The sequence below is a fragment of the Puma concolor genome, chromosome E2 (assembly GCF_028749965.1).
Source record: "Puma concolor isolate L17-30 chromosome E2, mPumCon1.1.hap2, whole genome shotgun sequence".
NCBI classification, from domain to species: domain Eukaryota; kingdom Metazoa; phylum Chordata; class Mammalia; order Carnivora; family Felidae; genus Puma; species Puma concolor.
The window spans coordinates 1,509,717-1,952,156 of record NC_141681.1 but is presented as its reverse complement, the minus strand read 5'-3'; the positions used below and the strand labels follow the sequence as shown (position 1 = coordinate 1,952,156).

At 62.2% G+C, this 442,440-nt stretch overlaps 14 protein-coding genes and 4 long non-coding RNA genes across 34 annotated transcripts; 7 read left to right on the top strand and 11 right to left on the bottom strand.

The window, feature by feature from the left end:
• Positions 1 to 22,884: 22,884 nt before the first annotated feature.
• LOC147573291 (uncharacterized) lies at positions 22,885 to 32,997 on the bottom strand. The gene is made up of 2 exons (XR_015244584.1): positions 32,801 to 32,997; positions 22,885 to 23,269 (listed from the first exon to the last, which is right to left on the bottom strand). It is a non-coding gene; the product is annotated as an uncharacterized LOC147573291 (long non-coding RNA).
• A 258-nt stretch (positions 32,998 to 33,255) lies between these two features.
• ZC3H18 (zinc finger CCCH-type containing 18) lies at positions 33,256 to 92,984 on the top strand. Of its 2 annotated transcripts, XM_086688717.1 has the most exons (19): positions 33,256 to 33,433; positions 40,628 to 41,187; positions 52,078 to 52,162; positions 52,844 to 52,915; positions 62,758 to 62,906; positions 63,230 to 63,322; positions 64,041 to 64,198; positions 68,842 to 68,959; positions 69,839 to 70,107; positions 83,153 to 83,344; positions 83,956 to 84,081; positions 86,530 to 86,634; positions 87,610 to 87,753; positions 88,126 to 88,185; positions 89,141 to 89,301; positions 89,540 to 89,736; positions 90,298 to 90,394; positions 91,338 to 91,434; positions 92,054 to 92,984. In XM_086688717.1, exons 2-19 carry the CDS (start codon positions 40,642 to 40,644, stop codon positions 92,265 to 92,267), a joined length of 2,883 nt encoding a protein of 960 aa, XP_086544843.1. In that variant the 5' UTR covers positions 33,256 to 33,433; positions 40,628 to 40,641; the 3' UTR covers positions 92,268 to 92,984. The 2 variants fall into 2 exon arrangements, with proteins under 2 accessions (XP_086544843.1, XP_086544844.1); XM_086688718.1 differs by lacking the exon at positions 52,844 to 52,915 and having other exon boundaries at positions 33,258 to 33,433.
• Positions 92,985 to 97,308: 4,324 nt separating this feature from the next.
• On the top strand, positions 97,309 to 99,042 carry IL17C (interleukin 17C). Its single transcript, XM_086688715.1, has 3 exons — positions 97,309 to 97,464; positions 97,777 to 98,105; positions 98,442 to 99,042. Exons 1-3 carry the CDS (start codon positions 97,462 to 97,464, stop codon positions 98,701 to 98,703), a joined length of 594 nt encoding a protein of 197 aa, XP_086544841.1. The 5' UTR covers positions 97,309 to 97,461; the 3' UTR covers positions 98,704 to 99,042.
• Positions 99,043 to 100,342: 1,300 nt separating this feature from the next.
• On the bottom strand, positions 100,343 to 109,088 carry CYBA (cytochrome b-245 alpha chain). Its single transcript, XM_086688716.1, has 6 exons — positions 108,943 to 109,088; positions 103,898 to 103,967; positions 103,257 to 103,331; positions 102,976 to 103,059; positions 102,407 to 102,488; positions 100,343 to 100,614 (listed from the first exon to the last, which is right to left on the bottom strand). Exons 1-6 carry the CDS (start codon positions 108,998 to 109,000, stop codon positions 100,399 to 100,401), a joined length of 585 nt encoding a protein of 194 aa, XP_086544842.1. The 5' UTR covers positions 109,001 to 109,088; the 3' UTR covers positions 100,343 to 100,398.
• A 1,347-nt stretch (positions 109,089 to 110,435) lies between these two features.
• On the bottom strand, positions 110,436 to 119,434 carry MVD (mevalonate diphosphate decarboxylase). Of its 2 annotated transcripts, XM_086688707.1 has the most exons (11): positions 119,329 to 119,434; positions 118,940 to 119,038; positions 115,634 to 115,704; positions 115,156 to 115,270; positions 114,685 to 114,831; positions 113,763 to 113,962; positions 113,421 to 113,495; positions 113,097 to 113,315; positions 112,672 to 112,787; positions 111,674 to 111,782; positions 110,436 to 111,109 (listed from the first exon to the last, which is right to left on the bottom strand). In XM_086688707.1, the coding sequence occupies exons 2-11, from the start codon at positions 118,983 to 118,985 to the stop codon at positions 111,029 to 111,031; spliced, it is 1,179 nt and encodes a 392-aa protein (XP_086544833.1). In that variant the 5' UTR covers positions 118,986 to 119,038; positions 119,329 to 119,434; the 3' UTR covers positions 110,436 to 111,028. The 2 variants fall into 2 exon arrangements, with proteins under 2 accessions (XP_086544833.1, XP_086544832.1); XM_086688706.1 differs by lacking the exons at positions 118,940 to 119,038; positions 119,329 to 119,434 and adding an exon at positions 118,019 to 118,177 and having other exon boundaries at positions 110,437 to 111,109.
• On the top strand, positions 118,126 to 127,876 carry LOC147573288 (uncharacterized). The gene is made up of 3 exons (XR_015244583.1): positions 118,126 to 118,464; positions 126,476 to 126,561; positions 126,744 to 127,876. It is a non-coding gene; the product is annotated as an uncharacterized LOC147573288 (long non-coding RNA).
• Positions 127,877 to 136,670: 8,794 nt separating this feature from the next.
• SNAI3 (snail family transcriptional repressor 3) lies at positions 136,671 to 145,457 on the bottom strand. Its single transcript, XM_086688708.1, has 3 exons — positions 145,340 to 145,457; positions 141,382 to 141,939; positions 136,671 to 139,359 (listed from the first exon to the last, which is right to left on the bottom strand). Exons 1-3 carry the CDS (start codon positions 145,413 to 145,415, stop codon positions 139,178 to 139,180), a joined length of 816 nt encoding a protein of 271 aa, XP_086544834.1. The 5' UTR covers positions 145,416 to 145,457; the 3' UTR covers positions 136,671 to 139,177.
• A 5,380-nt stretch (positions 145,458 to 150,837) lies between these two features.
• RNF166 (ring finger protein 166) lies at positions 150,838 to 160,277 on the bottom strand. Of its 4 annotated transcripts, none has more exons than XM_086688709.1 (6): positions 160,046 to 160,277; positions 154,897 to 155,053; positions 153,423 to 153,535; positions 152,979 to 153,093; positions 152,787 to 152,894; positions 150,838 to 151,870 (listed from the first exon to the last, which is right to left on the bottom strand). In XM_086688709.1, the coding sequence occupies exons 1-6, from the start codon at positions 160,198 to 160,200 to the stop codon at positions 151,805 to 151,807; spliced, it is 714 nt and encodes a 237-aa protein (XP_086544835.1). In that variant the 5' UTR covers positions 160,201 to 160,277; the 3' UTR covers positions 150,838 to 151,804. The 4 variants fall into 4 exon arrangements, with proteins under 4 accessions (XP_086544835.1, XP_086544839.1, XP_086544836.1 ...); XM_086688713.1 differs by lacking the exon at positions 160,046 to 160,277 and adding an exon at positions 155,234 to 155,328; XM_086688710.1 differs by lacking the exons at positions 154,897 to 155,053; positions 160,046 to 160,277 and adding an exon at positions 154,398 to 154,885.
• A 90-nt stretch (positions 160,278 to 160,367) lies between these two features.
• CTU2 (cytosolic thiouridylase subunit 2) lies at positions 160,368 to 171,004 on the top strand. Its single transcript, XM_086688705.1, has 15 exons — positions 160,368 to 160,536; positions 161,148 to 161,231; positions 163,534 to 163,612; positions 163,788 to 163,847; positions 164,894 to 164,954; positions 165,436 to 165,545; positions 165,670 to 165,965; positions 166,034 to 166,169; positions 166,326 to 166,457; positions 166,926 to 167,017; positions 167,120 to 167,214; positions 167,298 to 167,433; positions 167,539 to 167,605; positions 167,703 to 167,761; positions 167,886 to 171,004. Exons 1-15 carry the CDS (start codon positions 160,472 to 160,474, stop codon positions 167,953 to 167,955), a joined length of 1,542 nt encoding a protein of 513 aa, XP_086544831.1. The 5' UTR covers positions 160,368 to 160,471; the 3' UTR covers positions 167,956 to 171,004.
• PIEZO1 (piezo type mechanosensitive ion channel component 1 (Er blood group)) lies at positions 167,987 to 222,160 on the bottom strand. Its single transcript, XM_086688714.1, has 51 exons — positions 221,804 to 222,160; positions 195,969 to 196,064; positions 191,422 to 191,544; positions 190,490 to 190,532; positions 190,225 to 190,363; positions 187,459 to 187,627; positions 187,113 to 187,326; positions 186,610 to 186,781; positions 186,394 to 186,507; positions 186,204 to 186,297; positions 185,391 to 185,491; positions 184,807 to 185,067; positions 184,184 to 184,295; positions 183,864 to 184,042; positions 183,644 to 183,792; positions 183,373 to 183,555; positions 182,851 to 182,957; positions 182,589 to 182,749; positions 182,255 to 182,431; positions 181,872 to 181,997; positions 181,571 to 181,771; positions 180,921 to 181,125; positions 178,500 to 178,604; positions 177,791 to 177,944; positions 177,323 to 177,566; positions 177,138 to 177,234; positions 176,859 to 177,030; positions 176,346 to 176,435; positions 176,178 to 176,272; positions 175,834 to 175,905; positions 175,266 to 175,366; positions 174,659 to 174,755; positions 174,523 to 174,579; positions 174,256 to 174,428; positions 174,065 to 174,171; positions 173,706 to 173,897; positions 173,364 to 173,622; positions 173,104 to 173,292; positions 172,692 to 172,968; positions 172,318 to 172,417; positions 172,083 to 172,230; positions 171,776 to 171,990; positions 171,525 to 171,683; positions 171,292 to 171,439; positions 169,723 to 169,911; positions 169,493 to 169,585; positions 169,242 to 169,414; positions 169,046 to 169,168; positions 168,842 to 168,921; positions 168,560 to 168,749; positions 167,987 to 168,478 (listed from the first exon to the last, which is right to left on the bottom strand). Exons 1-51 carry the CDS (start codon positions 221,865 to 221,867, stop codon positions 168,229 to 168,231), a joined length of 7,539 nt encoding a protein of 2,512 aa, XP_086544840.1. The 5' UTR covers positions 221,868 to 222,160; the 3' UTR covers positions 167,987 to 168,228.
• A 9,504-nt stretch (positions 222,161 to 231,664) lies between these two features.
• On the bottom strand, positions 231,665 to 236,889 carry LOC147573287 (uncharacterized). The gene is made up of 2 exons (XR_015244582.1): positions 236,402 to 236,889; positions 231,665 to 232,630 (listed from the first exon to the last, which is right to left on the bottom strand). It is a non-coding gene; the product is annotated as an uncharacterized LOC147573287 (long non-coding RNA).
• A 114-nt stretch (positions 236,890 to 237,003) lies between these two features.
• On the top strand, positions 237,004 to 241,499 carry CDT1 (chromatin licensing and DNA replication factor 1). The gene is made up of 10 exons (XM_086688701.1): positions 237,004 to 237,365; positions 237,924 to 238,019; positions 238,092 to 238,246; positions 238,770 to 238,967; positions 239,062 to 239,207; positions 239,372 to 239,472; positions 239,912 to 240,100; positions 240,342 to 240,482; positions 240,555 to 240,756; positions 241,170 to 241,499. The coding sequence occupies exons 1-10, from the start codon at positions 237,135 to 237,137 to the stop codon at positions 241,331 to 241,333; spliced, it is 1,623 nt and encodes a 540-aa protein (XP_086544827.1). The 5' UTR covers positions 237,004 to 237,134; the 3' UTR covers positions 241,334 to 241,499.
• A 420-nt stretch (positions 241,500 to 241,919) lies between these two features.
• APRT (adenine phosphoribosyltransferase) lies at positions 241,920 to 244,501 on the bottom strand. The gene is made up of 5 exons (XM_086688702.1): positions 244,331 to 244,501; positions 244,093 to 244,199; positions 242,865 to 242,998; positions 242,556 to 242,634; positions 241,920 to 242,309 (listed from the first exon to the last, which is right to left on the bottom strand). The coding sequence occupies exons 1-5, from the start codon at positions 244,408 to 244,410 to the stop codon at positions 242,167 to 242,169; spliced, it is 543 nt and encodes a 180-aa protein (XP_086544828.1). The 5' UTR covers positions 244,411 to 244,501; the 3' UTR covers positions 241,920 to 242,166.
• Positions 244,502 to 244,939: 438 nt separating this feature from the next.
• GALNS (galactosamine (N-acetyl)-6-sulfatase) lies at positions 244,940 to 270,152 on the bottom strand. 3 transcript variants are annotated; one of them, XM_086688699.1, is made up of 14 exons: positions 270,015 to 270,152; positions 265,604 to 265,727; positions 265,216 to 265,290; positions 264,005 to 264,107; positions 261,281 to 261,424; positions 260,312 to 260,378; positions 260,096 to 260,223; positions 259,631 to 259,770; positions 257,809 to 257,912; positions 254,642 to 254,778; positions 253,870 to 253,972; positions 249,651 to 249,772; positions 247,834 to 247,951; positions 244,940 to 245,755 (listed from the first exon to the last, which is right to left on the bottom strand). In XM_086688699.1, exons 1-14 carry the CDS (start codon positions 270,150 to 270,152, stop codon positions 245,669 to 245,671), a joined length of 1,590 nt encoding a protein of 529 aa, XP_086544825.1. In that variant the 3' UTR covers positions 244,940 to 245,668. The 3 variants fall into 3 exon arrangements, 2 of the variants coding, with proteins under 2 accessions (XP_086544825.1, XP_086544826.1); XR_015244580.1 differs by lacking the exon at positions 244,940 to 245,755 and adding an exon at positions 249,066 to 249,236; XM_086688700.1 differs by lacking the exon at positions 249,651 to 249,772.
• Positions 270,153 to 270,189: 37 nt separating this feature from the next.
• TRAPPC2L (trafficking protein particle complex subunit 2L) lies at positions 270,190 to 274,216 on the top strand. Of its 2 annotated transcripts, none has more exons than XM_086688703.1 (5): positions 270,190 to 270,313; positions 271,768 to 271,940; positions 272,937 to 273,024; positions 273,161 to 273,240; positions 274,014 to 274,216. In XM_086688703.1, exons 1-5 carry the CDS (start codon positions 270,281 to 270,283, stop codon positions 274,057 to 274,059), a joined length of 420 nt encoding a protein of 139 aa, XP_086544829.1. In that variant the 5' UTR covers positions 270,190 to 270,280; the 3' UTR covers positions 274,060 to 274,216. The 2 variants fall into 2 exon arrangements, with proteins under 2 accessions (XP_086544829.1, XP_086544830.1); XM_086688704.1 differs by having other exon boundaries at positions 270,228 to 270,313; positions 271,791 to 271,940.
• A 3,399-nt stretch (positions 274,217 to 277,615) lies between these two features.
• Positions 277,616 to 281,343, bottom strand: PABPN1L (PABPN1 like, cytoplasmic). Its single transcript, XM_086690878.1, has 7 exons — positions 280,331 to 281,343; positions 279,860 to 280,001; positions 279,525 to 279,574; positions 278,997 to 279,103; positions 278,774 to 278,861; positions 278,122 to 278,264; positions 277,616 to 277,763 (listed from the first exon to the last, which is right to left on the bottom strand). The coding sequence occupies exons 1-7, from the start codon at positions 280,577 to 280,579 to the stop codon at positions 277,616 to 277,618; spliced, it is 927 nt and encodes a 308-aa protein (XP_086547004.1). The 5' UTR covers positions 280,580 to 281,343.
• Positions 281,344 to 288,162: 6,819 nt separating this feature from the next.
• CBFA2T3 (CBFA2/RUNX1 partner transcriptional co-repressor 3) lies at positions 288,163 to 369,793 on the bottom strand. Of its 9 annotated transcripts, none has more exons than XM_086688695.1 (13): positions 369,278 to 369,580; positions 341,960 to 342,074; positions 309,738 to 309,884; positions 306,733 to 306,810; positions 302,218 to 302,456; positions 302,022 to 302,111; positions 297,394 to 297,575; positions 296,523 to 296,749; positions 293,312 to 293,397; positions 292,521 to 292,719; positions 291,986 to 292,054; positions 290,527 to 290,717; positions 288,163 to 288,481 (listed from the first exon to the last, which is right to left on the bottom strand). In XM_086688695.1, the coding sequence occupies exons 3-13, from the start codon at positions 309,856 to 309,858 to the stop codon at positions 288,182 to 288,184; spliced, it is 1,782 nt and encodes a 593-aa protein (XP_086544821.1). In that variant the 5' UTR covers positions 309,859 to 309,884; positions 341,960 to 342,074; positions 369,278 to 369,580; the 3' UTR covers positions 288,163 to 288,181. The 9 variants fall into 9 exon arrangements, with proteins under 9 accessions (XP_086544821.1, XP_086544817.1, XP_086544815.1 ...); XM_086688691.1 differs by lacking the exon at positions 369,278 to 369,580 and adding an exon at positions 351,718 to 352,146; XM_086688689.1 differs by lacking the exon at positions 341,960 to 342,074 and having other exon boundaries at positions 369,278 to 369,793.
• On the top strand, positions 337,147 to 340,884 carry LOC147573285 (uncharacterized). Its single transcript, XR_015244579.1, has 2 exons — positions 337,147 to 337,373; positions 338,645 to 340,884. It is a non-coding gene; the product is annotated as an uncharacterized LOC147573285 (long non-coding RNA).
• Positions 369,794 to 442,440: the final 72,647 nt, after the last annotated feature.

The following is a 442,440-nucleotide window of genomic DNA, read 5'->3' as shown; positions in this document are numbered from 1 at the left end:
ACAAGGAAACACCATCTCTGCTGTGCGTTTACATCAGAGTCTGCTCAGAGTGTGCTCCAGGGAACCCAGGGGAGGCCCCCAAGCCCCTTCGGAGGCTCCGTGAGATTCTGTCTTGACCCACATTTGCACGGAAACAGCGGGCGTAGCGAGCAGACCTCGGCACAGATCAAGGCCGCAGCACGGACCGTGGGGGTGCCCGTCCGTCTTTCTCCCCCGGCTCACGCTGAAACGATAGAACCTGGTTTGGGTTGCAAATGTCCGCGACGAAGCAGTAAAAATCACAAACCGTATCAAATCCCAATTGTCGCGCACAGGCTTTGTAGCATTCCGTGCGATGAACCGGAAAGTGCACGGCCGCTGGCCTCGGGGAAAAGCCCCGGGAACCGGCAGAGCGCGGAGTCCCGGATGTTTGCAGGGACTGTCACTGCCTGAGCTGGGGGACAGGACAGAGGCCTGCACTTACCCAGACGTGGGGAGCAGGGAGACACTTCCTAGAACGTGAATGGCTAGGCCGCTCCTTTGATGAAAACAGGTGAGGGTGTCTGTCGAGACTGGAGCTTTCCAGGGAGAGCTCCAAGTCGGGGGAGCTTCTAATCACGAACAGCTTCTTCGTGTGTGGAGACTCTTCTGACAAGATGGGTGGGAACACCAACAAATGCTATTTTTTCTGTTTTTATGTTGTGAGATGGAGACGTTCCTCTCCGGGAGCCCAGGGGGCCCCACACGCAGGACGCTACGGAGTTGCCCGTGGTAAGAGAGTCACCCGCCCGGAGCAGACAGACGCGGGGGATGGAGGGACAGCAGCGTTTGTGAAGTTGGCCGGCAAAGGGAAGGGAAACCCGTGGGAACATAAAATCCAATTCTCTCCTGGCCTTAGACTTTCTGAAAGTCAAATGCCGAAATCAAAAGTGACAGTGACACGCCGGGGCGTATAATGTACGTGGGGGGGGGGGGAACTGCATGCCCCCCTTGTATGAATCACCCCAATTTTGTATGCTCCCCTTGTATGAATCACCGCCTCCCGCAGATGCTGGCTGTGCGCCTGCAGTCCGCGGGGCCTCAGAACAGCCGTCCCCGCCCTTCCCGGGTAACTCCACTCTCACGGACAGGAGACTGGGGCTCAGCGAGGTGAACACGTACCATGTGAGCGTCCGGATGCTGCGACCCTCACCCAAGAAGAAGATAAACGTCCTTCCCACTCGAAGGAAAACGGGTGTGGTGGTACCCAGAGGTGGCTCTGAGGAAGGGCTGGGGATTGGTAGCTGACCACAGGCCACCGGGAGCGAAGGATTACCACATCACACGCTCGGCGGATCGGTCGACGAAAGAGAAAAGCAGACAGTCTGGCGTGACCGCCTCAGTCACCAAATTGTGGGAACCCTAAAGGGCTGACGGGCATTTGAGAAAACCACCGGCTGCGGGAGGGACCGTCTGGGCGCTCGGCTCCCCTGGGACAGGCAGGCGTGGAGGGGAGGGCCACGGGGACTGGAGCCACGGAAGGCTCTGACTCCAAATTCTGCACGGTCCCCCGGGGATGCTGGGAGTGGGGACACGGGACCCGAAGTCAGCCCGGACGAGGAACTCTGCGTCACCTGAGGCCGAGCCCCTCCACACGAGGCCCCCTCCCCCGATGCCGGTCGTGGGGCCAAAACCACAGAGGTGTATTTTCTCCCAGTTCTGGGGGCCGGAGCCTGAAATCAAGGTGCGGGCACGGCCGTCTCCCGCCGAAGGCTGCAGGGGAGGGTCTGCTCCAGGCCTCTCCTCCCGATGGCCAATGGCCGTCATGCCTGGTGTCTCCTGGTGTGCAGACGCATCACTCGCTCTCTGCCTGTCTCTTCAGGGCGTTTTCTTTCTTTTTTTTTTTAAACTGGTTTTATTTTTTATTTTTTTAATTTACATCCAAATTAGCATCTAGGGCAACAATGATTTCAGGCGTAGATTCCTTAGTGCCCCTCCCCCATTTGACCCATCCCCCCTCCCACAACCCCTCCCGTAACCCTCCATTTGTTCTCCGTATTTATGAGTCTCTTCTGTTTTGTCCCCCTCCCTGTTTCTACATCATTCCTTTTCCCTTCCCTTATGTTCGTCCGTTCTGTCTCTTCAAGTCCTCGTATGAGTGAAGTCCTAGGATATGCGTCTTTCTCTAATTTCTTAGCATAATACTCTCCAGTTCCATCCACGTAGTTGCAAATGGCAACATTTCCTTCCTTTTGATGGCCGAGTGATACTCCATTGTACATGTAGACCACATCTTCTTTATCCATTCATCCCTCGATGGACACTTGGGCTCTTTCCACACTCTGGCTCCTGTCGATGGTGCTGCTATAAACATGGGGGTGCACGTGTCTCAGGGGCGTTTCCTTCTGGGCCCCTCCGTGTCTCACCCGTCTCTCACGAGGACGCTCTCACTGGACTTGGGGCCACCCTGATCGGGGACGACCTCACCCACATCCTTCCCTTAGCCACACCTGTGAAGCCGTATTCCAAATAAGGGCACGTCAGAGGCCATGAATTTGGGGCACGTGCTTCCCCTAAGGAGAGGGCCCCGCGGCTAACCAAGGCGGGAACCAGACGGGCTGCTCGCCGGCCGACGTCGGGCGCACGGAACGGCGGTCACTGCCGTCCGTGGGCGCTTCACGGTCTGGACCTCGGCGTGCCGTCCCGGCTGTGCCTCAGCGCGGACTCCACGTGTGGACGGACACACGTCGTCATCCCGGCGGCTGACACTCAGGCCGCTCTCGCTCTTCAGCTGTTGGAGTAACACTGGCACAGACATCCACGGGCAAGCGCTTGTGGGCCGCGCGTCGGGTCTCTCCTGGCGGACACGCGGGGTGGGAGGCTGCTGGGCCACGTGGGGATGGGCGTCACCCTCTGAGGAGCCGGCGGGCGGCCAGGTGCGGCGGCTGCCCCCTTTCACGTCCCCAGCAGCCGCGCCTGACATTCTCTTTTCTGCACGTCCTCGAACACACTTGTCACCGGCTCTTCCTTCCAGCTGCCCTCGGGGGCGTGAGGCCGGTCTCGCCGTGGGTTTGATTTGTGTTTCCCTGGTGGCTCGTGATGGGACCATCTTCTGCACCTGTCAGCACGTGATCCTCTGCCCGCCCCTACAATTTTACGTTCATCGTGAAGGTGAGAAAACAGACGCTAAAGATGATCTGCGTCTAAAAGTTCCGGGAATGACCCCCGGCCCCAGGCGCCCTTGGCCTTCCCATCGCGGCCCCTCCCAGCTGCCCGACCTCAAGCGAACATCTCGAGGACCCTCTGTGCCCTCGCCAGCCCAACAGGTAACGAAGGAGTCAGAAGGGAAGTCAGAAGGGAAGTCGGGCCCCTGAAGCCGGCAGGTGGAGACCACTCAGCAACAGGGATGAACACCCTTTTCCCAAGGCGACAGGAGCAGAGCTGGGGACACACTTGTTCCCACAGACACAGGGACAGGAAAGGGAAGTCGTCACAGCAGACAGGTGACCTTGGCGGGGCCTCCATGGCCCAGGGGAGAAAGCTCCGGTCCAAAGGCTGACTCTCTGAGCCTCCCTTGCCTGGTCTGCAAAGTGGGAGGGTCCCACTGGCCCCACAGGCACTGCCACGAGGGCCACAGCACACTGGCTCCCACCACACCCTCCCAGACCAGTGGCAGACACACCGTCACCCTCAAAGGCCGCTCTCCCCGGACAGCGCCCGTCGCTTCCCGCCTCCGCGGCTGCCCCAGGACCTGGCACGTTTCTCCCACACAGCGTCATCTGTGGAACCCGGGACCCTCCTTTACCTCGGCTCAGAGCAGGACTGCTGCTCGGCTGACCCCGGTGTTAGGGCGGGGGGGGGGGGGGGGCGGGCCCTGCCTGCCCGCCGCCCCGTGGTCAGGCTGCCCGACCCCGGGGCCTCCAGCCTGGCACACGGCCCACCCGCAGGGGTTGGCACTGGGTCTCAGAGTTGTGCGCTGGAAGGGAGGCTCCCAAGGCAGGATCCTCAGACTCCGGGAACTTACAACCCAGAGGACGGTCAGCAGCCACCCCGGGTTTACACGGGCCCTGACCCGTCGCTTTTCTGTTTTTCCAGACCGTTGACTTCCCAAAATCACATTTTAACACTGAAAACGTTAGGAAGACATAACTCAGAACAGAAGACGGTTTCCCGTAAGAATTCGGCTTCGTGAGGTGCCCAACCTTTCTCTTGCTCATTTCATTGCAGATGAAATGTTCCACGGAAACACAGGTCCGCGGGTCAGAGTTTGGGAACATCTGCTGCATGTGAACGCTTCCGGCCCCACTTGGTCTTACAGAGGAGGAAACAGAGGGTCCAAGTGGCTAAAGGCGCGGTCAGCGGCAAAGCCAGGCGGGGAGCCCTCTGTCTTTCCAGCTGTATCACCACCAGGCAGACAGATCCTGCCGCTCTGAGCTGGAAGCCACAACTGCTCACACGACAAAGAGCAGACACCGCTTGGGTTTCAAAATACGCTAAAAACGACCTGAGCAGAATAGGGGCAGTTTCTCCGTCTAAATCCAGGTCCCATGTCAGAGTCAATTGCACAAAGGAGTCCTCGTGCGGTCTTACTTTAACTGTCGTATCTAAAATGCCTCGGCTGTGATTTGTCAAGCACTCAACCCGTGTTGGGTTGTCACTGACTTAGTTTGGGGGGATCTCGTCAAAAGGGCAGCGGGAACTTCTGGGACAGCCTGGGGAGTGAGGTGCTTCCCACGGTCCAGCTCGGGCGCCCATGGGGGCTGGGGTGCGCCCCTGCGGACGCCCCGTCCCGTCCTCTCCTGAGGCTGCAGCTGGCTCCGGGGCCTGAGTGGGACCCCGCTGTCTGAGAAGACAAAGGACTTGCTTGTGTACTGAACCCCAACACGTCCTTCCCTGTTCCCAGAAACACTTGTCCACGCGCGACCTTCCCGAACGCCCCCGACACCTGCTCGCTCCTTCAAAGCCAGCTGCGCCCAAACTCTACTCAAAGTCAAGGGACCCCCTTCCGTCTCTGCCACGGAGTATGTCCTGGATTGCGGCCTCCCTGCGCCAGCATTGTGCGTGCCTCAGGGGTGACGACCGTTTTATCCCCTCCCACCCGGGGCTGGTGCCCTCCAAACTCCACTCTGCCCCCGACAGGGCGAGCACGGCCAGCTCCTACCGACCCCAGCGGGGCACGGGTCACCCAGGGACACCTGGGTAGCATCACCACCCCAGCCTCCCCTTGGAGTATCTTTTTTAAATTGAGGCAAAGCTGTCATGACATCAAGTCAACCCCCTTCACGTGCACGATTCGGCAGCATTTAGCACGTTAGCAGTGACGCACGACGCCACCTCCAATTCCAGAATGTTCCATCGCCCCCGGAGAAACCCCATACCCACTGGCAGCCACTCCCCTTGTTCCCCGAATCCCCCACCCCCCCAGCCGCCGTTCATCCACTTCCCGGGCCCACGGGTTTGCCTGCTCTGGACGTTTCAGGAAAGTGAGATCAAGCAGCTGGGGACCTTTGTGCCCGGCTTCCTTCACTCATGTTTCCAGGTTTATCGGCGACACAGCACGTCACAGCTGCAGGCCAGGCGCTACTCCGTCGTGTGGATGGACCCCATCAGTGGACAGGCATCTTTTTTTTTTTTTTTAACATTTATTTATTACTGAGAGACAGAGCATGAGCAGGGGAGGGGCCGAGAGATGGGGACACACAGAATCCGAAGCAGGCTCCAGGCTCCCAGCTTTCAGCACAGAGTCCGACACGGGGCTCGAACTCACAAACCGTGAGGTCATGACCCGAGCTGAAGTCGGACGCTTAATCGACGGAGCCGCCCAGGCGCCCAGGACGGGCATCTGTCTTAAGGGTGCTCATGGGCAGCTGGCAGGGACAACCCGGAGTCACGCGGTCGGTAGAGCCGAAGCCTGTCACCCCTGGCTGTCACCAGCCTGAACCCTGGCTCTCCTGGCTCCTGTCATCATCTCCGGGGACAGGAGCCGCAGCCAGGCCATCTCCCTAGGAAGCAGCAAACGTGTGCAGGGGCTCTGTTGTGGGACACCCGGCCGACAGCATCCCCCCAGGGTCTAGCTCCTCTCGTGACGCACGACACCTGCTCACCGTCACCTCCCCGCACCCACCTGCCAGCGAGGCCCTGCTCCCCACCATGCAGCCCCCACGCCTTCCCGTGTGCTGTGCCCTCTGTCCAGGGTGCCCTCCCCGGTCTTCTCCACACCAAATCCTGCCCGTTCCTCTGAAACCTCAGAGGGCTTGAACTACGTCCCCCAAAGTGCTACGTCTACGTCCTAACCCCTGGTACCTGTGAATGTGACTGTGTCTGGAAATAGGGTCTTTGCAGAGGTGATCGGGTTAAGATGAGATTATGCGGGAGGAGGAGGGTAGGCCCTGGTCCCATCACGGGTGTCCTCCTAAGAGGACAGACAGATGCACAGAGCTCCGAGGGACAAGGGAGGCCCAGGTGGCGGCCCCACCCGCAGGCACTGGGAGAGAACACCTCCTGCCCTGTCACGCGGCCCCATGGAGTGGCCCCGTCTGGACAGTCACCCCAGGGCCCTGTCACTGTAGACCGTGCATCAATGCTACTTATGTGCGGGTTTCACCTCCTACACCGGACGAAGGCGGCCGCAGGGCAGGGGACGAGGCTCGCCGTGTTAGGGCCCCCCACCCCAACACTGGAAGGCTCGTGCTCCCCAGAGCATCATCGTTTTCCCTCCATGCTTCCTTACAGCCACACCTGCTACGGAAGGCGAGTTAAACACCACTCGGAGGCAGCGGTCATGGCCCCTGGTTAGGCCAGGTCACTGTCCCTGTAGGGGTTTCCGTGGCTGCTGTGCCTCCCGGGGGCCGGCCGCTGTCGCCACCCCACAGGAGCCCCTGCACCCCATCAGGTCAGGCCTCGCCCTAGAGGCTCATCTCGAGCAGGTGACAAGGTGCCCAGTGTCCCCACGTCCGCCACCACACGGGCTCCACCAGGGCAAGCGCACCTGCCCCCTCACAGACAGCGCCGTCGTGACGAGGGAAAGACCCCCACTTTCCACTGGGTCTGTCCACCCAAACTGGCTCCGGCTCCCTCCCGAGCGCCTGCCGCCTCTGGCCCCCCTCCCTCCCGGCCCCTGTCTGACCGCCCCCACCGCCCGCACCCCCTCTGTGAGCCTCACCCCCCAGCCGGTCAGATGGCCCACAGCCTCCCTCCTGGCAGCGGGCAGCATCTCTGCCTCCTCTGCTCCTTCCGCAAACACTGACCTCTTCCGTCCTGGGGAACCACGACTGGACGGAACACGCAGCCCCTAAGCAGAATTTCATCCCAATTTCCACCTTTCTGTTCCAGATCTAAATACCTTTCCCCTGTCCTTCTTATTCCAGTGGCTGTCTCCGTCCCTGCCTCCCACCTTCCCGTGCCCTGTGCCCTCGTAGCCCCTTGGCCTCGCCTGCTGGTGGGGGGTCCGGGAGAGCCCCGCACTGTCTTCTGCATCGTGCGGTCTCCCCGGACCCGGGACAAGGGGCACACGGAGCTCAAACCGGAGTTCGTGGACACCTGCTGCGTCAGCACAGGGGACCCACGGGGCCACTGGACGCCCATGGGGGAGCTGGCTCTGGCTCCAGAGCACAGCAGGTGACCCGGTGTCCCCGCACAGCACATCTACTGGGCTCCCCCTTCTTGAAAACACCGTTTAGTGTAGTGAAATGCACGGAACAAAACTGACCGTCTTAACCACTTCTGAGTGCAGTTGAGGAACGTCAGACGCACCCTCATGTGGTCCCGCTGCCGCCCCCACCATCCGTCCCCACGACGACCCTCCCCTCTTCCCAAACTTGCCCCATTAAACTCCGTCTGCCCCGCCCCCAGTGCCCCCCACCTGTTTGTCTGAACCTGACTCCTCTAGGGACCCCGTGTCAGTGGGACCCCACCGCGGCTATCCTACATGACGGCCGATTTCACCGAGCACAGTGTCCTCCCGGCTCGTCTACCTTGTAGCAGGTGTGAGGAGTCCCTCCTTTTCCAGGCGGAGGAACATTCCACTGTGTGCACGGACCACGCTTTCCTTATTGATGGATCCGAAAATGACACTCGCGTTGCTTGCGCCCTTTGGCTGTCGTGAGAAGCGCTGCTGCGCACACGGGCGAGCAAACAGCTCTCCAGGACCCTACTTCCAAATCCCGTGGGTGTGCGGCCAGCAGTGGGACCGCTGGGTCACGGCAATCGTCGTTACTTTATTTTTTAGGAACCACCGCGCCATTTTCCGCAACAGCCGGCAGGGCGCAGAATTCGCGGCTTCTCCCCGTCCCCGGCACACTGTGTTTTGGACGGCGGCCACCCTAGAGGCCGCAGGTGGTACCCGGAGAACCCGCGGTGTGCTCACTGGCCATTGTACATCTTCTTCATAGAAGCCCATATTCAAGTCCGTCGCCCGTTTCTGCCTCAGATGTCTGGTTTTGCTGGTGGGTTTTGCTTCTTCGTGTTCTGGGCATCGATCTCCGGTCAAGTACGTGGTTTTCACCCCCCCCCCCCCCCTGCAGACCGTGTCCCGGGAAGCCCGCCTTGGACCCTGTAGATGCACCTGCCAGGCCTGTGTGCAGCTAAGCACGGGCGGATGGGGGCTCGCTCGGGACGAGAGGGTTTCCCAGTCACTACCGAGGCGCCAGGGGCCCCTGCGGCCCCACCGTGGAGCCCCCAGCCCCACCGACAAGAGCACCACGTTTTACAAAGCGCTTCACACCAGAATTTTCTCCTCTGACCTCACAAGGAGGCCACGCCTTCATTTCCACGTGGCTTCTCATCCCCGTTTTATGTTCAAAGCTCCCCGTTTTTAGGAGCTCACCACAGGCCAGGCTGCTACCGAGCACTGTGTGTGCAGCCTCTGTTTCAAGGGCACCTAGGTCAGTGTCTGCTGTTAGCCCTAGCCACGGGGGAAGGACAGTAGAGCCCACAGGGCTCACGTAGCTTGTCACCAGGCTCGTGGAGATGTGGCACCCAGCCTGGGCTAACCGCTCCGCTGGAGAAGGAGATATTGAGGCACATAGACCCAGCACAGCCACCTGCGCGCGTGGTGAGGGCAACTTGTCTCATCCTTCCTCATAATCTCGTGACGCGGAGCACAGCCCACGGGGTGGCCCCAGATTGGGATCTCCCTGGTCATTTCACACTTGCTGTGGTCAGTGGAATAGCAGCCCCTAAAGTAGATCCTCACAGGGGGCGCCCGGGGGGCTCGGTCGGTAAAGTGTCTGGCTCTTGATTTCGGCTCAGGTCATGATCCGTTTGTGAGACTGAGCCCCATGTCAGGCTCTACACCTTACTGACGGTCAGGAGCCTGCTTGGGATTCTCTCCCTCACTCTCTCTGTCCCTCCCCAGCTTGCTTGCTTGCTCATGCTCTCTCTCTGTCTCTCTCTAACATTTAAATAAATAGATAGATAAAATACATAAATAAAATAGATTCTCACTCCCAGAATCTGCAGATGTGACGAAATCAGAGGTCTTGAGACATGGCAATCATCCTGGATCCTCTGGGTGGACCTGATGTCACCTCATGTCACAGGCGGCAGGGGAGACACGACACACACAGCAGCCAAGAGGCCGTCTGACAATGGCCACGTACCAGGGGACGCCAGGAGCACCCAGGAGCTGGAAGGGGCAGGACCACCCTCCCTAGTGGGAGCTCAGCCCTGTGACACCTGGGTTTCAACCTAGTGACACCGAGGTCAGCTCAGGCCTCCAGAACGGTGAAATTCTCCATTTCGGTTGTTTCAAGGCCCCCAGTTCGTGGTCCTTTGTCCTCGTGGCCCTGCGACCGAGGCACTCACACGGTGCCCTACCACAAAATAAGTTTTCGAGGCCTGGAACCAAGTCGGTGGAAAGTGCTAACAGCTCCGGGGGCCAGTTTGGACTCTGACTGTCGTTAACTAAGCTTGAGCTGGAACCACCCACGGAGACGGGAGCTGGCACTGGGCCCCCAGACCCCTCCCCTCCCTGGCCTCAAAGCCCAGCTCCAGGGACACCGCAGGGCCAGGTGGGCTGACAGGCAGACGGGGGCGGCTGCCCTTTGCTGACGCCAGGGGGACCAGGAGCCCTTGCTTACACTCAGGGACCACAAAACCCACAGCAGACGCCTCTCGGTTGCTATGGAGACACGGCGCTGACAGCATCCTGGTTTGGGGGGTCTTGCTGTGACGGATGCTGTCCCCTGAGCCCCAGGACGGCCAGGGGCCAGTTCCTTCCTCGCCTAGGGCCTCAGTTTCCCTGCTGTGAAACGAGAACTCTGTTCTGCTTAGTGGCCCTCAGCCTCTGGGCAGGGCCCTGAGGGACTCAGCCGCAGGCTGGGAGCCATACCTGCGTGGTGGCTGCAGGTGCAGGGCTGTGTGCAGGAGACACCCCTGATCTAGGTCCCCACCCCAGCTCTCTGAAAGACAGTCACGGCGTCCCAGGAATTCTCCTCTCCCCACCCCCCCCCCCCGGACCCCGGAGAGGCTGAGGCTCCAGAGGCAGCGTGACCTCCCAGCCATTTTGCCCCCTAGCACAGCCCTAACCCCCCACCGCCCCCCGCTTCTCCCCAGCCTCTGTCCCCCCCCAAGCTCTAACTTGGCCCCCTAGCACAGCTCTAACTTGGGGAGCCACCACTGGGGAGTCAGGAGGGACGGGAGTGGCACCCCAGCTCGAGTCCCTAGCCAGCACATGCCAGCCCCACTCAACCCCAGGACAGCTTCAGGTTGGGGTGAGTCCCCAGAGCCTTCTCCATGGGTGATGGAGCCGCATCACCGCCCACCTCCGGGACAATTCTTGTGCAGTCACCAAACCTCTCTGCTTAAACCAGATGGAGTCGGGGGCCCGACACGTGCAACTGTGTCCTCCCAAATAAACTCTGGGAGCTCTGTGCCCAGTCTGGGTGGAGGCCTCTCAGTCCTCCCTCCCCGGATGCTCCCGCCGGCCCACAGGTATGGTCTGGGCCAGTGTCCCCACGCTCCTCAGTGCGGGGGGGGGGGGGGGCAGGGGGGGAGCCCGAGTCAGCACCTAGTCCTTGCAGGGAGGAGGAAGGAGATGCCCTCCCGCTCATAAAAGCCAACACGGGCGCAGGGGGACAGGAGCCTTCAGAAAACGCACCACCTCGAACGGACAGCGGCCCGCTCCACGGTTCTGAAGCAACCCTGGCTTGGCTCCTGTTCTGCCACAGGAGAAGGGGAGGGTGCTGTCACCAAGCGATGGCCTGAGAATGTTCCCGAACCCAGCGAGGCAGCAGGTGGGCTGGCCGCCACCAGCCTGCCCCCGAGGCGGTTCCCTGGCTTCTGGGACAACACGGGATAATCCACAGGTGTGCAAAGCAAGGGGGCTGGGAGCCAATCAGGGGCCATCTGCATATGTTTGCATGCTAATTAGTCTCCTGGTTGAGGATTCTACCCGGTGTTTTTCCCTGCAATTTCTTTAGTTCACGTGTCCCCAGGCCCTGGTGACCCTCCGGGACCACTCCGTTCACGAGACAGAGCAGTGAGGACACCCTAAGGCCTGTTCAGCCCGGGGTCTCTAGTCCCCTGACCCAGACGAGCTTTGGCTGCTAACACGGCCCCACCTCGAGGACGGAGCCGGCTTCCCCCCACCGCCCTCACCAGGGCCCCGAGGAGAGGGACCTCCTCGAGCCCTCCCGACCTACACACGGCCCGGGGTGAGCCCTGGACCCACAGGTGGGGGACCTTCACGCCACCAGCACTAGCGCCAACAATTCCAAAGCACAAACCGGTCACTACCCTCCGGCATTTTCAGGCTCCGACAAGAAAGAAGCCACCTAAGTCAACAACCGAGCACAAGGCGGCAAGTGTCAGGGTCTTAGGAGGGGTGGGAACAGAGGTCATGATGCCGGGGGCTGCCCCGGGGGCTTCCTGGAGGAGGTTCCTGGCAGGGGCGACCCCTCCAGTGGCCGCTTGTAAAGCTCCCCAAAGCCAAGAGCAGTGTCCCCTCGGCCACACAGGCCGGCCCCCCCTGGGAGCACAGGGAACTGCAGACAGGTGTCTTACCTCCACGAGGGGCCACACGGTGCTCCCGGGGGGGACCTTAGGCGGCTCTAACCGCCAGCGGCCCCGCCAGATCCTGTGACATCGAAACGCTGTAGTGAAAACGGCGAAACGGAGGCCTAGGAGCCGGCGGGTCACGCGGGGGACTGGGCGGACCCTTACGAGGCACACCTGCCAGCCCCGCCCACCGCGGGGAAGGGCCGCGAGAAAGGGCCACGCGGGGAGCCCCGCGCCTCGCGTTCCGTGGGCAGACAGGGTGGGGGTGGGGGGCGCTGGGCTGTGCGGGACCAGGGGCTGCTGGGAAAGACGCCAAGGGCTACGCACGGGACGCCGGAGACAGAACCGGAAGCGGAACCTGGGCTCCATTCAGGCCGCTGCGATAGGACGGGCGCCCTTAAGGGTGCTTAATGCGTCGCCACCTGCAGGGGATGAACGCAAGGCCGGGCCCCGGGCTTCCCCGGGCCTCACACTTGCCCCGGGGGGCACCACTAGCGCTCTCTGGGCACAGGTTCTGGGCTGGTCCAGGGACACACACTCGACCCCCGGGGTGACGCGGGCCTGGCCGCCGCGCCCACGTCCATGGCCAGTAGCCCCTCTGGCGGTCCTCACCGGGACAGCACGCGTCCGAGCCGTAGCAGAGTGAACTTCGTGCAGAAATCAGAACTCAACACGTCTGTGCGGATTTCACGGCCCAGCTGAGCCCACCAGTTACCCAAAGCTTTTCCGCTTTTAGCCACTTGGGCTGGGAAACAGATCCAGAGCGTCGTGCATGGTCCCTGTGGCCTTGAACAGGGGGCTTGCCCCTTAGTGGGCGCCGTCCTGTCATCCTCCGCCCTCCTGGCCTCAGGGGCTTGGTCAGCTGGCGACACTCACACCTCCTCCCAATCAGCTCCTCATAAGTGGAATTTAAGAAGCAAAACATTAACATAGGGGAAGGGAAAGAAAAAGACGATTAAAACAGGGAGGCAAGACAGAAGAGTGTTGTATGTAAGGGATGAATCTCTGGTTTCTACTCCGAAACCAATACTGCACTGTATATTAAGTAACTTGAATTTAAATAAATTTTAAAAAAGAAAAAGAAAATTTTCTGCTTTTAACGGACACCACAGAGGCCAGGAGGAAAGTGACCTCAGAAGGAACAGGGACAGGGTCGGGGATGCAAGCCCATCTCGGGGGTCAGGAGAGCAAGGGCTCACCTCCAGGAGACAGGCGGCTGCCTGCCTAGAGGGGTCCAGGCCTCATACACACAGGGGTGAGAGTGCCGGGCAGAGCCCGGAGCCCAGAGCCCCCCATCATTAAGGATCACCACACAGGGCTGGTCCTGCCTCCTCAGTGGCTCCCCACTCGCCCCAGTCCCCGCCCCCCCAGCTCCTGCTTAGCAGCGGGATCGGGAAGGGGCCAGCCCCACTGGCCCCTTCAGGGGGCACCCTCTTCCAGCTGGGGCACCAGGGCATTGGGGCGGTCTGGGGTGGGGGCTCCCCTACCCCATGAAGCGTCTCTGGGTATCAGCGGTGGAAGCTGGGTCCCCTCTCGATGTGGCCCCAGATAGTCTCTATCCACATTGGAAGACAGTCCCCGGGCGGGCTGCACCCACCACTGAAGGCCATGTTGACAGGGACCGGAAGCAAGGTACCGTGACGCCCTCGGGGCATCCCACCCCCACCCCCCGCAAAGAGATGCTCAGCGTTACAAGCTATACAGATCTCCCCCCCCCCCCCCGGGGGCTAACGGCCCTCCGATTCCCATGTGGAGTGCAGACTTGAACATCCAGCATTTGGAACCAGGACACCCGACTGTCCTAGTTCATAGGGAAGGAAGCCATCGGCAAAGAGGGTGTCTGCCCCTGTCCTGGCCCGGTGGACAGGTGGGCGGGGCCAACACCTGCAGGACCCAGCTCACGAGCAGAGAGAGGCAGGGCACTGGGCAGAAGGAGGGCGGCCCTCAGATGCTGCCGGAAGAAGGTTCCTGTGGCCGGGGCGGGGGCCCTGCTGCCTGAGGACCCGAGCCCTCACTCCTGTCGGCCAGCACCTTCTGGGAGGGGTCGCTGGGACCACACTGGAGCTGGTGGCTGTGTGCCGCTGTCCCTCCCCTGCCTTACACCTGCACAGGCGCAGGAAGGCTGACCGGACCTTCCGTGACCTGATGTTGTCGGCGCTGGGGCTGACCGCACTGTTGGTGTGGACGCAGGGGCGGCACAAGGGAAGCACCCGGGGGTCCAGGAAGGGCCGGGCCACAAGGGGCTTGAGCAGCAGCAGCGTGCAGTAGGTCACGCACAGGACGACAGGGAGCGGCATCTTGGTGACCTGTGGGAGACGGGCTCAGGCTGGGGGCCGCTCACACACCACAGGAAGGTGTGGCCACAACTCCCGCCTCGGAGCTGTTTGCGGAGTAGTGATGAGAATATTCCTAAAACAGTGACTCAGGGGCGCCTGGGGGGCTCAGTCGGTTAAGCGTCCGACTTCGGCTCAGATCACGATTTCATGGTGCGTGGGTTCGAGCCCCGCATCGGGCTCTGTGCTGACAGCTCAGAGCCTGGAGCCTGCTTCGGATTCTGGGTCTCCCCCTTTCTCTCTCTGCCCCTCCCCTGATCGCGCTCTCTCTCTGTCTCTCAAAAGTAGATAAACATTAAAAAAGAAAACAGTGACTTAAACTCCTACTGCATATCTGCTGGGCATCATGTGACGTCCCCGGCTGGCCTGGTGGATAAGATCACGAAATAGTTCCGTCTCAGGGGGCACCCGGTCACTGCCCTGTGTCCCCAGGTGCACCCTGCCCCCAGACCGCTTAGATTCCCAGCTGGCAAAGGCTGATGCCTGGGATGGGGCCTGGGGCCCCACGCAGCCGGGAGCACTGGACGGGTTCCCTCGAGATGGTGCCGTCACGGTCTCCCCTTTGGGGACCAGGACGCAGAGCTCGGAGGGCTGAGAGAACTCACGGCACGGCATCGCGAGCCCGCCTCCCCCAAAGCCCATCGCGCTCGTGACCATCTGGACGGCCCCTTCCAGTGCAGCCGCCCCCCTCTGGGCGGGACCCCCGCCCGCACCCCATCCCACCCCTTCAGTTCAGGAGTGCGCCACCAGACCCAGAGAGACCTAGGGGGGTTCGAAGCCCACCCCCATGCAGCCCAGGACAGTCCGGTGTCTGAGGGAGTTGGGGTCACTGGAGAGGGGAAGGGGCATGTGTCCAGGCCTCTGGGGGACAGCCACCGGCCTGGCCCAGGTAAGGAGCCTCTGGGGGGGGGGCTCAGAGCTGAGGGGAGGTCTCCAGGTGGCCCCTCATCCGTTCTGGGGCCGGCCTCTCCCTGCCACGGTCTCCAGGGCCCAGAGGCAGCGGCGGGTGAGAGTGTCGGTGCTGGGTTTGCAGGACCAAGGGACCTCCCAGCTCCCGGGCTCCTGCTGTTTGACCTGGGCCGCCTGCTCGCTGAGCCTCTCTGAGCCTCCCTCTCCAGTCTCAGCGTCAGGACAGCAAACTCCTTCCCGAACTGTGGCGAGAAGGGGGACCATGCAGTCGGCACTGTCTTTTGCCCCAGAAAGTGTGACCACTTGTGTGACCAGAGCTCTGAGTCCGTGGCCACACTGCGCCCTGAGTGTGGACACACGTCTTTGCCACTCTGTGCACCTGGCTCTGTCTCTCCCGGTCTCTGTGTCTCTCTGTATCTCTCTCTGTCTCTCTATCTCTTTCTGTCTCTGTGTCTCTCTGTATCTATTTTCTATCTCTGTCTCTCTGTCTATCTCTGTCTCTATTTCTATATCTCTTGGTATCTCTGTCCCTCCCTATCTCTATCTCTCTATCTCTTACTCTCTGTCTCCATCTCTCTCTCTATCTCTCTCTGTCTCTTTTTCCTCTCACATCTCTCTTGCCGGGTCACAGGTGTCCCCTCTGCTCAGTCCTCCCCCTGCCTCCGTCTTTCTGAGCACACCTGTCTCGGGCTGTCTCCCACGGCCTGTCTCAGAGACCCCCATGGCTTCCTCGCTCCCTACAGTCGAAGTCACAAGCACCCCCGACCCCGCCATTCACGCCAGGCCAGTGCGCCCGGCCCACTTCCGCTCAGGGGCCCCCCCACCCCCCCAGTGCTTTCTGGTACATGCTTCTCCCCTAAGCCCTGTCCTGCCTCACCTCCCCCCCGCCCCCCACAGGCTGTGTGTGCGCGCCTGCCCCGTGCCCTGTGCTCTGTGCCCCGTGCTCCTGTGCCCCGTGCTCCATGCCCTGTGGCCTGGGCTCCTGTGCCTCGTGGCCTGTGCTCCCGTGCCCCATGCCCCGCGCCCCGTGCTCCATGTCCTGTGCTCTATGCTCCGTGCTCCGTACTCCCGTGCTCTGTGCCCCATGCTGCATGCCCGGTGGCCTGTGCCCTGTGCCCCGTGCCCCATGCTCCATGCCCCGTGCTCTCCATGCCCCGTGCTCTGTGCTCTCGTACCCCGTGCCCCATACTCCCATGCTCTGTACCCCGTGCTCCGTACTCCCATGCTCCGTGCCCCATGCTCCATGGCCTGTGCCCTGTGCCCTGTGCCCCGTGCCCTGTGCCCCATGCTCCATGCCCCATGCTCTGTGCTCCTGTGCCCTGTGCCCCATACTCCCGTGCCCCGTGCTTCTGTGCCCCATACTCCCGTGCTCTGTGCCCCGTGGCCTGTGACCCGTGCCCCCGTGCCCCGTGCTCTGTGCCCCATGCCCCATGGCCTGTGCCCTGTGCCCCGTGCCCTGTGCCCCATGCTCCTGTGCCCCATGCTTCTGTGCCCCGTGATCCTGTGCCCCGTGCTCCATGCCCCATGCTCCGTGCCCCGTGGCCGGTGACCCGTGCCCCCGTGCCCCGTGCTCTGTGCCCCATGCTCCATGCCCCGTGCCTCATGCTCCATGCCCCATGCCCTATGCCCCATGCCCTGTGCCCCTGTGCTCCGTGCCCCATGCTCCTGTGCTCCATGCCCCGTGCCCCCTGCTCCATGCCCCGTGCCCCATGCTCCGTGCCCCGTGCCCCATGCTCCATGTCCCATGCCCCTTGCTCTGTGCCCCGTGCCCTGTGCCCCCATGCTCCATGCCCCATGCGCCATGCCCCGTGCTCCGTACTCCCGTGCTCCGTGCCCCATGCTCCATGCCCTGTGCCCTGTGCCCCGTGCCCCATACTCCCGTGCTCCATGCCCCGTGGCCTGTGCCCCGTGCCCCATACTCCCGTGCTCCATGCCCTGTGCCCTGTGCCCCGTGCCCCATACTCCCGTGCTCCATGCCCCGTGGCCTGTGCCCCGTGCTCCCATGCCCCATGCTCCATGCCCCGTGCTCTATACTCCCATGCTCTGTGCCCCATGCTCCATGCCCTGTGGCCTGTGCCCTGTGCCCCGTGCCCTGTGCTCCCGTGCTCCATGACCCATGCCCCGTGCTCCCGTGCCCCATGCTCCATGCCCTATGCCCCATGCTCCTGTGCTCCGTGCCCCGTGCTCCTGTGCTTCATGCCCCGTGCTCCTGTGCTCCATGCCCCGTGACCCCATGCTCCATGCCCCATGCTCTGTGCCCTATGCCCTGTGTCCCGTGCTCCCATGCCCCGTGCTCTGTGCCCTGTGCTCCGTGCCTCAGCCTCTGTGACCCATGCTCCGTGCCCCATGCCCTCATGCTCTGTGCCCTGTGCCCCATGCTCTTGTGCCCTGTGCTCCGTGCCCATGCCCTGTGCCCCGTGCCCTGTGCTCCTGTGCCCTGTGCACCATACCCCGTGCTCCGTGTTCTATGCCCTGTGCTCCTATGCTCCATGCCCTGTGCCCCGTGCTCTTGTGCCCCATGCTCTGTGCACAATGCTTTGTGCCCCATGCCCTGTGCCCTGTGCCCCATGCCCTGTGCTCCCATACCTCATGTCCCGTGCCCCACGCTCTCGTGCTCTGTGCCCCATGCTCCGTGCCCTGTGCCCTGTGCCCCCGTGCCCCATGCTCTATGCCCCGTGCCCTGTGCCCTGTGCCCCCGTGCCCCATGCTCTATGCCCCGTGCCCTGTGCCCCCGTGCTCCATGCCCTGTGTTCCATGCCCCATGCCCCGTGCCCTGTGCCCCTAGCTCTGTGCCCTGTGCCCCGTGCTCTCCAGTGCCAGGGCCCAGAACTGAGTGCGGGCTGTGCAGTCACCTGGTGAGTGATCAGACGCATGCCTGGCTGCATCCTCTCTCTGCCCAGTTCTGCCTCTGCCCCATCTCCCCGCCCCTCTGCCTACCAACCCCTCCTTTCACACCGCCCCCCTCTGCCAGCTCCACTGGAGACCTCATGTACCTGCTTCCTGGAAGACCAGAAGTCTTTGGACCTGGCCCCTGGGGCCGCCTCTCCTGGGTCCCCACCTCCTGCCAGGCCTCAGCGTCCCCTGTGGTGGGGCAGGTGGGACCGTGCGCTCCGGAACAAGGTCCTCCCGATGAGCCCGTACAGGACCGTGGCCGCCAGCAGGGGAGTGAGGGCGAAGACGGGGAGTCCAGCAGGCGGATGGGCAGGGAGAGGCTGCCGGACTCCTTGTAGACGCACTGAAGGCCCTGCCTCTCACGGACGCTGGGGTTCCCCAGGAAGAACCAGAGAGGCAGTGGTCACACGTGCTCCCCCCCAGATGCCCACGATGATCCACTTGGCCCGGGGCCACGATGCACGCAGTCTGCGCCCGTGTTGGGTGGCAGATGGCGACGTGCCTACAGCCACAAGGCGGCCATGTTGGGCCCTGGGGCCGCGGGATCAGGTGAGCCCTGCGCGTGCACGTGTGTGTGCATGACCGGCTTGGCCCGTCAGGTTCCCCGTCTGGTCCTGTCGCGGAAGAAGTCGAGGGCCACGGGGATTTAGGGCGCTAGGTGGCAACCTCGAGGGCTGGCGGAGCAGGGTGCCGGTCCTGAGGGGAGGGTGGGAGGACGTGGGAGGGGCTGCCCCGAGGGCCGTGTCCCCTGAGGCCCACCGGGCTCAGCCACGTCTGCCGCAGGCCCAGGGACCCCAGTGTCCTTTCACAGACCTCCGACCTCTGCGAGAGCTCCAGTGAGTTTTTAGTTGCCAGCCCCCAAAGGTCTCCAACTGAGGCAGCCAAAGACATCACACACCCCTCGTCCCACCGGCTCAGAGCCTAGACCGGGGTCCCCAGCCTGCCATGCCTAGGCCACGGGATCAACCAGCGTGGGCCAGTGGCGGAGGCCCCTGGACCCCAGGCAGCGACAGCCCAGGAAAGTCAGGACCGGGCCAGCATTTGGATGTCAGAGGCCTCAATCGTGCCCCCATTCTGTGTGGCCCTGGACGAGCCACCTAGCCTCTGAGCCAGCCTGCCCAAGACCACGCAGCTAGGAAGGGGCGGAGCCGGGTTTGAACCCAGTCAGCGGGCTTCAGAGCCCACACGCTCAACTCTGGGCTACATTGCCCCTCGGGGCTAACCTCAAAGCTGGAAGGAGCCCACGAGAACGTCCAGTGCAAATGCCCACTTCCCAGATGGGGAAACCGAGGTCCAGAGGAATGTAGGATCGCTTGGCGTCTCGTGGCAAGTTAGCAGCGGAGTTGAGGGAAGAGCCCCTCTGACTCCGGGCCTCCCGGGGCCTCACCCCTGCTCCCCTCTCTGGACACGGGGAACAGGCCTTCCCGCTCAGCCGAGGCTCAGCGTCCAAGGATCCCGGGCGGGAAGTGCTGTGTGGGAGGCAGAGGCCTGAGGGCCAGGGAGCACCTTCTCTCCCCAGCAGATGCCAGGACGGAGCGGGAGGAGACGCCGATGCCCAGGAGCCGCAAGTAGGCGGTGCCCGGGCAGCCCAGAAGACCCACTGCCCAGCCAGGCCGCCAGCGACGTCGGGCAGCCCCCCGGCCGCCAGCACGGTGAGGTCCGCCAGGACCGGGCTGACCAGGTAGCAGCCTCTGGGGACGTGCACGCCCCGGACGGTCACCAGGACCACCACGGCGTTGCCCAACATGCCAGTCACGTACACGAGGACCAACCTGTACTCAGTCGGGCCCGGGTCAGCCTCTCCAAGGGCCGGGGGCGCGTTGCGGGGATTGTCGTGGTGGCCGACCGGGCGCCGGAGCGGGCGAGAAGGGGGAGCTCCGGGAGGCATCCCCGGTCAGCGGGGCCGGGCCCGTGCACGCGCAAGGCCCAGCCGACACCTGTGGTCCTATAAGCCAGGCCCCGAGGGACACCAGGGAGCCTGTGCTTGTGAGGCTGCTGTTTGGCCAGACGAGGGGACAGAACGGGGAATACACATCCGAGTCTCCATGGCCAGTCTGAGCCACCCGCGAGCCTGTTTCCTGGTGCACGAAGACAGCTGGACAATCATAACTCACACACAGGACCGTGGGCAGGATCGACCCGGGTAATCACTCCCTGGGCCTAGCACATCCTGAGTGCTCAGAGGTCAGCTGGCCTGTGTCACGAGGAAGCCACACGGCACCTCAGCCTCGGTGAGCTCATCTGTGAAGTGGGGAGACTCAGGGACACGGTGAGATTCTGGAGAAACGGCAGGGCACGGAAACTTCTGGACCTAGAGTCTGGTTTGACGTCTGCTGCTTAACGTTAGCATTAAGGTTCCAATCTCCCTGAGCCTCGGCAACCCCATCTGTCAGTGGGGCTGACGGCAGCTCCCTCCTCTCGTGCCGCAGGGAGCAAGCTCGATCAGCACACCGGGGTCGTGTGACACCCACCCTGGGTCGCCCAGGAGCCGAGCCAGAAGTCAATGACCGGCTCTTGCCCGCAAGCCCCGGGCCGGGGCTGTGGCACACTCTTGCGCTGGAAACGGCCCAGAGTCACTCTGCCCCTCCGTGGGCGGCCCTGCTCTGCTCCCCCGTCAGCCAGGCCAGCCCCCTCTAGGGCCCGGAGTGGGGGCAGGTGAGCAGCAGGGGAAGCTGAGGCAGACCACGCGCTGAGACAGCCAGCAGGCCGGGGCTTGGCCCAGTCCTGCCGGCTCTAAGTGGCCAAGAGCCCCCGCCGCAGCCCCCATGGGGCAGGGACCAGGGCACAGAATTGGGGCAGGGCCGGGTGTGCCCTAGGACACTGCCCACACACCCGCACACGCACAAAACACGCAGACATGCGCACACACACACACACACGAGCTCTCACGGACCCTCCTCAGCAGATCCGGCACACACGGCCACACACACAAACACGACACACCCTGACACACCCACATGCAGCACACACATCTTCCTGCACACACACGTGAATGACCCCCCCCCACACCCTAACACCCAAAACACACAGACCCAAACGCACACGCACGTAGGTGAATCACAGCATAAGCTCACTCACCCCTCCGCCGCCGTAAATACACACACACTGCCCACACTCACGTGGCAGGTGCACACGTGCGTGGAACACACACCCACGCCTGTACTCATAGACGCCTGCACACTTGGATCCACAGGGGCCCCCAGGCCCATCGCTCTCCTGAAAACGAGCCCCCGTTCTGTTTGGCTGAAGAGATAGTCAGGCCCAGACCCCAGCACAGCTGCTGCCACCCCCAGGGCCTCGGCTGCCTTCTACCGTCGAGGCTAGCCGCCCCGGGACTGCACCCACAGTCCTCACAGCTGCCCCTCCAGTGTGCAGCCCCCCGCAGTGTGAGCTGGCCCGGTCGCTGTCTCCTCAGGTCTCAGAGGACCTCCCCAGGTCCCACCCTGCCTGCACGCCAGCCTTTCTGCACCAAACGTTCCACCAGATGGGCGACAGCCATCTCCCAGCCCAGCCCGGGAGAAACTTGAAAGCTCAGACAACTCCCCCCAGGAGGAGCCTTCCTCCTCCTTCCAGGGACAGGGACGGGGAGACAGTCCCAGTGCCCCAGCCATTCCGCACACGGAGGCGTCTCATCCCGCGGCTGCAGAGCTGTGCGCGGGCGAGCCTCCGGTGTGCGCTCACACACAGACACACGCGGCCCTGCCAACTTCTCCCTGCTCCCCCCCCCACCCCCTGCCCTCCCCCTGCAGGGCTGACTGCCAACCCGCAGCAGCTTCCCCAGCAGGAGACCTGAGGCACAGCCCCCGCTTCCCCTCCCAGGCCTGGGGCAGGGGGCTGCCCAAATTCATCAGGCCGAGAGGGACCCTGCTTAGCCGGCTGAGCCACTGGCGGCCTAACAGGAGGAGGTACCAATCCAGGGAGGAGGTGGGGAGGGCATGGACGGGCCCCCTTTTCCTGCGCGGCCAGGCTGGGAGTAACTGGGGAACCCTCAGGTGTCTACAATCTGCAGGTGACTCTGGTGTGGGGTCCACCCCTGCCCCAGCCCTCGAGGGCCCTTCACAGGGCTATGGAGAGGAAGGAACGACGTGCTCAGTGAGCGCTGCCTGCAGCTCATTTCAGAACGGGGACTGTGGCTTGGGAGGGGGAATGGCTGGGTCAGGGGCAGGACTACAGCCCAAGTCTGGGGACTCTGGGAGGCTGGGGTGCTGCCATTTGCCCCATGGGGGGCATGGCTGCCACACCTCTTGGCTAGCCCTCGGGAGGAGAGCCCAAAGGGACCCCTCAGCTGGCCCAGGAAGCAGGGCTCCCAGACTGTTTCCCCCACATGGCCAGGGGCCTGGCTTTTCTGAGACATTTAAAATACAGATTTCGGAGGCGCCTGGGTGGCTCAGCTGGTTGATTGTCCGACACCAGCTCAGGTCATAATCTCACAGTTTGAGTTCGAGTCCCATGTCGGGCTCCGTGCTGACAGCTCAGAGCCTGGAGCCTGCTTCAGATTCTGTATCTCTCTCTGTGTCCCTCCTCTGCTCGCACTGTGTCTCTCAAAAATAAATGTTAAAATTTTTTTCTTAATTTTAAATGCAGATTTCAGGGGGCACCTGGCTGGCTTAGTCAGTACAGCATGCGACTCTTGATCTCGGGGTCGTGGGTTGTAGGAGTCACAGGCACACACCTCAGAACCAAGGAGGGAGCCTGTTAATGTGTGTATTCCTGGCCACCGAATTGAATGACCAGCAGCAGTGCCCTTGAATGTGTTTTAATAGTCCTCTCCTCCAGAAAGTCCGATGACCCCTAGTGACTTTCTCTTTTTTATTTTTTCATTTTGAAACATAACATACACACGAAAAGGTGCATCAAACATAAATTACTGGTTGGATCAATAAAGTGATCGTGTAGGTAACCACTACCCCTGCCCTCCCTATGCAGATAGCCACCACCTCTCTGGCTTACAGCCCCAAATGCCATCCTTCATCTTGCCTGCCCGGGACCTTTCTATAACCAGAAGTAAACCACGCATAATTATTTGTGTGCTGCCTCTTCCCAGCATCACGCTGAGAGATCCATCCCCGCCAAGTGTGACTGTGGCTCGTCCGTTTCCACTGCTGTGTAATGTTCTGCCCTAGGATTCTCTGCAATATGTCTGTGCGTGACAGGCTGTCGATGGACTTCTGGGTGGTTTCCTGTTTGGGGGAATCACAGACGACACAGCTAGACGCTTCTGCACTCAGGCTGAGTGGCATTTTCATCAACATGGCTCCAAAACTGTGATTTCCAGGACCTGGCTGAACTCGGGACCACAGAGATGAGTGGAGAGGGGAGAGGGCTGACGGGGAGGGGAAAGGGTGGCAGGAGACACCCATACGTGGCAGGCCTGGTCCCTCCTGCTTCTAAGCATGGCACCCCAGCTCCCCTCTGGGGCTGCCGGGAAAGTCTGGGAAGGCTCTGACCCCGTGAGCCCCAGTCACATGGCAGGCTCATTGCTCCCAGACGCAGAGCCTGTCTCCCGCCATCCCTGCTGCTGCCTCCTCCAGCGGCGGGCCACACCTCTCCTGCCCTCCTCCAGGGAGACCCACCCGAGATTTCAGCCCATGGACAGCTCCAGGCGCTGTCCTCCCTTGCTGGTGCTGAAACCACCTGCAGCCTTATCCTGCGTCCTTCCAGACGGAACCAGAGGCACGGTGACCTCAGGAGAGAACGGAATCAAATGGTGTGGAAGGCGGCAACACACCCATCTACACCAAGGCCCGTGGAAGTGAAATCGGACATCCAGACAGGGAGAGCGGCTCGCCCAAATCACGCAGTTAACGCTAGTAAATGAAATCGGCGCAAACAGCTAAGACTCGTGACCACTCACCACACCCCATGAGCTGTGCTAAGTGTGTGCAGAGTGTCTCGGTCGGCCCTATGGAGCAGGACACCCTTCACAGCGGAGAAGCAGTAGAGCTGGGACAAGAACCTACATCTTCAGCCTCACGCCGGTCCTTTCCTCTACTCCACTCCCCTTGCCCCTGATCCTGGGGAGTCCTCCCTCTGTCTAGGATAGGAAAGACACCACCAGAGCAGCAACAGCTCCAACACCCAGAACGCGTGCAGAGAGTGCTTTCACTCTGCCTTGAATTCTCCCACCACTGGGTCGCCCGCACTGTAGACAGACCACATTTGCAGACGTTTGCATCTCCGCCCTCTGTGTGTCCCAGGAAGCAGGCAGCCAGCAGCCTCCCACCACCCACAGCAAAGAAGCCTCCAGGGGCATCTCCTGGGGTCACATAGCAGTTACATAGCTTTTGTTTGTAATAAGACAACTCGCTGACAACTTAAATATCCATTCAGACTGGAAAGAATTTGATGCTGTGTTCCCACATCAGACTAACGGGCTGTCAAGACCGATGTCGTAGGAAGTACCAGTTGGCACGGAAAGGCGCTCACAACAGAGTGAGTGGAAGAGCATCTGTAAATAACCGGTGAGCATCGTCTCCTATTCTCAAATGTGTTCATACCTAACAGCAGCCATCTGCCGGGAGCATACCAGGGGCCAGGCACTGGGCACAGCCCATGGCACACTGTAGCTGTCACAAGCACCCCCCTATGGTGACAACCGTTATTGTCACCGTTTTTCAGAAGAGAAAGCAGAGCGTCAGAAGGCGAGCTAGTGGAGGGCAGAGTGGACATATGAACCCAAACCCATACCTCTACAAAGTAGGTGTCCTCAGCCACAGCGCTGGGCAGCCACTCCCACCCCCGAGGCTCTGGACACGCCCGGATCCTGTCACATACCAGGGCCCAAATCGCCTTATTTATCTGTCTGTGTCTATAAAGGTGGGTTTGTTCTGTAATTTAGAAAAAAATGACAAAAAATGTTTGCCCTTTTCATGACAACCCTCCTACATTTGGTCCCGAGGAGCAGGGCAGGGTGTGGGCAGGAAAGGCCACTTTGCAGGGATTGGAGGTGAGCCACAGTGAGACTTCTAGAATGTCACCTCTAAGTCCTCAGACTTAGGGCCTTGGCAATCAGTGAAAACATCCAGCTGGGGGTGGGGACTCAGGGAAGGAGGGGTTCCAAATGTGAGTTGCAGATGGCACATCCCAGGGCATGCCCCATGGGCCCTGAGGAGGGAAGGTGTGTCTGAGTGGGCCCCCAAAGAAACACACAGGTGTTCAGCTGGTATGAATCAGTGCGGCTACCTCGGCCACTAAATAGCCACGTGACTCCCATACTAATGTCAATATGTCAATAACCAAGGGCCCTCTACCTCAGCTGACTGGACCCTCCTTGGAAACTTCCGGACCTCTTCCACGGCCCAGGAACCAAAGGGTTAATGTCTGGCACCACAGCTGTGACCCTTCTGGCGGTGGAAAGCCATGCTGTCTGGTGCTAATCCTGGGTGTTTGGCAGTGGGTTTTGCTGATGGTAGGAGGTGCTCATAGAAGCTGGGGCGACGTTTGTGCAACGGAAGATGGGACAAGGCTGCTGGCATAGAGACGTAGGCAGGCTGGTGCCAGAAGGAGGAAAAGTCACATTCAGGTGGTACACTCATCAAGGGCTGGGGGCCTCATGGGTGCAGACCCCAGGTCCCAGGTGCGAGGGAGCATCTGTGGCCTTGGCTCTCTGGAACTGGGCTGCGAAGACAGTCGCTTCATTATCGTGCACACTTGAGGGCCCACCGGGCTCCTCTGGGTGGTTCCTCTGTGCCTGATGATGGTGGGACAGCGGTCGTCTGGTCTCCTGGCTGGTGCCTCGCAAGGAGGACTGGCAGGCTGGGGTTGGCTGGGACAGCAGAGCCCTGCCCTCCGTGCCATCTCGGGGCCTCTGCCTCTGCACGCGGCCACTCCAGCAGCGAAGCCGGACGTCCTACAATAGCTCAGGGCCCCCAAGAGCACAGACGTGGGCTCCAGGCCTTCCCAGCACACCTTGCCTTTCCCTCCCCCGCCAGCCCAAGCCGTGGTGGGCCAGCCCAGATGGTGGGGCTGCTCCAGAGCACGAGTCCCAGCGGGCAGGGCTCCTTGGGGCCATCTTGGAGACCGGCGACCATAGCCCCCTTGTTTTCCAGAAAGGGTTTCACTGACAACTGGGATGGAGAAAGCCACTGGCTGGCTTCCGGCATGGAACCAGGGTGCCGTGCCCACACTGCCACTGTGGGAAGAAGTCCTGGCCCTTGGTAAAGGCTTCAAGTTGGGAACCAAACTGACATCCGTTCACGCAATCATTCGTTCATTTCTTCACTCGTTCAGCCACACCAGAGAGGAGCGGGCTGCAGCCACGGCTCAGCTGGGTCTGAGGTTGTCCCAGGATGTCTCAAGGGAGGAAAGGGAAACAGCTGGGTGGGGTCAGTGCCAGGCACCCCTGGGGAGTCTGGGACAAAGCCTGGAGAGGACAGGGGTCCCCCAGGAGTCAGGCCCCCCCGGCAGTGGAGACTTGATCTCTCTCGCTCCCACACTGTGTCTGCGTAGGGGCTGTGACGGGAGGGTGGGGTCCCCACCCAGAACCAGCGGCCCTTTCTGCAAGCTGCGTCCACAGTTGTCTTGCAGAAGTGAATTCCAAATACAGAAAAAAGCCCCCCAAAATTTGTGTGCTCCATTAATGTTCCAGTGAAGCCAGAGGAAGAGCTTCTAAACGAAGATGAAAGGGAATGTGTGTGGGGATGCAAGCGTGCGAGTGCCCCTCCCCATGTGGGAATAGCGTTTGAACATCCAGGAGCCTGAGGCCCGTCCTGCCTTCCGGCATCATCCACATGGCAGCCCAAGAATGAGAAGGGCTGAGGGGCTCTGGCAGGGGGAGCTGCACCCCCCCCCACCTCCCTTCCCACATCCGGTCCCCAGGCGTGCAGAACACCTGGGTTGGCGTGCCCTCTGGTGGCAGCTTGAGAAAACAGCAGAGGCTCATGCGGGCATTGCCACCTTGAAGTGTGAAAGTCCAGTGTTGCAGCTCCCCGCCCCTGCCGCCCGCCAACAACGGTCAAAGCCGGACGTACACATGCACGTACTGATATGCGCGCATATATACGTTTGGAGGGCAGCCGACGCTGGCAGCCGTGGGGCTATGACCTTGAGCAAAGAGAAGCAACAAAGTGAACCCTGCGTGCACCCTGCGGCGGGGTGGGGGGGACAGACGGCAGCAAGCGCGGCCTTACTGAGCTGAGGAGACAGGGTCTAAACCATCTGGAGCTTGAGGGGAAAGCCTGGAGAAGGAGCCCAGAATCCTGAGCATGAACCCCTCAGGCCACGGCTGCCCCCTGGGCTGTCTGGACTGGGGGAGAGTGTGACAACAGGCAGAGAAGGGCAGTGAGCGGGCGTTCAGCAGCAGCGTGGCAGCGGGAGCGACAGGTTGTAGATCAAGCCCATGGACACTGAGTCGGGCAGACGGAGCAGACGGTCCTCTGAGCGCGCAGGGGCTCCACTCAGGAGTACGAGCCACACTCCCGGAAACAAACCAGCCCTTGCGAAACCCAGCAGCGACGCTTAATTAACAGGGCCCGGGGATCCGCTGAACCCGCTCGCCCAGAAGGCCTTACCCTCCCTGGGAGCGCATAAGGCCGCCCCAGCACCCCACAAAAATTTATTCACCATGTCCAACATCAAATAAAAAGTACAAGGCATGCTATAAAAGGGGACCAGATCACCGAAAATCAAGAGGAAAAGCAACAGAGCCACCCACAGGTGACTAGGTGTAGGAGCCGTCAGATGAGGTTTCAAAATCACTGACATGCGGCACCTGCGTGGCTCAGTCGGTTAAGCATCCGACTTCACCTCTGGTCATGATCTCATGGTTCGTGGGTTTGAGCCCTGCGTCGGGTTCTGTGCGGACAGCTTAGAGCCTGGAGCCTGCTTCGGAGTCTGTGTCTCCCTCTCCCTCTGTACCCTTCCCCTGCTTGTGCTCGCTGGCGCGCGCTCTCTCTCTCTCTCTCAAAAATAAATATTTAAAATCACCAACGTGAAGCTCTCTTCATGTCGCCCCCCTGCTCACGAGGGCATGTGGCTTCCTCCTCCCCCTTCAAAGGGGCAGTCAATGCCCTTTGTGGAAGCAGCTTCACCTGCACAGATATTAGAGGCATACACTTGACGTTCACATACTGCAATGTTTAACAATTACAATATTATACATATTGTACACTATTGCAAACAGCTGTAAACTGTTTTTTCTGTTTCTGTTTTTTTCCCTTGTTTTTTTTTGGTGATTACTGAGAAATCTTCTGTATCCTTGTTCGTGTCTCCCAGAGGCCACGGGCAAGAGCGCCACAGTCCCGTGGTTCTTGCCCTCCAGGGGCATCGGATCCCCAGGCCTGTGGAAGGGCAGCCTGCCAGCCCCACTGCCAGAGTTCCTGAGGCAGCAGCTCGGGGCAGGGCCTGAGAATGTGCATTCCTCTTTTAAAGAGAAAACATAATGATAACGATGATGAAAATATAATGATGCATAATATTAGCCTTGGAGCGGGGAAGGCTTTTTTTCCAAGCTTTTCAATTTTAATTCCAGTACAGTTAACACACAGCATCATATTAGTTGCAGGTGCACAATACACTGATTCAACAATCCCATACATTACACAGTGCTCATCATGATAAGTGAACTCTTTAATTCCCGTCACCTGTTTCACCCACCCCCCTCCCGCCCCCCCGACCGCCCCCCCCATCTGGTAACTATCAGTTTGTTCTCTATGGTTGAGTCTGTTCCTTGGTTTGTCCCTTTTTTCCCCCTTTGTTCCTTTGCTTTCTTAAATTCCACATGTAAGTGAAATAATACGGTATTCATCTTTCTCTGACTGGCTCATTTCACTTAGTCTTTTTTTTTTAATTTTTTTAATGTTTATTTATTTTGGGGAGAGAGACAGAGCCCGACAGAGCAGGGGAGGGGCAGAGAGAGAGGGAGACACAGAATCTGAAGCAGGATCCAGGCTCCGGGCTGACGGCACAGAGCCCGACGCGAGGCTCAAACTCACGAGCTGTGAGATCGTGACCTGAGCCCAAGTCAGACGCTCAACCGGCGCCCCACATCTCACTTAGTCTTGAGTGCTTCTCATTTTTTTTTAAAATGTTTTTGAGACAGAGAGAGACAGAGCATGAGCAGGGGAGGGGCAGAGAGAGGGAGACACAGAATCCAAAGCAGGCTCCGGGCTCTGAGCTGTCAGCACAGAGCCCGATGCGGGGCTTGAACCCACAGACTGTGAGATCATGACCTGAGCCGAAGTCCGACGCTTAACTGACTGAGCCACCCAGGTGCCCCAAGTGCTTCTCATTTTAAAAAATTTTTAAATTTTATTTAAATCCAAGTAAGTTAACATATAACGTAATAATTTCACGAGTAGAATTTAGTGATTCAACGCTTACATGTAACACCCAGTGCTCATCCCAACAAGTGCCCTCCTTAATGCCCATCCCCCATCTAGCCCATCCCCCACCCCCCCATCAACCCTGTTTGTTCTCTGTATTTAAGAGTCTTCTGTGGTTTGCCTCCTTCTCTCTTTTTATCTTATTTTTGCTTCCCTTCCCTTGTGTTCCTGTTTCTTAAATTCCACCTGTGTGAAATCATATTTACCTTTCTCTACTTTGCTTAGCATCATATACTCTAGTTCCATCCACGTTGTTGCAAATGGCAAGATTTCATTCCTTTTGATCACTGAGTAGTTTCCCATTCTATATATAAATATATAGAATACATATATAAAGAATATATATAGAATATATCTATATAGAATATATAGATATATTCTATATATCAGTCAGTGGACATTTGGGCTCTTTCCATACTTTGTTGTCGACAGCGCTGCCGTAAACACTGGGGGGTGCGTGTGCCCCTTCGAAACAGCGCACCTGTATCCCTTGGATAAATGCCTAGTCGTGCAATTGCTGGGTCGGAGGGTAGTTCTAGTTTTAACGTTTTGAGGAACGTCCACGCTGTTTCCCAGAGCGGCTGCACCAGTGTGCATTCCCACCAACGGTGCAAGAGGGTTCCCCTTTCTCCACATCCTCGTCATCGTCTGTTGTTTCCCGAGTGGTTGATTTTGGCCGAGACCGTGCGTTCCTAACAGGTCCCGTGTTGCTGCCGCCCAATGACTCCGCTTTGGGCCGCCCGCCTAGGGTCGTGTTTCTGGCCACAGAGCACTGCTCGCAATATGCCCGCGGTTCTCCAAAGTGGTTGTAGCCCAATAGAGAGACCACCACGCTTGAGAGGTTCAGACCCAGTGACCTCAGGGCACTGTCCCAGCTCGGTGGTGGCAGCGCTCTCGTGCGGTTAAGTAGTGTTAATGCAAGCCCGTTGGCTTTGACTGACCCGATGGCCCCGGCCAGATGGGATCACGTGTGTTGGCGCGCTGAACGTGGTGGGAGAGTGCCTGCCAGTCAGGGTCAGAGGGGCTGCTAGTGACGCTGACTCCAAATGACCCGGGTGGATAAGACAGATGTTTGTGTTTCTCTTGCAGAACAGTCACACCCAGAGTAACTTCACCTGGAGACACCTCCTTTGTGATGTCACAGAACGCCTGGGATCTGCGGTCCACCTGCCGGGGTGAAACCCCAGCTGTGCGCCCCTCCCCTTCTACCTCCTCAACTATAAAAAACAGATCACGGGGGCGGCGGGGGGGGGTGCCTCCCCAGGATCTCGCGATAACGCCCAGCACAAGGCCTGCCGTGAGGGAAGAGCTCTGCGAACCGACGACCGTGTGTGCCCGTCACCGCACTCCCTCTTCCTTCTCTCGGGAGGGGGTGGCAGGTGTGAACAGCCCCACCTTATAGAGCAGGGAAACTGAGGCTCACAGGGACACTGTTCATATGCTGACACCCAGGGCCTCGGGCTCAAAGCACAGAGGTGCCGTGGTGTTTACATTCAGAGACGCCCGGGTTCTGATCCCACCTCAGCCATTTTCTGTCTTTCTAGATGCTGCTCCCCCAACACACACCCCCACCCCGGATGCTGCAAACGCTGTGATTAGCGACTCGTGCCTGACCAGGAGCTCATAGCTGTGCTGCGTAGACAGTCAAGGTTCTGGGAGAAGGTCCATCATCAACGAGGCCTGAAGAATGATCAACGCTAGGCGGGGAGACGTAGGAGCAGCGTCCCAGGCAGCAAGAATGACACATGTAAACACCTGGTGGCACGGGAAATGCGCCGCAAATTGAGGGCAAAGAAGGAACACACGTGCTGGTGGGACAGGCTGGGCAGGTCACGGGGCGGGGACGGCACGCCCAAGGGTTCAGGTCTGATCTGGGGACAGGGGGAGCCGCCGGAGGGGCCTCAGGCTGGAGCAGTGAGATTATAGGCAGGTGACTCTTGGTGTCCAGGAGAGGATGGGGGCAGGGCACAGTGACAACCAGGGAACCAGGTCTGGAGTTGCAACATTAATCCTGGCAGGTGGTGACGGTGGTTGGAAAAGGGAGGGTGGTTGGAGATTCATTGAGGAGGTAGAATCGTGGACAGAGTCCACGGTTCTGGAGGCCGGCAGCCCAAGAACAGGGAGCTGGTGTGGTCAGGTTCCAGTGAAAGCCCTCTTCCAGGGTTGCAGATGCCACCTCTTGTGCCCTCCTGTGGCGGCTGGAGGAGGAGACAGAGAAGTCTCTGCTCTCTCTTCTTAAAAAGGCTACATTCCTTTATGTGGCTCAGTAATATTCTACCGGACGGATAGACCATATCTACCTATCATTACTTGCTGAACACACAGGTAGTTTCCCCTCGTGGCTGTTGTGAATACAGCTGTTACCAACATCCATTCGTGTACAGATGTCCGTGTGCACAGGTTTCATTTCTCTTGGCTCAGCAACCCGGGAGTGGCATTGCTGGGTGATATGGTAACTCGTTTCCTCCCCGGCTCATTTGTTCAGATGACACGGGGCAAACATCTACGAGTTCACGCAACTTCACGGCGTGCCAGACTTGTTTGCGGCTGAACAGTGGCAGACTGCACCAAGGAAGAGCTCCTAGTATTTATTGCAAATTTTCTGGAGGAGGAAGATGGCTGAATGAAGGCCTGCTCTGCTTAGCACATCCCCAAACCCTTAATTACACCCAGAACCCACTACATAATCTGCAGGACCCGGCGCAAAAGTAAAATCGGTTCCCTTGTCGGCAAACGATTAAAACTTCTAAGGCCAAGACAGCCGGGCATTCAACCAAGCCCAGGACCTTCCTCTCCAAAATGGAAAGTGCCTTCAGAGGGGGGAGCATGGGACTCTTGATCTGGAGGTCCTGAGTTTGAACCCCACCTTGGGGGTAGAGGTCACTTAAAAATAAAATCTTAGGGGCGCCTGGGAGGTTCAGTCAGTTGCGCTTCCAACTTCAGCTCAGGTCACGATCTTGTGGTTCGCGGGTTCTAACCCTTCATCAGGCTCTGTGCTGACAGCTCAAGGTCTGGATCCTGCTTTGGATTGTGTCTCCCTCTCTCTCTGCCCCTTCACCGTTCACACCCTTTCAAAAAAAATTAATAAATTAAATTTTTTTTTTAAAAAGTGCTGTGTTTGGCCCTCTGCAGGGTGGCCCCACCCCGAGGGGCTGTGCCCACAGCTGGTGAGCTGCCAAAATGCTCCAGATGCCACGTGACGTCCTTCTGATACACTGATCATTCTAGTAATAGGGAGAGCTGTTTATTCCCACGGAAATGAAGTTGTTAAGCTCTGATATTTAATCTCAGTATCTGAGAAATGATTAATCTCTGCGTTGAGCTGATTATTTTTACGAAACCGGAATCGGTTACAATTTTTAAGCTTTGACATTTAAACTCAATACTCACAAAGGATCAATTCTGTGTTGAGTCGCTTACACTCCATGAACATAAGCGGTGCAGTCCGACGGAAGCCGCGAAAGCTGTCGGGGCTCTGCCGTTTCAGCTCAGTGCGGGAAACACGAGTAACTTTGCGCTGGGCGCGCACATCCGCGTGGCGGGAGCTCACGGGTCCGCGGGAAGAGGGCGAGGCCGCCGGGCGGGAACCAGCGGCGCGGGGCGTCACGTGACCGCGCGGCGCGGCCAGCTCGCCCCGCCCCTCGCAGGCGTGGTCGGGCGGCCGGCCGCGCGTGGACTCGGAGACACGCCCCAGGGCGGGGGCTTGGGCGGCGCCTGCGCCGTGGCAGGCTCAGGCAGGCGCGCGCCGCGGGGGTGGGGCCGCGCGGAGGCGGCCGCGCGGAGGCCGGAAGGAAGCGGGCGGAGGGCGGGGCGAGGGAGGGAAGCCCGCCGGCCCGCAGGACGACCGTCGCGGCCTGATGACGTCGCACAATGGCCGGCCCCCGCGGGTAGTGGAGCCCGTTTGTTCCGCCCGCGTCGCGCCTCAAGCCGGAGCCTGTGAGGAGCGGAAGGGCCGAGGGACGTCTTCCCCGCGCCGCCCCGACGCCAGCGGAGCCGTGGCCCCCTCCCCGCCCTCGCGCTGAGGTAAGTGGCGGCGGCGGCGGCGGGGAGGCCGGGCCGGCGGGGAGGAGGCCGAGGCGGCCGGGCGGGGAGCGTGGCGGCGGCGCGGAGCAGAGGCCCGGGAGCTCCGGCGCCGCCGCCTCCGGGGAGCGCTCCGGGCTGCGTCCCCGGCCGAGCGTGGCTCTCGGGCCCTGGGAAGGGGTCCCTGAAACACACACGATCCCGCGTTCAGTCCGCTGCGAGCCGGCCCACGGGGCCCTGGAGCCCACTCAGACCCCGAACTCCCCGCGGCCGCCTGTGCGCCCAGCGGTGGAGTTGATACTCCCGAAGCTGTCATTTCTCTTCCGGGACATTCGCGTGGCACATGTTTGCCGCCCACAGCAGGAGTAGCGGGGGGAGGCACGCAGGTTCGCCCAGCGGAGGAGGCCAGCCAAGACCGGGGATGGGCTCTTCGGGAACTTTGAGCTCTCTGGAGCCTCCCGGAACTTGCTCCCTCGGCTTCACGGTGCACAGGTTGGATGTTTTGGCTGTGCCCCAACGCGCGCGCCACTCTTAGGAACAAACTTAACTCCTTAAGTTAGGAGCCCGGAGGATGCCCAGTCCTTTGGAGAAACTCACTTCCAGCCTTGCATCTGCTGAAAGTTAAGTTTTGTCGAATACTTTGTGACAGCTAATTTGCCGAGTAGTGTGACCGATCATTTTAAGAGAGCGCTGTTCAACAAGGTCTTTGGCAGGAGTGGGGCAGTCTTCTGATCCGTTTGGGGAAAATGGAAGGGAGTGCTTGGCATCTGTAGTACTGTCTGGGGCAGAGCAGCGGCTCATCATTTCTTCTTTGAGACTCACCTCCCCTGTTGCCTGTGGATGGGAGTCTTGGCCCGAGAATTTTACAGCCTGAGCACGCGTGTGGAGCGCAGCCAGCTCTGTGTCCCAAAGGCTGGAACTCCTCCCTGGTTTGGGGTGGGAAATGCTCACATGTTGTAAGAAAGCTCGGTGGAATCCTTTCAGAGAGCAAACAGGTAAGCTGTGACCTTGCTCATGTTTGAGAAGGTTTTTTTTTTACTTTTTCACAGCTACAGATCATCTCAAGGTGAGTGCTTCTTTCCTGAGGAGTTTTTGGTGCTCAGGCTTAGTCCGTTTGGGGGCGGTGTCTGTCACCAGTCTTGACATCCTTCCTTTAGATGTTGTGAACCTGTGACGTTTTGAATCAGGATTGTAACTGGATGTACCAGAACTTAGACCTTCAAATAGGGATTGCTCTATTAAAAGTTACCTTCCTGAAAGGTTACGCTTGTATTTCACGGGTGCTCCTTTGCCACAGCCTCCTGAGAACTCTTGTTTTGGCCGTAAGTACCTGCGTCGCGTGAGAAAATGAGTCCCATTCGATAGTCGTACCCTGCATTTAACCACAAGTCCTCTTACGTGGCTGAGTCGCTCCTCTCCTGGGTTTCCTGCGATCTCTCGAGTGACCTACCTTGAGAGCACGAGCGTCTGCGGCCACTAGAGCGTGAGAAGGCAAGGTCCCAAACGTCACTCAAAAAGAGAAGTTCCCAAAACGTTCTGCACTTTAGCGTCGCTATTGGAATCCGTGTGCAGCCCTCCAGAGTGGCTGCTGGGTGACGAGACACCACTCACTGCACGTCTGAGTTCTGGCATCGTCTTCTAAAAATGAGCGCTTGTTTCCAGTTTCTGGTATGCAACAGGTAGTTTATCAAGTAACAAGATGTTGCCATTTAGCCAACAAGCATTTATCAAGTGTCACCTGCCCAAAGCAGCCTGCAGTGGAAACACGGCGATGGATGGACACTTGTCATTCGGTTCTCGGGGCAAGTGCACCATCTTGGGAGTCAAAGGTTCTAAACTTTGCCAAGAATCCTCGGTTACAGGGTGATTGTGTGAGAAGAGCCGAGTAAAAACTCCGAGCCTGGGAGTTGGTGAAGACGTGGCAAGAGGACGCCCCGTGTCGCTGTCTGCATCCGTAGGCTGCGTGTTGTTCCTGGCATGTGGCCCGGGGCGTGCACTCACATGGCTGCCATGCCGAGTTTGTCTCCAACAGGACATAGGTGCCCCGAGAGACGGTGAGCCTGCCCAGCACGGGGCCTGGAAGGCAAGCCTTCTTCTGACCCCCGGTGACACTTCTCTTCCGGGCAGCAGCGTGTGACTCGGGTTGTTTCTAATAGGCAGGTTCTTTGGCGTGTTTTTCTGTGCAGCGTGTTCACCCGTGAGCAGCCTCATACCGTAAAGACGAGAGGCGACTCCTCAGGAAATTATCAGGGCCTTCTAAGGGGGATCGTACGTCCCAGTGTGCCTAGGACAGCACCTCCTAATGGCTGTTGTAATTGTTCATAGTGCCCCCCCCTTCAGTCTCAACCGTGACCCCGTTTAGACAGTAAAGTATGTGGAGCCGTGCTACTCGGTGCCAGCTGTCTGCTGAGCTTGGGGAGTAGAGAGGTGAGTCTGAACCCTTCTCCTCAGGTACTCCATGTAGGGTGGGGGCGGGGCCCGCCGACAGACTTTGCAGACCAACAGTTGTGGACGGCGTGGTAAGTACGGATTTGGAACACGGTAACGTACAGTATACTTAAGGCAACAGCTCTTAATCTGGGGACAGCGGATGGACCCCAGGGGGTCTTGAACTCCCTAAAGTGGAAGATACGTTGCACATATTCTCGCTTTTCTAGGGACACGAGCCCTCCCTGCTCTCCTAAAGGCTAAGCACCACTACCAGAGAACACTGGGCTGCCCCCAAAGGGGCGGACTTTTTACTCCGCTCTTCTCGCACGGTCACCTGTAACTGAGGATTCTTGGCAAAGTTTAGAACCTTTGACTCCCAAGATGGTGCACTTGCCCAGAGTGGCAGGTGCACTGGACTGAACCCCTAGTGGCGGGGGCACAGGGCCTTAGGTAGCCCTGCTGCCTTCTGGTCAGCTCTGAAAACTGTCTTTGAGAGTCAGGAAGTTAGCTTTGTGTCCTTGGAATGTTGAATTGATTTCCATCATTTACACCCTGGGGGGTGTGCACTCAATAAGGACTTCTTAAAGTGACTTTCCTGCCACAGTGCTCCAGCGTCTCCAGATGGTAATCTGAGTCCGCATTGCTCACGGGGCCAGTATAACGGTGTGCACCTTTGGGGGTTCTTTTCTTGGATTTCTGTTTAGCTTATGTGCCTAAGATTCAAACTGCAGACGATCTTAAGATGACTGGTGTCACAAGTTGGATCTTCATATGTTCATAACTGGTTTTTAACTAATGGACTACGTAAGTGGTATGTTAATATACGAAAATGTGGTTTTGTAGGAGGGCTAAGAAGTTATAGATGGATCAGCACAAAGCCTTAAAAGGGAGAAAATAAAAACAGGCAGACTCTACTGGTTCAGTAGCAGGCCCCAGTTTATGTGTAGGTTCTGTTCCCCCAAAAAAGAGTTTATAAAATCAGTTTGGAACTCAGGTCCCATTTCCTATAGAAACAGTGGCAAAACGTAGGGGTGGGTTCCTCGGCGGGTAGCACGCGCTCACGCAGAGTACGGGGCTCTGTAATTGACCACACACTCCGGGTGCAGTCTGACTTGCGGTCCCTAGATACCCACTCAGTGGCCATGCGGTGTAGGTCTCCTTATCTGTGACCGGGAACATGGTTTATTTGGAAGGCTGACAAGGATTGGTCAGGTGCCTGACACGGGGGGAGGAGGGGGGTCATCTCTCAGCAGGCGGTGGTGGCTGTCAGCTTCATTGCAGAGTTGTTTCAGTGATACAGTCTTGAATCGAGTAGACAGCTGTTTGTTGGATGAAACCATGAATGAATTAACTCCTAAGTGCTCGCAGAGACTGGAAGTGTGTCTGACGGGTGATAGGAGTCTGGTTCTTAGAAGTTGGGGAGTACCTTTACTTCTCGCCAGTTCAGTTCACATTCAAATGTGTGGAGCCTATGTCAGGCACATGATCAGGCTTTAGCTCATCTAATTGTTACAATCTTGCAAAATAGATACTCTTGTCCCTATATTTCAGATGAAGAGACACACCGAGGTGTGGCCCGAGGTGTGCCCAAGGTCCCGACTCTAGGAAGCTGGGGTCCAGGTCTAACACAGAGGCCACACTGTTGCACTGGGTGTCCCATTAAGATGCAGCCCCCCAGCGGGTAAACTGCCCACTTTTTGCATTAGTTCGGGTATTTGAAGTTAGGTACTGTGTTTCTTCCATTTATTACTCTAGGATTTGATTTCAAGTTCCCAGAGTTTAAAAGGCAGTCTGATTGGATCTAATCATGACAGCGAGACCAAAGTGCAAACCGGTTTGCATATGAGCCCCAGGAAAGAGCTGTTACCAGGTTAGGAGAGTTCGTGGCTGTGAACAGGATAGTATGTTGCGAGGCCAGTGGCAGGCTTGGAAGGTATTTTCTGCAGCCTGTCAGTTGTGTGATTTTTAATCTAGTTTGAGGGGACATTTAATTTTAGATAACAGTCGATTGATTTAAGTGGGAAGTCATTTTGTTTTCTGGGGTTGCCATCACACTATAAAATGTGAAAATCAGAATTTGTCAGGTTTCCGGTAGGGGCGTCTGAGGCTCAGTAACCAGCTCCGTGTGACCGGTTGCCCACAGGGCACAGGTCTAGATTCAGCAGCTGCCCCGTGTGGAGAGCTGTCTTATATGTAGCGTAAGAAGATCTGTGCAGAGATGGGCATAGGACTCCTGCACAAAGGAAAAGCTTACTGTCCACCAAGAAAGGGGAAGGGGCCCCGAGTGCTTGTTGCAACCTGGCCCTGTCTGACCGCTGAGCGTGGAAAGGCCTTAGCTTTCAGGCACCTCGCTTATCTCACGGGGGGCAGTAGGCGTGCTCTCTGGGGCAGGGGGGCCTACTTGATATTCAGCAGGGTCCACCATTTGAGGACTGACTTTTAAAAAATTCTCCCCAATAGTCCCCAGTCCTACCTCTGGATAGTACAGTTAGGAAGACTGAAAAGTGAATCATGCTCAAAACTGTGGCTATGAATGGATGATCAGGTTTGTAAATTTCTATTACCGGTGGTCATTTGGTTGATTTATAAAGTGGCAAATTTTAGGTGATTTGTCCTAATGTGTGCTCAATTATAATAATTTCCATTAACTGCAAAAACAGTGTTTCTAACTATCAATTAGGGTACCAGCTCTTGGTATGCATCTTTAAACACAGGTTCTCCTTTCAAAAGTACAAATTTGAAAGATACGTGTTGGGGCGCCTGGGTGGCGCAGTCGGTTAAGCGTCCGACTTCAGCCAGGTCACGATCTCGCGGTCTGTGAGTTTGAGCCCCACGTCAGGCTCTGGGCTGATGGCTCGGAGCCTGGAGCCTGTTTCCGATTCTGTGTCTCCCTCTCTCTCTGCCCCTCCCCCGTTCATGCTCTGTCTCTCTCTGTCCCAAAAATAAATAAACGTTGAAAGATACGTGTTTAATTTTTAGTTACATAAATGCATAAGATAATTTTATATATCTTGTTTTTGAGAGAGAGCACACTAGAGCACGAGTGGAGGAGGGGCTGAGAGAGTGGGGGACAGAGGATCCAAAGCAGGCTCTGTGCTGACAGCCAGCAGGCTGATGCAGGGGCTCAAACCCGTGAACCGTGAGATCACGACCTGAGCCGAAGTCAGACACTTAACTGACTGAGCCACACAGGCGCCCCAATAATTTTCTGTATTTATTGAAGTATGCAATCATATGTGTGTGCTTCCAGTACCAAATATCAAGTAGCATGATTGTGACATACATCATCTTAAATAATAACTTTGAAGACTCAGGTGAACGTTGAGCCCTTCGCCATTCCTGCTGTTGCAACAGTGACTCACTCCAGGTTGCGCTGGTGAGTGGTGTTGGTTTCCTGCACATATACTCCGGTCCCACTGTGTGCAGTCTCCAAAATGGAACAGGGACGCCTGAGGGCTCAGTCGGTTGAGCATCCGACTTCAGCTCAGGTCATGATCTCACGGTCTGTGGGTTCGAGCCCCGCGTCGGGCTCTGGAGCTCAGAGCCTGGAGCCTGCTTCGGATTCTGTGTCTCCCTCCCTCTCTCTCTCTGCCCCTCCCCTGCTCATGCTCTGTCTCTCTCAAAAATAAACAAACAATAAAAAATTTTTTTAAGGAAGAAATGGAACAGTATACTGTCTATGGGCATCAAGGTTGGAAAACCAAAAAATATACACTTTATTATTAAATCCAGATTGGTAAAGATAAAAGTGAGATCTTCTGAAATGACAGTCTTTTTACACGTGAAACTACTCAAACATGTAAGATTTTCTGCAAGAGTCCTTTTCCGTGATATACCTGTGTTAGGGCAGTGATTCTCCACTTTGCTGTGAGGAAGTCACAGGGTGCATGAGTGAGTGCCACCTTCGGAGCATCTGGTGGTGGCTCCAACATACAGGTCTCTGAGTAGGCCCCGGGTCTGCATTTTTTTTTAATTTTATTTTTTTAACATTTATTCATTTTTGAGAGGGAGAGAGAGCGTGAGCAGGGGAGGGGCAGAGAGAGAGAGAGAGGAAGGGAGACACAGAATCCGAAGCAGGCTCCAGGCTCCGAGCTGTCAGCACGGAGCCCGACGCGGGGCTCAAACTCACAGACCATGAGATCATGACCTGAGCTGAAGCTGGACGCTCAACCGACAGCCACCCAGGCGCCCCCAGGTCTGCATTTTTAAAGCTTGTCCTGAGTGATCCTTTGGGACAGTCAGGGCCATGCTTACAGAAGCACGTTCGGGAACAGGAGCTAGCCCATGACCTGGGGACTCCCAAGGCCGGCCGAGGTTTCTGCTTCAGACCCTTGAGGGGTGCCTTCGGTTCTGCTGTCTCATTCAGTCGTGCAACTTTTCTTGAATTTCAGTTCTTACTCGAAGAATTGAAAAAGCTGTCCCTTGCAACAGCTATCTTATTACTTTGTTTACTGGGTTGCACTTGTGACAAGAACACCAGGTCTCTGCCAGATTGCCGCAGATGTGAGGCACTCACCCCCCAGCTTAGTACGTGCAGCCTGGTGGAGACCCCGTGGGTGGTGCTGGCCTCCCAGCCTCCCTGCCGGCGCAGGCAGCAGCAGTGGTCTGTGAACGGGGGCCTGGGGTCTGGAGGAGCCAAGTGCCGGGCCAAGTGCGGGTCCCGGGCCCTCCTGCCGGTCAGGACCGAGCGTGGGCCCGGGAGAACCAGGGCAGGTTTGCTTTCCGTTTTGCTAAGTGCTGTGCACCTGCGATCTTTTTCTTTTGCAGAATTGTGGGTACCGATGGATGTGGCCGAGAGCCCTGAACGGGACCCTCGCTCTCCAGAGGACGAAGAGGAGGAACAGCAGAGGCTCTCGGACGATGACATTCTGAGGGAGAGCGGGTCTGATCAGGACTTCGGCGGAGCTGGGGGGAGGGCTTCCGATCTGGAGGATGAAGACCACGCCGCCCCGGGACTGAGCCAGGAGGAGGAGGAGAGTCACTCTGACGAGGAGGACCAGGACCCAGGCAGAGGCCCCGCGAGCCCCCCTCGCGGGGAGGAAGAGCGCGCGAGCGACCTGAGGGACGAGGCCTCGTCGGTCACCAGGGACCTGGACGAGCATGAGTTAGACTACGATGAGGAGGTCCCTGAGGAGCCGGCCCCTGCCGGGCAGGAGGACGAGGCCGAGAAGGCTGGCGCCGAGGATGACGAGGAGAAGGGGGACGGGGCTCCTGGGGATGAGGGGGCCGCGGGTGCTCACGGCCTGGAAGACAAGGAGCCCCTGGAGACCGCCAAGGAGAAGAGCAAGGAGGACGATGACGGGGAGCTGGACGACGGGGAGCTGGATGTGAGTGGCGGGGCTGGCGGGGCTGGCAGGCGGAGGGAGGAGGCGGGGTGCGGGGAAGTCATGACCACTCTGGGAGCCGTCACCGTGGTAACCCGGGAGTGCCAGACCCGAAGAGGACCAGGCTAGGCCCAGAGAGCTTGGGCCTGCCGGTCAGCAGCTGGCACAAGTCCTGTGGACGCCCCCCCCCCCCCCCCCCGCCACCGTCTGCTGCTTTGGTGGGAGGGCAGACAGACGCCCGACCCCGATTGTTTCCTTGAGTTCTAGGTTTGTGTGACAAGACATCGTTTCTCTCTCTGCTATCTTCAAATAATATTTGAGTTCACATTCAACTAAAACCATTGTGGATTTTCAGTTCCTGTTAGGTTCTTGAGACTGGTGGGCTCCAGAAGCTTCCTTCCAGTTTTGTCTGTTCTTTCAGGCCTTTTTATCTTTGCCCCCCAGCCCATCCTCTGAGGGTCCCGGCTGGAAGTGTCCCTGAAGGGGCCCTTAGGAATGGATAACAGGTGCATCCGAACATGCCAGCTTTTGATCAAGCCATCACACTTGGTTACAATTTATTTAAATAATTTGACCTTCAGGTTATGGAGAAGGTATTGCTGACATACTCTCTCAGACACGGATAGGCTGGGTTTTCATGATGCATAATGCTGCTGAAAGGACTTTAATCGTGATCTATCTCTCTAAGTTTTTTCTTTAAGTTCCAGTTGGTGAACGTGCAGCGTGGTGTTAGTTTCAGTGTTCGATACAGTCATCCAGCATTTCCCTACATCACCCGGTGCTCAGCACGCCATGCGCCTCCTTGATCCCCATCGCCCGTTTCCCCCATCTCTAGCCCCCCTCCCCCCGGGAACCGTCAGCGTCCCCGTCCCTTTGCTCTTTTGTTTTGTTTCTTAAATTCCACATACGAGCGAGATCATATGGTATTTGTCTTTCTCTGACTTATCTCACTCAGCATAATACACTCTAGTTCCATCCACATTGTTGCAAATGGCAAGGTTTCACTCTTTGATGGCTGAATGGTATTCCATCGTGTATTACACCCCGTCTCCTTTATCCATTCATCAGTCGATGGGCACTAGAGCTGCCTACACAGTTTATCGTAAATATGCCGCAATAAACATGGGGTGTGCGTACCCCTTTGAATGAGTGTTTTTGTATTTTGAGGGTAGGTACTTACTAGTGGGATTACTGGGCTGTAGGGTAGTTAGATCTGTTTGCTTGGTTTTTTTTGATGTTTATTTTTGAGACAGAGAGAGACAGAGCATGAATGGGGGAGGGTCAGAGAGAGAGGGAGACACAGAATCCGAGGCAGGCTCCAGGCTCTGAGCGGTCAGCACAGAGCCTACGCGGGGCTCGAATTCACGGACCCGAGATCATGACCTGAGCCGAAGTCGGACGCTCAACCGACTGAGCCACCTGGGCGCCCCTAGTTAGACCTGTTTTTAACTGTTTGAGGAAACTCCACGCTGTTCTCCAGAGCGGCTGCACCAGTTTACGTTCCCACCATCTGAGCAAGAGGGTTCCCATTTCTTCACATCCTCGCCCACACCTGTTGTTTCTTGTGTTGTTGATGTTAGCCATCCTGACAGGTGTGGGGTGGTATCTCAGTATGGTTTTGATTTGTATTTCCTTGACGTGAGTGATGTTGAGCATCTTTTCATGTGTCTGTGAGCCACCTGGATGTCTTCTTTGGAGAAGTGTCTGTTCGTGTCTTCTGCCCATTTCTTCAATGGATTATTTTCTTGGTGTTGAGTTTTTTAAGTTGTTTTGCTTTATTTGTGTTTTGAGAGAGAGAGAGAAAGTGTGCGCGTGCCAGCAAGGGAGAATCCCAGGCGGGCACCATGCCTGGTGCGGAGCCCTTCTCTGTGACCGTGAGATCATGACCTGAGCCAAAACCAAGAGGTGGGCGCTCAACCGACTGAGCCACCCAGGCGCCCCGTAAATTTTATTTATTTAAGTAATCTGCACACCCCATGTGGGGCTTGAGCTCACGGCCCTGAGATCAAGAGTCACACACCCTCTTCCTACTAGGACAGACATCCCTGTAAGTTCTTTATAGATTTTGGATACCAGCCCTTTATCCAATACGTCATTTGCAAATGTCTTTTCCCATTGCGTAGGGTGCCTTTTAGTTTTGTTGATTGTTCTCTTTGGTGTGCAGAAGCTTTTTATTTTGATGTCATCCCAATAGTTTATTTTTGCTTTTGTTTCCCTTAGAAGACACATCTAGAAAAATGTTCCTATGGCCAATGTCACAGAAATTGCTGCCTGTGCTCTCTTCTAGGGTTTCTATGGGTTCAGGTCTCACATTTAGGTCTTTCATCTGTTTTGAGTGTGTTTGGTCTGTGGTGTAAGAAAGTGGCCCTGTTTCCCTTTGCATGTCACTGTCCGGTTTTCCCATCACCATTTGTTGAAGAGACTTTCTTTTTCCCACAGCATGTTCTTGTGTCTTTTGTAATCATGATCTTTAAAAAGTTGAGTTTTGGGGAGAAAGAGCCTGAAGTCCTACCGAGTAATGCTTTTACTCAAAGGAGTCGAGAGAGGGACAGAGCACATTGAAATAAGCGGGGGGGGGGGGGAGGGGGAGGTACCCCAGGGGAGGCGACGCTGCTTGTCTGGGAGTCATTACAGTGGAAGGTGTGTGGAATCTGTCAGAAATGTTCTGGGTTGGAGGAGGGAAAAGGTTGCTGCTTAAATACCTAACCGTAGTCCTCAGTAAGCACCACACCTCCTTAGGTGCCCATTCCGTCTTCACCTGTGCTGGTAGGCCGTGGTTGTGCCTGGTTTTAAACATTGCTTATCTATCTAACTTGGGCTCGTAAGAACAGAACTTGGTGGGGACGCGATGTATGTGGTTACAAGCTCCGAATTTTAGCTCTTTTCTTGCAGCTCTGCTAATAACCTTTGCTTTGCTTAAAGGGTATTGTCAGGGTATGATTATGCAGGCGTCCTTGGGTTTCCCAGCCATGCTGCCTTTCCGGTTTTGGAAAACGTACCTCTGCAACAGGCCTGTCCAAGGGAAGAGAGGTCTTGAAACCCGAGTTAATCCATTTGGGTGAAATTTTAGGCAGAAGATGAAGTTCTTGGCCGAGGCGCCTGTGGGTGTGGTTGTCAGTGTTGCAGAGCGAAAAGCCCCGTCTTTGTTCTGTCCTGAGAAGATGACGAGGGAGGGGCTGATTACCAGGCGTGGCCCAGGGGTCCTTGGCGGCCCATTCCCCACTCAGAGAGGGCCAGTTGCGAGTTCTTCCTGCTTCAACTGTTGAACGAGTCTTAGGGGGAAGTTCAGCTCCTTTCCTACCTTTCCATGATCGTATGGGCCAAGTGTCTCCCTGCGGGTCCCGGACGGCCGTGGTGTCATCGCACCAGTGGGCTTGCCGGCTGCCCTTAGATGTGGTGGTGCGGGACCTTGGGTTGAACCGAGGCAGCCCTGGAAAATGCCCATCGTCTGGAGGTTGGCTGGTTGCCCTAGAAAAAGCACGTGGAATAGAAGCCCAATTTGGCTTTCTTGCCCCTGGAGATCCTGAGGTTGGCCGGCTGGCTGGCTTGCCCTCCGCACACCCTCCCACGAGGGGCCCCAGCCTAGGTGGAAACAGCGCGCTGAGGAGACTGGGCGATGGCTTTGTTCGGCCACGCGGAAGCCGTCTCCTTCCCACACCACGGACGGTGCCTCTGGGTCACTGCGCCACAGGGACGTGACGGGGCAGAGCAGGACTCTTGCCCCGCTTGGAGACAGACCTCCGCAAGCGGAGGGCAGGCCCAGTGAATGGTGACAGGAGCACACGCAGCCTCTTCGAGCGCCTCTGCTGGGTTCCTGCCCTTGTCCGTGTCCGGCTGCACCCCGCCCTGTAACTGGCAGCTTAATGTCGCTTCCTCTCCGTGGGCTCTGCCTCCTCCCCCTACCGTTATCCCTGGCTGAGGACGTCGTTGTATTTGCACAGTCTGAATTTACGGGGTCATTCCCCCTCCCCCGCCTCCGGAAATATACGTCCCCTGAGTCCAGAAGCTGCCTGGCCGGCTCGTCTCTGTCTCGCCAGAACTGGCCTGTTGTGGGCAGCCCCTAACTGCCTTCTGAGCAGAGAGGTGAAACCCCCGTTACTTTGGGGTACGTGTCATTGAAATGTATAGTGGCAGCGGGCAGAAGGAAGGTCTGCCCCGGAGAGCCATTGGCACAGGGCGGCTCCTGTACTGGGTGTCGGTGACCAGCCCTGCCTGAGCCCAGTTGGTAGGACCCGGTGTGGACGAGCGTCGGCCTGTCTGGGAGCAGCTGCTCCTGGCCTCCTCCTCCTGCTCTTGTCCTGGTCCCAGCCCTCCGTCACTCCCCGCTAGCTCCCCACTGCAGCGTTGTCCCCACCAAGATGCCGCGCTGGCGTTCCTGTGCCGTATCCCCTCCCTCTCCCAGGCCCGGGTCTCTGATGGAGGGGGAACCAGACGTACACGCTTGGGTCTGGAAACAGCCTGCCTTCGCTGGTCCTTTGGCTTGGTCCCCTTTAGTCAACCCTTGCAAAGTCGCCTCTGGCCTCACGGAAAGCGTCCATCCCAGAGGGCTGTTTTTCCCCACTGCTTACAAGCCCTCTCATGTCACAAGTGAACCACCTGGATGTTTTGTGAGCAGGAGATGCGTGGTTTGGCTTCTACCTCGAGAATCTGCATTCGCCGTCACCCCTAAGGGTCCCCGTACCCAGCAGGCTCCCTGTCCAGAGGCCCCTCCCGCACACCTGCCACCTCCTCCCTGCAGCCCTCCTGGCCTTGAATTGCCAGAACAGCTGAGTGGGAGAGTCTACAAGCCAAGTGCTTTACTCGTCTTCGTGATGCCTTGTCCTGCCTTTTCTCCTCTCTTAGATGTCCAGTCACTGGGACTCGTGACTTGATATGCGGAGGAGTAAGCCCTTAAACTTCTTTTGCCTAAACCACACAATTTGTGCCCAAGATCTTGAATTACCTTTATACGTGTTTGGTGTGCTCCCAAAATACCTTTCAGATGCAGATATGTTTCTGGAAATGCTGCTTTGCTCCTGTGGTAGGGGTGGGATTTTGCATACGGGCACCCTGGCTTGTTTGTGGAGTGGAGGCTGAGGGTCCCCGATGGCCAGTCCCTGGGGAGCCTTATTTCATATTGAATCAGCAGTCTCTTACTTGCTCCGGAAGCCACACTTAACCCCGGCCCTACCTGTGGCTCTGTCTCTGCCTGGGCGTCTCTCAAAAGAGTGGGTGGAGCCCGCAGAAATGGACCCCTCTGTGTGAGGTTCCTTCCTCTTGCACCTGCCGAGTCTGGCCGTGACCATTCCTTCCATCAGGGTTCGAGGAGCACTCAGATTTGTGGGTCTTCAATTTGCCTTTCCTCTTGGGTCCTCTTGGGTCCTCTTGGGTCCTCCCCTCTTGGGTGTGTCCGTCCTTCCTTCTGCTCATGTATTTGGTTCTGGGTTCGTATCTTACCTGCCATTTGGTTAATAGAATTTGGTGTCATCCATGTGGAAAAGGGTGGGCTATGTGTTTTGTTCCAAACCTGCTTTTGTCGATCGCTCTCACACTGGCAGTGTGGCCTTTCAGACCGCGGGACAGCAGCCACATCCCGTCCCCAGTGGACAGTCCACGGCGCTCCTCTCGGGCCCCCACACGTACAAAAATCCTTTGAAATGTTTTCTTGGCAGGTGGTATTTTATATTTTCTCCCATTTAAATCTACCTGTTCCTTTTATATCTAGGTACATAGTATCTCCTACGAAAGGTCTGCCTCTGGTGGCTCAGGGTTTTCACTCTGCAGGGGCCCCGCTCTCCTCTGCTGCGTGGCCTCGCAGAAGCCCAGGAAGCAGCTGCCTGCCCCGCATTTGAGGAGAGTCCACACCAGATCAGGCACATAAAGAGTGCGGGCCACAGTCCTTACCCTGAGCCGGGGAGTCCGGGAGCTCTGAGAGTGGACAGGTGTCCTCGCTCATCTGGTGGCAGACCTTGCCCGACACGATGCGAGGCTGTTTGTGATCCTGTGTTTACTCCTCGTGTGGCTGGTCGTGCACCCCCCCCCCCCCGCCGCAGAAGGATGACCACCTCCGTTCCGGGGTGCTGTTCTGACCCCTGCTATATTGCCTTCTAAAACCAAAATGCTTCTGAATTCCTAGACCACATCTGGCCCCAGGGGTGTTGGGTAAGGGGTCATAGACCAGGATTGTCACCCCCATTTTACAGATGCAGCACCTCTGGCACGGTGTCCGTGCCCGCCCCCCCCCCCCCCCCATGGTGCCGTCACGTGGTGCCCACTCACCTGCCTTAGTGCTGGGGCCGCTGTGGCGGAAGTGGCTTCTTGTGTAGGTAATATGCAGGCATTGGTTTGTTGTTCTGTTTTGTTTTTATTAAAGCAAGATAAAGACCTGCACAGAGATGTCAAACTATGCTACCATTGTCGACACGGTCAGGGGTTTTTTGATGTTTATTCTTTTTCTTAGATGAAAGTCTTTTCTTTAAATTTTTTTAATGTTTATTTTTGAGAGAGAGACAGAGTACAAGCGGGGGAGGGGCAGAGAGAGAAGGAGAGACACAGAATCCAAAGCAGGCTCCGGGCTCCCAGCTGTCAGCACAGAGCCCGACGTGGGGCTCGGGCTCATGAACCAGAGATCATGACCTGCGCCGAAGTCGCGTACTTACCCACCTGAGCCCCCCAGGCGGCCCGTACGTGGTCATATTTGGCATATCGCCTCCGAGGTAGTTTTCTGTGAGGCACCACACGGAGCACCGTGAGCGCACCGCCTGGCACGGAGCAGCCTGTTCTGCTGGAGGACAGACAGTCCGGCTCGAGTGGGGCCTGTGTCCGTCGTCACACTGCCAGGATTCAAGTCCAGTCTCCCCCCGCAGTCCTATTTTGTAACGCCGGTAAAGTGCAGTGTGCCCTGTGTGTGTGTTTCCCTGAGTGGGCACTGGTAAGGAAACACGAGCAGCCTGGTGTCCCTCAGTTCTGAAAACTCCAGAGAACCTTGCCCACCCCCTGAGTTCCACGTGGGGCTGTTAGTCTGTCCCGGGTGGGGGTCGCTGAGAGCCTCACGGGTGGTGTCCCAGGTGTGCACCCAGCAGGTCGCCGAGAGCCTCACGGGTGGTGTCCCAGGTGTGCACCCAGCAGGTGCACTGCGGACCCCTAGGGCCTCTCCTTGTCCTCTGCTCTCCGCTGTGTCAGCTTGTGGCCCTGCGACCAGGAGGTCTGAAAGACACACGTGATGTGACAGCCGCAGACAACTGAGTGGTGTGGATTTGGCTGTAGAGACGTCGTTCTTGACCTGTGTTTGCATGAGGCTGCACAGTTGAAGTCATTTTAATTAACCATCACTTGAAAAGCCATCGTACTGAATAAACGAATGGTTAGTTGAAATTTCAGCTGTTGGGGTGCCTGGGTGGCTCCGTTGGTTGAGCGTCTGGCTCTTGATTGCAGCTCAGGTCATGATCTCACAGTTTGTGAGTTCGGGCTCTACATCAGGCTCTGTGCTGACAGCTTGAAGCCTGCTTGGGATATTTTCTCTCTCTCTCTCTCTCTCTCTCTCTCTCTCTCTCTCTCTGCCCCTCGCCCACTCTTTCTCTCTCAAAATAAGTAAATAAACTTAAAAAAGAAAAAAATTCACGGTATTATATCGCTGAGTGGTCTCTTCATCGTTCTTGTTTGTTTTATAATTAGGGAAGAGACCATACGTCCGGCACATGACAGGGAAGCCCTCTGTCTCCTTCCCAGTGGGTGTGGGGACTAGACGGCGGCAGCCAGTAGGTAGATGCCGTCTTGTGTTCTTTGGGTCGACGTTGCGTCGTGTGCGCCTTACGTGTGGTTCGAGCGTTCTTAGCCCTGAGCCTTCTTGGCAGCCGCACGGAACACAGCTCACGTGACCGCTCGCCAGTCTTAAGATGGGCGGGCCGGTCTCCTCCCTGCTCTGGCAAGTATTGAAAGTAGCAGCTTTGCAGAAATACCTCTTTAAATCTGATCCAGTGCGCTTACTGGGAGCCCTGACCCATGCAGGGCCACCTCCTGGGCTCCTCAGCTCAACCCCTGGGCCTTGATTTCCAAGTAAAGCAGGAGGACTTGAATGGGGTGTAACCTTTCAGAAGAGTTTTGTTATCCTAATGAGAAAGAAGAATCTGCCCTCGATTTGAGCAAATAGCACCTGAGGTGTTAGTCTAGCAGCCATCGGGGTGAGAGCAGTTGTAAAGAGAAGGTGCCCGGGGCACCAGGGGGCTCAGTCCTTGAGCATCTGACTTGATTTCCACTCAGGTGGTGATCTCGAGGTTCGAGGAGCCCGCGTTGGGCTCCCTGCTGACCGTGTGGAGCCCGCTTGGGATACCCTTTCTTTCTCCCCTTCTCTGCCCCGCCTCCTCAAAAATAAATGGGGAATCATCTTAAAAAAAAAAAAAAAAAAAAAAAAAGATTCTAAAGGACCAGAGGAGAGAGGTGTCCCATCATGCCGCAGGAAGCAAACACATCTCTGAGACCTAGGAAATCCTCCTGCGGTTGGACGTGGGGAGGTGGTGCTTTAAGGGTGTGGACTTCCACTTAGAATGTGAATATGTTCTGGAGGTCTAAAAAAAATTCTTGAATAAATTATTTAATCTTTTATTTATCTAATTTTTAAACATTTATTTTTGAGAGAGAGAGACGGAGAAAGACAGGTCACGAGCAGGGGAGGGGCAGAGGGGCAGAGAGAGGGAGACACAGAATCCGAAGCAGGCTCCAGGCTCCAGGCTCCGAGCTGTCAGTCCAGAGCCCGACGCGGGTCTCAAACTCACGGACCGAGAGATCATGACCTGAGCCGAAGTCGGCCGCTTAACCGACTGCGCCACCCAGGCGCCCCAATTATTTAATCTTTTAAAAGAAAGAAATTATTCTGTTGGCTCTTAAGGGATATAACTTTCAGGCATTTGTTCTTTTCACTATAAAATGCTTTTTTATTTTTATTGTTTTTAACGTTTATTTGTTTTGAGCGAGTGGGGGAGGGGCAGAGAGAGAGAATCCCAAGCAGGCTCTGCACTGTCAGCACAGAGCCCAACGCAGGGCTTGATCCCACGACCGTGAGATCGCAGCCCGAGGCAACATCAACGGTCAGATGCATAACCGACTGAGCCACCCAGGTGCCCCATAAAATGCTTTTTTAATAAGTAAATATTTTTCAAGCAGAAGTTATACAAATATTTATGCTTTAAAGATAAGCCACCCTGGGGCGCCTGGGTGGCGCAGTTGGTTAAGCGTCCGACTTCAACCAGGTCACGATCTCACGGTCCGTGAGTTCGAGCCCCGCGTCGGGCTCTGGGCTGATGGCTCAGAGCCTGGAGCCTGTTTCCGATTCTGTGTCTCCCTCTCTCTCTGCCCCTCGCCCATTCATGCTCTGTCTCTCTCTGTCCCAAAAATAAATAAACGTTGAAAAGCTAAAAAAAAAAAAAAAAAAAGATAAGCCACCCTAAATCCAGGGTTTGACCTTAGTATTTTTCATTCAACAAATGTTTGCTGACCATTTGCTATAAGCCCAACACTGTGCTTGGACCGGTGTCACAGTCCTGCCTGGTCTGAACCCCTGTTCAGTCAGGCGGGACCGTGGCGGCCGTGACCCATGCTGTGAGGACCTGTGGTGAAAGGAGCCGGGGTGGGGAGGTCCTGAGGCAGGAGACTCATCCACCGTCTGAAAATGAGGTGAGTCCGTGTTAGTGTCGGTGGAGAAGGAAGAAGAATGCGGGCTGGCTTCTGAAAGGTCACTGCCAGGAGGGCCCGTGGGGAGTTGGGAGGGAGCGGGGCACCAGTGGGGAAGTGGCTTCCAGACCAGGCGGCACTTTGGATGAGGGGGGAGACGCTTTGGTGATCCCCATGCCCTGCCCTGTGTGACCCCTTGGGTTGACTGTCCTAGAGCATCCTGGACAGGGTAGGAAGGGCTAGGACGGGCCAGGACAGGGTAGAACTGGCTAGGTCGGGCCAGGACAGGTTAAGACTGGCTGGGATGGGCCAGGACAGGGTAGGATGGGCCAGGACAGGGTAGGGTGGGCTAGGACAGGCCAGGACAGGTAGGACAGGCTAGGACGGGCCAGGACAGGCCAAGACAGGCTAGGATTGGCTAGGTCGGTCCAGGACAGGTAGGACGGGTCAGGACAGGCCAGGACAGGCTAGGACAGGCCAGGACAGGGGGGCGGTGAGGAGCTCCGTCCTGGACCTCCCAGCAAAGATGTCAGCAGGGCACCTGCATACCCGCTTTGGGGCTGGGGGTGACCCCTGGAGATGGCGTCTCAACTGAGGGGCACAGGGGAGTGTCTGCAGGTCTGTGGTGACCGAGGCCCTGGGATAGTGGAGGCTGGACAGGGCTCAGAGCAGTAGTCCGGGTCATGGCTGTTCTTTGGAATTCCTGGGGGTGAAACCCACCCAGGCTTTGGTGTTTGTAAAGCTCCCACATTACACCAAAGCTTGGCAGCCAAGGTTAGGAGCTCTGGCCTTAGAAGGCAAGGTTCTGGGTCTGAGCCTGACCTCCCTCCTCCCCACCCCTAGACTCTTAAACTAGAGGACGTTGGTTTTGAGTTTTAAGAACAAAATATTTTGGCTTATAAATACCGTTTAAATGCACAAAGTTCTAAAAGTGTGAAGTGTCACCGTTTTCTGCCCAGCATTGCTGCCGGAGGGAAAACAGAGAAGCCTGCTTTGTACTGAGCATTACGTACTTCACGGAGCGTTTTTACTTGGTGTTTTGTGTCACGCCTCGACCTTGTAGACGAGCTCTGGCGTATCCCCATCGAGGTTTGGAAAAACTGACCTGAATTGCCAAGTGGCCGAGACACCAGTCTCGTGAAAATACCCTTTCTAGTCTGGGGAAGCCGTGCCTGTTGGTGGACGCCCTCCACCTCCCCTCTCTCGTTAAGGTGATTGCCTTTTAAGTCCCGTTGTCCTCTGTTTCAGGATGACGATCTGGAGGAGGGCGAAGTAAAGGACCCCAGTGACAGGAAGGTGAGGCCGCGTCCCACCTGCCGATTCTTCATGAAAGGTAATTGTCTGTGGGGCCTTGTGTGGTCTTGGCTTTTCCTGGGACTGTGGTGGTGGCTCAGCCCCGCCCAGTGCCCGGGAGCCTGTGCAGGGCTGTTCTTGGGGCCAGACCGTGACCGTGGCAGGGTGGCACCGTCCTTTGCTGGTCCTTGCCTCCTTTGACTGACTTGGAGGGGCCAGCCTGGCCGTTTCCACTTTGTGGCTCCAGGCCCTCCGTGACAGCAGAGCTGTGACCACCCTGTTTATGAGTAGTCCTTGTCCTAAGGCAGACGCCCCGGGCACCAGGGGCCTTACCTCTGTACGGACAGTTGCTGCTTGTTTGTAAACGTATCCAAGTACATCCTTCATTTGGAATGGATGTCCAAATAGCAAAGAGATAGCCTCTGAGTGCAGCAAGGTCGCTCCCTCCTGGAAGGTGAGTGGTGCCAGCCACGTGGCCGTGACAGGTCACAGACTAACGCCACGGGTGACCTGGAACGGCGGCGAGAACCCCAGTCCGTAAGGGTCTTGCGGCCACGCGGCGGTAGTTGGGGCCTATTCCTGGTCACTCCGCCTTCTCCTTGGACAGGTGGGAAGGCGTCTGTCTTTGTCTCAGCCTCGCTGGCCCTGGGCGCCCCGCTCCCTGGCCCGGCCCGCGCGTCTGCTCCGAATTTCACAAGAGCTTCCTGTACTTCTTTTCCAGATGTTGGGACAGCACTGTCCACTCCTCTCCCACCAATATCACATCCCATACCACTCAGAGGCCAGGTTAAAGGTACAGAGTATACGCTTTTCCCTCTCTGCTCCAGAGGCCAGACTTCCTTCTCCTGGATCCAGAATACTGATGTGAAGCCAGAAGAAGGAAGGGGGAGGCTCTGAGGGGCAGAGAGCGCTTGTGGATCCCAGTTCTTAGTGGCGCTCGATGAGGCTCCCGGGACCTTTGCGGACCGCGGGGGGCAGTGGTGGGGGGTGGGACAGGAGGGGCACGGTGGAGTCCCATCTTGCCGAGAGGACAGGCTCTGCACTTGACTGGTCCTCGGAGGACCCTCTGCCTAGACCTCAGTGACGTGACGCAGAGGGTGCTTGGGGCCTGGGTCAGCTCACTCCTCAGGGTGTGGGCTCCTAGCCTGTGCCGTTTACCTGCACAGTTTTGTTTTGTTTTGTTTTAAGTTTCTTGATTTTGAGAGAGAGAGAGCAGGTCGGGGAGGGGCAGAGCGAGGGGGAGAGAGAGAAGCCCAAGCAGGCTCTGAACTGTCAGCACGGAGCCCAGCGCGGCACTCAGGGCTCAGACTCACCAACCGCGAGATTATGACCTGAGCCGAAGTCGAGTCAGACGTTTAACCGACTGAGCCCCCCAGGCGCCCCACGTGCGTGTTGTTTCTGCCAAGTGGAGATACTTGGACTCTTGAGTTAGACATGCCCGTGATGGGTCCTTTGCACAGCACGTGCTCTTCAGGAGGGTGGCTGGCGGTTGTCTCGTGGACAGCATAGTCACCCTAAGGACACAGATGAGTGTGTGGTATGTTTTAGAAAGTAAATTCTTGACAGTTCTTTACAAGCTTTAGTATTTGAAATATCAATATTTCAGAAAATTTTGAGCAGAAGACCTCTTTTCCATAATTACGTGGGAGTAAATGGTGTCAGCCCGCCGAAACTCCTCACGGGGAGATGCACTTACACATGTACGTAGATGCGAACGCAGTCATTTCCGGTTGGCACCGCTGTGGAATTGTTCAGAAGCCTGGCCGGCCCGTCGGGACTAGCCGCGGGCTTCCACGACAGGAGGCGGCACCGTCCGTCCGCACCGCGGAGGCTCCGGTCCAGGTGCTCCTGGGGGTCACAGCCCTGAGGTCGTTTCCGGAGTTTAGCGACAGAAGCACATGGACCGACGGAGTTGGTCCCGTGTTGGGACCGCGGATGAGCATCCTCGGAGGTACCTCGTGGCACGCACAGGGCACCGTCTCCGCGGATGACTCCAGGGCCACATGTTAGTGGGAGGGAGGTCCCTCCAGAATGCTCAGCTTGGGTTTCAGAGCCCAAGGCCAGTGGCAGGGCTCGCTGCAGAGAAATCTGAGGCCAGTGGCACCCGGCCTTCTCGGCAACTTGGCTGGGCAGAGTCAGTAACTTGTCTCAGCCTCGGTTTTTGAGTATAGATTTACCTTTCCCCCTGGATTGTTGAGTGACTCTGCGGAGTAGTGGGATACAGCATAGGAAGAAACGGTTGATTCTTTGGGCGTGCCGAAACACATCTCTCGCTTTTTTTTTTTTTTTTTTTTTTTTTTTTTTTGAGCAAGTTTTTGGGTGAAAATGTTTTTGCTTACCTGCAATTTTATAAGCTTGGTGTTCCATTGAGACAAATCGTGTAAGTTCCCTTCAGGAGCAGGAGAAGTCACTTTAGAAATAAAACAGAGTTTGTCGTGTTTGACGAAGATGGGGAGAAAGGGGACCTTCACACCCTGCTGGTGGGGACGTGACCTGGTGCAGCTGCTGGAAGACAGTCTGGCGGCTCCTGAGGACACGAGCGTGTAGGACCATACGTGACCCCATCGATTCTGCTTCTAGATCTCCACCCGAGAGAGATGAAAACGTACGTCCACCCAAAAACTTGTGCACAAATGGTCGTAATAGCAGTGTTCGAAACAGCCCATGAGTGCACACAGCGCCCGTGTCTGTCAGCTCATAAATGGTCAGACAGCGTGGTCCGTCTGTACGGTGGAATATTACTCGGCCACAAGAAGAGTGGAGTACTGGGACCACAGCACGGATGAACTGTGAGGACGTCATGCCGAGCGAAAGATGCCAGACACAAAAGGCCTCCTCGCGTGCAAACTGTCCAGGATAATCCACAGAGGCAGGAACTGGATTAGCCGTTGTCTAAACTGAGGAGCCTGGAGGGAGGGGGAGTGGCTACGGGCAGTGGGGGTGATGGCTAATGAGTGCAGGGTTTCCTTCTAGGATGATGGTTGGACAACCTTGCGCGTATGTGCTGAAACCCGCGAAATTGTTCGCTTTAGATTGGGACATTACACGGCATGTAAGTTATATCTTAATTTGAGGTTTCTTCCTGAGGAAGTTTGTTAGTTATAGTTCTATTAAAAGATACCCCCGGATTAATCATTCGTTGCCCAAATGGGTACATTGATATTTGTGGCCATTGGCAAGAAAACACAGGAACATAGGTTGAAACGTCTTTAAGCACCAGTACTTTGTTTACGATATGTTTTTACCTCTGGTGTATTTATGTTAAGTCATCGAGATGGGAAGCTCCCCCTACAGTGATGGAAATAACGTTTTCTTGAAACTATGTCCTACGTTGGGTTTCTGATTGGGCCAGCGATCAATAGCGCCCAGCCCATTCTGCGGGACAGGCCTCCTGGTCCCTGCTCCTTCCCGTTCTTTCTCCCTCTCCCTTTCTTCCCTGTCCCCCTCCCCCCGCCCCCCCACAATTGGATAAAATGCACCTCGTGAAATTTACCATTGTAACTATTTTTATTTTTATTCTTATTTTTATTCTTATTTTTATTTATTTATTTATTTTTTTGAGACAAAGCATGAGCAGGGGAGGGGCAGAGAGAGGGGGAGGCACAGAATCTGAAGCGGGCTCCAGGCTGTGAGCTGTCAGCACGGAGCCCGATGTGGAGCTCGAACCCACAGAGTATGAGATCATGACCTGAGGTGAAGTCGGGTGCTCAACTGACTGAACCACCCAGGTGCCCCTGTAACTATTTAAACTTTTTAAATTTTTTTTTTTTGAGAAAGACAGAGACAGAGCCTGAGTGGGGGAGGGGCAGAGAGAGGGAGACACAGAATCCGAAGCAGGCCCCAGGCTCCAAGCTGTCAGCACAGAGCCCGATACGGGGCTCGAACTCATGAACCGTGAGATCACGACCTGAGGCGAAGTCGGACGCTCAGCCGACAGAGCCCCCCAGGGGCCCCTCCATCGTAACTCTTTTTAAGTGTAGGGTTCTGTGGTGTTGAGTACATTCACATCGGGGCCATCGCCACCATCATCTCTGAAATTCTTCATCTTGTACGAGGGAAACTCTGTAGCCATTAAACAATAACCTCCCATTCCTCCCTCCCCCAGCCCTGGCGACCACCCTCCTACTGTCTGTGAACGTGACTCCTTCCGGTGCCCCATATCAGTAGAACGGTGCGATGGTTGTCTTTATGTGACTGTCTTATCTCACGTGGCAGCGTCCTCGAGGCCCCCCCTGTGTTTTGGCGCGTGTCAGAATCTCCTTTCTTCCCAAGGTTCGTCCTCCGCTGCGTGTGCACCTACTTGTCCAACAGCGGACCGGGGTTCTTTCATCTTCCGGCTGCTGGGAACGGTGCGGATGTTTCTTCGAGACCCCGCTTTGAAATTCTGGGGGTGTGTACGGTACACTTGCTGGGTCGTGCGGTGGCTTTAGTTTCCGTTTCTTGAGGCACCTCCTCGCTGTGTTTTGGGGCAGCCCTGCCACGTTGTGCTCCCGACAGCCACGTCCTCCTCCCCTACGCTTGGCGTTTTCTGACTTTTTGAGAGAGAGCATCCCAGTGGGTGTGCTTCTGATTTCCATTCCCACGGTCCCGGGTGACGTGAGCATCTCTTCGTGTGCTTATTGGCCGTTCAAAGAGGATCCCCTCCTGGGAGAGGTGTCTGTTGCCCACTTTGGAATCTCTGCATTCTCCTTTATGTTTAGTTTTTTTTTTTTAATGTTAGTTATTCTTGAGAGAGTGAAACAGAGCATGAGCCGGGGAGGGGCAGAGAGAGAGGGAGACACCGAATCCGAAGCAGGCTCCAGGCTCCCAGCTGTCAGCACAGAGCCCGACACGGGGCTCGAAGCCACGGACTGCGAGATCATGACCTGAGCCAAAGTCAAATGCTTAACCAACCGAGCCACCCAGGCACCCCTCTCCGTTATGTTTAAAGCAGCAGGTCTTAAACTGCGGCCTGTGAACCCCTAGCATTTCTTCAGACTCTCTTCGAGGTCAAAACGACTTTTGTGACGCTGAGATTACTAGCAGTCAGGTGCTGGCCCCGTGCACTCGGAGTGACAATGGCAATTTCATTTAATGGTGTCTGTGATAGAGCAGTGAGAATTCTTTTACGCTCAAGTACAGGTCTTTAAAAAAAAAAAAAAAAAAAAACCTTAATTTCCGTGCCAGAAAATTTGCCTGTTCTAAGCATGCAGTTCAGTGGTTTTTTTTTAAATTTACCAAGTTGTGTGGCTGTCACACAGTCCAGTCCGGGAACGTCTCCATCACCCCGGAAGACCCGCAGCCCTCAGCGCTGGTCTTTCGCACATTCTGCGAGATGATCTGGGAAGTACTCACGGAGCACCTCTGCCGCAGTGAGGCGTGGACGTCATCCCCAGGGAGGGCGCACGAGGTTCGTGCCGTGGGCTGGGCCAGCCGGCGTCCCCACGGGGACCGGCCACGGTGGCCCGGAAATGAGCAGAGCCTGCCGCTCCCCGGACAGCGGCTGACGGCGTCCGTCGCTAATGATGAGGTTTGGGCTCCCGGGCTCTCGAGTGGAGATCAGAGTTTGGGAGAGCCCGAACCTCCAGCCGCGGCGTTTAGCGACCGTCGCGCGATGTCACCGACTCCCTTCTGGGCAGAAGGTCTGCTCACGGGTTGAGATAGACCGGTGGGCGTGAGTACAACAGTTGGAAGTGCTCGGCGAGAAGGTGACGGACCCCCGCACGGCGGCTGGCGGCCAGAAGCCTTCGCCGGACCAGGTCGGTGTAGTGTCGAGGGCGCGAGGGGTTCTTCAAAGCCTGCTGAGTCCCCTCCCTCATCTGGCTGCATCGCCCCCCAAGACTGCGTTTTCTTCGCCTGCTCCAACGGCAGCGACACTGCATGGCAGGGTGAACAAAGAAGCCGACGGGGGACAGGCTGCCTTCCGTTTAACGGCAGGATTCAAGCAGTCTGCGAAAAGGAGGGCGCCTGAGAGGCTCTGTCGGTCAGGCTTCCGACTCTTGATTTCAGCTCCCGTTGGGATCTCACAGCTCGGAGTCAGCGCCCCGAGTCAGACTGTATGCTGACGGCATGAAGCCTGTTGGGGATCCTCTGTCTCCCTTCCCTCCACCCCTCTTCCATCCCTTCCTCCCTCCCTTCCCCTGTCTCTCTCTCTCTCTCAAAATAAACAAACATAAAAAAGAGGTTTGCAGAAAGAAAAGTAACGCTCATAGTAGTGTTTTTGAAATAAGAGTTTTGTTTTTTTTTTAATGTTTTTAATTTATTTTTGAGACAGAGAGAGACAGAGCATGAGCAGGGGAGGGGCAGAGAGAGGGGGAGATACAGAATCTGAAGCAGGCTCCAAGCTCTGAGCTGTCAGCACAGAGCCTGACACGGGGCTCAAACTCACAGAGTATGAGATCATGACCTAAGCTGAAGTCGGACACTCAACTGACCGAGCCACCCAGGCGCCCCTTTCAGTGGCATTTTTTTAAAACCATGAAGCACTTTAAACTTCTCTGTCCTTGTGATCCCTGTGTTTATTTTCTATTCTGAGTTATTCAGGCTAACAGGAAATGGGACCAGTGACTAAGGCCGCTGTCTTACTCAGAAATAACAAAGTGGCAGGACACTTTGCAGATACAGTGAGTGCGCGCGGCCTCTAGAAATGATACCAGCACTGCCTTGTACTGACACCGGTCAGACTGACAGTCAGAAATTTAAAAATCTGCTTGTGTTTCTGGGCCCACCACACATACACGCTCACACGTGTGCCCACAGACACGATGCTGTCTTCGGACATTTCACACTGCGGGAGAAGTGGATTCCTCCTCGGTCAGGTGTGTGGTTGTGGCCAGCAGGGCCCTGGCCTGGGAGACGTGGCTTTGGTTTCCTCTCGTCTCGGGGTTTAGTTTCTTTGATTTCTGCAGATTTGTGTCTGTTTCGCCGATCGTGGGTTTGGTGGGATTGAACACGCAGGTTCCTTCTTTGTAGATCTGTTATTCGGGGGGAAAAAAAGCAAGGCTCAACACCAAGTGTATAAATGACCAGGAAAAAGTGGGGACGGCTACACCGTGGATTGATTGGTTGGTCGATCCTCCCCCAGTCAATTGGTGACTGGCTCTGGTAGGAGGCCCTGGAGGCCTGGAGGTGGCGCTAACTTTCAGAGTGTTTGCATATGTTTTGTGTGTACGTTACTTTGATTTCATACATTTGCTTTTCAGTTAAGAACTGACGTTCAATTAAGAACTGACGTTCAGTTAAGAACGTCATCGGTGCCTTCAAAGCCCTGTGTAAACCATCATGAAGAAACTCACGCCCTCGTCCTGACGGCGTGACCCGGCTTCCACTTTCCTTGTTTCTTTCTGGCCAGCGTCCTCCCATAATTGTCAGCCCGTGTATTCGTCCAGAGTCACAGTCCACACGAACTCTGTTTGTGAAGTTTCTTTTAGAAGTAGAAGGCCATGGGGGGGTTAAAATAAGATTTATTCTTCCAGTTTCTAGAGAATATTTTCGCCTAAACAAAATGCTGGGGTTTTTTTTAAGTTCATTTCTTTATTTTGAGAGAGCGCAAGTGGGAGAAGGGGAGAGAGAGAGTCCCAGGCAGGTGCCACGCCACCCGTGCGGAGTCTCTTGCGGGGCTCGCCCCTACAAAATACTTTTTTAAATTACGAAAGCGTTGTATACTGACAGAGTCAGGACAGTAAAAGGTAGAAGTCTTTCTACCATCCGACAATTCGGGGTGCTTCGTTCCAGGCTTTTTTCTACACAAAAATTCACTCTTAAAAAGGCTAGTCAGTGATTGGCTCCGTCGGTGGAACGTGTGACTCTTGATCTTGGGGTCTTGCGTTCGAGTCCCATGTTGGGTACAGAGGCGACTTGAAGATAGACTCTTAGAGTAAAAAGGCCAGCGGGAGCACACAGCTTCTGCCGCCCTCTTCCGTGGGTGTGCCGACCCACACCACCCTCCGTGGGCACCCGTCCCGGTGGTGCGGGTAGGCCTCCCCTGCCTCCACCCGGAGCAGCCTTCTCTTCGCCTCTGGTGGCCGGCAAGGGTCTCCGCCCACCCTGGAGCAGAGGGTCCAGGAGGACGGGCTCCTGTCACCTGCCGGAGACTCGGGGGGCCACCCGCTGCTGCTCTTCTCCCTCGTGCTCCCCCTGCCTGTGGCAGTAGCAAAAGGTCTTTTTTGTCAGTAGGCTCATGGGAGACGTTTTTGATTTTCTTTTGGAAATATTTTAAATACAAAAAAGAAAGGGAGGGAGGGAGGGAGGGAGGGAGGGAGGAAGGAAGGGAGGAAGGAAGGAAGAACACCCAGATTAACAAACCTATTTATCCGCCACCCAGTTACATGTTTTAGGTTTAAAAAGTCATAGAAAAGCTGGCACCTATATTAGTACTTTTCTGCGCTCGGAAAGTTTCTGCAGTAAGCCTGTGTGATCCGTTAGTCTAACTACACGGCAGCGAGGATGCCGTGTGAGTTCTCACAGGCTTAAAAGGCAGAGCACTTGATAGCATTTGGAATTCTTTATTTAGATACAGGACTGCATAGTCTGTTTTCTTTAAACCTCTCTGAGACTCTGGGATTTTGAGCCCCCTGTAGTATAATATTTCCCAAACTCTGACTTCTGCGTGAATTTTAGGGGCGCCTGGGTGGCTGGCTCAGTCAGTTGAGCGTCCGACTTCGGCTCAGGTCGCGATCTCACGGTTCGTGAGTTGAAGCCCCATGTCGGGCTCTGTGCTGACAGCTCGGAGCATGGAGCCTGCTTCCCATCCTGTGTCTCCCTCTTTCTCTGCCCCTAACCCACTCGCATTCTGTCTCAGTCTCTCTCAAAAATAAAAATAAACATTAAAAAAAAAAATAAGAATTTTAAATGGGCAGCCCGGGCGGCTCGGTCGGTTAAACGTCTGACTTTGGCTCATGTCATGGTCTCGAGGTTCGTGAGTTCAGGATCCACCTCAGGCTCTGTGCTGTCAGTGAAGAGCCTGCTTCAGACCCTCTGTCCCCCTCTCTCTGCCCCTCCCCCCACTCATGCTTGCTCACACGTGCATGCTCGCTCGCTCGCTCTCAAAAATATTTTAAAAAACAATTTTTAAAGTCATTTTCACATTTCCAGAGAAGTAATTTTAAGCATACTTTATTTCACATTTAACTCAGATCAATTCGTTAGTAAGTTTTAATGCAAGTTAAAATATTCATGATGTTTAAAAGGTAAATTTAGCTTTTTTCTGAATATCAAACAATTAGTTCTCTGTAATTTGTATGAGGAAAACTATGTTTTGTCAACAGAAACATTTTCATGGAGTATCATATTTAGGAGTGAATATACGGGGGGCGCCTGGGTGGCTCTGTCAGTTAAGCATCTGATTCTTGAGTTCCGCTCAGGTCATGATGTCACGGTCTGTGGGATCGAGCCCCCTGTCCCGCTCTGTGCTGACAGTGTGGAACTCTGCTTGGGATTCTCTCCGTCTCTCTCTCTCTCTCTCTCTCAAAATAAGTAAACATTTTTAAAAAGTGAATATATATCAAAAGATGGTTTAAATTTTAACTACGTGTTAACCTGTTGAAAACATTTTTAAATCATTTAGATACTGTATGCTATATTTATTTTTGAGCTTGTATAGATACTACCTGTTCAAAAAATTACATTTTTATTTTATTTTTAAAATTTTTCAACATCCTCTTTATACCCAACATGGGGCTCGAACTCATGACCCTGAGATCAAGAGTTGCATGCTCCACTAACTGAGCCAGCCAGGTGCCCCCCAAAATTAATATTTTAAAAACTGATTCACTTACTGGTTAAATTGAAACGTGGGCTTCTTGCCTTCTGCTCTGGAAAATCAGGCAGTTTCCTTGAACGATATTGGTGTTCTGTCACCAAGTAATTCTAAAAGATATTTTTTATAAACACCCAGATTATTAGGGTTGTCTATGTGTTTTCTCGTTAATACATTTTTTAAGTCCAGAAATGTCCTGAAATGGTATGTGAGGCTTTGGTGGGAGAAACACAGACGTCCAGAGCTGGTACAGACACCTGGAGACTGACTGGCAGAATTCTGGAAGCATCCTTCGATGCTTCTCTGTGATGGCTGTTTCAGTGTGCGTGGTTTTTTGAGTCCGAATAAATCAGGCTCCTCCTTGCATACCTCCGAGCCTTTCTGGGGGTGCAGGGTCGCCTGTGATTGGGAAGCTCTCGGACTTTTTCTATTTTTAGGGGGAAATGAACTACTCACACAGTCACTTAGGAACAGGGACCACGTTTCCTCCACCGCATAACCTCAGTCCCTTTCGGGAGCACTCAGGAAGTGCTGCTCTCAGGAAGCTCCTTAGCCCGGGGCCGGTCCGGGCCTGCCTGCCAGGAGCCCCGCGCGCGCACGCGTGTGTGAGAAGGTGGAGGCACGGGGCGGGGGGTCTTTGCTGTGCTCGGTTCAGGCGTGAAGGGTGAGCCCAGGCAGCCCAACTCTGAGCCCGACCCCGCCACCACCGCTGCCTGACTCCGGGCCCGTTCGGACTCGGGTTCGCACAGCCTGTGGGGTGGCGAGGGCGCCCTGTGTGGCACCGCATGGGCCCCCGGCGAAGCTGCCGCTCCTGGAGCCGCTGTGGGCAAAGCGGGCAGGAAGCTGACCTCGTGTGCTCCGATTGGCTCCCCTTTCTGACCTGGCTTTTGTCTCCACAGGGAACTGCACGTGGGGAATGAACTGTAGGTTTATACACCCCGGAGTCAACGACAAGGGCAACTATTCCTTAATCACCAAAGCCGAACCTTTCCCGCCTAATGGTGCCCCACCTCTTGGACCTCACCCGCTGATGCCTGCCAACCCCTGGGTGCGTGAACCCCTCTCTTTCTTTCGTTGCTAACGGACGGGACAGCTAAGCTCTCCGAACCTTCTGCTTACAGCCCATCGGTACACCTTGTGTAAAAGGCACCTCTGTGACGTCACGGTCACTGGGTCACCTTCCAGATGCTTCCGTGTCTCCGTGAGGAGGCAACCCTAGGCTCAGGGCAGCAGGTCAGGGGCCACACTGAGGCTTGGAGTGCCAGGGGCGTGCGGCCGATAACCTTCTAGCTGGTGTTCTTGCTCCCGTCTCTTTGTAGATTTTGAGGTTTTGCTTGCTTTCTCAACTTTTCCCTTCTTGTTTCTTAATAGGGTGGGCCCGTAGTTGATGAAATTTTGCCTCCACCCCCTCCAGAGCCCCCCACGGAGAGTGCCTGGGAACGAGGACTCCGGCACGCGAAGGAGGTAACTGGAGGGCCTGAGGAAAATTCTTGAGCATGAGTAGCGTTGCTTTGATTCAGAGACAGTGACTGGAAACTCAGTGAAGTCTCTGAAGTGAGGGAGCGGTTTCCTAAGAGTTAAGAGAGCTCCGTTAGTCTGTCCAAGGCCCAGGCGCGCTGTCTTCCCGTGGCTCGGGTGGCGTCACACCGCACCCCGGCTGGTGCTGCGGCCCCCGGCCTCCTGGAGCCATGGCCCGTGCGTGTGCAGGCCCATCCCTTCCCGAGACGGCCGCTGTCCCCACCCGCGCCCTCCCTCCAGGCTGTCCCGTGGCCCTGGCCGTCAAGCTTGTGGTCTGTCGCCACCAGACCTGCTTTCCAGGCCCTCACTTCACTTTCTCTCCAGTGAGGTGACAGGATAAAAACGAAACCATTCCCCTGCCTGGCTCAGCACGGAGCCCGCCCCCCACCCCCCACCGCCCTGGAACCGCTTTCTCTCCATGCTTGGGCCCCGTCACGAGCGAGTATCTGGGGCTCCCTGGCTCAGGAGGTGGCCGGCTCTGTTACCCCTTTCCAGAAGGCAAGCCAGCTCCGTAGCACCGCGTGGCGGGCCCGTCCTGCTGGTGCAGAGATGGTGTGCCTGGGCCTGGAGTCCCTTGGCCGCTCCCGCTGCCCTGGCTGGGGCGCCGTGGGGCCGCCTTTCCTGACAGCGACTAGCATTGACTTCTTCCTTCTTACGACGGTAGGTTTTAAAAAAAGCAACCATTCGAAAAGAACAGGAGCCCGATTTTGAAGAGAAAAGGTTTACGGTGACCATCGGCGAAGACGAACGGGAGTTTGACAAGGAAAATGAAGTTTTCCGGGATTGGAATTACCGCATCACGAGGGATGTCCGAGAGACAGCGTAAGGAGCCATCCCTCCTTCCCTTCTGAGGGACAGTGAAGCTGTCCCCAGCCGCGGGAGCCTCGCGCTCTTCCCTCAGGCCTCGGGGGGCCGTGCCTCCCTCTCCCCGTCCTCGGCTCGGAATGGCCTTCCCGAGATCGTGTCAGAAGCTCTGCAGGGGCTTTCCTGGGTTTTCTGTGCCGTGAAGGAAACGCCCCGGCTCTGGCAGGGCCGGGTGCCCGGGGAGGGCTCACCTCTGTGTGGCTTCCTCTGAGCTCTGCGTTTCTAGAGCTCTGCTCCGAACCCCTGGAGCCCCAGCGGTCTGCCTCTTCCCACCGTCCTCCCGGTCTCCCAGCGGCCAGGAAAACCCATGAAATTGTCACCAGAGTCCAGGAACTCGGCAGGTGTGACACTTTTCGTCGTAAATGGCCTTGTTCCTTCTCCGACACGTCCTGTTACTGGTCTGGTAGAGAAGTGCATGCGGTTGAAAGGCTTCAGGGCTCTCATGACATCCCCCCGCACCTCTTCCCGGGGGACGGTCGGCTTTGTCGTGCTCCCCTTGGAGGGGCAGACGCAGGCAGCTCTCTCCTGAGCAGCCACCGCAGCGTGGGCTCGGGTCACCGCGATCGGAGCCGGCTCTGGCACCCAGGCAGCGTCATAGCAGCGCTCCGCTCGGCCACACCTGCCGTGGGAGAGCGTGCTCACTGGGGTCTGGCCGCGGTGGCGGTGGCGGTGGGCGCAGAGAAGGGGTTCGCGGACGGGGCTTGCCTTTCAGGGTTCCGCCAGCCAGGCTGCTACTCAAAGCTCGAGGCTCGAGTCCCGCATCGTGCACCCTGCCCCCGGCTCTCTGCCTGCAGAGGACGGGGGAGGCCCTGTGCTTCACGCTTGTGTCAGGGGACAGCTCAGAGTTTGCAGCGTAGAGATTTAAAGCCGTGTTTCGGACTTGTGTGTTTTCTGATTCTGGGTGTGGAGGCCTGTCAGATCCCGGACGGGAGCGTGGCAGTCGGGACTCTGTCTGCCAGCTCCCATGGCTCCCTTCGGGTCCTGAGGCCTCACGCTTTTCTTGGGGAAAGCGCAGGTGAGGCTCCCGTCCCGCCGGGCTCAAGGGGCAGGCGGACGGTCCCAGGGGCCGGGGTGACCGGTACAGAGGGTGTGCTCTCTGAGCGTGCTCACTCTGAACGCTGGGCGAAGAGGCTCTGAACCTCGACACTCGGCCTCCCGGCCGCTGCTGGAGCAGGGGGGCCTGGAGCGTGTGCCCGCAGGGGAGCCGGCCGGCGAGTGCGGCTCTGCAGGGCGCACGCGGCCGAACCGGCGGCTGTGCCCTGGGCCTGCCCCGCGTGTGGTGCCGGCGGGTGCCGCGCTCCCTCTGCGGAGGGTCCGTGGTGCGGGACCTTGCGCCTCTAAAGCCTCTGAGGACGGCCCTCGGAGCCAAGTTTTCACTCACATTTGGTTTTTCAACGTCACTGCCCTAGAATTAACCGGGGGCTTCTGTGACACCCCTGTGTCAGGCCCCACCGGACCTCATCAGTCAGGGCCCTCTGGGAACAGGGCCCCTGCGGCGAGTGTGGGTGAGAAGGCACCTCTGCCCTGTCAGTCAGGGTCCGCTAAACACAGGAGACCCCCTGCAAACAGAAGGCAGCGGCAGCTGTAGGAAGTTGGGAGGGGGGGGCAGTTGGAAGTTCACACTGAGAAGCTGGAGGCCAGGCTGGGACTCAGGCCGCTGAGGAGGGGAGCGCTGGCCGGCTGTGCCGGCTCCCCTGTGGTGGGCGAGGAGGCCGGGGTGCCAGAGTCCTGCGGGCGGCAAGTGGCAGAGGCCAAGACAGAGAGACCCTTCTGCCCTCGGGGCCCGGCCAGCCCCTGCGGCACCTGTCGTGGGCCAGCCTCGCGTGGGGCAGTCGGGAGAACAGGGTGCTCTCGGCAGAGGGTGTGGGGGGCTCAGTCAGATACCAAGCGGACAGCTTAAAAGCAGTTCAGGGCCGTTGATGTAAAACTCAGAACCACCAGCCGTGCTGGTGTTCCCTGCCCGGGACCCCGGGGCACAACAAGCTCTGTGCCCAGGTGCTCTCCACCCGGCGACGCGGCAGGCCTGTGCGCCGGGTCCCCACGTGCGCCAGGTGACGGAAGGTGGGGAAGAGGGAAGAGGGAAGGTGGGGAAGGGCGTGAGGGACCGGCAGCACCACCAGGGGCCGGCCAGGGTGTCCAGGGAAGGTGGGGCCCCGCTGGCTAACTAACAAGCCTTCTGGGCGATCCTCGTGCCCACCCACTGAGGTTTGAGAGCCGTGGACTTCAGTTCGGGGGCCCGGGCCCCCACCTGACGTCAGGGGCGGCGTGGTCAGGCTCTGGCAGCATGGAGCTGGGTGCTCTGTTGTGGAACCAGTGGGGAAGGGTGCCCGCTCAGGAGCTCCTGAGGAAGTAGCCTGAGACGGTATGAAGCACAGGAAAACCGGTGTTTTCTTTATGCCATTTTTGGGAATTAACTTGTTTAGCAGGATCACTTAGTAAAGGTAGTGCTTTTCAGATGCCAGCCACCTTGTGGGACCTCATGCGCACAAGGTATTAAGAAATGTCACCCTGGGGGGTGGGGCGTTGGGGGGGTCAGTTGGTTACGTGTCCAACTGCGGCTCAGGTCATGATCTCGCCGTTCCTGAGTTCGAGCCCCGCGTCGGGCTCTGTGCTGACAGCTCAGAGCCTGGAGCCTGCCTCAGAGTCTGTGTCTCCCTCTCTCTCTGCCCCTCTTCCCCCCTGAAAAACAAAAAAATGATTAAAAAAAGAAAGAAATGTCACCCTGGGGTTCCCAGCCAGCTCAGTCAGTGCAAGTGCGACTCCTGACCTCAGAGCCACGAGTTCAAGTCCCGTGACTTTGATGTCATCTCTGTGCAGGAGGCTGGGGTGCGGTTAATGCAAGAACATTCACTGAGCCCACAAAGACGCCCTGACCGTTCCCTCCTTCACGTGGGGACCCTGGTGGCGGTGTCCTAAGACTCCAGGCTGTCCCACGGGAGAGAGGCCGTTACACGTTGCTTACCCGGTTTTCCAGAAACGAATTTGTCAGCACAGCCCTCCTTTGAGAGAGCACGCACCCTCACATCCGTTTGGGAAGGTGTTTCTCCCAGGGCCTGGGTTGGCCGGGAATGGTGCTGGGGCCTGGGGGGGGCCACGTTCTCTCTTGCTGTCGAGCAGCGGGCTGGGCCGCGGCAGGCCTCCGCAGCTGCTGACTGCTGTCTTACACGCGACCTGAGTGGTGGGCACTTAGGCGCTTTGGAAGATGTCTGGCCACTTGGAGTGAAAGAGAGCTGTGTCCTCCAGCAGAGCCGGCCTCGGGTGAGTCAGTCTGCCGGGGTCCTGGCCCAAGTGGGGCAGACACCTCCCAGAAGGCAGCCCGCTGGAGGCCATCGGGCGACCCAGAAGCTCAGCCTGGCAGCCTCTTGAGGTTGTGGGCACGTTGGTTCCCCCCACCAGCTTACTCACAGGGGAGAGTTGGTCTGGAGCCAGGAAATCCCTGAAAGAATGCCTGTCTGTTGCCGGACTTACATCAGGGTCCAGGGCACCCCCAGGGCAGGTCCTCTGGGTCAGTGGATAAGGTGGGATCTCCTTACCTTCCTCCCCATGGTCAGTGGCTGTCCCTTCCCCATTGAGTACAAGTCTGCCTTGGCCCCTCGGGAGGCTCCTTTATCCTACGTGCGGGGATCTGTCCCTGGACCATTTGTTTCTTCGTGAGAAAGGCAGGCCTGCAGTGTCGTGTTGTCTCAGGGTGTGTCTTTCTTGGCTGGGATTGCACATCTCTGCCTGCCTGTGCATTCGGGGACCGGTTGTCAAGCTCCGTATGGAAGCCCACCGGTGTTTTTACTGGGATTGCCCTCCATTTGCAAATTGATGGAGAGAGCTGACTTCTGGGCAGCGTCCAGTCCTGGCTGAAGACCAGAAACATGGTGTCGTGTGTTCACATGTCCTCCTTGTCTTTGAGGAGCACATTAAAGCTTTTCTCAGATAGGTTCTGCTCAGTTCTGGTTAAACGCACTTTGTTCCTCGGTGTTTCTTCTTTCTTGCTGCTGTAAAAGAGGGTTTCTCTGCTCCTTGTCCGGAGTGGTCATCTGTGCGCGTGGAGGCATCGGTCTTATGCTTCCCTGGGCCCTCTGGCTTCCTGGATCGGCTTTACCGTGCCTCAGGTTCTAGGTCTGGTGCCATTTCATTTGCGGGCGTGGGTCCTTTTCCTCCTCGCCCAGCGTCCGCAGCTTCATTCGTCTGATGGCAGCAGCCAGCCTCTGCCACGCCAGTGGATGGCCATGGAGGCCGTGGCCACCTTGCCTTTGCCCGGTCTTACAGAAATGCCCCTGTTCCCATTAGTAAGAGGTTGGCTTGAGTTCCAACGTGAGTGTGTGAGTTAAGTCTCATTAGGAAGTGTTGTCTCCAGCTCCCTGCGGTGTTTGTCATCGTAGGTGCGATCCTCTGCGGTTCTTCTCTTCAGGTCTGCCATTATGTGTGGTGTGTTCACGAATTTCCTCCTTGTGACTCATCCTCAGATTCCTGGAATAAATCCCACCGAGTCATAGCGTATTTTATTTTCTTAACGTGGTGTCGGATTCTGTTTGCTAACGTTTTGTGTAATATTTTTGCCTTAATATTCGTAAGTGATAAGATTTGCCTCTTGCTCGCTCGTTTTTCAGACTGGAGCCTTACGCAGATCCGTACTACGACTATGAAATCGAGCGCTTCTGGCGTGGCGGGCAGTACGAGAACTTCCGGGTGCAGTACACGGAGACGGAGCCGTACCACAATTACCGGGTGAGTGTGACGGTCGTGCACGTCTCCCCGCGCCGGGCCGTTTCTTAAGATTACCCCCTTTTTCATCTATGGGACTTCATATGGTTTTAGTAGCACGGGCAGAGCGTACCAATTTCAAGTCCAGACTGACTGTTCGTGGAGAAACAGTTCGGATCCACAGGTTAAATTGGTGGTGGTTTCCTTTAGTTGGTCTGTGCCCTTGCTCTGGGTTTGTTAAAAACTAGGTTTGCCGACTGGATTATTGATACAGCTCTGCATGGGACTGTGTTCTGCCCTCCTGAGTGTGTTACTCCCTCAGGTTCCCTAGCGGTACCATTTATAACTATGCTGTCCTCACCCATGTCCTCACCCACTTTAGTGACCCCCCCCCCCCCAGCTGTGCCTTGCTGGCCTGGAGGGTGGGCCCGGACTGTGGGGGTACAGGTGCGGTCTGCCAGGCAGGGTCTCCCTGAAGGTAGAAGTGACTTGTCGGAGCCGCTTTCCACCGCCTCTGTCCCCCACCGTGTCCAAGGCTGCGGCCAGTGGCAGGGCAGGGGCGCACCTCATTACCTCACAGGCCACTTGAAACCCGAAACCCGTGTCCGTGCTGTGTGATTTGGGCTTTGTCCCGTTTTAACTTTGAACATTAGAGCAGACGGATGGAGGAGACCTGAGCGATAGTTCCGGGAGGCGCTCGAGGCCTTTGCCTCGGAAAGCAGGGGCACGTGCCCCGCGCTGTCCCCGCCCCCGGAAGGGGGTGGGGGCGGCCCCGGGGACTGGCGGACCGGGTAGCGGTGGAGGACGACCTGGGGAACAGAGCCGGCGCGGGAGGTGGCCCCCGCGGCCTCCCCGCCACCCGCGTTCTGCCGGCCACCGCCCAGCGCGTGTCTTTGGCTTCAGGACCGGGAGCGTGAGCGCGAGCGCGAGAACCGGCAGCGGGAGCGCGAGCGGGAGCGCGAGCGGGACCGAGAGCGGGAGCGCCGGCAGCGGGAGCGCGAGCGCGAGCGCGAGCGGGAGCGCGACAAGGAGCGGCAGCGGAGGAAGGAGGAGTGGGAGAGAGAGCGAGCCAAGCGCGACGAGAAGGACCGCCAGCACCGAGAGCGTGACCGCGAGAAGGAGCGCGAGAAGGAGAAGGAGAAGCCGAAGCCCCGCTCCCCGCAGCCGCCCAGGTAGGTCGTGGGCCCCTGGGCTCTGGGAGGCCTGCCCCCCCCCTCCCCCCCGCGGTGGGGTCCCCGGAGAGGAGGGGGCGCGCCCGCCAGCCACAGCCCCAGAATCCTTGCTGGAGAAAGGTCGGTGTGTCGGGATGAGTGGGCGCCGGCCGTCCCGGACCGTGCGTGTCCCGGTGGGGTCGCACCCCAGCGCACCCCGTCACCACCCTGTGTTGGGAAAGCTCTGAATTCCCGGTCGCGCCGCTTTGGCACGGTGCCGGGGAGGTCGCTCCGGCGGCCGGAGCGCCGGACCTCCAGCCCCCCGCCGTGGAGGGCCGGCCTCCCCCTCACTCGTCCTCCGTCTTCCGGGTGGTGACTGCGGTTTTGTGCCGGTGGCGGGAGCTGCCGGGGTGGTGGCCGGGCGGGCAGTGAGGACGTGCCCTCCCGGTTCAGGGTCCGCGCATGTGTCTTTGAGGACCAGGGCAGACACGTGGTCCCCGGGAGAAGATCCCGGAGCTGGAGGGGGCTTTGTCTGTGTCTGTGTTGACAGCCTAATGGGAGGGAATCCACATACCCCGCAGCGCCTCTGCTTAAAGTGTACAGAATATCGTAAGCTTGCAGAATATTCAGAACGGTGGCCCCGCCACAACTTTAAGGCCCTTTTGTGCCCCAAAAAGAAACCTCATGCCCATCAGCAGTCACCCTCGTTATCCCCAAACGCCCCCCGGCTCCTGGCAGACACGGGTGTGCTTATTCTGGACATAGAGCGTGCGGTCTTTTTTTTTTTTAAATTTTTTTTTTTCAACGTTTATTTATTTTTGGGACAGAGAGAGACAGAGCATGAACAGGGGAGGGGCAGAGAGAGAGGGAGACACAGAACCGGAAACAGGCTCCAGGCTCCGAGCCATCAGCCCAGAGCCCGACGCGGGGCTCGAACTCACGGACCGCGAGATCGTGACCTGGCTGAAGTCGGACGCTTAACCGACTGCGCCACCCAGGCGCCCCGAGCGTGCGGTCTTTTGACTGGCTCCTTCCGCCCAGCGTGATCTCTGAAGCGCATCCGCAGGGTGGTCGTGTCAGTGCCTCTGCGGCTGAAGACGATGCCGTTGTGGGGAACACGGACAACATTGCGTTTACCCGCCCTGTCCTGTGAGTGCACCTTTCGGCCGTCTCTCCCCTTGGCTGTCGTGAACACGAGCATCGTGTCCAAGCGTTTTTGCAGAAGTGGTTTTCATTTCCCTCGAGTATACGCCTGGGAGTGTGATTGCTGGGTCATGTGATAGCTGTGTTCAGCCTTCTGGGGAGTTTCTGGAATCTTCCAAAGTGGCTGCACCATGGTACATTCCCATCGGAAATGTGTGAGGGTTCTACTTTTCTCCACATTATCGCTTTTGCCCTTTTTTTTTTTTTTTTTTTTTTTTTTTTATCGTAGCCATCCACTGGGTGTGAAACGGTAGGTTTCACAGGTTTCGTCGCAGGTTGGTTTAGGTCTTCTGGTAACTAATGACCTGTTTAGTCATTGAAAGCCATTTTAGTCATGAAAACGCTGGGCCTCTTTTCATGTGCTTCTTGGTATATGCTCTTGGGAGAAATGTCTATCCAGATCTTTTGCCCATCTTTTAATTAGGCCGTCTTATTGAGTTGTAGGAGTTCCTCACGTTCTAGGTACAGACCCCTTGTCAGACACCTGACTTGCACGTGTGCTCCCCCGTTCTGCGGTTGGTGGTTTTGCTTTCTTGATGACATCAGCCTTTTTCTTAATTTATTTTATTTTATTTTTTTAGCAGGAGCCTTTTATTTTATATTTTTTCCAGTTTTACCAAACTATAGTTGACATGTAACATCGTATACGCTTAAAGTATACAATGTGATGACCGGATACATGCACGTGTTGCAGAATTGTTGCCACAATGAAGCTGGTTAACAGCAATATTGTTTCACATAATTCCCTCGCGTGTGTGGTGAGAACATCCCAGAACTGTCTCGGCATCTCAGGTAAACGGTACACGATACGGTATTTCAACCGCGGGCCCACCGCAGTACCCTAGATCCCCAGCACCGACTCGTCTCACGACTGGAAATTTGTACCACGTGACCAACATCTTGCCATTTCCTCCACGCCCTTCTCCTGTCTGTTTCTAGATGTTTGGTTCTTTTCGATTCTCCGTGTAAGTTAGGAATATACAGTAAGAAGTCTTTTTTTTTGCCTGACTTCACCGAGCGTAATTTCTCAGGGTCCGTCCACGTTCTCACAAATGGCAGGATGTCCCTCTTTCTCGCGGCTGAATAACCGTCCATGGCATGGCTCCACCACACCTTCTTCATCCGTCAGTGGACGCTCAGCTGGTTTTCGTGTCCTCCCTTCGAGAAGGAAGCTGCGGTGAACACGGGAGTGTGGACGTCTCTTCTGTTTGCGTTTCGTTCGGATGTTTACCCAGAAGTGGTTGCTGGATCGTGTGGTAGTTCTATGTTCAATTTTTTGAGGACCCTCCATACTGTTTTCCACAGCGGCTACACCCGTTTGCATTCCCACCAACAGTGCACGAGGGGTCCCTTTCCCCACCCTCACTGACACCTGTTACCAGCTGTGCTTTTGATGACAGCCTTTTAAGAGGTGGGACGTGATACCTCATTTTGGGTTTGATTTGCCGTTGCCTGGTGATGAGTGATGTTGAGCGCCTTCTCACGTTCCTCTTGGCCATCTGGATGTCTTCTTTTGGAGAATGTCTAGTCAGGCAGTTGCCCATTTTTAAATTGGATTCTTTGGTTTTTTGCCATTGAGTTGTAGGAGTTCTTTACATATTTTGGATATCAATCCCTCACCTGATAAATGGCTTGCAAATATTTTTTTCGCGCTCTTGTAGGCTGTCCTTTCACTTTGTTGATGGTTTACTTTGCTTTGTGGAAGCTTTTTAGCCGGTGTGGTCCCACTGTTTATATTTGGTCTTGTTGCCCGTGGTGTGGGTGAGACTCGCATCGAGGAGCTTTATTGTCGTGTTTCCAACTGGGAGCTTCTGGATTTCGCGTCTTTAATCCATTTGGAATTATTTTTGTGTGCAGTGTAAGACAGGGGCCCACTTCTTTCTGTATATGGCTGTCCGGTTTTTCCAGCGTGGTTTGTTGAAGAGACCATCTTTTCTCCTTTGTGTGTTCTTACCTCCTTTGTTGTAATTGACCATATATGCATGGATTGACTTCTGGGCTCTCCATTCTGTCCCATTGATCTGTGTCTGGTGTTTGTTTGTTTGTTTGTCTGCCTTAAGTGGTCTCTTTGCCCATCGTGGGGCTTGAACTCACGACCCCGATTGCACACTCCACCGTCTGAGCCAGCCAGGGGCCCTGATATGTGTCTGTTGTTATGCCAATGCCATATAGTTTTGGTTACTAAAGCTTTGTGATACAGTTTGAAATCAGGAAGCGAGATTCTTGATCCAGCTTTGTTCTTGTTCAAGATTGCTTTGGCTATTTGGGGTCTTTTGTGGTTCCATACAATTGTTTTTTCTGTTTCTGGTGAACAATGCCCTTGGAGTTTTGATAGGGATTCCAGTCTGTACTTGGCTTTGGGTAGTGTGGACATTTCTTCTGCATCAGCTCTCGCGATCCGTGAACGCAGAATAGATTTCCGTTAATTGTGGAGTCTTCGATTTCTTTCATTGGTTTCATACAATTGTCAGGATACACTGCTTTCATCTCCTTGGCTACATTTATTCCTAAGTATTTTATTTTTGATGCAGTTGTAAATGGGATTATTTTCTTTGTTGTTGTTGTTGTTGTTGTTGTTGTTCACGTTGTTACTGTATAAAAATGCAACAGATTTTTGTATGTTGAATTTGTGTCCTTTGTACCGAATTCATTTACTAGTGACAGTTCCTTGGTGGGGGAAGCTGAGCTCTTCTCGTAGATCTCGTCCCCTGTGTCAGCACAGCTGTGTTTCTGACAGCGAGCATCAGGACCATAGTCTTTGGTTTCACGGTCAACTCTGGCCGCAGCAGGACAGTCCATGTGAGCACCAGCCTTGACTGTTCCCATCCTCCAGATGGCGATGAATTGCCCTCACTAAATTTGCTGTATTTTTTCATACTTTCCTAACATTGGGCAAAGCGATGTTTCGACAGAACGTTCAGAGTGAATCACACACCCTAGATGCAGAAACAGTTCATTCTCTGGAAGACCGCTTTGACGGATCTTTATGTTGCCGAAACCGCCGTTTACCTCACCGTGAAATTCATCACTTCATTTGAAGTGCAAAGCTTGATTTTGATCTTCCTGCTCTCGGTCCCTGGAAACCCCTCTGCCCACACCACCGCTGCACTCTTCGTGCAGCCTGGGCCCTGGCCACCCTCCGCCCCTGCTGGGCCCCCGGCGTCTCTGGGACTCTGCTCCGACATGGCTGCTCAGAGGGGCCTCCCCACCCACCCCTGTCTTCGCTCCCTGCTTGGTAGATCCTCACGGCTGTCGTCGCTCCCCGATGTCACATTGTTCTGTTCACGTGTCTGTTAGCCTGCGCTGCCTTCTAAAGCGGGATCCCCAAGGGGGCACCGTGGCAGCAGGTCCCGTCTCAGAGCCCGGCACGGAGCTCGAGCCCACAGACCCTCGATGGTGCTGTGGAGTTGTTCTGGATTCGGTAGCAGCCTGCATTTTGCCCCGTCTGTCGCCGTGAGTGTTGTAAGGTGGACAAAATCGTAGGCTGAGTTCTGCAGAGAGGACTAATTCAGTCTGCTTTCCAGATTCACGAAATGGCTGTTTTCGTGCACATCCACATCCCTGGTCTTAGAAGGAGAAACACAAGAAAGACGGACAGATGATGTGATGTCTAGGATGTGTGGACTCCCAGATCACATCAGCAAGTCCGTTCTCGTGGTTTGCTGGTTTATGAGCGAATTCACTCATGTTTACTCTGACGACCAACTGCCTCTCTCCACTCCCTCCGCTGACACGCCCTGCTCGTCTCCAGGAAGCCAGGTAGCTCTTCCAAGTTGGAGGTCTGTTCTTCCGGCACAGGGACCCTTTTATACCTGAGAGCATCCTTTTAGAGAGAGTCCGTTGGAGAACAGCTGCACCGGTGGCTGTGTCTGTCTGTGCTTGGGACTGACTCCTGGGACACAACGCCCGCCTGCCACTCATTCCCGGTCCCGGTGCTGCCCGACCCCTGCAGAGGAGGTGCCCACGCGAGCCCAGCGAGACTGCGCTAACAGCAGTGGCGTGAGTCGGCGTGGCCCCCGGGCGCCAGACGCCTGTGCAGAACGGCCTCGCACACAGCCTGCGTTTGCACAACCCGGGATCTTCAGGTGAGGGCCGGGGTCGGTGAGAACACGGCTGAGCCCGCAGGGCAGGTTCAGGAGGCTTGACTGAGTGGCTTCTTCCTGAAAGGAGGTGCGGCTTCCTCACCAGACCAGGCAGGCGTGCCCTCCACTTGTTTCTGCCTGGTTTGCTCCCTTCTGTTGGGCTCACGTTCCCCCCCCCACCCCCCCTTTTCTTGCCTGGACTCTCACTTTCGCTCCTGCGGACTGTCCCCCACAGGACTTCTGCTGACGGCAGGGACACGTGCACCCTGTCCCTTGGTCAGGATTCAGCCTGTCTCACTGGTGCCGGGGAGTCTTGCACCCCATTTTTGATCACTCTGGCTGGAACCCTGCTGGCGCTGCGACCAGCCCGAAGGGCTAGGGTTTCACCAGAGCAGAATTTCCAACCCGGCCCTCCTATTTCCTTTTCCTGTGACCAGCCAGAGCCGGTGTGACTGCTTCTTCGGGAGGAAGCTGAATTTCCCTGCGGTCGTATGTTTGTGCGATCTCCCTGTCGTCGAAGAGTTTGTTTACTTAGCCCAGGGCAGCTTGGGGATTTTACAGCAGCAGCTGGACAGAAAGGGTTCTCCTCGCCTGAAATACGAGACAGACACGGTCACGTTCAGAGAGTCCGGTGGGAAGCTCTCGTCTGCGCAACCAGGGGGGCCGTGTGCCGGAGCGGATGTCGCACCGCCCCGGTCCTCGCAGGGCCCGGTGGACGTGACGGGAGTAGGCGATGAGCTCAGTGCGGTGGTGGCTCTCCCGTCTTGTCTGCAGCCGGCACGGGCGCTTTAAACCCAGAGCCCCGTTACCCAGCAGAGGGCACGGGCACGCAGCACGGCAGAGCGAGCTGTGGGTGAGAGCTGGCAGTGGCGCTCTGGGCTCCCGGTTTCTTCCCCCCGCCCGTCCCGAGCTGGTCTGCTCTGACACGGCACCTGGTGAGCTGTCGGGGTCTCTTGCCAGCTTTACTCTGGGCCTCGTAGGCCAGACGCGGTGTCGCCGTGTGCGCAGATGTGTCCCTCTCCGTTTAGCTTGGCCTTCTGTAACTGTGCCTTTCGGGGTCCCTGGCCGCTCCTGCATCTGGGCTATTTATAGACTAGACTGGAACCTCGTAAGCAGTCGTATGGGACGCCTCTATGTAAATAGAGGGAAACCCCTTTTGTGAAACCTTCTAATCTTTACAGCCGAGCCAGTGGGTGTGCTCTGGGCGGGGCTGAGGCGGGTCATGAGGATGTGCTTTGGCACAGGCAGATTCAGGCCATCCCAGATAAAAACAGCAGCTGACATCTTCCTGGAGGGATTGCCCAGACCGCCTGTTACCGCGAGAGCCGCGCACGGTTGAGGGGTGGTGCCCCTTGGGGTGACATGGCAGACTCCTCGTTTCCTGGGAGGGAACCTCTGCCCGCCTCTCCACGTCACCCAAAGCCTACGCTCTCCTCAGGGGGGGTCCTTGGCGTCTCGGGGCACGAGAGGCCTGTGCGCGGCCCATCAGTGTCCGGTCAGAGGCACATTGCGGGGTCCGTGAGCCCCCCACAGAGGCCTGCTCTGGACTCGCACCGGCCCGGAGCAGCTGGCTTGCGGCTGGGCCCCCGCCCTGCGTGTGTCTGAGCAGCTCAGGCTGCCCTTTATTCGCAGAAACCACACGTTGGGTTTCCCTCTGCTTTTGGTGACGCTCCGCTCCCGCCCGGCCAGCGCCCGTGCCCATCTGCCCGGCCTCCCGCCGCCCGGCCTCGGCCTCTCCCCACCTTCCACGGCCTCCATGGCACACTCTGTCGGGTTCGTGAATTTGAACGTGACAGGTCGTGGCCTGTGTGCCGACGACCACACCCGGACGACCTGGCCTCCCGCTCCGCTCCCAGCCGTGTGACGCTTCTTGCTCCGCGACCAGCCCGGCGTCGCAGATTCCTCCGACCTGGTTCCCCGGCACTTAGGCTCAGCTCCGAAACCGTCCCCGGTCTTGTCTCCGGGCAAGGCGCTCCCCTCGGGGTTTCCTAACCCTCATGTCCCCGTTCTGATCTCGTCTGGCGTATCTTTGAGGAAAAGCGTGTCCTGGTTTTTAGCTTCTTGACTGCCTACCCCCCTGAGTCATCCAGAACTTGCTCAGCTATTTGCTGAGTACGAAAAGGCAAATGATGGCAGTATGTCATGCTCTCAGGTGTGTGTGGATGTCTGGCGTGGGTGGGAGTTGGGGAGGTACCGATGGACGCGGGTGCAGCCGTGACACGGGAGAGGCGCTGGGGAGCCTCCTCGGGCATCGCTGTGTGCCCGCTTTGTCCTCTGCTCCCCCAGAAGTTCATGTCGGGGCACACAGGGCTTGTGTGTCCCTGGGTTTACTTGTCCCTGATTAGGTTCGAGTGTGTTTTCAGAGGTGCAGGGTGAACGTGACATCACCGTAGGCCCTTCCGTCTCTCCTCCCCTGGAAGACCGGGAGTGCAGCGGCCTGTGCTGCAGCATCCGGCAGGTCCTGTGTGGGCACCGCGGTGGGGACACGGGCGGGGCGGGGGTGGGGGGGGGAGCAGGCTCCCTTGCAGGCGGGCGTTCCGGAGGGAGGGAGCCCCTGCCCGGGCCAGCGCCCTCCCAGAAGCACATGGACCGCCGTGGGTGGCTTCTGCCCGGTATTGAGGAGGGTGATCGCGGCGCAGGCTTCCACAAAAGGCCCCACAGAGGCTCTGGGAGCACAGGCGTGTTGAGCATCTCCCACGGAAGGTACCGTGACCTTCCCAGACAGGAGTGTGAACAAGTTAGGTGACTTGCGGTTCCCTTTTCCCGGATCCTTATTGGAGACTTAGCCCTTTGATTTTAGAAGAACTCCTTTCTGCTTTCACCTTGTTCCGCTTTGGAGCCCACGCCTGGCAGCCGCTCAGCTCGGAGTTTCCAGACACCGTTCCGTCACCCTCTTACGTCACCGCCACCTCACACCCCTGTGGCCCGTGTGAGACATGAGGCGTGTCAGGAGTCGACCCGGGCCCCTGTGTCGTTTTGTGTTCTGACGTGGGCATTTGGCAGTCCTGGTACGGCTGACCTTTGCTCCTTGGAGTGTCTTCCGAGGCCTTGAACAAAGGCTCTGTACCCGGAAGATAAGCTTGTGTTGTAGCTGTGCTGGGAAGGCCACTTCCTCGGCGGAGGGACAGGAGCCTGGCTTCCCCTCTCCCTTGGGAAGGCTTTATGCAAATTCCACTCGCGTTCCTGACTTGGGCCTGGCCTCCCCAGTCACCTGCTGACTTCGCTGTTCCTGTTTCTGGGCTGAGTCTCAAGCTGGGGGGGGCGGGGGGGGAGCAGTTCCGCTGCTTTCTGTCTCCACGAGGTCCTTTGTCACTTGGCGACTTTGCTTGGTTTTCCAGGCCACGCGCGCTCTCTCTTCTGGGGTGTCGGCACTCTCTGAAAGGGGCTTCATCCTCAGGGGCCTGGCCTCTCTCTGAGGGCACAGGAGCCGCCATGGGGCCCCGTGTCAGGGGCGCTACTGCCCAGGGTTTCAGAGCCGGCCGCCCGGGCTCTGCCCCCTCACTGACCGGGTTGTGTTGGACTCCTCTGCCCGCCCTGTGCTGCCCACCGCAGCCCAGAGCTCGGGGCCCCTTCCTCCTCTGAGGCCCCATGAGAGGTGAGAGCAGGGCACTGATAAAGATCCCGAGAGTGTGTGCAGGTCAGTATAGCAGACCGCTCCCTCTGCAGGAGTGGAAAAATCTTTAGGACTTGGGGTTTTTCTGTAACAAATGTGAAACGTTATGGTGTAGGAACTTTTGGAAAACCTTACGAAGAATAGAGGAAACGGTGAAGAAGGAAAGACAGTGGACCAGGTGGCTGCTGTCACCCGTAGCCACACGTGCCCACCCGCTTGGGAGTCTGGGGATGCCTCGTCTGCCCTCTCCCGGCCGTCCCCAGCATCCTGTGCACATTTCCCAGTGGGACTTCCTGTGAGCTCTTTATTGGGTGTTCCTTCGGTCATTTTCCCAGAAACACTTGCCATCAAAACTGATGGTTCCAGGTTTGTGTCGAGGCCTGAGACAGTTTCTTCCTGGTCTGGGTCCCCAAGTCTGCGGCCCCTCTCGGCAGTGTCTGACGTGGGGGGTCTGCAGAAGGGACCCCTGGCTCAACGTGCTCCCCAAACTGCTCCATTCTTGCTCCACCTGCGCGGCTTTCTGTGTCCAGGTCCCACATGTGCTACTTACGTTTTTTGATGTTTTCACTTTTTAAGCTTGAATACGTTTAAAAAGGAAACTTTACATCATTTCCATAAAGCAGGCCAGATCATTTGTCCTAGTGAGTCACTATAGAAATAAATCAGAAGTAAAAATGGTTGTTTGTGTGCTAATTAATTAAAACCAAGACCCCCATTTGCCACAGTTTGGGGATCCCTGGTTTCATGGGGTCACTACCAGGCATCCAGCCCTTCAGAAGCAAGGCCCCCACAGTGCCCCCAGGCCCCGTTCCAGCACTGTTGAAGGGGCAGCTCATTGTGAAGCCCATAGTGTCACCCCAGTGTGAGTGAAAGGGTGTCCCTGGCAAGAAACACTGACTCTAAAACAGGACGGGAGCCTGCTTTGGCCTCCGCTCGGTGACCTCAGTGCTGTGATGGGGACAGATCGGTGTTCTGTCCTTTCTCTGCTCACTGCAGTAGGGGCCCTCGGTGCAGTCACGGCAGCGTCACAGGCCTGTCCCTTTTTCGGCCACTTTGCTGCCCCTGGTAGACGGGCCGCAGACCGGCCAAGCTGGGCCGTTCGATGACTCATGGAAACCCGGTGACCAAGGTGTTCTGTTTCCTGTTGCATTTTTAGAATGAGAGCAGCACAGGACGTGGAAAGGTGATGGCAGCCTGGGACAGCTGGGACAGGCTGGAATCGACAGGTTTTTACTTCCTCCCGGGATTACTTTCCTCGGAGGACATGCTTACGAGCTTATGTGGCATTGTCTCTCGGGGTTTGGGGCCGACAAAACGGGGATCTTATGCTTCAATTTAGTGTGTCCCTAGGGCAGTTTTAAATGTTGGTTTTCACTTCTGCTGCGGGATCCTTCGCAAGTAGCAGACCTGAAACTCGCTGGTGGTTCTGCAGACGTCGGCAGGTGACGGTTTTTACATATCGTGATGTGATATACTGGATGCTGGTCACGGCAAAGCCAAGGGGAACCGAGAGGCTCAGATGCTGGTGGTGGTGGAGAATCCGCAGCAGCTAAAACTCTACCCAAAAAAGGCAGGACTTCTTATGAAGAAAACGGCCCCCACGAGGGAAGGCCTGGGTGAATGGCAAGATGCTCTTAGCTTAGGAACACACCCACGGGAGGCCTGGTGGGGGGACAGCGTCTGCAGGCACGAGGCCGAGCACCTTGGGGAACTCGGAGCGTCGGGGCTTCTGGACCGTGCACCTCCCGGGGGGACGATCCTGGAGGGAGGGGAGTAGCCGGGTCATGAGACACCGGCCCCCCGAGAGTGAAACACACACACCAGAGGTGGCCCCGCATCCCAGAGCCCCTGACGGAGAAGCCGGCCAGCGCCGTGGGCCCCCTCCCCTCACACCACCTTGTGCTCTGCCCTACGCGTCGCAGACAGAAACCGCAACTCCGGGCACACCAAAGAGTGGACTGTTAACACAAGAAAGAAAGGAAGGAACTCGAGATCACCCAGAAGAAAAACACAGGCGAGGGCGGCTCCGAGTGGAGTGGGACCCGTGTGCCGGAAAGAGAAGGAGCCCATTCGATGCCACCAGAGTTGAGAGCCGGTAGCCGGGGACAGACGCGGGACCGTGAAGGGCTCCCTCCCACGTAAAGAACTTAGCAGAAAAGTGGCCAAGAGTGAGGCCGACCGCCAGAGTTCAGGGTGGCCAGGAGGTGCGGGGGCCGGCCTTCCAGCCCCAGCTGCCGCCACAGGTACCGGGAGCCCTTTCCACATACGCAGTTGCCACGTTGAGGGTTTATCTTGTGTTTCCCTGGTAACACGGGAACCCGCACGGTGAGAACGAGGTAACGTGGGCGCCTTCATGCTGCCGAGCGAGCGCAGGTTGGTTTCGCTTTGGGGAAGATACTTAACTTGTAAAACGTTCATTTCCTTTGACCCACCGTTTTGACTTCTCAGGAGTTTGCTCTTAGAAGAAACAAGTTGTCCGTGAACGTAGAAGGGGTTATTTTAGCATTATAGGTTAGAAACAGCCGATGGTGTAGGAATGTTGGAATTCTGTGGCACGTGACATGTGGTGTGGATCATCACACGGTCCGGGAAGACCCCATTTACACAGCAGGTGCCACGGGGAGGCGCCCCGTTGCAGCCGAGCGCTCACCAGGCGGGTCGTGTGTACAGTGGGTGTGAGTGCACACGCGAGTGTTCGTTGTGGCCGACAGAGTGCGGGGGAAGGGAGCGCAGAGGCGTAAAGAGATGCTGGCCGTCTCTGGAAAATGGGAGGACAGGATTTTTATTTATTTCCTTGTTTGTACTTTCTGTGTTTTTTAAATGAACTTTATAGTATTTAATTAATAAAGAACTATATCCCGGGACGAGCACACAACTGCTAGTTGTCTGGGATCCTATACTTTGGCTCCTTATTAGGGGAGGAGGTTTTGGTTTGTGGGGTGTATCTGTGGCACAGGGCGCCCTGACCAGTGCTGGGCCTCCTCCCAAGTTGGGCTGCTGAGGTCCCTTCTCCCACTTTGTCTCTGCCATGAGCTCCTGGGTGGTGTGGACGGGCTCACCCGTCTAGGACTCAGCCGCCCAGCACCTCCCACCGCCTTTAAGGAGGGCTCCCTGGTTCTTCTGCCGGAAGCCTGCCGTCCACCACAGAGTGTGGCTCTCACACTGCAGCCTTGATTCTCTTCCAGGTGACTTCTGTCCACTTGTGGTTACCACGGATGCAGCCCCGCTGAGATTTGGGGGAGATTGCTCATCGGGCCTGGCAGGGTCCCTCATACTGGCCCGCTAGCCCTCAGTCCTGACGCTTGCATTAACGGCTGTCACGGAGGAGCACCCCTCTCTGGGCCACTGCCTCCTCCCGCCACCCTGCCTCTCTGGCTTTGATCAGGATATTCTCTGGGTGAATTAAACCAGCCTCTTTAAACCTAACTCAGGGGCGCCTGGGTGGCGCAGTAGGTTAAGCGTCCGATTTCAGCCAGGTCACGATCTCGCGGTCCAGGAGTTCGAGCCCCGCGTCAGGCTCTGGGCTGATGGCTCAGAGCCTGGAGCCTGTTTCCGATTCTGTGTCTCCCTCTCTCTCTGCCCCTCCCCCGTTCATGCTCTGTCTCTCTCTGTCCCCAAAAAAATAAATAAAAACGTTGAAAAAAAACCTAACTCAGACGACAAACGAACCGTTTAAGGCTTGAGTTTCGTGATTCGTCAAATCTCTAATGCATGTGAAAACAAAAAGTGCTTCGTTATCCTTAAATTAAGTATTTGTTGTGCACCTGCGTGCCAGCTCCACAGAGAGCGTGTTGGATGGGCCACCTCTGTCCCTGTCCTCCCCAGAGTTTGTAGCGTGGGTGGGGAAGATAGGAGGTCAGGAAGCAGGTACACCCAAAAAGGTAAGTACCAATGTGGTTAGGTGTCCTGAGGGAGAAAGATGGGTGTGTCCCCAGGAAGGACGCATGCGCGGGGAGACCGTTCACGGAGCGAGCTCTGCTGTCTTGTTCGAGATGAGCTCTGCTGTCGGTGGACTGTTGCCGCCCCCATAGGCGACCCTTTATTTGTCAGGCTTCCCTTGAATAAGGCACTTAACACCATGATCTCACCTCTTATAAGGTTCCCTTCACCAAACAGCGGCGCCTTCATGGAAGGGGTCCCAGCGTTGCTAACATCTCTGTGATTTTAGCCGTCAAACTGAGCCACCAAAGAAGGAGGCCACCGCTGCCGGCCCGCAGGTGAAGCGAGCAGACGAGTGGAAGGACCCTTGGCGTCGGTCCAAGTCTCCCAAGAAGAAACTCGGGGTGTCTGTCTCCCCCAGCCGGGCACGAAGGCGTCGGAAAACATCCGCCTCGTCGGCCTCTGCCTCCAATTCCTCCAGGTAAGGAGGCCAGCTGGTCGAAGTTAGCCGGTTCATCCACACCACCGGACGGCCACGCCGCCCCCGCCTGAGGACAGTCAGTGGGACTGCAGGGGTGTCTGTTCCGAGATTATTGAGAAGCTGGGGTGCTAGATCATCAGCGGCAAACAGAACCGATGCTCGGAGCCTCAGAAAGGCTTCACGCCCCCCCAAAATAGACACTTGAGACCGGCCAGGATGTTGGCGACCCAGCCGGGAGCACGGACCCGGTGAGGGCAGAGGGGTCAGCCCTTCTCTTTCTGTGAGTTGGGGCTTCTGTGCGTCCACCGGGTCTGAACAGACGAGGGTGCAGCCCCAGGTGGGGGGAGCCTGCGGTGGTGGACGGAGACCGGAGAGGTCCTGGTGGATCTGGGGTTCTCGTGACGTGCGCCAGGGGCCGATAAGTACACGTGTGCATGTGCACAGGTCAGACGTGCTGTCCCGCACGCGTGGGCGCACCTGTGCTGGCTCCGTCCACCCGGGGCCCGCGAGCCGTCACCCGGCAATAGCGAGGCCAGTGGGCCGGCACCGGGGGGCGGGCCACGGGCCGAGGCAGACGGGCACCACTCGCGTTCCTGTCTTCGGCACTGCAGGTCTTCGTCGCGGTCGTCCTCTTACTCCGGCTCCGGGTCGTCCCGGTCGCGCTCCCGATCCTCCTCCTACAGCTCCTACTCCAGCCGGTCTTCCAGACACAGCTCGTTCTCAGGCAGCCGCTCCAGGTATGTCCCGGCCGCCACACGTGGCCAGTGCGGGCGCCCAAGGGCGCGGCCTGTGTCTGACGGCGCCCTTCCGGGCTGCTCTGCTGTTCTTGGACGGCATAAGCTGTGCGTCTCACGCCGTCTTCTGAGGAAGGGCACGAGGCAAGGTGACGCTGGGTGGGTGCTGCGGGCTCGGACCTGGTGGGAACTAGGGCCACGGCCCGACCACCCCCTCTGTCCGCTGGGCCCGCAGCCACGTGCGACGATCCTTACTCTGATACAGAGTGTTGGGCTGTGCGTGAGCCCCATCTGGGGATGTTACAACTTTTCCATCGTCACAGGAAGTTCTGCTGGACGCTTCTGGAAAGATCACACAAGAGGTGTATTTTCCCACATTGAAAATAGGCTCTGGAATCTTGGGGAATTCTTCAGTCATTTGTGTCGGAACAAAGTCGTCGGTCAGCATGACAAACGGGACCGTTCTGGGGCTCTGTTTCGCTGCTGTTGTTTTCCTAACCAGTGCAGATGGTGTGTGCTCCAGCCGCGCCCCCCTCTCCTGCCTGTGGGCAGATGCCAGCTGCTTGAGGCCCTTTCTGCCTCATCCCGCCTGCCAGAGACGCCTGGCGGGGAAGCCCAAGCATTTCCCTTTCTTTCCCTTAGTCCCGTTCGGGGTTCATTTAGGAGAGGAGGGGTCCAAGACCACAGGACAGTGGGGAGTGGAGGACCACCCGTGCAGCGGCCTGCACAGCACCCGGGGTGCACCCCGCGCCCCTGGACGGCCGCGGCCAGAGACATCGTCATCCCAGTCCTTGACCAGGACCACACACAGGCCAGACGCGTGTACACGCACATGCGCGCACCTGTGCCCACACGCATGCACACGCTCATTTGGGAAGTGTATCACCATGCGCTCTTGGACTAGATTGGTCGGTCCCACGGTGGCACCCCTTCCTGGCAAACGGTTGCTTCGGGGCACTTACAGAGATGATTAGAGCAGCGTTAGGAGATCGCTGGAGCCGCCGGACCCGATGGTCGAGATGGTAGTCTGAGTGCAGGACAGGTGGAGTGGGTTACGTGGGGCCTGTTTTCTGTGGACGTCGGATCTTGTGCAGCCCAAGAGAAAGAAAAGCAGCCTGTTTCTGAGGGTGTCTAGAGGGTCAGCTGTGGGCACTGAGGCCTCACAACCTTTTGGCCAGGGGTTTTAAGCTATACTCGAGGGGTACAGAGGAAGGCTGCAGGTCACGGGGCAATCAGGGAAGGCTACCTGTGGGAGGAGAGGTAGAAGACGGAAAGGATACCAACCAGAGCATCAGTGGCAAGAGTCTGTGTGTGTGGCCTCGTTTAGGATACACGGACGGTGAGCTGTGGGCCTGAGGCCCCGCTGAGAGATTGGGAAGTTTTGGAAATGCTAGTGGTGCCAGGAGGGCAAGATGTCGCCTGCGGTGTCTGCTCTGCGGGGCCTCGAAGGCGCTGAGGGGGATGGGCTGGAGGCCCGCGGCACAGTGAGGCGTCCTTGTCACCCAGCTCTGCAGAGCCACCCCCCGGGACCAGCCCTGTGTCCCAGACCCAGTTTCCCTCGTCGGCTTCGGGATCTTCTCACATCACGAATGTAGACGTCTCAGCCATTTTCACAAAATCAGCCACACGTCCTTGGCCACCTGACCTTCCTCCTCGGGTTGCCCGGACACCCCTGCTGCCCACTGCCCGCGGACCCCTCCCCCGTGCACACCCTTAGCGGTCGGGGCTGCGTGGCAGCGCCTCTGAGGATGCCCCAGGCGGAGGCGCGGGGTCGCGTGGCCTCGCAAGGCCTTCCCTCGGGACTCCCACGGCGGGCGGCCCCAGCCGAGCGAGCGTGAGGACAGGAGAGTGCGGCACGTGTCCGCGCCTCTGTCTGTAAAACCGCCGTGCGGTGACCGCAGGGGCTCAAGGCGTTTAGCTGCTGCTCGTTTGGCCGAAAACGTCGCGCGTTTTGCGCCACAGTCTCCAGGTCGGGAGAAATCGGCAAACCCGGAGCCTCTCGGAGGCTCCCTCCTCTGGGAGAGTGTGCTGGGTCCCAGGACGGAGGAGGCAGCCTGGCCGGCCTCAGAGCCTCCCGGCCAGCGCCCCCATCCTGCTGCTCACGTCGGAGACTGCCTCAGACTGTCCTCCATCAGGAGCCACCCCCGCCCCAGGCCTCCGTGCCCGGCTCCCTCACGCAGCCCTCTGTCCCACCGCTGTCACCGGGCCAGGTCGGGCTGTGTGTGTCCTTGCTGTCCCGCCCACGCGGCTCCCAGGGCGGCAGGACCCCCGGCCTGGTGACTGCTTTTCCCGCTGCTGTTTGAGGAGAGGACCGGGAACACCCGAAAGCCGTTGTAAATCCAAGGCCGAGACTTGCCGTGACCGCTTCTGCGAAGGCAGGCAGCGTCTCTGGCCTTGGTCGGGACCAGGGCACCGCAGTGCTCCCTCCTCACGTGTCCGTTTGCTCTCTAGGTCCCGGTCCTTTTCCTCGTCCCCGTCCCCGTCCCCAACGCCTTCCCCACACAGACCTTCCGTCAGAACCAAGGGGGAGCCGGCCCCGCCTCCCGGGAAAGCAGGGTAAGTGCCCCGGGGGTCAGGACCTCCGCGCTCTCCCTGCCTCCCTCTCTCCCCACCCCAACCCCCCACCGTGAAGAGGCCCCGGTGAGGCCCTAGAAGGGGGGCGGCGGCACCAGGAGACTGGGCCGTGGGGGAGGCGGTTCCATCGCCCTCCCGGGGCTGTGTCCGGGACACGTGGAAGGGGGCGGCCGCCACCCCGGGCTCGCCGTTCACTCTCCCTGCTCCCGGCGCGTGGGACTAGCGCGGGAAATGGGAGACACCGCGGAGCGCCACGGGCACCACGGCACCTGGCGGGTGGCGCCTAGCCGAACACAGGGGGCTCCCCTCCGAGCACCGCAGGGCCCGGGAGGCCAGTGGTGGGGTCGGCCCCGCGGGCGGGGCGAGGCCGGGGCGCGGCTGGGCACAGGGGCCCCGCCTGCTCGCCGCCCAACCCCTCGGTGCCCGCCGGCCGGGCCACGCCGCGCACGCTCCTGGCGAGCGAGTCCTGAGTAGCCCGCTTCTAAAGCGTTAACGCGAATGGCGTCGAGGGATAACTCACGTCAGCGGCACCACGTCCGTCCAAATCGTGCCACCTGATGTACTTGACAAATGTGTGAGGCCACCCACCGCAGTCCAGACACGCCGGCCCGCGGGAGGCTGTCCCCAGCCGGGCCCGCACCGAACCTGACTCGCCCCCGATGCTGTGCTGAGCGGCATGCTTTTTGCCTGGACTTTGTTTCCCGAACTGAGTGTTTGCCCCACCCAAACGATTGGCAGACTATTTCCCCCACACTGACGGGAGCGACCAGCCCTTGGGACCGTTTCCCCTACCGCGGCGCAGGCCCCACGCCTGAGCGGGCCGGGCCCGGGGACAGCCCGGAGATGGGCATCCCCAGCAGGCACGGTGCCAGCTGTCGTTCTCGAGGGTTCCTCGAGGACCCGTCCCCGCCTGTTAGGCCGGGTCTGACCCTCCCCCCCCCCCATCTTCTGTCACAGAGAGAAGTCCATGAAGAAGCCAGCCCCTCCTCCAGCCCCACCACAGGCCCCTAAGACCACTGCTCCGGCCCCCGAGCCCGCCAAGCCAGGAGACCCTCGGGAAGCCAGGAGGAGAGAGCGGCCAGCTAGGAGCCCCCCCAGGAGGTAAGCGAGCAGGCTTCTGGGTACCCTTCTGGAGATTTCTACGTCTTTGGTGCCAGAGCTGAGGGACTTGCCGGCCCTCGATTTCCCCGCGAGCGCGCTGGGAGGCGCAAGCCCCTGAGAGGGAAGGTGTGGCCGTGCGGGACGCAGGCGCCCCCTCGACACCAAGGAGTCCCCCGGAGAGAGGCTGCCGGGGGGCTCGAGCAGAGGCTGGCATCTTTGTTTTGTGGAGAAGCCAGCCTTGAAAGAGCAGAGCCCCGTCCACTCAGGGGAGAACAGCAGCGCCTGGGCCTGTGGCTGCGGGGACCGGTGGGGGGTGGGGGGGGTGGGGACCGGAGGGACAGGCGGCCGTGGCACCACCTCTCTGTGTTGCAGGCGGACCATCAGCGGCAGCGGCAGCGGCAGCAGCTACAGCGGCTCTAGTTCCAGATCCAGGTCATTGTCCGTGCCTCTCCCGCCCCAGCCCCGCGCGCCCGCCCCCCCCTCCCCCCCCCGAGGTGCTGTGGGGCAGCACGCGGACCGAGAAGACAAGGCACCTTGGCCGGCAGCCCCACGCCTGCGGAGGTGCTCAGCAGGCCTGAGGCCAGCACGGAGCCCTCCCCGCCACCCCACGCTTGAGGCACTCGGCGGACGGCCTGTAACCAAATCCGGGAAAAGAATGAGTAGGAAAGAATTCTGCTCTTAAGCAGTTTGGAGGGAAGACCGTGTGAGACCGGCGCTCGGGTTCCTGGATCGAACTTTCTCTTTCGTTTCTAGGCAGCAGGTGGTTTATCCTTTTGCCCACATCTTCCTAAAATAGGTTTAAAGCCCCAGTGTTCAAGCAAAACTGGGTCCTCCCTCTCTCCCCTGATCGTTTCGGGGTGTGAGGACCTAGGAAGCAGTGGTCGGTGTTTTCTGAGAGTGACAGGACTCCGCGGCCTGCCACGTGGGGAGTCCTCGTGGCGGGAGCCGTGGGGGCAGCAGCGCCTGCGAGACGGGCCACTGGTCCCGTGCTTCCCTGAGTCCCGTGCTGGGCCGGGGTGGCCCCTGCTCCGGTGTGCGGTGTGACTGCAGGTCAAAGCCCTCCCCTTCCTCGGGCCTCGGTACCTGGGCCCTCGGCTCTGCCGTTGCCAGCCTAGCTCCTGCTTCGACGACCCTGCCCGGCAGACAGGGCGGCTGAGCATTAGTGCGAGGGGCCCTCGACTCAGGGACGTGGGCGTCCCTCCACCGTGTGGCCCCTCTAAACCACCCGAGCACCCCCTGAAGTCTCAGGTTTTGTGGGTACACGTGCCTCAAAAAGAAACTGGGGAAGGTGGACGTGGAGACCCGCTGCCGGCCCCCCGTGGCCTCTCGCCCCCGGCCGTCGTGCGGTCACGGCCACGGGGGTGCAGACGTGCTTGTGTGTGTCCAGGTCCCTGAGCGTGAGCAGCGTCTCCTCGGTGTCCAGCGCCACGTCGAGTAGCAGCTCGGTGCACAGCGTGGACTCAGACGACATGTACGCAGACCTGGCCAGCCCCGTGTCCTCAGCCAGTTCGCGGTCCCCCACCCCAGCCCAGACCAAGAAGGAGAAAGGTACAGGGGGCTCCTCGCGTCCTGGGCATTGTGGCTGCAGAGGCGGGCAGGCCCTTTGTGGAAAGAGGGTGTGCGCCCGGCCTCGCTTGGTTCAGCAGGAGAGCACAGGGACCCCCCCCCCCCCCCCAGCTCTCACACGCGTGCGTGTTGCCTGGCTGAGAGCACGTCCCTCCTCCGTGGCCCACGGGAGACCGCCGTGCCAGGATGGCGACCGTGACTTAGCGTTTGTCGTTGGCAGGAAAGTCTAAGAAAGAAGACGGGGTTAAAGAGGACAAGCGGAAAAGGGACTCGTCAGCACAGCTGCCCAAATCCTCGAAGCCTTCTGCAGGCGGGAAACCCCCGCAGCCCGCGGCCCCCCAGCAGGCGCCCCCCGGGCAGCCCCAGCAGGGCTCATTCGTTGCCCACAAGGAGATCAAGCTGACGCTGCTGAACAAGGTGAGGCCGTGGGCGCTGCTGGTGGTGCTTCCGGGAGCCCCGCTCGGTGGGGCCGTCCTGTTCGCTGGGGCCGCTTGACTCCTAGGATTAGACCACCGAGGGCCTGGAGTGGTGGCCGCACGTAGCTAGCTCGTCATCCTGCCCCGGCCAACTGCCTCACAGGGACGGGGGGATGCGTGTGGGGATGAAGCCCGGTGGCACGTCCTGGGAGATCCGAGCGTCCCGGGGCCGGTGGGTGCTCCCCCTGGCCCCTCCCCGAACACCCGGGCCCTGCCGACTCCCACAGTGCAGCCCGGGGGCAGGGAGCAAAGTGGACTCGGGCTCTGTGAGCTGATGTCCCCAAGGCTGCATGGGACTAGAAGGGCGAGAGGCCTTCCCGGGCAGGTGGCCCCCAGGAAACACAGTGTCTGTGCAGGCACCTTCGCTGCAGAGGGTGAAGGCCCGAACCCCTGGGCCTTGCCTCTCTCGGGGTCCTGTGGGCACCCTGCGTCCGCCCGGGCTGCTTCCGCGTGGTGGCCAGCAGGTCAGGCCGGGGTCCTCACCGTGCCCTTCTTGTCTCAGGCGGCTGACAAAGGGAGCCGGAAGCGGTATGAACCCTCGGACAAAGACAGGCAAAGTCCTCCTCCGGCCAAGCGTGCTAACTTGTCCCCAGACCGAGGTGAGTTCCAAGCCCTGCAGGGCCCAGTGAGGCGGAGGGGCCTTGAAAGATACCCCCTGGAACCGATCGTGTGGGTGCATCTGTCAGTATCTGACGTGCTAGAGTTAAAGCTAAGAAGGAGATTTCAACGTGTGTTTATGTTAAAATAAAACAGTAGATTATTGTGTTTTAACATAAATACCACTTTTTATGAAAAAAATAACTAAATTGCCATAAACAGAAGTTAGTGGGTTTATCATCGTTTTCTTTTTCGAAAACGTCTTCACTGTCTGGATGAGAGGCGGTGGCTTGGTTCTCCTCTCTTGCGATGGCGCGGGACACACGGACTCTGGGAAGCCTGGTCCACGAGCGAGCGCAGGGGGCAGGCGGGCCTCGGGGCTACCGTAGAAACAGTCTGAGCCAGCCGCCCGCCCTCAGGCGATCTCTGGAGACCGGTGCAGACTGGAGCTCTGCCAGGGCGTCTCCTCCCTGCTAACGTGGGCAGGGGGGCCGGCGGGATCCCCGGGGCGCCAGGAGCAGGACGGGGGCGCCCCCCGCACGTGCGCGCCCGGACCGAGAACCGACTGGCGTGAGAGCCTGTGTGCTCGGCCCGGCACCGAACCCCCCGCCCGGCGCCCTGTTGCAGGCCCTCCGTTCTCATTGGACAGCAGTGTGACGGACGCCTCCGACTTGGTGGTGTCGCTTGTGTTTTCCCCGTGTCCTGCTCTGGCGCTGGCTCTGGAAGCACGGAGCCCACGTGGGTTCCCGGGGTCTCACCTCTGACGTCACCCGTGCTGCCCCGTCCCCTTCCTCTGCCCCTTGCCTCTCCCCTTGAGCTGCCACAGCTCTGGAATGGGGCCGCCGGCGTGCGGGAAGCCCACCGGCCCCGTCCGCATGCACCACCCCGTGCCGCTGGCTCACGCATCATCGAGACTGAGGTCTCACCTCGTCCCGTGTCGTCCAGGTTCTCGGGACCGCAAGTCAGGTGGGAGGCTCGGCTCCCCGAAGCCAGAGCGGCAGAGAAGCCAGAATTCTAAGGCACCCGTGGCCCCCCCAGACCGGTGAGTGCCCCACCCCTGCCCTGGGCACACCGTGTAGGTGCTGTCGCCGCAGGGTCGGCTAGCCGGAGCTTCCCTGCCCAGGTGGAGGCCAGCAGAGCCAACCCCACAGCGGGTCCTAGAACGAGGGGGCCCCGGGGCACCAGGCTTTCTGGCGCCAGCTCCTGCCGCCTTCCCCGTCGGCCCCGCGAGCAGGAGCAGAGATTGGCTTCCGCCAGGAAACCGGCCGCCTAGCCCCTTCCCGCACCCCACTACACCCTCAGGCCGGAGGTCCGGATGGGTGCACGCTCAGTTATCCGCACAGCCCCCACCCGCCCCGGCCCTCGGGGCTCCTCCCGAGTCAGCGTGGGCTTCTCCCCACCACGAGGAGGCAGTGGTGGGACAGGTCGGCAGGTTCCAGGCGAGCCCCAGACGCTGTGTCCCCTCCACCCCACGACCCAGGGCCCCTCCCACGGCGGCCGGGCTGGAGCGAGCACTGCCGGCCGGAAGCCCACCTGTCTCCACGGCCGCCAGTGCCCAGCGGGCCCCGTCCACCTCGGGAGGCCCACGGCGTGGGGGGGCTGGGGGGACGGCGCTCCGACCCTCTGACGGCCTCTCCCCCCAACCCGCCCACCCCCCGCAGGAAGCGCCAGCTGTCACCCCAGTCCAAGAGCTCCAGTAAGGTCACGAGCGTGCCCGGCAAAGCCTCAGACGCCGGCGCTGCCGCCGCTGTCTCCACCGGCACCAAATCAGGGAAGGCCAGCACGCTGTCGCGGCGCGAGGAGCTCCTGAAACAGCTCAAAGCCGTGGAGGACGCCATCGCTCGCAAGCGGGCCAAGATCCCCGGGAAGGTGTAGGGGCCCCGCGGGCTCGGCCCCCCGCCCCCCCGCCAGAGTTAGAGACTCTCGTGTTTTTATAAATAGGGTAAGCACAGCCTTCTCGGATTTTGAAGTTAACGTCTAATTTTGGCTGTGATTCTTTTTAAAAATTAAAAAAGAAAAAAAAAGTTTCTCAGCTGGAAAAGAAGCCACACACACGTAACGAAGATGATGCCGAATCCCGGTCTCCTCCCCGGCAGACCAGACCGAACCAGCCCCGGCCCAGAGCAGAAGTCCCGAGAGACAGGCAGGCCGGCCGGCCGGCCGGCGGCGGCAGGAGCAAGAACTCGGCGTCAGTTTTATGTAAATTATAAGTCCCAGGCGCCCAGTTCCGCCTGCCCGGGTCTTCCCTGCCCTCTGCCAGCCAGCCCGCCCTGGGCCGGCCCTCTGCCCGCGCTCCTCCCCGCCCCGGGGTCCCGGGAGCACCTGCTCCTTACTGGCCTCCTCCCTGCCCCGCCGCCCCCAGGGTCAGAAAATAGATATATATTCTTGACTGAAGTCCGATTGGGAAATACTTCCTGTCTTTTATTTTAAGCATCAGATTGTTTTAGTTGATTTAAAAAGGAAAAAAAAAATATAGAAAAGACCAAAAAAAAAAAAAAAAAAAAAAAAAGACCGAGGGTGTTGTTGGGCGTCTGTCTAATGTGGAGGGTCTTTTTTTGAGGGGTCTCCTAAAATAAAGTATTTTGATAAGCAGCCGTCTCGCCCCGGTGGTGATTACGTGGACCCGGGCCCCCACTGTCGCCTGTCCCACGGCGCCCGCCGGGCCCACCTGGCAGGTTAGCGGCCTCCAGCTGCTGGAGGCTGGGGACACGGGGGCCCCCCCCGGGTGGGGCACCTCGTGTCCTCGGGGGGGACCTGGCCCCGGCAGGGCTTCGTGAACACTCCAGCCAGCCGGTGGCTGCGTTTCCCCAAGGTGGATCTCGGGGCGGAGAGGCCAGGAGGGACAACCGTCAGGGCTAGGCCGGCCCTGCCCGGAAGCTGTTGTGCAGTCGGCGGAGTGACCGCGCCCCCGGGTGTGCTGAGCTGAGCGGAAGACGTCCCGCCGCGGAGCACAGGCGGACCGTGAGGTCTGAGCGAGGCTGTGCTCACGCTCTCCCCTGGGGAGCCCCATCGGGGCCAGGGCCACGGAGCGGGGACGCCTTCTGGTGTGGATTAATCTCGCAGAGGAGTGCCGTGGCCTCGGGGCGCCCCCACGTCGCGGTGCCCTCCCGCCCCCAGGCTGCTTTGAAACAAGGTCTCAGGTGCTGCGCACGCCCTGGAGCCCGTGCTGCCGTCCCCGTCCTGGTGCTGGGGGGCGCTTCACGGTGCCCGGGTCGGGAGCTGGGTCCAGCACCGGTGCGCTCGGGTGCTCGGCCCCAGGGCTGGCTGGCTGTCAGAGCGAGGGGCCCGGTGGGGGGGTGTACTGCCAGACCGGCCACGCCACCAAGCGTCCCGAGCAGGTCATGCTCCTGTTTCCGTCCACATCCTGTGGGAATTGGGATTCCTCTCCCGACACGGTGGCCTCGATTACGTGTCGCGGCAACTTTCCAAAGCTTATCCGGTTTGCCATCGGGTCAAAGCCAGGTTCGGAGAGAACTCCCATCCTCTGAGTAGGTGGCCTTCCGGGACACAAAGCCAGAACCCGGGACAGCTTGGGGGCCAGCCTGTCCCGACGTGCGCTGTGCCCCTGGGCTGCCGGACCCCGCGACCGGCCGGCGGTGATAGCCGCTGTGAAGCCGGGAGCCCCCAGGGGAGCCCACCACCCAGCCGTGCGCGCTCCCCTCCTTGCCCCGCCGCCCTGACCCGGCTCAAGCCAGAGCCCTGGGGTCCGCTCCACCCCAGCCTGGTCGAAACTGACAGTTTGGAACTTGCCGTCTGGGCTCATGGCTCCTCTTGGCTAGACTTAGCAGGTGCCTGTCCGGGGAAGGGTAAGAGCCGCACCCCAAGCCAACCCTCCCCCGCCCAGTCTGGTGGAAAGAACATTCCGGGCCGGGCGTCTGGGAAAAGGAAGGCCTCTGTTATGTAATGGGTCCTCGGGCATCCTTGCCTCCAGGGAACACGATGGCTGAGATCCCGGCTCGTGTGGTTAACGTGTAAAACAGTGGGGATGATGAAGGGTCGTCCCTCCACTTCCGTGTCTGTCCCCTAGGCCGCCCCCCGTGTCCAGGTACAGTCTTCACAGCTAGGGGGGCCCTGCCACGTGACACGTGCTGACCTATCCCCTCCGACGCCTGCCTGCCTCTCCTCCCACCCGAGGGCCTTTGCACATGCTGCTTCCCGTTCTGGGAACTCTGACCTCACTCACCGCTCACGCTTCCTCCGGCCACTCAGACCAGGCCTGCCCCGTCCCCTCAGCCACCCCCGCAGCACCCCGGGGGGCCCTCCCGCCTTCCTCCCCCAGCCAGCCTGCCCCTGCGCCAAGCCCCCCTGCCCTCTCTGCTCCTCTCTCTCAGGCGGATGAAGGCAAGACGGAAGGGTTTTATTTTCTAATTTGTATTTTCGTCACTGAAACGTGAAATACAATCTCCAACGTCATGAGCGAAGACGGGCTAACGTGGCAGCTCGGTCTGGTGAAAATGCAGTTTCTGTGGGTTTCCCGCTGGTCGTTCACAGCAGCCCCCCTGCAGTCATCACGTCTCGGCTGGACATGCCCTCCTGCACCCTCCCCTGTACCCAGTTCCCCCGGACCTCCACCTCCTGCTCCCGCCCCTCCCCTGCTCTCCCTACACCCAGCCTCCCCCCCGGTGACCGTTGCCACCAGCCCACAGGCGGCCTCGCTCAGCAGGAGGGGCTCAGCCTGTGGTGCTCAGGGTGTCAGAGCTGAAGGAGGCCTGTGTTCCAAGGGGCATGGTTTGAGGGTGGGGCCTTCTGGGACACCGCCTCCGGGATGCCCTCCGACTTCCTCTGGTGGTGCCTTTCCAGTCTTGCCCAACCCAGGACTTCTGTGCTTGCCTCAGCCACCCGCAGGAATGAGGTGCCACCTGGGCCCCCGCCCTGCATCCATGCAACCTTGATGTCAGGCTGGCCAGGACCCCCGGCCCCCCCGGGCCCTTCCCCTGCCCCTGGTCCCCTTGAGCAGCGTCTACCCCCGGAACTGGCTGTCAGGACCACGGGGAACAGTGCTGGGTGGCCCTGGTGTCACAAAGCGGGGGGAACGCACAGCCTGGCCCCCGGTTCCTCCACTGGACGCGGTGCCCACCCAGTGGGCCGTTCGGAAAAGACACACAAGATGCTGACACGCATCTCGCGGGGGGCTGGTGTGGGCAGGGGGCAAGGCTGGGGCCTCGCGGGTGTGGACCCCCCTGGCAGCCACGGCATATTCTTCAGTTCATAAAGGAGACCCGCGTGCATGTGTAGCCAGACCCCCCTGGCCAAAGGGCAGCGAGAGCCCTGCACACGTTGCACCTCCACCCCGCCCCCCCCCGCCAGCCTCCGGGCCGGGGTCAATCTGCCAGCGCCCCGCGACTGGGGCGCCGTCCCCCCACTCTCCTCCCTGGGGACCCGGGCTCAGCCCCTTCCCCCCGTTCTGCGGCACTTATGGGACGCCGAGGCGCCAGGGGCAGCTGTGTGCCGGGGCCGTGGCAGGTGCGCCACCCCACTGTCCCTGCCCTCAAGGGAGGAGACCCCCGAGCACCCCTGCAGGTGCAGGAGGCAGCCGTCGGCTCTGCCCGAGGAGGCTCTTCCTGGAGAGCTGGCCTGGGCTGACACACAGAGCACAGCAGCCAGCATCCGCCCTGCAGAGGCGGTCACGGGCTCAGCGGTGTCCCCCCCACAAAATATGTCCACGTCCTGGCCCCGGTGCCTTTGGAGAACGTGCCCTTATCCAGGAAAAGGGTCCTGGCAGATGCAGCTATGGTAAAGGCCTTGAGATGGGATCCTTCTGACTGAGGTGAGTGTCCTCACGCAGAAGGCGAGATGGGGGCACAGGGGAGGGGCCGTGTCATGGCCGCAAGCCAAGGGACCCTGAGAATCAGCAGCAGCCAGGAGAAGCGACAGGAGGTGGGACGGGTCCTCCCTCGGAGACCCCAGATGCCACTTACCCTGCCGACAATGTGATTTCAGACCCCGGCCTCCAAACTGTGGGAACAAATTTCTGCTATCGTAAGCCCTCAGTGTGTGGTACTTTGTCGAAGCCGCTCTAGCGAACTAATACAGGTGGTGATCTCCCCATTGCGGGAGGTATGCAAGCAGAGGGCTGGGGCGCTGGAGGGAGGACCAGCCCTGGGGACTCAATGCATCCATCCCTCCATCGGAAGCAGCATTTCCTCCAGGCCAGCGAGGGACAAGGGTCTCCCTTAACCCTGTCCTGCTCCCCGGGACACAGGCCCAGCAAGCCCACTGACAGGTGCAGACGCCAGGAGAGCCCTCCTCCCTCAAGGGGTCTCCGCGTCCCTGGAGTCTCGGGGTGGCGCCTGCCTGGTGCGGATGCTGGCCACTGCCCGCATGTGGGCAGACGGGGTCCTGGGACGGCAGGTGATGCCCTCCCGCCACCCTCAGACCCTATTCAGCTGGGGGACGCTTCAGATTCTGATATGAGGGACCAGGACACACAGGGCCCTGGGTCTTGGTGGGTGACCAGGGGACCCGGGGGGTGGTGTCCAAACCCCAGCCATTCAAAGCTTCACCAGACCACCTCCCACTGTCCTTTCCAGGGTAACAAAGGCGCCCGGTGCTGTCACCCCACAGCCCCACGGCCCAGCTCCTGGAGCGCCTTCTGGAATGTCTCCCACCTGTGCAGGAGGGGGCGGGCACCGATGCCCCTCCTGGAACGTTGGCTACAAACAGGACCGACCTCGCGTCCACAACCTGGGGGACCGGCCCCCGAGGAGCTCCGTGCGGCGCTGTGAGTGACGGAGGCCACCCCGGCTGCCCGGCCCACGGCTCCCCGTGGCCAAAACGTCCCGGCCCGTCCATCGGCAGTGGCCAGCCTGGGGCAGGGTCCCTCCGGGCGGGGGGGGAGGGAGAGGAGGAGGGGGGTGGGCACGGGCCCGCCCTGGGCGGGGAGGAGACAGGGGCACCCACCGGGAGGGGAGGAGGAAGCTCAGCGGGCACTTCCCCGGGAGGAAGCGGCCCGGATTTCCCCCAGGTGTGGCTGGAGGTATAAAGGGCGCCGGGAGCCGGGAGGCTCCAGGACCGCAGCGGGTGCACCTGCCTCTTGCAGCCCAGCGCCGCTGCCGCCGCCGCCGCCACCATGGTGAGCCGCCGCGTCTCCCCACGCCCCCACCTGGGCGGGGCCCCCTGGCCCTGAAGGGCTGGCGGCTTCCCGCCCCCACTCGGAGGACGTTGGGATGGGGTCCAGGAAGCCCCCCAAGGCTGGGGACAGGAGGCAGCCGGGCCCCAGGAGCTCTGGGGAGCCCGGGCTGCAGGGCTAGCCCCAACTTGGGAGAGAGGGCTGTACCCCGTCTTTCCACAGGAAATAGGGCAAGCCGGGGCGGGGGGCGGGGGGCGGTGAGTGCCCCCTTCCCTGGGCGCCCCCTGACCTGACTCCCCAATGCCTACCCGCCAGCTCCTCCCTGGCCTCTTGCTTCTGTTCTGGACACCTGCCAGCCTGGCCCGCCACGGCCCCCAGCTCTGGGGGGGCCCCCACGCCCACGGGACCCCACGCTGCTACTCGGCCGAGGAGCTGCCTCTGGGCCAGCCCCCGCCGCATCTGCTGGCTCGAGCCGCCAAGTGGGAGCAGGCTTTGCCTGTAGCCCTGGTGTCCAGCCTGGAGGCGGGGGGCCGCAGGAGGCGGCACGACGGCCCCCCCGCTGGGACCCAGTGCCCGGTGCTGCGTCCTGAGGACGTGCTGGAAGCCGGCATCCACCAGCGTTCCATCTCCCCCTGGAGATACCGGTGAGGGCCGGGGGGGGGGGGGGGGGCGCCCTGCGTGCTGGGGTCCCCGCTCCGTGCTGCTGGGCCATCCCCACCCCCCTCTGAGCCTCAGCGTCTCCACCTGTTAGATGGGACGGTCACCCCCAGGCCGGGCGGGTGGGGCCCCATCAGCGGGGCGCCTCCTTGCCGCTGTGGTGGGCAAGAGTCCGTCCCGGCTCGGTGGCCAGGGACGCCCGGGGGAATGCCGAGGTCCGCACCTGAGCCCCTGCAGGGGTGGGCGGGTGGGGGGCGCTGGGCCGGGGAGAGGGGGAGGGGAGGGGGCTCGCTCACCAGGCCCCGTCCCGTCTGTCCCCGCAGCGTGGACACGGACGAGAGCCGCTACCCGCAGAAGCTGGCCTTCGCCCAGTGCCTGTGCAGGGGCTGCGTCAGCGCCAGGACGGGCCGCGAGACGTCGGCGCTCAACTCGGTGCCGCTGCTGCAGAGCCTGTTGGTGCTGCGCCGCCAGCCCTGCTCGCGGGAGGCCACGGGGCTGCCCACGCCCGGGGCCTTCTCCTTCCACGCGGAGTTCATCCGCGTGCCCGTCGGATGCACCTGTGTCCTGCCCAGGTCGGCTCGGTGAGCCCTGGCCTCGGCCGGCGTCGCCTGCGCCCCCCCCCCACCCCGCGCTGGACAGTCGGGGGGCTCTTCCGGGAGGGCCCCCCTATTTATGGGTATTTATTGCTTATTTATTTGCCCCACGGGGTCCCCGGGCAGGTACCGAGGCTCCGGGCCTCGGGGCTGAGGAACGACGGCGGACGCCACGCCCCGAACGGTTGTGTCCCCCGTGCCTGGAGGGTGACTCTGCTGCTGGGGCCCATCTCGAGACTCGGTTTACCCTTTCTGCAAAAACACTTGGGCTGGAAGGACTCTTTGTCTTCTTCTAGAACTTTCTTAAACAACACGAACGGTGTTCTGATGACGCCTCCGTCTCGGTGTTCCCCCCGGGGCTCCCCTCACACCCTCCCTGGACTCACGCTGCTCCCGGCCCCCCAAGCTTCCCCTCCCCAGCCCCCCAGAGGAAGAGGTACCCCTGTATCTCCGAAACAACTATTTTAAGTGTCAACGCGTCGTTAAATTGACAAACGTCCCCCAGAGCACACTGTGGGAGGGCAGAGGGTGGTGGTTGAAGGCACCCCCCCCCTCACCCCTGCCTGGCCCTCGGCACCCGGCTGGTCCCGCAGGGGCAGCCGCCGGCCCTAGATTCTCGTGTCCTCCCAGGAAGGTCCCAAGGTTGTCCACTTGGGAGATGTGCTTTGACACGGGTGTGCCCTGCTGGCCCTAGCAGGGCCTTGGCACCTGAGGGGCTCCCATTCTGGCCGTCTTGTGGCCAGGCCCTCCTCCACCAAGGGGACTCCCCCTCTGCCCCACAGACAGCGTCTGAGGGAACTCCTGGGGGAGTCCGCTCAGGGGGACACATCTCCGGCGTCTGAACGTCCCCTCCGGCCCCGCCAGAGAACTAGGCGGATCCGAAGGCCAGAGATCCTAGGCGGATCTCGCTGCCTGGACAGCCCTGGGGCTTCGGCCCCCCAGCAGGGACCTGGCAGAGCCCGGCAGCCCTGAGGCCAGCCACCCCAGCCTCCTGCAGAGCGTCCTGGCTCACAGCGTGACTACGCAGGTCATGGCCGGGGGCGCTCGGTGTGTGGCCTCAGCAGGTGTGGAAAGGGGTCCCGGGCAGCTCTGGCTCGGCTACACCCCCCCTCAGAGCCTCAGTTTCCCCAAACTAAGGGGTGACTGCCGTAGGGGCTGCAGGGCTCTTTTCAGAAGCTCCCTGATGGATGGACCACTTTCACCCCCGATCAAGGTCCGCTGTGTTCAAACAAGCCCGCGGGAGATGTTCGGGGTGATCTTTGTGTGGGGTCTGAAGGACACTCTGCCCGTGGGTGGCCACACCAGTTGTCGGCTGGTGAGGGAGTGAAGGCCCCGGGGAGGGGGGAGGGGGGAGGGGCTTCCAAACTGAGGGTCCAGGAGGCCCAGAGGCCACCTGAGCAGGGACCAGCCTTGCAGTAGAGGGAACAGCCTGTGTCTGGGGGGCAAGGGGCATCCCTGTGGCTGGAGTGGCAGGAGGGGGCGGGGGGGGGCGACATCCGTCCTGGGCTGTGGGTTCAGTGAGGACAGGCGGGGGTGGGGGAGGCAGGGGGGCGGGAAGCGCCCATCCTGGATTTATTTATGCAGAAGGCAGAGCTGGGATTGGGTGTGGTGTGCACACGGGGAGTCAGGGAGCCTGCTCTCCATGGTTTAGTTTGGGAGCCACGCAGGGGACCGCCGGAGACGCCCGTCACACGACCTCGTCGACCACCGGGACCGGGTTCTCCTGAGGGCCGCCGGAAACGCCTGCGGCTGCCGCGGCCTCCTCCTCGCTGGACTTCTTTCGGGCCTCGGCCGGGGGCCGGGGCGGGGGGTTGCTGGGCGGCTGCTTGATGGTGCCCCCGACCTGCGGCCGCTCCTTGGGCTTGGGCTCGATGGGGGTCCACTGCTCTCCGTGGAAGGCTGCCTGCAGGACGCAGAGAAGCCGGGTCACAGATGGACTGCCCTGGCCCCCCGGAGGCCAGCTCTGCCCCGCCCCCGGGAACTGGGCAGGACCCACATGTGAACCCACTAAGTCCAGAGTGACAGCCAGGACCCCGGACTCCAGCTGCTTCGTTATGGGGTGGGGGACCCTGAAAGCGGGGCAGGGCGAGTGGAGGCCACTCCTAGGCACAGGCTCCAAGCCGGGGCTGGCCCCAACCAAGGCTGGGGCAGGGCAGGAGGCAGGCCTTTGTATCACACAATGTCTGGCAGGCCGGGCGTCTGCGAGGAGTGAGGGGCCCAGGAGGGCAGCCGAGGGGGGCGGGGGAGGGGGGCGGGCCCTTTCTGCCCTGGAGCCTCCCCAGGGGCACCAGCCACGGTGAAGACTCCAGACTCTGGCTGAATGCAGACTCCTGGGCCCCGGGGCCCTACGGCAGACCGGGACGGCCTGGGAATGTATGCTTTCCATCTGTACCCCACAATCCTCGATGGATAATAAACTGTGGCTTCACATCACTCATGAAGCAGAAGAATAAATGTCCCACCTCCGGACTTAAAACTAGCACATCCCCCCTGAAAAGTAAACCACACTGCCGATACGAGAGAGTGCAGGCAAATGTGGTTTGCAGGGGAGGGTGGAGGGGGGGAGGCAGGGGCGGGGCGGGGGGGGGGGGGCAGGGAAAATGCACAAACCAGAAAGTGGACACAGGTGAACCTCTGCTCGTCCGCCCAGGGAAGGATTTCACAAAGTTAACAGACCCTTAAGGGGGGCGGGGGGAGCATTCAGCGTCAGACGCTCCCTCCCAAAGCCTCCACGATTAAAACATACACAAGATTCCCCCAAATTAGTAAGGAACAGACGAAAGAGCCATGGGAAGATGGGCAAGTGACACGAACAGGCCCATTCCGAGAGGAAGGAAGGTCAGACAGGAGTCGAAAGCGGTCGTGGCCCGGCGCACCGGCGGTCAGGCGGGGTGGGCGTGTCCTGCGGGTGACCTCTGACCCAGCAGTTCCGCTGCTGCGGGTCCTTGAGGGGCCGGCCGCGTGTGGAGGGTCCGGGGCTGGATGCGGGCGACGCCACGACCGCAGTGGCGAGAGCGGCCGGCCGGCCGGCCGGCAGGAAGGGCTCTCTAGCGGGAGCACGGGGCGGGCGGGAACGGCCCACAAAACGGTCAGAGCCCAGACGTCACGCCGCCCCGTCCCAAAGAACACGTGCGAACACCAGCGTAGTCATCCAGCAGAGAGATCGGGAGCACCTGCCCCGGAGCCTGTGTGGGAGGACCGTCCACGGCCGCCCGCCGCCCTTCTACAAAGACAGCCTGACCACGGGGCCTTCGCACGCGTCCCAACCAGGCAAACCCGATGGGGCAGCTCTGGAAAATGTCCGCGTGGCATCGGCACCCCTAACGAGCTCCGAGGAAGCGCTCCTGACGGCGCCCCAAGTCGGAGCAAGGATGGTTTGGACGAGAGAAGAGTGACGATGATGCCAATCCGGTTGGGCCCTGGCTGGCCGTGTGACCCGGGCCAGCCACGTCACCTCTCTGAGTTTCTACTTCCTTGTCTGTAAAGCGGGGCCCTCGCCACCCACCTCGGAGGGCCGAGGTGTAGACAAAGGAACCAGCACGCTTTATACGTGCCATACGTGGCGACTACGGTCGTCAGGACCCCGCCCCGGCACAAGCAAGGACACGGGCTCGGCCTTGGCTCTGCCTGCACAGCTGGCTTTGGGGACGGGGGTGGCACGTGCCAGGGGGCGAACCACAGGGGATGCCACTCACCAGCAGATAGATGCTGCTCGCGATGGCCAGGCAGGCTGTCCCCAGGATGGTGGCAAGCAGGAAGCCGGCAGGTACCGAGAGCCTGGGGAGGGGTGGCGGGGAGGTGAGAGGGGGTCTGCGGCCCCAGGCCTTGGCCTCAGGACGGGGCCAACTGTAGGTGTGCGGGCCCCGGGACCCTGCACGGAGGACACACCCAGTCCTGCCCGAGGCTGGGTCCCGTAACCTGCTCTCTGCTTCCGCTGGTACCTTAGCAACTCTCGGGGTGCTGGCGCTTGGCCCCCGCCACCATGCCAGAAGGAAGCCGTGTAACAGCGGGGGCCTGTGTTTGCAGCCTCCCCGGCCGTTAAGCCCCAGACACTGGCGCGGGGCCGTGAGCGGGGCCGCCCGGGAGAGCCGGTCGGCTCGGACCCTATTCTTGATTCAAGCTGCGGAGGGTGGAATAAGTCCTTATGCAGCATGAGGTGACACACACAGGTGTGGGGAGCCTCTGGCAGGACCCAGGACCCGGGCTTTGGTCTGGAAAAGTCTCTGACTCGGTGGAAGCCAGGTGGGTGTGGGAACTTGCTCACCCCAGGTGCAGGATGGCCCGGACGTAGTAGTTCCTGGAGAGAGGTCCCAACACCTTCACCACTTTGGTCAGGTACTTCTGTCCGCTGGGCACACGGGGAGAGAAGACAGACCGTGTCCTGCTCAGCAGCCCCCACCCATCCCACCCCAGCGTACCCCAGCTCCTCCCCCCCCAGGGACCGAGGGGCCGCGGAAGCCGGGCGCGCTCCGGCCTGCCTGCCCAGGAGGAGCAGCCTCCCCTGGTGGGTCGGGCCCGGCCCCCAGAGCAGGGCGGCACACTCACCATCTCTCCATGGTGGACCCCTTTCTCCTCTTCCCGCGGGGGTACTCCAGCAGGCAGATGAAGACACCCGCTACGCTGACGTGCCGTTAAGGAACAGCCGAGCTCAGCCCGGGGGCCAGAGTGAGCCCCCTGTGCCGACCAGAAAACAGAGAGGTGCAGCTGCTGCCTGGAGGTCACACAGCTGGGAAACAGCCGGGCAGGGTTTGGACAGGCCTGGCCACTCTGCTGCCCGTCCTGAGCCCTCGGTCCCCTGGCGCCTGCCTCGGCTGGCCGGTCACAGCCGGGCAGACCCCGGGCTGGCCAAGGGGGACAGCTGATAGAAAGGGGGACACAGAGGGGGTCCCCGGGATCCCCGAGGCCTCAGTGCCGGCCCTCGGGGCTGCTGGCACCTGCCAGCCCTCACCAGGCCTCGGGCCTCGGGCAAGTTGCCTCCCCGCCCCGAGCCTTGGCCTCGCGCGAACCGCGCATGAGCCGGATCCTGCCGACCCCGCCGCCGCTGAGGGGCTGAGGGCCCCAGGGCTGCGGCAGCATTCTGCCAACCGAGAAGTGCTGTGCTGTGCCCCCCGGGGGCGGCACCGTCCCCACCCCGAGCCCGGCAGCACCGCCCCGGCCGTGTCCCGGCATCTGCGGAGGCAGGATACATGGAGTATGCGCCGAACCACCAACTGGTGAACTGGCCGGCAGTGGCCACGATGCCCCCCGTGACAAGGACTGTGGGCAGAGGAGAGGCAGGTCAGCGGGGCTGGCGGCTGCAGGGGCTCCGGCCGCCTCTCCCTGTGGCCCCTCCCTCGGCGAGGCCACTGGTCCGTCACCCGTGCTCTGCTCCGCGACAACACGTCTGCCCGTGAAGGGGACACAGGCGGGCGTGGACCCCTAGAAGCAACATGTGAGCGGGGGCAGGGGCGACGGAGCAGCGGGAGCCGGTGGGTGGGGTCCGGACCATACCAGTCCCCGGGGCTCTGCCACCCCCTTGCCACCTCCAGCGTCTGCTCCTGTGGACAGCCGTGCCCGGCTGCTCTCCACCTCGATTCCAGCTGCGGGACCCGGGCACCCTGCCCCCACCCCCCGCAGCCGAATCCGTCAGTCTTCCTGTCTGCGGTCCTGCTTCCCGCCGGCTGCTCTGGGAGGCACAACCCGGATCTTTTCTCCCCCGGAATTACTTTTTGGCACCTTTTCTATTGTGATAACGTACACAGAACATGAAAGGTTCCATTTCAGCCATTTTAAAGTACACGGCTCGATGGGGCGCCTGGGTGGCTCCGTGGGTTAAGTGTCCGACTTTGGCCGAGGTCTCGATCTCGCACTCTGTGAGTTCGAGCCCCGTGTCGGGCTCTGTGTTGACGGCTCAGAGCCCGCCGGCTGCTCCGGATTCGGTCTCCCTTTCTCTCTGCCCCTCCCCCGCTCACACGCTGTCTCCCTCAAAAATATTTTTTTTTTTAATTTTTTAACGTTTATTTATTTTTGAGACAGAGACAGAGCATGAACGGGGGAGGGGCAGAGAGAGAGGGAGACACAGAATCGGAAGCAGGCTCCGGGCTCCGAGCCATCAGCCCAGAGACCGACGCGGGGCTCGAACCCACGGACCGCGAGATCGTGACCTGAGCCGAAGTCGGACGCCCAACCGACTGAAAAATATTTTAAATAAACACTAAAATAAAACAAAGTACACGGCTCGGTGGCCTAAGTCCACACACCCTATTGTGCCCACCTGCAGAACTCCAGCAGCTTGCCGAGGGACGAGTCCGACGCAGGACAGTGTGCGGGCATGATCCGGACGACTTTACGGGCGCTCCCCACGTGCCCCCCTCCACCCCAGAAGCCCCCCGTGCCCCGTCCAGTCAGGGCCGGCCTCTGCGTCCGGCTCCTTCCGTTCAACAGCTTGTCAAGGCCGTTCAGGTGGCTTCCTGCCGTAGGTATCGACCACGACGGATTTCTCCACCCTCCCGCCTTTGGGACATTTTGCTTGCTTCCAGGTTTGTCCCGTTATGAATGAGCTGACACAGCGTTTAATAGTTTCCAATCGTTTGTAAGAGTTTTAACAGTTTCCACCAGTTCAAGCCGACAGCAAACCGACCAGCCTGGACTTGCCGCGGCCGATTCGAAGTTCCTCTTTCTCTCTAACAAGCCCCGTGTCACGTTTCCTGCCTCCAGCTACCTTGCTCAAACTTTAAATTTTACAATTTCTCTTCCCGGGTCACGTGTGGATTCCAGCTTACCCTCAGCCCCACCCACAGACCTCCCGTGGTGGTAAATGATAAATCATTCACCCTTCCAACCGGCCACAGCCTGGTCAGCGTTCTGGGCTCAGCGACACCCCCCGCCCTGCTGACGGGCATCCCTCGGGGGGTCCCCCGGGAGTCAGGCTTTCTCTGGGCACCTCAGATTTTATTCCACCGCCTTCTGGCAGTGATTGTCGATGATGAGTGTGTACTCGGCCTGACTCGGCCTGTACTTTTCTCCTCTGGTAAATGACAAGATTTTCTTTAATGGTCTGTATTTTCATTACAGCGTGTCCAAGAAGGGATCTGTTTTCCGCTATTCTGCGTTCTGCTTTCTCCTTCGATCTGAGACTCTCTGTTTCTGCAAAACGCTCACCCGTTACCCTTGGGTGTTGCCTCCCTGTGTCCTTCCTTCGGAGCATGACTGTCTTACCTGGGGACCTGCCGCCACCCGCGGGGCGGGTCCCCCCCCATCCACCAGACCCCTCCCCCCAACCTGCTTCCCATGGGGGTCCCCTGCCCCGCCCACCCTGCCCACAGGGCAGGTCTCCCCGCACCACTGCGCACGGCTGGCCTCTATTTAATAACCCATCCGTGTCTCTGGGCTGCGAGCGCGAGGGTCCCCCAGCCCCGTCTTACGGGCCCCTAACCCTCTCGTCTTTAGATAGCGTTCAATTCATCCACTGACCTGTAGCGACTTTATTTCTTGACATCCTGCATTAGCTCACTTTCTACACTGTCCTGTTTTTGCTGTGTAATTCTCTATTCCTTTCCCTCCTTGAACAGTTGTGCCCGCAGTCGTGGGCGTAAACACGCGCTCACATTCGCGTGTCTTCCAGAAGGCACCGCAGCCCCAGCCCCTGGAGGTGTGTGTGCTGCCTCTCCCCGGGCCGGGGCTTCCTCCCACGGCGGGCGCGTGCGGGCTGCTGGCGGGGCCTGCCTTCCTGCAGCGGTCAGGGACAGACGTCCTTGCAGGGAAGTTACACACTGGCCTCTGCTGGGGGCCTCCGGGTCTCTCTAGTCCTGGATCCGGTTCATCGGAATGTCCCGGTCCAGCACAGGGTAGGGGGGACGCAGCCCTTCCCACACACAGCGCAGGCCTGGGGTTCCGGGGTTTTGCCTCGTTGGTGACTTGTTCCAACCCTGGCTGCAGGTGGCAAGCGTCCTCGGAGGGGACCACTTCCTACTCCGTCCCTTGTGCAGGTGGGCCTCCCCAGCCGGGTCCAGTCACGTAGCCCAGAATCGTCCGTGTCCACGCAGAGGCCCTGAAACCCCACCGAGTGAGAGTCGAAGCCCCTGACGGTGTCGCTGTTCTCCGGGCCCCCCCTCCTTCGGCCCCCGGACACCACCTTGAAACCTCACTCTGCTTTTCCAGCCCGCAGATTTCCTACTCCTGTGCTGAGCTTTGCTACACATTAACCACGTGTGCTTGCCCGGCGGCAGCGTGCGGGGTGGGGGCTGGAACAGGGCACTCAGCACACTTGTCTTGGGTGCCTCGTCCCCCCTCCTGAGCTGCAGTTTCGCTGCCTGCCATCAGCAAGAGGGGAGCAAAGACACGGGTGACCCACCAGGACGGCAGGGCTGCTCCGTCACCCACCAAGGCTGACAGAGCCCTAGTAAGTACAGGACGCACCGGAACCGGGGAAGGTGAGGCCTCGGCTCTCGGGGGCCTTAGGGTCTTGTCGGGGGAACAGAAATACACATCGGAACTGGAACAGGGAACGTGACGGAAGGCCTGGGGCTACTTTACGTCCGGTGCTCCCCAAAGACTCCTCCAGGCTCGTGGCAATTTGAGCCGAGAAATGAATGGAAAAGCTAGCCGCCCACAGATGCTTCAGACAGAAGATGCCTCTTCAGCAAGGCACTTGGATCCGCTCAGGAGATCCGGGAACAGAAAGGAAGCAGGTGCCCTCGGAGCTCCGGAGCAGGGAGGGAGCTGGCGGGGCAGGGAAGGGGGCGGCCAGAAGTGGCTTCCGTTGTGTGTACCCGAAAGGTACCGAGGGCTTTGAGCAGCAGGTGACACGGTCTGGTCAGATGGGGCTTTCCACAATAGAAAAACCTGTGGGGTGTGCCTGCTGGTGGGTCTCGCCAGGCCCGAGGGGCCCCAGGGGGCTGAAGTTTATGCCGAGAAGAGAAGTCAACAAAGGGGGAGCCGGGGGACGGGAGTGCCCTGGGGGACCTTCTGACACACCGTCTTGTTTGATGACGAAGAAGGCTGAGCCCGGGCCTCGACCTCACAGTCGGCACAGTGGACGTGAACAGCGTGGGCCCGTGGCCCCCGTGGGCAGGTGTTAGCTAAGGCCAGGCCAGGCCAGCCTGCACGCAGTGGGCCTTCAGGGAATGGGGCCCCAGGGCCTAGAACCCTCTACTTCCTGGGAGGGTGGGAGTTGCAGGAAGCGGGTGAGGGTGGTCTGCAGTGGTCTATCTAGGGCGCCCTGTCCCACTGCCTGGGGACAGGGAGAAGCACCATCTAACTGAGCCACTCTGGAGGCCAAAAGCAGGGGTGACCTGCGCGGACGGGGAACAGACTGCTAGGCCCCGGGCCCCCATGTGCTCCTACAGTGTGGGGCTGGGGAGTCTACCTCCGACCCTTCCCTCCGCGGCCGGTCCCAGCTGAATGGTAGTGGGCTGAGACCCTCCTTGCGAGCACGTTCCCCCCCTGGGCACAGGCCCTTCCTGGGAGTGGCAGGTGCCAGGTGGGAGGGGCCAGGCAGGGCCAGAGCATCTGGGCCCACTCTTGCCTCAGACTCCGTCTGGGACTCAGCTTTACCCCACCCAGTCCTGAGAAGTTCCTGCTTTCGGTACAGGGCTGGGGTGCAGACCCCACCGCTCCTTAACCAGAGCTCTTGAGTACAGGGCCCGGCAGGGTGACTGGGGGCCCTGACCCCTTCCCCGGTCTCTCTGGGAGTTGAGCTGAAAGGGGGTCACTCTGGGGGTTTCCAGCCACCTTATGAAATCCCAGATGCCCTTCTGTGCACCTGGGGGCTGGGCCCCAGATGGAGAGCGGCTGCCACCCAGGACGCGAAGAGAGGGAGGCCCTTGCCATCGCTGGGCCAAAGCCCCCATCCAGGGCAGCGGCGGGGGGAGGGGGGTTTGGCGGACACCGACGTCCACATGCCGGGTTTTCCCAACCCTTGGGGGACAGTGACTCCCCGGAAACTACCAAGGACGAAAGGCCTCTTCCCCTGGCTGCAACTTCCTCTTTCAGTGTAGAGGTCCAGACGCGGATGGGGGGACTGAAGAGGGTACGGCTCGGGGGGGGGGGGGGGGGGGGGCAGGGGGCGGGGGTGGTCTCCGAACCCCCTCCGCAGGCAGAAGTCTCTGACTGCCTGCACCCTACCCCCACCCCTGGCCCGCCCCGCCCCGCCCCGCCGCTGCACGTACCCCACCCCCTTCCCTGCTTCAGTCCCCACTCTCGGAGCCCCCGCGGGGCCGGCCCGCAGCCCGAGGTCCCGGCGCACACTCACTCAGGCCGGACGCCAGCGCCTGCTCGTTGGCCCACATGGCCCACTCGATCTGCCCCATAGCGGCGGAGGCGACGACAGCTCGGCGGACTCCGCGGCAACACTGCGGCCCGCGCTCCCGCCGCCCGCCCCTCCCGAGGGCCGGCCCCGCCCCCGCCCCGCCCCCGGCGGCAGACCCCACCCCCGGCGGCTCCAGGCCCCGCCCCTCAGGGCAGAAGGGAGCCCCGTTGGGGCCGGACTCTTCCCCGCCCCCGGCCTCAGGCCCCGCCCCTCCAGGCAGGTGGGAGCTTCGCTCCGGCCCGCCGGCCTCCCACCGCTCGCCCCGACAGCGACAGCCCAGACCGGAGCAAAGGCGGGCGCTGCCTGTCCCGGGCCTTCCCCCTGGGGGGTTGTCCCCTGCAGGCCCAGCCAGCCCGCCTTCGGGCCCAGGCCTCCCGGCTCACTTCCTCCTTCCAGCTCCTTCCGGGCGCGCGCGGGCGGGGGAGGCCACCACTTTAACCGGCCAGCTCCATGTCCGAGCATCACGTGGGCTGCTTATGACCAGGGCGATGCCTGGCAGGCTGGGCCAGGGGGAGCAGGCTGTGAGGTGGGTGTACCTGCGGACGAAGGCAGAGGCACCCCAGAATGCTCCGCCTCTCCTTGGAGCTTCCAGACCAAGGATCACGCAGGTGGCAACAGGGGCCTCTCCGGGAGGTGTGGGCAGGCTGCGTTCCTAGAAGGGTTTAAAGGCCCAGAACCTTCACCACGCCCACACAATGGATGCCCCGCGAGGGAGCAAGGCCTTCTTGGACGCCAGTACCTGCTCTAGGGACGGTGGCAGGCCCAGCCCCCACTTCCTCATCCGGCCCAGGCACCCCTCTGCTCACAGCGCTGACTGGAGGACAGAAGCCAAGCTTCCGAGAAAATCCAGATTGCAAGAGCCTGCCCCTTTGTCATCCCCTCCACACTGCCCCTTGAGGGTGACTTCAGCAGTGGTGGCCCCGGCCCCAGCCCCGGTCCCTGGTGGGAGAGGGGCAGGGGTTCTCCCAGGTGCCCACCCGCTCCCAGAAGCCTGCCTGCACCACACGGACATTTTGGAAGTGGGGAAGGGTGGCATTCCTATGGTTTCATGATCCAGAAACTCCTGGGCTGAGGGGAATCATGTCCCTGACCAGCACTGCGGCCAAAAAACCCACTTCCCGCCTTCTTTTGTGGACAGGAACTTGAAGCAAGACCCGAACCACACCCCCACGCGTGTCAGGGCTTTAAGGATTGTGTCAGCCACCGAAAATGGGCCACAGTCGTGGCCACGTGCATGGCCAGCAGGTGACAGAGGGCAGCTTCTTCAGGTGCAAGCTGGCTCCAAGCTCTGCCCATCCTGCCCACACCCTCCAGCCTCTCAGAGCAGGGACCCCAGAGCACTGGTGGAGGAATCGAGAAGGCCCCAGTCAGGAGCACTGTCTTTCTTCCCAGCAGCCCACAGGGCTCCGGGGGTCGCACTCCCACCTCCCGCAGGAGACACACCGGTGTCTTTTTTTTTTTTTTTTTTAATTTATTTTTAAAGTAAACTCTCCAGCTGCCAACATGGGCTTGAACTCACGACCCTGGGATCAAGACTCCCACGCTCCACCACTGAGCTCGCCAGGCGCCCCCAGTGGTCATTTTACACAGAAACGTTCCATTCACACCTCGTGGCCTGCGTCTGGCAGAGGAGCCGTAGGCGGCTCTCAGGCTTCAAGTCTTCCAGAGGGTCCCTGAGGTCTGCAGAGGCGTCCTGTCCTCCGGCTCTGAAGAGGGACGCCACCTCCCCGTCATATCCGGCACGGCTGCCATCTGGGGCGGTGGCAGCGGCCCCAGAGGGCGAGGCCAGGGAGCCCCGTGCCATCCAGCCCGGCACCTGCTGGGGGGCGTGCGTCCGACTGCCCATGTGGCGCCAACGGTCACTCCAAGTGTCCCAATGTGGCCACAGCAAGTGGCCTGGCCTGGAGCCCGGCGGCTACCCCTCGAGCCCCCATTGAGCACAGACTCGCGGCCGCCACACCCAGCACCCCTGTCCTGGCGAAGCGGCCCTTGTCCCAGCGGTGGCTGGGGCTCGTCTTGGGGAAGGTGGTCAAGCAGCTGGCTTCGGCAGGCCGTTGGGGCCCAGGAGGTGGGCGTGAGGGTCGTCCAGCGTTTGAGGCCCGGGGCCCACCTGTCAGGTCGTGCCAACGGGAGAAGCAGGGAAGTGCAGGTCAGAAACTAACAGAGGCTAACAACCCGCGTGGGCCACTACAGGCACCCGGTCACTGGGCCTCCGTCACCCAGACCTAGGGTGGATAGCACGTGCAAGGTGGAAGGTGGAGGCCGTGGCCTCGGTGCTCAGGTCGCGGGACTCAGACTCGGGCAGATCCGAGCAGAACGCCGGCTCGGGCACTCTGAGTTGTGCCCACGTGGCGAGCCCCAAGGGTCCCCAGCACTTGTGAGTCTCCCTAAGTCTCCCCACTCAGCACTGGGGACGCCGGCGGTCCCAGCGTGTTCCCAAGTGCTCCCCTCGCTTGGCGGCGGGGGTGGGAGGGTCCCCAAACATCCACTTTGAGAGTAAGTGAGTGGACGGGACAAACTACACTGTACCAAACGCTCTGAAAACAGAAAGGTGGTGTCACTGTTACCACCAGCAAGCCGGCTTCCTGCCGGGGACAGACCGGGGCCGGGGAGCGCCTTCACCTGCCGGCAGGCTGGCCGTGAGCCCTCAGTGGGCCGGGCCGCTGGGCCTCACCTGCGTGGCGATGATGTACTTGACGCCGCCGGGGGTGGGATCCACATCCAGCGCGGCCCTCAGCTCGTCTGAGAGTGAGGCAGGCCTCACGGGCAGCCCCTTGAGAAACCTGGGGAGAGACGGGCCGCACGTCCTGAGCTCCTGACGGAAGGTGTGGAGACAGCAGTCTCAACACATGGAAGAGCAGCAGTGGCTGCCGGGGGCGGGGGTGGCACTGCCGGAGGGGAGGGGCAGGTCTCCTCTGGGGACGTGCACGGGCTCGGGAACCCAATGAAGTACGTAAAGCCACCGGTTGTGCCCTTCGAGGCTGCTGACGCGGTGAGTAACGCGTGACGCATATTTGACCTCACACACGCAGACACGCAGCCGGGCGCGCGTGCGCGAGAACCTGGCCGCGGTGGCCAGGAAAGGGGGACGAAGCTTAAGAGGGAAACACCCCGGTGCAAGTGTGAGTCCGTGGCCGTGTTCCCAGAACAGCAAAAGCCTGCAAACCACCCACGGGGTGACGAGGGCAGTGAGTTCAGAGCCTCCCACGAGGACACCAGCCGCCTTGGGGATCGTCCTTGGTCGTGCGTTCTGTCCATCTGGCAAGGAAGTCAGTCTTCCAGCCCCACCCCACCAGAAGTCATCAGTGTTGCCCCAATTACAGTGACAGAGAAACAACCCCGCGTATTCCCCGCAGCCCTAGCAGGGCGATCTCCCTGCACGGGGAACAGGGACCGCTGGGAGAAACGCAAAGGCCCCGTGGCCACCTCGAGGCTGGGGCCCTGCCCCACGGGAGCCATCACGCTGCGCACCCATGCACGCGGCCCCAGGGCTGTGACCTGTGTGAGAAGCGCCTGCGGTCACAGGGAGGAGCCCTCGGTCCCTGTAGAGATCGACGCTTGCCACGGGACACCCGTTCAGCACCACGGCCTCAGGTGCCACTGTCCCCAACCTCAGCAGGAGACCCTGCTCCTCCCCCGACGGCCTCCCAAACGCGGGAGCCCCCAACTCACTTGTCTCCGTTGGACTCGGGGGGAAAGCAGTGCCTCACGGCAGCCACGAACTCGGGCACGGTGTCGTCCAGGGTAAAGACCACAGCGTTGGGGCCCGCGTCAAACGTGTACGCCACCTGGAATCCGCGTGGTCAGCGTGAGTGTCCGCAGAGAGGCCGGCCCGGCTCACACCTGTCACCCGCCACGGACACCCGTGGCCGCCCGCCAACTCAGGACCAGCCGGGGGGGGCGGCGCGGGCTGCGGCCCCTCGGCAGCCACGCAACCGGCGCAGCAGTCACGAAGGCAAGCGCCCGCGGGCAGCGGCGTCAGGCAGGCGCCGGGAAGCCCGGTGGCGGGCAGGCCTGTGCTGGGCCACGGCCTCGGGAACCCGCCGCAGGACTTCCGCCCCCAGCCGCCCCCCCCCCCCCCCCCCCCCCCCGCTAGCCTTGGTCTGCCCGTGGTGGGCGTTGAAGCAGTGCACGAGGCGGACGATGCGTCTGGAGATGTCGCTGAGGTAGGAGATGGGCGGGAAGGTGTCCAGGCAGGTGGCGTGGAACTGGTTGCTGTCCTTCATGGTCAGCCGGCCGAAACCCTGGAAGTCCCGCTCCCGGACACAGTGGGTCATCTCCACCATGCGCCCTGGCACCACCGCCTCGGCCCGGAACTGCGAGGCACGGGAGATTTCGCTGAGCGGAGCACAGCGGCCCGGCCCCGAGGGACGCAGGACGCGCCCCGGGCGGCCGCCCGCCCCCACCCACCCCAGCCTCACCCTCAGCAGGGGGCTGGTCTCCACGCTGGTCTGCATGCCCGCCGTGCTGCCCATCAGCTTGCGCTCCGCGCTCACCTGCACCGAAACAGACGGCCTGGACCCCAGCCTGCGGCCCCCAGCCCGGAACACGCGTCCCATCCCATCCCGTCCCACCACCCCCCACCCCCGGGCTCGTGTGGGAACCGGGACAGCGGCGCCCCCGACCACAGAGGTCGCCCGCCCGGGCGGAGACGGCGCGGTCCTGGGAGCGGCAGCCCGGCAGCTGCAGGGAGCCACGGGAGCCACGGGAGCCACGGGACGCTTCCACCTCCCGAGGCAGCCGCCCCTCCCAGCCTCCCTCACCACAAGTATGAGGACTCGGAGTTCGGGCCAGTGTGACTCGGGGGCCACCTGCCGGGCGACGCTGTCCTTCCCGTCGGCCCGCTCCCCCATCTGCCACTCCACAAAGCCGCCGTACAGGCTCCGACAGGCGCTGCCCGAGCCCCGGCGGGCCACTTCCGAGAGGTCGCTGTCAACCCCGTAGACCCGGGCCAGGGCGTAGGCTGCAGGCACAGGGTACGGGACACAGGGTGCTCAGATGGGCAGGCCGGGGGTGGGTGGGAGCCTTTGAAAACCACGGGGAGCAGAGACCGAGGCAGAGGGACCCGGAGAGCGGCGTCAGTGAGACAGCTGGCAGGGCCAGAGTGGGGCTGGGTCTGGCCGGGGGGGGGGGGGGGGGCCGACGGCAGGACACAGAGCTGGGGGCAAGCTCTCTGCCCCCCCGGCCCCGGGCGCCCTCCCGGCCCCACTAGGCACCAAGGGCGGCTCAAGCAGAGCACACGAGCTGGCTGGGCAAGTAAGCGTCACCCCCGGCGTTCCTTCTAGGTCGGACATCGTGAGCCCACCGCCTGCCGCTGCGGTGCCCAGCTTGGCGCGGGTGGGGAGGGCGTCCCGGAGAGTGAGCCGGCGCGGGGGAAACAGGGCAGGGGTTTGGACGGAAGGAGGCAGACGGGTTCCCGGTGGGACTGTGGGAGCACCTGGGGCCAGCTGCCTCTCTTGGGATTGTGTCGGGTAAGCGGAGACACTGGCCTTCTCTTAGGCTTGAGCCCCTTTGGGATGGGTTTCTGTCACGTACAACCTGGAAGTGCCTGTACACAGAGCCCTAGGAGGTTGCATCGTTCGGACGTGTGGCGGGGACTCCCCGTAAGCTGCGAGAATGCGACAGCATTCGCGGCATGCACAGCGCAGCACCCTACAGGCCCTCGGTCTCCCCACGGGCACCCACCTAGGCAGGCATAACCAGCCGCGGAGGAGGCCAGGCCCGCGGCCGTGGGGAAGTTGTTCACCGATGCGATGTGAACCTTGTAGCTGAGGCTGAGGGGCGGCGGGTCCTCGTCGCCGGTGCTCCTCCGCTTCCGGGCCAGGCAGCGGACTGAAGGCGGAGGGGACACGGCCACTGGGCAGGTGGCCCCGACCTGCTCCTGGCATCTCACCCGCCGTGGGTCAGGAAGAGGGAGCGGCACAGCCGAAAGCCAGCCTCTGCCCCCAGCTTCTCCTGCAGACGCCCTTCTCGGGGAGGGGAGGGAAGGTCCCGGCCCCGGCCCCGGCCGTGCTCACAGGCAGCCCCCTCCCCCAGGGGGCCTGCAAAGCCAGCAGCACCCTCTGTGCACTCAGACCCTACAGACAGAAGAAGGGGCAGAGGGGAAGGAAGGGCTCGGCCCAGTGTTGCACACGTCCCCCGCGGGATCCCACTCACTCTCCCTGAGGCAGGCCTGGAGGCGTGGCTGCCCCACATCTTCCTCCCGGCCATTCAGCCAAATCCGGTCCTCGGTGAAATCCTTGCTGATGGCGGCCGTGGTGGTGGTTTTTAACTGGGAGAGAAAACACAGGGGCCACCGCAGGGACGGGTGAGGGGTCAGCGCGCCTTTCCACTGGGGATGGCCCTTCGGGGTCTCCCGCTCAGGAGCAGGGACGGCCTTGCCGGAGAACTGGGCCGTTGAGGCCAAGGCAGGCCGGGCGGGCAGTGAGGAGGCCCCAAGGCAGGTGGCAGGCTTGGCACCAGGCCCGGACTCCGGAGGAGAGCTGGGAGCAGGGGCCTGTGCGCAAAGAGCAGTCCTAACAGGGGGCCGGGGAACTGTTCACCGGCTGGGAATTTATTGCTACAGTTGTTAAACAAAAGTTCAGCCAAAGCATGGTAAATATTTACGTTGCGTTCAGTGCCCATTCGTACTAACCTGGTCTTGGTGCAAGGTGACGCTCAGAGAGGAGTTGATGGGCAGGACCAGGTCCTCATCGCGCTTCCCCCCTGGAACAGACAGCCCAAGGCCGGGCCGGTCCATTGCCCAGCGCTGCAAACCATCATGCTGCCCTCGCTCCTCCCCACCAGTGCTCCCCAGTTACCCTCGCTGCCAGCCCGCTCTCTCCCCTCCGCCCAGAGCCTGCTGCCTCACTGCACAGTGTTAAGTCCTCTTCCTCCTGTGCCCTCGCCTTCAGGAAGTCCTCCCGGATTTCTCCCCACTTCACCAGGCTCCCAGTCCCAGAGCAGAGCTGGAGGCCGGTCCATCCCCTGTTTCATTGCTTGTTTTATCTTCCGCCCCTCGGAGCGGCCTTCCAGGCCCCGAGCACTCTGGGTAAGGCTCTCGCCTCCCAAACAAGGGGAGCCCTGGTTCCAGTCTCCGCTGTTGCTCCCCGGAGACACTCAGACCGGCCCCCTCCCCCCGCCCCGGCTCGGCAAAGGGAGCTTCCCACGAGTGGACGGTGGCAGGGCTCTCTGCTAAGCACCCGCGTCGCGCTGCACTTGTGTGGGGCCTCGGGACAGCGGACGGTCACCGGCGGTGCTAACGACAAGCCCTGGCAGGGGCTCCCGGAGCGCCCAGAAAGGGACCCACTTCAATTCACCCAACGGACTTGACGAAGGCGCGAGAGCCGTTGCAAGGAGAGGGGCGGCCTTTCCAGCAAATGCCGCCAGAACGACTGCACATCCACAGCCCAAAGCGCGGACCCAAGTTTCACACCTTGTACGAGAAAGCAACTCAAGACGGAGACTTGAACCTCAAATGAAAAACTATAAAACCTTCAGAAGATCTTCAGGTTGGAGAGCCAAGTAGGTGAGTCTCAGACTTGACCCCAAACGCGTGAGCTTCACCCCGATTTTGAACGCTACAGCTCTTTGAAAGACCCCGTTAGACGGCCGAAAGATAAGCCACAGATGGCGGAAAACATCGCGAACAGCCGACGAAGGATTAGGACGCAGAGGACACAGCAAACTCCCAAAACTCGACGGTAAAAAAGTACACAATCCAATTAGGACACGGACATAAGACGCGGGCAGGTGTTTCACCAAAGAGGACGCACAGGTTACAAACAGCACGGGAAACGGTGTCCGGTGTCACTGGCCGGTCGAAAATCATGGAGCAAACCCGCGGTCAGAGGTCACCCACCGATCAGAATGGCCGAAGTAAAAGCCAGTGACGACACCAGCGGCCAGAAAGCTGCGTCGCCCACGCGTCGCTGGTGGGAACAGAAAGTGGCAGCCGCACGTCAAGTTCAACAGTTTCCTTACACAACTGAAACACGACTACTCTACGGCCCAGCAGTGACACTCCTGGACACTCATCCCCAAAGAATGAAAACCTGTGTTCACGCGGCTACCTGCACGCGAACTTTAGAGCAGGTGTCTCCACGATACGCTGGGACAGCGACCTTTCAAAAGGTGTCTGGCTAAGCAGAGCGTGGGTGTCCCCGCCGGGGAACAGGACTCCGCGCTAAGGGAGCAAGTAACGACCCAAGCCAGCGCCCTGGTGATTCTCCAACTCACGGCGAGTGACGAGAGCCACTCCCAAGGCTCCACACGAAAGGAACCCGTGGACTGAGCAGTCTTGAGAACATGACGGACTTGGAGAACAGGCTCCAGGTGGCCGGGTTCCAGGACTGTGGGAGCCAAGCCCCAGGGGTGGGTGTCCCGGTGGACACTGTCCCCCGCCCCCACGGTGGTAAAACTCCCCCTGTGGACTCTGTTCCTCGTCCCTCCACCTGGGGGGGGATGTCCCCAGCGGACCCTGTCCCCCAACCTGCCCCCCGGGGGAGTGGACGCCCCCACTGCCTTGGACCCTGTCTCCCGTCCTGCTCCGGGGGGTGGACGTCCCTCGTGGACCCTGTCCCCTGTTCCTTCACCTGGAGGTGGACCTCCCGCGTGGACCTGTCCCCCGTCCGGCCCCCTGGGGAGTGGACATCCCCCGTGGACCCTGCCCCCCCGTCCAGCCCCGGGGGACGGATGTCCCCGGTGGACCCTGTCCCCATCCTGTCCCCCGGGGATGAACCACCCACCCCCCCCCCGCGTGGACCCTGTCCCCCGTCCCGGAGGTGGGCCTCCCTTGTGCACCTGTCCCCCATCTCGCCCCCCCCCCGGGGGGTGTGAACCCCCCACATGGGCCCTGTCCCTCGTCCCTTCTTCACGCGGGGGTGGACGTCCCTCGTGGACCCTGTCCCCCATCCCAGAGGTGGACGTCTCCCGTGGATCCTGTCCCCCGTCCCTCCATCCAGGGGTGGACCTCCCGCGTGGACCCTGTCCCCCGTCCGGGCCCCGTAGACCGTGTCCCGCGCCCCGGCCAGGCACTCACAGTACTTGATGACCGCGATGTTGACCGGCGCGGTGCAGGTCACGACCACCAGCGGCTTCTCCTCGGAGGCCATGGCCCAGAAACACTGCGAGCTGAGCCTGCAGCTGGCCCGGCCGGCACCTCACCTGCCCCGCGATTCGCCTGCAGGGAAGCTGTCTTCGCTCCGTCCAATCAGCGGTGGGCCCGGCCACCGCTCCACTTCTCAGCCAATGAGCGGGATCGGACGATGGCCTGCTGACTCTGGGTCCGCCCCCGTGGGCTAGCGGACACGCACCTCCTTTGCGCAGGCGCAAGGATCAACCCAGACGCGGCGCACTCAGACGCCGAGTGTACGTAGGCGCTGGGACTGCGCAGGCGCAGGGGTCTGCGCAGGCGCGTGGCGTCGGACTTCCCTAGAGCGGGCTTGGACTCCAGCTGAACCCGGAAAGTTCCCGCGGGCGGACGCGGTAGGGGACCGCACCCTGAGGGACTGTCCGCCCAGGCTGGGCTCAGGGGGCCCGGGGGCTCAGGCGCCTCAGTAGCTCCAGACGAAAGACGGGGTGACGGCGTCAGGGGTGCCGCCGGGGCTGAAGGGCAAGTCCCCCGCGCCCCGGGACAAGTCCTCCCCACGCCCTGCTCCCAGGACAGATCCTCCCCGCCCAGGGTCCCCAGCGCCACGGGACAGGTCCTCCCCACGCCTCGTCCCCCGAGGTCCCCGAGATCTGGCGTCCTCAGGGGACGCACCCCCCACCTCCGGTACTCGCCAGAGCCCCTGGGCTGGGGGGCGCTAAGGGATGAATTGCTCCAGAGCTGGGCTCCTTCAAACCTCTCCTTTTTCTGAGCTCCAGATAAGCAGGTGTCCTTTTTTCACCGTGAAGGCGGATTGTCAGATCTCTGCACAGGGACTTTTCTATTGTAAAATATTCATAACGTAACACTTACGGTTGTAACCATTCCCAGTTGTGCGGTCCTGTAGCATTAAATACATTCCCGCTTTACAGCCATCACCACCATACAACAGCAGAACTTTTTTATCCTAAACTGAAAGTCCAGCCGTTAAACACTAACTCCCAGTTTCCCTCTTCCCTTTCTAAATGTTGAGTTAAAAAAATTTTTTTTTAATGTTTTACTTATCTTTGAGAGAGTGCGAGTGGGTTGGGGCAGAGAGAGAGGGAGGCACAGAATCTGAAGCAGGCTCCAGACTCCGAGCTGTCAGCACAGAGCCCGACGCGGGGCTCGGACTCACGGATCGTGAGATCATGACCTGAGCTGAAGTGAGAAGCTTAACGGACTGAGCCACCCAGGCGCCCCCAATAAATGTTCATTTTTACCTTTAAAATGGCCCATTCTTCAGTCGAGTTTGAGTACGTGTTGTGAACTGTCCCACCCCCGGCCAGCCACCCGGCTCTCTTCCCAGAAGGGTTAGTGTGACCCAGTGCTTGAGTGTCTGTCCGGGAACAGTTTCTGTGTGACGATACACAGGGACCTTTTTCCACTTAGATGCTTCATGGAGATCATTCCACTTCCGAACAAAAGTGCTCCCTGGCTCTGCTGTCCACATGTGTCTTAATCTTTCCAGCCCGCCCCATGTTGGTGCACAATTAGGTTGTTACCAATTTTTTTTTTTTTTATATAGTATAAGCTGTTTTTTGTGTGTTAGTATTCGTGTAGGAGGAATTTCAGGAATTGTAATCACCTGGTCAAGTAGAGCGTGTCAGGTATAGGTAGCTGTTGGCAAGTTCCCAGGAGGAAGTTGAATCGGTTGTTGAAGGCTGGTCCCCAAAGCGTGGGAGCGTGCTCACCCTCTCCACGCAGCCCATCGGTCTTAAGGTGAAAAACCGAATCTTACTGCTGTTTGCATTTGTATTTCAGATGGCTGGTTTTTTTAGTTTTTCTTGCAATCGTGTTTCCATTTCATGCAAAACGGCTGAAACTTGTTTTGCAAGATTGGTGGTAGCTTGTTCCTGGCATATTCTCTGAAGAGAGGGTGCCTGTGAGTCTCGGTGACTTCTGTTCGCCAAGGCAGTGGTGGAGACGACAGCACCGACATTTATTAAGTCTACAGAGTGAACCGCCTTCCCCAAATTCATCTGTGGAACCCAGCCCCCAGCGTGATGCTGTCGGGAGGCCATGAGGTCAGGAGGGCGGAGCCTCGTGATGGGATTGGAGCCCTTGCCCCTCGCGCCCTGCGGGGACACAGCAAGAAGACGGCCGTCTGTGCCCTGGTCTTGGAGCTCCAGCGTCCAGGACTGTGAGAAACCAGGGGGTGTTTGTAAGCCCCCCAGCCTGTGGTGGTTTCGTCCTAGCAGCCTGGATGAACTAACATAGTACTGTATATACATGATTTTAAAAGTCAGTTACCAGACCACTTCTCCACTTACCCACCTCCAGGTTTGGCTCATCAAAGGCAACCACTTTCAAATCTTTATTTCCCTCCATATTTCTTTTTTTAATATATAATTTTATTTATTTATTTTAGAGCGTGAATCAGGGAGAGGGCCAGAGGGCAAGAGAGAGAATCCCAAGCAGGCCCCACACTCAGCAAGGAGCCCAACGCAGGGCTCAATCTCACCACCCAGGGATCATGACCTGAGCGGAAATCAAGAGTTGGATGCTCAGGACGCCTGGATGGCTCAGTCGGTTGAGCGTCTGACTTCAGCTCAGATCACGATCTCAGGGTTTGTGGGTTTGAGCCCCGCGTCGGGCTCTGTGCTGACAGCTCAGAGCCTGGAGCCTGCTTCGGATTCTGTGTCTCCCTCTCTCTCTGCCCCTCCCCAGTTTGTGCTCTGTCTCAAAAGTAAACATTAAGAAAAATTTTTTTTTTTAATTTTTTTTTTTCAACGTTTATTTATTTTTGGGACAGAGAGAGACAGAGCACGAACGGGGGAGGGGCAGAGAGAGAGGGAGACACAGAATCGGAAACAGTCTCCAGGCTCTGAGCCATCAGCCCAGAGCCCGACGCGGGGCTCGAACTCACGGACCGCGAGATCGTGACCTGGCTGAAGTCGGACGCTTAACCGACTGCGCCACCCAGGCGCCCCAAGAAAAATTTTTTTAAGTGAGATGCTCAACTGAGCCACCCAGGCGCCCCTGTTTTCTTCCGTATTTCTAAACAACCTGCTCATATTCTTTCTTTCTTGATTTCTTTCTTTCTGTTAAGTTTATTTATTTTGAGAGAGAGAGGAGGGGAGGGACAGAGAGAGAGAATCCCAAGCAGTCTGTGCAGTGACAGTGCAGAGCCCAGTGAAGGGCTCGATCCCAGGAGCCATGAGATCACAACCTGAGCCAAAATCTGGTGGGATGCTCAACTGACCGAGCCACCCAGGTGCCCCTCTTTCTTCTTCTGATTTTTTTTATTCTTTTTTTTCAGTTTTAGAATCTGTTGATTGCCAGTGAGCAGAAATAAGGGATTCTCTTCCCGCCACATCCCTTCCTGCCCCGTGCTCCCTGTGTAGGCACAAATGTCTGACAGCATGCTCGTGGGCAAAGGTCCCTTTATGTAATGGAGAGCCTCGAATGAACAACGCCCGTACACAGGCCGGATGCACATCCACACCAGCACCTTCAGCCCAGGACCCACCCACATGTATGAAATTAACTCATCGTAGGGCCTCTTGGGCAAATGAATGAAATAAATGCTTTTCTCCTACTCTCAGGTTTTGTCATGTAACTTGTGGGGTTAATGCCTATTGGGTCGCAGAGAGGATGGTAAACCAGAGGTCACATTATTCTGATTCTCTGATTTGTTCCATTCAAGTGTTTCAAAGATGTGTGTGCAGAACAGGGAGTGAAGCTTGACATCTCAAGGCTCACTAGCAGGGGTGAAGAGTAGGGGTCCCTCCTGCCAGCCGGAAGCATCTTCCACGATGGTCGTCAGGTTTCCTTTTTTGTTTTAAAGCATTGTTTAAAAATTGTGCTAAAATATACATAAAAAAGTTTACCACCTTCACCACTTTTTGGCCAGCGCAGGGATGTTAGGTTCGTTCGCTCTGGGAGCACGCGTCACCGCCACCTGCCGTTCACCGAACTCTGCCACCTTCCCCAGCCGGCGCTCTGTCCCCACGAAGCCAACTCCCCGGCCCGGCCCGAGCCCCCGCACCTCCCATCCGGCTCCCGTCTCCACGGATCCCACTCTTCGGGGGACCTCGTACGAGTGGGACCCTCGGAGTGTCCTGTTGTCACCGGCTTCCTGCGCTTGGCAGGATGTCCTCCGGGTCCATCCGTGTCGTACCAGCTGCCGCTACTTCCTTCCCGTCTTAAGCTTCAATAACACCCCCTCGCGTGGACGGCCCACACGGGTTCGTGGATTCATCCACCGAGGGACACCTCGCTGGCTCCCACCTCTTGGCTGTTGTGAGGGATGCTGCCGCGCGCACAGGTGCACACGTACCTGTTCGTGTCCTTTTAGTTCTTTTGGGCGTCTGCTCCCCGGATGGAGTTGCTGGGTCACGTGGTGAGGCCATTGCTGAGTCTTTGAGGAACCGCCGTGCCGGTTTCCACGGCAGCTGCACCTTTCACACCCCCGCTGACCGTGCACGGGGTCCCCGTTTCTCCACGTCCTCGCCAACACTTACTAACTCATCTTTGTTATTTGTTTACGTATTTATATTAAAAGGGAATATTTATTTTTTTATTTAAATCCAAGTTCGTGGGGTGCCTGGGTGGCTCAGTCGGTTGAGTGTCCGACTTCAGGTCGTGATCCCTCGGTTCGTGGGTTCGAGCCGTATGTCAGGCTGCGTGCCGACAGCTCAGAGCCTGGAGCCTGCTTCGGATTCTGTGTCTCCCTCTCTCTCTGCCCTCCCCCATTCTCACTCTGTCTGTCTCTCTCTCTCTCTCTGTCTCTCTCAGAAATAAACATTAAAAACAACCAAGTTAGTTAACATAGAGTGTAATAGTAGTTTCAGGAGTAGAATTAGTGACTCATCGCTTACATGTAACACCCGGTGCTCACCCCAACAAATGTCCTCCTTAATGCCTCTCACCCTTTACCCATCCCCCTACCCACAACCCCCCCAGCAGCCCTCATTTCTCTGTATTTAAGAGAGTCTCCTAGGGTTTGTCTCCCCCTGTGTTTTTATCTTATTTTTGCTTTCCTTACCTTATGTTCCTCTGTTTTGTTTCTTACATTCCACAGATGAGTGAAATCATATGATATTTGTCTTTCTCTGACTTACTTCGCTTAGCATAATACCCTCCAGTTCCAGCCATGTAGGTGCAAATGGCAAGATTTCATTCTTTTTCATCACCAACTAATATTCCCTTGTATGTATATACCGCATCTTTATCCATTCATCCATCAACGGACATTTGGGCTCTTTCCATCCTTTGGCTGTTGTTGATAGTGCTGCTATAAACATGGGGGTGCATGTGTCCCTTCGAAACAGCACACCTGTATCCCGTGGATAAATGCCTAGTCGTGCAATTGCTGGGGTGTAGGGTAGTTCTAGTTTTAGTTTTTTGAGGAACCTCCATACTGTTTTCCAGAGCGGCTGCACCAGCTTGCATTGCCACCAACAATGCAAAAGAGTTCCTCTTTCGCCGCGTCCTCACCAACATCCGTTGTTGCCTGAGTTGTTAATGTGAGCCATTCTGACAGGGGTGAGGGGATATCTCATTGTGGTTTTGATTTGTATTTCCCTGATGATGAGTGAAGTTGAGCATTTTTTCATGTGTCGGTTGGCCATCTGGATGTCTTTCTTGGAAAAGTGTCTCTTCATGTCTTTGCCCATTTCTTCACCGGATTATTTGTTTTTTGGGTGTTGAGCTTGATCAGTTCTTTATAGATTTTGGATACTAACCCTTTATCTGATAGGTCGTTTGCAAATATCTTCTCCCATTCCGTCGGTTGCCTTTTAGTTTTGCAGATTGTTTCCTTCGCTGTGCAGAAGCTTTTTATTTTGATGAGGTCCCAGGAGTTCATTTCTGCTTTTGTTTCCCTTGCCTCCGGTGACGTGTTGAGTAAGAAGTTGCTTCAGGCAAGGCCAAAGAGGTTTTTGCCTGTTTTCTCCTCGAGGATTGTGATGGCCTTCCCGTCTTACATTGAGGTCTTTCGTCCATTTTGAGTTTATTTTTGTGTCTGGTGTAAGAAAGTGGTCCAGGTTCATTCTTCTGCATGTCGCTGTCCAGTTTTCCCAGCACCGCTTGCTGAAGAGACTGTCTTTATTCCACTGGACGTTCTTTCCTGCTTCATCGAAGATGAGTTGGCCGTGTGTTTGTGGGTCCATTTCTGGGTTCTCTATTCTGCTCCGTTGATCAGAGTGTCTCTGCTTGTGCCAGTACCGTACTGCCTTGCCGATTACAGCTTTGTAAGACAGCTCGAAGTCCGGGATTGTGACGCCTCCTGCTTTGGTTTTCTTTTTCAAGGTCGCTTTGGCTATTCGGGGTCTTTTCTGGTTCCATACACGTTTTAGGATTGTCTGTTCCAGCTCCGGGAAGAGTGCTGGTGTTGTTTCGATCGGGATCGCCTTCATCTTTGTTTTAATAACAACCCACCCTGATGGGTGTGAAGTTCCAGGTCTCCCTTTAAGATAAGCTCCCAGTGCTGACGAGAGTGAGTGCAGGGTGGTGTTCCTCTAGTGTTAGTGTGCACATGATTCCTCCAGGGAAGCGTGTGGGAATTCTGATTCAGGAGATCTGGGGTGGGACCTGATAGTCTGCGTTTCCAGCAGGCACCGGGCATGCCGATGGTGGAAGCTGCTGGCCGAGGGCCATGCCGTGAGCAGCAAAGGTGGGTGGGGGGAAGCAGGTGGGCTCGGGGTGAAGCAGACCTGGATGTAGCTGCAGCCACCCCAGCCTCCTCCTCTGTGAACTGAGAGCCCTGCTCTGTCCTGGAAGTGCCAAGTGCAGGGCTCAGACGCCAGCACAGAAGAAATGACAGCCTTCCTCAGTAGCTGCTGCTTGGCCCATCCCTGAAGCAGAAGGAGGAGGGGGGTCCCCCTGTGCTGTCATCAGGCACGTAGACGGGATGGAGGCATAGGGACCACGGGTCACCTCCAGGCTGCAGGCTCCGGAGCCCGACCTTCCTCCAGCCATTGGTGCCTCGGAGTTTCGGGAGAGCAAGAAGGGCCTCGCTGCTCGGTCAGCGAACACCGATCACGGGCCCGCCCGGTGTCACGATGGTGTGCAAAGTGCAGGTGCAGGAGTGCGGTGAGCTGAAGCAGGCGACGACGTCCTGGCCCAGGAAGGGGGGCCTTGCCTCGGGGCTGTCACACTGCTGCCTTTCCCTCCTGCCCAGTGACCAGAGCGGGACCAGAGCTCGGTGTTCCCGGGTCTCCCGCACAGTGATCCTCAGAGCCTTCAGCTGCCCAGCTCGTCCACCTCTGGCCACGTGGCCCCAGCCTGCGTGTCGGGGACTAAGTTCTTCTGTGAATTATTTCACTTATGCTCACGAGAGACCGTTGTCTTAAGCTGCCAAGGCAGCTCAATGGGGCATGCTCGGTGTCCTTCAGTTACCCTGGGAACCGGCCCAGCCTCACCAGGCATTCCCATCTGGAGAGAATGATCTGAGGCCGATGGCCCAGAGCTGGGGGCTGGCAAGTGTTTCCCGGCCCGGGACCTTTGGGAGCTGCCTGCTGAGGGGAGGGAGAGCTGGACCACGCCCCGTAATCACTGCTGGGGGATACTGCCCGTCCCCTCCTGATGTCTCTTTCTTCTCCCAGGGCCACTGTTTCTTTGTAAAGTTTTTCCGTTTGTTAAGAGATGTTTGATGCACATAAAGAACACAGATCATACAGTCATTTGAAGCATCAAAATATGGCCCCGCAGCCACCACCACTCACTTGACACTAACCAGTCCTCTGACCACCGTCCCTCCTGGGTCTGCTCACCAGAATGCCAGTTGGTGGGTGGGCTGTGCTGTCCCTGTGTCCCTATCGCTGGTGGCCCTGTCATCCGTGGCCCAGTCCCTGTGGCCCTGCTGTCCTTGTGGCCCTGTCCCTGTGACACTGTCCCTATGGCTCCGCTGTCCCTGTGGCCCTGTCTCTGTGGCCCTGCTGTCTCTGTGGCCTGGTCCCTGTGGCCCCCTCCCTGTGGTCCTATCCTGTGGCCCGGTCCCTGTGGCCCTGCTGTCCCTGTGGTTCTGTCCCTGTGGCCCAGTCCCTGTGATCCTGTCCCTGTGGACCTGCTGTCCCTGTGGCCCTGTCATCTGGCCCGGTCCCTGTGGCCCTGTCCCTGTGATCCTGTCCCTGTGGTCCTCTCCCTGTGGTCCTGTCCTATGGCCTGGTCCCTGTGGCCCTGCTGTCCCTGTGGTTCTGTCCCTGTGGCCCCCTCCCTGTAGTCCTGTCCTGTGGCCCTGTCCCTGTGGCCCGGTCCGTGTGGCCCTTTTGTCCCTGTGGCCCTGTCATATGGCCCGGTCCCTGTGGCCCTGTCCCAGTGATCCTGTCCCTGTGGCCCTGCTGTCCCTGTGGTGCTGTGGTCTTCTGAACCTTGCTGTTCGCACACACGCTTCCGTCTCTAAGGACTGCACTGTCTTCTTTGCAGGACAGATTCATTGTCACGGATCCAGCACCAACTTGGCTGCAGCTGAGCATCTGAAACCGCCAAGTACCTGCTGACATCCCAGGAAGGTGAGAGGGTAGCGGGGTTGGGGGCACAAACGGGAAAAGAAGCGTTCGAAGGGTGGGCGTGCTCCAGACCGGCAGAGAAAGGGGCTTGGGCCACACTTGGCTTAAGGACTGGTACAGGGGTGCCCCCGGCCTCCACACTTTCACACCTTCCAAAGTTACCCTTTCATTCCGTCCCCACTCAGGAAGTAGCTGTGTGACCTTCTCATCATCACAAAACAGAGGCTCTACAGCCATTGGATCTTCTTCTAAGTTATCGGGGAGGCAGGAGGCGACCCCATCCTCAGGAGATTGACAGCCTACCTGCGGAGATGAGGTAACTCCTAACAAGTAAACAGTGACACAGCAGAGACAGTGGCGTGCTGCTGGAGATGCTGTAAATACCGAGGTCCCACAGACCTGGAGAGAGGTCCGGCTTTCGGTCTGGAGATGACATGGTTGTAACTGTATCTTGAGCAAAGATATTTGGTGACATGGATGGATTGGAGCAGGGAGACGCCTAAGGTTATCACGGTAGTCTATGACCACTCTTGTCTGTTGAGCCTACACGGTGGTAGTTTGTGACATCCGTCATCTATAGTCTGTCACAGTCGATACCGTCTGTCATCTGTACACTATGATGGTCCATACTGCCTGATACCCACAGACTATGATACCCCGTACCGTCTGTCATCTATGGAGGGTGATAGTCCGTACCGTCTGCCATCTATAGATATGATAGTCCATACTGACTGTCATCTGTAGACCGTGATAGTCCGTAGCATCTGTGAAATACAGAGTGTGATAGTCCGTACCATCCGTCATCTATAGAGTATGGTAATCTGTACATCCGTAGAGTACGATAGTCCGTATAATCTGTCATCTACAGAGTACAATAGTCTATATCGTCTGTCATCTATAGAGTTCGATAGTCCATACTGTCTGCCATCTATAGAGTCTCAAAGTCGGTACCATCCGTCATCTATAGAGTATCATAGTCTGTACCGTCTGTCATCTATAGACCACGATAGTCTATACCATCTGTCATCTGTGGACTATGACAATGTACACCATCTGTCACATGTAGAGTCTGATAGTCTATACCACGTTCATCCAGGGAGTATGACATTCCATGCCATCTGTCAGCTACAGACTATGACAGTCCGTACTATCTGTCACGTACTGAACGTGAGCTTGTATCATCCGTGGACGCTGATAGTCTGTATCGTCTACTATCTGGAGACGTGATCGTCTGTATCCTCTGTAGACTGATCATCTGGATCATCTGTCATTTATTGGCAAACTGTGATGGTCTGTGTCATCAGATTGTAGACTGTGATATAGTGTGTCATCTGTCCTCTGTAGACTGATGTTGTATCATCTGTAGACTGCAGTAGTTCGTATCATCTGTCTGTATACCGTGTGGTCTGTGACTTCTGTCTTCTCTTGTGACACAGACCATGGTGTCTATAATGGAAGTTCCGGACCAGTATTGGAGGGTCAGTAAAGGGAATGTGAGGCCTTGAGAAGTGTGTAGGAAGAAAGAGGACATGTGTTGAAGCCTGGAGGTAGAGACTAGGGGACGAGACACGTGAACAGTCACGGCAAATTCCACTCCTCATGGCAAATTCCGCTCCTGAGCGTTCTAGAAAGTGCCAGTAACCGATCTGTCTGACAGAAGGCATCCCGTGGTTGCCTGGGATGGGGCTGAGGGCTGGGTAGGCGGACTGCGGCATGAGGAAGCTGGGCGGGTCGTATGTCTGCTGCATCGAGTGGGCAATGGTGTCACGGGTGCGCACAGGTGTCCCGGCACATCTCCCCGTGCACTTAACGACGTCGGACGGTTGGCCGTGTGCCAGTCACGCCTCAGTCCGGCCGCCTGGTGACACCACCACTTTCCATCTGAAGCACCAGGTGGGGGGCTATGAACTGAGAGGATGTGGTCACTGTCTGCTGTAGACTTACTGCCCTGAGTGGGTTCTTGCCGATGTCAGAGGACGGACGGATGTTGTCTTTGCCAAACTGCTCATCTAAAAATATTCGCCCTTTGGTTTCCGAACCAAAATGCGCTCTTTGAACCAGGCCTGGACACACTGACCCCCGAGTCAGATGCCGGCGAAGGCGGCACAGGGTGGCAGAGCGAAGGTGACTTTGGGGGAGGGCGGAAGACGTCACCATGGAAACGGTGGGTGCCGGGCTCCGCCCGTCCGGAGGCTTATGTTTACCTATGTCCTTGTTAGCTCTCCTCGGACACAGGACCCGCAGTGACATTGTGGGGCTGCACGCAAGGTGAAAGTGGGGTCTCGTGTCCAAGAAGTACGCAGAATTTCGAGACGAGCCCAGCAGGGCATCTCCCTGTGCACGTGGCCTTCCACGGGGTCGGCCCCCCCGACAGAGCGCCTGGGAGGGAGCGGCTTCTGCCAATGCCTTCGCCTTCGCCGCCCCTGTCTGCGTGGTCCCAGCTCCTCCTCTTGAGATCAGCGGCGTTTTCTCAGAACCGTGGGGTCCCACTCATAGACACCCGTGTCGGCCGCGACACAGGAAGAGAGATCAGGCTTGAATCTCCACCCTCCCCTGGCCGCTGGCTGCTCCATTCCCACCAGGCCCTTCCTTTGGGGCCTGTTCGAGGCGCCGTGTCTGCCACGCAGCAGGTACCTACTGTCTCCTCTCGTCCGTCAGCAGAGAGAGCACGAAACAGGACTTTACTTACAGGCTTTTTAATACAGTTTATGTATTTATTTTGAGAGAGAGAGAGAGAGAGGCGGGGAGGGCAGAGAGAGGAGAGAGAGAGAATCCCAAGCAGGCTCCACACTGGCAGCGCAGAGCCCGACGCAGGGCTCGAACTCGCGAACCACGAGATCGTGACCTGAGCCAAAACTGGGAGTCACATGCTTAACCGACTGAGTCATCCAGGTGCCCCTATTTACAGGCTTTTAATCCATTTTTTATTTGTTTATGCTTCAGGTTTATCTTGGGGCTACGTGAGGTGCAGGGTGATGGGGGTGCGGTGACGGGGGTGTGGTGCTGAGGACGAGGAGGGGGCAGACGTTGATTTCTGAGCCCAGTCCAGGGAGGGCCAGCGGCTGCCTGTCCTGATGTCGGGGAGACTGAGGCGCTGCCCCGACCGGTACCCCACCCATCCCCGCAGAGCAGAGCTGTGGTCTCCAGCAAGAAAGGAGCGTGAGGGTTCTGGGGTCCGGGGGAGGCTGCCTCATTCAGGTCCTGGTCCCGCCGTGTTGCAGCCGGCGGCCCCCGAGCGGGTGAGTCCTCCTCCCGTGCCTGTGCTGCCTGCCCTGAAGCGGAGCTAGGACAGCGCCAGCCTCAGAGCCCAAAGGTCTGACTCCGGGAAGGCTGCTCACAGCACACGGGCACCTAAGGGGCCACATCTGTGTTCCACTGTCGACATCAGATTACACGGTTTTAAAAGGGGGGCTGATGGGGCGCCTGGGTGGCGCAGTCGGTTAAGCGCCCGACTTCAGCCAGGTCACGATCTCACGGTCCGTGAGTTCGAGCCCCGCGTCAGGCTCTGGGCTGATGGCTCAGAGCCTGGAGCCTGTTTCCGATTCTGTGTCTCCCTCTCTCTCTGCCCCTCCCCCGTTCATGCTCTGTCTCTCTCTGTCCCAAAAATAAATAAACGTTGAAAAAAAAAAAAAAATTTTAAAAGGGGGCTGAGTTGTCCTCTGAAAATTTGCATGTTGACATCTTGACCCCCAGGACCTCGAGATGCGACTTTATTTGGAGACAGGGTCTTTGAAGTGGCGATTCAGTTAAAATGAGGTCAGCAGGATGGACCCTGATCCCAGTGACTCAGGGAGAGAAGGAGATCAGGCACAGATGTGCTCTGAGGGAGGGCCACACGAGGACACAGAGAGACGATGCCTGTCTGCGGGCCACGGGGGCCTCAGTAGGGACATGTCCATCGCGGGCCTGTAGCCCCAGGACTGGGAGAGAGTAAGCGTCTGAGCTCTAAGCCCCCACCTGTGGGGCTTTGTTGTGGCGGCCCCAGCAAGTTGTTCGGGAGCTACGACACATCGCAGTCCCCGAATACTCGGGAAGGGGCGCTCACAGGTGCTCACGCGTCCTTCACCGCAGACTCTGGCAGGGGCCTCCGTCACGGCTCTCACCACCTCACACGCACCCCTGTACGCACCTGCCGGCATCTGCCTGCCGGTCTTTCCCCGAAAGGTTTATGGTTCCAGCCGGAACGGTGTGAGGTCTCTGGGCGTGAACCAGAAGGACCAGAGCCGTGAGCCCCAGAGTGTGGAGGGCCGTGGCCTGGGCGCCGCGCTGGGCAGGTTACCTGCTACCCGTTCGGCCCCCAAGTCCAAGTGTTAGTGGCGACGCCACACCTGGCTCCGGAGAAACCCTTTCCCAGTCTGCCTTTGGACTCGTCACTTCCCGGCCGCTGCCCCTCGGCTTCCCCCGTCTGTGTTCTTCCTGTGTTTCCCGTCTTGTTTCTCAAAGCCTGGTCAGCCCGCTGAGATTCGGAGCGTCCCGCTGTCCTCACGCGGCTTCGCCGCCCCTTCTCTTCCCCTCGGCAGGGGTGAGGAGAACCCGGGGTCCCACACTCTGGTCTCAGAGCCCCCGGGCAGCTCCCCTTCCTGCACATCCTCCTGGCCCTCTGACCATCTCGCCCAGGCCTGTGTCCCAGTGTAAAAAACCCTCTGCCCTCCTAATCTGCCACCCTATTTCTGATTTCCAAGAGAGGAGAGCCCAGAATTTCTTACTGAGTAGCAATATGGTTTAAGATCACAGACCGTGAAGCCAGAGCGCCTGGCCTTAAATCCCAGCCTTCCACCGACCTGCTGTGTGATGTGAGACACACTGCGTAACCTCTCTGGGCTTCCGTTTCCTCGCTTGTAGGAGAGGAGTAAGCTGACTGCTCCCTGGTGGAGGACAAAGCCCTTGGAAGGGCCATGTCAGTCCACGGTGAGCAGTCGTCATCGTTAGTCCCAAACCGCTCACGTGGGTGCCGCCACCGCTCAGAAGAAAGCGTCTGCGTGGTTCGATCAGTGAGTGAGACACACAGCCTCCTCCCTGGCTTCCAGCCTCCCGCACTGTCCTGTGCCTCCGCCAGCCCGGATGAGCACAGCAGCCTGGGGCTGATCACGGTCGTCAAGTTTGTGCTGAAGACAGCGGGTTCTTTTCCAGGGTCGAGAAAAGGCCACGATGGTGGAATAAGCCCCAGAAATGGACTGAAGAAAACAGTAAATAAAGCCTGGATTATTGCGCCGCTGGAGGGAGTGCAAACTGGTGCAGCTGCCCTGGAAAACAGTGTGGAGTTTCCTCAAAAAATTAAAACTAGAATCTACCCTACGACCCAGCAATTGCACGACTAGGCATTTACCCAAGGGATACAGGTGTGCTGTTTCGAAGGGACACGTGCACCCCCATGTTTGTAGCAGCAGTTTCAACAATAGCCAAAGTATGGAAAGAGCCCAAATGTCCCTCGATGGATGAATGGATAAAGAAGATATGGTATATATAGACAATGGAATATTACTCGGCAATCGAAAAGAATGAAATCTTGCCGTTTGCAACTACATGGGTGGAACTGGAGGGTATTATGTTTTTTTGTTTTGTTTTTGTTTTTTAATTTTTTTTTCATTTATTTAATTTCGAGAGACGGTGACAGAGTGTGAGCAGGGTAGAGGCAGAGAAACAGGGAGACACAGGATCAGAAGCAGGCTCCAGGCTCCGAGCCGACAGCACAGAGCCTGACATGGGTCTCGAACCCACGACCTGTGAGATCATGACCTGAGCTGAAGTCAGATGCCCAACCGACTGAGCCACCCAGGCGCCCCTAGAGGGTATTATGTTAAGCGAAATTAGAGAAAGACAGACATCCTATGACTTCGCTCGTGGAATTTAAGATACAGAACAGATGAACATAAGGGAAGGGAAGAAAAAAACGATATAAAAATGGAGGGGGACGAAACATCAGAGACTCTTAAATACGGAGAACAGACAGGGTTGCTGGAGGGGAGGGGGGGGCTAAATGGGCAAGGGGCATTGAGGAGGGCGCTCGGGGTGAGCACTGGGCGTCACACGTAGGGGATGAATCACTGGCTCTACTCCTGTATCATTACCGCACTATATGCTAACTAGTTTGGATGTAAATTAAAAATTAATTCATTAAAAGAAGCAAAGCCTGGTTTAGACGAGCCACGCCCTGCTGTCCCCGTCTGTCCCCTCCTTCCTTTGAAGATTGTCAGGCATCTGTTGTGATCAGATACAGGCCAGCCTTGCGGGGCGCCGAGCCGCCCCCGCAGGGTGGCGCTTGTGGGAGAAGGTGGCCTCCCACGCGCTGCCAAGGGTCATGGTCTTGAACTTGAGGTTGTGGGAGCCGGCCAGGCTGGAGGAAAGTGTGGCAGGGGAGTGGGGGAGGGGGCCAGGTAGCAGGGACTCCCTCGGGGTGGACCCGGGGCGGTCTCTCACTCTGCACGCGTGGGATGGAGTCATGTGGCCGCAGGGATTTGTTTCCGGAGTCCGTGGGCAAAGGCAGAAAACACAGGTGGTCTCAGTTACCCCAGATGGCCCCTGAACGTCACCCGTGCAGCAGAGCGGAGGCTCTCACCGCGCCCGGCCCAGGGCGTGTGCGCCACCGGCCGTTTGTGTCTGTCCCGGAAGGCCACGCAGCGCGTGTTCTCCAGCCTCGTGTCCCAGCGCTTCTGCGCTCCAGGCCAGCAGAGCACCCGCGGGCTGTTCGTGTGTGGGGTGCGTGTTAGGGATTAAAACTGGTGGTGCGTTAAAGATTTGCTGTGTCCGTTCATTTAAGATCGTCGATAAGCCCGTCACGTGCTAACATATTTGGGTGAAAAACCACTGTCTCCTGAAACAAAGTTGTGGGAGGGTGGCGTCGCTCCGCGTGTTTGCAGATCTGGGTGTCTGGTCTCCCGGCCGTCCCTGTCGCCGCCACGGTGCGTGGCTTGGGGTGTGTGCGTCCCCGCACAGCGCTGGAAACGCGCCCGAACAGTGCCCGTGGCTCGTCTCCGGTGGCACGCCAGACCTCAGCCTGTGGCACTGCCTCCAGCGTGGCTGTGATTGGCACGTGACGGCCGCCGTCGTGCGAACGCTTCCCGCGTCCGTTCCACCGAGACCGTCTCCTGCCCGGGGTCTGCGGCCCAGGCCAGACCGTGTAGCGTCCTCACGGGTCATGGGGAAAATACCGGTTTGCTGATTTATCCAGAACTTCCACATGTTGGCGTTTCATCGTATAAGTAAAAAAATGATGTTCTCATCAGAAAAGGCTTCAATCTTGGAAAGCTGCCCAAAGATGAAAGGCTTCCAGAATTGTCGTCGTCTCTTAAAAGTGTTAATATTACCGTGGCCGAGAAGGACCGTCACTCTCACCAGGTTCTGCTTGGAGAAGACGCCTGCAGGTGCCTGGCCTGGGCCCCCGTGGGTGTCCCGTGAGCACGCCCTCCCCAGAGGGGACCTTCGCGCCCCAGTGGGAGCGAGGGGCTCTGTGGACACTTCTCATTAATTCACTGAGAATGTTACAGGGACCCGGACGCTGGAACTTAGTAAGACCCAGGCCGGTGCTCAGCCGTATTGGTTTTCCGTGAGTGGGTGGAGGTGACGTGCCCGGGCACCGGGGCGGTGACGCCAGCCCCACGTGCGCCTCACGGAGGGCAGGTCTGCAGAGCACTTATGTACTGTTGGCACAGGGGCATGTTCTGCGAGAGCAGGAGGGAGACAGCCGTCACCAAGGTAGCGATAGGGAGCCACAGCTCATCCGACGCCCAGCAAAGGGGCTGGCAGCAGGATCCGGCCTGGGACAGTCCTCGATCCCAGCCTCTCTTTGGCCGATGTGAGACACTGGCATTCCCAAGTTCGTGTGCAGATAGAGGGACCTGTGGCTCCAGGACCGCCCTCCTTACAGACTCTCATTTCTTTTTTGTTAATTTTTAAAAATATTTATTTACTTATTTTCGAGAGAGAGAGAGAGAGATTATGAGTGGAGGAGAGACAGAGAGAGAGAGAGAGAGAGAGAGAGAGAGAGAGGAGTCCCAAGTAGGGTCCCAGCTGTCAGCGCAGAGCCTGACGTAGGGCTCAAACCCACGAACTGTGAGATCATGACCTGAGCTGGAGTCAAGAGTCAGACGCTCCACCGACTGAGCCCCCCAGGCGGCCCCCGAGACTCCCATTTCTGAAATCAGTGTGTCACATGTGTCCTGGGCCCAGGCCCACAGCCAGGGAAGGAGAGGGGCTGGCGTGTCTGAGCTCAGCAGGCAAAACAAGTGATTGCGCGTCTTCCTTCAGGACCCGGGGAGGGTGCATCCTTGCAGGAGAACGGAAGAGGGGCCCATGGGGCAGAGGTGTGGGGAGGGGGAGGGGACGGATGCCCTCCTGTCAGCCTGGGGGTGGGGGGCGCAGCACTGACGGAGGTCGTGTGGGAAGGCAGCCTCCAGGTTTTGCACATACCAGAGACACCCGCACCCAGCCGCCAAGACGGACCCTGAACCTCTGCCCCCAGCCCTCCCGCCCTCGGCCCCACTGTGTACCTGAGCCCTGCCCAGCGTCTCCTGGGCCCTGAGGACGATCCCAGGGGCTCAGTGGGCTGGGCGGGCAGCTGGGAGGGGAGACTGGAGCCAGAACTCGGTGGTCAGGAAGTGCACACAGATTCTAAGAGGAGGTAAAGGTGGGGAGTTTCTCTAAAGTTAGCTATTCTATTTTATTTTAGGCATCCGAAGTGTCTTTTTTTTTTTTTTTTTTTTAATGTGTATTTGGCACTCCCCTGAATTCTGAAATAGAGTTTAACAGGATTCCTTTTTTTAAAGCAGTGGAAGCCAAGGCTTTCTAGTGGGACTGACTCAGCTGGGATCAGAACCCCTCCTTCGGGACCAGGCCAGGACCCCCCCCCCCCCCGCCCCGATGGCCGGAGAGTCCCGCACACTCCCCCACTCGGGAGCAGGAAGGTGCGGCCAGCAGCCGGCGTCCTCCCAGCCTCCTCGGAGCCTCTCTGAGTCTTGGCCGAGCTGTGTCCCTGAATGTCAGGCCATCTGCAAATGATGAAGGCCTGGAAACTTTTGTTCCATTGAACTTTGCCAGGGAGCTATACTTAGCCACCGAGTGGAGGCCAGGGGTGGGTTCTCTGAACAAAGATAGTAACACGCGGGCTATTTTCAAACTTCCAGAGAACCCCCCCCTCCCCAGAATATTCTGCGCCAAAATGATATTTAGGGAGCCCTCTGGGCTTTTGGAAGGGAGGGTGTAACCTTAGTGTGTCTGTAGCTTTCAGGAGAGAGGTTTCTTTCAGCTGGGAGTGGGGCCAGGGCAGGGCCACCGGAGACCTAGTGTCCCTCTCGCACCTGTTTCTAGGACCTGAGCTCACAGCGGCTGGGCGCTGGCATCTGAGTCAGAAAACGGTGGTTTTCCTTGCTGGGTATCTGGTGCTGACCCTGTCTGTGGCCCTCACACCGCCATCTAGGTGCACCTGTCGTGCTAAAAGATGGGGTCCCCAACCTTGGAGGGCTGGTTACGTGATTTTCCTCGTGTCCCGCATCCTCACTCGTCTCTTAGGTTTCTGCCTTCACCAGACATAACCAGGCTGCAGCTGTGGCACCTGCTCCCAGCTCCTTGGGCCCCGGGACCTCTGGTCCCTCCTCCCACCTTGGAGGGAGGACCCAACAATGTGCTGGACCAGGACCGAAAGGCCTTCTTTAGGGTGAAGAGTGGAAATGTGGTCAGTACAGTTTGGATAGAAAAAAGATGGCCTGTAGGTGGGAGGGACCCAAATAGCAGCATCCTGAAAAAAGAACCAGTCATCCACCTTCACCCAGGGATAGACCTCCTGCCGACTCCCGTTCTGTAGGTGTTGGGAGAGGGCTCCAGAAAGCCAGCTTCTAAATGGGCGTCCCAGGTGAATTCTGATGACCAGGCAAAATAGCATGGAAAAAGGTGAGGGGGGAGCTGGGAACCCTGAGCGGCCAGGCAGCTGGGCAGGTGGCCTCCCTGGGGTCTGACTGCAGCCGCCCCGCCCCTCGTGGACCGTCTCCCCCATTCATTCTCCATCAGCTCCCTGGCAGGTGCTCGGCCTTTCTTCACCCTCTCTGCCAACCTGGCCTCCACCACCCTGCCCTCTGCCAGTCCAGATATAAATATAAGAGCATTTTCCACGGGCCGGCACAGAAGGGCAAGCATTTGACTTTATTTTAGGGCCGTGAAATTCCCTCCCTTCATACCCAACAGGTGCATCGCCTCATTTAGCTATCAGGGCCCAGAAATAGAACACAATTTACAATATAGCTTCCTTTGGGCATCTGGATGCTATTTAAAAAAAAAAAAAAAAAGCCCTCCTGTGAGATGGCCGGATATGGGCCAGAACGCTGGCTTGACCCACTCAACAGAGGAGCCCAGCTCTTCGGGAGACCGATGGGAGGGAGGACCACCCTGCTAGGGCAGGGCCCCTGGTTGGGATGATGGACAGGAAGTGGGAACAGGCACAGGAGGTGTTTGCCGGTGGGCCCGTCAGTTAAAATTGACCGCCCCCCTTGACCCTTTGTGGACCAAGGGGACAGAGGAATCCACTCTGCTGTCCTTCATCCTTCAGCCCAAGCACAGGGACCCACTGGGCATCTCTTGGCAAACTGTTCACAGCAACTGTTGGGGGGGGATGGTGTCCTCCCCTCTGCGGGTTCATATGTTGAAATCCTGACCCTATTTGGAATCAGGGTTTTTTCAGGTAATCGAGTTAAGATGGGGCCATTAAGGGGGGTCCTAACCCTGTAGGACTGGTGTCCGCACAAACTGAGGAAATTTGGACACAGAGAGAGACACATACGCAGGGAGAAGCCATGGGAGGTGGAGGCAGAGAAGTGTGATGTGTCCACCAGCCAAGGAGCATCAAAGATGCCCACAAACCAGCAGGAGCCAAGACAGAGAGAGAGAGAGAGAGGCCGGACCCCGAGGGGACCAGCCCTGTGGCACCTGGGGCCCTGACTTCTGGCCCCCAGAGTGTGGGAGTACATCTCTGTGGTTTAAGCCGCATGGTGCATGGGGCTTTGTTATGGGAGTCACAGCCCGCTGACCTATCAGCTAAGCGTCTGGTTCGCACTGTCTGTCCCTCGAGGGATGGCAGGTCCCCACGGAGGGGAGGCCAGGTGCAGGCCTGGGAATGTGAGCGTGGCTTCCCCAGCAAACGTCTTCACTGCACCCGCTGATCTGTTCTGCTGTATCCCGGAGCCGCGGCCCTCCTGGGTGGCCAGTTTCGTCGAGGTCACCCTTGGTCCAGAGAAGCCCCACATCACGGTCAGGTTTCCTCTGGGATGTCCCCAAGACCCCTCCGATGGCCATTATCAAACCAGCCACGCAGGCCCTTTCACCCCGAAGAGCCTCGGGCAGGATCTCCAGGTGCCGCGTGGCCCAGCAGCGGGCTGGTGAATGTGCTTCAGTGGGTCTGCGAGGCCCAGGGCCGACATGTGGCCTCTGCCGCTTGCCCTGTGGCCCCCACTCAGGGCCAGGAACAGGAGCCTAACTTTGTCCCTCAGCCTGGGCCAGAAGTGGGGCGGCTGTCCCCTCCGGGCATCAAGAACTCAGTCAGTCCCCATTAGACTCGGGCTGCCCTCCAGGGGCAGGCCGGAGACGCTAAGACACGCTAGCAAGATCGAGGCCCAGCCCAGCAGGTGACATCCCGGGGGTCTGGGGGTGGGCAGAGGCCGCACTCGGGGGCAGGATGCTGGGGAGGGGACTCCTGTTGGCATCTGAGTCGGTTCAGGAGGCATGTGTCTGAGGCAGCACCCACTCCCTCCGCTGTGGACGCCTATGGCCTCGGGAGAGGGCGGGCAGAGAAGGGGCGACAGTGCCACGGGCGGTTGTGGACACGGTGGTCTCGGTGGAGACGTGTGCAGACCCAGGACTGGGTTCTCTTGTGAGCACCCCGCCGACGCAGACACACACGGCCCCCGGCTGGCCTCTTCCCTGGGCCTCACTCTCCCCAGCTCTGCCCTCACAGCCTCACCCCCGGCATGTCTACGCTCCACGGCCGCTCTCCCTCCCTGTATAAGGCTGTCCCCATTTCCGGTCTCCTTGTTCCCAAAGAAGGTGGCCCTGCTCACCTGCTTGGAGTGTCGCCACCCACCTCCCCGCTCCCCGTCCCTACACTTTGCCTCCCTTGCTCCGTGGCCAGAGGCCCAAATTACCCAGGAATCTGGGTAATTACTCCGGGCTCGGCCTCTTCCGCAGACCCGGGGCACCAGGCAGGACCTGGGGTCTCAGAGAACGTGACAGGCAGGGGTGCCAGGCTCCTCACTGCCCTGTGCTTGGGGACGGGGCCCTGGCTCTGCGTCGGGACACCCAGTGCCGCGTGCGTGCGCGCAGGCAGGCGGAGGTGAGCCTGTGGTGGCCGTGCCCACGAAGGCCGAGTGGCAGGAGCTGGCCCAGCTGGCAGCCACCCCCAGCCGCCTTTTCTCTTGGGAGAAGAGAACCGGAAATCAGGGAATGGTGGCTCACGCCGCCGTGACGGTCTTCCCTCAGCCGCCCTAACAGCCCGCGGGCGGCTCTGGCCCTGGACGGAAGTGGGTGGCCGGCGGGGAGAGGAGGAACCCACCGAGTGAGCGTGGGGCCGGGCTCGCTGGGCATCACGGGTGCGGAGAGGGGTGAGGTCCTGTCCCTCCCGCCGGCACTGAGCCCGCACCCGTCAGGGGCCGCGGCGGCAGCCAGACTCCTCGTGCCGCGCCAGGAGCGACATGCGGGAGAAGGTCCTGGCGCAGCTGTTGCACTGGTATTTCTTGGTGTCCGAGTGTGTCTGCAGGTGGGCCCGGAGATTGGAGCGGTCGGCGAAGGCCCTGCCGCAGTGTGAGCAGGTGTACGGCTTCTCACCTGGGGGCGGGAGGGCGCCGGGTGAGTGTCCGTCTGGTCCGCCCCAGGAGGTGGCCGAGCCCCCCGTCCCCAACCCCCCGCCGTCCCTGCTTATCGATGTATAAGCCCCTCCGCCTCCTCCACATGCTCACGGCAGTTCTGATGCATTGGTCTTCCCTCACCCTTCCCCAGGAGGTGCGTGCCGGGGGGCCGGCACCTGCCCCAGGAGGAAGGAAACCCTAGGGCCACGAGGTCCACATCCACGGTCAGGCTCAGAGCTGCCTGGGGACAGGGTGGGATGTCACCCCTGGGCAGGACTGCAACATCTGAAGCCCTCTCCAAGGGGAAAGAGCTAGCATGGGTCTTTGCTAGATCTTTCTGTTTCTGCCAGAGCCCTCCTGGGGCCCTTTGCCCAGATCTGGTCCTGAGCAGCACTAGGAGCCCTCAGCTGTCCCTGCCCACGGAAGGCCGGTGGTGGAAAGCGGCTGGGCCCTTGCAGACTCTCCCGGGAAGGCGAGCCCCGGCCCTTACGATGGAGGCAGGCATTTCGGAACAGCTTAAGACCCTTGTGTCCTCTGGGCCACCTCCAGGCAGGGCGACCAGGGATTTGGACAAAGCCCTTCTGTTGGGAGCTGGGCCCCCAGGACAACCTTAACAAGTGTAAAAAGATCCTTAAAGGTCACCTGTTCTCTTCCGCCCACGTGGAGTGACTTCCAGCCGTACACCCAATAGAATCCTGAGAAACACCAGCGTGCAGTCCCCCTGGGCCCAGAGCGTCCCTGCTGCCCAACGCCCAGGCACATTCCCTCCCCCGGCCAGCCTCCTGCAGGGCCTCCCACCCTCTGGGCCCCCAGACCAGGAGCACTGAGCCCCTGGCAGTGTGATGTGGGATGCTCAGAGACATCCCGGTGGGGGGGGGGGGGGGGGGAAGCTGAGGAAAACTGACTGGAATTTCAGCCCGGAGAAAGGCTCCCGCAAAACCCTTCTTTCCAGCCTCCCCCAGGTGTGACTCAGAACAGTCCTACTTACAGAGCCCTGGCTCAGGGCTGGGGAGGCTCCAGTGACGGGGGCGTGTGTTCAGCCGTGGGCCTCAGCCCGGTGAGCCTTATCCCTGGGCTTCGGTCTCTCTGTGCCCACCTGTCCCTCTCCTGGCGGGCCGGGGTGAGGTGTGGTTCAACCCCCAGCTGCCCTGGGGCAGGCAGCCCCCCTCTGCTCCTTTGGGCAGCGGTGGCTGATGTACGGACAACGTGCTGAGGCCCCCAGGCCTCCTTCAGGTCTGAGCTCACGGCTCTGGTGCGCTCTCACCAGGGATGGGTTTGCCCCTGGGGTCCCAGCCCCCCGTCAAGACCCGGTCCTCGTCTGTGCCCTTCGTCCGTGTGACCCCCGTGGTTGCCACCAAAGGCCAGGCCTTTCTCCCTGTGCCGCTCCTGCTGCTCCAGAGCTCAGGAAGGGCGTGCAACATGGGAAGTCAGACCCTCTACGGCCCCGAGCAGCCTGCGCTTTGCCAGGTGGTGGGGCTTGAATTGTGTCTCTCAAAAAAGATCCGTCCACGTCCTAATCCCCAGTACCTGTGAGGGTGACCTCACTTGGAAAATAGGGTCTTGTCATCAAGGTTACTTGTCATCAGGTTAAGATGGGGTCACACTGGAGCACGTGGGCCCCGGTCCAGTGGGACTGGTGTCCTTACAACAGAGGGAGGTTGGGACACAAACACACACAGGAGAGGCCGTGTGAGGACGGGGGTAGAGGCGCACGGACGCCTGGAGCCCCCGGGAGGTGGACGGGGCAGGAAGGACCGTCCCCTGCCGCCTCTGGAGGGAGCACGGCCCTGGGACACCTGGATTTCAGACTCCGGCCTCAGGAGCTGGGACGGAGGGCATTTTTGATGTTTGAGCCTCTGGTTTGTGAGACTTTGGAAACCAGCACGCAGGGAAGCAGAAGCCGTGTGGCCGTCCCTCCTCTTGTTTACAAGGCCTCCCTCCCTGCCTGACCCCCAGGTCCCGCCCTCACCCCTGCCCGGGGCCCTCCTGCCCACAGACCCACCTGTGTGGGTCCGGATGTGGCCCTGCAGCAGCCAGGGCCTGGAGAAGGCCTTGCCGCAGACAGAGCAGAGGCAGGGCAGCGTGTGCGTGCGGATGTGCATCTTGAGGGCGCCCAGGCTGGCGTACTCCTTGTCACAGAACCTGCAGGTGAAGCAGCGGGGCGCCCGCAGGTGGCAGGGCTTGTGGCAGTGCGGGCGCCCGAGGCCCCCCGGGGCCGCCTGGAGTCTGTCTGGAGCCTGGCCCCCGTCCGGGCCCGCGATCGGGGGCCACCGCGTGGGCGGAACCCGCAGCGGGGGCAGGTTGAGGTGGTTCAGGCTGTCTTTGAGGGGCTCGCTGGGGGCCCGGCCGGTCCAGAGGTCCGCCCGGCTGCCTTCCAGGGGGTCTGGCCCGGAGGCCCCCCGAGCTTCCTCAGTAAGCGGAAGGGGCAGGGAGATGGGGCAGACGGCAGAGGTGCGGTCCCACGGCAGGGGAGGGTCACCAGGGGTGGAAGAGGCCGCCTTGTCTGGGAGGAGGAGGGGCACCGCCAGCCCCCTGCAGGCAGAACAGGCGCCATTAATTTCTAGAAGGGAGGAGGGAGAGAGAGAGCGTGAAAGTGGACATGAGCCCCCACACTCTGTCCTCAGACTTGCCCTTCTTAGTGCAGCCGCAAGCCTGTGTTCTAGGTCATCAGCAGTTCTGCACAAAGGGGAAGGGCTGGCGAGGCCAGTGTCAGCGCGGGAAGTGACCACAGGGTCTAGAGGAGGGGCCTCAGTTCTTTATTGTTATGATGTTTCTAAATGTTTATTTTTGAGACAGGGCGAGCCGGGGAGGGGCAGAGGGAGGGGGGCAGAGGATCTGAAGCCGCTCCAAGCTGAGAGCAGAGAGCCAGATGGGGGGCTCGCACTCAGCAACCTGAGTTGCCCTGAGCCGAAATCAAGAGGCAGATGCCCAACGAACTGAGCCACCCAGGCGCCCCCTCAGTTCCTCTTTAAAAGCAAAGGAAATGTCTTACAGGATCCCAGAATAGCTCTCACGGCTGACGGAGGCCCCCCTATTGGCCCGGCAGGACAGGCCTCCCTGACCCCTGCCCCGCCTCAGGCCCAGCTCACAGCAAAGCCTCACCAGCCTCCCGCAGGCGCGAATTCAGAGTAGACATTTGGCGGTGGGCCACGTGAAGACAACTGATTAGCCTCCAGTCACCCCCATCACCCCCCGCCCATGGTGATGTGAGTGCCAACGCTCCCGGGTGGCTGGATGGCTGTCCCCGGTGGTGCCACACGGCCTCCAGAGGCAGCCTGTCCCCAGGCTGTGGCTCCCGGATTTGTGGGCCAGCATGCCTGTGCCTGACCAGATGAGCGGCAGGGCCCCAGGGTAAACAGTCTGGCAGGTAGGAGTTACGCTCCGCCTTCTCCCCGAGCCCCAAATCTCCAAACAGCCCCCAACCCATTTCCTACTCCAGATGTGTTGAAATAAATCTCTGGTCCCATTTCTGCCTTCATGCCAAGGCTTTGGGTAAGAAAGAACCCACAGAATGGGAGAAAATATTTGCACATCATGTATCTGTTAAATCGATGGCATCCAGAATATACAAAGAATTCTTGCAATTCAACGGTATATATATATATATATATATATATATATATATACATATATACATACATATACATATATGTGTATATGTATATATATATACATATACATATGTGTGTGTGTGTGTGTGTATATAATTTTAAAATGGGCAAAGTATCTCATTACACATTTCTCCAAACAAGATATACAAATTACAAATGGCGGGATGCCTGGCTGGCTCAGTCTGTAGATCATGTGACTCTTGATCTCAGGGTTTCAAGTTCAAGCGCACGTTGGGCATAGAGATTACTTAAAAATATATATATATATACTGGGGCGCCTGGGTGGCGCAGTCGGTTAAGCGTCCGACTTCAGCCAGGTCACAATCTCACGGTGCGTGGGTTCGAGCCCCGCGTCGGGCTCTGGGCTGATGGCTCATAGCCTGGAGCCTGTTTCCGATTCTGTGTCTCCCTCTCTCTCTGCCCCTCCCCCGTTCATGCTCTGTCTCTCTCTGTCCCAAAAATAAATAAACGTTGAAAAAAAAAATATATATATATATATACACCTACACAAATGGCCAACACGCACAGGAAAGATGCTTGCCACCATTAACCATCAAGGAAATGCCAATTAAAGCCACAGCGAGATACTGCTTCGTGCCCACTAGGATGGCTAGAATTACAAATAGCCAATTACAAGTGTTGGTGAGGATATAGAGGAGTGGGGACACTTAAGGAAACTTCCCACCTTCCGCTCTATCCTGACCTCACCCCTAACCTAATCCCCCCAATTATAAAACAGCATGCCAACTTTCTGTCCTCCTGGAAAGAGGGACTGGGCAGTGTCAGGCTAAGAGACAAAGTCCAAGGAAGTTCTGGAGAGAGAGGCTTGGGATACCCAGAGAGCCTAGGACCCCACTTCACTGGGGGCTTTCTACTGGGAAAAACAGTCACCTCTCTTAAGTCTCTGAGACTCAGCCACCACCCTGGCTCCAGAGCCAAACCCGGTCTTGGGGGCTGGGGGCCACCCCAGAGGGAGGGCAGGGGAGGGCCGGCTATGCCTGTGGCCCTGATCCAGTGCTTCTGCTGGCCCTTCACATGCGTCCACACACCCTCTGGGGCTGTTGTAACTCAAATTCCTGGGAGAAGAGACTTTCAAGTCCCCTCTACTTCAGGGGCTCCCTGGGGGGAGGCCTGAAAAGGCACTTATTTGAAAAGAGAGAGGGAGGGGCCCCAGACCCAGCACCTGGGTCTATCCTAGGGCAACATCCTGGGTAGCCTCAACAAGCGGGAGCCTCGAGCCTCGTCCCTCATCCGAAGGGGGGAGGAGAGGAGCGGAGGAAGCGGAGAGTGCTGGAGGGCTGGGCTGCTCTCTGACACTCTCTCATGTTCAAAGAGTAAAGTGGGGGGTGCACTCGGTGACTGGGCTCTAAACAACAGGTGTTAAGCTTTAACAACCAGGCTCACATAAACTCCCATTTCCCATCACGTATATATCTAAAATGAAAGTTTCCTTTACCCGAGCACTGCATTCGGATGCCTTCCGTTCTATTTCATTTTGTGAAATTGTTTTCAAAATGCAGAGTTCGGGACCCCAGTCCTAGAAGGCACCCCCTGGAGGCAGCGGCCTCGGAAAGGATCAGCGGGGTGCCCTCCACTCCTGGGCCTCCTCCGGGTCCCTTCTCCCCTCTCCCCCTGAGCTACCCAGCAGTTCCTGGGGGGGGGGGGGGGGCGGTCTTCACCTCAGGGGTTCTGATCACTCTCGAGAGGCCTTTGTCCCGGGACCTTCTCGTGCCTCCAGGACATGGGCAGTCCTGAGCCCTGGACCTGCGTCTCCCTGGGCCACCTGGGGGGAGGGGGGAGGATTGCAGCCCCTCAGCCCAGCCTGTCCTGAACAACCTCCACTGGGGTGAGGGGTGACGGGGGGAAGGTGACCGACGGAGCGGCGAGGAGGCACCCGAGGGGCCTGGGGGAAGGCTCATGGGCTGGGCCTTGGCACACACAGCCCGCGGGTCTCTTCTGTTTCCCTCTGGATGCTCTGGAGGAGCCGTTGGACAGCAGCCCCAAGCCTCCCTCCGTCTCTCTCCCCACCCATCCCTGGGACCCCTCCCACACCTCCTGCACCAGGAAGATGGCTCCAGGGTTCCCTTAGCTGGGATGGGTGCGCCAGGCCATAGGGGGAGAGCCCCCAGACTGACTGGGGGCCTGGAAACTTCTCTTAAGTGGGGAGGGAATCCCCGCCTGCTCTTCCCGACGCGAGGCCGAGGCCCCCGACGTGGACAAGGCGCCCGCAGGCCTCCACCCACCCGGGGTCTAGTCCCCGCTCCGCTGGCTGGCGAGGTAACTCCTCTCCCCCGGCCTGGGACGGGAGTCCGAGCCGTGGGCGGGGCTGGGGAGCCGGGCAGTCCCTACCTCTCTGCGTCTCCAGCTGCCTGTAGTTGGAGACCCTGTGGCTGGAGTGCGTTTTCACCAGGAAGGAGCGCGGCATGGTCCCCCTGCGCGTCCGCCGGGCGCCCGCGGGCAGCGCAGCCGGCAGGTGGCCGGAGGGTTGGCTCATTAGCATAGCGCACCGCCTGGGCCAACCAGCGCGGGGCGCGGCCGGGGCGGGGCTGCGGGGCCACGCCCAGGACAGGTGCGCGGGCCGCGGGGGAGGGAGCGCGTGGCCGCCGTGTCCTCCCCACGGGACTGCCCTGGCGCGCGCCGCGAGTCACACCGACCCCTGGGGCCTGGCGCACCCACTCGCCGTGGACTAAAGGGCGGAGGTCAGGGCTGGGTGGAAGCCGCGCCGGGCTCCAGTCCACAGGGCGGTGGAGGCGCGCGCAGAGCCCTTGCCGCAGCTGGCTACACTCGCCCCACCTCCTGCTCAAACCCGCAACGGTAGGATTGGTGAGCACGAGCCCTGAACTCCACGGCCGACCCAGCTGACCGGCCAGAGTGGTGCCGGGGGCGGGGGTCAGCCGGCCTGGGGGCGAGAGGCCTTTCCCAGGGGAAGAAGGCTGGGGAGGGCTCCTTCCCTCCCGGGACAGCGCTCCAGGAGGTGGCCCAAGCTTCCAGGAGGCTCATTTGGCGGGGAGAAAGGACACAGCCTGGAATTCTGGGATTGCAAGGGGTTCCGACCCGCGGTCATGGGAAGTTTAGTCAAAGAGGGGGAAGTGCGTGCGCTCTGCCCAGTCTGTGACCCTGGGCAGCCATGTCCCTCTTGTGCGGCAATGACGCGTTCGAGCCACGTCCGAGTGTACGCTCCCTTTCGGTGTGGACGCTTCAGGAGTTCAGGGGTCAGACAGGGCATTCCCTGGGCGAGTGGACGCAGCACCGAGCCTGTCCCCGACAGCTGTGGGGCCTTTCCATGGCTGTGTGCTGGCCGGCCTGCCTGCCTGGCAGTGCCATTGAGGTCCAGGTGCCATGTGACTGTGGGCTTGGGCGAGGTGAAGTTGATGGGGACCTGTGGAGAAGCGGGGGGACAGGGCCGTGTCACACAGTGTCTTAGGTCCCTACAGTTTTGCAGATGAGAAAATGGAGGCTCTGAGAAGTCAGGAAGCGGGGGCACGGGGACCCAGGCCCACATTGCCAGTCACACACGAGACGTGTGTCCCCCCGTCTGCTGCTGGGTGAGAGCATGGGAGGGCAGGTGGTGTGCGGACGGAAGGCACGCGTCTCTCCTGTGCGCCACAGCCTGGCACCGTGCTGTTGTGTGTGTGGATTTCAGAGGACACGTGGCTGCATTCTGCTTATTCACCTGTTCCGTGGCCTCGCAAGCTTTCTATTTATACCTTCTCTTCCTTCTTTCCCCTTCCAGGCATAGATAAGGCTTGCAGATACCTGGGCCAGCCCTGCACCCACACTGTCCCTCCTCACCGGGTCACCCACTGTGTGGCCACCAGCCAAGATGCCCTCCCTCATCCCCAGAGAGCTACTCACACTATTTAGGGAAACTGGTGCGTTCCTAATCTCATCCCGGAAATGCCTCTGGGATCCCAAGGGTCCTTGGAACAGCTTTGGGGGACGGGTTGCAATAGTAAGTGACCCCACCCACCTGTCAGCCCTCCTTGGGGTCATGCACACTCACTGGCTGGGACTCACAGTGTTGTGTCTGGGCTGGACCCGAGGAGGACCCACAGAGGAGGACCTCAGTGTCCACACCTGTGCAGTGCTGGAGAGGGGCGCAGCTGTCCCCACCCATTCTTGCTTCCCGTCCTTCTGTCCTCATCCTGGCCGCCTTACCTCCCAGCAAAGCCTCACATCCGCCCACCCACCCACGCACTCCCCACTGGCCTCCCGGAACTGCCCCTCTTTCAACCAGAGCAGGACTTGCAAGGACCAGAGCCCTCTCTTTCCTGAAGAAATCACTGTGCTCTTCCCTTGACACCTAGGACCTTGGGGATGACAGCTGGCCCAGAGCCAGGCTGTCGGCCCCGCCCACCTGCCTGAGCAGCAGCTTCCAATTAGGGTAGGCACTTCCAGGGCCACAGATTTTAGAATTCTACTTAGTCTCCTTGTGTGCGTGTGTTCTGTACTCTTTGCCTTCCAAAGAATAATTCAGTAGTGCTTGACTCCACGTATGTATCTCCATTGCGAGCTCACATTGTAGCCGATTTGGTTTCACGACCCAGTTTGGAGGGCCCCGCACCCTGTCAGACCACACCCCGAGAGGGGGGCCAGGTGGGAGCCAGCCCGTGCTCCTGCACAGTGCCTGCCGGTGGCACGTGCGCGGTGGAGTCCCGCGGTGCTTGTTGGACTAGATGGAAAAGCACCGAGAACCCCCCGAACAGTGCGGCCCCTGGCATGCCCATCCCTGGGGGTTGGAGGAGGGTTAGCGTACGTGCCCTCGGGTGCCATCAGGTGCAGGAAGCCCAAGCCCCAGGGACCAAAACTCTCGGAGCGCTGCTTGCGGCGGGACCTCACCGCTGGGGCTCGGGACAGATGGCCCTTCGCCCTGGGAGCACCAGCCCCTGCATCAGTGCATGGAGAGTTCTTTGGGGGGGGGGGCGTGGCTGGGACATCCTGACCTGGGACAACCTCACAGCCACCCAAGCTCATGGCCTTGTGGAAACTCAGACCAAACGCTCAACCTCCCAACGTCTGGTTGGATCGGTGACCAACCGATGGAACCAGCCAAGGGGGACTCACAACTAGTTTTGAGGCCTGATTGTTAAAGCTGGTGGTGGTTCTTAACCTGGGGTCCGGTGGACACATCCCCTGTGAGGTGAGGGCACTGAGGGGGGAATGCTGTCCCTTCCCACACAGCTTATAGGACACACATGGAGTCCTTGACGCCTTGGGGCATGCCGGAGGATTGGGTGCTGGGAGGGGTCCTAGGGGCTGGGGCGGGAGGATGGAAGTGAGTGGGGGGCCGAGCAGGGGTGCACGTGCGGGCTGGGCTGTGTCCTCACAGCCCGTGTGTGTGCGTGTGTGTGCACACGTGTCTGTGAGGCCCCAGGAGCTGTTCCCGTGTGACACAGGCATCGGGCATCAGCAGGGTGCCCAGGGCCTCAAGGGGAGCAGTCCGTGGGGTCCTCAGCAGGGTTCCCAGCTCTGCCCCCCCCCACCTCCTCTCTGAGGTTCTTGTCTGTCCGCAGGCTGGATCCAGCCCCTCGTCCCAGCAGGTTGTTGGGACGCGGGTGGTCCTCTGTCACAGGGAGGGTCTGGACCCCTGCTCCCCACCCCCCAAGCATCCACACGTCGGCAGGCCACCAGGGGCAGAGGCCAGTGAGGGTGGCCTGTCCTCGGAGGCCCTCAGGAGGGACGTTGCGGGCAGCTCAAATCTTCACTGCGACTTGCACCGAAGGCACCAAGCCCCACGGGCCAGACATGCTGGGGGCGCCCAGAGGAGCCTCCGGGTCCCAGGTCCCAGGCTCCCTGGATCGGGCTTTCTGGAAGCCAACAGCTGCAGGGCCTGGAGTCACTTCCAGGCACGGCCCGAAGGAGCCAGCAGTGGGTCTTTGGGGGCCGAAGCGCCTTCTTCTGCTGGTCTGGCACACTGGCCGCTGTGTCCAGCACGACGCCTCTCTGGGCGAGGTCAGGGCAGGGGGCCCAGCTCTCCAGGGCGCTCGGCACCCTGGGACCAGGTGGTGGCTACGGCACTTTCTGGAACTCTGGGAGGCCGCCGAGGACAGGCGTGAGAAGAGTGACAGGGCTACAAGTCCCCGCCGTGTGCAGGCGGTGCTCATCCTGTCTGGGCCCGCACCGGAGACCGGCTGACGGACGCCGTGGGCGCAGTGCTTGGGCCATCGGCTCCCGCGAGGCCAAGATGAGAAGTGCGCCAGTTCCCGGGAGTGCCTTCCCGCCGGCTGCCTTCCTGACAGAGAAGGTTGTAGGTCCAGAGACGCTTTCTAGGCCACGGGGTGCGCTGGGGAACGTGCACCATGAAGGTGCGGGGGCGCCCTGGGCCTGGGGCTGCCTCCCTCTGTGTGGCAGAGGTGGAGATACACTCCGGGGGCGGTCGGCCCTTGCGCTGATCAGGGTGGGAGGGAGACCATGACTTCCAGGAACTCTCGGCCTGAAGCGTGTGTGTGGCGCGAAAACCCGGGGGGCCTGGCGGGACAGCCCCGCCGCACGTGGGATTCACGCAGAGTACAAGGGAGGCCGATCGTGCTGTGGACTTGAGCCGGAGCGTCCCCTCCCCGGCACCGTGGGGTCTGCTGACACGGGTTCCTGTGTCCCGCGTGCCCTGTTGGGGTTCACTCTGATGCTCCCCCCTGGGCAGACTATCCTGGACATGAGTCCCTTGGTCGGTGGTGTATTCTCTGTGGTCCCGTGTGGCCTGGGCCTGGGGTGGAGGGGGTGGAGAGGCCACGTGTGGACGCTGTCCTGTGGCTCCCGCAGCTGCGCGGAGGGGGCACAGCTCCACAGGTGTCCTCGGCTGGAGGCGGGGACTCGTCACCACACCTGCTCCCTGGAACCGGCACCCTTGGCCAGTGGGGTCAAAGAGGGAAGGGGGGGGCTAGAGGCTCCTAACAAAGGAGCTAGGGCGTGGCCAGCCTGTCACCACCCTCCTGCCGAGTGACCGTTGTGGAGGCTCGTGTGCCTGGCCCTGCTATGGCTCCAAGCTCGGGAGACCCACCTTCTTAGAAGAACAACCCAGAACCCAGCCCTGCCTGGGGAGGCAGCCTGGAAACAGCCAGGGAGAGGGAGGCAGGAGTGTGGCCGCACACCGACCACCAGCTGCCAGGACGCTGGCCAGCAGGTGATATTTGTCGGCTTTCAAAGGCCCGAGTGACCTGGGGGACAGCAGGAGCCCGTGGCACCAATGGTGGCCCTGAGCACCGTCTCTGGGTGAACATTTCACGTTTGAAGATTTTATTTTTAAATCATCTCTACACCCAACATGGGGCTCGAACTCATGACCCTGAGATCAAGAGTCACGTGCTCCACCGACCAAGCCAGCCAGGCACCCCTGGTTCACAATTAAACGGCTCCTTCTGCCCTCTAGTCACCGAATGAGGCTCTGGGGCCGAGAGCACCAGGCAAGACCAGGGAAGCCACCGAGTGGCAGGAGCCAGCCGTGGGGACGGTGGCTGCTGATCAAGGGCCTCCCAGAGACCCCGTGCCGGCCGCTGTGGCCACGTCCGGGCCTCAGAGCTAGCCTCAATGAGACCAGCCTGCCGGCCTCAGGGGACTGCATCTCACAACAAGGAAGGAGGTGAGAGCCACCCGCGCCTAGGGTTGCCTACGTTTGTCACGGGGGACCAGACGTGGTTCAAGAACAAGCACGTGTCTGGGACAGGCCGAAACAGGCTGGTGAGCGAGCGCCTCGGGGTGAGGGAAGCCTGGGGAGGGGCCTGGAGCAGGTGCCCTGAGCGGAGCTGTGTGGGGACACACACACCCCTGCAGACCTTAAACAAGGGTGCACACCAGCCCCCACCCCACCGTTAATGCTCCCAGATGAACCCACAGATCGAGGTTGCTAAAGATGCTTTGAAACGTTTTATTTACGTTTTTTTTTTAAAAGAGCAATAATTTATGCCGTGAACCGAAAAGAGTGAGATGGCGTCTTCCAGCCCCGCCTGTCGTCCCCCAGGGTGGCCTACACGGTCCGTGGTCCGTGGTCCGCTTGGGAAGGTGACAGCGGGGCCGAGGCCAGGACCCTGGCAGGAGGAGGCCTGCACTGTGAGCAGCCAGGGGGGCACTGGGGGCTTCTTCCTGGCGACTATGAAAGGGACCCTGGCCACCGCGGTCCTGCGCGCACCCCAGCAAAGCCCCGCGGCCGCGCTAGGGCTCCGAGGTCTGCCCGCCTCTTTCCCTCCCCTGCACTGACCCCGCCACTGTTTATTTTTGATTGCTTTTTTTTAAAAAATATAATTCTGTAAATGTTCCATAAAAATACTATTGCCCCTGGTCAAACGCGGGATTGCGGTTTGTAGAGTAGCTGTTCTATAAAATGTGAAAAGGTTCTCACACCGGGTGACGTAGAAAAAGGCCAGAATCTCCAGGTATCACAAAAGCCAGTACCGTGCGCGCAAAGGGAAAGCGTGCCAGATGCCGGCCAGGGCTCCCCTCCCGCGCTTCCCGTGCAGCGGCCAGGCCTGCGGGACGCAGCGTGGGCAGGACGGGTCTCCGTGCGTACGGGGAGGACATCATGGCTTTGAGACAGACGGACAGACAGTCGACTGCTCCCAGGCCCAACGAGCCGGCCCTACCAGGGCCACCTGCTCAGCTCGAAGCACCGAAGAAACCAGCAATGCCCGGCCAGGAGCACTGGTGGCCGCCCCGTGAGGACGCGGCCCGACGGGCTCGGGGGCCGCCCCTCCTGCGACAACGGAGGCCCCGCCTGGTCCCCGAGGCGCACTCCCACTCCCACGCAGGCGCTGGGCCTCAGGGAGACCGCACGCCCCGTCCCCCGAGGCGGGAGGGCTCAGGTCCCGGGGCTGGGCTGGGCCTTCAGTTCTCGGAGAGAGACAGGGCCAGGGCCGCCTGGAAGGCCGCTTCCTCATCGATGCTGTAGTCCTGCAAGACAGGAAGTGAAGACGGGGGTGCAGCAGTGGCCTCTCGGGGCCCCAGACGGGACAGCCGCATCCAGAGTCGCGGAGTCACTCTACTGACAGCCCCGAGGGATGTCAAAGTATTGCCCAGCATGGGACCCACATCTGGCTTCCCAACGTTCTTTACAGGGACACCTGACTCGGACACCCGGCTGGGACGCTGGGCGCAGGCGGGTCTGTGGGAGGTGTGAGCTCCTCCTCCTCAGACACAGGTACCAGGGTTCTGAACTGAGCAGAGGGGCAGGGCATGTCTGGGGCCCCTGGCAATTAGGACGGGGCGACAGGGCTGAGAGCAAATAGCCCCAACGGCTGGGGTGCTGGAGGGTCTGCAGGCCGCGTGGCTGGGGGTGGGGGTGGGGGGAGGGGCTGGAGGGGTGGGGGGAGTGGGACAAGGTTTCTGAAATGCCACAGGTGGGAGAGGGAGGGACAAGGCCCCCGGCAGCAGCTCTTCTCCAGGCACCAGGAGGGAAGCCTGTCCCCTCCCACAGGCACTTAGTCCCCAGCCCACCACCATGCAAAGCCTGAGAAGAGGGCTGATGGGCCCAGTGGGGGGCGGGGTGACCAAGCAGAACAAAAGGAGGCCCTGGCGGGACTGCTCAGTGCAGCTCGAGCCCCCAGGCCCTCCAGGGGCCACACATAGGTGGCCCCCGCCCCCAGAAGTCGTGCCCAGCTTCCTCCAAGCTGCTGCCTCAGGCAGGGGCACGGCGAGCTGGGTAAGAATGCAGGCAGGGGGCCAGGGGCGGGGCAGGGCGAGAATGGGGCGGGGCCAGGGCGAGGCTGGGTGAGAATGGGGCGGGGCCGCGGGCAGGGGCCAGGGGCGGGGCTGGGTTGGAATGGGGCGGGGCCGCGGGCAGGGGCCAAGAGCTGGGCTGGGCACCTACCACAAAGGTGTCGTAGGAGAACTTGTGCCGGTGTAGCAGGTGCTGCAGGAAGTTGGCGCTCTTGTAACTGGGGTCTCCCCAGGGCATGGCCGAGCAGATGGGGCACACCTGGAACAGAGGGCCCTACTGAGGCAGCGCTCGGGCGGGAGCAGCCCCCTCCCTGGGTCCGGGCGGGGGCGGGGTTCCACCCACCACGCGGTTGGGGTCGCTGCGATGGTTGTCCACACAGTGCTTCAGCAGCTCCTGCTGGTCCAGGTTTCGGGCGCCACAGTAGGGGCAAGTGAAGGTGGACCTGTTGGGGACGGCGCTGGGGCGGTGGGGGGAGGTGAGTGGGGGCCACTCCCACTGCCCTCCTGGGCCCTGTCCACCCCTGGGCACCTCACCCGGCACCCCCTTCCCCAGACTCTGGGTCCCCTCCCTTCGCTCAATGTGGCTATGGCCCTGGGAGGGCATCTGTCCAACCCTGGCCTTTCTGGGGACGGCATTCCCCTGCTGGGAGGTGATTTGTGAGCCTGCGTGGCCCCTCCACAGAGGGGACACAACAGCCTCTTCTACCTCCTCAAGGGACGGCAACATGGGCCGGGAGCTGCCCCCACAAGGGACAGGGGCTCTGAGCACTTGGAGCAGGGTGCTTACCTGGGGATGGGCTGGGATGTGGGCACCACGGGGACGAATTTGGGGCAGTTGGCCATTTGCTCCTGGACCTTCATGCAGGAGGAAACGTGCACCCTCATCTTGGCCAGCGTCACCTAGGAAGAGGGAGGCAGAGAAGAGGGTCGGGGTCAGGCTCCAGAGGCTGGGAGGACAGTGAGCAAGCAGGCCAGTCCCTGCCCCCGATGCTCGTGGCCCAGCAGTGCTGTGTAAGCAGCGAGCGGCTTCATTTAGGGGCCTGGTGTCTCTGCTGGAGGAGAGACACAGAGTCAGGACACCCCCCCAGCCGGCGCTCACGGCTTCAAGCCATCCGGCCACCAGCCACCAGTCAGGAACACACCTCAGCTGGGATCCCTTGGGGGCTGCAGAGGGGCAGGGGCAGTCCTTGAGGAAACCAGAAGAGCATTTATTTGGGGAAAACAGCCCTCATAACGGAAACTGATGGACAGCGTTCTCTCATAGACAAACGTGATAGAACTCCTTACCAGACTGCACCGAACCCAGCCACAGCACAATCTCCTCAGCCAGGCCCAGGTCACACACTCTGGCCAATGGGGGACACCCGGCTCAGGGCAGGGAAAAGGGGCCTCGGTGTGGATCGAGCGAATGACCGCAGAAAAGGAATAAGTACGGCACCGGTAAAAGCCACCAATCGTGACCCGTCGTCAATGCCCAAAGGCCGAGAGGAAAGGTTTCACAAATGGAAAGCTCGCTCACAGGACCGAGGGAGCAGCGAGGAGGGTGTGAGCACCCACCCCTGGGCCAGCATCCCACCCAGCTGTCCAGGGTAACAGAAGGGCCTCCAACGGCAGCCTGGCTCCCAGCTCTGCTCGGGCCACCACCGTGGCCTGCGTGCGTGGACACATTTGAGAACACGGGGGCGAAGGGCAGGGCCACTGCACCCTGGAAACGATGGGAGGGCCCTGCCTGCTCTCTCTCGGAGAGGGGGAGAAGGCCTACCTGCCAGGGAAGAGGCCAAGGAGCCTCACTGCAGAACCCAGGGTGCCCCCTGCGCGCCCAGACCCTGACCTTTAGAACAAAGCAACCAGGGGCTGCTTTTTGTTGTGGTAAGTTGGTACAACCTGCCGAGCTGAGAGATTAAAGTCAAAATCCGTTCCTGGGGTTGGGCCGCTAGAAAGGCAGGCCAGGGTGGGTGACAAAGGCCACCGAGTGCCCCCCAGGGCTGGGGCATTCAGTACTAGAGATGCTCCCTTCCATTAGGCCTGGGGCCCCGCCCCCCGGCCTGCACTTCCCCAAATCAGCCACACGACCACGGAAGACCCGGGGCCAGGCAGCAGGGGGTGGGGAGAGAGGTGGGGGGATGTGGCCAGCCCAGCCGGAAGTGAGTGGTGCTGTGGGGGAGGGGCGGAGCAGTCCAGCCCAGTTCCTCTCTGTGGGAGAGTGGGACCAGAGCCTGCAATCGCCCCGGGAAGGCCCTGGGGGGTTGGGAGGGGGGTACCTTCTTGTTGCAGCCCCTGCAGGGTGCCTTGTAGGATGAGAGCTGCTTCTCCACGTGGGCAGCCTTGTCCACCTTCTTGGGGTCGAACGGCAGGCGGCACAGTGGGCACAGCGGGGACGGGACCTGCAGGCACGGCTGGAGGCACTCCCCGCAGAACCTGCAGCGGCAGGGGACACCGGCCTGAGCGCGCAGGGCAGCTCCCCTCTGCCGTCAGCGGCGCGTTTCTGGCGACGGTCACTTCTGTTCCTAAATCCTACTGACCCGACGGCTGCCCTCTGGCTAAAAAATGAGCCCAGGTCCCCTCCCAGCTGTGGGCTTCTGGGGCCCGCCGCCATACCCAGGATGCCGGTGCAGCAGTGGCCGGGCTCCCCAGGACCCGTGCTGGCCCTGCGGCACCGCGCCCAGCAAAAGCCCCAGCCGCGGTGGGAGAGCTCAGCCTGCCCATCTCACGGCCATGTGGTGACAGCGCCTCAGCTGCTCTGGGGACGCGGGGGCAGTGCAGAGGGCCCTGGAGACACTCCACCCACAAAATTCTCAAGAGTGAGATCATGAAAAGTTCTGGGAGAGGAAACCGCAGGGCTCCAAGGGCCAAGACTCATTGGACGAGGCAGGGCCAAAGCTGTCCAGGTTGAGTGTCACCAGCCGTGGGACGGTGCCTGAGCGTGGCAACAGAGGGGCCTTGCTTAGGCTCTTGACTGCTGAGCAGGGATCCTCACGGCCCTGGGCACGCACTCAGGCACCCGAGGCTCTTTGCAGCCCTGAGCTCCTGGCACTGTCCTGGAGATGCCACATCACGAGGACAGCCAGGGGACACAGATGTGCTTGGGCCACGGCAGCAAGCCCTCGCGCCCCCCCACCCCCTCAGTGCTGCCTGTCACTCAGGCAGGAGGAAAGCCAGGCAGTGGGAACGCCGGGCTGGAAGACAGCCAGGGGGGCAGCAAGAAGGAACTCGATCGCAGGACCACGTCGGTCCAGCTTCTTAGGAAGCGCCGTGGGGACCGCTTAGCTGTGATGCCGACCTAGAATGTGCGGATGCTGACACAGAGCCGCCACAGCCCCAGGGGAGTGAGCGCTCAGCCCCGAGACGGGGACAGGCCCACACCCACGAGAAACACTGCAGGGCATCAGGGTGAGGCCAGCTGTCCTCTCACCTGTGTGCACCCTGCAGGCGGGGTGGGAGGGACACGGGAGGAGAGGGCTCCCCTGGGTACAGACCACTCCGCTGAGCTAAGCGGTCGGCGCTCTCCCACCTCCTTCCCAGGAAAAGGCAGCTGAGGACTCCTGCTGCCCAGGGCTGGGCCGTCCTCCCACACGCTGGCATCTGGGGCGCCCCCCACCCCAGCTCATCAGCATCTGCACTCACACTGTATGTGAGAAGGCCCGGCTCGGCCTGAGGCTAAGAAAATTCCCAGCAGCCTTTTCCCCACAGCACCCGCCCGTCCCTTACCTCACCCGGTGCGCACTCCCCAGGCACCCCTGGCAGGCGTGTAACGAGGCGCCCACCCGCCCAGAGCTGGCGCTCTCACCGCCTCAAGGGTCTGCTCGGCCTAATGGCCGAGGGAGGCCGCCCTCTCCACCCAGTCACTGGAGGAGAGCCCAGCTGCCATCCCAGTGGGGGCCACGGCAGCATCGCCACGAGAGCCACGAGGTGGAAACAAGCCATATTGTCCGTGGGTGATGGACACACAGACCACAGACGTGTGAAGGTGAAGGAACCCAGGACGAGTGGAGGACTGGAGGACGCCGCCCCGGGGTGAGCCTCGGAATCACCACACTCGGGACGTGTGGTATATGATTCCGTTTGCGTGAAAAGTCCAGAACAGACCCACCCGTCACCCGTAGGCAGAATGTAGACTGGTGGTTTCTGGGGCGGGGGCGCCAGGGTCTGCTTGCTAACAGGGGTGAGGCTTCTTCCTGGGGAGACAGCAGGGATCGAGGGCTGACGGGAGAGGACTGCTCAACACCGCACACTCCAGGCAGCCCTGAACTGTGCACATGAGACTGAATGTCAACAAAGCTGTGAAAACACGCATAGAAGGCAAGGCCACGGGAGCACTCGGGACGAGCCAGGACCACGTCGTCAGCGGAAGGCAGGGTCCAGGGCAGGCCTGAGGGCCACGACTCCGACGAGAGATGCACAGGCTGTGTGAAGGGCACCTCTGTGCCAGCGGGAGGAGGCAGGGGGGGCTCGGGTGTCTTGGGAAGGCACGTGGACCCCGCCTGAACCCGGCCGCTCTCTGTGATCGGCCCGCGGCCAGGTGTCCACACTGACTGTGGTGTGCTGAGTGGTGACAGGCAGTGCCCGCCTCTTCCAAGGAGGTTCTGCCCGCACGTGCCCAAGGGGCCGGTGCCAAGGGGCTTGTCCGCGGACAGAGCCAGCCGAGGGGTCTGCTCTCCCACACCAGACCCGCGGGCCCAACTGGAGAAGCCACACGGCCGGCACATGGACTCGAGCGGCACCTGCGATGTGTCACTCCCGCCCCAGCCTCCCGCACGCGCTGGTGTGCCAGGATAGGCCAGTGTCTCAGGGGCCCAAGAAGGCAAGCAGGCCGGGCCCTCAGGCACCCGGAGCTGTCCTGAGGCAGAGCCCAGCTTCCACAGCCTTTTCGGATGGTGTCGATGGCTCACGTCGTGGTCCCCACGTGCAGACCCAGGTAAGCACAGGCTCGCTGACAGCCAGGCAGGGACTCTGGGACTCTGCCCAGAGAAGCCTGCTCGCTGGTCTGGGTGCCGATGGGCAGGGGGCTGTAAGGCTCAGCAGTCCCCAGGGTCTCTAAGGTCACTGCTGTAAGAGCACTGGTTGGGGGAGGGGGCGTGGCTAAGAGGCCAGCCCGGGCCTGACCGCCTGGGCACAAACTCTGGCTTTGCCGTGACACTTGGGAACGCGGTCTCTTGTACCAAAGAAAGAATGGCAGCACCTACCTCAAGAGGCCACGGCACACAGAGTACTCAAGTCTATCATTCCCTGTGTCCACCCTTAAGAGTCAGTGTTTTGCTTTTTCTAAGACCTGTGGGCATGGGCTGCTGGTGAGGACACTGAGGTGGAAGGACCGATGGACAGCGCTGGTAAGAGAATGAAAGGCGGCCAGAGGCCAGAGGGAGCCCGGGGCTGAGCTACCCAAACAGATACAGGCTGTTAGGGGACGGTATCAGAGGGTAATAAACAGCCACGAGGCTTCTGGTTCCAGATGTGACTTACTGCCCAGGATGTCCCGGGGGCATGAGAAATAACCAGCTCCCTCTGGGGCTCCTGGGGAGTTCTTGGGAGCTCTGCCACAGGCCTCACTGAGGGCCTCATGACCATGAGCCCCCCACCGTGCCCTCTCCTCTTCTGTCCGGTGCTGCCCACACATCTGATGGCCGCTCTCACCATCAGAACCTGTTTTGCGGAGGCAGACTGTTTACAGTTAGGTAGCTGTGCGGAAGAGATAACCAGACCAGCAGATCTTTTTTAAGGTGAAGCGTGAGCCTTTGAACCTGGGTTTATTTGCACATGTGCCTCCACGACACCAGCGAAGCAGCTGAAGAAAAGTCAGAGACAGAACAGCCAAGAAAACAAGGCAGCAGGGAGAGCTAGGGAGGAAGTCTTTTACGAAGAAACTGTAGAAGAAGAGGCTCTGGCGGGACCACCTTAGACATAGGAGAGAGAGCTCAGATTCTGCCAAGAAGAACACGGGTTGGGGAGGGGGTTACAGGAGATGATGCTTCCACAGCAATCCTGTATAGGGCTGAATTCTAAAGACCACATTTTAAGAAAAGACTTACTTAGACAAAAAGAGAGAGAACACAGATTTGTGCCCACCAGGAGACTGGAATGCTGTGGCCCAGGGCTGGGTAAGTGCTGGTGCCAGGGGGATGAAATCCAAAGACCAGGAGAGGCTTTCTAAAGCTGGTCCCAGGAGAAGCCTTACCGTTCTCTCAATCGTGGACTAAAAAAATGCAGAACACATCTTAAAACACCCACCAGTGCTTACAAGAAAGGAGTCCTGTCCAGAGGCTGCCTCCGACAAAATGTCACAAGTGGCATGAGAAAGTGAGGCCCGGTGCCCTTCTCCCCAAGTTGGCCGTGCTCTCCTGATGCGGGCAGGTGCCCATGCTGCCTGGGGGGGGGGGGGGGGGGGGGGCGGGGATCGTGAAGGCTTTCTGGATCCTGACACTGTCCCCGGGTGATGAGCAGGCACACACGTGCCCCGCAGTTCCAGATCCATCTTCGTTTCAGCAGCCTCCCAAGTTGGCTACCGTTGGTTACAAAATGCTCCAGGGGAACCTCCGAGCCCGGTGCACCTCCGCCCAGCCCCCCAGGGAGAAAGCCCCGCCTCCTCCGTAGCCCCGAGTGCTGCCAACCAAGCCCTCCCGACCCGCTCCCCGCCCTGCTAATTTCACTCAAGAGCTGTTCTATTCAGCCAGGAGAGAGTCGCAGAGTAGACCCTGATCTCGGCTCCCTTCCAACAAGGCTGGCAGCTCCGAGAAGACTTGAGCGCAGCTCTCAGCTGGGAGGAGAGCCACATCCTCAGGTTTCCGTTGCTGAAACACCCTGCAGGAGCCCACTGTAGGCCCTGGTGCAGTCGGAAACCCTGGTCGCCCAGGACGGCCCGGCTGCTCAATGACGGTTAAGACTCAAGTTTTCCATCAAAACAAAAGAAAACATCGCAGGAGTCCAAACAAGCCCCTCTCCTAACTTTAGGGGAGTCCTGTCCTCTGCAGTCAAGACAAGCAGACAGCGGGTCCGAAAAGGAGTTGGTAACAGAAACCACAAGACATTTATTTACAAATGCCAACCCCGGTCTCCGGTGGACCGGATCGAAGGCGACTGGCGCAGAGGTCGCCCTCCGTCCTCCGAGGACCCAGATAGGTCCGCGCGAGCCGTCAGCAGACCCCAGGGGCCCCGGGACCGGGCAGGGCTGCAGGTCGCCCAGTGCGCCGACCGGGTGGTCGGGTCGCCCGGGACTGGCGAGCAGGAGGCTGGGCCGGGGCGAACCCGGACGGCGCTGCGCAGGGAGCCCCGCGCCCCCGCCCGAGCCCTCCGCGCGCCTGGCTCCCGGGCTGCGCCCGGCGGCCGCGGGCCTCGGGCCCCTTCCGGGGCGGGCGCGGATCCCCTCCCCGCAGCGGCGTCCCGGCCCCGCGGCCTCCCGGAGGCCGGCGCACTCACGTGTGGCCGCAGCTGCCGATGGCCACAGGCCGGTGGTACACCTCCAGGCAGATCGGGCAGCTGTACTGCGCCTCCAGGCCGCTGTCACCGCCCGCCGGCCCGCCCGGCGGCTGCCGCTGCTGAGCCGAAGCCACCAGGCTGCGGAACATCGCCATCCCGGGGCCAGGCCTGCCGCCGCCGCTGCCCCTGTTCCGGCCCGGCCCGGCCAGCTCGGAGCGTCACGGCCGCGACGGCGCCGCGCTGACGTCATCAGGGCAGCGCCCCGCCCCGGGCCCGCTCGTCAAGGCCGCGGCGCCGCGGTGCTGGCGCCGTCAGCGCGCGCTCCGCCCCCAGCCGGCCGAGCGCAGTCCGGACGGCGTCCCGGTGACGTCATCAGGACGCGTCTCCTCGTCGCCGCCGCTTACTAAGGTGGGACTCAGCGCCGCCATGTGCCAGGTTGGCGAGGACTACGGGGACCCGGCGCCCGAGGGACCGCCGCCGCCGCGGCCTGGGTGAGAGCCGGGCGTCCGCACCGGCCCCTCTCTTTCCCGGCGCCGTCTGCCCGGGGAGCTGCGCTCCGGGAAGCCAGGAGACGGCCGGGGGCCCGGAAGCCCTGGCGTCCCAAGCGGGGGCTGCACCTCGTTCCGCGGCACCCGGGGAGTGCCCGTGTAGCCGGCGGTGAACACCCCAGGAGGGGGCTCCCTCTGCCCGCTGGCACTTGTAATTCTGGCCGCCAGTGCGGACGGCTCCAGCGCTGACCGAACTTTCCGTAGTCGAAGAGGAGGTCGGCCCCCCTGTCGCTTCCACGCACTGGTTCCACTTCTCCCCTCCAGATCCACACGGGGCAAGCGGTGGTGTGTCATGCCTGCCTTGGCGAGATTGACAGGTGGCCTTTATGTGCTTTCCTGAGCTGGCTTTAGCAGACTAAGATACCACCCACGGCCGTCGTCTTTTTTCATACTGGTAGTTAGGGTAAGGCACAAGCCTTGGCTGGTGTGTGTACAGCTGCCCTCAAGAACTCCTCATACGCCAGGTTGGGGTGAGAAAACGGGCCGCCGCCTCCCCAGAGTCTGCCCGGAGGGAGGTCTGCAACCTGTGTTCTTGCCTCCTTCTTCCCCCCAAGCCTTCGAAGCCGTGAGCTGAAGTGTGTGAAGTGCAAGGAAGGCGTACCCGTTGTGGTGATCCGAGCCGGAGACGCCTTCTGCAGGTGAGGCGTGGAGGTGGGTGGGAGGCAGACACGGGGTGACTCGGCAGCCAGGATTGCCCCCATCTCTGTGTCTTGACCTCTTGCTTTAAAGAGCATGTAATCACCTTACTTGTACTTCTAACATCGCTCCCGGTGACTCTGGTGAGTGGGGGTGGGGGTATCGGTTTGCTGCATGGGCACCCCATAATTCTCCCATTATCCAGCTCTGGATTCAGTGGCAGGAAGGTATCTGATGGCTCTTAAGGGGACAGTTGGCAGTGAGGATGAGGTGAGTTACAGGCAGGATGAGCATCTCGGGGCAGATTAGAGCATCCTGGGATCTTGGCCAGCTGCTCTGAGGGCCACTTACTTTACTTGTGTGGGATGGAGGGAGGTTTGCAGCTTTCTTCAAGCTCTGAGGTGGGGGGGGGGGGGGGGCGGGACTTTGGAGGGGAGCAGAGGAGGCTGATTCCCAGAGGACCTTGTTATGAACATGCTCTGTTTTCTCTGAGGCCGTCTTGTGGCCCCTGACTTGTCGGCAGTGAATCAGAGCTCCTCCAACACCTGTTCGCTTCCCCTGGGTTCACAGCGCCATGAGGGCAGGACCAGGCTCCTGGTTTATCTGTGTTAATTGCTGCGGACGTTTCGTGCTTTGGGTGGGAGATGAACCTTTGTTGAATGAGTGACCAGCTCATGTTTTTAAAATTAGTCTCCAAGAGTCTTAGACTCTACTTTCCAGAATGTTCCAAAAGGGAAACTGAAGGGACTGAGCTTTTTGTTTCTTTTTTTCCCTAAAACTTTCTCCTCCCCAGCCATCTTTTGGGAACCCAGTGGCCTTGGTGTGTGCCACTAGAATATACATTTTAAGCAAAGAAGGCAAGCTTTAATCACTTAGAACATCAAAAAGTGACGATTGTTCCAGGGCACCTGGGTGGCTGTCGGTTAAGCATTCAACTTCAGCTCAGGTCATGATCTCACGGTTTGTGAGTTTGAGCCTCACATCGGGCTCTGTGCTGTCAGCACAGAGCCTGCTTCAGATCCTCCGTCCCCCCTCTCTCTCTGCCCCTCCCCTGCTTGTTCTGTCCCTCTCTCTCAGATAAATTCTTAAAAGAAAAAATATTAAGAAGTGATGATTGTTCTAAACAGAGAAGAGGCCACAGCAGCTCCTTCTGGGCTGAGAGCTCCCCCTGCCTGTGGGCAGCGACAGGGTTCTCTTTGTGCCCCGTGAAGTGGGGAGTGAGTCAAGCATCTGTTGGTTTCAGGAGTCTGCCACGCCTGACTTTCTTGGGAGTCACTGCCCATGGCTGGTCACCTAGGGTCCCAACATTTTATTAAACACTGAGTTGAGTTACAAAGGACCCGGGGTCACCCCTCCTTGTGGTGTCTGTTCAGCGGTGGGGGTGGGGATTGCTGTAGACACTGATGTGTCTTAATGGGAAAAAGAAAGTAGATTTAGGGGTGCAACCCCAGGTGTGGGGCAGTTGTAACGGAGCCACCTTGCTCCCTCTTTTCAGGGTGCTGTCTTTGACCCTGACTCCCTGCTGGGCTTGCCAGGGAGCTTTCAAATGCAGGTGCCTGGGCCTCACTCTGGCACATTCTGCTGTATTTGGCCTGAGTGATTCTAACCTGTGGCCAAAGCTGAGCACTTCTGACCTAGTGAACATGAGAACCAGCTGGGAGGTTTATCATCAACACAGATTCCCAAGGCCTGTGGTTCTGAGTGCTTTGATTCTGTAGGTTTGAAGAAGCAGCCAGGACTGTGCGTTTGGCACGAGCTTCCCGGCATTTCTGGTCCAGATGGGATCAGCTCATTGGGCCAGTGTGGAGCTTTGGGACGCCCCCACCCCACAGCCTGTTCAGGGCTCCCCCTTCACCCAGAGGGATAGTACTTCTCCCCATGGGGGTCCCGGAAGGGACCTTCAACTCTGCTTAGGGGAGGGTCGGGCTGGCCTTGCCCTGCACTTTCCTGTGTCCGTCTGTTCTGCCAGCCGGGCCCTCCTGAGCGTTTGGGGGTGCGGGTGGCACCGGGGCTGCGAGCCCCCCAGGCATCACTTCACATGAGTAAGGGTAGCTGGGGACCAAGGGAGGCCTCCCTTGCAGTGTGGGGCTGATCGCGGGGCAGACCCAGCTGGCGAGAACCCTGTAAGCTTGGCTTCCCTTGGCAGTTGCTGGGCAGAACCTTGGTCAAGATGCTTCCGGTCAAAGCCGGAAGTTGGTAAAAGAAGGGGAACGCCAGGCAGAGTCTCGGGCCGCCTCCCCGTCTGGGCGAGGAGGTGGGCCGCCCGGGCAGCGCCCCCGCAGCTGCTGCTTGCTTGTGTTGCAGGGACTGCTTCAGGGCGTTTTACGTCCACAAGTTCAGAGCCGTGCTGGGGAAGAATCGGCTCATCTTTCCAGGAGAGAAGGTAGCGTGTGGGGTGACCCCTCTGTGGGGTCCCCAGTTGGAAAGCCCAGCCCCCCCGGGCCCTGGCTCTCAATCCCTGTGTCCCTTCCCACTGTCGTGCACGGGTGGTGGGGGGGACGGTGGACATGCTCCTGTTGGAGATGCGGTGCCCTCCAGCGACGTTCCTTTTCCCTTAGGTGCTCCTGGCATGGTCTGGGGGGCCTTCATCCAGCTCCATGGTCTGGCAGGTCCTTGAGGTACATCCCTCCAGCATCTTCCAGGGGCCTTGCTGCTGCCCAGCCGAGCTCCAGGGTCGGGGGCCCTGCCCTGAGGGGCTCTTGCCTGGAGCTTGTGGGAGCAGCCCGCCAGCAGCCGGGACAACCGGAGGGTTCCTCGATGTGTGTACAAGAGGTGCACATGCTGGGGCCGCATCTGGAGTGACCCAGCTCTGCCTCAGTTTAGTACTTTGCTGACCGTGTAGAGTCATTATCACCAGAACGGTGTCGCGGCACGGTGGAGCATCGCTTGGGGTGTTGTCAGGTCATGGGCTTCCCCCCGGTCCTGGGTGGAGGATGAGACTGTGACATAGGAGCAGGTGCCTTGGGGAACCCAAAAGGGGTCCGGCCTGGCTGGGGATGGGCAGCCTCCTTGAGAAGTTTAAGGAGAGACCCGAGTGAGCAGCGGGGCCCCCAGGTGGCTAAGTCGGGTGGGGAGCCAGAGTGAGGAAGGTGCTCTGGGTGCAGAGCTGGGCTCCAGGCAGTCGGCGGCCTGCGCAGAATGCTGGCCGCCCTGGGGGTCTTGACCCGGGGCTGGGACACACAGACCCTGGGCGTTCCCCTTGAGAGGCGTAGATTAGAGGGGCTGTGGCCATGGGGGCGGTCTGTCCTGGGGCCCCCGGTGTGGTGCATCTGGTTGGTGCTCCACTCTCGCGTCACGGCCCACTGAACCTGGCCTTTTGTCTGGCACCTCGTGGCCCCCTTCCCTCTGACTGGTAGTGCCTGGATTTTCTGCTGTTCCGTCGCACTCTCGGTGGCCAGAGGTGCTTGGGTAGGCCGCTTCTCGGGACGTAGCCAGGAGGGAGGGACTGACTCGTGAGGAGCAGGTCGTGCGGGGGCAGTGAGATACACATGCGTGGCCTCCCTGTGGGGCCTGACAGCACCTCCTCTGAATGGCCTGTCCACCCCAGGTGGGGGTCAGCACCACTTCCCAGGGGGCCTCAGTCAAGGTAGAGAATGGTCTGTGCCGGGAAACTGTCCTGTGTTTTCTAACTGGGGGGCTGAGCTCCTATCCCTTTTCTCTCCAGGGCCTGAGTCGAGATTCTGCCAAACGACTGCGTTTCGTGCCGGGGGTCATCTACGTGGATGGTGCGTGTGGCCACCCTCACCCCTACCCTGCTGCTCAGGATGAGCCCCACTCAGCGGGTGCTGTGACCTTAGCAAGGCCCTGCTGGGGGCAGTTTTTGGAGACAGCACGCGTGTCCGGCAAGAAAGGCACGGTTGTTGTCTTAGCACAGTCAGCTTTATCAGAGTCAGGCCGGGGGGGGCCCCGAGAGGGATGGGCGAGTTCGCTTCCCCAGGGCCCAGTCACTAACCTGCCCCCCGCCTTGCTCCCTTGAGATAGGCTCCCAGGTGGATCTCTGGCACTGTGGTCAGTCAGGCCTCCCCTCCCCACACCTCCCTGTGCCATGACCGTGAACCCACTGCCTGCTCTGAAATGCTCCCCCAGGAGAACAGGTTAGCTGTTGTTCCTGCAGAAAAGCCGCGTAGGATGTCTCACACGGCATTGGCCCTGTCCCGTCTCCGGCTCTTCTATAGCCGTGACTCCTTCCCGCCTGCCTTTTTTCAGAGGGAGCGGCTTGTGGGCAGAGCCCGGAGGACAGAGCAAAAACTGTGGCTGAAATGAAGCTGATCCTGCAGACCCTCGGCTTCCCGTGGCACATTGTCGCCTTGGAGGAGGTGGGCGGGCCTGTGTCTGATAAGGCCCCTGGAGGGTGGGCTCCTGGGGTGTACGCGAGGGGCCTGTTAGGTCGCGGCACACAGAGGTGGTCTGGGCCTTAACGCTGTCCCCCTGCCCCGGAAGGTGTTCGGTCTGTCACCGTCGGTGCTGCGCTGCTCTACCCAGGAGCCATTGGGGGCCGTGGGGACCTACAAGGTGGCTGTGGATAGTTTCCTCCAGCAGCAGCACACGCTAGGGACCGAGAGGGCAGGGGGCGGCCCCAGCCCCACCCAGGGAGAGGAGCGGCTGAGCCCACCTGGCACCCAGGAGTCCCAGGACCCAGCGGGGCCACCACCAGCCGCCCAGACCGAGGCTCTGTCCCGACTGTTTGGCTCCGTGAAGACGCTGACGGCCAAAGAAGAGTTTCTGCACACCCTGCGGTAAGCCCCCCGCCCTCCCGGGGTCTTGGCCTGGCTTCACCTGGACCCTGAGACCCTGTGCTCTCCAGGATGCACCTGATCCTGCACGTGGCCCGGACCCATGGCTACTCCAAGGTGATGACAGGAGACAGCTGTACCCGCTTGGCTATCAAGCTCATGACCAGCCTGGCTCTGGGCAGAGGGGCCTTTCTCGCCTGGGACACGGTACGCAGGTGGAGGCCTTTCAGGGACCCTGTTGACCCCTGTCACTTGGAAGTAGTGTCGAGAGTCAGCCCCGGGGTCTCCCTCGCGGAGCAGGGAAGGAGGGACTGCGAGCCCGTCTGGTGGGGGTGGTGAGGGACGTGCCCCCGCTCCCCGCAGGGCTTCTCAGATGAGCGTCACGGTGACGTGGTGGTGGTGCGGCCCATGCGCGACCACACGCTGAAGGAGGTCGCTTTCTACAACCGCCTGTTTGCTGTGCCCTCCGTCTTCACCCCCACCATCGATACCAAGGTGAGCTGCAGGACCTGGGCGGGCCCCCGCCTTTCGGCATGGGGTCAGAGGTCGCCGGCACCCCTTGGTGACCTGAGCCGTGTCCACACTGGCTCTCAGACCTCAGTGTTAACAGCGGCGTGCCCGGCATTCTCGGAGCAGACGCAGGGCACTCCCCCGCAGTGCAGAGGTGGGCTGCTGTCCTCCAGGAAGAGGGGGTGTGTCGGGGGGCGGTGGGTGGCTGGCCCCCAGGTGCCTGCGTCTCTGGGAAGGGCTCTTAGGTGTAGGATGGGCAGGACGGATCTTGGAGAAATCTGATGGCACGATCTGTGAGAGCCACTGCGTTCAGCAACCGGGAGGCTTCAGAAGCGGGTGCTCCGGCCGACTCCAGCCCTGACGTGGTGCTCGTGGGGGCTGCCAGCGTGAAGCTGTGGCCCCTCGGCCCGGCCTGGGGCGCCACTCCTGTGGCCCTCATCTGATTCCCCTTAGGCCCCCGAAAAGGCCAGCGTCCACCGCCTGATGGAGGGCTTCCTGCTCCGGCTGCAAGCCCAGTTCCCGTCTACCGTCAGCACTGTGTACAGGTGTGTGTGCGCGCGTGTGCACGAACACCCGTGCCAGGGTCGGGTTGTGGGAGCGGAGCCCCAGCCTGACGGTGCCTTGCGCCCTGTCTGCCACACCCTCAGGACGAGTGAGAAGCTGGTCAAGGCCCCCCGCGACGGCTGTGCCGCCGGCCCCCGCTGCCTGCTCTGTATGTGCACGCTGGACGTCGACGCTGCTGGTGTGTGTGGAGGGGGAGGGGCCCTGGCAAGTGGGAGGCGGGGTCCGGTCCCCAGAGGATCCTCAGCTTTTCTCTGCCTGCAGATAGTGCCACGGCTTTTGGGGCCCAGACCTCCGGTTTCTCCCAGACGCAGCCCCCCACCCCGCGGGCTGGGGCTGGAGCACCCACAGAGGTGGGCGGCGCCCAGGACCGCTGCCAGGGGGCTGGGCTCTGCGGGAGGTAAGGCCCACCCCACGCAGCTCTCCGGGGCAGGGGGGGGGTGTGGGGGGGGGTGGCACTTCCAGGGCCCAGGCTAGGTGGTCACGTACAGCTCTGCTCCCGCAGGGAGGACTCCCGAGCCCACGTCATCGAGCAGCTGTGCTATGGCTGCCGTGCGAACATGAAGGATGTGGTGAGTGGTTCCCGCCCACGGGTGGTGACAGGAGAGGTCCACCCCCGGGGCTCTGTGCCTCACGGCCCCTCACCCACGGCGGTGCTCTTTGTCGCAGCCCTCCTTGGACCTCCTGCCACCCTACATCTTGGCCGAGGCCCAGCTCCGCAGCCAAAGGTACCAGCTAGCCACACAGCTGGGGGAGCCCCCTTTGTGTGTGTGTGTGTTGGGGGGGGAGCGGGGAGGGTCCTTCTGGGCCTCTGCACCTGGCGGCAGGTTCCCAGCGTGTGGCTTCCCCCAGGGCCTCGCAGGAGATCCAGGAGTATCTGGTGGAGAACGGTGCTGAGGAGATGCAAACCGCCGAGAGCTGAGCCTGGGGCCACCAAGAGCCGGGGGCGCGGATCGCATAAATAAAAATACTTTTAATTAGAAAACCCTACAGTACTCGTGGGGAGGGGAAGGCTGGACGCCCCAGCCCCAGCCCAGCGTGCCGGCCACGTGGGGCCCTCGGGGACAAGGAGGTGCCCTGAGCTGGGCGGGGGAGGGGCCACAGCTTCCTTCCTTCGTTCCGGCAGCAGCATCAGCATCGGGGCCCGGCGGTCTGCCGGGTGGCTCCTTCCTGCCTGGGCGCGGGGCCCTGGCTCCTACTCCTTCTCGCGGGTCCACTTGATCATGGTCTCGGGCGAGCGGTACAGGAAGATGAGCTTGGCGTAGAGCTCCTCCTCCAGCTCCAGCTCGCGCGTCTCCCGCACCAGGAAGATGTCCTGGCAGAGCTTGAGGATGCGGTCCACGCAGGGCAGCTCCTCAAACATGATGGAGTGGGAGATCTCGCTGAAGAAGCCACGCACGAACTTGCCGATGACCAGCACGATGGACACGTAGAGCCCCATGATCCTGCCAGGCGGGGGCGGGGTGAGTCCCGGGCCGCGGAGGCTGCAGCCGCCGCCCGTCCGCCTTCGCGCGCAGCACACTCACCCGTAGCCGGCCAGGAAGCCGAGGCTGGGCGGGCTGACCTTGTCGCTGAAGATGACCATGGGGAGCAGGTTGCATTCGGCCTGGCAGTCCTGCAGCTCGATGACCCACCACTCCAGGAAGCCGGCGGCCCCCGAGCCCACGCGCTCCCTCCGCAGCTGGATGCGCACTCCGAGGTAGTCGGCCTCCTCGTCTGGGGCAGAGCCAGGGTCCGTCAGGGCCCACACCCTTGCCCGGGGTGGCGCCAACCCCCCCACTCGCATGCATTCGCTGTCACACACTCACTGGGCTGCAGCTGCTTCACGGGGTTGGCCTCGGGCCCGTTGGGAGCACGGATGTACTTGGGGAAGAGATTGGGGATGACCCTGCAGGGAGAAGGGGGGGGGGGAGTCAGGCCCAGCGCCCCCCGGTGCCCCCTCCCCCACTCACACCGACTGGTCCCAGGTGCCCTCTGGCAGGCCCCGCCCCCCAGTGCTCTCCCCCACTCACACCGACTGGTCCGAGGTGCCCTCCAGCAGGCTGGCCAGCTGCCTCCGCTCGCTGCTATTGGCAGCCAGGTCCAGGGTGTGCTTCTCGTTGGTGTATTCCACGGTGCCGCCCTTGGCCAGGTCCCTATGGGCCAGGACACAGCGTGACCCACGGCGGGCCACACCCCACCCGGGTCCTGCCCCAGCCCGGGCCGCACCTCTGGAAATTCCAGGTGAAGCGCAGGGTGATGTCGGCGGTGCCGTTGTACAGCTCCCGCTTCATCTGGGCCCGGCTGGGCGGGCTGATGCGCCACAGCGCCCCGGAGCTGCCCTCGATCTGCGCCGTGACGATGTCCTCGGGGCTGTACTGGCTGATGAACTGCATGGCCAGCTGGGCCCGGGGCGGCACTTGAGTGAGCGGCGGCCCCCTCCACCCCGCCCCCGCAGGTGCAGCCCGGGGCCCACTCACAGGGTTCGGGTCGAAGTGTCTGGACAGCTCCTCATAGGCCTGTTGCGTGAAGGGCACGATGGACGGCTGCTGCGCGCTCATGGTGAACAAGGGCTGCGGTGGGGGGACGGCGTGACGCTGCAGGGAGCCCCTCGGCCCCTGGCTGCCAGCGCCGCGTGGAACTCTAAAGACGAGTGACGTGGGACTGGCCCACCATCCTGCTCCCCGGCTGGGACAGACCGGTGGCTCACCTCGTAGCCACCCAGCTTGAGGGTGACGGTGACGTCGATCGGCTGGTTGACGACGCCGACCACGGAGCGCACCAGGGACATAAAGAGCAGAGGGAACCAGATGATGGCCACGAGGAACAGGATGATGAGCCCGCCCATGCCGTACTTGACCACCTTCTTCTTCTTCTGCCCCTTGGGCTGCGGGTATTTCTGGGGGGGCGGGGTGTGGGTCAGGGCCTCAGCTCTGCCCGCCCCCCGCCCCGTCCCGGACCCCCACCCCCTGCTGCTCCGGGGGCCGTCCTCACGCAGCCACAGCCTGGAACAGCACTTAGTGTGGCCTCTGCGTGCACAGACACTGGCCAAGTACAGCCGAGAACCCAGAAACAGACCCTCGCGCCGAGCGAGGAAAGGATAGGCTCATCGACGGTTGTGCCGGGACAAACGGACATCGACACGCCAGAGAGATGGGACGGTCAGTAAAACTCCCAGGGGCAAAGTTTCATTCCTCAGGATCTGGTGAGAGATTCTCGGACCGAGCACGAGCACCAGTAGAAAACTGGACGTCAGAGAAAGACTCCTGTGTTTCAGGGGAGGGGGAGAGACCATGGAGAGAGAGCCCGCAGAACGGGAGGCTTCGGGGCAAATCCTGCCTGAGAGGGGCTATAGCGTCCAGAACAGAAGTTCTTGTAAGTCAACGATAAGACGACAGACAACCCAGGGACGCAAGGGGCAAAGCAGATGACTGACAGGCACGGGAGAAGAGTGTCACCGTCACGAGCCATCAGGGCCACCAGAACCAAGACTGCACTGAGGCAGTCACCTCTCAGTCACAAGTGCTGGCGAGGACGTGGGGAGACCGGCAGCCCCCACGCCGCAGTGGGGGGGAGCGGGGCGGCCGAGGGGCTGAGGCATCCACAGCAACACTCGCTGCGATCAACAAAACAGAAGCCCAGCCTCCTTCACAGTTTGGAATGGTGGCGTAAGAAAGGTGGCTCAGTCACGTGATAAAAAGCTGCTCGGCCATGAAAACCCCAAGTCCTGACACAGGCCACGCGGACGGCGCTTTGAACCCCCTAGAACGAAAGAAGCCGGACCCGGGCTATGGGGCACGTGACTGCATGTGCACGAACCTTCTGGAACCGGCAAATCCCTGCAGCGAGGGGTTCTTGCTGGAGCGCTGGGCTGGGTTTAGACCCGAGGGGACAGTGGCACAGCTCTGTGACCGTGCTATGCGTCGCTGAATTGTACAGGTGGATGGGGCAGGTTCTGCGCCCACCGTCCCCCAGTAAAGCTGCTAACGGGACCTCGGCTGATACTTGGTGCCCACCCCATCTCCCAGCCCTCGCGCCCAAGACCAGAGGCCAGGCCTCTTCTGGGTATTTGCTCAGACCTCCGTCAGCTGCCTGTTCCCAACAGGGTCAAGTTCACCGTTCCCTCTAAGAGGCACCTTCTGGCCTCATGTGGTCGTGGGTTGGCAGCCCCCAGGTGAGGGGTGGGGGGGACCACCAGCACCACCTGGTTGTCGTGTGGCCCATCTGCCCCAGTGGGGAGTGACCAGTGTCCCTCACTACCCGCCTTAGGCCCGGGCACCTTCTCGGTCTCTCGGCTGCACTTGATGATGAAAATGTTGGCGTAGATGTCCTCCACACACATCCAGCTGGAGAGGGACAGTGTGGTGTCCGTCCACACCCAGTCCATCACGGCCCGCAGCTCCACCAGGAACGGCACGAGCCGGAAACTGCCGGGGGCGGGCACCATCAGGACAGCCCGCGGGAGATCGCCCCACTCCCGGCGCCCAGCGCCCCGCGCCCGCCCACACTCACCCCTGGAAGAGGAAGAGGTTGAGGTGGTTGTACTTCTTGGTGAGGAAGTTGCCCAGGATGCGGGTCGGGTAGCCGCAGCGGATCTGGTAGGCAGACAGGGCGAAGTAGACGCACTTGACGAAGTACCACAGCTGGGCCACTGCGTTCTGGCTGAACATCCTGCAGGGGCGGGAAGGCCAGGTCAGGGCGCCCTGCCTGAAGCCGGAGCCCCAAGGTCCCCGGGCCCAGCGCTGGCCCGGCCAGACACCCACCTCTCGGTGACCGCGGGCAGAATGAGGAACATCCAGAGGTGGATGGCCAGCACCAGGACCACCTGGAAGGCCAGCTTGCCCAGCACAGTCTTGCGGAGGTAGAGGGCGCGGTCGATGACCATGGTGCTGAACTGGATGAGCAGCATGACCAGGAAGGCCTCGGGCACCTGGTCGTCTGACAGTGAGGACGTGATGTCTGTGGCTGCTGAGTGTTTCTGTGCCGGGAGAGCAGAGGTCAGGGGGTGGCGGGGGGAAGGGGGTGGCGGCGGGGGGGTGGGCGGGAGGGGGTGTTGGGCTCTGTGTTCACCCCAAAGGCCCAGAAGCCAAAGATGATGATGATGAAGTCAACGACGTCCGCCAGGAACATGAGGGCGTAGACGTCAGTGGCCGCGCGGTACTGGGTGTGCAGGATGTCGTGGAAAAAGCAGTGCAGGGGCCGGTACGCGCTCTGGGCCCTGCAGGCGGCGGTGGGTTCAGTGCGCCGGCGCCCCCAGCTGCGCCCTCCCACGCGCCCTGGCCCGGGGGCTGCCACGGTCACTCACAGGGCCAGGCAGCAGCTCTGCAGTCGGAGCCCCAGGGCTCTCGCCCTTTCCCGGGGGCGACTCCACCTCTCGCTCCCTGGGGCCGCCGCCACGACGCCTTCTGTGGGAGCAGCCACTGCTGACGGGAGCCCCGGGGGCTCCAGGCCCAGCTCCGACTCCCGGCCACCCCGAGACCACCCCCCAGGGGGCTGGATCACCCCACTTTACGGACCAGCAGGCTGAGATGAACACAGACGTCCCCAGGTCGCTGGCAGTGGGCCAGCCGGGGCTGCGTCACCTGCCACGTGGGGAAGGCCGGGAACGCGGCGGGGGCCGCGGCTCCAGGTGGGAACCCGCTGGGCCACAGTGGCCGTGGAGGGACAGGGCCGTCGTACCAACGGCTGTGGGCTCCACAGGCTCTGTGCTCTCCCTTGTCCTCTTCCTGAAACGCAGGCTGATCGGCTTTGGGTCTCGGGGCTTGGGCTCCATGGGAGGCTCTGGGGGCCCATCCCCTGCTTCCGCCTGCATGTGGCACTGGGCGAGGGCCCCAGCCACCCCTGGTTCTCCCTGGGGTCCTGGTGACGTCGGCTCCTCCTCAACCCCCTTCTTCCCAGTGCCGCGGTCGTGGTCCTTGGAGAGTTGGTCCCCTTCATGGTCCCAGAGGCCGTAGCACTGCAGGGGGGTGGGGGCAGAGAGAGGTGAGATGGCTGGCGTGGCCGTACCCCGGGACCCGCAACATCCAGGCCTGCCTCCCGGCAGGTGGGGTGTGTGCCGGGAGGTGCCCGCCTGCCGTCCCCGGCGACGCACCAGCAGCTGGGAGCGGTGGAAGAACAGGGCCATGAGCTGTACTAGGTCGTACTTGACGTAGCCGTCGGTCTTCTCCAGGCCCAGGATCCGTGGCGGGAAGTACGGCTTGTTCTCGTAGCGCCGGAGCACCGCGTGGGTGTTCCAGGGGAAGAAGCCAAACTGGAACAGGTACTTGGTGACCACGGTCACCTGCAGGGGAGGAGGCTCAGCATGGCACGGCCAGAACTCCCTCTCCCCCGCCCCCCTGGGCCACGGCCCACCTCGGTGAAGACGATGGCCGTCATCCAGAAGCGCTTGCTGGGCCTCGGGATGGACAGCATGGCCCACAGGAAGACGAGCACGGGCAGCACCAGGGAGGTGGCCGAGGCGGTGACCATGTGGTTGAGGATGATGACGAAATAGCAGAGCAGCTCCGAGTGGGCGGCCACGCACTGGTAGGCGGCCTGCAGCAGCCGCAGCGCCCGGCCCTGCCTCGCTTCGAACTGCTGGGCCTCCTCCAGCTCCTGGATGTGCAGGTGCCTGCGGGGAGCCGCGCCCAGGCCCTCTCGCACCAGCGCCCGCCGCCCCCCCAGCCCCCCGCACCGGCCACCCTGGGCACCGACCTGTTGAGGAGCAGCTCGCTGGCGGTGCGGGTCCGGGTGGAAGCACCGGCGGGAAGCTCCCGGGAGCTGTGCAGGGAAGCCCCGGGCTCGGCGGTCGCGTCCTCGCCGCTGCTGCGGGCGTTGCACCCCGTGCTCAGGGGGCCGCCGGTGGCCTCCGTGGCGGCGCTCAGTGGCTCCTGGGCCCCCGGCCCACTACGGGAGGCGAGGGCGGTCACAGAGAGGCAGCCCGCCCTCTGCTCTGCCCGGGCTCTGGGGCCGGCAGGCCGCACGCCTCCTGGTCCGTGCGCCCACAGCGGGGCGGCTCTGCCCTAGTGCGCCGGGTCCCGGCCGCCTCCTGAGCCCCGCCAGCCCACACCCACCTTGCCGCCGCGCCGGGTGCGTCTCGGGCCCCCGAGGAGCCTGGTGGTGCGGCCTCCACGCCCCTGGCATACAGCTGGTCCAGCAGGCCCCGGTGTACCTCTTGGCCCTGCGGGGCAGCGAGAGGCTCAGGGTGGCAGTTCCCCAGCGAGGGGCCGGCCCGGGGCTCGGGGGTGTGGGCGCGCGCGCTCACCCTGAGCAGCGCCTGCGTGTACAGGTAGCGCTCGGCGCGCAACACGTCACTCATGGCGCGGTGGTGCCGTGTGAAGGTGCGCAGCCAGTCCGTCAGCCCGTCCACCAGCGCCTGCCCCAGCACCCACAGAAACTGCACGGCGCTCAGCACCCGCTGCATCACGTGGCTGTGGCCTGCAGCGGGGGCAGGGGAGAGGGGCGCTGCAGAGGCTGTCGGTGGGAGGCCCCCGGCCCCCCGCCCCCCCGGTCTCTGGGCGCGCCCACGCACCAGCCGCCTCTTGGTCTGTGCCCTCCGCCGGCTCCGCCTCCGCACCCGGGCCGCCTCCTGGGCACAGGGGTGTGTGCTGGTCAGCGCCTTGCGGCCCCGTGGCCCCCGGTACCCGCCCCGCGCGCCCCAGACTCACCTGCGGGCGGCTGCCCTGCCTGCTCCTGTCTCGCCTGCTCCTCCCGCTGCCTCCTCAGCACCGTCTGCGCGTTGGTCACCCATGCCTGGTACGCCAGCTGTGGGCCGGGTCCTCGGGGTCAGCACCCCGCCTCCCGGCACGTCGGGTCCCACTCAGCCCACCTCGGAGCTCCCGGGGAGCTTGGGACCAGGCCGGGCTGGGGGCCTTCGGCTAGCTCCCTGCTTCGGGGGGGTGGGAAGCGGGTCCCGTGGGGCTGTGCCGTGGGGGCAGGGCACGTGGCCACACCCTGCACACGTGGTTGGCATTCGGTGCCAGGGCCACTTCCTGCAACCTGAGGACCCAGGGGTAGGCGAGGGACCCCACCGTTTTCCAGCAAACACGCACAACCCTTCTCAAGTCCTGGACGCTCAGCGGCGACGTCAGGAGACCGTGGACAGAGGCCCACCGAGCCACCGCCTGTGCCCTGTGCGCCCCGCGGCCTGCGTGTGCCTGTGACCTGTGGGCTCTGGAGGTCTGAAAGGATCTGGGCAGGCTGGCTAAAGAGGGTCTCTCCTCCCCCCGCGCCCCACGGACAGGGGAAGGCAGGCAGGCGACCCTCCCACCTCACCTGGAAAGCGCTCTGTGCCGAAGGCCTGGGGTCCTCGGGCGGGGTCTCCTCCTCCTCCTCACTGTCAGACTCGAACAGGAAGTAGTCCCCCGAGTGGATAACTGCAGGCAGGTGGGGCTGAGAACTGTCCTCCCCGACAGGGGCTCGGGCTCCACACCCCCCTCCCCAAGACTCAAGTCCTCCTTAGTGTCAGAAGGGTCCAGGAATGCGCCGGGCCGTGGCACCCAGCATGGCTTCCCTCGGCCTCCCACCATCCCGGGGGACAGTCACGGGAGCTGGAGGCTGGGGCCAGGCCACAGCAGTGACGGGACACAGACGGGACAGGAAGAACACGAGGGTGGGCGTCAGCATGAACACTCAGACTCGTGAGAGTCTGAGCGACGGGAGCACAAAGCCTGCGTGGGGACCTGGCTGAACCGAGGCCCAGCCTGTTATTACTGCGTGGCGGGGTGGGGCCGGAGGGCCGGCTGATGGCACACGGGGAAAGGCCGGGGCGCGTGGCCACAGGTGGGCGCACAGCAGCTGAGAGAGGAGGGGCCCGGGCACAGTGGGCCCAAGGAGGTGGTACCTGTGGCGTGGTCCAGCCAGGGCCGCCACCACTGCCTCCGTGGCGGGGACGAGCCCCGTGGACTGCCAGGCCCTGTGGAGGGGCGAGGCGAGCGTGAGCCGGCGGGGCAAGGTGCGGGGAGGGCATGGGCAGCGCCCCCGACAGAGGGGGCCTCGCGGTGCCGTGGGGAGCAGAGGACAGTCCACGAGTGCAGGCGGACGGTGGCAGGCTGGCCCGCGGCCCACAGGGACACGGTGAGCACGTGGCACAGGACAGATGGGCGCACGCGGCACAAACCAGACAGGAGCGGGCGCCAGCGGCACGGTCGCCGGGACCCCGGGGCCCTGCGAGCCCCTCACACTCACCCGGCTCCTGGGGGGGGCCCTGGGGCTCCTGGGGGCGGCTGCGGCCAGCCCGGCTCTGCCTGTGCTTCTCCTGTTTGGCGCGGATGCGCTCCATCCTGGGGGGTGGGGACGGCTCTGAGCACGAGCTGGGTGGGAGAGCCCGGGGCCTCCCACCCAGACGGCACCTACTGTCTCTTCAGCTGGGCCAGGGACTTCTCCTCCGCCTTGCGATGGAGCTCGATGCTCTTGAGGTTGGCCGCGTTGTACAGCGCGAAGCCCCTGCGGGGAGGGGGCGTCACCCTGGCACCCCAGGGGCACGGCTCCCCCGACCTGTGGCCTGAGCCCAGGCTCCACCCAGGTCCCTCCAGCTCCACAGCCCCCCTTCTCCCCTTGTCGTGAGCTGGGATGAGGGAGAGGGCCCCCTCCTGCTGTCTCCTGACTCTCGGCGGGGGGGGGGGGGGGAGGGAGAACAAGCCACCCAAGAGGTGTCCGTGGGGGACAGAAGATGCCCGGCTCGACAGCCCAGGCAGGGAGGCCGCCCAGCGGCCGTGTGCCCTCGGGCCAGCGTGGGGGCAAAAACGGGCCGAACTGCCGGCCAGGGGCAGAGCTGGGGTGGGTCAGGCCCTCGGAAGTCGCCCGAGTGACACGTTAACGTGGTGGGGCGGTGCCGTGCAACCCGGGGGGCCCGAGGTGGGGCCTGACCTGGAGGCCTGCAAGGCGGTGGCCTGGAGCTCCGCACTGACGTGCAGGAAGTAGCGGCTGAGGAACACGCGGCGCTGGAGCAGCAGGAACAGGAAGCACACGCTGTCCCAGAGCACGCCGGCCTCCTCCACGGGCAGCAGGCAGTCCCGGTCCCGGCTCAGCATCTCCTTGGCTGCGGTGCGCGGCAGGGTCAGGGTCAGGGTCAGGGTCAGGGGGCGGAACCCCGGAAGCGTTGCGTGTCTCCGAGCCCCGCCCACAGCACGTCCCCCGCTCACTCACGATCATAGTAGCCTTTGACGGTACACACGAGGCTGAAGAGCTGGATGACCCAGCAGAAGCTGCTCTGCATTTGCTCCACGAACACGCAGGACAGGAGCTGGGGCAGGAAGGGGGGTCAGGGTCAGCCTGGGCCCGGGGAGGGGGGGGGGAGGCGCGGGGGGCGGGGCCAGGCCGGCCGGGCGCACCGAAAGCATGTTCTTGGAGATGATGACGGTGACGTTGTACAGAATGAGGCAGTCCCACAGCAGGAGGCGGGCACGCGTGTGCTTCTGCAACAGGCTGGTGCCGAAGAGCAGCAGGTAGAAACAGGCCAGCAGGTAGCCCAGCCCGAAGATACTGATGCGGGTGGCTCCCGTGACGAACACCACCACCAGCACCAGCCAGAAGAGGTAGCGGAAGACGGCCACCTTCAGCATGTCGAGGTAGGACCTGCCAGACGGGGCGTCACTGCGGGGGCCCCGGGCGGCCCCACCTCCTCCCGGCAGCCTCCGCCCAGGGGAGCCGGCGAGGCGCGCCCCCCGCTGCCAGGTCGGCGCCCGCCCCTCGGCCCGGCAGAGGGGATCCCGCCGCCAGCGCCCGCCAGGCCTGCAGGCGCGCTGCCCGTGCGGCGCCGGCCCCAAGCGGGCCGCGGGCCGGCCGTGCCCGGGACGCACCTGCAGTAAATGAAGTTGGGCACGGGGTCGGGCTCGCCCTGCGGCACCTCCAGGCGGTCGGTGTTGGTGCCGGCCGTGTGCTGCCACTCTTCCGTGCGCTCGGCTGCGAACACCTGCCACTGCTGGGAGGCGCAGAGCAGCAGAAGGAAGTCGCCTGCGGGCACACGGGAGTCGGCCGCTGCGCCGCGCCTCGGGGGGGCCGCCAGCCGTGCGGGGCGCGGCCCGCCCGGCACCGGTCCCGTACTCGAGGCCGCAGAGGGGCGCCAGTGTGCTCCTGCGGGGGCCGCACCGGGCCGAGGGCCACAGCCGAGCGTGGGCAGCGGGGGACAGGCCCGCGTGTAGCTGTGCCTCACGCACGTCAGGAAGTGTGGCCGATGTGCACCCAGCCGCACACCACGGAGGCGTCAGGAGGCACGCCCGCGTCTGTCCCTCCGTCCACCTGTGTCCCACCTGCCTCCACCCCCGCACCCACGCCTGCACGCACACGGCGAGCAGAGGCAGGTGTGCGTGGCTGCGTGTGCACACGGAGTCGGGCCTGGGGAAGTGGGCGCCCCTGTGGGGACGGGTCCCTCTGGGGAACCACGGGACTGGCCGCCGGTGAGGCCCGGACACCGTGTCCCGCGCTGGCAGAGGCGGGCCTACACCTGAGCGCCGCCTGTCCCCCCGGCAAAACCTCCCCGCCCTCTGGGGCCTGGCCGCAGGCGCTCACTGATGAGGTTGGTGGAGTTGGGGGTTCTGAAGAAGTCGGGCAGGTACAGCCACTTGATGAGCGCGGAGTTCATGGGGATGGCCTGGCTCCACCGCCACGGGTAGTCTGCGGGCGCAGGGTGCACGTCAGGACCCCGGTGTCCAGTCCCCGCCCACAGGCCTCATCCCTGCACCTGCCCGCGTGTTCACACGGTCTCTTGGAGTCTCGGGAGCGAGATTCCAGCGTGTTCCTACCTATGCATTTCTCAGGCACAGACGGGCCCGGGCCCAGAGGAAGAAGTGAACCCCAGCCTGGGAGTAACGGGCCTGCAGGGGCGGCGGACCCAGAGGGCCCAGAGCGAGGCTCCCACACACACCTATCAGAACGGCCCGGACAAACTCAGCGACGACAGCGGTCCCGCGTGCGTCACCGGCGGGAACGAACACCGGAACCACACCGTGCGGTCAATTCCGCGAAGTGAGAACTATGCCCAGACACAGCCCTGCACCCCGACGCTCCTGGCCCCGCTACTCCAGAGAGCCCCACGTGAGAAACCAGCTGCCTTCCAGGGGCCGGAGGGGAGATGGGCTCGTGCAGGGCACGGCCAGTCCTCAGCGGGCAGAGAGGACCAGGAAGCACCGCACCCAGCACGTTCGCCAAGCAAAACAAGCCAGCCCCCGGCGACATGGGGTGTGGTCCTAGTTCAGCATTGGGACGGACATCGGGACTGCAAAGGGCCCGCAGGACCGCAGGGTGGAGAAGCCTGGGGGGGGCGCCGGGAGAGCACTCTATGGGGTGGGGACAGGCTGGGGGTGGGGAGAGGACTCCGGGGGCGGGAACAGCTAGGGTGGGGAGAGGATGGGGGGGGAACAGGGAGAGGACGCTGGGGGCGGGGACTCCCAGGGCAAATGCGGTGCCCACACGGACCAGCGAGAAGAGGACGCCAGGCCTCGAGTGGAACCGAAAACAGCAGCGTCCAGAGCCCATAAGGATATAAATTCGCAACTCAACAAATGAGTGGGACGGAAATCTTTACGGAAGATGCCCACCCATAACTCTGAGACACAGAAAGCCACCACTAGAAAACCGAGAGAAATTCCCACAGCGGGACCCGCCGCGGAGGCTGCAGTTAGCCAGAAAGGTCCAGGAGAAACAGGCCGTGTGCCGAGTCTCGGGGGAGACACCCCACAGCCAGCCCTGCACCCGAGTGACAGAACGGCACCGGACAGGAGACACTGGCCCCGTGTGAGGCACAGAGACCCACACGTCCCAGCCGCCAGAGGGACCTGTCACCCGGTCTCACAAGGACAGCAGACTACCCACAGGGTCACAGCCCAGCACCCCTCAAAAGTTCCAAGGTGCTGAAAGGCGAAGACGCGGGGAGCTGCCCGGCACCGACACACGGGCGCACGCACGGGGCCGCGGCCAGAGCCGCACCAGCGCGCACACCTGAGCTCCCGCACTGGGTTGCGTCAGGGTTGCGTCAGGCTCACGTCAGGGAGCTACTTTTGCAAGTCTGCGTCCAAAGTCAGAAGCCAGCACACAAAACAGGCGACAAGGCGGAGACGAGGACGGCGAGAACCTGGAATGCGTTTGGTAACGCGCCCTGTGGTTGGTTTCCAAGACATTCTGGAAAAGCCAGAGTCAGGAGCGGTCAGGTCGGTGGTGGCCGCGCAGGGCAAGGATCCGGCCCACGGCCTTCCCCCACCGTCACCACCCACACAACCGCGGCTCAAGCCTCAGAGCGGCTTCAGGGGCTCCGGGGGCCAACCGGGAGCCGCCGTGGCGGTGGAAGACGTCCTGGGGCCCGCGGTCGGCCGAGGAACACGTGAGAGAAAGCCACGTGACCAGCGCACCAGGATCAAGGGACAACATTGGTCCTACAGGTCCCGCCCGCGGCGCACTCCGGAGTGGGCGGACGCGACACCACGTGGGCCGCAGACACGGAAGGGCCACGCGGACAAGTGCACTCCCAGGACAGGACACAGCCACACCTGCCAAAGCAGGAACCGCCCGACAAACGCGGCTTCGGCCCACCGGCCCCCCCCTCCCGAAACCTCGCCCAGACCAGAGGGCGCGAGAGCAGAGCGCAGCCGAGGGCAGACGCGGGGTCCTGTATCGGACCCAAAAGCCACCAGGGCCACCCCCGGAGGATGAGGCCAAAGCCAGGCTTGTGCGGGAGGGACTGTGGAGCGTGGCCCCTGCCCCAGGGTGCGGGGTCTGGCTGCTCTCTGCTCTCTACCTCCACCTTTTCTGATCGTTCCAAATGTTTCAAAATAGAATGTGGGGGAAAGAAAGGGAATGGATGCCAAGCGTCAAGAGGCTGGCCAGCGCCCCACCCCCCCAGGGATGCTGCAGCCATCAGGGTCCGAGGAAGGGGGCAGGGGAGGCCCTGGGCGGGGGGAAGCACCCTCGCAGCTTGCCCATGTGTCGCCGGCTCACCAAGGCACAGGGCCGGGGGGATGCCCAGGCACAGCAGGTACTGGTACAGGAAGAACAACGCCAGGAACAGACAGTAGTTGGGCCAGAGGCGGGCGATGGCTCCGCGGTGCCGGCGGGTAAGAATGGCTACCAGCCAGCAGCCGTGCAGGATGACCATGAAATTCATGCGCTGCCCAATCACGTTGACGGCCATCAGGAAGCAGATCTGGGGGCGGCGGGGACGGGGTGCACAGTGAGCTGCTGGGGGGACCTCCTGGGTCCTACCTCCAGCCGGGAAGGCTCAGAGCACAGTGGGGGCAGCGGCCCAAGTTCACCACGGCCCACACTGCTGTCGTGGAGGCAGGGAGAGCTGGACACGTGTCCGCCGTGGTGGTGGGGGGGGGGGGGGGGGGGCAGGCGGGAACCACATCTCAGGAGGTTCCAAGGCTCAGTGGAGACTCTGACCCAGTCTCCAGTCAGGGTCCAGCCCCCGAGCTTACTCTCCCAGGACACGCCGACTGAGCCCGGGGGTCCGGCCCTCAGAGTTGTGTGTGCTCTGTGCCCCCCCGGGTGGCCCCCGAGGGCCAGCAAGTTGCAGAGGCCCCGTGGAGAGGGACGCAGACCCTCAGCCCTGCCCAGGTTAAGGGGTGGGGGCTGACGCCGGGCCTCACCTCCAGCCCAAATTTGTAGAAAAAGAAGTTGACAAAGTACTTGAAGCAGCTGAGAAGATCCTGGTCCAGCCGCTGGCGGGTGCCGTCGGCACAGACGGCCTGGGCAGGCAGCGGGGCCGGCTGGTGCTGCCGACGGTGGTGCTCCTGGCGCCGGTAAACAATGGCCTCGAACACCAGCAGCAGCAGGACCAGCAGGTGGTTCTGGGGAGGGGGACACGGTCAGGCCGCACCCCCCGCCCCACGGCCCCCGGCCCCGCACTCACCTGGGGCAGGCCGCACCCCCCCGCGGCCCCGCACTCACCTGGATGTAGCCCAGGTTCGGGAAGCCCTTCCGGACCCCAAACCAGTTGGCAGGGTCGACGGGTCCCCGGTACAGCAGGGACTGCTTGATCTCCGTTTTCTGCAGGTTGGTGCTGTTGAGGAGGGGCTGGGGGAGGGGAGAATCAGCACCTGTTCCCACCTGGGAGCTGACACCCACCCCAGGGACCCCCCCCCCCCCCACCCCAGCCACAACTCCGGACGGGGCCGGACCACACCGTCCCAGGACACGTGTGGCCTTCAGCTCTGACCGACCTCGGTGGGGACGGGGCGTCTGGGGACGAGGAGGCCACGGGCAGGGGCGAGGGGAGGGGAACAGAGAGGAGGCCTGGCGGGCTCCCCCACACGGCCCAGCCGCCCACACACCTCGGTGCAGTTGCTGGAGTATTCGTGCGGGCTGACGACCTTCAGCTGATACAGCATCTTGCACACGATGATGATACAGGTCCACACGGTGGACAGGCAGGAGGCCATGGGCCGGAAGCGGGGGTAGGGCAGGGCGAAGGCCCACAGCACGACCAGAAGCAGGTTCATCACTGACACCTGGAAGGCAGGGGGGTGGGGGGGTGGGGGGGGTGGGGGGGTGGGGCGGGCCGATGGAGCGGCACCTCCCCAGGGGCCCTGCGATCTGCCACCCAAGGGTCCCGGCCTCTAGGGGACCCCACTGCAGAAAAAGGAGACGCCCCTGTCCCTCCCTTACCTCCTTCAGGGCCACCCACACAGTGTACAGGGCCACCAGCTTGAGGACGTGCAGCTCCAGCAGGCGTCGCACCAACACCTGCACGCAGGTGAGGACCTCGGAGAAGCGGTCAGCCAGGTCCAGCAGCCGCTCGGCCACCAGGCCCCACTTGCTGGTGGCGGCTGTGGGAGAGGGGCCGTGAGGGCTCGGGGACCAGGGTCCCCAGGCCTGGGGCTCGCAGGGGTCTGGGTGAAGGGACCCCACGCCTGCCGGTCTGACTCACCTTCGGGGACCTGCACGGCCTGCTGGGGGCCGGCCCCGCTCAGTCCCTCCTCCCTGGCCACCTCCTCCTCCTCCTGCAGCAGCGGGGTCCCGCTGACCGCGTCCTGCCTAGGGTGGGCCCCAAGGTGTCACTCCTCGCCCCAGACCCCGGGGCACGCCCTCCCCGGGGTGGACAAAGGCCTCCCCTGGGGCCCGGCCGATGTGCTGCCCCCGTGACCCGAAGGCCGGAGGAACACCCGGTACCGCGGGCCTGCCGTGTCCGGAGAAGCGTCCGTGTCCGCGTGGGCTCTGTGGGCCGTGTCCGAGGGGGCTGCTGAGGCCATCGCCCTGCTCTGGGCCCTCCCGTCCGAACCCAGCAGCCTCCGTCCCTTCCCGGGGGATGAGGCCCTTCCCTGTGCGGGTGTGTGTGTGTGGGGGGGTGGTGGCACACGCTGCAGACCCCGGGCCCCCGGGAGCCTGCACCCGAGTCCGCACGCCCAGAGGCAGCGGAGGGAGAGGGGCCGGCCGTGGAGGGCGGGCGCACCTTCGAGCCCAGCGCGGGAGGTGGGCGCCAGGCGGGGGCGCGCGCCCCAGGTCGGTGAGCCGCATGAAGGGCTGGTGGAAATAATGCAGCTGCAGGATGCAGGCCAGCAGGAAGAAGCCGGGGACCAGGATGCTGGAGAAGAGCTCGGACACGCTGAACTGCTCCAGACCCAGGTCCGCCAGCCTGGCGCGAGGGGTGGCGGTCAGACGGGGCCGGGGAGGGCCCCACGCCGGGATGCGCCCCCCGCCCGCCCGCCCGCCCGCCGACTCACTGCTCGTCCGTGAGGCCGGTCAGGTTGCGCCAGTAGGTGGGGAAGTCCTGGAACTGGAAAGTGTAGACGGCGCTGAGCACCAGCATGGTGTAGGCCACCACGAGCCACCAGAACGCCTTGAGCAGCTTCCTCCACAGGCTGTAGTAGACCTGCCGGGCGGCGTGCGGTGAGGCCCGGCCTGGGGCGCCCCCCGCCGCCCCCGCCCCTGCCCGCCCACTACCTGGAAGAGCGTGAGGCACAGCAGGAAGAGGAGCATGTACACGATCTTGTAGACGACGAGGCGGCCGGCAAAGCTGACCACGACGAACATGCCGGCGCACACGTAGATCCAGTACTTGGCATACAGGCCCGTGACCAGCTCACCCAGGCTCCGGAGCAGCGTCCGTGTCCGCGTGGGCTCTGCGGGCCGGGCCGGGGAGGGGGGGCAGCCGGGGCATGGCTTCGGGGCCGGGTGGGGGGGCACCGTTCCCTGACCGCCCCCCGCCCCTCACCTCGGCGGGCCGCGGCGACCCCCGCGGCGACCCCCGGCCGGCCCCTCACCTGGGTCGGCCACGGCGACCCCCAGCAGGCCGGCAGCGCTCTTGGCCTTCCTTAGCAGCTTCTCCTTCACGAACTGGCGCAGCAGGAGCCAGAAGGTCAGGTTGTACAGCAGCTGGGCAGGGCGGGGGTGTCACCAAGGGCGGGCGGCCCGGGGCCCCGCCCGCAGCCAAGGGCCGGCCCGCAAAGACCCGGGCCCAGGGGATAGCCCCTTGGTGCCGGTGCCTGCCTCCCCAGGGGCACAGTAGGACCCTGTCGCGTACGAGTGTGGACGCGGGCGCGCGTACTCAAGCCTGCGTGACCTCACGCCTACGTGCGCACGCACACAGCTCCCGGGACAACATACGACCCGGCACAGACGTCCGGACCTGGCGACACTCTGGCGTGCGGGACGCAGACGGGGCACCCGGGGCCAGACGCCAGAGGGACGTGTGACATTAGGGGAACCCGCGTCAGGGACCCAGGGACAGCGCCCCGGACGACACAGGGTCATCGTTCGTCCCCCCGACACTTGTTCGGTCACCGCTCTGGACCGGCCCGAGGGCACCCCGTGCTGACAGCCGGACAGTGGACTCCGCGCCGTCACGGGTGCTCGTGCGGGAAGCACAGGCCCCGCGCGTACTCACCATGGCGCCAAGGTCCAGGCAAGGGTAGCGGGTGTGCTCCAGCCCCAGCTGACGCAGGCTGACCGGGCCCAGGGTGGTGGGCAGCTCAGGACGCAGGTCCATGGCCCACACGTAGCGGAGCCCGCACAGCGCCAGCCCGTAGAGCAGGATGAAGGGGGAACAGAGCATGGCCAGCTGGTGACGACTGCGCACCGTCCAGATGAGGCAGGCCCAGAGCAGCAGCACGAAGGTCAGCCAGCTGTGGTAGGTGATACTCCACACCTGGACGGCGGGGCGGGGGGCCGGTGGGCGGGGGGGCCGGTGGGCCGGGGGCACGCACCCAGCCCGCTCCCCCGCCGGCCCGGGGACAAGGCGCGCACGCGGCACAGGGCGCAGGTTCCCATATGCACCCACCCACTACCCATATGCACGCGCACACGCGCGCCCACGGCGTGGCTCTGGGCCCAGCAGGCCACGGCTCCGTTTCTGGCAACAAGGCACCAGGTTCTGCGGAACTCAGGCCGCCATCCGCCCCCCAGAACATCACGAGGGAACCAGCAGCAAGGGCCCCCCGGGCGGGCCTGCCCAGGCCAGCCGCTCCTTACCATCATGGCGATGAGGGCGCACACGTAGCTCTGGTCCATGATGAGATGGCCCAGACCGTGCAGGGGAGACACGTCTCTAGGCTCCGACAGCCTGGGGTGCACTGAGGGGTGGGGGTCAGAGGTCACCAGAGGGCCAGACCCCAGCCGGGGCAGTTCCAACATCAACAGGCCAGAGCCCCTCACCCACAGGAGACTCTGCCCAATAATTCTGCCGGTGGCCAGCGGGGGCAGAAAACACCGGCAAAGGACCGGGCTCCCGACTGACACTGTCCCCGGCGTGTCGCGGGACCCGGGGCAGTCCTCACCCCACTCCACATCTTGGTTTCCAAGACTGTGAAAGGACAGGTCGGACAAAATGGCCCCGACTCCCGTCCGGCTCTGTGCGCAGGGCAAGTCCCCGGGGTGCCAGCTGTGGAGGCCGGCGATTTCGCCTCCTGCCTCGCGCAAAATGGAAATCGAGCCTCAGGAGAAAGAGAAAAGCGCCCCGCCCTCCCCACGGGGCCGCTGTGGACACGGCTCTAAGGCACATCCACCCAGGAGGTGGCTGGCCGCCTGGACCGCAGGGCCAGCCCACGGGGCGCAGTCTAGCCCTCTGGGAACCGGGAGGCAAGTGGGGAGGGGGTGGGACACCAGGAGGTCCGGCAAGGTCTCAGGCAGCAGCCGGACCCCACATCCTGGCTCCGGGCGGGGGCCCGAGATGGCACTGCTGGAGAGGTCAGCAGGGCAAGACCACCCGGCGGCCACCAGGGGGCAGCACCAGCATGCCCGCGGCAGGTGGCGTCCCCGGGCAGCCACGGGCAGCGTGGCACTCACGGGGGCGCTGCCGGACGGGGCTGTGGCCGGTCAGGTCGTGCACAGTGCAGCTGTCGGTCTCCCAGTCTGGCCCCGTGGTCGTGGGCGGCACGCACTGCAGAGGCAAGCCGAGCCCCGGTGAGGTGAGCAGAGCCCGGGGGGGGGGGGGGCGGGCAGGCTCCGGCACCACGGCTGGGCGCGGGCTCCTTACCTGGGCGGCGCCCTCCTCCTTGGTGGCCGCAGCCCCGGCCCGGCCCTGGGGCCACTGATCCACGTGAGTCAGTTCCACCTCCTGCTCCTCGTCGCACCCAGCCGCCTCCTTCCTCTGCGGGGACCGGCACGGAGCTCAGCCCCCCCCGCCCCAGCAAGCCGCCCGGAGCGGGGGAGGACCCCGGGGGGGGGGGGGGCGCTGGCCCAGGAAACCCACCTGGTCCAGGGGCTGGTGTGTGCACAACTTGAGGAGTGAGGTCACGGTGTAGTAGAGGAGCAGCAGGACGCCGGGGCTCACGTACACGGGCCAGTCGTGGCTGGTATCGAGGACCAGCACATTGGGACCGGAGCAGTTGCTGTAGGCCACCAAGGCCTTGAGGCCGAACACCCTGCCCAGAGAAGGCGAGCCGCTGAGCTGGGCGGCAGGAAGCCAGGGCCAGGCCAGGGGAGGGGGAGGGGAGGAGAGGGGGAAGGGAGGGGGGAGGAGAGGGGGAAGGGAGGGGGGAGGGGAGGGGGAGGAGGGAAGGGGAGGGGGGAGGGGAGGGGAGGGAGGGAAGGGGAGGGGGGAGGGGAGGGGAGGGAGGAGGGAAGAGGGAGGGGAAGGGAGGAGGGAAGAGGGAGGGAGAGGGAGGAGGGAAGAGGGAGAGGGAGGAGGGAAGACGGAGGGGGAGGGGGAGGAGGGAGGAAGCGGGGGAGGGGGCCAGCGCAGGCAGACCTCACCTGGCCCAGATGCCCGCAGGGGGCAGCACGGCCTGGGCGAAGGGCGTCTGGTAGCAGTAGACGCAGATGAGGTGGCCGGCGCTGAAGCAGCCCACCATGACGCAGAGCGTGCTGGAGCCTAGGGGGCCGATGGGAAAGTGGCAGGCCCACCAGGTGCAGGTGGCCAGGAAGACCAGGAAGTAGACGCCGGAGAAGGCTGAGGGCTGGGCGATGCCTGCGGGACGGGACGGGGCGGAGGCGTCAGGTCCGGGCCACGTGGCGGCCGGTAGGGAGCCCGGCGGGCTGCCGAGACCCCTCCCCGCATGCCGGTTGGCGCCGGGGCCCCCGCCCCTTGCCCAGCGGGTACCTGCCAGCGCCAGCAGCAGGATGGCCAGCGTCCGTCCGGTGGCCACCAGCAGCCAGTGGGCCGTGACCTGGAACCGGGTGGCCAGCCGAGACCTCTGCTTGGGGGCCGGCACGGGGGCTCCGCGAGGCCCCGCCAGGGAGCCGGCGTCCGCTTCCCTGTCCTCATCGTCCTGCCGAGGTCGTGGGGAGGGGCAGAGGTCAGGTGCACGGCACTCGGGCCACACAAGCGGGGAGGAGGCCTCCCTCGAGTTCACAGGCCCTCCTGGAGGTGGGGCCCGGCCCGTGGTGACGGCTGGCCCCGGGTTATTCCGGAAGCCCGCAAGTGCCTCTTTACCTCCCTTTCTACATCAGGGGGACCCCCAGGGCAGGGCAGGGCAGGCCCCGCAGATTCCGGCACACGCCCTCGAAGCCCCTGGGTCCTGAGAGGCCCGGGTGCTGATTTTTAGGGAAAATACACCACGTCACCGCCCTTCACGGTTTTCAGAGCACCTTCACGTCTGTGCCTCATGGTCCTGTGGCTGAAGCAGCACTTTCCTCGTGGGTAGAGAAACGGGGGCGCGGAGGAGACCGTGAGGGGCACCCGGTTTGATCCCGCTCCCTTTCTGCTGCCTGTGGGGCTCCTGGAGAGCCAGGGGCAGGCGGGCCCGCCAGGCCGCACAGAGACCGGGCCTCCGTCCCCGGTTCCACTCAAAGGTTTCCCAGAACGGAGCCGTTTCCTGGACGCCCAGCCCTGCTCCCCCCATGTCCCACCTGCACGTTGGATGCCACGCCCGGGCCTCTCCCAGGGGGTGGCACTCGGCGTCCAGACTAAGTACACAGGGGCCAGGTGACCTGCTCGTGTCCCAGCTCGTGCCTCCTGGCTGTGCGGCCTTGGGTAACTCACCTAACCTCTCTGAGTCTGTTTCCCGTCTGCCAGATGGGGGTGGGAACAGAAAGGTGCTGCCCTCACAGGGCAGGAAGGTAGTGGGGACGCCATAGGGAGGAGCCCCTGAGCAGTGATCAGAAGCAGGGGCAGGGGCAGGCCAGGGGACCTGGGGCGCGGGACGGCTGGGACCCCAGAATTCAGAGCAGGGGGCGCGGGGCCCTGAGGGGTGGGGGAGGCATTCGCGGGCAGGCACAGCAGCCAGGCCTGCGTTCCCACCCGCGCACAGCTGGCCGAGGCCCTGGGAAAGTGTCCGCCAGCCTCTGAGGAGTCAACATCTGCGAGGGGGGGACGGAGGCAGCCGCTGGGGGGACAGGCAGGTGCTCGGGGCGTCCAGCCGGCCAGCCCTGGCTCCAGCCCCGACTCGGCAGGCCCCTCAGGCGGCCACAGGAGGCTTAGCACAAGTTTCCTCTCTCTGTCCCTCCCCCTGCGCCACCCCCTCAGAGCGTGCGTGCAGAGGCACGTGACATCGTGTCAGGATGCACCGCCGCACTCGTACGCTGTCCCGCGTACGTGTGGGTGGCTCTGGGCTTTAAGACACGCCTGCGGAGGGTACCCCCAGCCCCTCGCTCTGAGGTCTGTCTACACCGGCCACCCCGGCCAGCAAGACGGCACAGGCTCTCTCATGTGCCACCGAGGACACCCACAGGAAGGTGACCTGTCCCGGTCGCCGGGCAGACCGGAGTCCGGCCCCCCGAGCGACCAGGGCAGTGCTGTGCTGTGAGGGTGTAGGCAACATGGGTGGCCGGCCCCCTCCTGTCCTACCCCAGGTTTCAGGATCGAGTCTGGCCCCTTCCTGGCAGAGTCGCTCCAGGAAGCCCTGACTCCACCAACAAGGAAAGCGGAGGCATCCACGGCTCCCTGGGGCCCACACAGTGGCTCCCACCCGTGGCTCCCTGGGGCCCACGTGCCTGTGGGAGTAGAGAGGGGTCGCCAGGAGAAGGGTGACCCGAGGGCAGGCGGCAGGGTGGTCCCAACCCTGGCTCGTCCGCCACAAGTGCCTGGAAAAGCGACCTGACCTCCAGGCTCCCGTTATACCCTCTGAAAGTGGGATCCTAGCCTGGCCCCGTGGGGTGGGGGCAGGGCAGCCTGGGTCACCCCTGACCTGCAGAGGTGGGTGGGAGGAGCCTATAGGCCCTGGGGCCTCCCTGGCAGGGGACACTTGTGCCAGGGTCCCGGACAGTCACAGATCCCACAGAGCCCCGGGGCCCGGGCCCTGCCGCTCCAAGGCCGAGGCCACGTGTGGGAGGCCAGGCGGGGCTCGAGACCACAGCCCTCGTGGGGGGCAGAAGGGCACTCAGGCTTCAGCCGTGGGGGACATCAGGGGCCCTGACCCTCACGCCTGATGCTGAGGGAAAGCTCCCAGAGCAGGACACCCCAAGGACAGTCTCTAGATCAGGACCTCCGCCACCCCCCACCCCGTGCCTAGAGGCCATCGACACTCCCTCGGGAGTGGCATCCACCCTCGGTGCCCCCTGGCGGCCAGGAGGTCGGCCCCCTGCACTGCTGACTCCCCGCTGCCCCGTGGCCTCCAGGAACAGTTTCTTAAGGCACAGACACGCGTGGGATCCCCACAAGTTCCCCCGAGATGGAACCCTCCTAGGACCGGGTCTGGCAAACACACAGGCTGAGGGGCTCACAGGGTAGCCCCTGGCCCCAGGAACGGGACACACGCCTTCTCTCACCCCTGAGGCCTCAGCTCTCCGTAACGGACACAAACCGACCCTTAAACTAAAAAGTGCACGTCTGTATAAAAATGAAACAGTCGCAGAGCCTCAAACGGCCGGAAGGACCAAGAAGCCCCGCCCCCAGCACGTGGGCACCCGGCCCACCTACGGCCCTCACCTGCTCCTGGGCGGGCTGGCTCCGCCGGGCTTCCCGTGCCAGGCGCCCACAGAGGCCGAGGCACACGGCTGAGACCACCAGGACACCCAGGTCAGGGGCCACCAGCCGGACGGCATTGGGGATGTCCTTCAGGTCCAGCCTGCGAAGGGGCAGGAAGTGCCCACAGATCGGTCAGGAGGGCAGGTGCCAGGCAGCGGGGGGGTGGGGACAGGAAGGGAAGGGGGGACCCCAGGGCCTGGAGGCCCCAGGCAGGGAGAGGGCTTACCTCGTCACCCCTACGTGCTGGGACAGGATCTGCCAGGGGCTGCCTGTGGAGAGAGGCACAGGGGGACGGGGTCAGGCGGTGCCCCACGGCCCTGCCAGGAATCACCGAACACCTGGCCTCTGGGCTGCTCGTAAAACGCTGCCTCTACTAGCAGGGAAACTGAGGCTCAGCCAGGCAAAGCCAGGGGGCCGAAGGCCCGGAGGTCTGTCTGCAGAGTGGGGATTCGCAGCCAGGAGCCCGGGCTGGGCACTCAAAACCCCCAGCCGAGGCCACGGCTCCTCGGGGTCCGCGTGGGAGGCCCGTCTCCCAGGCAGCGGGACCGGCGCGCCCACCTGGCCCTGGACTCCGCTCCACACCCTCTTCTGGACGGCGGTGTGGACACAGTCACCCGAAATCGGGAGCCCGGGCAGGGCGGGGGAGCCAGGCCAGGCAACGCTAGCTGTGGGGACCGGGCGCCCGCGGTTCACAGGTCTGGAGTCCAGGGCGCTGAGGCCACTCCTTTCCGGAGCCGGGAGGGTGGGTGTCGGCTGGAAACTGCCCGCAGGATGAGGGGCCCGGGGCGGGGGGGGGGGGAGGGCAGGACACTGAGGGCCCCTGGTGCCCACGGCCACGTTTCCAGGTGCCAGAGGAAGATGCTGACAGAGACAGGGGCCTAGAAGGCCAAGGCTGCCCCGAGGGCCAGATTTCGGGGTCCAGAATTAGCACCGTGCCTCACTCGGCCCAGCCCCAGGCCAAGTGTCACTGGCTCTTAACACGGGGCCACGTGGGCTGAACAGAAATCGTGGACGGGCTCAGGGGCCAGCCCATATTAGGCAAAGCCTGCTGAGGCGGGGCGGCCGGCCTTTCCCGGGGCCGCGGTGTCCCCTCCCTCTCCCCTGGCCCCCGGCTAGCTGTCCCGGGCACCCCCTTCCCAGGTCCCAGTGGAAACTCACAGCTTGGCCCCAGGAGCTGGTCCAGGCGGGGCACGGTGTGCAGGCATATCTGGAAGGCCAGGTGGGCTGCCAGGAAGAGGAGGCTGAAAAGCAGCAGGGCTCGAAGAAGGCGACCAGTGTGACCTGCGGGCAGAGAGGGCAGGGGCGAGGCTAGCACAGGGCCTTCTTCCGCCCGTCCTGGGGGACCCACATCCCACCGGAGTCTGGGAGCCGGGCCAGGAGACTCCAAGCTCGGGCAGGGACAGGCCCACACGAGCACCCCGTGTGCCTTGCCCCTGGAGAGACGTGGCCCCACGACCGGGGCCGGACCCTGCACCCGGGAAGGACTCGTGGAGCCCCGGGGTCACCCTGCTCTGAGCGGTGAGCAGCTCACCCTCCGGGCAAGGAACGGAGACCCTGAGGGCCCCACGCTGAGCTCGAGCCCCGTCTCAGGACTCGGGCTGTGCGTGGCTCGCCCCAGATCCTCACTGTGCCGCCAGCGGAGCCCTGGCTCGGGGACAGAGGCGTCCCTCTCTCCCGCCCAAGACTGGCACGCTCGGAGCCCCTGCTCAATTGTGTCCCCTCGCCCAGGGGTGGCCCCCAGCGGGTGAGACCCCTGGAGTGCCGTGTGAGCACACGCGCCGGGGAGGCCGGGGCCGGCCCTTGCCCACGCTCTGCCCCACCTCACTTGGCTGAGACTCAGAGGGGGCTAGGGGCTCCCGGGGGCGGCCCAGGCAGGACTTGGACGGCTTCGCTGACACTCGTTTCTAGGTCCCTCCCGGCCCCCGACCCTCGGTAGGGCAGGGGTGAGCGAAGGGGAGGGCAGGGTGGGGCCGCGGAGCACTGGGAAGGAGAAATGGAAAATGAACGGAACGTCTGGCCGTCGGCCCTGGCCGGGCCGGCTCTGCTCAGAGCACCGGGCCAAGAGCAGGGGGAGGCCACGGGCCTCCCGTCAGGAGGAGGGGTCGGGCTACCTGTGGGCACTGTGCGGGAGCCTGCGGGGAGCCACCGCTGTGCCCCCCCTGCCAGGAGCCTGCAGGGGCGAGGGGCTGAGAAGGCTGAGCTTCCCTCCAGGCCAGCCCCCCTCTGCCCTGCTCGCCCGGGCAGCCCCTCCCCTGCACACCTAGGAGGTCCCACCAGGAGGCAGTGAGGGAGCACCTGGCCGCCCCCGTGGACGCCCAGGCTGGCCTCAGGCGCTACGGGAGCCGAAGCCTCAAGCACCAGGCTGCCGGACTCCTCGCACACACAAGAACCCGGGGGTCAGAGGGGCGAGCCCGAGGCTCGAGACCCCTGGGCGGGAGGGTGCCCCCGCCCGTCGTCCCGTCAGGCCCCTCTTGGACGTCTGGCAAAGCGCCAGCTGTCACCGCTCCCCTCGTCATCCGCCCCTCCTCATACCTAGTTCACTTCTTGGGTGGGCGTGCCGTGTCCCAGACCACAGGCCACCACCAAGCCAAAGGGGCCAGGGTGCTGGCCGTGTGGCTGTAGCTCCCTGCCAGGTGGGGGCTGGCTGAGCCAGACGTGGGAGGGGCAGGAGGGGCAGGAGGCCCAGCGCATCCGGCCAACACCACCGACCAACCTGGACAATCTCCCACACTGCCCACCTGAGCTCGGCTCGGGCGGCGGGAGGACGGGGCAGGGGTGGGGGGCGGGCGAGGGGCTCCTGAACCTGCCGGGGGCGGGGCGGGCAGAGGAACAACCCCTGAGGATTGTGAGGGTGGGCCCCGAGAGCTGGGAGCGGGCGGGGAAGGGGCACCGGGGGGCCCGGAAGGTTCCGCCAGCTCCTGTCCTGGGGCCCGAACGCCACTCGCCCGGCCATTCGAGGCCCGCACACACAGGCCGCGACCCCCACCGTGTCCACGGCAGGGGAGAGGCGCGCAGAAGCCACCCACCCTAAAGGACCAGGGGGTCGGGCTCTCCAGGAAGTGGGGCTGGCGGGCTGTGGACCCGGGGGGCAGAGGCAGCGGGAGGGGCTTCCCAGAGGGGGTTTGTACAAAGAATCTGACCCACAGCAGGAATCCCGGGCTTGCGGCCCCCAAAACCGCCCTCATAGCGGCGGCTCCATCCCCCACACTGTGGGGCGTCCCTGCCTTCAGCAGGGAGGGTACCTTGTCGACCGCCGCCCTTCAGCCCTCTGGGCCTTCCTTCCTCACCCACCCACCCCACCCCCAAAGGCCTCACTCGCACACCCTCTTGGGGCCAGCTGTTTGCAGACGCCCCCTCTCCTGATGGGACCCGGCCCCTGGGTGCACGGGGCTGGTGGGGGGGACCCTTGGAGCGGCTCCTGGGGATGTTCCAGGAAGTATGCTAAGAAGCTGGGGGAGGGGCGCCCACAGTCACACCCAGAAGGCTCCAGAGAGGTGGGGGTAGGAAGGGGACAGGACAGGGGGCACCTCACGAGCCTGAGCCCCGAGCCCTGGGAAGGAGGTTCTTCTCACAGGAGGCGGCAGGAGGGTGACAGGAGTCCCTGGGGACTCACACCGCCATCCACCCCCAGGGAGAGGGCAGGAATACCTGCAGGGCGGGGCCAGCCCCGGGGTGGGCTTTGTCCTGAGGCGGGACAGGTGTTAAGTCCCTAAATGTGAAGCAGATGGCCTGGCCCTGACCCCCAGGCACAGGGACAGGGGCCGGGGCCAGGGGTCAGCACCCTCGGGGCCCAGGCGGCGTCAGACCTTCCGCCAGATGTCCAGCCTCCGAGCCAGCCCTAACCCGATGCCAGGCGCCCCGGCACCTCCCTGCTTTCCTCTCTCCCACTCGGAAAATCCAGGCAGCCTCCCTGCTCCTGAAGGGCTGCTGAGGGTGGACAGATGGACAGACGGAGGTCAGGCAGGAAAGTCTCCGCAGCGCTCCCTACCCCTTCCCCAGCGGACCCCTCCCCCCACTGCGCGAATACAGGCACTGGCTCCACGGGTGGACGGATGGTGGGCCTGATGGACGGACGGATGGATGGACGGGAGGAAGAGGGGGGCGCCCGGCGGGGGAGGACCTGTGGGAGGTATAGACCCTGGGGCCTGAGCTGGACCAGATGTCACAGGCTAGGGAGGGGTGACCAGCCAGCCTGTAGGGGGCAGAATGACACCTGCCCTCTCCCTCGATGTCCACACCCCAATCCCCGGACCCTGTGAACACGCTTCCTTACGGGGCAGAGGGGAACCAAGGCTGCCAAGCAGCCGACCTGAAAACAGGGGCTGACCTTGGATCCCCAGGGAAGGCCAGTGTCACCACAGGGTCCTAACGGTGGACGGGGGCGGGAGGGCCAGAGTCAACGTGACGAGGGGACACTCGACGGGCCGTTGCTGGCTTGGGCGACGGAGGGAGGGGCCGTGGATGCCTCTAGAAGCCGGGAAAGTTGAGGAAACGGATCCTCCCGGGAGCCTCCAGAAGGAAACGGGGCCCGTGACACCGATGCCGGCCCGCGAGGCCCGTGCTGGTCTCCCGACCCCCCGCCCGAGGGACGAGGCTGTGCTCCAGTGGCCACAAGAGGCTCAGACGCCTCCGAGGCCCGGAAGCAGCCAGCAGCTACACCCGGCGCCTCAGAAGGCGGCACCTGTGGTCTGCCTCCCTTCACGGGTCCTCAGCTGTCACGGCGAACACGGACCTCGGCCCGGCTGGGGCTACTTTTTCACCCGTCTCTGCCGGGCGCTGGCGCTCATGCTGTTGACGGCCCGCTTCTCCCGGGGACCCTCACTCAAGCCCGGGGGCCCGTCCCCCCTCCAGCTCCGAGGGGACCTTCCCACCCACGGGAGGCAGAGCAGCCTGTGGGGCAGGTCCCTGAGCGCTGCCCTCCCTGAACAGCTGGGACAGGTATGGACACTGATGCACGCGGACAGAGGAGGCAGGAGCCCAGGGTGAGTCTGGACTCCATCTGTCCCCATGTCACCTGGCTGCAGGTCCGCACCTGTTCACAGCGGGCCTGCCTGCCCTCCCGCACGGGGCTCCCGAGACGGGGCGACGGCCTCCTGGGATGGCTCCGCGCCGTGAGCCCGCCTCCAGACCCTCCTGTGGGCACAGCCCCTGCTGGGTTCCCCACGTCTGTGTGCCTGGTGGACACAGGAGACTACGTGCCCACCCTCCAGGGGCTCAGGACCCCAGACGGGGCCTCGAGTGCCCAGCTACCCACACGACAGGGTGGCTGGCGATAACCTGAACCCCACGGAGCTCGCGCAGACGGCAGGAGCCTGACTTCGGGGGGTGGGGGCAGGGGTGGCTGGATATAAGGGGTTGGCCGCAGCCTCAACGGGCACAGTGGTTCGGGGGGGGGGGGGGCGTGGGGAACAGGAGAGGGAGCCCGCAGGAAGACGGCCCGTCTCACAGTGCCCAGGAAGCCCCAGGGACAAGGGGGGATCCGTCCAAGACCCCAGAACACACGGCGAGAGAAAAGATTCTGAACTTAGCCAAAGGTCGACAATGGAAAACAACGGAGCTTGGGACCACCCTTCCTTTACCCCGGCCGTTGAACTGCCCGGGGCCTCCGGGGAGCACGCGGCACCCCGGCCCCTGGAGGCCCGGCTGGTCCTGTGGACGAATCCCCACCCCCCACCCCCAGCAGGAGCCACTTTGCAAGCCCTTACCTGGAACGCGGTGCGGAGAGGGGCCCGGGAACCAGGGCAACAGCAGCAGAAACAGCAGGTAGACCAGAGACAGGGCGTTGAAGCGGCACAGGCAGGCTGCAGGGGAGGAGAGGGCGGTCAGCTCAGCCACGCGGGGCGCCCAGCCCGTGCCCCGGACACCCCCAGACGCCGCCCCCCAAGGATCGCCCTGTAGAGTGCCTCCCAACATCACCCCTCAAACACCATCCTAGATGTCGCCCCCAGACGCCGCCCCCCAGATATCACCCCAAACTTCACCCCCAGACACAGCCCCCCAAATATCACCCCAGACATGACCCCCTAAATATCACCCGGACGTAATCCCCCCGACATCAAGCCCCCAACATCATCCCCCCCAGTCCACTGGACATCCCCGTTAAGCATCGCTCTAACCCTGGGCCTCGGTACGGCCCCCACAGAGCATCCCCCCCAGACGCTGCCTGCTTGGCACCCTGTGAGGCCGGCTGCCTCCTTCCACGTGTGAGCAACCTCACTTAGCGTGTGGCACGTCACCCATCGCTCAGGATTCACGCTGTCACACCGTGTCCAGACCACACACGTCACCTGTCGCTCAGAGCACATGTCCACTGTCACGCCGTGTCCCCAAACACGTGTCACCCGTCAGAGCACATGTCCGCTGTCACACCATGTCTCCACACGTGTCACCTGTCACTCAGCACACACAATGTCACACTGTGTCCTCCTACAACTAGTTCTTTTTACCAACGTCCCATGTTGTGATCCTCTCGTGCAGATAGATGCTGGGGCCTCGTCCTGTCCGCCCGTGTCTCAGGGGCACCGAGGGGTACCCTCCTCCCACGGGCGGACAGTGACAACGTGGCTGACTTTCCTTCCTTTGTAAAATTCCACAGTTTCAGGTGCACACAGCACAACTGACCTCCGCAGTCAGCGCTCAGAGCCCTCACTCGCGTGCTCACAGGGACGTGCCAGCCACCCCGCCGACTCTCGGCCCCACTTCTCCGTGAGCGGGATCGTGGGGCTCCCAGCCGGCGGCCTGGCTCCCGTCTCCGCCTCTGAGAGCCGCGCGTGTGCCCACGGCCTGTCCCCGCCTTTGCCCTCCACCCCACGCCCTCCACTCGGCACAGCTGGACGCTACCTTGACCGAGGGCGGCCGGGGGGCCGGGGGACCCGGGGCTGGGCCGGGCCCCGGGAACCAAGGCCTGTCAGGGGATGACGTCCTGATGTGGGTGTCGTCGCCAGGGAACCGGGGGCCCACTCAGCCTTTCCTGGGGTGCCCGAGAGCGGGCTGGCAGGGCAGGTGGGCACCACCGGAGGGGCCCCCGGGGCGGAGCCGTCCCTGCCGCCCGTTCCTCCATCACCTCCGGCGGCAAGCGGCCCGGGAGGACGGCGCAGCCCGCGAGGGCACCGTCGCCCACCACGAATCCGTCCCCTCCTGAGCAACCCGGCCTCGAGGCTCAGACGCGTGTGGCTAAAGCCGACGGAGCCCGCTCTATTTCCCACCAGAGGCAGAGTTTACAAGCTGTCCCGGGAGCTACTCTCTGCCCCCCCCCACCGGCCCCCAAGCGTGAGCCGCGACCCCGCAAGGACTCGGACGTCCAGGTGGCAGCCGTGTGGACAGCCAGAGCCCAAACAAGCTGACTTGAACTTGCCCATCTGGCTGCACAGACCGCCTCCTGGGGGGGGTCGGGGGGGGCGCAGGGGTGGCATCTGCTCTGGGAAAAGGATAGGCTAGAATAACAGTGCCTCGGGGAGGAGGCCACTGACCCGACCTGAGTCTCGAGCAGGGGGACCCCTGGGGGCGTGGCCAGGTCTGCACCTTCCGGTCACCAGGTGGCGACGGAGATCTCTCCTCCCTCGGTGTGGGGGGGGCACAGGTCTCCTCCGGGGTCCATTCTGCCCCCCTTAATGTTCAGACAGGCCTTAGCTGGAGCCCCTCCTACCCTTGGAGGCCGCGGCGAAGGAGGGGCTCCCGGAGAACACAGGCCGCTGAGACCCGGGAGAACCTGCCGACACGCCCAGGCTTGTGGTCACCAGCAGGGGCTGCGCACACCTCTGCCTGTCCCCTGTCCTCGCCTTGTCCCCAGGCCGGGACCTTGGGCAAGCAGAGAAGCTGCGGGGGAGGGCAGGAGGGGCCGCGGCCTGGGGGGCAGACCCTTGACCGTGCAGCCGTGGGCAGCTCCAGGCCTCTGTTCCCACGTCTGTGCGACGGGGTTCGCACGTCCTGCCTGAAGGGTCATCCGAGGGCCACACTGAACGGAGGACCAGGTGCAGGGCCGGGGTTCGAGTCGGTCCCACCCACCGCTGACTAAGCCCCTCCTATCACCCCAGCCCCAGGAACCCCGGGGGCGGGGGGGACACTCCAGGTCACCTTCCACGCCCGGAGCCGCCCCAAGCCTGGGCACCGCCCCCTCCATCATACACTGGCCGTGGCACCGGCTCGACCAGAAATACGACGTTGTACAGCAAGCGCACATTTTCGTTAAAAAAAAATCCATCCGACCCGGCCCAAGAGGCAGGAGGGAAGTGACTTTAAGGCAAAGGCTCCTCACGTTCCTCTTTGTGCCCCAAGGGCCGCACTTCCCAGCCCCCAGGTCGTCTCTCTCTCTCTGAGCCACAGCGACCCGCCACGGCTCCCCAGAGAGGGTGGCACTCCCTCGTCCCAGCCAAGCCACGTCCATCCTCCCGACACCCCGGCCACCTGCACCCGTCCTCGGCCCCTCCCCCACCACGCACCCCGTGACCTCCCAGAGGCTCCCCTGCTCCGGCCCCCGGGTAGAGGCTCCCGGGGGCAGAAGCAGTTTCTAGGGGAGCAGGACCCCGAGGCCAGGATGGCGGAGGCGACGGTGGTGCTTCCTGGGTGCGGAGTTTGGGGAAGATAGAAAGTTCTGAGGCTGGGTGGTGGGGACGGCTGCACAGTACGGAGACTGCACCTGAACCACTGCACCACACGCTTATAAACGGTTAGGGACACCCGGGTGGCTCAGTGGGTTGAGCGACTGACTTCAGCTCAGGTCGTGATCTCGCGGTCTGTGAGTTCAAGCCCCGCGCCGGGCTCTGTGCTGACCGCTCAGAGCCTGGAGCCTGCTTCCGATTCTGTGTCTCCCCCTCTCTCTGCCCCTCCCCTGCTCATACTCTGTGTCTCTCTCTCACTCTCAATAATAAACAAACGTTAAAAAAAAAAAAACCAAACAGTTAAGGTGATCAATTTCATGTTCCGGGTGGTTTTTTTTTTAATATTTATTTTTGAGAGAGAGAGAGCGTGAGCGAGAGCACAAAAGGGGGAGGGGCAGAGAGAGGGAGACACAGAATCCAAAACAGGTTCCAGGCCCTGAGCTGTCAGCAGGGCCCGACATGGGGCTCTAACCCACGAACCGAGAGACCATGACCTGAGCCAACTGAGCCCCCCCAGGGACCCCTAATTTTTTTTAAGTCATCTCTACACCCGACATGGGACCTGAATTCACGTGGAGCCCGCTTCAGTTCCTGTGTCTCCCTTTTTCTCTGCCCCTCCCCTGCTCGTGCTGTCTCTCTCTCTCTCTCTCAAAAATAAACATTTAAAAAAATTTAAAAAAAAAAAAGTTGCACGTTCTACCGACTGAACCAGCCAGGCGCCCCTATGTTCTGTGTCTTTCACCAAAATAAGAAAATAAACATTTGAGTTCAGCGAAGGATGTCAGGAACCAGAACCTGAGGGCCAGGCGGGCCGGAGCCTGAGAGTGTGGGAAACGGCCCCGGCCTCTCCCACACCAGGCTGAGCAGAAGGGAAAGAATCTCTGAGAAGCTTATCTGCCCGAAGCAGGAAATCGGAGATGGAGAGCCAGAGGCGCGGCCGGCGGGGTGCTGCCGGGCGGCCCGGCCCCGAGAGGGACCCACCGCGGCCCTCGAATTCAACACGCGCGATCTGCCCGGCAGAAGGTCTGGTCTGGGCTCCGCAGACAGCCGGGTGGGAGACGGCGTCTCCAGCCACCCCGACGAGGCTCCCAGGTGCCGGGAGGTCTCGGCCCGCCGCAGGGTGCCAGCTCGCAGAGGCCCGGCTGCCGTCCCTCACTCGTCCGCCGAAGCTGGCACCAGGCGGGCGGGTGACGCCGGCCCAGGGGACGTGAGTGGGGGAAAGCCGGGCCCGCTGCCTCCAGTGGGCGGAGTGGCAGAGGGGGCTCTGGTCCCGACCGGGCCGGCCACCCTCCCCTGGGAGCAGGGACCGGGGACGGGGCAAGAGGCCAGCAAGGGAGCACAGGCAAACCGGCCTCAACAGCGGAACTCGGGCCAGCGCTCGCGATGCGCTCTGTCCAGAGGAGGACGCAGCCCTCAGAGAGGAAAGGCTTCCGTGGTGGTGGCAGCCGGGGCTTAGTTCTGGACTCCTGGCTCCACATCCGGGCCTTCTGGGACCCTCCGTGCGGCCATCGAGGCTGCCGGGCTGAGTGCCGTGAACGTGGCCTCACTGTGCCCGTGCACGCAGAGGAGGCGGCCTGGAAGAGGTGGCATTTCTTTTGGCCTTGAAGGCCGGCCAAGACTCGGGGAAGGGTGGAGGAGGTGCCCGTCAGCCCCAGGCTAAAGCAGAGAAGGAAGAACCGGCTGGAGGGGACAGGGCCCCGCTCTGCCCAGGCAGCTCCCACCTCCCCAAGAGAGCAGCTCTGGCTGGCCTGTGACCTCATGGGGGAAATATGCCTTTTCCTGAGCCAGGAACAATAGGTTGGGGGTGGGGGGAAGAGAGCCCTGCCCGGCAGGAAAGGACTCCCTCCTGCCAGGCCCCCTCACCCTCGAGCCAGCGCATGCTTAACCCTTTACAGACCCATGCAGCCCCGCACAGCCCCGAAGTCCCACCCAGCAAGCGGTCCACCAGGCGCTGGGCCTGTCGATGAGGGAAGTGGGGTCTCAGCCGGTGCAGGTCAGGAAGGGGAGGGGAGGTTCGGGGCCGATCACACACTGCTCCGCTCACGCCACCCGGAGGCCCACACTGGGCCCACGCTGCAGATCAGGCTCCCGGGTCTTGGGCCTTGTCCCCTGGGGCTGGCCGATGGCAGGTGGCAGGAGACTGCCCAGACCTTCCCCACCCCTTCCCTCCTGAGGGAGCCGGAGCTCCGAGCCTCCGTCTCCCCATCTATAAAGCAGGGTGGACGAGACGTCTGCACGTGGAAGTGGGGGCGGGGGGACGGGCGGGCGCTTCACCTGCCGGCAGGGTCCTCAGTGACCCCGCAGGGGGTGTGGCCGGCACCACTGGCGGGGAGGAAACAAACATGGCCAGGTTGAGCAGTGAGCCACAGGCCGGCGACACAAGCAGAGCGGAGCAGGGTGGGAAGGCGGTGGCCGGCGTGGGCACGGGGACCAGGGCTCACGGGCGCCATGGCTGACACGGGGCGGGGGCTCTGACTTCCAGCCACAGCCCACACCAGTGTCACAAGCTGGAAGGACAGTGTCCCAGGGAGAGGCCGAGGGGCCTGGGCAGGGTGGACGAGCCACAGCCGGCACTGTCCCGGGCACCTACGACGGGCAGGATGGCTGCCTCTACTTTGCAGGTGAGGAAGCTGAGGGGCTCCCGGGGCCCGGCGCTGACACCCTGCCACTTGGAAATGGTGCAGGCCCAGGTGACCCTCGGTGCAGGTCAGGAAGGGCCGGGGGTGGGGGGTGGGGGGTGGGGGCCGGTGCAGGACCAGCAGGTCTGAGGGGGCGGCTGCGGGCGCAGGGACGGCCGGGACGGCAGAGGGAGGGGCACTTCCTCCTCTGCGAGCTGTGCCCTGCAGGGGTGAGGCCCTGAGCACCCCGGCTGGGCTGCTGGGTCACAGGGAGAAGGGCTGAGGCCGCCAGCCCAGTGGTCTGGGAGGAAGAGCGCCATGGACAAGCAAACTTGTCCCCACCCCCCTCTGGGCCTCGGTCTCCCCCCCTCCCCCCCCCCCCCCGGTGAAAATGCGAGCCAAGGGGCCGGGTCTGAAATCTGGTGGCTCTGCCCAGCTCTACGGGAGACGGGCCTCCCTGTGCCCGCATCCTCGGCTGCTACGTGACAGGGATCCCGCTGTGCCCCTCCGGGGACCGAGGCAGTGGGCACGGAGCCCAGCACGTGGCAGGAGGGGGCTGGCCGGGCACCGTGGGACATGGCAGCCGGCCGTCCACGCACAGGATTCCTCTTGAGAGAAACAGAAACAGAAACCCGATTTGGGCTCGTAGATGAACAAAAAGTCCCGGAAAGGTCTATGCCCAGTTGCTGTTGGCGTTTGCCCGTGCAGGAGGGTCCTGGGCCCTGGGAGTCCCCCTCCTCTTAGGGAGAACATTCTCACATGTCCTGGACTTGCTCACAAGTGAAGTGACCCCAAAGAGAAAAGCCTGGCGGGAACAGCGTGGAAGGGGACAGACGTGTGACCCGGGCTCTCCTTTCACGCCAGGGGCTGCCGCTGGGAAGGGCCTGAGTCGCCTGAGTCCCCAGGGCACTGTGGCAGAGGGCGGGACTAGACCCAGGGCTCCTGGCCCGGGGCCCACACCTCCAGGTCTGCCATCTGCGGCCAGCAGGGCCAAGCCCCTAGGAGGCCAGGTGGAGCCCAGGGACGGGAGGTCAGAGTCCCAGGTGACAGCTGCCAACCCAGGGCGGGGGTCCTGGTCCCAGCCCCGCCACCCTCCCCCTGCCTGCTGTCCCCCAGGCTGTGCTCACCCTGCCTTACTTGGCTTGGAGGAGAAGCCCGTAACACCCTGCTGGCCTGTGCCAGGGGCGGGCGGGTGGGGGAGGAGGAGGAGGAGGAGGAGGACAGACGTGGCATAGGGGCTGTCCCTTGCCCTCTGCTGGAGCTGCCCGGGTAGCAGGGCCCGCCGGCCTCCACGGCTGCAGCATGTCCCCCAAGCTGGGACCAGACCCTGACCCGGGGTGACCAAAGGTTTGGATCTTTCTGGAAGAGGAGGGGGGGGTGTGGGCCTAGGGCCCGGGAATGAGCTGGCTCCATCCAAGCACCCCGTACCCTCTAGAGACAAGATCTGCGGTCACAGAAAGGCCAGGAAGGCAGGGTTAGAGGTCAGAACCTCGGAGCACAGGGGCGGGAGGGGAGTGAGGGCTGTGCCCGCCACACCCGCAGGCCTCCTGGGACCAGGCTCCACTCAGATGCCCCAATACCTGCCCACCGCCCCCCAGAGACGCTTTCCAGAGTACGCCCCGCAGCACCCCACCCAGAGAGCTCTGCTGAGGGGCCTGGCACTCTGTCCCTTAGCAACTCCAGCACCGGCCACACGCCGGCCGTTGGGGCCTCTGGCCCCCAGAGCGCCACACAGTCCTGGGGTGGGACCTGCCAGACGCCGCCCCGGGGACAGGGGCACCAGCGACGGGTGGGGTGGGGGGAGAAACGGCCACAGGAGCCCCTCACGGTTTACGAAGAAACTCAGGGACCTACCGAGGACCCTCTCCTCTCACAGGAAAAGCCTGGCCTGAAGTCCGCAGAGGGGCACAGCGAGGGTCCCCGCGGGCCGAGGCTAAGAACGCCGTGTTACCTAGTTGGAGCCCAGCCAAGAGCCCAGGGCCCCGAGCCACCGGCCGAGGTTTAATTAGCGTGGGGTCCGGGACACTGGTTTTACGGCTCACCTGACGGCCAGGCCCCTCCCCCTCCGCCACCAGCTCCGTGAGGCCGGCCTGAGGAGGGCCTGGCGGCCACTGAGAGCCAAACTCAGAGGGACCCCACAGGAGGGACACCTGCCACGTCCTCCCACGCAGTCCTCGGGTTGGGGGCCCCTGACGGCTCACGGCCCAGCTGCCCTCCCAGCCACACGCAGCCCCAGGCGGACGGCTTCAACGAGGCGAGCACGGCGTTGTGGAGTGACGGTGCAGGGCACAGAGGGACAGCATGGGTGGGGTATGACCTGCATGGAGTCCGGGGACCCGGGGACCCAACAGACACCACAAGAGCCCCCGCCGTGCACGGCAGGCACCTCGAAGCCAGTGGTGGGTGCACGGCGCGGGTGGCCTGGCCTCTACGACCATTCACAGGCCTTCTGACCCCAACGTGTCACAAGTGGGGCCACCTCCTGGCCCCCAGCTCTGGAGCACGTTCCCCTGCCTGGAGGGGGCTCAGCTCTTCCGTGCTTCTCCCCGGGACGCTGCCCAGACACCCACCGAGTGCCCGGTGCCACCAGCAAAGCATCCCTTCACGTCAGACTCAGGCGGCCCCACCCAGGGGCAGGACCTGCGTTTCCTCAGACGTCGTGTTTGTCACGGGCTCTGTTCCCGTGAAGGGTCAGCAGCCGGCCACCCTGCCCAGAGGAACCCTCCAGAGAGGAGGCAGGACTCCAGGCACGGGCGGGGCCGCATTCCACAGGGAGGGACCTCCCGGGAGGCACAGGCCACAGGCTGCAGGTAAACAGCCGGGGGGTGGGGCGCCCAGGAACAGAGTTTAGGGACCGGGCCCCACGCGGCGCCCCCACCCACCTCTGCGAGGACGGGGTTTGGCAACAACCCCCACCGGGGCCACTCGGAGCTCGGGGGCCTGGCCCGGGAAGGGGCCCCAGGGAGGGGCGAGCTGACAACACGATGTCCCCCGGCCGGCGGCTGGCACACGGGGGGGTTGGCGGGCTAGAGCCCCCCGGGTGGGTCTCCGCACGGGCCAGCCCCGTCCAGGGCCCTCGGCACGTCCTCAGGTCACCACCCTCCCGAGTCCCCACCGCCGAGACTTCTCAGGGACCAGCAGGACATCCTCCAGCCACAGGGAAAGGGGCTCCGTGCGGAGCAGGGCAGACCAGGTGGCCAGGGGCCTGCGCCGGGCGCCCACGTGGAGACCTGGCCCTGGTGGTTCCCTGTGCCCCGCGGGTTCTTTCCTGGACGGCCAACTCGCACCCCACAGGTCAGGCGGCCCCTCGGGCGCAGGCCCCGGGCTGAGAACGGGCCGGCAGCTCAGGCCGGGGCGAGTGACACCTGTGACACCCGGAGCTCCGGCTTAGGGTGCCAAGCGGATGTGGCCCGTGGGGTGGGTGGTCCCGGGCCGGCGGGACCTGCTTCCTCCATGACCCACTGGCACTTCACCCAGAGGGCGGGGGCCGCAGCTGTGACCCTGCCCTCCACGTGACTGAGGGTCTGACGAGGTGCGTGGGGGGAGGGGGTCAGCCGTGGGGCCTCTCCTGAGGGTGAGGGGCTGCAGGAACCAGAGTCCTAACACCCAAGGGGGTCCTGCCCCCCCGGTCGCGGCGCCGGTTGTCCGAGTGTGCAGAGAGGCCCCGGGTCTCGGACAAGTCCCGATGCCCTCCAGCTGGCTGCCCCCAGGGTCCAGAGGCCTCTCGAGCTGAGCAGACTACAGCAGACAGGGTTTGATGGCGAGCTCCGGGCGAACGGAGACTCCGCGGGCGCCGCACCCCCCACCGCCCCGGATCCCGGGCTCGTTGATGACTGACCTGCCCCTACAGGGGTGCCCGACATCACCAGGGCCATACCACACAGGGGACCGCGAGCCGTGCACCTGTCCCTGGGCCACCCGGCGCCTCACACGGGCAGAACTCACCACCCAGCAGAGACTGCCAGATGGGGGGCCGCTCCCCTGGTCTCGACAACAGCCCCCCCGGAGCCGCTGAGGCCCGGTCCTCCGTGCGGATGCCAGAGGGGACCATGGAGCTCCAGGAGACAGGGCGGCAAGGGTCCACACCCGCCACAGACCCCAAATAATAAACACACTCGACCCGGCCCATCGTGTGTCAGGCTGTCATGAGCCCAGTGACGTGCGGAGGGCACGGGAGCCAGAGCGCCGCCTCCAGAGCGCCGTCCCCAGGGGCCCAGTCTCCTGGGGACGATGGTGGACACAAAGGAACAATGAATGAGTCAATGAGAACAAGTCTCGTGGGAGCCAGCAGGGAGGGGCTGCTGGGACTGGCCTCCAGGAAGCCCTCCCCTTGGGGGCAGGGGGGACCCGGGCCCGGAGATCCCACACAGGATGATCCAGTGCAAAGGCCCTGGGGTGACCACGCTCACAGGAGACCCAGAGGAGGGCAGCATAGCACCCCAGGAGACCGCGTCCTCCCACAGCCCCAACCAAGGCGGCCGTGTTTTCCTATCAGGTCCTCATCGGGCCAACACTTAGCATAACCCATCTAGAGAGTGGGGGTCCTTAAGGTAGGGGTCCCAGTGCAGGTTCTCAAGCTCGCCAGGTCACGAGGGGCCGGGCCCCGTGGTCGGTGCTGGATCAGAGTCTCTGGGGACTGGGACGCGCCCCACAGACCCAAAGCCCGCGCTCCAGAAAGTGCCTGGTGAACTGAAGGAGCCAGGGTGTCCTTCCTCCAACCCCGGAATGTGACTGCATCACAACCCGGAGGCCGTCCTGTCTTCTGAGGCAGCACCCAACCTCACAGCGTGACCTGGGAGCACCCGTCAAGGACAATGACCTTCTGCTCCCTGCATGCTGGGGTCCCTTATCCTCTGGCCTCCGGCCGCTCTCCTGCGAGTGCCTTCTCCCCACAAACCCCAGGACGGCATCCACTGCACGGACGGCCGCCGCAGCCAGGCCCACGGACAGCCCGGGCTTCGGAGGAGTCTCTGGGCGGCTTACCACCTTCCGGAGGCCACGCCAGCCTTTCCAGATGTGGGGGTCCATGCTGGGCCGACCAGGTACCCGCATCTCCTCCCCAGCTCTGGGCCCAGGACCCAGGGCTGGGGCACTGACTCAGAGCCCCACCCCGTGACTCAGCCAGCCCACGGCACCCCGAGTCTCAGCCTGTCCGGCGTGGCTTGCACACACGGCCGCAGAGTCCGGTTGGCCCTGCTGGGGGGGCCCTTCCCGGCAGGAGAGAGGAATGCCTTCTGGCCACCTCCTGTTGGCAGGCAGGGGTGGGGGGCGGGGTGGCTGGCCAGGTGAGAGGCGGGGGACGCAGGCCCTTCGGAGCCCGGCCCTCCCCGGGGCTGAGGGAACTTGGGGGGGTGGGCAGCACCGGAGGCTGAGGAAGGGGGCTGTCGTCACGTCTGTGTACTTCAGCAGGGGACCATGTCAGGTCCTGGCTCCACCCCCTCCGCTCTGTCCCCCGGTGTCCCCTTTGTGAAATGCGGCACCGACGGGCATTTGTGCCGTGACCACCTTTCTGCCCAGCCGACGCCTGCCCAGCTCAGGGCCTGTCTCCAGAAGGCACCACCCCAGTGAGCGAGTGCCGGGCCCGAGGCGACCCTGATATGTTATCTGCTCCCTGGATCAGGCAGGGAGGTCAGGGACTGTGCCTGCTGTCAGGGCGCCTGGCGATGTGACGAGACACACACGCGCCATGCGCAAAGCAGCACACCTGTGCGGTCGAGTGCCCGGTCGGGAGGGTTGGGACCGGGCCTCGGGGGCCGGGCGTGTGGTGGTTTCCGCCTCAGCCTGGCCAAGCTGCGGGGAAGGTTTGCCTTCCGAGGATTCACGTTGAAACCCGCGAACCCTAAGAGCAGCCCGTGACCCTCCGGGAGCCAACCGGAGCCAACCGGATGAAAGCCGTAAGAGCACAGAGCAGGCCCCTGGGAAAGAAGGCGTTCTCCAGGGCTGCCCTGTGGAATGCGGACTGGGGATTGCCACTTCCTCTCTTGCCCGAATTCCCAGCCGGCCGCGTGCCCCACGGCCGCGCCAGCCAGTTCCCGGAGCAAACGTGCTCCTCTCTCGCGTGTCTGCGCGTGGGCACATCGGTGCTCCTGCGGGATGTCGCATCCGTCTGCATCCCACTGGTTCCCGTTCCTCTGACGGACCCACCTGGTACTGACGGTCAGCACCTGTCTCTGCAGTCTGGGCCCAGGTGGCCGCAGGCTTGGGAGGACAGGGTGCCAGGGCCCCAGGAGCTCTCTGGAAATTCAACAAGCTCGTGAAATGACCGAGGGAAAAATCAACACGGTCCGCTCATAACAACTGGCCCGGCCCCACCCCCAGGAAGCCAGCCTCCGGAGCAGGGACCCAGCCCCCACTGCCCCGAGCATCCAGGCACAGGACGCGAGCAGTGGGGCTCTCCCCGGCCGGAACCCGGGCCGCAAACACTCCCTTGAGTCGCCTGCATCGTGAGGTGTGTCCGCAGAGAAGCGCCCAAGTTCCGTGCCTCCCGCCAGCGCGGGGTCCACAGGGTGGGCGGCGCGGAGTACGGGGCCCGTGGCTCATTTCCCTGCGATCCTCTCCCTCCGCCAGCAAAAACACGCTTGGGATTCAGGATATCCTTCCAGAAAGAGCCACTTTGGAGCTCCAGAATCCCATCGGGGTCATTTCCAAGGGGACATTCCTGCAGCCATCTGGGGCCGGAGAGAACAAAAGCACACTGGCCGAGGGGCGGGGGCCCGAGCTCCCGAGGGGCCAGATGCCAGAGGCCCCGGGGGAAGCGATGGGCGTCCCTGGAACCCCCTGCCCCTCCCCCATCCGTACGCCAGATCCCCGCCAAGCGCCAAGCACGGTGTGTGCCAGCAGCTCAGCCGAGGCAGGGCTGGCCTCCCCGCACAAGCCCTTGGTGGAGGGAGGCCCCACTGCGGCCCGCTCACGGGGGAGGGAAGTCACAAGCCAAGGCCCCTCAGACAGTGAGTGACAGCACCAGGCGGGACCGGGCCCTCCTGGCCTAGCTGCAGACCGCCCGTCAGGGCCCGGCTCCCCCGCTGCACGCGAGACGGCCGTGCCCTCAGCCCCGGCCCGGCTCCCCCCCACCCCCGCCTCAGTTCAACGGGCCCCCAGACCGAGGCCTGAAGTTCCGTGCGGTCGTGGGGCAGGGCCCGGGGCCGGTCAGTGTCACCGCCCCGCCAGCCTCGGACGGCGGTCAGCACCGGCTCCCGGTGACGGAGTACACTCCCCAGACGAGAGGAGAAACGATTAAGTGGCCACTTTGAGAGCAGACGGCGCAGCTCCCCATGCCCTGGGGGACACAGCGGGTGGGGACGGGGCAGGCCTGGCTGAAGCTATATGTTCAGTTCCTGGAAAACGAGGGACACGCTGCCGGCTCGCCCACGGCATCCTGTTTTTATGGAAACTAATCTAATTCCGAACGGCGCAGCAAGCAGCGGCCATGCAAGGGGGTCCCGAGAGGCCACGGCGAAGGGGCGCCCGCAAGGCGGGAGGGCTCCCGTGGCCCCGCGCGGTGGGCACGGCCGCCCTCTGCCAGCGCCACACCCGAGGGTCAGATACCCCCGCCCCGGGGGAGGCCGGGGACGGCGGGTCCTTCCTGGCAGTGAGAAAGAAGCAGGCCGGCTCCCGCCCCCCCCCCCCCACCCCGTCTCGGCCGGACTCTGTCGCGGGAAGGCTGCCTGGGGCAGACAGATGTCACCGTGGGGCTCCCGCCCACGACACGCAGGTCAGAAAGTACCAGAGATCCCACAGCCTTCGGGGACCTCCTCCCGACCTGGCAGCCCGACGGCTTCGGGCCCGAGGCTTTGGAGTCCCCACAGCCTTGGCCGGAGCCTGGCTCTAGGTCTGTGCCCGTGTGACTCCTGAGCCTCAGTGTCCGCACCTGCTCGAGGGGGACACCAACCCCGCCCACGAGAGGCTGCCCTGCGTGACGCCCGGTGTAAAGCGGCCGGCCCTTCGCTAGCACCGTCTGCTGGGTTCACACGACGTGTGCCTGCTGACGCCCACCCGGGGCCCGGGCTCCAGCCGGACACTGACGGGAGACTCGGCCACCTGCCCGAAGCCGCGAAAACCGGGACCGGGCCTTACTCCCCGCTGCCCACCACCGCGACCTGACCGCCCCTCCAGGCCCCTCCAGCTCCTCAGGGTCAGGGCTGAACCTCTGGGCTACGCTGGCTCCAGGGGGCCTGAAGGCAGATGTCTACAGGGCACGGGCCGGCCCCGACCCCAGGCTGCCGCAGAGTTCCCACTCACACACGGAAGGGACGTGCATCCCCGCGGGCCTCCCCCAACTGCCCCTCGGAGGCCCAGCGAGCGGGTGGCCCAGGGAAGCCCGAGACGGGGCCGGGCGGGCCTGCCGGCTCCGCTCGCACTCACGGGGCACCCGGCAGGCCCGCGGAAACCTACTCTTGCCGCCTCATCCAGGGAGGGGACCACGTGGGGAGGTCCCCAAGGCCGAGGACATCCCCGCTCACAAGCAGACGTGATCTCCTCTGGCCGGGCCCCTCCCCGCTCCCACCGCCAGCCAAGCGCACACATTTCCACCCTCACAGGGACCAGCCTGACACCTGTCCTCTGGGCCCTGACGCCAGCCCCACGCCGCGCGCCTCCGACCGGTCACAGGGCCCCAGAGCCGACCTCCCGCTCCCATCGCTTCCAGCTGTGGGACCGGGAGTCTGCTCATCCTCTTTCGGGCCGATTCTTTGGCTGACGCCTCGGAGGGTCCGTGCGGACAGGGGGCTTGGGGTTCACGGCGGCCACGCAGGGCACCGCCGTCTCGCTCGTCCATCACCAGCCCGGAACCGCACCCTCAGAGCGGGGAGCTGCCTCAGGGGGCCCGGCCCTCTGCCCCGGGGCTCCAGCCGAGGCTGGGCCGGTCCCCAACGTCCGGGGCCAGGGAGCCTCCTTCTGGGAAGGCACCAGAAAACTCCCCGGCCGCCAGCGCTCTGAGGGGACGGAGGAGGAACTGTCAGGATGGGCGCCCCGCCCCCCAGCACGGGCTCCACGCGGGGACGGAGACGCACCTGCCCGGGCCGGGCCGGGCCGCGTCCCGAGCTGGGAAGGACCCTCCTGCCGGTGGCCCACGAAGTCAGCCGCGAGGTGTCCCCGCTGCTGTCCTGGGGGAGCGCCCACCAGCCCGTGACTCGGCCAGACCAGCAGGTTCCACTGTCCCCACCCAAGGGGACAGCAGCCCCAGCAGCCACCGCCTCGGCTTCGGGACGTCCCCGAGCTGCCCCACATTCCTCCCTGGTGAGAGCACAGGCGCCCTGCGGGGCTGCAGGGAAAAGGTCCCTCGCCAGAGCGCTCGGCCCCCGCTGCTGCACCCTGGACGGCCCGCGGGACGTGGGGGGGGGCGTGGGCCGCTCAGGGAGCCGCGGTTCAGGGGCCCCGCCCCACCCGTGCCGGGGCAGCGAGGGCTCGGGAGGGGCGGCCAGCTCAACGAGGTCCCGGGGCCCACGTCGCCCGGTGAGTCACCCCAAGGGCCACCGGCCGAGCCGGGCAGGTGCTGACCTTACGACTGGGGCACAGGGAGGCCCCCGGAAGGGCAGGGCAGCCCCACAAGGCCTCCCTGCAACACACCAGGTAGGTCTGCTCTGCTTCTCAAGGCGAGGAGCTCGAGGCTCAGAGACGCTGTGGGACGTGTCCCAGGGGGCCCAGCAGCAGGGCCAGATTTGGGGTCTGACGGAGCCAGCACAGAGAAGCTTCGCCGGGCATTTCCCCTCCCACGGTCTCCATTCCACAGGCACCTACGTGTGGCCTCACGAACCAGTGGGGCTTTCTTAATATTTATTTATTTTTGAGAGAGGAGACAGCATGTGCGCACACGAGTGGGGGACGGGCAGAGAGAGGAAGAGGGGAGAGAGAATCCCGAGCAGGCTCCACGCTGTCAGCACAGAGCCCGAGGCGGGGCTCGATCCCACGAGCCGTGAGACCCCGACCTGAGCCGCAATCAAGAGTCGGACGCTTCACCGACTGAGCACCCCGGGCGCCCCTAAACCACTGGTTCTGAGGACTCTTGCTGCGGGACACACACACTCGACCTGAACCCCAGCACGGCTGTACCTGGGGGCGCCCCAGGGACAGTGTTCAGGACCGGCAGAGGGCAGCTGAGGTCCCAAGGCAGCCCCAGGGGGCCCTCCACTCTCCATCCGCACACAGAGCAGGGGGGAGGCAGGACACAGATTCACAGAAGTGCCAGGAGCAAGTACGAACAGGTGCTGCCCGGGGTCGTCCCAGTGGGAGGCCCAGTCCCCGCACGGCCACTAGTGTGACAGGGAGAGAGAGGACCAAACAGAACAGGCAGAGAGGGAGAGGCGAAAAACGCAGACCTTGGAACACTGCTGGGAGCGTCTGACCACAGCAAACCCCCTCGGGGGTAGGGTTCCTCTTAAGAATGTGACGGACGGCACGTAGTCCCCTCAGGTCCCCTCAGGAATCTGACAAAAGACCCAACTAGACACAAGGAGTGGACGTAAAACGGGGGACCCACAGGAAACAATGTGGCCACAGACCGCCCCTCGCCCGATGGAATCGAGCCAACGGGAGAGGACAACCCAGCATCCGGGCCATCGAGCCAATGGGGGTGGGACCCGAGAAGGAACGAGGGGAGGGGGGCGACCAGAACCCTGTAGGTCAAGGCCCCCGCCTACAGTCCCGGCTCTCACCTTCGACCGCCCCCTCCGTAGAGACCCTTCCTCACTGTTCCTCCGTCCTGATTCTACTCTGCCTGCGGCTCGTTGACCTTGTGCCCACCTCTTCATGCTTCGAGGCGGGTGGCAACGAACCCCGGGGACCGAGGTAAAAAACCCTGCACTAGGGTGACTCAGCCCTACCTCGGGGCCTTGCCACGTGCCGGCAACACCGCCTGGAGACGCAAAGGGAGACTCAGTGGCTCCTGACCCTCGCGACGCCTGGGGTGTCCCCTAGGCTGGAGAACATGGTGCAGCCGGCCTGGCCCAAAAGCTTCTCGGGCCTCCTCTGGAGACAGCAATCTCCACGCCGTCCGCTTGGGGGGCCGGGGTCTCCACTCAGAGCGAGCCTTCAGAGGGGCGTGTCCCCTCTGGCACATGCACGTGACTCTGCTTCCAATCCTTGTCCCTTGCTCAACACACAGGGAACCTAGGGGTACAGACCGAGTGGATAACATGCCCTCTGACAGCGGAGAGCAGGGAGCCATGTGGCAAGCGCTATGCCCGGCCATTTCGGGGGGAGACGGGGAGGGGGGAGTGCGTGGCAGGGGTCTGGTGAATGGAGTGCGGACCCCTCCCCGTGCGGCCTCACTCTGGAAGGCCCGAGGACAGCCCCTACCCCTTAGTGTCTCCACCCACAGCCTCGGAGGGCAGGACCGATGGGCAGGGAAGAGGAAGGCCTAGCGTCCCCCCAGCTTCCTCAGGCACAGGACACAGAGACACAGGATCTGTGGCTCACCGCCCCCCCCCCCCCAATGTCCAGGATTCTGCGTGGAGCCAGTCCCCGGCCAGACGAGGCTCCTGCACGTTGTTCCTGCGCTGGCTGGAGTCATTCTGTCCACGGGAGGTCACACTGTCCACAGCCAGGAAGGGACATGGAGCAGGAGGGTCCTTGCCGAGGTCAGAGCAACAAGGGCCCGCAGCTGAAGAAAGAAACTGTTCGGTCCCGAGGACCCCGTCTGGTGCCAGTCCTGGGCCCACAGGGCCCCCCACCCCGAGCCCCTGCCCCTAACCATCCTGACCATCTCACCCTGGGCTGGTGAGGTCTGCCCGCAGGACCGTGTCGATCCAGGACATGGGGCCGCAGGGACTCCCGGGTGGCCGGTCTGCAGGGAAGACGCGCGAGGACCTCACGGGGCCCCCGGAGGACCAAACAGGGCATGCTGTGTGCGACACTTACGGCCCTGAGCCTTCCTGCCCTGTCCTGGACTCGACCCGTGAGGCCGGGGAGATCGTCCTGGGGGGGAGTCGGTCGGGAGAAGGAAAACCATGCAGTGCACGCAGGCGTCCGCTGCATCCTGGGAACAGGGGCCGGCGGGCCGGGAGGCCCGGACAGTCACGTTCACCGTCACTTTCACAGCAGGCCGGCCAGGGCAGCGCGAGAGGCCCGGCCACGGCAGGCGGCCCCTGGAGACGGGCACGGGGACCCCGGGGGAGGCTTGGGCAGGCACGCGAGGGGCGAGCACAGCAGGAGGTGCACGGGGAGCAGCGGGAGACGAGTCAGGACACGGGTCAGGACACGCCGAGAAGCCTGCCACGTGGCCGGCGCCCAGGCCGCGGCCACAGCACGCACGACGGAGGTGGGAAGCTGACCACATAAACAGAGCACGGCGCGAGCTACCAGGGCTTGGAATTACAAACGCCGGCTCTTCAACAGACCTCGTCAGGGGCATGATTAGAGTCGGCAACCGGAGGCAGGGAAACCGACCAAGACCTCAGAATCCAGGCCCGCAAAGAACAGCCGCAAGTCAAACGTAAAAGACAGACCCGCAACCCAGCGTTTTCAAGCAGGTGACTGTCAGACGCACGTCACAAACGGAGACCTCAAAGATGAGGGGCACTGTTTCGTGTCAGGGCGGCGCGGTCCAAAGCCACGGGACCCACGTCACGCCCTCGAAGCGGGGACAGCCCGAGGTCAGCACGCGCTGGCGAGGGCGCCCGGCCCGGGAGCGGGCACCACGAAACGCCGGGACGGCGGCGGCTTCCCGGAGGCACCCACCGCCCCGTGCCCCGCAATCCCACGTCCGTGTGTGCGAGCGAACGTAACCCACCCGGAGCAGAAAGACGGTGGGGTGGGGGGCGTCCACGTCGGGGACCGGCGGACAGAAGCAACGACCAGTGCCGGGCCGCACTCGCACAGCGCAGGTGGTCCCGCCGACGTGAGCCCCAAAGGCAAGCAGAAGTAACCTGGGGGGCAGAGGTCAGTCGGGGGGGGTGACCGCCAAGTGCCTCTGGCACAAGCACCAGCTTGGTGGGGGGGCGCTCACGTGACCCGTATTCAACTGTCGAACGCACCGGACGGACACGTAAGCTCGCGTCCTTGGTCCCATGACGCCTCAGCGAAAGACAAGGGCGTGGACCAAGGACCGTCCTCCGCTGGGGCCTCGTCTGGACCCGCGAAGCCGGCCACGGAGCAGGCTCTCCAAACATACTTGCCGAGTGAAAGACTGAAAGACGGTGGCAGTGACCAAGTCCCTGGGGAAGGGCAGCCACAGGCACGCGGGGGCAAAAGGAAAGGACGTGCTGGGCCTGGGGCGAGATCCGCCCCAGGAACGGGGGAGACACGTGTGATGCACTGACAGGCCGAAGGCACGGGCCCGAGGGTCGCGGCTCCAGGGCGGGCCGACCTGTGCCAACGGCCACTCTCCCTCCACGGCGGCACCCCCAGGGCCCCATGTCACGAGTGAACACCGAAGTCGGAGAGATGACACAGAGGTCCGTGCCCAAGTGACCGGTCAGCGGGAGGGGCGGCCACACAGCCTCAGGGTCGGGGCCAAGGAACAAGGTCTGTAGCCCAGGGGGCAGTTCAGGAGGGGGCAGGGCTGCTGGCCGCGACGTCTGCACCCGTGAGGGCGGCTTGTAGGCCACGTCCCAGCTGCACCTAGACTGGAGGAGCCCAGCACCTCAGCACGGGTGACCGCGGCCAGCCTGGGCAACGTGCTCCTTTGGGGAGTGTGAGAAGACCCCCCCACCCCATCCAAGGGAGACAGACCTGCCTCGGTCCACAGCCCGGCCCTCGGGAGTTGCCAGTGGGAGCTGTGCCCCCCCCCCCCCCCCGCCACCGCACGCAGGAGAGGAGAGAGAGACAGAGACCAGCTCGGCGGGGCCCCGGGATGGACCATGTGGTTTCCCCTTAAAACCCCCTTTAAGGGTGTTACAGTGATGAATTCTTTCTCGTTCCTTTATTTATTTTGAAAGAGGGAGAGCAGGGGAGGGGGCAGAGAGAGAGAGAGAGAGAGAGAGAGAATCCCAAGCAGGGATGGGGCTCAAACCCACAAACTGTGAGATCCTGACCTGAGCTGAAGTCGGACACTCAACCAACTGAGCCCCCCAGGCGCCCGGTGAGGTGTTGCTTTAGACGCTGTTTCAACCATGAACAGAAATCAATGAGCGGGGCGGGGGTGGAAACGCCCTCACAGAGGCAGGACTGGACCCTGGGCTCAGCCGACAGTCACAGGCCCTGCTGATTCCAGCGGATGACAGATCAAGACTCCTCCTCGGGGGCCACTGGGGACCCCCCGCCTGGCCCTCCCCTGCCCTGCCCCTCTGTACCCACCCCCCTGCAGCAGCTCTGCTCTTTCCCAAGCTGGGGGAGGGACCGGCCAGCTGACACCCCCCCAGATGCTGCCGGGACACGGCTGCACGGGGAGCCGTCTGAGGACCGTGCCCCTCACCCAGCCACACACCCCCCCCGCCCCCCCCCCCCCCCGCCGTCCACGAGGCCCCTGTCCCTCCTGCGGAGCCGGCTGGCTCTAGGGCCATCTCAGCCGCCGCTCCGCTGGCAGAGGAAACCACAGGAGGCGGCCGAGGCGGCCTGGTCCCTCTTTAGCCTGAGCCCGAGGAAGGAGCAGGGGCCTGGCTATATATACTCGGGGAGAAAAACAGTGTGCAGGTCGAGCCTGGTAAACAGCTGGCCCGTTAGAGGGAACCTAAAAATACTCCCTATAATTATGTTATTAAAACACACCAGAAAAATCGACCCGCCCCACTCAGCAGAGTCCCCGCGAGACGGCTGCACGGAGGCAGGAGGCCACGCACGTCGGCCTGAGGCTGGCCTGGCGTCACCCAGGGGCCGGGCTGGGCTGGCCCGGGCGCTGCCCCACGGCGCAGGGCAGCTGGCCTCGGCCTCATCTGCCGGGGGATGAACAGAAACCCCTGGGTCCCCATCCCCTCCTCCGTCCTCACACCTGAGGACAGCACCGATGTGGTCCCGGAGACCCGGGAGCAGCCCGGACTCCCAGAGCAGGGGCCACAGTAACTGAGGGACTCCCTGACGGGGAAGGACGGAAGGGGAGACTGAGTCACAGTGCTGCGCGGCCCCCGCGGCGGATCTGCTCGTGCTTGGACGAGAGCAGACAGCACACTGCCTGGTGGCTTCCCAGGCTCAGAGGCCAAGGGCACTTTCCCTCATCTGACTGAAATTTCACCGTTTCACGGAAAGCATTCATCTATTACTTGTGTCATGAAAACGAAGCAGGAAATCAAAACGGGGAGGCTCCACCTCAACCGTGCACTCCGCAGTTTCCACCCCCACCTCCTACCAGCCGCCATCAAGGGATTAGAGCCTAGAAAAGACGCCCCGCCCCGCCCCCCGCACCCCCGTCCTCCAGGCCGCGGCTCAGCTCCTTCCAGACAGGTGCCCCCTCCCCAGCCTGGCCGCCAACTTCTCTCCCCAGCAGGTGCTCAGCCCCCCAGCCCAGCCTTGGCTCTGTGCCGCGTTGCTGGGGGGTGCGTCTTACAGGCGTTATTTGGGGGTTCCGTTGCACTGCGTTTCCCCCCCATCTGTGATCGGCCCGGCACCACAGGAACAAAGCCAGCAAAGGCACTTACGGACCAGAGTGCCAGGCGCTGGGGGGGCCCCAGGTGACCTTCACAGCCAAGGAAAGCAAGCCTGGTCAGAAAGGGAGAAGAACGAAACCCCCCCCCACACACACACACACCCACCACTGGCCCCAAAACAGAACTTAGGCTCCTGCCCAGAGCTCTGTCCCACGAGAGCTGGATGAGGGAAAGTTTGAATGAATTTGGGAAAGACTCCGGAATCTGCGCGGGTGGGCGTCGTGCGCGGTGGCCGGGGGCCAGGCTGCAGACACCCTCCGTCCCTCCCTCAGCCCGCCCAGGACACCACACCGCCCCCCCTCCCCGGGCACCGCCTGTGGCTGGCCAGCAGCCTGGAGCGCACGGGACCCTAGTGGCGGTGGCCCCTCCCACCCAGCTCCCCGGACACCCGACCTGGCCGCTGACCGCCAGCACTCAGCCTGCGAGCCGCACATCTGGAAAAGCGCTCTGGGGCTCCCGGCCCACCAGGACCGTGTGGGAGGCCTGCCCCGCCCCTGCTCCTAGACACCACCGAGATCAGAGACCTGGGTGCCGCCTTTCAACTTTTATTAGCCGGTTTTACAGGCGAGGAAACTGAGGCCCAGAGAGTGGTGAGGGCCTGGCAAGTTCAGAGCAGGACATACCCCCCTCCCCCCCCCCCCCCCCCCCCCCGCCCCGGGGAAGTCAGCCAGGCCTCCCCTCCCGGTCCCAGAGACTTTCCGTCCTGGTTCCCCCTGCAGGCAGGTAACATCAGGCCAGGACAGAAGAAGCTTCATCCTACCTGCGTGACCTCAGGTGAGTAAATCAGGCTCCCCAACCCTGAGGTTCCTCATCCGGAAACCACCCAAAACTCAGAGAAGTGCAAAGGTGAGGGTAGGGACAGAGCTCAGGGGAGAGAAGCTGGTCCCGCCCCACCCCACCTCTCCCGGAGGCTCCAGCCACGAGGCTGCTCCCCTCCAGGAGCAGGAGGCAGACATTCTGCGTGGGTCTGCACAGCGGGCGTGTGCGGCCCTACCAGCTGCTCCCGTAGCGCTCGAGCCCCTCACCACGCGGAGGCACGAAAGTGCCCTGGGAACCAGAAGGAAAAGGTCTCCGTTACGGAAGAACCCTACGTAAGTAACGCCTACGCATCTCTAAAACAGGTAGCAAAGAGGGGCGCCTGGGTGGCTCGGTCGGTTAAGCGTCCGACTTCGGCTCAGGTCATGATCTCACGGTCCGTGGGTTTAAGCCCCGCGTCGGGCTCTGTGCTGACAGCTCGGAGCCTGGAGCCTGCTTTGCATTCTGTGTCTCCCTCTCTCTGTGACCCTCCCCCATTCGTGCTCTGCCTCTGTCTCAAAAATAAATAAACATTAAAAACATTAAAAAAAATAAATAAATAAAAGAGGCAGCAAAGAAAAACGCCGCGTTCTGCTGACTGCTAAGTCAAAGGAGATTCCTGAGGCCCAGAGTGGTCAAGGGTGGCTTCCTGTAAGAGGAAGCTCACGCCGGGCCCCGAAGATGGCGGCGGCAGCAGGGGTGTCTACGGCCCTCTGGTGGGCTGGCCCTGTGTCAGCACCGCACCACCGAGGGCAGTGCCCCGCAGCTGCGCTCGGAGCCCCCAGGGCCCATCAGGGCAGAGTCCCCAAGGCCCACTCTTCCTCCCCTCCATCTTCCGAGCCCCAGAAGCAAATTCAGTGCTGGGTCAGAAGAGCAGACACCGCCCAGGAAGCAGCCCTGGGGCCGGGATCTGAGACCGGGGACTCCTCCCACCCCCAGCGCACACACTTCCTCTGCAGGACCCTTCCTGGCCGGCGGGGGGCTCTCCGCATCCCGCCGCCAGTGGGACGCGCGCAGGTGACCGCTGGTCAGCTCCCCCAACACGTGTGCGCACACACACCCGGGGTCCTGTCACCCAGCCTCCTCCATCCTGCTGACTCACTCAGTCTTCCCGGGGCCACCCCAGCTCCGCGGCCACCCGGCTCCGGGTGCTTCCCTCCCTAGCGGGACCCGAAGGGAGCACGGGCCTGGGAGCGGGTCGGCCCCAGGCTCCACACTGGCTCTGAGCACAATGACTCACTGCGAATCCACCCCTGTCCCTGCCTGCCTGGTCACGAGGGTGTCGGGACAGTGACGGTGAGAAGAAGGAAGTGTCCCCATTCTGAACGGCAATGCTTCTCAGGGACCGGGTGGCGCAGGTGACGCCGGGTGCAGGGGGAGGACGACAGGCGAGGCCAGGCTGCCGCGCCACGTGGGTTTCCCGTAGTTAGTGAAGAGTTACCATGGTGTAGCCACCTTCCCTGCAGACTGCCAAGTGTGTTTCTGGCTGCCCCGGTAGGACCGGGCCAGGAGGCGTGGCCTATCCTACGGGAATCACAAAATGTCCTGCCCGGACATCTCTCTAGAAGCTTCCAGCTCTGGGACCTCCCCCCCCCCCCCCAGGGCTTCAAGGCCAGCAGAGGAGCTGAGAGCCGGGGACCGTCTGCCATGGTGCAGGGGCAGAATCAGGCTGCCCAGGGAGTGGCGTGGGGTAACGGAGGGGCACCCCAGCACGGCCCGAGCCCTCACTCCGGCCGTTGCCCGAGCCGGCACGGGGCACACGTGACCAACATCCAAACGCCTCACGCGGCATCCGCACACACACACTTCCAGAACACCGCGGAACCAACCATTTCCAGCCAAAGCCTGGCAGAGGACGAGGAGGCACACAGAAAAGCAGCAGAGCCAATGGCAGCCGGTCTTGCCATCAGAGGGACAGCAGGAGGGTCCCCGGGGAGCTGCCCACGCCCAGGACAGGAGACCAGCCTCCAGAGTCTCAGATATCATCCGCAGGGCTCTCAGTCGGTTCCACAACACCCTCCCCCAGAGCTCAAGAAAAAATACTGAGGCCCAAGCCCTACACCCAGGCACAGAATCGGCGTGGGGCACGGCTTGGGCGTCAGAGGTTTTTTTCTTAAGTAGACTTTATTTGCAACTGAGAAAAGGGCATCGTGAATTCACCATCAGTAGTTGACAAGCTCCCCAGGTGACTCCAGTACGGCCCAGGTGGGAACCCTGAGCCACAGCCAGCATCCATCACCCACACGGGGAACAGCCAGGAGCCAGGCAACCCAGGAGCCCTAACTATCAGGCCAGCAGGCTCTGGCCCGTGGGCCGAAATCGGGCTCCCAGGAATGGTTTTTACAGGTTTCAATGGGTGGAAAAAATATCAGAAGAGTTCATGATGTGAAAATATTTACTCTGTGGCCCGTTCCCGGACCAGTCTGCCATCGTGCACCAGAACGCTCGCCAGCTGGGGGGAGGTGTGTCCTTCAGGAAGGGGCCCCACCTCCACAGTGCCCCCCCCCCCCAAGGCCTAACGGGTTCCTTTCCCAGCTGGCAAGGCCAGACGGAGGACGACACAGGTGTGCTGCAGGGCGATCAGAGATAAACCCGCCCTCGGAGAAGCTTACCTGTCCCCCGCCACCCCTCACCCCTTCTAGCTAGGTCTGGTCTGTTTGTTTGTGCGTCTGGCTTTCCAGAGGCAAGAGGAGGAAAGCCAGCCAGTATGGTGTATAGGCCAGGTGACCCTGAACTCTCCCCTGAGCAGACCCCGAGCTGCCCTGTCCACACAGGGCTGACTCAAGCTCTCCTCTCCGACCTCAATGGTTTCCATTGATTCCTGTCCTCAAAATTCCCGTTTCACGGTCTCCCTCTGCGACAAATCAAAACACCGGTCTGTTTGGGAGCCTGAGTGCAGTGCAGGCGGCTGGGCTCTAGTTCCTGCACATTCCCGGCCCCGGGGGATCCGCGCCCCTACCTAGAACAAAAGTTGGCAGGGGCCTACCTGGAGCGATTTAAGAGGCCCTGGAAGGACTTTCAGAATCAAAACACCCCACCCACCACGGTCAGACAGATTTCCACCCAACAGACAGACTTTCACAATGCACATCATTCCATGTTTCCGAGAACGAATTTAATCAGACTGCTTTCCAGCTCACACCCGTGAAGATGGCCTCATGTAGAGGGGCCTCGGGCCAGAGAAGGGTGGAGTGAGTTCCTGGGCACAGAGAAGGCAGGGGGGGCCTCAGGGGCACCAAGAACCCAGTGACCTTTCCGGAAGGGGACCCTCAGCTCTGATACTAAGGCCGGAGCCTTCTGGGGGGTGTTCCCCCTCCGGCCCTAGACAGACCCTGGAGAGTAAGCCAGGGCGCCGGGAAGGGCAGGGAGAAACTTACAACTATCGTTCCCAAAGCAGAGGCCTGCCCCAGGCCGCGGGGGTGGGGCGGGGAAGGGCAAAGGGAGCGGATCTGAGCGATGGGAACCGTCGGGAGGGTAGCTGGGCTCCGGGAGGCTCCAGATTAAACAGCTCCAGGCAGGAAGCCCGCCTTCTCCCAGATTGGTCAGGAAGTCGTGATGCAAGTTTGCGCGTTTTTTGGTTTTTTTTTTTTTTTTTTGGTTTTTTTTAACGCGAAACAGGGAAAGAGATCGGTGCCCCCTCCTCAGCGCTGCGGCCCTCCCTCGTGAGCACGCCCTCGCCCCGGTGCCCGGAACGTCCCCACGTCGCGGGGGTGGCACCAGCCGCCCCCCGCGCGCTCGCCGGCCGGCTCCCCCGGGCGCCACCTCCGCCCCCACCCGCCGACCCCGGGCGCCCGGTGCCACCTCCCCTCCACCCCCCACCCCCCGGCTCCCGGGTGCCACCACCACCCCCCCCCCCCCCGCCGCCCTCCCTCCCCGGCGCTCTCATGCGTCTGGAATGCGGGCGCCGCGGGCCGCGCGTCCCGGGGAATCTCCTCGCTGGGCGTCCGCGCCGGGAAGGGGGAGCGGGCCCGCGGCGCCCTCGTCCGGCCCGGAGCCCCCGCGCCCCGCGCGCACTCACCGGCCAGGAGCGCGAAGGGCAGCAGCAGCCAGTACAGGACCGGGCCGAGCACGTGCCGCCCCATGCCCGGGGGGCCCGCGGGGCCGGCCGGGGGTGGTCGCTCCGCCGCCGCGGCGCTAGGGGGACATGGCGCGCAGGGCGGGGAGGCGCACGTGCCGCGCGCCGCGGCCAGGACCCCCGGGGGGGCGACCCGAGCGCCGCCTCCTCCGCCTCCTCCGCGTCCTCGGCCCGCGGCCCGCGGCGCCCGCTCCGGTGCCAGCCCTGCCCCGCGGAGGAGCGCAGCGCGCGGCTCTCGGCGGCGGCGGGCGGAGGCCGAGCAGGGCCGGACGGCGGCTTGGCGGCGCGCTCCCTCCCCGCCCCGGGCCTTTATAAGCTCGGCCCCCGCCCGCCGCCCGCCCTCCGCGGCGTGCCCGCCCCCGCGCTTCCCCGACGGCCCGCGCGCCGCGCCAGCCCTGCGGCCCGGACGCCCCCGTGGGCAGGCGCCCCGGGAAGAGCCCGCGCCCCGAGAGCCGCGGCGTCGCCTCTCGGGGCGGGGGGGGGGGTGGTGCGCGGGGGAAAGGGCCCCCCAGCGCGCGGCTCCCCGGGCGGTGCCCCACGCGCCACCGGGCCCCGCGTGGCCGGAGCGACTTTCGCTTTGCTCCCGGGGACGGGAGCGCGCAGCGCCCCCTGGGGACCGCGGGGTGGCTCGGGGCCGCCACCGGGTCGCTGTGCTAAGGCGCAGGGACGGCCGCCTGGTCCCGCGGTCCCCGCGACTGGAGAAGCCGGGGTCTGAGTCCAGGGCGTGCGGGGCACGTCGGCCAGGCCACCTCAGTTTGGCCTTTGCCGCCGCTGAGGTGAGCTCGGGAAGGAGAGGGGAGAAGGGCCCACATGAGTGTGGCTGGACCCGGGTCCTGAGTCCCAGACTGGGCGGCGGGAGCGGGACCCGTGTGTGTGTGGTCGGGAGCCAGACAGCCTGCAGCCAGCACTGGCCTGCTCCGACTCTGCCAAAGCCAGGGAGCCCGACTTTGGGAAGGCCGCTGTTTATCGCTGCCTGGTTTTTTCCCCGCCTCGCTTCTGCCCACTTGTTCCTGCCCTAATTCCTGCTGGCCTCGCGTCCGACCCTGGCCTTTTTCTAGAACCCTGTGAGATTTGGAGCCCTGGGGTTCCTCCCCAAGGCCAGAGCCCCGAGGAGGCTGGGGAGGCATGGGGTACAGGGCCCAGCTCTTTGGGAGTCCCAGGCCCCGCCTGCAGATGCTGGCTAGTCCCAGCCTCTAGTGGAGACAGCTGGAGCCACCTTCAAGGGCAGCCAGAATCTGGCCACCTCGGCTCACCCCATGATGGGGGGTGTGGCCAAGGTCTCTGAGCAGGCATCGAGATCAATAGAGATGACCAAAAGGCTAGCCCACACGGGCATCCTACACCGGGTCGTGGACGGGGGACGGGAGGGCAGGTGGACAGCAGTGAGAAGTGGGCAGAATAAAAGGGCGGGTGACGCCTTCCCTCGCCCTTTCCTCAGCCTGGCCAGCGCTTGGGGAGATCACGGGGGCAGATGGGGGCGGGGCTCCACGCTGAGGACACTGATGTCCTCCATCAGTGGAAGGGATGGTCTCCACATCCACGGCCACAGCCCCAACCTCCGAGCTCCCCCCACCTTCTCGGGGAGGATTCCTGCCCCAGTGTGCCACCTTCTAGTGAAGTGTCCACATGTCAGAAAGTAGCAGCACAGAGGGCAGGCGCCCCGGCCTCGTGTGAGTCCTGGCCCACCACTGCCTTGCTCCGGGCTCTGCCCGCAAGAGTAAAATAAGGGCAGTGAGGTCAATAATCTGAGGGTTCTCTACTCTGGCACGAGAGGGTTCTAAGCACAGAGCCCAACGCGGGGCTCGAACCCACGAACCGCGAGATCGTGACCTGAGCTGAAGTCGGACGCTTCACCGACTGAGTCACCCAGGCGCCCCTCTAAGGAACCCTTTAAACCAGTGGGTTTGAAATCTGTGCGTGGGTAGAAAGACCAGCGTGCCCCCACCCCCACCCCAGGGCTTCAGTGGGAGCCCACAGTTTCCTATGTTGGGTCAGTGGAACCTCGTTTGTATAAAGGGTTTAAACGCAAGGGGAAATAAGTTTACTCCTTCACAGTAAGTCCTCCTAAGGCTTAGGATTCGGGGCTTTAAGACCCTTCCGCAAGAGCAGAGTGTGAGGTGGGGTGAGGAGAACACCGAGGATGGGGGGGGGTCCCAGAGCGGGCAGGGCCACAGCCCCCGCACAGCTTCGGGGACCTGGCTCCCAGCGCTGACCCTCCCGGCTGGCTCCCGAAACAGCAGCGCCGAGAAGGGGCGGCCTCAGAACTGGCGGGACAGGTGTGCCCCGCATGGAACAGAATGCCTGCGTGCCAGACTGGCGGGTTGCAAAAGGCTGGACCGAACCTAACTATCCGCCCTCGGGAGACGCTCCGCTCCGTAGGTTACAGCGTATCCTGCAGGAGAGTAGCCCCTCTGCCTCCGCAGGCCCATCTCTCAGATACAATGTGACAGCCGAGGGAGGCGGAGGTGGGGAGCCCAGGCTACACTGTATCCCTGGAGAGCACGCAAGGCGCAAGGAGGAGCCAGGCCCAGAGACTCACCGAGACAGAGATGCAGAGACACACAGAGAGAGCATAGGGGCGAGGCCACGCTATCAGGGCAGGGCGGGAAGGGAACAGAATGGCCACTGAAATACTCTTGCGGGGCCATTTAGACTTCTTGCTGTATACATACAGTATCACGTTTCACAAAAGAAATTTAAATTGAACACAGCGGGGACAGATTCTCAGAAAAAGAGCTTCCCGGCCCGCCTGCTTGCCGGCAGGGGAGCGTCTCGGGAACACGCGTCCCCATCCTTTGCCGCTGAGGACACGTGGGTGTGGGTGGGAGGGCCATTTGCCACCGAACAAGCCGGGCCTTGATTCCAGCTTTCTCATTCCAAGTCCAAAGCCATTTTGGTCCTACCACCCCACAGCTCAGAGCCCTGCTACCCTCACTGTTGAGAGCGTGCACGAGTGGGAGAGAGGGGCAGAGAGAGAGAGAGAGAGAGAAAGAGGGAGAGAATCCCAAGCAGTCTCCATGATCAGTGCAGAGCCCCCTACAGGGCTCAGTCACACGGCCCTGGGATCATGACCTGAGCAGAAATCAAGAGTTAGACGCTCAACCGACTGAACCACCCAGGCGCCTCTAAAGATTTCATCTCAAGAGGAAACAACCCCAGTGTCCCTTGATAGATGAATGGATAAACACAGGCGGCCCGCCCGCACACCGGACGCCTTCCAGCCGCGAGGAGGAACGAAGCCCCGCGCACGGCCGTGCGGACGCACCATGCACACGGCGTGCCCAGGACACAAGTCAGACACGGGCGACGTACTGCGCGATCCCACTGGCGTAAAACACCCAGAGGAGGCCAGTTCGTAGGCACAGAAACCAGACGAGAGGTTCCCCGGGGGCCGAGGGAGGGAGGGAGCAGGCAGTGGGTATTTAACGGGGACAGAGTTTCCGTCTGGGAAGATGGGAAAGTTCAGGACACAGTTGTGGCGATTGCACAACACTGTGAATGTACTCGCTGCCCCGGATCCGTCCACTTAAAAGGGCTGCAGTGAGGGGCGCCTGGGTGGCTTGGTCGGTTGGGAGTCCGACTTCAGCTCAGGTCATGATCTCACGGTCCGTGAGTTCGAGCCCCCCGTCGGGCTCTGTGCTGACAGGTCGGAGCCTGGAGCCTGTTTCTCCTGTGTCTCCCTCTCTCTCTGCCCCTTCCCTGCTCATACTCTGTCTCTCTCTGTCTCAAAAACAAATAAACATTAAAAAAAAAAAAAAAAAAAAAAAGGGCTGCAGTGAGGAGTCTCGTCTCACGGGTGTTGACCACCATCAACAACCGAAGAAACACAGGCAGGGGCAGGATGCTTTCCGGGCAGCCCACCCCAAGTCCTCCACCCGGGAGCCCCCCCAGCAGCGCCAGCCACCTTCCCTCCTCCTTCTGAATATTGTTTTCCTGACTCCCAGCCAAGGACTTGATGAACTTTGGGGGAGTTAGGATTTCTTTTTGTTTCTCTGAGAACATCCCCATTCAGTTTCCCGCTTCCTGGAAACAGAGAACAGGGGCCGATCCAGGGGAGGAGCGGCTCTTTGTCCTGGCTGGGGACGTGACTGGCCCAGAGTCAGCGGCGGCACTGAGTCGGGTCTGGACCTGGCCGCTGGCCCCCCGGGCTGCATCGCGAGGGTGGGAGTCGGGGCACACGACGCACAAACGTGCCCACAGGTGCCCGTGGCCGGGGGCCCTTCGCGCGTTTCTACCGGGAATCCAGTGGGGCCCGAAACCCACACCTGCTGGTGGAGAAGGTCACCAGATGAGGAATCGGCATTTTCCACGTGAACCCAGCATTTAGCGGTCTGTCAGCAGTTTCCCACCCGCCCGCCCTCCCCCCACCTCAGCAGTAAAAGCGACTGCAGCTGCACGGGCTGGCGGGAGGGACTGAGATGAGCGAGGAGCAGGTGGCCTGGACCCGAGCAGCGGACTCCCCAGACCCGCAGCAAATGGGTGGGACCGGTGTCCGGTGTCCCCGCGGCTGACAGGCCCACGGGGCAAGCAGGGGTGAGAGGCTCCAGGGAAGGGGCTGAGGGCTCTGGCCAGGCCTCCACAGCAGGCCCCACATCGGTGCCTGCTGCCCTTCCCGCTCTGCCCACGAGGGCAGGAAGGATGACGGTGCCCGGCAGCCACGGGGACAGGGTGAGGGAGAGAGGCTGGCACAGAGCAGCAGAGGCCGGTGGCTGCGTCGCAGAGGGCGCCTGACCTCGGGGAGCACGGTTCCCCCTGGGAAATGGGGTCGTTTCCAGCATCCGGACAGTTTTTGGGGTGAGAGGGGGAGCTGTGGAAAATCAAAACCTGCACAAAGCAGGTGAACGAGAGAAGAGGGAACAGGTCAAACGTGGACAGACCCCTTGTCTGGCGAGAGCAAGAGGCCCCCACGGGGCCGTCCGCACGGCGGGCGGGCTCTGACCACCCCGCGGCCCGAGCCCGTGCCCAGCACGCGCCGTGAGGGGCCGCGAAGACTGGGTGAGACGGGTCATCACATTCGTCGGCTGGGATCTGAGGCCGGGGATCGACGCTGCACCAAAGGTTTTCAAGAAAAGCACTAAGACTGGAGGGTTTCTAACACTTTAGGGGACGGAGCCCGGAGAGTGGTACCGGACCCCGCGGCCGAGGGCGCGCCCTTGGCGGGTCCCCGGGGGGCCCCTGCGGCAGGGAGGCCGGGTGGCTGCGAGGACTCGAGGACTCGGGGCGGCTCTGTGCAGGGGCGTGGTTCCTTCGAGGGGAGCACCGGCCAGGTGCCAAGGCACAGAGGAGAGGAGGTATTTCTTCACGGCCAAGAGGCCGGCCCACGTCTAAGTGCCCCGCTTCCCTCTGGTCACTGGGGGAGATTCTGAGACCTTTGCCCCTAGCAACACCCTGAAGGAATCCAGGGACAGAAAACCCAGGCGGTCCGGACAGGGCAGGCTCAGCAGTCCGCCTTCCAAGCCGGGCCAAGGTGGGTTTCGCTGCGTGAGCAGGGGGAGGTCCTGGCCCCAGTCAAAGGTGCGGTTCCCCAGCCCTCCTCGGTGCTCCGCGGCCTCCTCCAGGCCTGCTGACTCACGCGCCTGCGCCCGTGGGCCCCCTGGCTCTCCCAGGAGCGTGGGGGAGGAGTGCCTGGCCCGTGCGCAGACTTGGCTGGCCCTGGACTGGACGGGGCCCTTTCCCTGCCTACACTTCTGGGCTGGGGACTGCAGGGCCCGCCTGAGGGGGGAGCCGGTGCGGGGCAAGGCTACGCCTCCCTCGCTTGCAGGAAGCTCCCCGGTGCAGGGTTAACTGACGAGGGCCCCGCTCTGTCCGTCCTGAGTGCTTTCCAGGCTCCTGCAGGCGCCTGCTGGCCCTTCGGCGTGACTGGGTTTCCTTAATGTCACTGGTTTGGCATTGACCTATGGCCCCCAGCTGTGGTCCTGCTGGTGGAAGTCACCCGCCAGCTCACTCAGGTGCAGGGAAGGGAGGAAACTTCCGCGTGCCTCCAGCAAGTAGACGGTGGGCAGCAGGGCCCCAGCGTTTGAGAGCAGAGCATGACCAAAGAAGAACGGGCACAATGGTGTCCTCTCCCACCCCGGGGCTCTGGCGGGACCAGAGAAAGGAGACGGGAGGTCCTGAGGACTCAGACCCACGGGTCAAAGGCCAGCTACACTCCCCTTCTGCATTGCGCACACGGTCAGGGTCAGGGGTCAGAGCTCTGGGTGGAGGGTGGGCATGGGAGGGGCACCATCGAGGTTGGGGGCCCGTGTGATTCTGTCGTCTGCGGCCACACCGAGCCGGCTGCCAGCGGCCACAGTTGGTGGTCAGTGCCGTAAAACGGCATCCGAAAAAGGCGCCGACCTTGCACCCACTCTGGAGGGCTCTGTGGCCCTCCACGTGCAGGCGACGTGTCGATCTCGGGGGTGCAGAGTCACCTGAGCCAGAGCCCTGGGGACCCCAGGCTCGTGGTCACAGGCAGTTACATCCCAGGGGGGCCGGTGCGGCGGGAGCAAGTTTGCTAACCGCCTGGGCGGTCAGGAAGGGCTGGCAGGCGAGGGGGCTGCTCAGGTGTCCCACAAGATCGAGGGGAGGTTTGCCAGGGTGGGGGAGATGGCCTTCCCAGCAGAGATGTGACAGAGAGCAAGGCATCTGGGGGACCCGAGCAGGCCTGTGTGCAGGCAGTGGGGCACTGGGACAGGGTGCCAAAAACCCTGTGGGTGACCCAAGCCCCTGAGGGGAGGCTCCCTGAGCCTGCCTCTTGGGTCTGAATGCTCAGGACCTCCCGTCCTATCGGGTCCCCTCACCCCAGGCCAGAGCTGCCCAAGGCCCCACGTGGTCATCTGGCGGCCCCACTGGGCTGCACTTAGCCCTTCCTCCCTGCCCACTTCTTTCCCCGCTCAGCAGAGACCACAGCCTCCTCCAGGCCTCTGGCCCCACATCTGTCCTCCACGGCCGTTAACACAGATCTGCTCACCGCTTCCCTTCCTGCGAGCCTCAGGAGGAAGTTCAACCCGCTCTGTGGTATTACAAGCCCTTGGTGGTCTGCTGACCATTCCTGTCCGGCCGCACGGTGCTCCTGTCCACCCTCCGATCAAGGCCCAAAGCCCCGGGTCTGGGCCTTCCGTGCTTGGGTCCATTCTGCTCTGTGGCTGTTACTTGTGACCATTCAGTTCTTGCTCCTTGAGGGCGGCCCTCCAGGCAGGCACAGGCGCCACTGACCCTGGCGGCCAAGTGTAGCCACGTGCCCACAGCCACACACACACAGGTCGGTGGACAAGCCAGCATCTGACCTGAGCCTGAGTCCACCCCTTCAATCCAAAGTCATAGGCTTTTTTCTTTTTTTAAGATTTTATTTTTAAGTAATATCTGCACCCAATGTGGGGCTCGAACTTACTACCTCGAGATCAAGAGTTGCACGCTTCGCCGAATGAGCCCGCCGGGCGCCCCCAGAGTCATAGGCTCTGCCCAGGTAATGGCCTCAGCCTCTGGCTGCTTCCCACCTCTCAGGCTTCGGCCTCGGCTAGGACAGTCTTTGTTTTTTATGTTTTAAAAATAATTTTTACTTATTTATTTTGAGAGAGGGAGGGAGAGCAGAGCAGGGGAGGAGCAGAGAGAGAGAGGGAGACAGAGAGAGAGGGAGACAGAGAGAGAGGGAGACAGAGAGAGAGAGAGAGAGAGAGAGAGAGAGAGAGAGAGAGAGAGAGAATCCCAAGCAGGCTCCATGCTGTCAGTGCAGAGCCGGACTCGGGGCTTGAACCCATGACCTGAGCTGAAATCAAGAGTCAGACACTTAACCAACTGAGCCACCCAAGGCTCCCCTGGGACAGTCTTTCAAAATACAACACCTGGTCTTGCTTCTCCTGAGCGCAGACTTCCGTAGCCCTAAGAGAATCCCAAAGTGCTCTCTGCGGCCAGAACCACCTTGCAGGCGCCCCCTCACGGCCAGGCTGCCGGAACCGGCCCAGCCCTGGCTCCCCGAGAGCTGCCGTGCAAGTTCAGGTCCCAGAGGAAGCGACGCCCCCGCCCAGGGGGCTCCTGCCAGCTGAGGCTGGTGCAGGGGAAGGTGGTTGACAACACCGGTCTGTAGACCTGGTGAAGTGTGGGATGTTCACCTTAGAAACAGAGCATGCCAGCTATGTTACCAGCGAAAGATGGACACATCAAGGAATAAAGTAGAATTACAGTCCGGGACAAACATGCTGCGGCCAAACCATAGGCAGGTGTGGGGACAAAGGAAAGGCAGGCGGTTTCAAAGAGAAAAGGGTAAGCTGGAAGGGCTGTGACGAGCTAAATGTGTGGCGGTAAGCTGGGGGTGGACGTGTGGCTTCTCCCTGGCGCAGCTGTTCGGAGGGGTGGGGAAAGGTCCTTCCTCAGGCTAGGGCAGCAGAGGAGCGCCCACGTGCTGGGCGAGCCCCTCTCTTCCTGTTGGGTCTGCAGGTGGCAGGCCGTGAGAGCGACCCCTGCCCACCTCCCGACTCCCCTTGTGAGGTTTCCCAGTGGACACTGGCCGTGGCCCCCCCCCCCCCCGGCCCCCGCGAGGTCACCTAGTCGGGGCCGGGCTGTGCGCTCCCCGCAGGACACACGGAACTCACCTGGGTCGGGAGTGGCTTGTGGCAGGGCCCCCCAAAATCGTTAGGTGACACAGGCCCCTCCAGGGCAGTCTGCACCAGAGCAGGGAGGCGCGGCGAGCTCGGCCAGGTGGGCACCTGCTGGGGGCGGGCCTGGCCTTCCCCGCGGAGCGAGCCCCCCATCCCCCCAGGGTTCAGGCGCGGCCTGTGACGGTCCCGCAGGGTCCTCGTGCGGTTACAGGCATTCTCCCCGGGGCTCTTCTATTCACGAGGGTCGCCTTCCCACGGAGGGCAGGGCAGCAGAGCTCAGGGCAGGAGGAGCGGGACCTGCCGAACCCTCGGGCTGAGGTGACCCACGCGACCCCGGCGGCCTCCAGGGGCCCGCGCCGCAGCGGGGCCAGCCACCCCCCCCCCCCCCCCGGGGCCAGCCACCCCCCCCCCCCCCCCCCCCCCCCCCCCCGGCCCCCGGAGTGGGAAATCGCTATGCGCGCCCCGGTCCCGGCCCCGCCCCCACCAAGCCCCGCCCCCGATGGCACCGCCCCGCCACTCCCTCCCGGCCACGCCCCATCCGTGAGCCACGTCCCGAAGTCTCGTCGCCGCAGTCAAATTGCCCTCCCGGCCCCACCCAGCTCTGGAGCCCCGCCCCTAACCTGGTCCCCGGAAACGCGCCACCGGCCGACTCGTCTCCGGCCCCGCCCCTTCTGGCGCGAGGCCCCGCCCCGTACCTCCGCCTCCCGCCCTCGCGTGATTGACAGCGCAGGGCTGCACCTGCGGGCCAGTCTCGCGGTTGCGCGTTCTCGCGCCGCCTGGGGTTGGGGGCCCGGGGTCTCCCGCCCTGCAGGGCCGCGCACCGGCTCTGCCCTGCCCTTCGGCCTCCTGCCCGCGCCGCTCGCCGCTGCTGCCCTGAGGATTGGGACAGGGCCGCTGGGACCTGAGCTTCCCCCCTGCACTCGCTGTTGGTTAATTTCAGACGCTCCGGTCGCTAATTGGAAAACTGGAGTCTATTTAGAACAACTTGGGCACGTGAACCCATTTCCAACTCTGAATTTCATGAAATCTAAATAAAGATCAAGTATTTCCACGAAAATTGAGCGCGTTCCAAGTTGAGATGTGCTGTAAGCTGTAAAACACGGACTGCACTTAGTATGCTTAGTACTAGGACTTAGTGCTGACTGCGATGTTGATGGTGGCGAACAATCAGTCCGTTGATAAAGTTTACATTGGTTACCTGTCAAAATGATAACATTTGAGATATAATGGATAACACAAAAAAATATATATTTACAAAAATTTTAAATTACTGTCACCTGATTTTTTATTTTCTTCATGTAGCTACTAGAAAATGTAAAATCACACCTGTGGCTCCTGCTACATTTCTTTATTAGAGAGAGGAGAGCGAGCACGTGCGCCAGCGAGGGGCAGCGGAGGGAGAGAGGAAGGGCGGGGAGAGAATCCAAGCAGGCTCCCTGCCCAGTGCAGAGCCCAGTATGGGGCTCGATCCCGCAACCCTGGGGCCACGACCCCAGCCAAAATCCAGAGCCGGAAGCTCAACCCACGGGGCCACCCAGGCGCCCCTCCCGCTACCTTTCCGTCTTGCCGTGCTGCTCTGGACGCTCACATGTGGACCGGGACACAGTGTGCCCTATCCCCACCCTGACATCCTCTGAAAGCAGGTGTGCTGTTGCTGGTGTCTGTCACTATCATACGGGGGCTTGAAGCTACGTGTGCTTTCCCAGGGCTCTGCCGAGAGCACGTTCTGTATAAGGTCCCCCACATAAGGATGAGGCATGCGAGGCTCAGGGAGGAGGGGAGACCGAGACCTCCCAGGTCACTCGACCAGTGGGCAGCAGTCCCCTTTGCCCGATCACGTCACGGATTCCAAGGCTGGCTGTCTGGTGGACAGTGAGCCAAGTGCAGGCTGATCCTGGCTGAGACCCAAATGCCTTCAAGGAAGGTGAAGTTGCCTCCAGACTTGGTAAAGGATGATGCATTATAAGCCAAGACCATGAAAACCTTGTGGGGTTTTCTGCAGGGTCCAGGGGATCACCGAAAGCCTGAATGCCACCATTACTCTCCAGCCCCATCTGGTCTCCTGGGGAAGAGTGGCGGTTGAGAGGCGGAGGAGGACGTGGGCAGCTGGTTCCTTGGTGCCCCAGCTTTATGCCCTGCAAGTCCGTTTCTTCACCCAAAGATGGGGTGTGGCTCGTAGGTTCGCCACAGGGTGAACCTGAGGGTGAGACAGATAGGTTATTCCAGGGATGGGGAACAAGGCCTGCACGCCGCACACAACAGAGTCCAGCTCTCCCTGTTTGGTGACACTGCTTTGAAAACTGTCAGGCACCACACACACCTGGTGGTGGCTGTAATGTGCAAATGGCTCCGGGGCAGAGCAGTGGAGGTGACACCATTCATGCCATGCGTGTGATGTGGTGACAGACCAGGGGGTGGGATGGGCTCTAGGGAAGTTAAAGGTGGTCAGCCGTGGCTGTAACTCAAACTCAGAACTTAGCGCAACTCTGATCATTTTTTGGAGTGTGGTTAAAATGATGACAGTGGTGGCCCTCTGGACTCTATTCTCAATTCTGTTCTCTTATCAGATATTCCTGTGGTCACTCCTTGCCATTCAGGTGTCATCTCCAAGAGGCCTCCCTAAATCCTCAGATCTAAAGAGGCTCCCCACTCAATCTCATGACTGGGTTTTAAATTCTTTATCTGAAATTACTATTATTTATTTGAGAGAGAAAGAGAGAGCACAAGCAGAAGAGGGACAGAGAGATAGAGATAGAGAGAGAGAACGCGCGCGGGAGAATCCCAAGCAGGCTCCACAGTCAGTGGGGAGCCCGATGTGGGGCTCGAACTCACGAACCAAACAGTGAGATCATGACCTGCCTAAGCTGAAACCAAGAGTTGGACACTCAACCGACTGAGCCACCCAGGCGGCTCTGAAATTATTTTAACAAGACTAATTTCTCTACTAGTCTCTGTCCACTAGAATATGAGCTCCTTGAGGGCAGGGGCCTCATCAGTCTTGGTCTCAGCCTGGCACATAGTGGACCCTCATGGCACAGCCTGTAATGGGCTTTCAGCAGCCAGGCTTCCAGATGGCACTCAGTAAAAACTGGCTCATCACATGAATGAAGGCATAGCGCCAATGTCCCAGTTTCTCCAGGGTAAACATCCACAAACAAGGGTTCTAGTCCCTTGTTATCTGGTCTGTCTCTTGGCATTTTAGCCAGGCTATAACCTCTTAGCATTCCATACCTATAGACCAACGTGACATTTCAGGTGGAGCCTGGGCAGAACTCAGCAGAGAAGGGCTTTCACTACCCTTATTCTATTTTTCTTTTATTTTTAAAATAATATTTATTTTGAGACACAGAATGCCAGCAGGGGAGGGGGAGAGAGAGGAGGAGAAAGAGAATCCCAAGCAGGCCCCGCACCATCAGCAGAGCCCGATGCGGGGCTCGATCTCACAAACCATGAGATCACGACCTGAGCTGAAATCAAGAGTCAAACACTTGACTGAGCCACCCACGTGCCCTTCGCTTCCCTTATTCTAGACTCTATGCTTTTATTAACGTAGCCTCATATGGATCAACTTTTTGACCAGGCTTTAGTCAAGACTCCTTGGGTTGGAAGAAACAGAAATCCACGCAGAGGCACTTTAAGCAAAAGAGGCAAATGTTCGGGAAGGGCTACAGGCTGCTTCATAAAAACCTGGGCCATCGCGAAGGGCAGTGGGTCTCCCAAGAGAGCACATTGGAAACCATTACAAACCATCTGATTTAGCTGTGTGTGGCTGCCTGTCCCTGGGCCACACGGTCCCTTGCTCACTCTGTCACCACACACATGGTGGCGGTGGCCGTCCTACTCCATCTCACTTCCCACAACCAGAGGGGACAGAAGGGTGAGCTCTCCCCGTAGAGTCTTGGGTCCCAGGAGAGGATCTGATTGGTTCAGCTGTGCACCTCTCGTCCAATCAGCTGTGACCGAAAGGTAGGGGTCATACCTTGCAGAGGTGGCTGTGGACCCCATTATTGTAGGTGGGTGGGCAATTTCTTAAGAAGGAGCTGCCCCAAGCCTTAAGTCACCCCAAAAGGCCTAGTCTCCAGTAATGACATTAAAAGTAACAGAGGCACAGCCAGACGCAGTGCCATGGCATGGACACTGGCCACAGCACTGGAGGTGGTCCCCAGGCCCCTGCTGTATGGCATGTGTCCCTCCGGCTGCTGGCTGGCCTTTGAAGACCATGTGTCCCTTTGCTGCTGGCAGTGCATGCAGACAGCACTGTTCAGTCCCCAGACTCCCCCCTCACACGGGCAGACACATTTTAGATTCACCTTCCTGATCCCACAAGAGCCTGTGAAGGGTCCTTTAGGACGCAGCTATCCCCAGAGCCATTCAGGCCTCCCACGGCCTGCTTCTGCCTCTGCTTGTGCCCCAGGGAGCCGGCCAGAGCACAGCAAGGCCACGCATGTCCCTCCCAGGAGTCCCCCTGAGGAGAATGTGCCTGGGAGTGCGTGGCCGAGTCACGCAGCCATGTGGTGGCCAGGCAGGCAGGGAGTGCTCTCTTATGGGGGGGGGGTTCCCGGATTTGTCGCGACCCTAGGGCCTGCCTCCCATCCCCTCACACAGCTCTCTTGGGAAGCACGAGCCTAGCCAGCACGCTGTGGTTCCAGGCCGGTGGGTAGGCAGGTGCAAGACAAATGAAATGCTGGCAGAAATTCCTAAGCATTTTGGAGACTCTGGGAAGGCTCCTGCTTCTCAGCTTATCTACGGAGGGCAGGGACTGGGCCAAACCGCTGGCTGGGAGCCAGATATCGGAGTCACTGCGGTTAGATTCAGCTGCCTGTACCTCTCCAAGACCAGGATTGTTTATCTTCTAAACGTGAAACAGAGCATAGAGAACCACAGTGTATCTGGGAGAGAAGACAGCTCCCTCCCTCCTGATGAGCAGCTATGAGCAGAAATATTTACAAAGTCCCCTTATCACCATTGGTCTGAAGAAGAGGCTGTGCCTAGAATTCGTGATGCCATTACAGTCCCAGAATCCTACGCTCTCCCTCTATAACGCATAGCAAGCTTACATTTGGAGTGTTCCCTTCTGACTGAGGTCAATTCTTTTTTTTTTTTTTTTTTAAGTTTATTTATTTTCAGAGAGACTGCGTGAGCAGGGAGGGGCAGAGAGAAAGAGACACAGCATCCCAAGCAGGCTCCACACTGTCAGCACAGGGCCTGACATGGGGCTCAAACTCACAAAACCCTGAGATCGTGACCTGAGCCGATACCAAGAGTTGGATGCTTGACTGACTGAGCCACCCAGGCGCCCCTCAACTGAGGTCATTTCTTGCCTCTAACCCCCAACCACTGTTTTGATTACAAAATCTATTTCACCAGGGCGCCTGGGTGGCTCAGTGGGTTAAGCATCCAACTTCGGTTCAGGTCATGATCTGGTGGTTCGTGGGTTCCAGCCCCACATCCGGCTCTGTGCTGACAGCTCAGAGCCTGGAGCCTGCTTCGGATTCTGTGTCTCCCTCTCTCTCTGCCCCTCCCCTGCTCACGCTCTGTCTGTCTGTCTCTCTCAAAAATAGATAAACATTAAAAAAATTTTTTTTTATAATAATAAAAAAAAGAAACCTATTTTACAGGACCACCGGGGTGGCTCAGTTAGTTGAGCGTCTAATTCATGGTTTCGGCTCAGATCATGATCTCGCGGTTTCGGTTTTGTGGATTCAAGCCTAGCATCCACTTGGGACTCTCTCCCCCTGCCTCTCCCCTGCTCGGTGCTCTCTCTCTCTCTCTCAAAATAAACAGTCTTAAAAACAAAACAAACAAAACAAAACAAAACGACACGACACATATTTTAGGTGGTGGCCTAGAGCACAAATAGCAAAACGGAAATGGAACAGCACTTAGCCTTAAAAATGCTGGTTGCAACCCTGTCCGCGGATCCCTGGGTGGCCGATAACTTGCTACAGGCCGTTCACAAAGTATGAACCTGGGACATACAGGAAACGGTCGTTTCTGTTTTCCAAACGCTCGGCTCCTTACGGAAAGCCTGGAGAAGACGGAGGAACAAAGCCCCCAAGCTGGCGCTCGGCCTTCGGAGGACACCCCAACGGCTGCGCCCTCGCGCCTCCCGGGCAGCGGGGTCTCCAGGACTCCAGACGACCTCGGCCGTAGGCTCTGGGGACTAACACCCCTTTTCTTGCCACTGATCCCGTTCTGAAAGCCACTCTTCCTTTTAAAAACATGGCAGCGGGACTGACATACGATTCGCACCCAGAGCCGAGGCAGGGGTCTTCGTGCGGGGGTCTGGCTGCCCCGGGGCGCCTCGCCGCGGAGGGCCAGTGTCGTCCAACGCGCACCGCTTGCAACTCAAGCAGGAAGTGCGTAGCATGTCTCTCTGCTCCGGGACCGCACTGGCTCGACGACCGCCGCCAGCCGGGGAGGATCGTCAACTCCCCAAGCCCTGCGGAGGCGGCCGGCTCTAAGGCGCATGCGCGCTGCGGCCCGGCAAAAAAAGAGTACCAGTGCGCATGCGCCCCGGCGAGTCCATTTCCCGGCCTCCCCCGCATCCCGCCCTGGCGCCGAAGGTTCCGCCCGCGGAGGGGCGGGGCCACGCGCGGCGGGAAAATCGGCGCGGAGCGCGGCCCCACTTCCGGCCCCGGACTGTACTCTGCTCGGTCTCGGTCCCGCCGGGTCCCCGGCCCCCGGCCCTGGGTCCCGCCATGGCACAGCCCCGTCTCACCGACTTCTTCGCGCGCCGCCGCCCCGGGCCCCGCGCCGCGCCGCCGCGGGCCAAGCCGGCCTGGCGCACCCCGAGCCCCGCCAAGCCGGCACCCCCCACCCCGGCCCGGACCCCGGGAGGCAGCCGCAAGCGCGCCCGCCCGCCCGCCGAGCCCACGCGCGACCACCCCGCGCCGCCCGCGCGCAGGCGGCTGCGGCTACCGGCCGACACGGTGAGGCCGCGGCGGGGAGAGGGGGGAAACTGAGGACGGGGAGGGGGGCGGGGTGAGTGGATGAGCACCGACGGGAGAAAGCACTTGGAGGGGAGAGCCGGGAAACAGGGCGGGGTGGCCCACAAAAAGACTTGCCCTGGAGGGAGGGCGCGGACCAGGGGGTTGTATGCACGCGGTAAACCGAAGCCTCGAGAGGGAGGACTCGACCATTCGGAGAACGGGCCTGGAGCCGCTGTGGGAGACAGTAGAGAAAGCGCGGGGCCGGGTCACTTGAGACCCGGCAGGTGGGCCGGCCCGCTGGAGAGCACCTCAGTGGGGGTGGGGACAGAAGGTACTGGAGTTAGCAGGGCCGGAGGGCCCGAGCGCAGTGGGCGGCTGCGTATCTAGCTTGCCAGCGAGGCTGGGCAAGGGGTCAGGCCTGGCCCCTCTGACTTGACTCCAGCAGAAACTGTCATTGATGCCCCCAGCAGCTGGTGTGTAGCCAGCTGAGGGAAGTAGGAAACCCTCTCTTACCGCAGGGTGTCCTCACTCCTTCTCCTTTGCGGTCCTGTCCACCAGGTCTCGAGCCCCAGTGCCCTGGCCGCCCCAGGCTCCCCAGAGGAGGCCACTCTCTCAGCAGGTCAGCTGCCCTGCTTGGCAGCCCAGGAGGACAAGGTGAGGCTGGCCCCGGGGGGAGGGAGAGTGGTGTGGGGGTGACGGCCAGCTGATGGCATCTGGTGTCCACAGGCCTCCTCAAAAGTCACACTTTCTGAACTCAAGTCGTGCCTACAGCGGGCACGGGAGCTAGGGGCCCGGGCCCAGGAGCTGAAAGCAAGTGCCCAGAGGAAGGATGCCGGGGAACCCTGCGTGCTGGAGGACCAGGGCCAGCCAGCAGGGCCGTGGTGAGTCCTGGGTGGGCAGACAGGCACCCAGGGAAAGGCTAGGTTGGTGGGAAGATGGCAGGTGGGACAAGGCTGGGGGGGCTGCTCCCCTTCCAGTCCCTGCCACTCACTTGCTCTGCACCTCAGCCTCCATCCATAAGAGGGTGCCCGTTCTCGCCTCAGTGGCCCTTGTGACTTTGGAATGCCGTCTACAGCTGCCATTTGTTGGGTATTTGTCTCCTGCGCCCACGTCTGTCCTCCCCAGCTCCTGAGGTCGTATGTGCCTCGTAGAGATAAGGAGCCAGGACTTCCCTAGGTGACCGGGCGAGATGTGAGGCCACGCTCTTCTGGTTCCAGCCCTAGTGCTGGTGACGGGAGACGGGGCGCGCCGGGGCTTTGGGACTGGTGTGTGGTGTGTCACGGGAACAGGCACGGTTTTCAGGCCCCGGCTCCGGGGTCTCCCTGGCCATTTGGCCTGCCTGCCGTCGGTGTTGGAGGGTGTGGGTCTGGTGCTTCTCCTGAGGCCTCGCTCCCCTCCTGGCAGCGCCCAGAAGGCACCCGCCTACCAGCGCTTCCACGCCTTGGCCCAGCCGGGGCCCCCGGGGCTTGTGCTGCCCTACAAGTACCAGGTGCTGGCCGAGATGTTCCGCAGCATGGACACCATCGTGGGCATGCTCTACAACCGCTCCGAGACCGCGACCTTCGCCAAGGTGAAGCAGGGCGTCCAGGACATGATGCGCAAGTGAGTGGCCCGCAGAGGGTGGGGGCCTCACCCTGCCCGGACGGTCCAAGTGTGCCCTTCCCGGCGCGCTCTGACCCAGCACCTTGTCCCGCAGGCGCTTCGAGGAGCGCAACGTGGGCCAGATCAGAACCGTGTACCCCGCTTCTTACCGCTTCCGCCAGGAGCGCAACGTCCCCACCTTCAAGGACGGCGTCAAGAGGTCCGATTACCAGCTTACCATCGAGCCGCTGCTAGACCAGGGTGAGCGCGCTCTGACCGAGGTCATGCGTGTCCGAGCCTCGGTTTCCCCGCCAGTGACGCTGTGTGATTTTGGGTGTGGCGTGAGGCGTTGGAGACCAGCAGTCTGGGGGCCTGGGTGACGGGGCGGGCCCGGGCGGGGTCTCAGGCCTGAAGTCTTCCCGCAGAGGCTGGCAGCACGGCTCCCCAGCTCACGGCCTCCCACCTCCTGCGGCGCAGACAGGTCTTCGGCCAGAATCTGGTGGAGCGCGTCCGGGAGCACCACAGGGTGAGTGACGGGCGTGACCGGCTCCGTCCTCGGAGGAAGCACCTCCCCGGCAGGCCCTGGGCTGGGCCCCGAAACCGTCCCTGTCATAGCTCCGTCTTACCCCTCAGGAGACGGGCCCTCATGAGAGGCTGACTCTTCGAGTTCTCTTCACCCGTCTCCGTGGCTGCCTCGTGGGGTGGGTGCAGGGCTGGGCGAGAGCCCCGCTCCTGGTTCCCCAGTGGAGGGCCGGGAGCTCAGGGCTGCAGCCTCAGGCCCTGGGGGCGCGTGATGGGCTCAGTGCTGCTCTGTGCTGGGTGTCGTGCCCTTTGGCCCAGCTGAGCACCTGAGCCCAAGATGGCCCGACTGGGCGGGCTAGGAACGCAGCAGCCCTGCCCCCCCCCCCCCCCCGCCCAATGCAGATGTGCCTGGGCTCACCTGGCACTCGCGTCTCCTCACACAGGCCTTCCTCGCCTCCCTGAACCCGCCCATGGTGGTGCCTGAGGACCAGCTGACACGTTGGCACCCCCACTTCAATGTGGACGAAGTGCCTGACATCGAGCCGGCTGAGCTGCCCCAGCCCCCCACCACGGAGAAGCTGGCCACCGCCCAGGAGGTGCTGGCCCGTGCCCGCAGCCTGATGTCACCCAGGGTGAGGCCGCCTTAGGGCTCGCGGGGCGGGCACCCGACAGGCTCCATCCTTGGCCATGCGCCTCCGGGGTGGTGGGACGTGCCCTCCCCCCTTACGGAGCGCTGCCTGCTTGGCAGGCTGCGCCCTGGGCACCGGCCACCTGCCGTGACGCTCAGGGTGAGCCTGGGCCGGCAGACGGCGACCTCCCTGTGGCCGGGCCGGGTGGGGGGGCCTTCTGATTCTCCCCTCTGAACTGCCTCAGATGCAAAAGGCCCTGAGCGACCTGGCTCTGCGTACGGCCAAGTCCGGCAGCCCCGGGTCCCCCAGCCCTGCCCTGCCGGCCACCCCGCCGGCCACCCCGCCTGCCGCCCTGAAGGGGGTGTCCCAGGACCTGCTGGAGCGGGTGAGTGTCCGGGGTCCTGGCAGGGGCCCGTGGGACCGGCTCTCCGCTGACCGTTCTCGGGGCCTACCGCAGATCCGCTGCAAGCAGGCGCAGAAGCAGCTGGCGCAGATGACGCGGCAGCCGGAGCAGGAGCGGCGGCTGCAGCGGCTGGAGCGGCTGCCCGAGCTGGCCCGCGTGCTGCGTGGCGTCTTCGTGTCGGAGCGCAAGCCCGCCCTCACCATGGAGGTGGCCTGCGCCAGGATGGCGGGCAGCTACCGTGCGGCCCTGAGCCCTGGTGTGTGCAGGGGTGGGGCGGGGCCGGGCCCTCCCTGTATTCCCCGCTCAGGATGAGGCTGGGCACGGTGTCCTCGAGCCCCCACCCGGCCCCCAGACCCCCTCAGACAGCGCCGGGCCCCACGGGACTGTGGGTTCCCTCCTGGCCGCAGGGCGACCTCCCCCTTCCCCCCTCCAGGCCCGGTGTTGGGCTCGGTGGGAGGGTCAGCTCCTCAGCAAGGCCATTCTGTCACTGCCCTGGCCCGAGCCCTTCCACCTTCCCACCAGTGGGTCTGCTGCTTGGAGGCTTGGACAGGCCTGCGGGGTGGGGGGCTGGTCCTAAGGCAGGCCCGCTGACTGGTCTGGACCCCCCCCATAAGGGGTCAGTACCCCCTCCCAGGCGCACGGCCCTGCTCACATCCTGTCTGTCTGCAGGGGAGATGGAGAAGCACGTACAGCTGCTCTCTGAGCTGCTGCCCGACTGGCTCAGCCTCCACCACGTCCGCACCGACACCTATGTCAAGCTGGACAAGGCTGCTGACCTGGCAGGTGTCCTTGCCCGGCTGGCCCACCTTGCCCGTGCCGAGGCGGCACTGTGAGCCTCGCGGGCCTGGGCTTAGGTCCTTGGCCTGTCTCTTTTATTCCCTTTAGGAACACAATGCACTTTTCTTCCCCTCCTAACTCCCCACCAGGGTCCCTGGCCAGTGCGGGTGGTGGGCCCACCCTCTTGCAGAATATTGTCATTAAACTGGTTTCTGTTGGTGACTGTCATCGTTGGTGTCTTTGGGGGCATAGTGGAGTGGGGTGGCTCTGCAGTCTGTGCAAGCTTGGGTGAGGCGGTTGGCACAATGCCCCCGATATGTCCACATGGGAATCCCTGGTGACCCAGTAAGCTCGGTGTCACTGCTGGACCCGTACAAGAGGGAGGCGGACTGCAGGACTGAGGGATGCAGGGGGGGCCTGGAGCCCAATTTTTCCTGGAACCTTCAGGAGCCAGCCCCACTCCACTGACAGTGTCATGAGCCACCCTGCTGGTGTGACTGACCACAGCAACTGAGAGGCCGTTTGGGCAGCACCTGCCTCCTGAGAGGCAGCTGGGAGCAGAGAGCCACAGAATGCCACATGCCCGCCCAACCCGCCAAGTGGGATTCCCGCACCTCTTGGCCCCGGATAAAGAACAGCCACTCTAGCAAAGCACTTTATTCACCTCTTTTCAGTGTTTGTAGGTGGCCCTGCAGTGGCCGGGGCTCTGGCCTGAGCTACCGGCTCCAGGCCTCGGCACCTCCAGAACCTGCAGGAAGGGCCCCAGGCGGTAGAAAAAGGCAACTGCGAAAAAGTTAAAAAAAAGTCCAGACGGGTGGCCAGCGCCCCCTGGCGGCCATCGGCCAGCCACGAGGCAGGAACTCCTCTCCGCCAGAGGGGGGAGGGTGGGTCAGTCGTACTGCAGAAGAGAGAAGACCGGCACGGCCCCCAGCTTCTCCCTGCCCTTCAGCGAGGTCAGCTCCACCAGGCTCACGCACTCCAGCACCTCCGCCCGCAGGCGGCCCAGCAGTTCACAGGCCGCATGCATGGTTCCTGAGTGGGTCGGCAGAGGGCACACAATGAGGCCCCACCCAGCCCGGGGGCGGCGAGGGGGAGGAGGTGGCGTGGGGAGGAGGCTCCCACCTGCCCACACAGGGTCTTGCCGCTCACGAGTAAACTGTACAGTGCTGAGGCCCCAACCCACGTCTCACACGTGGGCTGAGCCACTTTCCTGCACCCCCAGCAGTCCTAGCGCCAGGCCCTGTTTGCCAGGGGGAGGGGGGGGGGGGAGACCCTCACCCCCAGTGGCCAGCAGATCGTCCACGACGACCACCTTCTGCCCTGGCTCCAAGGCGTCTCTCTGGATTTCCAGCTCGGCCTGCAGATGGGAAGCAGGCACTCGGTCTGCACGTCTCCAGACGCGGCCCTGGTGTGCAGAGCCTGGGAGGTGGTGCCGACGAGAGCCCAACCCACCCAGCTGCCGCTTGGCTGCGTGAGCTAGGCTGGCGTCTCGGGCAGAGTTGGCATCAGCCGCGGCAGCTACACCCGACCCAGGGGATATCCTCTGGAAGCCCAAGGGTCACGGGTGGCGGTGCCCAGCCCACTCACCTTCCCATATTCCAACGTGTATGAGGCGGACACCGTGGGGCCGGGCAGCTTCCCTCGCTTTCGGATGAGCACGCAGCCCAAGCCAAGCTCCTGGGCCAGGGAGGGGCCGAACAGAAAGCCTCGGGAGTCTAGGCCTGTTGGTCAGAGGTGGGGTGTCAGGGGTGGCTGTGTGGCACGGGAGCACGAGTGTCCCCAGGGGCCAGTGCCGGACAATGGCAAGAAGCCCCTGGCTTTGTTGGCTCCAGCTAAAAGTCCTTGACTGAGCACCTACCTCTGTGCACAGAGCCTGCTGGGTGCTGCAGGGCAGGAGCCGGGGACCCAGAAGCGGAAATAACCGTGTGGCCTCAGGGAAGTTACCTGCTTTCTCCCCACAGCCCTGCCGCCAGCCTGTCACTGGGCTGCTAATAACTAAGGAGCGGACTCAGACGGCTCTTGTCACTCTTGCAGCAGCATCTGCCCTGGAGGGGCTGGCCCCGGGCTATCGCCTGCTATCTCCCGCGGTCACTCACCGGGAAGCGCAGGCCCCACCCCCTAGGGGTGCCGCGAGGGAGGGCTTCCAGAGGAAGGAACCCTCTGAAGGACAAAGTCAAGTGAAAAGCCATGGTCCCGCAGGGCAGCGGGGAGCCATGGGAGGGCCGGGGCATGGCGCGGTCACGGAGACCCGGCCTGCTGGGGTCCTCCCTGAAGCCCCGTGCTGGGCAGAGGCCCTGGCCCACAGCTCAACACACAGACGGGCAACAAGAGTGTTCTTGGCCCAGTGGACTCTGGTCAGACACCCCTGGGGATACTCAGCCCGTAGCCCCACCAGTCCAGAACGGAGGACCAGGAAGTCGGCGAGAGCGAGGGGCACGGCGATGGGGTGACCTTGCCCTCAGCCGGCCACCGCAAAGACGCGCCCACCCTCAGGCGGCCAAGTGCCGCTCAGCAGGTTCATCCTTACAGCCTACTCGAGGGTCGGCAGCCAAGCACGGTGCGACGTTCAGCGTGTCCCCGACGGACGCCCCCCAAGCCTCTCCTAAGCTAACGTGGGTCGCCCCTCCGTCCGCGCCGCTCAGGGCTCAGGGGGGAGGAACGCCCACGGTACCCTCGCGGAGCCTGGCACAGACCCGGCGACCTCTCCGGGCCTCTCGAGACACCCCAGGGCACAGCATCGGCGCCGGGGGCAGGCAGGAGGCCCGGGGAGGGTCCACCTGGGATTCGAGGACCCGCCCCTGCCCCCTCCACTTACCCACGATGTAGTCGATCTTGCCGCCGTGGGTCTCTTTCAGGTGATTCGTCAGGAGGCGGATGGACGCGCGGAAGGAGTCGGGGTCCTTCAGGACGGGCGAGATATCCCTGGCACGCGAGGGCAGGCCTGGTGACCCCCGGGGTCGGGGTCGGGTCCGGGCCCCGCACGGGGACGGGGGGCTCGCTGGCCTGGCCCCGCGCGGTCGCCCCCCCGCCCCGCCCCGCGCCCGCCTCCGCACCTGAACAGCACGCCGGGCACGGGGAAGTCCGGGAAGCTGCGGATGCGCCGCGCCACCAGCTGCAGGTCGGAGTCCGCCATCGCGGGGTGAGCGCGGGGTGAGCGCGGGATGAGCGCGTGTCCTGGAGCGGCAGGGGTGCGCCGGCGGCTCTGCGCCTGCGCGAGCGGGCGGGGCGCCTACGCTAGGCGCCAGTGGGCGGGGCCGCCGTCGCCCGCAGGGACTACCGTATTCCACCGAATCTTGGGTGCCGCGTTGTTGCTCTAGCGCTCTGAACAGGTGCGCCCCGTCCGGCTCGTCGCCGCCGCCGCGCTCGCTCTCCTACCGCGCGGTGCGAGGGGCGGACGCGCGCGGCCACCAACATGAGGGGCCCAGCCCGAGCGTCCCCTGCAGGAGTACGCCGGTGGACGGGGACGGCAGCGGGGGTGCCGAGCCCTGGAGGGGACGGGCCGGCTCCGCCAGACCCTCCGGGAGCGCGCGGGAGTTGGGAATGCCGGGGCCACCCGAGAGTCCAGCCCCGGCATCAGCGACGGGGCGGGGCAGAGGGAAACCCACCCCGCCCACTTCCGCAAAGGGTCAAATCCTTATAAAAAAAAAAAAAAAAGAAAAGGAAAAAGGCCTGTTAACTTTATTCTAGAACTTTTCACCATCATTTCCCAAGTCTTAGAACGGTACAGCTCTGGCATCACAACGGCAGAGACGTGAAAACCCCACTAGAAGGCGGCTCCACACGCCTTCGGGGCGGGTAAGGTTGGCGTCCACACCCGCTCGCTGTCTCTCCGCACCGTGCCACACCAGGTAACGGGCGGCTGGAAGGGAGGCACCCGCTTGCCATGCAGGGCACCAGGACAGCATCCCTAAGGTAGGTGTTAAGACGAAGGTGCTAGCATCCCTCTGTCCTCACCGGACCAGGGAGGCCTTCCTTGGCTGCTGCCAAACCCCCTTCCACATTCACAACTCCCTCCTAGTAGGATGGTGCCAAGGGCTCCAGCAGGATTGGCATGGCCAACTTTGACAGTGGGACTCACACGTGGGAGGGGACAGCTCCGCCTCTGGATCCCGGGATGGAGGCAGGGCCCTGAGCAAGTGCATTCAGCTTTGGGGCTGGGCTGAGGCTGTGGGCTGCCGTGGCAAGTTGGGGTGGGCCAGGAGGAGGGCCGGGAGACCGCGGGCACGTGCAGGTCCTGCTGTCACCTGTAGGTAATGTCTGTCTGGCGCAGGCAGGGCAGAGAACAGTTGGGGCTCTTCCAGCTCAGGAGCCCTGAGGCCAGAGCCTTCCTCCCCGCAGGCATTTGCAGGGCCAGTAGGAGAGCCCAGGCCTGGCTGGAACACGAGCAGGTGCTAGTGGGGCCAGAAGCACTTCTCCGGGATGGACTCCGGGGGTGTCAGGCACTTCCCTAACTTTTCACAGCCTGGGGGCGCCCAATTCTGGCAAGGAGAATTAAGAGAGAACATTGAGTTACTCTTAACACTTCTAGGCTCAGTAGTGTCCAGACTCCTGCCCTGCCCCATCTCCTCCTTGGCCTCAGGGTCCAGGGCATGGGCGGCCACGGGCCAGGTTGCCACCTGTCCCCGCCGTAGCGCCACATTTCAGGAAGGGCTAACAGAGGAGACTCCTTACAGCCTTAAGGTTCTCTACAGAAAGCCGTCACCTGGGGAAGAGCTGGCCTGTCTCAGCACAATGACTCAATGTGGCAACTTGGCCATGCGTATTCACGTCCAGACTTTCTCTTTATGGCCATAGTTCTCCAGCGAGAGACACCCGCCAGAGAGGGAGGCTCCCTTGTTTTTCTGTGTCCTCCCACTGCCCATGGGGTGCTCCTGTGCCTTGGTAGGGAGACTCAGAATCATGCTGGGGGCACTCTTCTGAGAGGGGGCCCCAGAGGGTGTTACTGAATCAGAGATTCGATGGCAGGGAGAATCCCGGGGAAGTCCCCTCCTGCCCCAGATGGCATCACATGGCCCCTGGTTGCCCATGCAGGGTGCGGCCAGCCACCAGGACAGGGCAAGCTTTGGAGAAAGCAGCTCTTCTCAACCTTTGAGGCAGAGCAAAGCGACAGGGTGTGCAGAATGGAAAATCTGGGTGCAGACTGCCAGTCTGGGGCGCCAGGAGGAGCCAGCACCCACGATTCTTAAAGGCACTTTGGTGTCTCATGTGTACCACGACAGCAGGCTCTACTCAAGGGCTGTGATAGACTGCACAGGACTGATCTTGTCAGAGGACAGACACCACATCGAATCTTCATCCCCACTGGCCTGACAGAGTGGAGGCAGGGCTGAGCTGGGGGTTGAGGGCAGAAGGCAGGACCTCCCCTCCATCCAGGGTGTGGCGAGGGCCGAGGGCTTTGCACAGGCGTGTAGATCCGTGCAGTGTTCCAGGGGCAGTGCTCCCTTGGGTGTCTGGGGACCACTGCACACTGCTCCAGTCTGTCTTCGGTTCACTCGTGGGGTGTGTGGGGCTGAGAGGGTCGCCCTCACCCCCAGTGCAGGGACAGCCAGCTGCGACAGTGCCCCAGCCAGGTCCCTCCACCCCCAGGCGGTGGGAAAGGACGCTGCCACCCTAAGACCCAGTGTGCGTCTGCACAGCATTCCCCAGTGGACAGCATGTCGTGGGTGGGGGCAGCTGGTTTGCACAGAAAGATTAAAGCCGGGGCTTGGAGTGGGCACCGTGGCTTCTCCGTGGGGAGGAGTGTGAGGGGGGCTCTCAGGCCCCTGGGACCCAAGGCTCCGTGATGGTCCTGAGATGGGGACCTTCCTGCCCCACTGCTGTGACTTCAGAAGCTGGACAGCCCCCGGCGCCCTCGAGGGAAGGAGGCGGCCCTGCTGGCTCCTGCCCCGAGTGTCTTTCCTTGGGGAGCCTCAGGACACACAGCCCCAGACGGGGACAACAGCGACAAAACCACCCCTGCACTGACCCCGGCTGATGAGGCAGCCTTGTCCACACTATGATCATTCTCGCCGCCAGGAAAGGTCGGCATGCTTTGTCCCTGTCGGCCCCACCCTGCACTTTGACTCCCCCAAGCCTGCTGGGTTCCAGGCCACAGCTTCCTCAAAATCACATGGTAGGTCTGGGGAATGGGGTGCTTCCGACACCGGGACACTTGAATCGCCCATCTTTGAGGAGCAGGGCGCGCACAGACACGTTCCGTCACAGGGACAGGACTTGCAGGCGGGTCCCGCAGGAGCCAAGGTCTGTCCCCGACGGGACCTCCAGGTCATCAGCCTGGCATGTCCCTGCCCCACACGGGTCTGGCGTCTCTGTCGTGCACAACACTCACACCTGTGAGGCCTGAGCGGGAGCCACAGGGGGGCTCTGGCAGCCTCTGGAGACGTGCGGTCTGCCGGGGTCCTGCCACGCTGCCCAGGGATCACCCCGGCTGCTGGAACTCACGGCGGCCCCAGATGGCTCCGTGGGGGGAGGACGGTGATGCCCTGGGGGGTGCAGACCTCACGGGGCCCTCGGGACACCGCCGGCACCGGCGGCCCGTGGCCTGCCAGCCACTTACCATGACCGCCTGGTTGCACACGTTGAGCTGAGGCTGTCCGGGGACCAAGGCCTTCTGGTGCTGCTGGACAACCGGGGTGATCCCGCGAAGTGCATCCAGGTACTCCGTGCTGGCAAAGCTAGAGGTGAGAGCGCCAGGTCACAGAAGCAGGGAGGCCCGGGCAGGCCGAGGCGGGCCACCCAAGTAGGCCAGGAACAGGCCTGGGGACTGAAGGAGCCGTCCCTGCTGGAGCCACTGGCCCGCGGCAGGCGTGCACCTCGGGGAACCTTCCCTACAAACGAGGCCGCAGGCACAGCCAGGTGACAGTACAGCAGCCAGGCCTCCTGCCCCACTCCGCCGGGCCTGAGCCTTGGCCGGCACCACCGAGGGCACCGCCAGGGTCACGGGCACCTCCGAGCAGACCCAGATCTGGCAGGCTCCTGGCACCTTCCCCACCTTCTTGGTCCCTTTGGCCCAGATCCGTGTAGCGGGGGCAGACCCACAAGCTTCTCAAAGCAGGTCTCCGCGATTCTGGCCAAACGCACTGAGAAGGATCGGCTTAAACCACGTTCGGCAGGCTCACTGGTCAGGTTACTCGGCACCGTGGTGCCAGCGCACGCGGGAAGCCCGGGAGGCCCCTCAGTCTGCCCGTGAGCCCTTCTGGGCCGGGCGGTGGCTCCAGGCTCTTCTTCCCAGAACTGTGTCCCACCCTGGGTCTGGGTCTCCTTGTCGGGAGCACGGGCACAAGGGCCCGAGGGGATGGTGCACACTGACGCACGTAACTTCCAGGTGACCGGGAGCCGGTCAAGGCCGCTGCAGGTGGAGCAGAGGTGCGGTGGGCGGTTCTTCCCGATGCTGGGCCCTGCCCCCTGCTCCCGTGGTCCTGCTGCGTCTTGGCTCTGAAGTTACTTCCGGGGTCAGGAGCGGGGCTCAGACTGCTTGCTCCGAGCCTCCCCCTGGTTGAGCCTGATCCTCGACCCCACCTGCACACGGCCCTGGGCTCCTGACCTCCCTGGCGTGTGACAGCCGTGAGGGGCTCCCAGCTCCCACCAGTGAGTGTCCTGGAGCTACAGTAACCGGTGGCCGCGGAAGGGGGCTTGACGACAGAAATCTCTTCCCTCCCAGTTCCGGGGGCTGGAGGCCGAGATACAGGCGGGACGTGCCCCCTCGGAGGCTCCAGGGGAGGGCCCTTCCTGCCTCGTCCAGCTCCCGGGGGCTCCGGGTGTCCCTTGGCTGTGGCCGTATCCCCTCACCTCTGCTTTCATCTCCACGTGGCCTCTCCCGTGTCCGTATCCCGTTCTGTCTCCCAGGGATACTCTCCCTGGATTTAGGGCCATCCTAATCCAGGGTGATCTCTATTTGACCCTCACCACGATCACCTCTGTAGAGTCCCTCTTGCCAATAAGACCACGCAGGAGGTTCTGCTGCAGGTAGACGTGGGGCACGTGGTTTCACCCACGGCCTATCTGTTTCCTTCCCGTGATCCCGGGCCTCTAAGCCGGACCAAGGTCCCAAGAAGCGACTCGTCCTGGAGTCTCACTGGGAGGAGCGCGGTCCCGGCCCGGAGGGTGAAGGGGCCCAGGGTGGATCTTCCCAGGCCGGCGCCGCCCGGGCCCCGGCCCCGGCCCCCAGCCCCCCACTGTTGCCATCAAAAAGGCAGCTCGGGTTGGGAGCCCCGTGACGGGGCCACGCGGACCGTGGGGGCGGGAGCCAGACAGCAGGGGGATGGGAGCACGGGGAGGGGGAGAGCAAAGCTCAGAGCGCGCGGCCCGCCAGTCAGTGCCTACACCTGCCGGCCCGGGGCCCCGGCAGCCCGAAGGCCTCCGCCCCTGGCTCACCTGAGGGGGTACCTCTCCCCCGGGTCTCGTCCCAGGTGGAAAATCAGGGGCAGCTTCGTGTGCTCCTCCTGCGTGTGGGTGGTGACTCCTGACACGTTCTGCCCGGGGCAGAAATCAACGCCCTGAAACGAGGGGCGGGGAGGGCTGTGTGTGCCTGCACGCGCGCTGGGGGCCCGGAAGGCAGTGGCCGCGAGCTCCGCAAGGCCGGCCGGTCCATCCCGTTCCGGCAGCAGCCGTGACCCGCGTGCCGCACCCCGGGACGCTCCACGAGGGGATGCTGAGGGGACGAGCACGCGGGAGGGCGGCCGTCCTGTAGGGGCACCTTTCCACCACCGTCGCCGGGCCTCAGGGCTGCTGAGCAATCAGGCCCGGTTCTGGCGGGAGGTGAATCTCTTTAGGGGCTCCTGCCTCGCTCAGCTGGTAGCACATGAGACTCTTGAAATTGGGGTCGTGAGTCTGAGCCCCATGTTTAACTAGTTTAACACGTTTCACTAGTCTAGAGACTAGTTAAAAAATAAAATCTTAAAAAAAAAAAAAGCGTTATCACTTAAAAAACACACAAAATACTTCAGCCCGGCTCTTATCTTGACTGGCATGGATTCCCGGGGCAAAGCTCCCCCACCCTGTCTGCCTGGCAGACATCGCACCCGGCACTCGGCACCCGGAAGACTCCTTTGCCTCGTCAGCGTCGGGAGAAGCCAGGAGGAAACGCTCGCGAGGCCCGTGGCGGCCCCGATGCCCAGGTGACAGGCAGGGACCGAAACAGACCACAGCGGACACGCGCGAGCACACCGGAAAAGGCCGACGGCGTATGTCAAAGCTCAGGCGTGTGGCCCACGGCCCCCCAGACGGGCCCGGCCCCACACCCTCCCTAGGCCACCTCTGCCCTCACGGCTCCTTCTCAGGGGCAGCTTCTGATGTGCATCTGAGAGGGGATGTCACGGGGCGATGGGAGTCTGTCCACGTCCTGGGATGGCCCTGGGGCCCCCCCCGAGAAGCTGCGGCCCAGTCTGCAGCTCTGTCCCCAAGGCTTACGGGCTGCCTCTCGGGACTCCTGGACTCGGGGATGGGAAATGTCGGCTGTACCGTCCTGACGCACTGGTGACCTCAGGGTCCTGCAGGTAGCTCGACACTGGTCTTCGGCCAACACAGGACCGGTTTTACGGGGTCTGGAGAGGTGGCCGTGACGTGGCCATGACCTGTGCACGCTAACCCCACAACCAGGGGCTGGGGGACAGACACGTGAGCTCGCTTCTCAACCGTGAGCCGCCGGAAGGCTTTCTGCAGGCGCCAGCGCGGTGGACGGGCACACGCTCTGAGCCCGTGTCCGGAATGGGCAGCTGTCAGTGGAGCCCGTAACACTCTGCTTTTCAATAAAGCAGAGAGGCCAGGAGCCCGTGAAATCCCACTCATCTGCACCGAGCGGACTCCTGAGTCAGTGGCTGGCAATCTAAGTTGCCGAGGGCAACCGATTACGGATCCACGGATACCCAAGTGGGTTCCAGAGCGGGTGGCTCCTTGGCCTTCTGGATTCTGGGACAAGTAACGGGGAACAGACACGGATTTAACCACGGGCCACCCTCAGCACGAAAATGCAGGGCAGCTGTCGGGGAAGCACCGAGTCTAGACAGAACACCCTTCATCATTTGGATGCAAATCAAATAAGCTATTTAATTAAGATCCCGCTAATTAGTATAGGATCTCTCTCGTGACAGTTCTGTGAGGGAGGCCTTGCCCTTGGGGCACTGCAGCCGGGGGCCCCTTCCCTCCTCAGAGCCCAGCGCAGCGCACAGAGCGGGGAGCAGGGCGCACTCCTCTACAGGCCTGCCCTTTGGAACCGTGCGCTTCGGCTAGCCGTGTGCGATGCAGTCCGCAAGTGCAGAAGGTCACGTGCACACATGCGCCCTCCCTGCACACAGCTCTTCCCAGGGCCTCAGCCAACCTCTATGCTGGGGAGGTCACACACTTGTAGGGACAGTGGCACCCGGTCTGGCACTAGGAAGATGCTCCCCACCTCTCCCTCTCCTCCCCGCCCCCCTCCCTGCCCAGCCTCTAGACCTCCACCCTTCTCCCCCCAAGCCTGCCGCGAGCCCCAGGACCGGGCGTACGGCCGGGAAGCCAGTAAGGTGGATGCACGTGACCCCCAAACCCAGGGACCACAGACCCGCAGGCCCCAGCTGGGCCGCTACCCCAGGCCTCTCTCTCCCTCGGGCCGGGAGCCCAGGCCTGGCTGTGCGGCCCCGGCAGGGCGGGCACGTGGCCTCTGAACAAAGCTGTCCTACCTCGTGGGCTGCTGACGTCCCCCTGGTGCTGGGGGGAGCAGGGAGGGCAGCCGGTGGCAGCAGGGGGCCCCTTCCTCTTGGGCCCTTTCCACCCTCACACGCTCCCCGGGCCACACTGACCCCTGCGGGGACAAGGGCCATCAGCACAGCCGTGTGGGCAGCCCCGGCGGGTGAACCCACTGCCGCTATCCTGTGTAGCACGGGGAAGGGGAAGAAAACTTTCTGTGCCTGGCCGCCCAAGAACATGAAGCCGTGCAAACCGAACCAACCGGGGAGCTTCCACAAAAACCCTCAGAGCACTGTGGACGGGGGAGGGGCGTGTGACTCGCCAGCAGCAGGGCGGGCCCCCACCCGGTTATGCCGAAGCGGCCTCTCCTGACGCTTCTGACCCCGCTGTAAAGGGGGTCAAATCGGGACAGGCCACACAGGCTGCTCTGCCTGTAGGACCTTCTGGCCTTTTCCAACACCCTTTCTGAAAGAAGCTCCCGGCCCTTCTGGGTCTGGGTCTGGGCCTGGGCGGGAGCTGGAACGCGTCTCACTTGGGCCAGAGCAGACTGGACCCTGCCCCGAGAGGTGCCCCGAGCCGGCAGGGCCAGGGAGGGAGCCACAGGGAGGCCCGAGGGGCAGCTTCCTGGACCGCCTGGACTCTCCAGCAACCAGCAACAGGGCCCTAGAAAGCCCTGGGAAGCCCACGTGTGCCACGGGGGTGGGGGCAGGGAGAAGTTAGAGCACACAGCTAACCCCAAAGGTCCCTGCGAGGCCAGGCTCTGGGTTTCCGGGTGCTCCTGTGGCCTTTGAGGCTCTGAGCAGCTAAGGGGTGAACCGCGCACAGCCCTGCCTGACGGCGGGGGAGAGGGTGTCAGGTGCTCAGCTGGGGGCAGGGAGAGTAGGGGCGGGGACGCTGGACGAACGGGAGGAGGTGAGAGGAGGCCACAAGCTGGGAGAGCTGAATGGCTCAGCGCTGACATCCCGTGCTGGGGGAGCTGGTGCTAAAAGCAGGAGCCAGGGGACAGGGCTCTGTCACGCCCTGTGCCAACAGCGTTCTGCTACCACGGTGAGTCTGGAGGCCCGCAGGACACTCCTCTGGGCTCACCCCCGGGGTCAGAGTCCAGAAGAGAAGCCCTGGCTCACTCGGTCCAGCTGAGCTCACCTGGTGCCGATCCTCGCTTCTGAAGGCCAGTCAGGGACTCGGGCCAGGCCCCGGGCCAGCCGGGAGGAGGCACACGCTGTCCCGGGCTCTGGCTGTCTGGCTGCGCGTGGTGGCCCCACAGCCACGGCCGTCTGCCTCATCAGCCGGGCACCAGAGCCCTTACGTCCGCGACCGCGCCCTGACTTGCACACAGCGCCCTCGTATTCGGGCGTGTGGCTAACTCGTGCTGCTTTTCCTTCCAAAAGGAAAGCCGCTCTTGTGCCCGAGATCCAGACGCTCAGAGGGGGGCGGGGGCACCACCCTGAGTGACGCCTGGAAGAGGTGGGGGCTGAGGCCCAGGAGGGGCAGGACCAGGCAGCCGCCCGCACGCCGTTCGGGCAGACGCGGGGACACAGACGCCACAGCGGCCCGTTCAGGGGAGCCACCGAGCACCTGGACAGGTGGGGGGAGGGGACAAGACAGGAAGTGCTGGGGGGTGCCGGGGGAAGGCAACCCGGTTCACCTGGGTCTGAGCCCTCCGACCTGAGGCTTACTTAGCCTGTTCTGAGGACTCTTTCCCCCGGGCTCTGGGAGGCCTCAGAGAGGGTAAGGTGGCCAAGGAGGGCAGTCCAGGATCCTGAGGAGCTGTCCTTATTGCTACACCATGTCACTACCAGCCCTGCTAACGGCGGGCCCGCGGTGAGGCCTCTGGGGCTGGCCACCAGCCGGCCTGCTTGGTCCCGAGGAGTCCTCCCAAGCACAAGGTGGTGTGGGAAGCGGAGCCCACGGCCGCCCTAAGCCCCCTCACCTGTCTGAACTCCTCCCAGGAATTGGTCCAGGTCCAGAAGTGGGCCTTGTACTGGCCGAGGGTGACCGCCATCAGCGTGTCGCCACGGTAATAGAATATCGGCCTGTTTGGCGAGGGGGGTGGGGTGGGGACAGGAGGTCAGGTGACACGAGAAACTTGCGGGTGTGCGGTTATTTTGAAATTCTACAGAAACCACCGTGCTGAGCTCAAACCGGGCACGCGGGGGAGCAGGTCCACAAGGCTGCTGGGGGTGAGCCCCCAAGGTCGGCCGCCTCGGTTCCAGGCCCTGGGAGAGACTCTGGCCCGCATCTTGGGGCAGACAGCCTGCTGGGACCAGGACGTCTGGGGCCCCCTCCCCAGCAAGACGCGAGCTCTAGGGCCAGTGTCACGTTGCAGAGAAGCTGAGCCTGGACACGAAGGACCCCACAGAGGTGGGGCGCAGGACGGGACCGGGCTCCAGGGGTCCGGGTGCCCGGAGACTTGGGGAGAACAGTTTCTCCTCCCTCCCACGGCCTGAGGCACAAGTGCCGGCCATCACAGGCAGGAATGAGGGCCCTCCGCCCCGAGAGCCGACGTGGAAACGCCCGGGTGCCCTGGGTGCTAGGAACGGTCTCAGGAGGACCGGGGCTCCCGCACCAGGACGCATCCCGTCCACCAGACAGAAAGTCCCACCGGCGCCCTCACATCCTCCCTCTGCCGAGAGCCAGCGAGGCACGGAGTCCTGCTTTGTGCGTCACCTGGAGCTGGGGGGCAGCGCCCGGCTGGAACCCACCTGTCTGTCAGCCGGCCCCGCAGCACGGCAGGGAGGAGGTCCAGGCCGTCGATCGCCCTGTCGCTGGGCGGTGCCAAGCCTGCGAGGGACAGGCCAGTGGTGAAGAGGTCCATGACGCTGCCCAGCTGGTGGCTCACCTGAAATGGACGTGGCGGAGGCGTGCTCAGGATGCCCTGCCCCAACCAGACGGCGCCAGGGGCAGCAAGGGGCACGCGGTCACAACCCTACGGAGCACGCACGCGGATAGCGGCCTTCCACGCCTGGTGCGCACTCGCACGGCCACACGCCCCGGCCCAGCACCTCGCCGCGGGTCCCGCCTTTTCAGCCCCTCCCGGAACCCCTCACGTCCTCGGGGGCCGGGCGGGCTCACACGTGGCTGCCACACTCTCGCCCCTGGGGACCCTGCAAAGGAGGGAGGAGCCCTCTCGTTGGGAGAGTGGCTTTGGGAGATTATGCCCCAACGGGGGCTCAAGCTGGCCCACGTGACCCTGGAGCGGGCCGAGGCCCTGTTCCAGGCCCATCCCGAGCCCTCACAGCTGCAGCGGCTTCGAACGAGAACCAGACAGAAGCGAAAAGACGGTCTGGGGAGAGGCCGGCAGGTCCAGCAGGGTGACGTCTGCCCTCTCGAGGCCGTCACCGTTATCTCAACACTGAACCCCTGGGAACCTCCCAGATCAGGTCTGAGCACAAGCGGAAAAGAGACCCCCGAGGCCCAGAGCAGCAGGGAGGAGGGCGCCTGGCCGGGGCTGACGGGAGGCGAGCGGACGGGACGGCGACTTTTCTTGCAGAGACTACGTTGGCCCCGAACGAACGGCCTAACCCCACGCAAGCAGCAGGACGGGCCTGAGGAGAGGTGCGGCCTCGGAGTCAGGGCGCCTGCTGGTCTCCACGGACGCGGCTCGGCCTCTTCTGGAGTCTCCCGGGGTTTTCCCATCGGCGGCCCCCGCTCTCCTCAAGTCCGATCTGGGGGTGACGGCCGGGTCCGCGGGGAGACCCGGGGGGTCTGCTGGCAGGTCTGGCGAGGCAGGCATCCCCCGTGCACACGCTGTTGGCGGGACTTTAGCCACCGCCTCCCGCGCCCCGGGGGACCGCCTGCCACCTCAGGGCTATCACGTGACATTGCCACGAGCAACTCCGTGTGGACACTGAGCACACAGGCCACGGCGGCTCGCGTCCCTGGTGCCGCTGCCCAGTGCGGGGGAAGCAGGACGGTCAGCGTTTGGTGCGAGGCCTGTGAGCCTCCCTGCAGAAGGCAGGAGACGGCGGCCGGCCTTATCTCGTTCCCGTGGCTTCTCTCCTTGGCCGCATCTTTTAGGACGCAGCAGAGGAAAAGAAAGAAACCCAGGTATCTTAACCGTCTGCGGAAAACGGGGAGGAGGGTGCCGTGCGGGTGGCACGATGGGAAAGACGGGGTGTCTGACGTCCTCAGGAGCACGGGACAGCCGGGAGCACACAGAAGCTCTTTTGAAAAACAGAAACTCTCAACGTGCACAGAATGTCTTTGAGAAAACGCAGAAGGTCTGTTGCGGGCACGTGGCAGGAAGTCACGGACACTTCTCCCAGCACTCCCGAGACTTCACTCCGGAAAAAAAGGCTGTAACTCGTCAAGTCGTGCTACCAGATGCGAAAGGGGGGCCAAGCATCCGCAACCGCGGGCACAAATGACAGGGTGTCACCGCAAGCTGTCCGGTTCAATTCCAACACGTGCCACGGGCCAGTGCAGGGAGGGCCACACGGCTCTGTTAGGTACACTCTCCTCCGGGAGCAGGGCCCAGACGGGTGAGAAGCCGGGCACGCGAGGGGTGGAGGGTGATCCCAAAGGCTGGAGCCTCCCCTTGGGACAGGGACCCCCGTGGACAGTCCCAGGGAGGAGTGGCTGTGGGGAGCCATGGAGGGTGGGCTTCGTGCCCCACACCAGGGCTCTGCTCCCACCCAGTTCTGCCACCTCCTAGCTGGGAGGTCCTGACAAGTGACTTCCTCTTCTTGGCCACGGTGTGCTAACGTGTGGCACGGGAGTGGTGGTGATGAGGAGGAGGACGGTGATAGTAACGATGATGGTGATGGCGACGACGGTGGCAGTGGTGGTGATGACAACAGGCAGGCCACCACTCACCCCCCGCCACGTCCACACCCCAATCCCCGGATCCCGTGAACACGCTTCCTTACGAGGCAGAGGGGAACCAAGGCTGCCAAGCAGCCGACCTGAAAACAGGGGCTGACCTTGGATCCCCAGGGAAGGCCAGTGTCACCACAGGGTTCTGACGGTGGACGGGGGCGGGAGGGCCAGAGTCAACGTGACGAGGGGACACTCGACGGGCCGTTGCTGGCTTGGGTGATGGAGGGAGGGGCCGTGGATGCCTCTAGAAGCCGGGAAAGTTGAGGAAACGGATCCTCCCGGGAGCCTCCAGAAGGAAACGGGGCCCGTGACACCGATGCCGGCCCGCGAAGCCCGTGCTGGTCTCCCGACCCCCCGCCCGAGGGACGAGGCTGTCGTGTAGACCACTAAGCCTGGCAGGTGTGACAGAAGCCACAGGTGTCACGGGAGGCCTCGTGGTGTTGCTGTGAGGGCAGACCCGAAACCAGCACTGGGGCTCATCAAAAGAGGAGAAAGGCCAGGTAAGACAGAGCGACGTGCGTGTTTTCACAGGTCAGCCTGGACGCCCCCGGGACCAGGAGTCTGAACTGAAACGCCCAGGGACACAGCACGCTGCGCGTGGTTCTCAGCTGAAGGAGGAACAGAGCGGGTGCTCCGAGGAGAAGAGGCTGCCAGCGGGGACGGCAGGACGCACACCGGCCCGGCCACGAGGGGCCAGGCCACCAGGCTGCGGTCTGCCCTTGCACACCGCACACACCGCCCAGCGGCTGCCGTCTCTCGGAGGGTCTGAGGAACCAGTGGCCCGGGAGACACGCTCTGGGGAGAAGCTTCCGTGGCCAGATGAGGGTCTTAGAAACTCGGCGTGCCCTGAGCCCTCCAGGTGTGCGCGACACCCGTTGGCACGCTAAGGCTCTGATAAAGTCTGCTTCGCTCGCTGTAACTCAGGCCGGCCACGCACTGCACCTGACGCGCCGCGGCCCGCCCCGCTCGCCCTCCTCCAGCCACCTCAGCCTTGGGAGGCGCCGGGAGTCTCGCCGCTGCGGAGGCCCGGGGGGTGGCCGCTCTGACTCACCTGGCCGGCAGGGATCCGCCCGGGCCACCAAGCGATCGCAGGCTCCCTCACCCCACCTTCAAACGTGGTCTGCTTCCCACACAGGAAAGGGCCGTTGCTACCACCTAGGGAGACAGGGGGTCGCCCGTCAGACGCCACCCCGGTCCCCAGGGTGGCACACGGCCTGCTGGGCGCTCGCCTTCAGGTGGCGTCTCTTTGCCACGGCCCGCCCCCCCCCCCATCCTCCCGGCCCCCTCGGGGCGATGCTGCCGAAACACGCAGGCACCTCCACACGGGACCGGCGCAGGGTTCACAGCTCAAGTTCGAGGTCAGAACGCCTCAAAGCGGAACATCGTGTCCCCGGTGCTGAGCGACCGCTCGGATTCGGAACGTGAGCAGTGTTGTGAGCAAGGGCCACGAAACGTGTTCCCCGAGAGCAGGGTACTGGGGTTTACGGTCACCTGCCAGGCGTGGGGCTTCTTAGCACCCCTGTGTGTGGGGCTGGGGTCTAGTTAAGACGCATCACCCCGAGTCCCGTGGGGTGTTCATCTGAGAAGTCCCCCTCCGAGCAGGTGGTCCCTGAACTGCACCTGTGGGAAGCGTCAGCGGCCGGCCAGCCCCAGAGCACAAAGGAAGGTCCCCAGCAGGACACGTGGAGGACCGCGGCTGCCAGCACGAGCTGCCCGGGGCTCCCTCAACCCTGGTCCCCCCTGAGATGGGGGAAAGTAAAACGGGGCAGTAACCCCTGGGGCTTGCTCCTACGCCGGACCCAAACCCCACCCCGTTGGTGCAGGCAGGTCTGGGGAGAGGAGCTGTGGAGGGAATGCAGGCACTGCGCGCACAGGCGTGCGAATCCCGGGACGGCGAGGAAGACGGGATGTGCTGTGTCTGGGGGGCTCACGGGGCTCAGAGTGCCGACGAGGGTCCACGGCTCACCCAGTCCTGCTCCTCAAGCTGTGCGAGGAGTACAAAGATTTGCGCTCGTATAAATACACACGTGGATCGCGTGCACGTGAACCATTCCGTAAGTCAGGCACAAAGACGGGCCCGGGAGGCTGGCGGTCACAGCGAGGGCGGCCGGCAGGGAGGCGAGCCGGGTGGGCACCACAGTGACACTGGCACCCCGCCCCCACCTCTGGGACCATCAGCTGTACGAGGGGAGCCTGCCCAAGGATGGAGCCCCTCCAGGGGCCATGGATGGCACCACATGGCCCGCCTGGGGCCCCAGACCAGCCAGGCCGGACCCTCAACCGCTGCCGTCACCGAAACACGATTCCTTCTCAGCCTGCACCTGTCTGCCCCACAGACACCAGCTACAGGGTCCCTCAGCACCTCCCCACCCAGGCCTGTCCCCGGAGGGCTTCCCGATCCCTGCAGCCTTCCTTCCAGAGCCCTCTGAGGCTCCGGTGTTTTAAAGGAAAATGGGACGAAGAGACGTGCCACGATGGGGGGGGGGGTGGTGAGACTCTTACAGGACACCAGGGTGGAACATCCTTGCTCTACGAGACGGAGCAGGCTAAGAGCTCGCTGAGCAGCCCCAGGGGCCACAGCCCTGAGGAGGCCCCCTCACGGAGCCAAGCCAGCACTCCGGGGCAGGGGGCTCACCCCTGCCCTCCTAGACACCACCTCCCCTGAGGCCTGGAGATGCCCCAGCCTTTCAGGGGCGGAGGGGGCGCTGTGAGACGTGGCGGGTGGCCCCTGCCGGTCTCCTGTGTGACTAGGCCCAGGCCAAGTGTGGCTCTTGGGCCTTGTCCCATCGGTTCCCACTGGACGAGGGCCCCCAGGAGGGGTCCCTGACAGAGTCTCAGACATGCTGTGCGGGAGACGGTGTGAGAACACTGACCTTGTTTAGGAGCAGAAATGAGAGCGGCACCGTTGTCAGATGTGAAGAAGACAAACGTGTTTTCTGCGATCCTCAGGTTCTGGAGAAGCCCCAGGATTTTCCCGACACTGTCGTCAATCTCCCGGACAGCATCCCCGTACCTACGGGGAGAGAGGGCATCAGCAAGCAGCGAGGCCCTGACTTCCGGGATGGACAACACAACAGCCTGGCTGAATTCAGAGAAGAGGGGGTGGAGAACTCCAGATCTCAGAGGCACCCCAGGATAGAGCCAACCAGACCACTGCAACCCTCCTTCCACGAAACCCAGGCCGAGGGACAGCGTCAAAGAAGCACAGGGCTTCAGTCTCTATGAACGCTAATTAAAGATGCAACGGTACCGAGTGCCCCGTCCCTGGAGGTAATCAAGCACAGACGAACCCTCCAGCCGGGGGGGGGGGGTCTGTGTCTCTATGACCAAGGACTCACCGCCCTCTCTGGCTGGTGCCCAAGAAAGGCCTAGAAGCGTAAACAGGCGCATGAGTGGCGTCGATGGCCCAGTAGAGAAAGAAGGGGCGTTGAGCTGCCTGCTGCCTCTTGATGAAATCCAGGGCTTCCTGAGGAAAACACACCACCTTCCTGTGCCCTGGAGGCCGGCCTGCCCGCCCCCAACCCCGGAGCCTGCCCAGCCCGGGCTTCTATTACCTGCAAATACACCTGGGTGAGGTTGGCTTCTCCGGTCTTCACGTCAATTGGAAACTCCTCATAGTATCTGACAAGGACACAGACCCAGACGAGAACCAGACTTCAGCCCAGGGAAGCCTCCTCCTCCTCCACGACCTCACAGGAGGTCACGGGCCTCATTCAAAACAAAGATGCGTTAAACGAGAGCGGATTCTGGCACTGCTCCTGAGGCCACGGCGGCTCGAGGACGAGGCTCCTGGCAGCCCCCATCTGAGAGAAGGTCGGAGGGGGAGAGGACAGCAGAGGAGGGTCAATGGTCACCCGGGGCCGCCGGCAGCTCACGGGGGCCGTGTCTGCACGGCACCAAGAACGTGCCGGAAACCGCCGAGCTGTGCGCTCTGAGCCACGTGACTGTCTCGATACACGGCCGCTAAAGAGGCAAGGACGTGACCTAGCTTTCTGGCCCACGACACGCAACGAGAATTTCCACCCAAAACACGACAGAATGAGAAAGGAAGGAACATGAAGCCACGTGAAACCCAAGACAGACCAGGGCCTGACAGGCCAGACCAGGGGTTCCTGGAGCAGAGCGCCCCCGGCAGGCTCACAGGGAAGGGCCGAGCCCCACGGTGCCCTGGCGCGCGGCCGCGGGCCAATCCGGGGCAGGCAAACAGCGCGGCCGACAGGCTCGAACCAAGCCTCGGATACGGATGCGGCTGCGGTGCGAACACATCTGCTCGGGGGAGGCGCTCTGGTCGCCGTCACGGTTCTAACCTTTTCCAGGTTAAGCCCCTGCAGGTGTGGCTCAGGCAGCAACCCCAGGCCCCGAGTCCCTCAGCCCCGGGCAGAACCACCAGCTGACAAAGCAGAGCCCGGGCACGCTGGCAAGCGGGCGGTCCCAGAACCTCCGTCCTGCCCCCATGGCAGCATGGGGGGCGGGCAGGGGCCGGGCGCCACCGTCCTCAGGGTCGGGGGGGAGGGACCCGTTACCTGCCGACCATCTCCCAGTCCCTGTACACAGGGATGTTGGGCCTGGCCCTGTTGTCATAAGGTCCAAAGTGACAGTTGGGGGATCCAAACCATTCGTCGAATCCGTGCTTCAGGGGGTGGAACTGAGGCCTGTGGCCCAGATGCCTAGAAACAGGAACCCAGGACGCTTCAGGGACCCCCGCTCAGCGGTGCCCCAGAGTTCTGACCACAGACGACAACTCCCTGCCTTCACGGAACATTTCAGGAAACAAGTGCGGCTCCCGTGCCCAATGTGCACTAAGCCCCAGACATACCAGGACCTCTTCCTCCAGGAGGGCGCCAGGCCCACCCCCCACAACAGGCAACGGCAGAAGGCACTGGCCACAGAGGGTGCCAGGCACAGCAGCGTGCCCACGCATGGCTCCAGGATGCGAGGAAGGGCTCTGGGAAGACGCAGGGTGGGATGCCTCACACCCACCCGAAACCACCCAGAACTCCGACCGCAGCCCCGACTCCACACTCCAGCTTCTTCCAGCCTTTTCCTACTTGTTGGGACAGGTCTGTAGGTTCAGCCTCCCCGAGCGTGTGAGGAAGGCAGTGTCCCAGTGAGGTAATTACCCATCTCTCGGGATACGGTCATCGGTCGAGAGCCTCTTCTCCCGGTCACCGATAATCACGCCCCCAAAGGTGGCCCGGCAGGCCCTGGCTGAACTGACTGCCGGGACCTGACCTCATCACACACTGGGGCAGGGCCAGGACCCGCCGGGGCTGCTCACCGAGCCAGCGCCCTGGCCCCAAATGCGGGTGGGTGTGTCCACAGAGGGACAACGGCCGAGCTTCTCCCCGGACCAGGCTCCGGACTGTAGGCATCAGGAGGAGGCGACCCCGCCCCACACGCTCATCCCTGACAACCCTCCCTCTTGGGGCACCGAATGTCAGGCTCTCCTGCCAACGGGAGGTGCCCATCGGAGGGGCCGGCAGTGCCTGAGCACGGCTAGATGCGTGTGGTGCACCCTGGCCCCGTGCTCTTGGGGAGCAAGGCGACCCCACCGGGGAAGGGGGTCACACATGCTCTCGTGACCACGCGAGCTCGCGCACAGCGTCCCTGCAACAGAGGGTCCTTCCTCTGCTGCCCCCGGGGAGCCCTCCCCCTGCTCCGAAGGGCCGCGGTGGCTCGTGCGGATGCCAGGGCACCGTGAGCTCGCTACACGGCTCGGTCACCTGCTCGAGGAGGGTGCAGTGCGCTGGGGGAGGGCAGCCACACGGGGCCAGAGCCGAGGTGCCCGGCAACGGAGTCTAAGAAGATGCCAGGAAACGTGGGTCTCGGGGCCCGGCTCCCACGGCTAGCTCTAAAACGCTCTGCCTCCGGAACGCCACACGGCGGGCGCCGACCTCACGCCTCTCTGCCGGGACCTCTCTGTTGGCAGAAACCTAAGCGCCGGCTCCGCGCTCCCTCCCGGCGCCTCCCGTCCTCCCGGGGCGCACCGCTACAGCGCCCCGTTACTTAACAGCGCCCTCCAGCCCCAGCGGGGAGGAGGCCACAGCGGCCGCCCGCGGCACCCCTGCCTGCCCGCCTGCGCCGGCTCGCGCGGCCTCTGCCTGACGGCAACCCCCGCCCAAGGTCCTGCCCACGCGGAGCCGTCCGGCGACCACGCTCAGCCTGCACTGGCAGCGCTCGCGGCCCCCTGGGCCCAGGGCGGCCCAAGCAGCCTCTCGCTCGAGTCCTGGCCGCACCCACCCCTGCACTTGGTCAAGCCGAGGAATTCTGGACGAGGGGTGCCGGGAGGAAGGTCAGGGAAGTCCGGCCACGGCCGCCAATACCCAGTATGGCCCTGTGACGGACCCCCGCCCGGGAGGCCTGCGGGACGCGGGGTAGAGCTGCCGGGCCGGGCGCCGCCCAGACTCGGTCCCGCAGGCCTCGCTCCCGCCCTCTGCCAGTCTCCCCGGCACCACCAGGGGCCTTGCGGGCGACCGGGGCCCCACCGGCTCTGCCCTGCCGCCGCCACCTGCCGGGAGCTCTGCTCCCGGCTGGACTCGGGAGCGAGAACGCGTTCGTTAGGCAGCTTCTGGAGCTGCTGCGTTTCTGACCCTTACTCTTCCGGTTTCCGTGGAACCCCCGTCGACGTGACCACTGTGTTGCGCACCCGGCACCCCCCTCCCCGAGGGGCACAGACGAGGCGCCCGTCCTGGGCAGAGCAGTGCCAGCAAGTGCCAGAGGGGCCCCGGTGCAGCAGGGGGGCCACGAGGGCTGGAAAACCGGAGAGGCTCCCGGTAGGAAGCGGGCCTGCTCTTTTCCAAGGGCCCCGGAACTCGGGAAAGGAAGGAGAGAACACCTGGCCTCCACACCTACCCTCCAGGGCTGCGCACCCGGGGACCCCGGGCACTAAGAAGCCGTTTACCCTGCTTCTGACACGAACGCGCACAGCAACGCGAGCCTCCGGGGTCCCATCGCCGGGTCCCGGCGGTCCCACACCGAGGGGCTGCCCGTCACCTCCCGCCGCCTCTTCACACCACCCACACACAGAGCACCTGTGCTTGCTGACACGGTGTCACCCGTGCCGGACGAGCCGCACTGACAGGCACCCAGGGGAGACGAGCAGGGGTCAGGGGGCAGGGTGTGCGGCCGGGAAGGTGACGTGGGAGCAGGACAGCGGACTCCCGCTCCCACCCGAGGACCCGCCTCCTGGAAGCGTCTCGCCAGCATCCCTGGCGCGGGGCACGCTCCAGAGCAGGGTCAGGACTCACCACTTGCCCACAATCTTGCTGACGTAGCCGGCCCCCTTCAGCAGCTCGGGCAGGAGGAGCTCGTCGTCCGGGATGCCGCCCACGATCTCCTGGGGCGTGTAGGCTGCAGGGCAACACGGCATGTGCTCCCCGGGCTCTCTATGCCCCTGTTCCCCCAGGGCCCCCCGAGATCCCCGCAGCGCGACCGTCCAAGTTGCCCGGGTACAAGGAGCAGGGAGGGGTGCTGGGCCCGGCTGTCCCCGTCACAGCTGCAGCCGGAAAGAGACCGGGCGGGCCCTCCACCGAGTCCCTGAGAAGACCGCCCACCAACCCCCACCTTCCTCTTCAAACGCACTGTTTTGGGGGCGCCTGGGGGGCTCAGGTCGGTTAAGCGTCCGACTTTTGGTTTTGGCTCAGGTCACAATCTCACAGTTTGGGGGTTCAAGCCCTGTGCTGGGCTCTGCGCTGACAGCACGGAGCCGGCTTGGGATTCTCCCTCTCTGCCCCTCCCCCGCTGCACGTGCGTGCGCCCCCCCTCTCTCAGAATGAATAGGTAAACTCAAAAAAAATGCAGTCTTAAATTTCTCTTGCAGGGGCGCCTGGGTGGCGCAGTCGGTTAAGTGTCTGACTTCAGCCAGGTCACGATCTCGCGGTCCGTGAGTTCGAGCCCCGCGTCAGGCTCTGGGCTGATGGCTCAGAGCCTGGAGCCTGTTTCCGATTCTGTGTCTCCCTCTCTCTCTGCCCCTCCCCCGTTCATGCTCTGTCTCTCTCTGTCCCAAAAATAAATAAACATTGAGAAAAAAAAAATTAAAAAAAAAAATTTCTCTTGCTAACGTTTATTTTTGAGAGAGAGAAAAGGCAAGCGTGCACGTGCGAGCGGGGGAGGGGCAGAGAGAGGGGGAGACACAGAATCCAAAGCAGGCTCCAGGCTCTGATCTGTCGGCACAGAGCGCGACGTGGGGCCCGAACTCACGGACTGTGAGACCGTGACCTGAGCCGAAGTCGGACGCTCAACCGCCTGAGTCCCCCAGGCGCCCCCAAAATGCACTATCCTGAGCGGAAGCACCACAACGGTCTGTTTCAAACGACGTGCTACAACCCGAACAGCACCTCTGAGCCCAGGTGACGGGCACCACTCCGCAGACGCAAGGTCACATGTGACCACGGTGACCAGCCCCAGCCCTCCTCCCCGGGCCCCCCGCGCCCACAGACGCCGTCGGTGGGTAGCGTACCGTTTCTGGCCCTCCCGTTGGTGGTGTAGAAGCCGTTGCGGATGGGCAGGCGTCCGGTGAGCAGAGCCGCCCTGGCTGCGCGGGGAGAACAGAAACCGTGGCGAGCCCGAGTCCCACGCGAGCCCCACAGCCGGCCCCTCCGGCCCTCCTGCTCCTCCGGGGCCGCACGTTAGGCCGTCTCTGCGGCCCGAGTGGCTGTCCCAGGAGGCCACAGGCGGCTTCTACCTCCCAACCCCGTGACGGCATGGGGCTCGGGCCCCAGGGGAAAAGGCCGCGCCCGCCTGCCAGCCCTTGTGGCGCTCCGCTCGGAAGAAAGGCGGGAACGGCGGAGTCAGGGCCGCCCGGGTGCCCGTCCCCTCCTCATGCCCGCAGCCCAGCCCCAACTTACATGGCGAGCACAGCGGGTTGGCTGAGTAGAAGTTTGGGAAAAGCGTCCCCTCTGTGGCCATCCGGTCCAAATTTGGGGTCTCTCTGGAAGGTTCTCCGTTCACGCCCAGGTCGCCCCACCCCATCTGCAGGAGACGGCACGGAGAGGTGGAACCACCTCCTCCCGTCTCAGGGGAGTCGCGACTGGAAAGCCGGAGCCACCGTCGCTGCGCCCCACGAGCCGCAGAGCTCACCGACCACACCCTAGCGCCCGGCGGCCTCCTGCTCGCGGGGCCAGCGGCTCAAAACACACATCTACGTGCAACGAGAAGCGAGAGCCCCCGAGCCTACTGCGCAAAGCCAGGCAGAGGAAGAAGCGGCCAGGCTCCCCACCAAGCTCGCCACGGCATGGCCCCACGCCGCGCGGTTCCACTCCCGGGTCTACCCGGGGAACGGCCAGCCGGCGCCACGATTCACGACGGCCCCAGAGCCTGTCACGTGCCGGGTGCACGTACAGAACGCGGCCCACCCACACGGTCCCGGGTCGAACGTCAGGTCCACTCGGACCCCACGCACGCCTCCTATTTGGAAACGCAGGTGTCGTCTGCTAAGATGTGGGGTCTCTGGGGGGAGACGGGCCCCAAACTCAACGACTCCTGTCCAGGCAGGAGATGCAGACACGGGGAAGCCATGGGAGGAGAGAGACTGAGGGCCAAGGCCACAAGCCGGGAAGGCCAGGGGCCACCAGAGCCAGAGGACAGGCAGGAGAGGCTCCTCCCGAGGCTCGGGGGAGCCAGTCCTGCCGCCACCCCGATTTCCCTCTGGCCTCCAGGACTCGGACAGAAAGGATAACTCTTTTTATTTATTTACTTACTTAGAGACACAGAGAGAGAAAGAGTGCACGCGCATAAACATGGGCACTAGTGGGGGAGGAACAGCGACGGGGAGAGAGAGGCTCCCAAGCAGGCTCCACGATGTTAGCATGGAGCCCCACGCGGGGCTCGATCTCTCCGACCCTGCGGTCGTTCCTAACATCTAAACTCCTGGGGCACGCGCCCGCCCGGGACCTGCCCGCTTGCAGGCACACGCTGAGGGACACCGACACAGCCGTCCGTCCGTGGTCCTGGCCCTTGCCGGGCGCCACCCGGGAGAGCCGAGGAGGCCCCGTCACGCCTGCCCCCATCCCGCTCCCTGCACTGGGCCTCCCCAGCGAGGCTGACTCAGGCAAGCCACCTGAGCCATCAAGGCAGCGCACCCTGCAACCGGGCCTGGAGACGCGGCTGGGGGGGACGGGGCGTGCTTCTGGATCCTGCTGGCCTGAAGCCACAGCGGCTGGGCCTATCCGGTTGGGAGAAACGGAACTGCTATCGTCGCCTGAGTCACTCCGAGTGCGTGTCATGTCATTATCATCAGCAGGTCCCAAGTAACCCACGTTGGCGGACCAGAAGTCTGGAGGACTTCTGGCTGCCCAGCAACCCCAAGGCCACAAGGAGGAACCTGCACGAGAGAGGCCCGGCCCGGACTCTCCCGGCCGGCTGTGACGGTTTCCTGTTGCCCCATGGCGGGTGTCCGGGGGGTGGGGGGCTCCCCACATAGTCCCCTCAAGCGAAAGCACCGCGGTGCCGGTCACGCACCACCACTTGGGACCTCTTGGGCCTGAAGCCACGCTTTCGACAAAACACAGTCACCCGTGCACGTCTGGGCCCTCCAGCAGCCCCTCGAAAAGGCAGAACGAAACAGAAGTTAATGGATTTCGACCCAGCGTCCCCAAAACACGATCATTTCAAAACACTACAACATAAAACGCTACGGGCGCTGGCGAGGAGAGCGCGTACTGCCCGGGGACAGAAGGGGAGGGCAGGAATCCGAAAGGGTGAGCCTTCAGGAGAGTGTGGCCAGCCCAAGGGGCCCGCTCACACCAGCCTCCGGCGGGCCCGGCACAGGCAGGGAGACACAGAGGGCGCGTGTGCAAGACATGCTGTTCCCCAGGAAGCGGAGTTTCCGTCACAGCCATCGGGACGGGGTCTCCCGAGAGGCCACAGCCTGCTTCAGGAGCAGCCATCCCCTGAGCAAGTTCACACACTAAAGACCAGCACGTTCAGTGTCCCCCGGAGAGCAGAACCACAGAAGTGTCTGGGATTTTTCTTCAGGACTCCTGAAGAACTCTTTTTTTTTTTTTTTTTTTTTTAATAAAAAGAAATCATGATTTTAATAAGGAAAAGTTTTGAGAGACTTTACGTCCATTTTCTTGAGCTAAATCTCTGAAACCTGAATTTTTCCCGGCAGCTGCGTGAGGCCCGTGGCCCTGGTCCAAAGGTCCCGTGAGGGTCTCTGTCTGACTTTTGGGGAAATCCCAATTTTTACTCGAAAAACTTTTTTATTTTTCATTTTTATTTATTTTGAGAGAAAGAGCGAGAGAGAGAGAGAGAGAGGGCGCACACACGCACACGGGAGGGGCAGAGAGAGAGAATCCCAAGCAGGCTCTGCACCGTCAGCACAGAGCCCGATGCGGGGCTCAAACTCACGAACTGTGAGATCATGACCTGAGCCGAAACCACCAGTTGGACACTCAACCGACTGAGCCCCCCGGGGCGCCCCTACTCACAACACTTCTGACACTAACTCTGGGGGTTCTCCACACCAACTGCTTCTTCAGCTCCTGGGTGCCAACCACCCAGTTCTGCCCCACCTCCCAGGAGCTGGCATCAGACCCCACAGGTGAGGGGCTCAGTGCCACAGGCCGGCCCCACCGCAGACACCAGCTGCGTGTTCCAGGCCTCTGTACTTCTGACGGAACCCAAGGACTGGCTGCCACGTCTCACAGAGCCCAGGAATGCGTCGTATTTCCCGACACCAGTTTGTCCTAAAGGGTGTGACTTGGGAACACCAGATGGGACAGACGGAACAGCCCAAGGGGAGCCTGGGTGGGCAGAAGCCTGCTGGCCCCCTGGTCAGGCCACCCTCCCGGCACCTCCATGGAGGTACCCGCCTGGAACCCCTCAGCTGCCGCTGCTCGGGGTTTTCACGGAGGGTTCGCTACAGGCCGTGACCGATTAAGTAAGTCACTGTCGTCAGGGATGGAACTCAAGCTCCACCCCCTGGCCGTCCCTGGAGGTCAGGGCCAGGCTGAACGCTCCCCTCACCAGCCTGGCCTCGGCCTCTTCGCGGCCATCCTGAAGCTCTCCAAGGGCCGCAGCTGCCGGCCGACTCACACCGAAGCGGAGTCCTTCCGAGGGTTTGAGGAGCACAAGTCACAAGAGGGACGGGGCCTGAGCACTGTCGAGCACCCTGGGCCTGCCCTCTGTGCTCCGGCTTTTCCCTGACAACCCACTCTAAGTTCAGAGTCTCCACTCCCAGCTTCTGCAGATAGAGCAAGGTGACAAAGTCAGAAGGTGACAAAGTCAGAAGGTGACAAAGTCAGAAGGGGACGCACCAACAGCTCAGCCTGCTGCCAAAAATCCTGCAAACCCCTGCAGGGCCGGCCCCCCAGAGTGGCCCGGGTGACCACGCCCCTGGGGCCGCACACACACCCAGCAGCTAACATCCTCCGCTCTCAGACCCACAAACGCCTGACCTGCGGCCACAAGTGTCTGCAAGCCGGGAGCGGCCCCAGGCAGGGCGCACCCGGCAGGCCAAACACAGAGAAAGTGACTCTCAGGGCAGGGGGCCCAGGTCAGCTCTACACCCCTTCCCTGTCCCCGACACCCACCCGAGGCGCTGCGGGAGGGGGAGATGGCAACGGGATGGGGGGGGGGGGGTGCTGAGAGCCGGTCTGGGCTGCCCCTCTGTCCTTCCAGAGCGGGAGGGCAGAGAAGGAAGTCCTCCCCCGGCCGGCCTGGACTTGGCCACTTCAATTCCACTTTACTGCAGTAAGACTACTGATGACAGGACCAGGTTCTAATCCCACCCCGGTGGGTGCCACAGGGCCTCCCCCACCTACAGCCTCACCTATAGCCCCACCTCCTGCCGTGGGGTAGCTACCTCCTCCCCCACAGCCCCCTCCCCACCTTCCCCACCCATTGTCTGCCCCACCTACGGTCCTCCCCTCAAGGGCCCTTGGCCCTTCCCACCTGTACGACCTCTCCCCAGACCCCTCCCACCTCCCCCACGTCCCTCCCCCCCCCACTCTCCCTCGGCCTATCCACAGTCTTCCCCCCCCACGGCCCTTCCCTCCACACTCCCCCTCGGCCTCCCCCACCTATGGCCCTCCCCCCACGGTCCTCCCCCCCACACTCCCCCTCGGCCTCCCCCACCTATGGCCCTCCCCAGCCCACGGGCCTTTCCCCCACGGCCCTTCTCTCCCTCAGGGCCCCCCCATCACCTCCCCCACGACACTCGCACGGTCTCTCGCCACCACGGCCCTCGCCCCAACTCCCCCACGGCCCCTCCCACTCCGGGTCCTCCCCCGGAGCCTGATCGGCGGCTGCACTCACGTCGTCCATAAGCAGGAGCAAGATGTTGGGGGGCCGCGGGCCGTCCGCGGCCCCGAGCCCCGCGATGCTCAGCAGCAGCAGCAGCCGCCAGGTCGTCGCCGCGGCAACCGACGCCATAGCAACCGCGCCCGGCGCCATCGAGCCCGGGCCAGCGGCAGGAACCGACCGGCGCGCGGGCAGCTTTTCCGGCCGGGCGGCGGGGCGGGGCCAGGGAGAGCGCGTGACTGGCGGCCGGGTCACGTGACACGCCCGACCGGGCCTCCAAGATGGCGGTGTGCGTGGCGGTGATCGCCAAGGAGGTGCGTATGCGGGCGGGCCTGTCCCGCTCCTGCCCCGGGCGGGCGCCCGCCGAGAGGCTGCCTGCGGGAACGCGGCTGCGGGACCCCTGCCCGGGCCCCCGCCCTCGCCCCCTCCCTGCCCAGAGGGCTCCGCGAGCACGGGCCTGGGGGCTTCGCCGCGCCCCGGTGTGGTGGGGGCGGTGCGGGGACAGGCGCCGCCCAGACCCGCGTCCGCGGCGGCTGGAGTGTCAGCCCCGGGCACGGCCCCGGACCCCCGCTTCCGTCCGCCCGTCAGTCCGCGGGCTCCGTTGACTCTCGCTCCCGAGCCTAGCTGCCCATCTTGCACATCCTGCTGCGCGGGGCGCTCGCGCTCGGCCGCATCTTCGCCCGCATCTTCGCCCGCCCGACCGCCAGCAGCCTTCTCTCCACACTGCAGCCGCGGTGCAGTTTTAAAGCTAACCGGACCGTGTCACGCCCCTGCCGGAAATCTCGCCAGTGGCGGCTTGTTGCTTTCCGAGAACGTCAGAATAATCTAGTCGCCTCATGCCCCTCTCCCCGAACCACTCCGACCCAACGGAATTACCTGCAGCTTTCTCACCTCTGGGCCTTTGCACTTGGAACGCTCCTCCCTCTGTCCCACTGCCATCTTCGTACATTGGTCACCTTAGATCTCCTTTCCTCCAGAAGGCTGTTTCTGAATCCTCAGACGGCTGAACGGCCGTCCACGTGGTTTTATATTGTATTCTGTGTTTCCAGAAGACCAGGCTTAGGAGGTGATCCTTAGGGAAGCTTTTCAAGGGCGGCCTTGTCTTAGCACATAGCGTGTTATTTGCTGGTGGGTTTGTTGACTGTTTCTCGCTAGATGTTAGTCCCGTTAGGGTAGAGAGAGCATCGTGTTTATTATATCCGTGCGGCACCAAGAGCAGGACAGAATCTGTGAATTGTGGCATGTGGGAGCCCGTGGAAGACCCGATTAACCCCTGGGGTCGGAATGGTAAGAATTGGCCGTGCAGAGATGAAGGAAGGTTTGAGCTGAGCCTCGACAGCGTTTAGCGAGAGGGCACCTGAGTGCCTGTGCCCAGGTGGAGGGGTAGCAGTGAGGACGAATCGGGAAGCAGCTAGTATTGTGGGCTGGGAGGACAGCACACTCCAGGACAGGGCCCCACACAGAAGGCCAGCGACTTCTCCAGGTGCCGGGGCTTGTAGTCGGGCTGTGCTCAAACCCAGTTCTTCAGCCCCTGCCCCCCGCTGATGATGCCCCATGCAGGCAACAGGGAAACCTCAGATTAGCCTGGGTTCCCTGAAGGCAGTGCCCACGGCAGCTTGGAGGGTTGCGCGATGGGTTTTAGAGAATGAGAGTATGTTCCTGTGACTCATTGGTTCTTGTCGTCCGTGTGCTCCGCGGCCGTGTCCTCGTAGCCTGTGCACACGGGGCGGACCCTCATCACCTCAGTTGCCGACATCCTTTCTTGCAGAATTACCCTCTTTACATCCGCAGCGCCCCCACAGAGAATGAGCTGAAGTTCCACTACATGGTGCACACGTCCCTGGACGTGGTGGATGAGAAGATCTCCGCGATGGGGAAGGCCTTGGTGGACCAGAGGGAGCTCTACCTGGGCCTGCTGTACCCCACAGAGGACTACAAGGTGTATCCTTCACACCTGGCGGGGGCTGGTCCCGTGGGCGGTCTCCCTACGGGGGCTTCGCATCCAGAGATCCCGCCTCCGGCTTCCAGGTGTAACTGTGGGATCAGGTGATCTCGAAAGACATCTTGGAATATCACTTGGAAAGAAAGCGAGAGCTCTCAACCAGCAGAGAATTAGGGCAGCTTGAGGCTAATTGGGGCTTCACACCCTTTTTTACGTTAATTAGGAGGGTCATGCGGGAAGAGCTGGGCATGGATTCCCTGGAACTGTGTGGCAGTCTGCACCTGCCCTTTGTCCGGTTTGCAGAAGCAGCAGGAACCCTCTTGCTTAGCGCCTGTGAGGACTGCCTCCCGTGCCGTCTCAGTGGGGCCAGTGCTCCTGAGCAAGGATAGCAATTCTAGATTTGTCACCAGGCCCAGCCCCACGAGTCACCGTAAAGTTTTGACTAGTCCCTGGGGACAAACAGCATGACATCCGTGGAGTTCAGAGGTCGTTCCACGAGCAGTGCTATAGCTTGCCCTCGATGACATCTGCCCGGGAGCCACCGTCCCACCAGGGGAAGTGGCCCGTCGCGGTGAGGGTGCCTTAGGCAGGGTCTGCCTGGTTCTTGGGCTTCTGCACTGGCAGTTAGCACTGCTGGGCCAGGAAGTGATGGAGAACGAAGTTGAGGTGCCCCAGGGTGTGGGCAGGGGGCCCCCCCGGAGCTCCGATCGGGAGAAGACTTAGCTGCCCGTCCTTCTCCTGTCAACACCAGAAGCTGCCCCAGGGAAGTGTGCAGTGCCCCCGGCATGGTCCGTGTGGTCCTTTCCCGCTGTTGTGGGGCAGGTCCGGTCCGGGGTCCTTCTCGATGCAAGGTGGTGATATTTTGCCAAAGTGGCTTCGGAGCCGAGGGACGCGCACAGCTGGCCCTCTGCACACACGCCGTCCACGGTGGTGCCGTTTTTCGTGCCGTCACAGAGTCTCTGTATTGAAAGAGTGTTCCCTAACCCGCCGTGCAGATACGGCTACGTGACCAACTCCAAGGTGAAGTTCGTCATGGTGGTGGACTCCTCCAACACGGCGCTTCGAGACAACGAGATCCGCAGTGTAAGTGCGCGGCGTCTCAGGATGTTCCTGGGCTCGTGCGTTTTCTCTCTTTCGCTTTGTTTCCAAATGCCGAGAAGCCAGAATTTCGGCAGCCGCGGCGTGTGCACGTGAATTAACACCATCGATTCCTTCTCAGATGTTCCGGAAGCTGCACAATTCCTATACAGATGTGATGTGCAACCCTTTCTACAACCCTGGGGACCGTATTCAGTCCAGGTGAGCTGACTGCCGTGTGGACGCTGCCTTGCGAAAAGCTGCGATTCTGAACGTGAGGGAGGGAAGGTCGATTTCAGCCACGGGCCTTGTTCCTCCGAGGAGTGGTTCTGACGCAGCAGAACCTGGTTTTCCAGTAATCACCATGTGGATTCCGACACGTGAGAAGAGGATGGGGGAGCAGGCCAGGGCACGGACCCTGCCCTCTTGGTTTCCCGCGTATGCCCAGTAAGTCCTGGGGCACCTCCGCGGAACCCACACGCAAAGACTTGGTCTTCGATGTCAAACTGGGACGGTTAGGAGATGGGGTCGCAGGTACGATCCACACAGGTCTCAAGGCGATGCAGATGGGACATCAGCACGTCGCAAAGATGCTTTATAAAGAAGCATTCACATGCACACATTCCAGATCCACCCCTGGGAATTCCCTGCGTTCCTCGACGCGGTTCCTGGGGGGCTCCTCGTAGCCGTCAGGCGAGAGGACCCTGCAGAGACCCAAGCCGGGCCCTTCCCGTGGTGCCTCCCCTCAGCCCCGACACTGTGTCTCCCGGGCTGTGCGGGACAGGGACCACCGTTAGCTGTCCTTGCTGTACCGCAGCCCCGCACCCCTTCCTGGAGCCCCAGCCAGGGCAGGGCCGTGAGGCAGGAGGAGGTGGGAGACTTCGGTTCTCATCGCCTGGCCTCGAGGCCGCGTTCACCGGACTTTGGAGGACTTCTCCGGTCCGGGGGTGCAGAGCCCGGTCCGCTTCTCCGAATCGGTCTGTGTTTCTTTGCAGGGCCTTTGACAGCACGGTGACGTCTATGATGATACAAGTGTGTTGAGCCAGAACTCAGCGGCCGTTGCTCGAAGACAAGCGCTGTGTATATAAGCCATCGTCCAGATGGATGTTTATCATCCCGTGCCTGTTCCTGAGCGTCCCTGCCGCTGGGGGCAAGGCCTCGGGCACGGTGCGTGGAGACTAAAGGTCTTCTGAGATCACGTTTGGTGTTTTCCTTGTGTCAGCAGAGGCTCCGACGGAAGAGCGTGTCGCGCGCGGCACTTTTGAGGCTGGCGCAGAGGTCAGGGACCAGAGCGGGGACAAGGGGCGGGGAGAGCGGGTGAGGGAGCCCACGGACCTTGGGGCCCTGCGGGGGCTGCAGCTGTGGGGCAGCAGAGACGGGAGCGACTCGTGGCCGGCCTCCGCTGGCTGACCGGGTGGGGTGGTCTGTGGGGGCAGGCCTCCTGTGCCCGGGGCCAGCTCTAGAGGGGCTCCTGGAGAGCCCACACACCCTCCCCTGCCTTCATCTTTCTGGACTCGTGCCTGGCCTCAGGAGGGAGCTGCTCTCAGCTCGTCAACTGCCGCCTGCTTTCTGAGCACCGAGTGAGCGAGTCCGTGAGCCTCCCCCTGGGGGAGCGTGTGGCGGTCCCTAACGGTTGGCGGAGCCCCTGGTCACCTGCTGCCTCCGCAGGCCCCTGAGCAAGCCGGGGGGAGGGGGTATGCTTGAGGAGCAACCGATGTGATCGGGTTTCTGCCACGTGCTCCCCCAGAAGCCTGCTCTGTCAAGTCCAGATGGCAGTCCTAACTGGTTGACTGTGACTGAGGGGACATTGCCATCCGGGATCAGGCGGCCCCGGCCCTGGCACCCTTCGTCATCTGGCAACAAGGACCCGCGGGGTCTGAGCCCCACCGCACGGTCTGCTCTGTGCTGTCGTCAGTGCCCTGGCTTCGAGCCGGGTGCCCCGGGCCAGCCGTGATCCCTCCCTCCCTCCTCAGTCGCTCCGGAGAAGGGGTCTGACGAGGAGCAGGGCCACCCGGACCCCCTGGGGAATGGCGGAGGCCGTTAGCACCGGGATGGGACCCGGAGGTGAGCCTTCCCTTCTAAGGAACGCGGGACTCGTTTTTCAAATTACAGAAGTAGAGGGAAAAAAGTCAACGAGTATGTATTAAAAACACAAGTGCCAGCCCAGCACCTTCCGCTGCAGGTGGAACCAGGGGATGGGGAGGAGGCCGGAGAAGCAGCCACAAGCAGCCGCTGGCTGAGCTTTTGGAGGTAATTGCTCCTGCCTGCGTAGCGGCTGTGGTAGAGCCTGCAGGTAGCTGGCTTGCCTCCTTACTAACCAAGCCCCAGTGTTATTGGGTACAGTTGACCGGACAGAAGAGATTTCCTACTGTCTGTAGCACTCCAGGACAGGTAGTTGTGGAATGTGAGTGGGTGGTGTTGGGAGGGACTTGCAGGAAGGATACTTTGAAGGGGGATTCAGCTAGCAGACGGAGTACCCTTCCTTCATCCTTTCCCTTCTTCCTGCCTGGAACTCGGACGTGATGGCTGGAGCTAAGGCAGCCATCTTGAGAGCATGAAGAAAAGATGCATTTCCTAAAGATGGAGAGCAGAAAACTAGAAGGAACATGGTCTTTATTGACATGGCCCTGGATTACTTATAGTCAGCATTTCGTAGAGGAAAATAAACGATCTTGTTGAAGCTACTGCTATTTGAGTTTTTTGGTAGGTGCAGCCAGACCAACCCCTGTACCCACTTTACATTCAGGAGTTTTTGTGCACGTTGTTAGGCAGCATCCCCACTCGAAGTCTGAGAAAAGCAAGGGTCAGAAGTAACGTGTTAGCCCTGGTGCTGCCAATAGAACGGTCCTGGGGTGGTTTCATACCGTCTTTCTGCATCTCTGTACCTTGAGGCTAGCCTCCTTGTGGGCCACCTGCCTGCCTGTCCGGCTGCCCTAGAGCTGGGCCCTATCAGGTGCAGCTCCCAGTGAGCCCTTAGCCACCGTTCAGGTGATTTGTCTCTGTCCTTCCTTCTGCCCCAGACCAGACAGGGGCAGAGGGAGCCTGTGCCTCTCCGCGTCCTCTGGGCACAGCCACACAAGTCTGCTCAGCGGCTCACTGCTTGGAGCCCTCGCTGCCTACGTCGCCACGACAGGAGTGCTCTCCGCCCTCCTTCCACCATGGTCTGCTTGGGCCTAAAACCCATGGGAAACGAGGGGCTCCGAGGCCCGCTCTCTCCTCAGAGTGGCCACACAGAAGGGATCAGCTGTGGCTAGGAGACCGCCGCGTGCATGATGGAGCGCGTCAGGACGGCGGCAGATGCCCCTGGCCGAGGAGAGGGGCGGCCCCTGGGTGCCCAGCAGGTGGGGGCTGGTGTCATCTGCCCTTGCTACGTAAACTTCTCTGCCCAGGGCACCGGGGGGGGGGGGGGGGGGGCATGCCTCCTGACCGCAAGTGGCCCAGGCTGCACAGACTCCAGGGCCTTGTGGCCCTGGCCTGACATTCAGCCCCTCCTACCTACCTTCTCATGGGGGAGCGGCAGGGCGGGGGTGGGTGGGGTAGAGAACAGAGAAATGTACCCCCTCCCAGTTCCAGAGGCCAGAGTCGGCTCTGGTGTCATCAGGGCCGATTCCTCCCAGAGGTTCTGAGGGAGGGTCTGGCCCATGCCTCCAGCTTCTGATGGCCACCAGCGATTCCTGGGGGTCCTCAGCTTGCACAGCACCACACTCCAACCTCTGCGGCTGTCTCCACACCGGGTCTGTGTGTGGCTCCTTGGACCGAGGGCCCACCCAGGTGATCTAGAATGAGGTGGGCAGCTTTCACTTAATCACACCTGCAATGACCCTTTTTCCAAATGAGGTCACGTTCATAGGTTCTGGAAATTAGGATGTGGACACGTTTTTTTAGGGGCACGTTATTCACCCCACTCAAGGGTCAGATTTGACCCCAGATCACAGGGGTAGTGCGAACCTGGCCTAAGGCAGAGACAAATGTGGGTGGAGAGCCAAGAGAGGGCCTGCTCCGCCCCCAACTGTGGGCCGAGCGCCGAGCAGCTCTGTTCCTGGCTTAAGGGATTGATAGGCCAGGCACGGCAAGGGGCCCAGTCCCTTTAGAAAAGCCCAGGGAGGGGTTCTTTGGCAGCGGCAGAACCAAGTGTGTTTGCTCTCCCAGCCCCGCAAAGGGGGCCCTCCCGAGCAGGCGGGGTGTGTCTGCACAGAGGGGCCACAGTCAGAGCGCCCCGCGTGGGAAACCCCTTCCGCTTCCCCGGCCTCTGACCAGGGCCGGGCCTGTGCCCGGCATCCAACGTGCGCGCCCGCCCTCCGCGCCTCACGGATGCCTGCCACCTACTGCGGGGGGCGCGCCCTGCAGGCCACCGGGCCTGGTGGCTCCGGCTCCAGCTCCCGGGTGGCACGGGGCTGGGTACGGGGCTGTGAAGTGGGACAGAGCCCGGCCTCGGACCCATCCCCCGCCTTTGGCGGTCAGACCTGCACCTGCGCCCGAGGAGGCGAATAAAGGCAAGGCCTGTCGTGTGCTTTTAAAAATTATTCAAATTTAATTTACTCTTTGCCGTTAAGACACGTTTCTACTTTTCTTTAAAACGACTTAGCCCCGAGCTGACTCAGCGCCGCCTGCCGGAGGCTTTGCCCAGCGCCTTCCAAAGCCCCGAGTAGCCCTCCGCGCCAGCCGCAGCCCCCACCCCCGTGCCCTGCTTCATGCGAGAGACGTTTTTGGCTCCGGCTGCGGGGTCTGGGCCGCGGTGGGAGGCCCTGGACCGTGAAGGGGACAGAGCAGTTACTCTGCGCTGAATAAACGGCCCCGCCCAGAGCACGGCCCTTTACTCTCGACCCACCCCAGCCCCACTCTCAAAATCGGATCCTCCCTTCAATACGGTGAATACCAAGGTGAAAACCGTCCACGGCCCCTGCATAGAGAGAAGCGGAGGTGAGCTCGGCCCCCCGCCACGGCTTCTCCTCCCAGGCCCCGCCCGCCGGCTCCTCTCGGCCCCGCCCACTGACCACATCCCGGTCCGGCCCACAGGGCTCCTTCCCCGGGCCCCGCCCACCGGCCACGCCTCGCCCACGGGCCCCTCCCGGGCCCCGCCCCCCGCCCGCGGCCCCCGCCCACCGGTTTCGCCCCCGAGGTCTGAAGCGGGCCCCGCCCTGGAGGCTGCTGCGGGGGAACGGTCCTCCTCTGGCGCCTGGCTGTCCTCGGAAGCCCCCGCGGTCGGTAGAGCTGATCCCCGGCAAGTTGGTCCTTTTGGGCAGCACCTGAAACCAAAGTCTGAGTCCCTCTGAGACCCCTGTCCTTGGACCCTTCTCCGCCGCGCAGCCTGAATCCAGCCCAGGCCAGAGCCCGGGGCTGACGCTGCCTCCAGGAAACCCCGGATTTCTCTGCTGGAGGCTCACAGGCAGGTGTGCACAGGCCCCAGCGCCTGCCAGCCCTTGCGGGGGTAATTACAGACCCACAGCTAACCTGGTTCCCTGCCAACCTTCTCAAAATCACCACTTAGGCCTGAACTGTCCAGCCACAGACATGGTCAGGTGATGTGCCCCTGTCAGCCCAGCATCTCGCAAAGGTCCAGCTGGGGAAGGGGGCCTCCCAATGCCACATCCAGTCCGGAGGCAACCGCCGCCCCTGCGGCCCGGCCGATGTGCCCAGAGACACTTGGGGGTTGGAGAAGGGTCGTCTTGGCTTCCCTGTGCTTGCGTTTTCCTGGTTCCTCGGGGATTAACGGGTTAAAGTGAAGACGCTCACAGCAGAGTTTTAGGGGACGCACCTTGATGACTCGGCCTCGGAAGATGCTCTTGTCCAACGCCACCGCGGCCTGGGCTGAGCTCTCGGCAGCAAACTCTATGTAGGCGTAGCTGGGGTGGGTGGGCATGGCGGGTGAGGGCCACCCCGAGGTACCCAGGCTCCCCAGGACCCCAGGGCGCCCGGCCCCTCCGGGGGTCTCCTCCCTGAGCCCCCTCCCCCACCCCCATGGCCTGCCTGGCACTGACCCCTTGGGGTGTCCAGAGAACTTGTCGCATAGGATGGTGACCCGGTGAACCTCCCCGCAGGAGTTGAAGTAGGCTTCTAGCTCCTCAGCTGTGCCCCCATAGTCCACCTGCCACAGGTACGGGCCTCTGGTGTGGGGAGGCCTCACCCTCCTGGGGTCTCCCACAGCAGGTTTTCTTGGTAGCAGAGGTCTCTGTCCCCCACCCCTGTTGGGGATGGACCGGAGACAAAGACGTACGCCCCCCGTGTGTTGGGCGAACCCCCAGGTTTATTTGGCCTGTCCAGAGAGCACGTGGCTTTTAAAAGTGGAATCTGTTGCCAATGATTGGCCGAGTGGAGATTTCAGGTGGAAACCCTGACTCCCGGGTCATGCTGGGAAAGCAGGATGTGAGGACACGGGGCCCAGGTTCCCTCTGGGGGGCAGCCCTCTGGCTTCTCTCCTCCTGGACCTGTGTCCCTTCCTTTAACCCCACGGCCAGGAGGAGGGGGCGAACCCCAAGAGGCCCCATCTTGCCCCCTCCCTGACTCACATTCCCCACATAGACGGATCTGTGGTCGGACTCCAGCTGCTCCACGGGGGGCCCAGGGCAGGTGCAACCTACAGAGAGGGGGGCCTCAGGACAGCGGGTCTCCCTGCCGGCAAGAGGGGGGCGCTCCCGGCAGGCGCCTCACATTTGTGGCTCATTCCTCACTGCTTGTGGGAAGAGGGTCACCCCTTGGGACTGTCCCGGCAGGGCCGTGCCGCCCGGCCCGACGCGGAGACCCTCAGACCCTCGCCGTGAGCTGGCACTAGGGGCTCAGAGCCGCGTGCCTGACGACTGGTGGCCCACCGCCAGGGGAGGGGCTGGCCCGGCCCCCTGGCTCCTACCTGCCTCGGGGCTCAGCAGCTGCCTGGCCGGTGTGGCCCCGGCGCCCTCCTCCCGTCCCGCCTGGCCCTGCGCCCCAGGCGGCTCCGCTCCTTGGGCCTGTTCCATGGCCCACAGCTTCACTTTGATGGCCTCCAGCTCCTGCCAGCAGGACCCCACACTGAGCCCAGAGGCAGGGTGGCCCCTGGGCTCCTCTTGGGGGGAGGAGGGAGCAGGCCTGACCGTTACCGTCCTCAGGGTCCCTGGCTACTCAGGGACAGGCTGGGGGGGGGGGAGGGGTCCCGGAACGGGACTGGGAAGGCCATGTGGACTCGGGCCCTGCCATCCTACCCAGGCTTGCAGGGGTGGGCAGCCCCCCTACCCTCTTCTAGGCAGGGGGACAGTGGCCCGGGAAAGGTCCGAGCTGCAGCCGTGGGTCCCCTTGAATCCAGGTCCTGGCCAGCCTCCACTTGGCTCCACGTGGGTGTTACCTGGTCAGGTTCCGGGTCCTCGGCCAGCTCCTCCCCCTCCAAGAGAGACAGGGGGAAGCCTGCATCTTCGGGGTCATTCTCCGCTTCCCCTGGCTCCCCCTCCTTCCTGTCCCCACTCCCTGGCTCCAGAGGGGGCTTCTCGGCCCTGCCCCAGGCCCCCCAGCCCTGGGCCTCAGGGTCCGAGGAAGCCCTTTGCAGCCAGGCCTGGGTCGGGGGTGGGAAGAGAGCGTGGCTGAGGAAGGGCCACATGGGCGGGTCGAGGGGCAGGCAGACGAGGCCTCCCTGGCCGCTCACCTCCACGCTAGCACCTGCCCTCACCCGCCCAGGGTTTTAAGCCCCTCGCCAGGCCAGCTGCTTCCACTAGAGTGCTTAAAAGGCTTCCCACAGGGCTGAACTTCCAGCCCCCGCTTCTGGGCCAGCCCCTTCTCCCTCACCCGGGCCGATGCCCCCCGTTGGGGAGAGAAGAGGGCTCCGCCTGCAAGGGCTTGCCACACTCACTGCACCTGCTCAGGCTAGCAGCCCACAGGAAGGATGGCACGTAGGAGAAGGGGGTGCTTCCTGGAGGAGACGGTGTTTGGGCCAGCCTAGAGGGACTGGGGGCAGAGCTAGGGCAGAGGATTGCATGGGCATGGGGCCCGGCGTGAGCAAAGACTTGGAGCAGGGAGGGCAGGGTGTGTGCCACAGGGCAGGGCCCGGCCCCTCCTCTTGACCCTCCATCGATTCCCCGCAGACGCTCCCCTCTCGCACGCCTCTCTGGGCCAGCTTGTGGGCGGGAGCCGCTCACAGGAGGCCAGAGTCCCGTCCTGGCCACAGGGCCTAAGGGCTGAACCCTGGGCAGATCTGGGGTGGACACTGGAGGCCCGAAGGCTGCTCGTCTTCCTTCTGTGAGGCTTCTGCTTCTCAGTTCTCGCCCCTGGAGGGCGGCCGTGGGCCTTTGTCCCCAAGTGCCCCGCTCTCCATCTGTCCTCGCTGAGCGGCCCCTCTGGCCTCAGCCTGGCTCAGCCGCGTGGAGCTCCTGGTTCGTGTTTTCCAGCTTCGTGTCGTGTTTGTGGGGGCCTCCTCTGGCCACGTTTGCCCCGCCCAGAGCCCCCCTCCAGGCCTTAGCTGGGAGGTCCACGCGGGGCAAACTGGGGTCTCTTCCCGGGGAGCTGCAGCTTACACGGAGCGGGTCTGTGCGGCCCCGGAGCTGGGACAGCCTCTCTGCCCAGCTGGGCGGGGGTGTGGGATGGGAGCACCGGTGGCTGCGGCTGTAGCCCTTGGAAGCAGCAGGCCCCCGCCTCCCGGGCCCGAGCCCCCTTCCCTCGCTCGCCTGGCTCTGCTCTCTCACTTCCGGGGCAGGGTCTGTAGGCCCGGGGCACGTGAGACCTGCTGTGGTCCTGCATGCACGGGGGCACCTTGCCCGCCACACCCCCTCTGTTTCCGGCTGCACACAGCCACACGCACTTACAGGGGCGAGACTCCAGGGGGCCCCATCGCTACTGCACGGCTGTTTCCAGGAAGCCTTCCTGATTCCTCCTCCTTTCTCTCTCTCGGCCATGGCACCAGGCCTCCCCCTCGGTCTGTACGTCACACACCCCCGGGTCTCCCCCGGCAGGCCACAGTGCCTGAAGGGCAGTATCCACGTCTGTGCTGAGGACGGGACCTCCGCCCAAAGCTGGCTGGGTGAGGACGGAAGGGTGGGCACTGCCCGCCTCTCTTCCGTAACTCGAGGCAGTCGGGTCCCCTCCCTCCTTGCAGGTCCGGGGCCCCGGGGAGGGCCTCTGGCCTGGGCCCTTCCCTCCACCTCCACGTGGGAGGCAGAACACCACAGTGGCCGTGTGCAAGCCAAGAGCCGGCTGGGCTCAGGCCGGGCCCCCGGCCAGCCTCCCTCTGAGCTCAGGTCTCTGCAATGGAAAAACGCTGTCACCCTGCTCTCGGCTGAAGTTGCTGACACACCAGGCCCAGCTGGGGTTCCCGCCAGCCGCCTGGCGTGGAGACAGGCTTGCCCCCAGGCTGGCCTTTCCAATGACGCCTTTCAGAATACATCATGTTCCAAGCCTGGGCCCAAGTATTAATAACACCCCTTCCTTCCAGAAGCTGCCAGCAAACCGGGAGTGCCGAGTCCTGGGCATCCGACTCTGGTGAGGACCTGACCTGGGAGCCAGGACACCATGGCTGTGACACCCTGGCTCCTCGGGGTCAAGGTGTCCCTCTCCTCGGTGTCCACCCTGAGGGTCTTGTGGGGGGGGGGCCCAAGGTCACCCAGATCACCTAGCGGACACAGCCTTTGAAAGTTCACCCCACGTGCAAACACATGGGAGGCTGTGGGTGAACCCAGCCAGGAGGCCCATTCCCGTTCAGCCCCAACTCAGGTCACCCCTTTGCCCACCCCCAGAGGGCAGGGCCTTGCCGCTCGCACACGGCTCCCAGGGAGCCCCCGGGACGTCTCCGGTGAATAAACACCCGGAACCGAGGAGAGGCACAGCCCGTGATGGCAAACGTTGGCTTTATTACAGGCACGGATAACGGACGTGACCTGAATCATGACGTCTTACAGCACCCAGGTCAGACAAAGCACGTCAGGGGACACGCGACGGGGACGGCATGCCACGGGTCCCGCGGTGCTGGGGAAAACCCGCTACAGGGAAACGAACCGACGCTCGGTCCAACTCGTTTTGGGGAGTTGGAAAAAGAAGAGGAAAATCCATCCAGTCCCCCTGAGGCTGTGGGTGGCCTGCCCTGGCCCGTGAAGACCAGCCCGGCTGGGCTCCTCTGTCCAGGTGGACAGGCGCCCCTGCCTCCGTTGCGACGTGCAAACAACAGGCTCCACTTTGAGTCCAGATGTTGCGTTGCTGCCACAAGGGGGTCCTTGGGGTGGTACTCCAGGGGCCGGCTGAGCGGAAGAAGGAATAGAAAGCATGCAAGATGGAGTCTTCCAGAACCGTGGGAGCGGACAGGTGCCGTTGCAGACGCCGGGCCTCCTCCGGACAGGCGGAGGAGTAGATGTGCCCCGGTCTGGCTCCCTGGCTCCTTCTCCTGCAGATTTGCTAGCAGGACCACCTGCGGTCCCAGCCCTGTTTGGGAAACGCCCCTTGTGGCACGGGGGCCTCTAGTGTCCGGGAGAATCCCCCCCGCCCCCCCGCCATCGGCCAAGTTCAGCTTGGGCAGGGTCTGTTCCTCCATCTCTCCGGAGCTCTAAATGGCCAATCTGCAGAGTCTGCCACCCCGGGATGGGAGGCGGGAGTGGGACGTGGGCAGAGCCAGCCTCGAGCACCTGGGGAGGGGAAGAACTGCAGGAGCGCTGGGCGCTCTCTTCCCCCACCCTCTCCTTTCCTGAGGCCACCTCCTCTAGGCAGCGACCCCCGGAGACAAGGACAGGAGAGGGCGGCCTGCCCCACAATGTTGGGGTCCTGCCAGGGAATGTGTTCACCCTGACCGGTGGCCCTGGTCACAGGGCCCCTGAGCAGGTGTGTGGGCCACCTCCCAATGAGCACTCCTGGCCCACGGCCACCACACTTGCCAGGCGGGCCCAGACCGGCCAAAGCTACCGCTGGGACGTTGGTCCGATCTCCTCACAACGTTCGCAGTACTGCCTTATCTGTCGCTGCGGCAGGCCGGGACCAATGGTTGAGGTGCTGGGGGAGGCTGGCCGTGCCCACGGGCAGATTCCTTTAGGGCAGTTAAGGTCACGGGAAATCCAAAATGCCCTCATAGCTTTGGAACACCGAGGGACTTGGTGATGCTACTCTGGGTGCGGTGGATGGAGAGGTGAACAGGGCGGACGGACTGAGGCACGGCTGCGTGGGTTAGATCGGAGAACGGACAGATGACGTGTGTGGTGTGTATAGGGGGGGACCGGTGGAGAGGCAGGTGGTGATCGGGTGGAAGTATGAATGGGGGAGGGTGGAATCGGGTGACAGCTGGGACACAGCAATGGATGGACACGTGGATGGGCGGGTATTTGGCTGAACGGGTGAGTAGGTGGGTGGACGCGTGGGTTGGGAGATGGACGGGTGGATGGATGGCTTGATAGGTGTGTGGGCAGGTAGATGGGTGGCTGGGTGGGTGGGCAGAGGGAGAGGTGATGGATGGAAGGGAGGGAGGGAGGGAGGATGGATAGGTGGGTGGACGGAGAGGTGGGTGGCTGGGTGGGCAGAGGGAGAGGTGATGGATGGATGGATGACTGGCTTGGCGGAGGGCCAGACGGCCGGATTGGTCAGAAGAGCGAGCTGGGGAAAGAAAAGAATCAAGAAACAATTGTAGGTTGGCTGCGGGGACGGGAAGAATGATGGCCAGACATGCCGGCTAGAGCAGGCTGGAACGGTGAAGGAGCTTTGGTGTCATTTTGAGGATGCGTTTGGGAAAGCTGGCAAACAGGAGCAGGGCGGGGCCTGTCCTGATCCCTTCCCACCACTGTCACTGGGATGAAACCAAACCCTAACCCTCCCGGCCCCCCTCCTGTTCGTCTCCTTCTGCCGCTGAACCTCTAGGGGCTTTGATGAGGGGCCCCGCCTGGGGGGCCCCGGGGAAGCCCCTTGCCTGGGTGTCTAGCTCCTCTTGTCCCACGGCCTGGTGAGCTGTGGGGATGGAGACCCTCTATTCAGATGGAGCCTGGGGGAGGGGGTGCCCGCCCGCTTACACGTGGGATGGGAGGCACTGTCACCCCCCCCAGACATCACCTGGGGACGGTGACATGTCCTAGGATGGGAAACAAGGAGACGGAGGAGGGGGTGGGAAAGGTCGGGGGGTCACGCTGGGGGGTGGCAGAGAGGGTCTAGGGTGCCAGCATCCACTCTGTTGTCCCCTCCCCCCCCCCCCATCCGTCTATCGTACGTGGCTCGGCGCTATGGCCTGGAGTCCTGGCTGCCACCTTGCCTGCCCGCCTCAGTCCGCCTTCCTGTGGGAGCTTTGGTCTCAGAACAGCAGAGGTGCCGTTTTGGTTTGATTTGGGTGGAAGGAGGCTGTATGAGAAGCGGCATCTCCCTGAGCTTCTGGGTCACCCGCGTGTTGTGTCTAACCCTGGCGGTGGCTGGCGGGAAGGAGCCCCTCGCACGCTGCGCTGCGGGCCCATGGTTTATAAGCTCGGGAAGCGGCAGGGCAGGACAGCCGCTGGGCAGAGAGCAGGAGGCTACACCTGCTTGTGTGCGGGTCCCCTCTCGGCACAAGAGAGGCAGGGGCACAGCCGTGCCCTGGTCCCAGTCCGACCCCCAATGCAGAAACTCCGCCTGCCCTCCTCCTCCCCGAAGCCAGCCATCCGTGTTTGGTTCCGCGGCGAGGTCTTTGGCTGAACGCGGCCTGAGCACAGTGACCCACAGGAACACCAGCTCCCAGAGCAGAGAGGGTGGGAGGGGTTGTCCCGTCTCGGACCCTCAGCCTGTGGTGTGGCTGGGACACCACCGGCTGCCAACATGCTACTTTCTCTGATGTGTCTCCTGATCCCCAAAGGGCGACCTCGTGAGGGGGAGGGGAACAGGCTGGCTCCTCCATACCTCACCCCAGTCCTGAGGTCAGGGACACGCGTCATCGGGGCCTTAGATCTGCCCACCCAGACCCCCCCACGTACCCGGGACAGATGCGCTTCTGACACAGCCACTCACCAGCACCACCTCGGTCCTCCGAGGGGCACAGCCGAAACCACCATTTTAATAGGTCCGACACCCGCGCGCGACAGACAGAGGCCTGGAAACACTGTGGCAGGCTTCCACCGGCTCATCCAGAGCCCCAATCCCAAACTGGTCCTTGCTTTTCTGGAACCCACGGAAGCAAACCTCTGAGAGGTTCGCAGACCCGTGGCCGGAGCCTGGGGAAATTTCCGGAGGATGAGATGGGTCTATCGCGACTTTCAGAATTGGGTTCTGCTGTGAGGCGGGGCTCGGGGCGGCGCCCGGTCCGAGGCAGCCGCGCGGAACCCCTTCTCTGCGCCTGCACGATGGATTCTTACAACTCCGAAAAAACAACAGCGAACAAGCCCACTGCTCCCCGCAGGAACACGGTTCCGGTTTCTTTGAGAATCTACTTCCTAAACCTCACATGCTTCCGCGGTTTCTCTTTTTTATTTGGCAAACATCCCTTTTTAATTACCGTCGCCATGAACATCATCATTGGGACCTCTGCGAGGACTATGTACATTCACATTAACGCATTATACCACTGACTTGCCTCTGGGCGGGGCGCCCAGGAACCCCCACTTCAGCGGCTGCTCACGCCCCGTATTGCCCTCCGGTCCCGGGAATTCCTCACGGCGACGCCGGCCGGATCGTGGGCCGCGTCTGCTCTTTCCCTCCCGGGGAGTACGCGTGAGGCTCTCCTCACTCCTTCGTTGCCTCCTTGAGATCATCGGGGCGGCTGAGTGGGGGGAGGGGACAGGGCCGGGGGGTCCGAGAGACCACCTCCCCAAGGAGCAGCTGGACAGGGACGCGGGGTTATATACAGCTGACCGAGAGTCCGGCAGGCGCGGTGAGGGCAGACCCTTCCTGTCTGCGGCTTTTCTCCTATTTCTGCGACAGTGTGAAGAGAGGGGAGCAGGTGCGGCGGCTGCGGGGCCGGGGGCCGGGGCGGGGGGAGGGGGGTGGCGGTGGGACGGCCTCGTGGGGCGGGAGGAGAGGTAGAGGAGGAGACGCGGAGAAGCAGGAGTCCGAAGGCCCAGTTGCTGTCTCCTGGTGCTTCGAAAAGCCGTCAAGAATCAACCCGAGAGATTGTCACAGTTTCGTTTCGGAACTCTTCTCTCCTGGGAAGGACACGCGAGCGCTTTCTCACAAGCGGGAAACGTGCAACGTGATGAAGATTCACAGAGGGCGTGAGGACAGAGGACAGACGGGGGCGTCCCCCGCACGCGTGTCCACGCGGGGCCGGCGCGCCCGGCCGAGGCCCTGCCGTCGTGGAAAAGAGACACGTTGCTTCTTGCCGGGCGACGCCCTCCAGACCCCGAGTGCCCGCACCCCAAACACGGAATCAGAGCGAGACGACGGGACGACAGATGAACAAATCCAGGAGTGGGGTAAAACCGTGGGAAAGGTGCTTTGGCAGTGACGAAGACGTTTTGGATTTTGACGTTTTGTGTTTGCTTTTTGGGTTTCCTTTGGAGCAGAGGTGTGTTCGGCGTCCTTGGCTGGCTAGCTGGCAAGGTAGTTGGCAGGCGCGCTTCCCTCCCTGTTTTTCAAAAACCTTTTTGGATTTCTACTTAAAGCCAAAGAGTTTGACATTAAAGGAAAAAAAAAATAACCTGAAAGCAAACCATGTTTCTCGAGTCGGAAATCGAAATTCTTCTTACCGTCTTCACCGCGCTGGCCACACGCCCCCGGGGCGGCCTCCGTGTCGCGGCGGCTCAGACCTCCAGCTACAACACGACAATTTTCTGTCTCCCGTTTTAACCGGGAAGGGGACAAAAGCCCCATTTCCTGGGTCCGTTTCTGAGTAGTTCTGTTCCACAAAACCCCCCAAAATTCTTCACCGAAAACATAAGCCACCAAACGACTAGATTTTGTTCGTTAAAGAGACAGCGTGTGAAAGTCAGACGGAAGAACGGAGGGCACGAGGGCGGCAGGCAGAGTGCCATGAGCGCCCCGGCCGCCCTGCCGTCTAAAGCTTGGCGGGAGGTCTCTGAGGACGCGCGAGGTCGCGGCGGGGGGCCGCCAGGTTGCTGAGGAAGTTGCGTTGATGCGGTTTTTGTCGGTTCTGTTTTCTTTTGGAGAGACGCAGTAGCAGCAGCGGCTCCGGCCGGCTCCCAGGGCCCCAGGGTCGGGGGCGGCGGCCGGCGGACCCGGGGGGGGGGGGGTGGGGGGGTGGGGGGGAGTGCCGGGGCCGGGTGGGGCCGGAGGGCGCGGTGGCCGCGGGGGGGGGGGGGGTGGGGGGCCGGGCGGCGGGGTCTGGGGGTCAGCGGGGCGCGGCGTCCAGGGGTCCGGGCGGGCCGGGGGAGCCGGGGCGGGAGGGCCCCGCGGAGCTGGCCTCGCTGGGGCTGGCGGCGCCCGTGGGCAGGCAGGGGCCCAGGCCGGCGGTGGCGTCGGGCTGTCCAGGCCCCGGGTCGGCCACGGCGGCCACGGGGCCCTGCAGGCTCTGGCCGCACACGTGGTGGTGCTTCTCCCAGTCCTTGTGCTGGCAGAAGGAGCCGCAGTAGCGCGCCGCGTTGCAGCCGCTGCAGGTCTCACTGGCCTTGCGCCCGCAGTTCCAGCAGCTCTGGAGGAGGGGGACACGGTCAGGGGGGCCTGCGGGGCGTGCCTGGGGCCGAATCCCCAAAGCGGCCTGGCCGGCCACGGACCGGGGTAAGCACGCACTGCAAACGACCCCACTGGGACCCGGCCACGTGTCATGGGGACCCGGCCACGGGGTCACGGGGATGCGGCCACGGGGTCACGGGGACGTGGCCACGGCATCATGGAGACCTGGCCACGGGGTCACGGGGACGCGGCCACGGAGTCACGGAGACCTGGCCACGGGGTCACAGGGAGGTGGCATGGCATCATGGAGACCTGGCCACGGGGTCACGGGGACGCGGCCACGGCATCATGGAGACCTGGCCACGGGGTCACGGGGACGTGGCCACGGCATCATGGAGACCTGGCCACGGGGTCACGGGGACGCGGCCACGGAGTCATGGAGACCTGGCCACAGGGTCACGGGGATGCGGCCATGGAGTCATGGGGACGTGGCCACGGCATCATGGAGACCTGGCCACGGGGTCACAGGGACGTGGCCACGGCATCATGGAGACCTGGCCAGGGGGTCACGGGGATGCGGCCATGGAGTCATGGAGACCTGGCCACAGGGTCACGGGGATGCGGCCATGGAGTCATGGGGACGTGGCCACGGCATCATGGAGACCTGGCCACGGGGTTACGGAGACGCGGCCACGGCATCGCGGGGACTCGGCCACGGCGTCACGGGGATGAGGCCATGGAGTCATGGGGACGTGGCCACGGCATCATGGAGACCTGGCCACGGGGTCACGGGGACGCGGCCATGGCATCATGGGGACCCGGCCACGCATCATGGGGTGACAAGAGAAAAGCCCGACCTCACCACAGCTTGTGGGCGGCCCCCAGTGGACATGGCCACTTGGCTGGGCCCTCCTGGGGGGTGGGCTCCCACCACGGAGGCACACAGCTCCGCCCACTCCAGACAGGGTTATGCTGAGTGTGCGGGACCATGGGGTCCTCGCGAGGGAAGGCAGCCACAGCACCCCCCGCTCCTCTCTTCCAGGAAGCCCTCCTGGGCTCACCTGGGCTCTGACCACAGAACGCGGCAGCTCTGGCCAAAGACTGCCAGGCTCCAACGTGGGGTGCACGGCCAGGCCTGCCTCGCGCACACCCGCCTGGGCCACTGGGCCTCTGCTCCCTTTCTGTGGACGAGCGGTAACCTCAACCACCCGCCCAGGACAAAGGCCCAGTGTCTAGCTAGCCGCCGAAGCCTCTTGGCGCTCTCCGCTCGGCCACGTCGGCCTCCTTGTGGTCCTCACTCTGCCAGGCATGCCCCCGGCCTCTGTCTTTGCTGCTCCCTCCTCGGGGTGGCAATTTTCCCCCAGATCCCTGCCTGCCTGGCTCACCTCCTCCAGGACTCTGTTCCCACGTCACTGCTACGGCGTGGCGTCTTCCCTGGCACCTGCCCCCGGGAGGTCTGCCCGTTCTGACCTGCCTGCTTCTCTGGAGCTCAGGCTGTCTGCTGGAGCAGCCGGAGCAGACACGGGGGCCGACCCTCCAGGCTGGCCCAAGCACACACGTACCATGGTGTTTTCGAGACGTGTCCTGTCCCAAAGGACAGTTCTAGAACTCCCTCCTGGCCACGCTTTCCCCCCTTCCCTAACTTCCCTGACATCGAGTCCTTTTCGGACCAGGAGGAAAGGGCCTCCCTGCACCTGCCTGACCCCGGCCAGCCTCCGGATGCCGGGGCACCAGCATGACGAGGCCTCTCACGTGCCCGCTGCGCGGGCTGTAGCTGAGGACGTCCTGTAAATGCCACGTGGGGTCTCCACGCCCCTCGCGGCTGCCGCTTTCACAGGTTACTGCGAGCGCGGGCTTCAGCGTCTCCTGGCCGAGGTTTGAGTCACAGGTTGAACGGCCTGTGACTTCCTAGGGCGCAGCCTAGAGCCAGCCACCTACCCTCTGGAGCCCTCAGCGTCCACATCTGCCCAGGGAACCCGCCTCACCGGCCGCCCAAGGTCATGAGGCTGGGAGGCGACAGAGTGGGGCTTCAGGGTCTGGAACCTGGAGGCTGGGTGGCCCTACCTCGCTGGAGTCCTCCTGCTGGTTGATGACAGTCAGGGCATCTTCTGAGGCCTGCCGCCGGGCCTCTGCCAGGGCCCTCTCCATCTTGGCGCGCTCTGTGCTGATGAGCTCGTGGGCCTTTCGCTCCGCGTCCGACACCGCCTTTTGCAGCTCCGACATCGCCTGCCGCTTCACCTCATTCACAGCCTCTTCTGCAAAGGAGGTGCAGGCCGTGGTCACGTGGCCCGGCCCAACTGCTCCCCGAGGCCTCGTGCTGTGGCCGGGGCCTGTGCCCCAGCGACGGGGCAGGCGAGCGCAGGCGTGGTCGTGGGGGCGTCTCCCAGGCCTGAATCTATCCCGTCGTTCCAAACCTCAGGGTGCGGTGGTACCGCCCTGGAGGGCAGGGGCCGAGCCCACCCGTGACCTGGATCCAACGGGCTTGGGGAAGGCCCGAGAACCTGTGTTCCTAACGGGGTTCCAAGCCATGCTGATGCCGGGTCTCGGCACCCACTTTGAGAACCACAGCTGTACCTCTGCCCCACCAACAGTCAGCTTCCCCTGTGGCCCATCTAGAAGCAGTCTGGGGGGGTACCCCGTCTAGGCCTCTGCATCGTTGTCACTCCCAAAGCCCTCTGTCACCACCCCCACTCGCCGCCTGCGGCCTGCTCACGTCCGCAGAGAAGCCTGCTGTTCAGAGCTGAGCCAGAGCACCTGTTTGGATTACACTGTGCTCCCCAACCCTGGGAACCACTCACAGCTGCTCACGCCTGCCTCAGTTTACCTGGCAGTGCCTCTCACGCCTGCCTGCCTCTCACGCCTGCCTCAGTTTACCGGCAGTGCCCTTCTTGCAGCAGTGTGGGGAGGGTGGGGTGGGATTAGCGGGGCTCCCCTGTGCACACTCGTTGTGGTGAGCTGCCAGCCCCCGGGTCACCAGACGGAGGCAGAGGGGACGGGCCGAGGGAAGTGAGGACCCCACCCTCCGGTTCAGGCCTGTGCCCTGCCCTGCCTTGCTCCGGGCAGCTGCTGCCTGTCTGTGGCCCTTCAGCCTCCAGTTCTGGGTGGGGACGCTCCACTTGCCTTGTGTTCCAGACCCTGAGACTTTCTCCCTCGTCCTGATAGTTCACGGTGAATCCATCCACTAATCAAAACGTATGGGGGGGGGGGCGCGCGCTCCTCTCCACTGCCACCACCTCCGCTGAGCTCCCCCCTTCTTTCTCAAGCTGGCCACTGGCTCCCAAAGTCTGTCCCCATGAGGCGATGTGCTCAGCGCCATGGCCACAGGCACTCCCTCGGCACCTCTCACGTGTGTGTGTGTGTGCACATGTGTGCGAGCAGAACCGAGGGACCCGTGCTATTCTGCCACGCGGCTTGCTCACTCGCCTGCAGATGGAGGGTGGACAGGTGTCCTACCCGGAATACTAAATGCACTCCACCCCCTCCCGCAGGGTCGGACCCCACTCCCCAGGCCGACCCCACTCACCAGCCTTCCTCCAGATCTCCTCGGGCATGTAGCCAGAGAGGGTCCTGGGCATGAACTCCCGGTGGGCGTCTGAAACACAGGGGGTGCCAGCATCACGCACAGAACGGGGCCACGCCCAGCTGGGTAAGGGGGTCCTGGTGTGTGTCCTTGGGGGGGGTCCCCAAGGTGCCCGTGGCCGGAAACCCTGTATCAGTTGCTGGTGTGGGGCAGGGCTATGCCGGGATGGAGGTGCCCTGAGCTGAAGCAGCTTGGGTCCAGGTGGACCTGGGCCCTCTTGGATCTGTCTTGGTTTCCGTGGTCATCATCCACAGAGCGACTGGAGACCCCTGGGGGCCCCTGGCTGCTGGCACCCTGAGTCTAGGCTTCCCGCGAGTCAGGCAGCATCTTTATGCAGAGCACAAAAGCACGTCCTTTTGCAGGGAAACTCCTGGGCTGTACTTTACTGCAGCGACTGCCAGAATGGGGGTGCTGGCCTCGGTCTTCGGCGCCCCTGCAGCGCACCCCCCGGTCTCCCTGACACCCGCTCAGCACGCACCTAGCTGAGACCCCTCTGCACCCACGGAACTGTTGAGGGGCCGGGCAGCGGCAGGCACGGGGCCCTTCTTGGCGTCCTCGGTGTCACTGTAGCGCCGGATCCAGTGGTTGATCTCCTCGCGGTCGGCCTCTTGGCACTGACGCAGCACGGTGAGCGACCGTCGAGTCTTCTCAGCCATGTCCATGATGCAGTTCAGCAGCTGCGGGCGGGCGGTGGCCGTGAGCACGCAGGCTGGGTGTGGCCGCTCAGGGTGGGCGACGGCCAGGGACCTTTCGCACCCCGGGCCTGGGCCAGCCCACTGTCCGCGAGGGCTGGCCACAGCGAGCTCCCGGCAACAGTGCGAAAATCTGCCTCCACTGCCTGGAAAGGCACCAAGCACGGGGGGGTGGGAGGGAAGACCAGGCTCTCGGGGAGTTCTGTTCCAACACAGGGGCTGGGGGCTCTCCTTTCAACTGTCAGGGCTGTGCTCTGCCCTGGGGACCACACCTGCCTGGGCTCCCTCCCCACGAAGGCAGCAGGGGAGAGATGACCCCGAAAGCGATGTTGAAGGGGTCCCAACGCCAGGCCAAAGCCCCTCTCTCCCAGAGACAGAGCTGCTCTGCTGGGGCAGAGAAGGGATGGTTCTGAGGGGCTGCCCAGAGCGGAGGGCGGGCTGAGGCAGGCAGGCGCAGGCCGAAGCCAAGCCGGCACTGAGCCTGCCACCCCCCACCCCCCGCAGCACCGGAGTCCCGCGGGCTGGGCGGAACCCCGGGAGTAGGGGTGGTACCGTGGCCTCGGGCCTGGACACTCACGTTGTTCAGGTGCTTCCACTCCTCTGCCCACTCCCGCTCCGTGAGGCGGTGGTCGATCACTTCCTCCTGCCGGGACCCGTGTACCGCTGTAGGGTGGTGTGGACACTCAGGCCCTGCTCCTTGTCCCAGGCCCCAGGCCTTCTCTCCATCCCTCAGGCTCCGCCCTGTGCCCCAGGCTCCGCCCTGTGCCCCAGGCCCCTCCCATGCCCCCTGGCTCCGTCCACGTCCACGTCCACGTCCCCCAGGCTCTTCCCTGTGCCCCAAGCCCTGCCCAAGTCCTCCAGGCTCCGCCCTGTGCCCCAGGCCCCGCCCAAGTCCTCCAGGCTCCGCCCCATGCCCCACACCCCAGGCCTTCTCTCCATCCCTCAGGCTCCACCCTGTGCCCCGGGCCCCGCCCATGTCCTCCAGGCTCCACCCCGTGCCCTAGCTTGCTTGTACCCTCCCCCCCGGCTCCGCCCCATGCCCCTCCCCTGTCCTCCAGGCCCCACCCTGTGCCCACCAGGTACAGCTCCTTGCTCCCCGGGCCGCGCCACTCATCCCAGGCACTGCCCTGGGCCCGCTAGGTCATGCGTCGTGCTCCCCAGGCCCAGTGCATGGGCTTTGCCCACCTCAGGAAAGTGGAGAGGGGGAGGAAGGGGGCCCTGGGCACTGACCCTCTGTCCACTGCCTTTAGGGGGAGGTCAAGAACAGGTCTGGCCTCTAGTCAATGCTTGGGAGGAAGAGACGGGTTCCCATCCCTCAGTCTAGGCCTGGCCACCCCTCCCCCACCTCCCTGCATCCAAATCCAGCATCCTTCGGTTTTCCTGCCCCTGCTGCCCATGGTAGCTGCCCCAGGCTTCACTTCGACGGCCTTGCCACTTCTCAGAAGCCCCCAGGGGCTCACTAGTGGCTCACAGCTCATGCTGTACCCGTTCCTCTCAGCCAGCTGGACTTCTATACATCCCTCGAAGCCCAGGTCCCAGGCCCTCTCCTCAGCAACCCTGAGCCCTTCAGAATTCATTCAGCCCCACGCATATCCGCTTGTCAAACAATCCTGGCGGCTTCCTTGTTTATTCTTAGTCCCCCCAGCTGGCTGTGTCAGTCCCCAGGGCAGGGCTGCTGTGTCTCCTGGGCCGAGCTCCAGCTGGGCAAGAGGCTTGCTCTGGTTCAGCAGCTGGGTCCAAGTGTGGTCCCCTGGGAGGCAGTGGGGTCTGGGAAACCAGAAGCCCCAACACTCGTTCCCCAGGGGACCCCAGGCCCCTCCCCTCACCACTCTGTGCCTCAGTTTCCCTGCCCTGCCTGCCTCCTGGGGCCGTGAGAAGGCTTTCAGGAAATGCCCAGGAGGGGAGGGCCCCAGGTACCCAGCAGGGCTCTGTGCCAAGCGCTTCACCCCTTGTCGGCCTCCAGGGGGAGTTCTGTGGTCATTCCCATCCTACAGATGAGAACACCGAGGCTGCTCAGGGGATGTGTTTGCTCAAGGTCACCCAAGGTCAGCCCAAGCCATAACAGTGCCCTCAGCTGCTGGCTAGTACAGCTCCAAAGACTGAAACAATGGGGTGCCCTCCCCGCCAAGCCCGGTGATGACAAAGAAAACAACTCGGAACTGAGAAGTTCACGCCAAGGCAACAGTGTCTGATCGTCCTCACGTGATTTTTTTGACACATCAAATGCTCTCAGCCCCACGCTGGTGGTGCCTCAAGCCTATGCTGGGTGGCCCGGGGCTGACCAGGGCTTCCTGGGCTGAGGTCTCTCTATTTAAGCCTTTTCCAGGCCCTGGCGGTCTCCTAGCCCCCCAGACATGCCGGGCCACCTCGCGCTGCAGGAGGAGTGAGAGGCAGCGGCCACGGCCACCGTCCGCCACCCTGCCCCGCCACCCGCGGACCCCGGGGCCTGCGCCAACGCCCCAACCAAAATAGTGGCTGAGATCTGCCTGACAGCTGGCGTTTATTTTTGCATTAGCAGAAGCGGGTGGGAATTAGCACCTGCCCGACCCGGCCGCGGGGAGCCAGACGCTGTCACCTGCTGCCTGGGCCCAGGCCCTGGACGCTTCCGCGGGGTGGGGGCGGGGAGACGGCCTTGTACAGGGCAAGGCCTCTGCTGACCCTGCCTCTGGGCCCCCACGGGTGCCCTGGGGCTCTCAGGAGCGGCTGTTTCCAGCCTCCTACCCGCCCCCCCACCCCCCGCCCCCACCGGGAGCCCCTTGGCTGTGGGCCGGCCCCATTCATCTGAGTCCCCAGCACAGAGGAGGGTCAGGAGATCAGACAGGCGCGGCTAGAAGGCTCTGGGCACGTGAATTATGCTCTCTGGGCCTCCTCATCTGTGCTCCGGGCCTGTGGATGCGTCACACACACAAGCAGCAGGGTGTGCTGCCTCCTGTAATGGATGAAGAGTACGACGCAGGCACAGGTCGCAGGACTGGCCTCACTCCCAGGCCTCACCGTGCCAGGCCCTGTGGCGAGTCCCTCCGACCCTGCAGTGCGGACTCCCACTGGATCAGCTGACAGAGGAAGGGACTGAGGCAGAGGACACAGGACCCAGCGGGGACGCACAGCGGGGACCCGGTGGAGGTCCGATCCCTCTGTCCCCTGACAGCCCGGCTCCCACATCTCTTTCCTCCAGGCACAGCTCACCCACCGTGACGGGGCACTCACACTTGGTGTCATCAGGCTCGTCGTCACCCTGCTCGGACGGCAGGGTGGGGTGTGTGCGGTCGGTGGTGCTCAACGAGGGCTCATGAGTCTTTGTGCTTTCCCTGGGGTGCCCCGGAGGCTGGAGCCACGGTGCCCGTGACTTGGGAGACTCCCCACGTGCCCACCCTACCTCACAGTGGTCTCTTCCCGGCTGGCTGCGCCGGGCCCCGCTGCACCCCGAGAGCCCGCGTGCCCCCTGGCTCTGTACCTGCGCCTCCTCTGGGCGACAGAGGCCCCCCCCCACCCCCCGCCACGGCCCTGGGGGTGGGGGACGTCAGACCCCGTGACAGAGGTCAGGGAAGGATGGCCCTCCCTAAGGGTCACAGCCCAGACAGGGTGGGGTTTCCCTCTGGGCCCCAGGGCCCCCACCCCATCAAATCTTTTCTCCACACCCGTTTCCTCAGCATCCTTCCTGGACAGACAAGGTCAGGATGTCAGCGAGCCTCCCCCACGCTGCCGCGCACACCACAGCCCTCTGCTCCCCCAGCCACACGCAGGCGCGAGTGTGGAAGCACACACGTGTGCCCCCCAGCACTGCTCACCAAGCTGCCGATGGCGCTCCCGCAGCTCCCGGGGCTCGTGATGGCGGTAGGGGTCACGGAAGTGGTGGGCCATGGCCATGTCCTCCAGACGGTAGTGCGGCGGTGGCGGCGTGGGCTGGGGCGGCCCGTGGCTGGGGCTGTAGCGCTGGGCGGGGCTCAGGGTGCACGGCCGTTTGCTGACGTGGTCGGGGTGCAGCGGGTCACGGTCTGACCCATTCTCTTTGGTCCTGACCGGAAGAGCGGGCGGGGGCGGGGGGTCACAGACCATGAGCCGTGGACAACAGCCCAGGCCAGAGGGGTGAGAGGGAGACAGGCGTGGGCACAGAGAGAGCCTTGCCCAGCCCCTGCCCCTGCTGTCCCTCCTCTGGGTCTTGTTTCAAACTCCACTCCCCCTGCCCCCCCCCCCCCCACCTCCGCTGGTGGGTGGCCTCCTGGGGCCAGGGGTCAAGAACCTGTGCCCGTGTTGGGGAGCAAGGACGTGGACAGGTACGCTCCGGCAGGTCTGTGACTGGCACCGAGGACCAGTCCTGGGGACACTCGGCTCCACGTCTGGCCCGAAAGGAGGAGCCAGGCAATTTGTGCCACACGAACTGCCTCCTGCCCCCTTCCCGGTCCTCCCAGGGGGCCATCTGAGTCCTCGGGATGCCTCGTCCCAGCCCCGTGCGGTGGCCTGGCAGGTGACGCTCAGCGGTCTCAGCCACTAGCCACAGGCCACGGAACACAGCAGTGTCAGCCCGTGTTCGGTCGGCCCTGCTGCTGGGTGCCCGCTGAGCTGGGGGACCAGAGGCAGCTCTGGAGAGGCAGCTCCCCTGACCCCGACCTCCCTCCTGGCCACAGGATGCCCCGTCCCCCCCCCACCCCCCGCATGTACCGGTCAGGCGTCCTTCTCTTGCCGTTCTCGTTGACCTCCAGAAGGAGCTCCGAGGAGTCGATGGGGGAGGAGGCGTTGGCGTCCAGCAGGAGCTGCTCATGCTGGGCCAGGTACTGGGCAGGGGTCTGCTTGGCCAGGCGGGCACAGTGCAGGAGCTCCCTCTGCAGCAGGGGAAGGTTAGCCTGCAGGGGGAGAGGCGGCCGCACTCGCTGCTGACCGAGGCCGAGGCGGCAGTGTGCTCCCGTGCGAGGCGGGGAGGCCGACGGCCAGCCGCACCTGGTGCCCTCGGGCGAGTTGCAAGACCTCTCTGAGCCTTGTGTTCCTCCACTGCTGTCTGGGAACGTGGGTGGGACTGTGCCCCAAAGCACACAGTGATCTGAGGTGCGGTGGCACCCCAAGCCCAGACCCTGGACCCCGGGCGGGGTTTTCTCCCCTTCCCCAAGCTTCCTCCCCCAGCGGCATCTGCAGAGGGCAAGGAGGGGCTCCTAGCCAGGATTCCTTGCCTTCTCCCGTGGAAGCAGGCACCCAATTACCCACGGCGTGGAGGGAAAGCCGAGGCTGAGAGAGGAAGAGAGCAGCCCCCACAGCTCACTCTAAAGGCAGGGGCCCCTAGGGGCGCCTGGGTGGCTCAGTCGGTTAAGCGTCCGACTTCAGCCAGGTCACGATCTCGCGGCCCGTGGGTTCGAGCCCCGCATCGGGCTCTGGGCTGATGGCTCAGAGCCTGGAGCCTGCTTCCGATTCTGTGTCTCCCTCTCTCTCTGACCCACCCCCGTTCATGCTCTGTCTCTCTCTGTTTCAAAAATAAATAAACTTAAAAAAGATTAAAAATAAATAAATAAATAAAGGCAGGGGCCCCTGCTCTCCCTGCTCCTGTGGGCTCCCGGCCCCGCCTCGAGCAGTGTGGAACCCAGACCATGCACACGAGCAGTCACAGGTGTCACCTCCCACGGTCCTGCCAACCACGGGTGGACAGACACGACAATGCGGTGCCACGTTTACGGGGAAGGACGATAGGGCACAGGAGAACGACAGTCCAGGGTGGGGCCCCACGCCCCCGCCACCCCCACGCGTGTGCTGGGCGCAGGCGGCCCCTTCCCCACAGGGCTGTGGGGGGCGGGGGCGGCGGGTGGGGCTGGATGGGGGCCCAGCGGCAGGCTGCTTGGGAGAGCCAGAAGTTCCAAGTATTTGTAAATAGATCCAACTCCCCGACTTTCTCCTGCATTTCCGACCCGCCACGGCTTCTCCTGCCTCTGCCTCCCCGGCCCCGTCAGCGCATCGGCCCGGACCCGATCAAGCAGCCGGCTGCTGGGCCTGTTTTTCTATTTGGATAGCTGAACGGGGGCCAGCCCGCCATCTGTCGAACACGTTAGGAGCGTGAGCTGGGAAAGGAGGTCCCGGGAGGTCTGAAGACGCCAAACATCCTCCCCTCCCTTGCCAGCAACCCCCCCCCCCCCCGCCACCCGACCGGCCTCCCCTTGGCTGGCTCAGCAGGGTGGGGACCGCACGGGCACCGGCTGCTCGCTGTGAGGGCAGTGGAAACATCTGGACTCCTGGCTGGCCGGGGCCAGCTGGGAGCCTGGGGTTGCGGGCGGAGGGCCGGCAGGGCGGGGCAGCAACCCCCACCTCTGCAGAGCCCCGCCGTGTAGCCACGCACGGTGTCGGGCTGAGCAGAGGGTTCCGGGGTCTTGGGTCCTTGGTGGGGGTGGCGGGAGGGGAACCCCAGGCCAGAAGCAACCGGTGCAGGCTGTGGAGCCCCTGGTCTCAGAGACGCTGGGGGAGGAGTCCCCATTCCGTTCCCAGGGCCCGGGGTGCAAGGGGAGGCCTCTACGCCAAGACCCGGGCAGACCTGGTCACAGAAGCCCTGTGGACACAGACCCTGAACTCCCTTGTCCGCAGACGGGAACCCAGGCCAAAGGGAAATCGGTGCGGCCGGGGGTCCGCTGAGCCGATGACTCCCCGGTAACGAAGGGTTAGGGTTCGTCCCCTGCTTTGGCAAACCCGTCATCTGATGTCCACACAGCCCGCGCGCTGTGGGCCCGGCAGCCAGGCCACACGGGCTCTGTTGGGTGACTCTGGGCAGGTCACTTAACTTCCTGCCTGTGCAGGCTGCCGCTCCTCCTGCCCCGGGGGTGACGGCTCCTGTGAGCTTCATATGAATCGACTCGCACATTCCTGCCCCCGTGAGGGGTCACCGCGCCGCTGGCAACGTGGGAGAGGCTGAGCACCCAAACCCAGAGCGGGTCACACCGCCTGCCTCTCCTGCGGGCCGCGGTTCCGAGGGCCCCTGTAAGGCGGGCCGTGAATCCCCGCGAAGGTGCAGCCCCCCGCCGGCCCAGGCCACAGACGGGAGACCAAGCTGGCACGGCGGCGGGGCAGGGGGCATCCCGCCACGCTCCCCGGCAGCGTTGTGATCTCACGTGGCCGGGGCTCCTGGGATAGCGGGGTGGGGGCTGCTCCCCAGGCAGGGCCTCAGGGCCAGGCTCCGGCCAGCACCTGGTCCCGGAGCCCTGCACACAGAGCTGGCTGCCCCCGGATGCTCCATGTTAGGCGGACGGACTGTGTGTCCTTGTCCAACAGTCTGTTGGCCCAGCGCCCCCGGGTGGGGTCACAGGCACGGAGCGTGGCTGGCAGCCCCCACGGCCCAGCTGGCCCCGATGACCGCGAGAGCAATCTAGGCACGAAGGCCCCAGGAGCCCGCTGGGACCACCGCGGGCAGAGGGGAGATCCTGCGCGCAGGGCGAGGCCTGGGCGTGTCCCCAGGACGCCGGGGGAGGGAGGTGCAGCGGGCAGGGGTTTGCGGCCCCACTGGGGCGGGAGCAGGGGACACCGGATGTTTCCCTGCCCCGCTCCTCCAATAAACAAGGACAGCTGAGCGGGCAGGCACATCTGCTGTAAATATTTGATCTGACGGGAGAAGCAGGCGCACTGTGTCCCCAAAGATGGGGAGCCTGGAGTCAGCAGTAAGCGGGAGGAGGCAGGGAGGCGGGGGCAGGGCTCCCGGCGAGTTGCGAATGACCGCCAGATGGGCCTACCGGGGCTCTGCTGCTGTCCCAGCTCAGGGTGTGAGCACAGCAGGGTGTGGGCGGGAGGGCAGGAAGGAGGGAGGAGGTGACGGATGTGGGGCCAGACCAAGGGTCCCCTTGACCAGGGACTGCGGGGAATGAGGTGCCAGCCCAGGGCAGGCCCTGCAGAGGCCAGGGGTTTGGAGCCTGACGGATCCAGATTCCGGCCCGTCCCCCCTCTCTTCCGACGGGAAGCCGTTCACCGGGACGGCGGCAGTTCCCCAGGAGCCACCCACCTCACGGGGCGGCCGTGGGGTCCGCAGGGCCGGCCGTGGAACAGCTTTGCAAAGCACGCCCCGTCTGCAGAGCGTTTGAAAGCCCCCGATGTGACGCCTGACGCGGAGCGAGCACGTGCCACGCTCTTCACGCACGTCGCTTCGTGCACCCTCCCCAGTGGCCCGGGGATGATCTCCAGCGTAGCAGAAGCTGAGTCGGCGCGGGGGCGGGCCCCTTAAGCTTGGCCCAGGCCCACAGCGGCTTAGGTCAGGGCTCAAATCCAGGAGCACCTGGTCTAGTCTGTCCTCGACACCCTCTGGAAGGCAGCCCCAAACCAGGGCCCGGCCACACAGCTGAGCAGGGCCCCCGGCTGGAGGGGCCACGGCAGGCCTGGGGAAACGGCACCTCCCGAAGTGAGCTCTGTGGCACCCTGATCACCAGAGGTGCACGGGGTAACGGGTCGCATGGTCAAACCCATCTGGGAAGCGTTTCACCTTTGCTCTCTCTGGGGGGTTTGTGATCCTCACCGTGGAGTAAAGGCCCTGAGAAGTACGGCAACAGAGCAGCTGGCCCAGTGGGGTTTAGAACTAGGCGTGTCCCGTTTCTGCGTGCAAGTGCCTCACCCAGCACCTTGTCAAGATGCAGGTTCTGATTCAGGGGCTCCGGGCCGGGGCCCAGGAACCTGCCCTGCTCACAAGCAATGTTTCTGGCCCAACACCATCTCTTCCCCGGTCCACCGTTTAGCTCCTGAGACCGACCACAGGACCCTTGTTTATCTGACACCCATTCATCCTCGCCACCCCCCACGCCTCCATCTGCGCTCGGTCCGTCTCCCTCACTCTGTTCCAGCCACGGCCTGCTCCCTGATGCTCACGAGGGTCTGCGCCCCGCTCACCCACGGCTTCCCCACCTCGTCCCCCTCAGCCTGCACCAGAACCGCCCCCCCCACCCCCCACAGATCTGTACCAGCGTCGGCTGCTGGACTTTCCTCCCGCCAGCACGTCGGTTCCAGGACTCTGCCTGCTTTGCTCGCCACCGTGTCCCCAAGCCTCACACAGCACGTGGCACCTCGGAGGTGCTCAAAACAGAGCTGTCGAGCGGATGAGTGCACGTGACGTGACGCGGGGCTGGTCTGGCGAGCTCTTAGAGCACTGGGTCTGGCAGCCGCTCCTCCGACCCCGGCAGCTGGTTTGCGGCCTTAACTAGTAGGAACCGGCCCTGGCCGGTCCGCGCGGTTCCCGCGGGGTACCCGCCAGGGTCCCGTGTGGGCAGAGGGTGGTGCCCTATCAGAGCGGGGCAGGGAACAGATCTGGGACTCCGTGGCGGGCCCAGGGACCGGCCTGTGCTCACCTTTAGGAAGGGGATGACGAACGGACGCAGAGGGAAGTTGGTGGCCTCTTGGAGCTTGGAATGGAACTCTTCGATGGTCAGCGTGGAGTTCTGAGGGAGGAGACAACCTCACGTCGGCCTGAGCCCCGTGGCCGGCCCGGGGGGGTGGGCCCGCACCCCTCTGCCGCGCCCTCGCCACCCCCCACCCCCGACTCACCACGAGCCCCAGCACCAGCGTGCGCACGCGCTCCCCGATCTCCGGGGAGATGTCACTGCCGAACTGCTGCAGGGTGGTGAGGAAGCGTTTCAGCTTGCTGAGCTGCCGCGCCCCGCAGGCCGGGGGCAGGTGCTGCGTGGACAGGGAGGCGGTGGACGAGGTGGCCGGGCCATTGCTGAAGCCACTGGGTGTGGACGGCGCACCGTTGACGGCCGTCGGCGAGTGGGTGCCGTTCATTACTGTGGGAAGGAGGCGTGGGCTGAGGACGGCAGCAGAGGGCGGCCGGGTGCTGGAGCCACACCGGTGCCACGGGGGCACCGGACACCCTGTACAGGTGTGCACACGGGGCCCCGGGTCAGCGGCTGGGGGGCTGGGCCGGAGTGTGGCCACGAGGCAGGCGTGGCCTTGGCTCAGCACCACCTCTGGCTTCACTCTGGGGTGGGGACACCACCCCAGGACCCCCCGTGCTGCCCGGCCCGTGTCCACTGTGAACCGGCAGAGGGGCTTCTCCACCGCTAGGGACCTGCTGGCCCCTTCCCCTTTTCCCCTGGAAGGCGGGGGCCCTCACCTTCACCACGACGGGCCCGAGCGGCGCCCCACTGCCTGCATGAGGCCCCCGTGCCTGGGCTGATAGGGCTGGGGGTGGACCCCTGGGACACGGGGGTTGGATCCCAGCAGGGGACGCTCTCGGCTGGCTGCTGTGTGGGGCTGCTGCACGCACGGGGCCGTGTGTGTGGAAGACGAGCAGGTGACATGAGCCCCCCCTCCCCCCACCGTGATGAGCACCCTGCAGTGGTCACCGGAGCAGGACTGTCGGTCACCAGTGCCCTGACACGGGGGTCAGCATCCCACCACCCACAATGTCCTGGGACAAGACGTCCCTCCTCAGTTTCAAGTGACGGAGGGAAAGGCTGAGCCCGCACCCAGTCCCCCGGCCTCAGGAGCCCGAGCCTCGCTGACCAGAGAGGTCACAGACAGTGGGCCGCCAGGGCCCTGGTGACAGCGGAGGGGGCTCTGGATGCGGGAAGCGGTTCTGGCACTTCTGGGAGCCCCGAGGCTTATCTGATCAACCCGGAGACCTCTCAGCCAGCTGCCCAGACACCTGCTCCAGGTACCTCCCCAAGTTCACACACGGAGCCCCTCCCTGCACGCTCGCCGGCCTGCCCCCTGTGCACGTGCATGCACGCCCCACGTGATGGTCTGAACCCCCCTCCTCACACATGCCTTCCACCCCCCCCGCCACTCCCTGCCTCAGCATCCCTGCACACACTCCCATGCACACACACGGCATACACACATGAACACACACGTGCACACAGGCACCACACACACGCATGTACTCTCGGACACATGCAAACACACAGACGAGCATTCACACACGAGCACAGATGTACCTGCACATTTGCACACGCACATGCACACATGCACGTCCGTGCACACACACGTGCATACAGACACACACATACTCGCACATATACACAGATGCACATGCGCACACACGCACGTTCGCACACACAGATGCACACAGGCGCGCACACATCTGCACACCGCACGTGCACATTCACACACTTGCACACACAGACACACACTCCCACACACATTTGCACACGCACGTGGACACCTGCGCACACGCACATTTGCACACACAGGCACATTCACACACAGATGCACACTCGCGCGCACACCTCTCTCGCTGTGGTCCACGAGGCCCATGCCCTGCCCCTCCCACCCTGTCCAGCTGATCTGTGCACAGAGGCCGTGCTCTCATGCCCCACTGGGGAGTCTGGGAGCTCAGGAAGGGACTTTCCCGAGGCTCCGGCCACCACCACGCTGGCTGAGACCTGGCAGCCTGGGGGGGACGGGGACGGGGAGTGGGGGCTCCTTTCTTCAGGACGGGGATGCGGCCAAGGTCAGCTCTGAGAAGCGGCTCCCCGTCAACAGCCCAGAGTGCCACTCACGCCGCTCACTTTGAACAGAGGGGTGTTGGCTCACCCCTCCAGACCACGCCTGCCCTGCCTGTCCTGACGGGGCCCTGGGAAGTGACCTCTGCAGACTCTTGGCTCACCCAGCCTGGAGAGGCAGGCACGTGGGTCCCCCTCCCTGGGCCCCGGCCCTCCACAGCCGTGGCTGTCCTGGGGCCTGGACACCCCCTCTACGTGCCCTGCAGGCCTCCGGCCCTGGGGCTGCACTGTCCCCTCTGGGCTACAGAACCGGCCGGTCCCTCCTCGCCAGAGCCCTTCAGCAAATGCCCTCTCTTCACCCTGAGTCTGCTGTCTGGCTGGCTTTGCTCTCCGCTCTCCCCAGACACTTTCCACACCTCCAGCTTCGATGACAGGCTCCCCCCATCCACTGACCTGCTCCCCAGTGACACCTGCAAATGCCCCTCCCTGACTCGCTGAGCTGCACGGTTCTGCCCTCACGGGCATGAGAAGCCACCCTGGCTGGGAGAGGGCATCCCGCCTGGGGCCTCACGTCTGCCTGGACCAGCCCAGGGGGGTGAGACTAGGGGCCTGGCCTCAGTTTCTTCATTTGCAAACGGCCCCTTGGCCTGAACCAGAGGTGGGGCTTTGGGGCCGGAGGGCTGGTGCCTGGCGCCCTGCTGGATTACAGAAAATCGTTAACCTTCTACCACGGGGAGGGGCTGAAATGCTCGACCCCCGATTGCTTTTGTGTGTCGGGTGGTCGCTCGTCGAGAGCAGAGGCTTGGAAACCACTGACCGAAGGCGAGCGTTGGCATGAGGACACGTGTCAGGCCTCCTGTCCCGAGGGGGGACGGGCTGCAGGAACGTGGCCCCAAGTCCGACTCCGCTGTCCCCTCCCCGGGAGACATGACACAGTGGGAGCCCGTCTCGCCCCCGGTCTGAACGATCTCGGAAGCAACGCTCCAGGGCCCGGAAGCCACACGCGGTTCTGGAGGCTCCCACAGAGGCGGTCACTGATTCTGGGTGGCCCTTGCCCTGCGACGGACAGCGGACGCCAAACACAGCCCACCGAGCGTCCCCATCCCTCACCCTCTGCGAGGTGTCGTCCAGAGGGACCCTCAGAGAGCCTGGGAGGCCCCGCCGTGGCGCTAAGTTCCTCTCTCACTGGTGAGCTGCAGCCGGCCCCGCGGGGGACAGTGACACACACACGCCCTGGGCAAGACGGACGACGGCCACTGGCCATCGCCCCGGCTGGGCCAGGGGACGGCCGGCTGCCACGGGAGACCTCACCACAGCAGGGGCTCGTCCCTCGCGGCAGAGCAGGGCCGTCGCCCGGGGTCTGGATCTTCTAGAGGCTCCTAAGAGGTGCGGCTGTCTACACCTCCTGGGCCCCCACCCGGCGTCCGCGGGCCCAGCCCGGGCCTGACCTCTCTGCAGTTTTCTTACCAGCTTGCCCTCGGCGCCTGGGTCCTCCCGGCGGCCCGCTCACCCTCGCTCGCCCGTGTTCCCTCCCGCGGGCTGCCGGGCAGTCTCAGCAACTTGCTAAAGAGACGCCGAAAATAACCCCCGGCCACAAGTGCTTTCAGTGCCACAACAGCTGTGTTACTAACTTAGACCGCACACGTGTCCCCAGCTGAGGTTTGGGGGCACACACAAGCACCCCTGCGGCTCCCGCGGCCCTGCGCCCTGGGCGGGGGTCGTGCCGGGACGCGGAGCCCGCCAGCCCCTCTCCCCGGGGGTGTGGATCACGCGCCCCGGCAGCGCTGAGGCTCAGGGGACACGCTGGCCACCAGGGCCGGGCCAGGCGCGTCCCGCCACGGCAGCTAGGACGACAGCCTTGCGGGCCGTGAATAACGCACCCGGACATCCCGCCGCCTCTCGCTCAGAGCCCGCGGGCCGCGGGGGTCACACCAGGACCGTGCGGCCCGCCGCTGTAAAGTCAGGCCTGTCCCGACTGCAGCCACTCGCTGACAAATTCTGAGCGTGGCCCTCGAGCGCTTCCGGTCACAGGTGTCACCTGCGGCCGGAGACCCTGACAGAATGTCTGCTGGCCACCGAGCGCCCGGCGTGTTCGGGCCCCATGCGAGCCCAGCAGCCCCTCGTGGCTCCGTGCGACTGCCCTTGGCGCTAGGTGCTGGGACGACAGATGGGGCCGTGTCACAGGTGGGGAAACTGAGGCACAGGTGGTAGTCCCTGCCCGGGTCACCCTGTCAGGAGAGGTGGGGGCCGGGGCCTGCCCTCGAGACGGCCGAGCTACTGACATGCTGTTGACATGTGACCTTCTCACAATGCTGGGCTCTGCCTAATTCACCCTGTTTTGTGGCTGCGGATAAGGGAGATCAGAGAGGCCGCCCGCCTGCCCGAGGCCACACAGCTCGTGAGGACAGGGCTGGCCGTGAACTCGGCTCTGCACCCTGCTCTCCTGGGCCGGCCCCCGGGCCCCTCTGCTCTGTGAGGGAGGCGGGACTAACGGACACAGCAGACGCAGTAAGGGGGCGTGTGGGCAGCGGGGTGAACCGCCGTGGCCTTCCCCGGGCAGAGGGTGCCGGGGTGAGGACCTCCCGGAGGCCAAGGTTTTTGTTATTTTACTTACAAAGACAGACCATAGACCATTTTAAGCAGCCATGAAAACGGCCGTGGGGCAGGGACATCGTGGGCCCGTCCTCTCGATCTGTAAGCAAAATAAGAAAAACACGCTGTCAGGAAAGCGCGGGCGGGTGGGCAGGGCTGCCCCGAGGGGCGCCCACGGTCGGCCCCTCCCCCTCTGCCTCTGGACAGCAGTTTTGGGGATCGGGACTCAGTCACCATCTCTGGGCCTCAGTTTCCTGCACCGTAAAGCCACGGGGTTGTTTGGGCGGGGGGGGGGGGGGGTCTCCTAGCGTCACTTCCAGAAGGACCTTCTAGAGGTCTACAAGAATTCTGGGGTCTCCATCGACATGGGTGGGACACCCTCGTTCCTAAAAAGCCCTCTTCCCGGAAGGTGCCCGGTAACCCCACTTGGCACCGTGTTCAAGGGACCTGAGTGCGCGCGCATAGGGCTTGAAGTCTCCATGGACAGACAGGCCAATGGTGGTTCTGAGACAAAGCCCGGGACTGAGCCACCCCGAAGGGAGGAGGCACCAAACAGGAAGAGATCTGAGCTGAAATTAGTAGGTGGAAGCTGCAAGAAGACAGGCTGTGCCCAGACACAGAGTGAGCCCCCCGTCACCAGGGGTAATCGAGGACAGGATGGGCCTTTGAGGGTCCTCCCAGCTGCAGAGTAGCTGCTCGCATTCCTTCCCAGAGTTATCTCAGCCATCCTGACCACCTCCAGAGTTCAACCCCCAAATGAATCTGTGCCCAGGGCGGTCATCAAGGAAAACCACAGGCCTCAAGCCACGGTTCACGGCCAGTCTCCGGCTGGCTTGGCTCACGGGCTGGTCCTGGGGAAGCCGGGGGATCTCGGGGCAGGAATCCGTGGCTGAGCACAGAGGCTCCATCCCCACCAGGCAGGCGCATGATGCAGCTACCCACCTGCTCTCAGGGATTTGCATGTGTTAGGGAACAACTCTGAGGCCCCCCGAGGAGGCCAGAGACCCAGAAGCCCGACAACATTAACGTGCCAGCTTGGAAAAGAAAGAACCACTAGTCTCTGGTAACCTCCGTGCTCTAGATGAAGCCGGGACCTCCACTCCAGAAACGTGAGCCGGCGGTGCCCTTGGGGGAGGACAGAAAGGCCTTGGGCGAGCCCCTGAGCCACTCGCAGGCCCCAGCCCTGTCCCTGACCTGGAACATCTTGTTCCCAGACCCGTGCTTTCGGGAACACAGGTCCTGGACCAAGAAGGAAAGTAGGACGTGCCCTTGACGCTCGGGCGACCGGCTCAGAGCCCTGGGTCCGACCGGCAAACGGCCCGCTGACCTCTCTGGCTTGGACCCCGACCCTGGAGGCTGGGGTGGGCATTTCGGGCGGACGGCCCGGCGGTCTTATTTCTTGCAAGCCGCTGGCGGGGCGGTTACGTGCAGCGGGAGCCTCTCCTCGAGGCGACGGGGGTCAGGTAGACAGCTGGCCGGTGGCTGCGTGAGAGGAAGCCCAGCCGGGCCCCGGCCACCACGGCCGCCGCAGGCAGACCCCAGGCCTGGGCGCCACGGGCCGCCAGTGTGCAGCGCCGCCCCGCCCCCCCGCCCCCCCTGCCCGGGCAGGGGTGGGGGCCAGGGTTCATTTCAGTCTCCACCACTCCTGGGGACCCTGGCTCAGACTTGGCCCCGTAGGAAGATGAGCTGGAACCTTCCGTGCCAAGGGAAGGTACAGCTCCTGTGTGAGCTGGGCTGTCCCCGCCCCGAGGCGGCAAACCTGGGGCCCGTGCTATCGCTCCACCTGCCAGACCACAGGTGGAGACCTTGGAGAGGTCAGGAGACTGGCTCAAAGCCCTCATCCTACCAACAAGCGGCCAGGCCCGGCCCTGAACTTGCCTTTCCCGACTCCAAGGCCAGCACCCTTCTCCAGATGCAGGCTGGGTCACTCCCAAGCCCTAAAGAACCCGGCTGCCTGGCCTCAAATGGCAGCACCAGTACCGTTCACGACCAGGGATAAAAGGAGCTGGGCCAGTCCCTGCGGTCTATCCTGGGCTCTGGGTGGGCAGGAGGGTGGCCTGAGGTCCCGGAGAAGCGGCTCTTGCCATCACGCTGGGGCACTGGAAGCTCCCTTCCTAGAGACGGGCTTCCCTTGGGTTTCTAAGTCTGGCAAAGCGTCCCGAGGCCTGGGGCTTTCTGGCCTCTGAATACAGGGGATCGGGTGGCATGTGTGGATTCTCTCCGCCGCTGGCACACTGCTAAGCCCCGGTCCCGGGGGCAGGAACGCCGAGCCCCCCCCCCCCCCCGGCCCACGCCTGGGGTCTCCTTCCCAAATGCACGGGACCCCGAGGTCACAGTCACCCATTTTCTCACAAGGGAACAGGTCTCCGGTGGGGCGCGTGCACTGAGGAAGTCCCCCCGGAGACGCTGTGTGCGCTGAGACGCTCGGCCCGGATCAGCCCGGGCCGGGGACACACGGCCCGAAGGTCGAGTCTGCCCACCTCAGCCCTGCGGCCGAGGCTCCGGCTGACCCCGGGTCCCAGCCACCCTCACACCCCGCTGCAGCCAGGCTGCGGAGCCCCTGGCATCTGAGCCCAGGGCCACCTCTGACGAGCCCTCGAGTAAGGTGGCTGTGTGACGGTAGGGATCCCCCCCCCCGTCCCTCTCTGAGCTCCAAGCAGAACGGCCAACTTTGCTAAAACACTCACGATGTGCCGGCCGCTCGGTAAGAGCCTGCATCAACTCCCTTGTCCTCACAGCAGCTCCGTGACTCGGAGACTATGGCCAGCCCCGCTTTATGGATGGGGAACACCGGGTCCAGAGAGGCTAAGCAGCTCGCCCGAGGCCACATAGCCACCAAGTAGATGAGCTAGGATTTGAACCTCCAAGCGCAGGCTGTGAGCCACGGTGAGCTCCTCCCTCTCGAGGGCCCGACGGCGGGCGTTTGCGGTTCTGGGCAGAGGGCCCGCGGCACGGGCCTCGGGTCACGGCGGCGCTGGGAGCCCCCAACAGCTCTGCACGGCCGGGGCCCCGTGGGCTTTTACTCACTTGTGTGCGGCGTGAAGGAGGGGAGCCGAGTGGCCCCCTGGGACGCGGCAGGCGGCGGGGGCGGCATGCTGGGAGGCGTGGAGCGGGGCTGACTCTTCACCTCGGCGGGAGAGTCGGGCATCGCTGCTGTCTTGTCCTTCCCGTCCACTGCGGAGGGGCCACCGGGGCCACGGGGGAGGGGAGAAGAAGAGAGACGCGGTGAAGCAGGCTGAGGGGAGGGGAGGAAGCCGCGCGGGGGTTGGGCCGCCGCCGCCGGGGGTCCGGGCGGACCCCCAGGCGATCGCCAGGGCTCCCGGTCCTGCCCACAGAGCCGGGCCCGACTCCAGGGCGCAGATGAGCCCCAGCCGTGTTCTCAGGTGGCCGATATCCCACCCACCTGGGATCAGAGGTCAGGCTCGGGTCAGCCCACTTCAGGGGGGCTGGAGGGTGTGACGGGGAGAATCCGGGTCAGCCGGAATGGGGCTGGGGTCCTCACTGGGGAGCTGGGGTCTACTGCCCCACAGCCCGGGGGGTTTGCGCCACCCGCCCCCCTCCCGCCCCCACCGGGCAGCCGTGCGCGTCTCCTGGAGGGCGTCCGTCCCCATTTCTGATGCGGCAGGTCTGGGGAAAAGCCCACGAATCTGCATTTCTGACAAGGTCCCAGGTGGAGGCTGCTGCAGGTGCGTGGGGCCCCTGGAAACCGTGGCTCCCAGAGCCCCATCAGCTCTCAGATGTGAGAAGTCTCGTGTAGAGGGGTCTCCCCAGGAAGGTCTGGGAGGCTGACCCCGTGGGGTGGAAAACCCCCCTGATACCATCTGCTGGCCTGGGTAGTTCCTGGGCCCGGCAGGCCAAGGGCACGGCCAACGTCAGGCTGTTCTAGGCCTGGCCGCTCAACGTGGGGGCCCCACACCAGTGGGCTGGGTGCCCCCGGACACTGTTGAGATTGCCACGTGCAGCTCTGCTGAGGGTCAGGTGCAGACGTCGCGAAACCGAGGCCCTGCCCCCCCTCCCCCGTCTGCCTTAACTCAGGTCAGCCAGTGCCTGGGCGGGTCAAAAAAGCTCGGAGCGGTGGCTGGGAGTCGGGGTGGCCCAGCCGCTCAAGGCCATCCGGGCCGGCATCCTCTACCTGCTCCCGGGGCACAGCCCACGCTGCCCCAGCCGCTGCCCCGAGCTCACCCTGCTGACACCGAGGGGGTCTCGCTCGGGGCCGGGGCTCCGCAGCTGCGGGCCGTCTGTGCGTCGCCGCGTCTCGTGTCTCCTCTCCCAGGGGCCCCGCGGGACCAGGACCCACAGATGCACGCGCGCGTCCGGGGACAGCCAGCCTCCGGGGACGGAGATCAACAACACCGACGACGGCCCTCACTGCCGTCCCGTGCCCGGCACGGCCCCGTCCCCAACCCCCCCTTCACAGAGCCGAGATGCCCGTGGCCCTCAGCGCCCGTGGGGCCATGACAGCCCTCTGCCCCGGGGCCCCGGGCCCCTCCCCGCCGGGCCCCACGGGGCAGGGAGGCAATCGGTCAGCAGCAGCCGCCCCGGCCACGCGCACCTGCTGTCCACTCAGCTGCAGCCGCTGGCCTCCCTCCCGCCGGGCGCCCTGCCCCCTGCGCCCGCTGTCAGGGAGCTGACGGCCGCGCACACGTGCGCTGCAGCTGTGGGGGCCCGTCAACGCCGCCTGGCCGCGGGGCCGGCGGCCAGTCCCTGGTGACAACCAAAGAAGGCAAATGCAGCGGCCACCGCGGGCCCCGGGCCACCCTGCGGGGTGCAGACCCGCCCCCCCCCCCCCACCGTCTGACATGTCACCCGGGGAGGGGCCTGGGGGGATTCGGATGCCAGGCTGGGACATGGGGGACGCGCGGCCTGTTCCCACTCTCCAAAGCCCTTCCACGCCGGGGGCTTCATTTCGGCTTTGCCCACAGGAGAGGGTGGAGAGAACCCACCAGAGCCGCCCGCCCTCCCGCCCCTCACACGGCACCTGTTTATTACGAGCCGGGCCCTCGGGGGCTACCGTGGGTGCCAGGGGCCAGCACACCGGGTCACGTGGAGTCTCCCCCGCCTGTGAGCACCTGGCTCGTGGCCACGCTTATCCCACGGACGCGCATCACGGAGGACACACGCGAGCGCCCACGGCTTGCTCTCTGCCCCGGAGCCCGGGAGGCGGGGGGGGGCAGGGGGCGGCTGCCGGGGCCCCGGTTTACGGGCACAGAGACGTGCGGCGTCTGCCGAGGGCACACGGCGAGCGGGCTCGGTGTCACCACCACGCATCCTTCCAGAAGAGGCCGCAGGGGCGGGAGTGACAAGCACAGGGGCCTCGTGAGTCTCGCGAAGCTGGTTTGAGTCCCGGCTCTACTGCTCCCTGGCTGTGTGACCTGGGGCAAGCCCCTGCACCCCTCTGAGTCTCTCTGCTCCTCTACAGGCGGGGTAGCGGTCCACGCACACGAACGCTCGATGAAATTCGGCAAAGGGCTGTGGAGCAGCTGGTGAGCCAGGAGCCTGGTCTTCCTCTGAGGAAGGGCCCAGAACCGCGGCTTGTGTGACTTCCCACAGCCCTCAGAGGTTCTTGTCGTCTCCACTTTCCGGTGGGGAAGCCGAGGCGCAGAGAGGCCCAGTGACCTGCTCGGCTCACACGGCAGAGTAGCGGTCCGGGTATGCCCCGGGCAGCTCATCTACCCGCCTGCAACCCGCGGTCCCTCCCTCTTCTGACTGCCCGTCCACCACCCCACGGGGGCTCTCTTTGTGGCGGCTCCCACCTTCCACGCTGGGGGGCCGGGGACCCGGTGCGGGTCCGGAAGCGCACGAGTCGGCTCACGCCTGGGCGTCCCAGCGAGCGGAAGAGCCAAAGGCACAGCGAGCGGAGGCGCTGTGGCCCCCACCTCCAGCCTTGCCTCCCCCCCACCCCCCTTGAGAACATTCCCAGACCTCAGCCCGCACGCCACAGGCCCATGGGAGACCCTGTGTCTTTCCCAGACAGCGTATCCAGTCCCCGGCTGAATGTCTCTAATCCGTCCGCAGAGGAAGCAGCTCTCCGAGGCCGGGCGGAGCCGGTGGGAAAGAACATGGAATGTGCCGGAACAAGCCACCCCATCCATCACTGTCCCTGTCCGGCTGTGGTTCCCAGCCCGCCCGGCCTGGCTGAGAACTGGCCACAACCCAGAGCTCCCAGCCCTGGGTTCTAGAACCTTCCTCTGCCTGCCTCAAGTCTGTATTGCTGCCAGAAGTAATAAGCCCCTGCTTTGATCATTTGGGTCTGATTTCTGCTGGTACCTCACCTGACCCTTACAAAGGTCATGAGAAACTAGGAAGGTGGGCAGGTAGCCTGCCTCAGGGCCTTTGCACCGGCAGGGACCGGTATTGACAGGTAGGTAACAAAGCGATGGTGATAAAGTCCTGAGTGCACGCTGGGCCTTGACCTGGGCACTTCACACGAATCACCTCAGCTCACCCCACAATAAGCATATGAGGTGGGCAGGTGAGGAAACCCAGGCCGTCTGGCCCCAGAAGCCAGTCTGTCCGTGGAGTCCTGGGACGTGCCCCCTGTCAGGACCAGGCAGGCCCGGCTTCAGGGCCCTGCCATCCCGGGATGCGGCCGCAGCCCAGGCCCCTCTCCTGGAACTGATGCACGGGGCGGAGGGGGGCCACAAAGGTTCGGAGCCCCTCTCGAGTTCCCAGGATGACAGAGAGGCCAGCCTCACAAGTAACAGAGCAGAAGCCTCCGCAGGGCTCCGGAAGCTCGGTGCAGGCCCCCTCACCCCCTCTGCAGAGGGCAGAACCCGGGGGTGCGGCAAGGACTCTGGGCACGCTGCCCCCCAGCCTCAGTGTCCACATCTGTACGTAGGGGTGTGGGACGACTGCTAAGAATGCACCGCGATCTCGGTGGCTCGGTGGCTCTTTGCCGAAGCCAAAGGGAAACCCACGTTTGCAACCGGTGCCTATTTCTCCTTCGGTCACTCAAGCCCCCCGCCAAGGTCGTCCGGTCAAGACCAGCCTCACGGTGTGCTCCACGACCCGGTGAGGACCCGTCCTCACTGTCCCCGAAAGGTGAGGGCTCCACGGGGCAGGTGAGGGGCAGAGCCGGGGGCCGGACCTGTCCCTGAATTCCCAGCTTCTGCCCCTGGCCCGACAGCAGGCAATATTCTAAAACTCCAGCCGACGTAAACCCATACGCCTGCCCTTCTTGGGAACCACAGGGCCAAGACGTGTTCCCCAAGACTGTACAAAGTGGCTTCCCTGCCCCTCAGCCAGCACCCCGAGAGCGCCCATGGGCTCCTTCGTGCCTGGCCCGGCCCGTCTCCGCCCTCATCTCCCACACCTCCCCTCTCCGAGTCTACTCAAGTGCTCCTACCTCAGGGCCTTTGCATGGGCTGTTCCCTCTGCCAGGGAGTTTTTCCCCCAGATACCTTCATGGTATCGTGAGCTCACCTCCCCTGCATCTTTGCCCAAAGGCAACCTTCTCTCTCAGTGAGGCCGAGTGTCCAGAACCGCGCCGGGCACACGGTAGGTGCTCTGTACGTACTTGAATTACCACCAGGAGAATCCGGGGGGGAGCAGTTCGTGACGGCAGCCTCCGCGCCTCACCCGCTCCCTTCCAGCAGGTGTGAGTCCCGGCCCCCTGCGTGTCTGCCCCGCTGGAGGGTCTGCAGCCCAGCCTGCCCCGGGGAGAGCCCGGGGATGCCTCGAGGGGAGCGCGCAGCACCCCGCGAGAGCTGGGCAGCTCCGAGGGAAGAGCAGGGCCTGTCCCCCGCAGACCCTCCAGCCGCCCCTTCGGGCAGCCCCACCCCGGAGCGGGGTAGCTCTGCCTGTCAGAAGCCCCTGGTCTGTCCGTCCGGGCTGGGCCTGGGCTTCCGGAACCCCGAGCGCGGGTGGTGAGCGCGCCCTCCTCACACGCCTGCCCTTGAGGAGGACATCCCTATCGCCCACTTTCCAGTGGGGACACCGAGGCCCAGCGTCACACAGCAAGGGAGGCGCCCCACAGGGACCCGCAGTGGCCCCCTACTTCCTTCCCTGTGGGGGCCAAGCTGCCGTGTGGCGTTCGGGGCCACACACGATCGTGCCCCAGCTGCCGCGTAGCCACGTCCGCACCGCCCTCAGCACCCGCAGCGCCGCGCACCGGAAAGACGAGGAGACGGAAGGCGGGAGGCCAGGGCTCCGCCTGTCCCTCCTCTCTCGGACAGCGGCTCCACGCGGGGCCCAAAGCCCCCTTCTAATTACAAGCCCGACTCCACACCCACGGAGGAGACAAGAAGCCACACGTGCTCCCTGGAGGGCGGGACCTTCAGGGGGCTCAAGGGTGTGTTCGCGCGTGGACCCCAGCGCAGCCCAGCGGCCGGCAGCCCTGTAAGGCCCAGAGCCGCGCCCCCGGTCTGTGCAGCCGCCCCCCCGAGGGCTCAGCACCTCCAAGGCCTCTGTGCCCACGGGGGGCGTGGGCATCCGCTGTGGCTCACTCGCTCCAGTGGGTTTCCCGGCCACGTGGGAAAGGGGCTCGGCCGGAGAGCTGTGAGAGGCAGGGCTGCAGGGTGGGGTGGGAAGGTCCCTGCAGGGAAGGCCGAGGGGCCCCCTCCGTGGAGACCGTCATCCCCTCGGGGGCCGTGGGGCTCTGTGCAGGGCCTGGGCCCAGGAGGCGGCCCGCAGCTCACACAGGATGTGTGGTTCCCCGGGGAGCGTTGCAGAGACTGGGGCAAGAGATCTCTCGTGGAGGAGGGGGCACTGAGCCCCCAGACCTCTGCCGCCCTGCCCCTCAAGTGCCCCTCCTCCTTCACAGCCACCCCCTTGCAGTGGGGACCCTGCTCTCCGCCCTGGGGGTCTCTCCAAAGCCTCTCTGACTGGTGCGGGAGCAAGGGCTCCTCGGCTACGGGCGTGTGTGGGATAAACAGGAAAAATGAGGCGTGAATTCCTAGGAAGACACACATTTCAGAAGGGTCCGACCGGCGACAGATGGGAGCCACCAGGCTGAGGAAGAGACGAACGGGCTTGGGGGGGGGGGGGCTGCCTGCCTTCAGAGCGAACCCAGGATACTGGGTGACCCTCCACGCCCAGACGGGTGGGCTTGACCAGGAGGCTCCTGGGCCAAGGTCAGAGGGAAGGCTTGTCTTTGATCCCAAGTAAAGCCGCTCGGGATTTTTGGGGTGGGGGGGTGCAGCCCTGATGAGTCCCAGGTGCTTCCCACATCTGCTTTCTCTTACAGCCTCTGCGGCCGGAGGAACAAGAAATAATATGAAAATACAGGGATTGGTATTTTCCCCTCTGCTGGTCGCAGCAGGCTTTCTGTGGCTTGGAGCCACGGCCATCCAGAGCCTCCACGTGGCCCTTGGGGTCGTTCCGCTGGCTGTGAGCTCTGCGGACACTGCCCTGCCCACTGCGCGGTGCTGGGCCACCCCGGCCTGCCCGGCCTCAGGGACCCCGTGACCCCCTGGGCCTGTGTGGCCAGTGGCAGAGGTCACAGGTCAGCACGGCAACAAAGCCGGGCTGGGGCTCAGGAGAGCGGGGCTCCCATCCTGCTCCGCGAACAACTGTGAACTCAGGAAAACGGCACATCTCTGAGCCTCGGTTTACCCACTGGTACACGGGGCCCATAATTCCCGCTTCTGCGGTGGGGGTGGTTTTGGGCCAGAGCCCAGAGGGGCTTCGCAAACCAGGGTTCCGGTTGGCTTCCTCTGTCCCGTCTCTGTCCCCTGGCTGGACCGTCAGTGGCCTTTCTACTCTGGGCCTTGGTTTTCACCCCTGACAAGGAGGGCGGGGAGACCCCACCCCCAGGAGTCACAGAAGGGTGACCCACGGACAGAGTCCAGCACTCACGGACATGGCCTCTTGCTAAAGGTGTGCACGCGTGGGGGGCCCTGCTGCGGGGTCCCGGGAGGAAGGGCTGGCCCCCACGTGCCGCACACCCCCACAACTTTGATTTTAAACTCGCTCCCTTTTGCCGGGAGCTGTTCGTGTTCCGGGCGCCGAAACCCTCTGTTCCTCAGCTCCTCCTGAGAACGCCATGAGGTGTTAGAGCCCCCAGGTACAGTGGGGAAACCGAGGCACAGAGTGGCGCTGTCACCTGCCCCGGGGTCACACAGCCACCACACGGCAGATCCCACGTGCGTCCGGCTCTAAGGCTGACGTCCCCAGCTGGTGCACGCAGAGCTCGTCCGTCCCTGTGAACGTGCGCACGGGGGTGACAGCGAGCCTGTGTCCAAGGGTGAGGGGTCCACAGGGAAGGCCCCTCGCAGCCACAGAGGGGACCCTGGGTGGTGTCCGGGCCGCCGTAAGCAGGCGTCACGACATCCCATCGGCAGTGAGAGGGAGCCGGTCTGCCTGGGTGGGAGGATCCGTCTGTCACTGAGAGACACAAAACTGGACCAGACGCTACCCCACCTGAACGGCCTGCAGCCCCAGCCCAGGGGCCCCTCCAGGCCGGGCCCTCTCGCCGCTTCTGACCTGGGTACGTGGCCCCAGGCTGAGAGACCTCATCCTCGACACCTGTGGCCTGTCTGTCTCCTCCCAGCGTCTCTGGAAAAGCACGGCATGTTTACTCTCTACAGAGCGACCTGGGCCCATCGGGAACCGGGAAGACGGGGCAGGACCGTCCGGTTCGTGTTCCAGGGCCCGATGGGGGGCAGGCAGACAGGACCCCGCCACGCCTCCCGCACTCTGGCCGCCCTCCCCAGCCGCCTGCCTGTCCAGCACCCCTGTCCTGCTGCAGGCCTTTGCACCTGCTGGAGGGTTCCCCAGACCTTCACAAGGCTGTCTCCTCATCAGTCGGCTCTGGCTCACATGTCCCTCCTCCTCGGAGAAGGCTTGCCCGGCCCCCAAGCCAGAACCGCCCCACCCTGCCCGTCCTGCCGCCTCACCCGACTTTATTTTCTTGGGGCCTCTCGTCTGCACCTGCGATCATCCTATGTCGGTTGTCGTGTCCGCTGCCCGTCTCCCCGCTGACCGCTGACCCCCAGACGGAGCCCGGACGGTGCCGGGCAGGCGGCCGGTCTGCGGCACACCCTCGACGGTCTGTGGACCGGCCCCGGGAGAGAACCGGCGCCCCCGTCTGCCCGCCCTCGCGCCGCCCTGGGCCCCACCCTCCTCACGTTCGAGAGCTCGGCTCCCTGCGGCGGGCAGAGCCTGGGCAGGCCTCGGCTGGGGGCGGCTCCGAGGCCGTACTCGGAGGCAGCACGGCAGTACCCCGCAAAGTGCCGAGGACCGGGGGCCGTTTGGAGCCTGCCCCGCAGTAATAAGCTTAAGACCCCCCCCCCCCCACCTGCGGGGTGGACGCATCACAAAAGGCCTCAGTCCTTCACCCTCCCTGACCCACGCCCCTTGCTGTGTGACTGCCACTCTTCCAAGTACTCGACACGGCTGGGAGGCCCCTGTTCTGCGTCCGGGCTGGCCCCGGGCCCGGCTTCGGACGTGGCGGAAGTGAGAAGCGATGTCAGCCGACTCTGAGTCGGGACACGGGGGCGTTTGCTGCGCCCGCTCTCTTGTTCAGTCAGCCTGCCGGAGGACGGGACTCTCGTGGGGCAGAGCTGGCCCGGCTGAGTCCCTGGTCATGCGAGGGCCCACCCACAGTCTGCTGACCGCAGGCCCGAAAGCAGGCCCGGTGGGACCAAGAGTGCCCAGGGGACCTGCCTGACCTGCCCACCCCAAGAACTAGGAGCCAGGCCACAGTGGTCGTTTCAGCAGCTAAGTTTTGTGGTGGTTTGTTACACAGTAGAAACTGACTGATACACTGTGGTATCGAGAACCATTTGGGAGCCGGAAGGGACTTCGGGGGCCAGGATCCCTTCACAGCGCGCAAGGGGAAGTTGACCCAGAGACTCCTGCCTCTCTGCTTCTCATTCCTCTTGCGGTGGCGTCTCAGCGTGGACGGCCACGTTCCCCTTAGGGAATGCGTTCTAGGGAAACCCTCGGGGACACAGGCAGAGAGTTATCTCTGAGGATGTTTGTCACTGCGTTGTTTAGGAGCGTGACAAGAGGGGACAAACGAGGTGGCCCCAGTAGAGGGCCGTGAAGGAACTTCTCCGGTCGGTGCAGCATTACAGGACCTCAAACATGCCGCCGTGGGTGCCCCGGCTTTGGAAATTGCTTTTCAGTATCGACCAGCCCGAACCACCGCACCACAGAACCCGCACAAGCGCGGGCACGGCGGCTTCGGCAGCAAGCGCCCTCCAGCCACTTGGCCAAGACGCCCAGGCTGGAAGCCATCCAAATGTTCATCAGGTTCAGGGGCAAGTGGGCCGTGGGAGGCCCGTCGGGGGAAGAGCACCGAGCGGGGAGAGCGGACGCACGCGGCAGCCCGTGAGACCGCCTCTCGCCAACGTGCGGCCGCGGTGAACGACGCCAGGCCCCAGACAGCTCGCGCCGGGCAGCTCCACTCACGTCACGCGGCGCCAGCCCCGTCGTGGGAGTCGGGAGCCGGTCCCAATGCCGCGGCGACCGGGGCAGGTGACGTTGGCGACCGGGCACACCTGGAGGGCGCGAGCCGTCGGCTCCCGCGTGGGGGACGGAAGCCTCGCGGGCGAGCGGAAAGGACGCCACAGAATACTGTCGAATCGCGAGGGAAGGCCACCCGCGCGTCCAAACCAGGAGGGGAGAAGCGCACGACGTTCTGCCTCGTGAACAAACGCACGCGCGGAGGAGGCACGAGGAGGCGGCCGTGGCTCCCGGGGGGACAGCGGTTCAGAGTCTGGGTTGGGGCCGGGCCGCGGGGCCCAGAGGCCGGCCGGCCGCCGACGCCCCCAAACAAGCGGGGAGGGCGCGGACTCCTGGGCACGCGTCCCCGCCTTCTGCGGCCTCCTGGCGCCGAGCGAGCGCGAGGTTGGAGGGCGGGGGGGGGGGGGGGGGGCCGAGGGCTCCGAGCTGCCGTGCTCCCCAGAGGGGGCCGCAAACGCGACCCAGATGCCGGCCCGCGGGCCCTGCGGCTGGCGCGTGAAGGGAGCGCATTCCTCGCCCAGCTGCCGGGGCCGCGCGGCCAAGAGCGAGCGGCTCCCTCAGAGCCGCGGGGGAGGCGCCCTGCCATCTGGCCGCCTGCTGGGGGGAGGGGCAGCGGGAGGAAGGGGTGCCCCCCCCCCCCCCCCGCCCGGCACTGGTCCGGGAGCTCCGGGAGCCCCCTCCCAGGCCTCCCACGCACGTCGGCCACCGAGGGGACGGGGCCCATCTGCACACGGGCGCGCTCACCTGAGCGCGACTGGGCTGGGACAACGGGTGTGCTGTGACGGCTGGCCGGGTGGATGAGTAGAGAGAGAGAGGACGGAGTATCAGGTGGACGGACGGACAAGGGAATGGATGAGGGGACAGGTGGACGGGTGCAAAGGTGGGCGGACAGACAGGTGGACACACAGATCTGTGCAGTAGCGGGACAGGCCCGGTTCTGGGGTTGGGCGGGTGGAGTTTAGCTCGGGGTCTCACGTCTCGAGTGGCCCTTCCAAGGCCCTTCGCTCTTCCGAGCCTCGACTTCCTCATCTGCACACTGGGGGGGATGCTGTTCTGACGATCAAGCAAGCGCCCGTTAAGTGAGCACCCCACGAGGACTTCTTCACTCACACACCTGGCTAGGACAGAACGGGGAGAGGGCCAGGGACCCCAGGAGGGCCCTCCCCTGGGTGGGGGAAAGTCAGCGAGGCCTCCCGGGTGAAGGACACGTACACTGAGATCTGAACAGGAGGGTCCAGCAGTTGGTTGTCCCCCGGGAGGGGCTGAGACAGAGTGCCGGGCGGGGGGGGGGGGCGGCACAGGCAGACTCTGTGGGGTCCCCGCGTGCCCGTTTCCTATGGGAGGGGTGAGACTCCAAGAAAGGATGTAAAACCCCCCTGGAGTTTTTTAAAGACGACCGATATATATTCAGAGAATCTCTAAAAGGAAACAGAAACTGCCTTTGGGGAGAAGGGGGCAAGATTTCCTTCTCTCTTTCTTCCGGACTAGCCACCGCCCCTTTAAACCTTGCCCTTGATTTGTTTTTAAACTGCCTGCTAGCCATCAGCGTTGTCCCTCCCGCCACAAAGGGGATAACGGAGTGACAGGTAATTAGGAGCCGTCACCCAAGTGAATAAATGGATCTCGGTCCCAGATCACTTAGCTAGGAAAAGGACTCGAAGTCCAGGGAGGTCCTCCGCCCTGGGGTGTAAGTTAGCCAGGCTGCCCTCCGAAGGGGGCCGATCGAGTGGGGAGGGGCACAGACAGCCGCGGGCACACACTGGGCTGGGGTGTTCCGTGCCAGAGAAGCTTCCAGGAGCGGCGACGAGTGGCTGGAGCCTGGTGGCCGTGGGGTTCGCACACCCGGAGAAAGGAGGCGCGCATGGGAACAGAAGTCACCACGCACCACACTGCGCGGGCATCCACGGCGGGCGCGACAGAAGGTCCAGCCAGTCTGCGGAGGGTCTGGAAAACCCGGCCAAGCGCTTAGGGTTCTCCTCTGCTGGCAATGGGGCGCCACGGAAGGCTTCGCTGATCCCCAAAGTGTCTTCATTGCTTAAGAAAGGTGCAAATTGGCTGCGTATCACCTTGAACTCTCCAGAGGAAAGCTCCCAGAATTTAAAATGATAGCGCCGCTCGAATGAATGCTAAATACCAATCAGACCCTGGCGCTGTGTCCCACACGGGTGTCCAACCGAGGGCCCTTCCCCGAGTGCCAGGCGATTCTCCCGCCAGTCCCCAGCCACAGAACGGCCACCCTCGTGTGTGCGCGACCCGTGTGGACCGGTTCACCTGTCACGTGCACGCAAGAGACACGAATGCAGACGGCGGTGTGGCACCCAGGACGCGGCGACCTCGCTGAGCCTCACGGTCTCCCCCGAGGGGTGCAGACACAGCCCCCTGGTGACAGCCCCTGAGGGACCCCGGGAGACACCGTGCAAACGGACCCTCAAACAGGAGCGGGGGCAGGGAGGTGCTGGAGACACCCGCCCAGGGGGAGGCCGGGGCATGAGGAGGCAGCTGGGCTGACTGTCCCCAGGCTGGCGCTGATGTTCCCTCTCTACTGTGACGAGCAGGAACCGTCAGCAGGTGCACCTGAGCTGCGGCGAGAGTCGGCCCCTCACAGCCTTCATGCCCGATGCAGGGAGCCTCTATGGGCCCGGGACCCGGGAAGGGCCAGACCCGTGGCTCCTGGCCCCAACCAGGGGCACACGCAGGGTCTCCCGCCGCGGACATCCCAGGGCGGTCCTCCTGCCTCTGCGTCCGTGGGGTGTGGGTTGCTGTCAGATTCAGGCCTCCTTTGGCAGAGCACTTGGTAAAGGCAGGAGGCCAGCCCGACACGTCACAGCTCACAGCTCACAGCACCCGGGAGGCCCTCACTTCCCAGATGTTCGGAGAGGTTCAGGTCCTGGCCCCAGGTCACACAGCATTGAAGAAGGGCCTGTGGTCCCCGCTCACCTCCTCAGCCATCCACGGCTGTGGTTCATTTTATGATTTAACCGCCGCAACGCAGGAGGGGCCTGGAGGCTGGGTGGTCTCACAGCACCTCCAGGAGGGAGGGAACTGAGCCCGCCTCATGGTGGCTACTGACCACATTCTGCAGGGCCCTCTCCCTGGTGGATTCTGGAACATTCCGTCTTCTTGCCCCAGGAACCATCAAAATGTCCCGGAAACTCTAGCCGTACGTCACCCAGAAGGCACAGCCCAGACTCTGTCAGGGCAGGTGCTGCCATGAGCCTCAAGGGGATCGCTCTCCCCAGCTTTCAGTGCCGAGAATTTCTGCGCGTTCGCTGCGCATCCCCGGCCAAGGTCTGGTCACAGGCCCTGCTACTTACCCTACTTCCAGAGAAGTCGGCAACGTGCCCGCGGTGACGGGCCGCCACGGGCAGGGAGGAGAACCCCGCTCCGGCAACGCTCCACCGGCAAAGACACGGGGACGGGGGAACGGGGTCCCCAGCCCTCCGCCCGCCACCCCAAGTGGCCTCTGTGGACGATTCTTGTGGATGCTTCCGGGTGTTTCCGTGCGGATACACCCTGTGCGTGCTCACCCTTTAAGAAAAGGCAAACTCCGGCAAGACTCCGCCCGGGGCCTTTCTCCGCTGGGCTCGTGCGCGTCCGAGGACGCGGGGTCTCCTCGCCCGGTGCCTGGACGCGGGCGTGATTAGCTCCTCCTTGGAGAGTTAACGGGATCAGAGCGAAACCAGCACCGCCGCCAGGCATACAGTAAGTGCCAACTTGGGGCCAGCCTACACCTGGGAACTCCCGGAACGGTCGTTGCCTCCGCGGCGCTCCTGGGCTCTCCCTGCGCACTGGCTCACCCGGCCCGCCTGCAGCCCCGGGGGGACGAGGACAGGGCAGGACGGGGCAGGTCGGGCCGGGGCCGCTGTTCGCTGGCGCACGCGGGTCCTTCATCGCTGACAGCTCCTGCGACTACCACGGAAGGTTCTAGGGCCGTGCATCAGGGGCACCATGAGCAAGGCGGCCGCGTGACGAGGAACCTAATCTGTACTTTCGCTCCATTCGACTCCACGTGGTGCACAGTGTCCGTGCAAGACGCACGGCCCCAGCACGTACCCCCCCCCCGCCGAGGTGCCAGACTGCAGGTGGAAAGGGTGCTCCTCCCCTCCCGCCAGAGGGGCGCCCACCTGCCTGCCCGCCTTCTGCCCAAACAGGGTCCCCTGCTCCCCAGAGCCATCTAGGAAGGCGCCACCGAGAGCCGGTGTCCCCACGACCTGGGAACAACACCTCCTTTCTCTGAATTGAAAGAAAACAGCGTCCTCTGGAAGCAAACCTTTTAAACAGATGTTTCCTCTCGGCCCCCCCTCCCCCCCAGGCCTCCCTCGAGGTGGGGCCCGCTCGCTCTCTCCCCCTGGCACCGGGGAGACGGACGGATTTCGGTTCTTTTTAGGAAAGGGAGGAAAATATTTTTAAAAATGTGTTTTACAAGCCTGGCTTTGCCATTGTTTATGTAAACAGGTAAATTGTTTCCTGCCTCAATTAAAAACATCTGCCACATAAATGAATACCAATTAACTCATCCTGTTTTTAATTACTCTGTTAATTACACACAGGCAGCAGAAGGTCGGCTGGGAGCGGGAAAGCGACTGCGGTCCCTCCCCCAGCTTGGCAAGGATCTGGAATGTGTCTGGCTCCTGGTGGAGGAGGGTGGCAGGGAGGTGGTGGCAAAGCGCCAGCCGGGATTCCCCGATCTGGGGCTGTCGCGCGGGCACCTCTTCCCGGGGCCCCTGGCTCACCGCGAGGAAGGCGGAGGCCCTCCTGTCCCTCAGGCACTGAAGACGGAGGACGGGCCTGCAGGGCGCCCCCTCACATCTCGGCGCCCTTTTGCCGGGGGAGGGGGGCCTGGATCTCGCCCAGGAAGGCCTGTGTGCAGGGGATCGGGGACCCCCTAAGAGCGGGTGCCGCTGGCAAATAACAGCGGGGGCAGCGGCTGCTGACGGACGCCTTGCCGAATGCCTGCCTTGCCCGAGCCTGGAGCCCTCAGGGCCGCCTCCGGGGAGCACCCCCGCCCCTGCCAGCATTTCCTACCAGCCTCACCCTCCTCCTCAGCCTCTACTGCGGGCCGTAACCCCCCGGCCCGGCCCGCCCGCTTCACCGTCCGGCCCAGGGCACGCGGAGGCTCGTGGGAGGCGGGCACAGCCCATCCAAGGCCCCGTGGCCCGCGCCTGCCGGAGCAGGGTTTACACCAGGACTGCAGTTCCAGGGCCTGTGGCGAGTAGCGTGGTCTACACCACAGCGGCCACGCTCGGGCTCTCTGCTTCCTGGGGCACCTCAGGGTCCTCGCTCTACCCGCAACGGCACATCCCGCCTCCCAGGGATGCGAGCGGCTGTCGGACCCGTTCCCATCTCTTCCCCAGGTTTGCCGGTTTACAGATGCTGAGATGGTCAGGTCCTGTCCGGGCTGAGGCGCCGACAGCTCTGCACCCGCGTGCCAAGTCCAGGCAAGAAGTGGGCACAGGGCCGCTCGTGAGAAGGAGGTATGCTGTTGGCTCAGGCGGACCCAAAGGGAAGGGAGGGCCACGGTCCATCGGCCACGTCTGCCCTGGGCATCAGTGTGGCTCGAGCGGGTATGCTGTCCGTGTATGGGCACATGAGGGTCCGGCTCACCCCTCACTCCACCAGTGAGAAACCCGATGTCCCCAGTGTCCTAGAACATTCTGCCTATCCTACTACGCGTGGGTGTCTGTTTAGGGGGCTGCCTGCGCCGGGGGGCCTTCTCGGAGCGGTGAGTCGGCGATACACAAGAGATAGGCCAGAGTCTACCCCATGCCATCCCTGGGGGCAGATCCCTTCCAAAGCTGGGTCCCAGTGCAGCCCTCAGGACCGGTGACCGGCCCCTGCTGGAATCCAGTTCCAGCCTCGGAGGGAGGACAGGCAAACAGCCGATGCTACGTGGCTGACAAGACATTAGCTGGTCCAATCCTTCCAACAGCCTGTGAGGTCGTTCTGTCATTTAATAATCATAGTGAAAACCTAAAACGTGTCACTCCTCCCATCGTATACATGGGACAGCAGAGGCACAGAGAGGTTCAGTAACCGCCCAAAGCACACAGCTAAGCAGGCCGGAGTGGGGGTTATGACCCAGTCCGTGCAGCTCCACACAGGCCCCTGCCTGAGCTCACACAGCTGCCCGGGCCCAGCCCGGTCCTACCGATACCCCAAGCCTCCCCGGTTTGGCAAGCAGGGAGGGGAAACCTCGAGGGTGCCCCAGTCAAGCAGAAGCTGGGGAGGGGCTGGGTACAGCCCTCGGGTCTGAAGTCCGCTGTGTGCCCACCTCCCGGCCATGGGCCGTGGGCATGGCCCTCTGCCGGGTGTGGCCCCAACATTTCCCCTCGGAGATGGAGGGGCGCTCGCCTCTGCTTCGAAGCGTGGGCATGCGGACTCGGCCCTTCTGCAGGTCTCTCCCTGCCTGCCTCCTCTTCCAGGCAGGCCACCAGGCTGACCTGTGTGTTGGCTGGCGGTCTCCTGAGCCACTGGGGGCCAAGGCCCCATCTCTCAGGACCCACCCTGCACGCTGTCCGGGAGACTTGCACGCCCAGACCTTGGCCTGGGGTGGAGGTCTCCAGACCTTCTGGAACGTACATTTCCTTTCCACACCCAGCAGCCATCATGAGGTCTGGGCTGTTTCCCTGGGGCCTTCTAACTGATTTGAGCAATAAATTGCATCTAATAGCAGTGAAGTCATTTGGGGGCAGGGACTCCCCACAGCACATGAGGCAGCACTGGGCCCACGGAAGCAGCAGAGGGTCCTGACACGGGGAGGCCGGCTTGCCAACCCTGAGCCTGTCTCCGCCCCCATTGGCTCTCCCAGGGGCAACAGGAAGCAGGGTGTCCCCAAGGCCTGTCCTTCCCGGCTGGGAGACCCCTGGCCAGCTGCCCTGGGTGGTCCGGACGCGGGGGTCTCGCCCACTTGGGGGGAGGAGCCCCACCTCCACCGGGGGGTGCGGACCGAGGGGCGCAGAGTGCAGGAGGGGCTCCCCCATCCGCAGGAAGCTTTTCCGCCCCGTCTGAGTCCCACGGGGAACTCGGGCGGCGGGTGTGGACCTGGGAGAAGGCTGACGCTGGGGGTCAGTGAGCACTCACCGTGTCCGCCCCGGGCTCCGCGTCCACCCCCGGCACCAGCCCCCGGGGCGGGACTGCTGGGCCGTTTCCCAGGACACAGAGAGGGCAGGAGCCTGGACCCCGGGCACCGCACGGCTCCCATCCCTGCTGGCCCCTGCTCCCCCCACCCCCCCCGGCCTTGGGAAGGCGCCAGGCGGGCAGATGGGCCCCGTGCTGGCGCAGCCGCGGTGGCAGCTGTGCTGGGGGAGGGGAGAGCCAAGCCGGGCCCTGCCGCCTCCCGGCCTCCCGCGTAAGCGGGAACCTTCTGGATGTTTTGACTCATTCCACCAAATAGTCTCACAGAACCTCGAGGGGGATCTGGGGTAGGTTCCTGCTGAGTCAAACAGCCCTGCGGGGATTTTCTGAGGCCTCTGAGGCTGGTGGAGGCCTGGTCTCCCATTGGACGGTAGGGAAACCCCAGGCTTGGGGAGGCTGGGGACAGGCCCTGGCTCCCATCTGCGTCCTCCCCCCACCCCCCGCCCTGACACACACGGGGAGTCCAGCATCCTTCTGGACTTCGTCTCCTGGGTGCCCTCGGGCTGGGCCCCACGTCACACTGCCCCCACTCTGCGTACTGTGACAGTGTTCACGGGGACTTATTTTGAAGAGACGAGCCGAGAAGGGCGGGGTAGAAAGACAAGGGTCCCGGCCTCGAAAAGGCCCCCCACCTGCCCCACCCTCCCCGGCAGGGCGGCTCCTCAGGAGGAGGGTGCTGGTGCACGGCAGGTGCACCCTGAATGTCTGTTGGACTCACTGTCCCCTTCTGTGAGACGGGAGTGAGCCCGCCATTCTGACAGGCCGCTGGGACGACCACCCGCTAAGGCAGACCTGACACGGGAGGCGGCACCCCAAGCTTCCGGAAGCCACGGCCAGCGGGTGTGCCCAGCACGGGCGTGCCCAGCATGCGTCCAGTAGGCGTGTGCTCAGTTTTTGCTGAGCAAAGTCAGCCCATCTCGACAGGACAGACACTGTAAGGTCCCACTTACACGAGGCCCCTAGAGAGTCAGATCCACAGAGACGGTAACAGATGGGGTCCTGGGGCGGGGGGAAGGGGTGTTTCATGGGGACGGAGCTCCAATTGGGAAGATGAGAAAGTTCTGGAAGCGGATGGTGTGATGGCTGCACAGCATGAAGGTACTCAGTGCCCCTGAACTGGACGCTGAGAAATAGTTAAGACGGTCCATTTTATGCCCTGTGTATTTTGCCACACTTAAAAAACCTAGTGGGGAGACTGAGGCGGGCAGGATGCGACTCCCCACTTCCTCCTCCCAGCCGCCCGCCCACACTGCTAACGGCACAGGGTCAGGTCACGAGCGCAGCGTGAGGCACACGTGTGTGTGACAGGAGCCGGGTCGACCTTCCCCCCTCGGTGGCCACGGCCTGCCCTCCCGGCAGTGCCAGTGTGGAAGGACACGGCCCCCCTCTTCCTAGGCTCTGTGCCCTCGTTGACCCCAACTCTGGCTCCCCTCGGGCTGCGGGTATCGGGAGTGGGGAGGGTGACACGGGGGCCTCTGTGTCCCCTACACTCCACGTACGCAGGCAGGCGCAAGGGGCCGGGAGGGACCCTAAGGAAAGGTCTTCCCAAATGACCTCGTGAACCGGGAGGTCTAATCGGGCTGGAGGCCTTGTGCTGTGAGGATTACCAGGCGGGGGGGGGGTCCAGCTAGCACCTTCAGGGGCCTCAGACCCTTTGAGAATCAGATAAAAAGCCCTGCGAATACATGTTAGTGCAAGTCAGGTCCGGGACTCCACAGCCACCGCCTGACCTGTGCCCTCAACCTCAAAGCCCCCCGACACCGAACAAGCTGTGACCTTGACTTAGAAAGAGGAGCCGTGCCTACGCTGACCAGACCGTGCCAGGTGCTGTGCTGGGTCCCTCGACCGGGTGTGTAACTGCCAGGGCTGTTGGCATGCTCACAAGGAGCTTTTACGTGGATAGAGAAGAGCCTGAGAGACCGGGCCACACGGTGTGCGGAGTGAGGACCGGCGTGCGGGCAGCGTGGCGACGGGCGTCCTGGGACGGTCCCTGTAGATGGTAGCGACGGGCGTCCTGGGACAGTCCACACAGATGTGCAGTGACGGGTGTCCTGGGACGGTCTGTTAGATGTGTAGTGACGGGTGTCCTGGGACAATCCTTGTAGATGGTAGTGACGGGTGGCCTGGGACAGTCCCTGTGGATGGTTGTGACGGGTGGCCTGGGACAGGCTGTTAGATGGTAGTGACAGGTGTCCTGGCACAATCCCTGTAGATGTACAGTGACAGGTGTCTTGGGATAGGCTGTTAGATGTGTAGTGACAGGCATCCTGGGACAGTCCCTATAGATGTGCAGTGACAGGCATCCTGGGACACTCTATTAGATGTGCAGTGACAGGTGTCCTGGGACAGTCCATTAGATGCGTAGTGACAGGCATCCTGGGACAGTCCCTGTAGATGGTAGTGACAGGAGTCTTGGGACAGTCCGTTAGATGCGTACTGACAGGCATCCTGGGACAGTCCCTATAGATATGTAGTGACAGGTGTCTTGGGACAGTCTATTAGATGTGCAGTGACAGGTGTCCTGGGATAGTCCCTGTAGATGGTAGCGACAGGCGTCCTGGGACAGTCCACACAGATGTGCGGTGACAGGTGTCCTGGGACGGTCTGTTAGATGTGTAGTGACAGGTGTCCTGGGACAGTCCTTGTAGATGGTAGTGACAGGTGGCCTGGGACAGTCCCTGTGGATGTACAGTGACAGGTGTCTTGGGACAGTCTGTTAGATGTGTAGTGACAGGCATCCTGGGACAGTCTGTTAGATGTGCAGTGACAGGTGTCCTGGGACAGTCCGTTAGATGCATAGTGACAGGCATCCTGGGACAGTCCCTATAGATATGTAGTGACAGGTGTCCTGGGACAGTCCCTGTAGATGGCAGTGACAGGTGTCTTGGGACGGTCCATTAGATGTGTAGTGACAAGTGTTCTGGGACAGTCCATTAGATGTGCAGTGACAGGTGTCCTGGGACAATCTCTGTAGATGGTCGTGACAGGAGTCCTGGGATAGGCCGTTAGATGTGCAGTGACAGGCATCTTGGGACAGTCCCTGTAGATGTGTAGTGACAGGTGTCCTGGGACAGCTCGTTAGATGTGCAGTGACAGGCATCCTGGGACAGTCCCTGTAGATGGTAGTGACAGGAGTCCTGGGACAGTCCATTAGATGTATAATGACAGATGCCGTGGGAAAGTCCCCATAGATGGTGGTGATGGATGTCCTGGGACAGTCTGTGTAAATACGTAGTGACAGGGTCGTGGGTCACTCCATAAGACGTATACAGTGACAGATATCCTGAAATAGTCCGTGCTAGGGATGTAGGAACAGGCGTCCCAGGACAGACACGTAGTTGTATAGTGACGGGCATTCAGGGTCACTCTGTTAGACGTGTAGTGATAGGCGTCCTGGAGCTCAAGTCCCATCTCCGAGTCCTCTGTTAGTCCTTTCACTGGACACTGACTTAGGTCTCTGGCTTGTGGGGCCCCCGGTGGAGCCGGTCTGTTCTCACACCTGCATCTGTGACACTTTACACAGCCGTGACTCTCCCCACTTCTGGACACAGAGGCCGGCCCCTGGGCTCCCCACGAGTGCCCTGGAGAAGCGGCCCTCTGGACAGCCAGCTCAAAGGTCACACGTCCTTCTGGCCCGGTAGTCACACCCTCACACACACTTTTGTGCACAGTCCTCACGTGCACACTCACACGCACGAGGACTCCCTGGGCAGGGGGACGGTCCAGTCCCGGTCCCGGGGGTGAGCTGCTCTCCCGGCTGGACACCACCCACCGGCACGGGGACCTCCCCCCGCCTCCCCTTCCTCGTCTGGCAAAGCGAAGGTGGTTGGGAAATGCGCCTGTTTGGGCTTGACTGTTCCACCAACACACCAGCTGCTGGACAGAAGTGGCCTCTTGGCTGAGGCTGGTCGCTCCAGGCCAGGTGTGCGGGGCGAGGGGCAGCCGGTGTGGCCTCTCCTGGACGCGTACACCGTCTGGAGACTGACCAGGACTTGGGGTCACCCCGGATGCCTCCCTTAGCAGTCTGACCCTGATCCCCCCACTCAGTGACCTGTGTCTGTCCTCCTCACGGCCTCTGTCTCCCCATGTTCTTCCCCGGGCGGCCTTCTCAAAATGCTGATCTGACCAGCCCCGGCCCCGTCCAGCCAGGCTCAGGGGGCTTCCGTGGGCCTCTGTGACTCCAGGGACAAAAGCCAGAGCGCCCTCTGCGTCCACTGTGCCCCACGGCGCTGCCATCTGGCTCCACCACTCGGCCGCCGTCTCTGCTGCCTGCCCTTCCGCGGGGCTGTCCCCAACCTCACACCGCGCAGCCCCACCCCAGGGCTCATCTGTGTGGTTTGGGAATCCCTGCGCCCCGGGCCCTGTCCTGCCCAATGCAGCGCCATGAGCCGCCCGAGCTGGCTGGGCAGAATTGAAACACCTCGCCCGTAAGACGCGTACACAACTTCAAAGTCTCTAAAAAAAAAAAAAAAAAAAAAAAAAAAAAAAAAAAAAAAAAAGAAAGCTCTCAGCGATTTAAAACACCAATTGCAGAGCGAAAAGACAACATTTTGGAGACATTAGCTTGAACAACATGTGTCGCTAAAGGTGCTGGTGTCCTTTTCTAACGCGGCCACGATCTAAACTCTCACACGTGGCCGCCCTCTGTCTAGGCCACGGGTGCCCTGCTCGCGGGCGCCGGGCACACTTCTGGGCACGCGGGGCCGGTGTGAGCCGGGGCGCCCTGGAAGGAGCTGTCCTCCAGAACGCCTCCTGTAGCACGCGGCCTGGGGCCCCAGGGGCGCCCAGGAAGTGGACCCTCTGACTCAGATCGCGGGAGCAAGCAAATGAGACCCTAAACCTCCGCGAGGCACCCAGACGGGCCACGTCTTGGCGATAGGGACTCCCTGCGCCCAGTTGGGCGGCGGGCCCGCGGAGAGGGTCTCAGCCAGACCTCCCCACCCCCGCCCCGAGCCGCCACAAGAGGGCACGCTTCCCGTACAAAAGGCGGGAGCCTGAGGCCACCACAGGGCCAGGAGGTGTGTGACACAGGGCCTCGCAGGCTCCGGCGGGGCGTGACCGGTCACACCAGACGGCCGCCCCTGGGCGACGGTCCCCCTGCTCCCTGCCTGCGGACCAGAGCCTGCCGGGGCCCCTGCGAGGTGTGAGCGGCACAACCCAGCCGGTTGCTTCCACCCAGGGCTCAGAAGGACACGTTCTCCCAGACAGCAGAAGGGCCACCTGCCGACCTGCGGCCTCACCGGCCTGGGACGCAGCCAAACCCTGCCCTGGGGTGGCCAGTGCCCGTTCCGACTGCTCAGATGCAGGGGCATGACGGGAAAGGGCTGTGGAGGGCGGCAGGGGCGGCCAAGGGAAGTGGGGGCTGTGGAGCCCCGAGGCCTGGCGAAGGACTCCTCGCCTCCGGCTGTCTGGGGGGCCTGGCGTGGCAGAAACACAGGGCCTCCAGGGGCAGGTGACCTGGGTTCCTGAGCTGGAATCCCACCTCCGCCACCAAGGCCCAGCTTCAGTGTCCCCGCCACGAAGCAGGCACGGGGCCTCAGCTGTGCTGCAGGACACGGATGCAGGGCGGGTGAGCCCCTGCACAGGGCTGGCTGGGCAGAAGGGACACCAGGGTCCTCCCTCCGCAGGGCCACCTGATTCCCACAGTCGCCAGAGGGCACCGGGATGGCGCTGGGTACTCCCCAAAGGCGGGGACGCGACAGCCACGTCCACAAGCAGCGATCAGCAAGGACAGCCCACGTGCCAGATACACCTCAGCACAATCGGAAGGGGGAGGAGCCCGCGTGACTGCATTTTGCATGTGAAACTGGAGACACAGACAGGGTGAGACGTCTGGTGTCGTCACACAGCCACTGGGAGGGGAGCGGTGGGACTCAGAGAAGTCAGCCTGCTGCCCGTCCCTCCCCGCTGCCTCAGCAGATGGGGCAGGGCCTCCCCGAGCTGGGTGGGGGCCTGAGGCCTCCTCTGCTCCGGAAAACGGCCGCTTGCTGCTGCTGGGGAGAAGGGCCCACGACAGCTGGAGGACTTTCCTTCCCAGGCTTGGCTTCGCCCAGGCTTTCCCGGCTGCTCCCGGGTCAGGAGTGACCAGCAGGGACTTCCCCGTGGGTCCCGTTCAGGGCCTCGGGCTCACAAAGAGCCCCCCTCGCCGCCCCCACCCCCACGTCTCCTGCCCTGCCCCTGCCGAAGGCTTTCCTCTGTCCCAGCAAACAGATGACGACCCGAACCTCCTCCTGCCACACCCAGCAGGTTCCCAGCCTCAGGGGCACCCCAGACTCCCGGCCGCGGACAGCCACCCCGCGAGCGAACTGTGATGGGGGGTGGGGGGGGGACGCGGCGGCTGAGAACGTGCGGGTCAACGGCAGAGCCAGGAGAGGCGTCTTCCTTATTACGGCCAAACCAAATGCAGATCTTTGTTTTCCTTCCCAGTGACATCTGGCTCCCCGTGAGGCCCCAGGAATTACAAAAAGCAGAAGTCTTAACTTCTGTTTTATTGCTGCAGGAAACTGCTGCAGACAGCGCGGGGTGGGAAGCGTCTTCGCGGCCCGTCGCAGGCGGAGGCTCAGCCGTTTGCGCCCGGGGCCCGGGGCCGGGGTCGGGCTGGGCACTCAGAAGCGGGAACGAGGAAGCAGCTATTTATCACTTTTACATCATGAGTCTCCACCCCGCGGGCCAGGCCTCTGCCTGGGTCTTTCCACTGAGACTACGAAGGCCGTTTCCAGTCCAGGAACTTGTCTCCAGACGGCCCAGCCCCCGCTTGCAGCCGTGCTCTTGGCTAACGGCGGCCCTCGGAGGCACTAGGGGGCCGGGTCGCCTCCTGCAGCCCCGCCGCCCTCTCCCAGCCCCGCATCCCAGCCCCGGAACCTCGGAGGTAATCAGAAGTGTGGGGTCAAGATCCCGGGTCAAGATCTGGAGGTGCGGTTCGCCGGCTCGAACGGGACAAAGGACAGCCCGGCAGCCGGTTCCTTGGGGCATGGTGCTCGCCCGGTGTGGCTGCGATCCCAGAGACCCACTGCCCCAAAAAGGAGCCTCAGGCCCATGAGCCCCGGCCCTCCAGGGTGCACCCCAGATGCACATCCGCCAGTCATGAGTTTCCAGCCTCCTCCTGCCGCCCCCCCCCCACCCCCCGGACACATCAGAATCTGTGGGGACTCTGAGTAAGCCACACACCCGTGGTCTCCCACCCCCGTCCCTCCGGGAGGCCACACTGCGTAGACAGTGACGGGGCCTGACGCGACACGCGGGACTCTGCAAAAGCTCGGGGGGCCTGTCCGCCCTCCGGCTACAGGAGCAGCACCAGGCACCTGCCTGCCTCCAGCGAACCTCTCTGGGCCTCGGGGTCCCCGCCTGGAAAATGGGACAGCAGTCACCTTCAGGGTTGTCGGGAGATTACACGAGAGGAAGCCCAGCCCAGCACAGCCTGCGTGCCGGACGCGTGAGCTCTGGTCGTTACCCTTCTGTCCCCGTGGGCACGACACGACCCACATTGCGTGTGAGCTGCGCGTGGTAAACACTTTCCGGGGCCAGTTCTATCCAGTCGTGTGCGATCAGGGCAGGGCCACCCTCCTGACACTCACAGCTCACAGGGGCCAGAACCCTCCGCCCCCAGGCCTGAGAGGTGACACTAGTTACACAACAATGCTATGTGTGCGCACCCTCCTACAGTAGCAGACAAGGTCCTGTCCTCCCACAGGGTGGGGGAGGACAAGGGTGCCGGCCTTGGCTCCCACGACCCAGACCCGGCAGAGGTGCTCTCCCCCTGCCCTAGGGAGTCTCTGACTCCAGGAGGCGCCACCCCTCACATCAGTCACAGCTGCGCCCCAGGTGCCTGAGGCCGTGTCAGGTGGGGGTCTGACTTCTGGGGCACTGACCGCTCCCTGCAGGACGGGGAGCACGGGCACGGGGAGGCCAGCTCACGGCGGGGGCAGCGCTGGGGAGCCTCTGGCCGCTGGGGACTCCCCGTGGGGAGGGGGCGGGGCCGCCAGGCAGGCTTGGGCTCCCCTCTGAGCTGGACAAGGAGGGGCCAGCGCCTCTCTGGGCGTCAGTGAACTAAAGCTCCACCACCCTCGCTGGTTGTCCCCCTGCCTCTGGCAGGGAGTGTGAGTGCTCGGGCTGCTGCTGGTGGGGGGCAGATACCCTCGCAGGTAAGAGCCGGGCAGTGGGCAGGACGGCGCTGCCCCACAGAAACGCCAGTTCCCTCCCGGAAAGCGGCACTAATTAAGCGACTACTGCATGCCGGCTCTCCGCCACGTCTCAGGGACACGGGTCGCGGTGCCTCTTCCACATCTCGCACTCTGAACACACGTGTACGCGCACATCTGTCCAGTGACTCAGAAAGGAACGGAGGCCCACTGGTGCCAGGGAGGCTGCAGTGAATCAGACGACCCCAACCTCAACCCCCTGACGGTGCAGCCGGGGTGGGGAAGGCCCGCCCGTGCCAGTTCCAGAAGGTGGCAGGGAAAGGCCTCGCCCAGACCCCACCCTCGGCCGGAGCAGCCGGCCTCCGGGGTGGCGGCCCCGCTGGCTTGGATCTTGCGGATTAGTGGCTCAGCCTGCCGGCGGCTTCAGATCCTTGCGTAGGAAGGAAAATTAATTTCTTCCAGTCATGCAGAACTGAAAATATGTGCAGCCAAACTCAGAGATTTCCTGGAGGTGGTAACTCAATTACGCGCATAACCTGGTGACCAAGGAGGTGCTCCGGGACCCGAAAGGGGTTGTGGGTGGCCCAGGGGAGCCCCGGAGTGTCCTGGAGGGAGACGTCCAGCCGAAACCTCCCGGCTCGCCAGCCCTGGCTGGGCTTGTGAACAGACAGTTGCCAGCCACGTGACCGTCCCTTCCCCCCAATCGCTAGTAGATGGAGGCACCTCCAGAGAGAGACGGATTCCACCGGAAAATCGGTCCTAACGTGATGTTCTCCCAGCCTGCGTCTGTCAAGCTCTCGGGGAGCCGGCAACACCACATCTGCTCCAGTAATCCTTCGTTTCTTCCTCCCTCGTTCCCTCTCAGCCCACAGGAGGGGCCCGGCAACACGGTCCCGGACAGCGGGGTCCCAGCACGGGCTTGTGGGCGGCAAAGAACAGAAACCCCTGCCCTCCTGGGCTCCCCGTCCAGAGGACAGAGCAGGGTGGGGGCGGGGCAAGTGCGTGTCACCGCGCTGGCTCTCTAAGAACGTGCCCAGAAGGCGTGGACTGGCCTTCCTGCCCCTGCCAGGAGCCGCCTCTGGTCCTCTCGGCCAGGCCTGCCCCCCACCTTGGGGCTCCAGCCGCAGGAAGTTTCTCCAGCCTTGCAGCGACTTGCGAGAGCAAAGCCAGGATGCAACATCAGCCCTGGCGTCCACAGCCCCCGAGCTCCGCGGGCCGCCCTGGGAACCTCCTGTTTCTGGGTCCGGGAGAGGAAACACACGCCCAGTTAGACATAATGAGGCGGCATCCTGGCCCCAGGGCCGGAGAGGAGTGCGCCCCGCACGGGACTATGGGGTCTCCTCTGCTCTCAAAGGAAGTATTTTTCCCCCTAGTCTCCGGAACAGGCCTGCAGTCAGCCAGCCAAGGTCCAGATGGTGGGGAATACGGGCGTTTTCGGAGGGAGGGGTCCCCACACTTGCAGGGATCTGCTCACTCCTCTGTGGCGCCCCCCCGCCCCCCCCCCCACGCAGTTCCCAGGGGCGGGAAGGAGGGACAGCCTGGGGCTGTGTGTTCAGAGCCCAGCAGCTCAGAGTGTGGCTTGCCACCAGCCCGGCTGCCTTCCGCTCCTTGTGAGCCCGTCTAGGGCTGAATTTCCAGCCATCTGTCCCTCCACGTCGGCTCACACCTCCCTCGGAGCCGTTCCCACAGCCTGGCTCCAGGCCTGCCCAACACGCAGATGGACGGTTCCCAACGGGTGTGAATAATCACTGCCACAGGGCTGCGCCCCAGGCACCGCGGGCTGTTGGGACCCCAGGGAGGGTCGTTTAAGCCCCTGTCCCCACACACGGGGAGTGGGGACAGCCCCCCACCCCCCAGTCTCCGGGCCGACTTCACCGCAACACCAATTAACCGCGGACACCGCTGACCGGCCGCCCCTTGCCTGGGGGGCAGGGCCAGGGACTGTAACAAGACGACGGTGGCGGCGGCGGGAGGCACAGAGGGAGCTCTGCCCCCCACCCCCATCTCTCTTAGGGCCGCTCTCTGCGTCCCCTCCCAGTCCCCTGTCACCTGGACCCCGGCCTTTTGTCAGGAAGCCTGGGTGCCAGACGGGGAGCCTGCGGGACACCCCACCTTCCGCACGCAGTTCCCACGTTAGGTTTGACCACACCCCCGGCAGGTCAAGCTCGGCTCCAGGGGTGGGCTGGAGGGACCAAAGTGGGTGGGCACTGACTGGGCTGGCCCCACCCCGCCGCGGGCTCCAACTTTCCAAAGTGGGGAGGGGGCGCCCGGGGGCGGCCCGCACGCTCCGCGTGGCTGCTAGGAGACCCCCCCCCCCCCCCCCGCCAGACGGCAGCCCGCGGGCGGAGTCGGGGCGGCGGCGGCGGCGGCGGCGCGCGGGACGCACCGGGCACTTACGGTCCGGAGGTCCGGCGGCTGGGAGGCTCCCGAAGCGGCTTCTCCTCGGAACTCGGTCCCCGCCTCCGTAACTTGGTCCCCGCCACCCCCCGCGCGCTGTCCTCAGGCGCGCGGCGGGGCCGCCGGGGCGCGCGGGGCGGCCGCCTGGGCCATGCCCGGGCTCGGCTCCCGCCGCTCGCTGCCCCCGCCCGGCCGCCCCGCGCGGGAACAAAGCGCGCACGCCGCCCCCGGGCGGTCTCCGGCCTCCGCGGCCGCGCGGGTGCAGCCGCCGCGCCTTCCACTCGCGGCGCCGGGCTCTCTGCCGCGCGCTCGGCCGAGCGTCTCACGGGGCCCCGCGGCCCCCGCCCCGCGCGCTCCGCCCCCGCCTCCTGCCCCCCGCCGCCGCCGCCGCCGCCGCGCCACCTGCCTCCCGCCCCGCGCCCATCGCTCTCGGCTCCGCCCCGGGGGGCTCGGTGCGGGGCCGGCGCGGGAGAGGGGCTCCGCCCGCCGCCGCTCCGGGCAGACAGCCGCCCCCGCCGTCCCCGCCGCGGAGCCCCGGGCGCGCCCTGCCAACTCGGCCGGCGGCACGGCTGCGAGGATGAGCGGGGTGTGTATACGGGGGCGCGGGGTGGCGGGGTGGCGGGTGGCGGGGCCGTGGCGGGAGGGGGGGCGGAGTGCCGTGGAGGGGGGTGCGCGCTTCCCTGCAGGGGAAGGGGTGGTGCCCGGTGAGTGTGCGGAAGCGCGGGGTGCCTCGGGGGGCAGCAGCGTGGGTGTCGTGCAGGGAGCGCGGGGGGCCGTGCGTGGCGGGCCCCTCGCCTGCGCCCACCCTCGCCGGCTCCGCAGGCCGCGCCCTGGGCGGGCGGGTGGGGCCTGGAGCCGCGCGCGCCGCCGCCGCCGCCGCCGCCGCACACCCACCTCGCAGCAGTCGGCGACCGCCGGCCTCGTAGTTTTAGGAGACGCGCGTCTGGCGTCCGGGGCGGGAGGCGAGTAGCAGGCGCCCCTCCTCCGGGCGCCGCGCCCCCCGCCCGCCGGGCCGCGTGGGGCGGGAAGGGGCCCGGGGCCGCTTCCGCGCTCGGCCGGCAGGGGGCGCCCTTTCCCCGCCGCGCGCCCCGGGCCCCTTGCGCCCGCTCCCCGCATTAACCCGGGCAAAAATGCAGGGGGCGCGGGGTCCCCAGCTCCCCGGCCGCTCGGCCCGCGGCATTTGCATGTACTTTCCATTTATTTGCATATCATTCTTTTAATGTCTGCAGAAATGCCCCAAGCCGGAGCCCCGGCTCCCCCCCACCCCCCTCACGCACCCACCTTTCTCCTCCCCGACCGCAGCCCTGGCCCTGGCTCCCTACCCCCACCCATGTTGTCTCTTGCCTTAAAGCGCTTTGTGGCGTATTGGATGCCTTTGCCTGGTTAGAACGTTACAGTAAATCCGTGCCTTTTTCTTCCCTTCCTCCCCCAGCCCACACATGCTTCGTTTCTCAGACAGGAGCTGGAGTCCCAGGGTCACGGCCTTGCCCGCAGAGGGCCCAGAACTTCGGAAGAGCAGCGCCCTGATTTGCATCTTAATTGGCATAAATCTGCACGCGAAGGTCCAAGGCCCCTAATTCCCAAGTATAAAAATGCAGCAATGTGCCAAAAAATATCCCTCTCCTCCGTGGGTCTGCTCCACCGGCCTGTTTCTCCCCAGCCCGTGACCTCTCCTTGACGGAGCCCTGCCCCTGGAGCTGAGCTAGGCAGAGGAAGCCCCTGGACACACAGCTGTGCCCAGGGGTCCAGTCAGCTGGGTCACCCTTGACCTCCTGGGCCTCTGCAGCAGCCACAGGGGGTGCGGAAAACGGTTTAATTACAACAGGGATGTGTGGTATCTGTTTCCCTTGTTTCCAGAATGTGCTTACGTGTGGGCTCAGCCCAGTCCCGTGGAGGAGCAGAGGTCCTGAGCCCAGAAGAACAGAACCCGTGTCACAGAAGAGCACGGGTCTGAAAGCATCAGGCCTGCCGTGTAAGGCCACAGGTTTTAGGCACCAGTCGTTATCAATAGCAGTCTCTTTACTCCATGGACCCTGAGATAGCAGTGACTTTAAGGTGCGCTGGTATTTTATGTGTCCCTGAGAAAGCAGGACAGCTCCCGGGTTTAGTCCTAAGATGCCTCGAGGCTTCAGAGAGAGTAACACCCAAAAAAAGGGAGCAAGATGGGGTGACCGGGCAGCAGACGCCCAGAAGCCAGCTCGGGGAGTCCTCAGCCGGGCAGGGGGGCCAGTGCCGCCCCTGACAACGTTGCGTTCACACTGAGCGTCAGCAGAACCGGACCCAGCCTGGGCCCGGGGTGCTGCAAGTGGGACCCCTAGGAACAGGGCTACCTGTAGCAAAGCCATCTGAGACACGACGGATCCCTGACCCCAAGCAAGAAGCCGTGCTCTTCTGAGACCCAGCTCTAGGCCCTGGAGACCGTCCCAAAGGCCCTGCTGCTGGCCTGAGCAAACGGGCTGGAGGCAGGGAAGGGGCTTCTGCCCCTGGGGGACTGACCATGTCAGATGGGGGCCACATGGTGGCCACGGTGAGTCACGACAGCCGCTGTGGACCCCGAGTGGGGCCTGCTAGGGACACACACTGGGCTGAGTTCCATCTTGGCCTTTCCCCGGTTAATTCTCATCCCTCTGCCAGGCAGGTGTACTGGACCTCTGTTTTACAGGTGGGGGGACCGGGGCTCTGACAGGCTGCCTGACTCGTCCACAGCCACACGGGCCCACACTGCCTCTCACCCAGCTGGTCTCCCTGCTGCTTCCCATGGACTGGTCGCTCACATTGGAAATGGCTGGGGCACAATTCTGGGCACCGTGAGGGGACACTGAAGGCAGAGAATCCCATCCCTCCCCCAAAAGACGCATGCAGTCTGGCCAGCAAGGCCCAACTCCCCCCAGGAGACCGGATCAAGGGCAAGGCAGGCGCCACCCCGGAAGCCCTGGGTCGAGGGGCGCAGAGCAGGAGAGCCAGGAGCCGGGAGACGAGTGGGGATCGGGGCCCCCCTGCAAGGCCTGCAGCGAGCCAGCATCTGCAGAGGCAGCAGCCCCGCGCCCCCTTCCTCAGGGCACAATCGCCTCTGCCTCCCTCCACCAGCGTCCTGTTCCCAGCACTCGCCCACAGGGAGCGCCCTCTGCCCGAGGGCTCACAGCACCAGTGCTGGGACCAGCACCCAGGCTTTCTTTTTAAAAGTTTTTTAAGGTTTATTTATTTTTTGAGAGAGACAGAGTGTGAGCAGGGGAGGGGCAGAGAGAGGGGGAGACACAGAATCCGAAGCAGGCTCCAGGCTCCAAGCTGTCAGCACAGAGCCCGATGCGGGGCTCGAACCCACAAACTGCGAGACCGTGACCTGAGCTGAAGTCAGACTCTCAACTGACTGAGCCACCCAGGCGCCCCGGGACCCAGAATTTCTGACTTGAAGTTGAGTGCTGTCTTTGCGGCCTTGCCCTCTCTGCTCCTGGGAAAACAGCCCCATCACGTCCAGTCCTCTCCAACGGCTACTTCTAACGTGTCTATGCTTGATATTCCCCCCCTCCCCAAAAAAAAGAGCCCTGAAGGGCAGCACCCACATGTGATCTCTCTCAACCCCACGGTTTCCGGCTCAGGGTTTTGACAAAGATACAACTTATAAGTACAGCTGACCCTTGAACAACGTGGGGCTTAGGGTCGCCAGCCCCTGGTGCAGTCACAAATCTGCGCATAGCTTTCCAAACACTTGGCTAAGAGCGCATTGGCTTAAAAAAAATTTTTTTTTAATGTTTATTCATCTCCTGAGAGAGGGAGAGGGAGACACAGAACCCGAAGCAGGCTCCAGGCTCCGAGCTGTCGGCACAGAGCCCGACACGGGGCTCGAACCCACGAGCCGTGAGATCGTTGACCTGAGCTGAAGTCAGACAGTTAACCGACTGAGCCCCCCAGGTGACCCGCTAATAGCGTACTGTTGACCAGAAGCCTTAGCAACAATATGAACAGTCGGCTCACACATATTCTGTGTTATGTGTGTTATATGCTGCATTCTTGCAGTGAAGTAAGCTAGAGAGAAGAAAATGTTCTTAAAATCAAAAGAGAAAATACATTCACAGCACCGTATTGTGTTTACCGCAAAACATCTGTGTATGAGTGGACCCGCTCCTTTCAAACCCGTGTGTTTCAAGGGTCAGCTGCACTTGCCAGAGGCAACGCCTGAACTGGGTTCTTTACTCCGGTTTCTCTACCCCGACCCCCGATAGGAGCTGCCATACGGAGCCCTGTCCGGGTGTCCCGAGGTTCACTGCCAGGTCCTGCCCTCACCACCGGCCTGGGAGGCGGGGCTTGCCACCGGTCTCGCTGGCCTGAGGGGGACACCTGGGGTCCGGAGAGCTTGGGTTCTTGAACGTCTTAGGCAGAGCCGGGTCCCGCCGGGTCAGCCAGGCCCGGAGTCTGGGCCGTCAGCCACCGCAGACCCACCGGTCTTTAAAAACAATTCCGAGCAACTCTGGACCACCTTAAACGTGCTTCTGTTATATCTGAAAACTGAACGGAAATTTAAGTAGCTGCCGAGAAGATAAAATCTGACACACCATAAGTGTGGATTTTTTACAAAAAAAGGGTGGCAGATGAGTTAGATATCATTTGATAGCCACCATTTGATTTGATAGCCACCATTACCCATTTAAAATACGCAAGTCAACTCTACTTTAGCATCTGAATTTTCACACAGCTCCCAAGCTGAAACAAAGAACTTTAAAAACAAACAAACATATTTTTTTAAAATAATCAATACACCCAACTTGGGGCTCAAACTCACAACCTCGACATCAACCCTGACCGAGCCAGCCGGGCACCGCGAAACCGAGAACTCTCAAATACGACACCAAAAGCACAATCCGTGAGAGAAAAATTGGATGAGCAGGACTTCGCTGAAATGAGAAACTTCCACTCTGGGAAAGACACCGTCGAGAGGGTGAGAAGCCGAGCCACCGACCGGGAGAGAGTGTTTGCAAAGACACATCTGATGAAGGACTGGCATCCAACACGTACAAAGAGCTTACAGTTCAGCGAGAAGACAAACACCCCAGTTGAAAAATGGGCGAAATACCTGAACAGCCACGTCCCCAAAGAAGGTACACAGATGACGCAGACGCATGGGGACAGGGGTTCCACGGGATACGTCACCAGGGAAACAGAGCCGTCACCACCTACCTGTTAGAAGCGCTGAGATGGAGAACGGGGCCGACGAGGGCCGGTGGCAGGGGCCCCGGGTGCCGGCGGGAAGGCGGGGCAGCACGCGCACTGCGGAAGGCGGTCTGGCAGTTTCCTACGAAACGAAACATGTTCTTACCGCACGATCCCGCGTTCATGCTTCTCCCTATTCACCCGAACGTCTTAGACCCACACGAAAACCCGCCCGTCGATGCTTAGAGCAGCTCTGTTCACGGGTGTCAGCACTTGGAAGAAATGAAATCGTCCTTCAATGATGAAGGCACAGATCGTGCGGTCCGTCCAGACAACGGGGTGTCACTCAGCGACCGAAAAGGGCCGTTTAGACCTGGAGGAACTTAAATGCACATCACTAAGTGGAAGAAGCCGTCTGCAAAGGCCCCGTGCGATACGATTGCAACATGTGGCACCTGGAAAAGGAGGGCTATGGAGACAGTAAAGGCTTCAGTGGTTGTCGGGGTTGGGGCAGGGGGCAGGCAGAACACAGAGGATTCTGGGGGCAGTGAAACTGCTCTGTGTGATGCTGTGAGAGTGGGTATGTGTCACTGTACCTTTGTCCCAACCACAGAATGTCCATCACCAAGAGGGGACACAGATGTAAACTGTGGGCTTTGGTTACTATTAATGTAGTGATGGGCACCTGCGTGGCTCAGTTGGTTGCGTGCCTGACCACGTTTTGGCTCAGGTTGTGATCTCGAAGTTCGTGGAATCGAGCCCCGCGTCGGGCTCTGTGCTGGCTGCTTGGGGTCTTCCCTCTCTCTCTCTCTCTCTCTCAAAATAAATAAATAAACTCAAGAAAAACTATTGATGTATCGATGTCAGCTCAGTAATTTCACATCAACGGGAGATGTTAATCACAGGGGAGCGGCTGTGGGGACGTGGTGTTTGGGAGCGTCTGTTCTGTGCTCAGCTTTTCTGCAAACCTGACACTCCCCCTCAAAATAAATCGTGTTAACTTAAAAAGAAAAAGGCCAGCAGGCTAAAGAAAAGAACCGTCAGTGACTCTTCGAACATCTCCTATGATAAAGGGCACGCACAGCGCGAGGCGTATGCAACGGCCCCTCTTCGCCCCTGGATTTTCACACAGCTCCCTTCTCTCCTGGTTTGTTTACGTCCATCCCACCCACCAGAATTCTATCCTAATGTATTTCCAGTTTGAAAGCTTTTATTTTCCTATCACGCACAACGACGTAAATGGAATATCGGGACTTAAATGCTTTCTGCCGCTAAAGGCCGTCTGTCTTCTCCGTCGGGCTGCCGTCGTGATCACCGGCAGTAAAAACGGTGTGAACTCAGTATACATCCGGAGAGTTAGTGTAAAAAGGACGTTTCGGTTGGAAATACAGGTATTGAAAAGAGGGACGAGGCAGAGTTTCGAGTGGTTTCTGTATTATTGCCAGAAGGCGGGACTAGACGCGGATCCGTTCCTGTCATGGGATCTCCCGTGAATCACGTCAATGAGTAGGTCAGGATGAAAGGCCTCTGTGCTCCCGAGATATCACTGTGGCCTCTTCAGACAGTCCGGTGCCCGAACCACATGCCCATCGGTCACAGAATGACTTAGTCAGCTGACCAGTCCGCGGGCCCTCTGCAATCTTGTTGCAAGATCAAAAACTGCCAGCATGGCAAAAAGCTGTGTTTTCTGCAAGCAAGGAGGTGCAGGCAGGTGGGGCATCAGGGCTGGGCCCAGGCAGGGAGCCGTGAGCCTTTTTTGGGAAGTGAGGGCACAGGGACCATTCCAGGGAAGCTGGGGACGGGTTGGCGCTGGGCGTGAGCGGGTGGCCTGCTGCCCGGCCGCCAGCCGTGGCCGGCACGGACACCAGGAAGCTTCCCGCCCCCAGGACTGTCTCCTGGCCTCGTCCCCTGGCCCCTCACTCGAGGCCAGCCCGACTCCCACCAGGGATGGCCCCTCTCGCCAGGGGAAGCCCCACCCAGAGCCCCAGGCGGAGACGCAGCGGGAAGGCAGAGGGGTGGGCTGTGGGGTCATCCTGCCCACCCGGCATCAGGGCTGCAGCACCAGGCTAGGCCGGGCCCACCCGCACCAGCGAGCCGGGAAGGAGCCTGCGGCAGCGGCTCAGGTCGGAGGCGCCCTCCTCCTGTGAAACGCTTTCCCTGGGGTCTCCGTGGGGAACCCTGCTGCCTGGGCCTCCACCGCTCTCGCCCTCACCTTACTCCCAAGCGTGACCCCCACGGGGGTCCGGGATCCTCGCCTCCCTGCGGCAGCCCCTCAGCCCTCGCCCCCCCCCCCCCCCCCCCCGCATCTGCAGGTGCACAGAGGCTCACCCTAGTGGCTGATCGGCTCCAGCACCACGTGACCGGTCCCCGACGGAGACGTGTGGAGGGAGAGTCTCCCACGTGCGGGACACTGCCCCCTCCCCGCCCTGGCCCTGCCACTGCCTGTGGCCACCGCCTGAGGACGGCGCTGGTGTGGGGGTCACATGAACAGAGGAGGGGGCCGCTCGGGACATCACTGAGCTGCCCGGCCGTCCCCAAAACCCACCCTACTTCCAAGCTTGCCATTTCAATAATAAGTTTCCTTATTGTTCAGGCTGGTTTTCGCCAAAATTTCTGTTTCTTGCAACCAAAAGCTATTGGCCTTCCTGTCCAGAGGGCCCTCACAGCCGTCAGGGGGGCCACGGTGGCCCATCGATCATCCCCGACTTCACCACACGTAGGAAGCACCCCGGGCAGCTGTGTGGCAAACGCCCAGGCGCAAATTTTAAGGCGGCACCAAAAACTCAGTATTCGAGATAAACCACATTTTAACCCAACATTTAAAAATGTTGGAATCGGGGGCGCCTGGGTGGTGCAGTCGGGTAAGCGTCCGACTTCAGCCAGGTCACGATCTCGCGGTCCGTGAGTTCGAGCCCCGCGTTGGGCTCTGGGCTGATGGCTCGGAGCCTGGAGCCTGTTTCCGATTCTGTGTCTCCCTCTCTCTCTGCCCCTCCTCCATTCATGCTCTGTCTCTCTCTGTCCCAAAAATAAATAAACGTTGAAAAAAAAATTTTTTTTTTAAATAAAAAAAAAATAAATAAAAAAATAAAAAATAAAAATGTTGGAATCGGTGCCCAAAAAACCCATGGGGTGCAAGACACGGAAACTTTACATGAAGACGGGATTCCCACCGCTGACTTCTCCCCCCTGAGACGGCCGGAAGACCCCGCGTGATGCAAGCCTCAGCGCCCTGCCCTCCATGTGGGTCTCGGTGGTTTAAGGGAAGGAGGGGAAGTTGGGGAAGGAGGGACCCCAGGCGTGTCAAGAGCCATTCACAGGCAGTTTCCCCTTCTGTGCTCAGACCAGCCTTGCAGGTTCTGGGAGGGGAAATGCCTCGTCTAGGGGCAGGGCCAAACCAGAGGCGGCTTCCTTGGATCCCCCGGAGGAGGACACGGAGGAGGCCAGCGGATGGCCGGCAGGTGCTGCCGGGAGGTCCCGGGCAGGGAAGGGAAGGAACGGACAGCCACAGCCTGTCCACTCAGGGCCGCTGATGCTCTGTCCTCTGGGCATCCCCGGGGACCCGCAGGAGCGCCCTCAGAGCCGTCCTGCCAGGAGACCGGGGCCTGGAGCGTTTGCACGGGATGCCCCGTCCCTTCTGGTGAGGGCCGCTCGGGGACGGTCACTCCCCATCCGCGTCCCCCCCCCTGCGGCGGCCAAGGGGGAGCCCTAGGCAGGGGTGTCGGGGGCTGGTGGCCCAGAGCCAGACGGCGCGCCCAGAAGAGGGGCAGGTGACGGGTGCGGTTGGGGTGCGGCGTGGCCGGTCCTGGCTGACCCGGCTCCCATCCCCCGCCCCGGGGACTCCCCCGACCCGGCCCGGGCACCTCGGAGGCCAGAGTCCTGGCAGACTCCTCCGGGCGATCCCATTGTTTCATTCCAGCTCCGCTGTTTCCATCTGTGTTGAAGCTTTAGTTGGGAACTCGGAATGGCGGTCACGTTGAGAGAACCGTGACGTCAAGTTCTCCCAGGAGAATCATTAATTATCGTGTGAGCGGAGCCAGGCAGCTAAAATCCCAGTTCCAGGTGGGGCCTAAGCGCAGCGTCCACCTGCGGCCGGACCGCGGGGTCCCCGAGGCCACCTGCCAGCTCCCGCGCCTTCAGGTGCGCCACAGGCACTTTCCCAACTACCTCTCGTTCAACCTTGCCCCCCCCCCCCGCCCCCGCCTTGTGGCAGGTTGGACGGGGAGACTGGGGCCGGGGACCCCGAGCACTCGTGTGGAGGTGGCCGTGCGCAGGGTGGGGGGCGGCTCTGCCCCTGTCGCCGCGCTGCCGGCCCTCGCCTCCCACTTCTGCCCTGTTAGCTGTCCAGTCACGCCCTGCCACCCCCCGTCTGCCAGCCTGTCCACACCTCGGTTGACGGTCACAAGAAAGGAGGCCTCAGGAGGGTGGCCCGTCTCCCCTCCAGACTGCGGGCGGGAACCAAGACTGAGCCGCCTGTGGCGGAGGCAGCTGTCCGAAGGGCCAGGCTCTGCTGGGGACCTGCCGGAAGGCTCCGCAGCCTGGGGGTCACCCCGCGTGCACAAGGCCACGGTGCCGCACGCACGGCTGGCCCCAAGGCGATTCTCGCCGGGACGAGGCACCTCGTCTGCAGCCCTTGGTTCTCTGGGATTCCCGTCCCTGCTGTCCTGAGGGATTGCGGACGAAGTCAGAGAAGGACAGTTTTCACAGACTCGCACCCGCCTAAGGAGGCCCCCAAACCATGAGGCTGTGGGACAAATCTGGAACATCTGCCCATCCGCTGTGTTTAGATCAAGTCTGTGGGATTCGAGCCCCACTCGACAAGGGAGGGGGGTGGTGACCCGTGCACTCTTGCTCGTCAGATGAAGAGCCAGGTGTGTGGACGGGGGGCCCAGGAAGGGTGTCGGGGCTGCCGGAGGCGGGCTGGGACCCCACTTGCTGCTTCTCTAATTTTCTGGTTTTCCTGTCTCTGGAAGGTGGGTACGATAATGAGCCAGCGTGGCCCAAAGACGGGTCGTGAGTTCTCTCTTGTCTTCGTTCAATTTCAGATGAGGATCGGGCTGAGCAGTAGAAACAATCTGCCAGAAAATCGGCCGCAGTGTAGGAGTCCTAGGGAAAGCCGGTGGGACAAGGTGGCATTTAAATCCCCGGAGAGCCATGCACTCGTCGGGAGATGGTGTCAGGCCAACTCTCCCTCCCACTTTGGCAAAAAATTGTATGTATTCCTCAGTCCGTTTTGAAAAGACACTCCACTGGTGTTAAGGAATAAGATGTGAAAAACAAAACGGGGAAAGTATCAGAAAAGAATACAAGTCTCTGTATAGTATTTGTTTATGATGAAGGAAACCCAGAAAAAAACCCAGATGGACACCAATAGCTGTGCACCGACGAGGCCATACGTAACCATAAGCTAAGGAGGAGTCTGGGAGAGGATGTTCGCAACACGTGTAACAAAGGACTAACAGCCCTACATACAGAATAAAAATGGGCGAAGCGTGTGAATAGGTAAACTCCTTCACTCTTCGCGTTTTCCTCCAAAACTCCCCCTGAGAACCAGGGCTGCGTGCAGCCACCTGCTGGCCCTCCGTGGCCTCTGCGCTGGTGGCCTGCTCCGTCCCCTGGCTGAGCCTCAGAGGCCTGCTCAGGGACTCGGGGACACCCAAGCCCTGCTGTGCCCGGGGCATGCCCATCTGTGCTCTTCTCCAACCAGGGCGGGGCCGCCTGTGTGGTGGCCGCTGTGCCCCCGCCCAGGGCGCCCACTGCCTCGGCAGGGATCTGTGAGGCGACTGTTCCACGTTAGCCTTCACGCGGCTCTCGCCTCCTTTCCTCTCATCCTCATCTGCATATTTTTGTTTTGTTTTTATTTTTGTTTTTCTGTTTATTTTTTATTTGAGAGAGAGCGAGAGCAGGGGAGGGGCAGAGAGGAAGAGAGAGAATCCCAAGCAGGCTCTGTGTTGTCAGCTCGAACCCACGAACCGTAAGATCATGACCCGAGCCACAATCAAGAGCTGGAGGCTTAACCAACGGACCCACCCAGGGGCCCCTAGTTTTGCTTTTTTAAATGAGAAAAAAAGAGCTGTTTTTACAAGGCACCTGCAGTACATAACGGGCTCCTCAGCCCCTGCTCGGGCCCCAGGTCTGCCCAGAACACCGCTCACCCCCAAACCTCCACGCTTGGCCCAGAAGGAGGGCGCGCGACCCAAGCCGGGCCAGTCACAATCCTTCCCTGGAATTTTTCTGACCCGGAACAGAGAAGGAGGAGCTTTTCCTCTGCTCTGCGTGGGAGGCAGGCCCAGAGCTGCCACGCCTACCCGCCGAGAGAGACCTCGACAGGCGGTGTCCTGAGCAACATGGCCGGACCCGGGTGCTGCAGCTGTCCACCCTGCCCTTCCTGAGGCCTGTCACTGAGCCGGCACATTCCCCGTCCTGCCCGAGCTCCCCAGCAAGGTTTCTGTCACCGGCCACTGCGGCACCCTGGCTGACACACACCGTCACCCCACGGCTCCCGAGGGGAGGTGGGTTTGTGGCCCCCCCTACGGCCCAGCAGCCCCTTTTCTCCCCCCCCCCCCGGCAGCTCGGCGGGGGGGCTGAGCTCTGTGAGCCACAAGAACAGACTGGAGGTGCCAGGGCGGGCAGGCCCAGGTGTCAGCCCGAGAGGGACGTGGCCCCAGGACAGACGGTCTCCAAGCCCACATGAATCCCCTGCTCCGATAACAGGCCGTTATTATCACCGGACGCTTCCCTGCAAGGCGCCAGGACGGCTTTCTGCAAGACGAATCTGGTCCTGTCACTCCCGCCTGAGATAAAGGCCCCTCCCATACTGTCGCTCTGGAGCTGTGGCCCATCACGCTGCCTCCACCTGAGGCAAAGTTGCCTCCACCTGGAACATTCTGCCGGCGAGCTCCACCTGGCCTCCCTGTCCTGCCCTCCTGGTCTGGGGGAGGCCTCCCTCTCACCCCCATGACAGCCCAAGTGCAGCTGCTCACGGCTTCTCCCAGGAGCCGGGGGACCTCTTGGCACCCCCGCTGTGCCCCCAAATTATCCAGAACCCACATTCAGGGCTCCGTCAAGATGGCTTCGCTGTGTTTGCTGTTGAGAGAGCAGCTGACGGAATCGACGTCATCCTCGCCCACAAAGGAACACCCACCTCTTCTCCGTTTGTCCATTAAATATCCCCCGAAGCGACCCCGAGCCCCAGGGGCACTAACAGAGGACAAGGCGCCAGGGCAGGGAGGGTGTGTCTGGGGGTGGGGTCACCCTTCCTCTGGGCCCCCTGGATCCCCCCTTTGCCCTCCGTGTACCTCGGCGTGTTCACAGTTGCCTGGGGCCCCCCCACCGTCCTCGGTCTGTGACCTTCGACAGCAGGGCACAGAGAAGGAGAAGTGTCACCAGACCAAAGTCCTGATTTCACACGTGGGGAGACGGCTGCAGAGCGGGGAGGCCCCGCGTCCCGGCCAGGCCTCTCTGCTTGGCCAGGTCCCATCTGTCAGTTCCAGGAGGGTCACTGCAGGGGCCCAAAGGGGAACGTGACCCCCGCGGGGTCTTTTCTGGCCAAGAAGCCCCGATTGTTCAGGCGAACATCTGTCCAGTGTGTCCTCGTCTTCCCACTGCCCTGCGGGGCCGGTGCAGTGGGCAGCTCTGAGGCCGGGTGAGGACAGAAAGATCTCTGTGGACGGTGAGACCCCCTGCTTCCCACCCCCCCGCCGCCCCGGCATGCCTGGGCCCCCGAGAGACAAGGGGTGGCACAGAAGCCCGGAAGCAAGTGCGTGGGTCCCCCAGTCCAGCCCCACCTGCCTCCTCTCCTGGAAGAGGTTATCCAGCCCCGACGGCCAGGCGGTGGCAACATCACGCCCGGCCGGTGCCTGTGCCGGGCTCACGCGGCCCTGGAGGCCTGAGGGAGGGTGTGGAGGTGTGCGGCACCTGTCCACTGTGCCCGGCATCCCTCCAGACCCCGCTCCCGAGACCCCAGACCATGTTCCCCAGGCTCCCGAAAATCAGATTCTAGAAACAGCCCGAGGCCCCTGCCCCACCCTGTGGGGCTGGGGGTGTGGTGAGGCGCGTGGGCCAGGAGGATCTGGTCCGAGTGCAAGCGAGCTGGGGGCTCCAGGGGGCGGGTGGGGGGGAGCACGGGCGGGGGGGACTCATCTGGGGAGCAGGGCAAGGAGCAGAGACGGGTGAGATTTCTCTGTTCCTAGGCCGTGTCACTGCTGACGGCAGCATCTCTCGCTGGTCTGCGGTGCCCAGGGACTGTGATTTCTGCCTGTCGAAGTCAAAATTTACTTCTGGGAAGACAGACCTTTGGGACCGTTGGCTGAGACTACATCCCGTGAATCTTAATAGCGTGAAGTCTCCGGGCTTCTCTCAAGGGGAATTGTCCAGAAGAGGCGGCTGGGCTCTGACCTCCAGAGCAGGCCCCATGATGTGTCTGAGCCTCAGTCTCCCTGCGCGTCCCACGGGGAGATGGGCACCCACCCCACCCTCCTCCTAACGGCATGTGACACGGCCTGGGGGGGGGTCACCCGGATCGCACGGTCCCCCTCTTCTGGAAACGGACCCGCCAGCACCCTCCGGAACCTTCCCGGCCTGAAGCTGGGTGTGGAAGAGTGTCCCTCCCGCCGAGCTGCTGAGCTGGGGTGTCAGGGTCAGGGCGGGGCTGCTGTGGAGCCAGCAGAAGCAGGGACGGGGAGGGGACGGGCCGCGCTCCCTCCCCTCTGACGCCACGAAGGCTCTTCATCTGCTGAGCTGAACAGTCCCTTCCTCCAGGATCCTCGTGTGTGACGCACCTGACACGACACAGGCCTGAGCGCGGCCACACCCACTTACAGGTGTCACTGACCACATCGGGCCCCTTCCAGGGGACCATCCCACAGCTCGGTGACCCGGCCCCTCAGCCACAGCTGCCCGGTCGCTGACTGGTCTGGGCCAGCACGACATGCCCTCCCCTGAGGCTTTGGGGAGGAGACTCTGTCAGCCACGTGGCCTCGAGGGTCTGAGAGGGCAGCTGGCCGGGCTCCTGCCGCTCTCCCCCACCTGGCCCCAGGCCCCCACGAAGTTCAGGGTGGGGAGGTGGGGACTCTTGGGGCAGAGCCTCAGGTGCCCAACAAGGAGGAGCCCCTGAGTCGGAGGCGGGAAACCCCGCAAAGGCACAGGCTCGAAGGGATGGCGGAGGTTAAACGGCGCCTACCTCCCAACCTCAATGGCAAGGGCAGGACGCCTTCCCCCGCTTCCCGGCCACACGGATACAGCGTGCCCAGCGTTTCCCCGGGGACCTCAGGGCCAGACCCTGGCAGCTGGCCGTGTGGCCGTGCGGGGCCAGGGCGGGAAGACCCCCGAGCCCCGGCAGGTGCGGCGTGTGCGTGACGGTCGCTCAGCCCCAAATCCACGGTGGCCAGGAGCCCAGGGTGCTCCCCCCGCCCCCCCGGAACAAAGCCGGCCCTGAGGTTTGAAGCCCCCGTGGCTGCGCCCGAGGGCCGTTGTGAGCGGGACCCACTGAGGACAGAACTCCTTTGTTCGCATCAAGTGCTCGGGGACCCGGGAATCGAGCCTGCTCCCCGGGACCCCTGGCCAGTTGGCCACTGTCGCCTGCCCCCCAAATGCCTCCGCCCCCGTGGCCGGGGCGCCCCGGGCCGAGACTGTGTCTGCCACAGCTCTGCGCACAGAGGCCGATGGCCGGAGCCCCCGCCAGCGTCGTCCCCAGGCCTCCCTGCTGCACCCACACGCCAGTCCTGTGGGGCTGCTCTTGCTGGCCGCACCGGATGGCCGGCAATGCCCAGAGGGGGGTGGGAGCTCACCTGTCACACACACAGCACAGGCAGTGGGCCGGGCTCACACCGGGCTCTTGAGCAAAGGTAACTGAGAAGCGGGCACGGTCCAGACGGTGGAACGTGACTCAGCCGGGGAAAGGAATGTGGGCCCCATTCATGCCACACGCGGGTGGGTCCCCAAACCGTCGTGCTGCGTGACAGCCACACACAGAGCTTCCTGTCACAGGGTCCTGCTTATGCGAATTGTCCAGAAGAGGCAGGTGGGTGGCTGCGGGAGGCCGGGGTGGGGGGCAGGGGGCCCCGCTAGGCCACACAGAGCGTCTAATAGAGGGATGGAAATGTTCTAGAATTAGGAGGTGCGGGTGGCTGCGCAGCTCTGCAAATGTGCTAAAAACCACCGGCTCGTACACGTCCGGCAGGTAAATCATATGCTCTGTGACTTGTCTCAAGAAAGCTGTATTATTTGGGGCGCCTGGGTGGCGCAGTCGGTTAAGCGTCCGACTTCAGCCAGGTCACGATCTCGCGGTCCGTGAGTTCGAGCCCCGCGTCGGGCTCTGGGCTGATGGCTCAGAGCCTGGAGCTTGCTTCTGATTCTGTGTCTCCCTCTCTCTGCCCCTCCCCCATTCATGCGCTGTCTCTCTCTGTCCCAAAAATAAGTAAACGTTGAAAAAAAAAATTAAAAAAAAAAAAAAAAAAAAAGAAAGCTGTATTAGAATCCAAGCAGACCCAGGACCAAAGCACCTCCGAGCCTCAGCACCACCCCCCTGCCCAAGGGTGCAGGCCGCGTATCGGTGGGGCTCCGGCAGGACAGTTCGGGGTGCAGGGAGCCCCGGAAGCCGCAGCGGGAGGGAGCCCGTTGGGAGGGAAGGCTCCGGAACAGGCCGCGTGGGGAAGAAGACCTAAAATAATTCTAAGAACCTGAAACCCCCGGGGAGAAGTGGGGGGTGGTGCGGTCGCCTCGAATGGGGAACTCCTCGCGGAGGGAAGAAGAAGTCTTATCTCGAGGGGCGGGGGATGCCAAGCAGGGGAGGGCAGGGGCGGTGGGGGAGGGCAAGACTCCCACGCAGCCATGCTCTGGTTCCAGGGCCCTCGGGTGCCATGTGCCTGTGCGATTGCGGAGGGGGAGAAACTCCCGTTTTCCTGATGGGGAGACTGAGGCTGGTGCGTGAGCACGAGCTCCAGCGAATCCGGGTCCGAGTTCTGCCGCCCCCACCGTAGACCGCGAGCCCACCGACTCCCCTCCGAGCACCCACCCCGGCCGGGTCGTGCCAGGCACCATTCACGGCTGGGGATCGGGGGGAATGGGGTGAAAGCATCCTCATGGCCCTGGTTCCAGCAGACATGAGCGGGCCCACCCCCCTTCCGCCGGTAAAGGGGTTGGGTCACTTGAAGTCACTGTGGGGCAGGCTCTGTGCCCGGAGCCAAGGGCACTGACCTGTGGGACCAAAACGGTCCTGTTCTCACAGATGTGACTGGACCGTTACACGAATAGCAGCTGTGACCACTGATGGGCCTTGGCGAACGGGGGCGCCTCTCCATCGCGGGCGCACAGTTAGGGCCAGACTGGCACGGAAAGCCAGGCCTGGGAAAAGCGTGGGGCCCCTGGGGCCCCGGGGTGGCTGGCGGCTGTCACGGGGGCCTGGCGGTCTGGGATGGGCGGTGAGGACAGGGCGTGCTGTTCCCCTTAAGCTCAGGCACAGGAGACGATGTTCTAGAAGTAAATTAGCAGGATGCTGTGATTGTCAGAGAGGCGGGGGGAGCAAGACGGAGGGAAGCCAGGCGAAGGGGAGAGAATCAGGAGAGAAGGGTCCCAGAGAAGCTTGCAAAAGTGGAGAGAACTCGGGGAAAGGGAATCCCCGGGAGGAGGGGCGGCTCTTTGTTTAAAAGTTCCAAGGAGGACAGGTCTGTTGTCCCCTCCAACGATGTTCAGTAGAAGCCTTCGGGGATAAGAGGAGACCCTTTGGGGATGAGCCCGGGCCCCGGGTCACTGCTCCTGCCGGCTTTGCCCTCCAGAGGCCCTTCAGACACAAATGGTATTACAATGATGTCTCGGCATGGGGGCCGAGGGCAGTGTGGTCTTTCCCCGTCCTCCAGGGTCCTGAGGACGGCCAGTGGCGGAACGCTCACGGGGCCACCTGCTGTACTGACCTGGTGGGGCCACAGCCAGGCCGATGGGGCCCCGCGTGCGGAGGCTGCTTGCAGACAGCGAGAAGATGTGAAATTAGAAGTCAGAAAGTCCTGGTTTGGGAAGGAGCCTCAGAGACGCGGACAGGAGCCCCATCGTGGTGCAAAGAGCAGTCTGCTGAGTGAGGCTCCTACAAAAGCCCCCGTTTTCCTTAGGAAAAGGGGCTGGCCCAGTTTTCTTCTCTCTTCCTCTTCTTCCTTCTCGGAAGGCAGATGCGATGCCTGGAGGTGGTGCAGCCACTTTGCAGCCCGGAAGCCACAAGTACGTGGAGGGTAGAATCCGGAGCAAAAAAGCCTCCGTCCCAGATGGCGGCATTTCGTTACAGCCGGAGCCGCTCGCCTCTGGGCTCTCGTCACCGGGACAGAAACAAACAACCTGGTCTCTACTCCTGTTAGGTTTTCTGCTATTTGCAGCTGCACACGATCCTACTGGACATAGGGTTCAAGTCCTGTATGGACAGGGTTGCCAGATATAGGAAATAAAAACCCAGGATGCCCAGTTAGATTTGGATTTCAGATTAATGATGAATAATTTTTAGTATAAATGTATCCCAGCCAATACTGGGGACATGCTTATATTCAGCTGTTTATCTGAAATGTGACTTTTAGGGGCTCCTGGGTGGCTCAGTCGGTTCAGCGTCTGACTTCGGCTGAGGTCATGTTCTCACGGTTCTTGAGTTCGGGCCCCGCGTCGGGCTCTGTGCTGACAGCTCGGAGCCTGGGGCTGCTTCGGATTCTGTGTCTCCCCGTCTCTCGGCCGCTCCCCTGCTCACACTCTCTCTCTCAACAATAAACATTAAAAAAAATTATTGAAACTTGACTTTTAACTTCAGCTCTATCCACGGATGAAGCAAAGGAAGGCAAGGTTGGGATCCATGGCGTGAGTTGTTTGAGATCTTGTGAGTAGGTGCTGGAGTGTAGCCTGCTGTCCTCTTGTCTCTGGGGCCTCCCTTGTTTCCTTCTGCCCCAGGGTCTCTAGCACTTTCTTAGACCTGCCATAACAGGTGTGCAAAGAAGACTTGGAAAAGCCACACGACTCATGGCCGAAGACAGAGACGTGCAGGAAGGAGGGTGAGTGGTGGAAGGTTCCCAGATTTGACATTCTAATTGTACTTGACAAAAGTATCAGTCGTCCACGGATTGCAGGGGCGGCTGACCCCCAGGGGTCGTGTGTGACCCAGGACTTGAAGGCAAGTGGGTTTCGAGCTCGCTCTGTTTGCCGGGGCCAGCGGAAGCACCGTGCCGCGAGGGTTGCCGAAGCCTGGTCCGCGCTCGGCGGGAAGGAGCTGGAGAGGCCAGCCTCGCCAGTCACAAGCCCTGGAAGGGCTCCCGGGCCCCGGGGAAGCGGGCTGTAGCCCGGGCCAGTCAGTGGAGCCCAGAGTCTGAGAGGTTCTTGGGAACCACATTTCCAAGAGTGGCATTTGCTGAGCCCCGCGGAGCGCCTGCACACTCAGGGTCTCCCTTGGCCCCGGGGGCACTCTGCACGCCCCCAGCACAGAAGCCGGTGTGACAACGGGAGGGCGTCCCTAGCGCCCCGTGCCCGTGGTGGGGGTCACGGCACCAACTCCCTGCCCAATTTCTGCACACGGACGTGGCTTGCATTGACTTGCTCTGAAGGTGAAGTCTGGGGCACACCCCCCACGTCACAAATCTGTGCCCTGTGTGGTCTGCAGAGGAGACAAGGAAAGGGGGCCACGGTGCCCCTTCTCGGCTCCAAGGCCCCAGGCAGAGACGCTGGGGGCCGGCTCCCCCCACAGCAAGCCTGGAGGTGAGGCCAGGTGACGGGAAGGGAGAGAGTGCACCCTAGGCCCTAGAAGCAGGGCTGGGACACAGGGTGCCCCGGAGCAAGGCCATTAACGAGTTTCCAAGGTCTGCGGCTGCTGCGGGACAGGCACCGTAGGAGTCAACAGGACCCTGAGGCCTGGATTCAGGGCCCATCCTCGGCCTCGGTTTTATGTTTCCTTTAAAGAAAATTAAGATTATTAAAAAAAAAATTTTTTTTAACATTTATTCATTTTTGAGAGACAGAGAGAGACACAGATCGCGAGCAGGGGAGGGGCAGAGAGGGAGGGAGACACAGAACCCGAAGCAGGCTCCAGGCTCCGAGCTGTCGGCACAGAGCCCGACGCGGGGCTCGAACTCACAGACTGCGAGATCGTGACCTGAGCCGAAGTCGGACGCTCAACTGACGGAGTCCCCCAGCGCCCCAAGATTATTTTTATTGTGGTAAAAGACACAGAACAGAAAGTTGCCCATTTTAACCATTTTGAAATGAACGATTCAGAGGCCGTGAGCGTCCCGACAGTGTGGCCGCCACTGTGTCTAGCTTCAGGACACTTTCGTCCCCACAGGAGGGACCCGTTCCCATCAGCTGGCATCCCGCTCCCCCCCCCCCCGCCCCCGCCCCAGCAACGGGAACCCACTTCCCGTCTCTCTGGGTTTGCTGTGCCCGTGTCATGTGCATGGAATTGCTCGGCGTGAGGCCTTTGTGTCTGGTTCCTCGCGCTCGGCGTCACGTTCCCAGAGTCCATCCGAGCCCCTGACGCTCAGCCGTCCGGGACCCTCTCTCGGCTGGTGCTTCTTGAGCGCCCGGTTGCCAGGCACGGTTCTGACCCTGGCGAGAGCTGCCTGCTCGGAATCCCAGGTGGCAGCGGCTCGGCCTGGCGCAGTCAGGGATAGGCAGGGAGGCACAGGCCTGGGTTCGAGGCCGGGCCCGGCCACAGAAGTTGTGAGGCTTCTCATCTCCCCGACCTCCCGTCTCCTCACTCGCAGCGGGGATGCTGTGGCTGGAGGGCCGTTGGCCTGCAGGGGTCTCCCAGAAAGAAGATCGATCGGACTTCCGGGGAAAAGAAACGGAGAATCTTCCGGCCCCCAAGCCCTGCCCTGTGCAACAGGGCCTCCAGCAGGGGTCTTTAAAACCCACACGCACGCGAGGCGACTTTCCAGGTTTGTGGACAAGATAGCTAAGTGGAATCCGTGAGGTCCTCAAGTTCCACTTTGTTTCGGCAAAAACTTGGGCCTGTGGTCTGCACGTTGTCCTGTGTCACCTCACCTTTCCTGAGCTCCTTCTCCTGATTATGTGGTCGCACCTCACACCGCGCCCCCTGCAGCCTGAGTCCGACCACACGGCTTTGCCTCAGGGCATAAAAACCCAGCGAGGCTCCCTGCTCGATACCTTCCTCTGGTGGCAACGGCTGTCCCAGCCGTGCGTAAAGGCAATGGGATGACCTCAGTCCTCTGGGACTGAGCCAGGTTGTCAAGGGTCAGTGGCCCTGAGGGGACGTGCCTTTGCTGACTTTCTACTTAGGTCCCTTGGATCCCAGACTCTAAGTTAGGTGTTAACCTGTAGGCAGTTGACAAGTTGCAAACTATTTTTGCTTTGGTAGAAAAGATTGTGCTTTATACTGAGTCTGCTGTGGTGTCTTCTGTGACATTCTTGTCTCGTGGGATTTAAAACTGCCCATGTTCCCCCTTGAGTCCCCTCTGCCATCCTGCCAGACACACCTTTGACGCATCTTGTCCTGCTGGACGCACGCTTGCTGTATGTTCATATAAGGATTGTTTTTAACTTTTTGAAAGGTATTCTTTGTACTTTCCTTCCTGCCTTCCTACTTTCTTCCTTTTCCATTCAACACCATCCACCCACCCATCCACCATCCATCCATCTAGTATCTATCCATCCACTTATCTATCCATGCACACACCCATCCACCCACCCATCCATCCTTCCACATATCCATCTATCCCCCCCATCCAACCATCCATCCATCCATCCATCCATCCATCAATTCACCCACTATCCATCCACCCATCCATCTATCCATTCACTGTCTGTCCATCCATCCATCCACTCATCCATCCATCCATCCATCCACCCATCCATTCATCCACCCACCCACCCACTCACCCACTCATCCATCTGTCCATCCATCCATCCATCCATCCACCCATCCATCCATCCATTTGTCCATCCATCCATTTGTCCATCCATCCATCCATCCATCCACTCATCCATCCATCCATCCATCCACCCATCCATCCATCCATCCATCCATCCATCCATCCACCCACCCATTCATCCATCCATCTACCTATCCATCCACTCATCCATCCATCCATCCATCCATCCATCCACTCATCCATCCATCCACCCATCCATCTATCCATTCACTGTCCATCCATCCATCCACCCATCCATCCATCCTTCCACCCACCCACCCATCCATCCACTCATCCATCTATCCAGCTGTCCATTTATATCAGAATTGGAGTTCCAAAGTGAGACAGTTGGATCATTTAATACCATGCTTGTTTGAAATAAAAGCTGACAAATATTAGTCTGGGTGGAGAGGTCCCCAGCCCTGCCAATCTGCTTTTGTGGTGACATTTCCACTAATTGAGTGAGGTAAACCTGCAGCTTCTCAGTTTTCATGGAAATAGGTCCCAAGCACGTGTTCAGCATGAAATGTGCGGTGAGGTGGACAACATGACTTTTGATTGTTGAACCAACCGGCATGTTGGCACCATCGTCAAGGGGCCCGCGTCGGCTCATTGGTTCGGAAGGGTGTTCTTGGTGCAGTGCCCCTCAAAGGCCCCCGTCTCGCCTCTGCCACATTGTCGTGTTTCCCGCTGAGTGGGCTGCACGCCTACAGAGCAGAGAATGTGCAGAACAGTCGTGTGCCCTCCGTGTGTGCTCACGAACGTGGATCTCTCACGCGTGTGCGTGAGGCTGGGGAGCAGGTGCTAAGACCACGCTTCTCACAACCCCGTGGCCAGGCTGTGGGATGCGGCTAGCCGTCACCTTTGCAAGCCTCTCGAGTGGCTGCGAGGCCACGGTCGTCCCCCCAAACAGAAGCAACCCAAGGGCCCGATGTGACCGAGCTGGGTAAGGTGGCTTTGTGAGAAGTACCACGCTGAAGGGAACTTGTGTTTTCCCAAGACCATCGTAGGAGACAAGCGAGCAGAAACTAATAAGAGACCAAAACACCGACACCCCCTTGGCGTCCAGCGTGGGTCAGGCCCCTCCGTTACCAAGTGACGCCCCTCCGTTACCAAGTGACGCCACGCCGTCTCGGTGCCACGGGGTTCAGCGGGGAGGTCAGCCTGCTTCCTTGGCTGAGCCAGAAGATGAAGAGAAATCACTCCCCTGAGAGCTCGGCGCCCAGACGTGCTTCTCTGACCACCGCCACCATTTATCACCACACCCCTGCCTCAGGACCCCGGAGCCCTGGCCGGCTGCCCTGGGGTGTCCACTCCATAGCCGAGTCTCTGGCTCCCCCCGCCTGAGCCGCAGCCCCTTCTCCAGCACAGTGGGCTGGTGTGGGGGGTGCCTGGGGGCTCAGCCAGCAAACGGGCAGACGCAGAAAGTCCCGCGGGCCCCTTCCTTCTGGCGCCGTGGAGGGTCCGAGGCATCGCCCCACCCCAGCCGCTCAGAACCCGGGTTCTTGCTTCCTAGAGCCGAGCGGGTCACACGCGGGTCGCATCGTCAACGGCCTGCGGATGCCAGCACTTTCCACCAGCTGACTTTCTGGTCACAGGTTTGCAGCCCCGGGCACGGCGGGTTCACCTGTGTCCTGAGCGGGAGCAGGAGGGCGGCTGCAGGCAAGGGAGGTGTGCCCGGGTGAGAGCCACACCTAGGCGGGCCACACGGCCTTCTCTGCTCGCGGTTGGACCCCCCCCCTTCCCGCGGCCTCCCCTGGGCTGACCGCTGAGCCCACATTCACAAAGGATTGGACCGGATTGGCCGAGGCACCCCGCCCGGCGCTCTGCCTCCGGCCTCGCCTCTCTGGCCGGTGTTGGTTTCCACAAACAGGAAGCCCCCAGGAGCCACGGCCACCAGCGACCTCCAGAAACATCCACACCACTGTTGGCCACTCCAACCGTCCGAAAAGCCTTTATCCACTGGGGCTGGGAGGCTCCCTCCCAGCCCCGCCCTGCAGCCCTGGGCTACAGATAGCTGCCCACACCCATGTCGCATCATCGAAGAGGAAAAACCGGGAAAGAATGTATAGAACACGATACTTTTATGTAACAATTTAAAATACCGAAAATCACAGTGTATCTGGGAAGGACACACAGATAAACTAGTCCCCTGGGTGGGTCCAGCCTCAAGGCACTAAGTGCTGATGCGTTATTGGCCCATTTGACAGAAGAGGAAGCAGGAAGGTGGTTGGGGTCCAGCAGCTCCGGCCAGACCCCAGCGGGAACGGGTCCTGCCCCGGTAGCCTGGCTTTAATCAGCTCATGGCTGGGGTGGCGAATCTATAATAATCCATTTTTCCAAAGAGAGAAGGTGCAGGGTGCTCGCCTGTCTGTTCCCGGTGATGGGGCCCCTCTGGTGTGTGTAAATTATTTCAGAGCTCAAATTACAGAGGGGGCCTCAGAGACGAAGGGACCAGACAAGCAGGGAACCGGGGTGGGGGTGGGGTGGGGGGGGGTGGGGTGGGTGGGGGGTGGGGTGGGGGGCGGGAGCTGGCGACGGGTCAGGCCTGTGCCTCCTCTGTCCCCGGTCTGTGGACGGGGCCGCACGGGAGATGCCCCGTGTTCTGGCAGCCGGAGGAAAGGGGGACCAAGAAAGCAGTGAAATTGGCTTTAATGCTGTGTTCTGTTAAATCTGACCCACCGGAAACATCCTCCTTTTTACAAGTATTCAAAGTTAAAAGTTATTAAGGTATTTTGCACCCTGTTTTTGCACCAAGACTGTGAAACCCCGCCAGGGTGGCTGAGGTTGGGCTGGGGGCTGGGGGCTGGGGCCACCTCTGTCTGCTGGGGGTGCACTGAGGCTCAGAGGGGCCCCTGTGGCGGGAGGCCCGGTCGTCCTCGTCGCCGGGGCGGAGGGCTGGGCTGCAGCTGCGTCTGGGTGGCCCCAGGGAGCGAGGGAAGCACCTGGCAGTTTCGGTTTCCGACAGGAAGCTGCCTGCTCCTATCTCCTCGCCCCGGCTGCACCCTCTGCCCCAAAGCTCTGGGTGGCGCCCCGCCCGGAGAGCCCCAGGTGGGGACAGCCCCTCGCTGGGACAAGGAAGCCTGGCTGAGGGGCCAGGGCCAGGCGCAGCCCCTCTCGGCCTCCTGGGCCTCCCTGAACTTGGGAGCGCGGTGCCCCCCCGGGGGCCATAAAGGCGGGGAAGGGCTCTGACTTGCACTTTTTGTCAGCTGCCTATCACCTGCTTTTAGGATGTTTGGTCCCAACCTCCGTGTAACTGGGGAACAATGTTTGGTGGTACAGGGGCAGGAATGGGCTTGGCGTCTGTCTGTCTGTCTGTCTGTCTGTCTGTGTGTCCAGGCCTGGCAGAACCATCCAGACAAGACCTCCTCTGAGGACCCTGGGAAATACTGTGCGGAAAGCAGGGGTGCGGGGCTGCCCCGAGGTGCTGGGGAGGTGAACCACCACCTCTGGGTGCTGGGGTCCCGTGCCCTGGAGTGCCCTGCACAGACGGGGGGGGGGGGGGGGAGGGCGGGAACCTTAGATATTGTGTCTCAGTCGGGGAGCCCAGCTGTGAGGAGAGGCCAGCGGCCCAGCCCCGGAGCCGAGGGGCCCCTGTCTGAGGCCGAGTCAGGCTGGCCCCGCGGCCTGGGGCCCACACTCACCGCAGTTTGCCGTGAGGGGCACAGCCAGGTGGGACCATGTGCAAAGGTCCCCCCTGCCCCTCCCGCTGGCCCTTCCTCCCCGACTGCTCCCCCTGGTAGGGTCTGCGAGGTCGGGGCTTTCCACACACTCAAAATGCACCCCAACTTGGGAGGGAAGGAGGAAGCTCTGGGGGCCGCAGGGCGGGGTCAGCTCCCCGGTTCCTTCTCCACTGGCCTGTCTGAGCCGCCCCAAGTGGCCTTTGCAGGGAAGGGACTGCAGGGGTTCACGGGCAGTTTCCCGGGAGGCAGTGAGCACCAGGAAGGGGAGCGGGGAGGCAGGGCTGGACCCAGGGCCGGCCGCCTCACCAGAGCCGTCTCTCAGCAGTCCCCCAGCCCGTCCGAGGTCTGGCCGTCGTCCCCACGTCACGAACGTGGACGGGCCTGCGGGGTCGTGGGGTCACCACCCCGCTGCTGCACAGCTGAGCGCACAGAGTCCAGGAAGCCAGGCCGCGCAGAGCAGGGCACAGACCCCTGCCCACACCTCGTCCTCGGAGCGGCCTCCTCTGAACCGTCCCATCCCCCTCTCCTGGGCCTCCTCGCAAAGGCGATCCCTCCTCGAGGTGTCTGTGAGGCCCCTCAGGCCCAGGGGAGGGGTCCGGGCACCAGGGCCAGACCCCTGGGGCCGAGGTTCATTAGGGTAAGGACTGAGAGAGAGCTCCCCGGACTTCGAGGGCCGTGCTGGGCCCGGGCCCCTCTCTGCCACCTGCCTGCGTGTTCAGACCTACAAGTTCCTCTGTGCCTTTGTCCCTGCGTCCCCTCAAGGCTTCGCGCCCCACAGTGCTTCCTCTCCGACAGACCCCTGTCCACAACCGCCCCCCTCTGGGAGCCACACCGGAGGTCCACACTCGTCTTAAGCCCCCAGCGGCAGGGAGCGTCAGAAACAACACTTCGGCGTCCGGTGTTCTGGCGGGCAGCGGTAGGCCGGGCCGAGGCCAGCACTCTTGCGCTCCCCAAAGGTTTCACAGCAGCAGCAGCAGCAGCAGCAGCAGAGGGGGCTTCGCTGGGGGGCCCCGGGCCGGGCAGACAGCTCTGCCCCACATCAGCTGGTGCTCGTGTGATCCAGGTGCCAGCTGTGGGGCGTCAGGCAGCACCTGCCTTGGGCTCCCTCCATAGCGTGGGCCACCCAGACCCCACCACAGGCTCTGAGAGGGTCTGGCCGGGGGTGGGGGGCTGCTGAGTGAATCCGCGCCCCTGGGCAGCGGAGGCCGGGGGATCCCTTTCCTGAGGTCCCCGTCGGGGAGCGCCTACTGGGGACGTGCTGTGTGACCCGGGGCGGGTTTTCTGACCTGATTTGTGTCCTCACCTTACAGTCAGGCCGACGGTGCCTTGCAGGCCGGCCGAGGGAAGCTGCACCCCGGGCCAGGAAGGAGTCTGGGCTGGATTTGCCCGCCCCCCTCCCATCCCCTCCCGCAGCCTGGGGAACAATAGCTTCCATGTCCCTGTTCACAGGGCTGCCTGCCGCCTGGGAGGCCATCAGCGATGCCCCCGGCACCGTGTCCCCCTGGGGAGGCTGCGCTGGCCTGGGGGGCAGGTGCACCCCTCTCCTCCACCGTGCCGCCTGGACCCTCGCACCAGGGGCAGAGGGGGCCGCACCCGAGGAAGGGTCTGCCCACGTTCTCTCAGACGCCAGTCCCAGTTGGTGAGCCCAAAGGGGGCCACACCTGATTCCTCCTGACCCACCAGCTCTATAGCTGGGGAGGGGGTCTGCACGCACCGAGGCCTCTGACTGGGGCCCTGGGCCCTGGGCCCTGTGGCTCCCACTGCCCGGTACTATCCACACCGAGGCTTCTCAGGCTGCGAGAGAGGGGACCCCAGCTGCCTCAGGGACACCCTCTGGCTAGGAGAGGCCATCAGGGTCGAGCAGGGACCACCATGTCCTTGTCCCCGCTGCCTGGGAGGGAGCCGAGGCCCATGTGGACAGGCTTCCGGCAGATTCCATCGCTAGTCTCCAGGCCCACCTCGGCCTCAACTCCAGGTGCTGAGCTGGCCCCCAAATCTGGAGGGCTTGACCTTGCCAGGCTGGGGACTGGAGGCGGACACAGCCTAGGGGGACTCAGGTGGGTCCCAGGAGCCCTCCGTGGCCTCAGCCAAAGCAGCCCTGTCTGTGGGCCAGCCCTTACGCCGCCCTCCATGCAGATCACCTGCCGGCCACCTTGGGGAGGCCAAGTGACCCGTCCAGAGCCTACCATCTCCAGGAGGCCTGGCCGCCAGGTGCCCCCAGCAACCGGCCACGGGGACCCCCCTGCAAGGGAGGGTGCCCTCCAGGTCCGTCTCTGAACACTGCCCCTTAGGGGCCGAAGGGTCAGCGCCCAGGTCCGGCTCCAGCCCCTGGCCCCGCCTGCTGACCCCAGGCAGCTCACCCTCTGCCTCTGGGCCTCAGTTCCTTGTCGGACAGACCTACATGCCCCTCAGCCCCCCTCAGCCCCCGTGGTGGCGTCAGCAGGCACACACTGTGGGGGGGACGGTCATCTCCTCCGGGCGTAGGATGCACCCACTCCCGTCAAGGGCTGAGCACCCGTGAGCCGGCACCGCCGCGGGCACCAAGGGGATGGCAGCGAGCGGAGGGCAGAGGCAGCGGCCCAGTGCCAGCGGGGCGACATGACAAGTGAATGTGGGGACCCGCCAGACACCTCGTTTGCCGGTCCGAATCATGAACAGAAGGGGAAGATACAGCAGGGAGAGGAGGGTGAGGAGGAGGGAGCAGGGCAGGTGCCCGAGGGGCGGTCGCGAGGAGGGGCCGGCAAGGGCTCAGCGACGAGGGTGAGGGCGGGAAGCCCTGGGAGGGCCTGTGTGCAGGCGTGCTGTGATCCGACTGACTGTGTCATAGGCTCGCTCCCGCGAGTGACAGAGACAAGGCAGGTCTGTAAGTGCCCCGAGAAGCTGCACTGACGCCCGCCTGCACCCTGGGCAGCTGTCGGGGGCTGCCTGTCCGCCCCGGCGGGGGTTGTAATCGCTCATGCCCACTGCGCTCCAGCCTCCGCCGCAGAACAATCCATGTGAATGATCTGGAGCCCACGGAGTCCACGGGCCCCGTGGCCAGCCCAGGTGACGCCCCTCTTCTCCCCGGCCGCCGTCCCTCCCTTGGCTAACAGCAACCGAGGCCTCGTCCAGAGCGGATGATCCCAGAGGGAACACGGACGGAGAGTCCTGGCTCAGTGGTAACCCGTTCTGGCCTCCCCCCCACCGGGCCACGCTTCCTGGCTGTGCCTCCCCTGGTCAACTGTAGTCACGGAAGTGAAAGTGTGAGAAAGCCCCCGCGGGGCCGGCTGCTGAATCAGGTTAACACGGATGCCTCTCTCTGCAGTCAAGATACCTCGAGAAGTGAAAGCCTTCTTTGCCTCCTCCAGCTGCCCTCTTGGGACCACTTCCTCCAGGAAGCTGGCCTGGATTGCACCCGGCCGGCAGCTCTATCTTCCTAGGCTCAGATTCGGGGTTCAGTGGGTGGGGAGGACATGGCTGGTTGGTGTCCTCCTGTTGGCCTGTCTCAGGAGGCTTGTGGCACGGGGACCGCATGGGCAGCGGACACACATGTTCCAGCAGACACTGAGGGCCCCAGGAGCAAAACGCCCCACATTTACTGGGGGAGGAAGGGGTCCTGGCTTTCCCCAGGAGTGGCCTTCCTCTTTGTCCTGACATAAGCCTCAGGGGACTGCAGGCTCTGCCCTTGGAACCAGGCTTCCTGACCGAGTCCAGGGCTCCTGTGTGTCCAGAGTTTCGTGCCCCGGAGGCTGGCTCCAGCGGGCCACCCAGAGCGCCTCGGGGGATGCGGGGGGGGGGGGGCGGGAGGGACAGGTGGGTGTGTGTCCTGAGGGCTTCCCAACCCCTTGGACGACCACAGCCCCACTGCACTCCCTCTCCTGGGCTGTCTCCCAGCTCCTTCCCCTCTGCCCTTCTTCGCCCCTGCTCAGGGACATCGGCCCCCAGACTGTGTTTAACCTTTGCTCTGTTTAACCTTTGACCCTTATTAAAGGTCAATCAAATCACCCTTCTCCAATCTCTCCGTGGTGCTGCTGGCTTCCTGCCAGGCGGTGGCCCTGGGGCCGGCTTCCCTCCCTGAACGGACCCTGCATCCGTCTGTAGAGTCAACAGAGCCAGCTCAATCGCGCCTCCGCTCTGGCCTGCTGGGTGCCCCTGGGACCCTCGGTATCTTTTTCTGTGATGGCGGTCGCCATGACATGCGGGCTTGCAGGCCCCGAGCCAGGGTCCCCGGCACTGCGTGTTCGAGACAGGAACAGGAGGCGGGAGATGGGACCTGTCGCCTCAGGTCTCGGTGGGGTCTGAGCGAAGGGAAAAGCCCCTGCGGGAGGGCCGCCCTGCACACGGCGACGATACTGACAAGATCGAACAGCAAAGTTGCCAACGGTACTTTGTGCACAGACGCAGAGGGTCACAGCCATGTCACAGGTCAGGTGGTCACTGCGGGGCTCAGCCCGGGCCCTCATCGCGGAGAGGGGCTTTCGCGCATACTCCAACCCCGATGCCCTGGGCACCCCGTACACATCTATCGGTGTCCTGACGGTCCCCACAAGCACGGCCAGGGGCCACGGCTGAGTGACAAGAGGGATGCTGGGGGCTTGGGACAGAGACGGCCTTGCCCCCCGGGAGGCCGTGCGGCCACATCCTGACCACAGGCCGTGATGGAGATGGGCAGTACGGGCTCTGGGCGCCTTTCCCCAAGCCTGCTGCCTGGTTACAGACGGGACGGTTACAGGTCTGGTCACCTGGACTGGGGGGCCCTGAATCCAATGACAAGTGTCCTTACAGGAGGGGAGAGGACGTAGGGACACAGAGGAGAAGCCACATGAAGACAGGGGCAGAGATGGGAGGGACACAGCCACAGTTGGAGGAGGCAGGGAGGACCCTCCCCGGGAGCTGGGGGAGGGGGCTCGGCCCCGCCCACACCTCGATTTTGGGCCTCCAGACCTGGGGGCGGATAGATTCCTATTCCGAGCCCGCTGGTCGGTGGCACTTTGTCACAGCGGTCCCAGGAGATTAATACAGCAGGGAAGGGCATGTGGAGAAGAGCCGGTGGTCAAGGGGAAGCTGGAGGGGGCAGGGGGAGGACGGGGCCTGAGAGGGCGTGGTGGGGAGGAGGAGCCTCCCCACCGTGCTTGTGGGAACTGTCAGGACACCGATAGATTTGCACGGGGTGCCCCGGGCACACTGGGGTCGGAGTGTGCACGTGCTGGCTGTGGTGGCCTCTGGACCCTCCCCACCCTGGACCATGTGGCCCACGGCTGGACTCCGCCGGGCTCCAGGCTCAGGACGGCACCTTCTGTGGGGCCTCACCCAACCCCCACTAACCACCCAACACCAGCCGCATCTGCTTGGACGCCTCTAGGGATGGAATGCTCATTATCTCCCCGGTCACACGAAGGCTGAAGTCTGCCACCTGGACCCCACGTTGTCCCTCCCCAGTGATACCAGAGCAGGCTCGACTCAGTTTCTCCCCCAGGTGGTCATGGTGAATTGCCCCCCGCCTCCTCTGCTTCAGGCCAAATTGGAGTGACTTCAATGGTCTGTCCTGGCCCTCCTCTGCCAGGTGTCCTGGGTCCCATCTCTGGTTCCTGTCGGGGGCACAGCAACCTGACCCTCAGTCTCCCCGTCTGCAGAGTGGGCTTGTTGGAATGGGGGCCTGCACATACAGTAGGCGCCTAATAAATCTGAGCGAGGTAAACACTCCTCTTTCCCACTGCACGCTCAGGTCTCCCCTGCCCTGAGCGGGTCTACCACCCGTGGGGTCACCGTGGGGTCCGGACCCATCCGGTCCTCCACCACAGCAGGGCTGCGGAGGGCGCCGGGTCCCCAGCCAGGCTGCGCGGCGCCTGCCCGGGGCTCTGCAGCGGGATCCGGCGGCCAGAAGGGCCACGCCGTCTGCCTGACCTCGGCGTGCGCCTCCTGCCAGCCGGACAGCCACGGCCACGTTCAGAGGTGTTCGCTCTCAGGCGGAAAGGCTCCGTCCTAACCCTTCAGAAGATATCACCAACCGTTGTTGCTTTCATACTTTAGGGCCACTTAACGTATTTTGGGGTCTCCGAGGTTTTCATGGATTCTTGGGGTGCCTGTGGGCCCCAGAAACTGCACGGTGGAGCCGTGCTCCCCACTGGCCTGTCCTAGACCCCGAGACCCCCCAGACCCCAAGGGCTCCCCCAGCCGGCCTGCTGCTCTCCCTGGCGGTCCCTCCAGCATTGCAGAGCCCTGGGGGGGGGTAGGGGGTGGGGTCTGGGACGGCCTGAGGAGTTAGGACGTGTCCCAGCCTGGCTGTGGCCGTCCTGTGGAGCCGGACGATTAAGAAAAGATGGGCTGTGAGCTCGTAAAAGCCAGAGTACCTCGGGGCTGGGACTCCCGTGCCCACACAAGCCGGAGCCCAATAACACACTGGCCAAACACCCACTGCCCCGGGGAGCCCCCCCCCCCCCCACCGGGGGAGCAGTGAGCTTGGCATGCGCAGTGACCGCAGGGTCGATAAACTGATGGCTGAGATTCTGCATGAGACTGTCCACCCCGGTGCCCGCGGCCCACTGGCACCGTGGAGGCACTGCCGCCTCAAACTCCTTCCTCGCGCGAACGCCCCCGCCCCATCCAAACACAACACAGCCCGAGGCTCGCACGAGCACCTGCTGTCTGTCCTCTCCCTCAGCAGCCTGGGAGGAGCTGCGCCTTGGCTCCATTAGGGAGCAGGAGGACAGGCTTTGACACTCGAGGACCCTGAGGCCCAGGCGAGGACGCGGCGGGTGGCAGGGCCCGGCTGCCGGTTCCCAGACAGTGGCGGGGGGCGGGGGGGGGGGGCTGCCCCAGGAAGGGAAGGGGCTGTGTGGTGCCCACCAGGAACTTGACCGGACCGGAGCCGCTGGCCAGCCTGAGAGGCAGGGTGACCATGTGCCAGGGCCAGCAACCTGGCACCACACTGTAGGCGTCTTGGAGTCACCCACACGTGGGAGATGCTGTGGGTGCACTCCTCACCCTGTCTCAAGGCAGGCTTTCCCACACCTGGCTTCGGGTGACCAATAGAGCCCGAATCAGGGGCTGGCCCTCGGGGCCTGGACGGCAGCAGGTTGGGGAAGCAGGCTCTACAGAGCCCACAGGGACATCCCTGGGTCGGGGTGCCGGGCCTGCGGGTCAGGGGCCCACTTGGCCTCTGGAGAAGGCTCCAGCAGCGGGACTTGGGGCTGCGAGGTCTGGAAGGTTACAGTTTCCTCGGAGCGTGGCCACGTGGCGTGGGCTGGGGAGTGGGGTCGCCTGCTCACGGCTGTGCCTCCCCAGTCTTGGGGTGAGCCAGGGGCTTGGCAGTGGGGGCCACGGGGTGGCGGGGAGGCCTGCCCATCACCACTTCTCTCTGGCACCGGCTCCAAAGGGCAGGGGTCTTGCCAGGGACGGCTCGTCAGTGGGTACGGCGGTTGAGTCCTGGACCATCGCTGGAGCCCAGGGCCCCGGCCCAGGCCCTCTTCCCCATGGCCCCAGTGTCCTCATCCCACCCCTAAGCCTCAGGGTCCTGCCGGGAGGACCGCACACCGCCTTCCTCACCAAGTCCCGGGACCCTGCCCGTGGGGGAAGACAGAGCCCACTCCCTCCTAGATGGGACTGAGCAGGCCCCTTCCAGCATCTGCCTCCGGGTGGGGCGCCCACACCCGGCCTGGCACCTGCCGGGCCCTCCGGGGCCACCTGTCCCAGCTGTGTGGGTTTGAGGTGAGTCAACAGAGCCAGGCGGGAGGCAGCCTAGAGATGTCACACTCTGACCACCTGCTCCGGCCCCCACGCCCCCCCCCCCCGGATCCCCTTACCTGGCTGCCCTTCCTGGGGACCACGGGGCACTGAGCAGCCGGTGGACGCAGTGACGCTCTCCAGCACAGGGGGATGCCAGGGACATAGGACTGGAGGTGGGTCCGGGAGGCAGTCCTGGTGCCGGGCGACAGGTGAGCAGCCCTCTGGGGGCTGACGTGAGCGCCCTTCCTGACCTCGTGGGGCCTCGAGGGAGGGAAGAGGGCCGCGGCCGGCCCGGCTCTCCGGCAGCCGGCGGCCTCTGTCCCCCAGACAGCTCCACGCCTTCCAGCAGCCGTGCCCGCCGGCCTGGGGAGGGGGCGGGAGGCTGCAGGGGCTCATGTGACGCAGGGCGGGCCTGGGGAGGCGCCCGGTGGGGGAGGTCTCCCTGCAGCCCGCGGGCCGGGCAGCCAGCTGTGTCACTGTGATAGTAGGGCCGGGGGCCGGGGAAGCGGCCTGCAGCTGTGCCCACCGCTTCCTCAACAGGAACCATCTGGGCCGGGCCCTGCCCGGCCTTCCCTCGCGGCCATTCCGGTCTGACTTTCCAACAACTTCCTCCTACAGCCAGCCCGCTGACACCACACCCACCTGGAGCCGGGACGGCCCGGACCGCCAGGCGCGCTTCCTCGACCGGGGCTGGGGGGGTAGTGTCCGTGCGGGCCGAGCCCCCGACCCCACGCGCCCCGTCCACCTGTGCCCCCCGCCCAACCTTGGGCCTGGCTCCGCTTCCCCCCCACTGCCCTCGGCCGGGCTTTCCCCGCCTCCCCGCCCATTTCCCCGGGGCCGCTTCCCTGAGCATTGGCCCTGCCCTGGAGTCAGACCTCGCCCTGAGTCCTGACAGGCCACCCCTCACCCCCCACACCCCCGGAGCTCTCCCTTGGCTGCCTGGGGCCTCCTGACCCCCACCTACTCTGAAAGGACCGCTGCAGGCCAGGTGAAGAAACCCCTCTCTGAGCGCGGTCTCCTAGCTGCGGGGGGGGGGGGGGGAGGGGGGGATCCTCAAGGAGACCCTTCCCCACTTCTCCATGGGCACCTTGCAGGGACAGTGACCAATTTGGATGGGATCTGCTGGGGGAATTAGAGCTGCTCCCCCAGTCTGAGGGCTTCCAGAAACCATGTCAGACCCTCTGTGTCCTCGGAGCCCCCTCCCCACGGGCACTCAGCAAAGAGGGTGCCAGGTACATCAGAGGCACTAAAAAGGCCACGTACTGAAGGCAGCCACATATGTGGGGTGACGGCAGGAGAGCAGGTGGCCTTGTGAAGAAGACACTGGGCCCCGTGCCCCCACAGTGGCCCAGCAGTTGGCTCCCTTGGGGCCCAATCACGGCTGCAGGCTCAGCGTCGTCAGGCCGAAGGGGTGAGGCCCGCAGACACAGGGCTGGTGCACAGACCTCTGCGCTGTTTTCATTCCATTGAGTTGAGGTTTTCAGTAATGCCTGCACATGGTGAATACTGCAAGCCGTGCATAAGGGGTACAGCAAGAAGTAAGACCCCCTCCCCGTTTCCTGGTGTGCTTCTCCAGAGCTCACGGCTGTCACAGTGGTTTTTTTTTTTTGGGGGGGGGTCCTTCTGGAATTGGTGCAGGGACAAGACCGTGCTGCCCCATGTGCACACGTCCTCCCCACAGGTTGGACAGCTCCCCACCCCCAGGGTTCAGGTGGGAAGGAGGGTCCTGTGAGCCAGCCGGTCCCTGGGCATCACCGTTGTCCTCACGGCACCCCGTCTCTGCTTCCTGAGCTCTGACTCGGGACAGGACGGAGGGTCCGAGGCCCAACCCGGCTGGTCCCCTCCTTGTTGTATGGTGGTGATGGCAGGGCCGGCCTGTTGCAGGGGAGGGCCCTGTGCACGGCCTGCCCCGTGGTCAGCACGCACGTGTCCGTGTTCCTGACCTTGCCCCTGATGCTGCTTTCTAGACTGCACATGGCCAGGCCTCTCAGAGCTGGCAGAGAGAAAGACTCGGGGGCACAGGCCCCTGGGAAGGCAGCAGCTCGGCACCCGGGTGGGGCCGCCCCCGCCCCCGGGCCAGGCAGATGTTCAGGGCTCACACCTGCAGAAACACCCCCCACAGATGGGGCACTTCCACTTTCGGGAAGAAGCCTCTTGTCTGGCCTGCTTTTCTAGCGGTCAGGGCCGACAGGGGATGGGCTCCAAGAGGCCGATTCGAGAGCAGGGGGTGGGGGTGGTCCTGGCCCCCGACGGCCACCTTGGGGGCACCTGCCCACGCCCTGCCCCTGCGCCCCACCCCCGCCCCCCAGGCCAGGCAGTTGGTGCTTGTGGGGAAGCAGACGTTGGCTGTGGCTTTCAGAGCTGGGCAGCCGGCTGGGAGATAAGGAGCTGAGGAGGAAGCGGCTGCAGCAGCAGGGGTGCGGGAGGGGGTGGGGCGCCGGGCCTGCCTGCCCACCCCGTCCCCGTGCTGCTCCCTCCAGAGACCACTGCCATCTGACCTTCCCCCACTCCCTCCCTCCCTCACAAACACCCATGTGGTCACGTGGGGGTTACACGGGTGCCCTGCTTTCTGGGAACCTATGGGAAACAGACGTTCAATCAATAAGTCCTCAATAGATGTGGCTCAAGGGAGGTGACTTGGAAGCTGTGTATGAAGGATCAATTAGGAGCTCCCCCTGGGGATGTTGGGGGAGAGCATTCCATGTAGAGGGACCTGAGGCAGCCTTACCTCCTGGCTTTCGGGAATCTGCAGGAGGGCCAGAGAGGTAGAGGGAGGCCAGTAGGGGACTGTGGGGGAGTGACACTGGATGGAGGCAGGCAGGGAAGCCTGCCTGGCTGAGCGTATTATTTCTGCCTCCTTTTCTAGCCTGCAGGAGCCCCCATGACTGCTGGGTGGATGGATGGATGGATGGATGGATGGATGGATGGATGGATGGTTGGATGGATAGGTGGATAGGTGGATGGATAGGTAGATGGATGGATAAATGGATGGATGGATGGATGGATGGATGGATGGATGGATAGGTGGATAGGTGGATGGATGGATAAATGGGTGGATGGATGGATGGATGGATGGATGGATGGATGGATGAGTGGATGGATGGATGGATGGATGGATGGATGGATGGATGGATGGTTGGATGGATGGATGGATGGATGGATGGATGGATGAGTGGATGGATGGATGGATGGATGGATGGATGGATGGATGGATGGTTGGATGGATGGTTGGATGGATGGTTGGATGGATAGGTGGATAGGTGGATGGATAGGTAGATGGATGGACAAATGGATGGATGGATGGATGGATGGATGGATGGATGGACAAATGGATGGATGGATGGATGGATGGATGGATGGATGGATAGATGGATGGTTGGGTGGATAGGTGGATAGGTGGATGGATAGGTGGATGGATGGATGGATGGATAGGTAGATGGATGGATGAATGGGTGGGTGGATGGATGGATGGATGGATGGATGGATGGACAGATGGATGAGTGGGTGAGTGGGTGGGTGGGTAGATGGAGGGATGGACAGATGGATGGGCAAGTAGATCAGTGGAAACATGATTCTATTCAAAGAATATGATTCTATTTACAGAAGGACTGGGGCCCACAAAGGTGATGTCCCTGGTTGCAAAGCTTTCAAAAGAGAGATATAGGTCACAAGAGGATATAAGTCCCAAACAGGTCAGGAGGGGGTGTGGGCAGCTCCACACGAACCAAGCTGGGCCAGCACTGTCTAGCCCAGAGCCCAGAGTGCTGCCGGTCTCGGCCTCAGGTCCTGAGTGACGTGTGGCCACACGGTGGTGGACCACAGCGAGGTGGTGGACCATGTGCTTATTCAGGGCGGAACGGAAGAAGCTGGCCCAGGACTAACTGCTCCGCCCACCATGGCCCAGCTCAGGTCAGAGCCACAGGAAAGGTCCCATGCGCGTGGCTGGATAGAGACGCGGACACTGCACACACGGGCAGGGCCCCGGGGGTCCTGGCCGCAGTTGGGTCCGGCGTACTCACCGGCAGCGTGGAGGGCCGCTTGTGTGAGCCGTGCTGGAAACCGCCCAGGAAAAGGCTGATCCCGTCTCAACCCTCCTGGCGCCCTGGGCCCCTTTGGTGGTGAAACCCCTGGGCCTTGTCTCAAAATAATGGTTTTGAGAACACAAGCGCAGTCATAGAATCACAAAGGAAGCCCATTATGCCCAAATAAAGTTGCCTAAATGTTAAAAATGCCTGAGGGGGTAATGCCTACGCTCCTCTTCCACCAAGAGACCGAAGCAGTGTGCCAACTGCATGCCGAAGAGTGACAGAGGACATCAGGCTGGGCCCAACGGTGCCTGCGCTCCACCGCTGTGGCTGCAGAACCGTCAGGGGCAGGTGCTCCTGCTGGCGCCGAAGTCCCTGGCACGTGTCCCAGGCCTGCGTTCCGGCTAAACAAAATGCCACGTTTTGGTTAGAGGCTAGCGGACTGACCGCTCTGGACCCCCCCGAATTCTAAGTAAAGAACGCCTGTTCTGGCTTGTCTTGAAGACCCCCGCCCCCCCCCCCCACCCGCACGGCCGGACACTTCCGGCCTTGGGGAACCTGCCACAGGGGGGCTCCCGGAGTCAGAGGCCTCGAGGGTCACTCCCCCATCAGCTGTCTTTGCTGGGTGCTCTTGGGCCTCGGCTTCTGCGGCCATGTCCCCCACGCAGGGCGCCGTGAGGATTCAGTGGAACGATTCACGTACAGGTTCTGCTCCGCCAGGGCTGGTGGTGGTCTCAGTGAGACCCCCGAGCTGGGAAGGGCCCGCTCAGGGGAAGGCTTGAGTGCCCCACCGCCATCCGGTCATGCCCACCTCCGACGGGACACGGCATCCCTAGAAAGCTCTTCGTAAACCAGCCCTCCGCTCGTTCTGTGTGATGAGCCACAGCCCCTGTCCGGGACAGCCGTCACAAGAGAGGGATTTCCTCTCTGCACGTGTCAGAGACCCTGCCCCCCACCCCAAGGTGTCTGCGGCAGCCTCCCCCTGCCCCCAGCCCCGTGGCTCCCAGCACTCCCACACCACAGCAGAAAGGCCTGCCCAAACCATACTGGTTACCCCACTCCTCCTCTGAGACCTTCAGCGGCTGCCCTGGGCCTCGAGACACAGGCCAGACTTCAGAGGTGACCTAGGAGACCCCCATGCTCTGCCCCCTCTCCCCTCGGTGTGCGTCTCTCTCGTGGAACTGTTCCTCTCCCCGAGGTGCCTCTATCACCCCCAGCGTTCCCAACTCCTCCCACAGAACCTAGCCTCACCCAAACTCCTACGGATTCCTCAGAGCCCTCAGGAAGTGCCCCTGTCGTGCTGCCACAGGCCCTGAATGCCCTGTCACGGCATTAGCACGTTGCCTTGTGGTTGCTGTGGGCCAGGCTTCCTGCGCCACTGGGAAAGCCCCAGGCGGGACCCACTCTCCTGGGCCACGGCTGTGTCCCTGGCGAGCGGCGCCGGGCTCCAGCCGAGTCTGACGGATGGCTGGGTGAATGACCACGCCCCTGTCTGAGTGCCTGTCCCCCGCCCTTATCTGTAACCGCCCCGGTGCGAGCTGCACCTTCTCCCCGTCCTACACGCAGCTGCGAGGGAGACAGACGGGACGGCCCGCTGTCCTTAACCCTCACTGACTCCCAGCTCTCCGGCTGGGATCCCTGGGCCCAGGACCCCGGGTCGGATGCCTCCGAACGCCATGTGCCGAGGCGGGGAGTCCGGCCCGGCTGCTCGGGGCGGGTCCCCGGAGCCCGGGGCCATGGCGCAGAGTGTCCCCGACGGCGGGAGGGGCCCGGCTCGGTGGCCGGTGGGTGTGGAGCAGGGAGAGCTGGTCAGCTCGCTGCCTGAACTCGGCGAGCCTCCTCCCACCCGCTCAGAGAGCAGGATGGGGACTTGGGGCCGAGCCTCGGTGAGGGCAGAGCGTGAGGAAGGACACGATGCCAATTTGACAGAGTGGCAGCCTAGTCCCCTCTGACCAGACCGGAACCAGTCACACCCCTGCCACGAGGCTTGGAGAGGTTGAGCTGCTGGCCGGGGGGTAAGACCCGGGCTGGATCCAGGTGAGGCCCAGAGGGCGACCCGAGGGACAGGGTGGAGGGTCCTGCTGTGAGGAGGACCCCAGCCCCACCCCCAGCCTGGGCCTCTCTGCCCCTCCAGGAGCACTGAGCCCAGCCAAGGCTGCCCGTTGGGCAGAATAGCAAACGGAGCCTCAGCGGGGGAAGCCGACCACAGACAGGGGAGTGTCACCCCCCGTGACTGACTCTCCTAGGAGGCAGGTCCCTGCCCGCAGAGCGGCCTCCTCTGGGTCCCGGGGAGCTGCCCACCCTGTTCCCTTGAGCGGCCATGCTGCAAACGGGGAAAGCCCCTCCCCGAGGCCACTTTCCCTTAGAGGAGCCCCAGGTGGAGGGTGGGGTGAGTCACCCTGCTGGGCCCCTGTCCTGGGTCCTGTTTCTCTCTGACTCTCCGGGCTCTGCTGCTGTGCCTGCACCCCCACCCCCACCCGCTTTCAGCAACGGGCTCTGACTGAGCTCACGAGGCCATGAGGCCGGGCTCAGCTGGCCTGGGCACAGTGCGTTTGGTCCAGAAAGAACAAGAAGAAGAAAAGAGGCAAAAGGGGAGGTCGTTTTTCCCGTTTGCCCTTTTTTTCTCCTTGGGACTGGCAACAGCTTACAAGGGTAGAAGATGGGCTCTGGTGCACCAACTAATCTTCTAGAATCTTCCGGAACATTCTACCAGAGCCTGGGAACTTTGTAGACCCGGCCAAAGAAGGGCACCAACATGGGGAGAATAACCCGGGAAGTGGTTCGTGCTGGGTGAGGTCAAGTGGCGGCCAGGCCCTCCGAGCCGAGGGACATTCCACTTGCCTTTGTAGGGATGGCCCCTGAGACTGGGGTAAGGCTTCCCAGGAGACCCTGAGTTAAGGGTCGCCACCAGTGGGCTATTCCAGGCAGCCGTGGGGGCCCCCACCGGGCCTGGCCAGAGGGAATGAGGCTGTTCGGGGGCCCAGAAAGATCAGGGAGTGTCCTGAGGATGAGAAACACTGAGGCCTGACCTTCCCCGAAGGACCGTGTTGCAGACGCTGGTTGTTAGGGGCTGTGTGATCCCCACCACGTCTGCGGGCATCACTGATGTTCTCCCACGTGGAAATGATCTTTCCTTGCATTGCGCTAGAAACTGGCCGGTGTCCCTCAGAAAGAACTTTTCTATATTTCAGATTTGCTCCGCTTTTAAAAAACTTGCGTTCACACTAACAATTTTTTCAAACGCGCACACGAGACTAGAGACCCTAACGCACGCGCACAGCAACCACTCAGCCCCACCGGACGGCCACATTTCAGACGTCAGCTCTTCTCGTCTTAAGGAATAAAACTGGGCAGCAGAGGGGAGCCCTGTGGTCCCACCGAAGGCAGCGTTTCTGTGTCCCGTGGATGCTTGTCACGCCCTCGGGGTGTCGGCCACGGTGACTTCGGGCAGAACGTGCCGCCTGCTTCCCGTGCGTGGCCTGCAGTGTGGAGGTTGCCCACGAGGCTCTAGTTCACCGTGACCAGAGAGGGGCCCCTCAACCTGTCTGCCACTTACGTTTTGCCTTAATCCCCAACTTTTCTTGCTGAAACTCCGTGCCTCTGCTCCCGTGGCTCCTGTGGCCCCAGATCACGGCTCCCTGCCTGCGCCTGTTCGTTCCAAACCCTAGGCACCTCGGGAGGCAAAGCGGAAGCCCCGGGGAGGGCAGGGCCCAGGCTGGCAGGGTCGGCGCCCCCGGAACGTGCCAAAATTCTCAGCCCCTTGGGACCTGCCGAGTCACACCCCTGGGGCCGGCTCTCTTCCCACCCACTTCTGAGTCTTTCGGGGAACTCTGCCCCCAGAGGGGTGCAGTTGTGCTAGCCACCTACAAAGGAGAGGGCCCATGACCCAGGGCAGCCCGTAGGAGTCTCCCCTGAGACAGGTCCGCGGGTCCTCAGATGAGGCAGCGCGTTTTTTCCCAGCCGGGTTGTGATGGGCTCACTTTGAAGCTGCAGCGGCCACCGTGCCAGGAATGGTGGAGAAGGGGACAGAAGCTGGAGCACCAGATCCAGACAACATCGCCGAGCCCCTGGATACAGCCGTGCCTGAAACCCTCCTGCCTGTCAGTGTTACAGGCACCAGAAGTTCCCTGCCGTTAAGCTGGTTTGAATGATGTTCTGGACACGGTAACTAAGGCAGGCCTGATGGAGGTGGTGTCTATTCACCCTTTGTTTATTTCTGTGTCCTGGCCACTTCTAGAAGGTTCTGTGGCCTTCACTAGGCCTGCTTAAACTTGGTTCAACCTTGTCACATTTCCTGTCTGCTCTGGGCCACATGAGCTGAGGCCGGCAGGACCCTTCTGTCACCATCATGCCCTGATGCACCTGCAGAGGGAGGTGTCACCATGTGGCCCAAGACCCACGCAGGGAGTCATATGAGATCAGCACCAGGACTCGGCCATTATAACAGTCATCGCTGCCCACTGTGGGGGTGGGGGCTTCCCTGAGGCTGTGGGGACCTCCTGCTACAGAGGGAGTTCTGCATACCAGGCCCAGACACCCGACCCGGCTCTGTACCCCCAGGGGCCCCGGGGCAGCCCTCCGGGTCCCAGGAGGTGCTCCGCGTGGGGCTGAGGCATAGGGTCCTTCTCAGAGAAAACTGGAAGATCAGGGAGGGGTGGGGGAGGGGAGGCCCCTGGGTGGGGGACAAATGCCGGCTCACTCACCTCCTTTCCCACATCATCACAGATTGCGACCCATCTGTCAGGCACCCAGAAGCTGACTCCACCCCCATGTCTAGGGACCCTCTCCCGCCCCCTATCTGGCTTCTCCAAGCTCACCCAGTCCCCTTCCTGGGGAAGGGGCCTCGGGATCTGTGGCAGGGAATCTGGGGGTCCTGGGGTAGGAAGGCTGCAGGTGACCCAAAAAACCCCAATCCCCTGGGGTCTCCAGAGGCTCACAAGAGTGTGCTGGGGGTGGGGTGGGACCAGGAGTCTTCCAAGAGAGGGTCTCGGACCTCATCTGCTGTCACACTGCCCCCACTCACTCTGGTCTATTTGCTGTTCCATGCGTAGCCCAGGCTCAGTGCCCCAGGGCCTTAGCACAAGTGCCAACTCCCCCGAGAAGGTTCCTCCCCGACCTACCCACAGCTCATCCCCTTCCTTCCCACTCTTCACCTTTCCAGACCACCTTGTTGGAAAGGCTCCCTGCCTTCCACCCTACGACCCCTCCCCCTCTCCCGGCTTGGTTTTCCTCAAAAAGCAGGTGTCACTTTCTGATATGATAAACAATTTATTATTAATCAGCTCCTTGGGGCCTAATTTTTGTTTTTTTTGAATGTTTTTTAAAATTTATTTTATCTTGGGGGTGCCTGGATGGCTCAGTCAGTTAAGCGTCCGACTTCGGCTCAGGTCATGATCTCGTGGTTTGTGAGTTCGAGCCCCGCGTCGGGCTCTGTGCTGACAGCTTGGAGCCTGAAACCTGTTTCAGATTCTGTGTCTCCCTCTCTCTCTCTCCTCCTCCCCTGCTTGCCCTCTGTCTCTGTCTCTCCCTCTATCAAAAATAAATATTAAAAAAATTTTTTTTAAGTAAAATAAAATTTATTTTATTTTTTATTTGAGAAAGAGAGAGAGAATCCCAAGCAGGCCCCGTGCTCAGTGCAGAGCCTGACGTGGGGCTCAATCCCACAACCCTGGGATTGTGACCTGAGCTGAAATCAAGAGTCAGACGCTCCACTGACTGAGCCGCCCAGGTTTAGACTCACAACAGATCTGAGAGGAAGGTACAGAGACTTCCCACGGGCCCTCTGCGACCCCACCAGCCTGCCCCTCATCCCCGCCCCCCACCAGAGCAATGCCTTAGCTAAGCTGGCGGGCCCGCAGGGACACACTGTCATCAGCCAGAGTCCACAGGTCACCTTAGGGCCACGTTGGTGCGGGACATTCTGTGGGTCTGGACACGTGTGCAGAGATGAGACGCCATCATTCTAATACCAGACGGGGTATTTTCGATTCCACGGACTTCCTTCTCCAGATGCCACGTGGGTGGGCTCACACAGCACGAGGCCTTCTGGATTCGCTCCTGTCGCTTAATGTGCGTTTAAGATTCCTCCGTGCCTTTCCGTGGCTTCCGCCGCGTTCTTTTTTGGGCCGAATAACATTCCCTCGTGCGGACGGGCCACGGTGTATTTAGCCCCGGGTTTTGGTGGCCGTCACCAAAGCTGCTGGAGGCGCCACGTGTAGGGCTGTGCGTCTGAATCTCTGCTCCGTGTGTCCAAACCTCCCCTTCTTGCAAGGAGAGCGGCCAGGACGGAGGAGGGGCTCCCTCACAGCTCCACTTAAAGGTAATCACCTCTTTGGAGACCCTGCCTTCAAATACGCTCACATTCTGAGACACACGGGCTCAGGGCTTCGACGTCGGAGTTTTGTGGGGACACGTGTCAGCCCATGGCACCCTTCCCTTGAAGCTTTAGACAGAGCGTGGCCGTGCCGACACCTTGGTCGTGGACTTCTGGCCTCCAGGACCCCAGGACGGGACGAATTTCCGCGGCCCGAAGCCCCCAGCTTGCGCCCCGAGGGCTGTCGGCACAGCGAAGGCGTGGCTGTTGTTACTCGTCGCCCCATTTTACGGGGATCTGGGTGACCCCCCACGCCATGCCGGCGGCTGCCGGGGCTCCCGACCGTCCAGCACCCTCCTTCCACACACACGGTTGCTCCGACTGGGACGAGGGTGTCCTCTGTGCTGGGGAACGGGGCGGGCGAAGCCAAGTCCCACCCGCAGGTCTGACACAACACAGCGAGGATGCTGGGAAGGAAAATAGCCCCGAAGAGCGTTGGCAGTGAGGTGGGAGAGGGCTGCTCACCGGAGGAGGGGACGTGACGGGGTCGGGGGAGGTGCTACCTGTCTCTCCTGTGGGACAGGCTCCGGGCAGAGCCGGCAGCACGTGCAAAGGCCCCGGGCCAGGAGCGCCCTGCAGGTCTGGCTCTGGCCTCATCCTGGTTCAGAACCCTGAGACCCGCCCCCAGGGCTCCTTTGTTGGGCGGTCTTGCGAATTGCCGTCAGCTCCCCTAGAAGGCAAATGTCCCCAGCCAGGCGTAGCTGCCTCCCAGGTGGTGAGGACAGGCTCCCAGGCTGGCTGGAGGCAAAGATATGGCACATCGGGACATATTTGGATGTAAATGTTTTCAGCCGCGAGAGGAGCCGGGAGGTGAGGTGCTGTTCCCGCACGGCTCCTGGAAGCTGGGAGGCTGGGCCATATGGCTCCTCTTCCAGCTGCCTCTCCTGGCGAGGCGGGGAGGGAGGCTCGTGCGGGACAGACTGCTTCCCCGCCTGCCGGGGCCTAGCTGCCCCTGGGGGCGTCTGGCTGGGCCGGACCTCACCTCCCAGGCCTGGCTTTCCCATCTGCCAGGCGGGGCGGGGCGGGACGGAGCCTGCGGCCCTGGTCCTGGGATGAGATGGGGCTCAGGCACGCGCCTGGGGCCGGGGGGGGGGGGGGGGGGGGGCGCGGCATCAGCACCGTTTCTCTCCCTTGGCTCCCACCCAGGCCGGGGGAGGGACCAGATGCTCTGCGGCAGGATTGTCTGCTCGGGGCAGAAGGGATCAGAGGCCACACAGAGGACCTCAGAATCCCTGCCTCCTCCCCCCACCAGACTGAGTCCCCTGGCAGCAGACCTTCAGAGACGCCCGGGAGTCCCGGGAGATAGGAGCAGGTCAATGCTCAGACTGGACTGGAGGAATGCTTCCACCCAAGAACCTTCACTGGCTCCCCATCTCCCGGGGAAGCAAGGCTAATGGAGCTCAGCACTCCAGGCCCAGAGCAGCCTCTCCTCTGAGCTCATCTCCACCCTGGCCTCTGGGCAGTTCTTAGGAAATCCCTTCCCCCAGGGCGTCCACCACTCACTCCCCCAGGAGAGCGTCCTCTCCCGAAGTCTGGAGTCGTGGGTGACCTAGCTGACCAAGCCTCAGAGATGGCCTGGGGCGTGGAGCCAGACTGGAGCACCCTGGAGGGGCTCGGCTGGCTGGCGGCTGCAGGGAGGGCCGTCTCCAATTTCAAATGGGAAACGGGAACCCAGGTGGGGAGGTTCCGCGGCCGCCCCGGTCACGTGGCCAGGAGCGGCAGAGCTGTCCTGACCCTGTCTGCGAGCTCTTCTCTGCGGGTGGCTCCCAACAGGGCTGGCAGTGGCCCATATCAGGCCCAGGAGTTCACAGGCACGAAGCTGTGTATTTCCATGGAATGCTTCCAGCTGCAGGTAACAGAGAACCCAGCCAGCAGGGGCTTACCTAACACAGGTACCGGATTACCTGGCGCCTAGGGGAGGGTGGCATCATCAGGTACGTCGGCTCCTTCCGTCCTCATTCTGTCTTCCACTGTGCGTGGGCGTGTCGTCTTCTGGAGTATTGCCTCATGGCTCCAAGATCACTGCTGTAGCTCCGACTATCACAGCCTCTGGCCATCGCTTTCAAGGAAGGAAGAAAAGGAGCCAGGGAGGACAAACTTTCCCAGAACTTCCAGGCAGGTCTCCTCTAAGCTCATTGGCTGAAGGGTCACATGGCTGTGCCTGGTGACAAGGGAACATCCCTGGTGGTCCTCGCCTTTGGGAGGGCATGAGCTTGCCGTGGGAGCCTGGGAGGGTGGGGACAGGGGTAAGGGCTTGGGTAAGACAGGAGGGGTAGGGCCCAGAAGGAGAGGTGGAGCCTCTCTGAGGCTGACGCAGAGGTGGGTTAGGAGGGGAGGATACAGGCCTGGACTCGGCTGGCGCTGGACCCCCCAGGGTGACAGGCGGCTGTGGGTCTGTCCAGGGGGTGACACCAGGCTCCAAGCCTTGTGGCGGTGCCCCGGGCCTCAGGGTTGGCCCTTCGTGTGGACCCTGTAATGGTGGTGATGGGCGCTGGGGCCGGTCCCGGCCGGGCGCTCGGGACGGCTCTGGGGCTCCGTGGGGAGCTGACGTGGCAGTTCCCTCCGCCCGACCAGATGGGCCGCTGCTGGGTAGGGGTGTGTGCTGCTTGCTGGCCCGGTGTCCCCTCTCGTGCTCACCACCGCACTGTCCTAAGACGGCAGGACCCTCAGCGATGTCCTCCTCCCGCGGGCGGCCAGCAGGCTCGTGGAGATTCGTGTAACTTCCTGTCTGTCGCGTAGCATGTGCTGAGACCCCAGAAGAGGTCAGCTTTTATTGTTTGCACTGAAAAATCCTTTTAAAGTGTAGCATCTTGAGTTCTTTAGCTCTTTGCTCATGCTCCAAATATTGATATTATGTTTACGGAGAGCCCGAGCCTGTCTCTTCCTGGCCACACCCCCCAGCACCTGCAGCTGTACCCAAAACAACGGCAGGTGCTCGATGGTTATTTGTTGAATGAATGAATGAATGAATGAATGAACAAAGGAATGAATGAACGAATGAATGAATGAACGAACGAATGAATGAATGAACGAATGAATGAATGAACGAACGAATGAATGAACGAACGAATGAATGAACGAATGAATGAACGAACGAATGAATGAACGAACGAATGAATGAACGAACGAATGAATGAACGAACGAATGAATGAATGAACGAACGAATGAATGAATGAACGAATGAATGAATGAACGAATGAATGAATGAACGAATGAATGAATGAATGAACGAAGGAATGAATATGTGAACTACGGGCTCCTCTGTACTGGGCCCGTGAGGCTGGACGTGGCCGGCTAGGCCTCTGCACACGTGTGTGTGTGTGTGTGTGTGTGTGTGTGTGTGTGTGTGTGTGTGACTGGAGCGCCTCAGGCAGGAGCCTGCTCCCCACTGCCACCCCATGACTGAGTCCTCCTGCGCAGCCGTCATCGTGGGGGCCCCACAAGACGGGCTGGCTGAAGCCGGAGAATCTCATGTTCCACAGCCACAAGGGACGCCCACGAAATGCGGCAGGTCTCCGGGGATCCACAGGCCAGGCTGGTAAAGCAGTGGCTACACACCCAAGCCGCTGTGCCCACAGCCCCAGCTGCACACCCGGGATTCGGGACAGCCTCCCTGACTGCCCCGGGCCTCAGTTTCCCCAGCATCAGCTGGGCTGACAAGGCGTTTTGACGGGAAGCAGGCTGTTCTCTGCGCAGCCCTGAGTGCAGGGAGACCCCGGCCGGGACTGCTGCCAACCAGCCGGAGGGCCTTGGCCACAGGACACCTTCGTGGCCGGTCGCCCCGGGCACCTCGGTCATGTTGCCACCCCGCTCCCACCTCGAACAGTTGCTGGGCCGGGGGGGGGGGGGGAGCTGTCTGCAGGATCCTGGTTGGAGCTGCGAAGTCCAGGCCACATCCGGCAGTGTTATCATGGTTCCTGGGAACTTCCCCCGGCCAGCCGAGAAGGTGGCCCCAGAGATACCGGGCACGGGGTGGGTGCTTTCCTGCCTGTGACACGATTAAGTAACAACAGCAGTTACTGGTGGGAAAGTCACCGCGACACTGGCCATCTGGATCGGCCCAGGCTCTGCTCTGCCTCTGTCCAAATTATCTCTGCTGGGCAGCCCGTTATCACCTCCAGGACAGACCGGAGGATTACAGTGTCCCGTGCTTTGCGAGAAGCTTCCATCGAAATCTGCGGGCAAACCCGAGGGTCTTAGCCCAGGGGCACCTGGAGGGTCTCCCGCCCAAGCAAGTCCCCATCCCCTGCCCTCTGCAACTCTGCTCCACTGGTGACAGTCTCCTACCCCACCCTGCCTGCCGCAGGATGCTGCCTTGCTCACACCTGTGCTCCGTATGGGTTCACGTCAGCCTGGAGTCTAACTGAATCCAAAAATATTAAACCGGGCCCATCTGTTGGCCAACTGATGAACACAGATGTGCTCTGGATTTCAGAGGCAACTGGCAGCCAGTCAAAGCTGTTAGAAGCAGCACCTGCTGCCCGTTTCCCCCCTTCTGCGTGCCCCCACCGGCCCCAGGAGCCTAGCAGCCCAAACAACCCTTCCTCCGGAAGGGGCTGGCTCCTCCCCACGGCCACCGGGGAGCATCCTGGGGCAAGACGTACAAAGAGCCTCACCCACCAGCTGCGAGGTGGGGACCCACAGGGCCAGCCGGGCCCTTTGCCCTGAGACCCCGCTGTGGGCACAGGAGCAGAATTTCAGCAGCGACAGGGCCAAGCTCTTCCCTGAATAGAGATGGACAGCAGCTGGGATGGTCGTGGTCACCTCAGGGCCTTTGCACCTGCAGTTCCCTCTGCCTGGAACACTCACCCCAGGGGCCACGTGGTCTGCTCCCCACCTCCTTCAGATCTTTGCTCAGACAAGGTTGGGACTGAACAAATATTACCCTTTTAATCTCGCTTTGGGACTCACATTGAGACCTGTCCACTGTATGTCATGAACACCTCTACTGGTCTTATTTCAAGCGGGGAAGAGAAAAGAAAAAGGCAGACAGACGTTCCCTCCGTCCTCACTCTTCCCTCCCCCCCACCCCCCATGAGGAAAGCAAGACCGGCCAGCAGTGATTCAGGTGTCTGATGACCAGGCTGGAGCAGGAGGCGGTGGTGGGGGTGGAGAGAGGGGTTGAATCTGTCGCTGGAGGAAGAGACCACAGGGCTGCCGGGCAGGTGTGAACACAGGGGCCCTGGGGGCCACAGCTCTGCCTCCTGCCTCCTGTCCTTACTGCCCTGCGGCTCCAGGGACAGCCAGATGGCCACTGGCCCTGGGCCCACAGGGAGACCAGCTGTCCCGTCCACCAAAGGTAAGGGGCTGGTGTCCAGGCAGGGGGAGAACCCAGAGGGGCCTTGTCCTCTCTCGTCGGCTCCTGCCCTGGGTTTTCACTGGGTGTGGACGTGCCGGGGCCCTTGGCAGTGGCCGTGGGGGCTGTGGCAGGTTGGGAGCCGTCTCCTTTTGGGCTGAGGTGTGGGACCAGGGCCCCTGGGCTGCGTCCTCCCGCGCGGTCAGTGCTCTTGTGACCCCACGGAGCGGCCGGGAGCCAGGTCCCTCGGGGTCACCAGCCCCTCAGAAGACTCACGGACAGGAATCGGATGAACACGTGTGCTGGTGTTCCTACCGAGAGGCGCCCAGATCCGCGGCTTTCAAGCCTCGTTGGGTGCAGTCTATAGTGAGGAACACACGGTACACCCAGCCGGAGGTTTGCAGGCTCACGTGTGTTCTAGAAATGCTGCGCACGTTACTTGCACGTACGCGTGCACATCTGCACACACGCACCGTGTGAGTGCCTCGCCGCGACAGGACAGCTGCTTCTCAGCGTTTCCTGCCTTCTTCGTGGTGAAGCAAGTGCACCCCCCTGCAGCTGTGCCCCAGGCCCCCCGTCCGCTCTGCGAGCCCCCGACTGTATACAGACAGTACATCTGTAACGACACTGTTTCCAAAGAAGGTCGCGTTCACAGATACTGGGGGTCACGGCCTCAACATGGCTCAGTTCAACCCGTGACAGTTAAGTATCCTCAATTTCACGCCCACATCGGCCTGGAGTGGGAGCGTTTTCCCCTGTTTCCCAGACAGACAGGGAGGTGTGGGGCCAGGGGAGGGCCTGACCTGGAGCTGGGGGTTGGGGGGCGGATGGGGCTGCACACGCGGGCTGGGCCCCCCGCGGGGGAGAGCCCTCTGCAGCCCTGGAGCTCCTGGCCGCCTGCCTCACAGCCTGTGGCATTAGTCGCACTCACGTGGCTTGGACAGATCCTCGAGGAGCCGGTCACACTCCGTTGGGCCAATAATATGGGTTTTGAGGATGAGTCAAAAGCAGCATTGACTGAACATACCCATCAGTGCTCCTAATAGGTCACTAATCCGGGCTGCCAGGCGCACACAATCCCCTACGGCAGCCCCCACCCCCACCCCGGGCCCCCAGCCATTCCCCGAGGGTCCCAGCTCCAGCCGAGGAGGTGCAGGAGGGTGGAGGGTGTGAATGTCCTGCTAGAGCTTGGGAGGGGCTGCTCCCCAACAGGTGTGATCCCGCCTGGGGCCGCGTATGGGTGGGCGTCCTCTCCCTTACCTAGGCCCCCCTCCGCCTGCCGGGGCACACGCTGGGGCACATGATGAGGCACGTGCTGCGCCAGGACCTGACAAGGTGTCAGCCAGTCTGTCCTCGTCCCGTCTCAGGCCATCCGGGGAAGGCCCACAGCGGTTGGGCCAGAGCGGGGCGGGCGGTGGCGGGGGGGGGGGGGTCAGGTCCCCAAGAAACACCTCCAGGGCTTGTGTACCACGCTGAGGGCAGCCCCTCTGTGGGCAGCTCCCCTCAGTGGTCTACATCTCTGTCTCCCTGTGTCTCTGTCCTGTCCCAACTGTGCTGAAGTCACCTCTGTGGCTTGCGATTCTCCCTCATTCTTGGGCCACCCTCCTTCGCGGGCTGCCTCCCACGCTGGGGATTAGAGGGAAAAGCCCGGGCATCCGCGTCTGCAGGAACACGGGCGGCACTGACGCTGCTATGCCCACTTTGCAGATGAGGAGAACGAGGTCCCGACCGTGAAGGCTGCCGCCAGAGGCCCACACGGTCGGTGGCAGGGCTCTTAGTCTCTCGTGCTTCGCCCCGCACGCTGGTCCTTGGTGCAGACGGGCTGCGCGCGCGGGTCCTGCAGGCAGGGCTCGGGGAGCACAGACCACCTACCCCTCGAGTTGCTGACTCCCCTTGCTCCTTCCAGGAATTTGCCCTAAGAAACCTTTTCCGGAATTGTGACTGGTCCTGTTTTCTGGGGAAAGGTTTTTTTGTTATTGTTTTTTTTTTTAATTTTTTTTAATGTTTATTTATTTTTGAGACAGAGAGAGACAGAGCATGAACAGGGGAGGGGCAGAGAGAGAGGGAGACACAGAATCGGAAACAGGCTCCAGGCTCCGAGCCACCAGCCCAGAGTCCGACGCGGGGCTCGAACTCACAGACCGTGAGATCATGACCTGAGCCGAAGTCGGACGCTTAACCGACTGAGCCACCCAGGCGCCCCTCTGGGGAAAGTTTTAAGAGAACACGTAGAAAGCTAACGCGGCCCACCGCTGCTAAGGGTCCTGGGCCTGCAGCTCATACCTCCCGCTCTGGACTCTCACCCCGACAAGGTTCTGCTGCCCAGACCTCTGCTCCTCAGGGAAGGAGCCCCAGGCTGCCTGGCTTTTCATGGGCCTGGCTGCTGTCCTGTCTCCATGAAAACCAGGCCCGGGAGCGGCACGAGGGGCCTGGCGACCCGCTGGGGCACAGGTGCACTTCTGGGCACCCCATCCCCGGACGCTCAGATCCGACGCCCGCCAGAAGTTCTTGGGCTGCTGTTGAGCCGGCACGTCTGGCTTCCGCGTTCCAAAAGGCAAGAAAACACACAGACTGGGGACACCACACAGGCATCAGAGCAGACACAAACACAGACGCCGCGTGATCACCGGAATTTGACTAACTAGGACGGATACGTCCAGGGATGGGGGGCAGGGGGAGTGGACAACACCAAAGAACAGGTGGATGACGAAGGCAGGGAGATCCAGACTCGGAAGGAGCTGCTCGAGGTCGGGACTGGGACGGAACCGGGCAGCGCCGTCGTGGGCTCCTGCCCGGACTCTGCAGGGTGCAGGGGGTCAGCGAGCTGGAGGGAGGCCAACGGACGGGTCCTGAGTCCACAACAAGGGAACAGAGAGCGTCCAGGAGCCATACAGCAGAGGCAGGAGGAGCACACGCACGCAGGCCTCAAACGCAGGAAGGAAAAGCCAGAGACCCGGGAAGAAACTTGGGACGGGATTATGGCCAAGGACTTCGCCAAATTAATGGCAGACAGCAAACCACAGCCCCTAGAAGCTCGGAGAAGACCAAGCAGGACAAGGACAAGGATCCCCCACGAACCCCCCCACGTGCACACGTCTTACATCCAAAGTGCAGAAAACAAGAGACAGAGCCAGCGTCCTGCGAGGGCCCGGAGGGGGGTCACCCGCAGAGGAACGCGGTGAGCGCCACACGGGGTGCCTGTCGGGAGCCGTGTGGCAAGGAAACAGTGAGAAATGAACACCACCAACCCGGACGTCATTGCAATTACCCTCAAGCTGGGGAAACGGGTCTTCAAACCACGACGGAGGGCATGCATCCCCAGCAGACGTGCCTCGCCAGGAACTTCAGGAGGGGTGCCCGGGGGCTCAGTCCGCTGAGCATCTGACTCTTGGTTTGGGCTCAGGTCATGATCTCACGGTCGTGGGATCGAGCCCCGGGTCAGGCTCTGCACTGGCAGTGCAGAGCCTGCTTGGGACTCTCTCTGCCTCTCTCCAAGCAAGGAAATAAAGGGTTAAAAAAAGAGATTTTCAGGCAAGAGTAGATTTCTGTAGGTCAGCAACTTGGCTTTACAGAAATAAAAGTGCATCCAAGAAGACACAAATGAGTGTAAAAGAAAACCTTTTAGTTTTCCAATCCAGTGACCCTCAGACCGGGCACCTCTCTCCTCAATGGCCGGACGCTTGGTGGACGGCCCGGGGTCAGGACGGCCCCTTCCCCGCCGGACACGGCCACCCGTCTCAGTGGCACACGGGCCGCGTGCTCCAGGCCAGCGGGGTTGGAGCGCAGGGAGCAGGGGCTGTACGAGGGGGGTCAGAGGGCACGCAGGGCCCCTGGGCCTCTCGGGGGGGAGTCGCTGTTGAGGCTGGGACCGGGCGGTGTCAGGGGGGGATGGGAGGAGAGCCGGTGGGGCCAGGGAGGGAAGAGGCTGGCCCGGACCCCGTTAAGGTAGAGCGGAGGCGAGCTCACTCTGCACCCTCGGCTGGCTGGACATGGGCACCTTCGGGCGAGACGGGCCCGCGGAGCAAAGCTCTGAGCTGGCGGCCAGAGAGGAGGCGTATCACAAGCGGCTGGGGGAGCAGGCGCAAATGAATGGGAAGAGATCGGGGACCCGGCGCTGCGCCTTCCGAAGTTGTCGGAGGGCAGAAGGGGGCCTCGGCGCAGGCAGGCGGTCCGGGGGAGAAGGGACAGTGCCAGGGAGAGACAGGGCCCCGGGGACAGTGTCGGCGGAGAAGGGACAGGGCCCTCTGCCAGCCCGCTGGCCTTGTGCCCCCGCTGGGCTCTCTGTGCGTGGCAGACTCCCCGCCTGGCAAGGCTCCCTGCACCTGGGCCGAGCCCACCCCACGGCCCTGGACCCTTGCATCCTGGCTGCGAAGATCTGGCGCTAAAAATTGGGGCCACCTGAGGGAGGAGACGGGCGGGAAGCGGTGCCCAACCCCACCCGGCTGCCGGCATCCTGGCACACAGCCAGCTGGCCTGGCCACTCGCTTGGCTGGCAGAGGCTAGGCTGCCTGTGGCTGGCTGTCACGTGCCCCGGTGCGTCCCGGTGCGTCCCGGCAATTTGGCGTGCCGCCCCCAGGGAGCCCCAGGCTCACCTTTGCTGCCCACACCCCAGGGACTGGCTGTGGAACAGGAGCCCCGCTGCCGGGTCACTTTCCATTCTCTGCACACCTTTGGGCAGGTCCCATGACCTGTCTACACCTCCCGCTCCTCCACTCCACGGGGCCGTGTGAGGATCTGGGGAGTTAAAACGTGCCTCGGGCAGGCTGGGGCCGGTCAGGCTCGGTGAGGGTGGCGATTGTCACCGCCCGCCGGCATCCATCCTCTTGGCTTGGCTCAGGGGACGCTTCCTCCCCCTGGACCGCCTGTATCACCCGACCTCCCAGCCCCAGCTCAGGGCCCTGGGCCGCCTTTGCTGGCTTCCCCAGGGGCCGGCGATGCCTCTGCAATGACGCACTCCCTGCCCTTCCCTACGGCAAGGGTACACCCCGCCCCTGCTTTCTGGAGAGGCGGTGTTTCCTCCAGCGTCGTGCGGGGTCCCGTGGCATCGTGGCCCATGCAACGTGCGGGGACAGAGCGGCAGCTTCGGGAGGCGCCAAGGGCCTCGTTCTGCGAGCGGGAACGCGAGCCACCACAGCCAACCTGTCACCGCCGACAAGTAACGTGAGCAAGAAGCAAACGCCTGTGGTTGGCCGGACGCCGCAGGGCCGGGGCGCCCGGGGCCATCGCGCGCAGCAGCGTCGGCCTCCTCCCGCCTGCCCGGGCCTTGTTAACGCCAGCTCGCAAACGGCGGCACGTACGCACGCACGCGGCACAAGGCGTGGGGACTGACACGCCCACTTTGCACACGAGGCAGAGGACGCTTCCGTCGCTTTGTACCCCCCTAAAATCGCTTCTCCCCGCCCCCAGTTCAAGCACCGCTATCCTAACGAAGTTTCACCGTGTTGGCCCTTCGGCACAGCGGCAGGGTCACGCGGTACACACGTTCTGCGCCCGGCTTCTGCGCGGCGGCACGACGCTCCCGGGACGTGCTCGTGCCCTGAGTCCCCACGCCATCCTCCCGGCACGCGAGCATCTGTACCTGTGGACGCCGGGTTCTTCCCGGTGTTTCGCTATCCCAGGCCGAGCTACCGCGGACGTCTGTGCGCAAGACCGCTGGTCTTCCCTTCCTTCGGAGACGTGCCTCCGAGCACAAGCGCCGGTCACATGGCAAGTACGTTCACTTTCATGAGAAATTTCCCAACTGTCTTCTCAGGTACTTGCCCTGATTTTACGTCCCCACGAGTTCCACTTCCTTGCTAACATCTGATAGTCAGGTTTTTTGTTTTTTTTGGAGTTTAACAAGACATTTTTGTTTTTGTTTTTTTAAGTTTTATTTTGAGAAGGGGGTGGGGGGGCGGAGAGAGGGAGAGATTCCCGGGCAGGCTCCGCACTGTCAGCACCGGGCCTGACTTGGGGCTCCATCCCAGGAACCGTGAGATCATGACCTGAGCCGACATCAAGAGTCGGACATTCAACCGTTTGAGCTACTCAGGTGCCCCAGGTTTTTCTTTTCCTTTTTTAATTTGAGTCTTTCTAGTTGATGTGCAGCGATATGCAATGAATTGGTATTTCTCCGACTAGGGATGTCGAGCATCTTTTCACGTGGTCGTTGGCCATCTGTCTGTCTTCTTTTACCCAAGTGTCTAATGTTTGGGCCACATTTCGTTGGGTGTCTGTACTTTTGTTGCAGAGCCACAAGAATTCCTTATGAATTGTCAACGCAAAGAGTCACATGTACGTACTGTGCGTATTTTCTCTGTGTCTTGCTGTTTCGTTTCGTTAACGGAGTCTCGGGAAGAGCAGACGGTGTTACTTTTGATGAAGTCCTATTTTTTACTTTTTCTCCCACAGCAAATGTTTTTTGTGTCCTAGCTGAGGAATCTTTGCTGGTCGGCGTTTCTCGTCCTTCCGGAAGTCACGTACCCTTCGCTTCTACAAACTGGCGTAGGACCCCCTTCCTGTGGGGTGGGGCTCAGGGGGAGACCAGGTGACCCCTGCTGCCATCTCCCCTGCCCCGAGCCCTGGGTCTTCCTCGTCACAGCCCAGCCTGGGCCCAGGTGTCCGAGCCCAGGGTGCTAAGAGGGCGGTCCAACGCACTGGATGAGTGCCCTGAGGCTCATGACAAAGGAGCGCAAACCTGCCGCTGGCAACAACAGAAATGTCTTCGTTTGCAGCTCTGCAGCTGGACGGGGTCTGGCTGGCCCAGGGGAGTGGCCTCAGGGACCTGGTCTGGGCTGTGGCCCAGGAGACAGAGCGGTTCTCCGCAGTCATCAGGCCCGCGGACCCGAGGTGAGCCTGGGGCCCGGGGCCTGGGGCGCGGGCCTGTCTGCCGTGGTGTCCGCTCTAGCCCAGGGCGGAGGAAGTGTGGTTTGGCTCCTGGGACTGAGGGCATGGGAAGCTTATGTTCAGCTAGAAGAACAGGAAACCCCAAATCCCACGAGATTCACCTGGAGGCTGGAGTCTGCACCCTGGCTGGAGGGAGGGGGCCGTCTCGGGTGGGGGGCATTTGGGGGGGGGGGACAGGAAGGAAGAGGGGCTGGTCTAGGCGGACATGGGGTGGGGGAGCTGTATGAGCAGTTTGGACAGACCCTAACTGAACACCTGGCCCCCGGCGAGGACGCTACCAGGGAGCACACGGCCTTTTATTTCTGTTACTAACCAGGGCTTTGCGTGTGGCGCCTAATGGCCTCTACCTTGGAGGGGCCTGGCCTTCACGTGGGGGCACGAGGGCCGCCCCCGCTGGCCCTGCCGTGTCCTGGTTGACCCCATCTCTCCAGGTCTTGGACCTCAGCGTCTCTGGCTTGCAAACAGTGTCTGCCGTGTGCTGTGTGGGGTGGGCAGCCCTGGGGACCGTTCTCTGTCCTGGAGGTGCCTGGTGGGCCGCGGGGGTCTGCGTCGCACCTTGCCGTCACCGGCCTGAGGGGCCTGGCTGTCCTTGGGCTTGTCCAGCTCCCACCTCCACTGAGCCTTTAGTCCTGGCCCCCAGGGGCCAGGGCCCTGCTGGTGTGGAACCTGGGAGCCGTGTGCGGGGGGAGGGGGGGGGCGGCACCCCCAGATCCCTGGGCAGGGAGTGGCTTAACGTGGGAATGCCCCTCGTCCCAGGGACACCTTGGTCTGGCCCATCTCCCAGGCGTCCCTCCCCAGCCCAGGGGCTTCTCTTCTCCCCCCATGGCAGTCATCGGAGGCCCCCCCACTGGGAGCGGTGGCTGGTGGGAACAATGGCTTAACCGAACCTCAGCATCGCCTCCGGCTTTGACCCTTCTCTTTAGTGACAGAAACCATACTGGTCCGCACCAGCTGCCAGCCTTTCTGTTCTTTAGCACGAATTCTAGAAAATAACATATCCCAAACAGCACACAGATTCTCTGATTTCCTCTTTTTAGAACATCCAAAGCCACGTCTAACGCCCCCTGCTGCAGTGGCCTCTGGTGATCGCACTCTTCATAAGCACCGGCTCGTGCTGTGACCTGCAAACACAGGCCACCTAAGTCCCTCGGTCCGTGGGGGCCACCACTGTGTTGGTCTGGGTGGGCCAGGCTTGCCGCCGGAGCAGGTCAGTCGGCAAGACTTTTTCCTGCTCGTGCAAACGTCAGTGTGAGTGGAGCCCCCCCCCCACGCCCCCGCCCTGCTCAGACCTCCCAGAGCCATGGCCTCAGCACCTCCAGAGAGGAGCTGGAGCCCCAGGGGGTATGTGCCCTCCTAACCACAAGGGGCTGGGAGATGCGGGGCTGCAGGGGGCGCAGGGGCAGCCCAGCTCCTACACACCCACACTCCCCATGCACAGCCTGGTGCTCAGGCCTGAGCCCTCCGCTTGGGTTAATCTGCTCGTTCAACTAATGTTTGCTGAGCACCTTTGTGGGAGCAGGCACCAGGCTTGCTGCTATAGATTTGGGGTGGGCAGGGACGCGGTCTCAGCCACGTGGGGACGGTGTGAGTGCCCAGAGCTGCCCTAACAGGTGGCCGCAGGTGGGCACCTCGACGACAGAGATCTCTCCTCCCAGTTCTGGAGGCTGGAGTCTGAGATCCAGGAGGGGATGCACCCCCTCCAGAAGCTCCAGGGGAGGGTCCTTCCAGCCTTATCCACCCCCGGGGGCCCAGGCGTCGCTGGGTTTGCCGCTGTGTCCTTCCACCTCCGCCTCTGTCCTCACATGGCCTCTCCCCTGTGTCTGCATCTTTCTCTTACAGAGACTTTAGTCATTGGATTGAGGCTGGTGTCACTTTGAGGTTCTTTAATCACATCCGCAAAGACCTCTTTTTGAACACGGTCACATTTATGACCCACGTCTGGGATCAGGATGGGGACATATTTTTTGGAGAGATGCTATTCCACCCAGTACAGGGGCACTGATGACACTCAGCCAGGCTCTCGGGGGAGGCCTGGCCCCTCGGCCCCCTGTGTCACACACTCTGACTAACGGTCGCAACGGGGATCTGACCACCCTGCCCCTCAGAGGACGGACGGAGCCAGGAGGCCAGCAGCCGGTGGCGGGTCTGTCCTCCCTGCCGGCTCTGTGGCCTGCACAGACGCATCTTGCAGGCCCGGCCCCTCGGCAGTCCCTCTCTGCCACGAGTCAGCGGCGGGGAGCAAGGTGGCGGCGACTGATAACCCCTCAGAACCTCGGCTTCCTCGTCTGCGAAGGGGAGATAATCACGTCTCCCCCACATCCATGGAGGCAGCCGAGGGGAAGGAGGCTCGGAGTGCCCGTCCCTCACCTGTGACGGCCCCCCCCCCCCCCCCGCGGTCCCTCAGGGGCTGCAGTTAAGGCTTGCTGAGACTGATTCCTCCCTGGGGCTCTGCTGGGAGCTCGAGACCGGGGCGAGGGGTGTGCACCTGCACATCCAGGGCCCTGGACCTGGAGGGTGTGGCCCTGTGGGAGGGACCTGGGGGGGAGGGGCACCGGGGAGAAGACGGGGCCCACGAGGCTGGAGAAGGGGGCGCCGGGTCTTCATCCCGCAGCCCGGTCAAGGGGCCGGGGCAGCAGAAAGATGTGAGCGACCACAGAAAACACTCCCTGAAAGCCATGAAAATGAAGTCAATAAAAGAGACAAAAATGGAAATATCAAGACAGCAACTTCTTCTCTTCTGATTACAAAGCAGGCGGCGGGGGCGGCGCGGGCAGGCGGGAGCAGCTGTGCAGCCGGGCCGGCCCGATAAGGGCCAGGCAGCCTGGGCCCGCGAGATAAAGCCGCGCGGCCGCCTCCAGCCCGCCCGGCCATCAATATTCACACGGCCGAGGCTGGCGCTCCAGATACAGCGGTGCCGACGCCCGCCGCTGCCGAGGCCTCGTTAATCTGCTCGCGGGCATTTAAATGCCGTGGAAAATGCGGAGTTGAGAGCGGTTTGACACTGGGTTCCCCCGCCCCCCTCCCTGGCCATTGTCTCCCTCCTCTCTCTCGTTCATGAAGTTTTCAGAGGCAGGCAGAGGACCGGAGGGGAACGGGAGCCGAGGTGCAGACACCTGACGGAGGGAGGGGTCCCCCCAGGGGCGGAGGGGTCCCCCCCAGGGGCGGCGGGCCCTGGCTTTCAGGGCTTTGGGGGCCACGGTCACCAGGAGGAAGTGGCTCTGCAGAGTGTGAGCCGGGGGAAGGGCCCCCCCCCCCACCAAGCCTCATCCTTCTGAGTCTTTCTGTGTGGGGCGTGGCCTCTTCCTCCTGAGCTGTCAGCCCGCTGGCAGAGACAAAGGCTCAACACAACCATACAAACAAACGCACAATTACGGGAAAAGAACAGTAAGGGATGTGACGCAGGCAGAGAGGTGGGAGGAGGGGAAGCCGACCACGCCCCTCTCCCCCGAGACCCTCCGTGGCTCCCATCTCCAGAGGGAAATCCTCAAACTCCCAGAGGTCCCAGCCTCCTTCCTCTGGTTTGTTTTTAAAGTCAGGCTAGTTCTGCACAGGGCCTTTGCACGTGCTGTGCCGCCTCCCAGGGGCCCTCTTCTCCCAGACGTCTGCTGGGTTCCTCGGTCGTCTCCTCCAAGTCTTTGCCAAATGGCACCTCCGCAGAGAGCCCTCTCTTAACCACCCTCCTGCCTCCCTAATCCCGGTTACTGCACTGTCCCCGCCTCGCTCCCAAAGTGGAAGTGCCACAGGAGGAGCATCTGAGTCTGGTTATCCACTGCTGAAACCTCAGGGCCTGCCTGGCACACGGTAGGTGTCCACTGCATACTCACTGCTGAAGAAGGACCATCACAGAAGCGCCTCGGCCACGTGCTGGGGGTGGGAAGGTGTCGTGGTGATGTCACAGGAGCTGTGGTTACACTGACCACACCCCTAGAGACAGACCACACCCACACCCACTGACCACACTCAGCACACAGCACCCGGCATACTGATTGCACTCAGCATACAGCACCCACACACACACAGCTCAAGCTGCCCCATAAACATGCCCCCATGTGGGCTCCAGCTCTAGGTACGGCCATGGGACGGGCAGGTGGATGCCAGCGGTCATGCATGGAAACAGCAAGGACAAGGGATATGGCAGAGCACTATGGTACCTCCCTCCATGCAGGAAATGCTGCCTGAATCCCAGTTCCAGTGATGGCTTGTGTCGGCAAGGTGGCCCCACTAACAGGGGCCTAAAGGAATGACCTACGAGCCCAGGCACTGAAATGACTGCACAGCTTCTCCGAGGCTGCTCCCTGCCCTGGTGCCACCGCCCTGCCCCATCACTCTTTTCCTTGCTTATGCTTCTCTCTGTTGGAACCTCCTGGATTCTTCCATCCAGCCAGGTTTCTGTGGGGAAGGAACAAAGGGAGAGGGAGGACCCCCATCCCCAAAACAAGATATGCTAAGCCCCCTGGCCAAGCAGACAGGACTTTGGAGGGAGGCTGGCCCATCTCAGGATCTGTCCTTGGGTCCCCTTCCAGGTGGGGCCCTTCCACTGTCACCAGCAGGACTTTTTAGAACTGTGGTGTGAGACATTAACTTTGTGCGTTAAGACCAATATTTAAAAACCACTAGGATGCATTGCGTGTGGAAAACACGAACACTGTGAACTTCGGGCTTGGGGACGTGTACGTGAGTATGGATGGCCAGACCTGCTCACAACCCTCCCTGCACTCTGCTCTTGCTTTACACATGCTCACGAGCTCAATGTGCAGTGACTCTGTGAGATGGGCGTTCTCGTCACCTCCATTCTGCAGCTGAGGAAACAGAGGTGAGTGGGTGACGTGCCCACATTCAGCTTGGACTTTGGAGTCGACAGACCAGGTGCACACGCTCCCCAGTTGGATACACCCAGATGGGTCCCCTCTCTTCTCTGAGCCTCTGTTTTCTCATCTGTGCTGGGGACACCCCATTAAGGATGCTGTGGGGAGCAAGCGGGCATGGCGCTCAGGAGATGGACACTGATCTGACCCTCATGCAGCACAGTCCCCTCTGACCCAGACGCAGACGGGGTGAGGCCTCACTTGCCCCAGGCTGAGCCGATACAAGCAAGCACGTTCAAAGAGAAACGTCAGAGCACAAAGAGGGGGGCGCAGAAAGCACAAAGGCCACAAGAATGGCCGAAGTCCTAACTTTAATCCCCGAGGCACACGTTTGGTTGTGCAGAGCCTCTCAAAGTCGGAAGTGCCAGACCCTGCACTTTTGGGCAGTGGCCCTCTGGCCAGCCCTGGCCAGGCTCTCCCGGCATCGTCCTTGTGGCTGCTTCTCATCTCGGGGACTGCCGGTGCCACTGGCTCCCCTCCCTTGAGGCCGGTCTGCTTCTGCCTCTGGCTTTACTCATAAGCAAATGCCAAGTCACCCGGTCCAGAGCTCCTATCCAGCAGAAAAGCTCTGCGCAAATATCAGCAATCATTAATAATCATTAATGAGGATTATAAATACATGAGAATTATGATAGGAAGGTCTTCTTGAGAGTGGGCACCCAATGGGACACGGGGACCCTTGGCTAGCCCACCTGCCTGTCCCCTCCTCCTGATCACAGGCTTTGACTGTTCCACTCAGGCTGGCTGTGGGTTGGTTCGGGGCCATTGGGATGTCCGTGGTGGTTCAGCGACAGACCTGCCTCCTCTACAAATGTGTAGCTCTGATGGGCAGGTGGCCCCAGCATTCCCAAGTGTAAAGTCGGGTGGTGGGTGAGCGGTATCTAAAACTGTTCAACATTCCCCTTCTTCCTTGAAGTTTTGCAAGGAGGAGGCATGAAGTTGTTGGGGGGGGGGGGCGGGGCGGTGTGTCTGTGTGGGCAGGTTTGACTGCTGGCCCCTCCTTATTCCAGCTGTGGGACCCTGGACAGGGCACTCCTTGCTCCAAATCTCAGTTTCCTCATCTGCAAAGTAGGCACAATATTGCTGACCTCACAGGCCATTACGAGGACTGAACGAGCTAACACGTGTGGTGCATGCAGCCAGGGGCACACGGGTGTCACAGCTCCTGCTATTGTGGCCACAGCCCCATCGCACTGGATGAGGCTGCCCAGGGGATGGACAAATGAATGAACAGAGTCGTGGGCAGTGATGACGAGGCACCGGGGATGAAACCTGGGGGCGGAGGGCCTTCCAGATCAACTCCTCTGTCCGTGGTGCTGAACCCAGGCAGCCTGCCCACCCTCTCCCAGCAGTCTGACCCAGGTGACAGGCAAGAAAGCCTCAGGAAAGATGGTCAGAAAGAGAGGGAGAGAAAGACACAGAGAGCCAGCCAGCCAGAGACACGGACTGACATTGGACACAGGTGCACCTGTACTGACACGTCACCAGGAGAGAAGAGGAACTTTGTTTTGATGGCATCTTTCAAGTCATGGTTTCTCAGGATATTTATCGGACGGTTATTTGCCACCACTCTCCATTCCCCACACATGTCGGTGTATCCCCCAGAGAGGCAGGCTCGCCGGTGTGAGGGTGTTAGGGATACATGGATATGTGTGTGTGCAGATATACACGGACTCGTTACAGCAACTGGACCACACACACTTTGGCACCTGGTTAACCCCCTTCTCTGGGGCTGCCGTCTGGTGCTGGAAGCAAAGGTGCTGTGCGGTGGGGAAAGAGGGCAAGATGCACCCCAGATGTGAGCTGGAGCCCCCGGAAAGCCTCAGCACGACTCCCGGCTGCGTCTGTGACCTGGGGGCTGGGCGGCCTGCAGACACTGGGCTGCATCACAGAGCTGGATGTCCCCACGCCCCAGGATCAGAGTCGGTGAAGGGGGAGAGGACGGCGGCACAGTCAGAGGCCTGGCCACATGCCACAGGTGACTCCATAGATCCAGACAAGGGGTAGCTTCCCCTTCCCCTCCAAATCCCCCTCAAGACTCTCCCTCTGGACCCACTATGTCTAAACCCTACAGGACGGGAATCTGCGGAAATGCAGTCCAGCCCCATGGGCTGACATGTGACAAGGCTGCTGCTGTGAGGTGACAGGTGGTGAGCCTGGAAGGCCACCTGTGGTTTGGGGTCAGCTCCTCTTGGGTCAGAGCAGACCTCTCAGCTGGGCACCTGGCTTTCATCCTGGCTAATGTCCTCGGGGTGGGAACTGCCCACCTGTATGGCTGGCTGTGCCCTTTGGGGGCCGATGCCAGGTCTGGCCTCCCCTCCCCATCGGCCAAGCTCCCTACACCTGCTGAACCTGGCAGCCCCAGCCCGGTGAGGGGAGGCCACCTGTCCCCTGTGTGTGGCCAGGGCCCATCGTGGTGAGTGGGGCCCCATCTTTTCTTGCTCATGGGTTATGTCTGAAGCCTTCTGCTGGCTCCCCCTGATGCCAAGAAGGACAGAGCCTGTGGGCGAACAATGCAGACAGATACGGGCACTGACATCAACCCCAGCACATGTCCTCCCCGGGCCTAAACGTGAAAGGACTTATTATTACAAATGGCGACTCATTCATTTTTCTCTGCTGGCGTTTGGGGCCTACTGTGTGCTAGGGAAATGCAGAGATGAGGAGACAGTCCAGAGTGAGGCCCACAATGCTGTCAGAAACATGGACACAGTCAGTAGGATACAGCTCATCACACCCACGGCCAGATAGCGCTTTAGAAACTCAGCCCAAAAAAAAAAAAAAAAAAAGAAAGAAACTCAGCCCGGCCAACACAGGCTGTCCCCCACGCCGCCAGTCTGTTCATAGCCCCGGCTCAGAATGCAGCGTCGAGAAAGGTTCTGATGCCAGGTACAGAGACAGCCAGGACTGATCAGTGTTGTCTGCTATGGACACAGTACTGGGAGGAGCATGGGGCGAGGGAGGCCAGGTACGGGTGCTTTATGGGAAACCGAGGTCCAGAAAGTTACAGTGGCTTGTGCAACGTTCCGGAAGGCGATCCGCAGGACTGAGACCAGAAAGTGTCTTTCTCTCTCCTAATTTGGATTCTGTCCAAGACCTCAGAGTGGACCCCAGAGTGAGCTTCCCACAGGGAGGAGTGAACGTGTAGGGCCTGTGTCCTTTGCCGATTCTGTGACCCCTGCAGTAGCCTGGCCGCCTGCAAGTCTAGGCAGAGAACAAAGTGCAGACAGACACCTGGAGCCCTGCAGTGACCCCGCTTCTACCCAGGGCCTTGCCCTCAACATTGCCAACGATTTCCCTGAGACTAAGTGGCTGGAGTGGCCCTTTAATTGCCCACCCCCAGCCCCAGGCTTCACTCCTTAGAGCGGTTCAGCCATTCCCAGAGCATTTAATGGCAGGAATGCCCAGAAGAGGCAGTGCACACTGGAGGGAACATGCAGAGAGAGAGGTTGTCCCAGGGAAAGGGCTTGGCCCAGAGTGGTCCAGTGTAGGTCCTAAACCCAAGTAGGGAACCAGGACTAAGTTGCTCTTCCTGTGTCAAGGGGAGGAGAGATTTGCAGAACTGGTGTCAACTCCTCCCTTTTGTGTCTTGGGCACACACGGCAGAAGGTGCACACGGCTGAAATCGCTCTGCCCAAGACTGGGCGCTGGAACTTTGTGGTGGAAAGTTTACCAACTTAGGAAGTTAAGCCTCTACTTTGGACACACATGTATTCATCAACCCACCCATCCACCCACCTGTTCACAGAGGTCGCACCATGTGCCCAGGTGCTGTGCCAGCCTTTGGGAAGTACCACGATCAACACCTCGTCCACCCTCAAGCTCCTGATCTAAGGTAAGGTTCCAGGTAGGGGTGCACTCACCCTGGGAGCTGCAGAGGTGATCCCCTGGGGCGCAGGAAGGAACCAGTCCCTTCATTCGTATGCATTCTCCCCATCTCGTATTAAAGGACTGCTGTGTTGGGGCGCCTGGGTGGCGCAGTCGGTTAAGCGTCCGACTTCAGCCCAGGTCACGATCTCGCGGTCCGTGAGTTCGAGCCCCGCGTCGGGCTGTGGGCTGATGGCTCAGAGCCTGGAGCCTGCTTCCGATTCTGTGTCTCCTTCTCTCTCTGCCCCTCCCCCCTTCATGCTCTGTCACTCTCTGTCTCAAAAATAAATAAACGTTAAAAAAAAAATTTAAAAGGACTGCTGTGTATGTTTTTGAGGCACAGAGTGGGGCTCAGACACGTCTTTCTGCCGGGGGCTGCGATCAAGGGAGTGAGCAGGGTGAACACGAACAGTGCCGCAACGCGGACTGAGGGAGGGGAGCGGGCTCCAAGGATGGGGTGCTAGGCTGCGGGACACAGGGTGCTCAGAGACTTAGGAGATCTTCTCAGAGGAGACGGGGATTCATTTGGGTCTTGGAAGATGAGTCTGTTCCATGGAGAAGCCGCTGAAGAACATTCCATGGGCAGAACAAGCACGAGGAGGCCAGGGCGGGGAGTGGAGAGGCGGGGACGCCGGAGGGGGGCTGGATGGGGACAAGATGGGTATGGCCTTTGATGTGGGTCAGCCAGGCAGCTTTAACCCCATCCTGGGGCGATGGCAGCTGTTGAAGGAGGACAAGGGAATCAGATCTCCTCTACGAGCTACGAGAGAGCTACGAGTGAGCGAGTGTCTGCACGGAGTTCTGAGGGCCAGGGGGAGGGGGAGGCTGGCATGCTGGGGCCGGATAGCCGTCCAACTAAGTGTGGAAAGCCAGGTGCTGCCTGCTGTGGCCACTATCGGGTAACTCTTGCTGTACAACAAAACACCCGAATGTCAGCGGCTCTGAACAATAGTGATTTCTTGTTTCTCGTGACTGTGGGTTGTCTGCTCCTGCCTGGGTTTATGCCTGCAGCTGCTTATGCCAACGAGTTTCTGGGCTGGAGAACCCACAGAGACCTCACTCACAAGCCTCAGATGGTGCTCAGTGTGCCCCCGAGGCCTCCATGAGCCAGACCAGCCTCCTTCCCTCAGGGTGGGGCTCCCAGCCTGAAGGTGAAGTGGTGGCCACACAGCCTCGTAGGGCCTGGACTCCAAACTCACATGACAACACTCCTGCCACATCCTATTGGTTAAAGCAAGTCAGGAGCCCAAACGGGCTTGGGGGTTTGCAGGAGGGGTTTCTGCAAACCCTCTGCAGCCACACTTGATGGACGAAGGGGATGGGTATCCTGGTGCTGGGACAGGGTCTGTGCAGCTCATGCATTTCCTGACTGTCTGGCCGTGGGCGGCCTCAGGAAGAGAGGAGGGGAGAGGCAGGCGCCACCACATGGAAAGGCAGGTTCGGGGGGGACCTGCAGGGGCTCTGTGTGGCCTCTGTGTGGAGGGGCGAGAAGACCCTGGATTGGATTCTGGGGGTGACAGGGAGGTGCCCCAGGCTTTGGGGCAGAGAGGGGGAGGACGGTGAGGAGCCGGCCAGGTAAGTGATGGGGGCAGCCCGACCCTGCAGCAGGTGGGTGGCACAGGGGGCACGTCTGCTTGGCCCAGGGAGGGACTTGGGTCAGCCCCAGCTCTGGCGTCCCACCCCGCTTCCTATCTTTTTTTTTTTTTTAATTTTTTTTTCAACGTTTATTTATTTTTGGGACAGAGAGAGAGAGAGAGCATGAACGGGGGAGGGGCAGAGAGAGAGGGAGACACAGAATCGGAAACAGGCTCCAGGCTCCGAGTCATCAGCCCAGAGCCTGACGCGGGGCTCGAACTCACGGACCGCGAGATCGTGACCTGGCGGAAGTCGGACGCTTAACCGACTGCGCCACCCAGGCGCCCCCCCCCCCCCCCCCCGCTTCCTATCTTTAGTGCTCTTGCCAGGAGGCCTTTCCCAGGTCCAGGGGGAGCCTCGGCGGGCCCACGGCCCCCAGCCACCCTGGCCCCATGCCTTCATCCCTACCCAGGCCAAACCTCCAGCCCAGAGAGGAAAGAAGAGATCCTCAGATCAAGAAACCACTGGGGAGAGCTTTAAAAAAATGCAATTAAATAGAAAATAATTAAATCCAATTAAAAGTGAACCACGGGGGAGTGCTGAGGGCCTCGGTGTGAGAGCTCAGGCTGCCTCCGCCCTGTCTTGGCAGCCTTCCCGGTGCTCGGTGCTCGGGAGTTGGACTTTTAAGGTGGACTTTTAAGGCCCCTCCCAACACCCTCGCAGGCCAGACCCTGCTCCCTCAGGGCTGCCATCAGAGCCCCCGGGAGCTTGTCCGTGCAGATTGATGGCTCCATCCTGGCCCCGGTGGCGGACCTTTGGACTCCGAATTCACAGTAAGCCCCAGGCGACTCTGGTGGCTGGTGGTATAGTCCAGCGCACTCCCTTCAGAGACGATTAAAACCTGTGACCCAGAGAGGTGGCCTGTGGCACTGGGAGGGGCACAGCAGAGGGCTGTCAGGCTGCAGTGTGGGGGGCAGGTGCGGGAGGTGGGAACAAGCCTCCCCCGACGGGCTTCCTCCCCAGAGCATCCATTTTGACGTGTGCCAGCTGTTTGCCAGGAGGGGGCCGGCTCCCCAGGGTCCGGCCCAGCACAGGTTCACGTCCGTGAGACGGAACTGCTCAGGGCCGTCAGCAGAACAGGTCTTGGAGGGACAGCTCCGCCGGTCATCTGTACACCCTGTCCAGGAGCACATTGCCCTTTGCATGATGAGCACCTAGTCCTGGGGCCGGGTTGGAAAACCCACAGAGGGCGGCTGAGGGGGCCTGTCTGCCCCCAAATAATGCTCCAAGGTCATTGCTAGCCAGAAATCCCCTTCTTGGAGGGAGAGCAGTGTCTGGAGAAGGCATCCTTTTTATTTAAAAAATAATGATTTTTAAAAAGTTTTTAAAATTTATCTTGAGATGGAGATAGAGAGCAAGTGGGGGAGGGGCAGAGCGCCAGCGGGAGAGAGACTCCCAAGCAGGCTCTACGCTGTCAGTGCAGAGCCTGATGCGGGGCTTGAACTCACAAACTGCAAGACCATGACCTAAGCCGAAACCAAGAATCGCACGTTCAACCCTCTGAGCACCCCCAAGCACCCCGAAAATAATGTTCAATGGGGCTTAAGCGCCTACAACGACAAGACAACAAAAGCCAACGACCAGCACTGTAAGACAGAAATCGAAACGTCCCCTTGGTTCCTGACTCCCAGGGCCTCAGTGTCCCCGCACCCTTCCCGGGACAGCTGCACACAGGCTTACCTGTGTGACTACGTGCTGTCATAGGATACCTGCGTGAGTGTGAGTGTGTGTGTGTGTGTGTGTGTGTGTGTGTGCATGAGCCACCTGCCCATGAGTGTGTCTGCATCTCCCATCCTGTCCCTGCCCGAAAGGCAGCCCCTGGCAATGACAGCGAGCCCCTGGGGATCACCCAGGGACCGAAGCCCAGCCCCACCTCGGAGATCCTGAGCCCGACTCAGGATGTGTCTGGTAGGAGTGACTTTGTGACTTTCTCATCCTCAGGTGATTCTGGTATTTAGCCAGCACTGAAACCCTGAGGCAGAGCCCCGCTGAAAGCCTTCCCACTTTCCCTCTGACAGTCTGCTTCTGCTTTCATCGTTCTCCCAAACACTGAGATTTCTGTACGGACCCCACAGCTGTTCCTCAGCGACGAGCCCTCTGCCACATGCCCCCGGGGCAAGCATATCGGGTGAATTTCTGAGGCAGACGAGGCAGGTCACAGGCATTTCCAGTGCAGTCTGCTCTGGAGAACAGGGTGTAAAGTCCTGCTCCCTGGGGAGAGGGTCTGCTAGCCTGCAGGCGCAGAAGTTGCATTGGGTTTGGTCGGAGCAGGCTTAGCTGCTGCTGTATCTGCCAGTTCAGATCTGCAGGGAAGGACGCGTGTGCTACGAGCAGTCACAGGGTGGACTCTGGGCAAACATTTTAGATCTGCTCTCTCAACCTGCATCCCACCCGCTTCCCGCTTGGACAGGCTGAAAGCAGACAGCCAATCCTGGACTCCTCTGCAGCTAGCTGTCTGGATGCAGACAAGGTCCCACCAACTAGCTGTTTTCGGAGAGGCCGGACAGGTCCCGGGGAAACCGTGAGCCACGACCACCTCTAGCTCAGGGTTTTATGGGGCAGGTCTAGAAGCGGCCCGCATCCTTCCCACCCAGAGCTCTGCCCAGCCCCCCAAACAGCGAGGCGGTATGGAAAACATGGTCTTCCCACGTGCCTGGAGGATGAGGGCCAGGGCTTGGTCAACACAGCACTGACTTTAATATGAAGACGTAAATGGTTTTGGTTTTCCTTTCCTAGGAGAGCACAGAGGAGGGACTGAGCTGACAGGGGAGGGCCCAAGAGAGGACAGAGGGGGTTGCTGCACCATCTGGAACCTTAACCTTCTAAATGGACACCAGCTAGGGAGGGAGTGACAGAACACAGTGCCTTCCCCTCAGAGTACCCTGGAGAGCCAACCATGTGGCCCTGCCTCACTACAGGCTGGAGTGCAGCCTCCACACTGGTGGAGGGGGTGATGTCCCCTGCAGGCAGGCACAGGGGGCACATGTGGACTGGACTTCCCTCAGACCAATGAGGGGGCCCCAGAGTATTTTGAGAGGCGGATGCCGTATGATCTAAGATGCTCACACTGGGGAGGAGAGACCACGGCTCAGGTCCATCTGTGCAGCCTCACTCTGCAGAGGCTCTGGAGGCCCTGGGACTGTGAGGACAGAGGGAAGGCTGGAGGCCAAAGGACCCAGATGGAAGAACGGAGCTCCGGAGGGGAAGGCGAGGATGGCGTGACCCTGGGAACACCATCACGGAAGCGCAGTATTCGTCCGGCTTCTGCTGCTCACTGCCTGTTTGTCCAGCTGAAAGCCAGAACACGGAGGGGAAGTCGGCCTCCATGGTACCCCTGCCAGGTCCCAGAAGGGTGCCCAGACCCTTGCCCACCATTCTGCACGCAGCTCACACCCTAGGGCCCGCGCAGTGGGGGCTGGACGCCAGGTGTCCCGACGGCCTGGTTATCTGTGCAGAGGGTGTCTCTCGGTCGGACCGGGGCTGCGGGTCCCGGGCTCTTGGCCCCTGTCCCTGCCGCTGGCAGCCTACTCCAGGGGCGGCACTGAGCTCGCGCCCCCTCCCTGCCCCCGGACGCCCTCCCTCTACCTTCTGGGAGGACACCTGTCTCCGGCCTTCCCTCAGGTTTTCCTTCGGCTCTGCAGCGGCTCACCCTAACGGCAGAGTTTTGCCAGACAAGGCAGCCCGTCCCCGAGGAACGAGGAAAGAACGCGCGGGCCGCGTCGACGCTGTGCGGGGATCCTACCTTTCCCATCTGCTGCGGCGCCTCCGGGCTCACGATGGGCGTGGCTCCTGCGCAGGCGCACTGCCTGCATGAGCACGCGGCCTAATGCTCATTGGGCCCAGCGTGTGTCAGTCACCTCACGTGGGGGGGGGGAGGTGCTTACACGACCGGAAGTGAGGTCGGGCGGCCTTTGGCTGACGGGCCAGAGCCAGGGGGTGGCGACTGTCGGCGAGGCAGCGGGCAGGTGGCCGGCGGGCACCGAGCGGCACCGGCTTCCTTGGTTTGGGCCACGTTGGGGTCTGGCCCCTCCGCCTCTCCGTCCCACTCCCCTCCTCCTCTCCCTAGGTAGTTAGTGGGAGGGGGCTCGGGGAGCCCGGACAGCGAGGTGGTGCAGGGCACGTCTTGGTGAGGGGGCTGCTGGAGCGGGCTGCAGCCTGCTTTGGGGCCCCCCGTGCGGACAGCCGGAAAGACCGGCTGAGCTGGCGGGGCCGGGGCCCCCGCCGGCAGAAGGACACGACTCCGGGCTGAGACCCCCTCCCAGGAGCCCGCCGTGTGGACGCCCTCCCTCTCCCCAGCGCCAGGGTGGCCTGTTTTAGACACCGTGGCCGTTCGTCACCAGCAGGGAGGAGCAAGACGCGTGGGGAGATGCTGACCTGTGTTCCCGAGCCAGGGCTGCTGCTTCCGTGCTTCCTCTGGAACGGGGGCCATGCCCGCTTGGAGAAGGAGGTGGGAGGATGCTTGCTTCACGTCGGCTCTCGGCTCTCGGAAGGGGCTGCTGCCTTGGCCCTCGGCTTTGCCAGCCCGCAGGTGGGGCACCCTGTTGTCTGCCCACCCACCGGCCTTTCTTCACTTACCCTTCAATGATTGGCTCAGAAATGGGCATGTGACCCAGTACGAGACACTTCAGGAGACCATCCTTCCCCCTCTTGAGGGAGATCTGTAGGAGGACAGACCACCTTCCTCGATGCCAGTGACCCGTGTCTGGGTGTGAGGCTGGGGGTCGCTGGGCCATCTTGCTACCGGCCTTGTGTTGGACCGCCCTGCCTTCGAGGATGCTGGCAGGAGACATGAGATCAGAGCCAGGAGCTTGGTTGGGCATGGTGCAGACCGCAGCGCGTTTCCTTCTTCCTGAATCCCGTGAGTGTGGTCCAGGTGGGTGCTCTCCATGCAGGGTGTCTGAACAATGGTGACTGAGCCTGAGCCTTCAGTGACGGGCTGTGGGCCAACTTGCCTGAGCTTTACCCCAGAAAACAAACAACTTTGCCCTTGGCTTCGCAGGGGGGCATTCTGTCTACCAAGGGTGTTTGCTAAACCGCCATCCTTGATTAAGGTGGTCAGGACCAAAAGAGGTTTGCTTGCAAACTGTGCAGAAGCGTGACAGACCCAGGGAAGTGGTGGTGACGTGAAAGGGATATGAGTCTCTGATGACATCATGCAGCCATTGAATCAGCCCAAGCGGGATCCTGCCCTTTTTCTGCACTCCGTTTGGGGAGGTAACATTTCCTTACCGTTTAAGCTTGTGGTGTGCACCTGAGGCCACCTGCCTCTTGCTTTGTCTGCTCCAACAGGCTTTGCTGAGTCTCACCCGCTGTCAACAGTGTGATGGGGGTGGCGAGGGGGGTAATTAAAATCCGGAGCTCATCTTGCTAGGGTGTGGTGAGACCCAGGTGAGGTTTGGTCGGCAGAAGTGTTTAGAAAACCAGAACATATCGGCAGAAAGACATGATTGTCTACATTCTTCCTGTTCATCCCTGGTCAGAGATGGGGACCTGAACTGGTTTCCCAGGTGCTTTGTCACCCGCTTTGTCACAGCAGTGGAAGTGACTGCAGGTTTAGGAAGGAGGAGTCCCCCGCGCCCCCAGCTATGGTAAACTTCTGTCCGAAAGGCTATGACCCGGCAAAGGTGGGCGTGGACTGAGACCCAGGAGGCGGAGGACACTAATGTTCTGCTAGGTGGGGGTACACACTGAGTGTCGTGTCCCCCAAATTCATCTGTGGAAACCCAGCCCCCAGCGTGATGCTGTCGGGAGGCCATGAGGTCAGGAGGGCGGAGCCTCGTGATGGGATTGGAGCCCTTGCCCCTCGCGCCCTGCGGGGACACAGCAAGAAGACGGCCGTCTGTGCCCTGGTCTTGGAGCTCCAGCGTCCAGGACTGTGAGAAACCAGGGGGTGTTTGTAAGCCCCCCAGCCTGTGGTGGTTTCGTCCTAGCAGCCTGGATGAGCTGACCAGGGATGGGCGGGGTGGGGGGGGAGGCTGCGGGGGAGGAACGAGCTGACGGGGGCGGGGAGCGAAGGCCGTCTGTAGGTATGTTTACATCCCAGGTCGTAGGCATCGGCAATCTGACAGGTCGCGTGAGCAGGGGAGCCGCCCCACGTCCTCACGACAGCTCCCTCCGTTGGTCCTTTTAACCGCAGCCACTCTGCTGGGCTTGATCTTCTCCTATGCCTACCGGCCGGCGGGTTTCTTCTTTTGTGAAGGGTCAACATCGATTGCCTGTTTTTCTCCCTGACTCGTAGGAGTTGTTTATACGTTTGGGGTGACGGTCTGGCCTGCGGTGCCTGCTGTGGCAGTCCTGCCTCGCCGCGGCCGGCACGCAGCACCGGGCCCTTCCTGTGCCCAGCATCGTGTCCGCTCTTCTGGGCACCCTCAGCCCACACCCCCCTCCCGGCCCAGCACTTCCCAGCGGGGCGCACACGGAGCTCACGACACTCGAGCGGCTCGGAGGTGTCCTGCAGGAAGTGGGACGGTTCCGTTTTGTTTCACCTGATGCTTGCACACTCAGCTTGCACACCACGCAGTGCAGCTGCTCACACACACGCACACACATGCGCCACACACAGGCATACACACGCCACACACGTATGTACTTATACACCACACATGCACACTACATCTGCACTCGCACACACCACACGTGCGTGCACACACCCCATGTGCACATACGTGTACTCGTACATGCACACCACGTGTGCACACATACATTCGTGCACCCACCACACGCACGCGCACACACACACAACACCTTGTTCTCCCCGGGGGCCGCCGAGGAGGGCCTGGGCGATTGTCCCCCTGCAGAGTCTTCCTCTGTCCCGTAGGACCTCAATTCTTAGGAGCTAGGATCTCTGCACCAATGCGGGTTGGGGAGTGCCCGCCAGGGCCCGGTCCGCCACATCTTTGGACCTACCTGCGAGGTCCCCTCTGGTAGCCTGGCTTCCTGCGCCCCGGAATCAGACCCCCTCCCGTCTGGGCCTGGGCTGCTGGTCTCCCAGGGCGCCCAAGGCACCCACTGCTCCTCACCCCTCGCCCTCCCCACTCTGTTGCTCGAGCCCGGCTCTGCCAGCGTCACATGCCCATGTTCGGCAACAGCTGGCTGAGCTTAATTAAGCCCCACGGTGCGGGTTTCCACCTGGTGAGGAATTAACAACAATAACAAAATAGTCAGTCTCCGAGGGCGGGGTGCGAAGAGGTGGGCTGCAGGGCGGGAGGCTCCTGAATTAGCCCGCAGGTCCTGGCTGTCAGCAACCAGTCCAGGTGCGACGTGACCGGTCCTCTGCTTCTCGCCATCCTTCCCTCGGGGATGGTGGCCTCAGTCCGCAGGTGCCTCTGCGTCCTTCCCCGTGGGAGGGACGAGACACAGGCAGCCTCGCTCCACAGGTAAGAAAACTGGGGTCCTGGAAGGCTCCATGCTGTGCGGGGCCCCTGCGTGGCCATCCAGGACACAGGCATGTTCACAATTCACGAGGGTCCAGGCGGAATGACACCTGAGCTGTGACTGAGGCCCGCACGCAGGGTTCTCTGGGAGTGGGGGGAGGGGGGATGCTGGATTTACTGCGGGGGACCCGGAGGGGGGTCCCTCGGCAGTGTCTTTGCTCTCCACGGGGCGGGGGGGCGGGCAAAGGTGTTGCCAGCAGAAGGGGCCCAGAACCAGGACTGGGAAGAGCCGCAGAGTGAGTGGAGTCCCCACAAGGGTCCACAGCCTTGGGTGCCACCGAACCTCTTGCTCACGGAGTCTGGGCTCTGCAGAGGGTGGGGGATGGTGGTCCCAGGAGGGTCCCGAGTCTCATCCCTGCAGGCTGGAGTTTTCAGGTGGCCTGGCTCCTAACACAGTGCTCCATGCACTGTACCAGATGCGCCCACCAGCTCTGCATAGGGAAGAAGCACATGATGGAGGTGACTCAGGAGAGGCACTCCAGCAGTGTAGACACCCCTGGGAAGGCACTTTCCAGGAGACTCAGTGCTGGGCAGGACTGGCTGGCACCTTGTGAGGTCCACCTGTGCGCACAGATTGATCCCTTTAAAAATGCTATTTATAACTGGATCCCCATCTGCTTCCAAAGAGGGTTTGGGAAATGCAAGAAACAACTGAACTGTGTGAATAGAAACGGCAAGGTGATTCATAGATTATCGGACCCCAAATCAGCCTGAAGTTTTGTTCTGAACTTCCTGGCACTGACGGCAAAAAGAGAAACAAGAATTTGTCAACTATAGATTTACATTTGTACGTTCAGATTTTTCAGGAAATTGTAGGAGAGGAAGGCACTTTCAGGGAAATCCGTGATAGGCCTGAAATGGGTCCCTACTCTCTGGCTTCAAGAAAAATCGGTCGACCTGCCTGAGGCAGGAATAATAATAGTGGCTACTTGGTTCCACCTGCTACCTGCTCGCCGTGGTGGCGGGCGAGCTCAAGATCACGGTGCAGAGCGTGACTGTGCGTAGGACGGTTATTGTGTTCCGGTAACCTTCTAGACGGCGAGGATGTGGTCACATCGCCCGTTCAGGTGGACCACTCGTCCTGAAGTTCCCAGGTCAGTTCTGGTGTGCCTGTCATCCTGACATGGCCATCCCACCAATGTCCAAGCAGCTTGGCTTGGGGATGGATCGTGTCACCGTATACGTGTGTGTACATGTGTGTGTTTGTATTACGAAGGATCTCCGGGAGAACCTATTATGAAAGATTTAACAAGATACTAAGTCCAGGGAACAAGAGGGGATATCTGCAAGATGTTGATTTTGAAGACGTAGGTTGGTTCCACAGATCATGGGGGCTTCGGTCCTTGTCTCAAAGGCTCAGGAGTGGGAAGGAAAAGGAGGTGTGGGAAGCAAGCTCCGGGCAGCTCCAAGAACCTTCTGGGCCCTGGGCACCCAGAGAGGGCAAGAAACAGCACCTCTCTGAGGCTCTTCTTATGTGTAAAGTGAGGTTGTTGTGCGTGAGGAAATGGATGTACAAACAGCCAGGCAGATTAAGGTACCTGCAGTCAGGTGTAGGTGGCTTCAGGATTCTCGGCACCTCGCCGCGTGCGCAAACCCTTTCCGAGCTCCCGGTTCTTCAGCAAAACCCCAAGACTCACCCTGCCCGCAGCCAGACAGCTGCCACTTCAGCGCAGGAAAGGTTTTAATTATGAATTCGTTCTGTCATCTGATATATGACTTTTCAGAGTTTCCATTTCTTCTTGTGTCAGTTTTGGTAATTTGTCCCCCAGAGGGTTTACCTCTTGGAGCGCCTGGGTGGCTCCGTTGGTTAGGCGACCGACTTCGGCTCAGGTCATGATCTCGCAGTTTGTGAGTTCGAGCCCCGCGTCGGGCTCTGTGCTGACAGCTCGGAGCCTGGAGCCTGCTTCGGATTCTGGGTCTCCCCTTCCCTCTGCCTGCTCACACTCTGTGTCTCTCTGTCTCTCAGTAATAAATAAACGTTACAAAAAATTAAAAAAACAACAACAGAGGGTTTACCTATTTCCACTAGTTGTCAAATTTATTGGCATAAGGTTGTTAGTAATATTCTCTTATTTCCTGATGTCTGTGGGGTCTCTGGTGATGTGCTAGCTTTCATTCCTGATGTTGGAAATTTTGTCTTCTGTCTCTCTCTTTTCCTGAGTAATCTAACTAGGAGTTCACCAATTTTTATTAATCTTTTCAAAGAACTAACTTCAGGTTTAAAAATTTCTCTATTGTTTAATTTATATTTTATTGATTTCTGATATATATTGGATTCTTCTACTCTTTAAAGCTTAATTTGCTCTTTTTTCTAGATTTTCAAGGCGAAAGCTTAGATCATTTTTAAAAAACCTTTATTCTTTTCTAACACAGGCATTTAAAGCTGTGATTTTTACTTTAAGCACTGTTTTGGCAACATCCCACAAATTTTGACGTGTCATGTTTTCATTATTATTTGGTTCAGAATATTTTTTAATTTGCTTTGTGATTTGTCATACTCATACGTAGAAATTTGTCATTTAATTTCCAAACGTTTGAGGGAATTTTGCACGTATCTTAATGCAATTGATTTCCAACTTTACTACAGTTGAATATATTCTGTGTTAATTTAAACCTTTCAAATTTATTGACATGTGTTATGGTGAACAATCCACGTGCATTTGAAGAAAAAGGTATATCCTGGTTTTGTTGAGTGGGGTGAGTGCCCTATCAGGTCATGTTGGCTCACGTGGGTTGACAGTGTTATGTGTTTATGTCCTTGCGGATTTTGGCGTCCACACATTCAATCAGTCGCTGAGAAGGGAGTGAGAACTCCAACTGTAATTGTGGGTTTGTCTCTGTCTCCCTGTAGATTTGTTTGTTTTTGCTGCACTTAGTTTGAAGCTCTCATTAAGTGCGTACTGCGTTATGACTGTTATACCTGCCTGATGAATTGAAATCACCCACATTCTGCTTCATTATTTACTTTTTGTTTTTTGTAGGGTATAGAATTTTAGGTTCGCGGTTTTATTTAAACGCTTTCAAGATGCGTTCTGAGGTGTTGTGGCTGGCAGCGTTTCCGATGAGAAGTCAACCATGTATCTCACATGTTCGCTGGTGTATGATGTGTCTGTTTTTCGCTGGCTGCTTTTAAGCTGGCCTATTCATCTTTGATTTTAGCGTGTTCTTAGATAATTGTCTTACGTGTTCATGCTGTTCAGGTTTTATTGATTTGTGGGTTGATATTTTCCACCAAATTGGGGAAAATTTCAGTTATTTCTTCAAATATATTGTTCAGCCCCACTCTCTTTCCGTACCACGTATGTATGTATGTGTGTGTGTACTTACGTGTTTTAGACCGTGTGGTATTGCCCCACAGGTCCCTGAGAGTCTTTTTTGTTACTGTTGCTGTTTTAGACTTTACCTCCCTTTTTGTGTTTAACTTTGGATTGTTTTTATGGAACATTTTTATTTTCAAGTTCCCCAGTCATTTCTTCTGGAGTCCAATCTGCTGTTAGACTCGTCCTGTGATTTTTTCTTTTAGGATTGGTATTGTTCAGTTCTACATTGTCCATTAGCTTTTTCTCCTTGTGGTTTCCACTCTGCTGAGAGTCTCCATTTTTTCACGCATATCTTGTTCTGTTTGAAATATTTCTTGCGTGTTTCCGACATCTACGTCATCTCTGGGTCTGCCCTAGCGACTGGCTTTTCTTTCTTCTTTTCTGGTTTAATATTTCTGCTTCTTCGCATTTCTAATAGTTTTGGACTGTATGCTGGACATCGTGATCCTGTATGGTCGGTGGCCTACGACACGTTGTGTTCCTGAAAGACCATTAAGTTGTGTTCCGGCAGCTCAATCTGTCCAAGCTCGGGTTGGGCTTTGTTAGGGCGGGACCTCAAGCAGGGACAGGACGGTTCTGCTTCCGAGACGTGCCGTGCGGGGTGTCTGGTGTGGTCTGTGCCTCCAGCTGTCTGGACTGCAGTGTCTCCTAGCGCCGGACCCGGCGCTGTGCCAACTCCAGACTCCCGTCAACTCGCAGCCCTTAGTGGTTCCGTGCCAGGTCTTGTCAAGTCCCACCCTTCGCGGATGCGGCTTCCTGTGCTCAGAGAAGGGGTGTGCGGGTTTCCGGGCCTCCCTCTTTGCGCCACGTCCTCCTTTGTGCTCCTAGACCCCTCAGCGGCCCGACACGACCCTGTGTTTCTTCCACCTTCTGAGACCGCTGCTCCGTGTCCCGGCTCCTCTGCTCCGTGTCGGGGCTCTCTTTCCTGTGCTGGTTTGGGGATGGCTCCAGGCAGGAAGCTGGGGCGGGGAGCTTTCCCCCCCGGAGCCTCGTCACTTTCTCGGGGATGGTCTCTCTGGACAGTAAGCGAATGGACGATCAGGGGCTCCGCACTGTGTTTTGTGAAAGCCTTCGTGGTACCTGGTGCGTTGTAGCTTCGATAAACATAGTTCTGTTTTAACTGCTGCGGATGCGGAGGGACTGCTCTCTGCTTACCGCCCACCTCTCAGGCTGGGGAGGGGTGGACGTTGAAAACAGTGAGGGTGAGCACACTGGGCCACAAGAGATCAGCCCCTTTGTGTTCTGTATGAGGGAAGTTTGGTGATGCACTTCAATTATGTCATTCATTTACTCGTTATTTAACTGAAATCACAACATCAACCATGTGTGAGGCTCGGGGGCTACAGATAATGTCTTGTCCTCAAGATGCCTGGGTGACTCAGTCGATTACGAATCCAACTCTTTTTTTTTTTAATGTTTACTTATTTTTGAGAGAGAGACCGAGTGTGAGCAGGGGAGGGGCAGAGAGAGAGGGAGACACAGAATCCGAAGCAGGCTCCAGGCTCTGAGCTGTCAGCACAGAGCCTGACGCGGGGCTCGAACCCACAAACTGCGAGATCATGACCTGAGCCGAAATTGGATGCTTAACCGAATGAGCCACTCAGGCGCCCCAAGCATCCGACTCTTGATTTCAACTCAGGTTACGATCCCAGGGTCATGGGATTGAGCCCCCATTGGGCTCTGTGCTGAGCAAAGAACCTGCTTACAACTCCCTCATTCTGTCTCTCTCTGTCTCTCTGCTTAAGAGTCTCTGTCTCTGTCTCTCTCTCTCTCTCTCTGTAAGACATTTAAAAAAAAGCCTTGCCCCTCACAAAGCTCTGAGACGGGGGTGAATGGGGTGAAATGAGGGAATAAGTAAGGTATGTCCGCCCAGGGACCCTGTGTGAGGCACAAGCCTGGAGGGGCCTCAGCCAGCCTGGTGTGGGCATAGAAAGCCTCTGGAAGGTGTGGGTGCCCCCATACATGGGTCAGGCCACCCTCGTGTTGGGGACCCAGGCAGGACATCTCACAGTGAAGGTGCTGGGCCAAATGCACCCTGCCTGGGGGTGGACTGGCCTCTCAGGAAAGTTGGTGGGAGCCGGTGTGTCCCTCTAGCCTCATGTGGCTCTGCCCCTGCTGGCAGGAGACAGAAAACCACTTTGGTTTGACTGTACTTTGCCTCTTGGTTTTTGGGAGACGGAGAGAGGGGCTGGCGGAGTCCTTTGCGGCCCCCTTGGCACACCCCTGGCTGCAGGTGTGCAGCTCCCCCTTTCTCTGTCCCCACCCCTGCAGAAGTCACCATCGGCCGCCCTCCAGCCCCACCCCACTGCTCAGAGACTGTGGTGCACAGACCTCTCTCTGTCTTCCCCCTGCCCTCTCTGTCTGTACCTCTTTCCTCCGTGGTCCCCCCACCTCTCTCTGTCCCTCCTCATGCCTCTCTCTCCTGTCTCTTCCCATCTTGAAAGACAGGAGAAATGCAAGTGGAGATCTTCTCTTGGTGAGAATTATTGAAAAGTTCAGTGCAGAGACAGACAGTGATGCTATGAGGAGGGAGAAGGGGGAGAAGATATTAAAATGCATGTGCACAGCTTGGCTTTGCAGCAGATGTTGGCATAATTAGAGAGGAAAAAATTATGAAATTAATTTGTGGTTCAATGTAAATTTCAGCGCTGGGCTCCAGTCACCTCGTGTGCACAGATAGACACACACACATGCACACACAGCCCAGCTGCCAGGGAAGTGGTAATTGTCAGAACCTATCCAGGGGAAGAGACTGGCATGAAAAATGGGGGAAGGGGGCCGAGGGTGGGATGCGTCCTCTTAAAGGCACAGCCGCTTGAGGGAGGAGAATGCCTCTCCCCCGCGGAGGACACTGCTGCCCTCCGCTTAGGGTAGGCGCACGCACCGCTGGGCCCTGCGGGTGTCCCCGCACCCGCACTGCAGAAGGGGAGGGTGGGCGGCCCGGTCACATCACTTTGTGGCAGATTAGAAGAGAGAACTACTCTCTGCTGGTGGGGGGCCCAGCTCCGGGCAGCAGCGGTGCAGCTGGTCCAGGGGTTCGGTCTGTCAGCCGGAGTGGGGGATGGGAGCAGGTGTGAGGACCGCGGGAGCAAAGGCAGGGAAGCCGCGCGGTGCAGGTCTGGTGACGGTGCGTTGCCACCTTTTGGCTGGTCCTGGGTGCACTGAGGGTGGATGCCCAGTGGGGGTCCTGGACAGAGGAGGGGGAGCGAGTAGGCGTCGGGCAGGCCTGTCACTGAGCCTCCCAGCTCTGTTCCCTCTCCGTCCCTCTCCTGTCCGTTGTGCGTTTCTGGTTTCCCTCCGTCACGTCGGCCCGTTGCCGGGACCTCTGACACCAGGATGCTGCCTCCTTTCTGGAGACTGCGCGGCAGAGACATCATGTCCAACCGCACCACGCTGGTGCTGGCAGCCTGGCCCGCCCCCAGCCTCTTGGCCGGACCTCCCCCCTCCCCCATCCTGCCCTCTACCAGGCTGGGCTGGCTGGGTGACCCTTTGGCCTCAGTCTCACTCCCCGCCCCATGAGGGCTGGGCGGGGCCTTCCATCTGTACCCTGGGTGCCCTGGGTACGTCAGAGGAGGAGAAGGTGTCCCTGGAGGCCCCTGCCCTCCCACTAGCTGCCACCTTGGCCTCCCTCCACCTGTGAACAAGGACAAGTTATTGTTAATACAGCACCACCACCCTCTCAGTATATCCCCAAGTCCAGAGGAATCACCCACAGCCAGCGTGGAGGCTCTGACCGGAGCCTCGGATCCCCAGGGCCTCTGACTCCACCCCCCACGGACGCTGGGCCTTCCTGTCATCTTAAAGCCAGGTCATTTCCAGCATGTCCCTTTCAGGAGCTCAGGAGTGTGCCCCGCGCCCTTCGTGAGCTGTTCCAACCTGCCGGGAGCTCCTTCTCACCCCTCCCACCTCAGCGTCCAACACGCCTGGACACGAGCCCTCCACTGGCCCGGCCCGTCGTGACCCCTGCGTTCCCCTGATGAGTCCTCATCCTGATGCATCATGCTCAGGCCTTCCTCCTCCAGGAAGCCCTTCCTGACCACCCACTAAAGGGTAGACATTTGTCCCAAATTGTCAGTGATGTCTGTGCCCCTCCCTGCAGGACCACAAGCCTCTTCAAACACTGCGTGAGCTACTGCAGGGCTGGGCGGGTGCCCGCAGTCTGCTGGTTGGCTGCATCCTCTTGGGGAGCCCTGTCCGCATGTTCTGAGATTCATTATCCACGTCTCCATCTTTCCTTGACCCTCCCAGGACCTGAGAAGGGTGTTCACTCCAAGACTCAAGCATTGCAGTCGGTGGGGTGCTCGCCCGCAGGGCATCCCAGTGGCCATTCTGCACGTGTCTGGCAGAGGCTCCTGCTTGGCTCCGCGGCATGGCCACTGGTCACAGTCACTGGGTGGCAGGGAGCCCCCAGCCCAGGCAGGTTCAGAGGAGACAGCTGGGTGGCCATTCGGCCCCTCAGGACTGGAGCCATCGCTTGATGGCACGTCCGTGTGGGCCCAGCGCCGTGCGTCTGCTGCCTCCTCTGGACAGGACAGGACTTGTGCGGGACTCCCGTCCCAGGCCAGAGCCTCTCCGGAGACCCTGATGAAGCTGAGCCCTCTCCAAGGTGCTGAAGCCATCCGAGCTGGGCCACAGAGTTGGGGAGGGGGTGTCAGCTTCCTGTCCCTGACGCCTCTCTGCAGGGCCAGTGGAAGGCTGTTGCTCCCTAACATTCTCCAGTCTGGACTCCTGAAGGGTGAGAAGGCAAAAAGACACAGGCTTTGGGGACAGACCGACCCGTCCCTGTGTCTGCCCAGGGCAGCGCATCCCTTCTCGAGCGCACTTCTCCGGCTGTCCCGTGGGGGAGATGCAGGGAGAAGGAGGGATGGTGGAGATCGGGGCTCAGGCTGCGGACAGCCGGGCTTGGGCCGGTCGGGGGCGATGTCTGTCTCTGGGGCAACAGCCATGGGACTGCCCCACACTGCCCCTGCACTTGCCCCCAGAGCAGCCCGATGCTCCCTTCCCCACACCCCTCGGGCAGAACAGCCTCTGGATTCTGTTTCTTTGTTTCAACTGCTCCACATTTACTTCCTTCTTCGTGACATAAATAAGCCCGAGGAAGGGAGGTTGGATCTGCGTCTGTGTGCATCTCGTGTGTGTGAGTGGGTGTGCCCACGCTTGGAGGCACGCAGGGAGTGGGGCTGTGTGCCGCACCTGCCCCGGGCCTGTGCGTGGAGGGGGAGTGTGCTGGGTGGGCCCTGGGTCTGTGCGTCCATCCGTGTGCCTGCCATGCAGCGTGTGGACATGCGTGTTCCTGGGGTTATTCCCAGCGGCCCCCCACCCCGCTCCACTCCCCAGCTCATTAAGGCTCTCCCATTATTCTGACATTTGTGCGCGTCACGTACTGGCAAGAAGTAATTTACTTAGAAGAAATTAAAAGTTCATTTTAATTGAGCGCACACTGCAGTATGCAAATGAGCACATTATGCACCCGACGCAGAGACAAAGCTATAATCAGCGCTTAACCCTGCACGCGCCGGGCCTCCACCCCTCTGCTGCCAGGGCTGAGCCGGTGGTGCCGCGGTCCTGGCCTGGCAGAGGGCCCCCGTCTCCCAGGAGGGGGCTGGCTGCCCTGGGACGGTGCATCATCCCCCCTGAACCTTATGTGAACTCTTTCCCAGTGTCAGCAGCCACGTGAGCACAGGTGCCCTGGGGAGAGACCCGGACTCTGAGCCACCTCAGGCTCCAGCCAAGGTCCCTGCTGTCTGTGGGGCCAGGCTCACCCGGGCCCCCAGCAGCCCAAACCAGGCCAAGCACAGCAGCAGAGAAGCCCTGAGACCTGTGACTGCCACCCTGCGGTAGGAGGGTCTCTGGGTGGTGGGCGCTAAGGACAGACTTCCCAGGACTGTGACGTGGGGCCTGCTGTCCAGCATGTGCACCAGCCCCCTAGAGGTAGAAGGGAGGGCGGGCTCCCCTGGGGCCTGAGCGCTTAACACTGCCCAGGGTCTGGGCCGATGAAGCGGGGGCAGAGCCCAGGGTGACCTGTGGGACCTGTCACACCGTGCACGCCCGGCCCGGCGCCCTCCTGGTCCACAGCAGGCGTGTCCACCCCGCTTACTGCCATTTATCGTCATGCTCCTGGAAGTTCAGGGGACCAAGTGGTGTGCCTGAGTGCTGGGGAGATGTCAAGGGATAGGGTTGGCATCTGTCCTTGTGACCTGCTGGAGTGCCTGTGTGACCTGGTGGGGGGCACGGGACCCTCCTCCAGTGCCCGGAGAGAGACACATGGGCCCTGGTGGACCCCCGTGGGCACACACCTCGCCCCACACAGAGGAGCAGGGAGGCGGACAGCAGCCAGGGTCTCCAGCCAGAGGTCAGAGAGGAGCGTCTGGTTCCAGCTGCGTGTCCTGCACAGCGCGTCTCCTTTCCTCATCTGTCAGTGGGGCTGGCTGTGGGGGGCCGCCCGCAGCGGCCCCCAGCCCACGCTAGACCCTGTGCCCCACTCGCCGCCGCGTGCCGCGTGCCTTCCGCCTCTGTGTGTCCTCTTGGCCCTGCCGTGCGCTCGAGGCGGGTCAGCACCTGTGCAGCTCAGCCCAGCCCACCCCAAAGTGGTGAGGGGCGGGGTGGGCTCCTGCTAGAGCTGTGCGCGGTCCCTGGGTTGTTGTTTTTACGTGGGATTTTCCCTACCTGTCAGACCTGGGATTGTTAATGACGGTGAAAATGAAGCTGGTTCACAGATGTGAGCTGACAGCCAGCTGCGGGAGGGAGACGATTACCTCCAGACCCAGCCCACGATGCCCACGGATCCAAACAAAGGAGCCATCCGGGCTCACTCGCATGAGCGGAGACAGCAGGGGCCCGAGCAAGCTGTTCCCGCCCTCCCAGGGCACCCGCCCCGCCGCTGGGTAGACCCCACTGACTGGGTTCGGTCTCTCGGGGGCCAGGGGCAACCCAGCCACAGCCCCCCCACCCAGCTGCTCCGCGTCCACATGCTCAGGGTCTGTGCTCTGCCAGCCCCCCGCCCCCAGCCACGCCCCTCAGCCCTGCGTGGCTCAGCCCCCGAGTGCCTTGCTGTTCTGTCTGCCAGGCTCCCTGAAGGGACACGTGCAGGACAGGGAGCCTCTTGGACCCTGGGGGGGCAAGGGCCTTGGGAGGGCCCCAGCGATCAGCCAGTGGGACCCTGGAGGGTGGTTTTGGGTTCACTGGGCCTGGGTGGGCCCAGGGATCTGCATTCTCAGCAGGTGCCTCGAGGCCACCCTGAGAAGCCCTGTGGGCTGTACCGCGGGGTCCTCGGGCCTCGTCCTGCAGACAGGAGCCCTCCAGCAGCCCCACCCCCACACAGAATGCGGCCCCTCCTCTCAACTCCCCGGGAGGAGGGCTGGTGGTGGACGGCCTGGGCGAGAAGGGGTGCGGCAGTGGGGTGTCCTTCCTGAGTTTCCTGGAGCTACCCCCCTCCAGCCCCAGCTGCCAGGCTGAGTCCCCACAGGGTGACACCTGGAGAGCCAAGCCGCTCTGCACCGGTTGTGTGCTGGCCTGTGTCCGTCCCGCCTCCATCACAGCCACGTCCTGACAGCTCTCCTGAGTGGGGTGAGAGCCCCCCAGCCCCCTCCAGCAGAGGAGTCCATGCTGAGGGGCCTGGCTGCGTGGGGGAACCGAGCACTTGTCCAGGCCCTGACTCACCTGCACTGGCTCTGAGGGTGTCTCGTCACCTGCGGGCCGCACGGTGGGTGCTCCGGGGCCGCCCTCCTTCGCCAGACCCTCTTCCTACAGCCAGCGGGTCTGCTTCTGGATGTCATCGTGTCCCTGATCCTGCTACCGCTGTCCCTCCCTAACCTCACCACACCCTGTGTCTTCGGGCCTCCTGTGCTGAGGGGCACGTCCCTGTGGTCATCGTCACGGCCTGTGGCTGTGCAGCTCTGGTCATCGTGGGCTTCTGCGGTGGAGCATGTGCGTCACTGCCCGCTGGCACCCACCTTGTTAGGCACGGTACACAATCCCCCTGGGGTATCTCCTCCAGGCCACAGGATGGCCAGCTGCAGAGCGCAGCCCTTCCAGGACCCAAGTCTCTGTGACCCCAAGGCCCGTGTTCTTGGTCCTGGTGCCCTACTGAGCCGGGAAGCAAGATCTCCCATCTGGTGTGGGTGGCCAGCCATCCAGGCGCAGCCCAGCGAGTGCACCACTCACCAGCTGCCGCGGGTCTTGGCGGCTGTGAGAAAGCTTGGCGGGAGCAGGCTGTTCCTGGGTCCGCGGCCCAGTTCTCCTCCGTGCTGGCAGCCACGTGACTTCTCGAGGAGTCTACACCCCTGCGTGTGGGGTGTAGATCACCCCTGGTAGGAGCACCCTGGAGCTTATCTACTCCAGGAGGAAACAGCTGGCAGACGGTGGCTCCCCGGAGTTCCTGTGGGTCGTGGGGAAGGCGCTGTGATCGATTAGTGATGTCTGCCCTGGCTCCGGATGAGGCCAGGCCTATTGTGGTGCAGAGAAACAGAGTCTCTGAGAAGGGCCGGGGCCTGGCCTGGATTAGGGCCCTCCGTCCTAATTCCAAAGCTGCGGTTCAGGTGACGTCTGTGCACTTTAGGAGATGCCGGGCGATGCCCTTGTGCAGCTGTGCTCCTAGCTGCCGTTGGGCGTGGCAGTGGGCCGCCCTCACCCAGGTTTGCAGTGTGGGGCAGGTGTGGCCCGGGCAATTCGTGGCTACTCGTCTGGTGCTCATGGGGCTGGGGGACAGGGACCGGCTGTGTGCCCCTGTCCCTGCCACACTGAAGATGAGGCCTTTGCCTACAAGTCTCCCCCGTTAAACATGGTCTCTGGGGAAACTGGAGCTGCCTGGTCACTTCGATGTTCCAGACTTTTCCAAGCGGATGCCCTGCTGTCCTTTGCGTGGGGATTTCAGCCACAGCGTGCAGCAGTGTTGCTGAAGACAGGACCGTGCTGGGGGCGCCGGGCATCCCCACTCCAGCCCGCAACCACCTGTGGAGTCGTCAGTGTCCTCACAGCAAGATGAAGGCTCAGTTACATGGTGACGCGGTCAAGTGCAGGGCACTGGCCTCGCTCTGCCTTCATCAGGGCCTTTCTGAGATCTCACAAGCCCTGAATCTGACCAGAACAGAGGACCCAGCTCCCCAAACGTCTCCAGAGTGCCTCCTGCCCCCTTGGCCCTTACTGTCACAAGCTCCATCACTTGGAGGGACGTCCTCCTCTGCCTGTGAAAAGCCTTCTCCTCCAGAGCCCAGGGCAGATGCCACCTCCTCCAGGAAGCCTGCCTTGACCACTCCTGTGAAAGCTCGTCTTCCCTCTGACATTGGAGGGCTCTCTGTAGCTTTCCTCTGCCGCCCCTCAGTGAGTGCAGACTTGCCACCCTGGTGGGGAGGCAGCCACACGTACCCACCGCGGCCCCCAGCACTGTGCTGACACGGGATCTGGTGTGCCGTGGAGGCTGTAGCCTAAATGACCAAAAGGATGGAGACAAGGGGCGGCTAAAAGGTATCTTTTAGGTATCTCCAGTTCCTGAAGATTGGAGGTGGGGGTCATTAGCAGACCCCCAGGAGCACCCGTCCCTGCACTGTCGGGCCCCTGAGGCCCCCTGTATGGGCGGCCTGGCCCCGAGGACTCGGGCCTTGGGGCGGGCTGGCTGTGCCCCACGCAGGCCCTCCCACACGGCTCCAGACAGCAAACAGGAAAGAGTTAAGTCCTCTGCGAGGAGGAAGTGGTAAACAATTTTCTCTCCCTCGGCTAAATTAATATGCAAATTCCTGCACCCCTCCACTCCCTTCCCCTGCCTCGAAATTAGCGAGGTAGAATGCTCGGGCTAATTATGCATTCAAACGAACAGGCGGCTTCTGGCGCCAAGAGGGCGCCGGAGGAAACTGACGTGTGTGCGTGCAGCCCTTCTGTGCATCTGGAGCCGCTCTCGTGTGCCCCACAGATGTGACCCGGCAGTGACCGCGGCCACCCGGGCTCAGGAAGAGGTGCAGGGACTAGCACCCTCTGCACCTCCTGGCCCCAGGCAGGGGAAAGGGGAGAGGAGAGACCCTGCACACCGCCCCTCTTCCCCATCGGCCAAACCCACAACCCACCCTGCAAACACGCCCCCCAGGATCCCGCGGTCGGGACTGTGAGTGGGGGGCTGCGGTGATGGCTGCCATCGGGAGCCGGGCCGGGTGTGGGACAGCGAGGTCCAGGCTGTGGTGGACAAGCCCTCTCGCTGCAGGGAGAGGCCTCCATGCAGGACGGGCAGGGGTGATTGTGGGAACATCACCTCCACCCCTCTCGCAGCAGAGCAATACTCACAAACCGTCCTATGTGTTGTGGTTGTAGGCTGAATCTCATCCCGGGAAGATGTCTTTTCTGCAAAGTAGGAATTCGTACAACAGGAGACAAGAGGGCCTGGAGGCCGCCTGGGGCCAGGGGTGAACAGAGTCAGCCGGAAGCAGATGGGTTCAGGAGGTGAACAGGGGCCACACCTCTGTCCTCTTCTTGAAGGGCTGGTTCCTCCCCCCGCCCGCGAGGTCTGGCCCATCCTTGCAGCCTCCCCCCACTGCCCCCGCCAGCCTTTGCTCCCAGGGGACCCCCGGGGCCGCTGTTCCCCGAACTCCTGGGGCCACTTCTGCTCTGCATCTATATGTGTTGGGTGTGGGGTTTGATTTCCCGGAGGCTGACAGCGTGCCCCGACTTGTCCAAGCCCCTGGCAAGCCCTCGCCCTGGAACGTCTGCTGACGAGCCAGAGTGGCAGGACGCCCCTGGGTGAGGGGCTCCAATGACTAGAGACCCTCGCCTCTCCCAGGAGGTTATAAGGACCCTGAAGCAGTCAGATGGGTGGCTGGGTGGCCCAGCCTGGCAACTTACGGTGGAGACAGGCCGGCAGGCTGCCCGAGGCCCTGAGGCCCTGGGTGATCCAGGGTCAGAGGAGAAAGACCATCCCCGCTCTGAGTTTCCTCACCTGGAATCAGAGGTGTGACCCAGGCTCTGGAGGACACAGGACTGGGCAGTGCACGCCCTGGGTCCTGGGCCCAGGGCTGTGGCTTGGGTCAAGCCACGTCCTCAGGCATTCCCTGAAGGCTCTAGCGCCCAGCACTGACCTCAGCAGCAGGCCCCTGAGAGCAGACATACAAATCCCGAAGAACCCTCCTCCCCACAGGGGAGGGGGAGGCCGGGGCTAGAGAAAGCACGGTGGGAAGATCCTGGGCCCCTCGGGCTGGCGAGGAGCAGCAGCAGGCCCCCCAGGCCCTCCCCCTCCCCCACACCTGCCTCTTTCTGCCCCTCCCGGGGAACAGCCCGGATTCCCAGAGCTGGAAGGATCAGGAAGGTGCACAAGCGCACGTGGCCCCCCAGCAGCGACAAGGATGGATGGAGGACGTTAAATCTGCACGGGGTGCGGTGGGGCAGGGATGTGTGATGGCAGCCTTCCCCGACGCCCAGGGCAGGCGCTCGTGAGCCGCATGGACGGGCGGCCGAGGAAGGCAAGTCGCCTGGGAGAAGCGGTGCATCTCGGAGCCGCCAACATCTCTGCCGATCAATAGGGACCCCAGGCTCCGAGCAGCGGACAGCGGGTAATGAATAGCAGCAAGTAGACAGGCGGATTGATTAGGCTCGCGCTGGGGAGGCTCTTGAAGAAGGACGGACGGAGCAGAGGTGGGGCGTCCATGGAGGGCTCAGGGAGAGGGAGCTGAGAACGAGGTCCGACGCGGTCTGGCCCCGGCTGTATCTGGGGGGCCCGGCCGCTGAGCCAGTGTCTGAAACAGGGCCGAGCCACCTGCCCCACCACGTGCGGCCTGGGCTCCTGGAGGTGCGGACGGAGGCCGTGCCTGACCCCACTCCCGACCTGGGCGGCACTGTTGGGTGGGCTCAGCGATGGGCACGGGGCACTCGGGGCAGGGGTCTCGGGAGGGGAGAGGTTCCCGGAAACAGCCGCCTCCCAGGAGATGTGAGGCCGCCCCTCGTCGGGGCTTGTCCCTCTGACGGTGACGCATGGCCCCACTGGTCCCCCACATGCGGTTGTTAATTCTGGCACAGCTGCTGCCCCCACCGCAAATTAACACTATTTGTTCTGCCGAACGTGTGTTATTCCGACACTACATGCATAGCTTATTACCTCGCCGGCAGCGAGGGGAGGAAGGTGGCCGCGGCTGGGGAGCGGAAGGGGATGTGGCCCCTCTGGTTCCTCTGACTGCGCCCCCCCAGCCCCCGCCACCCTGGCCCAAGCCCATCGCCTGCACGGGGGGGGGGGGGGCACCGGCACTGGACCCGTGGACCGTGACCTTGAAGGACCGGCATCGTTCCTGGGGGAGGGTCCTGGCTCCCCTCTGCCCATCCTGGTGGCCACGCGCAGGGCTCTGGGCCTGCCGTTCTGGCAGCTCCTTTCTGCACCTCCAGCTCCATGGCCTTGGGGGGGTGATTTGACCTCTCTCTGAGTCCCCGTGCCTGCCTCCCCAGCAATTGGACAAGACCGCCTGGGCACAGCTAAGGCTTGGCTCCGTTAATGGCACTGTTACCAAGTGTTTCCCTGCCCCCAGAGGTGAGAGTTCTCTGCATCGCAGGCAGTTCACTCCACCAGGGTTCAGTCCAGAGGCCAGGACAGGGGGCTATGGCTCTGGCGTGGAGTCCCAGGCCGGACCCTCCTCTGTAGGTAGGCAGAGTGGGGGAGGGGAGGCCCATGGGCAGAGTCTCCCAAGCGGGGACCCCGAGAGCATGAGGAACACATGTTGCCCAGGAAAGCCCCGGGGGCAGGACTCGGGCCCTGGTGGGCACAGCCTCCCCATAGCTGCCACCTGCAGACCCGAGCTTGGGGCCCGGCAGACCCCTCACATGACTGTGCTTCCTTGCGCCCTGTGGGGATCTCAGTGGGGATCTCAGGGGAGCCATTTGTCCCCCCTAGCCCTCCGTGAGCAGAGGCACCAAATGCAGGGAGGCAGAGGATTTGGTTAAAGACCTGCCATAGGCCGACTTCTCCTTAGACCCTTAGGCCAGGAGCACAAGGACCCCTCCAGGCGGAGCCCTGCCAGACTGTCCCTCCTCCCTGAGCCTCCTGCGTTTGAGGGGTATGTTCTGTACCTCCAGGTGTGGGGTGCAGAGTGAGGCCGTGCTTGGGGGCTCACACGGCACCCCGGGCCCCCAACCAGGGGCTTTCTAGGGTCCCAAGCCCCTATCCCTCCTAACAGCACAACCAGGTACTGACGCTTTCTTCATAAAGGTCGCTGGACTAGAAGGTTGCATTGGGCCCCTGGGCCCCCTAGTCCCCCATGAGGGGGCCCCTGGGGAAGATGTGGCAGAGGGGTCGTCTAGACCCCGGGGAGCTGATAGCAGTTGCCAGCTTTGGCTAAATGGAGCCTGGTCGGCACCAGCTGGTATTTCCTGGGGTGATTTGGGCCAGGCACCGTGTCTGTGAACTCGAGTGTGGCTGGAAGCATCATCCTCTTTTACAGATGCGCCTGGAGAGACCACACAGCAGGCAGCCCCTCCCACACGCCTCTGCCCCCGCCCCCACCGAGTGCAGCTGGTCTGGACACCCCCTGCCCTCCTCTCCTCCAGCCCCACGGCCTTATCCAACAACCCAGCAGTGAGGACACACTCCCCGCGGGTTGTAGAGCACACTGGAATGCCTGGAGCCTGATCTGGGGAGAGGAGGGGGGCTCCCTGAGTGTGGACAGAGGTGCTGAAGGGCCGGGACAGACAGCAGGGAGCAGGCAGCCAGCTTCAGGGCCGTTAGGGAGCGTCTGACTGCCCGGGGCTCCCCAGGCAGCCACCCCGAGGGCCCTGGCCCAGAGCCCCAGCCCTGAAGCATGGAACGCTGCAGGGGGGCTGGGAGTCGGAGCGGTGCCGCAGCCCGCCTCCCTCCAGGCCGAATGTGGGCCCATGGAGCCCCTGCCTTGCCTGGGTGAGCAGTTTGCAGGGGCTGGGGGCCTGGGGGCTGGAGAAGTGACCCCCTCAGGCAGCTGGCTCCACCCGGGTCCGTTGCAGTTCAGAGACCTGCGGGGAGACCGGTGAGGGCACAAGGCTGGCCCCTCGGAGGCTGGAGATGGTGGGCGCAGCTGCGTGCGCCCTGCAAGGGCCTGGGGGATGACCCGCGGGGCCAGCGCGTGGGGGGCGTCACGTGTGTGTGGCCCAGAGCAGGGAGTCCGGTTTGTTTTGCTAGACATCGTGAAGCCCGAGCTCTGTGTGCAGAACGCAGCGTACAGGTTTCAGCTGACGGTGACTGGACGGGCAGACAACCGACCGACTTCCAGCAGGTGACAGAAGGGGCTGCGGTCGGCTCAGGGTCAGGGGCCATGAGACACCGGAGCAAATGACCAAAGGGAGCCGTAGACCCCTCTCCTGAGCAGGCACCTGCTCACGCCCGGGACCCTTCTGGGAGGCTGGGTGCCCCGGCTCACTCTCCCTGCTGTGGGGAGCCCCAGAGGCTTCTCTGTTGAGAGGCAGGAAGGCTCCACGAACGTTTCATTATGGATGCGGTGTGGTGACCACCAGGAACATCTGGCGGGGGTCTCCGGGGAGTTGGGAGCCCGTGCAGGAAGCAGGGCTGTGAAATTTGGAGGCAGAGGGGCCGGGAGCGGTGAGGGGAGGTGCTGGCCTCTACTGCCGAGGGCGGCTCAAGTCTGGCCACCCCACGGTCCCTCCGGCTCTCCCTGCCACCCACCCTGCTTTCATGGACAGACCTGCCCACGTGTTGGCGGACATCCTGGCCCGATTCTTCTTCAGCCTCCACCGCGCTGCTCCCGCTGCCCGCCCTACCCAGCCCAGGCCCATGGCCACTGGGACGAGGCGGTTGTGGGCAGGGTCCCGGCGTCTCGTTGTCGGGGGCAGTTGGTTTCCCACATTCCCTGCTGAGCACTCGGACCAGGGATCACCTGGGCCAGGCCAGCACCTGCCCTGCAGGTAGGGGGGTCGGGGCCATCGCTGGAGAGCCCTAGGGGCTGGGGACGGAATGACCCCCCAACCTAGCCTTCAAAGTCCCAAGCAGACCTGCACGAGCGCCAGGCTGTGGTCCCAGAAGATGTGGGAACGCTCTTTCTGCAGGATTGGTCCACACCCGCCTGCCTGCTGAGGGGGGCTGCCCACAACCACCCACGTTGAGGCTTGGAGACCGTGGGCCACCCTGCCAAGGGGCAGACCCCAGACTCAATCCCAGCTGGCACACCACCAGCCCTGGTTCTGGGGCCCCTTCACCCCCACGGCCAGCCCCTGCCCTCCGCTCGAGTGTCTGCAGGGGTCTGAGCCCTGCCTGAAGCATTCTGTGTGCACCAACCTGACTCCAGATCCCACGTCCCCTGGGTTCCTGCACGGGGTACCCGCCCCCCATGTCCCTGCATCTGAACCCAGACCCTTGCTGCCCTCCAAGGGCAAGGCTGTGTAGCCCCAGCCAGGCTCTGCACTCAGCTTCTCCCACTCCTGCAGCCCGAGCTCCTCCTGACTCGGCAGAGCTGGGCCCCACCCCTGCGCAGGGCACAGGCCCTGCAGAGTGTCCACACACACCCCGCCCAGCACGTGCCCAGGCCTCCTGTGTGGCGTCTTCTTTCTGGGTCCGCACCGGCTGCTCTGAGCACCCCACAGGACGGCGTCCGGTTCAGAGCCCCTGCAGCGGCGGGGGGTGCGTCCTGCCTGCCCCTGTGCCCCAGATGTACCTGGAGACGGGAGGGGGAGGGTGCACTGTCTCCCTCCCCCGCCCCCCTGCCCAGGAGGGCTGGCCAGGCACCCGCCCGCTGCCCTGGCCCCTTCTGCTCAGCACGCATGGCTGTCCCCACCAGGCAGCTCGCCAACCCCCCGCCCCGTGCCCTTGGCAGCTGGGCTCCTTGGCACCCCCCCCCCCCCAGGCTCCTCTGATGGGCACGTTTGGCTGCGGTCCCACCACAGACACCGTGGTGCCAAGACAGCCTGTGGGGCTCTGGACGGGAGGGAGGGACGTAGACACGCTCCTCTTGGGGCCTCGCGGCTCCTCCAGGCGTGTCCCTCCACCCATCCTCCCTACCCCTGCTAAGCCCCTGGGTTGGCCTTCAAGAGGAAACAGCAGACACCCAAGGACGTTTGGGGACACCTTCCAAAAATGGCGCAGAGTGGACCTGGCCCTGAGAGCCAGCAGGATCCGAGCGGGAGGGGCCCGAGCACCACGGCCAGAAGCACGGCCTCGCTGGGGACCCTGGGCTGTCCCCTCAAGCCCCCACGCCGCCCAGCCCGCCCGCCCAGCCTTATTCCTCGGTGCAGGGAGAGATCCCTGCCACCGGAACAGACAACTCGGCCGCTGCATCTGAAACCGCAGGCCCTCGGGGCGGCGGGGGAGACAGGGCTGAGGGGGTCACCCGCGCTGCCTCCTGCAAGCTGCCCGGCCACGCGACCCGTGTCCACACCGAGAGCCGGCCACCCACCCGTGAGCCCCGCACGTCGTTACCTGTGCGGCCGCCTCCGTCCGCCTGCTCCCCGCCGAGTCCTCTGTCCCTCCTCTGCCCGGCGGCTGCCAGCGATTTGCGGTGGGTTTTGTTTGCCAGTCCGGCCCCCGTGCCCACCGGTCCCCGGGAGGCGCCCCGCCCCGCCGCCCGTTCGTGGCAAGCGTCCACGTCCCCTTCCCTCCTGGCCCCCACGGTGCCAGCGCGTAGACACCGGCAGGGACGGAGCCCGGCCAGCCTCCCGCAGCCGAGTGTCGCCAGGCGGCCGCTGCGGCTTTTCTTGTATTTTAAACACACACACACACACACACACTCTCGCACACGCACACACGCCGAGCCCCCCGCCCCTGACAACACGCATCCCTTCTGTCGGGGAGCAGCCCCAGCCAAGAAAGCCGGGAGCGAGCAGAGCTGCGCCAGCGTGGAAGCCGGGCCCGGGCTCGAGCCCCCCCCTCCCCGCCACCTCCCTCCCACGGAACTCCTGTCCGCCCGGGGGGTTCTCCTGACCGGGCGCCCCTCTTGGCCACACACGGCCCCGGCCTGTCCCCGAGGGGAGCTGCTTGCCGAGCGCCGGCCGCCAGCTAGACGGCCGAGGGCCTGGCCTCCCCAAGCCCACGGTCCACCACAGGCCGGGCCGCAGGGAAGGCGCCGGGTGGGCGTGCCTGGCCTCGTGGGAGCGGGGCCCTCGGTGCGCGAGACGGGCCGGCCTCCAGCCGAGAGGGGGCCGTGGACGCGGGGCCCCTTCCGTCCCCACGGCCCACGGGGTTGGCGGCCAGCAAGCGGCCCGGAGGGAGGGGAGCCTCTGGCCCGGCTCTGGTGGCTGCTCGGGGCCGAGGTCACACAGACGCGCTCCGCTGAGGCCTGAGTGCCCGTCTGGGCTGACGGCCACCCGTCCTCGAGAAGCCTCCCTTAAGCCGTGTCTTCGGGCCCCGCCCTGCTTCTCTGTGTCTCCTTTTTCTCACCGCTGATTTAAGGACTCGATTGACGACTTCCACACCTTCGCTCTCCGGACGGACAAGGAGGAAGGGCCACTGCAGGACGCCAGGTGGAGGCCCGGTCACCTCCGGTGCAGGCTCCGCCCGGAGACCTCTCTCCCTCCGGAACCTCCCTGCCTAAAGCTCTGCTCGTGGTGGGACAAGGCCCCTGCCTGCGACTCCGGCTCTGGTGGCTGCTCTGGTCTCCTGCCCTCTCCTCACAGCCTGTCAAGCCCAGCGTGAGCACATCACCCCCTCGGGTCGTCACCCCCCTCAGGTCCTCACCCCCTCACATGGCGCCTCTCTCAGATCACCGCTTTCTTTACTCCCCCAGGGCAGTGCCCCACCCCGCCCCGGGTTGCTCCTGGTGACTCGAGGGCAGCCTCTGATCTCCAGGCTCTGGGTCTCCCTCTCCACAGGGCCCGGGCTGCAAGAGGTTCTGGAAGGAACGGCCCCTGAAGCCCTGCCCTCCTGCTGCCTCCTTGCGCTCACTCGGCTGTCCTCCACACACCTTCTGGCCGCTTCCAGAAGATTCTAGCAGCCTCTGCCGAGGTGCCAGCAGTTCCCGCTCCCCTCCCGCCCGGCGCCCCCTGCGCATTGGAGGCTTGCTCGCCTGCCTCCTTAGGGGCCTTCCCTGGCCACACCTGTGTTTTTAATTGAAAAATCCACATAACGCACCAGTGGCCCTTGAAGCGACAGGAAAGTGCGCAGTTCAGGCCACCGCCTCTACCTGTTCCAGACACTTCCGTCCCCGCAAGCGGAGGCCCGCCCCAGCCCCAGCCCGCCGGCCCACTTTCCGTCTGGATTTGCCGGCTCCGGGTGGTTCACGTCGCAGAGTGTTGGATTCGTGGCTTCTCTGTGGCACGGCCTTTGCAAGGCTCGTCCACGCCGCGGTCTGCATCAGACCTTCTTGCCCTTCTTCGGGGCTCCTTGTTTCCTCCTTGCAGGGCACCTCAGCGTCCTTCCACGTGGAGCAGGGCCTGACTCCGCGCTCCATCCCCGGCACCCACGCCGGGCGTGGCAGGCACCCCACTCCAGTCCCACACCCCATGGACGAGGGCACAGCCCCTCGCCCGCCGGGCTCTGCTCCCTGCCGTTTCCCCTCCAGCGTGTGATGTGATGGGGGCGGGGCGCATCCCCCAGGCCGTGGGACCCGGCATCTGTGGCCACCGTGGCAGCTGCCGTGTTGCCCAGCCAGGTGACACCTGCAGTCTGGGTGTGGTTGTGGGATCCAGGCCCGTGGCCGGTCTACGAACGTCCCTTTCTCAGTCCCCGTAGGAGGGAAGATCGGGAGGGTCCAGAACAGCCTCCGAAAATGAAATGAGACGAGCTTGCGGGGACAGGTGTGGACGTAAGACCAGGCCTGTGGCGCGGGGCAGGGCCGGGGAGGGAAGGCCGTCGGGAAGGCGGACCCGCGGCCACAGCCAGAGTGACCCCGAGCCCCGCCTCCTCAGGGTGCCTGTGTGCACAGCTGCGGAGGCTCACGCCATGCCTCCCCACCCCAAGCTCTCCTGGGGCTCCGGCTGTCACCCTGATGGATGGGCTGAGTCGGGGGACCCTGGCTGGGCCAGCGCCTCATCCATCACTGGGGGCTCCTGGCGGGCCGGCCGCAGCAGCTGCCTGAGTGGCCTGGTGCGTGCCTTCAGTCCCTGTCACCCCAGCCTCTCCAGCCGGAGCGGGTCGGTGAATGGCTGGGTCACACCTGCCTCCCTTGGCCCCCAGGACCCTGGCCGGGCGCCACCTGGCGCTGTCTGGGCCGCGGGGTTTATGGTGGCTCACCTGCCGGAGGGCCACTCCCAGGGCACCCTGGCTTGCCTGCTGCTCCCTGCACGGCCTCGCCTCTGCGGGTCACCCAGTCTGGGGCTGTGCTGTGGACGGAACCAGGAGGTGGGGGTGGGGGTGCTGTCTGGTGACCCCACGTGCAGAGACGTGTCAGCCGCCGGCCTCGGTCCAGACCCAGCTTCCCCAAGGTGCAGCCTTTCACCTTCTGTGACCTTGCGTGCCTCAGTTTCCCCAGTGGATAATGTGCTCACAGGCTGGGTGAGGCCTCAGGGGAGCACTGGATACAAAGGTGTGAGCAGTTGCTAGTGCGGGTGAAGCACGCTGTTTTTACATTTGAGCGTCGGGTGGGCTTGTGGACCGTGGGAGCACGTGGTCTGAGTGTGTGTGGACCCACGAGGGGGCACGCCACGGAGGTGGTGTGTGCCTCAGCGGGTGAGGGGCCCCTGGGTGAGCAGCGACATGCTGGGTGAGGTGCTGGTGAGGTACGGCTCCCCCAGAGCCTCGGGATGCCCCCGTCTTTCCCACCCAGGCGGGACGGGAGCGCTTGTGTTCATTGGTGTCCTGGTTTGCCCTGGAAAAGTTGAGGAGATGTCAACGACAGGAAGTGGTAGAGACCGATGTCATCTGCTTTCCGGCCTTCCTGGAACACATGCTGCCAGCTGCTGCCCCGGGGCCTTTGCACATGCGGTTCTAGCAGCCGGGAAGACTCTTCCTCCAGGGATCCACATGGCTCGCCCCCTCACTGCTCCCGGTCTCTGCACCAGTGCCAAGTTTGCAGGGAGGGCTTCCCAGAGTGCACCTCCCACGTGGCCAGGCCCACGCCTCCGGAGCTGCTTCGCTTTCACTGTAATGCTGCCCTCGTGCAGTCTGTCTACTGGCTGTCTTCGCTGATTGTCCCCCACTCAACGGCAGCTCCGTGGGGGCAGGGCCTTTGTCCCCCCCGGCTGGAGAACGGGCGGCAGGTGTTGCCTGAAGAGTCAGGGGAGGCTGTGCTCCCAGACAGGGTGGCTGGTCCCCACACACAGGGGGCTCCTCTGCCCTCACTGCCCCAGCCGCAGCACCGGTGGGGGAGGGGGGGCGGAGCTGCCCTCCGCCCTCCGTGGAGGCCTCCACGTGGCTGCCTGGGGGCCCGCAGCACCGACCCCTGAAATGACGGCCCGTCTGTGGGGCGCTTGCCGCGTTCCAGGCCCCCACCAGGTGGCCTTTACCTGTAGCCAGTCCTCCCGACATCCATTCTCCAGGGGGGCCGCCGCCTGGAGACAAGGCGCCCACAGCCTGACTCGGGCACGCCCCCTGGGTGGGGCGTGTGCGCGCATGCGAGCTGTTCTGCCGCGGGGGGCCGGGAAGCAGGCCCCCCCGCGGCACCCCAAAACGCTGCCTGCCGGCGTGTGCCGGTCTCCGTGGCGTGAAGTCCTCCCCGGGTGGCAGACGTCTCTGAGTGCGGAGCGGGGAAGAACTGAGCGCCACCGCGTCCGCGGGCCGAGGGCACCTGCCTGCACGCACCTGTGCCCCCGCGTGCGCGATGGCGCGGCCGGCTCTTCTCGAACGTCGACGTGAGTCTCGGAGCCTTATTTTGTGCCCGCCAGGACAGTTTCGCGGGCTTACGGTGTAAGGTTTCCACATCACAGCGCTGCTGGGGTTGCGCGCAAGTATTAGGGGTCGAGCGGCGTCGCGTCTGCAACTTACTCCCAGCGTTTGGAAACGTGTGTCCGCGTGGGCAGAAAGCGATGAAACGCAGTAAAACGATACCAGTTGAGGAAACCGGGCGAAAGGGGAAGGGACGTTCCTTATGTCATTCCTCCACGTTTTCCGTAGGTTTGAAATAATTTCAGAACAAAAAGTTGTAAAGTAACGAACACTGTCTCCCCCCCCCCCACCCCGCCCAAAACAAGCGATGGGCGAAGTCACGTGGACTTTCTCCTTTGTGGCACAGGAGTAATGCATCCGTGACCACGTCTCCTAATGGGGGGGGGGGTGCGGCCCGTGGGTCTGTGTGCCACGTACTCAGCCCAAGCGCAGGGGAAGCTGGATGTGGTCTCCAGCGTTTTCTCTGGCCCGTCGTCCTCACGGCCACCGTGGGGGCAGCCGACCTTCCTCTCTTTCTGGGTTCTCTTGCTTTATCTTTATTTCACGTACTTCCTCTGGGTTGTTTTCTTTATAGTTCGAGTTAAATTCCAGTTACTTAATGTGCAGCGTGACGTGGTTTTGGGGTATAGGGCTGATGTGGCACTCCCATGTGACACCTGGCCACGGGTGTCTTCTCACCTTGATCTGGACGCCCTTCCTCCCGGGTTTACCAACGGCCATGACCTTAAGTGCAAACATGTAGAGATTTCATTATGTTAGCGTTTAGACGTTTTGTGACGGCAGTCTTGGCTTCCGTTTTGTCAGTTAGGTTATGTCTTAAATTCTATCTGGGAATTGGGACAACGCTTTAATTGTGAATCATTTATACTGTGGTCTGTGAGTCCTGCCTGGGTAACGTCTGAGGCATCCACCCGTCCCGGCTGTCCTGGCACCGAGGGGCTTCCCAGGACGCGAGACCTGTAGTGCTGGGCAAACCGGGACCAGCTGGTCACCCTCCCCGAGGAGGCATTCTGCGTCGCCTAAAGAGTGATTTGTTTTAGTACTTACGACAAGGGAACTTGAAAAGAACCTGTTTCCTGAGTGTGGGGAACAGAGTTTAAATTTAGACCTACTTAATTAATTTAATTAATGACATTTCTCAGTTCCTCTCTATTTTTTTTTTTTTTTTTTGCTAATTTGATTAGTCAAAAATTCAGGAAAGTGTGCTAAAGTGTAGCCACTGCCACTCTATCTGTCCATTTTCACATTTTTTTCAAGCCACGTTTGCCTGACATATTTCAGCATTGTTACTTTTCGCATAAAAGTTTATTATTTTAAAATTGATAAGCCTTTAGCAAGACTGACACAACGAAGACGAGAGAAGACCGAAACTGCCAACATCAGACCCCGGGGCCCTTACAGACGTCATCAAGGAATATTACAGAAAACTTCTCGCTCATGCCTTCGACACCTTGGAAGAAATGGACCGGCTCCTTGAAAAGCACACACTACCAGGGGCACCTGGGGGGCTCAGTCGTTAAGTGTCCAGCTTCAGCTTAGGTCACGATCTCACAGTTCATCCGTTGGAGCCCCACGTTGGGCTCTGTGCTGACAGCTCGGAGCCTGGAGCCTGCTTCGGATTCTGTGTGTCCTTCTTGCTCAACTCCCCCTCCACTCCTGCTCTGTCTCTCTGTCTCTGTCTCTGTCTCTCTCAAAAATAAACATTAAAAAAAAAGAAAGCCCACACCACCAAAACTCAACCAAGATGAAAAAGACAATCTGAACAGTCCTACAGCCATTCAAGCAGGTCAAATTCGTAACCAAAAAGTAAACTTCCACTTTCCCTGGAGAATTCTATCAATAATTTAAGGAACAATGAACACTAATTCGTCTCAAACTCTTCTGGAAAACCAAAGAAGGGGCAGCATTCTCTGACAGATTTTTGAGGCCAGAATTTCCTGGTTCTCAAAACCAAAGACAGTAGAAAACAAGAAAACTACAGACCAGTATCTCTCTTGAATTTAGATGCAAAAATTCTCAACAAAATTTTAACAAATCAAATCCAACAATGTGTAAAAATCACTAAGCACCATAACCCAGTGGGATTGCTTCTACCTACACAAGGTTGGCTCAACATTAGAAAGTCAACTGGGGCTCCTGGGGGGCTCAGTCGGTTGAGTGTCTGACTCTTGATCTCAGTTGAGGTCATGATCCCAGAGTCGTAGTATCGAGCCCCACGTCGGCTCTGTGCTAAGCACGGAGCCTGCTTGGGATTCTCTGTCTGTCTGTCTCTCTCTCTCTCTCTCTCTCTCTCTCTCTCTCTCTCTCCCTCCCCCTCCTCCACACTCTCTCTCTCTCTCTCTCAAAAATATAAAATAAACACAAGTAAAATAAACACAAAAACTTACCAAAACTGACACAAGAAACAAAATAGGAACCATTAGAAGTCTTAACGGAACCCTTCGTTAAAAGCCTTCCTGGAGAGGTCTGGCCTGGATGGCTTCCGTGGTGAGTTTGAGCAAACCTCATGGGAGGGACAGCCGCGGCCTTAACACCAACCTGCCCGGTGGGGACAGGCCCTTCCCGAGGGGAGCACGCCCCCGACACAGAAGCCCAGCAAGGACGCCCCAGAGGGCTACAGACCTGCCTTCCTCACGAATCACTGGTGTATTTATAATACGTGTTGTAAATATTATGTATATTAGAAGCAAATGTGAGGAAACCGAACTTTAAAATCCCATACTCCTTGTAAGCACCCCAAAAGAGGAGACGCTAGGGTGTAAGTTCAACAAAGCGTGTACAAGATCTATACGGTGTGTCTTCCGAAATGCCAAGGACAGAAACCAAAGCCCTAAATACGTGGAGAGACGTGTCACGTTCATAGATTGGAAGACTCAGCCAATAAAGATACCATCCGCTCCCACACTGAGCTGTGGATTTAGCACAATTTCCATTAAAGCCCCAGCAAGGTGTTTTGCAGACACGGACAAGATTATTCTAAAAATTTATATGGAAAGACAAAGAACCTCGTTAACAACCATCCTGAAAAAAAGGAGAGTAGCTGTAAAACCTTCCCACAGAGCGACAGAGTCAGGATCGCATGACGTTGTGGAGGGATAGGTCAGACATCGATGGAGCCTAACAAAGCGCCCAGAAATGGGACCCACACAAATCTGCCCCCAGTGATTTCTGACGACGGTAGCAAAGCAGTCCAGTGGGGGAAGGGGCCGTCTCTTCAATAAACGGAGCTGAGCACGGGACGTCCACAGGCAACACTACGCACCGTGACCTAAGCCTCACACGCTGTGCAAAAATTCACTCCAACTGTAGTCAGAACGGGCTCATTCACAGAGACAGACATTGGACGTGCGGCTGCGAGGAGTCGGGGGGGTGGGGCGCGTGGCTGTGCAGAACCGAACGGTCCGTGGTTGCTCGTCGTGAATGTACTTCACGCCTCTGGGGGGCGCGCGTTCAAGTGGTGAACTTGATGTGACGTGACGTGCATTTCACCCGAACACAAAAACGTTGACAAAACGGATCACGTTTAAATCCAAAATGTAGAACTGGAACGCGTTTAGAAGAAAACAGGAGAAGGTTTCCTAGGACCACGGGAATGTTTTCGTTCTTAGAATCGACAGCAAAGCACGATCCGGTCCATAAATGGAAAAAACCGATACGTTGACCCTCATCAAAATCAACAGGTTTTTCTCAGTGAACGACCTCGTTAGGAGGCTGGAAAGGCCATCTGCACCCTGGATGGCGTCTCGGCAAACCGTGTATGTAGCGAGGGCTGGTACGCGGGATGCGCAGGGAATCCCTGAAGCCCCGTGCTGTAGAGACAATCCACTTAGGAAATGGGAGGCGGGAACAGAAGCCTCACGGGGGAGTGCGGGGCGAATGAGCACAGGAGAAGGCGCCCAGCGTCGTTGGCCTCGGGGAGATGAAGCGTAAAACCTCCAAGGACCCACCAGCGTGCGCACGACGAGATGGTTACAACAGAAAACGGCGACCACACGGCAGCCTCTCCTCGCTCCTTCCAGTTCAAGTTTGGCGTCTCTGGCGTGAGACCCAGCCGCGGCGCTCTGGGGAAGCGAATGCTTGCGTCCACACTAGAACACTCGTAGCAGCTTTGTTAGAGCCCGAAACTGGGAACAGCCCGGACGGCCTTCAACAGGGGGAACCCCGCTCGGGGCACCACAGCCCGGTTCACAAGCGGGGTGTGCTGGACCGAAAGGAGCGAGTCCCGGAAGGTCACGTCTGTCGTGACTCCATTTGTATGTCATTCTCGAAATGACGAAATTATAGAAACGGGGTGCCGGCCAGGGGTTACGGAGAAGGCGGGAGCGGCAGGGCCCCCGTGAAGGGCAGCGTGAGGGGTCCCCGTAAGGGTCCAGGTGTGGTCTCGGCCGCACCTGTGACGCTGTCGCGAGGTGGCACCGCTGGGAGAGACGGGACTGAGAGCCCGGAGTCTCCGTGTTGTTTCTAAAGCTGCACGTGCATCTACAGCGGTCCCAACGTTAGGGCGACGGTCCATCTGCGGGGTCTGGCGGTCCAGCGTCCGACACCGGGTCTGCGGCATCCACCCTCGCTGCCCGTTAATAAGAGGTAAGGAGCACCTTTCAGAGCTTCGTGTTGTCCCTTTGCTGTGGTTTACACCCTTTATCGAGAGAAATCGGTCCCTTTTATCTCATTTTCAGCTTTGTGTCAAATTCCCCCTTCGAAACTCGTGTTTCCCGGACTAACTTGAAGTGTATCCTTTCTGATTCACTTTCTTTCACACCTTTTCTTATAGACTGCAGTTTTGGTTTTTTTTTAACCAAATCTGAAAGACTTTTTGTCTTTTAAAAAGGAGTCGGGTGTATTTATCGTTATCGTTAGGCACGCAGGGTAAGTGGGTCACCACTCGCGCGTCCCCCGTCCCCATCCCGCGTGGCTGTTGGGTGTGCATCTGCTTCCTACCACCAGGTGCTGGGGAGACACTCTTCCTGTTCTCAGTCTTCTTGAGTCGCCTCGTTTTAATAGACGCACGTGCCCTGCTGAGTTGCCAGTTGGCTGCGTCGGGTATGAGGCCCCTCCCTCCGTCCGCCCACGTGGGCTCCTGTTCTGCCACCTCCCTGATTTCGTTGGCATTTTAGGAGAAGGAGAACTTGCTTGGCTGATGTTTTAGCGTATTAACTTTTCCTTTAAAATTGTTTATGGCGTTGGTGGGGGGGCACCTGGCCGGCTAGGTCAGCGAAGCATGTGATTCTTGATCTCAGGGCTGTGAGTTCGAGCCCCATGGTGGGTTTAGAGATTATCTGAAAATAAAATCCTTGGGGCGCCTGGGTGCTCAGTCGGTTAAGCGGCTAAGCGTCTGACTTCGGCTCAGGTCATGATCTCGCGGTCCGTGAGTTTGAGCCCCACGTCAGGCTCTGTGCCGACGGCTCAGAGCCTGGAGCCTGCTTCTGATTCTGTCTCCCTCTCAGTCTGCCCCTCCCTCATTCATGCTCTCTCTCTCAAAAATAAGTAAACATTAAAAAATATTTTTTAAATGATAAAATAAAATCCTTTAGGGGTACCTGGGTGGCTCAGTGAGTTAAGTGTTCGAATTTGGCTCAGGTCGTGATCTCCTGGTTCGTGAGTTCAAGCCCCGTGTCGGGCTCTGTGCTGACAGCTCAGAGCCTGGAGCCTGCTTCGGATTCCGCGTCTCCCCTGCTCTCGCTCTCTCTCTTTCTCTCTCAAAAATAAGTAAACGTTAAAAAAACATTAAAAAAATATATAGTAATAAAGTCAAATCTTTTAAAAAATTGATTTTGCCATCGATATCCGGTTTTCTAACCACATCTTGGTGATTATTTGGATTTGCTCCTGTATTGAGCTCTTTACTCTCAGATAGGGTTCAGTAGTAGAACTGTCCTTTCTGGTGGCATTTTCCCCAACTCCGTCCTTGTCAGCTTGCAGCTCGTCTGAGGCATAATTCCCGAGTTTTTCGTAATCAGGAATGTCTTCCTGCTGGCAGGTCATCATAACATCTCTGTTCTATATAAAATCTCGGATCAGAATCGTTTTCTCCCAAAACTCTGAATATTGCCGTATTGTTTTTAGAACTTCTTATTTCATGGACGTGACAAATTTAGTATAATATTTATTTTTCTGCCTAGAGGTTTAATAGAATTATTTCTGTACCCTCAACGCTTAAGATACTTTTTCCCTCTGAGAATTATCGAAGGGTTTTTTCCCTTTCGTTAATTTCACGAGACGCAGACAAGCCGTCTCACCTTCAGATGGGATGAGTTTCTGTCACGTCACGGACGGCCACTCTGTCCCCTGTTCCTGGCTCTCTGTGGGGACGCCACCCCCCACCCCCGCCCATGTTCTGTCTTCTCTCTCGCCGATCTCGTGTTTCTGGCGTGGCTTCTGCAGGTGCACTGCCCTGGGTGCTACCACACCCGACAGCGTTGTTGAGACAGAACTGGCGTAGGACGGAAGGCACGTGTTTAAGATGTCGGGCCTGAGTTTTGACAAATGCATTCAGGAACAGAGCCGTCGCCACAACCAAGATCCCGGATGCGTCTACCACCCTCCACGCTTCCTTGTGCCTTCGGCCGCCCCTCCCTCCCACCATGTCCCACCCGGGGGCAGGCGCGGAGCCTGGGTGACCGTGACCACGCGCACGGGAGGACGGGGCCCGGGGGTCCGGGGCGCAGACAGCCCCAGAGGAAGGCATGACGGGGTGCTGTGGACACAGACGGGCGGGACCAGGAGGGCGAAAGTGCGTGTGGCTGTGGGGGCCACGGCGACAGGGCAGGTCTGCAGGGGATCCCGGGAGGGTCTAGGGAGGGTCCAGATACAAGAGCCTGAGGACGTTTTCAGGATGCCTGTGCCCTGGAGAGGCGCTGGATGTGCTGGCCCGTGGGTGTCCTCGCAGAAGCCACGTGGAGGACTGTGGTTAGTGCGGGGTGGACGTGAGTGTCTCTGGGGAGGGACGCAGCTGGGGACCAGACAGTCCTGGAAGACACGGGGATCCTAAGCCCGGCGTCGTCTTCAGTTAACGGTACCCAGCAGCTATGTGTTGACCCAAGGACAGAGCCAGGACTCCTGACATTAAGGGTCAGCTCTCTGTACCTGACGGGTCCCCAAGGCCCGGCACTGTCTGAAGATGCGTCATGAGCGGCCGTGCTCTGGGCCTCGGTCTCCCTTCTGCGTCATGAGAAGCACAAGGTTTCTGAGGGACCCTCACCCCGTGGCCCCTCCTGTGGGAGGAGACTTCTGGTTCTTGAGCCCTTGGGATCCTGGGGCGTCCACAGAGACCCCAGAGGGGGACTGAGCGCGAGTGGGCTGAGCAAAGGGGGAGGCGTCAGTGCCGTGGCCCCCAGGTGGGACCCGGCCAGTGCAGGCCAGGCCAGAGGAAAGAGGAAGGGAGACTGGGCATGGGGAGGGCTCGGCTCACGGGAGTTTCCCCCGTCAGACACCCAGTGGGGCCCCGGAAACCGGGGCTGACCTCCAAGCAGGCTGAGCGTGTGACTCACCCGGGCCCACCTGCCCTGGGTCACGAGACTGCAGGACACCTGTCCACGGTCTGGGGCCACGTGTCACCCAGAGGCACCCATGGCCTGCTGGGAAGGGAGGCCGCCCAAAAGCCCCAGCTCTGACCCTGGATGCCCCGTCTGCTCAGCAAGGGGCCCGGAGCTGGGGGAGGGGTGCGGGGCTCCCCCGGGGCTCGGGCCCTCCTGCGGACCCCCAGCAGCTCTGAGTCTCCCCGGCTGCACCCCGGCCCTGAGCCCGGTAAGTGACCACAGCTCGGCCCTGTCCACTGTGCTGCCTGGGGGTGGGTGTGGGGAACGGCCGGCGGCTGGGGTCTGAGGTGCTCCACAGGACGGCAGGGCCCGTTGGCCCCCGAGGAGCCCAGCTGGACCCTCCAGGCTCCTAATCGGGCTCAGCTGGGCTGCTGGTGATCTGAGTCCGAGACCCGCCGCCCCCTGGCTACATGCCCCTTCCTTTCGGAACCTCGATCCCCACGTCTGCCGCTGGGAACGAGGTCCCCGCTACAGCTGGTGCGTCTGAGACGTCCAAGTTCCCGTCCCTTTTAGCCTGTATGGGCGGGCACTGCGTCAGGGTGGTGGGAGGTTCTCCCTTCTCTCCCCCACGAGTGAACTCCCACGTGGTGATTCAAGGAGAAATCATGGATCAGACGAGTGTCTTCTGTGCCTATCCTGTGTGATCTTGCAGGCTTTACGCGCCTCCTGGCGTGAGCCCTAAGCTTCTAGCATGAGGATCACGACTGTGAACCCTGAAACGGACGGCCACTCAAAGCCCATTCAGTCCCTGTCCCCTTGTTGCCGGGGCCCAGGGCTCAGCGCCACCCCCCCCCCCCAGCAGGGTTGGGGTACCAAGGCCTAGGGCACATTGACCTTGCCATAGAAGCTCAGCTCTGGAACCTGAGCCTGTGGGAGGTCAGAGGTCCCACCAGCACCCCCAGTGGCTGCGGGGAGCCAGCCGCCCCCCACCCCCGTACACCTCCGTGCATCGTCCCAGACAGGGGGAGTGCTTGTCCACAGCCCCCCAGCAGTTCCGCGGCCACACCTGACTAGGATCCCACAGAAGGGTTTTCCCTTTGGCCCATGCAGGCCTCCTTCCAAAGCCCAGGACTTCCTGGAGGAGGCTGCAGGAATTACCCTAGGGACCCCTGAGGATGGGCCAGGGCCACATCCTGTGAGAGGGCTCAGCCTCAGCCCAGGTCACTCTGCCCTGCTTCTGGAAATTTCTTTGATGAGGCACTTGATTTGCTAATCACACACTGACCCTGCCTAGTGGCTGGGGGGATGGGTGGTGTCTCAGACCAGGACCTGGTTTGGGGTCCCCGGCCGGCCCCTCCCCCAGCACGTCC

Coding starts and splice junctions, on each gene's coding strand:
- ZC3H18 (XM_086688717.1), top strand. CDS start 40,642: ATGGATGTGGCCGAGAGCCCTGAACGGGACCCTCGCTCTCCAGAGGAC. Junction 88,186..89,140: donor GGCTCTAGTTCCAGATCCAG/GTCATTGTCCGT, acceptor GTGTGTGTCCAG/GTCCCTGAGCGTGAGCAGCG. Junction 89,302..89,539: donor CCAGACCAAGAAGGAGAAAG/GTACAGGGGGCT, acceptor TGTCGTTGGCAG/GAAAGTCTAAGAAAGAAGAC.
- IL17C (XM_086688715.1), top strand. Junction 98,106..98,441: donor ATCTCCCCCTGGAGATACCG/GTGAGGGCCGGG, acceptor CTGTCCCCGCAG/CGTGGACACGGACGAGAGCC.
- CYBA (XM_086688716.1), bottom strand. CDS start 109,000: ATGGGGCAGATCGAGTGGGCCATGTGGGCCAACGAGCAGGCGCTGGCG. Junction 103,968..108,942: donor GGCGCTGGCGTCCGGCCTGA/GTGAGTGTGCGC, acceptor CTCTGCCCACAG/TCCTTGTCACGGGGGGCATC. Junction 103,332..103,897: donor TGGTTCGGCGCATACTCCAT/GTATCCTGCCTC, acceptor ACGGCACGTCAG/CGTAGCGGGTGTCTTCATCT.
- MVD (XM_086688706.1), bottom strand. CDS start 118,091: ATGGCCTCCGAGGAGAAGCCGCTGGTGGTCGTGACCTGCACCGCGCCG. Junction 115,271..115,633: donor TCACCTTGCACCAAGACCAG/GTTAGTACGAAT, acceptor TTTCTCTCCCAG/TTAAAAACCACCACCACGGC. Junction 114,832..115,155: donor CCAGGCCTGCCTCAGGGAGA/GTGAGTGGGATC, acceptor CTCCGCCTTCAG/TCCGCTGCCTGGCCCGGAAG.
- SNAI3 (XM_086688708.1), bottom strand. CDS start 145,415: ATGCCGCGCTCCTTCCTGGTGAAAACGCACTCCAGCCACAGGGTCTCC. Junction 141,940..145,339: donor GCAGCTGGAGACGCAGAGAG/GTAGGGACTGCC, acceptor CCTCCCTTCTAG/AAATTAATGGCGCCTGTTCT. Junction 139,360..141,381: donor CCACATCCGGACCCACACAG/GTGGGTCTGTGG, acceptor TCCCGCCCCCAG/GTGAGAAGCCGTACACCTGC.
- RNF166 (XM_086688709.1), bottom strand. CDS start 160,200: ATGGCGATGTTCCGCAGCCTGGTGGCTTCGGCTCAGCAGCGGCAGCCG. Junction 155,054..160,045: donor ATCGGCAGCTGCGGCCACAC/GTGAGTGCGCCG, acceptor CTGCCGCTGCAG/GTTCTGCGGGGAGTGCCTCC. Junction 153,094..153,422: donor ACATCCCAGCCCATCCCCAG/GTAAGCACCCTG, acceptor CCACCGCCCCAG/CGCCGTCCCCAACAGGTCCA.
- CTU2 (XM_086688705.1), top strand. CDS start 160,472: ATGTGCCAGGTTGGCGAGGACTACGGGGACCCGGCGCCCGAGGGACCG. Junction 163,613..163,787: donor TCATCTTTCCAGGAGAGAAG/GTAGCGTGTGGG, acceptor CTTTTCCCTTAG/GTGCTCCTGGCATGGTCTGG. Junction 167,434..167,538: donor GGGGCTGGGCTCTGCGGGAG/GTAAGGCCCACC, acceptor CTGCTCCCGCAG/GGAGGACTCCCGAGCCCACG.
- PIEZO1 (XM_086688714.1), bottom strand. CDS start 221,867: ATGGGGCGGCACGTGCTCGGCCCGGTCCTGTACTGGCTGCTGCTGCCC. Junction 175,906..176,177: donor GGGCCCCCCCCAGGAGCCGG/GTGAGTGTGAGG, acceptor GCCCCTCCACAG/GGCCTGGCAGTCCACGGGGC. Junction 169,586..169,722: donor TCAAGCTGGGTGGCTACGAG/GTGAGCCACCGG, acceptor CCCCCACCGCAG/CCCTTGTTCACCATGAGCGC.
- CDT1 (XM_086688701.1), top strand. CDS start 237,135: ATGGCACAGCCCCGTCTCACCGACTTCTTCGCGCGCCGCCGCCCCGGG. Junction 238,968..239,061: donor GTCCAGGACATGATGCGCAA/GTGAGTGGCCCG, acceptor CTTGTCCCGCAG/GCGCTTCGAGGAGCGCAACG. Junction 240,101..240,341: donor GCAGCCTGATGTCACCCAGG/GTGAGGCCGCCT, acceptor GAACTGCCTCAG/ATGCAAAAGGCCCTGAGCGA.
- APRT (XM_086688702.1), bottom strand. CDS start 244,410: ATGGCGGACTCCGACCTGCAGCTGGTGGCGCGGCGCATCCGCAGCTTC. Junction 244,200..244,330: donor GTGCCCGGCGTGCTGTTCAG/GTGCGGAGGCGG, acceptor CTCGCGTGCCAG/GGATATCTCGCCCGTCCTGA. Junction 242,310..242,555: donor CGATCTGCTGGCCACTGGGG/GTGAGGGTCTCC, acceptor CGACCCACTCAG/GAACCATGCATGCGGCCTGT.
- GALNS (XM_086688699.1), bottom strand. CDS start 270,152: ATGGCGCCGGGCGCGGTTGCTATGGCGTCGGTTGCCGCGGCGACGACC. Junction 257,913..259,630: donor CATTTCTGCTCCTAAACAAG/GTCAGTGTTCTC, acceptor CTGTCTCCCTAG/GTGGTAGCAACGGCCCTTTC. Junction 245,756..247,833: donor TGTGCAACCAGGCGGTCATG/GTAAGTGGCTGG, acceptor TCTCCTTGCCAG/AATTGGGCGCCCCCAGGCTG.
- TRAPPC2L (XM_086688703.1), top strand. CDS start 270,281: ATGGCGGTGTGCGTGGCGGTGATCGCCAAGGAG. Junction 270,314..271,767: donor TGGCGGTGATCGCCAAGGAG/GTGCGTATGCGG, acceptor CCTTTCTTGCAG/AATTACCCTCTTTACATCCG. Junction 271,941..272,936: donor CCCACAGAGGACTACAAGGT/GTATCCTTCACA, acceptor CCCGCCGTGCAG/ATACGGCTACGTGACCAACT.
- PABPN1L (XM_086690878.1), bottom strand. CDS start 280,579: ATGTGGCCCTTCCTCAGCCACGCTCTCTTCCCACCCCCGACCCAGGCC. Junction 279,104..279,524: donor GATCCGTCTATGTGGGGAAT/GTGAGTCAGGGA, acceptor TACCTGTGGCAG/GTGGACTATGGGGGCACAGC. Junction 278,265..278,773: donor TCCGAGGCCGAGTCATCAAG/GTGCGTCCCCTA, acceptor CTTTGGTTTCAG/GTGCTGCCCAAAAGGACCAA.
- CBFA2T3 (XM_086688689.1), bottom strand. CDS start 369,596: ATGAGCCCCTGCAGCCTCCCGCCCCCTCCCCAGGCCGGCGGGCACGGC. Junction 292,055..292,520: donor TGCAGAGGGGTCTCAGCTAG/GTGCGTGCTGAG, acceptor CCTGTGTTTCAG/ACGCCCACCGGGAGTTCATG. Junction 288,482..290,526: donor AGCAGGAGGACTCCAGCGAG/GTAGGGCCACCC, acceptor CCCCTCCTCCAG/AGCTGCTGGAACTGCGGGCG.